The sequence below is a fragment of the Pteronotus mesoamericanus genome, unplaced genomic scaffold (assembly GCF_021234165.1).
Source record: "Pteronotus mesoamericanus isolate MK-2021 breed Mesoamerican mustached bat unplaced genomic scaffold, CSHL_Meso_final scaffold_85, whole genome shotgun sequence".
NCBI classification, from domain to species: domain Eukaryota; kingdom Metazoa; phylum Chordata; class Mammalia; order Chiroptera; family Mormoopidae; genus Pteronotus; species Pteronotus mesoamericanus.
This window is the reverse complement of record NW_026555329.1, coordinates 72,000,121-72,566,007: the sequence shown is the minus strand read 5'-3', so window position 1 is coordinate 72,566,007 and position 565,887 is coordinate 72,000,121. Positions and strand designations below refer to the sequence as shown.

Sequence of the window (565,887 nt, the reverse complement as noted above, 5' to 3'; positions counted from 1 at the left end):
TTCAGTGGCACACCAATAATATATTTTTTTTGCTGATCTGACAAAAAAATAGGAATAATTTTGATTCATTCACACCAGATGGTTCTTGTCACATTGGCTGTTGTCAGTTTTGTTTTGTTTTTTATTTCACAATCTAAGGAAAAAGAGGTTAGTGTCCCTGACTAAAAGTCAGATATTGCATGTTTTTAAGAAATTCTTTCAAGAAGGCAAGATGCAAAGGAGTGAATGGAAGTCACACTGACCTCCTTCCCAGGACCAATCTGGAATTACAACTAAATTGTGGAGAAACCATCTGGAACAAACAACTGAACAATAGCAAGAGAAGAGCTTTATTACCTTGGACAGGCAGAAGACTCAGCTTTAGCACAACCTAACTGATAAGGAGTGTGGTAGAGACTTGAGAAGGCTGGCTGGGCGCCCATGGGAGCAGTGCCAGAGGGATAATGAAATGGCAAATTGGATCCCCCTGAGAAGAGTGGGGTCTAAACCATAAGTGGGAATCTCCAGCCTACAGCACCAGAGTCCAAAAAGTACGCAGATAATAGCCAGCTGCAAAAAGCCACAGAGTTGCTCTCTGCTAGAGATGGGCGGTTGGGGACACGAAAAGCTGTTTAAAGGGCCAAAGCGTAAATTTTATTTGCAGTCACTTACCTTGGTCTCCTGAAAAGGTAGGGGTGGAGTGGGCTAGAGACACTTGAGGAGAGACTGAGGATGGAGGCTTTGGGGAGAAAACTGAGAGAGTAGCCGCGGGATCCCGGTGCTGACTCATCCCCGCTTGGCAACAGCCATCTGGCTCAGGCAAACCACTCCCCTGAGTGACAGCAGCATGAGAGGACACAATAGCCCTGCTCCCAGGAGAGACTCTTTCCTGCTCTGTGGTGTCTAAGCCTGATTGCTGAGTGCAGCATGACTAGATTAACAACTGAAGGAGACAGCCACAAATAGTAGATTCCTGGAAGTCTCGAACAGACTGCCTAATGTCAGATGGGGTCAACATCTGACATCATCAGAAGCAGAGCAGGTCCAGAAGGAAAAAAAAAAAAAAAAACAGCGGTAAATACTAGAGGCTACTGAGATGAAATCCACTGTGGTCTTCTCCATGATCTGCTATATTTTCTTTACTATGTCATTTTATAATATTCATTTTGGTCCATCAAGTTTGTGCATATTAAGTCATTAGATTTTATACTAATAGTTTATTTCTCTCCTTTCTTATAATAGTCTTAATCTCTTTATGGCCTTATTAATACTGGTTGATTTGCTGTTGATAGTAAGATTGCAGAGGACAGTTTTTTTTTTTTTTTTTTTTTTTTTGCAGATGTGGGTTTATTTCTTGGGCTTTGTGGTTTTGTTCTGGTAGCACCTGCACAAAAACACACAAACGCAAGATGTGGTGGGCAGACTGACCCTCAGTCAACCAACTGGAGGGTAGGACACACCAAAGAATGACCAAACAATAACCAAAATCCAATTGCTTCCAAAGAGTCAGCATAAACAGGATAAAAGGCATCCAAAGAGGAGCAGCAAGTTCAGGAGATCAAGAAGACTGTACCACTGAATCTCACAGGTCTCCTACCATAGAAATTCACACTACAAAGTCAGGAAGTCAAGACAGATCAATTTAAGAACCAGAAGCTAAAAGGTGAGTCTCACAAATAATGGGAAGACAAAGAAACACCCCCTAGTTGAAAGGAAAGGAGGAATCCCCAGAAAAAGAAATAAATGAAATAGAGGTAAGTAAACTATCAGATATTGAGTTCAAAACAATGGTTCTGAGGAAGATCAATGAGATCAGTGAGCTCAGAGAGAATTACCAAAAACTGCGGGGAAACTATGAGGAACTTACTGAAAACAATATCAGCATGAAAAAGGACATTGACACCATCAATAAGAGACAAGAGGAAATGAAGAATACCATTTCTGAACTGAAGAACACAGTAGAAGGAATCAAAAGCAGGCTCGACGAAGCAGAGGAATGAATCAGAGAGCAGGGTGATAAGGTAGAAAAAAGCTCCCAGAAAGAGCAATAAAATGAAAAAAGACTCAAAAAGAATAAAGAGGTATTGAGAGAAATTCAGGACAACCTGAAATGAAATAATATCCATATAATAGGGATACCAGAAGGAGAAGAAAAGGAGGAAGGGTTAGAGAACCTGTTTGAAAAAGTAATGATGGAAAACTTCTCTGAGGAGACAGAAAGTCACATGAGTTCAGGAAGCACAGAGGGTCCCATTCAAGAGGAACTCAATGAGGCCCACTTCAAGACACATCATAATTAAAATGGCAAATATCAAAGAAAAAGAGAGAATGCTGAAGGCAGCAAGGGAGAAACAAGTAGTAACATACAAGGGAGCCCCGATACAGCTAGCAGCTGACTTCTCAATAGAAACACTACCAGCCAGAAGGGAATGGCAAGAAATATTCCAAGTCATGAAAAGCAAAGACCTGCAACCAAGACCGCTCTACCCAGTAAGGCTCTCAATTAAAATGGAATGTGAAATAAGGCATTTCCCAGACAAAATAAGACTAAAAGAATACACTGCCACCAAACCAGCACTACAAGATATGCTAAAGGGACTGCTTTAAGAAGATGAAGAAAAAGAGTGAGAAAGAGAGGAACACAGGCATAAAGGGAAATAATGAATAAGAACCTATCACTAATAACTTTAAATGTAAATGGATTAAAAACTCCAATCAAAAGACATAGGGTAGCTGAATGGATAAGAAAACATGACCTGCATATAGGCTGTTATGAGAGACCCACCTCAGAAAAAAGAACCTACACAGACTGAAAGTAAAGGGAAGGAAAAAAATATTCCAAGCAAGTGGACAAGAAAAAAAAGCAGGGGTAGCAAAATTTATATCAGACAAAATAGATTTTGAAACAAAGGCCATAAAAGGAGACCCAGAAGGACACTTCATAATATTCAAAGGAAGAATCCATCAAGAAGACATAGCATTTTAAATCTATATGCACCCAACATAGGAGCACCCAAATATATGAGAAAAATCTTGGGGGACTTCAAGAAAGATATAGACAGCAACACACTTACTGTAGAGGATTTTAACACTCCACTGTCAACAATGGATAGTTCTTCCAAACAAAATATCAACAAGGATATTGTGGAACTGAATAGCACGTTAGATCAAAGAGATCTAATTCTGTTCATATTGTTCTATTTTTCTGAATTTGGGGCCTAATTTGGGAGAGATAAAATCAAAAGTTTTGGGGGACAAAAGTTATAAACATAAGATCTAAGTCTCCAGAGGTAAGCACTAGTTATAGGACTTGTTTTAATCATGGCATATTCATTATGAGGGAATGCTACTCAGCAACAGAATATGCAATAACAAAGATGAATCTCAAAATCATGATGCTTAGGGAAAAAGGAAGACATGAAAGAGCCTCTCAATTGTCATTCCATTTCCATGAAACTAGAGAAGGCAAATCCCATCTACAGTGATAGGAAGCTGATCAGTGATTGCCTGGGGTCTGGGATGGAAGGTTGCAATTCACTGGGAAGGGGCACAAAGGAATCTTTTGAAATGATGAAAATGTCTCCTGTAGTTAATTGTGGCAGTGGTATTTATTTTGACAAATATGAAACTATACTCTTAAAAGGGGTACATTTTATTGTACGTAAATTATACTCCTGTCGGGTTGATGTAAAAGGCATTACTTGTTCTTTTAACATTTTCTTGGGGGTTTAACTTTGACTCCATTTACCACTCTTCTGATTTTTATAGCATTGTTATCAGTGACTGTATTTTATGCATATTTTACTAGCCCCACTTTATATAGTTGTTTTATTTTCAGTCAATGATTATTTAGATTTACCCAAATGGTTGATTTTTGGAAACTTATGTCTTCCCTTTTCCTCTCCCTCTCTCCCTTTTTCCCTTCTTTCCTTCCTCCCTTATTTCTACCCTGCTTTCCCTCTCCTGGCTTTCCCAGCTATAATTGAGTCATTGCAGTTTCCTCTTCTTCTCGTGGTGGCTGACCTCCACCAGGCTGTCAAAGGGCTGGGCTTCATCTTTGTTTTGGCTTTATGTTATGTTTATCAAGTAAACATGACATTGAACTGGGTTAAATCTGAACCAATTCCAGACCCCTGGGGCCAAGCTGAATCAAAATCTGCTGAATACTGCAATATTATAAAAGAAGGAAATGCATTATTGCCCAAGACCCATTGTAAGATGATTATCCATTGACGTGTCTCTCTCTCCTAGACAATGAGCTCTTGGAGGTGAGGTACATTGTCTGAAAACTTCTCAGTGGTCAGCATAATTTCTATAATATAACAGAGGCTGAAAAAAGTTGTTGAAATCCAGTTCACATGGATGGTGTAGCCTCTGGATAAGGAAGCCAAGAACTCCGGGAACTCTGGAGTGGAACGAACTTTGTGAAGATGCTGCAATACTAACAGAGAAACAAAGTAGTGATGTCCTAATTGCATCATTTGCTCTTTCTTTCCTCCGCCCCCCCACCACCACCTTCCCACCATCACTTTCCTCTGGACATCACTTGTTAAAGAGACTATTTCCCCCCATTTAATGGTTTGGCACCCTTATTGAAAATTGATTGACCATAGATTCACGATCTTATTCTGGGGCACTCAATGCCATTCCATTCATCTTCATATCTATCATTACGCTAATAACAAATTCTTCTGACTACTTTGCTTCATAGTAAGTTTTGATATCTGAAAGGGTGAGTTTTCTTAATTTGTTCTTTTTTTGAGATTATTTTGGCTACTCATTTGCTCTTGCAATTCTACATGCATGTGGTGTGTAGTTGTTTCAGTAATATTGGTTGAAAAGACTTGTTTTGCCATTGAATTGTCTTTGCTCCTTTGTCAAAACTCAGTTAAGTATGTTTGTGCAGGTTATTTCTGGGCTCTCAATTTTGTTCTATTGGTCTGTCTGCCCATTCTTTCATCAGTAGCACACTCTCTTGATTGCTCACATAGTTTCAATATGCAGCAGTTTTTTCATCGCTGGCTTATGTGGCAGTGAATCCAAAGGACTTTTATTTTTGGGTCATGGTTTGTAAGAATGGACTTTATTAACAATAACTTAAGAAAGAATAAATTGTCAGGGTAAACCTGAATGAACTCTGTCTCTGATTTTTAAAATGTACAGTTTATAAAATCAGACAAAATATTTAGAGTTAATATGAATTTATTATAATGTGAATTAGTAACATTTTATATTTTGAAATATGCAATTTAAGTGGTGACAATTTTTTCAATTAATAGATTTCACCTTTTTTTTTTTAGAAGCATGAACGATGCTGTTTTATTTAGTGCTACAACATCATTGTGAAACACTGTGACGAAAAAGAGTAGTCACTCAAATATTTGGTGAATGAATAAGTGAATTTTGGGTACATGTGTCATGAAAAAGGATTAACACGATTTGAAACTTGTTATAAGGAGGAGTGGTATTTATACTTTGATACCAAGAACTGGTCTGAGTTTGAGGCTTCTAAATTTGATTTGTGCACCCCAAAATTGACACTCTTTGATTTCTTCTCCCTTTCTCAGGAAGACTTAAATACTATTCCGGGAACCCATAAACATAGCCTGGAAGCTAGGAAAAAAAGACATTTGTTTTAATTTTACAGTTGGGCCATAAATCCCTCTCTTAGATGAGAAAAAGATCCCACGCACCAAGCACTACGAGAGAACATGTTCCTGGAAGAGGAGATTTTACTTTGGTGAATGATGCAGCCACAATCATGTGACACCAAACGCAATTTCTAGACGACACCACATGTGAGCAAGGTCAGACACTGTAGAATAAAATCTGCCAGTCCCATCTTTCTCAAAGATATTTAGACATGTTAGATGAAGGAAAAAAAAAAAAAAAGATCTTTCTTCCCTAGGCCATAGTCAGGAGAATCCACTCCCTAGATGTTTGCCTAAGACTTTCTGAGCTGTGAAACTGCACATTACATAACCCCCAGATCCTATGAACTCATCTCTCTCCCTGCACGGGAGATCCTCATGCACAACTCTCAGTTCACTCTTCTCTGGCTTCTTTATATCAGCTGCTTACTAAGGTGCTGAATCGATTATTTTATCAGCCTCTTTGTCCTAGGTAATGACACTGCTTTATTTAGGCAAATAATATCCATCACAACTCATAAATAAAATCTTTGTACACAAATTGAGTTCACTTTTTATATTTACAGAAAAATGAGCTGCAAGTTAAAAGGGTTCCCACATATACTCTTAAATTTCCCCCCCAGTTTTCCCAGTACATTTATTACCATGGATGAGCCAATATAGATATATTATTATTAACTAAAATCCACAGTTTAAATTAGGGTTTACTCTTTTTAGTTGTATAGTCTATGAGTTTTTACAAATACCCGTCATTGCAATATCTTACTGATTAGTTTCACTGCCCTAAAAATCTCTTGTGGCCCAACTATTCATCCGTCCCTTCTCCCCTCCCTGCAGACTCCTGGTATCCACTGATCTTTCCCTCATCTTTTTACTATTAATATAGTTTTGCCATTTCCAAAATGTCCTATGGTTGAATTCATACAGAATGTAGGCTTTCAAACTGATTTCTTTCACTTAGCAATATGCATGTCTTATTGTGGCTTGACAGACCATTTACTTCTATCATTGGATGCTATTTCATGGTATGGACATAACAGTTTGTTTATCCATTAAGTTATTGAAGACCATCTTGATTGCCTCTAAGTTTTGGTAATTACGAATAAATAAAGCTATCATAAATATTCACGTGCAGGTTTTTATGTGGTTGTATGCTTCCAACTCATTTGGTTGAATTCCAAGAAGAAGGATTACTGGGTTTTAGGGTAAGAGCATATTTAATTTTGTAAGAAATTGGCAAGCTATCATCCAAAGTAGCTGTCTCTTTTTGTGTGCCCACTAGCAGTGAACAGGAAGAGTTCCTGTTGCTCCAAGCCCTTGCTAGTATTTAGTGTTGTCAGTGTTGTGCCTTTCAGCCCTTCTAACATGTGTAATGGCATCTCCTTGTTTTAATTTGAAATTTCTTAATGATATAAGATATTGAGCATTTTCTTGTTTACATATTTGCCATTCTGTAAACCTTCTTTGGTGAGGTGCCCAACATTTTGCCCATTTTATAATTTGTTTGTTTTCTTATTGTTGAGTTTAAGAGTTCTTTGCATATTTTGTCAGACACATGTTTTGCAAATATTTTCTCCCAGTCTGCGCTTGCCTTGCCTTTCCCTTAACAGTATTTTTGATGAAGTCTCATGTATCATTTTTTTTTCTTTCTCATGCTTTTGGTGTTTTATGAAAAAGCTCATTGTCAAACCCAAGGTTCCCTACATTTCTCCTATGTTGTAATCTAGAAATTTTGTAGTTTCACATTTTAAATTTAGATCAATGATTCATTCTGAGTTAATTTTTTGCAAGGTGTAGGGTCCGTGTTTAGATTGTTTTTTTTCCGCATGTAGCTGTCCAGCTGTTCCAGCATCATTTATTGGAAAAAAATTATCCTTTCTCTACTGAATCACCTTTGTTCCTTTGTCAAAGATCGGGTGATTATACTTATGTGGATCTATTTTGGTGCTTTCTATTCTGCTCCACTGATCTGTTTGTCTAGCCCTTTGCCAATACCACACTGTCATTATTGTAGCTCACCCTCCCAATTAGTATGTTTTATTCCCATAAGGCAGCCAAGGGTGGAGGAGCCGAGCTGAGAGCCAGGGGGCGGAGGGGCCTTCCCCCAGCAGGGGCGCACACCGGGTTCCCGGATCTGCCCCCCTCCCCTAGGGTGCTGGTTTTTAGGCGGACTGTCATGGGTGCCAGGCGGAAGGCTCTGAGGGGTCGCGGCAGTGCGCTCAGATTGAGGGGGAATGGTTCACACTTGCGGGGCTCCAGGTAGCAGGGCAGGTCCTTCTCTATGATCACGGGCTCCTCCATGGGACCACGCTGCTTCACCACGGAACCATTCTTGTCAATGAGGAACTCGGTGAAGTTCCATTTGATGGCATTTCCCAGGATGTCCCACCCCGTGGGCTGGACTTTCCTCTACTTCCACAGTGGGTGGACGTCATCCCTGTTCACACAGACCTTGCTATACGTAGCGAATGTGACATTACAGCTAGTGGTGAACTGTTTGATCTCAGCATTAGTCCCTGGCTCCTGCCTCGCTGAACTGGTTGTAAGGGAAAGCCAGGATCCCTGACCCATACTCAGCCATCAGGCACGCAGGTCGATGAGACGGTAGTTTGCCTCATGAGCAGGCCTTGTTGGTGACGATGCACGCGAGGCCCCAACACTTGCCCGGGTGGGAACCTGGGCTGGGAACGCGTGCATGGACTGAGCACAGCGCCAGTCATTGTTGGGGTGGGGCAGGGCAATACATTTCTTTTTAAAACTTTGTCCATTGGTAGCCTTTGAGTTTGCAGTATCCCTTCATGTTGTTTATCCAGCCCCCCAGCCTGCATCCCCTCTGACAGCTGTCTGTTCCATGTATCCACACCTCTGCTTCTATTTGGTTCATCGGTTTATGGTGTTCATTAGATTCCGCATGTAAGTAAGATCGTATGGTACTTGTCTTTCTCTGACAGGCTTATTGCACCTAGCATAATAATCTCCAGGTCCATCTGTGCTGTCACAAAAGGTAAGGTTCTCTTTTTCTCTTCTTTTCTACGGCCAAGTACTATTCCATTGTATAAAGGTACCACAGCTTTTCTAACCACTCATCTCTGAATGGGCACTTGGGCTAGTCCCAATCTTGGCTGTTTTATAAAATTTTATAGTTTTGCATTTTAAATTTAGATTTAAATGAACATAGGGTGCATATATTCTTTCAAATTAGTGTTTCAGGTTTCTTCAGATATATTTCTAGAAGTAAGATTGCTAAGTCAAAAAGCATTTCCATTTTTAATATTTTGAGGAAACGCCATACTGTTTCCACTGTGGCTGCACCAGCCTGCGTACCCACCAGCAGTGCACGAGGGGTCCCTTTTCTCCTCGTCCTCGCCAGCACTTGTTGTTGGTTTACTGATAATGGCCATTCTGACCAGTGTGAGGTGGTATCTCATTGTGGTTTTAATTTGCATCTCTCTGATGATTAGTGACATTGAGCATCTTTTCATATGTCTATTGGCCACCTGTATGTCCTCTTGGAGAAGTGTCTATTCAGGTCCTTTGCCCATTTTTTAATTGGATTATTTGTCTTGTTGGTGTTGAGTAGTGTAAGTTCTTTATATATTATATTTTGGCAATTCACCCCTTATCAGATGTATCATTGGCAAATATGTTCTCCCTTTTCATTTTGTTGATGGTTTCCTTTGTTGTGAAAAGATTTTAGGTTGATGTAGTCCCATTTGTTTAGTTTTTCCTTTGTTTCTCTTGCTCAAGGAGATACTTGTATATCAGCAAAAGTATTGGTATGAGAAATGTCTGAAATTTTACTGCCTATGTGTTCACCTAGGATTTTTATGGTTTCATGACTTATATTTAAGTGTTTAATCCATTTTGAGTTTATTCTTGTGGATGGTGTAAGTTGGTGGTCCAGATTCTTTTTTTTTTTTTTTTTGCATATATCTGTTCAATTTTCCCAACACCATTTATTGAAGAAATTGTCTTTACCTCATTATATGTTCTTGCCTCCTTTGTCAAATAGTAATTGACCATAAAGGCATGGGTTTATTTCTGTGCTCTCTATTCTGTTCCATTGATGTATATGCCTCTTCTTGTGCCAATACCATGTTGTTTTTGATTACTTTGGCCTTGTAAAAGAGTTTGATATCAGGTAGTGTGACTCCTCCAATTTTATTTTTCTATTTCAAGGTTGCTGAGGCTATTTGGAATCTTTGCAATTTCGTATAAATTTTTGGGATATTTGTTCTATATCTGTGAGATATGCCATTGGTATTTTAATAGGAATTGTGTTGAATCTGTTGCTTGCTTTAGGTAGTATGGACATTTTAATGTTGTTAATGTTTCCTATCCATAAACACTATACACTTTCACTTATTTGTATCTTCCTCAGTTTTTTTCTTCAGTATCTTATAATTTTCTGAGTATAGTGTTTTGTACTACTTTTTAAAAATCTCTGTCTTTCTTTGTCTAACATTCAATATCTTAAAAACTGCTTTCATGTATTTTTGTCTGGCTTGTTAGATTGATTCAGGAAGGAGCTTAAAGAAAGTCTCTATTAGACCATCTCGGCCAGAAGCAGAAGTCCAAGCATTGGTAGTAGACATAAAAACAGAGCTTTGTTGTAATGCAAGCTGATAAAATCTATGAAAATTAAAAATGCAAGTAGTCATTGGGAAATACTCTTTTCTTGGGAACATATTTCATAGATAAGCTGTAAATATATATATATGTATAAGAAAAAACATATAAGGAAGTATAAGGTGTGCTACATATAATAAATAGCAGTACCATTAAGACAAAACCCCACAAAATAAAAAACTGCAAATAAAATAAAGTCCATAAATTCTGGAAGAGTGGGTGAATTTAGTATATGAGATATTATGTAGTTATTAAAGCAGATAAATGAAAGCTTTAACAGATGGCTTGGAGGGCTGTTCCTGTGGTATTTCTAAATGAGGATAATAAGAGAGAAGTTATTACTATAATCCCATTCTTTCAGAGAATAAAACACCCATATATACACAGCATACATAAAACAAAGCATTTATGCCCTGGCTGGTGTGGCTCAGTGGATTGAGTACTGGCTTGTGAACTGAAAGGTCGCTGGTTCTTTTCCCAGTCTCAGCACATGACTGGGTTGTGGGCCAGGTCCCCAGTTGGGGTATGTGGAAGGCAACCAACTGATGTCTCTCTCACATATCAACTGATCGATGTATTTCTCACACAACAATGTTTCTCTCCCTCTCTTCTCCTCTCTCTGAAAATAAATAAATTTTTTTAAAAAAGAAAGCATTTGCTTTCATTTTGCTTGTTCATGTGTATTAATGAGTTGACACACATTTTATATATTGATATGCTTGTTTGTTTATATGTATTGATCAGTTGATGAAGTTGCTGAGACTAGACTCACAGGAACCTAATCCTGTATTTCCCCTAGGAACAATGGTTCAGTATTAGCTAATTTAATGTCCGTGGGCACTTTGTATAACACAGCTACTGCGAATAACAATAAATGACTGTACATGCAACAACACGGATGAATCTCGCACGTACTGTGAGCCAGACATAAGAAGCTTGTACTGTAGGAGTCCATTTATATCATGCTCAAAAATAGCCAAGTCTAATAGAAGTTGGAAAAGCAATTATAGAGAAGCATTGACTAGAAAATAGCACAAAGGCACTCTTAGAGTTGATGGAAATTTTCTTTATCTTGAACCGAGAGTTGGAAATCAGGATAGAACACAAGAACTGGTTCTTCTTAACGGCTCTTCCAACCTGTCACTTTGGGCGTGCTAGCTGCAATGTTTCGCTACAGCCACAAGGTGGCAATGTTGTAGAAGTAAACAAAATTTTGGCCGACCCTAAGTTCCTGTTCTTTGTAGTTCAGATATTTAGTTTTGTAACCCACCCCACTAGTCTTTTAACATTATTTTTGTAGATGATAACTTATAAAATCATATGTAGCTGTGGATAAACAGCTTGTATGCTTAAAGGATTCTAACAGCTAACCTCAAAGGAATCAGACTCCAGCCTTCAGGCATTTCAGCTCCAGGAGATTTGCTCACCTTCCAGGAAAACCAGACCATCCCTTGAGGGGCTCCGACGGGGCCATCAGAGCAGACCGTGCTTTCCCATACAGAGCACCCTTCCGGGGGTTCACAATCCCCTCCAGTCTCCTTCCTTTTGTCTTCCCCATCCCTGCTCATAAAAACCTCCGCTTGCACCGAGATGTTAAGATGGCCTTTGTGACTAGAGTCCCCATCTTCTCAAGCTGCTGGTTCTTGAATAAACCTGCTTTTCTTCCTGACAAGAGACCCTGTCTCTTGAGTACTGGCTTTTGAGTGGCAGGCAGCCAACCCTGGGCTCAGTGTTGGTTTCAAATAGTGTCTTCCATCTTCCTTTAAGTAATCGCTGGTCTCCATCACCCTCTCCGCGCGACAGAGTGCAAACTGCATCCTAAGGTGAGGGCTCTGCACTGGTCTGAGGCAAACCGTGGCATGGCAGACACATCCCTGAGGCTTCTGTTCCTTCCTCCGCCCTACATTATTTAACTAATGATTAATGAGAAAAGGGAAGCAAAGGTAATTAGACATGGAGCTTAATAAACTGGGAAGCTTACACCTGTTCGCTCTGCCAGGAAGCTGCAGCCTCACATTCCAGGGGACCGCAGCATTTCTCTACCAAAGGGAGTAATGCTCCTCTCTTCCCGCCTCTGGTACTGGATTCTTGGGGGCGCAGGGGAGATGCTGGACCAAAGAGGCCTGCCAGTCTAACTAGGAGGTGTGGGGCCACCCAGAGTCCGTGAAGATTGGGAAGTGGTTCAGTACTTTTAAAAAAGCACCTGGATATAATCTTAGGGGAATGAAGAGGCTCTCTCTCTCCTTCCCTTTTGCTCACGACATGCACTTGCACTGTGCACTCGCGCATCCTTGCTCCGCAGCCGTGTGGCCTTAGCAGCCACATGGCCCGTGGCTGTGCGGACTCCACACGCGGGCTCCAGGAGGGAGCCTGAACACTGTAGCCCAGCCACGGACTGCGAATGGAAACCCCCGCTAACCTAGCTGGATGCTGGACCGGACCAGGCTTTAATACGGAGCAGAAACTCTGGGCGGTGGCCTTTGTGCTGGCCCTACTGAGGACGAGATTACAAAACTGGACCTTTTCCACGTGAGACAGACGGAGATGGGACACTGGGAAATCAGGAAGGGAACCCCCTTCATTTTACATCATCAATAAAGTTTACCGCAGACCCCATCCTCCGCAGCAGGTCTCAGGAAATTCTTTTCCTTGAGATACTGTTAGAACTCGTTCTCCTCCAAGAACAACACCATTTCTGTTTGCTCCTTCCTGTGTTTCACTTCTGACTCCCCCATCCCCACTCCTTGGGCACCAGGTCCCCTTAGGCTTCGGATTCAACAATCTTAGCCCAGCTCTCCGTTACTGGGAGAAGGTCACCTGCAGGGAAATTCAAAAGAGAAAAGCACATCTCCCGTGTCATATAATTGATGTTTCTATAAGTAAGATCTGGAAACAGAGTAAGTGCTTATCATTGGGGTAATAAAAGGTGCTTTATCCTGTTAAAGATAAGACAACAGGCCCAAAATGGAGTCAGATACTCAGCCCCACATCACCAAGCTGAGACATAATGTATTTCTGCTCTCCCAGAAATGGAATCGTAAACCAGTCAATCAGGAATCATGTAATCAGCACTAGTTATATAGCCTGTCTACTAGACCCCCGGATTTCCAAAAGGAAAGGATTCTTGCACAACCAACTAGCTTTCTTGTCTAGTATAACTTCTATGTTCCTGCTCTCTGCTTCCTATTTGTCCTGGCTGGTGTGGCTCAGTGGATTGAGGGCCCTCCTGAGAAGCAAAGGGCCGCTAGTTTGATTCCCAGTCACAGCACATATGCCCAGGTTGTGGGCTAGGTCCCCAGTAGGGGGCGTGTGAAAGGCACCCACACATTGATATTTCTCTACCTCTCTTTCTCCCTCCCTCCCCCTCTAAAAGTAAATCAATAAAGTCTTTTTTTTTTTTTTTCCAAGTCTTTCATTCTGTAGAACTCCTCAGAGCGCCTTTCTATGTGCTAGATTGGATGCTGCCAGTTGTGAATCAATTTTTGCTCAGAGGAACTGTTTGATGTTTTGATATGCTTCAGTTAATTCTTTAACAAACCCTTTCAGCCAGTCATTAACAAGAACACACGAGATTTATATTGTGAAGGGACCAGAATTCTGCCACCCTGAAGATGCTTTTTGGGGCTATTGATTGTGGACTGCTCATTAGGAAGCGAAAGACTCAGAAAGAACCTTTGACCCTCCTCCCTTTCTTGCTCAAGAGATTCAGAGAAACCTGCCTCAGGAAAAAGCTCTTTGGATGTTCCCTTTAGCCTACCTTGAATTAAGTACATAAACTAGAGGGCTTCAGGCAGGTGCCTGTCAGCTAGATCACCCCATTGTTCCTGAATCACCCAGCAAAGGGTCTCTTGCTCTGGGCATCCAGCTCTAACTCAACTCCCTGTAAATTGCCCATTCTCACCTCTGAAATCTAATTCCCCATACCCCCCCCCTCCTTTTTCTAAAATGTCTTATATACGCAATGTAACCTCCTATCTTGGTAATTTTTATGGGTTTATCACGTTTATGTGAATTCCCCATGCATGCGTATCAAACATTGATTTTTCTCCTGTTAACCTAGTTCTATTAATTTGGTTATTAGCCCAGCCAGAAGAGCTTAGAAGGTGGGAGGAAAAGTATTTCTGGTTTTTAGGCCCTCAGTGGGAAGACCTGGGAGATTTTTAAGATTTTCTAGTAAGTGAGTAAAGCAAAATGCATGAAAGTGTGCACAATAAAAAAAAAAATGACCCAACTTCCCTAAAAGTGTGTGTGTCTGTATAGAATTGTAAGAACGTAAAGAAGAGTGTGGAAAGTTACATCCCAGGTTGTTAATCAATATTGTTTCCTTGTGTTGGCGGCAATAACAGCACCAGTTGTTACTGGTGATTGGACCACAGTTCAGCAAGCTTAGTTCTTGAGTTCTGGCTAGGAGAAGAATTCTGAGCCAAGACTCAAATTATAAGAGAAAGTTTATTTAGAAAATCGCAGAGGTAGGTAAAGCGAACCAGCTGGGTGTGGACTCAGGAAACAAATTATGGAGGCAAAAGAAGGGCCCTTGGGGCTTAGGAAGAAGAAAGCAAAGTAGACTGAACAAGAAGATTCAGGCAGGAATGCTCTAGAGAGCGAGGGTGCTGCTGGGTCCTTATTCTTGAGAGGTTTTTTTTTTTTTTTTTTAAGATTTATTTTTGTATTTATTTTTAGAGAGAGCAGAGGAGAGAGAGAGGGAGGGAAACATTGATGTGTGAGAGACACATTGGTTGCACAAGTGCCGACCAGGGACCGAGCCTGCAACCCGGCATGTACCCTGATAGGGAACCAAACCAGCGAGCCTTTGCTTTGAGGGTCCAACCGAGCTACACGGGTCAGGGTGTCTTGAGGGGCTTTATCTGGAGGTCTCAGAGAAGGGTCTCAATAGAAGGTTGCAGGTCAGAACCTCCTTGTCCTGAGGGCTTAATGCTTAAGGGCTATTCTCTGGCTTCCTTGTTTGTTCCCCTCTAAGGGGGCCTAAACCATGTGACCAGCAACATACCAGGGGAGGGAAGGTCAGGGGAAGATCCTAACGGTGACTGAGATATGGAAGTCAGGGCATCTAACCCCCATGATCAGTGACGTGCTAGGAGAGAAGGTTGCCTTGACCAGCCCAGTACAGCTAAGTACTGGGACTTCCCATCCCGGTGACCTCCTGTCCTTGGCTTACTGTCTCCGTTCTGTTCATGCCCAAGTGCCTATTCGCCTGGGATGAAATGTCCGCTTGGGGGAAAAACAGTGAAAAAAAAAAAAAAACAACCCACCAAAAACAATTCAGATTAACCACAGCATGTGTAATATTTTAATTTTGTGGGGAGCTGAAATGTTTAATAGTTTTCCTCCTGCCTCCTTAATTTCTCTGGCTGGGCTAATAATCAGATTTCAGGAACAGATTAATAGGAGAAAATAAAATTTTAATACATGTGCGTAGGAGTTCCCATAAGCATGAGAATCCCAGAGACAGTGAGACAACAGTGACTATGTTACAGGTGAAGGAGGAAGCGGGCAGCGGACCGGGTGTTAGATTTCAGGAGAGCGGGCCGTGCACAGGTAGCTGAGGAAAAGCAGAATGCACCTGCCAGGGACATTCTCCCTAGGTGACTCAGAAACATGCGACGTGGGGGTTATTGAGGGCACTTAGAGTCTTCCTGACTAATTTTAGGGCAGATTCTTAGCCAAGGCTCCTTTCTTTTTTCTTTTTCAATAATACTTTTATTACAAGGATGTCACATCCAGCCTTGGTGCCAAGGCTCCTTTCTTAAAGAAGGATTTTTTTTTTTTTGGTCTTTTGTCTAAATCTCTTGGGCAGGACAAGCGGGGAGGGTCAAAGTTTCTTTCGGAGCCTTCCTGCCTGCCTTCCTTGCTTCCTTCCTTCCTCACCTGAGGATATATTTACTATTTTTTTTTCAGAGAGACAGAGAGAAAGAAAAAGAGGAACAAACATTAATGTGAGAGAAAAACATCGGTTGGTTGCCTCCTGCAAGTACCCCAACCTAACTCAGGAACCCAGGTATGTGCCTGACCAGGGATCGGACCCACAGCCTTTCGGTGCATGGGATGATGCTCTAACCAACTGAGCCACCGGCCTGGGCTGTCTTCTTTCTTAATAAACAACTTGAAATCAACATCCCAAGAAGCGGTTCTAGGGTAGAAAATTTTGGTTCCCTTCTATCTCGTTTACATAAATTACATATTCTGTGTGGATGCATATCTATGTGTGCATATGGATGAATAGTGGATAAAAAGGAGGCCACATACTAAATCTGAAGATCCCAGAGAAGGCCAGCATGGCAGGCCCTACAAACTCAGAGACCAGAATCGTATGGGGTGGTGTGAACACAGAAACTCCTCACTAAGAGCAAATCTTGATGGGTAGTCCTTTCCAGAACAGTAGTCCTGGCAAAGGTCAGTCTTCTATGAGGCCACAGAGCCCCTCATTGTCATCTTGTTCCCTGCATACTATTTCTATGTGCTGCAAATGGTATTAGCTATCCCGTATCTACCAATGTAAAGAAGCATGTTTCCCCATTTCACTCTTTATTTAATCCCAGAGAGTTCCCTGTTTTGCTTTCTCCTACCCCCTTCATCTACAACCAGCAGATTTCATGTAACCCTCTGTCTCCTTTTTGGATTCTAATGTATAAAATAAGCTGTAAAACGTACTTTCTCAATCCGTTGTGATTTTTCTTCCTGGCAATTGTCATCAGTTTGGCTCAGAAAAACTCATCTAAGTTCTCTTCAGGTTTGGACGTTTCTTATGTCAACATCTATATACATGCTTATATCTATGTGTGTGTAAATCTAGCTGTTTCTATATGTTTTCTGCCTTTCACATCATACCTAGACCACGCTCACATGAAAATGATAACTGTATCCTATCTCTGTTTTCTCTGGATGGCTTTATTTTATTTTACCCCTGTATCTGGAGTCCATCTGAAGTTTATTTCTGCAGACTTTGTAAGGCTGGGGTTCAATAAAATGTAATTTGGACAATCAGCCAGTTGGCTGAGAAAATGAAATGCCCTCTGAGTTGTAAAAGAAGCTGTAGCGAGTTAGCAGGGCAGTCTCAGCGACACATTCTTGCGAGCATCGGCCAACTGGGGCTGCGCCGTGGTACTCAAAGGGTGTCGCTGAAGGTCCTCCACAGGCAGCAGCTGAGGCGGGGGCAGGGCCAGGCGGGTGCAGCTGCTCAGACCTGGCCCAGTTCCTATTCTTCACAGCGGCTCTTCCATCTCTGAATTTGCCTAGAAGGGAAGAAGTTTACAGATTTTTAAGTTAGATTTTCTAAGAGTGGTCTGCTCTCTGGACTTCCACGATCCCCTTCTCAGAAATCTAGAGACAGAGACATGTTTCCTTGGCTTCAGACAGAGTGGCACCCACTCAGGACCTATATCAGGGGCTACCATCTATCAGCAAGCAGTCATATCTGCAGCCAAGGCGTTATGCCTTCCAGAGCTTTCTAGCTCACTGTCTATCGAGAGCGGACTTCTCAGAAATTGGCAGCAGCTCCCTTCACCCCAACTTCTTTTTAATTCTTTATCTCAGGGCTCAGAGGTCTTCTCATCATTTACTTCCAGATCCCTCATGACTTACAGGACTCTTGAACTATCATATCATCCTGGATTTCCCAGGAAGAGACTGTGGATTCTCCCAGACATCTTCTCTCCATTCTGTTCTACTGTTCTACAGGCAAAGAAGACTAATGTAAAATATAAAAACACTATTTCAGGTTAAGCAATGATAATTGAAAAAAAGTCCTCCAAGTGGGAAAGTTGCTTTATGATATTGAAGTCAGTCAGAGCAGGATGATTGAAAAGAGTAGCACAAGTGTGCTCCCATTCCAAAGTAGAATTAAGGGGCAGAACGTGCCGAAATAGAAATGAAACTCTTGAGGGATATTAGGAATTGTTATAGAACAAAATAGGTAAGTATTCAGAATACTCTAAAACAAACGTTCGGAGAGGAGATAGGTGAGACTGCACCGTTTGATAGAATAAAAGGCAAAACTGCTCAAGAGGAATGAGAAGTTCTCAAAAATACAAACCTGATCATATAATCACAGAAGTTGGAGGGTGGGGGCTGTTCTCGGAGAACTCCATGTTTGTGGGAGGAGCATAGAGTCGAGCTCTTGAATGGACATACAACAAGGTCTGTCCAGAAAGTAACCATCCATGTACTATGAAAAACAGAGACATTTATTGAAGAAAATACAAGATGCAAGAAACATTGGATATATGACAATGATGCCTCAGTCCCCTTCAAAGTAGGCACCTTGGGACCTCACACAGCTCTCCTAATCATCATTAGCTGCCCTGTCCTATTTTCCTGAATTTCATCCATGGTCTGAAATATCTTCCCTTTCCAAGGTGATTTTAGCTTTGGGAAAAGCCAGAAGTCACATGGCATCACGGGTGATGCATGAGAGGGTGCATTGTTATGATGAAGCTCTCAATCACCAGTTGCCCATAGCTGCGGATCATCTGAATAGTTTTCACGGAGGAATGTTCAAGCTTAACACAAACTTTGATGCAGATTCATTGCTCTACCTGCTCAGTCATCTTGAATGTGACAGCCACACAGGACACATGCTCACGCAATGGCATCTGCTGCCCCTACTGACTAGCGCAGTGACGTCATCACTGTTCACACATGCGCATTCTAGTCCACTCTCCTTGGCTGCCAGGTTACATTGATGTCACACAGACCGTTCCCATATTGACAGTGGTTGGACTTTTCCTGGACAGACCTCGTGTACAAGAAGAGTGGAAGGGCAAGGCATACACCTTGAGAAGTAATGACAGGGATGCTAAGTCCTGTGCAGTGGCTGTTTGCAGGAGGGAGCCTGTCCCTTCCTGTTGGGGCTCCCGTGGGGATGAGGATGTGGTGCAGTCTGTGAGAGCTGCAGTTCACAAAGGACAGCAAAAGCTTAAATGTGGCCCATGGAGGGCTGCCGGTCAGACCCCGGCAGAGTCTCCGGAGAGGACGGGTTGCGGTCTTAATGAAGCACAGATGTGGGTGGCAACATGGCGCTATCGCAGGACAGCGCCTGGCGCAGCCCTGAGAGCCAGCTGTCCCACATGTGGGCATTAGTCCAAAGGGACTGAAGATACTAACTTGAAAAGATCTCTCTACCCCCTTGTTCAGTGAAGCATTATTTATCATAGACGTGGAAGCAACACAGATGTCCGTGGATGGACGAATGGATACAGAAAATGTGATATATACACACGGCGGAATATTATCCAGTCATCACAAAGAAGGAAATCCTGCCCTTTGCAATGACATAGATGGATTCTGAGGGCATTATGGTAAGTGAAATAAGTCAGACAGAGGAAGGACAAATGCTGTAAGACCTCACTCTTAAGTGGGGTATAAAAACAAAAACAGAAACACACACACAAAACATCTGGACACAGACATGGAGAACAGATTGGTGGCTACCAGAGAGAGGCAGCAAGTGAGGGGTGGGAAAAACGGGTGAAAGGGATCAAAAGGTAGAAACTTTCAGTTATAAAATGAGTAAGTCCTGGAGGGTGTCATGTACAGCCTGGTGACTATAACAAGACATTGTGATCATTTCACAATATATACAAACATCAAATCATTCTGTCGTATACCTGCAACTAATATGTTATAGGCCGATTATATCTCAAAAAAGAAAAGAGCAGACGGGGGAGCAGGGGCTGCTGCTTTTTTTAAAGGATGCCAGAGAAGCTGGAAGAAGAGTTAGTTAAACGGCTAAGTCCTGAAAACGAGAGGGACAAGCTCTTGTTCAAGGCATGGAACAGGAAATGGCCTAGGGAGAGAAGTCTTGCATGTGGTGAATGGGAGAAGCATATATGAAACGAGAGGCTGAAAAACTCACTGTCAGAGATTGTGACATTATTAAGGTACATAAAAGTTTAATTAAACATTTAGAGTACCAATTATTATATTACTTTATGAAGGGAAGACTTGGTGGCCTACAACAACATCCATTTATTTCCTTTAGCTTTTGTGGGTCAGGAATCTGGGTGAGGCGTCTCACAAGGCTGCAGTGATCTTAAGGCTCCACTGAGGAGGATCTGCTCACATATCCACTCATGTTTATTAGCCGGAAGCAGGTGCTGCTGGGTTGTCTGACTGAGGACTTCAGTTCCTTGCTGGCTGTTGGCTGGACACCTTCCCTAGTTCCTTGCTATGTGGCCTCTCTATAGGATGGCTCACAGCTTGGCAGCCTGCTTCCCTCAGAGCGAGCAAGCAAGCAAGCAAGCAAGCATGCAAGCGAGGACTACAGAACAAGAAAGTCAGGAGTATGACCATGTAGAAACCTTATTTTCTTTAATCTGCTCTTTTATTTTGATTTGTTTTCCTTTGACTCAAGTTGCCCTTTTCTAGTGCCTGACTCAACCCCCTGGCTCTCTCCCTTACTTAAGCATTAAGCCCCCAGGACAATGAGGTTCTGGCCAGCATCCAGTGGTCTTAGAAACAAAGCCTCAGGTCTGTTGACCAAAGAGAAAGAGTTTTAGTCAAATTAGAGATAACATCTAGGCCTCAGTTGTGTTTCAGCTCCAGAATGACCCCACCAACCACATCCTTGAGAATGCAGACGAAGCCATGCCGTGGTTGATGTCAGGACCAGATGTTAGGATCAACTCCCTAACCCCTACGGTGGTGCTGACCAATCAGAAGAGACCCCGCCCCCGCCATGATCCTAACTTCCTTAGTCATCCTGATTAATGATTTTCCCCTGTAGACCCCACCCCCTGGAAGCCATCTGGGAGCCAGGTCTTTAACATGAGCTACCTGTGACTCCAGGCATGGCATCATCTCCTTAATAAATCCCTACTTTCTTGGCTGCAAACTCTTGTTCGTGTCTTATTGAGCTTTAATGCGTGCAAGCAAATGGACCCCTTCAGCCCAGTAATAGGAGGCAGAATCACTTTTGACAGCCGATCACTTTTGCCATATTCCGTTGGTTAGGGGGAAGCCAAGGATCCAGCCCACACTCAAGGCGTTGCACAGGGCATGAACACCCGGAGGGAGGGTCATTGGTGCCACCTTAGAAGCTGCTGATCACATGGGGCATAACCAGGGGCTGACTTTCAAAAGCAGATGTGTTAGGCAGATACATGTTTGTATTCCAATATTAAGGAGGGTATACATGTTTCTTTCCTCACTAGCTTGTGTTGAGTGGTATGCTACAAAGACAGAGAAAAATACTGTACAAGGAAGGTGCATGAGGATAAAGTAGAATTTTCCCTTAAGCATCAAAGACCGAGGAGCTAGGACCAGACAAATGAAATAGTTTCCATAATAAACTGCTGCTTGAAAACAACAGAGTTCTGATAGATTTGACTGACCACAACTACCCAAAAAATACTTGCGAAGGAGACCAAGTAATACCTAATGCTTCAATGTGCCATTGTAAGGAACTTCTAGAGGCGATTGGCAAAGGCTCCTTTATATTTCAAATGACTTTGTTTTCTTAAAAGGGGGAGTGTAAAAGGAGGAAGAAAAAAATCACATCCTTGGAGGAAATACTTTGAATAGGCTCTTTCCTAATCTCGGCAGGCCTGGTGGTCTGGCTCCAGCCTGTCTCTCAAGCCGCCTCTCCCTCACTCACTGCCCAGCACAGCATGGTGCCCTCACACTGGCCTCCCAGTCCGTCAGCGGAACACCAGCTCAGCTCCTCCCCGGACCTCATTTCATTTAGTGCCCTGCTCAAAGAGTCACCTTCGCAGAAAGAACTTCCCTGACTGCTATCTAAACTAGCATAGACCTGCCCGTTGCTTTTACCTTCTTTTTACTTCATAGAAGTTACCACTTTACTAAATTATATTATGCCTTTATTTAAAGTCTGTTTATTGTTTGACTCCTCCACTGGGATAAAAGCTCTATGAATTCAAGGTTTTGAGCTCACTAGGACCTGGACAAGCAAGCCATTGATTCTTGTCAATAGTGTGTTGAGTGAATGAAAGCAAAAATAAGTAGAAGTTAAGTGAAGCCCATAAAATACAGGTCAGCAGCAAATGCATAACGGAAAGGGTGAAAAATGTAAACAAGCAATGACAATTTGCTAGAACTGTGCTAATACGAATTCATGTGTAATGGTGAATTTTTATATTTTTGTATAATACGTAATTCATTTTTAAAAAATCCTGCAAGACTAAAATGAGTTAATGTGCTGGAAAATAGTTAGGAAAACATATAAACCTGGTGGCACACCAACTCCCTTTTCCTCCAGACGCGTGCTAATTTCTGCGGAGTCTCCGCGAGAACACTGAGCTCACCCTCCCTCCTTTAAAAAAAAAATGTATTCTTGTCGTTATTCGATTGGCTGCCCCTCCTAGGCACCTGATTTTCATTGGCCTCCACACCAGGCTGTCACTCCCGAACTCAAGCATTCCATTGGTCCGCTGCCGCAGACAGCGGCGGCTGCCTGAGGTCGGGCTGGAGGAGTTTCCCGATGACGTCAAAGCACCTCCCGCCCACATTCCAAAGCCTGGGCCTAGACCCCAGACTTTGGGGGCGGGACGGACGGAAGGAAAGACTTGTGATTGGCTGGAGTGGGCGAGGTGAGTATCCGATTGGCCACTCCTTGGAGGGAGGTGGAGTCGTAGGTGGGTCCTAGAGACGAGCTGAGGCGCTCTGGGGAGTCTCAAAGTTTGTGTCTGGAACGGTAGTGGAAAGTGGGCTTAACGAGAAGGCATTTTCTTGGGATGAGAGCTGTTCTCCTATCTTCTTTTTGGATGCATACCCTCCTTTAACCCCGTCAGCCTTCGCCCGATTCCTCGACAGCCTGTCTCCCCCGGGGATTTTCGGATCTCCGAGGACACCGGACGGGGAGCCCTTGGCAGTCCTCTCTCAGGCAGGGGAGCGAACGTTTTCCTTCCTAAGTGCATAAGCTACACGCACACACGCGCACACACACGCGCGGAGCCGGATCTCGCCCTCCGAGGCGGTTCTGCACGCTCCCCTTCTGCGCTCAGCATCCTAGGCCCATCGCGCCTCGGACCACCATGGAGGTGCCCGAGAGCGGGGAGCAGAGCGTCCTGCAGTGGGACCGCAAGCTGAGCGAGCTGTCAGAGCCCGGGGACACCGAGGCTCTCATGTATCACACGGTGAGGACACGGCGACGGGGCGGAGAGGGCGGCTTGATAGGGGGAGTGCTGTCATCAGAGGAACAGCTGGGGAAAGGGAACTGGGATGGAAGTATTTGGGAAGAGGCATGCCCGGAATGAAGAGTTCTGGGGGAGAGGCGTGGTTTTCCTATCTGAATAAAGGTGCGCAGCTGGCTCTTTTTAACTTTCAGCAATAGTTTATGACACTGTATTGCTTTGGTAATTTTTACTTTTTCCCCCAAGGCTTTTTCACCTTTGCAATATCATTTCCTATCGCTATCAGTACTGTAAAGTGGGAGAAGGGTAAGGTATTTTGAGAATAATATGCCTCTGTTTCAGTTAGATTTTTGTGGGAAGGTTTTTAAAATCTAAACATAATAAAGCAGCATTTTCTTTCCTTCGCTGTCATATTCTCTTTTTCCTTTACTTTCATATTAATATTGCAACAGGTACACTCGTGTGTGTGTGTGTGTGTGTGTGTGTGTGTGTGTGTGTGAGAGAGAGAGAGAGAGAGAGAGAGGCCCCATCGAATGAGGAGGAAAATTGCTTTATTTGGCTCCTTTAACTGCACAGCCAAGAAATCTGCTTCCTCCCTCTTCAGAGGAAAGATCAGCAGAGGAGTATGGAAAATCTGAGGCAGCCGTGTATTTCAGAAAGTCTTTGGAGAAGGTGGGACAGCTCACCAGTTCCTCCTTCAGTCCAATGCCTCAGAGACCCCTTTGGGGATTAAGTGGCCACAGAGCACAGACATTTCTTTGAAAGTTTTCAATTTCAGTTTTTTTTGGTATTAACTATGCAAAATGAAATTTTATTTTCAGCAGCCAGTGCTGATTAATGACTGAAGAGCTTTGTTTCTTTTTTTTAATAAATGCATAGGGGTGTGTGTATGAGAGAGAGAGAGAGGGAGGGAGAGAACAACACTAATGAGAAAACGAGAGGCTTGGCTGTTTCCCCTTCATGACTCTTTTAATGGGGTCAGTGCCAGGATATTTGAAACTTTTGCAAAATGGCCTGCAGGCTCCACCTCTTTGGCCTTTGCCTCTGTCTGACGTTATTTTGGGAAAAGGGGTGAGGGCCTCCCTGCGATTCCCACCAAAGCGTTTGTGGTGGCCGAGAATGGCTTGTTTAAAAAAATGCAGAGTGCAGGGCTGAGGGGGAATGGTAGTTCGTGCTGGGGTACAAGCCAGATGTGGAGCGTGATCTGCCAGGCTCTGCTCAGGGAGCCTGTCCCACAGACCGCGTGGGCCGAATTTCGATGGAGGGGCCAGATGTGCTTCCTTATCTTTAGTGCGGAACTTAGAGCATGTTGACCCTCAGAAAGCTTCTGATAATTGGATGCCCCAGATGTTCCTCCTGACACGGACTGCACTTGAACCATTTGGGGAGGACGGCTCTTTTCTTTTGTTCTTAAATACATGGAAAGATGTCTCATCCAGCACCTCCAATGTCACAGCATTGGGCTTGTCTTCGAACTGGTGGGATGAAGTATGCACAGGTGTCCACATTTCCTTTCTTGGGTTCTGTGGCTTGCATTTGCGAGGTCACAGGCCAGGGGTTGAGATGCTAACTGCGACTCTAACATCCATCCCAGGCAGAACGGCTCAGACTGGCTCTTAACATCTTCCTGCCGCTGTCTCAGAAACAGAGGTCTTACCTTCCTTTTGGTATTAAGGGCTCGGTTTTTCTATGTCATTGTAATGAAGCAGTGATGTGTGATGATTTTTCTTCTGCTTTTGTTTTTTTTTTCAGTGACTTTATGTTCACCACCTAGGGATGCGTTTCTCTCCTGGGGATTTCACTCATATAAAAGACCCCTGACGATTGCCTCAAGTCATTGCCAACAAAGTGCGCATATGAATTAGTGTTGAAAGAGGTATTAGGTTTAGTAGCATAGACACCTGGATTGTATTCCTTCTAAACTAAAAGGAGTTTGGCAGAGATTTGAAAATAGATAACTTCCCCATCTGTTTCTTGAACTCTGTAGGGTGTCCAGTTGCAGAGCTGGTTATTATTGCCATTTGGCCATAATGTGCGATGGACTGACCTCCAGGTAGAAAAAGTATGGCTCGATTATACAGTCATTCAAAGATTTGATTTTGTTCTTTTAATTAATAGTTATTGAATGTCTGCTAAGTGCCAAACACTGTTCTAAACAGTTGTGATACCCAAGTGAATAAAAGCAGACAAAAATTCTTGACTTTAAGAAGCTTACATTTTAATGTGTGTGTGTGTGTGTGTGTGTGTAGGGGAAGATAAGCAAATGACAAACATCAGTAAAATAGTATGTTAGGCAATGTAAGTGCTATTGAAAAAGTAAAAGTAAAACAAGGTGAGGGAGATGGAGAAAGGGCAAAATAGGATATTGAGTTGAGTAATCAGAATAAGCCTCAGAGAGAAAGCGGATCTGAACAAAGGCTTGAAGGAGGGGAGAGTATTAGCTGAACAGGATGAAAAGCCTAAGCTGGGAACGGGTCTATCATGAGCCTACGGTAACAGCATTTTCTGTTTTAGATTCCTGTCAGTGTAGTCAATTATTCTCTGTAAGTGTGGGTGACTTCTGAGGCACAGTGCCTGTGTTTGGAATGAACCCCTAAAACTTTCCCAGTTGAGTGGGTTGGGCATTATATAAAGACGGAAGAGCCTGCAGGGAGGGGAAGGTGCAGGGTAAATTAGGAAAGCGGTCAAATAGATAATAGCTACCATCTATTGAGCACTTACCATCTGAAAGGGAGGGCTGGCCTCACAAGCCTGCCACCTGCGCAGCCCACAGGCCTTCGTCTGATGCTCTACGGTCATCGGTCATCGTCTTGCAATCCGTAATCGTTTCTGGACAGGGGGCTCCAACTTTCCATTTTGCATCGAGTCCCACGGGTCATGTAGTTGGTCCTGCTGAAAGGCATTGTATTTAGTGCTTTTCAAAAATTATACCATTGAACCCTCCTAATGACCCACTGAAAGAGTCATTTTTATTATTTTTATTCTACAATTAAGAAAACTGAGGCTTAAGGAGCTTAAGTGACTTGGTGAAAGGTCCCACAGCTAATTGTTGACAGAGCCAGAACTTCGTATGCAAGGCTGCCTGCCTTCAAAGCCCGAGTTCTTGCTCACCAGCCTGTGTGAATGAAGGATCCAGAGTTAAACAGAAAGAACAGAGTCAGGATGGGAGAAGATGACTGGGCTGTCAGGACCTGCGGAGCCTGAAGGCAGCTAATGTTTAACTGAGGATGGCAGGCACCAGGCCTTCCTAGCATGATCACTCTATTTGCTCTCAATAGGGACTTAGTTTCTGCTTGCATGGTTGCTAATGCCCTGTTTTAGCAAACCTGTCACCTACCTGATTTTAAAAGCACAGAAGGTTTAAGTTGCCTGAGGCTGGGATTTTAAGGTCTCTCAGCGGCCTTCTGGGAGCCATCAGGAGCGACGATTTTCTCATTTGCTGAGTTACGAAGAAGACTTCTTGGTCCAGAAAGACAAAGGCTCAAGGTCTACAAAATAATGAAGCGCAGAGGAGAGTGAATATGGGCTTGCTTGTTAGATCCTGAATTATTAGAGCTTTGGGCTCCCTCTTGAAGCTGAAAAAATAGTTCCTATGCAGATGATGAAATATTATTTTAAGTCAGTATTTTTATGAAAGTGACTTGGGGGTCAAGAAGTCAAGAGAGGGAGGGAGGGAGGGAGGAGTTATTTACACTCTATCCCTTTGTACTATTCAGATTTTTACCTCCTGAATGTATTTAGAGAATGAAAAATGACAATTGAAAGGCACTGTGTAAAACCGGACTAGAGATAATTTTAGCCTGAGTTTCCTTGAGGGCAGAGGGGGATCTGCTTTGCTATTAATGCTCAACACCACTCCCTGCGCTCAGCACCGTTCGCCACTGGGGAGGGGTGGGTGGAGGCCTTGGGCGAAGAACCGAGAAGCCAGCGGGTGTGCTTGGTAGGGAGGGGCGGGGTGGAGGATTAACAGTGGGTTTGTGTTTGATAAACTTTGTGATCTTGGTGCTTTTCTTATTTTATTTTACTTTTGGTAACTTTCTTATATCTCAGTTTAGCAATCTGGAAAACAGGAATTTCTGTCAATTCTTGCAATGAATTTATTTTATTTTTTAAAGTATACAACAGGAGCTACCAATACCAAATCTTTGCAAAAATAACGAAAGTTCTGCTTGTTTTACGCGCAAAATCCCTATAAATCCAGTTCTTTCTCAGATGATTTAAGGGTTATGCTACTGAACTTGTGCATCCAGCTGGGTCTAGAAGTGAAACGACTGATCCCAGACAGTGACAGGCGGGGAGTTGAGGGGATGTTCAGCCTGCCTGGGGTCCGGATGTGAGGCCGTCTGGCTTCCACATCGGTTACTGGTTGCCAGAGTGGAGGTGGCTAATCTCACAGGCGTGCGGTTTCCCGTTCCTCCTGGCTGGCCCAGGGCTCCGGGGGGACAGACACTGAAGCTCATGGTTTGTTGTTTGCCTCCTGTCGTTGGCCTCTGGCCAGGTTCTGGGGGGAACCTGGGTCCCTGTGGCTTGAGAGTATCATTGCCTCTGGTCACGTGATCTCCACAAACTGAATAAAGGGAATGATTTCCAATGGGAGACAAAGCTGTGAAGTGTAATTTGTCTTCAAGGCCCTCATTTCAGCGTGTTTCCCGTTCACTCTTTTTGTGTTTCCTTTGTTTCTTGGACTCCCCCTCTCCCCCATAGTCACTGTAACAATGCTCTCTTTCCAATTTTTCCTCTTCAGTTTTGCTTTCAGGAAAGATTTGATAAGCTTACACTATCGGGTGAATCTCTATGTGGAGAATTCAGGGCAATAGATAATCGAGGGGGGGGCGGAATTTGTGGAATTGTCGGGGAAGCCTTTACTACCCCTCTACCTTTCCATCCATGCATGTGGGCATTATTGATAAGCTAGCTTTGCACGTGTGTTGCTTATCTACGATCTAAAGGATTTTTATTGGCTTGGTGAAAAACCGTTAACCTGTTATATTACTGTCTCTGAAATTGTTCTTATGGTGTTTACAAGAGTTGGGGGAGGGTGGACTTGGGCACAGCCCTGAAAGATGAGTATTGTACTCGCCTTCCTTCTTGATCCTTGAATGAAAATATTCTGTGAAAAGTTGTGCTTGCAGGAGAAACAAGGCAGTGCAACTAGATTAATAATTGAATTATATGACAATGCTTGCAGCTGCAAGTAACTGAAAACTGATTCAGATTGCCTATATAATAAGTAAATTATTATGTCATGTTGCAAGAGGCCTAGAAGTATAGCTGCTTGTTTGGCTGATTCAGCAACTCCTCCATGTTATCTTGGGCCCAGTTTCCATCCATCTATATGCAGATTTCATCTTTAGGTTGGGGCAACCTGAAGGCAACTCGTACCTATATGAGTGACCGGTGTTCAATTCAAATGACACTATCCAGAAGAAGAGAGGTTGTATCTTCCTCATGTTCCTCCTTAGGATGGAAGAAACGTTTCAGGAACCCCCCAGCTGATTTCTCTTTGAGCTTCATTGGCAAGGATTAGGTCACATGACCACTTCTAAATCAGTGGCTGGAAAGGGATTTACATGACTGGCTTAGATTAGTCACTCAGGGATAGGGATAGAGGAGCCACTGGAGGCTCACTCAGCGTGATCATTTGTAATGACTGTTAGTGAAGCAGTCTGAGTTGGTAGTCCTTTACTTAACTAAAAGATATGTTTGTTCAACCAATGCCTCTTTTGATGACAAAGATGGACTAGCAAATAGAAAATATTTTAAATTCTACTATCAGCCTTGGGAGCAAAAGACTAAACCAAATACCGTGCCACTGGCAATGCTCTAAGGACATTATTTAGCTGTGCTGATAGTGCCTAGTGAAGGAAGGCTGTTGAGACGGCAAGAGTCTCTGAAATGCATGCAAAGGTTATCACAGAGGGAGCGTCGCTGTGTCCCAGCTTACAAACTTGGAAATCTAGAATTAACAATGCTATCTGAACTTGGCATCAGGGTCAACTCTCAGGGCTGAAGGTAACCAGCTAAGCCTGTGCTCGTGCTCATTCTCACCATGCAAGACAAGGATAACTTGTTTTGTTCCAGCTTCACATGAGCTCACATCAGTAGGTGGAAAGGGGAATGCCCTTTTTCAAAGAAGCTGTTCTCCCAGTTGCATATGGCTAGTCAAATATTGATATGGGTGTGCCTATTTGCAGCTCGAACTTCCTAGTGCAGGCATGGCTCTGACCTGCCTGCTGACTGTCTTGGGAAGATAGCCTGGGCTTTGGCCCGGCAGCTGGTACGACACAAGAGCTGATGGCTGCAGTGTGTCTGTGAATGATTTTATGAAGTAGGGAGTAGGATCTACATTCCCTACCTCTGTAGAGTTAGAATTGAAAGGAAAGGATGAGACCCACAGTCTTTGTGTTGACGTTGAGCCTATTCCTCCATCTCCCTGCTCACCACATGCTCTCAGACTCTTTCAAATGAAGCTCCAAGTGACCTCTGGTTTTCCCGGAATGGCATTGTCAAGGTTATCCATGAGGTACATAGGAGGTGATGACCCGTTTTATCTGTGGAGGATTTGAAAGCCAGAGCAATAAAGAGTTTGCTCAGCAGGAACACAAGCTCTTCTAGGACAGGAGACATGACTTTGTCTTTTCTGTGTTCCCACAGTGCTAAACCAAGCGCAGGATGCTCAGAGATACACTTTAAGTAGATGATGCACTTTAAGTAGAGTGAGGCAGCCTTGGAGAATGAATAAGCTCACTGGCCTTTTTTATTAATGTAGTTTTTACACTCTGCATTCTTTTTTATTACTTTTTAAAGATTTAATTATTTATTTTCAGAGGGAGAGGAAGGGAGGGAGAGAAACATCGATGTGAGAGAGAAACATTGATTGGTTGTCTTTCATATGCGCCCTGATCAGGAATTGAACTGGGGACCTTTCACTTTGCGAGACTGTGCCCAACCAACTGAGCCACACTGGTCAGGGCTGAACTCCACATTCTTGTAAATGCTTCTGCAAATCTGACATTTTAGTATAAAGCGACTTGGGTAATTCCATGTCAGTATTTTTCCGTGTTTGGTTAAGAGAACCACGTGGGGATGGGGGGCTTAGATTGCAGTCCCAAGTTGCCACTAGAGCAGAGTTGAAGGCAGCATTGTGGAAGGGGTGGGTTTTCGAGCCAAGCAGATTTGACCTTGAACAAATGACTTCACCTCTTCGGGTCTTAGTTTCTTCACCTGTCACTGCCTGCCTCATAGTAGACATGCCTTCTACCCTGTCCGAGAACTCGGGTGCCTTCTGTCTGGGACCTCGGGGGCCTGATGTCCTCCCGGAACACGGGTGCCCATAGTCACTCTCTAGTGTATCTTCATTTTCTCTCCGCCCCAGCTTCTACCTTCTGCTCTAAACACGGGTCCTGGCCTTGAACACATATTTGCCAGATGCTATTACTCATTCTCGCTCGTTTTCTCTCTCTTGTTTACTGCCACCCTTGCTCCAACCAGTGGTCAAAGCTCCCGCCTTCATTTCCTCACTTTCTACTTGCTCCTGCATCTGCGTTTTCTGGTTCCTTCTGCTGCCCCAGGTCTTCTGGCCTCTCCCTAACTGCTAACTCCAGTCTTTCCTCTACCCTTGCCTGCTGGGCCTCATGGAACTCTTCGGCAATGCTGAGCGTCAGGTTACCTTGTAACTCATTCTGGTAACTCGCTCTCATGGGTTTAGTTTTTCCTCCTTCCCGGGCTTCCTTACCACTTATTAAAATGTGAGCATTTGGTGATTGGCCTTCCCATCTTTCTGTATGCAGCCCTGGGCTCCTCTGTCAACTTCAATACAGACGGTGTCAGATTTTTATACCTGTTATTTGTCAGTTGACAGACAGTGGGAGATCTTTGGAGTATGACCCAGGATTTTTCTGGGCCCTCATTAGCGGCAGAACCGGGCTGGCTGGGTAACCCTTGGAACTTCACAATGCATTCTACAGGCTTCGAAGAGCTCTGGTGCCCTTTGGTCCTCCTTATCAGTGTACCCCATTTATCTCAGGGGATGTCTACTGACTCAGCTCCCCTGCAGTGTAACCCTGGGAGCAGCGCACGGGTCCTGATCGAGACAGCTGTTTCTAGAGTCAATGCCATCCACCAGGTGCTGGCAGTGTTTTGTCTGGGCTTGTGCTTATTCTTTGGCTGGGGAAACCCATTTGCTGTTCTCCAGGGGCACGTCTGATTTTTTCCCTGGGACTGCGGAAGGTCAACGTGAAAGTCAGACATAACTTCTTAGCTCATGGACCGTCTATTCCTCTGGTGTGTTAACCGCTGCCAAGCTCGGTTACAACTGCCTCCCATCTAATTGTTTGCTTTTGAATCGCTCTATTCTGGAGGAATTTATTTATCTAAAATTTACTGACATGACTTTCAATTTTTTTTTTCTTTTTTAAGAATGGAGATGGATTACTCTCAGCCACCCACATTTCTGTGCCTGCTGCTTGTTAGTGGCTCTTGGAAGAGAGTTTTCCTTTGGCGCATAAAGCATTTTGATGTGTGAGCTCGTTTCTCGTACAGACGAGTTCCCGTCCTTGGTCTCCGTGTCTGCATCTGTGAAGTGTAGCATTTGTCCCAAAGGTCCCTTTTCACCCCACACTTCCTGGCTGAGTATCACGCTCCTACCCTGGAAAGCCTTTTCTCTTTAAAGAAAACAGGCGACTGAAAACAACACAATTCAGTGGATTGATTGCCTCTTTCATGGGGGCAGCTCAATTAATCGTCAGGTGTAGTTTGGCATTTTGTCACTTCTGTCTTCTGACTTAAAACCCTGCTTCAGTAAAACCCAGACAAAATAAAGAATGGAAAAACAGAGAGGCATGGAGGTAGGAAACATATTTTTAACATCAGGAAAAAAAAATTCCCTCTTCAGACTTCTTGGCAAATAAGAGGAGTCTGGGGGGGGGGGGGGGGGGGCGGGGGGAAAGGTCCACAAACAGTTTCCTAGTTGTCTGAGTGGAAAATCCTGGTTTTTAACATTTCATATCTTGGAAGTGTCTGAATAGTTTTTGTTTAAAGGGAAATTCCTTTTGGCTGAGAAAGAGCCTGCAGGATTCAAACTGATAGGGCAATGTTTTCAGAAAACTTGGAGGAAATAAGGCTTTGTGATGAAGGTGCTTTTTACTGGCCAATTGTGTTAAACAGAAATTTAAACCCATGTTTACAAATCAGTGTGTTAAAGCTTCAACCTTTAACTCCTTCCTTCTTCTCACTTCCTCCCTGGGCATCCTGGGGAAGCATCTCCCATAGCTGGCCTTTCCTCCAATTTGAGAAACTTAATGAACTGCTTTTCTAAACCCATACGTGTTCAAGGCAGGAGGATATGCGTTCTTGACCTCGCGGCTCTCCCAGTAGAGTGGGCAGGAAGATGTGTAAACAAGTCATTCAATTACAATCATTAAATGCCTGGTGTACATTTCACTTTAGAGCTGTATTCAAAGTATTTCTGGAGCACAGAGAATGGGATAACAACTCTGAAGGAGATGAAGAGTTGGGGAATACTTTGCAAAGGAGGAGATAGTTGCAGTGGGTCCTGCTATACATAGGAGTTCTCCAGCAAGTGGGAGCAGCAGATCCTGAGGAGGAATGTGTAAAACATCGTAGTTGATTCTGGAAATACCAAGTAATTTCATGTGGTTAGAGAGCAGGGTGCTTTGTGGGGAGTGTTGGAAGATAAGACGAGATTGTAAAGGTTTGCTTGCTTTGTAACCATTTGGATATCCTTTTGTGGGCAGAAGGGTGGGAGGCTTTTAACAAGAGAGGGCCAGCAGAAGGTATGTGTTTTAGAAAAGAGGCCCTAGTGGTTATGGAGGATGGATTAGAGGGGAGAATTAATGGCAACAAGATAATCTGCTGGCTGTTTCATCTCTGAAGTAGCAGAAGATACCATGAAGGCTGGAACCAGACAGGGAGGAGCACATGAACACAAGAAAGGCTTAGGAGCTAGACTTGGAGACTCGGTGACTCAGGGGCATGATAGAGGGACATGGGAAACTTCCTGTTTTCTGACTTGGTAACGGGGCTGCCGTTGATGGTGCTGCCATTGGCCTAGCTAGGGGATATTTGGAGGAGAAACGAGTTTGGTGGGGAAGATAATGAGTTCAACTTTGGACATGGCAATTCTGATGTGTTTTCGGAGCCTTCAGATACCTCAAGGGCGTGTGGAAGCTTGGGTCTGGAGTTTTGGAGAAACGTCCGGACGGAGGATGGAGGTTTGGGTGCTCCAAGCCTAGGGCAGCATGAGCGAAGCTAGTACCTCATTAAGATAGTCCTGAGAGTGGTAGGCTGAGCGTGAGCAGTGCCCCGAAAGGCTGAGGACGGAGCCCCGGGGGGCACTTGAAGGGTTAGCAGGGGAAGAAGAATCTGCAGATGGAGCTCAGAAAGAAACGGCAGGGAAATGTGGAGAAAATCTGTAGCAGCCCTATCACAGGATCCAAAGCTGGAAGCACTGCTGCAGAGCAGTCGAGATCAAGGGCTGACTGTGCACTTCACCGCTAAGCACTGCAAGCACTGTGTGCGCACGCGCGCGGGGCAGCACCTGGGTCCGGCCACAGCGGCCTCCCTGTGGTCTGTGCCCATGGGTGTGCGGCGTGACGCTGTGCCTAGGCCCTGGAGGCCTTGCTTCCAGGAGAGAGTAGAAGCTGCGGGAGGGCAGGGACTGAGAAACGTGCCTGGTGGATAACAGGTGCACGCTGCCTCTCCCTTTGTTTTTCTCCTGTTCGAGGGTAACATCAGCCCTCCGGGTTGCTCTTGGGAACCATCACGGGTGCCTGTGCAGTTTTATGAAGGTCCTTTCTTCTTTCTTCTCTCCAGACTGAGTGCGTCTATCCCTCTGTCCTTCTGATCAGTGAGGAGGACTTCGTGCATGTGTCATTTATGGTTCACAGGCTTTGGGTTATGCAAAGGAGTAATCTCCGGACGCACACCTATAAAAGAGCGGTGGGATGCAGCAAATGACTATTTTGTCTGAGACTTTTCCTCTCCGCATTTCTTCTGACTCTTTCCACTGTGAAAGCATCAGGTGGATCCACCAGTTGCCAAACGTGGCTTTGGTCACAGAGACATGAACAATCTTCAAACGGCCTCAAGACAGGAAAACAAAACTGACTCGCTCTGTTTTCCTGAGACATAATAAAAGGGGCAGGTGAGGACAAATAGTTTTGTAATAAGGATACGAGTCGGAGGGCTATCCAGGGGAGGGAACGTTGAAGTAAATGGTGCAGCTTCAAAGAAAGTGTGTAGCTCCTGGCAGGGTCTGGCTTTCCGGGCCCACAAAGGGGCCTCTGTCCCCATGCCTTGCAGCCTTCCCTGCGTGCTGGGGGCTGGCCGCCACCTTTGCTCGCTGCTGCCTTGTATCTGGGGCGTTGCTTTTATCTCAGGTCTGCTGTCACCCAGGGAGGTCAGGGACAGGCATGGGAAGAACAGCTCTGCAGCCCGGAGGGAAAGAGGTGGGTGGGAAGGAAGGGGGCTTCTGCTTCCCCACAGCCCAGGCGGAAGCAGCCTCGCCCGGAAGGCAGTTCGGCTGTGGTGCCGGGTTTGTGCACCACTTGGCTGACGGGGAATCAGATTGGTTTTTATCACATTATTTCAGTGACAAAATGTCTTGCGGGGTTGAAGCACTATATTACAAACTTGAAGAAAAATAGACTTCGTTGTTTAGAACAGTGTTAGGTTCACAGCAAAGTCGAGCAGCACATGCAAAGAGTTCCCGTGCGCCCCTTGTTCTCGCCCCACCGCGCACAGCCTACCCCACCATCCACGTGCCGTTAGGGACTTTGGGACTGTGGATCCGTAAGCTGGGTTTACCTGGGGCAGCTTTTGATTTTAACTTTGCTTTTTAAAATTAGTCACAGACAAGCTTCCTTTTGTAGTCCTTCAAGAAGCCAAATTGGCCCACAAGACCCTTAAACTTATATGTATGTCAGTGTATGTGGGGGTGTGTGTGTGTAGGACGCTCTGTGTTCTGTTTTAATGAAGTCACTTAAAACAATTTAGGAACAGACCTATAGATTTCAGTAGAATACAATTAAAAAGTTGAAATCTGGTGTAAACTACCCTGCCTTTCCATTTACAAATGGCTTAGGCTAGACACTGTCCCTTGGAAAGGGGTGGGGTTGAGTGGGGGGAATACCCTATTTTTTGTAACCCAAGAACCTGAAGCCCAGCTTCATAGTGAGGACTTTTAACTTCCTGCCCTCAGATGGTATTCATTTCTGAGGCCCAGCCAGAAGTTGTTTTTCTGGTTCTGCTCTGGATTTGCAAGTTTTCTTTCCAGGGCTCTCCTGCAGCCGTGACCTACATTTGGAAACAGCTGGGAAGCCTTGGGCTGTGGGCTGAGGAGCATGAGGAGGCCACAACCAAACCCAGATGGGGACAGACCTGCCGGCCTCGGGCTCTGGGACATGGTGTTCTAAGCGAAGGTGCCCAGCGACGCCGGCAACTTATGCACGTTCGTTTGTGTGTGGTGAGGAAGAGAGACAGAAAAGTAGTAGCGAGAAAGCCATTTGGTTTTTCAGCTGTGTTTACACAATAGAAACATGAGGTGGGTTGAAACCAGTGTTTGCTTTTGATTTAAATACAGACATATAGGAGGAAACTGAAAGTAAGCCAGGCCCAGCTGAGAAGTGGCCGTTTGGCTGAGTGGCTTGAACCGAGTGAGTTTTTAGCTCTCTTACTCAGACCCTTCCTGTTTCTGTAGTGGAGTTCTGAATGTCCTGTGATTGGCTGATGGCTCACCCACCGGAGGAGAGCGGTGCTAAAGGCAGGCCTTTTGGGATCAGCGCCGGCTTCGTCGCCCTTCTTAGCCCTGACAGATGATTTGTCCAGTGCTTTCCCAGCCCTGTCGGCCTGGCACTCGTGGACAATGACGGCAGGGTCCGCCTTGTGCTCTGAAGGAATGGAGGAGGCTGATTGCAGCCAGGGGCTCCGTTGGCCCTAGCCTCCGCTGGAAGCCCTCCAAAGGCACGTGTGTTGGGAAGCTCCCAGAACAGTGCCACGCACATCATATGTATCCAATAAAATACTTGCTGAGTGAACGGGGGAATGGATGACTCTGGGTTGACAATATGGTCTGGCACTCTCTGCTCCAGGTACCTTTCTGAGACGATTTCACAAGGCTGTGATAGCGGATGAATGGCGTGGTGTAAATAAAGTGCTGCCTATCCCCGTGCCGACCCCATGGCCACCACCTAGCAGATGTGAGGGTCACTGTCCTCTGTGTTTCTACTCCAGTAATTTCAGGGAAACATGGGAAGAAAACCCTTGCTGAATTCTAAACTGGAAGAAAAAAAATTGAGGAGCTCTGCCTCGCTGGTGTGGCTCAGTTCATTGGGCATTGTCTTGCAGACCTAAAGGTTGCCAGTTCTATTCCCGGTCCTGGCACATGCCCACGTTGCGGGTTCAGTCCCTGGTTGGGGCACGTGCAGGAGGCAACCAGTCAGTGTTTCTCTCTCTCATCGATGTTTCTCTCCCTCCCTTCCCCTCTCTCTAGAATCAATAAAGAAAAAAAAAAAAGGATAGAGTAAAGCCTCTCCAGTGTGACCTAATGGTTTAATTAATTAATCAATCATCTCCAGTTTTATTGGGATCTAATTGACATGTAACACAGGTGTACAACACAATGGTTCAATATTTGTGTATATTGCAAAATGGTCACCACAGTTAAGTCCAGTGAATGTCCATTTCCTTACATAGTTACAATTTTTTCCCCCTAATGATGAGAATTTTTAAGATCTGCCTTAGAAACTTCCATATATGCAACATAGTATTGTTAACCGCAGTCATCATGTTGTATATTTTATCTCCAGGACTGATTTATCTTGTAACAGGAAGTTTGCACCTTTTAACCATGCTAATGAGGCCTAACTGTGATCAGAAATTTAGGAGTGGGGAAAAAAACCCCTAAAATTTCCTTAGTTCATACCTGAATCTTTCTAGGCCTGGTATCGATTTGCATGACCGAATTCGCACTTCAGTTTTTCAGCCACCTGCTTCTGCAGAACTGATATTCTCTGTAGGTTTTGAGGGGGTGGGCTCGTGGCAGGTGTTAACATTCTTCAAGTCACCGGAGGGCAGGCAAGAAGGGGCCAGCCCCTTCCCTGACGCTGCCATCCCCTGAAATAACCCTGGATGACTGGACATTGAGATCGTGTACACTAGTTCTCTAATATAAATGGCATTCCTGGATCTGGTTGGGATAGGAATCCATTAACACAAGGGGAGTGGGGAAAGGAACCGTAAGTGTGGCCCGGACTGGCTTCCGTAGGCCCTTCCCAGAGCACAGGGGAGAGGCGTGCAGGGCTCTCATCTGCTGTGACATGGCCCGTCCCTGGGGCCTTCCCAGCAGAGCAGCTCTGAGTGCTATTGATAAGCTGCAGCAAAAGGCATTTAACCCAGAACGCACTCGCTTTCTGACCCATGGCCTGAGCTACACTCAGCTTTCGACATTCCAAAGTAGCTGATGGAAGTGGGGTTCAGGGAGAGAACCTCCCCTGAGCCTGCTTTCTTGGGAAGCAAGGTTCTACGTTGGTCTTCTCTGCCTTCCTTTCATCTGGACCAGACAGCATTCTGTCTACAGAAGTTCCACGGAGATTCAGGCATGAGAACAGGGCCCCTTCCGTTGAGCCCTGTTAGTATTTTGGCCATTTCAGTAGGGGTTTGAGAGCGCACTGTGTTCAAATCTCCATCCCCCGCCCCCCTGCCAGAAGTTGTGCATTTTTACTTTAAACAATAAAAATATCGTTGCTGATAATGGGGTTGAGTGCCAAAGAGAGAGACGCTTAGCCCCCGGGGTGAACACGTTGGAATGTGTTACCTGGTGGAGCTACCCTTCTGCAAAACAGCTGGCAGTTTGGGAGACTGGTTAGCCCTTCATTGGTTTTTCAAGAAACCAGATGACTTTTCATAAAGTTTGTTCTATGGTATTTGCCAACCATAATAAAAATATCCTGGTAGGTCTATTTGTTGTTGTTGTTGTTGTTGTTGTTGTTGTTTTCATTGCCCTTTTGAGAAACTATTACCTGAGCCAAATATGCTTTTAGGGAAAAAAAAAATCAAAACAAAACTGAGAACAAAGGTTTCAAGCTTGCAAATGTAGATGTCACATGACTTCAAAATACAGTAATGGAAACAGGTAAGGGTCACCTTACCTCATGAACCAAGAAGTCCTGAGCTAGGCCTCCTAGACTGGTGTAGCAGTTGAATTGTGCCGGTGGGGCCCGGGATTGTCTCACCTTCTCATTCTGTCGCCTTGAGCAGGGAGACCTTTGTCCTCATGGGCTTTCCCGCACGATCGCGAGGTGACTGCTTCAGCTCCAGTATAACAGCAGACTCCTCAGTACAAGGAAAGTCGGGGGGCAGAGCAGAGCGATGCCTCTGTTAGAAAAGCCAAGGCTTGCTCTGAGGCCCCCAGCAGAAGTCCTCTTCGGTTTCAGGGGTCACCCCTTGCCCCAGGAGAGGCCAGAAAGGCAGGGACGCCTGGCCTCCCTGAGCAAGATTGGCATGTCCGAGAGGGAATGCAGGGTGAAGAGTGGAGCGATCAGGCAGTAGTGCCTGCCATGTTACAAAATAACATTTTCCCAAAGTTACAGGATCAGAGGTCAGGTAGGGACCTTGGAGATGGCCAAACACAACCCTTTTAAGACACAGATAAGGGGACCTTTTATTTCCTTCTGCTTCTGCGCAGCGTGCCAAAACCCCGCTTTTCGGCACTCCTGGGCTGGGCCGATCATCCCTTGAAGTATAAACTGTGCCTGGAATGTGAGTGGGCTCTGAAGAAGCCCCTTTCACCGGAGGGGAGTGTGGCAGGGACACAGGTGCTGTGTTTGTGGGAATCAAAAGGTCTGATTATGCTTTCTCAGGAAAAGCAGCTGGCCAACAATAATTACTGGGCCTCCTCGGAGTTCAGAACCTGGAATCGGGCCTCCTGGAATGATCACAAAAGCCATACAAGGGAGGCAGCCCTGCCCTGGAGGAGCCAAGCCGCACGGGGCTGCCAGAACAATCGCATGTGTGAGACAAAGCCGGGGCGCAGGCGAGCAGCGAAGACAGCCCGTGGCAGACCCAGGAGCCAGGCGCGGAGAGGTTGGCTTTGAGCAGGGACTTGTGAAGGTCTGTGATCTGGTGAAGAGCAGTGTTTAAAAACACAGGTTGGAGAGTAAGCTGCTTTGCCTGGTTGGAGCCATTTAATAACCCTGCCCTGAAACCTGGTGTGTTTTCTGTAGCAGAGTGGCCTTGAGCCGGCCGTGTCTGTGGGCTCCTCGCTGTGTGCAGTGGGGGCATTAAGCGAGCTGGAGTTCCTGGAACGTGCCTGGAAGACCACTAGCTCTGCGCCGGCTCTCCCGTTGAACTTCCCGTCTCCGTCTCTGTGTCCCAGGACTGCCGGTGGCCCCGACACTTGGTTCTGCCCTGGCTTCGCGGTCTGTTTGAGACTCTCCTGAGTGCGGAGCCCGTGTGCCTGCTGGTGCTCTGGAGGGCAGTCTCTGTCCTGCCCCTGGGCCGGGTGGTAGGAGAGGCAGAACGAGGAGTATCTCAGAGGCCCTTGTGCCCCACAATGCACCAGGTGGTGGGTTGGGCATTGGCAGATCTAGGTGTCTTGGTCTGCTTGGGCTGCTCTCACAAAATATTACAAACTGGGTCACCGAAGCCCAGAAGTCCAAGATCGAGGTGTGGCAAATTCTGTCCCCGGTGAGTGCTGTCTTCTGGCTTTCTTCTTGCTCTGTCCTCACATGGTGGGGAGAGAGAGAGGGGAGGAAAGGCGGGGGAGGAGAGAGAGAGACTGTGAGAGAGCAAGCAAGCTCTGGTCTCTCTTGCTCATCCATTCAGGGCACTAATCCCATCGTGAGGGTCCCACCCTTATGACCTCATCTAACCCTAATTACCTCCCAAAGCTCCTGTCTTTAAATACCATCACAGTGGGGTCAGGGCACTAACGTAGGAATTTGGGGTTAAATCAATTCAGTCCATATCACTGGGTGTTCACTAGAGTTTCATGAGGCTCTCAGGGACCAGCCGCGGTGACCCGGGCAGTGTGTTTTCTGCTGGAAGAGACCTCTGCGACTTGAAAACCAGTGGACTGGTGGCTCTTAAGCTGGGTCCACAGACACATGGGTCTGAGATCCCTCCCCTGCCGAAAGGCTCCCTGGGATATTGACGTGCAGAGCATATGTGCGCATTGTCATTGCGTTTTCGAAAGTTATTCACGGCCCCCAAGATGCTAAGTGGAGGCTGAGAGGGAGCAGGTCTGTGTGCAGCAGTCACCGCGTGCGTGGACAGGAACCCCCATCGGGCCGCTGTCCATCCTGCAGAGCGTTCAGAGAGGCCCCGCTCCCTCTTGCCGCTGGGCACCGATTAGACCTGGACCACCGACAGGGGCGCTTACCTCCCCCCTCCCCCCGAAGGGAGCGCTTCACCTGCTGGCCGCCCTGTGTGTCCCTTAAACCTAACCCTTTGTCTTTGTCTTTCGGGGGACCAAACCCTTTCTTTTGAAGAAAGCATAAAAAATGAGTGGTTTACATCATAAGCCAACAAGGAAAAAAAAAACTGGCTTATTAAAGACATTTCACAGTGTTCTTAAGATTCTGACTCAAAGTAGACAAAAGTTGAAGCTGCCTTTTCTGGTCATTAATGGAAGGCTCTGGCCCGCGTGTTCAGTCACAGCGCGCAGGGCTCAAGCGGAGTTTCGCCCTGATTTTTTCTGGTCCTCTCACGTCAAGCATCCTGCTCTCCCTTTTGAATTTTATTTGACCTTATAGGTTTTCTTAAGCTCTTTTAAAACATTTTTGAAACCTAGGAAACATGAATTTTAAAAACTCTGACTCCTAGAATCTGGCCTTAGCCTGACCCAGGCATAGTCCCTGAAGGACGCTTGAGGCATTTGCCTTGGTTCTGTGTCCCCTTTCCCACCTGGCTTTCTTCCTCTTGTCTCTCCCCTTCCCTCCTTTTCTCTTCGGTCCTTCGCTCTTCCTCCTTCCTGTCACCTAGACCTTTCCCTTCTTCTCTGACTGTGCTCTAATGCTGCCACTCTCTCTAGAGCTTTGCTCAGCACCCCCCAGTGTAATGACCTGAACTCAGGGTTTGGAATCTGTTCTGAGATTCTCCTGCCTCGTTGCAAGGACTTGTGGCCCCCAGCCGATGGTGCTATCCTGGAGGATGCCACATTTGTGGTGTGCATTGGCGAGGGTGTTTGGGGGGACTTGAAGCTACGGAATTTACTTTCCAGATGTAAAGGGCGGCTGGGCACTGAGGAGCATTCACATCGGGCCAGCGTGAAATATGGAGGACTTGTAGCCCATGGCTCTACCAGTTCCAGAGGTCCCTGGAGCAAAGCCAGTCATGTCTTTTAGGAGCCTGGTCCACTGGTTGGGGAAATCTGCATCTAGGTTTGCTACTTACAGGTTCTGTGATGCTTGGGGTGAACTCTGGGCACCAGCAGCCCTTCCTGTCCTCTTTCTCTAGTTGTGTTTGTTCAGGCTTGGGGTGTGGCTCACCAGTCTGGGATCTTTTAAAAAAAAATTCTTTTTTATTGATTCGCTTTAGAGAGAGAAGGGGCAAGGGGGAGAGAGATAGAAATATTGATTTGTTGTTCCACTCATTTATGCATTCATTGGTTGCTTTTTGTATTTGCCTTGACCTGGGACCAAACCTGCAAATTCGGCGTATATAGACGACACTCTAAGCAACCTAGCTACCCAGCCAGAGCTAGTCTGAGACCTTCTTAACTGGGCGTCTGGTCACCCCCTTGGCTGACCCTACCCTTGAGTTGTGTTGAGCCTATGAACCCCCTGGAATTTGGAGGCAACTGCTGTGACCACACCCAATGCCCAGAGCAAGGGGTCTCAATCTTGGCTGACCATTATAATTACTTGGGAGCATAAGAAATATTGCTGCCTGGGTCCCAGCCCAAGAAATTCTGATCTAATTGGCCCTTGGATGAGGACTGGACAGCAGGAATTTTTAAGAGCTTCCCTAGTGATTCTAAAATGAAAACAAGGGTTGGAAACAATTGGCTTGGAGCATTGCTACTTAAAGTATGGCCCACAGACCAGCAGTATTAACATTGTCTACTCCAGACTATCTGAATCATAATCTGAAGATCAACAGCTCCGCTGCTGATTCCATGCGCATTTGAGAAGCGCCGGCTAGTTGTCCGGGTGCCCCTCCTGGGCCGCTGATTGTGCCCATCCCTGCCATACCTCACCAACTCCCGATGCCAGGTTAAGCTAGAAGGAGCCCAAGAACCTGACTTAGCCCATGAACCTTTCTTGGGGGTCAGTTCTACATCTGATTAGGCTCCCTGCTCCCTCCCACTCCTGCCTTATCCCTTTAATACCTGTCCACTTGGAAGCCCCAGCATGTTTCGGTGCCAGGGAAGCCAGGATCTGGGCAACAATCCTGCTCTGGAAGCAGGGGCACTGCTTACAACCGGTGCTGTGGGATATCTTGGCCGGATGGCCTGACCTCGTGGTGCTTTGCCTTGTCAATCTGGCAGAGTTTGCCCTGTCCTGACCCTGGGGCATGGAAGTAGGAAAATCAGACCAAAAGTAGAAGTGTCATGGAAGATAATGACTAAAACATGCTAGAGCTGGGGTGATGGGACCAGAGGTGACGGGCAGAGCATGGTGGTGCTCTTCCCTGCCCTCGCCTGCGGCAGCCTCCTTGTTTGGAACCCAGCTCGTTTGCCTTCCGTTCTCACACTGGACCCTACTTCCTCCCCTTATAGAGAGCTGCCAGTTGTTCACGTTTTGCAAGGTCTGTTCATGCTGTTTCATGCTATCTACCTATCTATCTATCTATCTACCTATTTATCTATCTTTCTATCTGCCTATCTATTGTCTTCCACATGAAATTAATATCCAGGCTTTTCTGATACTACTGCTAATTATTTGATTAGATGCCCAATGAGTTGTTCCAAGATTCTTCCCATAGTTGCTATTGGTCATTCCTTTCCTGAACTCCCGCAGGTGTTGTCTGTCCTCACAGCTTTATTTTGAAATCATTGCATTGTTGCATAACCACTTCCTGTGTGCGCTCTGGGTCTCTGAGGGAACAGAAAGGGTCCTGCTGCTGTTTCAGCAGCTGCTGCCACTGCTGCGTTCTGCTTCTGCATGGTCTGCACCGAAAAAGCTAGGCAGGGGTTATTGCCAATCCTCCTTTTGCTAGAGTTTGAGAAGACCTGCAAGCCCATTTCGGTGCAGACTTCCACTGGAGATGAGAGACAGTGTGATGCGCAGAAGGGAACGTACGCTGGTGGAGGGAGGCGGCGGGGCAGGGCTGACGGGCCAGTGTGTAAGCTCAGGCAGTCTTTAGAGCTGAATTTCCCCTGCTGCAGCCTCAGTTCTGAAGGAAGGGAGGCAAGTCTTTCCAAGCCCCGCCCCCCACCTGCATCTTTGCCCTTTGTGTTCGTGGATGGTTGGTGGCGTGTTGGTATGCCCACTGCACAGCTGTGGCATTCTTTGGTCTCCGCCCTCTGACTTCTCCCACTCCCATTGGTCAGCGCTCATGGGAAGCAGGTGCATTCTCACCTATCTCTTTGCCTACACATTTGAATTACCTGGAGAGACTTTTAAAAATACTGATGCCTGGCCCTGACCAGCATAGCTCAGTTGGCTGGACATCATCCCTCAAAGCAAAAGATCGCTGGTTCGATTCCCGGCCATGGCACATGCCTGGGTTACAGGTGTGGTCCCCTGTTGGGGTGCTTAAGAGAGGCAGCCGATCGACGTTTCTCTCTCACATGGATGTGTTCTTCCTCTTTTTTTTCCTCCCTGTCCCTCTCTCTAAAAAGAGGTAAATAAAATCTTTTAAAAAATAAAAAATTACTGCTGCTTGAGTTCCAATCAAGATTGACTAAGTCAAGATTTCTGGAGGTGGGGCATACGAATATTTTATATAGTCCCTAGATCAGATTTGTATATACTAAGTCTGGTATTTACTGTGTAACAACTAAAAAAATAATGTGGAATGATGGATGAATCGATGGATGGATAGATTCGTGACAGGGCAAGAACAGTGAAATGTGAATGGTAGACTCAAGGTGGTTGGCATACGGTACTCGTCATAACAATTCTTTCATCTTCGATGTACATTTTTCAAATTAGAATGTTGGCAAAAAAAGAAACCCTCCCACACTCCTCCAGGTGATTAATTTGGGGCTGATGCCCCCAAATGGCTACTTACAGTGGACTGCGGTCCTCAGAGTGAATAAGCTGCAAAAGCTAAGCTATGTCCTGCAGTCAAGAAAGTGATTGCCACATCCAGTGGAGAGGGATGGCGTCTGTGCGGGAAAACAGTGTCAGGTCAGCAAGTCTCCGCACACGCCTCAGCATACTATGGCTGGGTGGCCATAGTACATTTAGGAAAGGGGACCCCAAGAAGGGCCTGGAGAGACCGTAGGTGAGAGCAGACTCCTGGCTGAGTAAATATCCACGTTGAACCCAAAACGCGATTCATTGGAATTCTGAGTGCCATTGATTCACACATTAGCGTAGAGGAAATGGATGTTTTTGAAAGACACTGATTCTTTTATAGGAACATCTGGTGATTACACATGGGAGCAGAATCTTGGAGCTGGAGAAGCCACTGAGGGTCCTCTAGTTGAGCCTTCCATTCATCGTCCTTCCCAGTGGCCTGAACAGAATTGCATTTGAGGTCACCGTTTTGAGGGCGAACGCACTTTTAATCCCAGCACATGAACATGGTTTCAAAGAGCTTTCCTGAGAGCATAAGAAAAGCTGTGTTGTGCAAGGCTTGACTGCCTCCCTCTTTCCTGCCATTTCAGAACTGGAGCCGAGGCGATGGGAGCAGGCTGCCTCAAGGAGAAGTGGGCTGTATGGTGCTTGTGTTCTTGCTTCTCACTGAGTCACAGGTCCTGGTCGTGCCTGAAATGTGCAGAATGAAGTCTCTTTCTAACTTCCCTGCTCTCCAATCTTGGTCCCGCTTTTAAGGAGTACAGAAGCAAAGGCCCTTCTGTCCTGCCTGTGGGCCTGGGGAACAAATGACAAAGGCCCTTTAAGGGAGGGGGAAGGGTCAAGAGTCTTGCAGATGTGAGGTTACAGTGTGTCAGCCAGGCCCCTGGGAGCTGCAGCCAGCTTATTGGAGAGGCCTCAGTACAGGACCCATTTGTGGGTTTTCTAAAAGAAATACCCTGATTGTGAGTAACTCTGACCCTAATTCCCAGAGCCTCTTGGGCTCATGGAAAACTTGGACAGTCTGTTCTCCTGGACTTTTTTGGAGCTTTAATTTAGATTAAACTTCTGCCCAATTCCTTTCTCTTACAATGAATGCCCTCGTTGACTTCGATCTGTAACTGCTCTTTCAGTGTTTATGCCTATAAAATACGGATGGAGAAGTATCCCTAAGCCCTTTCAATTTTTAGAGTAACTAATTTTTGTAGTGCTGTACAGTTTACAAATTCCACTCTTATACATCATCTCCTTTGAGTCATATAATCTTCTAAAAGGGTTTGAGTGTCTCAGGGCTCGATGCTGAAATACCATCTCTTCTCACTCTGCAACCTTTCCTCAGGCAACTTCCTGTAACAACAGCTACCCTCTGTATTATGCCAGGTCCACAGCTTCTATCCTGAGCCTGCATCTCTCTCCGAAACCCGATCATCCAGTTGCCATCTTGTTCTCTCAAAGGTTCCTCCATGAAATTTGCCAAAGACTAAACCCGTGATGCTGCCGCCCCCCAGGCTCCACCCCAGACCTGTTCCCTGTCTCAGCCAAGGGTGCAGCCATCCATCCACGCGGGCAGGTTGGCACCTAGCAGCCATCCTTCGCATCGCAGCCCATCCGTCATTCAGTCTCACGGACTTTTCTGCCTAAATAGCTTGACTCCATCTACTTCTTCCCATCTTCTCGGCTGCTTCCTGTGGACAAAGCTGAGACTGCTTTTACCTCATCTTTTACCAGGACAACTGCAGTAATCTATGAACAACTCCCCTCCATCTCTCCTGTCTTCTTTTTCCTTGCCATCATCCCCAGATTTGGGAGAAGTCTCTTCAAAATGCAAATCTGATTAAGCAACTGCCCTCCCTTCAACACCTCAGTGGCTTTATATTGCTGTCGTGAGCCAACCCCGTCCTTGACAGGGCTGCAGCTTCCCCTGTGGTTTGGCCTCTGTATCTGCTCTGACCACAAGAACTCTTTTCCCCTTTTACATTTCTTTAAATATATTTCTTCCTGCCACAGGGCCTTTGCACATGCCATTCCCTTAGTCTGGAACGCTCTTCCTCCCCTCTCCCCTTTGACCAGTTGACCGCTGCTTGTCCTTTAGGTTGACCCGAGCCTTAAGGAAATGCTCCTTGCTCTTGGAGATCTGGGTGCCTTTGTTTTATATTTTAAGTTCATTTCACATGTATGCGGACAGGCATTTTCTTTCCCGTTAGTGTAAGTTCCAGTAGAGCAAGGACCTGTTTGCTGTTCACTACCCTTGTATCCCAGGACCCGGCACTCAGACATGTCTGTTCCATGGATGAACCTTGTGGGGGTTGGCAGGACACGTCTTTTTATTCACTTTTTTTTTTTTTAACTCAAAGAGATTGCCTTTTTTTTTTTTTTTTTAAAGGCAGATACTTGGCATGATTTATTTGTAACCTGATACTGCAGATATTCCTGCCTCCAATTAGTTCCCTCTTCCATCATTTCTCATTCCCGGCTTCGCTCCGGCAGAGTCAATGGTTTGGACGTGCTCTGCGGAGCACACGCTGTCAGTTCATAAAATGTTTGTAGGTTGCTAGAAATCTTGTAAAAACTTGCGTAGGGAACTACCGGAGAGGTGAGCTGTGTCGATGGATGGGAGAGTCATGAATCAGAAGCTCTGCATGGACAGCTGGTAAACAATGAAAGCGGGTTTTGAAGAGGAGGGCTTCGAGACTGAACGTAGCGCTCTGGCTGACTGAGGCCCCTCTTGCCACTCTCACTGCTTGTCTGCATGGCATTAGGAGAAGACCCTGGCCCTCCTGGTGTCTCAGGTACCTGGGCGTAGTAGTGTATCTGGTGCCAGATGGGCCCTAGGCAATCACTTTCTTGACCGCAGGACATAGCTTAGCTTTTGCAGCTTATTCACTCTGAGGACCACAGTCCACTGACTCACTCTAGCCGGGCTTCCTTCTGGCTCCAAAGGCCATGTGCCTCTCCATTGTGTTCAAAGAACACAGGCCCCTATGGGTCCCTGCGTAGGAGATTGCGGAGTCTGTCCCTTGCTGTAGTTCTTCCTGACTCAGTCAAAGCTTATCAGCTTGGAGCACACACCCGCCGCGAGCTTGTGGATTCAGACCACAGCGTCTCCAGCAGTGAGGATCTACGGCACAGGAATAGGAACAGGGATTGCTATGACTCAGTCCCTCATTACTTGAGAGATTTCAACCCATTTTAGACTTTCACACTAGCCTCTTTCTTCAATACTCTGGTGTGCGTTGTATGTGTATTTTCTCCTGTATACATAGTTTTCGTAGAGGCCCTGACATCTCTGTCCTTGGATTGGTATTTGGGGTCGTTCCCTGAATCCAGTGAGAAGACCCAGTTTCTAGGGCATCCGCATGGGAACTCGCTGGTGTGACAGTTATCCCTGAATTGGAGGATCTACAGTGTATTTATTGATGAATGTTACCATCCCTGGTGTTGAGTTCCCTTAGATGACTATGGTGTTCAAAGTAAAAAATCTCTTATTCTAGATTCCTTGTTTTATATTTATTATCAAGAAAAAGTGTTACTGCAGTATTGTTTGTTACAAGAAGAATATTATTCCGTTAAGGAATCTGAAAAAGAAACAAAAAGACATCTCTCAGAAACTTACTATGCCCTCAAAACAGTTGTTAATTTCTGTTGTATTAGCATACATTTTTCTATGAATTTTTTTTATATAACCACAATTCATAGTCTTCATATAACTTTTGTGTCATACCCTTATATGCCGTGATAGATATTTTTCTTATTTTAATACTTAGCCATTGTTTTTTAATACCTATGTATTACTCATTTGGTGTATGTTTTCTATTTCTTAACTAATATCCAAGTGTTAGAATTTTCGGTTATATTCCTTTTCATTCTCTGTTGAATTGATTGGCTAAACATTTAATTAATAGTTTGAGAAAGGTAAGGAGAGCCGGAATAGGTCTAGTGACATCCTGTGGCTTTTTGTGGCCGCCCGGAGAGTCCGTGACGCAGAGCGGAGCACAGGGTGAGATGGTTTGCAGTGGGAAGGAAGGAGACCCCTAGCAGGGGCTTCCGATCTTCGCCCTGAGTAAGGGCTGCAGCTCTGCGGACGCCCCCCCGCCCCCGGCCCCCTCACGACAGCGCTGCCGCAGAGAGCGAGTGCTGCATTTCTGCAGCTCCCTTCAGCGTCCCGTGTAACAGCTTCCGTGTCTTCCTTTAATTTTGTCTTTTTAAAATATGTAACTCACATTCTGGGAATACCTGGGAGACTTCAGGCCGTGTAGACTTACTTTCTTTTAAATGTGCGTGTGTCGCAGTGTTCCTGCTAACTTAATTCAGGGGCTCTGACGGTGCAGATATTAGAAGCCTGCCCTACTCGAGGCTTTGTGGAAAGTATGATTATTTTCACGTTCCGGAGTCCTTCCCACCGAGGCATAGGCTTAGGAAGTGAGGGCGGCAGAGGTGGACGTGCGCGGCATAGCAGGTCTCCCGCAAGCCGGAGAAACAGCGAGGGGAGAAATCTGTTCTTAGAACAAGGCACATGCTGTTGGTTCCAGACATTCTTTCTTGCTGGAGGACACAAAAGTGGTGTTTAACGGCCGCTGGCCCCACGCCTACTCTCCAGCCCTGTGGAATGTGCTCCGTCTGGGCCACACTCCCAGCCATCAAGGCTGTTACTGGGCGGGTGGGGGGTGGGGAGGGAGGAGAAGCCGGCTCTCCAGGGCCTTGGCTGGAGCTGGTCGTGCCAGAAGGAGTCAGTTTCGACTTTGGGCTTCCCACCGAGCCCTCCCCGGTTCCCTGCGTGGCCCTGCTTACAGAAGCGGGCTTATTTTCCTTTCTTACAGGTGCTGTTTCTTCATGGCAAGAGCGTCAGCCAAAACGAGGAGAAACAGCTTATAAGAGACCGTGTTTGGTAGAGGGCGTTGCCCCATTCTCCTGGGGAGATGTGGTATAGGGTTGATTCCCGTTTCTGCGGTCTGTGGTACATGCCAGCTGAGGCTGCTGCTCTGTGTTTTACATAGAAGAAGAGAGAAACAAACTTTAAACAAAATAGTTTATCCTTGGGGATTCTATGTGGGCAGTTTAAGCAGGGATGGTGTTATTTTGTCCTCTCCCATCTCAATAATGAATAATAATAGTCACTTCTGTGAATTATTTCATTTAACCCCCACAATCAACCCCTCGAGTTCGGTACTATTTTGGGCCTGATTGTACAGGCGAGGAAGCTGAGGCTTGAAGGTGTTGAGTAAGTTGTTCTGTTCCTCAGTGAAAGAGGGTACCCTGGCACAGGCAGCCTGAATCCAGAGCTGGGTGAGCCTTTCATCCCCCCTAATAGTGCCTTAGGTGTCAGTAGGAGGGACTTATTGGGTAAATGGGGATGTCCTAAGGGTTATGGAAATTTTGCTGCTTGGGTTAGGGCTAGTTTGTAATTTTTCCCCCTAACCTTTTTCTTTCAAAAAATTCCAGCCCCAAGAGAAGTTGTAAAAATAGTACAGTGGAGACGTATCCTTCGTCTAAATTCACCAGTTGTTAGTATTTTACATTAGCTTATTCTTCTCTTTCTGTGTGTTGTGTTTTGTTTTGCTGACCCTTTGAAAGTTAACTGAGACATTATGACATTATAGCTCTAAATAGTTTAGCAAGTATCTTTGAAGAACAAAGACATACTCCTAAACAATCTCAATAAAAATCACATTGCTCAAAAGAATTAACATTAATATTGACGCACTGCTGTTTTCTATGTCCCTGTTAAAATTACCCCAGTTATTCCTAAAAAGTTCTTTGTAGCTGTGTTGGTTACAACCCAGTATTCGAGGAAAGAGCAAACATTGTTTTTATAATTTGTAACCTTGATATCACACACATTCTCTCTCAGACGAAGAACAGTTTGCTCTGGCTTCAAGGAGGACCGGGGACCTTGCTATGGTTCCAAGATTTTCCAGTGTCTCCTGACTAAGCAGCCCCACAAATGTCCTCATTTGACATGTTGTTTTCCTGGGCACTGTGTCTTCTTTCTTCCTTCTCGCTCTACTTTTTTCTGGATTCTTTCTTGTCCCCTTTGCTTTCCCCATTCTCTTTTTCCCTTCCTCTCCTTCCTCCCTACTTTTCCCAGGCCCCCTGTAATATGCGCAGACATGTTCTCATACGCTGTACTTATTTTGTGCTTTAATTTGGAAACCGGTGGTGTGGCCGGTGGGAGCTGCCAGTCAGATTCATTTACCGGTTGGGACGAGACTGTGATGAGGTTGGGGGTCTCTCCCGGGGGACAGACCTAACGTACACCCTGGGGGAGAAGGCTCAGGGAAATCAACCAATTTCTCTTGTTTATAAGCCATCCATTCTGCGGTATTTTGTTAGAGCTGTCCACATGGACTACCACTATGCTGAAGTTTTTTAAGAATTCCTGACTCCTGGGGTAGGAGGCTAGTGGATTGACCTCCCAATAGCCAATATTGGCATAAATATTGGCACTTTCTTTTGCTCTCCCTCAGATGTAGTATCAGACCGTTTTAAGTGGAGCGTGATTTATGAGAGGTCACCTCAACTAGTTCACATGACCTTAGAAGAGAGCAGACTTGCGCCAAGGCTTTGCAGATGGCTGTGTCTTTCAGGTGGGAACCCCGGCTTCCCGTTTGGGCTCCATTCTCTCGACGTGAGTCATATTCCCTCTCCAAAGCTGTTTAATCAGTGCTTTCTGGGGCCAGGGTTCTTTGTAAGGTGGCCTAAGGAAGTATTCCAGAAGAACTGCTACCACTGGCTTAACATCCTGTGGGTTTGTTACAGGTAGAAGGTTCTTGCGCTCGATGCTTCCAAAGAAAGGCCAATATTCCATATGTCAGAGTTTGGGGCAAGGAAAGATTTATAGATCCAGTTGGCTCAGCTTGAGAAGATGGGAGAACTAATTTTCAAGTGTATCTTAAGAGAGTCTGGAATTCGGTGTCTTTCATTGTCAAGGGAAGGGAGAAGGGGTGAGGCAAGGGGAGGGCATGGCCTAGAATGGTAGGTGTCAGAAAGGAATTCGAGGATGAGCTGAAATTTCTAAATCCCTTTGTTCTTGTTTGGTCTGTTAATCCCTGATGATCTGAGCTCAGTTCTGGAGACTCCTGTCAATCTTTGAAAAACAGTCCTGACTTTGTACATATTTCCTCTTTGCTTCCAAGGGCTGCTCAAACCTCAAGCAAAATTTCTGCAGTTAATTAGCATATGTAAAGCAGGAGCTCTCTGTCTACCGGGCATCAGAGAGAGGGAGCATGTCTCTGCTTACAGGTTGGATAACATTTTACTAATAATATTCTAATATTTCAGAAGTAGATTCCTGAGCCTCAAAATTAAGTGGCTGTGGTCATTGATTTCATTTAATTATTCTAGAGGAGAAAAATCAAATGCTTAACTTGGCGGAACTCCACATTTTTCTCTGTCTTTTTTTGGCTTTTGCTTCTTGTAGTAAGTGTAAGTATGTTTCTGTGCTTGTGTGTGTATGATGTATGTCTGTGAGAGAGAGGGAGGGGAATGGAATTCCTATTTATAGGAAAATTGTTAGTTATCTGAAGGAGAGGCGATGTGCCGCTGGCAACACTTGAGCAGTTGTGGGGTGCCGCCCGCCACTCTGCCCCTCGGTCTAACGCTGGCTTTGGAGCTCTCCCTGCATTTTGAGTGTTTCCACAAAGGCCTTTTTCTCATCCATCTTGTTTCTCCTATTGGATAGTTTTTGTAGTAGCAATAGATGTTTAGTGGAACTAAAATCACTAGTGGTTTGTGATTTTTCTATAATTTGAAGACTAGAGTAGAATTTCAAGAATCTGGAAGCAGTTTATCCAGAGAATTCCGTGTCTGGCTACCTTGAATATCATAGCTGCCCCCTCCCTCCCCTCCCTGGGGGCAGGGAGCTCAGAAAAAAACCTTTACCTGAGAGATCTGGTTTTTCCAGGTGGCTTAAAATTCTTGTGGTGGTGGATCCATAGCGTCAGGTGCTTCAGTGCCTATGTTGGGTGTGGGAAGGAGAAACATCTGAGGGAAACAGTTCCCTGTCAAAATACGTGATTGATTTGGTAGTGACAGGTGTTTGGGGAGCCAAGGTGTAGACTTCTTGGTAGGTTAAATGAGTGTTTCTTTAAATAGTAATTTTAAAGGGGATATGGAGGGTGGGGGGTACGTATTTAGACTTTTCCAGAATCTTGTTTCTGCTGGAAATAGATTATGATAAATGCTTATTTTGGTGTTGTTATTGTTTGTTATTTTTCTTTCCTGTTTTCAACAGATATTCCAAACACTGAATAAAATAGGCTTAAAAACACTAAACAAAACTCCAAACTAAGAGGGGGAATGACCTTATCTATTTTCGGGTTACAAAAACCAATCAAGTAACACTGAAACATAGTTATTCCTGTAGCAGAAATTTAGGGAGGAGGATTTCAAATGATCTAGGGGAAAAAATTAGGTAAGCTCCATGGTCAAAGACTCTAAGTAGAGTTCATGAAGGATGACGTTAGAAGGACATTTAAATTCAATCTCTGAAGAACAGGAAAAATAACACAAAGATAGGGGACAATGACACCAGAGAGCGACTGGAAAATTTTCTGGCATGCTCAGCTAGCAAAAGAATACACTTGGCAGATAGAAGGATTGATATTTATCCTAAGACCAATAAGTTGCATGGGTTGTCAAAAACTGGTGTAAAGAATGCCAAGGGGAAGTGTGGGTCACCAGAAGACTGGAGCGAGGAGAGTACAGTATAGATATTTGAAAAGTGAGAAGCTTGACATGAGTACCTGGAAAACATCTAGAGGTGGTTCCTGAGCACCTCCTTTAGGGGTGGGAAGCAGCGCCAGCTGAGTGGCAGCATGCATTTGCTAAGAGGTAGATGAGACAACATCAATCTGGCTTAGAGCCAAAGGAGGTGACATTCTTTAGGAGTGCTGTGTCTGTCATCTTTTCGGCAAATTGGAAGATGACATGGATCATATGCTTACCAAGGCTTTTGTTGGGGTGGAAGTGTTATTGGTGGAAGTGGAGTTCTTGTGGTGTCGCAAAGAAAAGAATTTCCTAAGACTCGCACAGGAGGAGAGGGTTTTGTGGTGAGCTTTATCGACGATGTACAGGGAGTTCCCCCCCTGACTTCCCAGTGTCCCATCTCCATCTGTCTCACCACAGGAAAGGTCCAGTCTTGTAACTTTGTCCTCAGTAGGGCCAGGACAAAGGCCAGTCAGTGCCCAGAGTCTCTGCCCCATATTTAAGTCTGGTCCAGCATCGAGCTAGCTTAGCGGAGTTTCCATTCGCAGTCCGTGGCTGAGCTGCGGTGTTCAGGCTCCCTCCTAGAGCCCGCGCGTGGGGTCCGCACAGCCACGGGCCATGCGGCGGCCAAGGCCACACGGCTCTGGGGAGACGACACGCAAATGCGTTGGGCAAGTGTAGGTCACTAGCAAGAGAGGGAGCTTCTTTGTTCCCCTGTGGTTATACCAGGGGCATTTTCAAAAGGACCTAGCAGCTTCCCAAGTTTTTGTGGGCTTTCGATAGGTCCACACCCCCTAGTTAGACTGACAAGCCTCTATGGTCCAGGACCGCCTCCTGCGCCCCTAACATCCCGCACTGGAGTGGGGAGGGAGGAGCGTCACTGCCCGTGGTGGAGAAATGCTGCGGTCCCCTGGAATGTGAAGCCGCAGCTTCCTGGCGGAGCAAACAGGCTCAGGCTTTGCAGTTTATTAAGCTCCATGTCTAACTCCTTTGGCTCCCTTTTCCTCAGTACTGATAGTAACAGAAAGTTCTAGATTAGGAAGGAGAGAAAAGGTGTTGGGGGGGTGGCTAGTGTGACGGAGGACGGAAGGAGAAATGAAGGGACTGAAGACCCAAGGGGCTCAAGGCTGGGGGGTGCCTCCCACGTGTCTAAATCAGTCTTCAACTCCCCCTGCGAGCGAGGAGCGCTGGGGGAGAGCTCATAAGCATGCGAGCGATGGCGGATGTTGGGGGCGGAAAGGGGTGGGAATTCATTGATTGAATAAATATTTATGGAGTACCTACTGTGTGCCAGGCACTGTATTCTGGTTGCTGGGATGCAGCCGTGAATCAAGCCAAGGCCCAGCCCACATGGAGCTGACATGCTCGTGAGGGAGAGACATACGCAGGTGTACTTTCTCAGGAGGTGACAGTGTTCTGGAGAGCAGTAAAGCAGGTGGATGGCCTAAGGATGCAGCATGGTCAGGCACGTCCTTTCTGCTCCTGTGGCATTTGTGTCTGAGGGCGGTGCAGGGGACACGCACCCAGACGTGCGGGGAAGGCGGTTCCGGGAGGTGTGGGTGGTGTGTGGGGAGCGCCGAGGAGGCCAGGTGTGCAGGGCGCAGAGTGCGTGAGGCTCACAGGGGGGATGCGAAGACGGAGAGAGAGTGGAGGGTGGAAGGCAGAGAAAGGCGGGCCTGGGAACCGGCTGCTCACCTGATGCGCTTCAAGACTGGGGGCAGAGGAGGGACGCGGCTTGAGAACACCCAGGGCCCTTCCGCATGGCGGTCTCAAGGAGTTCCAAGCTCAGAACCACAACCGTCCAGGGACAGTGAGAAGGAGACAGTTTGCGGGTCCACGGGTGACAGCTTAGCAATTAAAGGTGCCCGATGGTCTAAGCTACTTTCTGAGTCTTCCTCCTTGGAAGTGCTCTACGTCGTGTCCCTGTGTTGAGCCTGGTTTTGAATTTTAAAACTTCCCAGTGCCCTTTCAGTGTGAACCTTCTCTGACTCTTCCCCCTTGGAGGACGAGGGTTTCCCGACCTTGGCCCTGACTTTCCGTGGGATGGCAGACGGGGTGTGGAGGTGGGGTGGGGGAGGCTAACAGGAGGGACAAGTGGGGGCTGCAGGCAGGTTCCCAGGGATGTGGGGAGCAGTTTGAGCTCCCAGGGAAGGGCCCGGTGTTTCAGAAAAGTTAGGAAGTCAGGCATAGAGGGAAGGGCTGGCTGAGCAGTGGGGCCACCAGGAGGGTGACATCATAGGGTAGGTGACAGAGTCCTGGACAGTGTGCTGGGCAAGTGGGGGCTGGCCAGCCCTTAAGCAAAGGCTGAGTCTGAGAATTTCCAGGGTCAGTGAGTAGAGACAGTGGTCCAGGTGATAATTCACAGGCCTGTGAAGTGTGCCCCTGGGCAAGGTAAGAAAAAGCTTCCGTTCTCCAGGGCAGCATGCCAGAGAAGCTGGTGCAGGAATGGCAGGGGGCGGGGATGTGGTGGTGGGACTGGGGCGTGGCAGCAGCAGTTGAGACCTGGTGTGCAGAAGGGGAGCCTTGAGTGCGCCCATAGGGGGAAGGTGGGGAGAAAGGACCTCCCTCAAGAGCGGGCAAGGAGGGAACGGCTGAGGTTCCCTGGCTTTGGGGCCTACGGATGTGGGGATGCCATTGGCCTCAGCCCGAGGGATGAGACTCAGCTCTGCTTCGGCCGTGCAGGGCGAGGGTCCCGTGGGGGCATGTCCCCCAGTTCTAACTCCGAAGACTTCCGCCCTTTTCCCCAAACGGCTGTTTCACTGTATGCTGGCCTCATCGCGGGGACACTGGATTCATTCATTTAACCTGTGAAAATTGGAGTCAGTCAAAAATTAAACATTTTTTTTTTTAATCTCTCCTCTCCAGTTTATACATAATTTGGAAGAAGGACATGAATTTAATACAGAACATAAAGATTCAATGAAAAGATTTAAGTTCCTTGCTAAAACAGATTTTAAGGCCACCTTTCTTTTTGAGTAAAAGAAATAATTCACTTTTAGGTTTAAAATAATTAATGAAAATAATTAATGAATAAGATTGTATTTCTTTGTTAATTTAAGTAAAACGCATGTTTGCCCTGGCTCTGTGGCTCCATTAGTTGGAGTATTGTCCCATGCTCCGAAGTTTGAGGGTTTGATTCCCGGTTGGGGCGTGTGTGGGAGGCAACCGATCAATGTGTCTCTCTCACACTGATGCTTCTCTCTTTCTCTGTCTCACTCTCTCTCCCTTCTCTCTCTCTCTCTCAAATCAGCGAACGTGCTTTCTGATGAGGATTTAAAAAACAAATAAATAAAACACATGTTTGACTTTAGTAGAGGTTGTGTTATGTTACAACTCTTTACAAATACACACAATTAGCCAGTGGCATTTGTGTGAATTTCTAATGGCCCCCGCTCCTGATGCCTTCACATGTGTGTGCCTCAGGTTCAGGGATAATTGGTCCGATTATGACTTTTATTGAATAATGCCAGGCTAACGTAGCACTAATCCTAACCATTGTATATTCCTGCTTCTTTCTCTCTAAGTCAAGGGAAGGCTTTGGGCAAAACCAATAAAATTCTAGTTTTGGGGGCAGAATTGCAGTTTGCACAGTGACACTTCTTTCTTTTATTCTTTTTCACACACCATCTCCTCCCATACAAATATATATATATATATATATATATATATATATATCCAGATATATATGTGCATTTATTTATAGTTGCTGTATTTTAAGCTTTCATTCTCCCGAGAAGTCTATGTTGTGAGCTCAGCACTCATTGTTCTGTAAAGACAGTGTTGCACAATGGAAAATTCATAAGCTCGTGGAATCACACCCATGGTGGTTTAAATTCTAGCTCCAGTACCTTTATACCATGTGGCCTTGGCAAGTTACTTAACCTCTCTGAGCCTTGGTTTACTGCTCTATAAAATGGGCCTAATCACACTCACCTAATGGAGCGGCTGTGAGAATTTACAATATAATGTGTATAAAGCACCTGGTAAAGTGCCTTTATAAGTGGAGGTTCCTCGTGTTCCTGTTGTTTAGAGAGCTACAATGGGGATATGAAGTAATGGGAATTTTAAAAACTTGGGAAGGGGAACATGGAAGAAAAATAAAGAGAAGGGAGTGAAAGCGAAAAGTTATTGAACTAAGTGAGTATTTTGTCATTCAATTTCTGCTATACGGGTAATCTCAGTAATAAAATTCCTTTAAATTTTTTAAATATTATACTCTCTTCCCTCATTGGATGACAAAGGATGCAATTTACCTAGAATAATTTAATTTGGGCTTTTAGACTTTGATTTTCATCATGATTTCATTGATCCTAGTTTGTAGAATATTTGAGAAATCATCTGTCTGGTTCACTGTCTTGAAGGAATGGAACGTCACTCCAACATATGGTCATCCCTTCTCTTCCAAATAGTTTTTGAAAATGGTGTATGAGTTTTTGCTGCGTAACAAATTAGTGACTTAGAACATATACCCGTTTACTTAGCCCACAATTCTATGGACCAGCAATTTGAAAGCAGCGCCGATGGATAATGCTTCTGCTGATCTCAGCTGGGCTCATTCATGGGTCTGTGGCCAGTGGCTGGTCAGCTAGGACGCTCTCCTTCTGGGGGAGGCTGGCCATCAGCTGGAGTGAGAGAGGAAGTGAGTGCTTGCAGCCCAGCACCCACTGGACCAGCATCCAATGAACTCGCTCTTGGCTTGTTCACAAAGCAGCTCAGCTTTCTAGGGTAGGGTGTCCAGCCTTTTGGCGTCTCTGGGCCACATTGGAAGAAGAAGAGTCATCTTAGGCCACACAGTAAACACACAAACACTAACGAAAACTGATGAACAACAACAAAAAAAAAGATTTTAAGTAAATTTACGATGTTGTGTTGGGCCGCATTCATAGTCATCCTGGGCCACATGCGGCCTGTGGGCCGCGGGTTGGACCCCCAAGTTCTGTCCAGTTTCAGAACTTGAACAGTGTCATTCCTGCCACATTCTCTTGGCCGAAGCAACTCAAAAGGCCATTCAAGAATCAGTGAGCAGAGAAATTGAGACCACTTTTAATGGGAGGAGCTTCATAGTATTGGACTGTACAGTCCTCATTCATAAGTCACTGCTGGTTTCTTGGAATCTAGTTTCTTTCTCAAATCTGTCATAGTGTCTTCTGTTTTAATTTCGTGCCTGTCCCCCCTGCTCCCCCGGCCATGAATTGGTGTTCTGAGGACTTAAAAGAGTTGCTTAAGTTATTACTCCCCTTATATTGCAGCCAGAGCTCAAGTTTGTCAAGTGCTGGCACTAAAAGTTGACCGTGACCCTGCTTGGACCTTCCTTGGATTTTGTCCCTGACCAGATCTACTCACCCGTATCTAAGCAATGGCCAGGCAGAGTCGGGCCGTGTCAGCTGGATGACCTCACTGGAAGCTGCTCAGGTGGCCCTGGCTCAAGAACGCTTTTTAATTGTCCTCTGTTGAAAAAGGTCTGTGGGAAAAAGACTGTCCCTCCTTAATTAACTGGATCACTTGGAATGTTTAGACATTACATTGTGGCACATGCTAAGCAGATAAGTTGGTTCCATAAATAAAGTTATTTTGAACTCTTTTTAACCCATCAGATGATCTCAACCTGCTGAGTTTGCTTAAGTAGCTAAGGATTTTTCTCCCGATCATTTTGTGTGAGTGGAAATTCCAGTCATTTCCCCAGATTCCAGATTTGAGATCTCAGTGGTTTGTCTCTAAGTCACAAACTCAATTTTTTTCTTTTTTTTAAACATGAATGCTGTTCTAACTGTGTTAGTCTGTTAGCCATACCCTTGACCTTGTATGCCTGGGGTAACATGAGCTCCCTGAATTGCCCTCTGGCCTATAAATTATAAACTCAACTATAACCCCACTGACCCCGAAGGAACTAACTGTATGAACAAAGAAGGAAGAGGAAGGGTCAAGGAGCTACCTACTTCCTTTGGTCACCATGGAGGTTAGGCACAGTGATGGCCTGGATGAGGAGAAAACTAGAAAGGGACGGATTCATTTTAACATCTCAAGACTTCGGTGGTCAGGCCCAGTATACACAATGCCAGATGTAATGCCTCCACCTTTGGGGAGGAGAGGCTGCATTATGATTAGTATTTCACCCTATGTGACAGCAAAAGTTAGTAAGAGCCCATCTGAAGTATTTTAGCTTATTGCTCAATTAGTACCTCAGCAGAGTAAAGAGATAAAGATCCCTGCCTTTACCATTCTTCTTCCCCACCCCCCTCCTCTTCCTACAGATGTGTCCCTTTGGAGAAAACTTGCAGAGCAGGTAAATTGAATGGAAGAAGTAGGAGTTATTTGGATTAGCAAAATATTCTTCACTTTATAAGAATGAAGAAAAATTATCCCTCTTCTCTTGAGTTTAAGGGTTGTTTATGAGCTGAGGAAATGGCCTGGATGGTTAGGTTGCAGGTGCTTATTTTTTTTCTGGTGGGAGGTAGTTGGGGCTGGACGGAGATTCGAGTGTGAAGGTGGCCGCGTCATGTAACCAGACAGCCCTGTGACAGACAGAGGGTGGTGCGGAGGACAGAGAAGGCGACAGGGCGGGCCTCTCATCCAGTTATCCAGCGTTTATTTGGCTTTGGTATGTCTCGGCACGGTGGTAAACCCTGTGGCCACGTCCTTGAAGAGCAGGAAATAGATAAAAATGCACAAAGTATGTGATAAAAGCAGTAACAGAAGTAACATCGGGGACTCTGGGTGCACTTTGGGCCCCTAGTGAGATGATGTACTAGGTGAGTAGGAAATGGCTGGTTTTCCCTGGGAAAGCGGAAGTTTTCCAGGTGGAGAAGGGAGACAAATGCAATTCTGGGCTGCAAGCCTCCTGTGTCCCAAGGTAGAAAGGTGTAAGGAGCCCGTATGTTCGGGGAAATCCATGTTGCTCTGTCTGGCTAGACAGCCGTGGGGCTGTGTGAGTGGAGAGGCGGGAAGACATATTTTGAGAATTTTAATGTACATTGTGGGGGGTATTACATTAAATTCACACTCATTGTTTTCAGAAAGGCCTCTGCTTAACAAGACAAAGGGCTGTTCTTCTCTACAAGTAGCTCTTCCACAGAGGGGCTCATTGAGTTTTGCCGCTTTCCTGGGAGCCGCAGATTCCTTTTCCTAGAAGAAGGTGAACAGATTCCCCCAGCCCTGGGCAATGCTGTTGCACCTGTTCGAATGGTCTCACTTTTCAGATGAAATATCGTGCTTTTAGGTACCGATCATAACATTCAGCCTGGATTGTGAAATGCAAATTAAAATAAAATAACTCTCACTGTTATTTGGGACTGTTCCAATATGGCATTTCTGAGCTTTGGCTTTGCAAAAAAAATATTTGGTCCAATACTCTGATGGATTCTCAAGACCTGAAAGATGGAAAATGTAGAGTAAATTGGTAGCCGGAGAGGGACTGAGGGAGGGCTTGAGAGAGCTCAGTTTTGATTTGGAGGGAATGTGAAGGATGTTTTATAATGAAAAATGTTCAATTATATTGAAATTGTACTCTCCTAGTTATACCTTATACACTTCACACAATCACTGCTTTTTTTTTTTTTTAATCTTCATCTGAGGATAGGTTATTGATTTTAGAGAGAGAGGAAAGAAGAAAGAGAGAGAAGTACATCGATGTGAGAGAGAAACATCGATTGGTTGCCTCCCATATGTACCCCGATCGGGGATCGAACCTGCAACCTTTTGGTGTATGAGACAGTGTTCCCACCAACTGAACAACCCAGCTAGGGCCAGTCACAGCTTTTTAATCTCTTTTCCACTTACTTGGAAGCAGGAAACAACTGTTTATAAAACAATCATAAGATCTTGTGGGTCTTTTCTGATTTGAAGTTTTACATTCCTGAGGTGATTGCCACCAGATATGTGGCATCTGTTAGCACTTGGTGGCAGCAAATCTGAGTCCTGGGATCAAGTGCTTTGGTTAGTGTTCTAAGCATCACATTAGGAACGACTTTAAGTGGATTCTAAGGGACTCGGTGAGAGAAGGGAAATTTTATTTGCAACGAGGAACACTAAGATTGCCGGAGACACTCCCTGTACAGCCTTGGGAATGTTATTTAATCTTTCTGAGATTCAGTTTCTACCTTCCTGTGGTACCTGCCTCTTTGAGTGGGGCTCTAGTTTCATCTGTAACATTTTGGTTCTTTTTTGAAAATCTGAGGCCAACATAGCAGGTTTACATTGTAAGGGTCTGGGTGGTAGGCTTCAGGGCCATCGGTTAAATTATTTTCTGAATTACTACTTATTTCTGAATTTTTTCCAGTTAGAACAACAATTAATCACAAATTATAACAAAGCGCCAGGGGCCCTTACACAGATTCCTAGGCTCAGTGAGCATTTTTTAATGTGATGTTTATGTTGGCTTGGGGGGCGTAAGGGGAGATGAGTGAGATGGCATTCCTGAAGGAGGAATCATAAAATGGCCATTGTCACACTTATCCTGTGGCTCTTAGCAAACAAGGATTCAACTGGCTCCTACCCATCAGGCCTCTGCTACTTGCTTCTGAAAGGAAACATCTGTGAATGCACGTGTGCTTTTTTCCATGCCTGTTTGATAGCTTCTTACGCTGTGAAGGTGGAAGACGGGCCAGGGTTTCTAGAGGGTTCCTAATGACGGAGGGGCAGTGTGAGTGCCGACGGCTTACAGAAAGCTCTCCTAACGGGAGTCAGAGGTCAGGAAAGTGAGTGCTTCATCATGGCCATCGACTACGTACCGCAGCATGGAGGTGAAACGTTGGAGGAATGGCGTCCCTACCGGGAGGCATGCTGCGTTTTCGAGCGTCCTTTGGTGTTCAGCAAGAACCCAGATCCCCGCGGGGAGAGCAGGGCGGGAGGCTCCAGCATCGCGGATGCAGCTTTGGAGCAGGGACACCTCGGAGCAGGCTTTCCTGAGTCTGGGTTCTCCGTGACTAACAGTGTTGAATGACTAAGTAGCCTCCGCCTAGGCAATGTCTGCAATTTTCTTCCTCCTCTTGTGGGTTGAGCAATTATCCTGGTTTGCGTGGGGCTGAGGAGTTTTTCTCGATGCAGGACTTTAGGTGCAAATAATTTGGAGGCAAACTGGGGTAGTTGGTCACTCTCCCTTCCAGCACCTCCCCCACCCCGCACCCTGCCCGCCTGTCTCTTCTCTTTCGCTTCCTCCTGCTGCCACACAACACAGTGCGCACCCCAGACTCGTTTATTCACGGTTCCAGATAAACTACTCATGGTGGAGCTGGGAGCTTGGCGAAACAAAATGATCAGGGTTTAAAAACAGGGGCGCCCCTTAAGTAGCTCAGGCCTCAAGGATGACTGTCCTTGTGGAGGATGATCCCACCCTGTAGTGCCCGATTACTGCTTTTGATGAACGTTTATGAAAATAGAAAGCTGGGGCCGTTGCGGTTAGATCAGGGAGCGAGGAGGCAGCTCGGAGGTGACTGGGAGGTGTCCTCCTGGGCAGCCGCAGCTGTCCCCACCCGGAGGAGTGGGCGTCTTGTAACCTGTGAATTATGTCCCTTGAGTGATTACTGGTCTTTTCTTTTCAGGAAAAATAATATGCAACTGGAATCAAATGAAGTCAACACTAAGATCCTACCCTTTTTTCCCCCAGCCCAAAGTCTATGGGTCATTTCACAATTTTAGTTATTGTTGTCAACATAAGAAATGTCCAGACCTGTAGAGAATCGTTTTAAGAGTTTATCTGAGACAAACCAGTGACATTGCCGAAAGCAAGATGTCAGTTGCTCCCAAGAATGACAGTTTTGCAGTTTCTTTTATTCCTTTAAAATTAAGGAGGGAATTATAGAATATGATGTGAAGGTGGGAGAAAGCAAGGTGGAGACTGGATTATAGGAGAGTTGACAAGATTATGTGTTTTCTTGAGGGTGGTTACACCTTTGAGGGGTATTGCTTCTGGCATTTTAAAGGTATGTTTAACCTAGATATACAGGAAGAGTGGACAGGGCTGACTTCAAAACTTTTCACTAAAGAAGTTGCAGTCCTGGGGCGGGACTATGCACCATGACCTGCCCAGAGAGGAATTTATGATCAGTCCACCCTGTGAGGTTACTTTCCCTAGAACCTTTTTTTTTTTTTTGTCCACATCATTTTAGTTATCCCTCCTACATAGATAAAACAAATCTAACTTGTAGCTCCAGATCAAAGGGCACAATTTTAGCTATGCTTGTGAAACTTCAAAATTCGAGACAGATACCTGTGCAGAGTGCCTCTCCAGGTTGTGGTCTTCTCTCTATTACGAGTGACTACATGTTTTTCTCTTTATGATGCATCAAGAAAGTTCCATTTATTCTGCCATGCTTGCTGCTCGCAAGCCCCGCTTCTCTTTTTTCCCAGCAAAGTTACATGACTGTGTGATATTACTGAGCTGTGTGAAAATCCACGATCGTATCAAGCATCATGCAGTTGCCTGGAAACCATCATGAAAACAGGCTTAGTTAAAGCATTTTTTTTCTTTCTTACAACTGCTTTCTGATGAAGGTGTAATGTTAGGAATAGTGGGCTGGCCATAAAGCTCATTTGTTTTTTTTCCATAAGATGGTTCTAGTAGTACTTAATTGTCTTTAACTTCATTTGAAAAAATTTCGTTAGATTATATTATATTGTGTTAGATTATATTGTGACAATATTGTTAGATTATAAATGCATGTCAGCATTTCATTAAAAAAAAAACTTACCAAAATTGGTGAAATTTTGTGAAGATGGAAGAAAATATGCAACATTGTTGGCATATTATGCTTTATTATTTCAAGAAAGCTAGAAATGCAACTGAAATGCAAAAAAAGATTTGTGCAACGTAGAGAGAAATTCCTGTGACTGATCAAAAGGGTCAAAAGTGGTTTGTGAAATTTTGTGCTGGAGATTTCTCACTGGATGATGAACCTCCACGGTTGGGTAGACCAGTTGAATAGTGATCAAATTGAGACATTAATTGAGAACCATCAACACTATACCATGCAGGAGACAGCCAACATACTCAAAATATCCAAATCAATAAATTTATTAGTCAACAAAAAAAAATGTGTCTTTTATTTTATGGAAAAAACTAAATGAACTTTTTGGCCAAAACACACTAGTGGAAAAAGCATTTACAACAGAGATAATATGATTTCTCCATGGTCACTTTTGGAGATGGCCGTCGCCAGACCAAATGTCACCCCCTCCATGACTACGCCCACACCTCTCTTTCTGGAGGGTCATGTGTTGGGGGTTGCTGGCCCTTTTAAAAGAACATTAGCATAAACTAACAAGAAATCTCAGACACTATTACTCATCCATCAATCCTTTGGACTTCAACCAGACTGGAGCGTGTACAGAGATGTTAGAAGGCGATCACAGTAATTTGGTCATGAAGGAGGAATGTGGAGTTGCAGTTAGCTAAATGATAAGCAAGTTTTCAACAAAACACCACTAGGGCTAATCTCATTGAAAGTCAACTGTAGTGAGTTCCAGAGAACTGAACCTCTAATTCCGAACCCTGCCGTCTCCCAGAAATAAATCAGGATGGAGTCATCAAGAAGTATAAATGGAGAGGACTTATTTTTACATGATAGGTGTATTTCTAAACTCCTCCCGGGATAAAACAGAGAGGTAAAAGGATGATTACAGCTGGTTTGGGGCAAAGGGAGAAAAAAGGATCAGGAAACTTAAGAGCAAGTCAGCAAATATTGGCTATTTCAGCGATCTAGGTGTGGTGGTGGGCAGGGTGGGGTGAGGTGACTATCAATGGGCAAGAGGATAGTACCTGCATAGTCCAGTGAGGAGCACAGGTCAAGGCCATAAAAGGTGGAATAGATAAATAATTTCAGATAATGGTAAATGCCGTGAAGATTAGAAAACAGTACCCGTGACTAGAGTTGGAGGCACCGGCACTGCCTTTCTGGGGTGGTATTCGAGGTGAGGGGCGGGCTGGGAGTCCGAGGGCCTTGGAGTGTTGTCATGTCGGCAGTGGGGACGTAGGGGAGGGGGCTGAGAACATGGCAGCAATAGTAGAACTCAAAACGGGAAGAGAACCTTCAATGTGGTTGGCTGGTAAATCAGATCCATATTAGGAAGATCACTTTCAAGTTCCTCAGAAAAGTGAATTAAACCTCATTAGTCCTCCCAATGGTCTTATTTACCTTTGGGCTGGTTTTCTAACGTAGCGTTAGCCATAAAGTTGACAGTAAGGACTTAAGTATTTTTCTCACAGATATTAATGGTAGCAGTTACTTTTCATTTAAAATTTTATATTTAAGCCATGAAAATACATTACCTAAGTTGAAAAAGTATGAAAAATCTCCTTTATTTCCACTAACCTAGAGACATTATTGTCTATTTTGTATATTCCTCCCCAGTCTTTTTCATGTATATGGTTTTAGATACTTAACAGGTATTCCTTTAGATGCATAACAGGTATTTTCCCACACTTCCTCAAATTTATGTTTTGTACTTAGAAGTTTTTAATGACTGAATAGAATCTATTCTGTATTTGGAGGGAGTTCTGTTCTATGAGTTTCCTGCGAACGCTGAATTGTGAATACCGAATCATTGCCCCTCAGGGAAGTGGTTCCTGTGGGCCTCTGGCCACAACATTTGCATCAACCAATCAATATGTACTTTGTTTTATGTTTGTTTCTGTTTCAAGGCACTTTATGTAACATATTTTGTTGATTTATTAATGTTGAACTCATGCCAGCATCCCTGGAGGAAGCTCACCTAACACGGGTCTTCTTCATAGGACACGCCCTAGTTTTCTTGGATTATAAGCACTAGCTGACCCTTCAGCACTATGCTTGGGGGTGACGTCAAACTGCAAAATCAACACAAAGTGCAAAAATGTAAAAAATGTGGCACTAAATGGACCATGAAAAGGGCACTTGTTTACAGTATGGGGCCTGAAACAAGAAGGCAGAGTGTTGCCTTGTTTGACCTCAGCCCAGAGCGTGCGCTTCAGGAAACTCAGATTTTTGTCTCTCTGTGCATATTTGCAAATGACTGAGATAACACCACATGAATTGATATTGAGGTTACAAACATAGCAAGTAGGTGAATTTGCACATAGGGAATCTATTCTATTGCTGTGCTATTGACCGACCAGCTATGCCATGATCAACTGAGTCCAGAGAATGAGTCTTGGTCCTTTCTCTGACGCGTGCCTGCGTGGTGAGAACACATGTTCACTGGAAAACAGTACCCCTCGTATGTCCACATACATGACAACAGTCATCCCCATTTTAACCATGAAACTTCAAGAGGCGTATGGTGTAGTAGAAAGAGAGTGGCTTTCACAGCCAGAGAACTCGTTTCGATTTCTGGCTGAATCCCTTCCTCAGCTGTACAACCTTGGCCGAGTTATAGAACTTCTTTGAGCTTGCATTTTTTCATTGGTAAAATGGGGATAATGCCCTGGCTGGTGTGGCTCAGTGGAGTGAGTGCCGGCCTGCGAACCAAAAGGTTGCCGGTTCAATTCCCAGTCAGGGCACGTGCCTGGGTTGTGGGAAGGTCCCCAGTGGGGGAGTGCGAGAGGCAACCCATTGATGTTTCTCCTGCACGTTGATGTTTCTCTCCCTGTCTTTCTCCCTCCCTTCCCTCCTCTCTAAAAATAAATAAATACAATCTTTTTTTTTAAGTATAGAAAAGTATTAAAAAAGAGAGACGATAATATGACTTAATTCATATATTTGTTGTGAAGAGTTCATGAAATAATATACTTAGGCCACTTTCCTCATCATACCTCTGATGATAAGAACTCTGTTGATAAGGAGCTTATCGATAGATTCTTAGAGAAAATCAATAAATAATCTTGTCAGCGACCTTTGCTTCCTGGCATTTCTGCTCCATGATTACCACCCCTCAGTGGCACCATTACTGAATAAACAGAGTGGATTGGCTTCTTTATCAGTGAGTGTCTAAGCTAATGTTGACAAGTTTTATGTGCACGTTAGCTGTTGAATAAAGTGATGGAAGAGACTTGCTAAACAGTCAAAAAAAGTGGTGTGGGAGAGGCGAGGCCAGTGTAACACTGGTGCCCATTTTATTGATGGGAAAAATGAAATACCAGAAAGTGACTTATACAACAAGATCCCCAAACTCGACAAAGCCTGCCCACGCAGCCAGCTGTTGAATGACGAGGGTTGGGGGGAAGTATAAAGAGATTCCTTTTCTCTTGATAACTGTTCAGTTAAATGAGACTATGTGGGTCCTTTATAAAATGTTTTGAGATTTTGTTTACACCGATGCAACAACATGTTCTTTTTTAAACATCTGTGTGATATTAGCAGATGAAACCCAACTGCTCAAGTGTTCTTAAAAGATCACCCTAAACCTCACAGTGGCAGGGATGACTGGGTCAGAAATCTGAATGCCTAACTCTAGCTCCAGGTGACTGTTCCTTTCTGAACTTTGAGAGCTGGTATCTGCTTGAGAGAAAACAACATCTGTTTTTGCTGGTTTGGCCTCTGAGATTACCCTGAGACCAGTGACCTCTGACCCCTGATGTGAACCACAGACTCAGTTCTCAGCCAGAAAGAGGGAAGCCTTCACATATAACTTGTTTGGTATTGTTCCCATTCTTGTGTGAATGTCTCATTATGTTTCCGATGACTCATATGCAGCCATCCTTAACAAAACTGACGTGGGTGATTCCCAGGGATCATTGCTGGCCTTCATTTTCATCACTAGAACTTAGCTGAGTGGCCACTTGCCCATCATGTTGTGCAGGTCAGAACAAAGACAACAAAATGCATCTAAGGTGTCTTCCAGGAACGTGGATGGGGATGGTTGGCTTCTTTTCATGAGGCGCTCTTTCAGCAAAAACACTAATATTCATGCTTGTGGATTTGGTAGGAAAATTCAAAGTAGGGAATTCTTTTGAGCCCAGCACACAGTGAAATAGCCGTGAGGACTCTCTCTGAGGTAAATATTTACCTCTATGGAGTCCTGTTGGCCAAGACAAATCAGTACTCTATTTCCTCCTGCTACTTGCAGTGGGTATCTGCAAGTAAACAGCCTGATAGTGAGAAGTCAATAGGGAGATGACACTTAAACACTGAAATTCTATTACATTTGTCTCTTTCCAACTTTATAGAGTATACTTGTAAGAAATAGAAAAGGTGCAGGTAAGTTTTGGACCCCACCATGGTGCTACTAGCAAGATGAAGCTTAGCCGAGAAAAATAGGTTGACCATGCATTGAGTTTTGGAATAATATACCAAAAATATATATCATTACTATTATATAACATGTATAACATTAATAATAATTATACTTATATAGTATAATACTATATTAGTAGAATAATTCAGTACCAGCCTCAATAATGGACTAGGAAGCATGTTTTAGGCAGCCTTGAGCTTCATGACAGCCTCTCTGTATCCGTAGAATTCAGCATAGTCACCTGAGACATAGCGAATTCTTAATGTCTTATGTGCATCAAAGCCCAAGAGATCAGAGAACAAGAATAAGGTACAGGAGCACAGAGGCCATGAGACAAGAGTGAAGCAAAAGTGTTTGTTGTCTTGCAAGGTCTCCAGTACGAGGCCTAGGAGAGGAATTGTTGAGGTTGGAAGGGGAAGAACCTTGTTCATCCATTCAGCCAGAAACCAGAGCAGGAGGAGCTTGGGAGGGAGGCTCCAGGGCTAGGAAGGTGCCAACTCAAATGCAAGTTGTGCCAGAGGGAGACTGGCACAGTGTAAACCTCCTGCAAAGACAGGGCTGGGGAAGGAAGCAGATGTGGAGATCAATATTCTAGGAGCAACACCAGCCAAGCCAGGCTGTGGCTGGCCTTAAGTTAGAAAAGTGTCCTATGTAAATGTATCTGCTTTAATTCCAAAAAGTCCTCCTTTTTCTTCCCCTTAGTTTTCTTGTAAATGTTTCTTAAAAAACAAAACAAAACAAACCACTCCCCCTAAAACCAACTTGGTCTTGGCCAGACTATCAGGAAAAAGGTTTATCCAAATATTGATCTGTGCCATGGGAAGCCAGGTATAAAGTCACAGCTGCCATCTTAGCTCCACTTCCCAGAAGTGAACAGAAGGAGGTGAGGGCAAGCATCAGGCAGGGCAGGGTGGGGGCGGGGGGTAGAGTAAGGGAGTTAGTCAGGGCCACACTCCCCAGTTTGAAGCTGACTGAAAGGCTCACAGAGTTTCCAGCCCAACATTTATCCTCAGGATTTAGCTTTCCTCCACACACATATCCTCAGATTGTGCACAAGGAGTGTGGGCAAGGGAGCGGACAGACACCTGGCCAGTCAGTGGGTCTATTAGTTTTCTGTGGCTACATCAATTACCACAACTTAGTGGCTTCGAACACCTACACGCATTATCTGTGTTTCTCTGGGGCAGGACTCTGGGCGCCCATGGAGCTTGGCGTCCTCTTTCAGGCCCACAGGGTTGTTGGCAGGGGTCTGTAGAAGGCTTGGTGGCCGGCTTCTTGTAGGCCAGGAGGGAAATCTCTCTGACTTCTAGATTTTCTTTGAAAGGGCTCGCCTGATGAGTTCAGACCTGCTCAGGATAACCTCCCTTTTCATGGCCTCAAAGTCAACTGAATTGGGACTTTAATTACATCTACAAAATTGCCGTCATCATCACGTAACCTGGCACTCATAGGAACGCCATCCGGCATCCTAGGTCGCACAGGTCACCATCAAGGGGATCTTAGGGCGTGTCCACTAGGGAGCAGGAATCTCAGGGGCATCTTAGAATTCAGCCTCTACAGGGGGCAAGAGAAAGTAAGGGGCTGGTCCTTGTCTAGTCTCTCCGTGTAGCTGGCTGTAATTTGGAAAGGAAGCAGGGCAGTCGGAGCGCAGGTTCAAAGATATTATTTTAGATACTTGTGGCTGGTGGCCCCAAGGCATGAGAGACCAGAAATCACCTCTAAATTCAGCCTAAGGATAAAAGCTTAGTTGTGGTGGTCAAGGGTGGAAATTCTGATTTATAAGATAAAAAGGGTTATCAGTAGCACAGTTGTTGGGAGAGGTATCAGGGGCCACCCTGGTGAGGAGAGCGTGAATAAAGGGGAGCTTGTTTCTAGCATTTTCAATTCTGTTGCAACCGGAGTTCTTGACTAAAGCTGTTTGTGAAGACAAACCCTGCACATCCACTGGTGGGTACTTTGCTGGTTGAAGCAAAGGCCCAGGCAACATGGGTTCTAATTGCAGCCGATGTGCAGGACACAGTGGGATGGGCAATTTCTGTCTATTACCATTTAAAGCTTCAGGGTAAAAATGAGGTATAATTGTCCCGCGAAGTGGTCTGGCTTTTGAGCCTGCACCTGTCCATGCAGCATTATTATTATTATATTACTACTACTACTACTACTACTACTACTACCACCACCACCACCAGGAATGAAATATAGACGATCCATCTTCTGGGTAGAAAATGTTGTCTCTATTCAGAGGCCCTCACTGTTCTTTGTTCCCCAAGGACTATGAAAACCAAGTCTCACTTAATTTGATTAAATGGAATCTGTTTTAAAGAAAGCAAATGTTTTTTGACCCTATTATAAACCCGTAGGTTTTCATTGTAGCAAATACAGATAAGAAGAAAAATAAAAACACATCTGTTATACTGTGCAGAAGTACTGTCAACTTTTTGCCAGATACCTTGTCTATATATTTCTACATGATAGCATTTGTAGATAATTCTTTACTTTATAATTGAAAATAAAGGGAATTTCGCTTTTTAAATATATTTTCACTTTGATATATAACGTGACCATTTTATTGTGCTCTGTATTGTGACCATTGATTAACAAATTGCTTCCTACAATAACATTTCCAATAGCTGCTTGCTTAGGTATACTGTAACTTATTGAGACAATCTTAACATGGGCTATTTTAAGGATCAGATGGAGAGAGAGACAAAAGCTATCAAGTCAGGGTTGTCCACCGTCCACCGGTGAATTTTCCCGAGTGGTTGCGACGCGGCTGTTTTCGGCCACTGCTCACTTCATTTATCTTCATCTGTTAGGGCCCTCCGTCCTTGGGACAGCGCTTGCTGCTTGCACAGGCAAAACTCGTGCTTTCTGTTTACTTTTCCCCTGGTCTGTTTCCAAGGCTACATGCAGAGTTTTTAAATACCTCTTTTGTGAACTAGAAGCCCTAACAAACACACCACTTTGTTGAGACTGGAGTATTAGCTCTGGCACAATGTACTAATTTTACTGCGCGTTACAGACATCACGAGTCAGCGAGGTGGTCCAGCTGCCCCTTCGTTTTCCACACCGACTCTGTGTACGGCTTTGTGAGTTGCTGTTTTTCTTTCCCCTTCCCTTCGAAATGGGCTGCTGGTGGCAAAAATCTGTTCAAACAAAGGTGAGGAAAGGATCAGTTTATTGCTAGCCCAGAACTTTAAAAGTTAGTTAGGGGTTTAACCTATTAGAAATCTGAGCTCTTCCAATGTTGAGAGTATTCAGATGAATGGGGAAAGGGTCACTCAGGTATTGGTGGGTCGTTCGACTGTAGAGGGCGTGCAAATCCATTACCCAGATGGTCACGAAGAGAATTTTTTGACACAGTGCTACATTTCGCGTAAATAATGAAAACAGACCCATGGAAAGAATCCGAGTTCCCGTATAGATTCCTCAGGATCCAGCTGGGTCTACACGTTGAAAGTCGGCTGCTTTCACTTTTAGAAACATATGGTAGCATTTTTGGTTGTCGGCATGAAGGGGAGGGGAAGCAACAAGCATTTAGAACCCTGTAATCGGCAGGACAATACCAATCGATGAAGAATTTTTACCTACAACAATAACCATTTTACCTCAACCAACATGGTCTGGTGGAGACCTTCTAACCATGCCAGAACTTTCGGTTTCTTCTAAGGTATGAAACAGAAAATGTGGAATTTTGGCCAAGAATTTTTCTGGGCCTTCCAAGAATCGTCTAGTCTTTCCTCTCTCCCCATTTCTCATGGAGGTTTGCACAGCGCAGGCTAGAAGGATATTGGTCCATATAAGCAGGTATAGGTCAGGGGGAAGCAGTACCACACTTTCTAAGTCTGATATTTCTCCCCTTGGCCTGCTAAAGTTGAACCTTTTTTTTGTTTGTTTTTCTCATAAAAGCCTGTCTGATTGTTTGTCTCACAGACCAGCTGTTCAAAGGCAGAAATCAGCCAGTCCTATCCAGCTATTAGTTCAGCCATCCTCAGGGGAATTAGTTCTTTGCCAAAAGAGTCCCAGGAAAGGCCAGAGAGGGAGTTCCCGGGAACACTGACTCAGGCTTAAGATTTGTTTTCAGGCTATTTTATTCCTTTAGGCTACCTACATAATAACTGGTCTCAGAATGTCCGAACTGTAGGGCCTTGGGATACCAGCTGGTCTTAGTCTTTTTTTTAAATATTCTAAGAAAAGAGACTCAGACAGGTTCTGTGACTTGCCCAAGGTCACCAAGCCAAGGGTGAAAGAGGTCTACATCGAAATCATTTCATTCCTGATAGAGCATTCTTTCTACTACAATAGCAGCCACCCTTTTGATTCCTTATATGATTTATTAATGAAGTTTTGCTGACTTTTTTCCCCAAAATATCCCCCCACCCACACAAAGGCATTGCATCATTATTACATTCAGACCATACGTATTTCTGAGACCATCAGCTTCATGGGAAACCAAAAAAGAGGCTTTTATGACCAGTAGGCAAATGTTCCCTATTTATGATGCAATTAGCAGCTATCCACCACTCCTCAGTTGTGAAAAAAAGAATGTAGAAACATTGTTCTAAGTTGTCTTTAGGAGAGAAAAATGCTCAGTTAAGCTGTTTAGTGCCAAGTTTTCACAGGTGGTGTTTGCACCTGTTTCTCGGAGGGGCTGCAGAATATATTTGCTTATTTTCATAACAGTTCTGAGATCACTAGGTTCTATATACAGCCTTTCGTAGAAAAAGAAGATTATGGCCTCTTTTTCCACCATTCTTAGGTTTTCTCCAACTCTCCCAAATTCACATGAAGAGGAAGGGCAGGGCTGTAGCTGGATGAAGGGACTGTCCTGGTGGCAAAAACGCCCAGAGGAATGCCTTTTGGAGCACCTGGATTCCACTTCCAGAGCCCAACCGGAGAGCCTGAAGTGCCCGTCAGCTGGGGGAGCTTTGGCTGGCTGCCGCGGGGGCCGGCCCGCGCGTCCTGGGCTCCCACTCACAGCCCGGCTGCTCCGTCTTTCTCCCTTTCTGCTGGTGCTCTGTCGTGGACTCTCAGTTGCCCGCTGGGTGATGATCTCCTTCTTTTTACCTTCTGACTTTGGTGGCAACCCCTCCTTTTTTGTCAGCGGTGCCAGCAATGTGGAAAATGGATACTCCAGTTCGGCTATGACCCGCTCTCTTATAAAAGTTTGAGTGAGCCCTGGCTGGTGTGGCTCAGTGGACTGAGCGCCGGCCTGTGAACCAAAGGGTTGCCTGTTCAATTCCCAGTCAGGGCATGTGCCCGGGTTGTGGGCCAGGTCCCCAGTAGGGGGCACATGAGAGGCAATCACACAGTGATGTCTTTCTCCCCCCGCTTCCTCTCTGTCTAAAAAGAAATAAATAAAAATCTTTTAAAAAATGTTTGAGTGAGAGGGTTTGCATAAAAAATTATTATTGCTGGTCAGAACGGAGGAGCCCTGAGAAACAAACGGATATGACGGTGGTGACGATGGTCTGTGAAGAGCTTGCTGGCAGTGGGAGGTGCATCTGAGGCTGGCGATATGGGTCTGGTTTTCAAAAGGGGCAAAGGGAGATTTTTCAATCATGAATTGAGGAACTGAACGTTGAGCCCCTTGGTAAGCCAGTGGGCAAACTAGAATCTAGCATGAGGTCATGAAGAATAAGTGGAATTTTATGAGCCTTATAATTTTTCATAGTGTTAATAGGCTGATAGATAAGAGAAATGCTTAATAATTTGTCCCACTTTCATCTAGGCATGTAGTACTAATGACAATAAAACAGCAAACATTTATTGAGCTCTTAGTGAAAGGAACTGTTCTAAATGAGTAGAGAGACATCAAATTTTGCTTCTTTTTTTCCTTCCTTTTTATGGGCGGGGGGCAGTCAACATCTTTTAACCTTATCTTCTTTATTTCAAAACAATGGGCTGGCCTTTCCCCCCTCTCGTGTTGCCAGCAATGGGACTGGAGTGAGCGGCCCAGCCTGGAACAGGCAGGGGTGGGTCACTGAAAGTTAACTGGTGGTTTTTCTCTCCTCACTGTCTCCAGATGTCCTGTCCTGACCAGGCAGCTGAGCTCCTGGATTCTAGTAGCATTTGGAGATAAAAGAGGGTTTACTGCCTTGGCTGGTTGGGTTTTGTAAGAGGAGGGAACACGCAGGAGGAGGCAGCTGAGCGGTGCCATGCCTTAGCATTTGCCGTTGCTAACTGGCTAGTTGGGGCGGAGGTCAGAAACCCCTCTGTGGGGAACTGTGAGGTAGCTTTCACGTGCGTAGCCCACTAATGGTTCTCAGCCCCTTTCCACTTCCCGCAGTGCCGCATTCTATCTGGGTCAGACTCTCCAGGCATTCATTTTATCTCCACAACAGCTTTGAAAGGCAGGTGGTTCAGGCGGAGTAGGCTGGAGTGTGAGTCATTGGCCCAAGGTTCCTGCTAATAGTTACAGAGCTGATCCAGAACATGTGCCTTCTGACTTGGGAGTCCTGTGTGTAAAATACTCCTTCGGATGGTCCAGACCCTCTGCTAGGTTTGAGCAGGCCAGCCTTCCATGAGCAGGCGTGCGCTTGCGACCTGCCAGGGCACAAGTGCAGGTGGCCCGCAGCCAGAGTCTCCCGGGGCCTGCGGCTGTGCAGCCTGTGGGATCCCTGTTATCTGGGGTGAAAGGGTGCCTCCTGGCAGTGAGTCACCCTCTGTTTATTTAAACAACAAGGCAGCCGGTGCCTGGCCCTTGCGAAGCATTCTCCCTTTTCCCCAGTGTGATGCTCCAATTCTGAGGACATAACTGGCTCAAAAATAAAGGAAGGGTTTTGAAGGAGTGTGCCAGTTTTTTTTTGGTTTTTGTTTTTGTTCCTGAAGTCTTTATGGCTCCTTGAATATTCTTTGTATACCTGTCATCTGGGGCATTGGGTCTTCACTCAGAGGTAGGGTTGTCTTGTTGTGACATAACCGTCCCATGCAGAGAATTCCATGGAGGAAGTCATCTGTTTGTGATCCTTACTTAGGTTCAGTCGGCATCTTTCTTGTTACAGAATCTATGGTATATAGAGGTTAACCCTCAGCTCTTTGACTTCATGTACTGCCCTGGTTTTCTCAAATTAGAATGACCGGGTAGGCCCAGATGGTTTCCAACGTTTCTTGAAGCTTCATCAGTCTATGATTGGGTGTCTGTTGCTATAATCAGAAGTTTTTCTGGAGTGGCAAAATACCAGATTTTAGTTATTTTAGGATAGGACCCAAGAGGGTACAAACAACGAGTATCTTAGCTTATGTCTTCTTGTAAGGATAGGAAGGGATGACCTCAGTGTTTCCTGGGTGTTTCTCCCTTAATACTGTGACTGATTTGTTTGTATAAAACAAAAGAAGGAATTTTTTTTTTTCACAGCACATTTCAAGCTAAGAAGAACTGCTTAGACCATTCAGAATTGGATTACATTTGGAAAGAATGCATCGTTACTTGTTTTAATGATGAAAATTACGTAATTTAAAAGGAATTAGTATTGATGCATCTCATGTGAAGCAAATATCATGTAAAAATTCATAGTAATATTAATAAATTAAAGGTGACTCTTTTTATAACAAATATACTCTACCAATGGACTTATGATGGGGGGGGGTGTTTCTTTAAATTAGCAGGCCCCAATGCCATTATAACTTGATTAGTCTATTTTACATACTTCTTTTATCAAAGAAAGGCACATCTGGATACTACAAACCAAAGTATGTATTGTTTGGAATAAGGCTCTTCAAAAAACAATTTCTGCTACTGCTTGTAAAATTTCAGTAAAGCAAATATCACTTTAAAAACAAAAAAACAAAACCCCAAACCCTCCAAACTTCTTGGGTAATAGGGTTCCAAGCCTCAGTCCCAAATTTCTTAGAGAAATATGTAACACACCTAAATTTCGGTCCTAGAAAAAAATGGGTCCCCTTGAAATTTTACTCTAATAGGGTTTGACATGTGAGCCATTTTTTTTTTTTTTTAACTTGTGGTTTTGACAAAGCCGCCTTTTTACCTCCTGGTGGGCGTCTGGCCATTTTCTGTGTGGTACACGTGCAGGGCACATGCGCCGGGTCCACGCAAAGCCGGAGAACCCCCCAGGTCTGAGATGCGCTGTCCCTGAAGGCGGACCTCCACCCTCCTTCCTCCTCCCTCCTCCTTCTTCCCCCTTTCCTCCTGCACAATGCAGACAAGCTGTGCTTTGCTGGAGGGAAACCTGGGTTTCTAAAGTAAATTTGAGGCCTGCCCTGTAAATTATTTCCCCGCATTTCTTTGAGGCTTTGGGGTGGTCAGCTTGTCCCCACCACATCCCCTGCATCCATGCAGCATTCTGTGCTCTTGGGCAAAGCTCTAAAGCGCGTTTTTTCACGAAAAACCCTTCTTCCCCTGCCTGGGAGGGAAGCGCCAGCTGGAGGCCCGCAGCAAAGGCAGCCTGTCTCCAGGCAGCAGCCTGGAGAATGGGACCTTTGTGGCCGCAGCCCGCGGAGCCGCCAGGCCTTGGGCCCGCACCCTTGCAAGGAACCGCCAGGTGCTGCCTCTGACCCCCTGGCCTCCTGCACGCGGCCCGCTTCACTGCCCCGCAGGGTAACGGGCAAAGCCCAAAACCCCCAGGAAGCAGAAAGAGGGCATTTCCCCCTTTTCCTAAATTGAAAACTTTTCCATTTTATATTGCTTGCTACATTTTAGAAAATTATAGGGTATTGGCGCTGCATAGGTTGTCACCTGTAACCTACAACCGTTTTTTGGTCCCTGCTATTACCTCTGCTGGGAGTGTTTGATCCGGGATCCACGGAATCCTCTCCCGACCACGGGCAGGCCTCAGGGAGCGGCGCCCCGCCTGGATGGAGCCTGCCCGGGTTTGAGTGTAGAGCCTGCGGGCATTTTTTGGGTGGGACACTTTCACTAGATTTGCTAAAGGGTCCACACCAAAAAAAGGCGAGAAACTACTGATCAAGCCCAAAGTCTATGCCATCACTGCCCCCTCCCCACAGAGAATGAGAGAGAGAGAGAGGCAGAGGCGGTTTTACAGACAAGGAAACTGAGTCCAGAAGAGGTGGAGAGACAGTTGGTGAAGTGTAGGGCTGGGATCTGGTCTACGGCCTTGCTCCGCCAGGCCCGGCGCTCTCCAGTTAGCTCCAGCCCTACAGATGCTTGTTTGGCCCACCTCGGGAGAACGAAACTGCTCTAAACATGCTCTGTGACACCCTGGGCGGCAGGGCACCAGGACAGTCCTTTCCGATAACGCACAGCGCCCAGCCCAGCGCCTTGCTCGGAACGGCTGCTCATGGCATTTGCTGAAGGAGGGAACCTCAGGGGCAGACAAGGAAGAAGGCTTCGTAACTTGATGCAGCCAGTTGTTTGAGCTCAAGAATTACGAATCCCTTTTCCTCCTGCTTTATTCCCTCTGCCTTACCCCCACGGCCTGCGTTCTTGGGGCAACTCTTCGCAGCAGGCATCAGCCCCGCTCATAAACCACTCTTTCCCTGCATGCGACAACTAGTTAATGACCTGCAATCACAAGGCAAATGCTTCAGAGCCATGGCGATGTTTTTATGAAGGAAGGAGTTTGTGTAAGATTAACAATTTCTCCTACTCATTTATCTGATTTGGAGGTTGGGGTATACATTTTAAACATTCGATAACATGCATTTATCCTTGTCGGGAGGGCCAGGCTCCAATTTGGGTTCGTCGACTGTTTGGCTGGGATCTTGTAGAATGAGATAGTTGGTGTGCACACATGACCTATGACCTGTGCTAGGCTCAGAGGGGTGGGTAAAAATGTTTACATCTGGGTTATAGTTTATAAGGACTCATGATTTAAGTTGGCGATGAAAAGAACATCAAATAACAGTAAAAAATGTCAAGTTAAGTAATACCTATTTGAAGGGCTGGGGTTCGTCAAGGGAGTAAAAGATCAATTCAAACCGTGTCTGTCTAGGATGACTATAAAAGAAATAGATTGGTTTTGTCTTAGTTTCCTGACGGGTAGAGAAGAAAATGAAAGGATGTTCAAGGAAAAACGGTGTGAGAAGCCAGTGTGAAATTAGAAAAAGTCAACATTTTATTGTTTTAATTGTGATAGGGTTTTGTTTTTTTTAAAGAGCTTTAAAAAAGAAAAAAAAGATCACTAATCCAGTGAAGTGCAAGGTGCATTACATGCATTATTTAATTTAATCTTCACCATAGGAAGCTGGTGTTACTGTTATCCTCAATTTACAGAGGGAGCAAAGGGAAGGTGTGAGAACTGGAGGCTGTTGCTCAGGTCTGCTTAGCTAGGAGCCAGGATTCAAATCCAAGGCTGTCTGGCTCCAAAGCTATATTGCTACAATGTCATAAGGAATTCCCTTAGGGTTGGAATGAAAGTATCATGGATTAAAATAAAGTTGAGACAACACTTTACAGGACTCTTGGGGCCAGGTTGGAGGCCATTCAGTGTTGGCTGTTTAAGAATCCTTGACATGGATTCTTAAAGGAAGTTGTTGAGGTGGGTGAGGAGGTTTCTTCCAGTCTGGAAATTCTGTGATGTTACTTTGAACCCTTTGGCAGAGAACCATATACCAGGGACAAGGAAATATTTTCATCCTTATTGCTGATGTCCACGGAAGGCGTACCAGGAGCCTCTCTGTCTAATGCCCCCTGGCATGTTTCTACATGTTGAATGTGGAAGGCTGTGTGTGGATAAGTGGATGGGCTGTCAATAAGTCTCTCTCTCTCTTTTTTTTTCTTTTAAATTCCAGTCTACACTACGTGTCAGCTTAAGGGGTTGACCTCAATGAGGCAGCATGCTCTTTGGATTGCATGGGCTTTGGAAATGGCTAGACTTGGGATAGAATCTCACTTCTGCCCTAGGCAATGGACCTTCATACTCTGAGCCCCAGTTTCCTTGTAAATAAATGGAGACATGTCTACCTTATAGGAAAGCACCCAGCTCCTTTTCTGAAAGTCTAGCATGTTCAAACACTTAGTCCTCTAGCACCCAATCCTATCAATATCATCATCAATAACTAGCATCAGCATTGTGTCTGATACTTGTTAGCATTTCCCCATGTAGCTGGATTGTGAAGCTCCAATACTTCTTTCTTAGAGAGACAATGCAGAGAAATTCAGCCAATCTGAAGTAAGTGGACCCTACTTCAAGGTCTGTCTCTTACCAGTAGGTGACTGAGACCTTGGACAATGGCATTGCTGTGAGCATTGATGGACAAGAATGCTATGAAAGTACTTTGTAGACCCATAAAGCTTGACTAAACTATTAGACAGAGTGGTAAAATGCTATTGTGGACATGTGCTTAAAAGAATCCCACTAAAATTGCATAACCCTGAGGTTCACATGAGTAGTCCTTTGCCAAAGTGTGTGCAGGATCTAGAAAGCCTCCCTCTTGGAAGCTCACTCTGCTCCTTCCTCTGGTTTTTGGGCTCCAAGACCGTATGCCCTGTCTCATCGGCTGGCATTAAGGATGGGCCGATTCCAGCCTGGTCCCTGCGTCAGCAGGAGCATGCTGACCTGTCTCCTGAGCCCTGGAGCCACAGCTGGCGCTTGTTTGCTGGGCTGAGTCACAGCGTCTGGTTGGGACATGCTGGGCATATCTTTTTAATCACAGTGTCTTCCTGGGAACTGTTGAGTGCTCACCCCTCTGCTGAGTTCCCGGGTGTGCAGGCTGGTTAGGCACAGTCGGGCCCTTCTTCTGAGGAGGCTCTTTGTGCAGAGCGAAGGTTATCATAATGCATTTGGTAACAACGGGGAGTTCTTCAGGACTGATCATCATTTAGGGCTATGTTGTGTGGTAACGTGATAATTACTACAAAATCCAAAGTAGGGGGAATTCGGGGACGGTTGGCGGAGTTTGAGAAGTTTTATTATCGGTTATCCAGGGGATGTTCATGGAAACATTCATTAGTGCTGCACAGGAGAAAGGGAACGGCGTCAGCAAAGTTCCAGGCTGGCAATTCCGTGGGAAAGCTCGGGCCATCAAAGAGAGCCTTTCCCAGGGACAGAATGGGATTCTAGAGGTTGGGCAGGGCCCACACAGCTGCCCAGAGTTGACATTGTAGCTCGGGCAGCAGAACTGTGGCTTGGCAATGTGAGTTCAACTCTTGGTTTTGCATTTTACACTCAGTGTTATTTATTTCTCTTTTTGTTACCTTAATTTTGGTCTTGAAAGGAACCCTGTCCAGATGACCTGTAGAATATTTACTATCAGCCAGCCAGTAAATTTGTCTTTGGGGAGCTGCTTAGGGGAATCAGATCCTGACTTCAGGTTATTGAAGGTTGTAATCTTAACCTTGAGGTGGTTCTGCTCCTCACTAGGGACAAGCGGCCTCCCTAGGAGCTGGTTAGAAATGCAGAATCTCACACCCACTAGACTTGGGAGTTATCTAAAGTTGGGAGTCAGGTGATTCATAGCACATAAATGTCGGAGAAGCAGCTGCTGAATGGTGAGCTCAAGGAAGGCATTGGCTTCTCCTATCTTCTTATTTATCATTTTGTATCCCCAGTGTCTATTTAAAGATTAGCGCATGGTAGCTGTGAAACCCATGACTCTTCCTGTGACTCAGGCATATCTGGACACCTAGGGACTTTGTCAACTTGTAGGGATGGAAAGTGGTGTGGGGGGAGAGGGATGCCGAGTGGAGAAGGGGTGGGACTTCAGTGGCTGAAAAATTGAAGTGAGCATTAGCATCACAGGGTGGCAGTAGTTTGATTATAGAGGGCTTTGACCAACCAAGTCAAGATCTCTGAAGGTGGGTCACTGGATTAGCACTTTAAAAAAGTTCCCTTCATGTTCAAGGATGTTTATTACAGGATCGCATATAATAACAAACTCTTTACATACCCGTGAAGAGGAAATGGATAGACAGAATAGAGTACAATTCAGAAGTTTAAATGAATGAAATAGAGCTATGGGTATAATCATGAATACATCTAAAAATCTTTTTTTTTAGAGAGAATAAAGTTGTAGAAGGATGCGCGAGGTATGCTGCATATTTAAACTTTTAAAAATTTATATGTAGGCAATGAAAACGTAAATACGTAGTAAAAGTGTGGATGGGGATGATAAACACCAAGTTTGGGGTCGGAGTTAACTTTGAGAGGAAAGAAGATCGGGTGGGAGTTTTAGCAGTCCCTTCCCATTTTATTTCTTTTAAAAAAAGGAGTAAAGGAGAAAAGGTTGCAGCAGCAAACATGGAGAAATAGGATCTTTCCAAAGGAATGAATACATAATTATTCATGGTACTATTCTCTATAATTTTTCTGATGCTTAAAATATTTCATTATAAAATGAGTAAAAGAAAGCTTTCCTGTAAATTGCAATGTAGACGCTGGCATCTGAGAACTCTTGCCATAGATGTTGCTGAGGACCTTTCAGTTTTAAATGTGCTCGTACGCAGAGAGCTCTCTCCCAGCCATGCTGTCTTGTTCTCACAGGTGACCCAAGCCTGTTGGGATGAGCCCAAGTCCTGTGACTTTTCTGCATCCTGTCCTCATGACATGCAGCCATTTCTCATGTCTGTGATGTTGGTGAAACTCACCAATCCAACTCCACGTTAGGGACCTCGCCCACAGGGGGCTGCTGTGCTGTCTGCGTCTCCCCTTTGCTGGAGGAGAGGTTCTGTCCCACGACTCCCCCAGTCTTAAAGCTCTTGCCTTAGGGTCACGTGCTGCCTTCCACTCCCCAAATTGTATTCCTCTTCAGAACATCTTCCCTGACACTTCAGTGCAGCGGTAGGGCTTGGCCATGTGAATGCCAGTAGTTTTCATTGCCCACCCAAGTAGCGCCATATGCAATCAGTTCTCTTACTCCTTTATCTGCTCTGTACTAACTTCCTTGCTATACCAGAAACATCCCTAAGTTGAATCAGCACATGTTAGCCTGTGACTCAGGGAGCATTAAGAAGGAAGAAGTGGCTAGAACAGCTATTGTCAAAATGTACTTTTAAATTGAATTAAGTTATTATTATTATTAATATACTCTGTAGCAGTGGTTCTAGAGCAATGATGATTTTTTCGCCTCGGGCCATTTCGTGGCATCTGGAGACATTGTTCATTTTCAAAACTCAGGCAATGCTACTGGCGTCGGGTGGGTAGAGGCCAGGGATGCTGCTGAATAGCCTGCAACATGCGGACAACCCCCTGCCATAATTATCAGTCCACAACGTCAACATTGCCAAGGTCATGAAACCCTGCTCACTGGATCCTCATGCCACGAGTGTCCCCGCGTCAGTGAGGGAGAGGCGGGGGCTGCAGCTTCCTCAGAGTGAAACAGCGGAACAAGAGATGTAGGAATCCCCGTGACTATATATAGAGATTATTCCTGTGCCATCTTCATGGTGGGGTGGGGGCTTGGGAATTGGCGATGCTGGCGATGGAGGGTGAGAAGAAATTAAGGAGATCAAGGAAAAACTGGAGAGGAACCAAGTCCAGGTGGTGGGGAGAATACAGGGGATTGCTTCGGATGCCTTTGAACTTGGCCCCTGGCTATAGATAACAGGATAGCTATTGAAAAATATTCCCAGTGCCGATCATGGTAGGCAGTCACGGCGAGGGCCCTGGTGAGTTATGCTGACCTCTGTCCACACTCTTTTGCAATGTCATTTTGCCATTTCTCTCATCAGGAGTTGGAATCTATTCTCCCACCCCCTGAATCTGGGCTGGTCTTTGTCACTCGCCTTGACAGAAAGAATGTGGAGGGAGGGATGATGACGGATGACTTCTGAAGCTCTTCAGCTTTGTTCTTCTCCCTCTTGGGGCGTTTCTACCACCATAAGAGGAATCCAAGGCTGAGAAAGCCTCTTGGAGCAAAAGGCCCAGGTGTCTTCTGTCCCGGCCCATGCCAGCTCCCGGCCAGCCTTCTAGCTCAGTACAATTATATTGCTGAACCCAGAGGAAAGCAGCTCACCCACCCAGCCAACCCACCAAGGGGCGAGGAATAGTGAACTGTGGTTACTTTAAGCCATTGACCTCCGGGGTAGTGTGCTGCACAGCCATAGATAACTGGACATTGTGTATCTGTGACCTTGTTTAAAGCCCCGGGGAACATATTTGCTTTAGAATTTGTGTGTAACTATCAGATCACAGTTAAGAAAACTGAGTTCTTCCTCCTTTGTTTCTTGCAGCACTTCTCAGAACTTCTTGATGAGTTTTCCCAGAACGTCTTGGGTCAGCTCCTGAATGACCCTTTCCTCTCAGAGAAGAGCGTGTCCATGGAGGTGGAGCCGTCCCCCACGTCCCCGGCGCCTCTCATCCAGGCCGAGCACAGCTACTCTCTGTGTGAGGAGCCTCGGGTGCAGTCGCCTTTCACGCACGTTACCACCAGCGACAGCTTCAATGACGGTAAACACGGGCCAGGGGCCTTGGCACCTGAGCCTCGGACCCCCCCGCCCCCGTAGCCACGTACTTGCCCTGTGTTGAGCCTTGTGCTCGGGGTGTGGGGAAATGCAAAGAGGCACGGGTCACGTTTCTCCAGCCCAGGCTGTGTTCTCTGGGAACTTGCCTTGACTGAACGGTAGCTATTGCTTTCCTTGACCCTGTGGGTTGGACAGCAGAGCATCCTTTTGCAAATCAGGATGGCCTCTCTGGTTGCCAACTCCAGTAAGTTCGTTGTGTCAAGAGGTTGTGTCATGTTTTACGAGAAAGAATTTTTGTGACTCCTCTTCTCCATAGACGCTTCTTGGGCCCCCTCTTAGTCTACTTCCAGCATCTTCTGTTGACCCCCATGTATATGAGATCTTGGTGATCATTCCTAGCCTTTCTTGATGGTGGCCCTTTCACGTCCATCATCAATGCCGTTGGGATGGGATTTTTTTGAAGCTCTAGTTTTCCTGGTCTTACAGATGTTAAGGTGTTTTGACCGTTACTCTATAGGCTTTTGATTGGTATAGGCCTTATTTTCCAAACTCTCTAATGTATGTATACATTTTAAAATTAATTGTCTGTGTCTTTTTTTCTCAGAATTATACGCAGCTATTTTAGTACCTTGAGTAAGTTTTAAAACCTGTGTTCTCTGGTCGCAGTTCAGCATCTGCCTCCTTCTCACGGGAGGATGACACGTGGCAGGGAGGGGGGAAGGTCACCACCTCCACCTCCTCTGGCTTGACCTGGGTGTCCTCCCCTCTTTATACCGCTGCTCATGTGGCCGAATTTTTTGAAGGTGACTCCCTACAGAACAAGTTCCCTCGTGGTTCCCTTTGGTTGAAGGCAAACACCTGTACCTATTTCTTCAAACAGGGCATTATCTTTGTGGCGAAATCCTTTCTCCAGGTGGGGTCCTCAAATCTACTTCTGGCCTCTGACAGAACCCACTCTGGGGCCAGGAAAATGCCGTTTCTTGGGACAGAGGGAGCTGTAGTTTTTTCTTTTCCATTTCCGGTACGTTATTCCTTTGAATAGGGGTGTAGTGATCAGCAGTCCAGGAAATGTGATCTTATATCTTCAGTGTGGCGGGTGCCCCAGACCTGGGAGTGGATTCTTTCTTCTCTGGACCCTGCTGGAGCTTTAACTACATTGTCAGATTTTTCCAGACAAGAGGTTAGGTGCATGGTAACTTAATCCCTCTCTAGAGTTGTCCACTTCCTCTACCTCAGATCAGGAGGGAGAGTCTCTTGGGAAGGAAGGGAGGAAATAGAATTAAAATAATTTGAGAATGAGGAGTTATTGTGAGGGCAAAATGAGATGATGTGTTTAAAAAACTTAGGACAACGCCGACCACGTAGCATTTAATAAACCAGTTTTTTCTTCCTTCTTTCCTCTCCTCCTCTTTCTTCTTCTGTTGTTGTAGAGTTGTTATTGTTGTTGTTCTTTCTTCTTTTTCCTTCTTTTCCTCCTTCTGCTTCTCCCCCTTTTCCCTTTTTTCTCCTCCCCCCTCCTTCTCTCCCTCTTCCTCACTCAACTCTTACTAAGTCACTCTCAGGAGTGACCTCGATTCAAACTGAGGAATGTAGCCCCTGTTATGACTGGACTCTCCTCATTTGTATCACTACATGGAAGAGAATTATAAGAAGTCAGCCTTCTCCTGGGTTTTAGCTTAGATAAATTCATGCAGTCCCTGCCTTAGTTTTATTATTTTAAGAATGGACTTTAACATTAGATGAAAAGCTGGACTAAACGTCCTTTAGCTTTGTTCCCATCCTGAGGTTCTGTGTGGGTGTGGCTTCTGTGTAACAGACATGCCTGCCTTTGCTCATAGTTTCCCCCCCAGGCTCACCTTTCTGCTTTGCCTGTTATGCCTCCAGTTTTTTTGATGTCCCCATTTCAGGCCCTGCTTCCTCTGTGGAAGTCATTTCCAGTACCTCTTGTATTAGTTATCTGTGGCTGCATACTAAATCTTCCAGGATTAATGGCTGAAAACACTTAACGATCATTTATTGCTTTTCATGAATGCTGTGGGTAAGGAATTCTGGAGCAGCTCACACAGGGGATTCTGGTTCAGGACCACCCATGAGGCTGAAATCAGGTGTTGCCTGGGACGACAGTCCTCTGAAGACTTCTCCAGGATTAGAGGGTCTGCTCCCAAGGTGGCCCACTCCCACCGCTGGCAGCGTGATGCTGGCGGATTGGTTCCTCTCCACTTGGGCTCCTCCACGAGGCTTCCCGAGAGTCACCACAGCATGACCACCGCCTTTCAAAGAGTGAGGGATCCCAGGCACCGAGGCTGGAGCTGAGATACCTTTTGTGCTCTGGAAATTCTCTGTCAGCTCCATAGGGTGGTCCTGACTCATTGTGGCAGGAGACCACACAGGGATGTGACTGCCAGAGGACAGGGTGCCCAGGGGGTGTCTCAGAAGCTGACTACCACCCTTCTCCTGGTAGTGATGACTATAAAGTGACTTCTTCCATGTCTGAACTCCTTTGTCACATATTGTCAGAGCTTCACAGCATAGCCATTCGTCCACCTGCTGGTTCTTGACTTGTTCAGGGTGAAGATCGGGAAGACTGGAGCATGTCCTAACCTTTGGGGGGGGCGCCTGCTCTGCTCTGCCATGTGCTGCTTGCCCCCTGCCTGGGCAGACGCGCTGAGTCGCATGTATTGGATCAAGTGGTATTTCTTGGCTTATAGCAGTTATCTTACGTAGGATCAGTGCCAAATACAAGTAGGGGCTTTAGAAATGCTGTATGATTCATTTTAAAAATTCATTCCAAGGCTATTTATTGGGTATTTATCTTGTGCTTAAGCTGCCAGGGATTCTTCTAAGCATTTGTGGGTAAAGGAGTAATTACAATTTATAAAGATCTCTGCTTCAGAGAACTTATGCTCTAGGATGTGTGGTGGGAAGTAGAAAAGAAGAAAAAATTAGAAGTAAAATATGCAGTGTATGAGGTGATGATCAGAGGTATACAGAGAAATAATTTGGAAAAAAGGATAGGGAGTTCCTGGGTGTGTGTGTCGGTGGGGTGGGGGACAGGGGTGTCTTAGTCCATTCAAGCTGCTGTAACAAAATACGGCAAACTGAGTGCCTTCGAAACCATAGAAATTTATTTCTTACTGTTCTGGACGTCTGAGATCAGGGTGTCAGGATGGTTGCAGACTTCAAATTCTATCCTCACATGGCAGAAGGAGCTAGGGAGCTCTGTGAGGTCTCTTTGTAAGGCACTAAGCGCATTTATGAAATTCTTAACCCCCGTTTACACCCTCCTGACCTAAGCAGCTCCTGCAAGCCCCACTTCCCAGTACCGTCTCCTTGGTGGTTAGGATTTCAACATGTGCATTTTGCAGGACATAAACATTCAAACCGTAGCTGGGTGTGTTGACATTTTCAATAAGCTAGACAGGGAAGGCTCATGTTTGGAGGTAACATTTGAGCAAAGATAGCAGGAGAAAGAGGAAAGAACTAAATGTCTATCTCAAGAAAAGGCTTCCGGGCAGAGGAAACGGAGGGAGTGGCACCAGGGCAGGATTCTTGCCCTGGATTCTGATAATTAACACCCTGGAATCAGCCGTTCTGCAGCCTTGCCATTCTAGAAAGTGCCATTTGGAGAGGGCCTAAACAATCTAGCAAACTAACTTCTCCCTTCCATTCTGTGTGTGCTGAACACCTACTGTGTGTCAGGCACCGACCGGGACACTCGTGGAACGCAATAGGAAAACTCGGACCCTGCCTGTGTGTAGCTCAGAGCCCCATAAAGACCCCGTGTACCCGAAAACTTTAACAGACAGAATGAGGGTAACATCCCGAGAGGGAATGGAGCTGTACAAATGGAAAGGAGAAGGAACTTGTTCACTGAAGAGCACAAGAAACATTGCATGTGTGAAGCAGGAGCTGTGCGGGCCGTGAGGCGTTGAGTGGCGTTAAAACAGTGGTGATAGTAAAGATCCCTGGTGAAATGAATGAAAATGAGCAGATATCCAAAAGGTCAGGGTCTCATTCTCTTCCATGGTGACGCTATTATTATTGTTGTTATTAATTTTATGACTATATCATAAGCTTTACTGCAGTGAAGGGTTTGGAGAGTACAAATAAAAAAAATTTATTTTCCAGTTATTGCTGGAGTGCAATATGATATTAGTTTCAGGTGTACTATCTCTTTGTTTTGAAATTCTAATCAATATGAAAGCAACGTAACAACTCATGGGTGCCACCCATGTGAACAGCTCAGTGCGAGGAGAAATGATCAGTCCACCTTTTCCTGGAAGCCTTTCTTATCATTAGGCCAAAGCTCACATCCTTCATTTCCACCGCCGGGCATCTTGTTCTGTTTCTGGATCCGGTGCTGCAAAAGGCCGTGCAGGTAACTTGCTGAGCACAGGAACAGCGTGTCAGATACTTTTGGTTGAGTTTCCAACCACCGTTTCTCTGAGCGAAGGCGACCTTCCTGTGCCAGCGGAAGCACTTTTGTTAGAAGGGGATCACGAAGTGGGACGCAGCCATTTGGGAGTGCGGGGTGGGAGGTGGGCGGTGGGGGACTGCTCGGGAAAGCTTCATCTTGGTCTTAGCTTCACTCGTCTTTCTGAGTTTTGTGGGTGGCCAGATTTTGGGGAGCAGCATTATTTCATTCGTTTGAGCCCCATTCTGCATCCCCCGTGAGGGAGGATCAGCCCACAGGGACCCCTCTCGAGCCATGGGCTCTGTTAGCAGGCGACTTACCTGTTGGAGGAGGCTGATGACTCTTTAGGCGTCATGGACATAGGCAGCGTTTAAAAACCGATGTTCCCATGAAAGTTAATATTCTTTATCTCTTGCGCTGGGAAAAAAAGCTTAGGCAAAACTAGGAGTTCTTGTTTCTAGTGATGGATAGTGAGTGAGGATTTCCCTGTACCTGGGAAAGCCAATGGATCGGGCCATCTTGTCCAGCTTTACTTACAGTAAATGCAATTCTTCTGTAATTGCTTCGAAGCCTGAAACAAAGTGATAAGATAAACAGTTTGAGTAGAGACTTTGCCCACATTTATTAGGATTTTTCTCTTTCTTTTTCTCCCTCTTCCTCCCCTTCCTGCTCTCTCTCTCTCGCTCTCCCACTCTAACCCCTTTTCCTTGCCCTTCGGCCTTCCCTGTCCTTTCCCTGCTAATTCTCTCTCCTTGCTCTCCCTCTCTCCTTGAACCCCAGGCCAATTATAGAGGGAAAGATAGATGTTCATATCCTGTTATCCATTGTGGACCTCAGATGGACCGTAGACCCGTAAAGCTGTACATAAAATGTTGGGTTATCAACATTTGTCAGTTTTTCTGTTGAGAGCATATAGCTTTTTTTTAGATTCTCAAAAGAGTCTGTGACTCTCCCCCCAAAAGTTCAGGAAACGCTGATCTAAGATTACATAGGAGTCATCTGTCTTCAGGGCTAAATTTGTAGACTTCTCTGAAACACTCAAGCTAAAGAACTTCATGCGGTTCAGCAACCACAGGAGCCAGTCCTAAGAATGTGGGCTCAGCCTTCCAAACTACCAGGAAGACAGCCTGCATTCAGCCCAGTCATTTCTCACCAGGATTAAGGCTGTTAACCAGATGCTAACTAAGCAGGGTTTTCAGTTTGGAGAAAAGGGAGGTTATAAAGAGGTAAGCAGAAGCATCCAAGTGAAATGTAAAATGTTTGGGGCTATTCTAACGGCTTGATTGAGGAATAAGAGCTTGTATTTGAATGACCAACTCTCATGTCTCACCACATGGAAGGTACCTTCACAAATCTTCATGAGTTACTCTCTGCTCATGTTCCTTTGCAATTAAATTGGGAGGTCAGGTATTCATTTGCTTTGTTCCTTAATTGCAGTCTTCTTCCTAAGGAAAAAACTAACCTTAGTAGTGCTGGACTAATAAAACTGGAGAGAGCTAGACATGTTCCTGTCCTCCCTGATGATACAAGAACAAAGAAAATACGTAAAATATCAACAGACCAAGCAAAAAAGTATACGAATAAGAAAAGTAGTCTAGTACAGTATTTTTAGCATGCACAAGTTAACTTTATTTGGGGTGGAATAAGGGACTGTCACTATGGCTGTTTCAGGTTTAGAGTGGCAGGACCAGGAACATAAATAATAGCGATGTTCCTTCTGGTTAGGCTAGTCGGGTTTGGAGAGCTGGCCAGGGCTATGAGTGGCTGGGTAGACCACTCAGTGCAGAGGAACTGCATGCATGGAGCTGTTTTCCCAGGTGGGACTGAAAACAGTCGTCTGTGAGCTGCAGATGTGCAGATGCCGCTGGTATGATGATGTGGCTTAGGGGCAATGGGACCGCCTGCCGGAAAGCAGTGACTCAACGCTGGTTGGGCAACAGAGCCTTAGGAAAGTGGGATGGAGGGTTTTGGAGACTAGAAGAGAAAATACTCTCTTGTGGCTGAGGCTGCCAGAGCAGGGAAGGTGTGCATGGCTGTAGTAGGGCTGGGGGAAATGGGAAGATGCATAACACGCACAGCAAAGGAAACAGTGGGCTTTGAAAGGTTTAGATGAAATTCAGCAGAATTAGCACATGGCCGAGTGTGCTGAGTAAAGGGTACAGATGAGTCACAGTGATTCGTTTCCAGTTTGCACTGTGGGAGGCGTTTGATGTTGAAATGTCCCAGGGTAGTAGGACCCATGGGAAAGCCACAGAGGAGTGGTGAATAGCTAGCTGCATCTTCAACAGGCCAGTCTGAGCAACTGACTGGACCGTCCGTCTGAGCCATCTTAGTTACGGGGGCTGGATTTGGGGGTAGAAAGAAAGATGTGCTGGCTGTCTACCTACAGAGAGTCCCTGGGTCCTCTGACATGGGCAGGCTGAAGAAAAGACCTGATGTCACTGGGTTGGATGAGCAAAGGCACAGTTGTCCCCCCAAGTCTGAATTCTGGGCTTGTGATATGTGCTCTTTGGCTATCTACCCCCTCTTTTGGCATTATTTTTTATTTTCTTTTTCCAACAGGTAAAAAGGATAATGATGCTTTCTTTCTTTTTCTTTTTTAAGTGAAACAATGACTTCTTTGTCAGCCTAGCCAGTGTAATGCTAGAATAGTCTGCGAAAGCAATGTTTGCATCTATCTAGCAACCATGAATGAGAATAGTGACTTCAGTGATGAAAAAAATTCTTTATTGCTAAATAAATCTTTTGAGATTGATCATTTGTCCCACAGATACTTAATTCAGATTCTAACCACTGCATCCTGCAGGAGGGCTGAGGTGCTAAAAGGGGCAAGGGCAGAATATAGTGGTTCACCTCTAGAGTCCGATTGTCTGGATTTGAGTCTGGGCTCTGCCTCTTCCGAATGGTGTGGTCTTGGGCAAGTTGCCCAACTTTTGTGCCTCCCTTTCCTGACCTTTCAAATGGGAATAATAATACAATACGTACCTCATATGGTTGTTGTAGGGATTAAATAGGTTACTATGTGTTAAGTAAGTATTTACAGTGCCTGGCAATTAGTAAGCACTAAATAAATATTAAACCATACTATTATTGTCTTTATGCAAATTGCTGCATAATTAAATACAGTATTTATCAACTGGCCACAGTATGAATGACTAGAGTAAGGCAAAGAGGTTCTGTATACCCAAGCAAGAAAGAACAGTGAGGGAGGTATCTGAGAGAAATACTGATCATGGGCATTTATCTAATACACGGAAACATTTAAGATTGGTGCCTGGTGTAGTAGTGAGCGCTCAGAATGCGTTAGCTCTTGTTGGTTGATCTTAAACTGGAATTTTTCACCATGTGAACATTTGATTAGGAATCTATATAAACTAAGGTAGGAAACGTAGAAAGAACTAATAATGCACCTTTTGTAGTGGCTAATTATGGCCGCAAGGCGACATTAGTTGAAGTATAATCACTCTTAGCTAGAGCTCTATTGAATCATTGATATCTTCTTGAAAAGCATCATGCAGAGTGGCCATGGGCACAGGCTGGGGCTTGTCTGAGTGTGGACCCCAGCTCCGCCACCTACTGGCTGTGTAGCTGTGGGTGAGCTATTTAATCTCTTCATTTCCTTGTCTGTGAAGTGGCGGCAGTAGTAGCACCTGCCTTATTACATGGTTTCTGTCAGGGTGAAGTGAGATAACATATGTAAAGCACTTGGAACAATATTTAGCACATAGTAAATCCTCCTAGTGGAGTGTTTACTATTTTTACTATTATCAACACCCTGTCCTGCCACTCACGATGGAAGGTTGTTCCAGGTTAAGTCACGCGGGGAGGGGACCCACAGCGAGACAGACCTCTAACTTCCCTTCAGACACGTAGTGGGCTTTAGTGTCATATGATTCAGACATATCGACTGAATTCTTGCCCTCCCCCAGCCTCCAGAACCCAGCCTTACCATTTTTTCTTGAAGAGATTTTTACATCCAAAACGCATCAAGATTTGCTAACTCCTTTGCAAAACTTTAAAGAGCAAACACAGTTATCAAATGCTGAGGGATTTAGATGAGGCATACCTATTTAATGTACAAAAACTTCCTTTCCACTTCAGACATGTTATAGAAATAGCAAATGGATATATATGTGGGTATATCTTATAAGTGGCATTTGTCCCATGTGATTTCTCTTTTTAAGAATATACACACATTATATGTATATACATATGTGAGCATTTGTGTATATATTACACACATATATATGCATATATATAACATATACATATATGTAGTCTAACATTTATAAAGGTACTGTGTGTTCCTAGTTTAGAGTGTAACCTTTTCTTTCCCTCTTCCCAGAAATCAGTATCTATTCAGTGCATTGTTTATGCAGAACATATGGAAGTGGTTGAGGATCTGCGTTTTGGTGTTGCGTCCACATTGGCTTAGATCCACGTCTTCTCTAGCTCCCCGTCTGCCCTGCCGTCTCAACCTTGGCGTCTAGCCCCATTGCTCACAGCTGCTCCATTTTGTCCTCGGATGTGAAGGACTTGCTCTTCACCATGAGCTGGACAGTGGCTTGTTTTTGTTTCCTTGCTGATAGCTAGGAGGTGATGCTGAGAAAATGTGCCCGCTGAGCCTGGCCTTTGACAGAAAGCTGTTTAAATAAAATCAGATGACATAGCAGTGGTTCTTCTTACTCCGCGCAGAGTGCACTACTGACCTTATTGGGTGCTGTTTTTCTTCTGCAATGAAAGTTAGAGGGCGTGTAAATACAATTTAGGGGGAAACATTTTAACTTAATATCTGAGCCTCAAACTTGAGAAATTAGAGGGTGTAGGGTGTGTGCTGACACTTGCTTTTGTAGTTTAGCCAATAACCAACCCAAACATCTAAAGATAATTCCTGTTCTAAGCCATGGTGGCCCAACTGATCTTTTTTGCCAGTAAAATAAAAATATGAAAATAAGGTTGGGTGGAAAATTATAATCCATGTTCCACTCACTCCCTTTTACTCTACCCTTTGTTAACCTCCTGCCTCATAGGTTACATTTGTCATTTTGTTTTCTCTAATTTGCTATTTATTTCCACTGAGGGACAGAGTACAAGCCAACACCCAGCAGTTCAGAATGAAAGCTCTTTTCTCTAATTTCAGCTGCCACTGGAATGTTGTTCTCACTAAGCTTCTTACTGGCTGACTTTCTTAAGTCATTTATTCAGTAATGTGAGTTATAGGCCTAATGAGTCAGTCTACAAATACATATTGGTATGGTTCACAATTGATGGTTTAGAGGAATTATTATGGAAAGAAGTATAGCTATTTTTTTGCAATAGGTCTGATATAATGATTTCATTTCTTGTGTATATACTCAACTATATTGTATCATCCAGCTATGTTACTGCATGGGGAAAAAAAAGCAAAACTCATTAGCTTTAACAACAATCATTTATTATTATAGCTTGCATGTCTGAGCTTTGGCTGGATGCTGGCTGATTTAGGGGGAGGGGGAGGGGGAAGGGGCAGGGAGCAGCTGAGTGATAGGGCTGCTTTTAGCTAAATGCGCTCACATGTCTAAAGCCACCTGAGAGTTGGCCGATTTTCGCCAGGCTCTCTGTTTCATGTGTCTGTCATCCTGCGATTAATGGATTGTTCTGACACACCCTTCTCACATAACGGCAGAAGTACAAGTGTGTAACTCCAGTGGTGCAAATGCATGTTCAGACTCTACTTGTGTTAGAAAGCTAACATCCCATTGGACAAAGCAAGTCACGTGGCCGGCCCTGGGCTGGGGATTCGTCCACAGTAGGCGGGCACTACAGAATACCGGGCAGAGGGCATGGGTGGCCGGAGGCGTATCGAACTGGGGCCAGTGATACAATTTGTTGCATGCATATTGGGGTGCTCATTGACTCCTGTTGATCTGAAGGGTGCTGAACGGGCCCTTTGAGCTTCTGGGACTTCTATCTAATGTTACACTTACCATCCTAAAGCAAAAGTAGAGCAAGAAGAAGCAGGCCATGCCCCTGGTGAACGTCCAGGTGCGATGTACTCCCAGTACAGGCACTTTATAGGCTAGACAAGAGCTCGTCTCTAAAATATATAAAAACTCAATACTCAATAGGAAACAAACCCAATTAGAAAATGGGCAAAAGAGAGGAACAGACATTTCACTGAAGAAGATATACACGCGGCAAATAAATACATGGAAAGGTGTTTAATAACATTCGCCCCTAGAGAAACACAAACTAAAGCCACGATGAGATAACACTACAAAAAACTATAAAAGTATTAAAAAACCCCCAAAAGTGTAAAAGCATAAAATTTTTAAAAACTCACATGTGTTTTGAATTATTCTCTGGAGATACACTTTTGGCATATTTCCTTTTAGTCTTTTTTTTCCCCCTATCACTTTCTTCATTACTAGTATACAACATAATATCCAGGTTTTTTCCTTCATATATTATTATAACTCTTTGCCTTGTTATTAAAAAGGCTTAATGCGTGTCATGTTACTGGGTATATAAATGTTTCATTGTACGGGTGCACCGTAGTTTGTTAACCGTGGTCTTGCTTTGTCATGCTGCGGTTTTCTTTCAGTGTTTTCTGCTGATAAGTAATACTGCCACGAGCATATTTGTGCATAAATCTTTACCTACATGTAGCATCGTTCCTTAATGGAAAGGCAGTGCGTTGGGAGTACGGAGATCCGGGTCCTGCCACTAACTTTCATTGTGCTAGCATGTATGTGTCCTTACCTGTAAAATGATGTATTTGAGCTTGATGGCTTTAAACGTCAATGTCAAAAAGTATCTTTCAAGATGGAGGGCTAATACATTGCCGTTTTGGAGTGGAAGCAGGAAGGTAGTTCCGGCTGTTGGTCCTCAGAGAAGCTCCTGGGTGGAGCGGCCGCGTCCCCCGGCGTGGCACTCAGCTGGCTTTGGGAGAGGAAGTTTGTTTCAGGGTTCGGGTATTGTCACTTCTCTGTCTGTCTCCATCTCTGGTAGGGCAATGCCTTCATATACAGAAATGTTCTTTTAAAAGAGGGGAATGGGACACTGGACATGAAGAACAGAACCTATCTTGACCTATTTTATGAATGTGTGCACTTTGAGAAGTGCTCGGCCGGGCTGGAAGAACCAATTTCGTTACCCATCTGCCTTGTGTCATAACTTTGGATTTACTTTGTGTGTTTATTTCTGCCTTGTCTTTTGTTTGCCTTGTGACTCAAGTTTCATCACAGTTATAACTTCACGGCCAGGGGACCTGGCCTTGTCTCAATTTCCTGGCAATTGCGTGTGGCCTTTTTCTCAGGGATGTCTCCCGACTGTTCATTTTAATACAGACTGAGGATGCATATTTCATTGTACTCATGCTCCTTCAGCTTCTACCAGGGATAAACACTGCCCAGCTTGGACAGCAGAGGCACCCGCTTGTCGCTGCGGAGTGGAGGAAGTGTGACCTCTGCCCCCCCGACCCCGTCTCTTTAGCCCTTGCCCACATCTGTCTGCAATGTTCCTTTCTTGCAGGTGACAAAGCTCCTTTTGGAAATGGCGTTAGACTCTTCCCGAGCTCCTCATCCAGCTGCTCTCGGGGCTGAGCCGGCGCCCAGGGGGCCAGCAGAGCTCTGTGTCAAGTGCAGTGTGGCCTCCCTCCTCTGGCTGCCACCAAAAGGCCCTTTGTCTCCTTCCCCTCCCCCTCGGCCAGGATGTGGTGCTCGCCCCAGAGGGATGGAAAGTCCCCCATCAGGCCGCCACACTCAGCAGCGTTAGAGGACTGGCCCTAAAAGCCAAACATCTCCTTGCCCGTCTTCATTTTACGTCAGGAAATACGGGGCTGGGATAATGAAGCCGGTTATAAATTGGATTTAGGGGGCAGATCCTTTTCCTTTGTGAGTGTGAATCTGACTCTTTCCTGTGTTGCAAGGAAGTTGCTTATGAAATACCATTTAATATTTGCAAACTTTAGTTTTTAGCCTCTGTGCCCTCTCCTCCCCACCCCTGGCAGCAGTGGGTGACTTTCATGAGACAACTGGAGTCCAGTTCTCCAGTGTAAATCATTTCATAATGTGAACGACTTTGCCCGCCCACCCTCACCCCCATCCTGAACAGTAAGAGCATGTGGTGTGAGTGTTTAAATGCCTTCTCATTTTTGTACAACTGGGATTAGGCAAGGAAAGCTGATTTGGGAGACTCTCAGACTTGTCTTTTTCTTGTTCTGCACCCGTTTGCAATCTTGTCTCTTCCTTTTCTGCTCTCCTCCCTCCTCTTCCAGGGCTCTGTGGAGGCGCTAGATCTGAAACACACGGAACTGCATGGGGGCCTGGGCGCATGTGCGTTAAGTGAGAGCAGTGCTTTTGTCTGTCCTGTCGTGTTACTTTGTTGCTAACCCCAGGCCTTGCAATGATCACAAATGGCGGTGGACAACCAAGGCCCAGACGCAAGCTGAAGTCCTGTTCTCTGGGTGCGCATGTAGTCCACTTCACCCAGGGGCCGGCGGTTACACACTCTGGTTTCCCAGAGGGCTGGGTAAAGTCTGGAAGTCTAGGGCTGGTTTAAAGCATAAATGGGGCTGTAGGGAAACAAAGGAAGACAAAAGACAGAGAGTGGGAAGGAAAAAAAAAAAAGCAGAAAACAAATAAGTGTCCTTTGGGAGAAGGGTAGAGATACCTCCTGCCCAACTGTCTGCAGTCCTCTCTCCTGAGACCCTGGTTGCCAGCCATTGGCTTCTTTCTTTCGTATTTTTAAATGTGCTTATTTATTTATTTTAAAACAGATAATACATGAGCTTGGTTGGGAAACCAAAAAGTATAAAACATGACATACTGCAATTCTCTCTCCTATCCTGTTTCCCGTTCCACCCAGTTTCCTTCTTGGGGGAAGGAGCCAGGAAGCCAAGTTTCTTTATTACAGATCCTCGCGGAGTTTCTTTAGGTACATCCGTACTTACACCCAAGCAAATGCAAGTCTGATTCTTACTCTGCCATCCGTTCCTTTATCCGTTTATCTCCTCTCTTACATCCTCATTTTATTTCCTTTTATTTTACTCTCAACAGCTTTTCTTTGGAGCCTTTTTTTTTTTTTTTTTGAGGGGGAAGGTCAGCGGCCCTTTGTCTTGCCTGTGTCTGCCACCCTGAGCCGTTCACACGTGTGCTCGCCTTCTCCCCACAGATGAGGCGGAAAGCGAGAAGTGGTACCTGTCCGCAGACTTCCCTTCGGCCACCATCAAGACTGAGCCGATCACGGAGGAGTCAGCCCCCGGCCTCGTTCCCTCCGTCACCCTGACCATCACGGCCATCTCCACGCCTTTTGAAAAGGAGGAAACACCTCTGGAAATGAACACCGGGGTACATGCAACTGTCTTCCACATAAACCTATTAGATCCAAAGACATAGATTCTCCTTCTCTAGTAAGGCATTTAATCTGTTTGGAGCTAGTGGTATATATTTAAGGAGATGTCACTTTGTATGTATACATGTATTAAGGGTTAGATCTCAGCACTGAGTATCTGTAATTTCCCTTAAGGGAATTATCCAGAAAAACTGGTAGCAACTATGATTTCATTTTTTTCTATGACTACTATTGCAAAATAATTTTCAAAACATATGGACATTCAGAGTAAAAAAAAATTTCCCCCGGGGGAGTTTCCGCGGGATTGATATTTAAGTCAGCCGAGAGGGCTAGGCTGGTGGTGCAGTCGGTGGCCCGCGGAGCCGCGGCTACCGGAACGCTGGTTTCTGTGCCATGTTTTACCTTCCTGACGCAAAGCTGAGTGGCAGTGGCCCAGTGCCGGGACCTCCCACCTACCAATTCTTACCGTGCTGCCCATGGAAAGCATAAGAAATTGGGGATTTTTTTCCTGGCTCAGTGCCACGCCAACAATGAGTAGAATGTCGCCTGCTCCCTGGGCATCACCAGTGTCTGCGATGGACCAGAATCATGCCCGTGCATCTTCTCATACATGTTGGAGCCGGTCCTCACTTCCCCGAACTTAGAGTCTCAGGTGATAAACAACGACCCCACCGATGTTCTTTAGGTCAGACCTCCTCTGAGCAAGGGGCGGGCTATCTGTTCAGGATAAGGTAGCACAGAGCCGTGGAGCCACCCTTGCTTGGCTGCACGCTTATTCTCAGTGCTCTTTCCATGCATTTGTGAGGAGATGAAGGATTGGGCAGAGCATTTCTGCAACTGCCCTGAGGCGCTCCTTACCTCATAGCTACCTGAGTCTCTTCACTGGACCTGCTTCTGGCCACACAGATTTTAGTTCAGTTGATTTTAAGTATGTGACTAGGAAGGTCAGGGTTATGGCCTTGCTCCCTGCGCACGGACCAGATACCTGTTCTTTCCCTGCCAAGCATGTCACGGGGAGATGTCGTCGGCCATCAGGAAGCCCGGAGAGAAGGAAGGAGCTGTGGTCCACCCAGGGCTGACTCATCACAACATGGTGCAGGCCTGTGGCTCGTTAAACATTTCTCAGACTACTTCGTGACAAAATGCATTTCTATTACCATAAAAACAGTAGAACGCGGACTAGTAAGGGAGCCCTGGGCTTCTACTTTGAGGATCCTGAGGGCTCCATCAGCTGTAATGCTGGTTTGGGCAGCTAGAGGAAGGTTAAGGCTAAACCACCCCCTTGTCAAAGCCGCCTGTGCTCAGCCGGGCCTCACCCAGCTCCGGAGAAGCAGGGCTGCACCCTCCCCCCGCCCCCCTCAAGAGGCAGGCGCAGGTGACAGGTAGCTCCCCTGGGAGTTTCTTTGGGGCTTACTGGTTTTTAAAAACTGTGTTTGAAATTCTTCCCTTAGGTCGATTCCTCATGCCAGACAATCATCCCTAAGATTAAGCTGGAGCCTCATGAAGTGGATCAATTCCTCAACTTCTCCCCTAAAGAAGGTCCGTCTCCTCGCCCGTTTCCCTTCGGGTCACCAGGGGGCGGTGCAGTTGTGAAGAGAAAGGGTGTGTGGAAGAAACTAGGGGGTCCATTGGTCTCCAACACTCAGCTTGCTGCATGAAATAGCTCAGTTCTTAAAAACCTTGATTCTAAATCCAGATTTTGAAAGCCAAACATTATTTTCCCATGTAGGTACAGGATTAATTTCCAGTGAAATCTTTTAGGTTACTTTTCCTCCTAGCCAGGGCGATCTTTCAAAACCTCTCTAGACGGCTACGACTTGCATGGAGGATACGCCAGCTCCCTGCACGGGAGCGGCGCCCTGTAGAGGCGCCCTGAGCAGACACCCATTTCACCAGCTCTCGCTTAAACCCTTTGTGTAGTGAACTTCCAATATATCTGTCTGACCAATTCAGTGTCTTTCGCAGTTGATTTTGGATGACAGCAGTGGCAAGGAGCCTGCTTACTGTTCATAACGTTCCTGCGCCCCATGGGCTTCCTGTCACCTAGTTAGAACCCAAAGTCATACGTGACGTTGTCATCGTGTCCCTTTCTCCTGTCCATATGTCAGTTTCTTTCTGACGGCGCCCTGTTGTTCTCACGGGAAGCCCACAGTTGGGAATCCGGGCCCCTCAGTCGCACAGAGTCTAGTGAAGGTCTCCCTGCCTTGTTTATTCAGATCCTCCCACATAAGCCTTCAGCCACGCTGTGACCTTCTGCTGTATTTATACAAGGATAGTTCATTAGTGCGGTCAACAAAGAAGAAATTTGTGTATGCATTTGCCATAGAAGAGGTGTGCGTGCTTCGGTACATACTTAATTGCCATGGTATGTACTTAATTGTACGTGAGCAGTTCTCATGGACACAGAGTCTACCTCCATTCCACTAGAAACTAATTTAGGATTTGATTGAGACCATTTAATCAGGGTTGGCATTTGCCTTTATTATCAAGAAAGAAGAGAAAGAACTGAATTTTAAAAATGAATAATATTGACTAGACTCCATATTGAGACAGTATTTCTTTGTACTGAGTGATTCACGTTTTTGCCTTTCGGCTTTAGACAGTGCTGCGGTATATTTTACGTTTTTATGACACTTGTTATTGCTATCAAATACTTGCTGCTCTTTTAATTTATGTGGCAACATGCTTCAGAAAGTGTCGTAACTGCACTAGCGAATCCCACAGTGGCTTCGGCATTGGGGGTCACGGGAGGAGAGGTGTCTCCAGAGTAAATAGCAGTCTTTCCTCATTGTCCTAGACAAACAGAGATCAGGAAATTCAATATCCTTGAGGGCCTCAGAGCTTCTAGGCGGAGCAGCTTGTTGTCCCAGCCCTTTTAGTAACCTAAGAGCAGCATTTCAAATGATATTTAGAAATCTGAGACTGAGGCCCTTTTGCCAAGTCGGTAACACTTAATAGGTAGTCAAGCTGGCTTCACTTTTCCTGTCATTTCTGGGGGTGGTTTGGGGCGGGGGAGTGGGGGCAGAGCACCCTCTGCTTAGAAAGGAGAAAAGTATTAGAATAATTCGGGCTGTGCCAAGTGAAAGGGACAATGCAGCTCTAGGAACCCTTGGCTAGTTCTCAGAATGTCACGGCCCCACATGGGAGATGGCAGGAGTCCCTAACAGGCTAGTCTTTTCCTGATTTTTGTTTGTCTGTTTACCATTGTTGAAAGATAAACGGAGGCATATTATAAAATTTGAGTTTGTGCGAAAGTCGATCGGAACTGGGCAGCACCAAAGCGGAAGTGGTTAGAAGCGCTCCACCAACCAGAGCTCCGGGGGGAGGCTTAGAGGGAAGAGGCAGGAGCAAAATAAGGAAATTATTGTTGGCTGTGGCATAAAGCCTGGTTGGCTGCTTGTGATTGGTGTCCCTAGGTTTCAGTCTGGTGACCTTGGCGCATTCACAGGCTTAGATTTTGGCTTGTATATGTAGGCTGCTACAGCATTAGAGCACTTGGTCTAATGGCCTTCTTGTTTAATTCATTTAACACCATAAAGTGCCATAGGTATTCCATGGGAAATGCCATGGGAAAACCTCAGTTAACACGCACATAGGACTCCTTTCCAGGTGGGCACATATTTACGGTGCATACCTACCCTCCTTAATAGTCTGCAGCTGTTGGCGGGGTGTTGGCAATAGAGGTATATAGTCTTGTTCTACAATATTCTTGAGCTCTAAGAGTACCCATAGTCACTAAAAAGCCCAGGGAGCTCTTTGGCAAGACTTTGGCAGAGAAAAAGGGAAGCACTAGCAAAAATTAGCATGTTAGAAAAAGAGAAGAGAAGGGTTAGAATGAGAGAGAGAATGGGAGAAAAAACCATGGGTACTGTGAATGGGAATGGGAAACCTTGGTTGCAAGAGGGTGGCTGAGAGGGGCGTGACCTATCGCCCATCCCTTGGGTATTCAGGTATTTCAATAGGCGAGCAAGCCTCCTGGCTGCTGCTTGTCACCTCCAAAGGCAGGTTGCTTGAGGTCGTTGTTCTTAGGTGAGTAATTGTGCCTCCGGAAGTCCCTTCCCATCAACAGTGCGTCAAGCCTTCTCCCTCTGAAGAAGGGATGAGCAGAAGGCCACCTTCTCGTGGCCCCACTGACGTAGGGAATGTCCAAACCTGAAAAGAATTTTTATGAGTTTTTCTGAGCCACACTGACGACAACTGCCAGGAAGCAAAATCTCAACAGACGGAGAACATGCTCCAGAGAACGGCAGCTTTGCAGCTTATTTTGTACATTAGAATCAAAGGAGGAAACAAAAGGAGAGTCACGTGAACTCCATTGGTGGTGGAATATAGGGCAGGAAAAAGCAAAGGGTAGAAACCTCTGGGACTGGATACAAGGCAAAATGGGGAGGCATGTTTTTTTCATTGGTGGGTGTGGAGTAGGTAACGACGATGAGCGTGTACCACACACCAAGATGGCACGTGGGGAACAAGGGGAGGGTGAGGGGCTTTGTGGTCACGTGCTCTGGTGCAGGCGGTTGTGCCTTGGAGGCACAGGCAAAGGAGATCACTCTGACATTTCAAAGGTATCTTATCCTAGCGGCATCAGAACAGTGGGGGGCAGAGACTGGCCTTTGTTAAGGAGGCTGCAGGCTTGGGAAGTGACGGCCCACCAGGACCTGCCCCGTTAGGACTTTGCGATCAGACCGTCCTGTGAGGCTACTTTCCGCCAGTGGGCTTGTCAGGTCTGCCACGAGCTACCCCCTCCCACCCTGGCGTGTCAGGCTCACGGCAGAGCCCGTTTTCCATTCCCCGCACCTAGCAGCCCCCTGGGACCAAGCCCAGGTGTGCGAAGCACCCAGGCCCTGTGCCTGGGGCCAAGCCGCAGTGCTGAGCACCGCCAAGGCCCCCGCAGGGCAGGGAGCTGAAAGGCTTACCAAGGTCCCGTCCCTGGGCTCAGCTGCAGCAGCCAGCTCTCAAGAACTTTTCAGCAGAGTGGAAAGAGCCACCTCCAAAAACAGGAGTGAGACCCAGAGCCGCTGTCAGGTTGAACTCGGGGTGGATTCTCCCGGAGCCCATCTGCTGGCTGCCCTGGAGACGTGGGGTTGATACTGACTGAGGAGACTGTGAGCACCTCCCCGAAGAGCTCAGGTCGGGGCGGGGCTTTGCAGGAGAAAGCCCCTCTTCCCCCCTCGCTTTCCAGTGCCTACTTACCATCTGCAGGTGGGCTTAGTGCTTTCTGAATGACTAGCGCCTGGCTTCTCGCCTGTGGGCCCTGCCACGCGCATTCCTCCAGAAACAAACGAGCTCTTCTCAGACCCTCCTGGGCTCCTGGTCGGTGGTTTTTGGTTTTTTTCTCTTTAAGATCACAATACATTCACAAGGCTCACAAGTCCAGCTGTAGAAACGATACGAAATGAATACAGTGAACGGTTATGCCAGCACTTTCCCTATCTACCCTGATTTCTCTCTGCCATGAAGTCATCATTTGATTAGTTTCTTATTGATTTACCAGCGTTTCTTTATGCAGGTACAAGCAAATATATTCTGTATATATTTGCAGAAAAAGAATACCCTGCATTCTCTTTATCTCCTTTTTCATATAAAAGAATGACTGCTTTATGCACTGTGATTTTTTACCCCCTCTGAGCATCTTGTATCAGCTCATGGAGGTTCCTCACTGTTTTGTTCAGCCGTCCCGCGTTCTGCTGTTCGGATGTATAGTTTGTTTACACATCCTGCTTCGTTGCTCTCTGATGGGTGAAACCTGGTTTCCGTTCCCCAGCCTCCGTGGACCACCTGCACCTGCCGCCCACCCCTCCCAGCAGCCACAGCAGTGACTCAGAGGGCAGCCTGAGCCCCAACCCGCGCCTGCACCCCTCCGGCCTGCCTCAGACCCACAGCCCTGCCAGGGCCGTGCCGCGGGCCCCCTCCACGCTCTCCAGCTCCCCGCTTCTCACCGCGCCTCACGTGAGTCTTGGCTGGCTTCTCTGGACGGGAACCCATTTCATTGTCACCTGGACCGTCACCCAGAGTGGCTGCCATTCAAGGCCACTTGATTATTCTTGTAAGAAAGTTTTAGGTTAAAAGCAGGGTGACGACCTTAAAGAGCATTTTTCGGAATGGCTTGTCATCTCACCTAGTGACACACTTCTTTCTCTGTGCACACCTCCAGTTTTATTCCTGTATTTTTTTAACGTAGCAATAGGACAAGGAACAAAAATGTCGTCTTCCCCCTCCGAATGATATCACACATATTTACCATCAATGTACGTGGTCCTTACAATAGGACATAACTTCACTTTTAAAGAAGGAATCTTTGGTGAGCTTAAAAATCTCTTAGGGATTAAACACTTCGATGTCTAAAGCTCAAACATGTAGTTTAGCCTTTTTTTTCCCCCGTATGATAGGACTTTTAACCCAGCGACGGGTCAGAAGTCATGAGCCGTCGTTCACCCTTACAATATATAAGGGCGTTCTCCAAATAAAAATAGGCTAGATCGCTAACTTCTTATACTGAGGAATTCAGTGATTCTACTAAATCTTAACAGTGATAATCAATTTATTGAATTTGTGTCATATAGAGAAATTTGAGTTAAATCAGGTATTTACAAGTTCTCTGAGAATTATCCATCAACATAACTTTGAATATTTGGACGTTCATGACCAAGGGCAAAGGAATTAACTCTTCCCATTCTCTCTTTACCTGCTCGACTCTAACTGGACCCCTTCGATGACAAGGACAGTGTTCATCCTCTGTCCCTGTGTGTCCTCCCACAGGTTGTCCATTCGTTCATGGAGAAAATTCCCCTGATGTCGCAGCCAGTCACCTGCTGGGGTCAGGCTCTAGTAACTCTACTCTCTACTGGCCTCGACCCTCTGCCTCTTCAACAGGTGCTTACTGCTCTAGGCAGGGAAGCACCTGCCCCTAGTGGCACACCTCTCTCTGTGCACACCTCCAGGTTTGCTCCTCTGGTCATTTTACTTGAAATGCCTCCCCCTCTTGTGTAAATCACCCCCTTTCCTTCGGGAGGCCCCATTCCTGCCCTGAGCCTTCCCTTATGATGCGAACTCAGGTAGGTGTTATTCCCCCAAATTTCTAACACACCTTGAGTTAATAGTCCAGTTTAGTAGTTCATTGTTCTCATCCTTTCCCGGCTATCAATTCAGGCTCAGTCTTGATCGGAAGCTGCTGGAGAGATGGAGTTTGTTCTAAGTCCTCCATGGCATGTAACGTGGAGCAAACACTATAGACACTCAGTTTGTTTGACTAATTATCAATACATTCTTGTATTATGGGTTCAGTGGGATGAGCAACCGTTCTCATCTTCACCGATGATGGACAGTCTGGGGCTGCACGGAAGCCAGAAACTTCCATGGAAATTGCCTGCTGGTCTAGCCCCGGGAGCCCTGGCCCCTTAGCAGTGAGTGGAGGACAAGAAGCAGCCCCTGGTGTGTGGAGAGCATGTTACACAACTGCGTTTTCAGGGGGCAGCAAAACTCTGTCCCACATGGAAGCTCCATCTTCATCACGCCAAGGCCAGGAAGTCTCCCGGGATGTGAACAATGAATTCTCTCCTTTTTTATTTTTAAAAGATTTTATTAATTAATTTATTTATTTTTAAAGAAGGGAAGGGGGGTAAAGAGGGAGAGAAACATCAATGTGTGGTTGCCTCTTGTGCACCCCCTACAGGAGACCTGGCCCGCAACCCGGGCGTGTGCCCTTGACTAAGGATTGAACTGGCGACCCTTTGGTTTGTAGGCTGGAGCTCAATCCACTGAGCCACTCCAGCCAGGGCCGAATTTTGTCCTTTACTTTTGATGTCGCTAGTGAGGCACCTTCTGGGAAATAACGGGGGAGGTTTCTTTACATTTCCCTTGAATTATGATCAGTTGTTTATAAGACTCACATGAGAGTGTCTTCTCCGTTTCTGCTTCGACTAAGTGCCCATTTCTCACCAAGAGTGGACGGGGCCGCCTTTTCTGCCGGCCGTTGTATGGGACGCTGTAACAGAGCCTTCTCCGCCTCGAGAAGGTGTGGACTCCGCGTGCCCGGCTGCCTTTCTCTGACCCGCTGCTGCTCCTTGGTTTGCACAGAAACTGCAGGGCTCTGGCCCGCTGGTGCTCACAGAGGAGGAGAAGAGGACCCTGATCGCCGAGGGCTATCCCATCCCCACCAAATTGCCCCTAACGAAGTCAGAGGAGAAGGCGCTGAAGAAAATCCGGAGGAAAATCAAGAATAAGGTGAGCCCTTTAAAGCCAGGTACTTGTGTGAGCACGACCATGAGCAGAAGCGAGCCCGCGCGTGGCCTCCCGTGCTTCCCGCCGGCCCGCGCTGGCCCGTCCCATGGTGGGACCGAGCCGCAGCCCTGCCCCTGCCCTGGGCCGGGCGCGGGGGCACGGTCACCTTGGCCCCGTCCTCCTCCAGCCGCTGCATCCAGCCGCTGCATCCAGCTGCTGGGCCGGCGGACGCCCCGCGAGGGGATGCGCGTTCTTGGTGCCCAAGATGATTCATCCAGGGGTGGGAGGAAAATGTTAGAACTTTCGCTGCTATCATTTGAAAAAAAAACACCACCACCTCAGTCTTTGAAATTTCTGTTTTACGATGTACACGCGATCTCCCTTTAGTGGGGCCTGTCTTAATTCATGTTTACTTAAATATTTTTTAAATTACAGTGTACATTCCACATTACTTTGTTTTAGTTTCCGGTGTACAGCATAGCGGTTAGACAATCGTAGACTTTACAAAGTGACCCCCCCCGCCCCCGGTTTTTGCAGTCCCCACCTGGCACCACGCACAGTTACCACAATATTACTGACTATGTTTTACGTCCCCAGGACTATGTTGTGACTGCCAGTCTGCACATCTTAATTCCTTCACCTTTTTCACCCAGTTCTGCCTGTAATTTATACGTAAATAAATAGAAATACTCATGGGTGCTTGCTTCATCTCTCTCTCTCTGTCTCTCTCTTTTTTTTGGTTGGGGTTTTTTATAAAACATTCCCACGTTGTTTTGCGTTATACCAGTGGGCAGCGGCCACAGAAGTGAGCAGAGCCTCCGTGACGTCAGCGCCGGGGGCTCCTGTCCATCGTGGACCCCGGACTGGCTTTCCAGTGTCCCTGAGACTTAACCCTGTTTTCTCTCTTCATATCTCAGATTTCTGCCCAGGAAAGTAGGAGAAAGAAGAAAGAGTACATGGACAGTTTGGAGAAAAAGTAAGCCTCTTGCCAAACGGGTTGCACGTATTGGGCAATGCACACAGAGAAGGGGGGGCGCCCACAGCTCCCGCTTTCCAGAGGCAGGGAAGTCCCGCTGTTGCCGGGAGAGCCCGTTGGTTTATCAGCCGTGCCTCGCCTGCCACCTAGTGGTTGTTAGAGGGGAAGCTTCTGTAATGGCAAGGAGTAAAAGGACACGCTTTTTGATTAAAACTTAATTTATTGGGGGGACCCTGGTTCATGAGACTATGTAATTTTCAAGTGTACAATTCTATGATACGTCATCTGTAGGTTGTATTGTGGGCCCACCACGCAAAGTCAAATCTTCCGTTACTTTACATTTGACCCCTTTACCCACAACGGTTCCCCCTGCCCCTTTCTCTCTGGTATCTACCATACTGTTGTCTGTGCCTGTGAGTTTTGGTTGGTTGGTTTGTCTTGTGTGTTCACGTATTGCTTTTAGTTTGATATCCTACCTCTGAGGGAACACGTACGGTTCACTTTTCCTGTCTGACTTACTTCGCTTAGCATACTATTGCCAGCCAGGCACGCAATCCTAGTAGGCATTTGGACCACATCCGATTGCAGCCACAGATCTTGGGTCCTTGAAGGCTGCCTTTCAAATGCGTGCATTCACGCCCCCTGGACCTCCGCAGAGGAGAGGCGTCCCCTCCACCCCAAGGAGCGAAGGAGGGAAGGAGCGAAGGAGCGGAGCCCATCGATCAGTTTTCCTCGGCCACGCCCCTCGCCCACTAGAGGCGGCGGACAGGCAGTGAAATGTCACGTCGGACCTGTTATTTTCTGCCCACTCTAATTCATGCTTCGGGCGAGAGACCTTCCACAAAAACACCGGAAGGCACCTTTTGCTCTTCTGAAAAGCTTGGAATTATCAGAAGGGCAGTGAGAAGAATATGAATTAAATACAATTTTGCACTGGCCCTCGAAAATAGTTCTCAAGCTGACAAAGTAAGACCATTATTTTTAGATGGGAATGACGCCCCGGATCCAGAAATGGATCTTCATGTGTACCTGGAGGAAGCAGGGGTTCGCGCATCCCGGCTGGTTCTTGAAGTTCCTATTGGAAGTTAGGGTTGTTTTTTTTTAAGTAGTCCCATCCTGTCCCGTCATTTTTTGTAGGTATCTAGGGTCAGGAGGTCTCTGTGAAAGTCTCTCTCTTGCCTGTTTGGGGCACGAGTCCTTCTCCTCCCGCCTCGCCCTGCCGTAGGCCCCTTGGCTTCCTGTGGCTCCTTCCGGGAGAACAGCTGGCCGCACCCAGCCCATAGCGCACAGGGCGACGTGTGATGGACATCGCAGGGTCCAGGGGGAGAAAACAAGGCTGGAACACCCTCAGAGAAGGTCACGGTCTGCATCTTCCTGTTCCTTTTCTATTATTGGGGTACTTATTACCCAGCTTTTTCTGTATTTTTCTCCTTCTGTCTCTTCCCCCTTCTTCCCAGCTCAGGTTGGCCAGACCCTTCCCTTCCCTCACCTTCCTGGAGTACCTGGTTCCCCGTCTTCTTTCTCTGACCCCCAGTTTCCTCCCCCCGAGCTCCCGGTGCAGCATTGCTCTACGGATAGAACGAATTTGCCTCTTTTTCTCCCCTGTGTAGGGTGGAGTCTTGTTCAACGGAGAACTTGGAGCTTCGGAAGAAGGTGGAGGTCCTGGAGAACACCAATAGGTGAGGGTCGCCGCACTCGCGGGCTGGTGGGACTGCCTAAAGGGAAGCGGGGAGAGAAGGGGACAGACAGATCTGGGCCCAGGGCTGGAAGGAAAGTGGAGGGGGTCGCACTGAAAGTGTAGTCGTGCCAGGATGCGCAGGACGGCTGTACTCCTCCACACAGAGATGCACACATAATACACACACACACACACACACACACACACGTGTTCTTTACTTTTCCTAAAACACGTGGGAGCGATGAAGACGCTGATTCTGACAAGGGCTGTGACTGGAAGGGGGTTAAGGAGAGGCCTGGCGGAGAATAAAGTCAATAAGCTCGGTTCTCTGGAAAAGGACACCAGACTTTTGAGGTGGACAAGGAGGCTCTGGCCATGTCATTGTCACCCCATTTAAGTAAGAAATGGTCTTTATGAGTGGGGGGGAAAGGGAAAATAAAGTTTGTTTTTTAATGAATGTTTTAAAAAATTAATTATCTAATTGATTACAGCTCAAGCCCATTTTGAAAGAGAACTAACGGGCAGAACAGGTTAATGCCTCCCTCCAGGGCTCCCTGTGCCGGCGCTCTTTCCAGCACTTTACAGATAGTCACGCATTTGCCCTTCCAGGAGCCCCATGGGGCAGGCCTGTTGCCATCCCCTCATACAGAGGAGGCGACTGGGACTCTGAAGGGCTGGCCTGTGGTCACACAGCACTGCTGGAACTGCATTTGAACGCGGACGGTCTGACTCTGGAGCCGCCGCATAGGGGGCCACAGGGAGCTCCATTCCTGGGGCGTCAGTGGAGAAAGGGGGTGAAGGCCGAGGGTTCAGCAGTGGGCATTTGGGGAGTTTCAGACAGAACGCGTGTGTTTGTGTGCTGTGCATGGGGCATACCCGCGCTTTGAGAGTAAGGGGGTTCGTGAGGGGATCCTCTGGCCCTGAGCTGTTACAGATCCGACAATTCAAGCAGAGAAAAATGGACTTCTAGGCAGCAAAGTGTTCATCATTTCAAGGCTTAGCATTAACGCTTTCTAACAATGTTGGCAATGCTAAAGGATCAGGTGAAATTCGCTTGCTTGTCATTTGATAATAACATCGAATCTTCATGGTTTGTTGCTCCAACGGGGGGCTGATTCATTGCAAGTTAAAGTTCCCATTGGAGGGGGCGCATACGGGACATTGTGAACCCACTGAAGTTCCCCCTGCACTTCTGGGAGCACGCGCTCACAGAAGGAGGTGGGGGCCGTTGCCTCAATGCTGTGTAGACAGACGGCAGAAGTAATTAACCATCCCCGATCCCCTGAGACAAAGGAGACGTTTCCAGTACCACTTTAGGATGCTGGTTTCATAGTCTCCTTTGGCCACCAGTCTCCTGAGGCTTCATCCTTTCTTTTCTCCACCTTCACTCCCTCCAGAGAGGTTCTCTGGGTCCTGACCTCCTACCAGGCTCTGCATCCATCTCTTTAGCATCAGGAGCGGATAGGAGTTCCCAGCTGGTCCTAGCACTTTTTTCCCCACAAAAGCCTGGTGTTAACAAGTGAGACAAGTCCGGGCCGTGAACTTGTGTTAGGAGAACGGGGACTCTGTTCAAGATAACCTTGGAGTTTGGTCCAGGGTGGGTCTTGTCTTGGGGTTCTGGGTGTCATGTCTTCCCCAAGCCACACGGGGGCAGCAGAGGCTTAGCACAGGCTGTGCCGGTAGCAGTGAGTGCTGGTGGCAAAGGGTCTCCTTCTCCAGGCTGACCTTAAAAAGACTTACACACACAGAGTCATTGTAGGAAAAAATGAGAAAATGTAGTTATTTTTTAAATTGCAGTCTTTTTGCTCAGATATGCATTTAAATTTTTAAACATTTTATAAATTTAGAGTATTTTATACCTGTATATACTTCTATTGCACACAGTCTTGTGTTTAGAAAATTTTCCATTTAGCAAAGCACGCCGGCCATATTTTTATATCAATAAATGTATTTCTACAGAATCCTTATTTCTCTCAGATTTCATAAAGAGCTGTCATCCGAGGACTGCGGACACATCTGGTTCCATGGAACAGCAACCCATGTTTGGCCAGTTGTTTTTATCTTCGTAAATACCGGCCACAGCTATTTTACCGTGACATTAATTATGACACAATATGAGGCATGGGGACAGATGGCATGTTGAGCTTGGGGCCGGCGTATCTCATGATCTTCTCTGAGAGTCCTCTTCTCTGTGCGGACACTGTCCCGGTCATTTAGCCTCCTGGGGCCTCCGCTGGGGAAAACCCACCTCATGGCATTGGCCCCGCTGGGTTCCGTGACCGTCAGGGTATCCACTCTGGTTCCCCCCGAGCCCTGTGCTACCCTCGCATTTCTTCTTCCAGAGGGACCTCACCTGAGAGACAAACCTTTTAGGGTGGTAATGGCTGACAATTGATTAATGCGTAATCTTCCTTATTAGGGAGCTCTGAGGACTATAATTTCTAGGTCCAGCAGCTTTCAATGTGTGTTGGCTCAAGAGGTCAAGCAATAAAAGCAGAGCCTCTCATGACGCCCACAGGGACGGTGGGCCTGCCTCCCCGTGGACTTCTTCCCCTTCTCCTTCTGCCCCGCCAAAGGCGCCCTTGCGCGGACGGCACTAGGCCGGCCCGCGTGGCTGGAACGCAGACTGTGGCAGTCTCCTGCCCTCAACCAGTCACGGGGAGTTGGCATTTTGGGCGCGTGGGAAGGGGGGTCTTTTGGACCCTTTCCTCATGCCCCATTGTGTAAGTGACCCCGTGTTTGAACCAAGGACAGGGCGGGGCCTAAGGAACGCACACCTGTGTTTGTGTTCTGTTTATGCTTCTCATGCCATTGTCCTCTGGCGGTAGCCGGACAGAGGTAGAAGTGACAGCTCTGAGGAGTGACCTCTGGAACCGGGGTTGCCAGAAGTGGGGTGGAACCCTACGCATGCCAGTGTCTCAGATGGCACGACGTGGCGCAAAAGACGAGTAGGTATTTCATCACTGGCCAAACTTGGCAAAAAATTCCACCTCTCACGCCTTGCTGTTCCTGGCTGCACTGCGCAAGGGGCTTTTCCATCCAGATGAAATGAGCACTCAGATTAGAGTCGGTTCTCAGTCTTTCGGGGACTGGACTCAGCAGCAGCCATGGAGCATACTCGGGTTCTAGGAGAAAAGACCCTTTTTGCTGAGCCCAGAAAACGGGCAGAGGATGCAGACAGGAGAGGTAAGAAGAAATCCTCTAACCCTTCGGCAGCCTCACCCGGGAGCCTCTCAGAGCACAGCTGAGACAGCGTGAAAGCACCTTCGGGCTCCCCTGGCTAAGGCGATCCGCTAATTGCATGCCCTCAGGAAACGTGTGAGATGAGACGCAGAGTTTCCCAGGGGGCCCTCCTTCCTGTGCTCAACCAGGAACACATTCTCACTTACAAAGCATAGGTGAGACCCACGCCCGGAGGCTGCAGGATCCCTCTGGCCTCCCCAGCCTTCACAGCCCCTCTCTGGGCTGCAGGCTCTCTGGCCCTACCCTGGTTTCACTCCTGAGAAATCCTGTCTTTCCCCCTTTATATTCTTTTCTTCTCCGCAAGAGATACGCACACATACTGCCTAGCCCAGCAGTTTTCAGTATCTGTGGCTCAGCTCGCTCAGTTCATTTTTTATTTTACTCTGAGTCCCCCTCCTTGAGCCCTGATTTGTAGAATCACAGGGGCTTCACTTTGAGGTATGTTTTAGAGATCATCTTATTTAACTTCTGATCACTTCGCTTCACAGAAGAGGAAACTGGGGCCCAATAAGGTTAAGGTCACCCAACCATTTAGAGACAGAATGGGGACTAGAACTCAGCCACTTAGTTTTTAAATGGGTCCTTACCTTGGTGTCTCATCTGCTGTGCCGCTCCGTCCTTTGAGGACACCGCCTTTCTGAAGCCCAGGGCCACGTTCAGCCTTGCTTTCGACCCCGTGTTTGTGAGGACCCTGCTGTGGCTCTCCTCTCGCCACGCCCCTGTGCGCGGGATGGGGGGTCAGCAGGACCAGGGGGTGTGTCTGTCCAGGGCTCTCACGGCGCCCCTCCACACCACACCCTGGTACCTGGGATCCTGGAATTCACTGCCCAAACGGTCTTAGTCCATTTCCCGGGCCCATGTGGATCTCTACCTGAATGAAGTCTGTTCTCTGAAGGGTTGACCAGGACACCAGAGGGCCACCGGTTACACAAGTGGGTGGCTCAGTACAGCTCGTTGTGACGGCTGAGTGAGGAGTTTGAGCCTGGGCAGGCGTGTGCCTGAAATCTGTCACTGTGTATGGGACCTGGGGCCCCATTTGCTCTCTAGCTTTTAGACGCCCTCCTCCGAACCCTCAGATCTTCTTAGGCACTAACTCTGGGAGACTGGGGTGGGATGGGGGTGGGGTAAGGTGGGGTCTGGCAGGATTTTGCTTCAGGAAGACATGGGTGCTTAGCTCTGCCCTCCTGAAACCACCTGAGAGCCAGGTATATAATTTTTTTGCATGTCTGCACTAGATAAGTGGCGCTTCGACTTTTTTTATTGTAATCATTTTCACATTTTGTGTAGTGACTCGGACACGCCACATGTACACGTACATCATGCACGTGACTAGTATGAATGCTTCACAAATGAATAGTTATTTACAGTGTGTGATGCTCTCAAATATTTTGTGTTCTATTTGATTCTGTTTTATTTAACAAAAGACACCAGTCACAACCCAGTAGGTTTTACAATCCACTAATGGTTTGTGACTTGGAATTTGGAAAATACTACTCTCGATAGTTCCATAAGGGTGTCAATAAAGTTCCTTCATCTCTGTAGGAGGCTGATTTTCCCAGAGAGTGGTTTATATGCACACACACACGTGCACACACACGCCATAGCGCCGCTAGTTCCAGTTCTGAGTAAGGCGTGTTACAAGACTGAACAGAAAGTAAGTCTATAAAGAGGGCCTGGTTGGAAACTTCTGGCACAGCAAGTAATTGGGAACCACCAGTTTATTCTTCTTCCTGTTTTCTGACTCCAGTGGGAAATTAGGTACCTGAATGTTCACAGTATAATGTGCAATAACATTATGACCATTCTCTCTCTCTCTGTCTCTTCCCCCCTCCCCGTCTCTCTCTTTTCTGTGAGTAAAGGAAACAGAAGAAAACAAAGTTAAACCCAGTACAAATGAAATATGTGAGTCTGTTGATGTGTTTCCCAGTTATTAGAAGGTTGCATCTCCTACTCTCTTGACATTTGAATGTTTTGCCCGGTCTCCTCTGATACGCTTCCCAGGGTGATGATTTATTCTGGGCCAGGCTGGCAGCTTCTTTTGACTGCTCTTTTGCAAGGAGCTGTATGAGGACAGCCACTAGGTTTATTTTTACATCCATTGCAGGACAAAATCCACATTTTCAGTTGCGTGTTGGGCACTCTGATTTAAGAAGTCGTGAGAAATCTCTTGGCCAAAATAAACATTTGCTAAGAGCACTCCTTTCTCTGAATCAAGCCCTTACGCCTGGAAGCCTAAGATTTCGTTAAGCCATAATCAGCCATGGTCACCCATGACGGAGAATACAATGATCAAGGAGACATTTACATGGAGCTGTGAGCGCACTTTTGGGTCTGTCCTCGGGTTGATTTTATAGCTTTAGTTTTAAAATAGTTCTTTCATTCCACCGACGACTGCCGTTTCTCTACCCAGCCCTGCGTGCAAGCCGGGTGACAGCTGTCGTCCAGGCTGTCCGTGCTGGCTGGGGCACCTGTCCCAGTGACGTGTGGGGGAGGTCCCAGACTTCATCTGTCACGGGCAAAAAGACATGGCAAGCACTCTTCAAAGGGGTACTCGCTTCCACACGCCCAGAGCACCCCAGAAGGGAGTCTCTCATCGCTCTGTTGGCTGGCGAGGCCCGGGGAGTTCACTTTGGCTTGTCAGCTTGGGGCTGATGAAAGGCACAGAGCAGTGGCGCTGAGGCCTAAGCTCGGGATCCTCTGCCTTGGGGCCTAGCCCCCGATTCCAACAACATTAAGCGTACCAGCTTAACGGTCCTAAAGCCATCTCCTGTCTTCTTGTTTCCATTTCTGTAAACAAAGCCCAGGTTGGAGTTCCTGACACCTGAGCGAGGGGGAAGAGCACCTGCGCTTCTTTGTCACTTGCATTTTACCTTGGTATATCCAGAGAAGTGCCGCAAAATGGTCCTGTGCCTTTATTGTTTTCATTCGTGTCCTTATTGCTGAAACTTCGTTAGTGCGTGTCTCATTGCCATTGGGCTGGGCTTTATTGTGGCTCTCCCAGAGGCGGGTTGGTCCCTGTTGATAGTACCCTTCTCTTATCTAACAGTGGACGTATCTCTTGGTTGGGCTCTTGTTGATTTGATTTTAATGTCACTGGATTTAAGAAAATCTACTTAGCTAATAAGTATTTCAGGTATTAACTTTTTTGCAGTTATAGATTAGCGTACAAGTACACCGGACTATAGAGTCGGGCTCTGGTTTACATCTGAAATCTTCCATTTACTAGTTCTGGGTCTTTGAGACCAGAACTTAGTATCTCAGCCTATGATGTTCCTAGAAATCAATCAGTGGGCACTCAGTCACTGTTGATTTCCTTGTTGAAAACCCATGTTTCTGTTGAATAGATGTATATGAATTCCATTTATCAGCCGTAAAAGTGTATCTAGGTTGTTGGGATGGGTGGACCAACCCACTCCCCTCGGGTGGAACCACTCACAGTCGCTGGTTGACGGGGCTTTGCCGCCTCACCGTTTCTACCATCAGGCCGGTTCACCTTCGCCAGCCTGAGTAAGAGAGGCAGCAGCGAGCCGCACGCCATAAATCACTCTTGCTCTCCATTGAAGTCTCAAACTAAAAAATCTACTCTAAACTACACATTTGCTCCTCTTAAAGGGTTAGATTATGAACTGTTGGAAATCAAGGACTCCCGCACAGCCATTTTCATTTGCGGTGGGTTCAGAGTATCGTTATCTTGGCGCTTGGAGAGGAAGTGCCGGGAGTGCCAAGCACAGTGCCACGCAGCCCGCGGGCTCGGAGCCGTCTCTGCTGCCCAGCCGGCCTGCAGCAGCCCTTCTTCCCAAGTTGCGGCACGTGGCCTAAGGTGTTCTACCGTTGGAGTTGAGGGGTGTCTGGCCTGCTAGGGGTCCATTTTTTAGGGGACTGTGGAGCCTCCTGGGAAACTCTCCATTCTAGGGAACAGAGTACCAGGGTGCGCGATCTCAACCAGAAATTGGAAGGCAGGAGTGACTCCAAGCCTCAAATGGACTTGGTTTTCTCAGTGGTCCACAGTCCGCAGGCTGAGCAGGAGCTGGGGAGGGGCAGTGACGAAGGTGGGGAGGGTTGCGGGTGAACAGGGACAATCGGTAAAAATGGAAAATGGTGCTTTTGCTTTAAAAACACCTTCGACTTTGGAGCAGAAGTGCACCTTCGACTTTGGTGCCATCTGGGAAGCTGCTGTCTAGCAGAAACCTGTTGGAGACACCTCCGCTGTGCACAGAGCACAGCTGCACTTGGGCACCCCGTTTGCCAGCCGCAGCGCCTCGTGGGAACGGGGGTGCCCAGCAGAAGTGGCAGCCGTCACTCACAGAGGTGGCTGTTCAGGCAGCCCAGGAAACAGGGTGGCCCCTCGCCATCGCTCAGTGGGTAATAAAGGCCTTAATTGCCTGGTGTGGCGGGAGGCGTGCTCACCTGCGTGTCTGTCCTGGGGCCTCCAGAAAACGTCTGGGAGAACCCAGCAGGGGCCTGTGACATGCGTGCTCCTGCCAGCCCCATCGCAGCTCTGAGAAGGGAGCCCTGCTTGCGCCTGGGAAGTGGGCGTGCAGTCCCCCGCTTAGCGCGCAGGTTTGACAAAGCAGCCATGCTGGGGGCAGGATGGAGTGCTCTTGGGAGGTGCTGGGAGGAGAGAGAAAAAGTGTGATGGGGGGAAAAAAGTTTGTGGTGTCACACGATCGTTGAGTGCAAACGTATTCTTTTTTCCAGCTTATCGAGGCAGAGTTAAGCCATAAAGTTGTAAGATCGTTAAAGTGCACAACATGATGATTCGATACATGTGTTCACTGTGAAAGGAATCCCCACCTTGAGTTAATTAACACATCTAACACCTCACGTATTTACCTTTTGGTTTTTAATTTTTTCGGTGAGAACATTTAAGCTTCACTCCTGTAGCACATTTTAATTATCTAATACAGTGTTATCAACTGTGGTCATCACGGTGTACGGTGTACGTTAGACCCTCAGACCTTATTGGTCCTACAGCTCGAAGGGCGTAGCCTTTTAACAGCCTCGCCCTGTTTTCTCCGCCCATGGGCCCCAGACAGGCACGCCTCACTTTTCTACTCTGGTTCTCCGAGTTTGACATTTTTTAATTTTTTTTTTTATTACGCATATTACCGATACCATGTAATATTTATTTTTCTCTGTCTGACTTATTTCACTTAGCGGAATGCCCTCCAAGGTCATCCGTGTTGTTGCAAATGACAGGATTTCTTTCAAGTAGACTGTAAGGTAATCGCGCTATCAGTATTTCTCAGCCTCGAGTGCCGTACAAGGCACTTTCAAAGACTGTGTTGCTTGACGAGACATAAACATGAATTGGGTCTAAACTACGTGTGATTACATTTCTAGATAACCACAAAGTGAAAAATTTACAACTGAATACTAAAAACCCTCCCTGTGAAATCCTGTGAAAGGATGTCAATGAATGATATTCATGGATGGGATGAATGATTTTGTTTTGCTTGAATTATAATCATGGTACAAGGTAAAAATTCAGCGTGGTTGGGAACCGTGCACGGATTTTGGGATTCCGAAAGCCTCCCCGGCATGGCCTTGGGGAGGCTCCCCTTCCGCCCTCTCTCATCCATGTAACTGCTGAGAGCAGTATTGTCCTATGGCCAACTCACCCTTAATTGACTTACACCCAGGAAACTCGTTTTATTGGCACGTGCCCAAGAGAAGTTGCAAACCTTCGGACAACCTGCTTGTTCTTCAAGCACTTGAAAGCTGTTCAGGAGATAGACTCTGGTGAGAGGCAAGTTGTCTGTGAAATCCCTGAATTCTGCAAACGAGTGGTGGCTTATGTTTCCCAATGAACTTGCCTGGCTTTCTAAGGTGACATCACAGCATGAATTTTCTGAGAATCTTTGAGACTCAAGGAAGAGCATCTGCTTGTAAAATCTTTCCACTTTGCCTTGTGCATTGGGCTCAGGGCCAAGGGAGGAGGGAGCAGGAGCTTCCACTCTTCACTCCTGCAGAATTCGCCTGCGAGGCGCTGATTCAGGAGACTGTGTTGTAAGAGCCTTGCCTTTGGCTTGCCGTGGTGAGGATTCGCGAAGAATTTCAGCATCTGCTCTTTCTGTGGCCTGAAGTCACACAGAGCAGGATATCCCATTCTCATCCCAAACCTTTCCCTTTTAAAGGTGTGCACAGTCCACTTTTAGGGATAGGACAACCCTTTTGCTCCTGCTCTCCGTCTCTCCCGGGAGAGCGAACAGTCAGTATCCCAGGACGGTTCTGAGATTCTGGCTCTGAACATGTATCCAGGAGAGCAGACTTCTTTACTCTTTCATATTTTGGCCCCATTTTTGGCCGTGGAGGCTTTGTGAGCTTTCAAGGTCCATGAGAGCTCGGGGTGCCATGGCTGTTTGCCTCTCGCCGTGCTTGGCTTTCCTCTTTCTCTCTGTCTTTGAGTCTGCCATCTGAGAGACTAGCTCCATGATAGTGTTGTCATTTCCAATCATGGCCACCACCTCTGGTCACCCCTTCCATTGTCCTCTTTCTTACATCTTCTTCAATGTTTCTCTTCTTTTGGGCAAATGAGTTCTCCTATATCACCATCACCAGCCAGTCAGAATGGTCTGTTCGCTTTTCTTTTTTCTTTCAATGGCTGACAGACAAGTCCCACTATGTCAGGGATACTTTGGGACACTCACCTCCTACTCAGAACAGCACAGGAACTGGACAAGCGGTGAATGTGATGATTCGCAGCCCCAGGATGCTCTGTAACAGCCGCCCTGGAAGGCGCTGGTGTCCCCACGTTCTTCCGTAGGGGACTGTCCCTTGGCTCTCTCCTCAAATTCAGCCACGAAGACACGGCAACTGTCCTGGAGCTCAGGGGCAGGTCTCCCCCAAGCGCTGTGGTACCTCTCAGACTCCCTTCACGGTTCCTCTCCTTTCCATGCGCAGGACTCTCCTCCAGCAACTCCAGAAGCTGCAGACTTTGGTGATGGGCAAGGTTTCTCGCACCTGCAAGTTGGCCGGCACGCAGACTGGCACCTGCCTCATGGTGAGTTTCCCAAAGAGACGGTGCTGTCACTTCCCCGCCCTCCTCCAGTCTCTTCCCAGCTCACCGAGTCCCAGTGCTGCGGGGTTGGAACAAGCATGCTGCCCACTCTGAGGGCGTGGCCTTGGGTGCCATCTGCTGGCCTGGCGGAGGGAGTCTTTCTCCCCAGCCTCCCGGGTGTCACGGGTCTAAAGGTTTGCTCTGTGGACCTTGGAACCGACAGCTCCTGCGTTCTCCCTCTCCCTGCAGGTCGTTGTGCTATGCTTTGCTGTGGCATTCGGCAGCTTCTTTCAGGGCTATGGGCCCTATCCTTCGGCCACCAAGATGGCTCTGCCCAGCCAGCATTCCATGCCGGAGCCGTACGCAGCCTCCGTCGGTAAGGCCGCTCTTAGCCACTTGGGAAGGGACTTTGCTTCATTTCTCTGGAGCTTTCTGAAGAGAGTCTTATGTTAAAGTCTGGTTTTTAAAAAGTGGTCCAAGTGTAGCTTCTCCATGGAAGGGAGGGAAGAGGCAGCTGGCGGGTCGCACCCGCCTGCTGAGAATTTTCTAAAGCTCCGCAGAGCACGCTTTGCAAACTACTGCTCATGACTGTGTTCCCCGGCACATTCTGATGTCTCCATCTGAGTTTGGGGAAGGAGGAGGGATGTGGCTTTTGTGGGGGAGGGAAGCACTAAGCTCTCATGACACTTTAGGGGGAAATCCTGTGTTTCTACATCCATGCAGTAGAAACGTATGTGCCATTGTAAGAGTTCATAAAACAAAAATAGTCAGTCTGTCGTACAAAAACATCATGCCCAAGATTTAAAGACTTTGGAGACTGAGGTGTTAGACGAGAAATACGGGATGTGCTCGCCTAGATCAATGATCTCTTTGAAACACGCAGGACATAAACAGGTGGCAGGTAGGGATCCTAATCCACACCAATGCACACAGAGGCCAGGTGTGGGATTAGGGGCTATTGGACTGGAGCGAGTACCATTTTGCAGCTCTGCGCGTTCATGTCCTCCCCAGGCAGGCATTCCCCGTCAGGTCAGGTGCGTGGCCGAGACGCTGGCATTGCCACCAAATAATTTCAGTGCTCTCTTGGGAAAGTCTTGTTTCCCTAAGCAACCAGGTCTCTACATTTAAATGGAATCCCATGAGAGCAGCTGTTGTACTGAGCCATCTAGCTATGCAACTGCTTTATGGGACAAAAGAGACTGTTCCCCCAACCCCCCGATTTGATTTATTTATGGCTTTGCATCTTCACTCCAGTTTCTAAATGAAAATGGAGCTCCCAGCCTTAGTACCTTCTCTCCACGCAAGACCAGCTCGCTGGGAAGGCCGATGTTAGCTGGGTCTGGACATGTCCGGGTACTGCACTCCCACTGTCTATGAAGCGTTTCCCTCAGGTGGTTCAGGTGGGCAAGGAGGAGAGTTTTATTTTCAGAGCAGTGGGGTAGCCATTTGCATCTTGTTTATTTGCTTTTCTGTTGTTCTTCCCGCACTGTATTTTTGCTGTAATTTTTCAATGCACAGAACTCTGAACCCTTTATGGAAAGCCAACTCTAGTTGACACCTCAGTCTGGGGCAATGAGACCCACAGATTGCCATCTGCCCCAGCCCTGAGCATCGAGGGAGGGGATGGGATGTGCCCTCGTGGTCTCTCTCTAATGCCTGTCACTGCGCTCCGTCCTCAGTGAAATCCAGGAACCTGCTGATCTACGAGGAACACTCTCCGCTGGAGGAGCCGTCCAGCCCGGCCTCGGCAGGGGAGCTCGGGCGCTGGGACAGGAGCCCCTCCCTGCTCCGGGCATCGGGGCTGGAGTCCATGCCGGACGTGGATCTTCCCCGCTTCATTATCTCGAACGAGACCAGCCTGGAGAAGTCAGTGCTGCTGGAGCTGCAGCAGCACCTGTGAGTCAGCGGGACACAGGTCCCAGCCCTCGAACGCCCAGACCACGGGTTGCGAGTCAGTAACTGGGCCACAGGGCCGAGATGCACCCATAGGCCTCGTCCAGGCCTCTGGCTCTTCCAGGGCCTGTTTCCAGGGCCTCTGGAGAGTCTACTATTTGCCAATAGAGGCCCTTAGCAGAGATGGGGAAAAGACTGCCCATGTCTGCTATGTCACTGGGGAGCTGGCAGTGGTGGCTCCCCAGAGTGGGGCGGGGGCTCGGCTCCCTCCCTCCCTCTTCATTGTCCCCTCAAAGCCACGTGAGTACACACAGCCCAGTCACAGAAGATCGCTTGCAGTGCAGATGCAGCCTCCAGATGCCTTCTCTAGCTTCCTCCCAACTGGACATGCGTATGTGTTACGCTGTATATAAGCATATAGTTTTATGGTTCACGGAAATGAACATGCATGAGTTATAGTTGCCCATTTACGTCGAGGGGCACCATTGAAGAAGCATCGTGCAGGTCCGCGCTTCCATATTGAGAAGGACGTATTTGGCTCCAGTTCTCCATAAGTTGTCCTTTTGTAAACAGAAAGGCTTGTGTGCATGCCAGGCGCTGTGACCGTGGTCGGGGAAGTGCGTGGGGACGGCAAACAGCGCAGGAAGGAGGGTCTGCGTGCGCACCCCTGGTTAGCTGTGGTGTGGCTGGCGATCGAGCTGAACTGACTCTGCCCCTGTACCTCCCAGAAACGGTGCTATTCCGGGGGAAGAGGGAGAGAGTCTATTTCTAGTTCTCTAGCTTTCGTCCCCTAATGCTGCGGGGAAGGTTCTTAATCACATATACTTTTACAGGTTTACATTATACATGCGTATTTAACTAGCACTTACCATTTTAAGCACTATGCAAATATGACATATCTCGTTAAATCCCTGAAGAGGTTAGACATTATTATTACTATTATTCCCATTATAGAGAAATGGTAGAGCTATGGAGACTCCGCTGCCTGTTAGCTGGTTCATGGCACAAGTCGCCTCCCCTGTTAGCTCAAACTCATTGAAACCCCGCGTGTTTGGGATATATCCTGGATACTGAAGCCTGCGTATTCCTCCTCCGAAGCTCTGCAGACCTTCCGGGCTGTCACACAATGAATAACATATTTATTTTCTGTTCCATATTTATTGTTATTTCAAGTTAGGGTTTTGTTTTTAGTTTTTTGTTTTTTTTTCTTTGGTCTTTATTTGGATTATTTGTTATGCTAGACCAGGCATCAGGCAAAATCCTTCTATTTTCTCCTCCCCAGAGTCCAGCACAGAAAATACAGTGCTTTAAAGCCACGTGTAACAAATCAGTGTCCCACTGCCACGTTTATCCCCTGGGTGGGGATGCCTCCTCTTGGGTGGGGTAAGGGCAGGACGGTGGGCTGCGGGTGGCCCGCGATGGGAGACTCTGGGAAGAGAGTTGCCCCTGGGTGGGAGGGAACGAGAGTCCCGCCTGGGCCAGCCCACAAAGCTGCCCTTGGGCGGAGACTGTCTCTCACTCCCCAGCAGGGCTAAGACTTCTCTTTCCTTTTGATGCCTTCACAGGGTCAGCGCCAAACTGGAGGGGAACGAAACACTCAAAGTTGTAGAACTCGACAGAAGAGTGAACGCCACCTTCTGAGAGGCAGTCTCCGCCTCCCTCTTCCTCTCCGCTCTGCTTTTACGTCCCCAAACCACCTTTGTCATAAGCTTCCCCTTTTCCCCACTGATGTGGATGAAGATCTGGGTGAGCTGTCATGGCTTTGGATGGGAGGACAGCCTGGGATCGCCACCTGCGGTGAGAGTGCCTTCCCTTCCTGTCCCAGGTCCCTTCCTGCAGACGGAGCCTGGCATCTCTCCCTCGGTTCCGCTTGCTGCCGTAGGAAATTACGCTAGGGCCGGGGTGGGACAAGCGGGCTTGTTTCTACCGATAGTGCCGAAGAGATGCTGCCTGGTTCTCGCCTGCGGGTGTGAACCCCTCTCTGAAGAAAGGATGACTCATTCATTGGAGACCCCAGACTCCAGCCGTGAAAACACCAGGATGCCTGTTGGGATCTGGCAAAGCACTGACTGATATCCCGCCTCACTCAGCCTGGGTCTCCTGTGTGTCCGCCCCCTCCCCACCCCCACCAGCCCTGGAAGTGCCAGGCTGGCCCGTGAGCACCCCCTGCCACTCTGCTCTGTCCAAGCCCTCAAGCCCTTGCCTGCCGTCCTCTGGCTCTGGAGCAAGGGCGCCCCCTTCACCTTCTCAGGCCGCAAGTGCAATGCCTGACGGAATCAGGCTCTTCTACCCCAGGCAAACCTGCCCCGTCTGTTGCTTGTAGGACTTCTCCATAACCTGTGTTCCCACACGCCCATAGATCCGCCTCCCTGGCTTCTCCTCCCCGTTTGTAAATAGTATTTATTAGCTTGCCGAGGCTTCCTGCTCGCAACCACACTGAAGAGATCAGATGCCTCCCTCCAAGCGCGCCAAGCCTTCCGCTGGGCTTTGGCGCTAGGAGGGCCGCTCAGGCCCGGGGACCCCCAGTCCTCCAGGACACGATTCCTTCTCTCCTTTTTACCGGAGGCCTCTCGCTGTAGTTAGGACGTCCCTGCGAGCAGCTGCCCTCCTGTAGAATGAGCTGAGAGGAAAAGATGGCTCAGGCCTGTGATCTGTGGCCAGATGCTTGGTCCGTCCTGTGTCCACCACAGAGAAGGGAGGCCCCGTCCCTGACAACAGCTGTTCCGGACAACCTTGCCGTGCCAGCTCGTCTCCCCACACCCGCTCCCGGCCCCTCCCCTGCTGCCCCCTGCACCTGCTGTACCCTCCTCTTCTGCCTCAGCAGGAGGTGGGCCTGAGGTCAGTTCCTGGGGTCGGAGTAGGTGACATTTGTGTGTCCACAGTCTTACCTTTTATAGTCAGGTTTGGCTACTTTGCAGCTCACCCAAAGAGACATAACCTAACCCCCCAACCTACTTTTTTTTTTAAGGATTAAAGTAACTTTTGTAGTTAAAGGAAAAAATCTTTCCTCTTTCATACAGCTAAAAATGGAAATTGCCTTTTTATTGTACAATGTAGAAAGTTTTCCTTAAGTGTTTTCCCTAGCTTGTGAAAGATTTTGTGTAGAAGCATTTTGTACTTTATTTTTAGTAGAAGCTAAAGGGCCTCTAGCTTTAACTCCTCTCTCTCTCTGTCTCTCTCTGTCTGTCTCTCTCTCTCTCTGTCTCATCTACATTGTTATTGGAACCTGTACTTAAGAGGGATTAAGCCCACGGCTGGGCCTTCCATCCTCTGTCAGATACAGGATTGGGGATCATTAACATTTGCCATCATACCTCGTAAGCATATCTGTTTGTCCGCCGGCCCAGGGAAAGCTGGGGCTCCCTGTCAGTGACCCCTGTGTCTCCCCACTGTGATGGAGGGTGTCCCAGCCTGGGGAGCGGCCCGCGCATCTTCTCAGCAGGATGTGACAGCAGAGTGGGGACCGGGGGTCCTGGCCGCCCCGGGGGTCCTCTGCACGGTTCTCACTGTCTCTGCCATTGGCCGGGAGGGGCTGAGCCTGTCTGGGCTGCGTGGGTACAGGCGCTGCTGGCCTGCCTCCCGCGCCGGCTTCTCTTCACTCCCTTCTCCTCTTCTGCTCTGGGTCCTCCTGGGCCTGGCTGGTGTCTGGTAACCATGGGCCACTGCCGACCCATCCCTCTCGGTAAAATGTCATGCAACTGTCAGGCGTAGGCAACTTGTGAGGGCACAAGCAGGGAAAAGAGATAGAATTAGCTCGTGCAGTATTTGGACGGTAGGAAAGGAAAGGTTTCCTAGTTAAGGGCGGAGGTGGGAGAATGGGTTCACCTACCCCTCTGCCGCCCTGGAACCAGATCAGGGTTTTAAGGCTCGTCAATTGGCCAGAGTGGAAAACCCGCCCTCCTGAAAGGGGAGGGAGAAGGAGGGGGCCGGCCGTGACCTTAGTGCCTCGAGGATTTCATTTTCTCCCCCATCTTCCCTTTTTTGACTTCACTCTCTCCAATGTATAGTTCATGTATCAGAGAGATGTACACTCAACACCTATATGATCCTTCTAACCAGTGGCACCGCAATAAATTCAATAAAAAAATAAATACATGGCTACACGCTCTCTCCAGACCTCCATGCACCCGGGCCTCCTCTCTGGGAAACCATTTTTCTGAACGGAATCTGTATCTATAGACACGAGACAGACTGAGAGCTCAAATGGCCATTTTAAGGGGGTTCCAAGAACCAATATTGCCACTGTGTTGAGAAAAACTTGGGCCCTCCCCTCCCTGCTTTGGTGAGTAAAGGAAACTAAACAGTTATTCCTTCAGGAATGTGCCATGGGGACAAGAGACATAGAAGAGTTGGATAACAGTAGGTGGGTCCCAAACAGTTAGTGGATGTGTGCATGTTTTCTGTCCCAGGGATAAGCCCAGAATATCAATGGATTTATTTCCCTCACAGAGTAGCCCCGGTGAGCCCTGATGATTTCAAACAGGCGTAGGCCTTGTCTTCCAAATTTTAGTTTTGGAAAACACGAGACCGTTAGTGCAACCACAAACAATAGACGATAAATATGTTGGTTCTACATACGCTGATTATATATTACATCATGCAAACAGGTTTTCCTCTTCCCTGTCTTTGATTAGCCCCTTTGAAGGAGACTCTTACAAAAATTCAGGGAACAGGTACTTTTTCACTGGATGAGACCTGAGTAACCCAGACCCCCTGGGGCGGTTCTTTTCACAGCTCTCGACTTTGCACTTAGAAATAGATATGGAGAATCGAAGGCCTCAGTTCCCGCTTTGGGAAAGGTTCCTGTGAAGTGTTAGGACTCTGGAGCCTAGCTCACATAAAGAGAGTGTTACATAAAAATCCGACAGCTGAACCAGGGAGCCCCTTTAGGGCAGGAGGTGGGTGTGAGGTCTGACACCAGCGTGGGCGAAATGAGATGACCTTTTCGTTTATATCAACGATTTTGATTTGGAGACCTAATTTGTCAATCGTGAAAGCAGCTTTTAGCTCAACGTATTTACAAACCAACTATAAATACCATGTTTTTTGAATTCCTAAATCTCTCGGTTTAGCCCGAATGCCAAAAGAGGGCTATGACTCTCATGTGCCCGTAGAATGGGAGCGTTGAGCTGATTCGTCTTTATTCAGGCAGTGAGTCAGTGTCCAGAATTTTGTCACCAGTGTTTTATTTAAATTCTCAGCCCTTCATGGCTCCTTCCTGCCACATCACCAAACCAAGCAAAACCACAAAAACAAAATCCAAGGCCTGTCGGGCCAGCTCCTCTCAACACGCCTGTCATCTGTCATGGGAGAGGGGGAGTTTAGCGCTTGCACAAATGGAGACGCCCCACAGAGGAGCGGGGCCGCCTGTGCTGGCCCTGCTCACATCGCAGCCTGGAGATGGCCTCCTCTTGTCTGCCATGGCGCACTCGCTTGGTTCTGTCGAGCCCTGTCTTTGAGAACCTTTGTTAAAGACACCCGTGTGCCTACCTGCCGTGCTGCCCTGTGAGGCGCTTAGCAGGTAGTGCCCCAGGGAGAGTCATTTTATTTGGAGGCTTTTCAGCTGCAACAATTAGGAAGCATGTGGCAGGGCTGTTACAGGACAGAGCAGGGGCTGTGAAGGACCTAGAGACAGATTTCAGGTCTTTCACTCATTGATTCATTCCCTTCCTCCTGAGGAACAGCAGTGCCCAAGGCCGTGGGGAAGAAGAGGGGTCAGGAAATGTCATTAAGCAATAGCTATTCAAACACGCAAATGCTAGGATTCCCTCTCTCTCTGTCTCCCCCATTCCCCCGTTTGTCTTAGACACTCGTTTGTGCCTTACAGGTGCCTTATGTATGAGTCCAGGATGACTGAGGACTTTTGTCCCTGGGAAATATTATATATAGCCTTGTAGTATTAGATTGAAGTGGTTGTGGGAGAAATAATCTTTCTAAAGGCTCAAAAATGGTTTTCTAAAAGTGAACAATGATCTGATTTGTACATCAGGAGAAAACAATCAGGGCTTTGTCCATTAAGAAAATCCCATTTCGTTGAGGTGTAATCACATCAAAAATGACCAGTCGGGATTAAGGGTATTATAACTCCATATAGCAGAACATTTTCTCGGTGCAAAGGAGCTGGGCCCATTTGGGGATTAACGTTTGATACCTCCATGGCAAAAGAGTCAGCACTTAGCCCAGGAAAAAACCCATGTGTTGTTTCCTTTAGTCATCTGAGGCGACTTAAATTTCAGGAGTGCTTTATTTTCTCTTGGTTTTGAGAAGGAAGGGAAAAAAAAATTATTTCTTGAGCTCTAATTAAGTGCTGGGTGCTCCGCTAAGTAAGTTTTAAGTCTTTTCATTTTATAGACAGAGAAAACAAGGGCAACTCGTTACTCTGAGCTGGATAAACAGCTAAGTGGTTTTGTAAATTCAACAGTCTGCGGATTAGGTTGAGCGGGTTCCTTGGTGAAAACACTGTAAACATTTAAGTTCTATGAGCAGCAAACACAGTGCTTGCTCCCTGCGCCGGCCCTGCTGTGCGAGGTCCATGGTTTGCCTCCTGCTGACGATGTCCTCCAGGTAGACATTCATCTCTTGTCTTTTTCATCCAGCCTCCTGCGAGTTCCGGCTCGCGGGCTTTGCATCCTGGAAAGGGAAAAAAATGGGGGTCTTAGCCGTGTATCTCTGCTCTTACGCTTTGCTCACCAGCTGGGCAAAAACAGGAACTTCTGGCACCTTGGACCCCAAACCTATACTGCTTAGTGAATGTCTTTCGAATGAGACGCTTTGTGAGTCTATAGAAAACACCAGCGCTCTTGGACACCCTGTGGGGGGTCCTTTTTAAACAGTGCTGAGCAGACCCTGAGCTATAACCAACTCCGAGCGTTAATATTTATGCTGACAAGCTGGGCTTTCCTCTCGTTTGTAACAGGTTACATAGACCAGCAGTGTGTAAGTCTAAGACATTGCGGGTCTATTATGTGTTTTATCACGCTGTTTTTTTAAAATGACTTTTTATCCTTTATCTTAGCCAAGTAAATACCAAAAAAGAAATAATAAAATGAATGCTTTGTAACTTGTACTTAGTTTGAGGAAAAAATGAATTGAAATTGTTATGCTTTTGTATTCCATTTCATGCAAATAAAAATATTTTTTTCTTAAAAAGTCAAACGTTGTGCAGTCTCTGAAACCTTGCTATTCTGGTTTTGAGAACATTTGTTTTTCTCATGAGCGTGGCTTTATGTGCGTATGTATGCCTAACCATTCTTTTTTGATTATCTTGTTGAAGTAAAAGAAGCCTCCAGCCTGCAATTTGAGTGTGATGTAGCACTGAATCCAAGGCTCAGTTGGAGAAATATTGAGAAATGTAATTGTTTTTTCAGTCAGTCACAGGAAGAAAAACAGTATTCTCTAGAGATTTCTAGCCTGAGTGCTATTTTCGTTGTTTCCTCTTAACTGTTCCCTAACTCGATTTCAGAACTCTGTGCACTGGAATATGCTTCCCGGGGTCAGATGCTTGAGAATGAGGACTTGGACTTGAGCCAGAAGAGAAGGGTCCTTCTCCCTGTGAACAGTTGCGGAGGACGCCTAACATACATGCATGCTCTAGAAATTCCGATAAACGTCAATGTCGTCAAGCAAAATCATCTTATTCCATTGAATCTCTGCATTCAAATTTAATTTTCTCTCCTCAGAGGGAGTGTGGCTTCACTAGGCTTCAGAAAGAGAACCCAGGATGGGAGAGGCTAAAGCGGTGGACCGTGTTTACCTGGAGACAAACAAAACTAAAGCACATTTTTTTTTTGTTTGTTTCTTAGCAGCATGCCCAGCCCTGCCTTGGGCCCCGGGGGTGCGTTAACCTCCCACCGCCTTTCCCTCCTGAGCGCCTTGACCTTCTCCTCTTCCGTTCCTACACTGGCCCTTTCTCCGTGGAGGCTTCGTTTCTTTCTTACATTGGGAGCCTGTTAGGAAACTTCTTCCTCAACCTGCTGATGTCGACCTAGTGATGTGTGGAGGGGCAAATACTCGCCGGTGTGAGAACGTTCTGTATAAATCGCGCCTTTATATTTTCTGTGTCTCTGATGCTTTGACATCAGGGGCCTTGCTGATCCAGGAGGGACGGCCCCTCCCAGTGCTAGGCAACTTCGAGAGGTAGTACACTTGCCTACAAGTATACCTTTCATATGCAAACCAACCAATAGGGAGCCCAGACACAGCCACCTCCTGTAGACTCACAAGGGCCACTACCCCTCTGTCCCGATCACCCCAGGGTCAGGTGCCAGACAGCTAGAGACAGACCCGATACCCCAGAGCCCACTGAGATTATCCAAGCTAGCCAGTCCTAAGCCTGCTTACCTCACCTCACTTGTTCCTACCTACCTGCAGAAACCTCAGCAAAGGCTCTTGCTGACTTTGGCCTCTGCCTCACCAACCCTGGGGCTCGCCTGTGCGGCCCTTCGTGGTGTGGCCAGCTCCCTCCTCCTGGGAACCGTGAGTAACAAACTGTCTTTTCAATGGCAGTTGTCGCTTGATCTGTTGGCTTCGCCATATCTGAATAATAATAACACCTACATTTTAGAACACATTCCTTAGATGTTGAATGTCAAATCAGAGGCTGATTCCAGACTCCTGGGTGGTTGGGGTTTCACAGATGGGCCTGCAGTGGTTTAGGAGGATATGACGCAGATTTGTTGTCTCCTTACACACTGGTTGTTACTTTCATTCCAGAGAAGAAATGGAGAACTATAGGGAATGAAGGGGCTTGTTCATGGGGGAAAAAGGTAAATCTGAAGGGAGCTGTCTCAAGTCCTAGCCCTGTACCATGATTTCACTCACATGTGGGATCTAATGAACAAAGCGAACTCACAAAGAAAACGGGGACAAACTCATAGGCGGCGAGCAGGATGACAGCTGGGCAGGGGAGGTTAGGGGCTAGAAGGACTGAGCAAAAAGGAAAAAGGACTCACGGACATGGACAACAGTGTGGGGATTGCTGGCGGGGAGAGAGGGGATAGGGAACTGAATGGTAATGGGAAAAAATACAATAAAGACTAAAGTTTTAAAAAAAAGTCCTAGTCCTGTGCTCAGGGTCCAGGGTAGGTCCTCCCTGGTACTTCCAAAAATAAAAACTATAGCAAGAACACACTGGGGTACAGTGAGGGAGAGAACCAAGCCAGATTCAGGAGATACAGGGTTATGGGTACTCGAGTTCCACCATTAGCTTGCTGGCCCTGAAGGGAGAGGAGACACATTACCAATTATGTACCAAGTGATTTTCCTGTATTATCTGTGATCTTGTTTATTCCCTCCAGAAAGCTTATGGAGGGTATACAAGTATACCTTCCCACCCACAGTTGACAAAACTGGGGTTCAGACAGAGTAAGAAACTTACCTGAGATCATCCAGCAATTGCAGGAGGTGAGAGACTTGGAGCCTGGTCTTCACCCCAAGGGCAGGTGCTTTTAGTTACATTAAGCTGTTTTTAGGGCTTGGGGATCTTTACTTGTGAAAACATGGAGTTAGCCCAGATCAGGTTTTCCCAAACCCGCGGTTCCTGCCCAAGTGTTTCTGGTTTGGTCTTCATTTAAAAATAATTAGATAACCTTTCAACATTTCGAAGATTTTTCATAAAACTCCAGATTCCCATCCCCTCTTGAAAGACCGGAAGTCCTAGCAAGTTCAGGGGCTGAGTGAAGGCAGCCCCGCAGACGGCCTAGGGCATCTTTGGGTGGCCGCATTTCCCCCTGCCCAGGCTGGTTCACTCGTTTATGTCACTCACCTGGTCCTTCTGTCATCGGAAGACTAGGAGGGGGCTGACTTTCTGAGAGTCTCAGGAAAGGAAATAAGGGAAACGAACTGTGTTAGTTATGGGACTAGGAGGTGGGAGGGTGGTTAGTTTCACCCTGAGGGACGGGAAACAAGAGGCCTGAGCAGAGGGGGAGCTGGGCGGAGGTCAGGGCAGGTGTCCGCGCCCTGCCCTTCTTGGCATAACACGCACACACATACCCCACCCCCACACACACTGCATTGCCTTCTGGGTTCTGTCTTCTTAGTCCCAGAGATGAACCTTCATTCGCCTCAAAAATTATGGTAAAAAGTCTCGTTAATGATCCCGTTTGTAGAGGACCTTGCATTTACATAAAGCTCTTTCCCCTACCATGCGAGGCGCTTGCTGATTATTCACGAGGAAGGTGTGGCAAGCAAGCCTCCGAGGCTCCGTTGCTCAGCCCAGGGAGTGGGGGCTGCAGAGACATGGGCAGCTCCCGTTGGGTCGCACAGCGAGCGAGTGCAGAGCAGCTGTCCTGGTTGCCACCCCAGGACCATTTCCATTAGCTGTACCTCATCTGGGCAGGTGGCCCTCCAGCTGTCCACGCTGTGTGACCCCTCCAATGGGATTACTTTGCAAGGTGCCACTGCCATACTCCTTTTCGTAGAATTACCAGGAGTTTTGCCCAGGATTTGGGACACGCCCAAAGGTCCCTATCTGTTCAGAAAGGGAAAAGAGAAGAAGATGGCTCATCTCAGTCATTTCCTGCAAAATAATCTACGTTGCCATTGAAGAGGCTAATCACACTTGATCCCTCACCATCTGATGAGCCCAGGCAGGTTGCACAAGTTGACGCTGGCTTCCAATGGGCACAGCTGTTGCTAGATCTTCCTGGCAATTTTCAAGAAGAGTTCTGGCCCCACGAGGCGCCATGTGTTCTCTTTCTCCCTCTATGCTGTTGTTTTTAGACGGGGGAACAGAAATAGCCATTGAGGAATACGACGAAAGCTGCCAGAGAGGCTGTTGTGCCGTTCTTCAAGAAGTCTGTTTCAAAACGTTTAACGTCCCTGAAGTGAAAAGTGTCTGGGAATCGGGGCTGCCAGAGCGTTCCCAGCTAATGTCCTCCCCAGTATTCCTGCAAAACAGATGGCGAGTTCAGTTTCCTGATGGATTGCCCGAGAGATTCCAAGTGCCTCGGCTGGCTCAGAGAAACATCTCCCCCAAAAGAAAAAAATATATATAAGTATAAAACCACCTGCATGTTTAGACACCACCAGAAGAGAAAAGGTACCTTCCATCCTGAAAATGTTTTCTTTCTTGGCTTAGGAATCAGTTCCATGAGTTCAGCGATGGGTACAGCTTTTTACCATGGTTGCAGGTAGTTTAAATTGTAAATGAATGCGGAAAAGAAGATACAGTTGAAATAGTGTTTGCAATGCTGCACACATAATTCCATGCAACCCTGCCCTGGGGGCAGCCTCTGACAGGCAATATGAGCTGAACTGGGGAGGGTGCTAGAGCGGAAGTCAGTCAGAGTCAGAGACTGCATTATGGCACAATACGGAAAAGAACGGGGTGGAAAGAGTGCTTCTGAAACCAATGACAAAATTCTCCCGCAATACGATTAAATTAAAAGAAAATTATTACAGTGATATTGTACACAGCGAAAAAGAATTAGACTACCGAGAAGCTTTTATTGGAAAAATAGCTATTGTTCTCTTTCTTTTCCATCTACCAGCCCTACTTTTTGGAAGTAACCAATTTCAATTTCTTCTAGTGTTCATCTCTATATTTCTAAATTACATGTTTATGCTGCTAATACTCGATATGTCAATTTTACTATTTACTGTTGGGTCTTATTATGGTGCACTATGTACCACCTTCAGCACACACACACCACACTCTTCTCCCCATCTGGCCTCTCCCTTTTATCTTGTCAGCCTTCCTCAAAGGTCTGAATAGTTGTGGTTACATTCACGTGCACCGGAGGACATTAATGAGGTACAATAATTAATTATCTTAAATTGGAGCGTTAAGACAAGCGGGACGTTTGTTTTCCTTTAGGCTGGTGTTCTTTAAACTGAGCGATGAGGTTGGGGAGTCAATGGAGCATGTTTTGACCAATATTTTAAACAAAGAAAAAGAATGGGATTGGATGGGATGGAGATGCACAGAATAAAATAGAAAATAATCAGAATATTTTTAGTAGAGGTTAACACTCTCATGTACATTTAATTTCAGTCCTCTGTGTGTGTGTGTGTGTGTGTGTGTAAGTATTGTTCTGGGGAACACGACTGTGGCAGGCATTCCGGGACCAGGGTCGGGAACAGTGACAGGGAGAGTCATATCCCTGGCGTGCCTTTCACTCAACCCTCTGGGTTTTACCTCCTGCCTCGCCTTGGCTTTCTTCTTTCTCTAGGGTCTCCAACTGCGTTCTGTTTGTATTAACTCAAAGAACCTCCAAGAATTTTCTAGATGATTCAGCACTTGTTCTTGCCCCACCGTTGCCTAACTGATGCACCGAAGGGCCGGTCCTGAGGACCCGCCAGCGACGGGCCCTCTCTCTCCTGCCCCACCTGCGTGTCCCGCTGACGGTGCTCGGCCTGCAACGGCCTCTGTCGCTCCAGAGGGGCCTGAGTGTCGTCCGCACAAAGGTCGCGTTAGTTCTGTGTACCTAAAAGGACAGACGCCATTAGCAATGGGGAGCTAGAACTTTTGACACGAATTTAAAACCAATTTTCAAGCTGAGACCAAAAATATATTAGAGGCTGAGCATGTCCTGGGTTAAAAGGGGAGGCGGTGGCGTGGCAGAGAGGAGACCTCCCATCAGAGCGGCGCGGCGGGCCACAGGTCCCCCGTGAGCTCCCCTCCCTCTGCCTTCCCTGGGCGCTGCCACCCATGGCAGCTGCACAGGCAGAGGTGAGAGGGTGGTGGGTGGCAACTCGCAGAGGCAGAGTGCGTGGTGGGTGGGAGACCTATTTGTAGGTGGGAGACCGATTTTTGGGTCCAAAACTTTTCTTTCCAAAATACACTGAGGAAGCTCTGGCTTGGCCAGTCCATCTGCAAGTTTCTGTTGACACACTGGGACGTGACTGTCCTGAGGCGGCTGCCGTTTCCAACCTGCCTCAAGTCATAGGAAGCAAGAGCACATTCTACTCTGAGTTCATTGCTTCACATGTGCGGTATCCCCTTCAGCTCTGGGCACCACTCTGTAAAACGCATGTGATAAACCTTAGGGACTGGCACGTTTTTATCAAAATGGTGGCATCCACTTAGACCTCTACCGACAACATGTGTGTTCCTGCTTCCCAAAACTCACGTCTATGCTTGATGTTGTGTGCTTTTAAGTTTTGCCAGCCTGATGGGTATAAAATGACATCTTGTGGTTATTATTGTTCGAAGTAAACACATTCTTTTTATTCCTTGGAAACACTATTTTTAATCTGTTCATGCATATTTAACGAACATTTAAAGCTAGTCACTACATTTACTCTCTTTCCGAACAACTAAAGGACCTTCGAATGCCTAAATTCTAAGAAGCTCTCATTTTCAGGCAGTTTCTGTGCAATATTTTTAGTTGTTCAGTCAATCTTTGTTATTTGCAGATATCTCTGAATTTGCCAACCCACTGAAATTTATTTGCAACCCTGAAATCAATACTCCCAGCACTTTCATGATAATTCATGGACTTACACAGAGCAGTAAAAAATGAGTTGCCTGATGGACATGTTCCTAGCTGAGGTCGAACAAGGTGACTCTGTTTCTTGTTTCAGCTCTCACACTGTAAACAAGCAGCCTTTTGTAATCTACTTAGTTCCATGTTGTCTCCATATTTGTGCTTTCTGTTGGTGATCTTGCTGTTTAAAATGGCCCCCAAACATAGTGCTGAAGTGCCGGCTGGTGTTCCTAAGGGTAAAAAATTGGTAATGTGCCTTATAGAGATAATATGTGTCCGATAAGCTTCATCAGGACAGGAGTCATAGTGTTGTTGGCCGTAAACACAATGTTAGTAAATCAACAATATAGTACGTCCAGAAAAAAGGAAAGGACATTCCAATCTGTATATGACGCTATATTGGAAAGTGCTGGTAACACTAGGGTGTGATGAAGCTACAGGAAAGATGAAGAGGCGGCTAAAATTTCTGGATTCATGACATGAGGGTCGATTTAAAAAGCACAGTGGACAACGTTGTTGTAAAGCTGAAAACCAAAGAAATTTGTGGCCCCATGATTCAGGGTCAGGAGAATGTTAAACACTTCTCAGTGTTGGCTGGCTCACACATTTCAGAAAAGAATAAGGTGTGAAAAATGGTAAACGTTCAGGAGAGGCATCTATTGCAGATCAGGAGGCTGCAGAAGTTTAAAAATAAGTGTTAAATAGAAAAAAGCATATGTGAGAGTCTTGTTCTAAACTTTAATTTGCCTATAATTGTCTTATTCTTCCTAATTCTTAGAAAATAGTTTTGCTGGGTATACAGTTTTATTTTATTTTTTATTTTTTTGAGGTATAATTAACATACAATATTGCGTAAGTTTAAGGTGTACAATATGGTGATTTGATACATTCATACATTGCAGTATGATTCCAATGTTAGCTAATACCTTTGTCACATCACATAATTGCCATTCTTTTTTCTTTTGTTTAAACGATTTTAGATTGACAGTTATTCTTGCTCAATATTTTAATTCCACTGTCTTCCAGGTTCTGATTTTGCTATTAAGAAAATCAGGGTTTTTGGGTTTTTTTAGTTCTTTATTATCTGAAGGTAATCTGTTTTTTTTCTGGCTATTTCATGATCTTCTCTTTGTCTAATAACTAACTCAAGAGGTATTTATTGACCTTACTTGAGATTCATTGTTTTTCTTAATCCAAGAACTGGTGTATTTCATCCATGTTGAAAGTATTTCCAATATTTGGAAAAGTATTTTCCAATATTGCCTCCTCCCCTTTCCCTCTATTAACTCCTTCTGAAACTCTGACTACTCTTATATTTCAGACCTTATTCTACTTGCAACGTCTCTTAACTCTCATATTTGTCTCTCTGTGGGCCATCACCTCAGATCTATTTTCCCAGTTAATAGTTCTTGTTACAACATGCAGTGTCTTCTGTTTGTCTGGAAGCAGATACTGGAATTGAGTTTGGGGCATAAGCTGTTTATCAGGGCTCTAAAACTCATGAAAAGAAAGACAAAAAAGTGGGTCTGGACGGAGGGAAAAGGCAACTGCAATGGAGTCCTAATGAAGTGATGGCTAATCCATCAGGAAGCTGTGCCGTGAAATTTTCCATCAGCGTTTCCTGCCTCAGGGTGAAACAGGGTCTTTGTATCCCCCCTGTGGCTCAGTCACTGGTTACGGGGATCCCGGAAGAGGCAGCTTTTGGCATCTGAGGCAAATTCTGAAGGCACTGACAGCCGGAGGCTGTCTGATGACCACACTCCTTGCAGTTGGGTAAGTTTTTCCTTGAGTGGAATCTTGATGGCGCATCTTTGAATCTACCACATGTGGCTAAATATGTCCACTGCATTTCTAATTTTATTATTATGTTTAAAAAAGATTTTATTTGTTTTTATAGAGAAGGAAAAGGAGGGAGAGAAATATCAATGTGTCGTTGTCTCTCATGTGCCCCCCCCACCCACTGGAAACCTGGCCCACAACCTAGGCCCAAACTGGGAATCGAACCAGCAACCCTTTGATTTGCAGGCCAGTGCTCAATCCACTAAGTCACACCAACCAGGGCAAATTTTATTATTTTTTTGAAGCTGTATTTGTTTTGTTTTGTTTTGTTTTCATAAAATGAGTTGTTTTGATCATCCCTTGCTCTTATATCAGACTTCCAATTTTTTCACTTTTACAAATATTAAACATAATTATTTCATAGTCTGTATTAATATTTCTCAGATCTGATTATTTTTTGCAGAATGATTCTGCAGTTTGCTTTTCTGTGCATTTTTTCTCACAGTGCTTTGCCTCTTTATGGGTTTTGTAATATTTGATTTTGAATGCATCTTCTTGGAAACTTTATCTTTGGAAATTCTTCCAGGCCTAAATTTAAACTCTATTCCTTTAAAGAAAACCTGCTTTTATTTCACCAGCTGCCAAAACTCTAACTACCTGGCACAACTTAAACTAAGTTTCAAATTCATATAATGAGTTATATTCATATGCTTGTGTACATATAATTAGTATGAATTCTGACCCCAAATCTGCACAGCTGTGGTTTGAAATTTCTTTCCACAGCAGACTTTCTTCTCCTCCTTTTCCTCCTCCTTCTTCTTTCCTCCTCTTCTTCCTCCTTCCCCTTCTCCTTCTTTATATTCTTATTTTCTGCTCATGAAGGGGTCGTACTGTAGTCAACCGCTGTAGCTTCCCCAGGGTGCGAGGCTTTTTCTAGGTCTCCCGCTGGGGATGCAATGCTTCAGGAGCCTTGGCTTATGTGGGTCTTTATCTCCTATCCCCCAACACCACACCCAACATCAAATATTCACTTCTGGTAAACGAGGGATCAGCAAATGCCTCTAGGGAAAACTTTCTCATTATTTCTGGCTTTTAAAGTATTTCCCTTACTTTTTATATCCACTCAATGAGTGAATCTGAGATTCATTGAAAAAGATGTTTTTTATATTTTACCAAGAATTTTAGGTGGTCTATACTAAGGGAAATTCTTTGGACAGCTAGCCTACTGTATTGCCAGAAATAAAGGTGGAACTCTCCCTTTAAGAGGGATATTGATAAATTGGTGTGTACCTGGAAATGAGCAAAATGAAGGCAAAAAATGGGGACTCCGAGAGTCCTCCACTACACAGTGGGGAAAGTAGGCTTACCATTGTGAATATGCAAAACACAGTTTATTCTTATTATTCATTAAATATTATATTATTTTTGCATATGAACACCTGTAAGCCTACTTTTTTTTTTCCACCTTGTATATTGAAAAGTAGGAGGAGACTGAGTTACTTGTCTTGGAGAAGAAAAGATGCTGTCTTTGAGAGGTATGATCAATTGAGTGTTGGACTGGAACGTTCGAGAGCTCTAGCTTTTGTTCTGGCTGGGCCATTGATGAGCTATGCAGCCTTGGAAACATCTCAAATAGTTTGCCCTCAATTTGGCCATCTATAAAATGCAACAGTAATTGATTTACAATTCCAATCTAACAACCTATAGCCCTAGATACATGAGTCCTTCATTATATGAAACAGATTTGTCTTCAAAAGGCAAGGTTAGAACCCATAGATAGACATAAAAAAGAAGAAATATTTAGCTCAGTGTAAGGAATCGCAGATGAATTAAGTGGTTCTCGGTGGGGCGGGGGGAATTCTGCCCCCAAGATAGGGCACAGATCCTAGAGCCAGGGTTCAAAATTCTGACTCTGTAGTGCACCGCCTTCATCGTCCTGGGCAAGTCTCTTAGCCTCGCTGCTTACTTCCTCTATGCATGAAATGGAAATAAAAGCAGTGCCTACCTAACGGGTTATTGTGAATATAGAGTGAGTTAGCATAAATAATATGTTAATTATCGTCACATGGCATTCACTACACAAGTGTTAGTTAGAATTATTGTATATAGAAGATTCCTCAATAGAGGTTCCTCGCAAAGTAAAAGTGGAACAATACCTGTAATTTAAAACTTTCTATGAATTCCCACGGATGCCACAAAACTTTCCTTACCGACTCCACCCACCCACAGACATCTCCTCCTTTTGAAAAACACTATTATATCCATAGTTTATGCTGCAAAGGCTTTGGGGGTCATGTTACTTGATCAGGAACCAGCATTCACTGGGCAAGTGCCCAGATTGTTGTACCAGGAGAAACCAACAAGCTTCCAGATCGGTGGTTCTCAAGCTCGGTGGCTGTGCATTAGAATTACCTGGGAAGTTGTTCTCAGAATGCCTGGGCTCCATTCCAATAGTTTGGTTTGAGGTGAAGTTCAACCATCAGCATGTATTACACACTTCCACTGGCGCTCACATTTTGACACATGTGAACATTCTTGTCCAGCTTAATGGCTATACATGTACAAAAGAATGGATGGGTAGAGAGGGAAAAAGAATGTTTATTTGTTTTTTCATGGAAAAATGATTACTTGAATAGATAAATAAGTAGCACAAGATAAGCACCAGGAAATGAAAATAGGTGTGTGAAATTGTAGGTGGAACAGAGTTAGAGGGAACTGGTAAATTAATTAGAGGTTCCAAGACTTCCTCAAAACCAGTGTAACATATCCCCAGCATCTTCTCAAGCCTTAGGTTACATTAATGCCCTGCGATATTTGGAGGATATGATGAGTTGAGCGCAGATTTCAGACTCCTTGATCTTTCTGTTTCTTGCATGGCCAACTCAGCCATTAAAGTAACTATGGCCAAACATTGGAACTTGGTGAACAGATCATGTAGGACAATCCCAAAACTCAGGAACCGAATGGACAGCCCAGATAACTATACCTCATAGCATGAATCCCAAACTAGGAAGCTACCACAAAGGCCTGCCATCTGCTTAGCTGACTTGGGTAACCAGCTGGCTAAGCCAATGGAACTTTTTGGAGCAGAGGCAGAAGAAATTTGCTGGCAGGGAGCGTGGTTGTCTGTTCTTGTTTACTCTAGCAAGAATTTTCAGCACCAGGGGGGCACTTAGAGTCCTGCCTCTTGACCACCAGGTGTTTTGCTATAGGCCTCCTGGAAAGATAAAGGAAACCCCCTTACCTTTCACTCTTGACTGTCCACTTCTATCTGAGAGGCCCAAGAGCCTACCCACACTGGTTGAAGGACAGCACAGGCTGGCTGGCTGGCACCGCAGGCAAAAAACCACCTCAAGGAGACAGGGACGGTTGAAAGGGGAATTCAGGCTGAATAATCAGATTATGTGCTTTCTATGGAAGAACTGAAGACAATGTTCATAAAAAGGTAATGGGAACTCTTCAGGATATTTGCTTAAAGAACAAATTTTAAACATATGGGGAACAAACACAGTCTCTTTTTTTATGCATTACATCTTTCTGCATAATGAGTTCTCTCTTTCTCCTCTCTACTTCCTTCCACCTCAAAGAACTCACCCAGAGTGGTGTTAAGTGTACCGTTTCTGTTATTGTTATTTAATGTTTATTGAGTAATGGAACAGGAAACACCTTGATGAACTCTTGACCATCAGACTACATTTCTCCATTAGCTTTGATGAAGTGATCTTTTGGAAATAGTTCAATGTTCTGATTGGCAAACATGCTCCTGGAATTGCTTTCTGAGACAGGAAAAAGTAAAGAGGATCCATCTTTGTTCTTAGGAGAAAGGGAACACACTGGTATCTGTAAGATGTTCTGCGGTCACACCTGTTGGAAGTGTTCTTGATGCTGCTCCTTTCTTCCCTGATGGTCATCACCAACTGAAGGGGGAAAGGAGGAAAAAGAGAAGAGGGTGGAGGACAGAGAAAGAGAGGGAGATGTGAGAGAAAAACGAAACAATTGAGTAGGAAGGGTATCACTCAGGCTGCTTCAGGGCAAGAAAATACAGAGTCAGGCATTAATAATGCCCCTTTTTATTACAAAACCATAAGCATGTCATTCTGTAACATAACAACATCACACTCAAGCGCACCATATGACATTTTAGGTGAAATGTTCCAGTTGAAACTATACATTTTTAAACCTATATTATGACCCTACCAACCGTACTCAAGGAAGCGTTACTTCCGCTGGCCCCCGTATATGATAAGATGGCCATCTACCTCCACTCTGCTTCCACCTTGTTTCTATTTATGAGATTCTTTGAGCAAGAAAGAATCTTAGAGAATCTCTATTACAACTCTTTCATTTTATAGGGTAAGATAACTAAACATTAAAGGAGTTAAGTCACTTGCCTGAGGCCACGCAACTGCTTGGTGGTCAAGACTGAGCCAACGGGGCTCTCATTTTCTCACCCAACGTCCTTGCCACGACGCAGTGCGTCTGAGACAGGGCTGAGACTATGGCAGGTGTGATATAGGTTTCTCCTTACTTGTCCTGTTTTAAATCAGTTCCCCTTTTCTGGCGCGGGTTCACCTGAGTGAAAATAGGGAAGTGTGAATGCTCGGGCATTACAGTCTGAGCGCGGGCGGCAGAGGAGCGCTGCCGGTGGGGAGCCAACAGAAGCCCCATCTCAAGGTGGCCCAACAAGGGCCGAACCCACTCGCTCGGTCCAATGATGTCTTCTTTAACTCAATGAATAGGTACATGCTATAAATCTTAAACTTATACAGTGTTGTATGTCAACTGTATCTCGATAAAACTGGAAAAAATTTAATTGACTGGCACAGACTACAAAGCCATAAACACTCAGGGAACCTTAATCAATCAGTTCAGAACCTCTGGATCAAGCAAACAACCAGTCAATTGTTATTTTTGACAATAGGCAGAGTTTAATTGGGTATATAGCAGATGCTGCAGAACCATAGGACTTACGGCCTTCAAGGTGCTGAGACTCTAACTGGACAGAGATGAAGAGTAAAGAGTGAAATACATTAAGTATCAAATGGATGCTTGAGGAGGTATGTTGTAATGTTCCTCAACTTTTCCCAAGAACCTCGAGCTCCTGTTATTCCTCTTCAAAGTTAGAAAGTTTGTTTTTATTTAAATGGTAATCTAAACAATTCAGTATATGTCAATTCTGCGTGACCTAGATTATCTTCTCAATACAAATGACCTGTGATTTCAGGAGCCCCGTTTCCACTGATCACCAAGTAGCACTCTCTTTGTGACTGTGGGCTAATGAGTAAAGGATAGAGATGGAATTATTAAGTATACAACAGCTTTGTGTTAAGGAAGGCCAGTGGCTTCGGGATGGGTTGTGTGAACAAAGGCTTCCCAGTAATGGCAGTGGAGAAGGATGGGCGGAGGTTTGAATATCATCAAAACTCCCATCTCAAAAGAACCAGCTCCAGAGTGAACAGGACCACATTCATGCTGAAGATGGTGGTTCAGTTTGAGGAAAAACACCACCCATCATCCCTTCCTATTACAATTTTGAATATTAGAGTTGTGTACTTTTCTATAGTATTTCAATATTATTTGGGTTTTATTGTCATATAACTAACACAAGGACTTTAATACCTTGTTTTGTAGAACAAAATAATAAATGCAAGAGTTTTAATGAATCTGTGGTCTCTAAGAACCCTTTCTTCCTTTAAGAGAGTCCAGTACATCAATGGAGACAGAGAAACACTAGGATAAGCTATCAGGTGAACAGACGTTTGAATAAATGTAATAGGGGTTGCTTTTAAGCCCCGTGGACTGCAAAGCAACGTTGGCCCAGGAAGGTTAAATTACAGCAAGCCAATTAAAGACTGGAAGAAAGGGGGAAATGTGAAAGTTCTTGCGTGCAGCTCCATGGGGAGAATCGGCCTGGGTAAGTGTTGCTGATGGTGCCGGGCTCTGTGGCGAGAGTGTCGGCAATAACAACAAAACAGACCTCTGAACACTCTGTTGTTGCTGCAAGCAAACTCTGGTCCTGAGAGCATGGGCGTTTGTCCTCAGGGAACTTCTCCCACTCCAGGCAGCATCATTTCAGAGAGGCAGAAGGCGGAAAACTCTTTGGCGAGTCATTTCCCCCTGTAATTCTGCATTATCTTTGATTAATGAAGAGGGAAGAGAAAGCTCCAATGTCCTGAAATCTGGTGCAGGAATTGGCATCTTAGCTTTGATGGCTCCATCAAGAAATTATTTCTTCCCTCGCCCTGCAATTGCGCCTGCCTGGCTCCAACTCACTTGGACTCAATTTCTCTGGAGAATTTATTTTCCTTGCTCATGGTCTGAGACATAAAGTCAGAGACAGATTCAATAACTTGTGGTCTCAGCATAAGTTCACTTTCATGATGTCCTCAAACATAGTTTATCTCTTGTTTCAGAGGCTTTCCACAAGTAGTTTTTTTTTTTTAAATTGCAGTAAAAAGATATTTTTAAAAAACTTACCATCTTAACCATTTCTAAGTATACAGTTCAGTAGGGTTAAGTATATCAATCTCCAGAAGGTTTTCATCTTGCAAAACTAAAAATTTGTTTCTGTTAAACTACTCCTCATTTCCCCGCCCCGACTGCCTGGCAAACACCGTTCCACTTTCTTTTCTTATAAAGTTGACTGCTCTAGGTACCTGATATAAGTGGAATCACATGGTATTTGTCTTTTTGTGACTGGCTTATTTCACGCAGCATAACGTCCTTACCTTTTTTCCGTGTTGTACTACGTGTCAGAATTTCCTTCCTTTTTAAGGCTGAATAATAATCCATTGTATGCATATGCCACATTTTGTTTATTCATTCATAGAGGATGGATTCGGGCTGGTTTCACCTTCTGGCTATTGTGAATAATGCTGCTGTGAATATGCGTGCCGAATCTCTCTTCCAGAGCCTGCTTTTAATTCTTTTGGGTACATACCCAGAAGTGAAATTGCTGGGTCATATGATAATTTTATTTTTAAGTTTTTGAAGAACTGCCACATTCTTTTCCATAGTGGCTATGCTGTTTCACTTTTCCACCAACAGTGAACAAGGTCCAATTGGTCTACATTCTCACTAACACCTGCTATTTTTCAGTTCCTTTTTTTTCTATAGTAGCCATTCTAATGCATGTGAGATGATATCTCATTGTGGTTTTGATTTGTGTTTCTCTAATGATTAGTGAAGTTGAGTAGTATTTCATATACTTGTTGTCTATTTGTATATCATCTTTGGAGAAATGCCTGTTTAGGTCCTTTGCCCATTTTTTAATCAAGTTATTTGTGGTTTTGTTGTTGAGTTATAGAAATTACTTATCTATTCTGAATTAGCTCCTTATCAGATATATGATTTGCAAGTATTTTCTCTTATTCTGTACATTGTCTCTTCACTGTGTTGGTTGTGTCCTTTTATACACAGAAGTTTTAAATTTTGATTTAGTCCAATTTATCTACTTTTTACTTTTGTTGCCTATACATTTTGTGCCATATCTAGGAAATCTTTGCCAAATCCAATGTCATGAAGCTTTTCCCCAATGTACATTTTTGTCTCCCATACATTTGGGATTAAAATTTTTACATGGTGTAAGGTAAGTGTCATAGATGGAATGTTTGTATCCTCCCCAAATCCATATACTGTATTATAAAGCTCTAACCAGCCATGTAGGAGGTAGGGACTTTGGGAGTAATTAGGTTTAGATGAGGTCATGGGGGGGAGCCCCCGTGGTGGGGTTGGTGCTCCTATAAAAAGAAGAAGAGAGATGTCTGAGCTCCCTCTCTCCACCGTGGGAGAATATTGGCAGAAGGAGGCTGTTTGCAAACCAGGAAGTGGACCCTCATCAAGAAATAGATTGCTGAGACATTAATCTTAGACTTTCCAGCCTCTGGAACTCTGAGAAATAAATGTCTGTTGTTTAACCCAGGCAGTGATTTGATTTTTACAGCAACTTGAGCTAAGGAAGGGTCCAAATTCATTCTTTTTTTTTTCTGTGCGTAGCCATTTTTTCCCCAGTGCCATTTGTTGAAGAGACTATCCTTTCTCCACGGAACTATATTAGCACCCTTGTTGAAAATAATTTAATCATATATGTGAAAGTTTATTTCTCAGCTGTTCTTTTCTATTCCATTTGTCTATATGTCTGCTTTTATGCCAGTACTACACTGTTTTGGTGACTGCAGTTTTGAAATGAGTTTTGAAATCAGGAAGTGTGAGACTTCTAACTTTTTCTTTTTCAAGATTGTGTTGGCTATTCAGGGTCCTTCGACATCCCATATACATTTTAAGATGGATTTTTTTCCTACTTCTGAAAAAAAATGCCTCTGGGGTTTTGATAGGGATTGCATTAAATTTGTAGATGGCTTTGGGTATAATTGACATCTTAACAATATTAAGTCTTCCAATTCATGAACACATGAATTTCTGTTTATTTGAATCTTTGGATTTCTTCCAATGACACTGTAGTTTTTAGTACACAAATCTCTTGCCTTCTAGGTTAAGTTTTCACCAGGTATTTTATACTTTTCAATGCGAATGGAATTATTTTCTTACTTTTCTTTTCTAATCATTGTAGTATATAGAAACACAATGGATTTTTGCATGTTGATTTTGTATTCTGGAACTTTGCTGAATTTATTTATTAGTTCTAACATTTTTTTTTTGTATGTAGAATTTTCAGGACTTTCTACACATAAGGTAATCTTGTCTGTAAACAGAGATAATTTTACTTCTTTCTTTTCAATTTGGGCACATTTTATTCTTATTCTTCCTTAATTGCTCTGGGTAACACTTCTAATACTATGTGGAATACATGTGGCAAAAATTAGCCATTCTTGTCTTGTTCTTGTTCTTAAAGGCAAGGCTTTTAGTCTTTTACCATTAAGTATAATGTTATCTGTGGGTTTTTTGAAAATATGGTCTTGATCATGTTGAGGTAGTTCCCTTCTATCCCTAGGTTCCTGAACGTATTTATAATTATGAAAAAGTGTTGAATTTTCTAAAATGGCTTTTTAATATCAATGGTGATAATCATGTATCCCCCCCCCGCTCATTCTGTTAATGTGATGTTACATTGATTGATTTTCATATACTCTGGCATCCTTACATCCCGGGAATAAATCCCACCTGGTCACATTGTACAATTCTTTTGATGTGTTGTTGAATTCTGTTTGCTAATATTTTGTTGAGGATTTTTGCATCAATGCTTATCAGGAATATTGGTTTACAGTTTTTGTAGTGTCTTTGTTTGACTTTGGGCTCAGGGTAATGTTGGCCTTGTAGAATGAGTTTGGAAGCATTCCTTCCCCTTCAATTTTTTGAAAGAGTTTGAGAAGGATTGGTGTTAATTCTTCTTCAAATGTTTGGTAGAACTCACCAGTGAAGGCATCTGATTCTGAGCTTTTCTTTGTTGGAGTATTTTGATTACCAATGCAATCTTCTTACTAGATACAGGTCTGTTGAGATTTTCTATTCATCATCAGTCTTGGTAAAATACAACATGTATTTGACCTGACCTCTCTTTTGCATAACTTGTGTTTGATTAGCAGAGACTGATATGTTGGATTTGTAAGTTTTGAGCAGCTATGTATGACATATAGATAAGACCTAACATAACCATAATGTAATGTTAAATTACATTAGGTTACTTGTTTTATTAGAATCTACTTAAAATTTCTAGGGCTACTTATTGATTTCAACTCTGAACTATTTCTCTCACTATCTATAGTTAATTTGGTAAATATTTTTGTTTCTATCTCAGTAAGAGCACTCAAATATTTATTCTCCATCTTAGCCCACTTCCACTGCTAAGTTCAAGCCCTTCGTATTTCTTGCACAGACTCATAGCTTGTCTTCCTGCCTCTTCCCGTCCAGCTTTGACCTCTACACCTTGATAACTTTCTAAAGCTTATTGCTAATTATATTGTATTATTTTTCTTACCGAGGAATAAACTGAGCTTCTTATTTGCCTGTTTCACAAAGTTCAAAATCCTCAGAATAAAATAGAAGGGCTTCTCAAAGTGTCTGTAACTTGCCCCCCAGCTTCATCTACCTCCACTTCTCTCTTGCCCCTCCATTCCAAGTCTGTGCCATGTCAAAATAGTTGGCGTTGTACAACACCTCTGGTTCTTTAATTTTTTTATCTGTGCTTTTGCAATGTGCTGTTTCTAGATGGTGAAAATCATTTCTTTCCTGGACTCATCAGATATCAATTGTTATGTCCTCTAAGGTCAAGTTCCAAAGCATTTGTAACCTAGTTGAACATAAGCGCTATGTCAACATGTATTATATTTATCATCCTGTTTACCCTTTAAGCCTCTGATCCTTGAAGAATAGTGTATGTTCTAACTTATCTTTGAATACAATGCCTAACACAGTGTCCAGTACATAGTAGTACAGAGTACCTACTTAATAAATGCTTATATAATGAGTAAATGTTTATTTTGGGGGGATAAATAACATTAAAGAAGACCTGAACTCTACTCTTTGTTCTCCACTACTGAATGCCGGGAAGTTACTTAACTTCTCTAGGTGTCTGTTTCCTCATTTGTGAAATGAAATGTGGGGACAGATAATTTCCAAATTCCTCCAGCTCTGACATTTTATTATTGCCATTTTTATTGTCTTTTGTGCGAAAGACAATCTTAATTATTATTATTATTTTAAAAATATTTTATTTATTTATTTTTAGAGAGAGGGGAAGAGAGGGAGAAAGAGAGGGAGAGAAACATCAGTGTGTGGTTGCATCTCATGGGCCCCCCACTGGGGACCTGGCCCTCAATCCAGGCACGTGCCCTGACTGGGGATTGAACCTGTGACTGTTTGGTTTACAGGCTGGCGCTCAGTCCACTGAGCTGCACCAGCCGGGGCAACAATCTTAATTATTAAAATAATTTCATTGTCCCTGACATGCAAAAAAATGAAGTTAATTTCTTTAACTCATTTGATTCCACATTTCATGTTCATTCTTGGGAGGAATGATTCTAATCCTAATGAGCTTTTCCTATTACAACAATTCACCTTTACTGAATTACAAAATTTTATGCCATTTATTTAAAAGAAATGGTTCTGTTTATACTTCCGCGATTCCAAAACATAAGTGTATGATACCTCTGTCTCTGGTAGAAGTACAAAAAGATATTTTTGGAATAACATGGTATTTAATAAAATAACATTTATGATCTAAAATGTCTATAATTATGATATCAGTAGAAATGATTTTGAAAAAATTAAAGTTATCTTAAAACCAATTATTTTCCTCTGTGTGCATTCCTTCTCTGTTGTTTTTTTGTGTGGGGGGAGATACTTTATTTTTCCTTGGTGTCTCGGGATGCCTGGGCTGGGCTGGGCTGGGCTGGGCTCTGTGGCTTCCCCGGGACAAGGCGCCTGGCCATGGCTCTGATTGTGGTAGTGCTCAGCTATGACCCCTGCACTGAGGACCGAAATTCGGAAAACTGAGTCTTTTTAATCTTCCTTCTTGTCCTTTTCTTCAAAGATATGGGACAATAAATATTTGCCCTTTTGGTCACAGACCGTGAGGAAGTCGGGGAGATTCTCCTTCAGCATCTTCAGCACGGCCGACTGGTCGCTCGTGTCATGGAGTCGCGTATGTTTGTGGGACAGGTCGATCATGCCCGTCACGGACCTCTCAGCTGAGTGTGGCTCATCTTGGCTTTCAAAGAAGCGGGGCTGCGGAGGTGTCGCTGAGGGGAAGGGCGAATGTGTTCCTTCTCTGTCTTCTACGCCCACATTTTATACAGTTGCACTGACGATGCCACTCTATATCCTACTGTTTCCATGTAGCACATTATCAGCAATCTGTGTAACATTTACATGGATCCATAACTATTATTCTGTATATTATGAAATAACTATTCATCTGCATAACATTCCTCCAATGGACTTTGAAAAATTTACTTATTTTCCTATTTTTGATGTGTTAGATCATTTACTCATCATTACAAACAATTCTACCATAAATATTTTCCGGTACTTAGACTCCTCGTATTTGGGATTTTTACTTAAGATACATTTCCAGAAATGGGAGAACGTGGTTAAAGAGTAATATTGTTAATTTCATAGTTAGCTTTGGGAATTATTTATAAAATTACAATTTGGGGGGATACGGCCTGAATACCCCATTTGACTTAGGTCATTATGAATATTTCAATGAATATATTAAATATTTGCTCAATTCACTTGTGCCAACTAAAATTTCAGAATGCATTTAACTACAAGCAAATAAAAAAATTAATCCAAATCAACCGTGGCTTTCATAGAGAGGAGTATAATTTTCTCTTATAATAAAAAGTCTAGGAGTAGGCAAGCTGTCCTGGGCTGGCAACTGCTCAAGGAAGTCATTGGGGACCAAGACCCATTACATTGGACTCTTCCATCCTTAGTAAATGGTTATTGTTTTCATGGTTGCAAGATGGCTATTATACCTCCAGGCATTGAATTGAAGAAGGAAGAAGGGCAAAGGACTGAAGGGGTGTATTACTTTTCTGGGCTAATAAACACTTTCCCAGAGCCCCATCTGGTTATTTTGGCTTAGAGCTCATTGTTCAGAACCAGGTCACCTAGTCACACTTCATTATGGGAAGTTCGGGAAAGAGAGCATGTTGTCCTTTCTATCTCTGTAGTCCAGGAAGGTGAGGGAGAACGGGGACAAGAGTGGCTTCTGAGTAAAAAGGCCACGGTGCCTATCGCATGACTTTCATTACTTTCAGTGAAAAAGGAAGAAAATGGCTTTCGTTTATTACAGTCAAATGGTAAACTCTTTTAGGTAATGTACTGAATTGTATCCATCTTTGAATCTTTAGCACTAGCAAAGTGTTTTTATAGAAGAGGCTCACTAAATGTTTATTATGTTGAAAAAAATAAAACATAGGAGTAGGATCCCTGGAAATTAGGAGGACTTAATTAAGAAGTCATCTTCGATTAGCCTCATTTTCTCTGATAGGGTTTGTTTGTTTGTTTGTTTGTTTATCTGATACTTTGAGGTAATGCAGTAGAAATAGAGTATGGGACAAAGACCCTCAACCCAACTTTGTACTGGAATAAAGATATGTGGATTCAATGGGAGACCAGCTCAGTGTTTTAATTCAGATTTTAATAACTATTCACAAAAGGTATTGATTAAGGGAGGACTAGAATGTTTACCATTAAGAAATCAGGGTCTTTAGTTTTTCCCTGATGAATCTCTAGTATCTTGAACAGTGTAGATCCCATGTAGACATTTAGTAATTGCCTGTAAAACAAATGCCAGTCAGCGTGGATTGAGGTTTACAGGGTAGGCTGTGCATTCTTAACCTGACCTTACTCTTTTCAGGAAATTCATCGGTGGCTTTACTTAGAATATTACAGATCGGACCCGCTTTGATAAGGCCCAGGAGGGAATGTGAACGCAGTGAATGACAGACTTCAGGTCTCAAAGACTTAGGATGGATAAATGATACAGCACAGAAAACTTAAGTAAAGGTTAATTTCTTCATGTTGGCCCACAAACCAGCGGCTCAAGTACAGGAACATCGCAAACCATATGACTTTCTGTGAGGCACCAACAGGGAGAGTCAGGGATAATAATGAAAAATGGCAAGAACTTGACGATAGAGCCTGTGGAAAATGACCAGGCTGTCTCAGCAAGTAGTGACTCCCCATAACGTTGGTTGTCCAAGGCTGCACAGGCTCATGGGAAGTGAGGCTGTGGGAGCGCTGTGCACCGATGGAAGGCTGTGCTGGGTGCTCTAAAGATTCCACCCGTCCTGGAGACGTAATGGCTCTAGTTTCTACTTAACTCTACCTTAGAGACTGCCTATGCTAACGAATTCCTCCAGTTCCTATCAGGAGAACCAAAAAGATTTTTCTCCATTCCAATTCTGGGCTCTCACCGTAGCTTCACATCTTGTATGGCAATGACGCAGGTCCGGGCATCTCCGGCTTATCACTCAGTCCTCAGGGGATCCCTTCTTCCTTTACCCACTGGTACATGTACGATCCCAGCGCCTTCCTCACTGGCCCTCTGATGTTCCTTGCGAGCAAATAAGTGTTGGATAACATTGATTCATTCATTCAGTAAGCATATGTTGTGTATCTACTGTGTGCCTAGTACAGTTTTTTTGAACCCAGCTAAGATAGACCTCCTATTCTAATAAGAGCAGAAACACAAAAGTAAATAGCACAGTTGAGACAGTGGGAAGTGCTGTGAGGAAAATAAAACAAAGTTGTAGGTCAGCCATGGAAGCAAAAAGCATTTCAGGGAGGGTCTGGGAGGCCTCTCTGAGAAGGAGGTAAGTGAAGTCCGAGCTGAATGAAGAGAAGCCATGCAGAGTGTGCAGGACCTAGTTAATGGGCCTCTCCTGTCCCCACCCCATTGTCCTTCCACGTGCTCAATGGGAGTTCCAGCTGCCACTGCCGTCACCTGGTCCCCTGCCTTGGCCAGCTCTCTCGGCCTTCCCCCGGGAGGGCTGAGCTTCTGCAAGGCCCTCTCTCTTTAGAGGTTCCTCCCATCGCTGGTAGGGAGGGACGAGGAGGCCTGCTGTGGGGCAGGCACCTGGGGTCCCCAGAGGCGGCCATCAAGAGCAGCAATACAACCTAGAAGCGAAGGTAGGTAATTCCCTAAGGGACCAACGTCAACCAGCGAGAGACGAGATGGAAAGAACGTGGCCGAGAAATTCCTCTCTCTCTTGCAGATGGAATGTTCCCAGGTGCAACGATGATGTCAGTTGCATCTGGAGGAAGTTCTGGTGCCCAAGCGACCAGGTATGTTTATTTGTCAGGTTTCAGCCATCTCATAACTCACCACCTTGAATTTATTTTTCCTCTTTTTTCCTTCCTTTTTATTTTTTTGCCTTACTTCTCTTTTTTCCCTTCAAATAGTTCTGGGATTACAATTCTCCATAAAGTCTTGACTTGTCATCTTTGCTTCAGGATCTGTTTTCTAGGGAACCCACGCAAAACAAACATTAAAAATTTGTGGGGTAGAACCACCGTTTCTGAACTGTGTGTGAGGGGTGGGGGTATGGGTCTCTGCAATGAATTCACAGGGGCATTGTAGGATATTTAAAAATGTTGAGGGAAAGATACTCAACAGCTGTAATACACCATGCAAACTATTTCTTCAATGCAGTTGACAATTTCAACCCTGGATCATGCTACATTCTTTCAATGACATCATTATTCTGGCAAAGCTGGGTTTTCAGTGGTTGCTCTTATAAAAAGCAATACCATGTAAAAATCAATGTGGAACAGGAAACGAGGGTGGTGGCTTCTAACATGATTTCAAGGTTGGAGAAGTTGTGCTATGCCCATTACTATCCTGTTATTAAGTAATTGTGGCTATTTAAGAATGAAATACAAACATTATTTTTTGGTCAATTTATGTATAATATTTTTTAACAGCTATTAAAGTTGTTGAGACATAAAGAGTTATTAAATTGTTAGCACTTAACTATCTAATATACATAAATATTAGGCTCTTCTTTTGGCCTAGAGATCCCAGGAAAAATAATTAGTAAGGATTCTGCGAACTGAAAGAGTTTGGGAACTTCTGAGGTAGAGGCAAATGCAGCAACTGTAAAGGTTAGGAGGCAGGAATGAACTCAGCCTGGAAACTTTCCTTTTTATTTTTTCCTTTAGTGACAATATTTTCATAAGCTCTATTACCCTTAGGATCTATAAATAGTTAAGATCCTAAGAGTGTGTGTGTGTGTGTGTGTGTGTGTGTGTGTGCTTTATATGCGGTATTTGGTATTTGCTTTAAAAAGATGATTCTGTATTATTTTGTAAAAATACCTGCTCATTACATACATTTTTAAAAAATGTTAGACATAATGTTTTATTAGTGATCTTGCAGTATTATCTAAACTCTAAAACAATTCTTCTTTCTTTAAAACTTCACATTTGAAGTCTTTTTTTGATCAGGCCTAGAATTTAGAGCACTCAAGTTTGGTATTCAAGACTTGGTTAATACCTGTTTTAGAATGAACAGTAATTGATAATAGAAAGATGAGGTGAGAAGCCCGTCTAATGGGACTTGGGTTTGGGTCCAGTGATTGAGGTATTATCTAGGTGAGGTCTGGGATTAGAAGTGGGATGTTTCGAGACACCCAGAAGAGCTCATTTTCTTGTTTATGCTACTCAAAATCATAGGAGGTGCATTTTTAAACCTGAATGTCAGTTTCTTTTCCTGTAATTCAAGTACTTTTGACCAATTTCCAAGGATTCCACTTTTTAGAGTCAAGGTAACTAAGAAGCTGAATAAATAATTACAAGCTTGCTTAGTGACAACAAAAACAAAACAAAAAAGAAAAACAAAAAAGAAAATAAACTGTCTTAAAGGATAACTGATATTTTAAATAACTTTTCAGAAGGCCACCCACAACAAGAATTTATTTGACTTATGCTGGAATTATTGTGCTTATCAGATCTAGGATTTCCCCTCTTTTTGTTTTAAATGCAAGTTCAACGACCATTTTTTACCCTCTTTTGTTTTGCAGCACATTTTGTTGTTACACTCCAAATATACAAATACACACCTGATTGGTCCAGACGGCTTTCCTGTTAGGTTGGGAGACGTTCTGTCTCTTGTTGGTATGTATTGATTCAATCAGGCAAAACCACAAGATTTTAGCTAGGGCTACTCAGCTCTGAGTGTTACTGTTTTCTTACGTATTTTTCTTGAAATATTATACCTATAGCTATCTTCTTTTTTCCTGTAAATGATAGCATACTAAATATGCTGAACCCAGCTTTCTTCTTCCAGTTAACATTTTTGAGATTGTTTTATATTTATATGTGTCAGTTTACCTTATTCTCTTATAGGTCCCAGAGAATTCCTTTGTTTGGATGAATAACAATTTAGGTAATGAATCCCATATTAACATTTAGGTTGTTTTCAGTCTTAAATTTTTTGTGGACACCTACGAGGATATCAGAGGACAAATTCCTGGAAGCAGAAGAGCTGGGTTAATTAGATTGTGAATTTCAAATATTGATCGATATCGCCAAACTTCTCGGCAGAGACACTGTACCAAACAACGCCAACAATTTGAGGCACTGTTGGGTTTCCTCCTCCATCACCATTAGCATCTATTACCAAACTTATTCTAAAAAATGGATCTGATTATAGTTTAAAATTGAATTTCTTTGGTAATGATTGAATCTGAGCATATGTTTATATGCTCAAAGCCATTTATATTTCTTTTCTAAGTCAATAAATACTTAATGATGGCCTACAGTGTGCACAGTTATTATGCTAATTACCGGGGACATCGTGATAAACAACATGCAGCCTCCATGCACATGGGAGAGAGACGGACAAGTGACCAGCCGTTGCAGAGGCTGAAGTTGAGTGCAACGGCGCAACGGGGGCGTGTTGGCGGCACGCCCACCACTGTCCGGAAGGAGATCAATGGAGGCTTCCATTGGGGAGGGACCGGTAAACTGAAATGTGATGGAGGTGCAGTAGTTGTGAGGGGAGTTTTAGGGGTGGGAGGAAGGTGGGAGAGGGGACAACAGACCCATGCCCGAAAGAGGAGCGCAGAGAGAGCAGAGGGCTTCCGGGACTTGTACGGAGCCCAGGTCAGGGCGGCACTATCCTCACTCTAGGAGGGCGCAGTGGGCACGGCTGGCACACCGTCCACTGACGTGGCCGTGGAGATCCGGCAAGAAGTTGTTTCAACTTTGCTTCAGTGACAGTACGACATGATTGGAAGATTTTTAGGCAGAGGATAAGATATCAGCAGTATCTTGGGGGCTGAACCAGAGAACTGATTGTAGAAGGTATGGAGAGCCATGAGGAAGCGGCCCAGTAATTCAGATAAGATGAGGTTTCCTTGATCTTAGCGGTGCACTAGATAGTCGTGGATCTCGTTTCACGTCACTGCCGAAACACCTGGTACAGCCAGTCCCCTCTGAAGGTGGGGTGACCTGCACGGGGGTGAAGAGCAAAGACCTGTAACCAGGCAGCGCGGGTAGGATTCCTGATTTGCCCATTTCTAGTTGCATAAGCCTGGGCCACGGGGGAAGTTAACTCACATTTGAGGGATGCTGTGAAAATGTAGAGATAGGTGTGTAAGGTGTATAGGACAACACTTCTGATATAAAAATGAGGGCTTAATAACCAGTAGCTATTTTTATTATTTTTATTACCTTTCCTCACTCCACTGTGGAAATAACCTGACCCCTGGCTTATTATAATATACATATGAAGACAATTACAGAATGTGGCAGCTGGGAGAGGTTTGAGGTATTTTGTTCAATCCTCTAATTCTAGGCATAAGAAAATAAAGGGAAAGAAATCAAGCAACTTGTTTGGAGTCACATGACGCCAACCTGAAATTCTTTACTGGTTTGGTTCTCTTGCCACACACACACGTGTACGTATATATTTTGGTTACTACACTTAGCCTTAAGTATGGATCTTTCTTGTGATTGTTGGCAGCAGAGTTTTCTTGGGTGGAAGCCCTTATTTGGAAAACTATCTGTCCCACAAACTTGGGAGCACATTGTTCAAAACCCATAGACTTTTTGAATGTCTTCGGAAAAAAAAACCTAGCAGTGAGGTGAGCAGTTAAATCTGCAGAGGCAGTAAGGCAAGGTTGTTTCAGCAGAGGGGTCCCAAGCGGTTGGAAGCCCCTCGCTGGGGGAGCCCACGGTCTCATCCCTCCCACCCGGCACCAGCACCCAGCCCTGGCGCCCTCACTTCTGCCACCTGGATTCTCTCAGCCCTTCTGCTTCACCGAGGGCCCTGTGATCCGATTCAATCGGGTTAACAGCTGTTTAGGGAGAGCCTGCTCTATGTTAGGAAGACACTGGGCTGGGGGATCCAGGCATGAAGTGGTCCCAGCCCTCGCCCTGCGTGAGGAGGCAGGCGCTTGTCTGTATCATGAACTTGAACTCACCCCTCTCAACCCCTTAATTTACACTGCGCACGAATTCCCTTCTAGGTTCGCACCGACCACGCTCCTTCTACATCTCCCAAAGGTTTCCCGCCTACGGCGGCTTCTGCCTGGCTCCCGAGAGCGGTGGTGGAGAGAATCCGCCGCGGCCCTCGGGCACGAGGGCAGCGGGACCAGGGTGGGCACTGCCGCCCACCGGCCGAGCGCTGGGGCCGGCAGCTCGCCCCGTCCCGCTCCCCGCTTCCGGGTGCAGGATCCAGGGCGCGGCGCGCTTTCTTTGGAGTTTCCCTCGGGCGCTCTGCTCCGCAGACGCCCGTGTTCGCGCCCAACGTCCCCAGCGAAGAAGCTCCTCCTTCCCCTTCTGTCTCTCGCTCCTGTAGCCCGAAGCCTCAGGGCAGAGTTCAAGTTCAGCCCCGCCTCGTGTTCCCGATTTAGGAAAGGCCGGGGGGCTGGAGGGCGCGCGTTTACCTAGGGAGGGCGCGGGGTGCAGAGGGAGGTGGCCTCTGATTGGTCGCGGAGGGGGAGTGGAGGCACGGAGTTTCCCACAATGCTCCGGTGCGGTGCAGCCGCGGATGGATGCTGCGGGAAGGGGCTGCCATTTGCCGCCCCTGCCAGCGGCGCGCGGACCTGCTCGCCCTCCCGCAGCGCGGCCGCAGACAGCGCCGTCAGCCGGCCCGGCCTCTGCGGCGGCGCCGCCTCGCCTCCCTCCGCGGCCGCCGGAGCGGTCGCCATGAACCCCAGCTCCTCGGCGGGAGAGGAGAAGGGGGCGACGGGCGGCAGCAGCAGTAGCGGAAGCGGCGCCGGGAGCTGCTGCTTGGGTGCCGAGGGCGGCGCGGACCCGCGGGGCGCGGGGGCCGCTGCCCTGGAGGAGCCCGGGGCAGCCGGCCCGAAAGAGAAGGACGAGGCGCTGGAGGAGAAGCTGAGGAACTTAACTTTCCGGAAGCAGGTCTCTTACAGGTAGGCGCGGGAGCCCGGCACCGGAGCCAGGTGCCGCCGCGGGGCGTGAGACCCGCTCTTCTCCCGCGGAGGGGCGCTGCCACGGAGTTGGGCACCTGGCGCGCCCTCGCTCTCACTCGCTCGCTCTCAGCCCCCGCCCTCCACCTCCCTCTTCTGGGGATGTGCTCTCCTGTCATCCCATCATTCTGGGCTGGAGGGCAGCTACGTGCCTGGTTTCCTCGTGACAGGAGAGAAGACTGAGTCCCTGAGGTCAGAACAAGAAGAAAAATGCGCGCGCGTACGTGGGGCGGGGGGTGGGGTGGTTCCCACACGCAGAGATGCCTGGTTTTCTTGAGAGAAGTCCTCAAAGTTGTCCTTAAGCCGGTGTCATCTTCAACCGCTCCCCCTACCTTCCAGATTTTGCTGGCGCTAACGTGATACTTGACATCACCTGAGGGGCAGGGAAGAACAACTCTATACTGAAGAGAAGTCCTTCTGGAAGTTCGATCTGCCTAGAAATCCCCCATAAAGGAAGAGTCCGTGTGGATCATGCCTGTAGATACCCAGCTGCCGATGGGGTTACACGTACACGTGCTCTCTCCTTCTCCACTACGTGTGCCCAGAGAGACGACTTGGGGAGCCCGCTGGCAAGCTGGGAGGGAGGCGGGAATGGGGCCGTGCTTGCCCCTGAGGATGGCTGTACTCGTGAGACAGGGACAGTGTGGGGTAAATGGCCACCACATTACGATAAAGGAGTCCCCCAAACAATTGTGTCAGGATCCAGAAATGAGTAATGAGGATGCAGTAGGTTCTCTGCCCTATACCCCCCGCCCCCAAGCCCCAGGCAGAATGAAAGATATTGGGAGGTTTGGAAAATTTCAGAGACTATACCCTTACTGCTGGTTAATTTCAAAAGTCAAGGTGATAAGCATAGAATTTCAAAGATGTGTACTTGCTGGGGCTGGGAGTATATCTTGAAAAGAGGTCAGTGAAAGCATTCTTATGACCCTACTCTTTTTGAGTTAGCAGTCCTTTCCAGAAAACCATATAAAGTATTAAGCCTGTCATACCATGTGCTGTTATGTAAGCAAAAGCAGATGACAGAGGTGTGTGGGTTTGTGAGGGTGTGTGTTGTATTTATGGGCTATGCATGTGAATCACAGGGATCCCCATAGGCATTGCCTGGTCTGGATGCCCCAGTCATGAGGGCATTTGTCCTGCGCCTAAGTGGCGGCTTCTGACGACTCTGAAAACGGTCTTCCCGGTGAGGTTCTTGCCCCCCGGGTCTCCCGAGTCCATTTTGTTCGCTGTGCATTGAGGTAGTTTCCCACCAGACTTGCTGTTTTAGTTGCTCCGGTAGATCAGGACCAACTGGATCTTTCTCTTTATATTTCTGGTTTCTAAAATTAGACAGGCGGTGGAGAGCGGAGTAGCTCTAGGGAGCTGCGCTGGGGCACAGGCAGTTCTGCTCCCCAGTTATGATGGCCCGCCTGGCCCTTCGGGGAACAGGGGCTGCATTCAGCCTATTTAGGAACTGTCCCTGGGCAGGGGGGCGGTGATTACGTGGAGCACACTGTGGGTCTGGGCTTCTGTGTCACTGGTTTCCATCAGCCTCCTGACCGGGTACGGCTACAAAGCCAGAGTTTGCAAGGGAAATCACCCAGCTTGCCTCTTGGCAGCGGTCGTTCTCGAGCCTCCCTCCTGGGAATGGGTACCGTGCACGGCCTCGGCTTTCGGGGCTGCATGGTCACACGTGAGTGTGCAAGTGCGCGTACATGCAAACGTAGACCTGGACCCAGACACGGCATTTTTCTATGGAGGGGTAGACTCCTCTGTAGAAAATAGATTCTACTTTGTGAACATCATTTCCTTTTAAATAAGGCTGTCAGGTCTCCAATCCAGCAATCCACCCGCATCAGCATCACCTCAGGTGGCTGGTTAAAAATGCCCGCCACCCCAGACTTCCAAAATCAAACTCTCTGTGGACTGGGAATTTTTAACAGGCTCCTCTGGCAAGGCATCTATACACTAATATCTGAGTATTGCTGCCTCCCCCCGACCCCCCACTTAAAGGCTAAACAGTTGATCTTTGAACCCATAAGCCGTGCCCAGCCAAACAAGACCAGGGGGTCCCAAAGTCAGGGGAAAGACAGAGAAAAGGTAGGTGATTTCATCTGGCACACGTTTGTTCTGGGTAATCTGGAAAGTGTCCCCATTTTCATTATTATTATTGCTTTTAGAGTCATGGCCAGTGGCCTACCCACTCCCTGGCGCCCATTCTTCAGGCCTCGGGGCAGCTGGGTCAGGTTATTTTGATGGTGGGTTAGAATGGTCCGTAAGGAAGAAGTAGCGCTGGCTGGAGTCAGGCCTTGGCTCCTCAGTGAGGACCACCGCCTCCGCCTGGGCCATCTGAGGACAGCGGCCGCTAGGAGTTAATGGAAGGAGTAGGAAGACCTCACAGAGAGGAGCCTAAGCAAAAGGGTTCAGTTAGAGTGTGAAGTATGGCTGCTTGTGTAAGGGGGATCATTTAAGGTGGGGAAGAGGAAACTTGCAGGTAGGTCAAAAATATCTTTTGAAGAACATGGATATTTGCAGAATGACACTTGACAGGAAAGAAGGGGGCTTTGGGAGAGGGTGTGCGTGTGCGGGTGTGTAGGGGGTCTCATCTGCTCCTTCTGTTGCTAAGGAACATATAATCTAGGGTTTAAAAATAAATGAGGAGTGGGTGGGCATATGCAGTGACTCCTGTCTTTTTAGGAACCAGAGCCCTTTACAAAAAGCCTTTAAATAACCGTTTCTGGAGGCAGATTATTCATTTTGCTTGACTTTTACTTTGTTAAGCAAAATAAACCCCTTTATATGTACCCCTTGGTTTCCCCTCATTATCTTTTCTTTCTTGGCTTTTTTTTGGGGGGAGGGAAGCCATTTTTTTTTTCCCCACGAGAATTTTTCTTTTATTTCAGATTCTGCTCCTCTAGAGCAAATAGTCTCTGTAGACTGTAAAGCTGAAGGTTTTTAGAAGGCAGTGCAAATGAGCTGGTACTTTTCCCTTAAAATTACTACTTCCTTTTTCTTTGCAAATTATGGTGCTGCAACAGATACGTATGTGTGGGATTTTTTAAAACCACTCTAAGAATTCCCATTTAAGTCAGTAATATTAAAAAAAAAATCTTTTAGAGACGCACAGGGGAGGGGAAGGAGAGATGGCTGATGTTTATTGTCTTTCATGTACCAGGTACTGTGCTAAGTGCTATTGCATATTGTCATATTTACTCTTCCTGACAGTCCTAGGCTGTGCTATGATTATTTCTGTTTTATAGAAAATGAACTTGAGGCTTAGAGCTTGGGTAGGAGGCAGACTTTAAACCCAGACCTGACTCTAAATGACTTTCTTTTTAGACCCTATCATGCTTCCCTAAACATTCATTTTTGGTTTGAACTCTCTCCATATGTGTGCAAGTGTATGCTTGCGTGTGTGTAATATAGTATGCACACTCTTCTGCAATATACATCAGGCCAGTCTGTATTATATCTTGTATACTTTATTCTTTGGTCTGTGTCCCTTGGGCGCTATCATTTTAAGGAACTCCTCTGCTCTTTCAGAAATAAAAATGAATATAAATTCATGATCATCAGAAAAGAGATTGGTTTTGCTTCTGAGAACAAAACCAACTACTTGACACCTGCCATCTCTTGAAAGAGACCTGTCTTAGAGTTTTATCTGCCTTCTAGTAAAAATCACACAACTGTTGTGTAGATGAACCTAGATCCAGTGAGGAGCTAGCCTGTCTGTGCTTCCTGCAGCCCCACAGAGTGAATGATGCAGTGGGATTTTGCCTGAAGGAGGCCTGGGCAGTTGCCATTACTTATGACATGTTGATGTCTGTATTTCAGTGTTTCTACTTATAAACTAGGATGGTGAGACCCGACCCTCCTTAAAGGGAGTTTTTGGTATGAGATAAAAGTAGCAGCAAGGAGTATTAGACTTCTTAGATTAGGCAACTGGGTACAAAAGTATCTGTTATTTTTTTATAGGTTGATGATAAGAACATAGTATTTCCATTTGTGTTTTGTTCTGCAAAGCAAGTTTATGTGATTAGAAGAAAGACAGTTTGGATGTTGAAAGCCAAGTAGGCTGGCATAGACATTGTTCTCCTTTGCACTGAAATCAATAGTGTGCAGGGTAAGTTTTCTTCTGAATATAAATATGCAGCATCCTCCTTTGTAAATCAATTTTATGTTTTCATCTGATATTTAGACTTTAGGATCAGATAAGAACTTTGGTTCCAAGTTAATGCTTCCTTCCTCAATAATTACTTCGGCCTCGGCTGGTTATGCAGTTGGTCAGAGCGTTGTCCTGTACACCAAAGGGTTGTAGGTTTGATCCCCTGTTGGGGCACACACAGGAGGTACCTGATCGATGTTTCACTGTCACATCGATGTCTGTCTGCCTGTCTGCCTGTCTCTCTCCCATTCCTCTCTAAAATCAATAAACATATCCTCCGGGGAGGATTAAAAAATATACATATAATTACTTAGGACTTGGCTAAGTGTAGACTTCCTCAGTCAAGACACATAACAGGTGATTGCGCTTGAACCACTGTCCAGAGCACTTAATCTGCTCTAAAGGACTTTTAGGGGCTTGGTTTTTACGTGGACCTATGACAGCATTGGATCCTGTGGAACCAGGGGATGGAGGAATTGAAGGGAGCTTTGCTGGTGTTCGGTTTTCCTGCGGCCACAGCGACATTGCTACCTAGGGCCAAATTAATTTAGACTAGAGCTAGCTTTTTGGAACCCTTTCCTTTGCAATCTGAGAAAATGAGGACTCCTGGTGAGGGCCCAGGCTGGCCGCACCATCCGTGGCCTTCGGGGCCGGTGTCTGGGCTACCCAGTCCCTATTCAGCCCTGAGGCGTCCTTGAAGTGGGCTCAGGCACGTGCTCCGTAAGATGGGAAGCGTCTGGAAGGACCAGTGCGTACACGTTGGGCTGTGACATTTGCTTTCTTACATGATTTTGCATTTGGTAACGTTGATCCTAGTTATTTTTTCTGAGATCCTATAATTGCAGTTTTAGGATAATAGTTACCACAGTTCAGAGACAATGTGTGAGCTTTTCTTACGGCAGATAGCTGAAGAAGGAAGGTTAGGAGAGAAACAGGATCTAAGCTGTTAGGCTTTTTCTCTTGGAAATTTAATTTGCTTGAAATAACTATAATAATGGACTAATTTCAAATTACCTGAATGGGTTGGAGCTCTTTGAACTGTTGGAATTGTTTGAACTGGTTGGAATATTATGCGTATCACAAGGCATAACAAACGAAGGCAATTCAGAAGATTAAAGAAATAAAAACACCCGGTTATGTCTACAGTACTCCCATAATTCATCTCTGGCTTGTTCTCCTGGCAAACTCCTCTTTAGGCTTGAGCTCAGAAGTGTCCACTTTCTGTGACAGGTGGTTGATCCTCCCCTGTCCTCAGATGGTGCTTTCAGACAGCTGTGTTAAGACTGAATTGGAATTTCCTTTTTCTGGGAATTAAACTAGAGTTTGAACCTGGCACCTTCTAGTTGATTTTGGATATAACCCCTTGGAGGCTCAGCATATTCATCTCTAAAATGAGAGATTAGTGATACTTACCTTAGAGGTTTCTTATGAGAATTAAATGAGTTACTTTAGGTAAAGCACTGAGCAGTGCAGTGCCATGGGTACAGTTAACTTTTTTTCCCCCCTGACATCAATGTGTGTTTGCCTCTCACGCACGCCCTACAGGGGACCTGGCCCACAACCCAGGCATGTACCCTGACTGGGAATCAAACCGGTGACCCCTCGCTTCACAGTCCGGTGCTCAATCCCCTGAGCCACACCAGACAGGGCTAGAGTTAACTTTTATAAATATTATTAACCCCTCTTAAGTTGGTAGCTTCTTTGACGACAGAAATTGCACCTTATCACTTGGGTAGCTTATTGCTCAGTAGGTGTTGGATAGATATTTATTGAATGAATTAGTTTAATAGTCTTTTTAAAATAAACTACTACTGTGACCCATTCCCTGTCCATCTCAATTGTGATTTTCCTTCCCTCTGCCTTTTTTCTCATTTACGCTTTGTCCAACAGCCCAGGACTGTGTCTGTTACACATTCCTGAGCTAGTACCTGCACCAGCCAGCTGGCCAGCGGTCGGGAGCTGGGGAGGGATGGCAGAAGCTCTTACTTAACCAGCTATTTGCAGCTTGTCAAAGAAAAAGCCTTAATTTGTCTTCTGAGTAGCACTAATTAGCTCTCCGGTTCCCTTTCTGTCCATCTCATCCCTTTCCGAGGGGCATCATTGATTTTCTCCTCGGGGGATTTTCTGTTGAAGCTTCTTCCTGTGATTAGAACTTAGAGACACAGGAGGACGGCTGCCCCGTGTCCCTGGAATCTGTCCTGACCGCGGTCCGGCCGGCACGAGGTGGCTCCAGCAGCCTCTGTTCTGTTACTTAGTTCACTCACTCTCCTTCCAACTCATCTGATTGTCGTTGGTGGAAAAGTTATTTTAGGAAGAATTCCTTGGTTGACTTATTGGCGCTAGGCCTTTGTTTTGTTTTTAACTCAATAACAAAGTCTTGGAAAAAGTGCCAGCTACTTTTTATTCATGTAACCTATAAAGCACCTGATGACGAGCCAGCATATTTCCTGACATCGCAGTGTTCAAAGAACGGGGGCATGTGTACCGCTCGGGTGACAACAGAGAGAATCAGTCATCAGGTGTGCGTGTGTAGGCTGAAGGCGAGGCTGTGGCTGCGTAGAGGTGGGAAGATGGGCCTTTGCAGGTGAATTTTAATGTTCTTTCCCTCCATCCCTGAGGTTCTGTGAGCCTTTGAAATGGAGCAAATACTGTTTTGTAAAGGCAATAACTGTTTGACAGGGACTTTCATAGTTCTTGTGCCTAACCTTCACGTATTTTGCTCAAGTGGAGTTGCCTTATGGTTTCCAGATTCATAAATATTGCTTTGATAAGGAACCCATTCTGAGTTAAACTATAATATTAATGGTCTGACTTGGGTTGGGTGAGGGGGAAACATTCAAAGCTTAAAACAGTAATAACTCAACTGCAGTGAAATCTCATTATTCTTACTCTTCAGTTGCGGGAAAGGCAGAGCAGAGCGGTGGTTAAGAGCCGAGACTCTGGAGCCCCACCGCCTGGGTTTAATTTGCCACTTCTGCCTGCTGTGTGGCCTTGGAAAAGTTATTTAACCTCTTTATGCTTTAGTCTCCCCATCTATAAAATGGTAATTATATGAGGTAGTAGTATTTACCAAGCAGAATTGTTTGAGGGTTGATACTTATAATGCTTCCTGTCACAAAGTAAGTGCTATGAGTGTGTTTGTTAAGAGTGATGCCTTTTGTACTGAAGTCCAGTTCATGAGCAGATTTGTTTATTCTTCAAAATAGTGAACATTGGTCAGATGTTGGTAGCTAGTAATAAAGTTATTCAGATAATATGCAAATGAATCTATACTTAGGAAATTTAATTTGTAGGTTTTGGCATTCATTAAGGTACAGAACATGTACTTTTCTTTTCAAAACCTATTAAAAAACAGGCCCTCTTTAGAGGAAGCAAATAGGAGAAAGCGGCTTCTGAGTGCTCTGGAAATCGGAGCAGACAGAAGGCCAAGGTCCAAGGTCGGTGAAAGCAGGCTGGTCTGCATGCAGAGGAATCAGGGAGCTGCTGCCACACCCCCAGCAGGCCGTCTGGGAGGGGGCAGGAAGCCAGACCTGGAGGGGTGGGTGACAGGGGTCTCAGAGCTTTGCAGTGTCAGGAATAGATAAGTGGATAAAGACAGAGGTACTAGAAATAGAGTTGTCACCAGGGACTCCAGGACAAAGGTTATTTCTCCTCTGGCCTGGCTGCCGATGTCTGCTTTGTACGGTAGACAATGGCTGGCTGCCGTGTCCTGGCAATCAGAGCAAAAAGCTTCCCAGATGCCACCTGTCCTGGATTATTTCAGAAATGGAAAGCTCGGCCTTCTGGGATATTCTATCAGTTATCTCAACTAGGCCAAACGGCGGAATTTTTTTTTTTTTTTAATTTAAGGTGATGATTAAATATTTGTTGAACAAATAAAGCTGGATGGGGACTATGAAATGAGTATTGAGGAAGGAAATCTGTTTTTCTTCTTCAAAAGGCAAAGAGAAATCAGTTCGGCTGCTTTCACATATCACATAGATTTTTCAGGAAATAGCCAGAAAAATGGACTCCTTTGAAAGGTCCAAAGTACATTTTTAAAATGTGTCATTCTTTTGTCTCTGAGAAAGATGTCCAAATTCTATGGAAAAATAAATTTTTGTTTAAAAAAAACTTGAAAGCAGTTTGTTTAAAGATGAACAAAAGGCTTTACATAATAAGTATGTATGGGGAAGCAGTTGGAAAGGGATCCGTGCATTGGTTTGAGACAAACTTCTGGAGCGTTCTTCAAACTGAAAGGGCTGTGTTCTCACATCGTCCTTCTGTACAGGACCGGGTTTGAGGCACTGCCTCTCACACAGAGAGCGTTCCCTGTAGGGGTTTTTGAGAAAAGGGCCTGATTGAAAAGAGTCTCTTCCTTTTAAGTTGGCCCCGTCTCAATGCAAAGACTAAAGCATAGTTTTGTTTCCCTCCATTTGAACCTCTGTCCTCAGGCTCTAAAGTTAGACAGAAAGCAGAAAAACGTTGAACCCCGGAAGCTGCAGGGTTTCATCCTCCCTGGCAGAGCGAACCCCCGCAGAAGGCCCCCGCGGCCTTCCGGCCGGCCAAGAAGCGACAAATGGCATTGCTCCCCTTCCCAGTGGCTTCTGATAAACCATCCCCCAGGCAGCAAAAGCAACCTCTGTATGTTCTCAGTTTTTATCTAGTGTAGCTAAGAGAAGGAAAAATCTCCCCTTGGTTCAAATTCAGACTGCAAGTGTTAATTGACTTACCGACCGACTTGTGAATGTGTCATTACAAGCTTCTGATTTTATTAAATGCACACTCTGTGCCAAACCCTGCTGACATAACCTTCCATTAAGTAGAGACTCTTAGTGTGTTTACAGGTAAGGACTTTGGGGCTTAGAGTTTAAGCAACTTGCCTGAGGCCGCAAAACTAACTAAATGGCAGAGCTGAGACCTGCGTCTAGATTCGCCCATTGCATTCTTAGCGCAGCTTTTCACTCTGGGTCTTCTTTCATTCTTTGTCCACTTTCTGTGTGCAAAGAGCCATATTTTCACCATCTAGTGGTTTATGAGATCAAAACCCCTTGAGAGGAGAGACCCTCGTTGTTCAATAGTAGTAGGCCCAGCTGGTCCTAACCTGGCGCCTAGAGAAAGGCTTCACAAAGGTCGATTGGCTTAGAGAGCAAGAATTCTTTTCCTGTCCAGGTACGGGCTGAGCTCTGTGAATAGTAGGTGCTCCTGGCAGTTGGAGGGAGGCCAAGACTGAGCTTCCCCTGGTGAAACTATATGAAGTTTCCATTGCATGAGATCGTGGATTCAACTCAGTTTGCTGGGGCCAGGATATGCCTGGCACTGCCTCCGTCAAGTTCTACCTCCAGCACTTGACCTTGTGATTTGTTGTGATCGGAGTGGAACTGAAGAGAGGGTGGGTGGTGGTACACTGGCCCGGGGTCCAGTGAAGAAGCTAGGGCCGATGCATGTGTGCTTTATGTGGCTGAAAAGGCAAAACAAACACCATTTGCTTTCAAAAATATTCTTAGAAGAGCTGAGCCGTTCACCTGTAACGGCAGGGCCTGTTCAGGCGGCAGGTACATAGAAGTTTTTCCGTAGCAACATCTTCAGAATTCATAAAAATAATTATGTGTACAGTATGGACACCTAGAAAGTTCCAAAAGATCATTTGAAAAACCTGAGTCAGTCTTTCACATCTGAAGAAAGCCTTCAGAATTTCTTAGCAAAATAAATTTCTAGTTCAAAAATAAACGTCAAAGCTATTTAAAGATGAAAACAGAAGCTTTCTATGAGCCAGTGAGGAATTATAACAAAATCCAAGGGATTTTTTGAAAAGACAAATTTATGGAGACTCCTTAAACTGTTATTACAAACTAAATTTAGGTACTTATAATAAAAATGTGTGCGATGCTTTTAGGGCTTTACTGTTTTAAACTGCTTTTGCATAATTGATCTAATTTTACTGTCAAAACAATCTTAGGCAACAGGTAGAGCAGGTGTTGTTTCTATAGCCATTGTACAGTTCTGGGAACAGGCCCCTCCGTCAAGTGACTTTCCCAAAGCCACACACCAGTAAGGGGTCCAGCCCGGCTTATAGCCCTATAGTGGAAGGATCAGGAGTCCCAGGTACTTTTTACTCCAGGACACCGCTTCTGCGCATGGCTCTGTGGCAAGATAATTAGCAATATTTCCCTTTCATTAATTTTATTTACTTGACTTTTTCTCAGTTGTTAATCACCCTGGGCAGAGTGGGAATCAATCACGGGCTGGCCTATCAAACCCATATTGTATTGGCAAGGAGGATGACCTCATTGTCATCTTCATTGCTCTTCCCATTTCTAGGTGACAATATGAAACCACCGGTGTGGTGGTTTATGAAGGGGACCCACCCCAAAATGGGATTATCTTCTGGAGGGTGGGCCCTTGGGATACGAACTTCCCTCACTAGGCGTGAGTGTCCTAGGAACCCACCTGTGTCAGTGCACCAGCTGGCGTTGTTGTGAGAGGCTGCGTTTGGCTTCAGTGAATTTCTTCTTTTTGAAGACTCTTTCAGTGCATTTGCGCATTTCGCGATGGGTGATTTACGAGCGCACCTCCCCACAGTGCGCTGAGTGTTCAGCAGTTGTTGAACAGAAACAGCATGACCCCTGCGCCCTACCTCCCCTATTTACCCTATCTCATCCCCAGAGATGTTTTTGTTTGTTTGTGTCCTGGGATAAAAAAACTTCTCAAAGGGAAACATTTGGCCGATGTGGAAGAGGTGAAACAAAAAACGGCAGAAGCACCAAAAGGCATCAAAATCAACGAGTTCGAAAACTGTTTTGAGCAGTGGAAAAAAAGTCTTGACAGGTGTATTGCATCAGATGGAGGGTATTGAAGTTTAAGCATGTAAGGATAAATATACAGTTTTTTATAAATAAATTACAATTTTTGGGGGTCCCCCCTCATATGTTTACTATTTCTACTGGGGAGGACAGAAGATAATGAAATGGCAGGCTCTTCCTTTACATTAGTTGCTAAGCAGCAGCCATTTCATTGTAAAGGAGATTCAGTTCGGATAATGACATAGGTATTCCAAGAATAGCATTTCATTTTTACAGCAACTGCATTTCGCATCTCCTTGTAGCATGTGCTCCTGTGGCTCCCTGAGTTTAGGGGAAGAGATAGGCACCTCAACACATTGGTTGACTCTATGGAGAAAATTTAATAGAGCTGAGCACCTAATAACCACACTCCCATGTTCTGCGACTGTGAGTGAGCAGCAAGCATGGGTTACTCGCAGTTTTAAGGATTTGGGAGTATCTCCAGAAAACCTGAACTGGTATGTTTTTAAGGCCATATGTGACATTAACTGATAACATCTCAATGGAACACTCTGGATAATTCAGAATCCTAAGTGTTTGAAGAATATGGTAGAGAGCGCAATCCGGACTTGGGCTGAGGCCACGATTTCATTATATTGAGATTTTGTTAGTGACTGGAGGGCCTAAAAATTGAAGATGAAAGAAGATACTGTACAAGGCTAGCCTAAGTCATGGAGTTCAGTTTTATCACGAAAAAGGGAATGAGTATAGCGGAAGACATGTATGTCATGTCCCTATAAGCATGGGCTTTAAAGGGGAGCCGTCAGATTACAAAGCTGTCGGGTGAGCTGTTTTTCTGATTGCACTCTCATTAATTTTGAAGGCGGCGTGATCGGTGTGTGGGAGCCCACCCCTGCCTTTTAAGGCATTTCCGCCATCTCTGTGCCAGCTCACGCAAGCTGTGGGGAACAGTATACCCAGACAAACATATTTTCTTCAGAGCACTGCTTCATGGGAATTGGGGAGGGAGCAAAATTTGTTGTTTTCCAAGAGTGCATCGCACAACACCTCTCCCCAAGTCCTCCTCCCCAAGCCATTTGAGAGGAGGTACCTCTTTCTGGGACCAGATGGGATGCTTGGAAGCTGGTCTTTAACTTCCAGTAAATCGCCCTCCCATTGATGGCAAAGTACCTCTTTCTGGAACTAAAAGTAATGTTCGGGAGAAATAATACATGGATGAATCCACAAATGGCGAATGGTTATTCCCTCTGTGGCGTCAGGTTCGTTAGTACAGTTGTTATTAGCATCTCTCCAGCAATTAGCGCTTCTCACAGATTTCGTTGTGCACCGCTCACGATTACTCACGATAGCGCTGGTGAAACAGTCCTGGCGTTACAGGAACCCATTATCTGCGTGCGAAGTCAAGTCGGGAGGGCTGGGAAGGAGAGGGCTGGGAAACTGTTGCCTTCCTGGCCTGACGCTACAGAGGAGCAAGATCCTCAGGGTCTCTCAGGAGAAGCTTCCCTGGGACATGTTCAACGGTACACCTTCAGCATTATTAATAGTAATATTACTAATAATAACAGCAACATTGATCGAGGCCTTACTATATGTGCCAGGAACTGTGCTAAGTGCTTTACATACGTTATGTCAATTCTTACAACAACTTCATGAGCTAGGTGCTGTCGCTATCTATAGTTTTACAGAAGAGGAAACTGAGGCACAGGAAAATGAAGTCATATCTTAGGGCTGCAGAGCCAGCGAGCAGTGAAGCCAGGATTGGAAGGCTGCGAGAAGTTCCTGGCTGGTGCACTTAAGTCTGACCCTGTTTTATATCCCAGTATAAAAATGTATCAATATATCCTGTTTTCCTTCTGGAAGTTAGCTCTGCCCTAACTGTGGCGTGCCGTCTTGTGGGATTGTATAGCAAAGTGCCTGGCTCTGCGTGGAAGCCAGTGAGGTCTTGGGAAGTTGTAGTAGGTGGCTTCCTCTCACTGCTCTGGTGCCACCTGAAGGCATGTGGCCTGAGCTTGGACACCCAGACTCTTTTGGACTTGACCTCTTAAAGGACTGTCGAAGGGAGTGTCAGTTTGTTCATATCCATTAGCGGTGCCCTGGTCAGACAGTTCCTGCCGACCTGGTTCCTGTCTTTTCCAAGCATGGATCACCAGCCTTTCTACGGATTGTAAACCATCCAACATCTTCCCAGTAAACTTCCTTTTTGTTTAAGTTGATCGGGGTTGGTTTCTGTTACTAGGAACAAGAGCAACAAAAAACCTAAGTGATAACATATTGTTGGGAAGTGGTCCCCCAGCCTCTACCGGGGAATGTCTTCGGTGCCAGGAGTTCTTGGCTACCTTAGGGAGGTAGTTCGGTCAGGTCGGGTCTAATTGTTAGAAAGTTTTTGTTACGGGAAGATGAAAGCGTTTCGTGAGTATTTGGCACGAATTAGGTACTTTGTGCCTCCTTGTTTGTGGGTCTCTTATGTCGTTATCAGAAATTCCCAAGTTAGTTATTTTTATTAAACTCTCACAGAGGGACATAATTTGCTTCAAGTCACAGAGCTGTGAATTGATGGAGTCAGGGTTCAGGTGCAGCCCCACGTCACCCAAAGCCTGCATTTCCGCCCTTACACCACGCTGCCTGCATGTTGGGTCCAGACCCACTCCTTCATTTTTTACCTGCTGGTATTACCTTTTTCCTTCTGGGGAATATTCAGGATAACCCTCCTCCTTTTTCTATATGAGAGGTCTTCAACTCTTTGAAGTGAGGTATTTCTTGTATATTGAACTCTCTCCTTTTCCATTCTTCACTTAACCCTTATCTAAAGGTGATATGTAATCACCTTCCCTTTTCTGGCTATTTCCAATTTGACAGCCTGCTGGTTTATTCATGGTCTTCTTCACATGAATTGAGCACTAAACTGAAAATGTTGTCTAATCAGGGCCACCACTAGCACGTATGGCATCTTGGTTTGAATTAGAAACAGGTCCCAGGTCTGGGTGGACAAATGAACAAAAATCCTCCCATACTTACTTTTTGAGTTCTCTCTGCCTCACAGCCAGGATCTGGCATATGGTGGGTGGCACTCAGGCTGAATTTCAGTCTCCTTGACCCTCCTGTGGGTACCTGGGCAAGGCACGACCTTCACAGGTATAGGTATGGCTCTGTGGGACTTACTGGGTTGGCCTAAAAGTTTGCTTAATTTTTTCCCCCCATATATGGCTTTAGCAGTGCTTAGTTGCCTTTAACATCATTTGAAACAATTTTGTTAGATTGTATTGTGACAGCTGTCATATCAGTGTGCATTTAAAAAAGCTTATCAAAATTGGTGAATTTTTGTGCAGCCATTTTAATTTTGAAGATGGAAGAAGATATGCAATATTTTTGGCGTGTTATGCTTTATTATTTCAAGAAAGGTAAAAATGCAGCTGAAACGCAAAAGAAGATTTGTGCAGTGTATGGAGAAGGTGCTGTGACTGATCGAATGTGTCAAAAATGCTTTGTGAAGTTTCTGGGCACTATTGACATTCTGGCCAAATAATTCTTTACTGTGGGGCTGCCTTACGCATTGGAAGATGTTTAGCAGCGCCCTGGCCTCTACCCACTAGAAGCCACTAGCGGGAGAGAGCCGACATACTCAGAATATCCAAATCAATAAAGTTATTGATGAAAATGAAAAATGTGTCTTTTATTTTACAGAAAAAACTAAATGGACTTTTTTGCTAACCCAATAGTTCCCTTGCTGTGGCCATTGGTTGCCATGAGTCTATAGATTAGCACGGGTGCAGGCCAATTGCTGTGAAACTCATTCCAAAGCCAAATTTCCAGGCTGCCAATTCCACCAATTACTGATGACGTTTCCAAAGTTCTGCTTAGGTTGCAGCCATTTCACTCAAGATTTGTCATTTTAGTTTGGCTTAATGTTTACTTGGCAGGTTTCATATTTATTTCGGACACGAAACTCTTCTAGAATGTTCAAAAGTCCTTCCTCCCCCCTCCCTTGTGCCCTCCCTTTCTTCAACCCTTTCTCCCTTCTTTTCCTAAATAGGGAAAGGCGAGCTCTTTTTTAATTGCAGTTCACTACCCTCCCCTTGACCCTTCTGCTGATAGAGAAATACCTGTGGTCACTCTTCTAGAACTAGCTGAATCTGTTTGTGCGAGAGGTTTCGGTGAACTTTCCTTTAGTGGGTTGACACAGACCCAATGAAGAAATCGATCTGTACTTTGGCTACACTTATATTTGGTGGCCATGATTACTTATTTAGTTCAGAGGATAGCATTTTATTGTTTTAGGTGTTAAGGCTGTGCTGTCCAATACAGTAGACATTAGCCATATGTGCCTATCAAAACTAACTAAATAGATTAGACTTGAAATCCAGTTCCTCATTCACACTAGCCACACATTAATTACTTAACAGCCATGTGTGGCTAGTAGCCACCATTTTGGACAACATAGGTATAGAACATTCTCATCTCTGTGGAAAGTTCTATTGGAAAGGACTGCTCTGAGGGATTAGTGTCACGATACTAGCTTATCAACCCTACCGAAACCTCTAGCCAGTCATCCTTGAATTACACACTTGGATGATACAGTTCTTGAATTAAGAAGTCCACTTCCCTAATTAAGAAGGTACACTTTAGAGGTCCAACTAGGAATGAGAGAGGCCTAGAGGCGGGGAAGATGGGAAAGTCACTCTTGGTGTCCTCTGTCATCCAGCTTGTCATGAGTTTCTCCCTCCTTACCACAGTGGCGACTGATTTCCATAAGGATGAGGACAAGAGTCTGTCTTTTCTTTTTGTAAAGTGCACCTTCCCCTACATTGCCAAATGTACAGAGCTTGGTGCAGAAGGGAACATGTTTCATAGATTTTTGGTAGACTGGCTGTTTTGTTATCTAAGCTCAGCTGGTGGTAGTTGCTTTGCGGGGTGGAGTGAAGGGCAGGGAAAGAATATTATTGCTTCTGCATCAACAGATTCTTGAGATTTGGGGAGGGGCATGGTTCAAGATACAGGGTGTAGGTGTGGGGTTAGGGTGTGTAGCTTTAGGTTGTGTCTGCATCACAGAAATTGCTGATTATTCTCCCTGTTTTGTTCATAACAGGAGTTCTCATCATGCTTAATAAGTATTTATTGTAGATTCACCAGGGAGGTGTGAATGCTTGGACTTAAACCTTTAACATGGCTCATGTGGCTCCTAAAGGAAAGACCTTAGGAAGCTATGAAAAAAAACTTCAAGGACAAAGCCAAGGCCCCAAGAGAATCCTGGTGAGTTTGTGTGGATTCTCTCTTATGATTTGGACTGCCAGTATTGCACACAAGGGTGTTCTAAAAATAACCTGAGTAATGTGCATCCTCTCTGAAGGGAGTGAGATAATTTGCGAGGATGATGAGATATGGAAAAAGAGAGAAGCTGTGGAAGATGTGAAATGAAATACATGAATCTCGATGGTCTCGGAGGCTCTCCCATGCACCGAGTGCTCTCTTTGAAGTCCTGGTGTTGAAAATTGGAAAAAAGTACTTAAAAGAAAAAGCATGGTGGGAGAGCCATTTTTTCCTCTCACCTATGTTTTTTTTTTAACATGAGCAGTCCCCTGGGTAAAAACTCACCTATCTCGTAAGAATAGTTATGGAATATTCGCTTGTTATATGCTCAAAGCATTATTTCAAGTCCTTGGTGAGAAATCCAAAGTTAAATAATGGATGATTTTTACTTTAAAATTGCTCCAATTGCTTATAACATTGGGGAAACAAATAAGAAAACATACTGAGTGCCTACGACATGCCAATAGCATGCCACGTGCTAGAAAAAGAAGAGAAATAGGAGTCCTTGTTGTCAAGAATTCATGGTCTAATGAGGGAGAGGGGCAAAGAATTGACCTGTAACAATCAGAGTGATGAATACTTACAAAGAGGGAGGTATGTTCAAGGGACAGGGTGGGGGAGCCCAGTAGAAGGGCATCGACATCAGAGGGAAGAGAGAAAGAAGATCTTTTGGGATAGTTAGGTGGATTTGTGCATGTCATTGATTCAGCAAAGAAAACACGCCCTAAGTTCTAAATGGAAAACTAGAAACAGAATTTCAGAACACAGTTCATTGGCCTCTAATCTCCCCGAAATCCATCATTTAACTATTTTGAAGGAGTGGAGGGCTTTAAGTAGGTTCCACTACATTAGAAACCCACGTATAAAGGAATTTTACTAGGGGTTCTATCTACTCTATACTTGTTAGGCATCAGAAGCTTGAACAAAGCCGAGCGGCAGGCATGGAGTGATGCACGTGATCACCTCCGGGCTCTCGGAGCACAAAAGAGGGTCGGAGAGTTTAATTCCATTTGGGAGGAGTTTGTTGGACTTTGAAGGACTGGTAGGATTTCAAGAGGAGGTGATGGGGCATAGGTGACGGGCGTAAGGAGCGTGAGGATGGGACCCAGTGCTGGCAGCAGGCATTGCATGAGAAAGGCCGTGGTGGCTGGGCTCTGTGAAGTATTCGGGCAGCAGCGTGAATTGCGGAACACTTTTTCTTTGATCCCAGAGATACATAGTGGAAGAGTAGGCCAGGGAAGGTAAGTGAAGTGCTCATTACAGAAGGCTTTGAATGCCATCAGAAGAATCTGGATTTTGTAGTTAACAGTGGGCCATTGGAGGTTTGGGGAAGAGAGGTGATGCTCTGGACCCAACGTGAGGAAGACCTTGCTTCTCCTGGATCCATTTCCACTTATTCTGGAGTCTCTGTTATTACCGCGGAAGTGACACCTCCTCCCTGCTCTGCCACCAAACCGTGCAGAGGAGACAGGAGCTATCCTCCCTCCCCCAGGGCATAAAATGGCCTGGTGGTCTGAAGCCATGTTCTGCTCAAGCCTTGAGGACAGTAGGAAGGAGGAAGGAAGGCAAGAGAAAGGAGGGCGAATCTCAAATCCAAGAGGACTGGGGAAAGACTGAGTGAGGAGAATGTGAGATAGTCTCAGAGTCTGAACATGCAACTTATTTTTAAATAAAGTTGGGTACTGCATGGTTCGATTTAATGTCATTAGTTAACACTTGAGCTGAACCACATTGTCCTATGTTCTAAGCAGGCAGCTCCCTAGAAAACGTGGGAACATGGCCTGCCTCTGAGCTGAGGACTTTCTTGCTAATCTCTTTGGAGAAACTCCCAAAATATCACACCATTGGAATGTTTTTAATGAAGTGGAAAGTTTTTTCCAGATTCCAATACCTAGAAATCACTGAACAAATTAACGGAAGAACTATGTGTTCTGAATTTATTAGAAAATAGTAGTCGAGCAGCTTAAACGTTGTTCACTGTCAGAAGCCTGTGTTACTGTCTAACACCATTACATGAACAGAGGTTGGCCGGGCCAGTTCATAGAAATAGATGATTTTGCAGTGAGGAAAGATTTGCTTTCAGCTGCAAACTGCGCCCTCTTTTCAGACCTAACCTTTGGCAAGCGGAGTGCAGCGCTGCGGTGCAAAGTGAGCGCGGCCAGTTCTGTCTCCTGGCTTTCATGCTGGTTCCTGAAGGATTAGGATGTTGCCACACTTATTTCCTGCATTATGTCCATTGCAATGCTTTGCTTGAGAGCGGGCTCACATCCTGCATTTTAGAAAAGCATCATTTTTCTCGTATAAATGGAAGATAGAGAAAACTAGGGTAGAAGAGAGAGAAGCATTGAGATTAAAGTAATATTAAGAAGCAGGAAGGAAGAGGATCTTGGTTCAAGGCCACCCAGAATGATGGGCAGCCTTGGGCCCACGGACCCACAGGACCCTTCTGGTGTTGGACGACAGCCTACGAATGGATTTCAGTATTAAGATTAGAAAACTCCCTTTATCCCCTTTTCAACCAAATCCAGTTACTCATAACTTAGAGACTACCAAGCAATATCATAATTCTACTCGATATACTAAACTCTAAGATGCAGGATGACATATTTTTTCCCATGTCACTCAGTAAGTCAGTTTTGTTTTAAATGAAAAAAATGCCAAGTGCAATTTTTCCCCTGACAGCCTTCATTCGAAAATATTTGCTTCTCACTGCCCTAGATTGACAGAGGCATAAATAAAATTAGAAAACAAGTCTGTTAATGGGTCACCATCCACCTGTGTTAAAAGAATAGTATTGCCTACTCCCGAGTGTGTGTGTGGAAGGTGAGGTGTGGGGGCGGGGCAGGTGTGTGCGCATGTGTGCGTAGGCGGAGTGTGCTTGTTTGTGTGCCACTCTCTCTGACCCCCGTGTTCTCTTCTGAAAAAGGAGGTTGCTGATACCTACTATACAGTAGGGTTGTTGAGGTTGAATGGAATGAGACGTGCACTTTGTAAATTGTAAAGCCATGCAAAATATTGCTAATGCCACCACCATGCGAGGTCATATGTGTGCTGTCTGCTGTGGAATAACCTGCAGACCTTGCGGACTTCTCGGGGTTGTGACATTTCTTCAAAACAGCTCTGGAGCCGGTGTTCGCTAATGATCAGTATCATTCTGGAGATCTGCAAACGCGGATATGTGAGAATTAACCAGTATTTTGTTTTAATTTTTAAATATAATGCTTATCTAATCAAAGTAACATATAAGCCTGGCTTAAAGCATAGATCATGGTTAACTGGAACCACAGAGCTTACAAAACACCCTAAAGTCCCCTTCTCTGTTTCTCTCCCAACCTTCTGTTTCCCCAAAGCTGCTGTGATATGTTAGCTCTTCCTTCTGGATTCCACATTCATATTTAAGTGCTGCTTTGCAATTGTTCGCACTGTTTCCCATGAGAAAGTGAGGATTTAGTTCTGTTTTATCCCACCAGCACATGTCCCTTCTTTCATCTTTCCCATACATTTATTTCACAATTTTATTGAAATCTTTCATAAATGATTATAATAGCAATGTTTTAAATTTCATTTGTAGCCGAGCAACCCAATGTGTTATTGAAGACATTTCCTTTCTTGTATTATTATTAGTCTCGTTTTATTATTATCATTTTTAAAATGTTACTTTTCAATTAGTTTACATTCAGTATTATTTTATATTAGTTTCGGGTGGACAGGACAATGGTTAGACAATCATACACTTTACAAAGTGGTCCCCTCAGTGTGTCGTTTATTGATCTCGTTAAAAAATTTATTTTTATATGAGCTTATTTTTAATTCTTCCACAAACTTCTTAGCATAACCATAAATCTTCTATTACATTTAAACACATGAAATAATGCGTCAGTTTTGTTATTTTTTGTGTAGACAACCTTCCTTTTCTCTCCATCACCTCGCCCCTTCTTTTTCTATTGAATCTATTGGGGTGACATTGGCTAATGAAATTACTGAGGTTTCAGGGGTACAAGTCCGTGAAGCATCATCTGTATATTGTCCCGTCGCCATTTATCCCCTCCTCACGGCCCCCTCTGGACCGGTTTGTAGCACAGATCTCGTTCTTCCCATTTGCTTGATTCCTCATTGCTATTTCCCATAGTTGAACCCCTGAGTCTTTAAAATTTCCTAGAGTTCTTTTTTGGTTTATGCATAGTTTGGGGGTGTACACCAGCATTTCAAGAACAACAGTACCACAGTTTTGGATTTTTTTTTTTCCCCTAGGAACTTTCATCATATTTTTAGATGACCAAGTTGAAAAACTTTTTAAGGATATGGGGCACATCCTGCAGTAGCTTCCTCAAAAAAGGTGCAAAGGAGGGGGATATTCTGAGTCTTTTCATGTCTGAGAATACCTTTTTATCTATTTTCACACAGGATTGAGAGTTTTTCAGGGTATGGAGTTCTAGGTTGGAAATGATTTCCCCTCAGAATGGTGAAGGCATCACGCTGTTGCTTCTCTGCTTCCACAGTTGCAGTTGACAGCGCCATTTCCATTCTGATTCTCAATAACTTGATTTTTTTTTTCTTTCTCTGTGGTTTAGAAAAATTTTCTTTTTATATGTACTGTTTACAAATTTCAGAACTGATGTGCTTTAGCATGGCACATATAATCATGGCATTGGGAACTTCTTAAATGCCTTCCATCTGAAAACGTTCAGCTCTAAGAAATTTTCTGCTATTATAATTTGGGGGGTAGGGGAGAATATCTTCTTCCCCTTCATTTTACCAGCTGCTTTAAAAAATTTATATTGTGTGGCTATTTTATCTACTGGAATATTTCTTTAATTATATTTTCTATTAAAGTTTTCTTTTTATCTGCTTTCTGGGGGGCATTTCCCTATTTATTTTCTATCCTTTTATTGTACTTTAACTTTTGTGATCCGACTTTTAATTTCTAAGAGCCCTTGCTAGTTTTCTAGTGCTTGTTTTTATAGCACTCCTTTCTTATTTCATGGTTTTAATATCTTTTATTTCTCTGAGGATATTAATGATAATTTTTGGACATTTTATTCACCCTCTGTTAACTCTGCTTTCTTCGAATTCTTTTTCTCTTTATGTTAGTATCTTCTTTTCATGTTGGAGACTGATGATCCAGCCATATTTAAGAGAGAGACCCCAAAGGCTGAACAGCAGTTCCATGTGTGCACATGCTTGGGACTTGTTAGAACATTAAGATTCACTAAGGAGTGACTGGTTAGGGACCTGCTTTATTGTATTGGGAACCTCCTAAACATTAATATTTTCTGTTCAGTCCTTCTAGAATAATGCTCTATTTTCTTCTGAAGAGGTTTACACCCAATTGTTATTTCTCTGTGGCTGGAATTTCTATTATTCAATGTGTAGATTTTCATAGCAGGTCTCTGCTTTCCGTAGAAGATCTCTTCCTCAAACCCAGTTGTGGTTGGTGTTTTCTAGTTCCTCTCCAGTTTAGCTTCTTTAGAAACTAACTCTCCAGTGTGTCAGGAGTAACCACCAGGCTCCTCAGGATGGGCATCCAATGAGTCTCCAGAAATGCTTCTTCCTCTTTTCGGCCCCTTCTCCCACCTGTACCATCAGCGTCATCCGGTGCCTCCAGCTTCCGAGCTTCCCTGGAGCTCTGTGGTGTGAGGCCACCTTTGGACTGCATCTTCCTCCCAAGTACACTTCATTTCCAGTTCCAAATTCTGTCTTTTATTTCCTTTACTTTCATTTTAGTGGGAGTTTCTGCAGGGAGTTGGCATAGAGGCATGTGTCCAGCTCACCACAGTGGACTGCAAATTGCTCACTCTGTTCTTCCTTAGTAAGAACAACAGGAAATTTGACAAGTCAGAGTATCTCTTTAGAATTTTTGACCAGGCATTAATGTTTTTAGTTCATCTTTACTTCTTAGGGACTTCTAAGAGTTTTGTGTGCATTTCTTCTTTCCCAACACTCTCTCTGGACATGGAAAGGGATGGGCAATTTTACTTCATTTTTCAAGCAACCAGGTAGAGGAGAGACCTGTTGTGACTTCCCTCTGGCCGTCTGCCACAATCCGGTTGCCTTCCTTCAGCTCACCATTTGCCTTGTGAGCATCAACTAAAGTTTCAAAATATCCGTTTGATTTTCAGCACCCCCCTGACCGTGAGCCACTGGTTTATGCCAGACACAGTGTTCTTCTCTGTCTTCTGCCTGTAGCCTGTGCTCTCCTGGTTTTCTGGAAGCCCTGGGCCCTGTCATTCTCCTAGCAGCTCAGCTGCCAGTCTCCCCGCACACCCAGAGTTCATTTAGCACCAATGGGGTGCTCAGTCTGGGATTTCTGAGGGGCTGTCACTTGGGAGAGGCTCTTGCTAATGAGTGCAAATTGGCAGCAGCTCGGGAGGGGCTGCTCTCTCTGGACTAGGCCCCTGGGGAGGGTGACTGCTAAGACGTTTTCACAGGAGGCTGGCTGCAGGCTGGGGAGCCTGACTCCCGGCCAGGGGAGGCCCTTGCACGGTGCCTGGAGTCCTTCTGGGCTCACCCAGCCTGATCCCCGGACCTGCTGCCAGCTGGCTAATCTCTTGGCTCGTTTTTTTGGCTGGCTTTCCTTGGAGGCAGGAGAGGCGGAGCTTAGGCATGGGCTTTCCCAAACGTTGGAGAGGTAGCCGGGAAGACCCACAGCCCCCAGAAACTCTCTCCTTAGGCTTGGAGTGCTGGAAGGTTCAGCGGTTGGGATTTCGGTGGTGGCTCCAGAAGCAACTGCTGGGAGAAGGAAACATACCTGTTCCTGCTGAGCGTTTGCCCACCAGTCTTGCATGGAAGACCCTCGTTCACTAAACTGCTCACCTCAGTGCCCTCATTGTCTCTCTCCTCTGTTCCCGGAAGGTTCAGCCTTCTCCCAGCCATCTTTGCTGGGAAGTGTCCTCCCAGAGATGTGGCAGAGCTGTGGGTGGGGAACTGTGTTCAGAACCAGAGACTCTGGAGAGAAAACGGAGGGATGTGGGATGTTGTGTAAGTAGCGAAGTGACTTTGTGTCACCTGGTCTGGAGGACAGAATGTGACCGGGGCCCCTCGTGTGGAATCTGTGTGTCCATTTGGGTGATCTTGAGCAAATCTCTGAAATTCTCTGACTTCAGCACCCTCTACCTTTTCTCCCACTTATCTCATTTTCCTCTGACTTTATGAAGAGCTCACAGGGTGAGCCTACATGCCAAGAGGAGAGAAAGGAATGAAATAGAGTCCCCATCTTTAAGGGCTAACCTCCCAGTGGGAGAAGACAGCCATACAAGCAACATAGATTTGCATGTGATGAGAAATGCACCATGCCAGAGGCATGTACGAAGTGTCATGGGATGACAGAGGAAGGGGCAATAGTGCTCTCTGAAAGGGTCCAAGAATGCCTTCCTGTGGTGGTGACATTCAAACAGGTCATTGTTCAAGGACCGGAGGTGTGCCTTTGCGAGGTCACAGCGCAGTCATGGAGGTTTGCAGAAGCATGGTGTATTCTAGAAAAAGCAGGTTGTTTGTTGATCCTAGGGTGCAGGTGTGAGGTGCACTGATAGGCTGAGGGTCTGGAACTAGACCGGGTCAGGTGACGGAGGCTGCAGTTTGCCACCCAGTGAGTTGGGACCTCACCTTGTCAGTGACAGGAATTGAGGTGGGCTGTAGAGCATTGTGATGCTTTGCTAAATGAGGAGGCTGGGTTCTATGATCTTTAAGATCCCTCGGAGCCTGAACTCCTTGAATTCTCTGTGTGGGTACAAAGATGTGGGTCTGGGAACACAGCTTCGTTGAGGAGTGTTATCTGGTGTAACGTCTGTGAGTAGGTGTTTAAATGTGGGCTGGACTCAATAGCTATATTAAGCAGGGCTTGGGGCGCTGGGTTCTGAGTTGAGTTGGAATCTAAATACCCAAGTCTTGTTTCAGCCTTTGATCATGATGTTGACCCTGACTTGAAGCACTTGACCTGTCTGTGCTTCAGGATTGCCCCATGTCAAATGGAAAATTTCACTTCTGTGCAGCTGGCAGGATTTTTTTTTTAAAACAAGTTTTATTTGATAATAACTTTGCTATGTGGTTTAGGGCATTTGAGGGAAAAATGTTATTTTCAAGTTGAGCGTTATTTCTTATTGTATTATTAGCTATCAACAAACATGGAAATAAAAGTTATCTGTGCATGAATTTTGTGCAGTACACTTGTGCTGAGTTCTTCTTGAGTTTTGCTTCATATTTGGAGTAGGAATCTGGTGGGAGTAGGGGTAGGAAGGTGGGAATATATGCAAAAAACAGTGGTGCAGGAACTAATTTAGTGAATTACAACTGTACAAACGCACAAAGCTTCAGCTGAATGTTCCAGCTGGGTTGTTCTAGGAATGCACTTGTATGGCTGATGACACATTCCTGGACTCCCAAGTGTTAGTTTATGCTTGTTGAACTTTAGAGCCCAGGGGAATATTCTTTTCTGGAACCGCATGATGAACATCTTGGCCCAACTCCAGAGCAGTTCCCAATCTTCGAGTTGCCTGTTTGCTTTTGATTTGGGTGTATTTCTTCAATTTTGTGTTGAGACTCCCTAGCTCACTGTCCTGCCCGTCTTCTCAAAGTACTTTCCAGTCCCTACCTCATCTTTGCAACCAAAGGAACAAATGATTTATAGGTGGCTTGATTCTCATGCTTTGAGACAATGTCACTGGTGGTCTGATTGGCAAACATGGGTGAAGCCGAGAGGGAGATTTGAAATACGGACCAGCTGGTTCGGTGTGGGCACAGACGCTCCTTGTGGACACAGACGCTTGTTGCGGACACAGACACTCGTTGCAGGCCCAGACGCCCGTTGTGGACAGCTGGTAATTCCTTGCTCCCTCTTTGATGCCATCCCTGCCATGGGGAGAGAGACCTGGGACACACACGTACAGGAATACAGCTTAGTAGATGTGCTAGCTCAGACAGGGCGTGAAAGACACCAGAAGGCACCTTGCAGCCCTGGTATCACTCAGACTCACAGCGTGGGTCCCCTGCATTCCTGGGGCTCTTTGCATTGAGATAATCTGCCTGATATGCCTGCAAGTCGGTTCTCCTGTAGGAGTGATGGGCAGTGTGCACCACAAACATCCTCACATCTGGTCTGTGAGGCCTTTATTGATTGATCACTAGTGAAATTATGACCATAGTCTGTGACTGCGGAGTTACATTGAGGGCAGGGGCGTTGCAGTTTAACAGCATCCACCATTGACTTCGTTCTATGCAAATGAGTAAAGTACTCAGTGGAAAAGTAGTTTTTCTTGAGCCTGAACTCTAATAACACTGTTATTTCTCTTATGTCACCTGTCATTTTCAGTATTATATGAAAGTTATATCTGTATATATATATCTTGTTGGTCTGAGCAATTATAATATCCTTCAGGGTACAGTGGTTAATTTAACAAGCATTTTTTAAGCACCTAGAGTGTGTCAAGCACCCAGTGTGTGTCTTAGGCACCAAACACAAACAAACAAGATACATTCCCTGGCCAGAAGAATCTCGGAGAGTAGTAGGGGGAGGCAGATAGATAAATAGATAATTAAAATGTTATTGTATTTAATAAAGGTATATATAGTATAATGATAGAGATATCCACTTGAAATGAGAAAATGGGATACTTTGAGCTGAGTGTTAAAGAAGGAGGAGGAATTACTCAGTTGAAGAGGGGTGAGAAGGATCTTCCACAGAGGTCATGAGGTCAACGTTAGCAAGGATATAACCGTGGGAAATGACGTCATTGTATAGAAAATCAAATGTGAGTTGATCATTTAGGAACATAAGTGACAGGTTGGGTCAAGGAATGAGACTAGAATGGTGGCAAAGTTGTCATTTCAGTATTATTCAGTGAGGGTAGGTTTGTCACCATTTCGGGGATGCTACTGGCATCTAGTGGGTAGAGGTTGGGGGTGTTGATAAACATCCTGGAGTGCACGGGATGGCCCCTCACAACAAAGAATTATCTGGTCCAAAATGTCAACAGTGCCAAGCCCTGTTTTTGATCTTTTCAGTTTGTCTGGCTTTTATCATTCAGGTCTTAGCTCAAAACTTACTTTTTCAGTGGGCTGGCTTGCCCACCCATCTGTCAGAAAAATTTGCATCTTCTCTATCATCCTCTTTTGTGTAACTCTATTTTATTTCCTTTGTGCCTTTTGATATCACCTGATATTATATTACGTATTTATTTACTTTCATTATTTGTCTCCTCCCTAAAATATAAACATTGTGAGGTCTTTGACTTGTTTGCTGCTTTACCCCCCAAACTTAGAATATTGTCAGGAATATAGGCAAATGCATGGAAAAATTTGATATCAGGGGGTTCTGGGTGGAGGCACACAGCAGGTTGGGTGCAGGTTCTGTGGTGCTGAAATAATAATAGTAGTTAACATTTATTTTTGCTATGTATTCCAGACTTAGTTCTAAGTATTTTGCATGTATTAACTCATTTAATCCCCCAAACAACCCCAGAAGGTAGACATCATGATTATTCCCATTCTACCTATGAGGAAACTGAGAAAGGTTAAGGATTTTCCCGAGATTGTACATCCAGCAAGTGGCAGTGCTAAGGAGGTACAAGACCTCAGGGGATCTGTGTGTGTTCACACATGCTCTTTATGGCAATCAATCTGAGTAGATTATGGATTAGAGGAGTTTCAAACTGTGTGTCCCAAAATAGAGATGCCAGGTCAGATGGAAATCAGGGGTGGGTAGCTGGTGGGCCTAGAAGAGTTACTAGTGAAGATTGGCGCATTGCAGGACATGGAGTATGCTACCCTAGTTAGGGTGTCCTGTGACCCAGAGAGGTCCAAGCTGATGAGCAGGGTGCTCTTACCTGAGGGACACTTTGGTTAGGAGGGGAGATACGGTGAGCCCCGGCCTCCACGTCAGCCCCGGGCTTGGGAAACCGTGACTGCAGTGGTAGCGTAACGCTGAGCGATACTCCTGACCTAGGTCCGCCAGCAGTTTCTCCAGGCCATTCTCAATGTCAGCAATGGGCCACAGAGATACCTAGGATGACACGTTGGCTCAGAGGCAGCCTCTGGGCAGACTCGCTGGGCCTGGGTGGCCGAGCTCCCTCTCATCACTGTAGTACAGCTCACCACTCACTTCTTCAAGCTTCCGGTCCTGGTGCTTCTGGAGGTCTCCAAACTAAGACCGCGCAGCGGGGCCGCTTGTTCTAGTTCCTGTCTCTGCATCCCGATCTGTGCTTGGTCGGAGGCCGTGGGCCTCACCTCCACAGGTGACACTGCTGGCCTAGCGGAACTCTGCTGGGACGCCAGGTGGTGTCTGAGGTCAGCCACGTGGACACGAAGAAGGAGGGTGACTGTCCTGTTCTGTGTCTCTTACTTCCCTTTCCCAGTGGTGGAACCACAAGTTGAATCGCAGTGAATTCTGCTAGAAATACACCTAATGGAGAAAGGAGGGGAAGATCTCTGGGTCTCTAGTACCTTTTACCACTTTGGGGAAGGGCCATTGGGGTTAATGTGGCAGAGCTTATTGGATGCTGAGTTTAAAGCTTCTCCTTGCCTGACACCGGAGGGGACTGGTAGGTTATAAGAGAAAAAGGGTAGAGAAGGTTGCTACACTTCTAACAGCGGGGTCTGGTGGTATTGGAATATGAAGAGTTTGGGGCCTGTTGTAGAAAGTTTCAGTCTTTGCTGCACCCATGTGGAGCAACAGGTAGATGTAGGTAGATGATGGCAGGGCTATGGTTCTGCTAGGCTCGAACCCAGGAACAGAGGGTCTCGATGTTTTCTCCTGCATGACAGTGGCTTGGTAGTCTTGTCTAAGTTTGGTTTCAGAAGCTGGAGCTGGCATGGACTAGCTGGAGCTGATGTCTAGCAGTGGAGGAAACAGCGAAGGAGACGTCGAGTCTGACTTACAGGTACAGCGACCTGTGGAAGCAAAGACTTAAGTGAGGCTGAGTTTGTAAAGTAGATTGGAAGACTGGAGTTGGGAGGTTATGCCTGGAAAGCTCTTGTGAGAAGATTATGCAACAAGAGAGAGACCCTTCATGGGGAAGCTCTGGACCCTGATACTAAGAAAGAAAGGAGTGATTTTTTGAAAGATTCAGGAGAAGAAATGCAGTTTCCATAAATATCCAAGAAAACAACCATAAAACAAATAATTCTACTTTTATGAACTGAAAGACAATGGTATTTAGTACTTCTTTTTTCTGGGAGGCAAAGTGAGAACAAATCTTTTGGGTAATTACTGATATTTCCATGTTTGCGGTAGGATTCAAGGTAGCTAATACAGTGAGCCGGCATGGAAAATGGAGGACTTATTGCCCTTTTATGGCTAGCATGGGTAGCCACCGAGAGGTTTTAGACAAGGGAGTTAATTTTCATATTTGTCTTTCAATTAGATTATTCAAATGACTGCACAGAGGATGAGTCAATAGACTCTTGTGCCAGTGTCAGTGAAATAAAAAATGTCGAGGGCAGAGCTAGGAGATGGAGGGGTTGGAGGAACTCTTTAGAATTTAACACTAAGAAGGCTTGATTATATGGATATGATTTCTTGGGACTAAAGGAGGAGTCAAGGCTGACTTCCGTGTTTCAAATTTGGTTGGCTAGTGGAGTTAACACCTCAGATCGGAGGCGGAGGAGGAGCAGCTACGCTGGGCAGAGAAAAGGATGAGTTAAATGTCAGCACATTGCATGCAAGGTACCTGTGAGCCATCAGGATGAAAAAGCCCATGAGAAAGGGAATCTGAGGTTCCAGAGAGGCTGGTCTAGGCTGGATGTGCAGATTTGGCTATGGGAGCCGAAATCACGGGAGCAAACATGATTTTCTTGGGATGGTCGGGAGGATGAGAAGAAAAGAGGACTTAGAGGGACACTGTGAGTCCGTATCAGTATATACGGGCCCATAAGAAGAGGCCCACCAAGGAAATAGGACGAGCAGTAGAGTCACATTTTAAGGTCTGTTGCCCTCGAGCTGCTGTCTGAAGATTCTCCTCTCTCATAGCATTCATTCTGTCTCGCTGTGCTCTACCACAGTATTGTTTATGTTCAATGTGATAAGTGATATTTTAGAGGCATTAGACAATAGTGTTATGAGTGGTGTGCAAGCCTATATGCTTCTTTAGCCCTAGATCCTCATCTTTATTCCTACCCATGTCCCTGGTATGAACTTCAGTGGCTGACGAGTAGTGGGGTCCCAATAAATAGATGATATTGAAGATATAAATTCCAAGGTGTTTAAGAGAAAAGAAAGAGTCAATGTACCGTTTCATTAGAGAATTTGTTTTTAACCCACATAAAAGGAAGAAGAAATTGGTAGTCCAATTGTTTCTTTTCCCTCTGTTTCACAACAGACTCGACCCCCGGCTTCTTAAGCAAACTGGTAAACTAATTTCTGAAAAGGGAGCAGTTAGAGCAGTACCCTACCCGTCTGCAGAAGCTGGACCAGGGACTCAGCTAATATGATCTCCTAAGATGGATCAGATGTGCCGGCTTCACGTATGGGGGCAAAGGCTCTCGCAGTCTCCCCGCTGTCAGGCAAGTCACGCACAGTGCGGGCTTTTCTGTGCTGCTCCAGAAGGAAGGAGGCAGATGACTTGTTGAAAAAGACTCAGCGGAAAAAAGGTAGATTCTATAAATACTTAAGAAAAGTAATAATAAAACAAATAATTCTGCCTTTATGAACTGAAAGCCAATGTTATTTAGTTCTTTTTTTTATGGGGAGGCAAAAAGAGAGCAAATCTTTTGGGTAATTATTGCTGTTTTCCTGTTTGCAGCAGGATTCAAGATAGCTAAGCTTAATCTTTTCCATTGTCCAAACTTGGAGATGTCCTGAGTAATCCAGGGACATGAAATTGCAGCCCAAAGAGGGTGTTTTCTTTTTGTTTAGATACCTATTTGACCCAAGACCAGGGTACCAATTTGACTTTAAATATAAATGATACACCCACATAGTTCATTCTGCTTCTGGAGTGTCGGCTTTGCTTCCTCTCTGTACTTGTTCTCTAGGGAGGTTTATGCTACTTAATAATACTCAGTCTGGTGCACTTCTTCTCTGGTTCCCAGCCCGAGTTTGTGTGCCAGGTGGCTTGGAGCAGCTCAGGTCCATGTGATCAGAGGAGCTAGAAGCTGTCAAATGCTCTAGAGCACAGAAGACTCACCCCTTCTAAGAGGGATGAAGCTGGGGATGAAATTTGAACCCTTTCGGGCATTTCCGCACTTTGTCAAAACACTTGACAATGTTCCATTGTGGTGCTGAGAAGTTTTTATTAACTCCTGAACTAAGAGCCCTGCTATTAGAAAGGGCCTCATGAGGGCTGTTGTGATTGGGGGCGTCATGCTCCACTGGTGGCTTCTCCTCATTCCTCCCCTCCATTCTTCATTGTACCTCTGCATCCACCCCTTATTCCCCCTGCGGAGAGCCTTTGAAAGAGGAGAATTGAAAGGACAAACCAATGATGAGAGCAGGCTGCGTGGCTGCCCTTTGAGGTTTAATAATGTGTCCTGCACTATTTTTGTGTTCAACAAAAATCCATTTTGCCTCATTATAAATGTATCTTCTCTTGGGCTTTCACTTCCAAGATTATTTCAAGGGAAATTATATTCAGATATTACTCTCAATTGCCCCTATCTCACTCAATAACTATTAGAGTTATTAAATATCTTGAACCAGGAAGTTGCATATTTGCCAGCATTAAATGCACAGCTTGAAATTCTAATATTCGATTTGGAGAAAAAGCATTACATTGGAGTGGGTTAGGATCTTGCCAAAAATGCATTTTTCCATCTGTTTCATGGTAAGAGCTGTTTTAGGATTTGAAATTTACAGCTAAGGACTTTCTGCCATCTTTGCAAAGTAGACGGGAACGGGAGAGTGTGGTAAAGATTGTAGGTCCTTGGGAGCAGTCCTGGCTGTGGAGGATGAATCTGAGTGAGGTCCGTTTCCTTCTGTTTTGGTTCCTTGCGAGGTAAGCATCCTTGATGTCTAATAATATCAAGTCAGCACCGGCACACTCAGCACCCCAGGGGGCGGTTCCCAAAATGTTCTCGTCCACAGCCCTGCACCCTCCAATCTGACACGACCCAAAGTCAGGATCATCGGTATTTTCCCTTTGACCTGAATCCGCCCTGGAAATGCTGGCACTGAGTTCATTCTTACTTGCCTACTGTAACACATATAAAGAAGACTCTAAATTTGCCAAAGCCAAGTAAGGAATCGAAGGCCAAGTTAAGTGTTGGTTTTCAGACTCTTCATTAATGTGGGCCCATATGCAATCGCACATACGCACGTATGTACGTATTTATTTGTTTTTACCGTCCAGCTAGGGCTACAGTTGCTCTCTATTGTGCAAGGTGATCCTGAGGGCGAGTGCTGATGAGGCCTGAGAGCACAGCACAGCCACCCAGGGGCACTCGCGGTAGGACACCTGCCTATTAGTGTCACTACTGGCCTATTTACTTTGCTTACAAGGAGGGCTCCCTCCCTTCTGATTTCCTGTCAGGTGGTGTTCTTGGCATTCTTTCAGTGTCACTGAGGCTCAGCTATGTTGAATTCTTGACCATTTTTCACACTGAACATTCTGGACTGTTCTCACGACGTACGCTTACCGTGCCTCCAGTCATCATGCGTCCCTGACTGGGGAATGAGAAGACTTTCATTTTATGCACATAATACGTTTTGTATTGGTATTCCCTCAAATGTGACTAATCCACCTAATTAATACTACACAGAGACAGTGTAACTTAGTGCAGCCTTTAAGGTTAGATTATCTGTGTATATAACTCATGGCTCCACCACTTCCTAGATATAGGGACTTTGGCAAGTTATTTAAGCTGTCTTGGCCTCGATCTCCTTATTTGTAAAATGGATATATTAGTACCATGTACCATATAGAGTTACTGTGCGTGAGGATTCAATGAATTAATACATGAAAAGGGTTTCGACTAGTGTCTTTGACACATTACAATATCACATGTTATGCATCATGATCATGCTAGAGGCTCAGTACCTTGGCCTCGCAATTGAAAGAGCAGGGTTTCTTTGTCAGTCCTTTTGCCTTTGCATTTAACTCTCCGTTAAGACTCCAGGGAAATGTATGTGGAACTGCTGAAGAGGTTGGGCATAACCTTTGTTAGAGCTAAATGCCTCTCTCCTTTATGGGATATAGAACCTAGAGGATGATGAAGATAGCCAACATTCATTGAGTGCTTATGATATACCAGGCCTGGCCTAAGAATTGTGTATATATCATCTTATTTATAGCTCATAAAGACTCTCTCCATTTTACAGCAAGTTTGAAACTATAACTCAAATTGCACCTCAAAAATTTGAAACTGCATTCATATCCAGATTTACTCGCCTAGAGCTCGCACTGGTAAACATTATAATGAACTGCCTCCGTTGGAACAGTAGACCGGCTCTCCTGCAGAGCGGAGGCCTGAAGGAATGGGAAATGAAGAGGGTCTTCCCGGGGCCCTCCACTTATGAGATATTGGACCTAGAACAAGCCATTCAGCTTCCCTAACATTCAGAGTTTTCATCTGTAAACTAAAGGTGACCATTACTGCCCAGGTTGTCGTGGGAGGTACAGACCAAAGTAAGTAAGTGTGACAAAGCCAATGCAGAGGGATACTTCAAGGGTTGTTCCCTATCTGGCTTTGCCACGGCATTCAGAAACTATCGATGATTTTATAAAGATGTTTAACCCAGATAATCAAGGAGGGACAATGCATTCTGAGTTCGGCCTATGATTCTTTTCACGGCGAAACCAGAACTCAGGCACCAGCGTGACTCCGTCCCACCTGCTGTACGTGTTACTCTTGTCCTGCACAGTCTGATTGATCTGGAAGGCTGAGTCACAGTCCTGAGACTAAGTCCCCACCTCCCTCAGTGCCAAAGGGATTTACATGAGAGATTTCAGTTCCTCCTTATCGGCTTTGCGAAATGCTGGCTCTTCTTAGTATCTCTCTTTTTTTCCAAGTTTTCAAATATGTCTTTCCTTTTATAATGCTATCACTGAAATAAATTTTATCATCACTACATAAAATCTTACAAATATGTTTGTGGTCTAAAGAAGTTACAGAAATGCATAATGGGTTATAAGTTACACGAATGATCATTTGTTAAAGAATGACCACATTTTCTTGATCTGAGTCAGCTACCTCATAGATAAGAAAGGGTTCTAACAAGAATAAAAGGACATCGTTGGATCCATACTTTTTTTAAAATGTGGCAACAGAAATGGAAAATCTCATATAACCTTCTAAATATTGTATATTTAATGTACAGCTTTGTACATAGGAGGTATGTGTATAATTTATGTAAAGAAACAACCTGATATTCTAAGTTAGATTTTCCACACTGGGAGCTTTTAACTCAAATTGAGATAATGGTGCCAGGAAGAAATATTTATTAATATAAAATATTTATCATGCACTAATTGCCTACCTTTAACCAAATCTTATATATCATTTTCTTTCTCATGTGTCCATCTTCAGCACTAACAGCCTGCTAACTGTTCTTTGATTTTTCTTGCTCTTTCTTATTTTGTGTTTGTTTTCTTCTGAGGTTGGTCGGGAAATTATTTTGGGGGAAGCTGCCTTTTGCAAGCTGTGATTTTGGTTGGGGGTGATGGACGGGGGTCTGTTAAATCTGTTTCGTCTGTTCTTGGTCCGAGTGGAGCTTAGAATGGATGGCGCCATTGGTGAAGCCCCGTAACTCTTCCAGTGTAATCCCATTAAAGGGCTTCCTGACAGCAGTAGGTAAGGAGTAGCTCAGGGGTGTTACTGTTTAATCCCTTTAAGCTCAATTTCTTGTATTATTAGATCCATCCCCCTGCTTTATCGCTTCATCTCTGGATTGCACACCATTGCTTCTGGAGCAGAATTCAGCAATGATTTTAGTTTATCTGTCGACAATAAGCAGGCTAGACTGTCTGATGAAGGCTGATGCATGAGCTCAGCCTTTGGGATTATGGTCATTTAAACAGGGCCAGCTCTGCCACGTGTCTATGACAGTCACTGGTGCCCTTCACCAAGCTGGTGGGGCTCTCTGCCTGCTGGGAGCATGGCAGTTGTATTTCCTGGCTTCCTTACATTTGGGTGGGGCCACCGATCAGTTCTGAGCAATATGGTGTGATTGGAAGTGACATATGTTACTTCCGGTCTGGAATACTTATTTGTCTATGTGAACCCTTTTGGGAATTTTTTTTCTTTCTGCCACCTTCTCCATTGTCAGCCTGGGTCCCAGAAGGCCCCCGCCAAGCCTTTATAGGCAGGCACTGCGGGCTAGAAATAAACTGTTGTTTTTCAACAAATGAGACATTTCTTAAGTGCCTGCAGTATATCCGCCCCAGGCGCACTGAGACAGTGACGCGTAGGCAGGGGCTTGCACGCTTGGTGAGCTGTCAAGGTGTCCGTCGATGGCCCTTGCTTTCGTTTTACTTTTACCGTACAGTCCATCTCGCACTCTGAGAAAATGTAAGACCTTAATAATAAATGTCTCGGGGGCAGCCTTGCTCAGGAGCCTCAGAGTCTTTTTTTTTTTTATTTCCTTTTAAAAAAATGTTTCCTGTATCTCCTTGTCTCAGCCTTTAATGTTTTGCCTGGCACATAGCAGCCGCTCAATAACGGAACGATGAACGATTTTGTACGTAAATCCATTACTTTGAAGAGAACTTGCTATTAGCATCATAGAACTATTTTGACTCTCTGTGAACTTACTGTTGCCAATTATTTTTGTATTAATTCAACTCTAAGTCATACCATTGCCATGGTCAGGGCTCCCCTGGTGAGAGGCACCGCCGCTCTGGCTACAGCGGCCACTAAGTGAGCAAGCAGCCCAGGGCACCCCGGTCTCTGCTGTGAGCCCAGCAAACCCGGGAAGTGCATGGGGTCATTGCTCATGAAGGCAGGAGAGCCCCTTACTCCCGCATCATTTTTGGCCATGGCCTTTGCATCCACAGTACTGCGGGCTCTGGGAATATCGCCCCTTCTTAATTTTCTCTTAAAACTTTATAGGGTTTCAAGTAAACTAAAACTCCTCTGGCCCTGGAAACTCTCTCAGTCTTTCAACTTCTTCCCATCAGCATACACCTCAGATGTCTACCCTATCATTATTAAGTGCTGAGAGGGGAGGGGGCAAGGCTTAGGATAGTCTGAGACTTGAGTCTTTTTTTTTTTAATCCTTCCCCAAGGACATTTTTTCATTGCTTTTAGGGAGAGAGGAAGTGAGAATGGGAGGTGGGGTACGGCGAGAGGGAGAGGGACATTGGTATAAGAGAGGAAAACCTATTGGTTGCCTGCCATGTGTGCCCTGACCAGGAGTTGAACCCGCAACTCGAGTACATGACTGATCAGGAATCGAACCTGAGACCTTTTGGCCTATGGGACAACACTTCAGCAGACTGAGCCACACTGGCCAGGGCGCGAGGCTTCAGTCTTAATACCTGGTGACAAAATATCAGTCTTTATAACACTAAGCACAGATCCTGCCCAATTAGAAATTTCCCTTAAGGCAATTCCTTCTCTTCCTTCCTCCTGATGTTGCTTCAAATCCATCTCTCACATCTGTTGATTACACTATTAAATTAGAACCGTGCCTGGGACATCAGTAAGGCTAAGCTATAATTATCCTTATTATTTGCTATTTTGGCAGCCCCATGCCCTCCTTGTCTCCACGTTTTCTCCACTCCAATCCATACTCTGCATCTTTAAAAAACAGGTCAGATTCTGTCTTTTCCCTGCTTTTAAGGTTGTTGCGCCTCCCCTGCGTTGGGGACGCGCTCCAAACCCTGAGCTCATTGGGCCTCTTCAGCAGCGGTTCTTACCTGCGTTGGCCACGTCCGAATCGCCAAGGGAGCTTGCCGAACTTCCCATTCACAAGCTCTCTTGCCGGGAGATTCTGATATGGTGATGGGGAAGGGAGACTTACCACATTCCTAGGACGGGGACGTGCAGTTTGAGAAAGCTCCCCAGGTGTTCTGAGATCACTTCTTTTTTTTAAAATTAAATTTATTAGGGTGACACTGCTTCATAAAATTATATAGGTTTCGAGGGTGTGATTCTGTGATACGTCCTCTGTGTATCGCAATGTGCGTTTATCACCCAAAGTCAAATCTCCTTCCATCACCATACACCTGACCCCCTCTACCCTTCAGGAGCCCCAACTGCCTTTCCCTCCGGCAGCCATCACACTGTTGCCTATGTCTATGAGTTTTTGTTTTTGCTTTTGTTTTTCTCTTTTGTTCATTTGTTGCTTTCAGTTATATATTCCGCATATCAGTGAAATCATACAATTCTTGACTTTTTCTCTCTGACTCATTGCCCTTAGCCTGACATTCTCAAGATCCATCCACATTGTCACAAAAGGCAGTATTCATCTTTTCTCAAGGCTGAGTAGGATACCATTGTATGTATGGACCACATCGTCTTTATCTGCTCATCTGTTGAAGAACACTCTGGCTGTTTCTGCGTCTTGGCTACCATGAACGATGCTGCAATGAACATAGAGGTGCACTTCTTCCATGCCTGGCCACCTCAGCTCTCTAGAGAGAACTTCCGCCGCACACCGCTCTCCCACAGTGCCGCCACGTGCAGTGTGGGTTCCATCCATGACAAGCTCCTGGGCCTCCTCAAACTTACCGTGCTTTCACGCTCTCATGCTTTGCACATGCTTTGGAGTGCCCTCTAGGCCCTTCTCCCTTTCTCTGCTTGGGTCCTTTTAAAAAGAGTTTCAGTTTAAATGTCGGTTTTTAGGCTTTTCCCAAGGTTCCCAGATGGTTGTCTCCTCCCCTGGCACTGGGCATTGACCTGCACTATTAATACGTGTCATATTGACCTCATTATTTGTGCCTGCCCTACCTGGAGAGTTCTATGATCTTCTACCAGTTTTCACCAAGTTCTGGTACACAGTCAGCGCTTAATGAGAGGCAACAGTCTGTTGAAGTATATGGGCTTCGCAGTTTTCCGTCCTAGGAGCCGTGTGACAATTTAATGAAGTAACGTACAAGGCACTTAGCCCAGCGAGTACTCACTAAATGGCACCTGTCATTTTTCTGAGATAAATGTTTAGCATTTGATCATTACATATTCTTCTCTTATTGATTTGCTGTATTGTTTACACGTGCATATCCATGCCAGCATGCATATATTTCTCATCCAGGTAATTATCATTCAGTATTTATTGAGCAAATATTGATTGTTGTGGAGAATATTTACTACATCATCCTGCTCTCAAGAGGATTATGACCAACCACCAGAATCAACACAAATGTGTGTAATGCGACATTTTTGCCTTGTCCTGGGTAGGCGTCTTCTTCCTGGGGCTCAGGGTGGGGAAGCAGTTGCCTATGTGGTCCTGTTCCCTCCCCTTCCCCTGTGCCTTCTGCCAGATAGGCTGGTGGTGACGATCGGTATGCGTGGTGGAAATAGAACTCTTTGGAGATTTAATACAGCTTTCAGTCCACGATTCAATACAGCTTTCAGTCCACTTCTTAGCCCCAGCTGGGCCCCTGGCTTGGACAATGTGCACGCTGGGAAGAAGGGCAGACAAGAAACCTGGCTCTGTTGCAGATGGTCCCTGAAGTACGGTGGCTTCACTTATGATTTTTTGACTTTATGACTGTGCAAAAGCAGTACATATTCAGTAGAAGCTGCACTTTGAATTTTTATTTTTTCCCCCGGGCTAGTGATAAGCAGCGCGATGCTCCGTCGTGATGCTGAGCACCGGCAGTGATGCGCTCACAAGGGTGAACCGCGAGTACCCTCCCATGGGCTGTGTTGCCAGCGTGTTTTGGATGTTGTGTGTTTGCACCGCATCACATCTACAGAATGCCTGTCTGCGTGCCAGTGTGCTGTCAGCCATGCAGTTGTTGGTGAGGACCCACACAGCCCTTCCGTCTTTTCCTTTCAGTACAGTATTCAATAAATTACATGAGATAGTCAATACTTTATTATAAAACCGGCTTTGTATTAGATGATTTTGCCCCAACCGTAGGCTCTTGTAAGTTGTTCTAAGCATGTTTAAGGGAGGCTAGGCTGAGCTATGATGTTCGGTAAGTTGGGAGTATTAAATGCATTTTTGATGATATTTTCAAGTTACAATGGGTTTGTCTGGACATAACCTCATCCTAAGTCGAGGAGCATCTGTACTAATCTCCAACCTGAGCACAGAGGCAAAAGGTTCAGTGTCTGGTTCTTTCCTGGCTAGTGTATCACTGACTTCAGAATCAGCTTCACCTGATTCAAATCCCGACCCCATCACTTTGGGCTGGACTGAGTTTCTTCATTTGCAAAATGGCGGATAACAATACCTGACTCAGAGAGCTCTTCCGAGAATGAAATGCAAGTTGTCAGTCATTTGGCACGTTCTCACAATCAGTGAGAGCCTCTAGTATTGCTCTCCCATTGTTTTTATTTCCCTTGTTTCCTCAAGGCAACCCTTCCCCTGTCTTTCAGGTGGGGACCTTCAGCAGGTAAATCAGAAAGCAAAGGCACGAGGGGCGGTATAGGTAGAACCTGGAGGCTGCGCAGTTGTTCTTGCTCACAAGTGATCCATAATATTAGATGAGGTGGAGAAGAGGAAATGAAATACCCTGTTCCTTTGCTGTGATTCAACTCCAGTCCCGCCTGATTATCACTTAGCATCACATAAATTATCTTCTCTTGCTTTGTGTAGCTCGCTCCAGCGCCAGTCCATAGTTTTGACTTTGGGTCATCCTTGGCTGACCTGTGTAAACTCAAAAGAATCCCTTCACCTTTCTTAGCTTCAGTTTTCTTATCTTTAAAATGAGAACGTGAACCTTGGTGATCTTGAAGGTATTTTCAGTTATAACATTCGAAGAGATTATGCCCATCTGAGAGCAAGTGCAATTGTGAAGCATTTCAGTTTTTGAGCTCAGGGAAGCTGATGGCAGGTTTTCATGTTCATCTGCCTGGTGCATGTTCATGTGCTGCCCTTGTCTGGCCTTGAAGAACATCATTTTCCCCCACATTGTTTCTAGTGGGGACAATACTGTGTTGCCACAAATCATTGTATCACGTCTGCTTGGGAATCCAACCACACTGCTTCTCTTTGGATCCTTGTTCAGGAAGCTCTCCAGCCAGCAGGTTGCCTCAATAATTCATGACTCCAGGTGGCTGCTGTCTGGCCAGGAACCTGTTCTCCCCACCAGTCTGAACAGCAGAGGGGATGGTAGGCCTTTGCTCTCCATTCAGTCTCTCCCTGGAAATGGGGCTGGTGATTGTCAGGCAGGTAAGGAGAATGTTGTCATGCTCAACAGAGATGTCAGACCCAATGTGAGTCAGCGTTCGCTTTCCCCAAGCACAGCTGGAAAACAAAGAAGCAGATTTACTGGAGATGTACACAAACCAAAACCTATTATGTTAAAAAATAAATAAATAACATGCGGGAAAAGGCGCACGGAGTGAAATTATCTCTTTCAAGCATCTTGGTAAAATAGCGCTGACTACACGTCAGTACAATGGTACAGTCATCCATGTGTGTCAACCTGTAGTTTTTAATGACAGCAATGGATAAACAAGTAATTAATATACGGCCCAGCTGCTTCTGGGGTTTTTCTTAACTTGTTCTCTTTGAGAATCAGTTGGTGGAAACACAGCTGAAAACACAGACTTAGAAAACAAGTAATTTAGGTTGAACATAGAATAGGAGACCTGGGTGAGGATTTGAAAAGAATATCCATTCAATTCCGCAAGCCGACAAAGAAAGATTAGACCAGACAGATAGAAATTTTACTCTACTCTCAAGGATAAACATCATTTTCCATTTCATTTGGTTGGTTTGCAAAGCTCTGCATGAATAATTTTTTAAATTCAGGCTCCTTTACAAAAAGAAAAACGTGTCTCGGTGCCCCTGCTCTCCCATGCCCGTCTAAGCGCCTAGCGCAGGAGGGGCCTCTGCGGCCCCTCCCAGCCAGGCGCGCTGTTAACCAGCCTCCCACAGACACCGGTCTAAATCTTTTAATTTTTTACTCGAAGAATTCAAAGCTGCTCTGTCTTTGTTTTCACAAATAACTTATAATAGCAGATATAGTTTTATTTTTGTTACCTGCGTATTCAGGGGGCCAGATAGATTTGTCAAAAGAACAGAGTGAGCGAAGGACCTCTCTTGCAGAGGACAGAGGGCGGAGAGCCCACAGCTACATCTTATTAAAGCAGAGAAAACGCGCTTTTACTTATGTGCCTACAACATTCTGGATAAAGGTCCTTGTAGTATCTCTTTACAATAACTGTAAAGCGGTAATTTTCTCCGTTTTCCCAAAGAGGAAACGTGCTCAGAGAGGCTAAGTAACTGCTCCAGCTCACAGGCCCAGACAGGGTTGAGGAGAAAGTTCAAAGTTAATGACTAACTGCTTCTTCTTTGACAACAATAGCAAAATCAGGCATTAAGCACCTTCTATAGGCCAGGCTTTATGCTGGGAACTGGAGATGTGAAAAGAAAAGAACCAAGGACTTTTGGTTGAGGGCTTCCTGAAGCATGTGTTGAATGCTCCCTGTCAGGCGTTTCACAAAGGACACATCTTCAGCTGAGCCTCAGGGTAGACGATCACGCAAAGTAGACATGCTGATTGCCTGATTTTTCAAATAATGAAAAGCACACGGTCATACTATTCACCCCCACAGCTAAGAGCAGACAGTGAGTGACTTGGGATTACAATCTGGACCATGTATGTCTAGTCCTCTAACCCTTGCTCTTTTCAACGTTGATTTGATGCTTATTAAGTTCGCCAAGGTATTTGATATGGACTTAAATAGAAAACCCTGTGAGTGAAACTGCATTTGTGTTGGAAACTTACAGGTAAGTGGAGGAAGTCATTGTGCTCCGGGAAAGATTTCAAGGGTCTTCAATGTGACACTCGCTGTATGTTTAATCTATTAGCTATAGACACATAAATGTGAAACATGGATTATCTTAGTTGGTAGACCACGTAGAGAAAAATAACATTAAAAAGAAATAAAATGCTGTAAGAATACTCTTCTGGAGATAAAAACAGTATTTGTAACTCTTGCAAAAAAATTGAAATCAGTGAGGAAAATTTCTATGAGGGCCTATGTTACATACTCGCTGATATACCAGTCACAAAATAGAGCACTAGCCTTGTTCTTCCCTTGTGTGAAAACCACTTGACTCTCCATGACAAAAATCTGGGCTCCTCACTCGGTCCCGAATTTCTTTTTGTCTCGCTCAAGTCCCTCTCTCAGCCAGGATCTCTCTGTCCTTTCTCTCCCAGTGTGGAATCATTTCCAGTGCCCTCGAATGTCTCCGGGGTGTCTTGGCGGATCCTTGCTTACTGCAAGAGACCCGACAGATCTTTCCTTGGGACTCCCGTTCCTAGTGTGGATGTTTGCCAGTGATCTTTACTTTGCTTTGTGTTGCACTTAACTGCTGTGAATACTTGTCTCACCTCCTCCTGTATACGTTTCTTGGGGGCTTTTCTCATCTCTTTTTACTCTTTGTCACATTTGGCCCAGTGCTTCATGAGTTGTACTAATGAATGTCAATAGGTATTGGTTCAATGGAATTCAGTTAAAGGCCAGAATAAAATGTGCAACTAGACGTTCTCGGACTCGGGGGTAAACTGTTGCCCAAGGGAAGGAGTTGGAGGGGAGAAGCAGGAGGAGAGGAAGGCACCTCTGTAATTTGGCACTGATAGAAAATTTGCTTCAGAAAGTTGGCAAGTCTCCACAAACCACCTTCACTGTTCTCGTGCGAGAGAATGTCTCCCTGTCAGGCAGGAGCTCACACACACCAACAGGCAAGCCTCCCACCCCCCTCAATCCATAACCCCGTTTCTGACCGCACATGTGGTTACTTAGCAACAATTATGGTATTGCAAATAGAGGATTATTATGATGTCAGGTGTAAAAACAAGTGGAACAAAGCATTAGAATCAGCAACAAAAGGGAGACACGTAGTAAATTTAGAGCCGGAATGGAGTTCTTTCCAAAATGAGATTTTTGCATCAAGTTTCCCATGAAATGACACAGAGCACACACTAAAGTTAAAATGTTTCCCATGGAGAAAGTGCACCGAGGCCCGCAATCCCTGTCTCTGGCCTTTTCCCAGCCACAAACTGACTCCGGTTTTTTCCAGGACTGCCGGCGCTCCCCTCCCTCTGCCCTCACCCCCAGGGTGCGCGGGCGAGCAAACACACGCTCTGCCTTCCCTTCAGGTGTAGGAGTGAGATCCATCATCACAGAGGAGGACCTCTTCCCTGACCCACAGGGGCCTGTGAGGGCACGCAGCGGGGGGCCGAGGGGGTGATCCTGCTGCTTAGAGTTATCCATGTTGTGGCTGGTGACACTGAGAGCTGAAGTATGTCATTTTGACATATGGTTTGACTTTTTAAAAATCACACGGTTGGGAAGGGGAGGGTCCCAACCTTTCTGGTGCTTGGTCTAATGGGCTAGAGGTTTTGTTGTTACGGTTGTTTATTTTTGCCCTATGCTGATAGCTATAGTGATATAAAGAACATTGTTGTTTACTTTTCTGGTGTTCAGTCCCCCTTGCTTCTTCTAGTCTTGATTTTATTTTTCCCCTAATAGCTCATGAAATGCAGAAAAGTTGATTCCATTTTCAATTCCAGGGAGCAGAAAAATAGGCAAGTCCAGGTGGGGTTTCCTTTATTCTGTCATTACTCATCCATCCATCTACTATCTTTGGTTTTCTTCCTCTCCTCTCTTGTCCTCTCCTCTCCTCTCCTTTTTCCTTTCTTCATTTATTTTGCCTTATTTCTTATATGTTTAAAACATCACCAAGAATACCGTGGAAGGTTAAAGAACTTACAAAGACATCTCCACGTGAGTGGGAGAGTATGAATGTTTAAGTGCACAGAGGAGGAAGTTGGATGGTGACTCAGAAGTTAGGGGGACGTTTGACCTTCCAGCTTTGGAAGCACCAGCTAGTCCTTCTCGTCATGATCCATGAGTCATGCATCGTCTAAAGCTTCCCAGGCCGCTGAAGTCAAAAAGACAAATCAGTGGATAAGAGCGATAGGAGAAGCACAAGATTTTATTAGACAGTGTAGAATGAAACTCTTTACAAAATGAAAAACTGCAGAGAGTGCTGACACTTGTGTCACACAAAGGACATCGACACCTAGATTGCTGCTGAACAGCATGCATTTTAGGGTGAAACCCTCGAAAGTCTAAGGATTATTGTCTAAGGTGGGAGAACAATTCTTTGCTCCAACTTATACAAAATCCTTGCTTTTGAGTCTGATGGAATGATTAACTACCCAATTTCACTGAGTATACAGTTAAGGATGATCAGCTAGCAGGTACCTGATTAGCCTTCATGAGCACTAGATAGGGGAAGAAATGTAAAAAAATAGTATGAGATGTATCAACATGTGTACCGCCCTGAAATAAGACTTGTCAATAGGCTTTGAAGCCAGAATGCCTGCCCTGGATCTCTGCTCTGCCAATCTTATCTGAGCCTAGTTTTATACCTATTAAAAATGAACATGAGTTTTCCTCCTGAGACCAGGGAGAAACCACTTGGATAACATATCACTCCAACTTGCTCTAAGGATGAAGTAGACATTTGCAATTTCTGTTGAGCAACACGTCACTCCCAACCCTGCCGCATTCTTCAGTGGGGAAACTGGGATCCTCAAATCTCTTGGGTACCGAGATTTCTCATTATCCTTCTCAAGATCCTGGGACTATTTACCAAAAACAACCATGCCCTGTACCCTGCTGTCTCTGGTATTTTCTCCCGGCTTTATTGCCAACAGTCGTCTGGAGATAAACATGCTGAAGAATTGAACCAGAGGATTTCTGATGTTTAATATTTAAAATGAAAAAGAACTAATCATTACAGAGGGAAATTTCAAAAAATTGAAATGCTGTGGCTCAGGATCACAGTGAGTTTAAAAGCTAGTTCAAAATTTAAAATGGATTCATCTGGTGGAACAGCAGATGATACCTATGTTGTTGAGGTAGTCTAATTAATCTATTTTGGTCATTCCTTTATGTAGGTTTTCCATTAACTGAGATGGATGAGGCCGATTGCCTTACTATTTCAGATTGGGCCCTTGTATGCTCTGGCTTTAATTCTTGGAGGTTCAGAAGTGTATTTTTTAAAAATAATTTTTCCTTAGGAGAAGCAATTTTCTTCTTAAGCACAAGCCCAAAACTGATGAAACATAATGTCAAAATGATTGCTTTTAAAGGAGTAAGTTCTAGACAGAATGAGTGAACTCAGTATGTTCTTATAAGGAGTTGGACCTCCTTTTAAAAAACAGCTTTATTGGACCCTGGCTGGTATGGCTCAGTGGATTGAGCGCCGACCTGCAAACCCATAGGTCACCGGTTCGATTCCCAGTCAGGGTGCATGCCTGGGTTGCAGGCTGGGTCCCCAGATGGGGGCATGTGAGAGGCAACTGATCAATATTTCTCTCAGACATTGATATTTCTCTCCCTCTCCTTCTTCTTCCCTTCCCCTCTCTATAAAAGTAAATAAATAAAATCTTAAAAAAAAATAAAAACAGCTTTATTGAAATACAATTTACATGCCATAAAATTCACCCTTTTAAAGTATGCATGCCGTTAGATTTTAGTATATTCACATAGTTGGGCAGTCATCCACACTATCTATTTTTGGAATATTTTAATCCTCCCCCAAGAAACCCTGTGCTCATGAGAAGTTATTTTCTATTTCCCCACAGCCCTTGGCTACCATTCACCTGTTTTCTGTCTATGTATTTGCCTATTTCAGACATTTCAAGTGAATGGATTCATATAATATGTGATCTTTTGTGGTGCTCTCTCTCTTTTCCACTTAGCATAATGGTTTCAAGATTCATCTGTGTTGTAGTATGTATCAGGACTTACTTCCTTTTAATTGTCAGATAATATTCCATTGAATGGATATATTACATTTTGTTTGGCTATAATGAATAATGCTGCAGTGAAAATTTGTATAAAAGTGTTTGTATGGACATATGTTTTTCTTTCTCTTGGATTTAAACCTAGGAGTGAAATTGCTGGATCTCTATGTTTAACATCTTGAAGAACTGCCAAACTGTTTTCTAGTGTTGCACCATTTTATAATCCTACTACCAATGAATGCGGGGCCAGATTCTTCCACATCCTGACAGCCCTTCATTCCTTTCTCCCTCCCTCCCTCTCTTCCTCTCCCTGTCTCTCTTTCATCTATCTGTCTGTCTATCTATCTATCTATCTATCTATCTATCTATCTATCTATCTATCTATCTATCTCCTATTGGTTCTGTTTCTCTGGAGAACCCTGAGTAAAACACAGGGTGATAATGACCACAAGAATAAGTTGGAAGGTGCTTCTTACTTTTCTAGTTTTTGCAAGAGTCTTTGAAAGATGGATCTTAATTCTTCTTTAAATGTTTGGTAGATTTCACCAATGAAGCCATCTAGGCCTGATGATTTCTCTGTGAGAAGTTTTAATTACTAATATAGTCTCGTCTTACTATACATGTATTTATATTTTTTATATTTTTTCAAAGATTTTATTTATTATTTTTAGAGAAAGGAAGGAAGAAAAAGGGAAAGAAACATTATTGTGTGGTTGCCCCTCGCATGCCCACACTGGGGACCTGGCCCGCATCTCAAGCACATGCCCTGACTGGGAATCGAACCAGCAGCCGTTTGGTTTGTAGGCCAGCACTCAATCCACTGAGCCACACCAATCAGGCCTATTTTTTATTTTTAAAAAATATATTTTATTGATTATGCTATTACAGTTGTTCCAATATTTCTCCCCTTTGTCCCCCTCTGCCCAGTACCCTCATTCCCTCCAGCAATCCCCCCCTTAGTTCATGTCCATGGGTCATGCATGTAAGTTCTTGGCTTCTATATTTCCTATACTATTATTAACATCCCCCGTCTATTTTTCTAAATTTTATTTATTTACTTTAAGAGAGAGGGGAAGGGAAGGAGAAAGAAAGGGAAACACCAATACGTGGTTGCCTCTCACATGCCCCCTACTGGGAACCTGGGCTGCAACCCAGGCATGTGCCCTGACTGGGGATCAAACTGGCGACCCTTTCATTTGCAGGCTGTCACTCAATCCACTGAGCCACACCAGCCAGAGACCCCCTGTCTATTTTGTACCTACCAATTTATGCTTCTTAATCCCTGGACATTTCCCCCTGTTCTCCCCCTTCCCCCTCCCAGAGGATAATCCTCCAAATGATCTCCATATCTATAATTCTGTTCCTGTTCTGGTTTTTCCTTGTTTTTTTTTTTTTTTTTTTTTTTTTAGATGCAGTTCTTGATGGTTGTGAATTTGTTGCCATTTTAATATTCACAGTTTTGATCTTCTTTTTCTCAAATAAGTCCCTTTAACGTTTGAAGTAATAATGGATTGGTTATGATGAACTCTTTTAGCTTAACCTTGTCTGGGAAGCACTTTATCTACCTTTCCATTCTAAATGATAGATTTGCTGGGTAGAGTAATCTAGGTTGTAGGTCCTTGCTTTTCATCACTTTGAATACTTCTTGCCAGCCCCTTCTTGCTTGCAAAGTTTCTTTTGAGAAATCTGCTGACAGTCGTATGGAAACTTGTTTGTAGGTAACTCTCTGCTTTTCTCTTGTTGCTTTTAAGATTCTCTATCTTTAACCTATGACATTTTAATTATGATGTGTCTTGGTGTGGTCCTCTTGGTGTCCAACTTGTTTGGGACTCTCTTGCTTCTTGGACTTGCATGTCTATTTCTTTTGCCAAATTAGGGAAGTTTTCTTTCATTATTTTTTCAAATAACTTTTCAGTTTCTTGCTCTTCCTCTTTTCCTTCTGGCATCCCTATGATTCAGATGTTGGTACGTTTTGAGATGTCCCAGAGGCTCCTTATACTATCCTTGTCTTTTTTTAATTTTTAATTCTTTTTTTCTTCTTGTTGTTCTGGTTGAATGTTTATTTTTTTCTTACGTTCCAAATTGTTGATTTGAATCCTGGCTTCCTCCCCTCCACTGTTGGTTCCCTGCAGATTTTTCTTTATTTCACTTAGTGAAACTTTCATTTCTTCCTGGGCCTTTTTAAATTTTGTTGCCATACTCAATGAATTCTTTGAGCGTCCTGATCACCAGTGTTTTGGACTCCACATATGATAGGTTGGCTATCTTTGTTTCATTTAGTTCTTTTTCTGGGGTTTTGTTCTGTTCTTTCATTTGGGCCATATTTCTCTGTCTCCTCAATTTAGCAGCCTCCCTGTGTTTGTTTCTGTGTATCAGGTAGAGCTGCTTTCACTCCCTGTCTAGTAGCGTGGCCTGCTGTAGAAAAGGCATCTGTAAATTGTGTGGGGTAGAGCCTTAGGTAATCACCAGGGCAGAGCAATCTGCTTTACTGCTTTGTGGCTCTGTTGGGAGGGCTTGGAGAGGGGACAGTGCCGCTGCCTGGCTTCTGGAGGTTTGCCTGACACTCTCCCTGTTTCCAGTCACTTCACTTACTGCCCGAATGTGACTGGCACTCTTCCAGCTGTTGCCCTGGTGCTGAATCCCAGAGGGAGGGGATTTGCAGGCCCTTGACGTGGAGTCTCCTGAAACCACCACTGGTTTTTTACAGTCAGAAGCTTTGGGGACTTATCTCCCTGGCACTGGAATCTTGGGCTGTGCAATCTGGCCTGGGGCTGGGATCGATTGGCCCCAAGGTATCCCTCTCGATTTTTATCCACCACCTGCGAATGTGGGACCACTCATTCTGGTGCTGCTGCCTCTCTGTACCACACCACGTCTCTGTGCCTCTCCTCCCATCTCCACATCTCCACCCCTCTTACCGGTCTGGATGAATGTGACTGCTTTAAATTCTTGGTTGTTGGACTTCCATACAGCTCAATTTTCTGACAGTTTTGGGTGTTATTTGTTTTGAGGTCTAGTAGTAATTCTTTCTGTGGTTGCACAAGGAGGTGAAGCATGTTTACCTATGCCTTCATCTTGACTGGCATAGATACAGTTGTTTATAGTATTCTTTTTTTCTTTGTCAGCCTAGCAGAGGGATTTTCAATTTTATTAATCTTTAAGAAAAAATTCAACTTTTGGTTTTGCAGGTTTTCGCTATTGAATGACTAGTCTCTATTTCACTTATTTCTGCTCTTAACTATTATTTCCTTTTTTTCTGTTTGCTTTAAGTTTACTTTGTTCTTTTTCTCCATTTTCTTAAGGAGGGAGGAGAATAAGTTATTGATTTGAGATCTTCATATTTTTTTGTTTTTCTGTTCCTTCACCACTGCCTTCTGTTGTGTTTTATATACATACATACATATATTTAGTGTACCATTTTTATTACCTTTCCCTTTTAATTATATATTTTTGACTTATTTTCTTAGTGGTTACTTTGGGGAGATTACATTTGACATATTTTCTTTAAAAATCTAGTTCAGATTAATACCAATTTAATTTCAGTAGTGTGTAAGAACTTTGTTCATTTGCAGCTCTGTTGTACATTCGTAGCTCTGTTCCCTCCCTCCTCCTTTATTCTATTACCATCATGCAAGTCACTTCTTTATGCATTACAACCATACCAATACCATCTTATAATTATAGGTTTATGCAGTTGGCATTTAAATCTGTTAGAAAAAAGTTGTGAACAAAAATACATGAATACTGTCTTTTACATTTAACTGTGTGGTTATACTTACTGGTTGTCTTTATATTCTTCCTGGGTATTCAAGTTACTGTACAGTGTTCTTTCATTTCAGCCAGAAGGATGCCCTTTAGTATTTCTTGCAGGGTAGGTCTGCTTGTGAGGGGGTCTCTCAGTGTTCAGTTATCTGGGAATGTCTTAATTTCACCTTCAATTTGAAGGACAATTTTGCTGGGTTGGGTAGTCTTGTTGACAATTTTTTCTTTCAGCTTCTTAAGAAATACGTCATCCCCCTGGCTTCTGGCATCCATGTTCTCTGATGAGAAGTCAGCAGTTATTGAAGATTGCTTGCACATGATGAGTCATTTTGCTTTTGTGGCTCTCCAGATTCTGTTTGGTTTTGGCTCTTGATAGGTTAACTATTATGATGTGTCTAGCTGTAGATCCCTGAGTTACCCTGCTTGGAGTACCTTGAGCTTCTTGAATGTGTATGTTAATATTTCCCTTCATTTGGGAAGTTTTTCAGTCACTATTTCTTCAATGGTTCTCTCTCTGCTCCTGCCAGGACCCCAGTTTGGCACCTGTTTCCTTGCTGCTCATGTCCTATAGGTCTCAGAGGCTTTGTTTATTTTTCTTCATTATTTTCTCTTTCCATCCCTCAAATTGAATAATTGCAATTATTCTTCTTATCTTCAAATTTGTTAGTTCTTTCTTCTGTCTGCTTAGTTGTGCTGTTGTTCCTCTCCAGTGAAATTTTCATTTATATTAGTGTATTTTTGAAATTTAAAATTTCTATTTGACTGTTTTTTTAAAATAATTTCTGTCTGCTTGTTGATACTATCTACTTAGTGAGATATCATTCTCACATTTTTTCTTTAGTTCTTTAAGTAAAATTTCCTTTAGTGAACATACTTAAAATACTTGATTTGAAAATTTGTGTTGTAAGTCTAACAGCCCGATGTTTTTAGGGACACTTTTAATTGACATTTTTTTTTCTATTTATGGATCATACTTTTTTGATTTCGTTATTTGTCTCATTTTTTTTTTTGTTGCTGAAAGCTAAGCTGTTTAAAAAAATTATTGAACTTATCGGGGTGACATTGGTTAATAAAATTATATAGGTTTCAAGTGTGTAATTATATAATATTGGATTGGCCATAAAATTAGTTTTTTTTTCCATACCATGTAGCACTTAGTTGTCTCTAACTTCATTCAAAACAATTTTGTTAGATTGTATTGTGACAACTGTCATATCAGCATGCATTTAAAAAAATTATCAAAATTGGTGAATTTTTGTGTAGCCATTTTAATATTGAAGATGGAAGAAAATATACAACATTTTTGGCATTTTATGCTTTATGATTGCACAAAAGGTAAAAAGGCGATTGAACTGCATAAAAGATTTGTGCAGTGTATGGAGATGGTGCTGTGACTGATCGAATGTGTCAAAAAGTGGTTTGTAAAGTTTTGTGCTGGAGATTTCTTCCTGGATGATGCTCCTCGGTTGGGTAGATCAACTGAAATTGATAGTGATCAAATTGAGACATTAATTGAGGACAATCAACATTATACAATGGGAGAGATAGCTGAAATATTCAAAATATCCATATCAATAAAGTTATTGGTGAAAATGAAAAATTTGTATTTTATTTTATGGAAAAAACTAAATGGACTTTTTTTTACCAACTCAATACATCATCTGTTTGTTTATTTTATGTTCACTGACCAAAGTCAAGTCTCTTTCCATCACCATTTAACCTCCCTTTACTCTCCTCTACCTGTCCCCATCCACCTTTCCCTCTGGTAATTACCATACTATTGTCTATGTCTATGAGTTTTTTTCTTTCAGCTTAATCCCTCCCCCTATTGCACTTAGCCCCAAACTCCTCCCCTCTGACAGCTGTCAGCCTGTTCTCTGTATCTATGAGTCTGTTTCTATTTTGTTCATTAGATTCCACATATGAATGACATCACCACATATCATATCGTATTTGCCTTTTTCTGACTATCTCACATCACTTAGCAAAATACTCTCCAGGACCATCCATGCTGTTGCAAAAAGTAAGATTTCCTTCTTTTTTATGGAAGAGTAGCATTCAATTGGTTGAGTGTACCACAGCTTTTTTATCCACTCACCTACTGATGGCTGCTTGAGCTGCTCTCGAATCGGCTATTTTAAATAGCACTGCAATGCACGTAGGGGCATATATATTCTTTTAAATTAGTGTTTCAGGTTTCTTCAGACATAATCTCAGCAGTAGAATCACTGGGCCATAAGGCAGTTTCATATTTAATTTTTTGAGGACCCTCCATACTGTTTTTTTCCAGTGGCTATACCAGTCTGCATTCCTACTAAAAATACACAAGGGTTTTCCACATCCTCACCAACACTTGTGTGTTGGTTTATAGATTACAACCATTCTGACAGATATGAGGTGATATCTCATTGTGGTTTTAATTTGCATTTCTCTGATGATTAGTGACATTAAGCATCTTTTCATATGTCTGTTGGCCATCTGTATGTTCTCTTTGGGGAAGTGTCTATTCAGGTACTTTGCAAATTTTTTAATTGGATTATTCTTTTGGTGTTGAGTTGTGTAATTTTGTTTTAAATTTTGGATATTAACCCCTTATCAGATGTATTATTGGTGAATATTGAAAACTGAACTTTAAAAATAATATATAATAGGGCATCTCTGGAAATCTTATCTCCAACTCCCTCCCCTGCCCTAATTTGCATGACTTCTCGTAGTAGTAATTGTTATCAATGCTGCTTGTTTAGTGACTTTATTAATGCTTTAAAGTCTATACTATTTGTTGTATGCAGCACTTAAAGTTTCCACTTGTTTAGCTTAGTGGTCAGCTAATGATTGGGCAACTTTTTTCTTAAATTTCTTCAACTAATAAGTCTCCTACTCTTTTGCTACAGATACATGTATGTGAGTCAGGCATGCTTTCAATGCTCTGGTAGTTTACAACTCTGCCTTAGCCTTCGCCTCCTGTTGGTGAGCTAGAGGTGAGCGATCAGGGTCTTCTCATGTCTTTTCTGAGAACATGCACAGCCCTGCACATATGCACTGCTTTTTGAATTTCCAGGAGTGTGTCAGAGCTTCCCAAAGCCCTCTATGGACCTCTCATTCTTTAGATTTTTACTTGAAATTTTTGGTTCAGTTTCTTGTTTGTCCCAACTGGTATCACCACCTCAGGCCATTGTGATGTTAAATAATTTCTGTTTCTTTTGGAAAAACCCAGGGATAGGAGTTTCCTCCCTTAATATCTATTGAGTTAGGTCAAGTAAAGGTAAGTCCTGTAAGTGGGGCTCTACCGTGGAGCTGCCAGACAATAATGATGGTTCTCTGAAGATGGTGCTCTTGGGGGAGCTCCAGACCCGCTCTGCTCTCTCCAGGAGCTGGTGGGCCACTGGTTTTCATAGCTGCTGGTTTTCAAGGTGTCTGCAAAAGGTAAGGAAAGGGAGATGGGAATAAGGTAAACTGCAATGCTGCAGAGCTCACTGTTCTTGTTGCAAATAAGCCATTTTTCCTGCAACCCTTTGGTTAATGTCTAGAGTTCTGGAAATGTTGATATTAAATGGTTTTTTTTGTTGTTGTTGTTGTTATTGCTCCTGTTGTTCTCTGGAGCACCATTATGGAAGTGTTTCTTCTTCCTGTATGATTATAATATTGGGACTGCTTCTGAGACACAAATCTTACACCAGAAAGCTTTTTGGTGCACACAGAATCAGAAAAATGGAAATGGATGTGCTAAAAGGATACGGCTAGATGATTAAGTCTGGCGCTTGTTTCTCCTTCAGGGAAATTGATATTTATGTCACTAGGAAAATGTTGCACTTCATATTTTTATGTACAAGAGCCAACATGAGAGATTTCCCTTAAGCCTTGAGATCACGAAGGAGGGAAAGGTGCATTTGCTGCTGATAATAGCATCTGAGTGGAGGCCTCAGCTTGGAAACCTAGTAAAAGCAGCAGAACAGAATTGTGCCAGTGAGGCCTTGGGATTGACTGGCTTTGTTTAGTGACTTTATTAATGCTTTAAAGTCTATACTATTCGTTCTATGCAGCACTTGAAGTTTCCACTTGTTTAGCTTAGTGCTCGGTGGTGAGCTCTTGGCTGGGGACCCTTGAGATATGCTTGCTGTCAACTTGCTGCCTGACGTGTGGCCCAGGCATCGCAGTGTGGGCACCACCTGAGAGGTTGTTAGAAATGTCAGATCTCAGACCCCACTCCAGACCTACTGAATCAGAATCTGAGTTTTAACAAGGTTATTTACAGCGTGAGAAATACATGCCTATAGCATATTTACATCTTATGAGGCCGTCCTGGGAAGATTCCCGCAGTTGGTTAGTCTCATCGGTTTCATGTTGATTTTTATCAACTTGAATCTCTGAAGCATACTATCTACTTCCCCTGAACTTCCTGTGAACACCCATCTTTGTGCAGTGCTGTCCTTGTGTAGTTCTTTATAGTGAAGATAAAGAGTTGGACTTTAAGGATATCGGAAAAGGAGAAGGTTTGTGTGAGCTGGAGCGGCCCAGAAAGGCATTATTTGAATTGGGCTTTGAGGAAAGGGAGGGGAAGAGGTGAGTGCATATCGGGGAGCTTGAAAGAATGAGGGCGAACCTATAGAGGTGGGGTTATTTATCATATGTGCTAGATCTCCCAACTGGAAAATGTTTATTGGGCATAGATTATGTCATGTGTGTGTGTGTGGGTGTGGGTGTATACATACACATATATGTATACATATATATACACATATACATACACCCCCCCCCACACACACACATATATTCTCAGTGACTAGCATAGAGTGGGTGCTCTATAAATTCTTTGTAAACTGAACCGAATGAAGATTAGCGTAATTGGAGGTGAGAGATGATTATATAAGAGTTATGAGAATTGATACAGAATATGCCTAGGTGATAGCGACCTTAAATGCTTCCTAGGAGTTTTATTTAAATGTGTTGGATTATTTTCAATAAGGCATGAAGCGATGGGAGGAGACTTATGTGGGGTGTTACTAGCAAAATGTTGAATAATTAAGTAACTGTGTTCAAACTCCAGAAAAGAAAGCCCTCCAAAATCTTCTTGGCAGATGTGCAGATGTGCAGATGTTTGAGTGAGAATGTATTGCAGGAATCACACATTATGGTGAAAGAAAATTGGGGAAGAAAATGATAGCAGTAGCACCCTTCAAATATTTTGTTTGTTGTAGGATCTTAAGCAGGGGAATGACATGTGAAAAAGTGGTGTTTGAAAGTGATTAAAATGCAGCATAATGCGAGGTGCATTGGGGAAGAGAAGGGAGTCAGGTAGACCAGCTAGGGGGTTGTTTTCATCATCTAAGGATGAAGGCAGGTGGGTGCAGACCAGGGTAATGGCAGAACAGAGGATAGTTGCTGCTGAAGGTTCCTGGTATTATGAAGAAGAGGAATCATATCAAGCAGCTTGGCTCTCATATTAAAGGAAAAGAAGAAAGAAAACAGAGCGAAACCACTGATGTAATAGTAGTAATTACAGCTATTCTCTACTGTTCTCATAAAGCAATGGCGAGGAGCCAATAAGCTAATTCTTGTAAGTTGCGTAGGTAAATCCCTGGCACATGGTAAGCACTCAATATATTGTATGTTAGCCATTAACAATTGTTTCCTGGAAGGAAGGGCCTCCTGGTGCTGTCAGGTAGCACTTCTGCTCCTCAAAATCAGCACCTGACTCAGTGCTTATTTGTAATAGATGCTTAAAAGGTGTTTGATGGATGGAGAGGGAAGAAAATATCTTCCAATATAGGATATATGTGTGTGTATGTGTGTGTGTGTGTGTGTGTGTGTGTGTGTGTGTGTACTAAATTGATTCTAAATAGAATTGTATTTTACTGTTGATTTCTTTATAAATATAATCACCCAGTAAAAGATTGGGGGAAAGTGGTAGTCTTTCATTTTTGGCTCTCCAAATCAGCTTTCTCTTTCTCTCTCTCTCTCTCTCTGCCCACCTCCATCCTAATGAATTCCTAGCTCTATATGTACTCATGATTCCTAGAAGCCAGCTCTCTTTGTCTGTGTGTTTTACAGCAGATGCTCAGTAAATATGTCTATTAATTGGTAAACCAGTATGTCTGGACTTATGGCTCACACCCCAAAGTGCTACTATCACTGAGAAAAATTCCCTCTTTTCTCTGTCATATTTAGCTCAGCCTCTTTCAATAGTCCATCCTCTCTGAAAGATCCCTGAAAGGTTTGGTATAGCCAGTTCAAAGAGTTGTGCTAAACTTTGTGTGGCTGAAATACATTGAACTGCATATGTGTGCATGAGCCTTCATCTCTAGAAGCTCCATGGTTATTTGACAGAATAATTGAAGTGAGGGGGAGAGGATTGAGTGGTTCATGTTTCACCTACCACTAAAATGAACCATTCTCCTCAGCAAAAGTCAGGAACTTTTCCCACTCCTATCACTATGTGACAGCAAGTGGCAGAGTGGAATTAAAATAGAGAGTTATCCAGCCGCTCTTTCCAAGAAACTAAAAGCCCTTTCATTCTTCACCAGAGCATGTCTGGGATAGAAAAGACAAGTTTCTGCACAGGGTGGCAGCTGGTTTTCACACTTTAGGGCTCTCATAGGGTCTTAGAACTCCTAAGGTACTTAGTTTCACTAGGAAAAGTCTGTAGAAACCCAAAATCCAGCTCTTCTGAGGTCTTTGAAGTTGGTTGGCCTTTTGCCATTAAATAAGCCTTTTGTTTAGTGCTTAATAATTTTGAGTCTTTTGGAAGAGATTTGCTGCAAAGATTCTTGAACGGGGTGGAGAATCTTTCTATATCAAGACCACTGACTCACCAGAAAGATTCATCAGGCACAATTAAGAACGAGCAACCAAAGAAAGGTCGTTTGAGAGGGAACACGAAACCATTAAATAAATGCACTTCTAGCTCATATCATGGCCAATTGAGGAAGATGAGGGAGGAGACATAGGGGATGGAAGCAGAATAGGTTAGAAGAAGGAAAGAGGGGGAGAAAAACATGCACTTGGAGGCGGACAGATGCACATTGAAACAGAGGAGGAGGTTTGAGTTCTGAGGCGAGTGACTGAGGTGAGGTGCTTGCTTGGCCCAGGCCCACGCTCACCTGGACTGGTTTCTATGCTAATGAGTGCGTTAAGCGTTGCTCAGAGCTCCTTCTACAGCATTGTGCCCGGGGGATACAATCATTCTTTGGACGGTAGCAACACTCACCCAAGTGCTATCTCCCTGAGAGAGCAGATAAAATTCAGTCAAGGGCTGGAGGGTTGCCTGCCTCCTTGAAGGGAAAGCAGCTGACGTTAATAGATTCTGTTCTCTGTAGCACGTGTTCTCCATAGGTTATCGAATTTAATCCTCAACACATCCAGCGACAGGCTCTGTCATGAGCGTTTACAGGTGATAAAAGAGTCATACAGTGATTGGCCGGTGACACATCCAGTTAGTGGTGAAGCTGAGATTCACCCCCACCCCCATCCATCCATCCCGAGTCCGGCTTTTTCGGTTTCACCAGCTGCCTCCAAGTCTCTGTCTAGAACTTAAAGAAACAACAGAAAATCATCCAACTTTGCGAATTGGTTGAAATTGCTCCAGGCTTCAGACTGATAATAATTTGTTTTATTGAATAGAGATGCGTCACCGGGCCGCATGCCAACCAGCAGGGCTTCTTACCCGTCCAAAGTAGAACGGGCTCCAGTAGGTGGCAAGGAGCACTGTACCTGCCCTTCTCTCCCTGATGGCTTTCTATTCGGCTTTTGAAATTCTTATGGGAGGGAAGTTCACAGTTTCTCCCAGAAGCTTATTGCAGTCGTTCCTGGAATCAGTCTTCCTATCGTCAATATGATTATCTCCTCACCCCCGTTTTGAGTACTGCAGAGTGTTGAGGGCCACACTTTCCTGCTGGGCTAAAGGAAGTGGTGTGATGTTGCCTGTGCTATGCAGAAACTGAGCTTGCGAGGAATACTCATGAATAAGGAGTGAGCCAGGTCTGGTGGGCTGTTTTAAATAAAGTTTTATTGGAACGCAGCCATGCTCACCCATGTACGTATTGTCTGTGGCTGCTTGTGTGCTTTAGCCGCAGTCACTCTAGTAGTTGTGAGTGAGACCGTAGGACCTGCAAAGATAAAAATATTTATTGCTGGCCCCTTAAAAACAAATGCGTGGCCCCCTGCTGTGGATGAACAAGTCACCTAGAGAATTCCCGAAGGCAATGGGAGCGTGGATGTAGCCAGCTATGGTGTTACTTACCTATAGTCAGTACTGTGAGGGTCTATAAGAGATACTATTTTCCCAGGGCTCCTTGCTGTGTTTAGGGGAATCCAAAAAGGAGAGCTCTCTTAGAGACCTGTTGTTGAAAGAACTTCAGAACAGGGATTGCGAGGTCCTGGTAGGAACGCTGCTTGTGCACCAGAATAGAGAACTGTGCTTCTCTCTCCTGACTGTGGTTCTAGTTCAGTGAGTTTGGAAATTGTGACTCCTTGCAACCCTGCAGGCAGCCAAGTGTTCCAGCTGATGTTTTGTGATATTTTTTTTCCATCATTTAAAAATAAACTTTGTAGAATCTTTTTTTTTTAATGGCTCTCTAAATATTCTGTTTTGAAACATTTCATTATCCCAGGTTATTTATATAGAAAGGTCTGATAATGTTTCTATGAGAGTCTTATTTATTTCTTTGGCTAAGTTTTATCTTCTATTAGGGGGAGGGCTGAGGTTGGTTACTATGGTGATATTCTCAAAACTGCAACAGTCTTATTTGGGATGCAAAAACTATAGTCATTTTGGTGGGAGGGCAGCAGGGTTAGTGGGTGGTAGTCTTTTTATTTTTATTTTATATTTTTAAAGAAAACCTCTCCCACTTCCAGCCTTCTTGCATCCATTTATTTTAAGTTTTGCAGCGCAGGGTGCTGGAATGAGAAATGAAAAGGAGAAAACGGTGCTCTATTTCCCGCTCCATTATTTCTGTAGTTTTTACCTGCTCCGTTGGTAGGGAGGCCCTATTTCCTATCTGATCTTTTACTCATTTATGTATTCATTTACTCACTCAACCTACAATGAGGCCTAGAGGGGAATAAGGTAGAATCCCAAGTCTCATTTCTTCTTTTAAGTGAAAAATTCCTTGAAGTCATTCATTCATTACACTTAATTCAGTTAAACCAATATTTGTGACTACTTGTTCTATACCAAGCATGCATCATGCTGAATACAGAAAAAAAGGGCCTTTGTCAAAAAAACATTGTTTTTTGGGCACAGGGAAGGGCAAATAGCTAGGCACGAAGATGATTAACACTTGATCAATGCTAACACAGCGGTATGTAGCGCACTTAACTCTCCAGCCTAGGAAGCCTAAGAAAGATTTTATAGGGCAGGTGATATTTGGACTTATTTGAAGACAAATAGGCATTTTCCAGTGAGGGTGCAGGGGGTGGGCAGAACATTCCAAGCAGCTGTGGACCAGCAAGAATGAGGCACAGCGGTCATGGAGTCCTTGGTTGTGCTCAGTTCTTCAAAAACATGCAAATGAGTGGCGTTCGAACAGTCCAGAGACATATGCTGGACCCAGCAAAGAAGTTATGTTTAGGTGGTTGACATTCATATACTGGATTCTGGAGCCACTGAACAGGTCAGGCAGGGGAGCACCTCCAGCGTTCTGGTTGAGAAAGATCGTTGTTGGTGGTGCATAGAGTGGTAGATATTGAAGGGAAAGGAGCAGATTGGATCAGGAAGGACACGGGGATTTGTAAAGATGACAAGGTTCATAGTGAGTTTAAGACGGGCCCCACCAAGTTGGCCGGTCTAGCAGGCAGTTGGAAATGTGGGTCCAGAAGTGAAGGAGACGTGGAGAAAGCTGGAAGCCTGGGCAACTTCAGAGCAGGCTCGTGGACACAGGGGGCAGCCAGGAGAGAGGCTGGTCACCATCGCACTGTGAGACCTACCGTGAGGTCTCACTTTCAGTAAACGATGCATAATTAAAAAAAAATAGATTCAGAAATATTGATGTGATCAAAAGAACTAGAGCCATTAGACAGACTCAGGATTCACTGTTATGATTAAAGTGTTAACACCTGGGATTACTAAACTGCACTCAAAGGGAGAAAAATCATAAAACTGTCTGGCGTTCTCCATCCATTCCTTCTTTAAGCCTTCATGGCGGGACATGTCCTGCCCTGGCTCTGCTGGTCACTCTTAGGTAATAAAAAAAACTTTAAGTTGCAAAACACCATTTTTTAGTTAATTAATCAATAACTAACACTTCCAGAACGAGGTAATAAAAAAAACACTTCAGACTTGATCTAGAGTTGAGGCTTCTTCCGCCCCTGACCTTGAGCCTGCCGCAGGCCTTCAGTCAGGGAAGAGGGGACTGGCCAGCCGCTTCTCTCTTTCTCCATGGCGCTCCTTCAGCCCTGGCCTCTTTGCAGGCCCCTCTAAAGCCGAAGTGGTGTTGGGAGAGAGGAGGAGGGAGGGAACAAGTCAATTCTTACTTGAGTAACAATGAATTGTTTTTCTCATGTCAGAGCTCTCTAAATTTAGCAGTTGACTTCTCCTTGGAGTTCTTCTGTGGATTCCTTGCAGAGTGCCCGCCCTCATTGCTGAGAAGCTTGTGTCTGCAGCTCCTTAGGAGGAAGGAGGGCAATGCGTTGCACTCCTGGCTGTACTTTCTCGACCCCAAGCCTCCGGGAAGCGCCTCCAGCTAACCTCTACTGTGGTCTTTTGGAGAAAGTGTCTAAGCCAGTCCCGAGATGGGCGTCTCTGGCCTGTAGTTAACACCCCACTCCTTGTTCCATGAGAGATACTCAGCAGCGTACTCTTGCGGGTAGCCACCTCTCCTAGATCCAGCATCAAAGCTAGCAAGCCCGTCTCTGCTTCCAGATTTCAGGTGAGAATCAGACACAAACCTGCCCTTCTCCCAGACTTCATGAAATGCTGAGGACAAGCCCTCTGCCTACCTCTTAAAGCCCATTCTCTTGACTTGAGGTGAAGAGGTGAGAACCCCTAACCAAGCACTCCTTAGCTATAAAGATGTGGACTCAACCCTCAAAAGGCCCCTTGCAAAATTCCTACAAGAATGTCCGATTCTTGATTCTTTTATACCCTTGATGTGGGTAAGGAATTATGAGTTTGGTTAACAATTTATAGCCACCTTCTTTGGTAAATTTTGCAAGTGGTCTAACTCCTCTTTTAAAAATGCATCTATTGTTTCTTGATGCTTTAGGGAGAATATTCATGGAAACATCTTGTGACATGTGCATAATTTCTCTGCATTCCTTTTTTTTCCCTCCTAAAACTTTCCCATCCTGTTGGGGAAAGGATTCTGTTATGCAGAGGCTTGGGTGGGTGTTTTCAGGGTAGATTTACTGGGCCTGCAAGGGCTGAATGAGGCACTTTCTGTGGGGATTCTGCGCATGCCCACAGAAAGTGTTTTGTTGTTTTGTTTTTTTTTGGCTTAATCCCTTCACCAGCCCTCCCACACCCCTCCCCTCTGACAGCTGTCAGTTTGTTCTCTGTATTTATGAGTCTGTTTCTATTATTTTGTTTATTATTTTGTTGACTAGATTCCCCATATAAGAGAAATCATATTGTATTTGTCTCTCTGACTGGTTTACTTCACTTGGCATGATATTCTCCAGGTCCATCAAGCTGTCCCAAAAGGCAAAAACTCCATCTTTTTAATGGCTGAGTAGTATTCCATAGTGTAAATGCACCATGGCTTTTTTATCCACGCACTACTGGTGGGCACTTAGGCTCCTTCCAAATCGTGGCTCTTTTAAACAGCACTGCAATGAACATAGAGGTGCACATATCCTTTCAAATCAGTGCTTAGGGAAGAGATCAGTGTTTTGGGAAGAAAGCCAAAACACTGATTTGAAGTGGAATCACTAGGACATAAGACAGGTCTATTTTTAATTTTGGGGGGGAAACTTCATACTGCTTTCCACGGTTTGCATTCCCACCTACAATGTAAAAGTGTTTCCTTTTCTCCATGTCCTTGCCAGCACTTGTTTGTTGATTTATTGATGATTGTCATTCTGACATGTGTGCGATGATATCTCATTGTGCTTTTAATTTGCACTTCTCTGATGCTTAGTAACATTGAGCATCTCTCGTGTGTCTATTGGCTATCTGTATGCCCTTTTTGGACAAGTGTCTATTCAGGTCCTCTGCTCATTTTAAATTGGATTTTTTGGGTTTTTATGTGTGTGTGTGTGTGTGTGTGTGTGTGTGTGTGTGTGTGTATGTGTGTGTTGAGTTGTATAAGTTTGTTATAAATTTTGAATATTAACCCCTTATCAGATGTGTCATTGGTGCATATGTGCTCCCACACAATCTGTTCCCTTTTCACTTTGTTGATTGTTTCCTTTGATGCACAAAAACTTTATAGTTTGATGTAGTCCCATTTGTTTATTTTTCTTTTGTTTCTTTTACCCAAGGAGATACATCAGAAAAAATATTGTTACAAGAAATGTCTGAGATTTTACTGCCTATGTTTTCTTCTTGGATTTATATGGTTTTGAGTCTAACATTTAAGTCTTTAACCCATTGTGAGTTTATTCTTGTGTATGTTATAAAAGGTTGACTGGTTTCATTTTTTTTTTGCATGTATCTGTCCAGTTTTCCCCAAACCATTTATTGAATAGACTGTCTTTACCCCATTGTATGTTCTTGCCTCCTTTGTCAAATATTTATTGACCATAAAAGTGTGGGTTTATTTCTGGGATTTCTATTCTGTTCCATTGATCTATAAGTCTGTTTTTATACCAGTACCATGCTGTGTTGATTACTATGGCTTTGTAATATAGTTTGATATCAGCTAGCATGGTTCCTCCAACTTTATCCCCCACTCCCCCCCCGACCCAAGACTGTTGTGGCTATTTAGTGTCTTTTGTGGCCCCATATACATTTTTGGAATGTTTGTTTGAGTTCTGTAAAATATGCCATTGGCATCTTGATAGGAATCGCGTTGAATCTATAGATTGCTTTGGGTAGTATGGACATTTCAATGATGTTAATCCTTCCTAGCCATGAACAGGGCATATGCTTCCACTTATCTTCTTCAGTTTCTTTTTTCAGTGTCTTATAAGCTTCTGAGTATAGATGTTTTTACATCCTTGGTTAAATTTATTTCCTAGGTATTTTATTTTATTTTATTTTTTGATGCATTGGTAAATGGGACTGTTTTCTTAGTGTCTCTTTCTGATAGTTCTTGTTGGTGTATACAAATGCAATTAATTTCTGGATATTTGTTTTTTATCCTGCTACTTTACTGAATTCCTTTATCAGTTCTAATAGTTCTTCTGATGGAATCTTTGGGGTTCTTTATATACCACATCATCTCATCTGAAAATAATGGGTTTTACCTTTTCCTTTATGATCTGGATGCCTTTTTTCCCTCTAATTGCCTGATCTCTGTGGCTAGGACCTCCAGTACTATGCTGAATAAGAGTGGTAAAAGCAGACATTTCTGTCCTCTTCCCAGTTTTAAGGGAAACACTTTTAGTTTTTGCCCCTTGAGTATAAGGTTGGCTGTGGGTTTGTCATATATGGACTTTATTATGTTAAGGTATGTTCCCTCTATTCCCATTCTGCTGAGACCTCTTATCATAAATAGGTGCTAGGTTATATTAAATGCTTTTTCTGCATTTATTGATATGATCATGTGATTTTTTTATTTTTCGTTTTGTTTATGTGGTGTATTATGTTTGTTGCTTTGTGGATATTGTACCAATCTTGCATCCATGGAATAAATCCCACTTAATCCTGGTGTATAATCTTTTTAATGTATTGCTCGATTCAGTTGGCTAATATTTTGTTGAGGACTTTAGCATCTATGTTTATCAGGAATATTGGCCTATAGTTTTCTTTCTTTGTGAATTCTTTATCTGGTTTTAGAATTAAGATAATGCTGGTCGCATAAAAGGAACTTGGGAGTCTTCCCTTCTCTTGAACTTTTTGGAATAGTTTGGGAAGAATAGATGTTAGTTCTTTTCTGAATGCTAGGTACAATTTACCTGTGAAGCCATCTGGTCCAAGACTTCTGTTTGTTGTGAGTTTTTTGATTACTGCTTCAATTTCACTAATTCTTCCTGGCTCAGTTTTTGAAGGTTGTATGTTTCTAGGAATTTATCCATTTTATCCAGATAGTCCAATTTGTTGACATATAGTTGCTCATAATATTTTCTTACAATCCTTTGTACTTCTTTGGTGTCAGTTGGTACTTCTCTTTCATTTCTGATTTTATTTATTGGGGTCCTGTCTCTTTCTTTCTTAATGAGTCTGGTTAAAGGTTTGTTCATCTTGTTCATCTTTTCAAAGAACCAGCTCTTGGTTTCATTGATCCTGGAAAGTGGGGTTAGTGGCTCTCCCTTGAGGGCTATTTTTAATTATTTAAAAAAAATTTTTATTAGTGAGTTATAGTAAAAGTTCTAAATATAAATCCCTTATCAGATATATACTTGGTGAATATTTTCCCCTAATCTGAAATATACCTATTAATTTTTCTAATGTTATTTTTAATTAGCAGAAATTAAAAATTTTTTTATGGCGTGGCTTTTTACAACTTGTCTGAGATATATTTACCCAGCCACCAGGTCATGAAAATATTCTCATATATTTTCTTTTAAAAGTTTTTCTAATCTGAGCTTTCACATTTAGATCTATGATCCTTTTGAATTAATTTTCATGTATTTATGGGATATGAACCCCTTGAGAGTAAGATCTGTGTCTTTCTTACCTTTGAATACCCATCACCCAGTATTCTTGTCCAAGGAATGAAAAGGAGGACGGATGGACTTCATAGTCAGATTGTGGTTGTTTGTGAATTTTAGGTATCTGACCATCTCTAAATATTTTCCCTTAGTTCTCTTGCTCATGACCCTGGATATTAAAATGCTAATATAAATTAACATGATAAATTTAGAACTACAGAAATTCCTCAGTTATCCAGAGGAGAGACTTTCAGGAGCCTCAGAAAATGCACCAAGTCAGGATTTAAAAAAAAATATATATCTTTAAGAATCCTTTAAAGATAATGAAGGATAACTATGAATAGAAAGCCATGGCAAAATAGTCAATGATGAAAATAATTTAGCTACTGAGATGTGATTTAAAATTTTATGGATACAAAGGAAAAGGCTGATTGTGGTATCAAAAATTAAGGAGCTCATGAAGATTAATCTGCATGGCCAGCAAGGGGACACAGGGCAACACTGAGGGAAGCCGGACTGTTGCTGGGCTCTGGCTGTCACCTGCCTCTGTGGCCACCATTGAACAATGTCATTGAGTGACTCAATAATTCCAACTGATTCAAAGTCTTTAAATAGGCTAACAATTGATATAGGTCTACCAGTGTATAAAATCCATACATCAGCCCTGCGTATATTCCACACACATTTAATTCATCATGTGTGTATATATTTATTAGTGTGTTTGTATACACACAGCATTTATGCATCCACAGATCCCAAGTCAAAGCCAAGCCAGGAAGGCAAGACAGAGGAGTAGCAGAGGTACCTGGGAAGCAAGTGAGGGAGCAAAGACTGAAGCTCTAGAGAGGTGTCAATATTTACCTGCCTGGAATGAGTGTCTGTCTGTCAAATTCTGAGAAAATTTCTTGAGTGTTATTCCTGCTGTTTGCTCAGTGTCCTTCCAAGGATGCTTGGCATTTTTCCTGAGCATTAAAGATCACAAACTTCTCTGTTTGACCTTTGAATTGGTTTGTCTCTCTAAAATGAGAAGAACTAATCCTTAGTGAAGCATACATTTTCAGGAGTCAGGGCTTAAAAAGAAGAAGAAAAAGAAGAAGAAGAAGAAGAAGAAGAAAAAGAAGAAAATGAAAAAGAAGAAGAAGAAAAAGAAGAAGAAGAAAAAGAAGAAGAAGATGAAAAAGAAGAAGAAAGCAAGAAGAAAGAAAGAAAGAGAAGTGAGTCAGAGAACTTCTGCCTGTGAGTCTGAGTCAGCTTAGTGTGTTAAAAAAAAAAAAAGAAAAAAAAGCCATATGTGGAGACCTGCCTGGAAAAACTGCTGAATGGAAAGACTTGAGAATCATTTATAGATGTGGTGGCAGATGAAGAATTTTCATGTCTTTTCGGCAACGGTTAGCAGCCACTAATAATGTGCCCATGACATCACAGAAACCTTGACTCTTGCTCTGCCTTCTCTTGCTGCAGCCCCTCCCACCTCCTTTTCACGTCGGACCTTAGTGTGGGGTGTGGGGTAGGGGGGGGCGGGTGACAGAAGAGAAGGGAGTCGGGCAGGGTGGAGCTGCTGGTGTGCCCGCCAGGCCAGTCCCTCACCAGCCAGGTGGCCTTTTGGGAGAAGATGCCATTTGGGAAGAGTGGCCTGTGAGACCTTGGCTGCTACCAGCAACTCAGGCATGTGGGACCACTGGAAAGAAAAACACCGCTGGATGGGGGGAAGGTTGAGTTCAGCTTTATGTTTTACCGTATGGTGGGGGGTACGTGGGGAGGGGGGAGGGTGATGGTAAACTTGTGTGTTGCAGAGGCATGAACACAGGAGAATATTGGTTGCAACTCTATTATGTACATGCACATCAAGGTGAACATGTTGGTTTTATTTACCATGCTGGTGGGTGGGGGCCCTCCAGAGCTGAAGACTTGGTGTAATGGAAACTGCATCGAAGCTTCGACTTTCACTCTGTTTTCAGCAACATGTAACTTTCTGAGGGGGGAAAAAAAAAAAAACTCTGTTGAGCTGACCTATTTCAAAGTTTTGATTTTTTTAAAAAAAGCAGTCGGGAAAATTGGAGCTCAAATTAATTCCTCCTTTTTAAACAGTGAAAGTGTTTTTAATGTACTTTTCATGTTGTTCAAATTATGGCTGTCATTTCTTTCTGGCTTGATATCAAATCTGTTGGAGAGTTTAAATACAGCCCATGTAAAGGCCTCTATCAAGTGCTATTATGTTATTGGAAAAACTGGTGATTTCTCTTTTTTAAAATAGTGATTACCTTCCGCTTGGATGTTAGGAAATGCATCTGCTCAGGCTGCTGTGTCAAGCTCTGGGTCCCCACCCTTCAACATGTCCCTAAGGGGTAGGTTGAGCGTGTTATAATCGCCCTGGTTAAGTGGCAGTTGGAGACACCGGTTCAAGATACGGACCCACCAGGCAACTTTCTCACACATTCTTATTACTAAATCTCTCTGTAAAACAGAATTCATTCTTTTAGAATTAAAACTCCAGGTGACTGTCAAGGATCCTCTAATGAGAACCTGCTAGTATTTGAAAACATTGGCCCAAATTACTTACTCAGGAAACATTACAAGAGACCCAGTTAAGAAGGTAAGTTTAAGTCACCAAAAAATATTTTGATAAAGACTCAAGGAGGCAGACCTGCTTACTTATTTAGAAAGCTCAGAGGTATTATTACCATATAAAACGTCCACGTATTTAGATACATGATGTTTTTTGCGCTTTGTAAATATCTACCTTGTTGTGACAGAAGGAGTATAGATTTGCGATCAGCTTCGGGCATGAGCTGCTACGGCCCTGCTGTGGCCCTGGGCAGGGTGCCAGCCTCTGTGAGCCTCGGTCTCCTCATCTGCAAAATGGAAATGATGCCTGCAGGGTAGCGTTAGAGTGACGGTTAACTAAGATGAACTGTGTAAACGCAGACGAAGCATTTGGAAAACATTATTTTCTCCATTTCCCTTGTTCCCTAGTTGCCATGATTTGTTTGTTTTTCCTTCTGAGCCTTGGGGTTCTCTGCCTGGTAGGTGGGAAGTAATCCTCTTGCAGTATCTAAGGGTGGACTCTGACAATAGGATTTTTCTAAACTGGTCAGTTTCTTGTCTTTTCTTGACTAACGCTGGCCCATGCAACCCAGCTCCCTGATCAATATCTTATTTTCCAGTTCCTGGGGGCTCTCTTGGGCACACTGAGGCACCCTCACGGGGGCGTCTTTCAGAGTCACCATCTCAGGTCTCCAGTGTTTCCTAGGCGTCAGGACACCTTTCAGGCTGGCTCTGTAAGGAAGTGACCTCTTTCTCTGGTGAAGAACCTAATAGCATCTTCGCGGCAAGTTAATCATATTTATTCACTCTGATCGGAGTGAGGATTTCCCTAAATTGTCATGTCTTTGCAGTGTTATTCCTACCATTATGTGCTATACGCATGACATCATTTTGTTTTTTTATTTGCTTTTGCTAATATAAAAGAAATCCCATTATAAATGAATCCTAGGGATTTTGCCGATTATTTTACTGGTTTGAAATAAGAGGGGCCATTCCCTGGAATGCGGAGCTGCTGTGGCAGGCAGTTTGTGGCTCTAAAGTGGGGTATGAAGCGATCGCCTGCGGCCCCTCCCGTCTTGTTCAGCATGGCACCTGCTGAGAGAAAACGACAGGGGCGGGGACCTCTGCCTCTGGCGGCTGGCCCCTGTCTTGCAACACTAACTCGGAGCATGTTATCCCATTGTGACACTGACTCACCCTTCCTCTCTCCACCCCCGATGCCTAGCTCTGATGTGCTCTGTCCCCACTAATTCCAGGTGGCACTGACTTACGCTGTCTCCATCGAAAGGGGAGGTGTGGGGAGAAAGCTGGTCTTGGCTAATAAAAGTAGGAAAACCGAAACGCCACCGCTGTCAACGCAAACAATATGTGTTTGTTGACTCTATGAATACAACGACTTGGAATAGCTGCCGGCAGTGTTTCTAAATATTTGGGGGCTATTTAAGTAAAGAGACATGAATAATTTAAATCTGGCATTTTTTTCCCTCTCTGTTTTTGCATTAGCAATAAATGTGATGAAACCTTAAAAACAAGTCCTCACGGTTAAGAGTGGTTGCATCTGGGAAATAGGACCAGAAGCAGGTCTTGGGACCTAGGCTGCTTGTTAACAAACCATTCTGAATGCTTTCTTTTTTCTTATCAGATGTATGTATTACTTGGATTTTTTATTTACAGCCTTTTTTTAAAAATTGATTTGTGTGTGTGAGAGAGAAGTATCAATTTGTTGTTCCACTTATTTCTGCATTCACTGGTTGATTCTTGTATGTGCCCTGACTAGGGATTGAACCCATAGCCTTGGAATATGGGGATGATGCTCTAACCAACTGAGCTACCCGGCCAGTTTGGATGTTTTTGATACTCCCCACCCCCTTAGGTAGGCTCAGTTCAGTTTAAGTGAAATCTATAGAATGCCTTGTGCCAGACGTGGTGCTGGCCATTTGAGCTCAAGGATGAATAAAGAATAGTTCTTACTTGTGAGTTAGTTCACAGTTTACTTGGAGAAACAAAACAGACCAAAGGCATATTTAAGTAATATGATGTTTTCTTAGACAGAGGTAGTTATGGAGTTATCTTCCTCACTAGACATTTTATTCATCTTTTAGTTTGTATTTCTGTCTTTATGATGAGTATATCTCAACAGCTTTCTACTGATCACAGTTTTGATGTGAGTGGAAAAAGAATAGATGAGACTTTATCTTAATTTGCTCAGTGTGGAAGGTTCTGGAAGGAGTCCATGGACTGCAAAGAGGGAGGAATAAACAAAGCATTAGTTTTATTTTGCTACTTCCTCTCAGGGCATGAGTGTACAATTGTGCAGATTGGTCCTAAATACACATTGGAATAAAGCTATGCAAATGGGCTTTATTCCCTGAAGCCCACAGCTGCCAATTCTTATGTCCATGCCCAGAGGTCTCCACTGCCTTTCAGTGATTCTGGAGCAACCAAGAACAATGTCATCTTATTATTAGATGTTCCCCAACTTGAGTTGGAGGCAAGCCGAGCGTCTGTCTCAGTCTTGAAGTCCTTCTGGTTTTGCTGAGGAAGCTTCCAGACTCACCCAGAGTCTGTTACGCAGATTTGAGTAAATCTAGACGACTGTTCAGTAGTGAATGCTGTAACACTTTCCTCAAAGAGCAAAGCAGCATTGCTCTGTGTATCATGGGTGTGCCAAGTCATTTGATATTTAAATAGCATTAACGTATATCATTAAAATACCACTGAAGTGAAAGATTTTTGTTTTGTGGTATCTATCTATTCCTCTGTCTTAGTCAAGAGAAAATTTGCTCAAATTTGTACAAAAATGCTTTTTGGCTTACTTAACTTTACAGGTTTGTGATTTCCACAATGTTAAAAATATCTGGACCATGTATGATGTAATGTGAATCTTGTTTCCACTAAGTAGTAGGTAAATGCTCTGTTAGAGATTTAATAAAGTGTTTGCTATGTGCAAAAATGAATGAATGTGATTTCAAAGGTAAACTATAAACTCAGATTGAGAATAAAAAGCAGAATTACACCAAAATGAAAGTTGACAGTGGTCTAGATTCAACCTTTACTTATTTCATTCAAGGATTGTCTTAACATCGTTAGTGAAGTAGGTGACCATCCATGCTCCAATCGGTTCACTCCAAGACTCCAAGGTCATATTAAATTTTTAGCAAAATTTAAAAACTCCTAAAATATCGTACTAAAATGCTCCTCCTTGGTATAATTCTTTACTTTTTAGAACTAATATTCGTTAACAACCAGGAAACGGTACCAGTTTTATCTTCCCTGACAGATTAGAACAACTCTTAAGAGTACGGTTTACACTCATTTCTTTTGTTGAGATAACTTTCACTTTAGCTCCAAATTTTTGGGTACATTTGGGGTCAAAACCTTTTTAGAGATTTGTCTTCAAATGCCAGAGCTGGATTCCACCTCAGCCGGAGTTTATCTACTGGGTTCCATGTGTTCTGACTTGTCCTGCGTTTGCTCTTCATTTTGCCCTTGAAAATGGTAAAAGCAGAGAGCGCGATGATTGCCGTGTGTCACCCGTAGCTGGGCTCCATAATCAGAATGATCCATCCCTGAACATACGTGCTATCTTTTCTCAGAATTTCCTGACCCAGTTTCCTTTTTTTTTTTTTAGAAGACACAATTGTCTGTTTTTCCCTCCTGACATTTTTTTTCACCTGGTGTTTTCACCTGCCAACATGTGTAACTGTTATTACATCGTGCCTCTCAGAATGCAGAATACCCACATTTTATCTTATGAAAGAAATACCTTGTTCTGCAAGAGTTGGTTTCTCTGATGAAACCATCTATGGACCATTTAATAGAAAACTCAGAAGACTTTCACTCTGACCAGCATGGCTCAGTTAATTGAGTGTCATCGCGCAAAGTGAAAGGTCTCTCTTTGGATTCCTGGTCAGGGCACGTGCGTAGGTTGCAGGCCAGGTCCCTGGTTGGGGCGTGTGCATGAGATAACCAGTCGCTCTTTCTCTCACACGTCGATGTTTCTCTCCTCTTTCTCTCCCTTACCCTCTCTCTCTTAAAAAATAAAAAGAAAGAAAGGAAGCCTTTTGGGCACAATTGACCAGTCCTTCAATCAAGCCGCAGCACTTTTTTTTGTTTGAAAGTGAGAAGCCTTGGCCGGGGAGGTGCAAGGCAAGAACACAGCGCAGGCAAGGGCCCAGAGGAGAGAATGGGGGGCGGGGGGCGCGAGAATTCAGGGCACCTGCGGCACCAAGGCGCTGCACTCCTGGCGCCAGCGCGGCAAGTCTGTCCCCTCCCTTTCCCCTGGAAACATGCCCTTAGCTTACTTTTGTTTAGAGGCAGCTGGAAAAGATATTTTTTGCTCTGAGTCAGTGCTTAGCTTTTGAAGAAGCTGCTTCGTGAGAGTCATCTGTTGTCATCCCTCTGGGTTTCAGCTCCGTGTGATAAGGTTACTTAAATATGTATGTGTTTTTAAATGGCTATGAAAATAAACTGTTCACATGAATGTGCCTCAGCCCTCCTCCCCACTGTTGAGTCTGCTCCCCGTGGCAGCAACTTTCAATTGTCCTAGCTGTTCCTTCTAGTATTTATTTACCTCTACATGTCTAAATGCTGTATTTATGCTACGATTACTGGATTCGCCAATTGTAGACATTACATACTGTCTTCTTTCCATGAATGATAAGGTTTCAGACTAATGATTGTATGCCCCATCTAACACACTTCTTTCTTCCTTATATACTTAGATCAAAGTTTTGGGTTAAATTAGTGATGATACTATTTGGACTGTAATACATAACATTTTAAAGTACATCTGCTATTTTGTGGGTACTTCTGGGTGCAAGACACTGTTTAAGAGCTTTAGGTACATACTAATATATCTTTGTAACAACCATATTAGTTAAGTACAGTTATTTTTTCTATTTTGCAGATGTGGACATTGAGACAAAGATTAAATAACTCTCATGAAGTCTTCTAGGTAGTCGTTGGTGGAATCAGGCTGCAAATCAAAGTAAATCTGGCTCCAGAGTCTACTTTCCACCATTATACTCTTTAAGTTATTATGATTTTGTAAACATTTGTAGAGGAGCCACATACATACTAGTACCACTTCTTTTTTTTTTCTATTATTTTTATTTCATTTTTCTTACTCTTATTGTTGTTATCTTTTGAGATTCCTATAAGCTGGAAGTCATGTCCTGAATTGATCCCCTTTCTTGCCTTTATACCTTCATGGCCTTTCAGTGTACATTCTGGGATGCGGCCTGAACATTATCTTTTGACTCTTCTGTTGACTTTTTATTTTGCGACTTTTGTAAATCCTAAGAGCTGTTTCTGCTCTGTGGCATGCTCCTTTGTTTACTTTTCAGTCTCTCCTTTCCGGTGGCGTATTTTGGTCCTGACTTCCATTTTCGTGGGCTTCCTACGCCATCAGGACATCTGTGGCTCTCAGTTCACAAATACGAAGAGGTGCCGAAGAGGTGCCGAAGAGGTGCCGAAGGGCTGATGGGTACCGGCTGCAGTTGGGCCGGGCTGCTCAGTTAGGAGCTGCACTGCCTGGTGCATTAGGACCTGTGGATCTGCTCAGTGAGAGGCTCCCCACTGGCCGCCTGGGAAGCTTTTCCTGTGGGTAGGTCAGATTACCCAGAGTAGACTCTTCCAGACTCACTCCTGGGAATATGTGCCTCTGCAGGTGCTGTGGGAGCCAAGTCTGGGGCAGGGGACAGAAAGATCTCATGTGGGCGTGGGTGTACACTCAGTTCTCCTGTTTCAGGACCGCATTGACCCTTGCACCCCCTCATCCCCAAGGCAAGTCCTCCCCACTGAGTCCCTAGTTCCTGAGAACTGTTTTTTCAGTTTCTCTAGAAAAAAGTCTCTCCTCTGCTGCGCAGGTAGGGGAAGCACGGTCCGCATGCTGAGGGGAGAGAAGGAGGGGCCAGGGGGATTCTCTGTGCCTTGGGGGAGTCCATGGTACTTCTTCCAACCTTTGGCCTTTCAAAGGGCCTACAGTGCGAATCAGCTTGCCTTTTCTTGGCTTTGATCTTAGAGAGTTTTGGCTTTTTTTGTTGGAATAGGTCAGTAATGACTTGTGTATTCAATATCCATCTTCTACAAGACTGTCGACCTTTCTTTCTTACTCTTCTCACCTCTCCTTTTCTCTCTGTCCTTGTGGAATTTTACTGTTTTCAATTTAATCACTCTTCTTACGTTGCAGTTTGGGATGGGAGCAGAGATAAACACCGTGCTAATACGCCATACTTAATGGGAACCTAATTCCATCACTGTAGAAAAAAATTGTTTCCTGGCATTTGCTCCATTTCCCTGTTAGGCTGGAGAACCCCACAGGAACAGATTCAGAACAACAGGGGGTCCTTCCCCTCTTGACCATTCCTGATGTATGTACCTTTCTTCCTTTTCTCTGGGAGCCTAAGTCCTGAATGATCTCCTAGCCCTTTTTTCTTTATCTGTTCATGAAAGGAACAGAGTCGGGTTTCAGAAACTAGATCTGACCTTCAGGAAAATTCACTTTCAACCGGGCTCCTCCTGGACTTTTTCTTTCAGTGGTATTCTCTGGAAACCTTGCTGCATCACACTCCGGCACAAGCATCTGACATCAGCTTCAGGTGTAAGTGGAACTTCCCCCAGGAACAGGGGTAAGGCCTTGGGAATGAAACTCCAACAATGACTTGTCCCTCCTTAGCCAGTGGCAGTCTGCCCTGCTTCGGGGCTTCCAGACCATCCCCCGAAACCTCAGTATCCCGCTCTGCTTAGCCTTAGAGTCCGACCAGGCCCGAGGGCTGCTTGGCTGAATTGTTTCGCCCGCGGTGTGATTCAGTTCCATCCTTTCTAGGAAGCTCCCTGTGTTCACGTGTCATTGGAGAGGGTTGATGGGGGTGGCCTTAAGTTTGGACCAGGGAGCGCCTCCTATGGGAATGCTCAGTGGAAGACGGCGCTGGCGCTGGCACTGGCGCAGACGAGACGAGGAACGTCCCCAGTGAAATCGTTTTGAGATCCCCAGCTCTTGGACTTCCCCCGGGCGGTAGCTCTGCCAGCAGGTTGGAAGAAGACACAGGCGGCGTGCTCATGAAATTTGTAACAGACGCAAAGCTGGAAAGCATGGCCCATGTAGTCGGCGACAAAAATATATCTCCAAATGATTGGGATGGGCTGGAATACTGGGCTAAAAATCACAAGGTGGCATTTCAGAGAGACAAATGTAAAATCTTATTTGGGAGTTCAAAATCAACGGTGATGGTGGGAGAAAAAAAAATCTACTGCCAGAAGTTCTGGTAGAGAAAAGGCATTTAGGCTTTGTCGGACTAAAAGCTCAATATACGCCGCTAAATCTGATGAAGCAACAGAAAACTGCATTAATGGAACCATAATGTATCGATCCCCGGAAGTAACGCTGCCTTCAGTGGCTCGGCTCACCTAGGGCCTTGTGTTTGCGGGTGCACTTTTTCTTTTTTCAAAATGCTTTTATTTATTTATTTTTAATCATTTAAAAAAAATGTTACTCTATTACAGTTGTCCCAGTTTTTCCCCATTTGCCCTCCTCCACGCATCCGCTCCCCTCGCCCCCGCCCCCACCACAGTCAGTCTCCGCCCGCTGTGCCTTTCCTTTGAGAGAACAAATAAGAGTTGGCCAGAGAAAAGCAGTTAGTAAAGGGCCTGAGGGTCTGGAAGCAACATCTCAGGAGAAGCCATTGCTGCAATTGGGTGTCTTCTCATAGAAAAGAAATACTTTTCTCCTTATTAGCTGCGAAGCTTCAGGCAGGTTTCTCTCCGTGCCTCAGTGGGTCCTAGGTTGTGAGATGGGGGAGCATTTCTGTGGGTGGGAGTAGGGGGTCCCTGGGAGGAGGCGCTGGATAATGAGACTGGAGAGGTGGAGGGTGGGGTGGGGAGGAGATTGTGAGCATCATTTTTACCTCAGGACAGGAATGTGAAGCTTATCCTAGGCTGAAGGTAATTATCTGGTCACCTTGTCTATTAGCTTCCAAACCAGGAGAGTGAGCGTCAAGGGGAGGCTCAGGAAACATCCCGGGACAACAGGTGTGAAGTGGGGCCGTGGCGGAGGCCCAGGCAGACCAAGAGGAGAGGCCTCCCGGGAGTGGGCACGACCTGCGGAGGAAGCTGCCTTTCGGGTGGTTCGCGAGCTGCCTTGGGAGCGGGTTAAGCAGGGCTCGGATGAATTCCTGTTAAGGGGCATTTCTGCTTGGGGTGGCAACGGCCTGAGTGAACTTTCAGATGGTTGCAGCCGGCGCTATGAGTGATGCCTGCTGGGGGTGTATGAGGCAAGTTAAGCGGAGCCCATTCCGGCCCTCCCCGGATTCTGATAGTTGTGTATATCTGGCAAAAAGAGGGCAGAGAGTTCCTTCTGAATTATGAAACGAACGTGAAGTGTCAGATCCGCTCACCTGGAACAGCGCTTCTAGCCTGCTGCCGGGAGGGAGCTTCTGAAAGCCGCCGGTGCCCCGGGTGCCGCGCTGGGCCTGGGCAGTCGGAGGAGGGGTGGGGGGCATGTTAAGGAACGTGGCCAGCTCGGGCGCGACACCCTTCACATCTGGGATGAGCGGCAGGCCATTGCTATTAAATATTTGCTGGATCAGCAATAAGATCTGATCAAAGTCGACCTGGGAGCCATCTCTTGGCACCTTTAGAGGCTTAAAATAAATGTTACAATGAAATGCAAACACTGAGCAAATGGCAAACCAGTCAGGCAACCTGTCACTTACTTAGAGCTCAGGTTCTTGGCCCCTTCCTGGGGAGAGGTATTGCAGCGTGCTTCTATCATCCTTACCAGAGACTGAAAATCGCTCCCTGGCAGTGGGAGGCCTTTTCTTGGGGGACTAGGGCCAGCCAGGCATGGCCTGTGGTGCTAACAGGGCACATGTAGAAGAGCAGCCCCTCTTCGATGGGTGGGTGGCTACCTCTGTTCTGCTTGGGGAGGAAAGTAAACACCCAAGCAGTCCACGGAGGGCCCGCTCCCTCTCTTCCACCTCCTCTGCCATCGGACGTTGAAGTCACGGCTGCGCCCAAGAACCAGACCGTGGACCTTGTGAAAGGTCCGCTTCCCTGTCCGGGGACTCGCACTAACGAGATCCTAAGCAGGCCTCTCTTGCTTTTCATGTTCATGTGTGAAGGCGGCCCTCTGAGGAAGGAGGTAGTTTGCGCTACGAGAATGGGTGACGCTGGACCTAGGAGCCTGTGCTTTCTAGTTTCTCAAACAGAAGGACTTTATCTTGGAGCTGAGAAAGGAGCATGAAAGGAAATTAGAGAAAAAGGTTACATTCGCAGAAGCCAAACCAATTCCCTGTGAAAGGCAAATCAAAGTTCCCCGACTAATTATAATATAGTTCCTATTTTTAGAGGGCTAAAAAAAGTGGCATTTTGTTCTTGAAACCTAAATATGCCTCAGCAAGCAGAGACATGTACAAAGGTTTAAGAACCATGGGTCGTGCAGGTACTGGCTGAGAAGCTGGCTCCCAGCAGGCCTGATAATCTCGTCCTACATGTTACGCTTGAACTGAGCCCGCCTGACCTGGGCTCCTGAAGAACTGAGGTCACTGAAGTCCCGGGCACCCAAATAAGAGCTACTATACATTTCATCATCTAAAAGCTTCAACAGCAAGCAAGAATCACAACAGGGATTGAAAGCCAAGGAAGTAAGCATTTCTCTCACAGATGTTCCTTAGCACGGGACGTTCCTTAGAATGTCTTCAGATATGGGTGGGTCATGCTTCGGGGAGTACATAGCAGAGGTGATGGTACCTGAGGATATAAGAGAAGGGCACAGCAAGATTTACCTGCTAACCTGGGACCCATACACAGCTCACCTGCTCTTTAAACTCTTGGCTTCTGGCCTGTATCTGAAAGCTGTTAGCAATGTCCGATCCTGACAGGTTTGCTACGGCCAATGCTCAACTCTCTTTAGTTGTCTGTGTTGGTCTTTCTTTGCTTTGTTTTCTGCAGAGCATAGTTGCTTTCCAGAGAGGCAAGGGGGCTTTCTTTGCTCTTTTGGGCATCCGGTGTGAGGTTCACATCAAACGTACAAAGAGAGGAGAGCTGTGGATGTGTAATTTTCAGCAGTTCTGGTGGGGAAGTTCTGCACTGTAGTGCTTGATTGGTTCAGCTCTTTCTGCCATTTGACCCCTGATATTATTCTGGAGCCTTTCTTATTAGGAACGGCATGTGAAATATTACTCATACAACTTGACAAAAAGCCTAGTGACCGTTGTAGCAGCAGGCACCCTTGCTAGGTGCCTTTGTATTAACTCGTCTTAAATCTTTCCTGAAAGATAGCATTATTGTTCACCTTTGACAATTAAGAAATTGACACTGAGAGAGGGTAACAGTCTTGCCCAAGGGTGAGACGCCACTAGGGTGATGAAGCTTGGTCTTTCCAACTCCAAAACCGTGTGTGTGTGTGTGTGTGTGTGTGTGTGTGTGTGTGTGTATTTATACCACTGTGCTTGGAAAAAAAAAATCATTGGATGATTGATTAGCCCCAGTCTTTAAAGAAAGCTGTACTTTAGGATATATGGATATCCTCCCAACTTTCCATAACCATAGCAGAAAGTTAGTCCTAGTCCTTTCTCTTAAGTGCCCTCCTGCTGAGGAAGACGTAAGCAAACACCTGCCTGAGCTACATGATTCAAGCCTTTTGTCCTGGATAAGTTACATTCTAGGTAACAGAGACAAGCTATTGAATTACTATTTGGAGGCTTTGGAGAATCATGGATGGTAAACAGGACAGGAGCTGGGAAGCCAAGATAGGCAGAGTTTTTCTAAAAAGGTTTTCAAAAAAGGGAGGACTAGAGACAAGGAAGTCTGACATCATTTCTATAAAACATCCTTGAGCAGCTCATGAAACAGTCAATTGTAAGTTCTTGGATAGGAAAGGAGTGATCCCTAAATGCAAACACTGGCTCACTGAGAATGTCTTGCCAAGTAGCATGAATTCTTTTCAGAAAACTTCAAGCTGCAAAGCTCAAGAAGGTTAAATACTTACAGCAGATATGGTTTATCTGGGGTTCAGCAGACACTGGACAGTGTCTGTGTCAGGTCACTTCACACCCAAAGCTTCCTGGACAAGATTGATGAGTATGAGCTGTGCAAAAGGACAGTCAGGCCCTGGCCCGGCAACTCAGAGAGCCAGTCTGATTCACTGAGGTTGCAGGTTCGATCCCTAGTTGCGGCATGTACAAGAATTAACCAATGAATGCATAAATGAGTAGAACAACAAATCGATGTTTCCCTCTCTTTCTCTCTCAAATCAATAAATAAAAATTTAAAAAACAAAATACAAATAAAATGACAGGCAGCATCATCCTGTTTGGATGACTTCTCCAGGGTCCTTATAGCTAGTATCTCATAGGTAGGCAGACAGGTTCCTCCTGTGAACTCCATGTGTTGAGCCCCGGTTTAAGACCTGTTAAAACCTGGATGAGGATAAACAGAATGGGAACCAAAATTTTAGGTGATCCGAAGTTGGGAAGGATGATGAATACTTTGGATGAGATAATAAGGTTTCAAACAGCTCTGAGTGGTTGAGACAAAGGAGCTACATCCTACTGAGATCATTCTTTGGTACTCACTCAATAATGTTAAGTTCTCTGGCGGCCAGGAATTGGGTGAGGTGCTAGAATTAGGAAATGCACGAGCTACGGCAGGGAGAACAAGAAGCAGATGGGGTTCCAAAGCGGGGCTCTGATGGAGGTGAGCCCAGGGGAGGAGCAGAGGGGAAATGAGCCCCAGGAAGGCTTGCGCTGGGTGGGGCAGGGGGCTACTGCCGAGCCACGCAAGGCCTCCTGGAGAAGGTGAGGTTGGAATAGTTTTGAAGGAGGAGGGAGAGCTGCCTGTGTCATCAGTGTTGGGGTGAGTGTATTCCACATTCGGGGAGCAGCACTTATCATGGTTCCGTGACCAGGAGCAGCGAGGGCTGCTGGGCGTGGGACAACGGGGAGAGGCAAGTTACAACGGCCACCAATGAAGGGGAACTGGAACAGAGGGATGAGCAGCATGCTTCACTCACTTTTCTGTTCCCTCAGCTCGATTATAGAAAGTCACTAAAGATTTTTCACATGGTTTCTGTGAGTGGGCACTGCTCTGTTGTTTTCACATGTGTTGCCTCATGTGACCATCACAATAACCTGACGAGGCAGGTACTGCAGTGACCTCAGCAAAATAGGAGGAAACTGAGGCACAGAGAGGGTAAGTAACTTGGCTAAAACCCCTCAGCCATTCGATGCCAGGGCCAAGGTTTGAGCATAAGCGAGAGAACTTCAGATCCCTGTCTCGTAGCACCACTTGTTCCGGAGTACAGTGGCTCAAAGGCCAGACAATGTCGACTGAGGAGAAAAACAGGGGTGTTATTCATAACCCGGCTCTGCCGCATCCCTGGAGGCCACCTGTGCGCAGCGGTTGAATGCAAACCAGGAAGTAGAGGCAGGAAGGGGAGGCGAGTTTCCGAAAGAAAGCTGAGTGGGCATTACCTAGAGGGTGATGCGGGGTTGAAAGTGGATTTGGTTTTAAGGTGGGAAATTGTGTTTACATGCTTGAAGAGAAAGAGTAAATAGAAGGAAATGGCTTTATGATTCAGGAGACTGAGGAAACTTTGATTGATTTAAGTGTTCTTACCTGAAGGAAGGAAGGGAGGGAGGGAGGGAGGGAGGGAGGGAGGGAGGGAGGGAGGGAGGAAAAGAAAGAAAATAAAATAGCAACTATTTGAGCCTATGAGTATATTTATTAGCTTGACTGTAGTGATGATTTTACAAAGTGTATGATATCGATACTTTGAGTTGTATACTAAATATATACAATGTTTGATTTTCAATTATACCTCAATAAAGCTGGGAAAAGATCCCTAAGGAGGCAGGAGGAGATTGAATCGAGAGAAGTGTGAAGGGCGTTGCCGGGGACCAGAGCAGGGAGCACCACGCGCTGACCTGGAAGGATGGGGGACGCGTGGGAGGATGTTGGCGGGAGGAGAGGGCTGGCCGCTGCAGACTCGGACACAAGGTTCTGTCCCGAGGGTAGCTCGCTGGTTGGAGTGGCACTAGCTGGCCTCAGAAGGCCTGTCCGATCACTTTTCTAGACATCAGCCACTTTTTGTCAACCGCAATAGTTCTCACCAAACTTACCCCTTCTGCTTCTTTTTTCTCCTCTTTGTGTAGAACCCTCCTGTCCAATCACTGAGTGTTTCTTTTCCATTTAGGAACATAAAAGAAAGTCCACCTGATAAGCCCCGGTGGACTGGGGGGTGGGGAGGGAGCGGTGAGGACTGTGCTTTCCTCTCCTCCGGCAGGGAAGGGCAGTGGAAGATGGGGAGGGGCAGGCAGTGCAGGCCAGGGAGGCGGGGCAGCCAGGAGGTGGCTGGGAAGAAGCCAGCTTGTTTAACAAGCAACGCAGATAAAGATTAGAGTAACCATGACAACAGGCTACTGATGGAGGTGCTCGAAATTGGGGAGGAGGGAGGCGGAAGGACTTGGCTGGGTGTAAGCCCAGTTTTGGAAAATGCCATTTCTCCCCTCAGGGCTCTGGGCTGTTAGAGAAATCACCCTAGTCCCCTACAGGGACTGGGAGGGGAGGCGCGGGGAGGGGAGGACAGGGAGAGTGGGAATGATTAGCAGGCGAGATGGGTCCTGGGTTCCCCGTGGGAGGTGCAGGAGGGGACCCGGGAGCCCGTCTACCCCGTGTCTTCCGGATGTGCGTGTTCTTCTGCTCAGTTCTCAGCGCTTCCCCTGGGGTGGCAAAGATGCCACAACGACCTTGGCTCTTTGTTCCTTAGCTTCCCAGGGTATCACGTTTTTCACTTCTGGACAGCAAGGCAAGGCGTGAGCCTGTCAAGCCCTTTTCTGAGTAATGCTCGAGGTGTGTGTGTGTGTGGCCTCTTCCCCCAGCCCAGGCCTGTAATTACCTAAGCCCTTCTCGGAAGTCTGTTGCCTTCGCTATATTGTGAGCCACTCCCATAGCTGCTTGAGAAGCACTATCAATTTAGAGTGTAGATACTTTGAAAAATATGTGAATTGCGTTGTTCCTTTCTGAGTGCACCCAAAGCACCTAAGTGGGGAATGTAAGAAATTGTCACGGTTACAAACAAACTGTGCCTTTGGTTTAAGTGTCTTCTCATCGCACCCATGTGACCTCACCCCAGACAGCAGCGGCAGCGCTGTTGGGGAGAGACATATCAGACTTCCTCTCGGACTAGTGTCAAGTGCTGGCAAACGTGGCTTTGGGAGTCAGCATTCTTCCTGGTTTTCTAACCAGACTCCCTCCCTTCAGGCTTCTCCCAGCAGAAAAAAACATTGACTCCCGCGCACACTTGGGCCACAGCCTAAGGTGCAGAGTGACCTTCAGGTAGATTCGAGCACCATGCCCTTCCCCGCCCCCCAGGGCTCTTAGAACCAGGTTGGTGCTATCAGTTCCGGCATCGTAGCCGTCATTTCTGAGAGTTTTGCAGTTTTGATTGGGGAGGAGGGGGCAAAGTAGATTCATATCCACTTCCAAATCACTTTCCCAAATTAACAAGGAAAGCCCAAGCTATTGGGAAAAGAAGGTTCTTTTGCACAAAGAAAAGTTAAACAAGAGATCCAGGACTTGAGCTCCCTGTCCTAAGCTGCCATAAATAGCCATGAAAAGAGAAAACATAAAGAGGACTGATTTCTCCAGGGTGCTGAGAAGATCTGCTTCAGAGCTGGAAAAAATCAGCATCATTTTCCAGTTTTTCTATAAGCCTAAAGCTTTTTTTTTTTAAACCAAATTCTACCAGGTGGATGTAGTCATCTTGTTCTTCTCGGTTGCATTATAACTCATAAACATGTAGATCTGTCCAGCAGTGGCAGAGTTCCCAGTGCCCTGGGGAACAGGCTATGCATTGAGATTTCATTGGTTTAGAGAGATGTCCAAACCAGTGACTTCAATCTGGCTTCCTGTTGCCAGTACGAGCCAAGGGAAATAGAACCGTGTTCCGTGGGAGGTAACTGGCTAAGTGCCTCAAATGGAGGGAAAACAAAGGAAGATGAGACAGAGGTACAACATGGTATAAAGCGATCCCTTTTGTGTGGGAGCTGCATTAGGAAAATTCAGGAGGACTTGGGGAGGGAATGGAGAAATGGCCCTAAATTGGGTATGAAGCACATTGATTTACTTGCTCTCTTGCCCCTTGCAAATAGACCATGTCATTGTACAGCCATACATGCACATACAACCGCACCCCCCACACACCAGCCCACTGGAACGCCCACCTGTAAACTCAAATGAAACAAGAAGTTCCGTTCCGCGCATTTCATTTTCTAGTTCATTCATTCACCTCACATTTATTTATTAAACACTTTCTCTGGGTGGATACTGTGCTAGACCAAGGAAAAGAGCATAAAAATGAGAAGACCCGTTTCTGCTTTTAAGGAGTTTACAGCTAGCAGGTGAGAAAGACATAAAGACATGAGGCTGTATTGCAGGTCGGTGGATGCTGTACAGGGGAGTGGTCCCACAAGCTACAGGAAAGGATGACCAAGTCTCTCCGTGGTGAGAGGGGGGGGACTGAGGAAGCCGTGTGAGTCAGCATGGGCTGCTCCGACTAAATAGCACAGGCTGCGTGGCTTAAACAACAGGACTTGTTTTCTCACAATTCTAGCAGTTGAAAGCCTAAGATTACGGTTCCGGTAGGTTTGGTTCCTAATAAGAGTTCTCTTCTGTCTTGTAGACAGCCACAGTCCTGCTGTGTCCTCACTTGGCCTTTTCTCAGTAAATGCATGCAGAGGGGTGGGGGGGGGGCAGAGAGAGAGAGGCGGGGCCACGCTAGAGTATCTTTTCCTGTAAAGACACTAATCCTGTTGGATCAAGGCCCCACCCTCATGACCTCATTTAACCTTAATTACTTCCTTAAAGGCACTGCCTCCAAACACAGTCGCACTGGGGGTTAGGGCACTAACATTCAGTGCACAACAGAAGACTTCACTGAGCAGGTGACAACTGAAATATATCTTAAAGAGTTAGCCAATCAAAACAGACAGGGGGTGCATTCTGCTTCTCACCCCTCCCCCCACCCCAGAAAAAAAAGAATAGACAGGAAAGGATAGAATGGCTTTATGCATTTGGGAGGCTACAAATAATTTGGGACAGCTAAAAGGTAGAAAGGGACATGTGAGACAGGCACGTATGAAAGGGCTGAGGTTTGCTTTGTAGTTGATGGGGAGCCACTAACACATCTTAAGGTAGAAGCAACAGGTCTTGCTGCGCTGGAAGCAGGAAGACCCAGGTGGGAGCGGGACGTCCTGAACTGGTGTGGTAGCAGCAGACGGTGAGGGAAGAGGGTGGATTTTGTGAGTAGCTGGAAGAGGAATGACGAGTGGAGTATTAAGCTCATTCCCAGGTCCTGGCTTGTTCCCACAGGAAATACAGGTAGGGGAACAGGTATGGAGGGACAGATCCTGGATACAGCTGTGGACTTTTTTTTTAAAGATCTTTTAATTTTCTGAAAAAGATTTTATTTATTTATTTATTTTTAGAGAGAGGGGAAGGGAGGGAGAAAGAAACATCAATGTGTGGTTGCCTCTTGTGTGACCCCTACTGGGGATCTGGCCCACAACCCAGGCATGCGCCCTGACTGGGAACTGGACCAGTGGCCCTTTGATTCACAGACCGGCACTCAGTCCACTGAGCCACACCAGCAGGGAAAACTTTGGACATTTTGAATGTGAGCTGTTCACCTCTAGCGGGTCAGGAGAGAGGATTCAGGCAGAGATGAAATGCTGGTACTCCTTGCCATTAGGGAGCGGAGAGAGCATGCAGCTGGGTGGCCTCTAGGGAAATCTCGTGGAGAAGAGGGGAGCACAGAATCCCAGGGGCACCTACAGTTACCAAAGGGAGAAGGAGGCCTGGGACGGAGAGGGGATGGAAGAATCAGGAAGGAATCACTCAGGGAGTCAAAGGAAGAAATTTTATAAAGAGGAGACGGTGGTTACCTGTGTAGGTGGCTGTAGAAGGGCCTGAGAAACGTCCCTGGAACCCGGGCCTTTGGGACAGAACTGGGGGATTTGGTGAGAGGTTTCCCTGGAATGGGGGAGGAAAGCCGAGGACCGCAGGTGAAGGTGAACACAGCACGCGAGTCTGGCGCAGGATTGAGTGTGGGCCCCGGGAAGGAGCTCTGGAGAGTCAGAAGACAACTTTCCTTCCTTTGTTTTTGAGATCCTGGAGAACGTTTATGGATAAACTCCAGGGAAGAAACAAATACGAAAGGGAAATATTTAAAAAAAATAAATAGTGTACATATGCAGAAACACATCCAAAATATGTGGAGCCCGTATGGCTGAGAGACAAAGAAGGTAGGTAGACATAACTGGCAGAGAGGAGGAGAAAACCGAAGGGGGTTAGGTGTTAGGAAAGGGAAGAGGAGGAGGGCAGAGGAGGTAGGAGAGGGGAAGGGAAGGAAGGTAGAAATGTTGAGGAGTTAGCCTTGGGAACACCGGATCAAGCAACTCTTAAATGCATTCAGTGCAGTCTCTGAGGCAAGTTCATTTTAAAATGGAATTTGAATAATAATAATTAAAAAAAACTCCATAAGTCTAAATACTTAGCCTTTTAGATCCTAGAGATGATTGAAGTTAAATAGCTCCGCTAAGAACAGCACCGCATGGAAAATAACTAGGTTTACCCAGTTCAGTTTAGCATATAAAGCCCTTTACTGAATGGCTTCTTTGTCAGCCTCAGGCCGAAGGAGTGCAGCTCCTTTCTACTTGGTGAATTCCTTAATTGGATTTTGTTTGCCAATCTTACTTTCTCACATTGTAAGATTTTAATAAATCATTATAATCATTCCCTTATGTCTTGCAAAAATAACCTTCCTGAATGATTTCTCCCCCCTGTGTTTGCATCATGGGATTATTAGCGTAGCTCACAGATGAATCAGAAAAGAGCTGTGCAGCCGAGGGGACCTCTCCGCCGTTCCCTAGGCGTGAACCGGGGCAGGGCAACAAGGAGCCCCCGAGGTCACGCTGGCCTGGGAGGGCACAGCAGGTCCTGGCATATTATCTCCTGTCTGGATTATTGATGAGATGCTTGCTTGGAAACAGAGGAGAGATCCATCTGCTTGGTTAGTAAGGCTTCTGCCGGAAGCAGGTTCATTGGGGATGCGTGTGTACCGGTGGTTCAATTGCTTCCCAAGCTCCATTCTTCTCTGTCAGTTCTTGTTGGGGAAGAACTTAATTAGTTTAACTGATGTGCTTGGTGAATGCCTGGCTCCACATACGTGTCTCCTAAGCACCTTCCATGGTCGACCTCCTTTTGCAAGGTCGACGGGCTTGCTCAGTCACCCATTTAGGAACTGGACCTTGGGCTCGAGCCTCTTCCTTTATGTTTCCAGTGTTTTTTAGTTGGCTGCTTTGCTTGCAGACCCTGGTGCTCAGAGTTTATGCAGTCAGTTTCCGTGACCCTGAAATGTAATGACTCCTTGCAGTGGTTGCAAGTGGTTGTGTCTCTTTCTAGAGCTTCTGTCCCCTTTTCCCCTTGCCCGCTATGCTCTGTGACACAACCGAAGTGGCCACAGGCGAGGGGACCCTGCTAAGGCTGACACAGCTTTCACAGCCCCCTTGTGGGTGGAGGGTTGGGCAAGTGGAGGTCACTTTGGGGAATGGGCAATTACTGAATTTTCTAGACTGGCCTTGTTTATTTAGCAATTCCATGCCTCCAAAGAATTAAGAGCATTCAGTTCAGTTTGTTTCCAGTTTGTTCCATATGTGACTAACCAAGCCAAAGATCTCAATTTAGACACAGAAGTAAATTTTAAGCCACAAGCTTTGCACACTTGCCTCTGTTCTCGGACCCACCCCCACCCTGCCCTCCCCTGCCCGCCCCCACCCCAATTAAAGGCAACCAGCTTGAGGCCATATTGCTGGGAAGGCAACGGCCTTAATCTAAATTTTGCTCTGGGCTGGCTCTCTTGTTTGGTGGCAAACTTTTAGTGGGAGGTGTTGAGAAAGGCCTCGCATCCGTGTAACTTTTCCTTTTATATTTCTTTCTATTTTGATTTGGTTTTTGCTACTTGTAACGAAAGGCTTTTTGATTAATGCCTCATGAGGCAGGAGGCCTTTTCAAAAACCATTTTTCCTCTCTTTGTATCTGCAGCATCTAACATGTACTGCATTTATAGCCCACCCAGGTGCCAGCTACAGTTTTGTTTACTTGGGTGAGTGCCTGTATACAAAAGCTTAGAACCAGAATTGCCCGCAAGAGCAAAATACAGAAGTAAAGTGCCTCACACATAAAAGAGAAAAAGACAACAATGGGAGGAAGAAGGCAAATGTTTTAAAGCGTGTGTTAAGCTTTTCTGCTGCATCTGTCAAAGAGCCCTCAGAATTCCTGCACGTGCGGTATATTTTTCTTTTGCTCCCCCCTGGGCGGCAGCCTCATCTTCCCAGCCCTCTGCTGGGGATCGAAGCCACTGGGCCGGGCCGTGACTGCCGGTGTGAAGCCAGCTCCCCCAAGGACCCGGCGGACGCTGCCGTGTCTGCCTCTGCCTTTCTTCGCTCAAAAGTTGGCAAATGCTGGTCATGTCGTGAGTCTATTTATAGCAGGCACACATCTCACCACCTTGTTCTTTTCTTAGCATCAGCTTGACATGCTATCAATTATCCATGAGGTGAATGGCAACAGCAGGGACGTTATTTGAGGCAGGTGGCCCAAAGTGAGAGAGGGAGAGGGGGCGGAGGTCACCCGGGGACAGCTCCAGGCGAAAAGGGTCCAGTAGACCGTCCTTGCTGCCTTTCGGCCAGGGACTGATTCCAGACATCTCAGGGGGAAGTCCTGGGCTGGCTGCCCCACCGACTCCGACGCTGCCCTTCTCCCCCGTGTCTGCTCGCCTTTGGAAAGGCCACTTGGAAATGCACGGTGCGGGACACAGAGGTGCCCATCTCCTCCCAGAGGGGATCCGTTGTGCTACATTCCCACGGCACAGGAGGGTGGGCGTGAGGCCTGGGTGCGGAGCTGCTGGGGGAGTGGGTGGACCCCCAATCTCCACCTGGAGCATTTCTGGTGGCAGTGCATTAGCCGGGGTCGGGGGAGGGGGTCAGGCACAGGAGGGCCCTGTGGTGGCCCGCGCACCCTCTGTCCTTGGCCAACTGTCTCCCCACCTCCCTCACACACCCTCTCTCCCTGTCTTCCTGGACTCTGGACTGGGTAGCTTTTGTTATGATTTTGCTGCTGTTTTTTTCCTGCTTCTCACGGGCAATTTACAATTTCGAGTCCCTTTCTGGATACAGCTTCCCCTCTTCCTTTTCCTTTAAACAGAATATATCACTGATTGCCCCCTGGCAGCGGGACTGGCGGCCCTGATGGCGTTTTCTTATTCATCGGCCGCTCAGCGGGGGCTGCTCTGAGGGAGCTGGTGGGATTTGCTGCCAGAGCTGTTGTACCAGTGCTGGTGCCGTTGCCGTTTTAGCTCAGGAGTTGAATTGCTCCGTCCATGTCCCCTGTTCACCCAGGACTGGGAGCCGGAAAGGGAGAGAGACTGAATTCAAGTCAAAGAGAATGTGAAGCAGATTTGTAAAATACTCAATCGGGCTTGCCTTTGGGTACAAACTGGCTCAGACTTTACACCCTGTTCCTCTCCAGGTGCTTTTGTTTCCCTTCCTCCCTCTTCCCCTCTGTATCCTTTGTCAGTGAGGGCCTGGCTAAACCGTCCCCTCAGTGTGCGTGTGTTTGTGTGCGCCGGGGGGGCGGGGCGGGGCAGCTGGGTCCTGGAAGGCCTTAGAAGTCTTGCAAGCTTCCTAAATATCCGTGGTGGGCACTCCAACAGCAGTTGGCAGACTCTCGCAGGGATCCCGGCTCCAAGCCTAATGCCATCTGCCCAGCTAATCCACTTTCCGGGCCAGTGTCTAGCGCCAGAGTGTGTCTGGATCTGTGTGTATCCTGGTGCCATTTAAACTGACTCCAAGCTCCCAGGGATCGGTTTGCAGCCTTTGTTATCTTCTGGCAGAGGCACCGGATCTTTTTCTTTCTCCTTCTCCCGGTAGTCAGACCACTCAAGTTTACTTGGTTTATTATTTAGGGACCTTGTCGGGAGGAGTTGAGGAGACTGCGCTGAGCACCGGGTACCAAGCTCCCAGGCGGACAGTGTGTGTGTGTGTGTGTGTGTGTGAGTCCCTGAGTGCTAGCAGCTGTTTGGAAGGATGAGTCTGGGGTGGATGAATCTCTTTTGCAGAAGCTGCAGGAACCAGGACAGGTGCACAGTGCCAGCGTCAGCGTCCTCAGATGGCTGGTGAGTAAAGAGGAGCTTCCTACTTTTTGTTCTAAGTTAGAGCCAAAGCAAAAAGTGTGGTCGACAAATGTGAGGCCTTTGTCTTTTCCCTCTTTATAGACCGAAGCTTGTGAACCAGGACCATTATCTATGCCTTTGCAGAGATCGTGAGATCTGATTTTTCCCTTATTTTTGTATTGATTTTGTTATGGGAGTGACGGGAGTTCACTGCTCACAGATTTCCTTAATTAATTGCCCACCTTTTCCTTGGTTTCCCCCCGAGTTTCTTACCCAGGGAGAAACCTTTCTGGAACAGGCTAAAGGGGGTTTGCTCTGTGGATAGGTTTTAGAAAGCCCAAGTTGTAGTCTGAATATTATTGTGACAGAATTTATGGTTTTGAAACATATTGATAGACTGTTTGTTGTTACATATTTAAATCCAGAGTCAGTCATATGTATGTTGTATGAAATATAGTTAAATGATTGGCTGGTGTCGACATAATCAATAAACAGAGATGCTGCTTTAGTTTTTCATTGTTATTATCATATTATTATTATTGTCTGTTTTCTTAACATGCTCCTTAAGTGTCCATATAGGATCAAATGTTTCCCATTGAGACTGGCAAAATGATCTTAAATTGTTCTTATGCTTGTTTTTGTGTTCAAGACTTAACTCATGGATTGGGAAACTACAGTAGACAGCTCAATATGGCCTACTGCTTGTTTTTGTAGATAAAGTTTTATTGAAACACAACTACTCAGAGTTAAGTAGTTGCAGCAGAGTCTCTATGGCCCATAAAGCCTAAAGTATTTAGTATTTGACTCTTAACAGACACAAGTTGCCACGTCCTGGTTTGATTTACCCTTTTCCTTTATGTATTTTAAAAGGTGTACAATAATACAAAATAGTTAAGGGGTGTTTTATTGAAATATAGTTGACATATAACATTATGATAGTTTCAGATATACAACATAATGATTCGGTATATGTAAAGGGGTCTTAATGGAAGAATGAATCATTATTTGTGTGCAAGGAGACTCTAAACCACTTGAAAAAGCAGGAGAGAGACCCCTGCAGGTAGAGGGACAAATATTTACAGGCTCCACCAAGTGCAAGGCAGCCTGTCAGGTGCTCTGAGAGATACTCAGGTGAATGGCATACGTCCTGAGCTCAGAGAGTTAACGTTCTGTTAGGAGGAATCTGCTATAGTGGTAAGGATGTATGACAGGCATAAAGCATCAATAGAAAAATACTGTATTTTTCCCATGTATAATGTGCACACTTGTTGCCCAAATTTTTGAAGGAAAAATAAGGATGCACATTATGCATGGGTATAACTATTACATACCATGAGTACAATAATCCCGTGTATAATGCGAACAAAAGTGTGGGTGTGCATTATACATGACAATATACGGTACATATTGTTATGAGATTCAATGGATATAAAATGACTTTTGTAGCCCAGTGTAGTAGGTGGAAACTGGAATCGAAATTAGGAAACAAAGTCGTGGATAGTGATGATTGCTTCTTGTAACAGTAAAGGAGAGCTCTGTCACCTCCAGCTGTTCACTGAAGTAGACCTTTGCTTTGTACTAGAGGAGGCTTGTTTGTTCCAAAGAAGAGGAAGGAGGAGCCTCAGCCAGTTATTTGGCATGAGATTCACAGTTATTATAGACTCAGAGATGCCTCATTTTTGGCCTTAGTTAGGAATCAAAATATGATTAAAACCAAAGTAGATTAGGTATCTTCCATTAATATCTCCCTCATTTTATAACTGAAAACACTGGGGCCAGGAGATCTAGTTAGCTGTATAAAATTGTCTCTGGAACTTAGGACTTCTGACTGCCTGGTCTTTAAATTCTATTACAGTGTTATTTTTCTCTCTCCAGTTTTTAAGCCAGAGTCTCTGTGGCGCACAGAACATCTCAGCGTTATTAGCATAAAGTCTCCTGGCCTTAAAGACCTTTAATAGCATGCTGGTCCTCTCTTTGTCCTCCAGAATCCCCAGTGTATGACACAAGGAAACTATTGACCACAAGCCTTAGGACTCTGTCCTCTCCCAGCTGCCCTGGGGGACTGCTTATCGGGCGGGGTAGGCCTTCCTGGGCTGGGTGGGGCATTCGGCTCTGCTAGAGTGCCCCTATTTTAACACTGCTGCCAGAGGGTTTTATCTGGGGTCGGGGGGTGCATAGGGATGGGCAGATGGGGAAATGGCCCACAGGTAATGGGGAGAACCTTGAACTTCCATTTAACTGCCAACCAGTAATCATTTGTTCATTCCTTTGGTGTTTATTGAACACCCACTATGTCTTGTTAATAGCTCTACCTTGGTTTTTCTAGGACTGTGGTCTCCTCCCTTACCCAGGCTGAGGCCTGCCTTCTTTTCTGGTTGTGCTTGACCTTAGGGCCCCCTGTTCTCTTTTCCTGTCCAGTCGCCTCTTGGGAGGACTCCCTGATGCCAGTGGTGCGTCCTTGTGCTGGCCACTGTCTGCATTCTCCCAGTCTTTGCATCCAGTTCTGCTCCTGTGTTCCAGCTCCTACCCAGCCCCACTGAGCATGTCCAGCTCCAGATGCTGGGGCCCACTGGAGGCGCGGTCACTGCAGGGAACAGCCCCTCCCCTACCTCCGTCCGGGATCAGGGCTTTGGGCACGTTGTCTCCACTTCTGGGATGGCATTATTCATTGCACATCAATTCACTCATTTAACAGTGTTCTAGGCAGGGACGTAATGGTGAAGATGATCAAGTCCCTACTCCCATAGCTTGTACATTTGCAGATGAGGAATCAGGGTTGGATTTTGGGTAACCTCAGGGATCCTGATTTCTCATGTGTAAAATGATGTTTGGAGTTGGTAAACTTACATATCCCTTCCTCCTCCTCCTCCTCCTCCTCCTTCTTCTAGATTTTATTTATTTTTAGAGAGAGAAACAGTAATTGGTTGCCTCTTGCACGTGCTCCGACCGGAGACCAAACCTGCAACCCGGGCATGTGCCCTGACTGGGAATTGAACTCGTGGTCTTTGGCTTTGTGCAATGATGCTCAACCAAGCCACACCAGTCAGGGCTAAAATTTCTTCTTTTAGTCACTTCCTGCCCCCCCGTCTCTTCCTCTGTCTTCAACCGATTGAATATTGTGTTCAGCTAATGTTATAAAAATAACCAGGAATTTTTATGTGGCCCCACCTCCATAAAAAGTGAAAGAGAGAGAAAAACAGAAATTCTTTAATTCCTGGGTAAGATGGGCTAATTGGATACTAAAGTGGGAAGTGATGGCCCTTTGAGGCCTGTTTTGAGTGGGGATTTTGCTTGGGAAAAATGAACGGTATCTCTAAAAGCGATGGAGAATACATCAGCTAGGGAGAGAGGTAGGGGAGGGTGGGGAATGCCACAGTCTCACCTTATCTTAGTGTTCTGCTCTTGGGTTTTGCAAATTGAAGAAAAACAAACAGCTGATATTTTATGATTTGAGCATGGAAAGATAGAAGACTGAGGAACTGTTTATCTTAGTGGAAGGTAAGACTTTTGTTTTATTAGTTTATTGATAATAGAATGGCCAGAGCTGGATTCCTAAATAGTTAATGATCATTCTGGATACAGCAACCATACATTTCCATTTCAAACAGTACATTCTGTTGTCTCCATAAATAATCCTGCAGTCATAACTTTCATGTTAATATTTGGTTCAGAAAATATAATCACTGGTTGCTGTTATTGTCTGTGAAGCATGATGCTAAATTATCTTGTCATCTGACTCAATTTTTATTGTTATCTCTTTGGAAATTTTATTGGAAGAAACCAGTACCTTGTAAATTATAAAACGTTAATAACCCCAGTCAATTTCCTTCCCTTACCCAAGTGTCTTTAAGATGCCCCCTCTCAATTCTGACTAATATTTTTCTAAATGTTTTGAAAGGACTGGATCATGACTTGTTTGGTGGAATTAGGTTGAGAATAGTGTATTAAAATAAATTTCTGATGGTATATAAACTGTACTATGAGACGTCGAGTGAGCAAAAATACTCTTTTTCTGTGCTAAACCAACTAATTCCAGGGTTTATTTGTTACAGCAACATATTCTAGCTAGTCTATTCTAACAAATTCAAACCTATTTTATAGACAATAAAAGGTCTTTAAAAAATTGAAAAATAAAAAAATACACAGAGGAAAATAAAAATTCCCCATGACTTTCTTCCCCCCCTCCCCAAGAAATCATACTAGAATGTAAGATCTTCAAGAGGAGGAGATATTGTCTGTCTTATAGACACCCTCTTTCTGTTCCAAACAGTACTCAGCACACATTCAATCAATAAATATTTGGGGGATGAATACATCACTATTTTATGTATATCCTTCAAGTCTTTTCTTTCTACATATGTATGTAAGACGATTACATATTAATGATTACATCTTTAAATCATATTCTTTGTTTCAGTTTTTTACTTGACTTGTTCATTCCAACCATAGATGTATTTATACTTGGAAGTTCTTGGAGGATCAGGAAAAAATAAAATAGCATTATACAAGTAATGATTTAGGGGTGTTTTGTTTATATTTCAACTCTTAGTGATTAAGAAGTTTGGAGTTGGTCTTTCCTTTTTTGTGCCTTTGTTCATCATCTACAGAACTGTATTCATAGAGTCAGCATTTAGGTGCAGGTAATGTTTGATGGTGATGATGATGACGATGATGATGATGATGGTGATATATAGACACAATTAAGCGTTCAGATTCTGGAGTCAGAAGAACCTGACTTTGAATCTCTTTTCTCCCACAGTAATCCATTATGTGACCTTGGACAAGTGTCTTCCACATTCTAAACCTTATTTCTCTGTCTGTAAAATGGCTTTGTGCTTATTTGGATAGGCAAGCTAGAGTATGTTTCCATCGCGAATAATCCCCGGAATCTGGTTCAGTACAGTAAAAGAGTGTTTTTTGCTCACACAAAGCCTAAGTCAAGTCTGCATGGGTGGGTAGGGTTGCGGGCGGGGTGGGTGGAATGCTCTCCTCTCTCTTTGACTCAGGTTCCAGGTCACCTCCTTCTTGTGATTCTGCCGTCCCATCTCAACATGGGATCCTTAGCAGCAAAGGAGAAGAAAGCCTGGTGACCGTGGCCGCCTTAACTGCCTGATGTAGAGAAATTACACATTAGATATGGCTTCTGCTCCCACGTCGCTGTGTGGATCTAGGCATAGAGCTGCACTCACTCAGGCACAGGGGCTGGAAGCAAAGCGTCTGGATACCGAGGAAAGAAAGGCGACCCAGGAGTGGTGAGGACTAGTGGTTTTTACAGCAGAGCCTAGTAACAGTGACTTCAGTAAATGTTGGAATAATCCCAGCCTTCACCAGCCTGTGGTTAAAAAAAAAACTAGATTACATTTTATTTTCTTCATCTTAAATTATAATGGCAAGGAATCTCAGTAGCCAAATTGCTAGAAATAATTTACCCTCAGAATACCTTTCAGTGATTCTGAGGAATTTGAGGTGCCTGCCTTCTGGGTGTTTTCTGAGAGGGTATTTATTTATTTATTTATCTACTTGATTGTTTTTAACCCTTACTCGATATATTTATTGATTCCTAGAGAGAGGGGGAGGGAGGAAGGAACACTTATGTGAGAAATATCAGTTGGTTGTGTCCTGTTCATGCCCTAACTGGGGATTGAACCCTCAACCTAGTTATGTATCCTGACCAGGAATCGAACCCTCAACATTTTGTTGTATGGGATGACGCTACAACCAACTGAACCACCCGGCCAAGGCTGTAAGAGGTCTTTTAGATTTTCTTGTTCTGGTGCCCTTACCTTGCTGCTTTGCATAACTCTGGTACCACTAAGAGGACTTGAGCTGTGCCTGTCCTGTCCTTGATTGGTGGCCACCACCACGTCCTCTTCCGTGTTCTCCCTTGTTCCTTTCAGGACAGCCATGGGGAGGCTCATTTCAGAGGAAGACACTGAAGCCTTGAGGCTAAAGCCAGCAAACCGCAGACAATAACAGCTGTTACCAGATGCATACGGACGCACGCAGCCTCAGACCTAACCCTTACGTCAGAGACTCCTTCTGCTAATTCTGGGCTCACCTCCCCCTTGGCCCCACCACACGCAGTGGTTCAAGCCTCTCCCTTCTTGAGAGTCCAGAGCTCCCTGCCCTGCATCAAGGCATTTAAAAAACAAACAAACAAACAAACAAACAAACAAACATCACCTCTGGGTTACTTTTTCAGACTGTAACTTCTTCAGGCTGACTGCCAGTGAGAGCACATTTTCTTCCAGTGAAGATTGCACAGTAAGGCTGTCTGCTGCGTCCCTGACAATATCAATGCAATAACTGACAGCATATTGATCCAAATCTGGGTTATTCGGGCTCACGTCATGCCTCTGGGCTGCAACAACCTGTCCAGACTGTGCTCTGGCAGGTCCGCATCACCTCTGTGCGGCCGGCCGCTCCTTGAGGGCTGGGGAGGGAGGGTAGGGCTTTGCCTCCCCCTGAGATCCTGCCCTCTGTCTGCTAGGAACAGAAGTCTGGGGATTGCAAACAGGATGGCTCAAGAACACGCCCAGATCTCAAGGATTGATCAGTTCTAAGCCTAGCTTTGGGAGGAACAAAACAAAACAAAACAAAACAAACAAAACACCATTTTACCTCTGCACACACAGCTCGGTTCCTGCAGCCAATTTTCATCATTAAATAGGTACTGAATCTGTTAGTCTGAAGTTTTTACACTGGGGTTTGTTTTGGGGAGGGGGTTGGGAGGATTCAGGTTTTCTCAAAAAGAATGGGAAGGAACCCGCCCTAGAGGAAAAAAAAAATATAGCCTTCACTTTATAAGGCAAAAACCTACAAATGGATGTTTTTACACCTTCACAACAATTTTAAAGTCTGATTCCCACCAGAATGCCCTTATGTTAGGTATTAGGATTATAATGAAACAGCCTCACATTTCCATTTCTTATCTTTCCATGATTCCCTTTATACAAAAAACTCCGTTTTATATAAAAATGTCAGTTCTGCTGGGGTTACTTGTGGGCCAAGCCCTTCTTCCTCACTCATACACTTAATTTTTCCTCCCCAACTTCAGTTTTTTTTCCCTCAGTAATGCATTCTCTTTCTTGCGGTAGCCCTGAATGAAACATAGGCTATTTGTGCACCGGGGCTTTCATTCTGTGAGCATTTCCTTTGCGGTTTGCGTATTGATCTCATCTGGTAGGCTTGAGCCTGTTTCTGCCTCCGAAATGACTTCGGCGCGCACCTGGGGCTGCGTGGTGAGGCCCTGCGCGTCTGTGGGGGAGAGCGGAGGTGATGGAGCGCTCCTGTGGGTGTCCTTGTTCACACCTGGCCGGGGCAGTGGTCCCAGACTGGCCCTTGGGCGCTTCCTTCGTGGAAGCTCTGTTACTGCCCAGAACACCTCAGGTTCTCTGCCACCCCTCCTGTTCGTTGCCAGGAGACCCTAACTAGGGAGGATTTTAAAGTTCTGATTCTTCCTTTTGGAGGTGACAGCTTGCCCGCCGCTGCCAGAACTGACAGAATTGGATGGCAGGAGGTGGGTGAGGGCGGTGGAGGTGGCACGAGGAATGGCAGTCATCAGGTTGGGAACAGTCTCTGAGCCAAAGAACTGCCTTTGGCATTTGAGAACAATATGAGAGCATTTATCTCTTTCCCTCCTTGGAAAGAGGCATGCTATAAATCTGACTCAAGCCAGGAACTCCGTATGGGAGATCATTATTAAAGAACAGGTAGTCGATCTTTCAATTAGCAGAGGCTGGGAAAGATTGTGACCTTGGCCACTAAAACTTGTTGGGGACTCCTGGTAAGTTTTGTCCAGGCACCCAATCAGGCAAATGTAAATTCTTGGCACAAATCTTTTTAAGAGAATCAAAGTGGCGCTTCTGCCCTGTACTTGTAGATGTAAAAGCATTAACATAGAGCTTTGTTATTAGATAGCAGCGCCTATGGTTTTCAGCATTGTAGAGCTAAGAGGTTTTATTTTTAACTCTCGTGTGCGCTTTTTCAAGTCACCCGACATTGCAAATTCATGAAATTGGAGCGAGCATCTAGATTTGCCCAGGCAGTGATCGTGCTGGCTTCAACCGTGAGTCCGCGAGGGACCGGCCCTCTCAGTGATTTCAGTAGGTATTTGGGCGCAGGGGGTCACGATGGCCAGCAGGCTCCAATCCGGTCCAGCACCTGGGGGTCGTGTAGTCCTGTCGCTCAGGCACAGATGCCCCTTGGTGCACCGCCCTGTGCTCTCTGAGGACATCCTTCTGGGTCAGCCACGCCCTCTCCGTGACCCTCACAAGGAGTCAGCGTACAGACGGGATGTGTTTGGAAGCAGAAGCTGAGATAAGCCGGAAGGAACCTTGTGGGGTTAACCCTCTGCTTTAAGTTGGGCCACGCTTTTTACATACCCTCTTCTCAAACCTCTGCCTTTCACTCGTCTGTGTGTTTCCTCTAAATCCTGCAAATGTCAGATTTGTGTGCAGAGGCATCTGTAAACTACATCGGGAGGAACAGCACCTCCATCGCGCATGCGCAGAGGAGCGCGCCTGCCGCATGCTGACTTGTGCACACTTACAGGCTCTTACGAGTCAAATTAAGGAGATTGTACAGTGAGACCTTCCTTCGGCACAGCACCCGCCGGATGGGTTTTCTCCTTTTTGGTGTTTCTGATCGGGTGGGAGGCAGGAAAGGAGGGCCGAGTGGCTTGCTGCAAACGAAAAGTGGTGCCGTCCTTCCGGTCTGGGACAGGCACTTCATTGGCATGTTTAAATGTAGTTTTCTAGTTCACAAACAACCCTTCAAGCGGAGATTTATTAGCCCATTTTAAAGAGGAGGAAATTCAGGCTCAGAGAGGATCAGTAACTTGCCCGATTGCTCAGCGTGTGACAGCCTGGGGTTTGCACTCGAGCCACCTCCGAAGGCCACTTTGCATCCAGCGTTGGGGCTGCCTGGCAAACAGCATGCAGCCCAACGGCCCAGCCAGTTCTGGTCTGACAGCAGCCGCAGCCGAGGGGATTTCGTGTTTGGTGATGGTTATTTAAAATGACCGTCATGGGCTGAGCATGCCGCGCCCAGCAAGGCAGAGACGCTTTGCAGAGATGTTCCCTTGGTTAAATATTTGCATGTCTTCGGGACACGCTGAACAGCCAAGCGTGGGGCTGATTGATGTGGAGGGAGAAAAGGACTGGGCTGCCTCGGAAATTTCTAGTTTCCCTTTCCGAGGGAGATGTTCTGATTCTCCCCATTGGAGGCTGCAGGAGTGACGGCGGTGAGTCCCTGAGGACCGCTTGATGGATGCTCCCGGCACACCTGCCGCTGCCAAGGTGGAGGCGCGGGGGCAGCCAGGCGGAGGCCCCGGGGGAGTGCGCGTGAGCCCGGCCTCAGGCATCCCCCCGGGGGAATTCCTCATGCCAAACACCCAGCGTTCCTGCCAAGCGGTGCTGATTCAGCCTCGCTTTCCCCCCGGAATGGTGTGAATAAAATCTGAAGCGGGAAATGGAGGAAGCCCGTCTCTCCTCCAGGATTAATGAACCAAGGTATTTTACATGTATTTCAGAACATGGATTTCTGCAGCGTGTCTCTTGGGCTGCGTGAGCAGAATGTGTGCTTCAATTTCTGAGAGGCCCTAATTTCCAAATCCTGTTGTAAGGCCTCAGGTACAGAGGGGTACTCAGATGTACCTTGCTGTAGAGGGCTTACCCTTCCATTTTACTCCGAGACAGGCAGTGGGTCGATGTTCTCTGTTGCAATGAGAGGCTTCTCCTTTTCTTCTCCAATCTTGAAAGTCACGGTGGAGCAAGATCCCTGGGCAGCACCAGGAGGAATCACGAAGACCTCAGTGCCAACCTTCTCGGGACAGCCAAGCCGATTCTGCAATTGGCAGGAATAGACTGGAAAGCAGCTGTTCACTCTCATATGCTCTATTGACAAATAGGAAAAATAAGGAAGAAGGAAATCGGGAGGCATATGACCAAAAAGAACTTCCTGTGGACAGTCTGGAAGATAAATAGCCTCCGGGAGGACCTCGCGTACACATCTGTGGAGCGATTTTTACATTCACCAAACCCGTTCATAGCTACCCTCTCACTGGCCATTCTGACTGCTACTCTCTCTGTGTGTTGGACAAATGGCGCTGTTCTTCCCAGTGGAGAGAGGGATGAGGTGTCTAAGGCCGCTCCTTGGGAGATTAGCAGGAGAGCCAGAACTCTGTCCACAGAGAAGTCCTGCCCCAGGTCCCATAGGAAGCCTCCGCCATCTGTTTCCAGCTGTTTTTTCCTCTTAGGCAGATCACACAGCATCTTTGAAAAATCCAGGGAAGCCTAAACTTTTCTTGTTTAGAGTTTTAGATGTGGGAGGCGGCTGAGAATTTATTTTGTCCGTCCTTTCATTTTAGAGATGAGGAAAGAAGACATGACTTTCACGGGCTGGAATCATCCTCTGGCCCCAGCTAGTCTATCAGGTACCTGGTGTGGATTTACAAAGCCTGTGTCATGGGAGAACTGACCCCTCTGGGCACACGACCTGCCAAGCTGAGATGGCTTTGTGCAAAGGAACAGGTGCCCTTTACAGGGGACACAGAGCCGGGCCGGAGCATGGCTCAGTAGGGCTGACCACGGGTGGACGTGCGCTCCTGGCCCTGGATTGGCAGTGCACTCACTGTGCTCTGTACGAAGTATCTCTGCCTGGCTCTCCCGTTCATTTAATACAGACTGAGGCGGGAAGCATTGCTGAGTGAGGAAGTAAGCTCTTCATCGGGTAGATGAGGGTATCCGTATGTCTCCTATTTGCCCTTATGTGGCTTAAACCCATCCAACTTGAAAGATGAGGGGCGACTCTGTCTCGTCGTCTTTGTAGTTATGGGCATGAATAATTAGGGTGAAACCAGACCTGCACGTGCTGGTTTGACTGATGATGGGCATTTCCGAAATTGTAGCGGAGGAAAGAGACTTAATGAAAGTCTGGCAAACTTCACAATGAGTGTCAAGTGAATTGGATGTGAAAAGGGAAGGGAGAAAGCCCCACCTTCTCTGTGTATTTAAAAAAGTGTTCATGCAAGACAGGGCTGGGTCGTTTGAAGAACCATCTTCTAAGCTTACAGCACTACAAAAGGACATTTCCTCCGGAGCCAGAATTCAAAGGTACAAAGTCAGGCTGGTGTCAGTGGTTCATACTGAAAGCTTATCAACATAACTTCCCGCCAACATTGCTACAAGCGCCCTTTATTTGTATGGCATTTTATATTGGAAGGTCAATGTCAAAGTAACATTGACAAGTAGTGACTAATTCTTTGGTAGTGAAAATAGCCCTCTGATACAGGGATGAGATCTTTCTTGCAAATAATCTTAGAGTAGCCTAAGCTTCCCTTTGTATATACCTCATTACAATTGTAATTAATCATTTGTGTTTCATGTACATCTCCCTCATTCACTTGGAGTCAGTCTAGCACACTGGCTAAGGGTGAAGGCCTTGTGGTTGGTTTCAAATTTAACTTTTGTCCATTAGTCGCTGAGTGACACTGGTTAAGTTAATCTCTCTGCTTCGTTCTGCGTCTGTACAATGATAACCACCACAAGACATATTTCACAGGGCTGTATACTGGGAGTATTGAAGGAGGTGATCCATGTGATTGATTAGAACCATGCCTAGAACATGGAAACCCTCGATAAGTGTTGGCTGCTACTGCCAATGGACTGTGAGGGACTATTTCTGCTTTATTCCATGTGTTATTCCCAGATTTGGGGCACATAGAAAAACAACAGATATTGTTTGAATAAATTAATGGCCCCATTTCTTCATAGCTGCAGTGCAGTGAAGCCTCAGATTGCCAGAGATGTTATGTGTGAAATTAGCTCCCATGTGGCTGGGCCTTTTTTTCGATGTGGCGTATCTATCGCCATACTTCGTTTAACTTGAGAGGGATCTGCCCTTCCGCTGACAGCTAATGTTTAGAGCAGCGATTTCCAACCGGTGTGCCACGAGAATGTTTAAAACACACATTACCTGACTGTTTGGTCAGGGGCACTGACCTCCTTTCCCTGAAGTTGTCAAATAAAAAAAATGACAACAACAAACACAACGATAGCAGTCCACTGTGAATGAATCAAAATTATGCCTTGTTTTTGGTGTCAGATTGGCAAAAAAATATATTTTTGGGTATGCTGCAGAATCTTAGTAATCAGTTTATGTGTGCCACGAGATGAAAAGGGTTGAACATGGCTGGTTTAGAGGCATTTCAAAATATGGCAGCGAACAATACATAGGAAAATAGGAGGTGTGGTTTGGGGTGATGAACAGTTCCGGGGGACCAAGTCAGGCACTGGGGCTCCAGTCCCCAGGTGATCAGAGATTTCACTTCACCTGCTTAAACTGACCCTTTTAAATAAAATGAAATGATTAGCCTCAATGATCTTTTAGGTCTTCTCTTGTTTTTCTGTTTTCCAACACTAAGATTTTAGTTATTTTTGTTAATTCCTTAAATGCACTGATACAGTTAGAACTTTAGATAATAGAATGCAGATCGTTCTGTAAACAGTTTCTTTATGTTCCAAGGAATCTCGCTGTTCACAGGAATTCTTCCATGAATATTTCCTGTAAATCAAGAATCATTTCAAATGCAAATAGTTGTCTTATAATGTCTCTGCTTTGAAAATTTGCATGTTTTGTTTTTTTTTTAAATAAGGCACATCTGAATATTTTCAAGGAAAGCTAACACCATTTGGTGAGTACACAGAGGCTCAATGTAGAAAGCTGGGTATTTGGGGGTCTACTTTTAAAAACACTGTCACTTTTTTTTGTTCCATCCAATTGTGTTCAGCTCAGGAGTTTTTAGTTCATTTTTTAAAAACCTGATTAGCTATAATTTTTAGAACTTGGTTCACAGATTGCTCAAATTTCTGATTCACCCCGATTTATAAGAGGTAACAAATAAAGACCACTATTTAAGGCTGCTATTATAAATGATGTGAGGGCAGATCCTAGGAAAAAGTAGATAGGGTGCTTTTCTTCCTGTGGTTCATGTCCTCTGATTAATTTAATTGTGGTTCCATATCTAGTGCTGAGAGCCTGACACAAGATCTTGATTGACAAAATCTATTTCCTCCTCATATTCACTCAGGCCCCTTGGAAGCGAGGGGTTTCTGATTAAATTAAGCTATTTTTATAATGTGCAGAAGATCCCATATGTCAGTCTCAAGTTCCCTTTGCTTCCAGTGTTTTTCCCAGATGTTTGTTTTGCTTATGACAAACAGGATGCTATTTGTGGGTCTGCTGCTTGAACTTCACTTATAAAAAGGTTTTAAGTGTCTTCTCCTTCAGCTCTCTATTTAAAACTTAGATTTATTGATTGCTAGGCACTTTAATACGTTCTTTCATTTATTCTTCACAGCAACCTGACAAGGTAAGGACTACTATTCATCCCATTTTGTCTTTTCAAAAATAAGCTGCAGAAGAACTAAATATCAGTTCTCACTGTCACGCAGCTAATAAGAGGTTGAGCCAGGTCTGACACTCAGGTTTATTTGTCGCCACAACCCCTTGCCTTCTCTGTAAGATGTTCTGCCTCTTTCAGCAACCTAGCTTGATAGAGATTGCATGCTAAATATATTCCATGTTAATGTTCAAAATGATTTCCTGATGTTCCCAGCGCTCACGTTGACCAGACTGCAAAATCTGTTTTGACATTTATTAAGAGAGTGAGGCCAAATTAATGATGTTTTCTTTGACTTTTCCTTTGGTTTATCTTGGGTGAAATTAGAATGAGCAGAGGCGGGGAGGGAGAGAAGAGAACTTGGTGGGAAAAACAAACAAACGCCGTGCCCATCAGTGTTGGGTGGCTCTGGGCACAACATGAGGAGCTGTGTGGGGCTCTGTGCTCACTCCTCAGCTGCAGTCATTCCCTCATCTCCAGCTGCTCTTCCCCGGGCCAGGGCAGCGGGGTCTCGGGGAGTGTCGCGCATCACACACACACGGCCCACGGCAGCCAGCACAGGTGTCCTCGGCGGGCCACCAGCCCTGATTCCTACTCCACGTCACTTCATTTCTGAGGAAATGTTGCCCTTCCCCGTTGCTGGGCCTGGATGGGCCCACTTGGCTTGTCCCGCCTGGTGCCCTTAACTTTCGATTTGGAGGACCAAGACTCGGGCTTTTTCTTCCCGCCTTCATCGGCTTCCAGGCCATTGACGACTTAGGTGGGAGTAGGTTTCCTGGGAGGCTGGGCGTGGAGGCTAGACTGCTGTGGATTGAGCAATGACTGAGAAGCAGGGGGGATGCAGGCTACATCCTCCTTCTCCAATAAAGGAAGAGTGAGACTTGAGACTGTTTTCAGGCTGGGAGGGGTAGAGGTAGAGTTTGTGCGTGTGTGTGTGATGGAGAGAAGCAGTGCAGGGCGGGGAGGCTATTTGGAGATGTAACTATTACGTCATAAATGAACAATAATATGAAAGATGGGTTGAGGGAAGTGAGGAGGGAAACAGAAGCCACCTTTCCTCTCTACCCTTATCCAGAAGCTATGTTCGGAACTTGTTAAGTGGCTTTGTGTCCTCTGATTAATTTAATTGTGGTTCCATATCTAGTGCTGAGAGCCTGACACAAGATCTTGATTGACAAAATCTATTTCCTCCTCATATTCACTCAGGCCCCTTGGAAGCGAGGGGTTTCTGATTAAACCTGCTTAAACTGACCACGTAACCGGGACGTGGGGACATTTGGAGCAAATGTTATAGTGATACTACCTTGGCTTCAGATGATTCACAAAGTCTGCGTCGTTCTGGTGCCTTTCATATCCCAGGTAATGCTTCTAAGACTAAGCTGCGCTGCGCTGTGGGAAGAGGTCTGTAGTTTAGGGCGCTTGGGAGCACAGGTTCTAGGGCAGTTGTGGTGAAGACATTGATAGAAGGAAGTAAACGGCTGACCATTCTTTCAGCGTACTGTTTCTGTGAGAAGCTCTGAATTAGAATATTTGACGATGACCAACGTGTTGCATGCAGAGTACTTGGGCGTTGCAAATCAAGCCAAGTTTGAAATGACCCAGGATTAAGTAACTGAGCTCCGTTGCACGGATTCTGCAACACGAGCAATACAATGTATCTTCGTTACATACCTGTAATGCTCCATTTTATGAAAGGCATACAAAATGGAAATTGATGAATATCTATTGAAAAGTGATTATACAGGTATTATGGTGAGACTAGATCACTATTTGGTCTACTAGCTTGTATTTGCATAACTAGTATTAGCATAGCAATCGCCACATAAGCAAATAAATTCCTCTTACGTATGACAGAACGGCAGGTTTTTGCAAGAACTGTGAATGAGTTTTAAAGCATTGCTGCAAGATGGAGACTTTTACTGAGACCCAAAAGTGTTTCTATGAAGATTGTTTCATAAACATATAATCCATTTAAAGCTCCCTGGCCCGAGTGGAGCGTGAGGAGTGAGTTGAAGAAGGCCCGACCAGGCAGAGGTGAAGGCAGAGATGGTGCGGGTGTTCGTTTTGGGGCCAGCAGCTTGGGTTCATTTCAGCAGGTTCTGGAGGGTCAGGTGGGCCACGCTCCAAAGAGACGATCTGTGGTCTATTCAGCGGTGAGGCCTGATTGAGGGAGCCAAGAAAGCGAACATTCTGGGGAGCAACCAATTCCAGAAATCAAGGTTAGGCCAGGCTGAGGAATAGAGAAACAGAACTTGAGATAATGACATTGCCGTCAGAACACAGGTGTCGGCTTGCTTTGCGGAGGAGAGGGTTCCTTCTACGGTCCCTTTTAGAGCTGGAGGTTTATTAGGTGCGGTGGTGCCGGGCACACCTGGTGAATGACGGTGATGATACGCACACTGCTGATCACAGCTGCCGGTCGTGGGGTCCGTCCCACGTGCTGGAACTGTTCATGCCACAAAGAGTTCAGTAGCTCATCGGTGCCTCATGCTGGAGGAAACGGTAAATAAAATAGACAACGCGCCTGTCCTCATGAAGCTTCTGTGGAAGCGGAAGGACAGCAGATACCTAGGGAAGTATACGGGAAGGTGGAGGGTGATAAGCACTTTGGAAAATGGGAGAAGCAGAGTGAACTGAGGAGCGCTGGGACGGGGGTAAAAATTCCACAGTGGACACTCGGGAGAGGCTGGCATTTGGAGCAGAGCTGCCACAATGTCAGTGTGGGCACAAGCCAGGCATGTTTGGGAAGCATGTGGGGAACAGAGGGGAGAGCGGGCACAAAGCCTGTAGTATCTCCACGGGAAACTGCTTGGCAAGTACATGGGACAGGCTAGATTGTGCAGAACCTCACTGTGGTCGCGCTAAGGGCTCTGTCTTTTAATCTAGTGAAATGGGAAACCTTTGGAGGCTGCTGGAAGGGTTCCGGAGCTTTGGCTCTGTTATCCTCGCTGCGCTGGTGTGGGAAGGGTAGTGTTACTGCCTTCTTGCTTCTGTGAGGAAGCAGACACAGAGAGGGCTTAGGTGGCTTGCCCAAAAGGAGCTTTGATGTTTGGGAATGAGGGTTTGAACCCAGGCGGTCTGATTGGAGAACACTTGCACGTTGCTTAGGGGGGATGACAGAGACACAAGGAAATTTGGGGGCGGGGGGTGGGGATGGAAGCGTGCATTACCTTAACCGTGGTGATGGTGCCATGCATGTGTTACAGACTCAACGTGTACACTTTTGGTAAGTGCAGTTTCGTGTGCGTCAGTCGATACCTCAGTAACGTTGTAGAGAGAAGTGTTTTGCAAACGTGGAGGAGGCCGTGAAGGCTTTTAAAGCAAGGGAGTGACATTTATATTTTTGGAGAGGTGGATAGGGGATGAGCTCAGGGGCTAGGACAGAGCTGGTATGGAGCTGAATGGAGGTGCTGTAGGGAGCAAGGAGGCGGGGGGCTTGGGGGTCAAACTGACAGGACCCAGGGACTAATGCGAATGAGGGATGAGAGAAAGGAGGATTCTGGGATGCCTGCCGGTATGGGGGCTTGGTCAGCAGGGAAAAATTCTGGAGGAGCAGGGTCTAGAGAGAGAGGATGGCCGGCCGTTGTAGGCATGCTGAGATCAGGCTGCCGGTGGCGTACTCAGGCCAACTGGTAATTTAACGTGGGGAGACGTTTGGTTTAGAAGCAGAGACGTGGGAGCACTGTGGGGGAGGGTGCTGAAGCCAGAGGCACACAGGACATTCTACGGGGAGGGGAAGGGCATGGGATGGAGCTCTGGGGGACGGCAGAGTCTAAAATGAGACAGGAAAATATCTGGCATGTCTTTTGTCCCGCACCTCCCTTCATATCCACGGGGAGCACGGCTCGTGGATCATAACACTCTTCCCTTTGGAAATTGCCTTGCAAAGTGTACTTAGAACCCACTGCATTTGATCAGTGTGAGTATGAATTCTTATTTCCATTCCTGATTTAAGCAGTAAACTTGAAACCATTAAGGAGATGGAGTGGTCTTGGAAGCTAAGAACATTTTAAGGAAAAGGAAGTAGTCAGCGTAGACCTAATCCGATAAGAACTGGCAGACAGTCATTGGATTTTGCCGTGAAGAGGTTAGTAATGACCTTGTTGAGAGCCGTTTCAGTGGCACGAGAGGGCAGAGGCCAGGCTGCAAGAGATGGAGCCAGAAAAGGGAGGTCTGTTCTTCCCGGAAGCTCAGCTCTGAAGGAGAGAAGCAGGCACTTAGTGGGAGTGGGGGCCGTGACACTTGATGCAAGTACCCCATCTTCTGCATTTGATGCGGATGCCCTCTGAACGTGACCCCGGGAGGTACATGGTGGGTGTGGGCAGGCTTTGCAGAAGAGCAGTGGGATCCCACGGAGACCCTGTGATTGCTGCTTGAGTGGCTTTGCTCGAAATCTCTTTCTGATGACAACTTTCTTGTTTTTTTGTCATATGATGTTTTTAGAAATAAAAAGAAGCTGAAATATTAAGTTGTTGAACATGTCTTCTCTTAGATGATGGTCACAATACCCGTGGTCACCACTGACATAGGAGGGATTGGCTGGTAATTTCTGCCCTCTTTCTCCCTTTTGTATGACTTTAGACACCTGATTATTAATGTCATCTCGGTTAAGGAAAAAGGTCCTGTTTCCATGGAAATGGCATTAGAAAGTAGCTGTGGGAAGTAAACATCTCCTCAGCAGATAACATTTTGTTTTCCTTAACACATCTTGAGAACAGTAGCACCCTTAACTAACAGATGCTAGCACCCTTAATAAATGGATGCTTTGATAAATAAATAAGAACTATTTCATCGGAGTTTATGTCAGACCTGTAATAAAAAAGTAGCAAGGTCATTCAGGAATGAGGACTAGACCACCAGGGGGAAGTCATAAAAGTTTTTCTAGTATGGTAAGGTAAGACTTTTTTATGAGGAAATTAAACTAGAGAAAGTGATATACCATCAACATTGTTCATGAATGTATATGGTCAGTAGCAGAGGCCAATAGTAATATAGCAAGAATCCTTGAACCCTAAAAGATATTTTTTAAAGGGACAAAGTTTTAGAAATTCTCAGCTGGTTCTTAGCTGACTTCATGAAGTATGGGTGGTTGATCATTTTGCCTCAGATGTGAATATTTGATCCTTCCATGGAAGAACTCAGAAAAAAAGAAAAACAAGCTCATGACTGTATCCTGTGTGGATTATTAAAGTAGAATTAGCATTTTTCTTGGGTTTTTGGAACTCAGATATTTTTAGCAACTAGCATCTTAATTCAGTACCATTATTTGTTAATGATTTTATCTGGCAGGGTTTTTTTTTTGTTTATTTCTGTTTTATTGGTTTTTTTTTTTTTGGGGGTTTTTTTTTTTTGTTGTTACCAGGGGGTTATTTTACCTGGTTTTATTTCTCAGAATGGCATCTATAAGACAAAGGTTTTGAGGCTGGACTTGGCATGGGAGAAGAAGTATAGAAGAAGAGAGGCCAGTTAGGAAGCTTTTGCGGTAGTCTGCGTGAAAGTGGCTTGGATTCGCGTGGGGACAGAGAAGATGCAGTGAATGACGAGCTTCAAGGCTTATCGTAGAAGTAGCATTGACTGAATTTGGTGTTAATTTGTTTTGGAGGTTAAGGATGATGGAATCCTCAAGGGGAGGTGGGTAAGGGCCATTAACTGGTGGGTAAGGGAAGGAACAGACGTTCAGTTTGGGGCATGGTAGGTAGGAGGGGTCTTCCAGGTGAGCTCTGAAGCAGCCTGAGGGAAATAGGAGTTGGGGCTGTTGGACCACAGACATGACATGTTCCAACAGCTGACGTTGGTGAGGATTTGAACATTCTGATTCATAACTGTACTTAGGTACAGTATGACAGCCATAAAAATAAGAGATGATAGTCTCACAGTAAAGGAACGATGGTCAGGTCAGGTCCAACAGAAGCCTGTCAGTAGACTTAAAGAGGACAAGAGAGGTAGGCTCAAAGAGAAATTTAGAACTTTCCATTTTGTTCACTTTTGGTTTGGTTTACGTGGAACGTTATGCTTGCAAGGGAAATAGAGGCTGTTATCAGAAATCAAGAAACAAAAGCATAAGGAGAGAAAATAAATTAGCACCACTTTAAGTTCTCTCAGTTTAGTTAAGTGTACCAATAATGAGAAAAAATATGACAGAGTTTTAAAAAAATTATACAACAGCCCTGGCTGGTGTGGCTGTGTGGATTGGGCGTCATCCCACAAAGCAAAAGTCACCAGCTGGATCCACTATCAGGACATGTGCCTGGATTGCTGGCCAGGTCCCCGATCGGGGGTGTGCAAGAGGCAACAGATCGATGTTCTCTTGCCCCTTGCACATCAGTGTTTCTATCCCTCTCTTTCTCCCTTCCTCTCTCTAAAAAAATAAAGATAAAATCTTTTTTTAAAATAAAATTATACAACAATATTTAAGTTATTTGAAATAGAGATACCTTTGTTAGAATCTCCTTTTCAAGTTGGTGGGAAGTTTCAAAACAAGCTTAAAAGTTTTAATGTTGTCCTACGATATCTCCAGGTCCCCTCAGGGACAGAGCGATAGAACAAAGAAAATCAGAGGGAGACTGCAATGGCCCTAAAGATTTCATGACTTGGGGGAAAGTACTCAACTAGGGGAAATTTAGTTATTTTGACCATTTGCAAAGGTGGCCCCTCTTGCATCTCTGCCCAGAAGAATCTATTTCAAATATCTTGAGCTGTAGATTTCCTACCCAGCAAAAACAAGAATACCAAGGATGCCACTGATTTTTCTGCCTGCCTCTGTGGATCTTTTGACCAGGTTTTTTCTTGGCTGCCTGAGGCAAGTGTGCATTCACACACACACACACACACACACACACACAAACACACACATACCCACACACACATAGCACAGCAAATATGGAAGGAGGAAAGAAGCCTAAGGAGTAGGCATGGAAGAGAAACCACAGGCTGGAGGGAGTGATATTAACAAAGAGAGGGGGTGATACCGGTAGAAGAGCTGCGATGAGTTTCTTCCGGAATCCTTTTCATGCCTTCCCCCCTCCCCCACCCTTCCCTCTCCAGAGTTATTCCCTTTTCCACTATGAAGGTCTTCCTCCATCACTGGCTGCTCCTTTTCAGCCCCTTTTGCTAGAACAATCTTCCCTTTCCAACTTAAAATTGTCAGAGAGCCTCAGGGTGCTGGGCTAGTGTGTCCCTTCCTCTCTGTTCCCAGCTGCTCCCCACTGAGACCTCATCGGGCCCAATGCCTTTAATGCCTTCTCTATGCCAAGACTCCCAAATGTCTGTCCCCAGCCCTCGCCTCTCTCCTGAACTCCAGACTACCTTCCTGGCATTTTTGTTTAGAGTCTTCGAGGCATCTTAGACTTCATTTGTACAAAGCCAAATGCTTGAGTTCCATGCCTCTAACACTTAGTCTTCCCCCAGGGCCCCTGTCTCAGTGAATATACCGCCACTTGTCCTGACACCTTGAGTCATCTTGGCTTCTGTTTTACTCATAATCTGCTTCAGTCTGTTAGCAAACAGGAGCTCTCTTTTCAAGGTATATCTGGAAACTACCTGCTTCTTTGCACCAGCACCACTGCCCTTCCAACCCAGGCCGCCGTTTCCTGGGTGATTGATGGAGCCTCCCAATGGTTTCTCCTGCCCACACCTGTCTCCTTCCACATACATGCAGATAAGCTCTTCACACACCAGCTCATGGCAGCCTTTAAAACAGTTCCGCTCGTATCACTTCCTGGCTCAGAAACCTCTACCAGTGTCTATTCGCACTTAGAAAACCCAGGTGCTCATCATGGCTGACAAAGCCCCAGACGCCACCCCACTCCCATCTCCTATCACTCTGTTCCTCACTCACGGGGGGCCAGCTTCACCCATTTCTTTGCTCTCTGCAAAGACCCCAAAAATCTAACAGGCTTTGCACTTGGAGTTACCTCTGTCTAGAACGCACTTCCACCAAATCGAACTTGTGTTTTTTTCACTTCCTTTAAGGATCTGCTCACATGACCCTTCCTCTGAGGGAGCCTGGCTAACACCTTCTCCGGAGGAGCACCCCTTCTCCGCTCTGTTAGCCACCGCTGCTCTCATGATTTAACTCTGCCCTAAAAGTGTGTTTGTTGCCTGCCTCTCTACCTCCCAGCCAGGGGCCTGGCTAAGGCTTTTCTGTTTTATTTTCACATCCAGGAGACTGCCTGACCATGAGGTATAACTATTAGCTCCATAAATATTAGCTGACTGAAGAGCAAAATCAATACCCAGGGAGATCAGTTTTTGATTTGTGTGACTTCTTATTTTGGCAGCTCTGGGGAAGGCAGTGAGGCTGCCCACTGCTCGCAGGTGTCTGGCGCGGCGCCTAGAGCAGAGTTTTCACATGTAAACGTGTCAAGTGAGCGAATGAATGGATGCAGTCACGTTAGTCCGTTAATCACCGGCAAACCTCCATCTACCCCTTAGACCTATAGGTTACATAGCAGGGTTGGTCTGGCAAAGGGGCCTGAGCTGGACGAAGGGTCCATGAAGACCTCTCTAAGGAGGGGCACATACCTAACAAGTGCTGAGCACTTACTACCAGCCACCTGCTGTGCTTAGTACCTTTTGTGCAGTAACCGATTTAATCTTCACAACAAAGGTGGGGAGTTGGCGCCATCGTTAGTCCCATTTCCCAGGTGGGGGAAAGAAGCATAGAAAAGTAGGTTAATCTATCTCAGGACACACAGCTAGTCAATGGTAGAGGCAGACCCGGCGAGTCTGGTTCTGGAGCCTGTGCTTCCTTCCAACCACTGCTCCCAACCACTGTGCTATATACATCCAAGCTGAGGACTGAGAAAGGAGGGGTAGCAGGCCAGATGGAGGGTTGGAGTTAGTATTCTGGGCAAATGGAGTCACATGTGCGAAGGGACAGGTCATGACCGGTTCCATTGAGGACATGACAGAGGGCTCCGTATGGCCAGAGTGTAGAGCGGGTGCGCAGCAGGGTAAGAGGTGAGCCTGGTTCGTAAGCGAGGGCCAGATGGTGGAGGCCTGGTAGGCTGCACTGATGAGTCTGGACTCACCTTGGGCAGTGGGAAACATTAAGTGGTTTTAAGCAGGAATGTTAGGTGCACAAGGTTTGATTTTTAAATGGTCCCCTTGGAGCCCCGCAGAGGGTGGACTGGAAGGCAGGCAGGTGGAAGGCACGGAGGCCAGGCAAGAAGGCCGTGCAATAGTCCAAAAAAGGGGCCATGGGGACCTGGTCTAGGGTGGTGGCGGTGATGGGGAGGTGGTGGAGATTGGAGGTAGAATCAAGAGGACTCGGTGATGGCCGGGGTGGTGAGGAAGATGCAGGGGTACATAGTGTCATTTAGAGGGACCAATTGATCAATGAGTTCACTTCTTGGGTTTTATTCTGCAGATGGATTAGATACTGGTGTATGTACACAAGGCCTTATTTACAATGATATTAATTGCAGGACTGTTTGTAGTAGGATCAGAAACAACATAGTACAAGACCTTGCACGACCCTGGAGCCTGCTGATCACATAGAAGACAATGGGGAGGTGCCCTGAATTTGTGCACCTAGTAAACTAATGACTGAATTACAGTACGTCCATACAATGAAATGTGTTGCAGTAGTTAAAAGTAGTGTGCGAGGCTTTATGTACTGGTAAATAATGATTGCCAAGAACAATGAATAGTATGCTATGATTTATGATGTAAAAATCTGTTTGCATGCACACACACACATACACTCGTAAATGCATAACATTGTTCTAGAGAGAGTCATAAAACCTTTTTTTTGTAAATATTGTGCATAAAATTGTAAAAGGATTGGAGGCTAATATTAGTAAGGAAACTTACTTTTTTGTACTGTCTGATTTCTGTATCTGTATGTATTAACAATTAAAATAATCGTTTTTAAAAATCATGGAGACTTAATAAAGAGGTGACAGGTGATTCAGCAATTTAGAGTAGGGTCAACATGAGCCTAGTTTATAATCACTTTTCTATTTAAAAACCTCTGAAATGATAAAAATTTAAACCATAATTATAAACCCCAAGGTAAAAACAAATAGGAATGTAATAAATTTGAAATTGCGTGTTAGAGAGGCACTGCACATGAGATGCTTATAAAGTATAGAAAAAAGTATAAGAAACATTTTAAGTAAAAAATGCTTGTAGTAACATGCAAGTGTGATTAATTAACCTTAGAGATGAATGTATGCATAGTGGATGAAGATTTGAAAGGCCCTGGCCAGGCGGCTCGTTGCTTGGACCCTCATCTCAATATGCCAAGGTTGTGGGTTCGATCCCTGGTTAGGGCACATGCAGGAATCAAGCAGTGAATGTGTGAATGGGTGGAACAGCGAGTCAATGTTTCTCTCTTTCTTTCTCTTTATCTCTCTTCCTCTCTCTTTCTAAAATCAATAAATAAAATAAAAATAATTTGAAAGAATAGAAAAGATCTGAATTCGGAAATACTATCACAGAAACATTAAATATCTAATAATTTTACCAAAAATTCCACTTTGCAAATTAAGGTCTTGAGCTTCCTTTTAGGGTGAAAAATCTTAAGATTGGTGAATTGTAGATTATGCTTTCAGTTCTAGGATAACATTAGTTCCTTAAAAGTGAGAAGGTCCTCAGTAGATGTTGTAGCTGCCAGTGTAGCTTTGAGGATTTGCTCTGTTCACCAGGCATGTGAGCACCTTCTGCAAAATGAATGCACAGTGTAAGCTAGAAGAATAATGTGAGTCAGGACGAGAATATTAGATCAATGTAGCTGTTCTGGGCTTCTTCATATTCCTATTCTGTGAGTAATTGCAGTCTTTGGAGAAAGAGCAGGCTTATGCTGCTCTGACTGACTGCTCTGTGCATCCCCAAAAATGCTTCAGTTCCAGCATTGTGACTTGTTTTCAGAACTTGACTGTAGAGGCGAGCTTGGCCTTGAATAATTTTATGGTTGCCATGATGAAATTCACTATCAGCAGGATATGGATGTCAGACAACCTAAAAAATAAGTCTTGAGTAAAAGGAATTTCAAAGGGAAAGTCCTGTACAGGGCAGAATGCTTCCACCTTTAGCTATAACGCCCCTTGCTCCCTGGCCCTGGCTCCGTTCTCAGCCTCGTCTGACAATACATCGTACCTGCCGGCAGCTGGCCATCTCTTCCCCCAGAGGCCATGCACTGGGTTCAAATCTCAACTTCATCCTTTATTAACTTGTGATTTTGGACAAGTTACATGGCCTCCCTGGGCTTTATAAAACTCATCTGCAAAGCTGCTTTAATAGTAATAATAATGACTAGTGTTTGCTTTTTTAAAAGTTCTTTATATGTTGTCTGACAGAAAGTAAACGTTCAGTCGCTCATTGCTGTTATCCTGACAGATGAAGAACCTTCTGGCTGGTCCAGTTGGTTCTCATTTGAATGCACTTGAGATGCTGTGAGTGGGACCCCTTGGATGAGTCACGGCCTCTCCTTCTGAGATGGCAGCCTCCGAGGAGCGTTCCTCTTCTTCTGATGGGAGAGAGCAGGGCACACGATTGCTCCTTCCCCTGGGCAGATTGCACAATCTACCACAAGATGCTAAGGGGAATTTTAAGCCATCAGAGGTAGTGGATATGGAAACAGTGCAAAATGTACGTGCTGAGATACTTTTTCAGCCAGGAATGGCCATCGGGCAGCCGAATTTATGTGAGGAGTCGTCATGAGAAGGCCAAGTATGAACCCCTTGTTCATCATATTCTTTTGTTAGAATTTCATCTGTTTCTTCCTCATGCCTCATTTCCACCCCATGTAATATTCCTCTTTTCATTAATTTTCATGGGAATTTAGCTTAAAACTTCCAAATATCTACATAAAATATTACAATAAAAATTAAAATTATGTTTATGAGTACAAACACACATACCTACAGCATAACTGTTACTGAGCGGTATCCTCACTAGGCAGTAAAGGAGCAAATAGACATATCTTTAAGCCTTGCAGAAGCTCCATTGCATCTTACAGAATGCTAATGTCACTTAGAATGAACTTTTCTACTCTCTGATTTTATTTCATTTTTTCATTTCTTTGAGAACTGTTCCCTGCAGCCAAAATGCCAACGATTCATTTTAAATAGAGTTCTGGTTTCTTCTAAGTCAGAAAGAAAAAGAAATACAATCTTTCTTTTCCTTTTCCTTCTTGAGGGCCAAGAAAAATACATCTAAGCCATTTCTGCCCATGATCAAATAATACAGCCTCCCACATCTCACAGCTCGAAGCCCAAATTGAAGAAGGCAACACTTTTGGACTTGTTCTGTGTACAAGGCAAAACTACTTCATGTAGGTCCAATCACAGTAACAAATATTGGCCACCTACTATTTGCTGGTCACTTTGTGGCCCAAAATATGACACAGTCCCTGTCCCTGAGGAGTGTGTGTAATCCATTGTATAATCCAGATAAGGAATGTGATCTGAACTTGTAGTAAAAGTGGACTAGGGCAAATTCCATTAGAAAAGATAAGAGCCAATCTAGTCTGGAAGGAGAGAGTCAAGTTAGTGAGCAAACGATGTTTTCATATAACGTTCTTCAAGAGGTAGGCAGAAATGAGCTAAAAACAATGTTGGTGGAAAAATTTGCTTAAGCCAGGAGATAGAGTTGTTGTTTTCTTCTTTTTATCCCAGAGGGAGAGGCAAAGGAATAGGTCTGTAATGGTGCTGAGAAATGTTTAAATTCGAGGAAGGAGAAGTTAAGGTGAATTTTCACAGGGAGCCCTTTGCAGTGGTGGAAGGTAGGGATGAAGTTTGGGACTTAGAGAACCTTTCTTGGTCAGTGATAAAATGATAAAATGTTCACTCTTGGTGTACCTTTCAGTCTTTCAACAGACACCGCATGTGTTCAGGAGTCTACATTATCATTTGCTTTTAAAGATCATTAAGGGAATAGTGATTTCATTTTTAATTACCTCCCTGCTGAGCTTTCCTCCACTGGCGTCTTTTGCTTTCTGTTTGAGTTAACCTGTTCTGGATCCAGCTGTCTTCAGGTTCCTGGTGTAAAGTAGAAATGAGTGGCAGGTTGTTATAGCAACTGAACGCGATAGCAGTTGGGGATACCTGTGGGGATTGATCATGAGCTTGAATAGTCAGCAAGCTTTTCTTAGGAAATTTTGCAGTCAATTAAAGGCCCTTCTCACAGTTTTTATTCTGACAGTGAATCTTTTCATGAATGTTCAGATTGTCTGAAGATGCTGCAAAATGATAATAAGACAGTTGTAAGAAGGTATCATGATTCTCAGAGAACTAGAATACTGAATATTCTATTGTGGTTCTGTTGAAGTTGTGACTAAGAGATTTTGCAGAGCCCAGATGGTAATGGGTTCTCTTGCATAAAAGCTTTGATAATTCCCATTGTCTACGACCTCCCTGGTGGGTTGTTCAAGGCTTCATCCTCTTGCTCTCAGATAACCCGGCTGCGTGCTGTTTCTCTCCTTCATCCTCCCTCCCTGTGAGGCATCAAAGGACCTCCTCATGCCCGCACAAGACGTTCACCGTCAGCCCTGGGTCTCTCTGTGCTTCCGCTCTTCTAGCAAGCTTTGCGCCTCATCCTTCATCTGTTGAAATTCTTCTCAGGCCGAGCTCAAATGGCACCTCCTTGGTGAAGCCTTCCCTACGCCCCTCTTCTCTGCAGACATCACTGTGCTCCCCGGGGACTGCCCGTGCCACTTATGGAATAAGTTGGGGGCTTTGTCATAGCTAATTCTTAGTAATTTTCATGATGCTTATTTTAATTTTTGTTTTCTGATAAGGAAAGAGGCCTAGAGGATGGCAATATGAACAGCTTGAAGGTAAGGGCAAGGCCACTTCAGGTGGAAGAGTTAGTATTTGTGGAAGCACGGAAACGAGTCAGTTACCTGGTAGACTCCCTGTGCAGATGAATGAGGGTGAGAAGCCCTCGCCCAAATGGATGCAGGGATGTGGTGGGTGGGGAACTCGAAGTCTAGGTTGCTTCTAAGTACGGGAGTAATTTATAGATAACATTGAATTTCAATACGGTGTCTTACTGCTATGGTTAGGACGTGTCTTAGCTTGGACTGTATAAAATAAGATAACATAGACGGGGTGGCTTCGACAACAGGAAGTCATTTCTCACACTTCTGGAGGTTGAGAAATCCAAAGTCAAGGCGCTTATTGACTCAGTTCTCTTCCTTGCCTGCAGGTGACCTTCTCACTATGTCCTGCGTCCTCACCTGGAGCAGGCAGGGCGAGGGAGAGGGCAGCAATGCCGTTCTGGTCTCCTCTTTTGATAAGGGCACTAGTTCCATTGTGGGAGCCCACCCTCACGGCCTCATCTAAGTCGGTTATCTCGCAAAGCCTCACCTCCAAGTACTGTTGCCCTGGGAGTTAGAGCTTCAGCGTAAGAATTTGGTGGGGGACCTAAGCATTCAGTCCCTAACAGGGTGAACTAAAGAAAGGGTAATGGGGAAAAAGGATTTTGTGCAGGACCTGCCTGCGTGGTAGCTGTGGGATGCTGGCTGCCTCCTATTTTGCGTGAGGAACCAAGATCTAACGTGGAATTTTAGCGATCTGTGCTCTCCTCTCCGCGCTCCAGTTTCTCTGGCCTCCTCTGCTTCCCTCTCTTCATTGCTATGCTGAATATGTCGTTGTCCTCCGCCGGGGGTAAATGTCAGTGCAAAAAAAACAGAAGAAAAATTGAAAAACAAGAACTATGGGCACACATTTTAAGAAGAAAATTGCCTTAGGACAGTCTGCATTGTTTATAATATATATATTTAAAAGCAAGTATGTACTGGATGTTTGTAGCGCATTTTTTACCCTCAGAAGTATCATAAATCCTAAGGAAAATAATATCAGTATTTTAGATCTATAATGATCAGGAATTATGCGTAATCTTGCTTCAAATAATTCCATGAAAGAGAATTATCTTAAAACTGGAAAAGAGGAGTAAATATTGATAATATAAAAGAATCCAAGATCAGAAAGAATATATTTAAAAATAGTCTACTGTCTTTGAAGAGGGAAGCTTTCCACATTTAATAAGTTATGTCACAAGTAATGAGAGATCTTGCAAATTTGATCATAGGACCATGGACCAATAATGTCTGAAAATAATGAAATTTGTATGTTTCCTGGAAGATAGGTAAAAGGAAAAATATTCCCATTGTCAAAACTGGGCAGGTGAACCTATAGCTTAAGAAGTTTAATGGCATCCTCTGCAAAATTCCCATGAGGGTCTTTAAACAGATATTTTATGCAGACTTAGAAGGGGAAGTCAGCAGATTTCCCCAAAAGAAATGTACGCAATTATCCTCATTTCATTTATTGGATATGGCTTGGCTGCTAGAGTGATACATTTGGGAAATTCCATAGACAAGTTGTATCTAGATTTCAGCAATGTAGTTGATGTTTTGTTTTTTTTTTTTATGATTCCCCTATGGTCAAGTTAGAAACCATCCCCATGGAGATTATTAATTAATTCCAAGGTGGAGGCAGGCTTCTGTCTGAGCAGAAATTCTGCACTCGGTCCTGTCCTGGTTGTAACGTTCATCAATGACTTAGGTGAACCACACCTGAATGCTTGTCAGCTTATCAACTTGAACTCATGCTCCCCTGGGAGAGATAGCTAATGCATGTGATAATGGAAATCAGATTTTGAGATCTATACACTAAAACAATGGTTCAGTATTAATCAGTGTAATGTAACAGAAGATTACACATTTAGAAAATGTAGCAAATAGATTAGTGGGTATCAGTGTTTATCATCCCCTGAGCTTTTGGGTGTTTTGCCTATTTTTATGTGACTTGGAAATTCCAAGCTGTAGCTGACGGGCTGTTTTTCAGGATTCCTGGTAGAACTAGTTCCTGAGTTGTGAGGAAAGTTGGATTTTTTATTTGGTAACCCTGGAAACCTATTATTCTTTGGAATTACTTTGAGAAACTGTTTCGTGAAACACAGTATCTATCATAGAACTCTAACCTAGCATCGAACAAGTCACCCATCTGATCTATCAAACTTGGTTTCAAATAGCTTGCTGCGGCTGGATTAAACAAAGTCTGTCCTCAAAGGATCAGGACTAACATCCAGAATGTTCAAAAGAATGGTTGCAGGTTCAGAAGGCATTTCCATAAGGAAGAATCTCTAATGTTAGGCACAGGAAACTGGAATCTTAGTAAAATACCGCTTGTTATTGAGAGAGACTTTGTGTATTTTTCTAGGGTGGCAACTTAGAGTGGGCAGCAGTAACTTGACTGTGAAAAGACTCCCATAGTCTTTCTGTTTTTAACTTAACAAAGCTTAAAAGTACTTTTTTTTTAATTGAAGGGAGAGAACCTATAACAGAATACAATGAAATATTTATAAAACATTGTAAATTATAAAGAATAACAACACAAGTACCTGAGTAGTTACTTCCCATTTTAATAACCAAAGGGCACTACTATGAACTGTGAAGTCCTCCTAGGTATCATCTTTAATCCATCCGTTTGCCTCCTCTCAATCATCTGAAATGTTTACTTATCATTCCCTTGATTTTCCTCCCCCCCCGTTTTTTTTTTTTTTTTACCAAATATCTCTATGTTTAATAATCATGACAGCATAAAACTTTCATACAGTGATTTCTGTGTGCAAAAAACCTGTAAGTGCCACCTACTAATTTAACCCTAAAAACAATCCTCAGAGATAGGCAGACTAATGCCCCCATTTTACAGATGAGGAAACTGAGGTATATAGAGGTTAAATAACTGTCTAATTACATAGTTAGGATATGAAGTAAAGAATTCCAACTCTGGAAGTCTGGCTGAGGATTATGTGCTCTTAACATCTCTGCCATATCCCATCTCAAGGACACATAGTGTAGTTCTATTTGGTGTTATACAAAGAAATGCAACCATATGTATTCTACAGTTGGCATTTTTCATTCACCACTGTGCTCCTGAGTTTCATCTCTTCTGTCCTATGAAGGTGTAGCTCATTCATTTTTATTGCTATAGAGTATTATTTAATTGTATGGATATATCGCAATGTATTTATCCTTTCTGCTTTTATGGGACATTAGGGCTGATTCTGTATTTTCTATATAAATAGAGCTGATATAAAGTTTTTGATATTATCTTATGTGTACATGCCAGAGCTTATCAAGGGTCTGTGTTTTGGAGTAATTGGTGAGTCTTATGCTTTGGGCACCTTCAACATTTCCGTGTAACACCAGTCGTTTTCCCAGTAGTCACGCCTTCTAATAGTTCTACATGTTTCCAAGGGTTAGTATGTTCAAGAATTACATTCAAAATTAAAATGCAGTGAACTTGTTCCTTCCTTCCTTCCTTTTTTTTTCTTTTTTCCATTTGGATTTCCCCTTCTATAAAGTACCTGTTCAAATCTTTGTTCATTGTTTTTTTGTTTTTTTGTTTTTTTAGAGAAAAAGTGTTTAAAGAGTGTTGCTTTTTTCTTTTTCTTATTGATTTTTACTAATTATACATTGTATTAATTATATTATACTATATATTATTATTTGTAGAAAATATCTTTTTTATTTTTAGCGTGTCTTTTCACTCTTTTTATGGTATTTCTGATAAACAGGATTACTTAATTTAATTGACTTTATAAATTCTATTAGGAAATCTGCATTTTTGTGTGTTTATTAAATGCTTCTCTCCATGCTGATAACAAATATACTTTCCTATATTGTCTTCTAAATGTTAAATAGTTTTGTGTTTCACATTTCCATCTTTAATTTACTTGGGATCAATTTTTATGAATTCATTGAGGTAGGGTTCAATTTAATTTTTTTCTGTAAGGATAATCAGTTTTTCTGAGACCATTTAATAAAAAATGTCTTTCCTCAGTATTCTACGATGCCCATTCTGTGATAAATGATGTTTTTGTGTTGGGGGGGTGTGTGTGTGAGAATTTTTCTTTTGGTCTGTTATTGAGTTTTTCTTATTTTTTTTTTGTTTTATTAGTCATTTTGTCTGTTCCTGTCTCAATACTACATTGTGTTAGCTGTTAGTGCTTTATAACAAGTCTCCCTACTTCTAACTTTTTTTTCTTCAGGGGATTTGGTTACTCTTGTTTTTGCTTTCCTACATACATTTTAAAATTAAGCTGGCAGGTTCACCCAAAAGCCAATAGGAATTTTGATTTGAATTTTATGAATCCATAGATCATTCAGGGAGAACTGACATCTTTAAAATATTGAATTTTTTATCATGTGAATATAACTCTTACTTGGGGGATTTTAATAGTTTTCTAATATACCTTTAAATATTCTCAGCCCAATTCTCTTTCTGAAACTCTAATAGACATATGTTCAATTTATCTTCTCACTGCTCTCCATGTCTCTTAATTTTCCTTTCTCCTCATATTTTCTATCTCTATTATGCATCCTGGATAATTTCCTTAGATATGCATTGCAGTTTAGTAATGTTTATTTTCTGTTGCTTTTATATACTATGACCCACTTATTATTTACTTTTAATTATAGTTTTTCTAATATAAAAGTTATTTTTATATTTTTAAAATTATAGTTACTTATTTATAGTCTCTTGTTCTTTAATGTAATTTTAACCCTGTCTTTTATTTCTTTAATGAGTATTTATAATTTGAGTATTCTAGACTGTTGTTTTTCCTTGCTTTTACTCATTGAATCCTTTACATTTTTCTGTGTTTGCGATTTTTAATGGAGACTTCATTTGTCTTGGTTCTTTTTTGGAATTCTGTGACACTTGGTTTGAAAATTGGTTTCTCTAGGGACAATCGGTATTTGCTTCTAAGATACTCAGGGAAATTTATTAATGCATAATGACTTTACATTAAACATTTGGATTGAAGTCTTTTGGACAACCCAGTGAACGAACCCATTTAAAGGCTAGCTGGAGTCAAGCATCCCGGGAAGAGTTTTTTTTTCTTTTATCACTTTGTGTCACATATTTTTCTTTAGACCCCTGATGGAGTCTTCGGGACTTGAACTCCTTTTCTTCTGAGATCTCTTTAGCCAGTACACCTGAAATTTTTACAGATAAACACGATCTAATTGCTCCCTGCCTCCTGCTCCCCTGTGCAAATCCAGTGAATCCCAGCACTCAGTGTGACCCATAAAAGTGAGAGACCAGCTTAAGCTTCATTAGTTTCATGATAAATCCACTTGTATCTAGGAGTATATGTTCATTCTTTAACCACACCAAGTACACTGGAGCTTTACAAATAAATATTTTTATTTTGTAAGGTAGTTTGTAGTCTCATTTTCTCTAAGATACTGGCTTTTCTCCTTTATAGATGAGGAGAAGAAAGCTTAGTTAGAGTGGTTAAGTTCCTTGCCCAGAGTTTTAAAGATAATGAGTGCTGAATCTATTCAACTTTTGTTGTTGTTGTTGTTTTTTTTTGTCTTGTTCACTTTCCACTTTACAATGCTAGTCTTCTCCTTAATGATAATAATGCTTTTTTAAAAAACCTTTACTGTGTTCTAGGAAAGTAATAGGAAAGTATTTCTTTAATATTCTTGCTTAACTGAGTCTTTATAACAACTCCATGTGTCACCAATTATTCTTCCTGTTTGCAGATTAAGAAGTGAGTCTCAGAGACATGGAGTAATAGTGAAATCATATATATTTAACAAGTGAGAGAGCTAGGCTTCTAGTTCAGGTTACTTTACATATGATTTTCATCACCTCCTCGCAGTAGTCTTTCCTAATTGTTATAATTCCCATTCTCTCCCACGTCTTCCTATTGTTTCCTTCATAGCAGTTTTACCTATTAGCAGTAATTCATGTGTTTATTACCTATTTCTTCACTAGGATCCTAAGCTCAACAAGAAGAGGGGGCATGACTCTTCTGCTTCTTTTGTACAACCAGCAGTTCTTTGCACCACTATGTAACACATAGGTGGCACCAAATATAAATATGGAATGCCCAAAAGTCTGATTCTGAAACTCACTTTATTTTTGCTGAATATATTGCCTCCTCCCTTGTTAAAAACCCTTCATGAGTAGAGTTCCTGTTATCCTGGAATTACAGCCAAGTCCAAAGCCGAAGACCATACACACACGAAGTTTAGAGAGCTGCTAGTGATTAGGGCCAGGCATCCAACAGGGGGTCTGAGACCAGAAAATTATTTCACCAAAGCTTTCACCTGCATGCTTATAAATTGATACAGAGAGAGGATGGAAGAGAAGACGTTGCTCTATTTGGAGGAGGATGTTAGTAAAGAAGGTTTATTTGCTTCCCTCACTCCGTAGTTGCCACCGGGGGTGAAGGAAGGGGATTGAAAGGGAATAATTATGTAAGTTATATTTGTCTGCAAGACGGCATTGCGGGTGTTTCACTCCCGTTGGGCCTGGCCGCCCGGCCATCTGGTAGAAGAAACATAATTGTGAAGACATATCTTGGTGGCGGACTGCCAGGCAGAAGAAGAGCCCAAGTTGGGGTTCCCTTAAGTTCTTGGTTCCCTAAAATTTTGAAGGACTGACCCCATCCAGGCTCTCAGGCCCAGGTAGTTGAAATTTTGTTGTTGTTGTTGTTGGAGGTCTTGTTAGTATCATCACAGTTTTGAGTGAGTTAGAGGCAAACAAATAAACCAAGACTGTAAAAATAATCCCCCAAAACATTATGTAGAAGACTGCAGCGTGAAGCTATAAGCACCTGGTATCAACAGGAAGGTAGGACAAAGGCTTGCTCAGCACAGTCAGCGCTGAGGGAGCTTTGTGGGATCGGCCCCCTGTCAAGGGAGCATCCTGAAGCTACCTCCAGTCCAAGCCAATGAGCTCAGTCTGCTCTCGTGACCAGCCAGGGCCAGCGCTGCTGCCAGGCTCATCCAATCAATTGGTCATTTCCAGAGTTACAAAAAAAAATATGATTTTTGACAATTTTTGCCAGTACTCTCATTGCTTTTATGAAGGAACAGCTTTTCAGAGGTTCTGACTCTGCTGGTTTCGCGGCTGGCATAGGAATGGGAATGGCAGAATGAGTAGGAACATCTTTTGATATTTACTTTGATACACAGAAATTTTTAATTTAGATGAAGTCCACTTTCTCAATTTTTTCTATTATGGTTAGAACTTTCTGAATCCTTTTTAAAAATTCATTGCCTACTCCAAGTCATGAAGGTATTTTTTAAGGTTTTCTTCTAGAATTAGTTTTAGCTTTTAGGTTTCTATCTGTGATCCCTCTTGAAACATTATTTGTACATGGTGTGTGATAGGGGTCAAGACTAATTTTTTTTCAATATGAATAACCAGTTTTTCCAGCATCATTTGTTAAAAGAATGTTATTTTCCCCATATTTGTTTGAGTACCTGTTCTGAAACTGTACATGTGTGGGTCTATTTCTGGACTTTTGATTCTTTTTTATTGATCTAATTGTCAGTCCTTTGGTTCTACATGCTCTTGATTTATTTGCCTTTATACTAAGTCTTGAAATTGGGTAGTGAAAGTTCTCCAACTTTGTCAAGATTACTATTTGACTACTTTATGTCCTTTTCTTCTATGCAAGTTTTAAAATTGAATGGGTTTTGATAGGGATTGTGTTGAACTTGTGTCTCCTTTTGGGAAGATTTGACATCATAACAGTATTGAGTTTTTGTATACACAAATATGATATCTTGATTTATTTACAGCCTCTTTAATTTTCTTGGTAATGTTTTATAGTTTTCATTGTAAGGTCTTATACATATTTTAATAGATTATCATTTAGTAGTTTATGTTTTAAATGCCATTAAATGGTATCTAATTTTTATTTCTTAATTTGTAGTTGATTAAATATAGAAATACAGTTGACTTTTGTTTATGGCCCTGTACACTATGACCATAAACTCATGTATGAATTCTGCTAGGAATATCATAGGATTACTTGGGGATTTACACAATCATGCCATCTTCAAATAATAAATTTTACTTTGTTCTTCCCAATCTGTATGCCTCTTTCTTTGCTTCTTTTGCACCTCTTGTACTGCACTAGTTAGGACTTCCAGAACAACGTTGAATAGAAGTGGTGGGGGCAGACATACTTGCTTTGTTTCAGTCTTGGGGTTCAGTTGTTCAGCATCATGTGCGATGCTGCTTGTAGACTCTTCATACTCACCCTTTATCAGATTGAGGATGCTCTTTTCTCTTTCCAGCTGGTTGAAAGTTTTATCATTATTTCTTTTTTTTGCAAGCAGGCCTGCAAGATACATATGAAGTTTGAGGATCTCTGTAGTGATGAATTAGTTGCTAGGGTGGCAAGGAAAATAAAAACACGTACATCTGCGGGCAAAACCAGGCGGGATGGACAAAGGCCATACAGTGATACCACAGACACACTGTGCTGAGGGGAAGAGACCTGACTTCTATTCTTGGCTCTGCCACCAACTAGCTATTTGACCTTAAATAAAGCACTCTGCTCCTTACCTAGCATTCAGAGATATATAGCTGAGAGCCTTGCCCTGTCATTGCTTCACTATCACATGCTCTTGGTGGCCTTTGCTATATTCTCAGTCTTGAGCATGAGTAGTGCTCTGTTCTCTAACCCCACTTTTAATTAGCTCCTTTACCAAAAACTCTTCATCAGAACATTTTGGGATGATTTTTTTTTTCCCAAGACTTCTCTCTAACTGAGACACGTTGGTAGTGTCTTCTCAACATGTAGGTGTGTTCTTGGCTCATTGTGTCTAGGGTTGACCTCAAAGTAGGTAGGAAGGTCTCTGCCTCTAACCCCAGCCTGCCACCTCCTACCTGTATTTGCAATGATCTGGGTTTAGTGGAGGAAAATGATTTTAACTGCTTTGAACGTCATTGACTCCATTCCTTTGGGCCATGCAGGTTTTCACGTTTTGAGACCCTTTTGAGAATGCAGATGCATATTCTTGTGAGGGTCACATTGTAAACTGTTTTGAGCTGACAAAATTATGTTAGGTTTTCTATTTAGTGACACTATTAGTTAAGTCGGATTGTGGGCGAGACAGCATAGGTTCCAGGGAGATGAGAAATCGAAGGGGGGAGGAATAATGTTTGAGCATAGAAAGATATACTTTTCTTGTTCATAGATTTACTGGGAACAACCCTACGGGAATCTAAATCCTTTCCCTTAAAATTTCTATGAATTTCCAGAGAGCTTATGTTCTTAAGGTTATTTCTGTTCCCAGGCTCATGCTTTTTCTAAATTTGTTCAATTTCTGATTATCTTTCTATTCCAGTAGGCAAAGTCTATTCTGTATTCACTGACCTAGTTGTAAAACTCAGTCTCTTCTCCAGTTTCCACGTACATAAAACCCTCTGCCTTTGAGGCAAGGACCAGACTTTCCTGCAGATTTAAGTGCAGGGGGGAAATATGAAGGAGGAGACAGAGGAGGCCCTTCCATCACAGCAGTGCAAAAGCTGCCACTTGAACATTACACTGTGTTCTTAAAATGTCCTTCAGCCACCCCTTCACCAGGGCGTTTTCACTGGTCACTTCAGAGCATCTCATGACCGTGCCGTGAGCGATCTTTGTGTCCTCCTATTCCTCTCCCTCCTGTGCTTTCCCTTCTCTTGTCTCGCTCTCTCTTTCAGGGAATGCAAAGTGAGGGAGCCTTTGGAACCACACACCTGGGCTCCCATCTTGGCTTTATTAGTTATTAGCTGAATGGCTTGTATAAGTTACCTAAACTTTCCAGTGTCAGTTGTTCCCTAAGTAAAGTGGGCATAATAAAATTACCCATTGTTCTGTGTATGAGAGATGTAGAGTGGGTGCTGTCATTTGCTGTCTTCTCGGGACTGTGGTGCCTGTTTTTCCAGCTTCCAGGAGTGTTGTCTGCCGATGGTTGACAGCTGAGCCCAGTCCCAGGCACCATTCCTGGCAGAAGGTTCCACTCTGCCAAGGGACTGCCCATACCCAGAGACTGGTTGATGGGCAGGTTCAGCTGCCTGAAATGCAACAAGTCTCAGAGGTCATTGCAGCTCCACAGTTTCATGTGAGATCAACCAAGGCTTCTGTTGCAACTGCATTGCAACTTGGCCTCTCACTCTCCCACAGACACGCTAGTAAACCTGAAAATGACTGTCTCAGAGCCTGTTTTCAACCTAAAGAAAATGGTTAAGAATATTTGGTGCATACTAGATGCCCAGGAAATTGTTATTTTTTGGAGAGTAACTAAGAGAATTTATTTTATGAGATTTTCCAGAATATTCCAGACATATATAAAACTACCCAAGGAATCTTAATGAATTTGGAACTATGAGCAGTGAGAATAAAATTATCCCAAATTTTGATAATGGAAAGATGGGTATTGTTTGATTTTATAAATCTTATTTTACTAGAGCACATTTTAAGGAGCCTACTCTAATAGAAGCAGTACCTTGGTATTAGTAATGGCCTCTTACTTGCTACTCGTGGGCATGGTAATTTTGTTGTCTCTGTACATTTGATTAATAACCCAAAACTGATAGAGGTGCTGACAGTTTACATCCCCATCACGTTAGGGGTTAACAACTCAGGTTAGGGGCTAACCTGTGGAAAGGTGATATGCTGTGATTTCGTAGACAAAGGAATAATGAACGCTATAGGGATTGAGGTCTTGCATCTGATTTGGCAGTCTTTTGGGTCTTTCTTTCCTATTTTAAATCTCAGTTTCTTATATACATTTTGATTTTGTATTTGTCTTCCATGTTGGTTATTTCATTAACGAGTTAAATACAACTTTGTCAGATGCTTATTATCTATTTGTATGAGAATATTGTTTTTAACAGTGTTTTTTTTTTTTTTAATACAAATGCACTTCTGTGTAAGTATTCATAGTTCCTGAAGGGGAGCAATAGGATTGGAAGGGGCCCAAAACTTCATGGGAGCAATTGGGAAAGAGAAGCCAATATTTTGAAGTTCACCATACCTGTCATACTAAATCCAGACTATGGGTTGAGTGTGAAGTGTGTGTATTTCCCAGGGCTTCTGTAACCAAGGACCACACACTATGTGGCTTAAACAGCACAAATGTATTATCTCACAGCCTGGAGGCTGGAAGTTTGAGATCAGTTCTTACAGGTTGGTTCCCTCTGAGGGCTGTGAGGATGAACCTGTTCCAGGCATCTCCCCAAGCTGCTGGTGGTTTGGGGGCCATCTTTGGTGTTCCGTGGCTTGCAGACATATCAGCCCAAACTCTGGCTTCACGTTGTTCACATCATGTTCTCCCTGTGTGTCTCTGTGTTCTGATCTCCCCTTTCTATAAGGACACCAGTCGTATTGGATTAGGAGCCTCACCTAATGACCTCACTGTAATGGGATGACCTCTGCACAGTCCCTGTCTATAGTCTGGACTTTAACGAATGAGTTTTGGTGCTGGTGGCGGGGCACACATTTCAACCCATAACAGTATGATTACTTTTCCCCTTGATGGCCACCTTTAGGAGGAGAATGCCATGAACTCCTGAGAGAACCCCAGTTAAGAGATCTCGTCTTGTTTTAAAATGAGGTTTATTGTCACATCCCACACAAAGCCCAAACCAGCATTCCTTTAGGAATGCGGTTATGATGGATTAGGCTTGGGAAATAAACCCTAACACATGAGGTCAAAAATTCTCAGGGGTATTTAGCAACCCGTATGCTTTACAGATTAAACAAACAAATCAGAACATGCCTTTTTGGTGTTTCATTCACTTACATGCATATAATCAAGTAAATGATTCCAGTGACACTTGGATTGCATTTTTTAAGATATGTTGGTAAATTTGTCTGAGGGGAGAGGGTGGTGCATTTTAATTCTGCACTAGGCAGGTAGGCAAATTGGGAGAGAAAAAGTGATTCCTTTGGCAACCAGGGAATTATTACCATGACTAGAAGAAGACTCTTCTATTTGAATAACTCCTCTGAATTGCCTGGCCCTTAATGGAAGCTTGTTAAAAGTTTATTGAGTGAGCGGAAGTATCCAGGGAACTTGTAATATTTGAGAACAATCAAATAAGCACATATTTATCCAGAGATTTACCGTAGACCCAACTTTGCTTAGGTGCCATGGGGGTTGCCGGTATGTAAAAGAGCACAATGACAGCAGTGGCTTTATTGTGTATACTGTGTGCCAAGCACCATGCACACATCTCAAGAAAATGATCTCAGCAACTCTCTGAATTGGGCAAGAGTGTTCTTATTTAACAAAGAAGGAAACTGAGGCTAAGAGAGGTCAAGCAACTTGACTACATAGTTGGTGATTGGTAAGATAAGGTGAATTCTTAATCTGTGCACTCATACCACTTAAACTGGCCTCTCTCTAGGAGAAGCTTCCATTCTTGTTGTAGAGATAAAACATTTATAATTGAGCCAGTTAGAAAATTAGTATAGTTAAGAGGCTGATTGTATTGTGTGTCTTTTTTGTTGTATATATGTGTGCTGTTAGCATTTCTTGAAAGCGTGGCATTGTGTAGAGGTTAAGTACATACAGTCTGGAGTTAGAGGCCTGGATTCCCATCTCGCTCAGACCTCTTCCTATCAGTGTGATCTTGGACATGCGACTTAACTACTCTTCGCTATTATTATTTTTTATTCTCACCTGAGGACATTTTTTCATTGCTTTTAGAGAGAGCGGATGGGGGAGAGAGAGAGAGAGGAAAAAAAAACATTGACATGAGAAAGAAACATTGGTTGGTTGCCTCTTGTAGGCTCCCTGACCAGGGATCAAATATGCAACCCGGGTTTGTGCCCTAATCAGGAATCAAACCCGCAGCCTTTCGGTGTATAGGACAGTATTCCAACCAACTAAGCCACACAGGCTATTACTTTTTAAAATACAAACTAGAGGATAATAAAAGTACCAACCTTATTGTTGTGAAGAATATATAAGATATGTAAAGTGATTCAATGATGGCAAAAATGTATTTTTTTGCTAGAATACTGTAGGCTTCACAAAGACAGCGATTTATGTCTCTTTTATTCATTCATGCATCTTATATGTCTAGAACAGTGCTTGGTATAAAAAGGACATTTAGTAAATATACTGTTCAGTGAATGAATATATTTCCATATGGAAATCCCAGGGTTTGGTTACATTAGCAGGCATGATAAAGTGGTCAGATGTTTGCAGATCTATGTAGAACAGTTGACTCTCAGCCTAGGATACTCATTAGGGATACCTGGAAGGCTTCAAATGGACTGGCTCTCAAGCCCCCTCCACAGATGAAGGTTGTGCGGCCCTGTTGGAGAATGACTGTGAAAATAACAGCTACAAAAACAGAATGATACAGGCATATCGATCATGTTGAAGACTCAATGGCAAAGGCGATTTTCTGAATGGCTTACAATCCTTAGGAAACTAAACACAACCTTCGTTTCAATAGCAATTGTATTCTTCAGAATTTACACACACACACACACACACACACACTAAAATCATTAAAAAGAGCTTTGAGTTCATATGGAACAGGAGTTAGGATTTGGGCTCAAATAATCACACATGGTTTGTTCCCCTACATGAATCTCTGGTGGGATTATTTAGAATTTGTGTGGGGCTTGGCACAATTTTTTTATTGTGTGGGCTCTCCTTAACTTTGCAGGTGGCTTGTCTAGATCAACCAAGAAGCACTGTGGGCTGCTTTGAATGTAAGCCACGTTAGAACCAATATAGTATAGGGAGGAAAACACCAACATATATAGTGATTAAGATCTCTCCTCAGGCACTTGGGAAATTGAACCACGATACAAAGTAACTTTTTAAGATAGCTATTCCTTCTCTAGAACAAGAAGATGGGTTCACCAATCTAATGTGTCAATTGCTCGTCTCAGAGATCCCCTGGCTAAGGGGCCTCTTGATTCTCTGGCTGTCTCTTCTCAGCAGGGGGCTCCTCAGTCTCCGCTCACTGGCAGAATCCCTGGGAGGCTCTGGTAGGGATGGACTGAACATGGAGCCATATAGACTGGAAAGAAGAGTAGAAACCGAGGGGATTGAGAGAGATCTGCAACACAGATAATGAGAGGGATCTTCGATGAACAACCACTTATGCACATGTTTCCCCATAAAATTTAAGATATTTTTATGAAGAATAGATGCTGCCTATTTCTTTCAATAAATACGTTATAAAAATATTAACACTATCACATGCCCTCTGCAAATGTTGTAGTAAAAGGATTCCATTTTAATGTTGACCACCATGCTGTTTTGAAGTCTTTGGCTTCTAAACACTGAATTCTACCTCTGTTTGTCTTTATCTTTCAAGGACTGCTTTGAAGGAGTTCTGGCCCTCTCAGGAAAGAATATCAATGAAATGTAAGGTCTGGGATATAATTCAGATGATTCTAATCAGATTTCTCAACCACTGATCTAATCATTGAACTGTTTTGTTTAGCTTCTTGGTCAAGTTCATTCATTAACTCAGAAAGCATTTGCTGACTATATGCTGGGTCTACCCCTGGGCTAGAGGGTAATACAATTAGTGGATGAATTGAACCCTGTCCTTTAGGGGTTTATAGTCTTATTGAAGGAAGTAAGAGACATAATAGAATGCTATTTAAAATGTATGATGACTTTTGCACTTGAAATATGTTAGAGTTCTCTCCTGGAAGTTTCTCCATTTCAAATAATCTTTTGCCATTATAGTCACCCCTGACAAAGTGTTGTAAAATTAATAGAAAGAGTCACTGGCATTTCACGACTTCACTGACTGTGGGTTTGAGAGGATTCATAGCAGGAGAAGAGAATGAGAAATTGAAACGCCATTGATTTTTTTTTTATTGGAACAAATTGAAACGTAAAATCCCTGCCCCACCACACACACCAAATTCTACGAGACTCTTAAATGTCATCTTGTCAACCAAGGTGAATCCAGATAGAAAAACAACTTAGAGTAAGTAATTTTATTTAAGGTCTGAGAAATGATGAAATTTCTTTCTTATTTTCAAAGAAAATGTGTATACACATGTGAACTATTGGAAAAAATGATTTTTTCGCATGGTTATTTAGGAGAATGGAAAGCTGTAATCAGAAGTTAGGTAACTTCTCCCCCTCCACTCCACCCCCTTCTCCGCCCCCACTCCATATATATTCCTTTTATTTGCTTTCTTATGTAATATCCCTTTGTGAGACCCATGTACACTGACAATGTTTGATGCTTCTTACTTATTTTCCCCCTAATTAATGTTTATATGGGTAGCAGATATACAATTTTCTTCTATGAATGTTGCAGAAAACCACCCTTAAATTTACATCCACATGAGGAATAAATAATCCATAGAAGTCCTTACTTGATCGTTTCTATTCACAGGCTGGGGAAGAGAGCGATGTGACTGCAATCGCATTTCAGAGCGTGGCCAGCGTTGAATGTTTGTGTGTCTCTCATCTTGTAGCCACACCGCTCTTCTGGACACGCGTGCGTTCCTTGCATCCCAGTTTGGTTGCCTGAGCAATGTGCCCCGCCCGGCTGGCCCTCCTCATTAGGAAGAGTAGTCAGGCTTTGGTGGTCAGAGTCTATAGTGTCTCATGAGTTACACTCATTTGTCCTGTGGTTTTCACTGTGACAGGAGGTTGTGGTGACTGTTAAGGAATCAAAGGTGAAACCTATAGGTTCTGCCTCTACAAAGATCTGATTTTTGGGTGGTGAAAACTGTGACTCAGAGTCACTATTCAGGGTCCTTCAGAGCCAGAGAAAAGTCCTCAAGAAAAATGCTGAAGTTCCTTGAACTCAGGTGGAGGAAAGCATCTAGGGTATAGAAGGATCACCATATAACACTCTCCCAGTATTTTTTTTCTTATTGCTCAATAAAAGAGAATATACTTTGGGGCAAGGTGCCAAAATTGATGATGTTAATTATATGCTTTGGTGAAAGTGAGGAAAGAGAATATTGCATCCTTGGACTGTCTTCATTTAAGACCTACATACTTGTAATGACTCCTTGGGGGCTTATATAAAGCAAGTTCATTGCCTGCTGCCTGGCAGGAGAATCTGAAAGTAGGCTATGGGCAAGTTTGATGTGATCGCTTCTGACTACCGAAGACCTAGCCAGTATTTCTGGGACTTGCTGTGTAGGAATGCAAGAGAGTTACATATGTGTGTACACACACACACACACACACAACACACACACACGGCTGGACACTTGCTGAGCTCTCAGACATGATGGGTCATTGCTTAGTGGCTTCATGATCCGGGGTTCTTTCTGGATTCTTACCCAACCTTTCTTCAGGTTGTGGGGCTGCTGGTCACCTCCTGAAACTTTACAAATTCTGTTCTGGGTGAAGTCTGCAGGGCTCAGTGAACAGTACAGAGAGGTCATCTGCTTCTAGGGCCCAACAAAGCCTTTAGATTCTGATCTTGCTTCTCCCCTTACCCGGGCGATTTCCTTTCCCTTCAATGGCTCAGGGGATGGGATTCACCACGTGTCTGGCATTACTGCCTTTCTTTTCCCATCGCACTGTCTGGAGCCTCAATTTTCTCTGTGGAGAGATGGGTGAAGGAGTCTGAGGACCTGGGCCTCCTCCAGGGCCTGGTGTGGCGGGGGAGTCTAGTGTCAGATGGCAGATGCTTACAGCGATGTTCACGTCCTGTGAGACAGGCTTCAGAGAGCTAACGGGGGGTAACGTACAGAGTGAAGTTGCTAGTGCTTTCCTTCCGGGCTCCCCCTTGGTGGGCCTGGGGAGTTAGCGCTCCCCTAACCCCCGCCTGTCAAACTAAATTAAGAGGTTAACTGATGCAACACTGAATTACCAGAAATTGAGATTATTCAGAAGTAGCAGAATTGCAGTGAAGGACACACAAGCTGTAGCTAGCTGCAGGTGAGTCTGTTGATGGTTTGAGGTGATCTGTTTTTATGGGCAAAGAGGGCAGGGAGTCGGGAGTCCAGCCAGTGTCCAAGCAGCAAGTTCATAGGCTGGAGCACTGGGCGAGATTCTTGGCAGACGTTTCACTGGTCTGGGGATAAGTTTAGGTCTTCTGTAAATCAGGTGTTTATGGGAAGTCAGTCTCTCAATTCTTAAGCTTTGTTTTCATGAGGGCACATGTGTGAGATTCTCCTTTTCATATCTTCAGGTTTAATTTTAGGTTAAAATCCTTTCACAATCTCACAGAGACGTTTGTAAACGTTAGCTTACAGAAGGATAATGCGCGTATAAATGCAGACTACCCAGCCCTCACCCACAGACCAGTCAGGGCTCAGAGCTGCAGCATCAAAAGACCCGCCTGATTCTAGTTTAGGTGGTAATTCTCAGAGCATGTGTGGGCACTTAACGCGGAGGGAAGGCTCCTGGCCTTTCCAGGAGCTACTTAGTTAATTCATGGATCAGCACTCGTATTTAAGCGCGAGACCCTTGTCTGACATTTTTGATGCAGATGTTCAGAAACTGACTTCTATTATTCATGATGGTACTACATGCTCTCCCTGGGTGGTTTCTGCTTTCTTTATCTTGCTGTTCTCATTCTCCCCACTTTGGGATCTCCCCTCCCTTCTCTTTTCTTAGCAATAGATGTGTGTGCTCGCTAAAGGGGCTCCTCTTATTTCTTGTCTTTGCAGACCAAGTTCAGGGCTGTCTTTCTTGACCTTTCCCACCTTTCTCACCTGAATTCTGTTATATGCCACTCAACAAACCTAAAATCCAAACAACATGTACTAGATTTTTGTTGCTGTGGATGTTGGTAAGATATTGGTCTTTCAGTGTTGGCCATTTCTTGTCAGATCAAAACCAGCCCTCTCCCGTTTAGAACCTCGAGCTCTGTGTAGACGTCTCCTGCAAGGGAAAGGGAGGATGTTCTTGTGAGGAGCCACAGTGCACTTGGAGCTGTGACCAGCCTGGAGAACACTTCAGCGGGACACGGAGGAATTTCAGTAGAAGACCTCATGAGCCTACTTTTCTTGCTTTTACTGTCCGGCAGCTTTAAACTTGTCCAAGTACTGTGACCGCCTTTGCACTAGGCCATTTCCTGCAAACCAACCTGCATTCTGGCCTCTACCCTCAACAGGGCCGTATATTTTAATTTCTGGCCCTCAAGCAATATTGCCCCAATGCGACCCCCTCACTGCCCCCTCAACCGCCCTGTCTTTGCAATCTGCCACCCTCTACCTTCACCATGACCTTTCGAGAGATATGTTCCAGTACATTCGTGAAGGTTCGCGCATGCGGGAGACTGACTCACGCATCATTTCTACCCCACAGGAAAGTTGTAGCTCTGTATTACCTTCTGATGTTGGTTTTTCTTTGTATTTTTTTCTTCTTGCTGCAGGAAAGCAATCTCCCGGGCAGGCCTGCAGCATCTGGCTCCTGCTCCTCCCCTCGGCCTTCCTGTGGCAAATGGTCCAGCGAAAGAGCCCAGAGCGACTCTGGACTGGAGCGTAGGTGTCAGCTTTTTTGTTTAAACATAATTCGATTGCATGTGTGTCTGTCTCTTTCTCAGGGTTCTCACAGCTACAAGCAAGACTTAATTATTTTTATTTTTTTTATTAATTTGTTTTTTAAATAATTTTTATTTTTATATTACAGTTGACTTACAATATTAGTTTCAGGTGCATAACGCAGTGATTAGACATTGTATAACTTACTAAGTGATCATCCCAATAAATCTGGTACCCATATGACACCATATATAGTTATTAGAATGTTATTGGCTACACCTCCTATGCTGTACTTTACATCCCCATGACTGTTCTGTAACAACCAATTTGTACCTCTTAATCCCTTCACCTTTTTCACCTATTCCTCCAACTCTCCTCTCTTCTGGCAGCCATCAAAATATTCTCTGTATCTATGAGTTGGTTTCTGTTCTGCTTGTTAATTTCATTTTTTAGATTCGATTGTTGATATATGTGTATTTATTGCCATGTTGTTGTTCATATTTTTGATCTTTTGTTTCCTTCTTAAAGAAGACCCATTAACATTTCTTGTAATGTTCATTTGGTGGTGGTGAACTCCTTTAGCTTTTTCTTGTCTGGGAAGCTCTTTATTTCTTCTTCCATTTTAAATGATAGCTTTGCTGGGTAGAGTAATCTTGGTTGTAGGGACTTAATATTCTCAATGTTGTTCACTGACCAGTCTTCACATAGCTAAGCCAGTTACAGGCTCCCAGGAACATAGCTCTTCTATATGAAGTCAGATGTGTTGAAGGCTAAAATAAAATCCTCAGGAGTCATTTGGAGTACTACTGCCCGGGCGTGCAGCCGTGAGATAGAAGGACCTCTGTGCACGTGCTTCCCTGCCCCCTCCTAGCCAGCAGGGAATTGCACTTATCCTTAGCAGTGTCGTGGAATCAAAGTGTGACTTCCTCAGTCCAGGCTGTCTTTGCCTTTTTGGTACTTGTTTTCTTTCCTTTTTCTTAATAGAGGTTGACTTCCCTTTACATCCCAGGCACTTCATGTCCTCCCCTCTGTTCTACTTCTCCCCCTCGCCCAAAGGTAGATGGGTTTTGTCTCAGTAGGAGTGTTTTTACTGATTTTAACATTTGAACCAAAAGACCTCCACAAAAACTATTAACTGGAGTTGAAGATTGCAGCCTGAAATTCTTAAGTCGATGAGAACACATTTATTGCGAAGCAGAGTGAGTCAAGTTCTTGATGGAAGACATCTCTCACTGTGGATTGGAAAGGTTTTGACCTTTCCTGAAGGAATGTGAGGAACAGCATGAAGGGAGAAGAGGCTGTTCTGAAAGTCTGCCTGTCTGGTCTTGATGATGAATCTTGTTCAGCTTTTGTAGTTGAGTTAACAGAGGGGAAATGTGTGTTTTCTTCCCATAAGAAAGAGCGTGGCAAGGTAGGGGAAAAGAGAGAGGTTTTAAAATTACATTAAATTTATTTTTAGTGCAAATGCTATGATTTAATTTTTTATATTGTAATATTTCTCCTTCTCTCTCAAGCACACACTTATTAACATTTTTGTTTTACATCAGTCTTGAGAGTGTTCAGATACCACCTGGGCATGTTGAATTGCTGTTCAGGAAGAATGTTTCTCTCCTGGAGTTTCCCTTTATTACAAGATGGTTACTTAATAAACTCTTAAACCATAACACAGTACAAGATGTATTTACATCAGTGATTATATAATAAAAATGAATTAAGTATGTAAACAAACTAGGTAAATAAAATCAAAGAAGGACATCCATGGACCAAAGATGAGCGTGCATGTATGTTCTAAATCAGGACCCAGCCCTGGCCCAGTGGGTCACTTGGATGGAGTGTTGTCCCTGAACATAAAGAAGGTTGGGGTCTGATTCCTTGTCAGGGCATGTACATAGGTTGTGGGTTTGAAGCCCTGGTCAGGACACATATAGGAGGCAACCAGTTGGTGTTTCTCTCTCACACTGATATTTCTTTCTCACTGTTTCTCGCAATAAAAATATCCTCAGGTAGGGATTAAAATATATTAAGATATATATATTAAAATATGTATATAATATATCAGGGACCCCAAAAGTTAGTTTAGGATTCATGATGTTTCAAACACTTCTCTATTTGAGATGCAAGGTTTTATCAGAGTTTAAATTATTTAGATGGAAACATTCATTACACCCTTTTTCTGCTCCTTGTGTTCTGCTCAGTGTTCTCATCTGTAGATGGGGATGGTTGTGGCCCCTCCTAAGGGAAACTTCATGGGTGTTGTTAGGCTCCAACATGGCAGCAAATGGGAAAGTTCTTTGTAAACTGTGCAGCCTGCAGACTTATTTATTTATAAATAAAGTAGTTGAAAAATTTATTAATTTATCACACAGTTGAGTACTTGCTTTGTCCTAGAACCTCTGTTGGTTTCTTGGAATTCCGAGGCGAGAAAGATGTTTCTGTCTTGAAGAAGCTTAGAATACAGTGGCCAGAAAAGAAGCCAACAGGTAAAACACAGGGCGCCGACACCTGGAACAGAGGGGTACAGAGAGCATCCCTGGAGTGTGAGGAAGGACACTCTGTCCCTTTTTGGTGTTGGAAATAGTTATTAGAAATGCTTTTAAAAAGAAGTGTCCTGCTTGAGCCAAAGCTTGGCTAGTATGTATTATTTTCTGATTTCTAATATTTCATTAAAAGGGTATTTTGGGCTGGTGGCGCGGGGCTGCAGTATGTTGTAAGGGAAGAGCTAACAGGAACTAAGGCTGGGTTCGTGTGTAATGGTTCTTTACTCCCTCCTCTCCTTTGGTTGTGGGAGCCGCATCACGTGGCCTGTAGAATTATTGTAGTGGCAGGAAACACTTTGGGAATTTTAACAACGGAGGGAAAACTGAAAGTCTTGTCTGAAAACACTTGTCTGAAGGCTTATTAGAGAGATACTGTAGGAAAAGTTTTAAGCTGTGACTCTGCAAAAAAAAAGAATTGTGGGCTAATATTGCTGTTAGCAAACAGAAGCCAAACTGGGACCAACCCTACAATTTTTTACAACAATGATGTGAAACATTTTTCTCAGAAGAGAGGAAGAAACATTCTTTAAAACATTGTGGTAACTTCCCGATGTTGAGTTGCATGAGTTCCTTATATATTTTGGTTATTGGATATATCATTTGCAAATATCATCTCCCATTCAGTGGGCTGAATTTTCATCTTGTTGATGGTTTCCTTCACTGTGCAAAACCTTTTAGTCTGATGTACTCCCATTTATTTATATTTGCTTTTGTTGTCCTTGCCCAGGAAGACACATCCAAAAAAATATTCAAAGAACAATGTCCTAAGAGTTTAGTGCCTATGTTTTATTCTAGGATTTTTATGGTTTCAGGTCTTATATTTAAGCCTTTGGTCCGTTTTGAGTTTATATTTGTATATGGTTTAAGAGAGTGGTCCAGTTTCACTTTTCTGCATTTTTCTGACCAGTTTTCCCAACACCATTAATGGAAGAGACTGCCTTTACCCACTGCATATTCTTTTGCTAGGACTTTACTTGTACTTGCTTCAAAGTTTTTGGCTTTTCCTAATGAATGTGCCTTTCACCCATTTCATCTGTGTTATTTTAGTTTGCACCTCTATTCAAGGAGCTAAACCAGGATTTTTTTCTGTTCTGTGCAACGTGGAAGACTAGTCTTCTGTCGGCCTACCTCTGCCATTCCCGCGTCCCTCCCGCCGTGACTTCTCCCCTGTGGAAAAAGAGCATGACTGTCTCCCCGTCAGCCCGCTCTTCTGGACTAAATGTGTTAAAGTGTTCGATCTTTACTTATTCACTGCTGTTTATTAAGCATTAACTTGGCTTGGGATGCCGTAAGAGTCTTCCGAATGAGGAGGAGGATGGCAAGAATGCAAAAAATAAAATAAAATAAGGTGGATCTTCAATTCCTTGCTGTTGGTGAGGATGGAGGGCCCCAGTATGGCTAAGCTGTGATTTTGGCAGAACTGGGGTGGAGCAGGGCTGATGAGGGTCCTCTTCCTTGTTCCCCATCCCACCTCCCCTGACTCTCAGGTTGAAATTCTTTTTGTTCTATTACCATGTCACTTGGGAGGTGAGGGTCATCTCAAAGGCCTATAGCACTGTGACCCCCTGACTTATATCACCTCTCTTCTCCTCGTTTCACCCACAAGAAAACAGATATGGAGCTGTTCATGGTGCTTCTGAAGTTGCAAGACAAATCGGGGTTAACCCAGACATAGGGTCTTAGCTCCCAAGTTTCTACTTATTGTAGGATCTCAGAAGGGCCCTGTTCTGACTTCAGTGTATGTGCTAAAGTCCTCAAGAGGGACACAATTCTTTCCTAGATGTCTTTTTGCAAAGAGTTGTCAGGAGCAGCCCACTGGTAGGGCCTGAGAGCCTGGGGAGCACCGGTTCAGCGAGCCCGGGCTGTAGGCACCTGTGCACTTTGGTGAGACGTTTACTCTTCTAAGAGTCAGTTCTTATGCTTTGAGTCATGAACTTCAGAGTTTCCTTCAAGTATTCCATTTCATTTTCTCATTTTCCTACTTAGTGATATACTCTCTCTTATTTTGAGTCTGTTCCTCAAAGTCCAAGCTTCTCTCCTGCTCTGATTTACTCAGAGGGTTTATTGTGACCTGCAGGATCCTCTGCCTCACCCAGTTTCATTTTCTCAATGACTCTTGGCCAACATTCACTCTTGCTGCCTGTGCACAGGCCCTTTGTGCCTGTTAGGATTTGAACCCTTCGACATGTGGGGAGTAGCCAGCTCGGTCTTCAGCTTGGTGCCTGGATCTTCTCTTGACAACAGTAGACAGTCGGCGCCACCCAATGTGGGAATTATTTCAGGAGATTTCCTCTCTTGCTCTTTGCCAGGCTACGCTCATCTTTTCAATCCAACCGATTCTGTTTATTTTATTCACTTCCTGCTTTGATTCCACACTCTACCCATCATGCATTGTCTTACCAACCTTAGAACCAAATTCGTGTTTTTAGTAGATTTTCTTATTCTAGGTCCTTTGTTAGGCATCAGGCTCCTTGAATGGAGGGACAGTATTTTCTGCTTGTCCCTTCTTCACAGTGGAAAGCACAGTATCATAAGCCTCGTAGCTATCTGGTTACTGACGTCAGGGGACTGATTGATTATAGTTTTTCTGCTCACTCACCGAGAAGGGGACATTTTACTGGGAGTTGATGGCCACTTGGATCATCTCCAGCTCCTGAAAGGTGTAGTAGTCATGAGTTCAAAACCTGCTTTAAATATAAATGGATTTATGCTCTTTTTAATTCCATGTAACTCTTTTTAAATTTACTTCCTAATACAATGCATTGTGTTAGATCTTAAAACACACACAGTAGTTTGATCTTTTCATTCCTCCCGATGGCGTCCTCTCTTCACCTTCCTGGTGGCAGCCTGCGGGGGCTGCTCCCACTGACACCCGGCCAAGCCAAGCCAGTTTTGGGGAAAACAAGCTAATTTGCTAGAAGGGGAGTAAAGCTCAAGAGGGAAAAAAAATATTCTCATCTGCTGGGCTGGAGTCCAAGTTTCCAGTGTAGAGAGAGTTCGCCTGTTTAGAAGTGTGTCTATTGCGTAGATAATGTGTGTCTTCTCTTAAGGGTCCCATGCCTCTCTTGTGACAGAGACTTCATCTGGACTTAGAGATTTCTCCCCCGTTTTTCACATTATAGCAGAGAACACGGGAGGTGGGTGTTCTTCTGTCTCCACTGTTGAATAATTTGTTTCTGCCCATGATACTGCCTAAAACAACTCTCAGAATGATGATGGAAAAGCCGCCAAGATTTTTCTTAAAGGCTGTGTTGGTTTTAAACTTAGCATCCTCGATTTCAGTTCATTTTTTTCTTCCCTCATTGGAAACTTTCTCCAGTCCCGAGGCCTCAGGAAAGCAGAGCCTCAGCCCAGACAAAGCCAGATCCTAAATCCAGACCACCTTTTCTTTCCTGTAGTTGATGACGCTAAGAAATAGGCATTTCTCCTAGGCAGGTCGAAACCTAACACTGTTAGTGCACCGCCTCACTGCTTGGTTCAGGGACAAGATTAGGGAAACAGAATCTTCATGTGGGATTGCTTCAAACTGGGTTATGAAAGTAGGTCATCTTATCTTTAGAAACCTTGAATGAAAAGCCAGGAGGAGGCAGGTGTGTGTGTGTGTGTATGTGTGTGCGCACGTGCGTTCTCATTTTAGTCTTATTTCAGATGATGAGTCCTAGTGGACCTGTGCCTTCTCTACAAGCTTCAGGCCTCAGCAGCTTTGCCTTTGGGGTTTGGGTATCATCACCAATAGTGACTTCCACGTTTTATCCCCCTCCCATCTCAATCTCAAAAACAATGTTAGGCGAACCAAGAGATCAGCTTGCTGAGAGGGAGCATGGGGAACTAACCAGCTGTAAAGCAGGCCAGGCCCTGCCCCTGGTCAGCCATGTTAGCAGTGGGAAAGATCTCGCAGGATTCTGCATACCCTTGCCAGTCCTTTGTTATGCAAAATTGTGAGAACTTTAAATTAAATCACACTGGCTGCTGGGGGAAAGCATAGAATCCTGCCACTCCACAGGTCAATGAGAAAGATCTAGGCCTGATCTTCTGCCCTTGGGCAAGGTATTAGCTAAATGAACACTGTCCATTAGAAATACATATCAGGTTTAAAGTAACTCTAAATTTTCTAGTAGCCACATTTAAAAAAAACAACACAAAAATAGTTAAATGAGTTACTTTCTGGTGGCTGTCCAGGGGCAGAGAGATAGCAAGTCTAACAGATCAGTCATAAACAAGTTCTAGAATCTATTACCTAAGCCTGAAGAGGTGGGGCAGGGTTTGCCGGATTATTGGGGCTCAGACATAGTCACCTCCAGAACTTTGAAAACTCCTGCTATCTAGGTCCCCCATCAGATTAGTTAAAATAAACTCTGGGGATGGTGCCCAGGTATATCTAAAAACTCCCCAGGTCATTGCGATGAGCAGTCAAACTGGAGGACCTGTGTGTCAGAGCCACTGTGGCAGAAAGCTTCCGTCTTTTCCTTCCCTTGTCCCTCTTCCCTTACGAAGGCCAGTATTTCTAACCAGATCCCCCCTCAGGCGTGAAGTTAGCTAATCAGTCCTGGGTCTGAGCCTGAACCGGTTCGTCAGCAAGGTGGGACGCGGGGTGAGGCGGGCCAGCGGCTCCTGGCCCAGGGTGGCGCCTGGTGGCCCAGCGAGCGGGAGATGCACCAGTAAGCCCGGCGTCCTGTGCCTGCCTTACCTGACCTATCAGGGACTCGACTTCCGGCCTGCCTGCACTGGTATGACCAATAGTTTTTTACCATTTCCCCATTGCAACATTTTATACGTCAGTTTCTGAAAGAGTTGGCAGGGTTTTTGCTGTGTTTAGGCTTCCCTGGGGCTTGCTGCTGTAATCTTGTGTTAGTTTCCATATTCTCGGTGGATTTTACTCTGTGGATTACCCCGCCAACCCAGTGTCTGGCACCCATGATGTGGAATAAATGTTTATTGAATGAGTTAAAGAATAAAAGGATGAAAGGGATTTTATTCTATAAATGGTTAGACGTTCAAGCTGGATGATAAATTCCCAGTAGTAGAATATTTGAGATTGTGGAGATCAATGTTTTTAGAAAACCTAGCAAAGAAGTGCCTTTTTCTTTCTTTTTTTTTTTTTTAGTTATTTTTACAAATATTGTCCTCATCCATCAGTGTGTGAAAACTTTTCGAGTCCAAACTACAGGTGTTCTCTGTTTGCCACTGGAAGTAGTTGAATTTTTTTTTGGAACAGGGAAAACCTTTAATCTGAAAAATTTAGAATTAATTGGGTGAGGGTCCTTCTGAACTGGCAAAATGTTTGAATTAGTAGAAACTTATTAGGCTTTTAGTGCACTGAGACTTTAAACTTAAAGCTGTTTCAAGAAACCTCTGGCTTAGAAGTATAATTTACCCATTACTGGTATAAGATGTGTTTTCAAACAGCGTTTACTTAAAGAACTTTAATACTACTATCCTTCTTCTTAGCTAATTTGCTCAATAAAGGCAACTTTGAATAGAATTTGTTTCAATTGTCATGAAATCTGCAGTGTTTTGCCTGGAGAAATGAGGCCTTACATTGAACAATTTGAGGGTTTTATCCTCATTTGTTTAATATATGTTTCAAGGATCATCATGTCCATGGATGAAGCATCTGTAGATCAAGTGGCTACTTTAGTTATTGGCTCAAAGTTCTCCCAAACACCTTCTTCCACGTCTGGAATTTTGGTAGGACCAACACCAGTAGTATCTTCAGGAGTAAAATGAGAAGCGTTTAAACTTCTTGGGTTCACTAACTTTCTCGCACCCAAAATCAAAATTTGAGAGCCTCCCCCCTCCACGCCTGAAAAGAAAACTGAAGTTGGGTGGGTCTCTTCCTTCCAGGAGAACGCCGTGAACGGAGAGCACCTGTGGCTGGAGACCAACGTCTCGGGAGACCTGTGCTACCTGGGCGAGGAGAACTGCCAAGTCCGGTTTGCAGTGAGTGCTCTCCTCAAGCCTCTGGGCTCCGCCCTCTTGGGGGGAGGCCTCCAAGTGGATTCTGAAGACAGCGGGGGTCGCTGAGCCTGAATGTCCAAGGAGGGGTTTGAAAGAGCTTGTCCCTCATGAGACAGTTGACAGAGCGTATCAAGTTAGTGTGGCTTCCAAAGGGTCAGCGTGAACGGTGTGAGGGCTTGACTATGCGTGCCAAACCTGGGTATTAACGTGCCACCTAACAGTGACACCCAGGGTTGGCTTCTGTTTGTGTGCTGGGTGGGAGAGAAGGAGAAGGAGCATGAGGAGACGTCTGCTCATGTAGGGCGCGTCAGTGTCGGGGGGTGCCCGGGGGGGAGAGGTCTCCGTGGGAGGGCAACTCCTTTGCGGGGCGTGTGTGTGGTGGTGGGTGTGGGCGGTAGGTGAAGGTGGGGATGGGTGGAAACACCTGTCCGGAGTGGGTGTAGGTGAGCAAACAATGGAGACTAAGTTCTAGGCAGGGGCGACCAACCTGCGGCCCAGGATGACTATGAATGTGGCCCAATGCAAAATCGTAGATTTACTTAAAACCTTTTTTTTCTTTTGCTCATCAGTTTTTGTTAGTGTTTGTGTATTTAACATGTGGTCCGAGACCACTGCTCTCCTTCCAGTATGGCCCAGAGACGCCCAAAGGTTGGACACCCCTGCTAGAGGGTCAGATGCTAGAGACCATATACACAATCACCAGTCAACCGCATTGCATATCCTTTGCTTTTTAAACTTTACTTTGTGTCTCTATTTAGACCAGCCTGTTTAAATGTTCAATTCTCTTTATATTTTGTGAGAAGAACATGGTTGCCAGGCAGTAAGTTGTGAGAAACTGAAATTTTAATGTTGAGAAAGTGAACTTAACATTTTTGTGTAGTTTAAAATTAATGGTCCAAAAGCAGAGTAATCAGAAATTGGAATAACAAAGAAGAATGAAATGTTCCTTCTTGGGAAATGGGCATCATAATTGAAATAATACATTTTTTGTTCTTGTTACGTTTGTTTATTATATGAAAGAAAGTTTTGGGGCCTTGGAATTACCAGTGGATATGTTTCTTTTAATAACTAATAAGGGAGAAATTGAGTTTCCGTCAAAGCTTGCAGAGGAATATAGCCCCCAAGGACTTTTATCAGGCTGCCTGGGAACCAAGCCCTTTAAAAAAATTACATTAGCTGTTTTGATGTCTAGTTGATAGGTTTGGTTCGGGAAACTTCGTGTGAGTTTTGGAGGACCAGGGTTTGTTTGAGTGACCCTGGGAATAGTTAGAGGTCGATGAAAGACCTCGTTGTACAGACTCTTAGTATAGTCAGGAAACCTGGGTTTGAATCTCAGCGTTACCACTCATTGTGCGACATTCAGAACCTTTGACCTTTAGATGTTCTCTGCCTTCTCAGTAGAAAAATGGAGTGGGGTTAAATTATTTTTAATTTTCTTTCCAACTAAGATCTGTACTTAATTGTTTATATTTCTTTTAATCTGGTTGTACATTCAATTGATTTAGCTACCATTCCAACTTTATGCATATTTATTTTTTAATGAAAGTATAATTGCATGGAGTTTGATTAAATTAACCAAAACCAAGAGAAGCTCAGCTTTTTGGACTAAAACCCTATAAATAATGATTTAACATTATTATCTTAGTTAATTGCATAAGCGCTGGTCTTGATAACATAAAATGGAAAAAGTGAAAGCCCATCTTACTTGTCTATATACTTTTGAAAAATTATCTATTCTTACTGCTGCCAGCTGATAGATTGTAATTTGTTACAGAGTTGTGTCTTATTTTCAGGTTCCTGCCTTTGATTCTTTCATGTGCTCTTTCACGGTCAGCCATATACTGTCACTTGGGGCAAATATATGAACGTGTACATACATCCTCCTCAAGTCTTGTATCAGTAATGGGCATTGCTCTCCACTGATTATGACTTCATCACTATTCCCTCTAGGCCTGGAAAAGCAGCGAGGAGAATAAAGGAAATTTTAGATAGATCTAAAGAGGTAATAGAGTCATGAAAATTCCAAGTGTCCTGTTAACCTTTCTCAAAATTTCCCCCAAAATGCTTGACTCTATTAACTCACTTTATAAAGTATCTTAGAGATAAAGAGCTTGCCTCTAAAAAATGTTGATTAAATGAAGGAATAAATCAGTGTGGAAGCTGAAGACCTAACTGTATTTCTTCCTTAGAAGTTCCTGATGGCTCAGTTTCTTCATGTATAAAGTGAGAAAAATGTTGTTTGGACTATTCATTGAGATAATGCATTAAAAGGACTTATTTACCATAGAGACTGACATAATGAATTAAAAGGGAAAAAACAGACAGGAGCAGACAATTCACAAAAGAACTACCACAGGCCAATTTTTATATGAAAAATATAAACAAACATACCCAAATTAAAACAACTATGAAGAGTCAAGATCATGTGTCTATTAAATTAGCAAGGATTTATAAAATAATAATACATACATACTGTTTGTTAGTTTAGGCTGCAATGGGCATTCTCATCATTAGCTGGCGGGGTATAACTTGATGCACTGCGCAAAACGGGCAGTGTGTAGCAAAGAATTAAAAATCTAGCTCTCTCCATGTGATCGGGGCATCACATTTTGATAGGGACAGTGACGAGCAGAAGCGCAGAGGAGTGTGCTCATGTGGGTTCGGAACTCTGGGGAACTTTGTAGAAGGAAGCATTAAATAACCTGGGTTGCAAATGAGCACTAACAAGGGAAGGGAGAGAGAGGGGACCTCTTCCAGTATTTGAGAGCCGCCACAAAGAAAAAGGAAGTAAGTGTCCTACTACCTACCAAGCTACCTACCTTGTTAGGAAGGTAGCACTGAGTTCTCCACTCTGTAGAATCCACCGACTCTAATTGTGGACCTAACACTCGGGAAAATAGACATCATCTGGGAACCCTGTTGGGAGCGAAGGTTATTGGTGCTCTTCTTGCTCCAAGTGCTGATTCGCCGTGTCTGGAGTTGGACTTGAAAATCTGTAATTTTAACAAACACCTCAAACAATTATGGTGCAGATGGTCCACAAACTTAACTTTGTGAGGTAGTGTGTCATCAGAAAGAACGTTAACAGCGAGAGCTGCCCAGCAAGGGGTCTGGAGAGATGGGCTCGAAGCACGTGTCTACAGAGAAGCTGGATGGCCGTTTGGGCACTGTGTGTGTGCGGGGGGTGGGTAGGGGTACACATGTGCTTTGGGTAAGAAGCTGGGCAAGGGGATCTCTAAGAGAGCCTCCAGTTTGAGTGCTCTAGTTGCAGCTTTCTTAGAATTGAACAACGTTTTTGTGAGAAAAATGCACTCATAAACAGATTGTTATGTTCTTATTCCTTTTAATGAGCCATCTTTGAAGAAGGCTGACCTGCTGAAATAGGAGCCAAATTAACATAAGCAGGTGCTACCTGCAGGCTTCTAAACGAGGTGCAGGCGGAAGGCTTGGAGGAGGAGTGAACCCACTGCTGAAGAGTGCTTTCCTCTCCTTGCACTTTTCCAGCAAAGCAAATGTCACCGCAGAAGTTAGAAGGGAGAAGTCAGTGTGGGTTGAGTAGACAGAGGCGGCTTCATGGAAACAGGGATTGAGCACAGTTTTGAAAGATGGGTAAGCTTTATGTAAGTGGGGTAGAGGAAGAAGAACACTTCAGTCTGGGAGAGGAACATGAGCATGCTTAGAGGCGGGGACAAGCTTTGTAGACGAGGAGGCCATCGTGAGACAAGCATGAGCACCCAAGGACGGATGGGGGTGTGTCCATGTTTGCTGAACCAAAATGTGGAGTGCATGTTACAAATGTCTGTGCTTTGGAAGCACGGTCACATAACACAGGGTCCAGCACAAATAATGCCCCTTTTTATCACAAAATCATAATAAGCATGTCATTCTGTAACATAACAGTGTCACACTGAAGCACACCATATGACATTTTAGGTGAAATGTTCAAATTAAAACTATAAATGATCACTCCCATATTATCACCCTACCAACCCCATTCAAGCAGGCCTGACTTCTGCCAGACCCTGTATATTATCCAAACCAAGACAGTCTGCAGGTGAAAGTGGCTGCTGCTGTGTCATGAAGGGTCAACCACACCTGCATCAGGGACACTGTCACCCTGATTTATGAGGACATTGCAATAGTCTATTTAAAACCAACGCTGTCCTGCAAATCTGTGACCTCCTGCTGCCATATGATTGATATCTGGGGACTAATTATTGGAGGCCATTGAAGGCAAGGCGGAGCCATTGCCGACATGAAGACTGTTGTAGGAGAGTTTGCTCCCAAAGGTCATGGCCCACATGACCTTTAAAGTCCTTCCTCTTTTACATTTCTCTAGTGGCAGCATTTAATGCAGTAGAATGTCTGTGAGCAGTTATTTAATGGGATTAAAGTTATTTTCAAATCAGTGACAGTACCCAAATTAGTAACTGTTTCTTTTTTTGGTCTAAAAAGGAGAAAGGGATGTAAAAATAATGAAACTGGAGCAGAAGGATCGTTGTTTCCCTACATGGCTATGAGGGGAAACTTAAATACAATTCCAGCTAGGGCTGCTCTTGTTTGGTGATGTTTATTTGGATAGACATTTGTTCATTCATTTATTCTGTGCCGAGCACCCCATATCAGAAACTTCAAACAGTGTTGGGAGTGACAGTGAGTTGTAAGTGACAGCCTCATAGTTAAGTGGGTAGAAATAATTCTCATGCTTTGTTGATAGGATGTACAAGGACATTCATCCAATATTTGTCCCCACAGAAACTCACGCCTCCACTAATGATCCCCCGAGCACATACCGGTGCACACCTACTTTTATACTTAAGACATTGGACTGTGCCATATGTGACACATACAACCATAGTCACACCTGCCTAGATGCACGTCGACACAGATAGGCAACCGGGTAGTAGGAAGGAAGTGGATTTGGTGTGAGACAGACCTGGGTTTGAATCCCACTGTTCCATCTATGTACGGAGTGAACTTTGGACATATTGTTTCATCTTTGTTGGCCTCCATTTATAATTTATTTCTAAGTATTGTTAAGATTGACCTCAGTGATTCTTATTTCTGGATAAGCATTTCAGTCGCTTATAAGACTACTTTTTATTTATTTTTTAAACAGTTGGTTCCAAGCCTGGAGCTACTTACTACATGAGAACCTCGGGTGAAAGCAGCCCCGAGCATGAGTCTGCTAAAAGAAACAAGCTCTCCAGATGGTTCTATGTGCTGTTGTCCAGAGTGGGTAGAGAGCCACTGAGGTACTACATAAAGAGAGTGTCACACCAAAGGAGGTGGCCTGCTCCTCACCCCTCCCATGCAGTGGCTGCTGTAGGTTGGCTTGTGTAGCCCAGAAACATGTGCTGAGGTCCTATCCTTGGTCCCTTGGAATGTGACTCCGTGTAGGAATAGGGCTTTTGCAGATGCAATTAGTTAAGATGAGGTCCTATTGGAGCAAAGTGGGCCCTTGGTTCAATGTGACAGGCGTCCTTATAAGAAGAGGAGAGGACACACAGGGAAGAAGGCCGTGTAAGGACAGAGACAGAGAGTGGAACGATGCTGCTGGAAGCCAAGGATTGCAGGCCCTGAGCAGCAGCCAGGGGAGAGACGTGGGCAGATTCCCCCTCTGAGCCCTCAGGAAAGTGCCAGCCCTGTTGACTCCTTGACTTCCCACCGTGGGAGAATGCATTTTTGTTGTTTTACGCCACCCAGTTTGCAGTACTTTGTTAGGGCGCACCCGGGAGACAAGTACAGTAGCCATTCGATAAGGTGGTTACCTTGTCTGGCTGTGCAAATACCTGCACCGGGCTCACAGATGCATGCACACACAGAGGTGCATTTAAACTTGTCTCAACTGAGGGCTTTGGCTGAGAGGTATGAGGCTTTCTGGATAACTGCTCAGACAGGTAGAGAGGTGCTGGGAACCCAGAGCTGCAGGGAAGAGAGCAGCTAGACAGGTGAGTGAGAATGCAGAGGTTGGGTAAGAGAAAAAAGGAACTGTCTGACTCCAGCATGCTCTTACCAGCTGGATCTTCTCTATTTTTAAATGTGCTGATGTCGCCTTTTGTGTGTGTGGGTAGGCTAATGGGTACTGTTTGCTTTTCTTACTACTTCATTCATGTGTTTTGCTTTCATCTTTTCCTGGTGGGTAATGTTGGCAAAAATGTCCAACCCTGCCTGTGACACCTGTCCTTAATTCTAAGGTGTTTTACAATATTGCTTACAGTCTAACAATACAGTTTTGCTGCATAAGTGAATGGATTGCATTAGGGAGGCCACATGACGTGGGGGTGACGGGGGTGGAGACCTGGGTGACAACTAGCTCGGCCCTGCTTCTCTGAAGCTCAGGTTCTTTAAAATGATGACGATTACACCTGCTTCTCAGGATTGGGACAAGGATTGCTTTTGTGCACAAATATCAGTGTCCTCCCTCCTTCTCTCCTGTCGCTGTCTTCTGTGTCACTAAGTTGAATGAGCTCATTAGGATTAGTCTCGTTGGACTTTGATTTCAACAAGACCTTTTGTTTGGGATGTTCTGTCTGACCCCACCACTGAGACGCTTAGAGATTTCACCGACCCCTTTGTCATTGCGTTTAATACCTGTGGTCTCACTAGGTCATGAGTGGGACCCACTGAGTGTGACAAATCGAAGTGACCCATTCTGGAAAACAGCTCACATGCTCTGTCTTCTTAGTGGTGGGTCAGAAGCCTTATCATTGTCATCAGAACAAAATCCTGAAGCTGGTCCAACCTGTCTCTTCATCCCTGGAAGAAGGGCACACCAGGTGCTGGCGGGTGTGCATCGGTGCATCTCACACAGCGAGAGGATCAGTGCTCAGCGCGCCCTGCTGGGGCTTTACGCCCATGCACGCATTCGGGGCTGGCGGCTGTGCACCGCAGAGCACAGCACTGGATTCGAGCCTCCGACTGCACCGAGACCACCTGCTTCTGCCCTTCACACACCGGTGGTCCCGCATGGCAGACCGACAATCCGTACCCCCAGACGGCAGCTTGGCTGGGCAAGGCGCAGGTTGTCAGAGGGAGCCGCGAGGGTGGCAGTAGAGCCCAGCAGCTCAGCCAGCTCTCGGAGTTGTTGGGTGCCAGCCTTGAAGAGGCCATCTCCAGGAGCTGCCAAGGCTGCTGTCTGCCAGCGGCCTCTCCCACTATTAGGATACGGAGGAGCTAATGAGTTAAGATGACTCAGAGAGAGAGCATAGCCGTCAACAGAAGTCGTTTTAAAAAAGCGTTGGCACAGACAGACTCTCTGCGTCTGACCCCTAGTCACTGGCTGGGAGCGGAGGGAGTGGGGTGCTCCTGTGGGTGTGTGATGTTGCCCGTATGGGTCCGGCCAGGTGGTCGGCTTCTCCATGTGATCATTTAAGTGAACGCTCAGGACTGTGTCTGGCATGGGGCAGGCCCTTAGAAAATGCTAGCCGTTGTTACTGTTACAACTCTCATCCTTGTTTTAACTGTAATTCCCGGGTATAGAGTGCTGATCACCGACTCGAGGAGGGTATAATACCGATTCTGCCTGCTTTATGCAGTAGAGAGAGTGATAGGGTATGGAGCTCGGGGATTTAGGATTCTGTCACTCCTTCCTGGGTGACCCTGGATCAATGGCACCATTGTCTATTTCCACAGTCCACTTGAAAAAAAAACAACAACCAAATTGTGTTATATAGAGCATTAAATTCGTTTAAAAAACGATAGGGGGTACTGTTCATTAAAAGGGTCTTGGGATCAAATAAGTTTGGAAAATGCTGAACACCTTTAATATACAAACATCCATTATGAATCTCTAAGAATTTCCTCCTTTGTTCTGGGGGAGTTGAAGACCATTGAATCTACTATTTTTCCCACAGAACATCTATCACCATCTTGTGGGAACTCAGTATTAAGTTGAAAACTTAATGCCCATCCAGTACAGTTTTCCTAGGACTTTCCAGTGTTCATTAACAACCACACTTTGGGTGGTCATTGGAGGCTGTTTACTTCCACCTACATGTAAAGGAAAGAAAAGCCAGAGATGCTTGATCACCATCCAGCTTCGTGACTTTTCTGTATTTTTGCGCCATTCATTTGCCTTAATTCTAAACTTTCATTAAGCCAAGTGTATCCATGTAGCTTCATAGTTTCTGTATTTTTGTGCAGTTCTTTTGCCTTTATCCTAAACTTTCATTAAGCTGTGTGTGTGTGTTTATATGTGTGTGTGATTTTATTCTTAGAGAAGAATTTCAGATTGAGGCTGTGTTTACGTGTTTGTATGTAGGTATATGTTTGTGTGGAGCAGTCCTGTTATTTAATAAAAATCATTTGCATCTGATTCAGCATAGGGTTTGCATATCACCTAGGCAATGCCCAGGTGGACAGAAACGCTTCCCCTTCTTCTCGTGTTCCTCAGTGCCAGAGACCCAGAACAGCAGGGTTTACCCAATATTCTTGTTGCTAGAGGCCCCAGCCTTGGCTGAGGCATTATTTGCATTAGTGGTTACCCAGAACCACTCCTGGCTCCCACCTTGACATGTTGTTTTAGGAGTTTTTGTTGTTGCCTACCTCATATATCAGGTAGATACAAGGAAGTGTCTTCAGTCCAGAAGGTGTGTGAATGTTGGAATGAAATGACCGGGCTTTAAGTTCAGGCTTTGAGATTTTCTGCCTGTGTGACAATGGCCACTGTTTCAACCTCTTTCAGCCTTAGTTTCATATGTGTACTATGTGGGTAATAAGAATGTCTGCTTCTTACGGTTGTTGTGAAACTTAAGCGAGAGAACGCATTGTAGCAATTAACAACATGGTAAGACCCTCAATAAAAATTACTTACTATAGTTATTGTTCCATGAGTGAAAATGGTTCCAATGGATTGTCGGAAACTGAACGAGTAGGCGGTGCCAGAGGATTGACTTCGGAGGCCCTTAGTCACCACCTCTCTCGCTGAATCAGAGAGGCTGCCTCTCCTGGGGCCTAACAGTGAGCCCCGCTGCCAGGCTGTCCTCAGCTCTGTGCCCCTTCTCCATTCCCTTGATCCTTTATGGTGCATGTTATTTTCTATTATTTAAAAACAACATCACCCACTTACTTGTCCAGTGGAGCTTTACCGTCAGAACATAAGCTCCATTGTGTTCATGGACTTCGCCGTGTACTCTCCTGGGTCCTCAGCATCGAGGGCAGGGACTGCCATGTTCAAGGAATGGATGAATGAATTCGCTGACATGGTTGTTGAGGGAGACACATAGACACACACAGCCACCTGTCACCTGATCAGTCCTGCCATTTAAGTACCCTTACACTTAAAATCCAGCAAGCTGTTTGAAGTCCTGCTTTATTTTTAGGCTCTTCACAGGGAGATTCGACACTCATTACTAGCAGGCTACTGTGGCGTTTTAAGCTCTGTTTGGCCCATTTGTTTGATTCTTTTCAATGTAGAAAACTGTTTTCCACTCTTGGCACAGGTCGTCGTGGTGTGGTTGTCATTAGTCTGTTCCCATGGGGCTCTCATGAGAATAGATTTTCTACAGAAATCGTGTCAAATATATTTATCTGTCTTCATCAGCCCTGTTCCCCTCATCTATCACCAGTAAAGAAAACGAGAGGGAAGTGGTAAGTTAGAAAGAGATGGCTTCGCGTCAGGAAGCTCTAGGTTCCACTTCCAGCTCACCTGTCTCGGGCAAGTTGCTCCGTCTCATGGGGCCGCAGCTCCTTAGCTGTTAAGTGGATGAATGGCACCCACCTTGCGTGGTTGAGGCGAGCTCTGTTTTTAGTGCACATAATGTGTATGCCATTCTGCCAGCCTCCTGGTAAATACTCTGGTCACCGTGTGCTTGGGGCAAATGCTATGGGTAGGTGTGTGCATCTGAGCGAGAACCACATGGCCAATGGGAGATACGGTGTTGCGTGAACCGTGACTGAACTGGTGACCTCCCTGGGCTAGATTGATCGGGAAGCTTTGTCTTCATTATGTCGTCGATAGCTGGGGGGGTAGGGAATGGCAGTGAAAAGATAGCTAATTTATCATGGCTCCATATGGGTTTTTATGTAGATACAGTCTTCCAGATTAAAACGAAATATCTGTAATTATTGTTTAGAAATCTTAAGCTGCGACCTTTAAAAACCAATTCCATCTATTTCCACAAAGTAAACGGATAATGAGAACATTTTAGGATTTGTACTGCAGGTAAGAGGGTGTTGATGGTCTATTACACCAGTAAAGATTAAAGGGCAGATTTTGGTGTTTCTAGTATATTAAGCCTCAGAGCTCTGCTATGCCCTTGATATACTACCTTAGAACTAGAGAGAGTCATTAAGAGAACATTGAGACATAATTTCCTTTTGTCTTCATTATGACTTCTGTAATACATCCAGCCCATCCTCATTCATAGCTGCCAGCTTGAAATTTATGAGTACACTCGTGTTTGTGTGTGTAGGGCTCTAACTGTGTGAATTTCCACTTATAAGTGTCTGTATACTTGTAATCACATTTGCATACATTTATCTCCTATTAGCTGCATGGCAACTTTGATGTGAGATAACTTTGAAGAGAATACAAAAATTAATGGGGAACAGCCACAAAAGCAGCTGGAAAGACCAAAGTCAGGGAGGTAGCACATGATAAAGTTAAAGCTATTGACCGGCCCTGGTCCTATGAGCTGGTACCAGAGCTGGGAAGCGTAGAGGAAACCAATGAGAATTTAAAAAAAGAGAGAAAAAGACAAGGAGCAGAAGAAAATACAAAGCAGAAACAAGAGACGAGAGCGACAAAGTACAGAGACAAGAAGAATGCAGAAATCTGTGCTGTCCTTGGGTAAAATCAGGACTAGGAGTGGGATGTGGAACTGTGGATTTTTAAATATTTCCTGGAGTTCATTAGGCCGAAATCCCTTTTTCACACGTGACAGGAGGGAGGAGGGAGAAGGAAGCGCAAGCAGTGTACCAGTCTCAGGCCGGTCAAGGGAAGGGCAGTAGCCAGCCCAACCCTGAGAACAGCATCGTGTGGGTATCTTTCCATGAAACCTGTGCCAGCCATACGGATGGAGCAGACCATCACCCTACTTTTCACAAGTCACAGCTGCAATACATGTTTGTTTCATACATCAGTTACAGTACCTGAATTTTGTGTCGACTGACAAAAGGTCCTAGCAAGGGGAACTAGCTACCCAATCGAGTTCCATGTATACATCTAACATTCACGTGTAGATTTCTGTGGAAGCCCATGAGAGAATCCTTATACCTTCTTCTCATTAAAGAAAATAAAATTAGGCTCGCCAGCAAAAGCCACTTTTAAGTCATTCTTAAAGAGAATGATTTGGTACAAATTTTAATATAAAAGTAAACTATTGAGACACATGTACCTTTCTTTCCCCTTAAAATGAATCCTGTGTTTTTTCTAACCATGGCCTTTTCCAATTCTAGTTTAATGGACAAACACAATGAGGTATCATTCTTTATAACCTGCTACGACCTTTAGCTGTGAATTAACACTGGTTCTAGCAATTTGGTTCTCGCCAAATTGGCCCTCATGCGAGTGCCGACTGGCTGGTTTTCCGGAGGAGGAGACGTTTTTATGTCTTTCGCTTTCTCACAGGCCAGAGTCCTTTTCCTTCCCTTAGCTATCTGCAGGAGGACTTTGGTTTTCTTTCTCTTCAAATGAAAGCTATAAACTACACGGGCTGCCAGGGAAACAGCATCCAAACAGGGACAAGAATGCACTTTTCTCCTTTCTCTCCGTTGCTCTCAGGAAGCTGTGGCGAGGACTCTCTGGGCCCCAGCTCAGGTGGGGGCTGCTTACCCTCTAGATTTACAGGCATATCTGAGATGACTCAGCAGGAGCTGACTCTGGAAACACCAACACTTCCTATGCATATTGCCTCAGGGAATGTGTTCCTTAGAACAGAACAAAACATGCTGTTTGCAGAGCAAATTAAGTGAGTTTTATTGTAGTACTCAAAGGCAAATCCCAACCATAACGCAGCATGAGATGGGCAGGCAGCCGATGCCCCGCAGCATCAAGCTGACCAAGGTGTGGGAGGGAAGCCTTCCTTGGCTGTGGGTTATTTCCCTAAAAGAGGAAAGGAGGGGACTTTGGCTTGGGGCCGGAAAGGAGGGGTGGTCCATCCTATCAGTTAATCACTCTTGTATCTCTGCCTTCTTTTCTGATCCATTCCTGTCACTCCAGTTCAGGCTCTAATTGCCCAATGTGTGAATTGTCTCTCATTATTTATTCTCTTTCAGAAGTAAAGTCAATGCCTTAACCATGACCTGCAAGACCCCGTGTGATCTGGCCTGCCATTACTCTCTGGCCATTCATTACTCATCTTCTCCGAGTTCACGCTACTCCCTTGTCGCTCCTCGAACCTTCCAACGTCCTCATTTGTCTGGGCTTTGCACTTGCTGTTCGTTTCACCGAGAATGCTTTTCCCCCAGACATCTACATGGCGACCTGCCTCACTTCCTTCTGTCATTCCCCAAAATGTCTCTCCTCAGTGAGACCTTTCCTGGCCAACCTACCTTCAACTTCAGCTTTGCCCTCCTCCTGATTCAATTTCCTGTTCCCCATTTTCTCTTTAGCACTTATTTCCATTAACATTTAAATACTATATTTATCTTAGGTATTGTCCATCTCTCCCAACAGAATGTAGCTGCATGAGATTAAAAAAAAATTTAAGAACGTGTTGTTCATTGTCAGATCCCCAATGCCTGGGACAGTACCTGGTACTTAGTAGGTACTAAGTATATTTTTGGTGATGAAGTTAATACATTTCTCATCTCCTTTTCTCTTATCTTTTGCCTTCTGTTTTTAGGTAAGCTAGTGCTACATACGGCCACCAGGTTAAATGAAAACTTTTGGCCACGTAAGTTTTCACAAACCCTGTGAGTGCCTCATTGCCTATTAGATTAAAATTTCTATTTCTCAGCCCAGAGTTAAGAACTTCAGCAACCTTTTCCCTATCCACCTTTCTAGCTTAACCCGCATCACCCAACCAGGACTTCCCTGTGGAAGGCTGACCTACTTGCTGGCCCCCGTTCTGTCCAGCATGTGTCCTCCCACCCTGCAGCTCTTACCCAGATAGATAATCCAAGGTCTAATTAGCCTGTAGACATGGGTGGAATCACATGGCAGCAATAACAGCCTCCTGTTCTTAACTCTACCAGTTACGTAAGAGCTCAGCCTTCTGCCAACTAGCCTTCCCATCCGATATTTCTGGGGCTCCCCAAAGACACCTCACTTGCACTCACAAAATTAGTGGTGCAGCTACAAGCACCATGAAGCTTCTTTCTGTTTTTCCTCTATTGTCTGTAGAGGTCTTCCACCCCTCAAAACTCTCAGGGTGCCCTCTCCCCTCTCCAGTGGGATTGCCTATGTGAGAATGCCTCTGTCCCACGGGGCGCTTTGTTTCATAATTCCAAAGTCACCCAAGCTGGGTTGAGGGCTCGAGTGGGGAGAAAGCCCATCTCTGCAGCCCCCTTTTCCTTTCCTCCCTCCCATCCTTCTAGAACATCTGCCAAGCTTCCGTGATGGTCAGGCACATTCTCAGTCCAGCCGCATGGACACACACAGAGGACTCTCCATCTTCTTGGAACCCTCCGGTGGGCCTTCCAGGGAGAGTCTGCTGGGCCCTTTCTTTTGCAGTCCCCGGTGACACAGCTCCTCTGGCTTCTTAGCAGCCAGTGTTCCGGGCTCCCCACACCTGTGGACACCCTACTCCACCCGACACTCCACCCGATCCCCCACCAGACACACACATAGCAGCTTCCACACTCACCCATCACACCTGGTACCCAACAACTCATGCAGAGGGACACCCGTGAGTCTGGTGACTGTGCCCCATTGGACACGCCAAACCAAGTCTCAGTGCCTTTTAGGAAGCATCAGTACCACTATGTAATGGGACTTTGGGTCTTCTCCCTGCTGGAGTGTTCTCAATTTTTTAAGTGTGTACATCTTTTAGGCCCGATTCAAGAATGTGCTTTCTCTGTTAGGTCCTTTTTGCTGATTCAGCCTCTGAGGTTTTACTCTCCTATAAATTACAGCACTAATTGCCTGAGTTGTTCACTTCGCATGTATCCGTGTGTGGCCCTTTTCTGCTAACGACCTTTTCTTTTGAGTCTTTCTTGTCTCCTCACGGGGCTTACCGGCTTTTCCCAGGAAAGACAAAAGCTTCTTTCTTTTTATTTCCTCTACAACATTTAGCCGTGCTTTATACAGAAAGCAGTGGTTAACGTTATTTATTGAATAAATGTCCAAAATATACTTTGGAAAGGTCAGTGGTTAACATGCTGTTGGAGGGACATGGGGAATTCGCTTACATAAGGTACCAGATGATGGCATATGCAGTCCAAGGCCTATCGGTATACAACGGAGCATTGCGTGTTTCTGGGCCCTTGTTTACATGAGTGCCCCTCCCGACCTCCTCTTGTTCTCGCTCCTCCTTCTTTCACATATTCTCAGATACTTTTGGCACCATTTGGTATGCAGTGTGTCAGTGGTGAGGGTCCATGTCAGAGGACTCAGCCCTCACCTAGCTCCTGTCTGTCCAGAGGACACATGGCACCAACACATGGCGCTTTGACAAAGGAAGGCCTACTCTCCGCCATGGACCGACAGTAGTCGGGCTGAGTGCTGGGGCCTTTTGACACAGAGCAAGGTTTCCCTGTGGTAGAGACCCCGTGCGAAGATCTCCGAGAGTCCCCTGGGACCACAGCCATGGGGCACTTCTGCTCGTTGGTCTGGGATCCTGAAATCCCCTTGTCCTGGTGAGACTTACTGACGTAATGAGGAGCCATAACAGGGATGTGCTGGAGCTTTAACTAGCCACTGTCCGAAATGCCCGTATTCTGCTTGGGGAAAAGGAAAGACAACAGGAGTGACAATGGAAGCTGTGCTTCAGCCCCGAAATCACATGACTGGAACTTCCAGATAATGTCATTCTTTATTTTCCCTAGTACCAATTTACAGATTGCATCCCAGGCTCCCCAGAGAAGCAGAACTTGCCAAGTATGCTTGTCCTTTCTTCTAATTAGGTGTTTAAATAAATCAAAGGACTCTTGTTCTCATTTGCCTTGGATTATACAGCAACAATGTTATGGTTCGTGTTGCCCACAGAGGCAAACCCATCGAAAAGGCATCACATTCCTGACACCCCAAAGGCTTAGGAAGCTTCCTCTCCTCCACTCTTCTGAGCCTTCCATTCGCTCAGCCCTTGGACGGGCAAAAAAAGGCATTCTTGTTGGCGCTCTGCTGTCCGTTACCTCTACTCCTTCCCCCAAAGTGCCCCTGTCGACTGAGCTTTATGTCCATACCAGAGCGAGAGGAGAGGATAAAGTTTTTCTCGCCTGACTTGCTACTACCCCTTTGCCTGACCCCCAGCCCTCCCTTAGTTTTATTCTTCAACAGGAGTCTTCTGATCTGGGGAAGGTGAATGGGCTGAGAAACCATGGGGGAGAGGACAACTTGGTAGGAGCTTGAGTTAGTAAGTCTACCCACCGGCCTCAGCAGCCATCTTTTCCCAGCTGTTCACCCCTCGGTGGTCCTTCGGGTGCATTCCCCACAATGCCTTCCCTCTGTCCTTCCCGGCTCCCTGTTTGGTTGGGTTCCCACCTGGAGCCCCTGGCCACTCATCTCTCTCTCTCACGGGGGCCTCAGCATAGAAATAGGGGCGGGACTAACGGAAGCCGTGCTCCTGGGAGCCTGTGGCCTGGGAATTCTGGAGTGAGACGCCACAAGCCTCTGGCCTCTGAGGACTAAGTATTTCATCCAGTTTCTCCACTTTTGATCTCTGGGGTGTGCAGGGAGGTGTCCTTAGGAACGCAGCAGGAGAGAGATGGTCAGCCCACAGGATAACCTGTCCCACTTCAGGGACAAATAAAGTTTGGCATGGACCTTACAGGGAAGAGGCAAGGCCAGGTTTGTGCATGCTTCTTGGGGTCCAAGTTCAGACTTCTGGGGCTGCCAGTCATCGTCAGCCACCCCAGGCACGAGGGAGGCCCGCGTACTCTCACAGACCAGGGGCCTGTGAATCCAGGCTTCCCTTCCTTCCTTCCTTCCTTCTCTCCTTTCTCTTTTTCTTCCTCTTTTTTGTTATCAAATCGCATTGACTACCACCAAATACTCATTGCTACTTAGCAAAAAATCACATCTCTTGCTCAACCAAAGAAAACATAATTTTCTTGGTGGTACATATGGATCAGGAACTTGTGACCAAAGGAAGTGGGTGGGTGAGATAGGGTTAGATAGTGAACCCTTTATCAGGGACGATGACGCTCTTTCTACCACTGCTTGTCTCTGATTTTTTTTTGTCCCCACCTGCAGCCCGAGCTCCAATGCTCTGAGGCTGTGGCAGTCTATTCCCGTCCTAGATAGGAGCTGAAGTCTGGTGAGGAGCTGTTACCGCTTCGAACGCCAGCCACGTCTGCAGTGTGGGCCGCGTGCGGACCAGTGGACCCTGAGTGTTCTCTCTCGCAGTCACCTTTAGGCCCGCTGGTTAGGTTACACCCACTATCAAAAAGCACAGCATCTCACTGCGTTATTATTGCTTAAGTAAATGTTGGCCATGATGTGAGAGGATATAGCTTATATTATATCCTGTACTGCAGTGGTCACAGATGTGTCCTGCCCCATGATGACAAAATAATGCATTTCCTTTAACAAAATCAGGAAATCCTTAATAAGGGCACTAAGTGTACTTGACATTTAAAGCAGCGGGCTTAATTGGCCTTTAAATTCATTGATGAGAGTGAATTATTAAATTTTTCTCATATAAATTCTTAAACATTTTTTGGTCCCAGGTCATATTTATTGTTTAAATTTTATTTTATTTTTTTTGCTAGACCCTATAACAACTAGGCCCTAATATGAAGAATAACAACCAACCTGCTAAATTAATTTCAATGATTTTTCTTGATTAGTCACTTTTCATAGTGAAGGGTTTGCTTAAATGAGAATTTTCTAAGAAAAAGTGAGTGCCTACAGCATTTACAATGCCTTGATTTCTGAATTTTGTCTTTGTATTTAGTTTTTAAAAATATTTATTTATTTATTTTTAGAGAGAGGTGTAGGGAGGGAGAAAGAGAGGGAGAGGAACATCCATGTGAGGGAAACACCGACTGGCTGCCTCTTGCACGCCCCCAGCTGGGGATCCGGCCCGCAACCCAGGCATGTGCCCTGACCAGGAATCGAACTGGCAGCCCCTCAGTCTGCACAGATGCCGCCCCACCCACTAAGCTACACCAGCCAGGGCTGTATTCAGATTTAGTCTTGCAAATAGAAGTTGTAACTTAACCAAGGACAAAAACTCTATGTTTTGAACAATTTCTGCTCAGAAGTTGATTATACAGCCTCTTTGAAGACCTTTGACCAACCGAAACACAGTCATAAGCCCTGAAGTCGGCAGTTAAGACTGATTGACCGGGACCGTTTCCATCAGCGGAGGGACTGAAATCCGTGTATTTTGCTACCGTCAGAAACAACCCAAGGCCTTCACTCAGAATGCAGTTACTTAATCTTGCATATATGATTATAAACCTTAATTATGTTTCTCCTATTATGAATTGTTTCGGAAGTCCATTTAGGAATTGGAGGGCTAGCAAAGAGAGGCGCAATGCCAGTGAAAGGAAATCTAGTCCAGCAGAAGAACAGGAAACAGAAAAGCGACAGTGTTCTTTATCGTAAAATGCATCCCATTTCAGGGTCTATGAAGGAAAATTCAGATCATGGATTATTTATTCTGCCTCGAAAGGCACAGAAGTGTGTAATATATTTATGAGAGTCTTTTAAAATTCAATATTGTTTAAATAAAATTAGTTTTACAACGTAAGGCACTCTAACTTCATGTATTATCATCTGTAGGATATTGCACTTAATTCAAGTGACTGCTACACTTGAGATAACATGTCTGAGCCCAATAGTCTTCTCACCCAGATCCCTATGCAAAATTTTTGACTTGCAATCCCGATATAGAACACAAGCAGGGAGAGGTATTGTGGTTTCAGTGAGTGCCCACGAGTCCCTGAGACTGCTCGGTGCTCTTCCCACCATCCTCAGTGACCTTACGTAAACCTCCCTGAGTCTCCGGAGCTCCAGAAAAAGCTCAATGCTGAGCTCAAGGTCAGACACAGAGCTAGACCAGGGTGGGAGTTACTGGTGAGGCAGGAGGCTTTTCAGGAATCCTTAAATTGCAGCCGGTCAGCGGTGGCCGGTGGCCTACCGTGCTGTCCACACTGCACTCTACTCGGGGTGTTGCGGCTAACAAGCGGCCTGGATTCAGTCCCAGTTTCCTTAGCATTGCTGTCACTCTGATTAGTAATGTGACTCAGGTACCCCCTGCATTTGCTCCAGGTGGTGCCACACAGCCGTCCACACTAGGAGATCCAGAGGAAACCGGAGAGCAGCAATCATTTGCTTACGGGCTCTCCGCTTAATAAAATTTGCAAACTAGACTTCTGTTATTGTTGCTGTGAGTGATGCTGCCGCTGCTGCTACTACTAGTATTACTACTGCCCTCACTATTACTTACTCTAGTTCTCCTCTCCCCACTTTCTTTTTAGTAGTAGAGCCAAGACACTTTCAGTAGCATAGCCAGATGCTTGGGTGTTCCTTAGCCTTTCTTATTTGCAAAATCAGTTGACAGTCAAACTGATTTAATGGTGCAGACTGTTCTTTTCTCCAGGAGAGGAAGGCCAGGAGTCAGGACAGCGCCCGCAAGCAGGGTAGCTAAACCCCAGGCAGCGGGCGTGTGGACTGCGCGGGCCCCCCGTTCGGCTGCTGCCCTGCGGCAGTGCTCTGGGTCCTGGGATGGTGGCTGGTAATGCTGAGGGTAGCCCCTGTTGAATGAGTCGCACCAAAGGAGGGGTGGCTACAGTTTCTTTTCTGAGACTGCCCTTTCCAAGGTGGCTGTTTGGTCCTTCGATTCTCCTTGGGAGGAGGAATCCATATTCCTTTTCATCTGCCTGCCACCGTTGGCTCCAAAATGACACCTCAGCCCGGAAGCCTCATGTCAGAAGCAGGGACGTTGTGGCAACCTAAGCTAGCGTGGCAAGGGTGGGGATGCAGGGCGTTCTCACTTGGAAGCCTTGATCAGCTATTTCACAGATGGGCTTCGTTAGAGTGAATTTCCCTCAGGGCTGAAGCCCCAGAGTTACTCATGCAGAGCAGCCGACCTGTCTGTGCTCCGCAGAGGGGCATGAATGCTCCTAGCTAAGCCTTTACGTGGCACCGGTGGGAATGAATCCGGAGTCCCCATTTCTCCCCCCGCTCTCTCTTTGCTTGTTTTTATTGTCGGAGAAAAGATACACATCAAGAAGTATTTTTAGTGTGACTCTAAGCTGGTATTGACTGTCATGCCAAATTGTGCAATGCTTATAGTCATGAGCTCTAGCTTCAGACGACCTGGTTCTGTGGACCCTAATTATGGGACCCTAGGCATATCACTCTCGGTGTCTCAGTTTTCTCATCTGTAAAATGGGAGTAAGAATAGTACCTATTTCTTAGGGCTGTGAGGATTAAATGAGTCACTATTTGTGAAGTGCTTTTAAGAGTCAACGGCAGATAGAAAGTGCCAAATCATGGTAGCTGATCTTGTTGGGCATAAAAATTAGACTTATCTTCGTGCTTTCCTGAAGATTTGGGCAGAAACCCACGCAGCTTAATATAGACTTGTGCCTGGGATAGGAGCCTAAATTGTTTGACCCCTTGAAAAGCAGACCCTTTGGCAGTAGGGGTAGAATGCTCGTTTTGAAATTACACTGAACTTTAAATGTTGGTTGGCTGGCCCTGTAAGTATTAGAGTAAAAGAAAAAAAAAGAAAGATACTAATGCCTACATTTTTAGCTTATGAAACTTAGAATAAAGAGCCTGGTTTACATTATATACTCAATATATTGCAGCTAGTGTAATGATTACTTTTTAAAGAGAAACTCTAAGCCACTCCAAGTCATGGGGATATGGAGCTACTTGGTAAGTAAGAGCATTGTTGATGAAGTTTGTTATGTTCTTGCACGGTTAAGGTATAAAACTTTAATTTGCTTTCTACTGTAAACAATTACAGTGGTTGCTTTATTTACATGTACTCTGTTTACGACCAAGGGCCTCTCTAGAGCAGAATGTTAACATTTCCTTTTGTATTTTGAATTGAATGTTGTAGAAATCGGCCCTGAGGAGGAAGTGTGCGGTTTGTAAAATCGTCGTCCATACCGCGTGCATCGAACAGCTAGAAAAGGTGAGACAGCGCCACCTGCTGCAAATTTCGCTACCTTGCAAAGTGTTTGGGTTTCCAAGACCAGGTGTCAATTTCTATTTCCAACTTTTAGAAAACTGTACCCTTTTAAAAAGCTGGAACTTCAGCATTATTACCAGATTAATAATGGAAAGACACTGCCTAAGGTTCATTCGCTGTGCTGTTTGCTAAAGTCTAATTTGCTATCATTTAACCCTGACTCTTGGAAGAAAGAATGGTGAGGTTAGAGAGAAAAGCCTGGTAGGCACTAAATTCCTTCACAACAATGAGGATTGTTATTCACTCAGAATTTCTCACAAGATGTTTTCTCTTAAAGAAAAAAAATTCTGTAAGTTCTTCAGAATTGTTGTTTAGCTCTGTCTGACCAGTGTGAGTTTGCATCCAAGAGTGACTGCAGGGAGCGAGCCAGGCCAGAGGCAGCTCTGAGTTCCGCCTGCCCAGCATCAACGTGTGGGCGTGGCCGGAAGTGACATGTCTTTCCCCCCAAATCAGTGGTGTCTGCACAGTCCATTTACCTGTGATGGAGGCGGGGGAGAGGGGAGGCTCCCATAGAGAGCTGCCTGCTGTCCTCTCTCCTCTCGTGCCTCCTTCTCCAGTTCCACATGTAAGTCTCTGCATTATGCATGTTCTTGAGCTACCTTGGGTAAATGTGTTGAATGATTTGAGCCTGCTGGGACATTCACCAGGTTTTACGGCCACGTTACCAACTGTTGCCGTATGTGGGAATGACTACTCAATATTTTATCTCATCTCCCAACCCCGTTTATTCTTCTCCTCTTTCATTCCTACATTCCTTCCACCTTACCATGTCGCTAAACAATATGTAAATGACTGGGAGACCTCCCTGTCTAAAAGAAAGGCAGCACCGAATATTTAAATAAATATTAATTTTTGTGTGTGTGTGTGTGTGAATCATCATCCTCATATTAAAAATTTCCCAAGTTTATATTTTCCTACTTTCAAAATCTGAAACACAGATGGGTGATTTCAGCTGCCTTACACTTTTTGTCCGACTTTATTATCTCAGTTTCTCACATTTACAGTGTAAGAGCTTTATTGTTTAAAGGTACGTCGATTCCATCAGTGAAATTGAAGAGACATGAATTGGAGGTATAGAATCCCTTGGGATTTCTGTAGATTATCTACGGTGATGATTTCAAAAGACTAAGAATAGTGTTAAAATTTGTCCCTCATTCTTTGGGGGCTTTGTTTCGTAATCTCAGTATCTGTCACTGTTGGTTTATTTAGGTAACTTATTCTAGTCTGATCCCTAATATAATACACTTTTTCTTTTTAAATGACAGATTAATTTCAGATGTAAACCAACGTTTCGAGAAGGAGGCTCAAGATCTCCAAGAGAAGTGAGTATTTCTGAGCTCAAGTAACAGAGTATTTCAAAATTGCAAAGCTGTATTTCAAATACAAGCTTTAATTTCCCATAGATTCATAGGCTTTATTGATATTCATCAGGGATTAAAGAATAAAGTGCACCCCCCCCCCCATTTCACATCAGCTTTTTATTAATAAATCAACAAATGCAGTCAATAAAGTCCCCAAGTCTCTTCAAGGAGTGTATACTGCCCTTCATTCTTGCAGAATGTATGGGGAGCGAAGTCCTTACCGGGTGGACCCGAGAGCAGGGGTAGGGGCCGTGGTAGAACTGAAGAGGCAAGAAAGCAGTTGCATTTGTTGTCCTGAGGTCCATTTTAATTCGATTTTTCAATTTTGAGTGGGCAGAAGCTACTCAGGGGCAGCATCATTACTGAGAACTCCTGTAAACAGCGGAGTCAGACAATCCAGTTTCCAGGTCAGCCTTGGTGCTGTGTCATTTGGGGCCTCTCACCTCATCTCTCATCTCAATGTTTTCATCTGTCAAGTAAGTCGACAGGGAGATAGAGAGATAGGGAGATAGCTAAGAAGATAGAAGATAGGGAAGTAGGTAGATAGACAGACAGATAATTGATAGATAGATGGATCTAAGGAGTGACAACCAGGGATCAGTCCCTGCCCTTGCAGCCTGGTAGTGGAGACAGGCCCGTAAACACAGAAGAGCAGGGCCGCTGTGTTAGCAGCGAGCAGCCGTGAGGGCAGGAGGGGAGCTGCTCCCATGTATTTGTCCAGCTTCCATTTAGAGCCGACGGAGCCCTGCGTGTAGTTAGAGAAGACGAGGGTGTCGGCAGAGGCTGTCAGCCTCTGCTATCCTCAGAGTGTAGCCCCAGGCCCACAGTGGCGCTCCCATCCCGCCAAACGAGCCTGCAACGAACAGAGCCCACCCTCAGGAACACGGATTAGCCTGGCCAGCCCCTACCATCTCATGTGGTGCTCTCCAAAGAGGAAGTGTGGCAAATATAATTTTTGGAAAGTATACTTTCTCCATCCCACTGAGTTTACTTTTATATATTGACCCTCTTTGGAAACCTTCTCAGCCAGGGCACTGCTCAAATTAGCTCTGTGTAGTGAGGAATAGGAGAGAGAGGGGAGGGGTCACAGAAAGGGCTTCCTGGAAAAGGTGGCAGCTAAGCTGAGACTCAAGGGAGTTATCTATGTGGAGGCGGCGGTAGTTAGGAGGTGAGTGAGCACCTTCTAGACAGAGAATGTGTGCACACAGAATGTGAGAGGGAGCATAGCAAGTAAGACACATGGTCCCAGGGATGAGCAGGACTAGACTCTGAGGTTCTCGTGGCCGTGCTGCCAGTGGAGTATTTTATCATCACAGTCATTGGGGGAGGGAGGCATTCAACATTCTAAGCAGAATGCATATTATTCCGGCCACACTGTGGAGAGAGTACCATGGAGTTCAAGAGTAGCAATATTGAAGGTATGGAGAAAACTTAAGGGGTTATTTTAGTAATCCAGGCAAGAAATAATGGGGATCTGAACTAATATTAATATTGGAATTAAACAAAATCGGTTGATTTGAATTTGAAGGAAACAAAATTGACAGGGTGGAGTAAACAGTTGGATTAAAGACAAAGGAGTCCAGAAGGATTGTGTTCCGGACGACACCAATTAGATATTGGAACATGAGTTGATTTGAGGATGGGTGGGTATGTGACAAGTTTAGCTGTGGAACTCTCACGTTTGTGGTGTTCTCGAGGCCCCCAGCTGGAGATGCCCGATTGAAAGCTAAGTAGGAAGTGAGTTTGGAGCTTATGAGGAAGACTGGGCTACCAGCGAGGCATTTGTGAATTGTCAGCATGAATAGGTAGTAATTAAAGCAATGAGACTAGGTGAATGGGTAAAATAGGAAGAGAATATGTCTGAGTAGAGAAAGATCACTGACGTTTTAATGTCAGTTAATGAAAAAAGACAGTGAAAAAGAATGATCTCATTGTTCCTGAGTAACACAAGGAGACTGGGAGAATACACGGGAGAGAGACGAGGCTGGGATGGAGGTCCTGTAGAGAGGAAAACAGTGATTCCCATCAGCTGTCCTCTCCCACTGTGGCCCATTCTGTCAGCAACAGGAAGGCTGTGGGTCATGTGTAGGGTGAGGACAGTCTAGGGAAAGCAATGGGGTCGTGCTGCCCGGCGCCCTACAGCGCTGACCAGGAGTTAACTCGGTGGCAGCTCAAGTGAAGGAGAAATTTCATGGAGGACAATAGGAGGAGGAGTTGAGTGTTTTTAAGGTAGAGTTTATGACTTACTGACCAGGGGATCCACATGTTCACCTTTAGCTCTGTGTTCTTACCTTCTCTTCCTTTCTTTATAGACAATTATTATTGTATGTGCAGTTTTCTAAGACAAGCATTTTGTTGGTTTTTACTTTTCACTCACTGTTGTCATTTCTTGTCTGTGAAGTCAGAACCTCCATGACTGTTTTGGAAACCTTCCCTTGTCTTCTTCATAAGGCCTTGATATTTAGTCCTTCCTACATTTTCACCCCTTCTTCTAGATTATTTTCATCAGCATAAACATGCTCTAATAACTCCCATCTTAAAAAAATAAACAAATGAAAATATTCTTTAACCACCAGCTGTGTCTTAACTATGGCTCTCTCTTAGTTTTGTGTTCATGCTAAATAAACTTCCAGAAGTGTTATGCATAAACAGTATGGCCCCTCCTAGTCATTTTAACTTGTTCTGATCTGGTTTTCACTCTTCCCATTCACTGAAATTGCTTTTGTGATGTTGCCAATATCTCTCTGATGCCAAATCCATTAGATATTTTTCTTTCTTTTTTTTTTTTTTTGTTATTCAATCTTTGAAATGCATTTAAATTGTTCAATGCTCCATTCCTTTTCAATGCTCTCCTGTCTTGACATCTTTCCTACTGGTTCTCTAATTCACTGGGGAGTCCTTCCCACTGTCTCATTCCACTCCCCGCCCCACCCTGGATTTCTGCGTATTCCTCTGGGGTTGGTACTTGGCCATGTTCTCTCTCCGCCCACTCTTGTTGGAAGAGCTCATCTAACCTCATGGCTTTAAATATCACATCTGGGCTGACAATTCCTGGCTATGATGTCTTCTTGGAGTTCTGTTTGAAATGCCTATTGAATGTATCACAGTCCTCTCAAATAGAATGCATTAAAAACTAAGTTTTTCCTGACTGGTGTGGCTCAGTGGGCTGGGTGTTGTCCTGCAAAGTGAAAGGTTGCTGGTTCAATTACTGGTCAGCGCACATACCTGGGTTGCAGGTTTGGCTCCTGGTTGGGGCAGGTACAAGAGGCAACCGATGGATGTTTCTCTCTTGCATTGATGTTTCTCCCCCTCTCTTTCTCCTTTCCTTCCCCCTCTCTAAAAAGAAATAAATAAAACCTTCTTTAAAGACTAAGCTAATTTCCATCACCCTAAAAATGATTTTCTTTTATACCTCAGAAAATGAGATGGCTAGTCATCCAATTATTCAATTGAGAAAACTGGTTATATTGATTCCTTCTCTCATGTACTCTCATGTACTCAATAAGTGCATCAACACTCATAGTTACAGTGTAAAGATCCTGAGCCTAATTTCAGTTCAATAATTTAGGAGATATAAAGGGGTCCAGAGCAGCGATTGATGATCACTGTACCCTGTAGTTGCCAACCCTATCAATTTGGTTTATAAAATATATTTCAAACCATCTCTTTACCTCCAGTTGTGTTGCCTGTGCCTTAGAGGAAGGCACTGTGATATCTCACTTCTGACCACTGCACTAGCTTGTCCATGATTCCTTAATTTTGTCCTTCAGCATACCATGATTTAAGAGAGTGATCATTTCAAATGACAATTGGATTACATCATTTTCCAGCCTAAAACTCTCAGTTTCTATGGCACCCTGTGCCAAACCCAACCCCTTGTTGTGGCTGAGGAGTTCCACAGAGCCTGGCCCCAGCCCACCTCTCCACGGACACCCATCCGCCACACGGGCTTCCTTTCAGTGCTTGAGGCGCACATCAAGCTATCCCGCCTTCAGACACTTGTGTACGCCACTGCTGTCCTGGAAATCTGTGCATGGCTAGCTGTTCCTTACAGTTAGGCTTCAGCTCCAATAGCATCTCCTCAGAGGTCTTCCTTAATGACAGAGGTCGCACATTATTTTTTCTCAGAGCACCTTGTTCTGCCCCATGCAGAGCACTTTGTATGTCATTGTAATTTATACGTATTACTCATTTTCTTGTTTGCTGTCATTTTTCTGTAGCATAAGCTTCAGGAGGTCATGGACTGTGTCCTAAACTCATTGTATCAGGACATGGAAGATGTGATCAATAAGTATCTGTTGACTAAATGCATTTATAAAAGTGTCCAATTCTCCCAAAATGTTCACAAATTCTTGGTCTAAGAGGACAATGTGAAGATGAAACTTATGATAGATTATGAGCCATTTGAGGATCTTACTTAAGGGACCTTAGGTAGTTTACTCAATGTAAATGAAAGAACAATCACTTTAGAATTTGTCTGACCTGGGTTCAAGCGACACCTCTGCTTCTTTTGCACTCTGTGGAGTCTTGATCCAGAGGAGGGATCCAGAGCAGGGATTAATGATCACTGTACACTGCGCTTGCGGAGTATCTGACATGGAAGATTTTTCATGAATTTTGGTTGGACACTTCTCAGTTGTATTTTCGCGGACCTCATTTTCCTTGGACATAAGCTATATGGATTGAATGATAATTTTGGGATCCTTTCAAGTATTCTATGAATAATATTATGCATTGAACTGGCTGTTTGAAAATAATTGAGGAATTGTGCTTTGCATTTCTGTTAACAATAGTGAATATAAACCCTGAAATATTGTGTCACTGGGATTTTAACACCCCTAAGTAATAGCTCTTTCTTTATAGTATTTAAATACAGTATATGAATAATTCAGAGATTGTTGATGAACAATTAAAAGAAGGGTCGTATGGTGTCAGAAGCCTTGTTTGGCTATATTAATAAGTGTATCAACACTCATATGTACAGTGTGAGGATCCTGAATCTAATTTCAGTTCAATAATTTAGGAGATATAAATAATTGTCAAAAGGGGGTAGTGTGAAAAATTAAAGTTCTTAAGAAATAAGGATTAGAAGACAGTAGTGATTCTATCGACTTTTTTTTTTCCTAATTGATAAAGGCAATTGGTGATCCCTCAGAATGGCAATTACATGATTTAATCACCAAAGAAATTAGGTTGAGAATTCCATTCCATTCAAACCATATTTATTAAGTGTTTACTTTGCTCATACTATGTTTAATTGGTGGAATAAATTATATTAGGCCTAAGAACACCTCTGTACAGAAGGTTGTTGACACCTCAATCAATGGATTGGGAGCAGTTGCTCGGTTTTTCCTTTTGTATATTTAGTATAATAACTGGTATTTTTCTCTTTCAGTGCTTTTGTTTAAGTTGCTTTGTCTTACTGTGGCTTAGTTTTTTTAGTTTCCTACCTATTTCCTAGGTAGTATAATGTTAAAAATATTTAACCACTTGCAGTCATATATATTAATATTGAAATAATTTTATAATGTTCTTTTATTCCCTAAATAAGCTAAACTATGCGGTATTATATATCTGCTTACCAAACACTATATATTGCCACACAGGTGATAAGTCAGTCTTGTAGTTTCCAAGTAATTGTTGATTCGTGGACATTGTTGGTTTAATCTTTTGATTACAGCTGTCAGCAGCTAAATGGTCTCATGAGTTAGCCGTGATTTCACATGGGTAATTGTCAAATTCTTCCAACATTTTCCTCCTTAAATAGTCATTAGGCGATTTATAATGCCAACAAGCAGAGAATTTTTCTTACCATCAACAATATTGTTCATTCTCCCTAGTTTTTGCTAAACTTACAGCAATTATAATACATTTTCATATCCCTTGTAATACTGTCTGACACTTTAACATATTCAGTCAATATGTTTCCACTGCTGCCTGCCACCAAAGTCACTTATGGAAGGAGCCTGAAACTGATCTTTCAGAGCAGAGGAGAGGCACGGTGACACGGTGTCTAAGAGCATAGGCTCTGGGCCCCCCGGCTTGGGACGAAACCCTGACCCTGGCCCTCCCATTTTAAGTAACCGTTCTTAGCCCTAGTTTCCTTACCTGCAAGGTGAGGATGATAACCATAATCCAGGTAAAGCCCCCGGATAATGTGCCCTACCGTAGTGTGAATTGGGATATAGCACAGTCGGCAGTTGGCCCTTGCCTCCCCCAGCCGTTGCTCCGAAACAGGCAGTAGGCTAACGTCCTTCTCGCCTCAGCAGGCGGGAGGCTGGAGGGGCCGGTCTCACCTGTGAGGCAGAGGTGGGCGGTCAGTACTCTTACCCCAGTGGTGTGTGTGGAAGCCGGTAACCAGGCAGGTTCCTGGACCTGCCGCCACTGTCCTGAGAGCCCTGGGACCCAGCATTGCCTATATCTTATGTAGGAAACCATTGCCTTTGTTGATATTTCAGCTGTCACAGACAGCCACATGAATTGGGCACAGCCTCGACTTCTGAGTTTGTTGGGGGAGCCCAATGGCTTTGCCCAGGCGACATGATTTGATTTCAGAAGAGGGCTCATCAGGAATGAATCCTGGAGAGCTGCCCTGCAGAGTATTGACATCTTCATTGCTTAATAAGGAGGCGGTAGAGAGGGTCTGCGGCGTGGAGGGGGCGGTGGTGAGGCGCTGCGGTGGGTGAGGAGGAGCCCGGGATGCCAGGGCCGCTAAATTGCAGTCTACCCGCCAAAATAGGAGTATTTCGGTATTGAACGGCTCCTAGGATTTTACTGGTATGTACCAAGTAAACAACACCTCTGCTGTCTTGATGGAAATTAAAAGAATGATCACATGTGAAACTTTTTCAAAAGACTTGGCATACAGCACTCAACAAATGTTAGCTATTATTATTAGCTTCTCTCTGAGAATATATATATCTGTGGATGAATTATGTTTGTGTTTTATTAAACGGCCGCTGTGGGAAATGCAAGACAAAAATTAGACTAATTAGTGAGACCATTATGCTTCTTTTTTTCTTATTAGAGTTAAAAGACCATTATTCCTCCAGAATCTTTGTTTAGTTTTAATTTAAATTGATTTGACATTATATAGAGAAATAGAGGTGGCATTTTGGAACTGATAATGGGAATGCTTGTTTGGGGTATTTTTGTCACTCTGAATTTTATGGCTTGATATGATTGTGTTTTTCCTCAACACTGATCCATTTCCTACATTCCTCTGTACTTAGAACAGCGCTTGGCAGACAGTAGGTATTTAGTATTTGTCAAATGACTGAATCTATTTTAAAAGGCCTTTTAAAGAGAAGGCAGAGGTGACGTGACATTCAGTAGACATGTGAATCTCAGGTAAAGCGTTACTTCCTCAGAAAAGGGCAGAAGAGAAAACCTTAGCAGGTATTTTGGGTGTATCAGCCTAAGGGGAATGAATTATATGAGTTATTATGGTTTACCTCACCATGAGATAGGCCTGCAGACAACTTTCTGAGGATGTGTCTATTCTAAGAGCAGTGGCGAAGGGCACTCCTTGACCCCTCTGCCTCAGGAGCGATTGTTTGTAGCAAAGGGACTTTCCAGGTTTCCTGTAGCCCAAGACAAGAATAGACTTTGGAAGCTGATCTAGTTCAGAGCACCCAAGGACACTTAAAAACTCAGTGTCATTGCAAAAAGCTCCCAACATGCCCACATCTTTTGTCCTTCTCATTTCTTTCCTTCACCTTTTCTCTTTCTTCACTTTCCCTGGCAACAAATTCTGGCCATCTCTGTCCTGAATCAGGACATCCAGTTCTGTCTGAGACTTGTGTTTTTTTAAAAGTGCTTTTTAGCTCAAATGTTTAGTATGGTGCCTGCCTGGCATATAAGGAAGCATTAAAGACATATTTGTTAAAAATATATTGGACATTGTTGTTTCTGCTTCTCTCCTTCACTTTTTCCTTCCTCTAAGGATCTCTCTTTGACCTGCCTCATTACCTCCCAGCCTGAGGGCCCCTGATATGCTCACAACTCTGCTCAGGGTCTTACTAGGAGCGAAGTAGAGGAAGAGCAACCTGCTGTGGCCATTTGTCACTGGGGAGACATGAAGGACGGATGTGTTGAGCAGCCACGGATGGAGAGTTAGCTTCATTTCTCTAAGTGGATTCACATTTATGGTTAAATAAGTCACACATGCACATATTCGTCTTGTGTTAATGTGCTCTTGGATGATAGTTTATGAAAACTATATTCTTAAAACAAAAAAGAAAACCCAACTAACATGAGGGCTTGCAAATTTAAATAGATTCACTTTCTTCTGTTTTTCCACAGAATTTTGTGCGTCATCACTGGGTGCACAGGCGACGGCAGGAGGGAAAATGTAAGCAGTGTGGTAAGGTAAGGGGCCCAGCACCCAGGTGCCGCGCGCAGCTCCGCGGGCCTTGACAAGCACCCAAGCTAGATGAGTCCCGTCACCTGAATCCCGTGTCTGTACATCACTACCTTTCCGTAAGGCCTTCTTTCTCCAAGTCCCCTTTCCTTGCGAGCCATTTTAGTCATTCTGGGACTCACTGCAGGAGGCAGAGGTCTTAATACAAAGACTTACCACATTTTGATACCCGTTTGTGGTGGATTTCATTGTTGATGTTTCAAAACCAGCTCTCCCTATTGTGTCAGTACCCCCTTGTGAGGACTACTGGCCTGCCACACTTCTTTGATCAGCAACAGAAAATCACTGGGTTGTTGATTAACACTGCTTTTGTTGATATACTATTGTGGTTGAGTGGAAGCAGGAAATGTGTGGCTTCCTTAGGATTTTACCCAGGTCCCGGAAAGAGATGCCCTTCTCATGTGTGGTTATTTATGTCTTCTGTCTCCCTTAGTATGACTGGTGTGCTAGCGGACACCCCGCATTCTACATGACATCAGTCCAAACAGATTTGGGTTATGGATTCCTTTCAATGTACAAAGGTCCATTTTAGTCATGAAAGGCCCCTGTGGGAAGCTTAAACTTCCGGTGAATCACGCTACAAAGATATTGTTTTTTCAATAGATATCAGTAGTAAGCTGGACTGAACAAAGGGCATTTTGATTTGGTAGAGAGCAATACGATTTTGGAGAATAGATCCCTCATCAGTGAACAATTCCTAATTTGTTTCTTTATTCCTTTGGGTCAAATGCTGTGGTGAGCTGACCAGCACGAAATTTTTGACAATAACGAGATACAAGGAACTGTTGGCTGCCTGATGTAGGAATGTTGAGAGTGAGTGAGACTTGGAAAGAGTTTCATTCATTTTTCTGTTTGCACAGTGCCTAGTAGGAAAATATTATGCTGTAGCCACTGGTTACCAAGTTCTACTTTGGAAGGCTGCACACCTCGCCCTCAAGGCTATGGCCCTTCATTATAACAAGTATTATCTTCTCCAGTTTAGTTCAGTGGCTCTCTGTTGGTTCCTTTCCAGCCTTGTAAAGAGAACAGATTTTGAAAGTTGGAGGAGGTACAAAGAAGATCAGAAGGAAGCGGGGAGTAGAGTGACTCTTATCAACCACTTTGCATGGCTGTGAAAGAGGAGGTCAACCCCCGACTCCCACAGGTCCTCCTTCCCTGGGTCCATCTACCCCTTTTCTTTCTGGGGTTGCCTTGGGGATTGTGGGTTTACTCTGACTTAGTGGATTGTAGACTATCGACGTTTCCCACAAAAGTGCGTGTGTGTGTGTAAGAGAAGAAACAGGCATAACCTACATTGAGACAGGAGATGTGGAGAGTAGGAAGGATGTGGATGAACAGGTTCTTCACTTCAGCCTAATGACTGGCTCCACCTCAACAAGTTTCAAGCTGTAATAGAGGTAGAGGAAGTTTACTGAAAGAAAATCAATAAACATTCTCTATTTTGTGATGCGTCTTCCCCAGTGTCACGTTACATATCCTCTTCTGGCTTTGTCTTCTGTTGGCTCTGTCAACCGAGCAGAAGAGCTGGACTCGCTGGACTGAGTTGCTGCGACCATGGCTTTCTGGCCCAGGGTTCTCAGGTAGCCATCTTGGCACCTTGGAGGGCGCCCAGCTCTCCTGGGGAAGTCAGTGATCCCAACTGCTCACATAATATGCCTGTCGTATATTGGGTTGGCCAAAAATTCATTTGTTTTTTTCCATATGATGGCTCTGGTGGTGCTTAGTTGGCTTTAACTTCATTCAAAACAATTTTGTTAGATTGTATTGTGACAGCTGTCATATCAGAGCGCATTTTTTAAGAAACCTTATCAAAATTGGTGAATTTTTGCATAGCCATTTTAATGTTGAAGATGGAAGAAAATATGCAATGTTTTTGGCATATTATGCTTTATTATTTCAGGAAAGGTAAACATGCAACTGATACGTGAGAAAAGATTGGTGCAGTGTATGGAGAAGGTGCTGTGACTCATTGAATGTGTCAAAGTGGTTTGCAAAGTTTCATGCTGGAGATTTCTCACTGGACGATGCTCCATGGTCAGGTAGACCAGGTGACGTTGATAATGATCAAATTGAGACATTAATTGAGAGTAATTAACATTATACCATGTGGGAGATAGCCAGCACACTCAAGATATCCAAATTGGTGAAGTTATTGGTGAAAATGAAATATGTCTTTTATTTTACAGAAAAAACCTAAACAGACATTTTGGCCAACCCAACAGTACTATTACATTCCTCTCCTGTGTTTATAATCCCGCAGCTCATGAATTCCCAGAGGCTCAAGCAATTATGACATGGGACTGTATTAGACCTGAGTCTCCTTGGTGGATAATGAATAGCCCTTCCTTGGAGGCTGGCTTCTACCCTGGATTAGAGGAAAGCTATAGCTCTACTTCCATCTATAGATTAAGTGATTCAAAATTCATTTCATACATTGATACTCTGCATAATTTTATTGATAGAGTTGTAGATTCTTATATATTCACTGATTTTTAAACCATTTCTCTTTCTCTCTCTCTCACACACATACACACACACTCACGGCTATACATGTGATTCCATAATTTACCCATTGGGATGGGGTGAAAAATAATCATTTTTGCTTCACAAAACTTTTTTCCAATGGGTGGTTTACAAACTTTTGGGGTTGTTAGGGAGTGTTTATGGTTCAAGAATATTTGGAGATTTGATTTCTACTGTTAAAATGAGCAATAAAGTGAATATTTGGACTGATTTTCTCTTGAGCCTTGAATAGGTGTTTGGCTGCCTATGTGTGGCATTTAGAGGTTATCAGAGGAGAGAGCTCACAATTCCAGGCTCAGTTGCTGTAACATTTGCTGAACACCACAGGCTGCCATGTTTAGGGCCATCACATAGCTTTATCGAATTTTTACTCATCATCCTATATTATATAAGGGTCAGGACCAAGGCAGAAAAGCGATGGCATACTCACACTGAAATTATGAAGTCTGATGAGTATTCAATAAAGAGGATATTTAAAACGTGTGAGAAGAGTATAGCGCAACCCAAAGGCACAGTGAAGAAGTCAGAGGCCAGTAACTGCAGGGAGCCGTGGGCACAGAAGAGGCAGGGCGAGGGAGAGAACCCTTTCGCAGACCTTGCGACACTCAGCCAGCCCAGGGTGGCCTACCAGCGGGGGAATAAATAGTCTAACTTCAGTCCCTTCAAACTCTAGTGTCCAAACCCAGGAGAAACCAGATCACAAGGGACACTGTTGAAACAATCTGTTCAAGTCCACTTTTAGAACAGCAGGGTGGAGACAGGTGCATCTGGAGGGGCGGTGGGCCCGAGCGAGCACATGTCGCTTGGTGTAGAGCTGCGTTCCGTGAGCGGCTGGAGGCGGAACGCGCACTTAGGCTGCAAACGTACCTCTTTGTGGCCTTCGCTAGACCACAATTTTCAACATTGAGTTGTTCTTAGACGTTGAAAAATCACTGGGCAAAGGGAGAATATTGTCGTCATTATAGCTAATTGAGCCTTTTATTTTTGAAGGAACAAAGCATCCAAACCCAGCACTGTGGTAATTGTAGAAATATGCCTGTAAACCACAATTTGAAAGCTTATCTTTTATTTCTTCATTTAGAAACATATATAAAAGTTATAAAAATAAATGAGCTAACTTTTTGAAAGTTAAACATTAAATCTTGAAAGCAGTTTTTAATGCACACAACACATAGACTTTGGTCTGCTTGTTTGATACCCTCCAGCTTCCTAACCAAACATGCCACATCATTATGAATTGCTTGTCCATAAATCATATGTACTTTCATACACAATTAAGTAAATTAAGTAGCATGTAGCGTTAATTAAATGGGAAAATGTCAAAACTGCTCTTTTTTGTAATGAATATTGTTGAAAACTAATTTAAAATGATCTTATAGTGCAGTATGCAAAATATACACCATCTCAAGGAGGTATACTGCACAGCATTTCTGTAATGCAAAAATGACAAAATGATTAAAAACATTCCATGGGGGTGTGGTTGAGATCTGAATATTGAAAGGGATCCCAGAGTCTAAAAATAATGAAAAATACCAACCTGGGGCTTCGGGGGATGTTTTCTTATCAACTTAAAACACTAGTCTCTACTGATCTGAAAATGCATGTGCCCTGGAGGTCACCTTTCAAGAGACCCTGCCCAGTTAGGGACAAGGAATGGAAGTTCAAGGGTGGGGGTCTATGCACTGGATAGGCAGGTTTGGTTGTTCGCCTGTGTGTTTGTCCACATAAAACAGAGGAACCTTCTGCCATTAGTCTTAGGAGGGTCACTGAGGGGGTAGGGAGGGTCATATGACAAGGACAGGGAACCCAAGCCTCTCTGTGGAGCCCCCGCCAGCGCCACTGCTGGGAGCTGGGTTTGCCTTTCTGTCCTTGGCTGAGTATCAAGATGGGACAAGGGCAATGGCCATTCTACGCTCTGCCTCTGTGAGTTTGGTTACTTTTGATGCCTCATAGAAGTGGCATCGTGTAGTATTTGCCCCTCTGTGTGTGGATTAGTTCACTTAGTATAAAGTCCTCCAGATTCACCTGAGGAAGGGAAATGGGGAGGTATTAGTCAAAGGGGACAAAGTTTCAGTTATGTGAGATGAATGAACCCTAGAGACGTACTGTACAACATAATGCCTATAGTTAACAATGCTATATTGTACACCTAAGGTTTTGCTAATTGGATAGATAGTATGTTAAATGTTCTTCCGCCTAGGTGACTGTCTTAGTCAGTTTGTGTAGCTATTACAGAAGACTATAGACCGGGTAGCTTAAAAACAACAGAAATTTATTTCTCACAGTATGGAGGTTGGGAATCCAAGACCAAGATGCCTGTGGAACTAGGGCCGGGTAAGAGCCTGCTTCTTATTCACAGACAGTGATCTGTCTGTGCCACACAAGGCAGAAGGGGCAAGAGAGCTCTGAGAGTCTGTTCTACAAGGGCACTTATCCTGTTCATGAGGGCTCCACCCTCGCGACCTAATTACCTCCCACAAGTCCCACGTCCAACTTGGGGACTAGGTTTCAACATATGAATGATCAGGGAAATAAACCGTAAGTCTCTGGCCATGACCTACTTAGCAGGATGGCAGAGACCCTTACCTTGGAGCAGCTGATGATCTGGTCTTGGCTGCTGCGATTGTCCATTTATCATTAAAAGTTTTCAAAGAATTAGAATGGTGCCCCAGTGGGCAATTGGCACCAGATACATCTTCCCGCCCCCACTGCCACGTAACAACCATACCTCCACCTAGTCATTGGGATGAAGGATGGTGATTTGTCGAATGGCGACCCTTTCCTCTGCCTGGTAGTCTCATGACACAAGGACCCCGTAGTAACTGGGTGCAGTGGCAGTTTAAGTTTTAAGGGCCCCTTGTTCTGTCCCTGGTGGAGAAGTTCCCTCTCTGGGATTCAGACCCCCGAGCCCAGAGCTGGGGGGTCAAGAAGCACAATTCCTGCAAGTGGGCCAACGAAAGTGGGAGTGGGCACGGCCACTCTGACTCCTGCAGTTTGTTTGCTGCCTCCGTGTATTTCACCTGGAAAGACAGTGCTGTCCAGTGATCAAAGATGTAGTGAGTGCCCTGAACCTGGAGGACGGTGCTCACGGGGCATCCCCTCAGAGCTGCAGCCTGTGTTTCACCTTCAAAAGACCCTTCCATCTCTCTGTCAGCTGCAGCTTCTGGTTGGTGTGAAATGTGAAGGGACCAGAGCATCGCATAAGTACATGCTCACTCCTGCACCTCCACTGCTGTGAGCTGGGTTCTCCGGCCTGACACAGAGTCAGGCGGGGCCCTGTGTCGGTGGGTCAGACACTCCGTAAGCCCTCGCATAGCGGTGCTGACAGAGACCCTGCAAAAGGCAAAGGGAAACCCAAACTCAGAGTAGGTGTCGATTCCAGTCAAAATGAGCTGCTGTCCCTTCCATAGTAGAAGGGACTCAGGGTAACCAGTTGGCTGTCAAGTAGCTGATGGTGGGTTTGAGGGATGGTGCCCTGTTGGGCGCTCAGCTTGGGTGTCTTTTGCTGGAAGGTCGGACATTCAGCGTGACAGAGGCCAGCTCAGTTTGCTGAGCGGAGGCCCATGCTCGTGGACCCAAACACAGCTCCCGTCTCTGTTGTCACGGCTGCCGCACTTACGAGCCCATTGTGCCACAGATGGTATTTTAAGACAAAGATTAAACCCAACAGTTAAAGTTTTGCTTTCAGCTTTGGCCATGTTGACTATAACACTAAGTAGCTGTATAAATTATTTTTGTCCTAGAATCCAGATGGTCATAAAAATATGAAATAGAAACATCACAGTTAAAAGTAGCTAACGTGTAAAACAAAATGTAAATTAGTAGCCATTGTTACAGGCTTAATTTCAGCTATACCTTAATTCCAAGGTCCTGGGTTCAGCTACTTCCATGAGGTCATCTGCCTCAGAGATAAAAACAACAACAACAACAAAAAAAGGCCTGGAAGTCATGTCTTAGGTTCTTCATACACTCTGGCAAGTTTGTGGTAACGGTGGTAACCTAAACAGAGAATCCTGTGCCCCAAATTTTGTTTACCCCCTCCCCCAGGAGACTCTATTTATGATCTGTAGCTTGTAGCAGAGAGCTGCAGATAAATGAATGGAAAAAGCTCCGACTATGTGAGGGTAATAAGACTGACTAGCTCTGATTAATGTATTGCAATTACCAACAATGTTAGAATGGAAGAGCGCACAGTGTGTCAGTCTGTGTGTGTGAGTCAGCGCATACCCTGGAGTGAGAGCATATTATGGACAACAGGGCATTGATGAATTTTCAGAGCCTTTAATTAATGCCATAAAGTACATGAGGATTGAACCCAATAGATAAGAATTCAGATTTTTCAAAAATAATTCTAACAAAGTAACTATAGAATCACATCATTCGCAGCACTGCCATAAGTTATGAAGACACTGCTTATGAAATTTCATTTATAAGCACATTATAATAATTCAATTTAGATGACCGCATATGTTTACATTTTGAAAATCTTAAATCTTTAGAAAAGTTTTAGCCTCAGACCAGTAAATTCAGCGTGGGAAACTTAGGAAGTTCAGGTAAATTAGAGGACGCACTGAGGTGGTTCAGCCAGTCTGAGATCTAGTGAAGGTCTGATCTGATCTGAAAAATTTCCCTTCACTTTAGCGAGTGCCCACTTGGTATGGTGTTTATGTCCCATTGGATAAGTTTATGAGAGCGGTATAACAGTTTTATTTGAAAACTTTCATTCCATTTGGCTAGAAAATTGAACTTTGCATCTAATTTAAACTTAGGGTGAACATGTTAGACATTAAAACATAAAATGCGTAAAATTATATGTATTTTTAAAATAATAGAGTATTCAAACAAAGAATGTTTAAAGTTCTCTGTTTTAAGAGAAATATTGATTTAGTCTTACTTTAAAATTCCCTTGGGTTTGCTCTTTGTAACACCTTATATACTTTGAACATGTGAGCGAAATGGAGAGGTTCATTTTGTTGTTGGTTAAAGTTTCGGAGTCAAGAGCAGTATCAACTCTTGTGTTAAATGAAGTTAAATCAAGCAAGGGGTCGGCTATGGTCAGGAGACTCCCTCACCCGCTCCTCAGCTACATAAGGCAATAAAATAGTTTTGGTTTCTTTCAAGTAAAGCCCCCTTTCCTTTCCGGTTTCAGCCCAGGCTGTCAGAGCTGAGTGCTATTCGATACACGCTCTAGGTGGCGGAAGAAAAAAGAGGCAACGAAGTTTTAGCTGCTAAGAATAAAATGTCGTTTAAACTTTACTTCAAGAGCTCAATGTGACTGACCCCCCCGCCCCTAAGAAAACCTTATCTCTCCAGGTTCTTGCTGTTTATAATTCTGAAGTCAGTTAGATCCAAGACATTTGACCTCACCGCCCTCTTTTCCTGTTTGCTAGTGATGAACAGAATAGCCCTTACACATCACCGAGTCGGTTGAAATTCAGCGAGGGCACCTGTCAGTACCACACCGTCAAATGTGGGCCAGCGTTTAAAAATGGGCAGCTAGGAACCTGGCTCTTTCTGCCGTGTCGAGATCCCGTTGCAGGTGGCTGGTCCATGGAAGCCCTGATAGGGTTCTGCGTATGTCTTTGTGTTAGACGGTGACCCTGAAGGTATGGCCTCTGGGCTCTTCCAGGCTAGAATCCGAAACACAGGCCAGAGTCAATTGCTACTAGGCTCCTCCGCAGGGATGCGCGCGGCCCTGCGGCAGCGCCCGGTGCCCGGCGGTGGCCGGCCTTGCTTGCTTCTGGCACCAGCCTGGCTGGCAGGGCCCAGCTATGTCTCCCCGAAGCCAGGATGCCAGCGTTCAGTGGAAGGGAAGGCTAGTCCACTCTCCCTCTGGGCCATCAACCAGAGTATCGCTAGTCACACGTTGGCCACCAGGAGGCTTTGTCTGTGAAGCGGCAAAAGACGTTCCTGTTGATAGGTCTTAGCTATAGAGCTACTACTTCATTTACCTATAGAGTGTTATAAAGAACTTTTCAAATACGTGGGCCCATTTGAATCTCATAACTACTCAGTGGTAGAGGAGAGGCTTGTATTGTAATTACCACCGTCAGGCAAAGGGAGAAGGGGGAAGGTTAAGGTCTCCCAGTCAGCAAAAAGATCCAACAACTACGCTCAGCTCAGCCATCTCTCTTGTCAGCCTCTGTCTGCTGTACCGCCATCTGAAGTATGAACTGGGGAAGTGGTGACTGGGTAACAGCACTCAAGACGCTGTTTAACAATACATTTGATACAACAGCACTCAGTAGACCCCTAGTTGCGGCTTCCGCTGCTGCCATGACAACAGTCCGCCGTATTGATTTCCAACCACGTGGCACGTCTATAATGCAGACTTCCTTAACTTAAAAGCACGCAGGTTTGCAGCGTTTGTAGGGCTGGAGGAGAGGCTTGTGAGGAAGCATATTTCTAGGCGGTTTGGATTAGGAGTGGAAAGTCTAGACAGACTGAAGTTGGTGCGTGGATCCTGATGTGGAAGCAATGACTGTGTTTAGTTCATCAGAAGGTACGCATGCCATGCCTATGAAGTTCAGCAAGCCATGCTAAGCCGTGAGAGCCTATTAAGATCCATCGTAGGGATTCTCTCAGGAAGCTGTAATTCCCCTGCAGAGCTCATGCAGGTGCCCATGAAGTAACCAACAGCTTAGGACAGCTGCTCATTAATGCCAAGGGCACTACAGGTGGCAAGGCCTGTGGTTTAGAAGGGGAACTCTTTTAATGTGTAAACTGATTTTCTTTTTACTTAAAATTACATGTAGACATTAAGCAAGACTTCCCCAGCCAGTGCCTTAGTAGCTTTCTGGCCCATCGCATTTTCTTTTGCTCACTTTACCCAAGTCCTGCTTTGAAAACGTTTTGTCGTTGCCCTGCCTTCGTTTGCTGGGGTTTCGATGCCTCGGGTGGATTGAATGGATGAGGTTTGGGAGGCTACATACCACCCTTTGAGCATTATTGTATCCTTCTCTCTGGTAATTATTTAGGGACAGCAGCAGCCAAAAAGCACCTCTTCCGTTCTTGATGGAAAAGTAATTCTGTTTGTTCATTTAAAAGGATTGCATTTGCCATTCCATTAATCTCATTGATGCTTGCTGGCAAAGAGTAAAATTGAAAGCCGCTTGTTCTGAGACCTGACATCCCAAGGGGATGATGAGAGCCTTTGAATTTCCTCCGCCCCTTGGACCTCTCCCAGGCCCTGACTTCTGGGTCCCAGCTCTCTGATCCTTAATTTCTCTCTTTGCGGTTTCTCAGATGTCAGCATTGTTAGAACCTCTGAGATGGATGACCATTGTTATAAAGTACCATGTGACCCAATAGCGGTTTTTCTTTTGCTTTTAATAAAAACATTTCAGAACCACAATTATTTGGGTACCCGCCCTTTTTTTGTGGTGGACTCTGAGTGCGTAGTGCTGCAGCCGATCCCGGGACCTCCTCTCTAATGGGAAACTTCCGCATGGCAGAGGGTGGAGGATGTACGTGCTGAACGAGGCATGTACGGTGCTGGTTACCTGGAGTGGCGGGGCCCATCCTGGCTCTGCTCGCTTCTTTGGACTTCAGGAGGGCGGTCACACACTGAAGTGGTTTTAAATGTTCTATCTCTTGTCCTAACACCCAGGGCTTTCAGCAGAAATTCTCCTTCCACAGTAAAGAGATTGTGGCTATCAGCTGTTCCTGGTGCAAGCAGGCGGTAAGTTTGGGGATGAAATAAAACAAAGCAGGCTCATGTTCTATCCAAAGAGACTTATGTCACTGCCAGAGTTCCTGTTCCTTCGTCACCTCCACGTATGTGTTGTTTCCCTCACATGGGATCGCTGGAGAAAGCAACACATTAAAACTGTAGAATTATAGCATATATGAGCTGGGAGAAAAATGAGAGATAAATTAACCCCTGTATTTTTACACATTGAATTCTGGGACCAGAGACTGGAAAATTCCCTGCTGGTTCTAACCCTGAGTTGAGAATCGAGGACTTCTCACCCCTAGACCATATTTGTTTCCCAACATACTAGATTGTTGACAACTCTTGCTATGGTAGGAAGTTGCAGCATTCGAAGATCCTTCTAACATCAGTTCAGGCATCTTGGTTCTTCTGTTTTTGATGTGGGTACCTTTTTTTGTGAGGCTTTGTTAGGATAAAAATGATTTTGTAAACTTTAAATTTCTATATTGTTACAGTTGTCTCTATGCTCATTGAAATGTAACTTTTCCTTACATTTGAACATATATTCATGAGAATCCAATAGTAATTTTTCTGTTTACTTTTCTTCTTTTTAATCTATCCTTTTATTTTTTCATTTTTTAACCTCTTTGTCCCAACCAGATGGTTCCCGCTCTTGTTTGCCTATGTACCTGTCTTTTCTTTAAGCAGACAGTATATCTATACTCCAACTCATGGTTGGCAAAGTTATGAGTGAAACAATGTTATGTACAAGGTTAGGATTGACAGAACTCTCTGTTGATGTAAGAAACTATGGCCCACAGGCCAACTCTGACTGCTGCCTATTTTTGTAAATAAAGTTTGATTGGTTCACGGCCATGCTCACCCATTTATGTATTGTCTGTGGCTGCTTTGCATTTATGTAGTTTCTATGGCTACTTTAATGCCAATGACGGAGCTGAATAGTTGCAACCCAGGCAGTGCGTCCCCATAAGACTAAAATATTTGCTATCTGGGCCTGTATAGGACAAGTTCGTGGACCCCTGCTCTCACCTCCCAATTCACCTGCTCTTTTGAACGACAACCTGCAAAGAAAGGCCCTCGTTTCAGCCAGGTTAAGTGCTGGCAGGAGGCCTTCAGCTCGCTGCTCACGTCGGGTTCAGGCCAAGCGGCAGGAGCAGATGCATGTAGCTGAAATTTGTGAAACTGACATTTTCGTGAGTCACAACTCTGGAATGTTGGCAATTCCGTAAGATTCAACCTGATAACCTCTCCAGTGTAATCTCCCTGGGCCCCTGCGTGTCCGGAGAACCTGCTGTCACTGCGCAGAGGCGCACTGGTCCGCAAAGCCCTGTGCTCGTCCCGTCACCACCCTGCCACACATCTTCTTCTTGGCCTGTCCATCTCTTTTCAGTTACCTCTTACACACATAGCCTCTGTGCTTCTGCTCAAGAGCACAGTCACAAACATAAGGCCACCCTCGTTCTGGACCGAAACTGTACCACCGAGGCAGGATCTCCACCTGGAGGAGAGGAAGCAGAGCCAGGGTCCAGGTGTCCCCACAAGGCCTGTGCTGCCGGCTTCCCTGCCTGGCCCGACTTGTGGGACGTGGGCCCAGAGTGGCAGCATCTGCTCCCGCCCCCATCGCTCTCAGGCTGTGGTTGGGGGGTTTATCCGGGGCCAGCTAATTTGGGAACTTAGTCTCACTTCCCAGAAAACACATGTGCGCTCTCTTTATTAATCTGCAGTCCAATCGAAGGACTACAAAGACAGCTTTCACTTCACCGCTGTGGCGGAGCTTCGGTCAGTTCCACATCTTTGAGTTTCCCAGGGTCGTGTGTACGGAAGGTGACTTTGCAAGGCCTAAAAATACAAAACATTTAAAGACAAATTAGAGTGGTAGTATATATTTTAACACCACAGGTAATCCCTTCTAGCCTGTCTGATGTCAAAAAAACAAATAGGTGCCCTCTGTGGGCATCTGCTGCGTCAGGGAGAAGACTGGGCTTGGGAGCGGGGTTTCCTGGGTTCAGGTCCTGGCTCTACCACTTAAAAGCTGTGCGCTTTGCACATGCCTCTCACCCTCTCCGGGCTGGAGGTTACTCAGGTCTAAATTGAGAGAGCTGAGAGAGGCGGCTCTGAGATCCCTTCCATTTTAGAAACACAGTGGCCATTCATTTGGGGGTTTATTTCCATTGCTAAGAGAAAATCACTTAAAAAATTATTTTGAAAGAATTTTAAACTAACATGAAAGTTGCAAAAATAGTACAGAACATTAATGTATACCCTTCTACTCAGCTTCCCCTAGCTTCCTCTGATTTGACAATTTACATAACCAGGAAATTAACATTGGTACATTAGTATCAACTAAACTACGGATGTTTAAAACGTTCACCAGTTTCTTCTTTAATGTCCCAGGATCTGATCAAGGATCCCACAGTACCTGCAGCTGTGGGATTTCCGACATTTCCTCATTCTTTCTTTGTCTTTCATGGCCTTGACACTTTTAATAACCACTAACTGGTTATTATGTAGCATGTCTCCCAACTTGTTTGCCTTGCGTTTTCTCTTGACTGGATTGAAATTATTTATTTTATTCAAGATACTATAGAAGCGATGTGGGGTCCTCAGTGCATCTTATGCAGGGGTACCTAACATCTGTGTTTTATTACTGATATTAACCTTGATCATTTGATTAAGGTGGTATTTGCTATATCTTCATAGTAAAGTTACTAGGTTTCCTTTTCCAACTGATAAATATTTGGGGGAGATATTTTGAGATTATGCTGAGATCCTATTTCTCCTTAAACTGTTGCCTACTGATTTTAGTATCCATTAGTGGATCTTTTGTTAAATTTTAAAATTAATACACTTTATTTTTCAGAATGATTTTAGGTTCAAAGAAAAACTTAGTAGAAAGTAGGGAGATCTCCCATACATTTCCTCTCCTTACACAATCCCACACTCCCCACTAACAGCATCCCATGAGAGAATCTCCTTTTAAAGAAGATACTCAAATAACATTTCTCTGGTATATCAAATTGTTTGCAATCACAGATAACTGGTGCTTGGATGGATTATTAATTCTTTTATGAAACTGTATTTCACACTTTATGAACTGATTTAGTAATTAGCCACTGGATCATGTCAGATCTTAAAGATACGCAGAAATGAAGACAAAACTTCCCTGATGGGATGTAATTGGGATGGCCATATTTGCCAGTTTTCCTGAGACGGTCCTAATTTGTAGCTTTTGTTCCAACCTAATTATTAACCGTGCTCCCTTTTGCTCTTAAAATTGTTCCAGTTGAGATGATAAATTAGGTGGTCACATTAAATATAATCCAAGTAGAAACTGATGTAAAATTTTTGAAAATCACTATGATTAAAACGTTAAGGCTTGTAATTATTGTGTAACGTGATTTTATGTTTATTACAAAACAGATGTTACCATACATCATTCTCACATTACAGCCACACAAAAGCTGATTGAAATGTGATTGGCTCAGTCCGTTTCAGGATAGAATTAAGCCCCTAATACTGAGGTATTGTTATGATCATTAGTCTACATTTACTTCCTTCCTTCAATAACAAAAAGCACTTTAGACTCGCCAAGTCCAAGAGGACTATTATATTTTTTAGTGGCCCTCAAAAACCCCACAGAAGCGATCTCTTTGCTCTTTGTTACTTCCTGGACTCACAGCTGTCTAGAAGAGACGTCTTGCTTCTTTCCTGGGTCCCTTAAAGGGGAAGACTCCCTGGGGAGGATTTACATCTGTGGGTAGAAAAAGGAGAGGCAGGGGGTGGGCACTGCCTCTCCACTCATCCTGCTTTCCTCCTCAGCATTATCCTCAATTACGCAAGTCTATGACCAGCCATGTCAAGTGAAACAAAGTTACACACAGGGTTAGGATTGACAGAACCCTCTGTCCATGTAAGAAACATTCAAACCTGTAGAGAATTTTATTGAGTGTATTTGAGCCAAACTGATGACAGTTGCCAGGAAGCAAAATCTCAACAGATAGAGAAAATGCTGCAGAGAATGGCAGTTTTACAGCTTATTTTATACATTAGAACAGGGAACTGAGGCCTGTTAGGAACCTGAGCTCCTGGCCCTTCCCAGTTTTCCATGAAACCCGTCCCTGGTGCCAAAAAGGTTGAGGACCACTGCCTTAGAGTCAAAGGGAGAGATGAAAGGTGGGTGACATGAAGTCCATTGGGGGTCGATTGAAGGGGCAGGAGAAAGCAAAGCAGGGAAATCTTTGTGATTGGATAAAAAGGCAAAAATAGAGAAGCACATACTTCTTTTACATTGGTGGGAACTGGATAGTTAATAACGTTTGTTGCATGTAGACAGGGTGCAAGGGCAACAAGATACCAGTGAGGGGGTGTGTGGGCTCTGTGGTGCGGGCAGGCCCTGAGGGGTCGGGAAAAGGGGGTTTACTCTGACATGTCAAAGGTGCGTTATCCTAGATGCAAAAAGACGAAAGGCCGGATCACCGAGCTAAAGACTGGCTCTTGTCATGGAATCTGCAGGCCTAGGACATGACTGCCCACCGTGACTCACTTTTAATTAGGAATTTTTATGTTCAGACCATCCTAGGTGGTTGCTTTCCATCTCTGACTTTATAGAGCCCACCACACTGGCTTCCCCTGAGCTTGTCAAATTTAGTATGTAGTCCCTTTTCACGCACACATCCAAGACTCTGACATCTGTAGGTAAATATCCTCTTTAAAAAAATTCATAGATCCCTGGCTGGTGTGGCTCAGTGGACTGAGTGCCGGCCTGCAAACCAAAGGGTTGCTGGTTCGATTCCCATTCAGGGCACATGCCTGGGTTGCAGGCCAGGCGCCCAGTAGGGGGCGTGCGAGAGGCAACCGTACATTGAGGTTTCTTTTCTCTTTCTCCCCCGCTTCCCCTCTCTAAAAATAAATAAAATCTTTTTAAAAATAAGTTCATAGACCCAGATGACAGTATGGTTGTTACCAGAGGAAAGGCAGTAGGGGGAGGTAGAAGAAGCGGGTAAAGGGGGGCATAAATGGCGACAGAAGGAGACTTGACTTTGGGTGGTGAACACACAATACAATACTCAGATGATGTAGTGTAGCATTGTACACCTGAAACCTATATAACTTTATTAGCCAGTGTTACCCCAACAAATTCAATAAAAATTAAAACATAAAATAAAAAATATAGAAGTGAGGTACTAAAAAAGAAGATGAGCTTGTCAAGTTTTAGCTGGCCTGCCCTATAAGACTGATTTCTTATTAACTGTTATCCATTTGCAAACAGAATGAATTCTAAATCTGGTCTCTCAGCTGTGGGGCTGGTCGAGGAGAAGCATGGGTCACTCTGTGTGTGTGTGTGTGTGTGTGTGTGTGTGTTTGCATGTACATGCATGAGTGTGAACACACATACTTATTCCTTCTCGCTGCAGCACTGCCCTTTGCACAGAATTGTTTACTGGCCTGTTTTTCTCTTCAGTTTCACAATAAGGTGACGTGTTTCATGCTGCATCACATTGAGGAACCCTGCTCCCTGGGGGCTCATGCTGCCGTCATTGTCCCGCCCACGTGGATCATTAAGGTGAAGAAACCTCAGGTAACTGCCCGGACCCTGGTGCTGCCGGGCCAGCGCAGAGAGGGAGGAACTGCTGCTTCTTGCTTTCCTCCCCCTGACTAGTTCCTGGGCCTCTACGATCTCTGCTCGTACTTCCCCGTGGTCCCCTGCGCAGCTTCCCAGTTCATCCCATCAGCCCATCCCCGTACTGCGTTGGGCTCTCTCATGGAACTAGCCCCGTCTTCTTAAGAAATCCACGTTCCACAGCAGGAGTGTTTCCTTCCACTCCATGTGCTAACGCTACTCTCTTTCGGTGCTCTCCTGAGCTCCCTAAGCACTCGTGGTGGGTACAGCTGATTCCTGTGTGCCTCTCTTCTCTTCCTGCCTGGGAACCCCCCGGGGAGGGAATGTGAGGGCACCCCGTGCAGGCTTCCTGGTGTGGCGGAGATCGCTCCCTCTCCTGACCCGATCCACAGACCGTGGGTCATGATTTTCCTAAGTGCACAAGGCCTATTTACAGAGCAACACTTATCTTAAGGCCAAGTACAGCTTGTCCTCCCTGTACTTTCCTCATTGTACATTCCGTCCAAGAGAGGTTCTGCCTCACTTCTGGGAAACCTGGGTGGTTTATCAAAGAGTCATAATGTTTGACAGAAAAATTTCTACCTTTGTGCTATACCTCTTAGACAGTTAGCTCCAAGTTCTGGGGTGGCAGACTTTCAACGCTACCAGGAGGTTATACCTCCCTTGGGTGCAGGTATCTTAGGAAGTCCGACTGAATGTAATGTCTTTAAATGATATAGCAGTCCAATCCCTTTTAACATGGTCTCCAAAATTATCATGCAAGTTATTCTCGTTGACTCAGTTTTTTATTTAAAAACTCTTGGATCAGGGACTCTGTTTTGATTTGTGTGTTTTATATAAAGTTTAGTCTCTGCTGATAAGTAATATTTGGGAATAATCTTTCCAAGTTACAACTCGTGGACACCTTTGGGAGATCTTTTCCAGAGGCAAGTACGGTATCTATTCATTAAAAAATGGGGAGACTAGTCCTTTCATTTTACATTTTAGAGCCAAGAGATGTTCAGTGAGTTGCCCAAGGTGACATATACAACTTTAGTATGGTGTCTGAAATTCAAGTGTACTGATTTCCAATTTAGTGTTATTTAAACATCTCTTTCACATTTTTACCTATGTTTTCCCCCTGAAATGTGCTAATCTCTCCATGAGCCAACCTGTTTTCATCAAAAACCTCAATGACGTCAGGACGACTCCTGGGCACTGTGATGTAATACGTGATCCTTGCTCTGAATAACCACATGGTTATCTTCAGAAAAGATCAGGGAGAGCTTCCTAAAGGAGCTGGGTTTTATTTTACCCCTTAAAGACAGGTGGGATTTATCAGTGGGGAAGAGAGGAAATAGCAGGCAGGAGAGTGGTGCAAACAAGTGACTGGGTCCAAAATTACATTCACGGGGCTATGAGACAAGCTTGACCGCAGTAGAAAGTGTACCAGGGGGCGGGGCCTCGTGGGGGGCGGGGAGTTGCTCAGGCCTGGCTGGCTGGGAATATTTTATTTATGTGAACTTTATCCTTTTAAGCAAAAGAGTAACAGAGTAAAAATTGTTTTTTAGAAGGAAACAAGGAGCAAGAGTGTGTAGAATAACTCGGTAGTAGGGGACTTCATAAGACTGAAGATAGACCAGTTAGGAAAATCAGAAGATGATACCACTTTGCAGGGGAATTGTTAAGTGTACTTTTCTAAACTTTAAAAATCTTTTCATTATGGAAATTTTTAAGCAAGTGGAGAGAGAGAGAGAGAGAAGGTGATAATGGATTATTTTGTAACGTGAACTTTTCTACCATTGTTTCATATATCCCCTGCCACACCATCATTCCTTTTCCTTATCTTTTTTTTTTTTTTTTTTTTGAGATTCACATGCAGTTGTAAGAAATAATACAGAGAGATTCCATGTACCCTTTACAAGTTTCCTCCTCCTGGTAACGTCTTGCAGTATGATAGTACAATATATCACAACCAGGTGTTAACATTGATTCAGTCAAGATACAGAGCAGCCTGTCTCCAGAAATACCCTTATTCTACCTTTTTGTAGCCACATCCATTTTTCTCCTGGTCCCACCCCACCTACTCTGTCTTCCTGGAAATGGGAGTCTGCCCACTTTTCTCCTTTGGTTGGGCTCTCTTAAAGCAAATGTCAGCATATCCCTTAAACTGTAAACACTTCATTTTGCTTCTCTAAAAGGTAACATTTTAGAAAGACAACCACGTATTATGTCACCCATCAAAATGAGCAATTCCTTAAAATATTTTCTGACGGTCTCAATATAATTTTTTTCACAGTTATTTTTTTCAACTCAAGATCCAAAGTTCACAACTGCCTTTTTTAGTGACATACCTTAACTCTCTTTTAATTTATAACAATCCCCTCTCTTACTTTTCATGCCACTTATTAAATAAATTAGATCACTCTCCCTGTAAAATTTCTTAGATTTTTATTTTGGCTGATTGGATTCTTATTGCGTTTTAAAATGTTTTCCCTTAATGCCCATATTTCTTGTACAATAATGCTTAGATTTAATGAGATTCAGTTCAATTTTTAGCAAAAGGACTACATGGGCAATGATGGGTATTTCTGTCGTGTTGCTTTCAAAGGGAGCAGCATATGTCAGGTCCCTAACGTTTAGTGATGTGAAGGTTGATAAGTATGTTCAGGAACTTTCATCCTAATCCATCCGTCATAAAGTTGCCCATCAGCCCTTTACCTATTTTATCTAATACATATTATTACCCGAATCTATTATTTTATTAGGGTTGCCAAAGGGTGATTTCCCAGTTTTTACTCTTTATTTTTTTTTAGCTATGATTTGTGTTTGAACAGACATTCCCCTTATTACAAGCCAATACATGACAGATGCTTGAGTATTTGCCTTTGTTTGTACATTTTCAGAAGACGTTGCGAGTTAGTACTTCGACAACTTTTATTACGTAGCTAAGAGTGGTGATGGGCACGGGAGTTGTTTTGGAGAGTGTCATTTTCAATTATGAATGTGCATCATTATGTGATATATATAATGTATGATGTGTTTTAATCCTTTGGCATCATTATTATTCTTATGTTCTCATTGTTCCACCTTGGCCCAGTTAGAACCCCTTCCAGGTGGCTCCTGTCTCCGTTTTTCATGAGCCGTGAAGTTTGGGATAGCTTCCTCGGCTTCAGGAATAACACCATGTGCATTTCCTGTCCGTACCTGGTATTAGCCATTTCTCCAAGGAGACTTGGTTACTTTTAATGGGAGGTGGTACTTACAGTTCACGATCTGGGTGCTGTAGTCCAAATTTTTTTCATTACGGACCTTTTTATTATCTTCTGTGATTCTTGCCATTATAGTAAGAATACGGAGAGCTAACATTTATATGTTAGGAAACGCTTTGAGTACTTCACACTCACTATCTCATTTTATGATCACAATGCCCTATGAGGCAGGTATGCTGTTATTCCCCCTTTGTGGCCGAGGAAGGTGAGTAATAGAGAAGTCAGGTAAATTTCCTGGATCCCTATAGGTATTAAATAGTTTAAAATGACATTTGAGCCCAGAGTTTCTGATTCTGGAAATCAAGTTGTTAGTGATATGCCAAGCTCTTCATTGTTATACTACATCAGCAACCCTTGCTGATTCAGATATCTTGAAAAATTGGGTGGTCTCCCTCCCATCAAGTAATTTAATCAGCTAGATTCTATGTAAAAGCTAATGTTTGATGAGCTTTGGGGGCAGTAGAGAGCACTAAAGAGCTCTAGCTTATGAGCCACACCGTCTGGATTCACAACCTCGCTCTGCCACTTAATAATCTGTACTGTCTCAAACAACTTAAATCCTTCTCCTTCAGCTTCTCATCTGCAAAGTGTAACTAATACTAGTACCTGATTCACAGGATTTTCATGGGCCAATAAGCTAAAAAGCAAAAGAGATAAAGTACATAGAATAGCACCTGGCTCATTGTCAACACTCTTGTTTTCCTTCTTGTTGACTTTTAGGGGTACAGGTATCGGGCAAAGCTGTACTTCAACAGATGAAAATATTGGGTAGTCATACGGGGGTCAGGACAGAAGGTCTTGATCCCTGAGCCATCTGTATTACAATGAAAGAGGATGGGAAGGGCATGGGATTTTGAATGGAGAGGGTAGAAAGAGACAGAAGAGGGGCCACCGCCTGCTGTCTCCTGTGTCCCCAGTACACCTTGGACTCCGGTGGCTGTCGTAGTTTACACTGCAGTGGGACTGTGTGTCCGTAAGTGTGATGTCTACCCCGTGGGGGACAGTCAGGTCCTATTCACTCACCGAATACAAGGAGGGGAGAAGACCGAGGAAGCATCTACCCTGCTGAGGGTGGAAAGAGGAAGAAAATCCTGCAAAACAAGGAGAGAACTATGATAACACAGAGTTTCATCATTTAAAATGGGAAGATAAAGAGGGCAGTCATTGATGTTAAATTCTGTAGACAATAGATTGAGAAAAGTCCTTGTGTTTGGGACCAGATCATTGATGCCATCAAAATGATAGTTTGTAGAGTGTGGGACACAGGAAGCCACCTGTTAGCAATGCTGAAGAGATGGTAAGATTAGACAGTTCATTGGAGACATTGGGAAATGAGAGAATTTGGAAGGTAGATAGAGAACGGCTGAGAAAGTATTTTTCCAACTTTCAGAATTTATATACTATATATTTTTTCCATACACACACACACACACACACACAGTCAGGGAAAGCGGGTTGTAGAGAGTGGGATGAAACCACGTGCTCTCCTTCTCTGTTGAAGGATGGCCGGCTCCAAATGGGCCGCTGCTCGGCGGGCAGCTGGGGCGTTGGGAGTTGTGTGAAACACTGGAGACCAGGGAATGAGGGCTGCCTGGGTGACGTGCTGGGTGTCATCACCAAATTATTAGGGGAGACCTAGGAGTTAGAGTATGATAGAAGGTAGATAGCGCTAAGGAATTAAAAGGAAACCGAATCTGTGATATATTTAAAGTCAAAGTTATGGTTGATATTACAGACGTCGGTGTTTCTCTTCTGTGCTGAAAAGGGTAGAGGATAGTGTCTTGGTTGGATAAACAAGTCAAAATGCTCAAATCCTAGTTTTGGCACTTAGAACTGAAGGGAAGACTACATTACATGGATTTTTGTGGAGTCAAGTTATAAAAGACTTGAGGTGTGTTTTTAATAAATGACATTATTTTATACATAATGCATTGAAACTTGCCAAAATTTCCTAGTGGAAAAAAATGAATCTTGGGGAAAAGGCCATATGAATACGTACATATTTAACACACATCTAAACTACCACATATATTCTATGCTATGCTTATATTAGTTTACTTAGCCAACTCTCTACTGGGTCAATATTTATATCATTTCCAATAGTCTATGTATTAAAATGCCAGAATCAACCACTTTCTAGCCTTGTATGGGTTTTCCTCGTGAATCCTTTCTCACGCCTTATGACTGGATAATCTTAGAATGCCGCAGACTTGACTCATGACATGTAACGGCTCTGACAGCAGTATCACTCGGCATTTCCCAAGGCATTTCCTTTGGTCAGTTCTAAAGGTTGAGTAATACTTGTTGTGTTTTAGCCAGATGCACCTGAGAAGCTGCTGACGCCCTGTCCGTAACTTTTGGGGTATGTTTTCTTTCTTCTTCTGCCTGCCCATTCTCAGGACAGCTTCTGTCCTGCTGGTCAGTGGCACAGGGCAGAGTGAGAACATTCTTCAGTAGACAGAGCCCATGACTAGTCTCCCTCCAATTATCTGCCAGAGGTTTGTCCAGTATATCATGGGGAAAGGCTTCATTTGGGATGAAGAAGTGAGATATCTTCTCTTGAGACTGTTACTATTACTGATTCTTTGCGATCCCATAACCTGGACAAATCCCTGAGGAATAGAGAAAGGCAGTTAAGTTACAGTCACAGTTGAATTATTCACCCACAGGCATTTCTTAACAGGCAGGAGGGCACCGTACTATGATAAAGACTTTGTTGATAGGATTATTTCTGCAGCAAGGTAAAACTGGCCTGATACCTGGTACAAGAAAAGAAAAAGCTTTTATCTTTTACTAGGACTTTAACAAAAGAGTGGGCACAGAATGTGCTGGGGGCGAATGCTCTTGGAATCAGAAGAAAGCAAACACCCAAAGGAGGGTGCAAGGGTTCACTGTTATGCTAGTATTGAACTTGCCAAGTGGCCCCTTTGTATCCCAGAGGTAGCGGCCCTTGATAACAGGGTGCTTTGTTTTAGAACACAGGACAAGTATTTAAAGGTTTCTTGAATACATCACCAACAATTCTACCCAATAACTTCATGGTATAATTTTTACACTCCTGAGGTTTCTGTGATATTTCACTCTCACAGCAGCGTTGACCCCGGCAGGGAAGGAGATGTTGTAGATCAGCAAGGCTGGTTGGCTCGTCTTGCCATGGCCAACATCTGCCCACATCTGCCTTCACGCCCCGCAGCTCCCTGTAGGCTGCCTTCTAAAAGGAGTTCTCTATTGAGACACAGATACATGTTTCCCATGACCAGAAGGAAGCCTCGGGAGTTTTGAGGTGTGCTGTGAAGTTCCGCGCTGCTTACCTTTTGCTATTTGCCTGTCCCTAGGGCCGTAAGCTTGCCCAGAGCTCCTATAGAGGCGCCCAGGTACTGTAAGTCAACCACTGCTTGGTCTTTGCTCCCTTGTTCTGTGAGACGAAGAACTCAGATGCATTTGGCTCGGTGAGGCTCGGAAGCACTTGTATTTGCTACATGTGTTAAAAAACAAACAAACTTGTTTCGTGTGTCTGTTTCCTATTAGAATCGAGTTCCTTGCCTGCTCTGTTTTCAGACATCAAGCCTTTTTTTGACGTGTTTTTCTAACTTTCTGTTTCCCAAACATGTTGGATTGTCAGAATCCCCTGAAGGGCTCTGATTCCCATGGTCAGAGAAGCTTAGGGAACCCCTCAGCCTGATCCATGAGATCTTTCTTTCCGAATCTAATTACTGAGTCCTGTCAGGAAACCTGAACCACAGGGTGTGTGTGTGTGAGCCCTTGGCCTGCATCCTGCTTTGCTTTTGGTAGTAAGTGAACTGAAACAACGAAGAAGTTAGGAGACAGGCATTTAGTCCCTAAGGATCCTCTCTCAAATCAGGAAAGACTCAGTGAGTGTTGTGAATTTTAATCATACTGATTCATTATTTCAACAATGATTGGAGTGCAAATGATCTGCCAGGCATTTGTGCTATGTGCTGGGATATATAGCTGTGAACGAGGCAACTAACATTTTTGGAAGACCTTATCCTGGGATGGATACCAAGCTAACTGCTTCTTACCAAGCTAACATACATTTTCTGGTTTAAACTTCACAACTCTTCTGTGAGGTAGGTATTACCACCTTTATTTTAAAATTAAGACAGTTATTTCAAACGCGTGACCGACTCTGCCAAAGCCTCATCTAGAGAGACAGACCTCGTGACGGGACATTGAGAACGGACACTCGGTCTGCCAGGTTCCACAGCTTGTGGTCCTTACCCCTCGGGTCGTCTGCTCCGCCCTTGTACATGCATCTCCTCACTCCACCCTTTCTCCGACAGAGGCCTGTGACCCTGGCTGCAGGTTAAAATTGCCCGGGGAGCTGTTAAAAGGTACCTTTGCCTGAACTTCACACTAAATCAATTAAATGAGAATATTTGCTGGGGCCCAGATTGCAGCATTTTGTAAAAGCTCTCCGGGTAAGGCCAATGGGCAGTGAGGATGGAGAACCACTCAGCATCATTAATGGACGTCAAGTAGGCACTGGGCTGACCAGCCCACCTGTTCCCAGCATCCTTCTTGCATCGTTTGGCTGATTAAATATTTGAAGACTCCAGGTTATTTTTTTTCCTTCCATTTTAAACAAACGGAAAGTAGCCAAAGTATCGCAAATACTTTCATAAGGCAAAAGTTTCCCCAAAGAGCAACATGATAATAGGCCCATTTAAAGAGGAGTTCAGAAGTTGGGAGACTTCTTTGCAGGGGTAACAGAGTCTAGAGCGAGTGGTGAAAAGCAGCCTCGGTTTCCCTTTTCTGGTAAGATCCAGGGAACCTGTAGGCTCTTTTCACCTGATAAGGGGACACACTTTCCTTTCCTTTCCTTTTTATTTTATTTTATTTATTTTTGGAGGGAACACACTTTTAGACAATAGTGCTTCCAGAACCTAACCTTTATCCTTGGTGAGCACAGGCCACAAATCACCTTATTTTTTTCAAGGTCCAAGTGAAAGAAAACTAAAAGCTAAAGAGTTTCAATTTTGCTAAGTTGGATGTGTTAATAATATGTACTCTAGATTAAGGTTTATTTTGAATGCTCTAAGAAAACATACCCTAAGTAGTAGATGAGTAGGTATCTAAGTCTCTTCAAGCTGTTTGAAAACTCCTAACTGCTCAAGCAATGCATGTGTATTTACTTATATAAACTTTTGAGTTAATAATTCTATATTTCAGGCTTTTGACACTTTGTTGAACATCTGCGATGGGGTAGTAATGTCTTGCCTTTGGGAAGACAGCAATCTAATCAGTTCTTGACCCCACTAATGAAATCTCCTTTTGCTTGTCTTCAACAAGTGAACTGTGACCGGCCCCCTTAGACAAGCTCTTTTCAAAGCATCTGTATCAAATATGAAGAGTGAACGGTTAGTTGAAGTAATCACAGAGTTGTGGTCCATAGAATCCTTAGAAAGAGAAATTCAGGGAACATAAATTTGGGGTCACTGTATTTTCACCAGTTGGTGGCACTTCTGTGGGAAGAAAGGCTACCAGGGAAGGGAAGACTTTTTCAGAGAATGGGTCTTTAGAAAAAGAAAAGACAATGATTGCTACTCTGTTATAAGTAACTTAAGGGTGAGTCTTATCTCTGCATTTTAAAACTCAGCCACCAATGCTGACGGGATAGTTGGATCATCAAGTTCCACTGCAGATGAGTCATTTTATGATCACTACTGAAACCAGTCATGACTCCTCCCCTCAAAAAGGAGACAAAGGGGGGAAAAACACAAAAAGAAAAACATAAAAAAATGGCCTCCTTTTTTACATTTCCATATAGGTGATCTCCATACCAGGAGATGAACTTGAACTTGGTTGGGCGGGAGACGGACCTGGTTGGGCGGGAGACTGGAGCCCCTCAGAGAATTTGGGATTCTTCCATTTTTACTGGGAGGGTTGGCAGGTATAACATGTGTTGTTATGTGAGTCCATGAGAGCCTCCAGGGTTCTAACTCCCTGCCTCTCCGTGCGGTGGGGAGTCCGTCGCTCACTCTGAAGCACTCGACTGATCTCTGTCTGTGGCTTACCCATGCGCAGTGGCTTGGAAGTGTCAAAGCATGAGAAGCATGCAGTCCAACAGCATGTGCTGCCGTCCTCTCCTACATGGTTCTGCATGGGAAGGCTCGGGGCCGTCTGCCCCGGAGCTCAGGTCTCTCCTTCTTTCCTCCCAGAACTCTCTGAAGGCTTCTAATCGGAAGAAGAAGAGAACGAGCTTTAAAAGAAAAGCCAGTAAAAAAGGAACTGAAGTAAGTGTTTCAGGATCCCCTCCTTACCACAGCCTCCCGTGTCTGAGGGGGTCTGGCCTAAGCTTGTTGTTTTCGTGTATCTCCTACCACTCTTTTCTCCTTCACTCTGCTCTAACCACGCTGGAATGCTTAGTATTTAAACAAAATATAACCTCCTGCCCCTTCACAGAGCATTCGCGTTGTCTGTGGAAGTATTGTCCCAAAGATGGCGGATGTGGAGACAAAAGCTAACACTTGTAGAATGCTTAAGATTATACAGAATAAAACCAAAAGCATGGCATAATTCTCAGGGGCAAATTATAGCCTGAGACACTTTCTTCTAAGTTTTACACCAAGTGTCCTATTGAGAGGAAGCCCTGGGTAACAAGACATATCTTCTTCTTCTTCTTCTTCTTCTTCTTCTTTTTTTTTTTTTTTTTTTTTTTGCGAGGGGGTTGGCGCTGGTGGTCTCTGACTCCTGTTGCTTTGGGGCTGCCTGTCAAGTCCTGGATGTACGTCTCAGTTGTGCTGCTTTCTTCCTTCAGCAGGAAAACAAAGGTCGTCCTTTTGTGATAAAACCCATCTCTTCTCCTCTCATGAAACCCTTGCTTGTGTTTGTGAACCCCAAGAGTGGAGGCAACCAGGTGAGTCATTTCTCAGGAGTTTAACTGGGAAGCCGCAGTGCTTTCTCGAACACACAATCCCCAGCACCAGCTAAATGAGCACCTCCTGACCCCCAGCATTGGCAAACAGCCAGTTCCTCACGGGCAAGGTCACTGTTGCTCTGGCAGGGAGCGCCTCCTACATTTCAGGGCTAGGCAAAGCCTAGGTGTCCCATGATGTCCCCCTCGACTTCTGCATATGACTGTGCCACTGGCCCCCAGAAGCCTAACAGCCCACATCTCCCTTACAGGTTTTCAGGAAAGGTCATTCTACAGTTTCTCGTTAATATGTTTCAGGGTTTCTCAGCGCCTGTGTTTAAGAAGCCCTTTATGACCTTATTTTTATTCCTTTCTACTGTAATGGAGACCAGGCTGCTTCTGTCCCTGTCCTCTGAGGAAAGAGAACAATGATTCATTATGCATGATAATTGTCAACAACAAACACTACTAATGCTATCAAAAATATCACCTTCTCCATGTTTCACTGGGTCTGTGCCCAAAACCTAGAATATATTTAACATTACCTTCATTTCAGAATAAAGAAATAGCCTTCAGAAGGTTAAGTGTCATGATGTACCCAGAGGGACACAGCTCTTTAAAGGACAGAGTTTGTTCTTGAATCCAGGTCTTTGTCCCCCTCATCTTTCCGAAGCTTTTTCTGGGTTTTGATTTTTCTCTGTTATTTTCTTGTGAGATCAGACGATAAAACATTTTGTGTCCATGAAGTGTACATTTTACATTTTAAGCAAGATTCCTTGACATTTCACACTAAACAACGTAAAGATTTGGAAGAGTTTAGTCACCCCATAGAAGGAGGGGAGTTATGTACTTAAGAACGGCCAGTGGTCCAAGGTGATGTTCTTATTGCTAAAGAGAGCATGCAGTTTTTAGATTGTAGTAAGTACAATGAAACTTCTTCCATGGGTGTTTGTAATTTAAAGAAAGTATTCCGCCTCCCTCTGTTTCCTTAAGATGCTTGATGACTGGCTGAATTCCAGTATCTAATGACTCTAATCCCTATGTTGTAATTTACATCTCTATGACTATTTTGTAATAACTGTGTGGGGGGCCAGGTGGGTACTGGAAACCTCAGGGGGACCACTCGGTAAAGTACATGATTTTCTAACCACTATGCTGTACACCTGAAACTAATACAGAATAATATTGAATGTAAACTGAAGTTGAAAAAAAATTAAGAATCTCTATTAACATGGTAGCGAGCAGGGTAAAGTTATGCTGTAAGCAGAGATGTAATCTATTTTCAACATTTTGCTGCTTTGAGTTGCCGAGCGATCTTCCTCTTTTAAAGATGTGTCCCTAGCACTGTCCCCGGAGGAGGACCTGCACAGGTGTGATCCAGGAATGAGGTTCCGTTTGCCTGGAACCACGCGCGCCCTCCCTCTGGGGTCTGGTCTCCCCACGGCCTCCCAAGGATTGGGCTGTGGTTGGGGAACAAAACAAAACCCATGCCATTGACTCCCTGATCCTGGGCCCCCTGAGCACCACAAGCCAAATATTCTTTATTATGATAGTCATTACAGAAAATACTCTTGTGATTTCATTATAAGCTCTTTTCCTAGGGCACGCAGAAGCTTGTGGGCGATCCCTGCCTTTGAGGAGTGGGCAGTCCAGTAAAGACAGAGGCTGCCCTGTGTACCTTATTCATGACAGTGACTTCGGAGATGACCTCATGGTGCTTCCTCTTTCACTAGAGACAAAAGAGCCCAAGGAGGCTTAAGTGAATTTTCTGAGGACATCTTTTCTGTTAATGACATAAAAGGGGCAAATGGGAAGAATAATGCCAGCAACATCCACTCTAAGTCAAGTGGATCAGCCCAGCAGCGCTGCGGACGGTAGAGGCAGCTGTGACTGGGGGAGTGGCGAGGACGCGGTGCCACGGGAGTAGCTGAAGCAGAAGAGGGACAGCACTTTGTCGTGCAGAGGGGAGAAAGCTGGAGTCATGCCCTTCCTCTTCTCCCTTCTGTGGCAAGTCCCTGGTTGTCCCTTAAGGCTCAAGAGCACCGTTCTGATCCGTTTCTCAGAAATGATTGCCCTGTGCACTGTGTTCCCATAGCGCTTGGCTCTCTGTGAATTGCTGAGCACTCTCTGTATGGCTCTACTGCTAAGATTCTGCTCCAGAATAAGTACCAGGGGCTGCACCTTTGAACCTATGATTTCTAATACGTGGCATATTGTAGTGAATGAATAATTGTATGATAAACAGTATTAAGAGATGAATGAATGTCATGATGAAAATGATTTGTTTTGAGGACAGCGTGGTGAATGGAGCATGTGTATTCTTAGAAATGTGGTTAGGTAAAGGTTAGAATGAACTTGGACTAGTGTCTTAAAATGTGGCTGCGGATTTCAGATTTGTACCATGGAACAGTTTTTCACATTTAAAGTTTTTTTTTTATTTTTAAAATATTTTATATTTTGAACAAAAGAGTAATATGATGAAAGCATCTTTAAGGAAGGCTAATGTGACCCATTGAGAATATGTGTAAGTCAGCAGGCTGTTCACATAAACTTAAGCATGAGCTGGATAGATGGATCGATGAGTGGCTGGGTGGATGGACGGTGAATGGATGAATGGCTGGCTGGCTGGCTGGTGAGTGGACAGATGGACTGATGGATGGATGTGTGGATGGACAGATGAATGAATGGAATACATAAAGGGAAGTAAAGCATCAAGAGTTTATAGCAGATTACCTGACGGTATCTTTGTTATTGACAAGCATTCAGGAAATGAAAGAATTGTTGGGAAAGGGGTTGAGATGTGTTTGAAGAACTTGAGATCACAGGGAGATATTCAAAAATTTTTTTTTAGAAAAAGCTCAGTTATTAGAGACAAAAGACATAATGACTTTGATGTCCTTTTATGCATTTTGGCTTGTGAACGTGTTGCCCTAATGATGCTACTTCTAGAATGGCCAGGATGTTCAGAAGTATAGCTAACCAAGTAAAAATGAATCTCACATAACTTTAAATGTCTATATACTTCCTATATAAAATAAGATTCTTTCCTAAGCCTTAGAAATATGAAGAACGTTATTTCTAAGCACAATGTAAAATATTGAGAAAGCTCATAAAGAAACCCAAACACCTCTGTGCAGTTAGAATAACTCGCCCTGGCCTCCAGCTTAAGGCGTTGATGTCTCCATCCTCAGGGAGGAAGGCCCTGCCCGAGGCCCCGGAGGCAGTGAGTAGCCGGGCAGTTTTTAAAAATCAGTGATATCTTACCTACCCCGTACTAATTAAATTAGAAGCTGTGAGAGTTGGACTGCGTAGCTGGTGTAAGCTCCCAGTTTATTTTCTTGTGTGGCCAATGTTGAGAATCAAGCTTGAAAGTACACAGGAATCCTTGGGGATCCTGTGAAAAGGCAGATTGAGACTGAGTAAGGGGGTGGCGCTGGAAGTCTGCTCCCAGGTGGCGCTGTTGCTGCTGCAGAGGCCCCCATTCTGATCAGCAAGGGCTTACTGCAGTGAATACAGAAATACTTCGTTGTTGCTGTTGCTGTTAAATCCCGATTCTTACCTCTTAAAGATTGACTTATACTACTCATCTGCTTCTCCATATAGAGCGTTCCCCTCTTTCCTGTGTTTGAAGCTTCGGCTTTTAACCTTAACAACAGCAGCAACAAAACCACTTGCTTAGGTTTCTGTTCTTTAAATAACTGGACTGTAGCGCCATCTTCTGGCAAGTAAAATACCTACAGTTTTTTTTTCTTCTACAGAATTTTTAAGTGTGGACAGAAAATTTCCAAGGCTTTGTCCGAGTGAGATGACCACATAAAAGGACTACTTCCATGTCCTTCTTTTAAACAATCCATCTTTTAAACAGATACTTCACAGTAATTGTCTGTTTTTCTAACACTTAACGTGGGGAACCTATTAGATTTTTGAAAAGATTTAGAGGTTGGCAGCACTGCTGTTATTGTTGGGATCTAAATTCTCTGAGGTTAGCAGGTGCTGGAATCAGGGACCACAATATCCCCTCTGAGTGTCTACTGTGGAGAAGAGGTAGCACAATCCCTTTTGTTCATGGAAACCCAAGGGCACCAGAGATAAGGACCCTCTCTTATGCTCGTCTCTGCTTTAACTGAATAACTTATTTTTCTTGGATGCCTCTGACCCACTAACATCTTTGTTGCTGAGTCTAAGAGACCCTTCTGATACCCCCTGATGTTTCCTGCTTTCACGCTCTCTCCCCCTCATGCTCTAACGAGTTGCATCTTCCAGTGACGTGGATTATAAGTTCATGGTTAAGCACATGTTCTGACCACTAGAGCGAGTCTAACTAGCCAGTCCTTCCTGAGCGTTAAGGGCACCTGACCCTGGCTTCCAAGCTGATCAGTGTGAAATCCCAGCGCCAGGGTGTGGCGTGGCGTGGGGTGGACCCTGGGTCTGAGCTCCCAAGGACCTTATTCGTAGGTGGTAGGAAGAAAGTGTGCTCAGTCTGTAGACGGGCTCCTCCCGACCAAGTTCCCACCAGCATCTGTGGACAAGCTTCCCCAGACCAGGGCCATTCCTCCTAAGTCAAGGGCAAGTCAACCTCTTAAAGATTGACTTATACTACTCATCTGTATGGGGAGAATGAGGAGACAAAAAGGTATAAATGATGTCAAATATTTGAACCCCCAAACTGTTTTTCAGTACTCAAATGACTTCCATGAAGGTGTTGTGTTCTGCAATGCGCAAGCTGGGGATAAATTAAGAAGCATTATGTTTAGATAAAATTTTAGTCCCTTAACACTTGGATTAGGCTGGGAAGAGGGTAGAAGGGCAGCCGGTGACGGTGCGTGCCAAAATTCAGGCTTGAGATCTTCTTGTCAAGCTGGCCTCAACAGAAGGAATTTAAACAACCAAACAAGGATAATGTGCAAACCCCCAAGTTGGGACTTTTTCCAAGTCCCAATATTTGTGGGAATGCCAGGGCAGCTGTCTTAGTCTATTCAGGCTGCTAAAACAGAATACCATAGACTGGGTGGCCGACAAACAACAGAAATTCATTTTTCATAATTCCAGGGGCTGGGAAGTCCAAGATCAAGGCACCAGCCAATCTGATGTCTGGTGAGAACTCATTTCCTGGCCCACAGACAGCAGGGTCTTCACAGGGCAGTGGTCGGGGGAGCTCCCTGGTGGCCCCACCCTCATGCCCCAAGCACCTCCCAAAGCCCCGCCTCCTAGTACCATCAGATTGAGGGGCAGGATTTCACCACAGGAATTTGGGAGGAACACCTTTAGTCCACAGCCGCGGCCAAAACCCAAACCAGGTCACCTAGCCCCTCAGACAGGTCTAGGCTCTGGATGTCTAGCTGCTTAATCTGCAGCCAGACAAGTGTATCAACATGTGCATCCAGCTCCCCTCGTTAAAACATTTCAGTGACCCTTATCATTTGTAAAATAAAGCCCACGCTCCTCAGCATTGGTGACCTAGCGCACAACTCACTTGGGTCGCCTGCCACTCCTGCCTCATGGTTCAAAGACTGGATGGAATGTAGTGTTTCTGTGGTGTGTGTTGCTGTCTTTATCCTGAAGCTTCTCTCTCTACTCATCTTTCAAGACAAAGTCCGAGTATCGTCTGTAGGAAGCCTCCATCTAGTCCCCAGATTTGAGCTTAGAGTATCTCCTTTGGCCACGCATTCTGCTCATTCGGCATCTCTTCCATAGCATTCACCACCTTTAATGAGCTGGTTTATTGCATTGTTCTCCTCCTGAGCTCCTGGCTGTGCACGTGGGCACCCGGAGGGAGCCGAATACGTGTTTACTAAGTAAATTAGGTATTTCTTAGGGGTTGTTCAGAGTCTGTTTCAAATACTTATTTCGTAACCTCTTCCCCCCATTACCTTTTATCTTCCTCATGGCTCTCTTCTCATGTGGGCAGTTCTTGCCGTGATCTTGGTAGTGACTCTGACATAATACCTGTGATACCTGTGACAAGGCTCGCTGAGTAACGTATGTGAGTGTTTCAGCTTACACAAGAGCTGCAGTGCTCTGAGGAAGACTGAGGGGCTGTTTGAGCCGACCCATCCTTCATTGCTTCTCCATACCCCCAAATCATTGTCTTTTATGAGCAATTCATAGAACTTCCTCTTGAGGACAGTATCTTCTCTGTCTAGTCCATCTTTTCTGTCCCCTCCCATAAAACTGTGTCTCACACATAGAGGGTGAACGGCTGAATCCTGTTTATTTCCCTCAAGAACAATCTATTTTCTAGGACATTGTTTTCTTCTCTCCCACTCTGTTCCCCAGTACCTAGAGCTGGAAAGAACAGTTTTATCACTCCAGAGAAATATCCAATCTTACAATATCTTAAAAAGCTCTGTGGTCAATGAGGTATTACAGCTACAACTGTATGTATGAAAACCCTGTCCAGAGAGCATGGGAATTATCTTGTAATCTATTTTTTCATTTACAGAAAACTACACTCTCGCACAAGAGTTGCAGTTCTTGCATGTGGCACACGGCGACTTGTTAGTGAATGACAGTTGTATAAATCCCTGAGTGTATTTAAAAGAAATGACTATTCCTGGTGAATTAGTATTTGTCTGACCATTCAGTTCTATTGAATAAATTATCTCGTTTAAAGTTCTAAAGTAGCTTATTTTAGGGGTAATGGCAGAGTTAGTAGAACTGACTTAAATGTTAGACTTTTTTATTCCAGCTACCAAAAATGATTTAAAACAATGCCATGCTTTCGTTCAGACACCCCATTTTCTTTTTTGTCGGCTAATGATTAAATTTTAGAAAGATTCCTTTTTGAAAGAAGAAATTATAGAATGACTGAATGTAATGCGCAGCTACGCCAGTTATCTTTGCACAACTGCAGAGGGCATTATTCTCACAGGCGGTGATGTCAGTGGCGCCTCCTACAGGCGGGCAGTGCAAAGTTTGTCAGCCTTGGTTAACACCCCTTCCCTCAAAAGGAGAAATGGCGATAATTAGGTGTTTCAACGAACAGAAATTGAAAAATGAGCAACAACAAAACGGTGTCACTCAAGCCTTCTAGAGAAATTTTAGATAAAGGAAATAAGCTCTAAATGCTTTGCATTTCTATTTCTACACATCCGTCAAGCACCTAGTACTGTATGCATAGCAGAAGAAGCCGAAATTGAGAAGTGCGCTCGACCGTAGCCAAAGGTAGAAAGGAATAATTAACATCAACAATTCATATTGCTCTAGGAATCTACAGATGAAAATTAATTTTCTAGCAAGTCATTTAGAAATCTTTAATAACTTGGTTTGTCATTAAAATGACTTTTGAACATAAAAGATTACTTGAGATAATCCCCAACTGACCTGATACAAGGGCCCAGTATGGGAAGAAAGAAAATGACTCAGTATTTAGGTAGTATTACGTGTCTAAAGCTATGTCTGAATTTTACATGAAGCAAAAGACGTCCTTCGGTGAAACTATAGGATTAGATGTAATAGTTAAGGATAGAATATTATTACTAAATTTATAGGAAGCACATGATGAAGCAGAACTTTTTTAAATTTTTAGTAGGTTTGGATGAAATGAAGAACGAAAGACCCGCATTGGCCCCTGTAATTACTGGTGTAACAATGTGATAGATAATTGTAAACCAGACTTTAGCCCTCATACCCTCAAGTGCAATTTAATGACTAGATTAACAAGGAGCAAAAAAGAAAAGGAGTAACATTTAGAAAAGGCCTATTTTGTGCCATATACTATGCTAGGTACATACCCATTACTGATTCATTTAATTCTCATAATTACCTTGAGGAGTATACATCGCCCTCCTATTTTATTAAATATATGCTGAATTTCTGCAAGATTATAAATGCCTGCAATCCCCCAGTTAGAACACCCATGTTATTTTTAACTCAAATACTGTGCTAGTTCTACCATACTAGCATGGCCTTCAAATACAGCACAGTAGGTATAAAAATGTAGGGTTATTCTGAGAAAAAGCCATTGTGACTTCTAATAAAGGAACAATAATTATAAGCAACAAACTCTGCCTACTGATCGAATACTGTTTGCGGTGGTCGATAATTGGCCTAAATAAAGCACTTTACCCATTTTAAAATCTCATTGGATGCTGTGTAATAAAAAGGTCCTTTATTTCTTTGCTCAGTTCACTTTCAGAATTGATCTTTAGAAGGGCCTTGTGTTTGCCACGATGATCATTTCTATAAATGTCACATTGACTTAAAACATTCCCAGAGTGTTCATGTGTGAGAGAAATGTTTGGTTTGGACAAAGAGATATAGACATGGAAATTGAAAAATGTCAAAGGAAGATTTGATGCCACTAACTGGAGAAGTTATATATGTGTATTATAAATAATGGGGGGGGGGGCCTGTTGTACTTTTGCTTCAGTTAAAAATTTTTTCAATAAAGTCATACTTGTCTCATACTGCCCGTATTTTCTGTTGCGCAAAGGCAATAGTAATCTGCACATTAAAGTAAAAATGAATGTTAAAGTACATAGGCTGACTAATAATTTCCCTGCATGGATTTTCATACACTAAGTAATGATGGTAAAACTGGTAGTTACTGTTCATTAAGCACTTGGTGCATGTTACACACTGTGCGTGCCTCTCAAACATTATTGCATTTAATCCTTGAAATAAGTCTGTGAACGAGGCTTTCTTGTCTCCACATTAAAGAGGAGAGAGCTGAGCTTAATGAAAGTGAGGAACTTGCCAGAGTTACACAGGATAAGCTGCAGTCTAACCTGGGCATTGGCCCAAGACCAAGATTTTAACCACCTCTCTAATCTGTTAGGTATTATTTTAGGTATTAATTAATACAATTAGGTATTATTTTAGATTCTAGGGTTTATTATTTTTATTTTTTAAATAAGCAGCTAATATTTGGAAATTTCTTCCCATTATTGTCTCTCTTTTTTCTTCCCCCCCCTTATAGGGAACCAAAGTCCTGCAGATGTTTATGTGGTACCTGAATCCACGGCAAGTCTTTGATCTTTCTCAGGAAGGGCCGAAAGATGCGTAAGTCTGGAAATACCCTCCATGGTCCGTACCATTTTAGGCAAGTGAGAAGGACTTCCTGTGCTGGTGTTATTTGGTTCCCTTGTGAAATATTTTCTAACCATCTCTCATCGACTTTCTCATCTGTACTGTCCTTCCTTTAAAACTCTACCGGACGTTTCCACTCCTACTCTTCATGGGGTTAATTCCCTTCAAAACCCATCTTCTCGGTTGTTAACTCATGAGTGTTTCTTGTGTGTTTGCTGCGTATGAATGTGCAACTGTCGCCTGTGAGCAAACCTGGGAACTGAGAAAGGATCCGTCACTTTTCCGTTTATGCACGTACAACTTTGGACGTGTACATTAATGGAAACGTAAGTGTGTCTCTGTAGACAGTGGCCATATTTGTTTAAGAATGTATCCATGTGTTTGGATGAGAGGTTCTGTGTGCCCATCTGTGTCCATTTGGGAGACTGATTCATGAACTGATTATACCTTTGGATTTCATGTCAGAGTGGGGGAGACCTTTTAATTTCTGCTCAATCCCTTTTCTGAGCTTCTCAGAAATGACATGCTCTGTTTTTGTTAGCAGTGTTGACAATCAAGTCTACATGGAGGTGGCATGTATCTCATCCCTTCCCTTTGCTGCAGGGAAAGGGGAGGGACATTGTCGCTGCTCTCTGGTTCCTTTTGTAAAACTCATCTATTAAAATAGTTTGGATGTCATCTGATAAAGACTGTAGCTTAAGAGATACTAATTCTTTCCAAATAGGTAACTGTTAGACACAAAGAAATATCAGCTCATGACACCAGACACCTGCTAGGGACCTGTTAACTGTAATGAACATTTTTTTTTCCCTTTCCTTTTGGCCCTATTTATGGTGCCAGATTTACAGCAGCTTCAAGTTGTATTAAATGATATGTTGCTTTTTGAAAGACTGTCATAAAGTTTGTGCTCTAAAAAAGAAATATTAGCTTAGATAATTTCTAGGGAAACAATATTTCTGTAGGAAAGGATAAATTATATATATTTAAGCATGCAGAACATTAAATACACAAATTAATTTCTGCGGACATTCTCTTACTCTATGAGCACTTTTGCCACTAGAGGGCGCTATGAGACTCCGCTGGGTTCCACGCCACCCCCGAACCCTGTCTTTGGAAGTACCAGGGCAAATCTGGTACCCTGCCTTTTGCCCTTTCAGATGCGTACTTTTCTTAATATTGTATCACTTCAGTTAGATTTTAGGTAGACACTTCATAGATCAGCATAAAAACATGGCATGACAGCAAATATTTTTTAAAAATATTATTTGATTTGAATAGGTGACGTTTTCTAGAACAGTGCCATTAACAGCTTTACTTAGGCAAACATTGTAGCAGACAGAGATGGTATCATGGTATTTTGTTAAGAGCCAACATGAAAAATAAAATGGTCTAATTTCAGGCAGCCAAATTTAAAAATACAGAAAAACCAGTGAACCTTCCCTCGTTGGAGTGAGGCGTATAAATGGGGTTTGGCTGTCAGTGAGTGGAGAGGCGGGCGGAGGTCGGGGTGCGGTCGCAGTGCCGGTGGGGTTCCTCCCCCTGCCTCTCTAAGAGAGTCTTCCTAGGGTTCAGAGTGGGCGGGTGAGGTTTGAAAAAATAAATAAATCCGCAAAAAGCTAATAGAAGATAAGGGGGAGCTAGAGAAGGCCAGCTGACTGCCGGTTGATGATGAGAAAGGAGAAAGGACAATCATGGGAAAAGAAAAGGGCGAAAGAGGGTCAAAGCCAATGCGGAAAATAACGTGGGCTGACACCTTGACAGGAATGATGGGCCGTGCCACTCCAGGACGTCCTCAAATCCCCTTCCAGGGTGGGCTCTTTAAAAATGACGTTTGCTGCTAACCTCTGAACCAGCTGTGAGAGTCGGTCCTTTTGTGATAACTTGGTATTATCCTCATGATTATACATTTTCGCCAGTCCTCCGCCCGCCATTTTGCCACGTGCTCTCTCTGTTCTGTGGCCAGCGATACGCTCTTCTGTTAACTTTTCCTTCTCTTTCCTCTACAGGCTTGAGTTGTATAGGAAAGTACCAAATCTGCGGATTCTGGCCTGTGGCGGGGATGGAACGGTAGGTCCTTGAAATAGAATCCAGCTCTCACCCTTATTTCTTCCACCTTTCTTTGGTTTCCCTTAGGATAGTTCTCTTCATTCATTCCCACCGCACAGTCTGTCCACTCCACTAAAACGTCGTCTGTCTCTCTCCTGTGAATCATCACGGGGGCTCAGGGGTAGGAGGGACTGCGTCGTCATCCTCACAGATTCAAACTTGATCTTTCTAAATTGTATCACTCCCTCCATTCTGCTGTGTTCTTTCCTGTTCCACGAAGTAGGGATGTGGTCGGATCATCAGAATGAAGACTATAGATGGCTAAATTCTTTTGAAAATACCAACTGACCTATTCAGCTTGTTCTTAATAAGTGGTTACAACAATTAAGGAGAGTATGCGCGCACAATTGAATTATTGTAATTTTTTCCAATGGAAATACAACTTAAAATACTGGCTGATATTGGTTTGCCTTAAAGATCATTGCTTGGTTCCATTTGTAGTCATTTTTGAAGAAAAGATGGAATTGGGCTGAAATTTAATGTTGTGAATGTATTTGCCTCTGTTTATGTGTCTCTTCTATTCCTCCATTTGCCCTCTATTTATTTAGCAACATAACATGGGATGAGGAGTCTGCTGCCCAGTGTCTTTTGATTCTGTATATGGGGTCTGCTCTCATAGGACCCAGCCTTTTATTATGAACTATCTATGGCTTTTCTCTAATTTCTCTAATTAGAATATCTTATTCTCAAAGTAGCAATAGAAACCTAATTGTATGCCTGTTATCATATGAGCACTTAATGCAATATTAGATACACATCATACACTAATAAGTGAAATTGGGGAAAAAAGAAGTGAACCCACTTGTTTTTCAAGATTCCTTGTGAGAGAAAAACATTTTTTATATGCATGTGACAGTAGTGTTTGCTATTCTTAGAGATTCACGATACACATTATTGGCTTATAAAGTTTATCATTAAGTCTTACAGCAAAGAAGCCAAACCTATTTCACTTTGTTTAACCCAGTGTTTTCCAAAATTATTTGACCATGGAATTCTTTTCTCCTATAATACTAATTAAATTTCAATCAATTATAGTGTAGATATGATAATGGGGAATTTTCCCCACGTTCTTTAGTAAGAATTAGGTCCAAACAAATCTGCCGTGGAGAAATATATATATTATTCATTAAATCGATATAGAAGAAACCAATGAATAGACATACAGAGTCTTCTAGATCAACCGTCGCCCAGTTAGCTGTCTTTAAGAAAAGGATAAACCTTTTTGTGACCCTTTTCTATGGTTACCTCCCTTCACTGAGGACCTACTTGCCCCCCTCTATGTGTCAAGCGTCCCACTCACCCTTTTCTCCTCGAAATCACGGTGATGGCAGCAGACAAGTTGAGGAAATGCCTGGTGTCCTGAATTTGTAGTCCTTCCTCTTTCTTGAGCGACTGTGGCCTCCAGTCCACATCAGCTGCCAATTCCATCGTCCTGTCTCAGGCTTCCTCGTGCATTTGGGCGCTCCCCCTTCCAGACTCCCCCCCCCCCCCCGCCCAACCTCCCATCACCTGCGCCCCACCCCCGCTCCCACGCTGCTTTCGGCTTCCTTTCCTGTGCTCGGCAGACAGACGTAGGAAGCACTGCTCTCTGGATTATATGGCATTGGGGCCTGCTCTGAAACGAGATAAGTATTTTAAAACATGGGATTTCAAAATATACAGGACAAAGAGACGACAGCCAAGTTAGGCACTTGTGAAATACCTATAATTATGGAGCCTGAGCCAACATTCGAAAGGAAAATGAAAAGATAGAAGTAGAAGGTAGTCTATTCTGTCAAGAAAACCTGACAAACCAGGAGTTTCAGGACAGAGGGAGTGGTTATATCCTTCAGGAGAGACTGGAGAATTATCGTTGAATTTGGAGACTAGGAAGTAACTGGTGGTTTTCAAGAAGATGGTTTCAATAGGGCGTCTGGGATTAAACCCAGAATGATGAGTCATCACGACCAGATCCAATTCCAGTACTGAATTGCTGTGAATGCACTCTGGTACCACAGCATCCTCCTTGACTTGTAGACTATTTGGTTCTCCAACGTGTCTTATCTTACCTTTTCTTGCATTTCTTTCCTAAGCATACTGTAATTAACAAATATTTCACAAAGCTTAAATATAACTTCTTTTATGTTCTAGATACTTTTTTTCTCTCAGGGGCCTTATCGGTGTTCCTAACTTCACGTTTCACATCCTTCCACATAACTCAAAAGTGTACTGGCTGTGTTTATACTTGAGTCCTTTGCCATGGGCATGCCTAAAATAAAAGCAGTCTATCTATCCTTAAGTCGGTGCATACTTTTGAACTAATTACTTCAGTCAGTGGTGACCCCTGTAGTCCAATCGCTCAGAATCAAAACTTTGATTATTTGGTACCTTAGGTAAAACCAGGATTCCTTTGATTTTACTTTGTTAAAATAAGGTTTTTTTTGGTGAAGGATAGCTATATGGGATTTATGAAATATGTATCCAGGTATGTGATTGATATTTTTAATTTTATCAGTTTAGAACATGGAACTTGGAATTTTTATGGGAGGGGGCAGAGTTTATATTAAAAAAAGGTATCCTGATGGGCACATGAAGAAAGTCTGCTGGCTTGAGAGAAGTGAGGCATAATTATCGAGAACATCAGGTATATATTTGCCGTAAGGTATTGAGCCCCCAGTTGACCTGCCTGCCACTAGAAAGGCTGTCAGAATCCTGTCAGTATAGTGCCAAGATTCAAGGTGGAATCAGACATGGCACATTTTTGACTGATTAAGATGAGGATCTATTAACCATTAATCATATTAGTTTAAGTGTACAGAGTATTACTTAATATACAGACATCTTGCATGAATTTGGAAAAAAGTTGTGAGGCTTCAGTGAGAGTTTAGTTTTTGTTACTAACAAATACAAGGAGGCAGAGTGATGGATCTTTCAATATTACACTTGGAGGTGGAAGAGGAGGTTTTGCCACTATGCCTGTGAACTTTGGCGGATTCCCTGACTTCTTTTGAGACATTCTAGATCTGCTAAGGATACATTTGGGTCTCCAAGGTTCTTCACAGCTGTAGCTTTATAATGGTATTGACCATTGCTGTTCAAGAGAACGATAATGTAAGCCACGGTTTAAATTTTAAGTTTTCTAGAAGGCACTTAAGAGGGATGAAAACGAAGCAGGTGAAATTAATTTTTTTCCTTTTTATTGAATTGATTGGGGTGATACTAGTTAACAAAACTACATAGGTTTCAGGCGCACAATTCCACAGCAGGTCATCTGGGCACTGTATTGTGTGCTAACACCTCTTTATAGTACAGTTTATTTCACCTAAAATACCCAAAATAATATCATCTCAAAATGCAGTTAATCTAGAACTCATCAATGAGCTGTTTTATGTTTAGTTTGCACTGTCTTTGAAACCTGGCATGGATTTTATAACTAAGACGCATCCAGTCTGGACTAGCCACATCCTAGTGCCCCGTTGCCGTGTGTGGCCAGGGGTTGCACGTCAGCCTCTTGGTAACTGGTTCGCGTGAGCCTGAGGTTGCCACGTAGCTGCAGGTGTTGCACGAGCTGGCCCCATCTTCGATCTCCGAGCTGAAATGGAAACTCAGCTAACTCAGGAATGACCTCCAGCCTTCGTGCTTATAAACTAGAAGCAGTCTTTCGGTGGTCATGTGGTACACTGGTATTCTCTCCCTTTGTTGGCCACATCTCCACCCATCTAACTCGGCTTAAATATTGAAGAGCATGTGAACCTAGGCACTAAAGGCATATTCATGCCCCCTCCCCTTCGGAGGGCCCCCTCAAGTGTGACATGGTCCCTCGCTCTCTGGCTCTGACCTTGATGAGCTGGGCTGGACCAGCAGGAGCATCTGTCACCATGTTAATGTCTTTCCAGAGGCCTAGGATTAAATTGACTCTAGTCAATTTGACCCACTTCATGCCTATTTCTCCTCCAGGTGAGTTAAACCCTAAGCAGAAGGCATCCCTGGACCCTAGCCCACTACAGCCGCAGCCCGGAAGGAAGTAGTGGTTCCCTTTGCTTGATAGGGGCAAGCAGATCATTCAAGCCCCTCTGCTCCTGCACCCCCAACCCCAGCCTCACCCACATATAATGGGATATATTCCACCCTCTGTCAAGAGAAAGCAGGTGGTACCCCTCAGTAGTAGTCATTGGGATAAGTCATTTGAACTTTCTACTTCAAAAAGCTCATACCTTGACTCATCTTGATTTCATTAGGGTTGATTTTCAACATTTCTTTTAACACATGGTGACTTTTTAAACTCTTTACTGCAAATGTAAATTAAAATATCAAAGAGAAGAATCATAGCGTACATTTTTAGAAAGGGACACCCCGCTGTTAAATGTCTTATCTTTCAGAGTTCAGAAATGTTGCCCTGTTTTTCTCTGATTTCTCAGTTTCCGTAGCCTTCATTTCCCTTCCCGCATGGAATATAAGGAAATGCAGTGTGCGTCCTATTCAAAGACGCCCATTCACTGTCCTCTCCACCCTTGAGCCGCAGCTAATGTTAGCATAGTGCGGAATAAGAATTGCACTCAAAATGTACTTGGGGAGCTTTCGGTGTCAGCTAATGCTGAGCGTGGACAGGAGGTGGCAGCATTGGCTAGCTGCTGCTGCAGCGGCCCGGCTGGGCTGTTTGGGGACAAGGCCCGGGACTGGGGTTCCAGATCTTTCTGCCTCCCTTTTCCTAACACAAGGAAAGGAAAGAACTCTCTGCAAACTGGAAAATGATTTCACCCCATTGGGGTAATTTCCTTTAGTTATGGTGGAACATATGCCAAGTGCTATGTATTGCAATTAATTAAATCAGTTAATTGAAGGGGTGCTGGAAAAGCTGGTGGAGATGATTTGGGGACATGTGGAGGCCCCAGCAAACACAGTCCCTGCCCATGAACTTGCCGCCTGCACCTCTAACAGGAACAGGTTCCTGGTTATGGGGAAGGGAGGGCTGCCAATGAACAGCTTTGAGCCTTGAGGTCTTGTATACAGTCTTGCTCATGAAGGACAGAGACACCGATTAGTACTCAAGATCATTTATGTCTCTTGCTGTTGTAGGTGTATTTATTTTCATTCTCTTTTTTATAGCACCTTTCTGCTGCATGGAAGTTACAGGACACTTATTTCAAAGTCCTTTGAAAATTATTTGTATTTAATGTGCTGTAAATGAATCCCCTGACCTTCCATCCATCTAAGTATTCTTTCTGTGATTTAGAATTTTTCTTTGCAGGCTCCTTTCCAGATTCTTTCTTTGCATCCCTTTCTTTGCATCTTTTCCTTCCTTTTTTTAGATTTTATTTATTTTTAGAAAGAGGGGAAGTAAGGGAGAGGAAGAGGGAGAAAAATATTGATGTGCAAGAGAAACATTGACTGGTTGCCTCTTCTTTGCGCCATAACTGGGGACAGAACCTGCAACCCAGGCATGTGCCCTGGCCAGGAATCGACTCAGCAGCCTTTCGAATTGCAGGATGATGCCCAGTCCACTGAGCCACACCAGTCAGGGCTCCTTTCTAGTAGTTTGAATGGCTTCCAGGACTCTTGAGACTACTTTTCTGTGGGTGGCTAAGGCTCCCACCCGAGGACCTGTCAGGGTGTTTCAGGAGTGTCAGGGAGCTAGTGGGAAGTGGGGCTGACTGTCAGACAAGCTTTCTCCTGCCAGCCCTAACACGTCTCAACTTTCTATGGACTACAGCCTCAGGCTGTGTGGTTCTTCACCTTTATTTCCGGGGCAAGAGGGAGCCTGGTTCCTATGTGGCCTCCTGCCAGCAGGGGGCGAACTCTTATTCCCCATTTTCATCGGACAAAAGCCAGACTCCTGGCTTCCTCTGCTTGCACCTTTGTGTTTTGTTTCTGGCCCGGGAAGATTTTTCTTTTTCTCATTGTTCCATGTAGAGTGAAATGGGATATTGAAAGTGTGAACTAATAAGCATGCTCTTTGTTAAGAAAAGAGATGCATATTTCAACTAACCATAAGGAAAAAAAAAATTTAATTTAAATCTACCCCAAAGAGACTGGGTTGACTTGTGAGTAGAAACCATAAAAAGCAGGTTAAATGTTCATCTCAGAGAAGTTTTAAAGAGTCTGCCTTCCTTCCCCTTCTCTGAATGAGACATTGGATTAGATTTCCGCTTCCTTCTGCTGCATTTTGGAGAGTCTGGGCCTGCTCTGGGCTGTTGGCGTCTGCGGTCCACGATCCCTGATGGCTGGGATTTCTGGGTTTTCACATCCTTCTTAATGCTCTTTAAATCCTCTTTCTGTACTTTATTAGAGGTGCCTCCTTTTGCTGAGTTTTGTGTGTGCAGCACAGGAACAATGTGTAGCACGGTCGCCCGTTGTATTTTAGCATCTGGCATTTCCCCCTTTTAGTCCAATATTCAGTAGAAAGCTTCGTTAGTGTCGCGTGTAAACGAAGGGCTGGGAGTGCTGGGTCCGAATCTAAGGAGCTGTCTAAGAGTAAGTGGCCCCACTCGGGGGAATGGAGGGCCTTTTTGACACTTGCGTGGATTGGGATTTCTATCTTACCTGATTGGGCGAATGTTTGTGCCGTGCTTTTCTAAAAGGTTAACACAGTTTTAGACTTGGTGATGGATGGGGAAGGTTTTCATCCTGGGAAGTAATCAATGTGGAGGGGAGAGGGTTTTAGGTGGAAATTAACAGACCTGATATGACTGAGACTTCTTATTCATTCCGGAGCCAATTACAAGACCTCTCTGCTCCTCAGTTAACACATAGGCAAATCAACTGAATTTGAATATGTAATTCCTAAGTTTTCTCAGTGCTTCAGAGATTCCCAGAGTGCACGCCACCATCTCCAGGATGGCCAGGCCCTGTCCAGAACTGGGGTTAGTTCTCTGTTAAGAGGCTCCCCGCACCGGAGTGGCTAAGAGGTTTGGCCTTCAGTGTTCAGCATACCTGATACTGAATGCCGGCTACCACATAAGTGATGTGTACTAAGAAGCTCATTGCCCCTTCCAAGTCTCAATTTCCTCATCTACAAAATGGAGATGAAAATTATATTCAACTCATAGAGTTGTTCTGAAGTTTATAAGACAGTTCGTTAGAGAACTTTGCTCAGGGACCAGCACATAGAAAGCAGCCAGCAGCTCACTCGGTCTGTTCATTGGAAGCTCGTTGGCAGCAGACGTTCTACCCTGTCTGCCTTAGCCCAGCGCATTTATCTTCTTATTTCAATTGCTTAGTTGTGTTATTTACATGTAATACAGTTCAATGAATGTACTGTTGAAGCACAATTTTTAAAAAAATTTAAAAAACATGATTCATACAAATATGTAATCAATACATGTCAAAATGTATTTCTAATACAATGACAGTTGATGTACTATCGAATTATACACTTGAAACCAATATAACTTTATTAACCAGTATCACCCCAATAAATTTAATTAAAAATTTTATTTAGCTCTTTAATGAAGGAACAAACAAAACAATAAAGCTGATTTTTTGGAGAAGTAGAGGAAAAGGGTTATGTAGTTTAAACCAAAATGATTTTTCTAAATTTGAGACAAAATTGGTTTAGGTCCTCTGGAAGACTTAAAACTATAATCTTTAAAGCAATCTTCTCAACATTTGTCTCTCTGAGGACAGAAATCTTCAAGTTAACCTATAGTTATATGGTTCTTAGGCCTGTTAAATACTGTGCTAATATGACATTGTGAGAATGTTCAAGTTTGTTTTTGCTCTTTTCAAGTTTGGGATAATTTTTCTAAATAGTTACAATAAGGCTAAATCTTAGAAAAAGATTACATAGGAATATGATTCTAGTGTATAAGTATTTTCTGCCTAAACTTGTAATTTATAAGTACTAGATCCAGCCCTAATTATGTTTTCATAATGTTTCATTAAGGGGTATATAAGGGTATTTAGGAAAACACCACTAATTTCTAAGATGATACCATGGAGGGTAACCATTTAACCGGCGCTTACAGGGGCCATGCACCATAGTAAGGGCTTTTTATACATATTTTACTTTATATACAATCTTGGGAGATAGTTATTATTATCTCCATTTTGAAAATCATGTAAACGAGTCTCAGTGATGTTAGATAATTTAATCAAGATTACAGAGCCAGTATGAGCCAGAAGTGAAATTCAGTCTAATTCTGAGTCCTGTGTTCCCTCCAGTGCCTTATGCTATATACTTCCCTACATTTTAAACTCTCTTCAGCTGTAAAGTAGATCTCCAGTTAAACACACAGATGAATGGTCTAGTTTTGCTTATAGGACAGGGCATGTACAAAATGGTCCTTTTCCCTGCAAGATGGTTGCCACTTTGAAACAGCCTGAGATAAGAGGTCTTTCTGTTCCCTGGACACTGGATTAAAATGTTTTTTTTGTTTTTGTTTTTGTTTTTGTGGTTTTTTTTTTTAAGGAAAAATAAAACTGCTTGATTTTGTTCTGTAAAGCCACCTCCTCTCAGGTTGTCTTCCCTGTAACTTATCTATCTTTCTTATCACTCTTCTGGCCCCCGATCTGTCTGCAGGTGGGCTGGATCCTTTCCATTCTGGACGAACTGCAGCTGAGCCCGCAGCCTCCTGTCGGGGTCCTTCCTCTGGGCACTGGGAACGACCTGGCTCGAACCCTCAACTGGGGCGGGGTAAGAGCTGCTCTCAGGGGCTGCCCGCGCCGCCCAGCAGCTGGGTCCCCTGGGCCACAGATGTCCTCATGGCAGGGCAATATGCTACTGTTGTGTAAGGAATAAGTTAGAGTCAAGAACCAAGGTACCCATGATGGACGATTTTATCTGGTAATTTATAATCAGCTAGAAAAGAAGGGAACATTTGAGATTTTAAAAAACGGGGGTTAGTACCCACACCGGGGGCTTTCTGAGCTCTCCACAAAGACAGTGGGTGGGCTGTCCTCAAGTCTTCGTGTAAACCAACCACACAGACTTGAATTGATCCTGACCACAGCCCTGGCCGGGACAGCAAATCTGATTAAGATTTACAATCCTCTGGGAAAGCCATAGCTTTGTCTTTCTTTATTTTCTTTCTTTCTTTTTTTTTTTTTTTTGTGAGCATTCAGTTTCTCTGGTCAGTGTCATCCTGGTTTTGGCTGAACAGGTGACTGACCGTCCTTTCCATTATGGAACTGACAGCCAACTTCAGACAAAGCTTAGTAGAGGCAGTTTACCTGTCACCAACCAGCCATTTTATTATTATTATTCTTTCTTTGTTTTTTGTATTTTATATTCCTGAGATAGTAAGAAGGCACAATATGCTAATGTATGCAGCCCACCAGCTTTTTATGTGCTCATCGGAGACCATTGCCTGGGCTGGGCTCCCTGAAAATTATCTTTAGATACTAGAAGATACAGTTTGACTTTGGGTGAATCAATTAACCTCCTATAGGTCTTCTTTTTCAGTATAAATAATAAATACAGGGTGGGGCAAAGGTAGATTTAGTTGTGAGTATACAAAAGAATTTATTCTTATTATTTATTAATTATTGTATTATTTTCTACATGAACAATTATAACCCTACTTTTGCCTCTTCCTGTATTTACACGAAGTAACTAACATATTATCAGTGTTACTTCCTGTCATCCAGATCAATGACCTGACAACCCTTAATAATCGTGCTATCAGTAATGTGTGCTCAGGGAGTGTCTTCCTATCAGGGCTATTCCTCAGTCAGACTTGGGTCATGGAAGGAACGGTGTCCTACTAAAAGTTAGGGGGACATGAGTAAAATGTGACATTAACAGAAGAAATTGTCTATTGGAGGCTGCTTTGGTTTTTTCTCCCCCTTCCCACATACACACTTGCTCTGTACATCTCACAGATTCCTTTAGAAGGAGGCCTGAGGGATCCTGTTTTTCTTTGATTAAAGCAGCCATCTTGCCTGGACCCCAAAACCTACCAGCAACTAGCAGTTCTCAGTGTCAGCAAAAATTATTCTTCAGCTTAAACCAGCTAGCGTTAGCATTTCTGTGCACATTACCTGTGACTGTTGTCTTAAATAGTACAGTTTACTGTCCTGGCCTTGCTAATTACAAAATAAATAGAGAGCTATAGTAGAGGGCTCTTCTTTGCATGAAAGACCTTTGGCTGTACCGTTCGTCACTCCAGACTCCAATGGATGTGTTCTTTGATTCCTTAGGGATACACTGATGAGCCTGTTTCCAAGATCCTTTGCCAAGTAGAGGATGGGACAATTGTACAGCTAGACCGCTGGAACCTCCACGTGGAAAGAAACCCAGACTTGCCTCCAGAAGAACTTGAAGATGGCGTATGCAAGGTCAGAGGGTTCTTTCTTCCACAGAAAGGAACCCTGGGGCATCTGTCATGGGAAATACACTTATGGCTGGAGGGTCATGTCCTGATTTCTTCCTATGAGATAACAGGATAGTGTTTAAGTTCATGGCTACTACAGCTTTGCATGTAACACTACCCAATTATTCTGCCCCATAGGCTTCTAAAGACCTAGATTTCTACCTGCTTCTAGAGTTCTGGGAGCTGTTCTCTGACCTCAACTTCTACACCAGGAACACATGTATCCGTGTTATAACCTTTCAAGTTCATTGCAAACTCTTAACCTAAGAGAAGATGAAATATGTATGTTCTGAAGCATTAGGTACACAGCCTTTTGAAAGCAGGATAACCTCCTGAGATTTCTGGCTTGATATGAAATACTCTGAGTGTTTAGGAAGAATTAACTAAACCAATTTCATCCATTGCTTAGAACTTGAAGATGCCTACGTAAATGTTTTGATTTAGTGCTTTTTCATTAGTGACTGAGTTTTTATTTCAACCCAAGAGAAACCAAGGGACACAGTTGTAAATATACTAGTATGGAGCTTCCATGGAACATTTGGTTCTAAGTTCTGGCCTCAATTTCAGGTAAATTTGGTAGGTTGCTAAGTAGCCACTTCCTCCATATTACTTCTCCCCTTTTTTCTGTGGTATTGTTTTCAATCTTTTGTATGCATCTAGATTTCCAGGTGTGCTTGTTCAACAGTGCAGGTAGAAGGCCCAGCCCCAGAGACTTTCATTAAGTAAATGCAGGGTTAAGGCCCAGGCATCTGCAAACAGCATCACTGCTACGTTGGATCATGCCATTGATTCAGGCCAAGATTTCATGGATGCTTCAGCCCTAAAATAGATTGAACTGGATAGCATTTTCAACCAAACTGACCTCCACTTATTCACTAAAACATGTTTGCCTTGTCTTCATGGGTTTTGTTTTTTTCACCTAAACCATGATCCAGCTATTGTAAGGTTTTTGGTACATATCATGATTGCTCAGTTGATCTTCAGTTCATAATGTCACAGTGTTGTTTAAATAGCACTTACCATCTCGGATATATATCTTTCTAATGTATTGGATGTACAGAAATTGGATAGAAAGCAGTCAGAGTAAAAAGAAGTATACCACATGGAAATTTTAAGGTCCTTTCTCCACCACACTTAGAATGGTAAGGCCCTCAATAGAAATCTATATTTAACTCTCTTCCCAACAGCTCAAGAAATGGAAAGACTTCTTGCTGCAGCCAGGGAACATTAATCCAGATAATTAAAGGGCTATGAAAATGGATTTTTGAAGAGATGTGTAGGAAATTGGGGCAATTTTTCCTGGAAAATACGAGTAAGAACTTAATAACAGACTAAATTGGGATATTATTTATGGGATGGTGGCCAGACATTCCCCTGAGTTATCGGTGGAAGCTAAGAAAGGGGCTAGAACTGTAGCCAAAGGAACATAAATGGTAGAGATGAACATATCTGAGCCCTTGGCAGGGCTGCTAACCCTGGCTGTCATTATAAGGACTGGTATTTTGTTTCAGGGCAGGAACTGGACATTCTCAAATAGGAAGCCAGGAAAGTGAGACAAGATTTTGGCATTGTTCTATGTGTTTAGCTTCTCTCCCGGTTCTCCTGTTAGCTGTAACCATTTCTAAGGGCTGATTTGACCTCTGAATCATTATAAGCTCTGGCTCAGGGCTTTCCATGAGGGGGTTCGTTCTTTATTTCCATTAGGGGCCAAGGCAACCCACTTTCTTTCTTTCTGCATTAATGTGTCTCCCTCATTCTTCCTCTCATTTCATTTTTCTCTTCGTGGCACAAGGTTCATTCTCTTTTTTCTCTTACTGGGGGTCAAGTTGTTGCTCTCGTCAAATAGAAACTCTTACTGATCAAGGAGCAGTGAGACACTGTAATAAACTTCCTTTTGGAATCTGGAGTGTTAAACACTTATTTCTAATAGACAAGAAGTGCATTTTTATCTGGAGGATAAACTTGATCGTCCTCTGGAAACATTATCTACACTGAGGTAAAGTTACCGCTCTGTTTCCTTTAATGTTTATCTTCCACTCTGAGAGCAGAAGGTAAAGTGAAAGAATCACCATTTCCCTTCTACCATTTTCCACATGCCTTTCAATTGTTCAGACATGGAACTGCAGTCTTAAAGTAGCATTAATTTTGCAGCTTTAATTCAGGATTTTAGGTTGTGTGGTTCTCTCTTTTACTCCGCGGCAGCAGGGACAGCCGGTGACCCAGAGGATTCTGGGAAGGAAAGCTAAGGCTTGTGTGTGCATGTCTATGTCTGTGTTTGCATATTTCACAGTCACATTAAAGATACAGGGTTTGAAGAGGGGAAAAGGCAGTCAAATATGTGGCAATGGAAGGAGACTTTCGGTGGTGAGCACAAAATAGAGCTTGCCGACATATTGTAAAGTTGTACACCTGTAATTTTTTATAAAATTATTAACCAATGTTATCCCAATAAGTTTAATGCGAAATATAAAAGATTTGATAGACTAAATAGGAATCTGAATATTGCTGATAAATAAATGTGTGTGTACATATGTGTATATATATATTTCTTTTTTCCTGTAGATTGAGGATAGCTGAGTGTCTCCCACTGCCTTATTGCTTATATGACTTTTGTCAAAAATATTTTTTAAAAAAATAGGTGAAGGGCAAACAAATTAAATGTTCAATTTAAGTTGCAATATTAATATGCTGAATATAATCCTTGAAAACAATGTATCCACTGATTAAGTAGGTCAGACACGATCCTGATGAATGAATTTACTTTCTAAGTTTGAGCAGTGAGTCATTCTCTGTAACTCTTGCAAGCGTGCATCCCTCAGCTTCATAAGGTTCTCTTATTACAACTTCCACAAGAATGGTTCTTGTTTAATAATTTGTATTTGTATCCCTTGTTTCCTATACTATTTAAAATTCTTGGGAGTATTATTTGACTTAAGCTTTGATTAATGAATTAATTCAGACATCCCCGTTCCTCCTTGGTAAACACCCTCTACCCGGAGTTGTGACTGACCTTCTCCAGGGGACGGGCGCAGAGATGGGTGTCTGGCTTTACTTTTATTTCTCTCTTTCCTGCCTGGTTCCACACAACTTTACCTCTCCCTTTGCTCATCATTGCAGCTTCCTCTGAATGTTTTCAATAACTACTTCAGCCTTGGATTTGACGCCCATGTCACACTGGAGTTCCATGAATCCAGAGGTGAGGACAGCGTTCCATTCCCATCTCCCAGGGAGGAAGTTCCCAGCAGGTGTTTTGCATGTTCCCTTCTGTTTCCTATCACAAGTTGACAGAGTGCTGCCATGTTGTTACATGGTGCCCTCCATGATGATCCTGGCAGATAGACAAGATAGGAACTCACCATAAATAGGACCCTGAGACCTCATTGTCTTGCGTTGCAAAGATGGGAAGAGACGGGACCAGATATGTGCTCCAGGTCTCAGGACTGCTGCTCTTGAAATTTAACTAGAAAGTTTGAAGTTCGTGAGCTACTAAGAAATAATAAAGATTCTTCCACTAAAGTCATCGGGATACTCATAGTTTCTCAAACCATCGGTTATGGTGCAACCCTTCATAACCAGAGTCCTTGAAACCTGGTAGCAAAACACAAAAACCCTGCCTGGGTGCGTCAGAGAGACAATAGGCATTGTGGGACTGCAGGAGGCTATGTGTGGTTTGGGTTGAAAGGAAAGGGTATGATGGTATTTGGATTAGGTTTGGAAAGTGCTAGAAATCCTCACTGGATGAGATAGAGGGGTGAATGAGGTAGACTGGTAATTTCAAGCACCAGGAGAGATGGAGTCAGGATTCGGGGAGCAGAACAACTTTTCAAAGAGAAGTAAGATGAAATAATGAAGTGGATAAGTATTTCATCACAACTTTATGTGATTCAGAACTGAGAAAGTTGAGGATTTTGCCTTATGCTTTGAAGCCTCAGTCTCTCTTGGGTTCTCCTAATCTCTCTTTTTCTCTCTTAGGCTCTTTTCTTATTAATATAAATATGGTATACACCTCTGTCTATGCCCGTATCTCTAACTGTATCGGTACTTGGTCCTTTGTGAAGATGTTAATATGTAACCAAACTACTGCTAGTCTGTATGGTAGTAAGAACATGTGAGATAAAATCACAAATGAGGGATTATTTTTCTTATTTTCCTCTAGATTCTGCAAGAACATAAGTGTTTTTAACTAATAGAATTTGAAAAACAGGGAAGTGAAAGCTAGAATTTAAATGTTCATATTCTAGTAAGAATGCAGAGAAAATTCTGGTAACACTCCTATGCACTAAAGTTCAGAGGTGGAGCTATAGACTTAAGGCTGTTAGACTATATGCTGTAAGCAAAGTCCAAACCTATAATTTTCTTCATGAATTCAGCAATTTTGGTAGGCTTGGCCTTCCTGGATTCATGAGGCTTCAAGGGTCAAATGCTGTACCTGTTGAAAGCAACGCTGGAAAAGGCAGGGCCGTAGTTTGGCCTTTCTCTTTAATTAGCCAGAAAATCACATATAGAAAAGTTGGTTGATGACCAAGCCACAAATATCAAATGCCCAAATCCGAAACACCACCACCCTCCCCACCTCCCTGTGATAGGTGATTCTTGTATATTAGGTAGTGAGAAGGTCCTCCAATTGGGGCTGGCATTTATACTCTGTTGCCCTTCCTATATTTGAGGAGAGTTAATTCGGAGAAGTAAATGGAGATTCCTTTCTCCATTTCTTACCCCATTTTTTTCTTCATTTTCTTCAGGAGACACTCAAGCTGCGCTTTCTAATAAAATTTTTAATTTTTTAACAATACCTATACAGTAATATAATTCACTAACACATGGACCTCCCAAATAGACACTCCGGCATGAGAAGAGGCCTAAATGAGTAAGTGGCCAGCAAGGAGCTCGTTCAAGGGTACTTAATATTTGGTCTAATTAATCTGAAAGTTACCCTGATATGTTCCCTTGTACTATGATGGCATTGCTGTACCTCAGAGTGAGAGGGGAGCAGAGAAAGACATCAAGGTGGAAGGGCCAGGATTAGAATTCTTGTGGGAGTGATTTTTTTTTTCTTTTATTTTAAGCTATGGGACTATGTCATTTTAGAGAGGAATATGCAAATGGTGGTATATATGTATGTATACATCGTTTGAAATCTGTGTGATTATAAAATGATCAATTAAAAGATACCAAGCATTCATTTTGAATAGTTTATTGCTGAGACTTAGTGTAAGTGCTTTCATGCAATATGAGGTGGATTTGCAGACATTTGCCCTGCAGATAAGCCAGGCCCCTTGAGGAAAACTGGCCATTGATGTGCTGATAAGGGAGAAATAATGTCACCTAAGAGAAATAACTACAACGTTCATGAAGATGATACACAGATGGTACAAAATAAATATCCACTAAATACTGCAACCAGATTTGATTGATATGCCTAGATCAAGGGTGTTAACTTCTGAGTATCTGTTTATCTAGTCTTTTTGCATTAAATAAAATCATTATTTATTGTAAAAGTGTTATTTCTCAAGCTAATATTCTTTCTTTTTAAATCTGTTTTTTGTTGATTTGGATTTTTCCTATATACTTAGCTGGATAGTCAAGAAATCTCAAGCTCAGCCACAGAAGGAAAAGAAAAATAGTAAGGCCACATTTTCAATAAGGGGTGAATTCACTTATTTTTGTTGGTAGCGAGTGGCTGTTCTCAAGCCAAAAAACTCATAGTTGAAACTTCAAACTGTTCTCACATATAACCACTCACAGTTTGAGACTTCATGGTAAAGCCTGTATTGTTTGTATAAAATACTTGGAGTTTCACTCAAAGCCTCATGAGAGCCATTGTAAAAATGAGCTTGAATAGAATAACCTATTAAGAATCAGTCAAAAAAAGGCACAGTACTTTAAATTGGGAATTATGCCAACCAGTCTACATGAAATGGGGAATAGATACAAGTCCCACTAAGGCAGAGTTTTAAAAGATTTAAATGCAGAAACAATTTTCGGCATAGATGTAAGAAAGCCCATTAAATTGATATAGGACAAATGCAGATTTTAGCATTGTTACATATATTATATTCCTTTTAGAAGGGAAAAATAAAGTGACATTTATTTTGAGACAGTTTATTGGTGGCATTACTATATAAATAAATGTTTTTGGAATTACCAGTAGAAAATCAAACAAAGAGATAATATAATCTTAACATTTTGACCGACTTTGCATAGAGTGCAAACATTTGAATAACTTGTGTTTATGTATTTGATTGAAAGACAGTAAACTTTATTTGATTGGAAAAAGAGATGCCTTCTCATTCTTCTCAAAGTGGCTATACAGCATGCATGGTTGAATTGTTGCTGCTTGGGTATCAGAAAGTGCAACCATTTGAACAGAATTTGGAGATGTAATAGGATTGGCCATTTAATTGTCAGTTGGAGTCTTGCCCAGTACTTTAATCATTATTGCATTATGACAGTGCTTGAGGACATACACTGAAAATATTTCAATCTATTCATCCATAGTGATGTTAACAATAATTATGGTTATCTGGTGGCAAAGTTAAGTCTCACTCTGCCAGCTATATGAATTAGATTGTCATGGGGTTTTGTTTTTTTTTTTTGGACATGAAAGATATTAAACACATCAAACTTTTAGTCTGAGATTGGAGGCTTACATTTTTCTTCCTCATCAAAATTATTATTCAGAGGAGCTGACCATTCTACTCCAAGGTCACGGGCAGACAATTATGTATGACCCGAGAGGAGGCCGTATTTAAATTTAATTTAGGATTTACTGTTTTCACAGGGTAGGCAGAGACATGCAGATCTGCATGTTTCAAAGGATTATGAATGTTTCATGATTCATATGGAGAACTGGCTGATTACTTTAACAGCGTGTTGTTTGCAATGGCGCGTTAAACTCCATTGTTACTGTCTCTGCAAAGGACTCGCTTCCAGGCTCTTGTCTAGACGGGAAGGCTCAAGCCCAATTTGTCCTTGAGAAACTCTCAACTGTTTGAGATTCTGTGTCTGTAACCCTCTTTTCCATCCTGAACCTCTGCATGGTACCTACTCATCATTCAAGATTCAAGTGCACCTGCCTCTGGAATACTTTTCTGATCATTCCCTTTATGGGTAACACCCATCTCACCTCATGCACATGTCTTTTTACAGCATTTACAAAATGACATTTTACTTTTCATTTTCAGACCAGTCTCCCCGACTCTAAACTCCATGAGGACAAAAGACATGTCCTGTTTGTCTGTTTGTTTGTCTGTTTACTTATTTGTTTATTTTTCAGCTACAAAAGACTATAACTTGTTTTTGAATATAATAAACTCTTAATTATCTTTTGCTTAATTTATCTGAATTACGGTATTCTTCCATTAGAATAATTGTGAGTTGATTACATGCGCACATGTATTCTCTATAACGAATCAGTATTGTTGAGTCTAATCTAAAATAATCGAACACATTGCTTTTAAATTTTTTCAATTACAATTTATATTCAATATTATTTTGTGTTAGTTTCAGGTACATAGCATAGTGGTCCCCATGCCAAGTCCAGTGACTGTCCCCATAAGTGTTTGTTACAAGGATGGACTTTTAATTCGGGGATAGGCCCCATATTTAAAAGGTAAATAACATTAGAAAGGCATATAGAGTAAGAGCAAGTTGTGCAGGCAGTAAATAATACAGAAGGTTGGAGGGGGCTGCTGTCCGGGGAAAGGCGTCCGCGGAAGATTTCCAGAAAGGGTAGGTAAAGGGAGAGGAGGAGGGGTGTGATGTAGCCAAGGAGTGAGCAGGTGAGGGTATTTCAGGCAGGAAAGTACAGAGGGACGATGAGCGTGTTATGACCGTGGGTTGGATGACCAGTTATTACGTAATGAAGGATTTTTCTGTGATGGTGTTAGAAAGATGAAGATAAGGTTGGTGGAAAACAAATAAATAAATAAATAAAATCTGTCCTGAATGGGCAATGATGTTGAAAGAAAATTTTTTTTTTTAATATTTACAATTGAAATTGAAATGACAATGTGATTGTAGGCATTATGGTATACGTAACTAAAGTCTTAAGACTGGGTAAGTCTATAGAAGATGTGTGAGTTACTTAGGATTCAAATTGCTTATTGACTTTTATAAATAGAGTGTTGAACTTATTTTTATGAACAAGTCCCTAATATGCAGGACCAATTATAGACAAAGCAAGGTTCAGGATCCCATTTTGATGGCACACATATTATTGTGTTGTGCATAAGGATGGGATTAATATGTTAAATCAATGGAAAGGATTATACCCAGAGCCTCATAGTCATTATAAATGAATTACCTCCAGAGCCAAATCATTTAGATGATTTAGATGATGGGATTTGGGAAGTTGGAGCTAATGAGATTTAGATGAGATTTCTGCTTTTCGAGTTGATGACATAATGGGATGAGACCTTTGGGGGCCTTGAAGAGAGTGAATGTACTTTTCATATGGGAAGGATGTGCATCATGGGGGCAGGGCGCAGATGAGGGTAGGTAGAATTTTGACCTCCACGGCTGTTGCCATTTGGGTCCTGTTCCTTGGTGGTGTTATTTTACATGGCAAAAAAAGACTCTGTTGATGTTATTAAGGTTAATCATTAGCTGACCTTCAGAAAGATAATTGTGGATCATCTAAGTGGGCCCAGTGTAATAGCGTGAGCCCTTAAAAACAAAGGTGGAAGGTGGAACAGGAAGTCAGAGCGCTGTGGCAGAAGGGGAAGTCGGGTAGATCCGGAATGTGAGAGGGACTCGGTGTACCATTGCTGGCTTTGCCAATGGAGGGGTCATCACACGCCGATATGTGCAAGAGGCCACTGGAAGTTAAGAATGGACTCTAGCCAGCAGCCAGCAAGGAGAAAGAACCTCATTCCTACAGCTTGAAGGGAATGGACTTTGTCAATAACCTCCATGATCCTCTCAGTAAATCCTCCCCAGAGCTACTCAGTAAAAGCTCCATAGGCTAACATCTTGGTTTTAGCCTGGTAAGACCCTAAGCAGAGGACACAGAAGAGACCACCCCAGACTTTTGGCCTAGAGAAGTGTAGGAAGATCAGTCAATATGTTAAGCTGCTAAATCTGGAGGAATAGAAAATTAATACAGTTAATGTTGCTGTCCCGTCAGAGGGTAACTAGGTTAATGGCATAGACACACACAGTGTGAATTTGGCTCTCTCTCTGTCACTTCCTCTTGTGGAAGAAGAGGCTGAGAAATTGAGGACCTGCAGCCATAAGCCATGGATACCTCCACTATTGGGGTCTCAGAGTACTTTGAAGATTATTGGCCTTTCTTGAGAGTGGCCTTTCATGGTTTACTCCATAACAGTTAACAGACACAACTTCCTTAAGGAACAAGAGCTCTTACACTTTCTTACTGGCCCTTTGCCCATTCTGTATGCCCCCTTTTCTTAATACAGTTGGGAGTCACATTCTTTGGCTCTTCTGCAGGTCATGTCAATACTTACACGCACAAGTAGACAGATTCAGCCACTCAGCCCCTTCCTTTTAATGCCCAGATGGTGCAGTTCTGCTGCTTCTAGGCTTTTCCTTGCTGTCTGATGGCCTGGCTTCTGCAGGGGCCGACCCCCTGTCACACTAGCAGACATCTCCCTCAGCTCCAGCCAGCCTCGTGCTAAGTCTGATGTGTGCTTGGAATGAGGTAGATATAAAGTGGGAAGGCGTCCAATTGCCATGGCTGGCTCAGTCTGGGAGCCAATAGTATAATGTATAAGATGGAGCAGAGAGAATAATAGAATTTACCTCACACTTCTTCCTAACCTCAAGGCCAGCTCGACAACCTTGTTATTTTATATCTTTCTGATACCTCCCTGAATGTGAGTGTCTTGATAGATCTCTATTTTTGAGAATTACTTATTTAATTAACCTTTATCCAGTTAAATTACATCTGAGATGACTGTTTTCACCAACTGTGTGAATGAAGTCACCACAAACTCAATTTATTTCTTAATTGTAGTCTTTTTGGGTCTCACGGAACATTTTCCATCTCTTGAGAGAAAATAAAAACCTTTCCTTTAAATGAAAGAAAGCTTTTCGGTTCTTCAAGGCTCATAGGAAAACCTCATGAAGATGTGGTTATTTTCCAAACCATACATTATAAAAAAAGTGAATGTTAATAGCTGGTATATGATTCATTTAATAGCTTTGGACATCAGTGCCCTGAAAAAGTACTGGGCCAGAACTGTGGGTGTCATTTTCCATTTCTCATTAAAACTTGCTCCATAGCTGGATCAGGTTGTGTTTAAAATTAGGACCTATGCACCTATGATAAATCGTGTAGCAACAAAAATTCTCATTTTGCCTCGGATTGCATAAAGTGAGAGTTAATACAACTGAAAATGATACCCCACCAAATCTAAATCAAAAAAGGTTAAAAATGACTTGTCATTCAGCAGCCAAATTTATCCTAAAGAAGGTCCAGACCATGCAAATGGTCAACTCTAGGGCCAACAGTGGGGGTCAAGGAGATAGAGCACTTAGTATCACTTTCATCTTCTTTTTGTTTACTTTACCTATACATTAACCTTTTACCTTTAGTATTATTTGGCTTCTAGGGTTTCAGTACTTTGTTTGGTAGAAGAGAGTGAATGATTAAGGGAGGTTTGAAATGTAGGAACTTTGAATAGGTGGAGGTAACTGTCAAAAACAAATCTATACAAATAGTATCTTTTTCCCTGGCTGGTGTGGCTCAGTGGATTGAGCGCTGGCCTGTGAACCAAAGGGTTACTGGTTCAACTCCCAGTGAGGGCACATGCCTAGGTTGTGGGCCAGATCCCCAGTAGAGGGTGAGAAAGAGGCAACTACATATTGGTGTTTCTCTCCCTCTTTTTCTCCTTCCTTTCCCCTCTCTTTAAAAGTAAGTAAGTAAGTAAGTAAATAAAATACTACTGGGTTTTTTGTTCGCAAATTTCAACACACTTTCTGTCTTATGCTAATATTACATTGTCATAATCATGAAAATCATCTCATAATAATTGTCCAGAATTATTTCCTGAGATTTTGTAGCTTTTATTCAACCCAGTCTTAGTGAGTGAACTCTTTGCTATGTTTCTTCAACTAGACAGCAACTTTTGGGGTTTGCCATTCAAAAATAGGGTTAGGACTTGGAGTTTCAGCTAGCCAGCCAACCTAATGAGAAAGGACTTGGAGAAAGACCTAACTCTAAGACAGGATTAATAAGCATACTGAATAAAGGAGTGGAGGGCAAAAACATGGGCAGTGGGTTCCTTTGGAATGTCTTAGAATTTTATTAGAAAGAACGTAAGAAAATATTTCATTTAAACATTTTATAAATCCCTTGCATTCGTATGAAAATTCCCTGATGCAGATTCTTGTTTAATCTTTCTGTGGCCCTCAACATATATAACATAGAAGAGCAAGCTCAAAATTAAACCGCTTTTCAGCCAGAGCCTTTGCTCTCAGATGGCATGTGTCCGTTCAGCAGGCGATCTGCCTATATGTATTTATATTTCTCTATCTCCACTAAGTCAAGTTATTTTTCAAGGCCTGCCACAAAGAAGAGAATAGATGGTAGTTAGGAGTTTTTGCAAAATGTGAGAGCCAATTCTCCATTACATTTTATCTGAATTTCCCATATTTAATTACATTTGGAAGCTGCGTGCATAGTTGAGGGAAGCCATGACCTATGGAGGTCAAAGCAGATGATCACCCCTCCCCCTTCTCCCTCTCCCCCATCCCCCTCCCACCCCCATCCCATAACCCTGCCAACGCTGTGTTCTGATTAGAGTCCAGAGTGTTTCAACCTTGACTGTGCATGGGAATCACCTGAAGAGCTTGCTAAACCACAGATCCCCAGACCCCACACCCCAAATGTTTTAATTTCATGGATCTGGAGTCGATCCTGATCAGTTGCATTTTTAACATTCTCCCAGTTGATGCGGATGCTGCTGTTTGTGGCTACCTGTTGTGGCACTGGACAATGATGACCACAGCCCGTAGCTAAGGGGAGGATGGTAGTGAAGCTTCTCACTGGATCTGTGTTGGGAGAGGGAGCAGGGATGCCAGTCTAAGTCACTACCTTTAATGCAGTCTTGGTAACAAAACCACCCTTTCCCTTCCACAGAAGCAAATCCAGAGAAATTCAACAGCCGTTTTCGAAATAAAATGTTCTATGCAGGGGTAAGTATGTATTTCACTTTATGATTATTACATATTATTTAATGCTAATTCACTGTTGGTAATATAGATGCTAATTATACTAAAAGTAATTTCATATACATAGCAGATGTTTACATGTAGGTCTATATATGGTTAATATTGAACATCTTGGTTTAGGAAGTAAGGACGTATGTCATAAATTAGTTGGCAGAAAGAGCTGGTGTCCCTCATCTTTGAACCTAAGAGCCCTGATGCTCCATCTTGTACCGAGGAGATGATCTCCACCACATGATGGGAAAAGCAAATATCAGAGCCAGCTGAGGGAGTGGGGAAACTGGGTAGACTGAACAGTGCATGGGAAGTCTTGGGTAAGAACGTAGTTTTCACAGGGGTACATATGCATCGGTGTTTGGAGGAGAAATTGGCAGAACATGGGAGGTTTTTCATGGAAGCGGATATGAAATTAAAGGGAGCCACGTCTTTTTTTTTCTCCTGCTGAAGGACATCCTGGAGGGTGAATGGCCAGAAAGAAAAAAAAATACCTCCAAAATACTGATATAAAAATAAGTGTGGTTTACATTTATACCACTGGATGGAGGAAGTGGAGATAAAAGAGTGGGGGCAAGACGTTCTCAGGGGCAGCACCTAATGTAGAGTAGGGAGGTCAGGAAAGGTGGTCGAAATATATTTTCAAGCTGACCCTTGGAATTATCTGCTTTTTTACTCTCCTACTGTGATCTTACATTTTATTATGGGTTATATCTCGAAAACAAAAAGATTTCAACTTGGCATCCACTGTACTACTTTAGTTTGGATTCAGCATATTATATTTCTGTATAATTTAGCATCATTAGGAACTATATAATACAAAACAAGGATTTGGCATAACCATGTAATTAAGATTTTTTCCCTTTATTTCCTTGTGGTTTAGGCAGCTTTTTCTGACTTCCTACAGAGAAGCTCTAGAGATCTATCCAAACATGTTAAAGTTGTTGTAAGTATGGAATGCGTTGACTCATTTCATTTGAATATAAATATGTATGCCACGAAAAATGAACCCCAAATACCAGTTTGCAGACTTAGATTAATCAATGGACTGCGTAGAACTTCAGACATCATTTAGTTGGTGTCATTCATTCAACCAATATTTATTTATGAGCATTTCACTATGTGTCGGGGCACTGTGTTAATTGCCAGGGAAGAAGGTAAATAAGATGACTAGCCTTGTGCCTGATTAAACTCATAGATCAGTCTAGAGAACAATATCATAAATACTGTCATTCCAATATGTATATAACGTGGTGGTGGTGCAAAGGGGAAAATGAAGGCTGACCGTGGTGGGGTCAAGAGAAACTGCCATAAAAAAATCGTGCCGAGCTGGGTCTTGAAGTAGAAGGAGATGCTCACCAAACAAATGTCTTTATCCCAGGATTGTTGGAGGCGTTTCCTTTTTAGAAAAGTGCTTTGATTTTATTATTTTGGATGACTCACTCTCTAACCATGGTTCTTCTCACTGAAGAACCATGAATGGATTTTTTTGTTTCTAAATGCTGTTTCTTCATGGGTTGCTGACCCAGCTTTCGAACACACACTGCTCCGAGGCAAGGGAGAGGGGAAGTTATCTTTTTAAGGAGACATATTTAAAAATAACATAGTTATTAGGAAAGACAGAAGATGTTTTCTTATATTAACCAAGTTAAAAGAAGGAATGAACATGATTTTGTAGATGCTTGTATAAGAAAAAAAAAAGAGAGAAAAATAGTAGTTGGAGAGGAAGTTACGGAAATGTAACAAAGCTTGATTTTATTCTGACTTAGGTAAAGAATAGACTATGGCCCTGGCTGGTGTGGCCCAGTTGGTGGAAGCATTGCCTCGTACACCAAAGTGTGCGGGTTCAATTCCCAGTCAGGGCACATACCTAGGTTGTGAGTTTCATCCCCAGTCGGGGCATGTACAGAAGGCAACCAATCTGTTTCTCTCTCACTTCTCTCTCTCTCTTCCCCCTTCCCTCACTCCCTCTCCCTCTGTCTCTTTCTCTAAAAGCAATGAAAAAATATCTTCAGGTGAGGATAGAAAAAATAGAATATGTGACAAAAGGAGACAGAATAAAAGGTATCTGTGAGAATACAGAAAAATATGCAAGCTAAACTAATGGATACACAGAGGAATGCACAGGAGCATGAGGGGATGCAGACTGGTAAGTTAGGTAATCACCAATAAAACATGTGTGAGACAGGAACCTTTGCAATCAGTTGAGACAGGAGACAGAGGCCTTTGCCACTAGTGCTACAACCCCTGGCGCTACTGTCCGATGTGTCAGTTCTTGTGCAATAGCAGTGAAAGGCAAGTGTCTTGTAGTAGTAGTGACTCTTGAGAACTAAAAGATCGCCTTCTTAAAGCTAGATACAAGAAAGACACGTGGCCCATTGACCTCTGAGCAGATTCTTCTTTTATTCTTTTGATACAATTATAGTTATCAAATTTAAGGAGTAGCAACTTGACCCCAAGCGTCCCCTGTTTCTTCAGCTGCCTCCAAGCCAGCCAGAAACAAACTTTTCTGTTCTTTCCATGATTTCTCATATTTAGAGGAATAGCCGCAGCACCTGCCCAGAGAGCCACCGAGTGGTGGGCTGTGGCCATATTGAACGATGGCCTCGGTTCAGGTCAGCGGCATTGAAATTAAACTCTGTATACGTCCCAATGTAGAGAGTGTCTATCCCAGGTCTGGCAGTCCCCTTCATGATAAATGTCTCATACATGGACGGCAGTCTACCTCGGATTAAAAGAAGCTCACAGAGAGGCCAAAATGGCAGCCAAATAACTAAGAAAGATTTAACATCAGTAGGCATGTGTAAGACTTCAGGTGGATGGCTTTATGTATTCATATCCTTTGTTACAAGGAGAAAAACCATCAGAACGCAAGTCTAGATATTTGGGGTTCAGTCCTCGGCCTACCTGTATGACATATATGACTTTGAGGGAATCATTGAACCTTCCAGAAAAGTTCTTTTTTCACTTAAAACAGGCATAGCAAGACATGTTTTTGAAATGACAGTTATTGGCCATGTTGTTGTGACATAGAGGAACACAAGGATATTTCTATAATGACATCACTGCATGTTTTCTTGAGTATGAGATAGGAAGGCTAGAAAGTTAGCTAAAGCAATTAGATGTACATATTACAACAGAGCATCTTACCTTTGCCGAGGCTGAAGTCAGTGTTTCTGAGGAAATAGATAATGATCTCTCTCTTATAAATGTAAAACATTGGTATAAGTACTACACCTGAAAAACAGGGGACAGGAACACAAACCTATGTACAGCATTTTTTGCTCTACTTATGTGTTTTCTTCTTATTGTGTTGACATCAGTATGTGAAGTTGTACACAGTAACATGTTTTGCAAGTAGATATTTTCCTTCTATATGAAGTACAGAAAAAGTAAAAAACTGCAGCTCTAAAGAGTTGTAAAGTTTAAATGCAATAAAATGTAATAAAACTGTAAAGCACAGTGCATTGTAAGGCATTCAATCCTCAAAGAAGCTGACTTCCCAGAATCGCTGATATGTTTCCCAGAAGAAAAAAGTTGAAAATTTTAAAAAATTATTTGTTTTAAATACAATAATGTTAATTACATTTTTTTTCCTAGAAGGCAACAATACTGCTTTACATGCTCTTAATGTATCACTTTTTTTTTAAGTTTTAGCTACTTACAACACTCAATGTTGAGATAGTTAAGATGTCTACAATTTTTTCTTCATTGGCATAGTCATCTATCACTTCATTTCCAGTCCTTAAACTGGGAGACTTCATGTTTGCTTAGTATCCAAGAATATTGTAAAAATACCTCAGTCAACATCTAGAATATGATTCCTATCTAAATAACATTTTAAAATACCTTATTTAGGACGGTAAGATTTCCTGGAAACAGCTTTTGTGAATGCTAATGAAAATTTAGCTGTAGTAAGATCGGCTGGGAAAAGCAGACACCCTTGACCGCCAGTAGAATCTTTGTTCTTAGGTTGAAATTCTTCCTGAAAAAATCTTCAAAAATTTGCACAGAGCTTGACATGTTTTACTGCTCTCTCCACAGGAGAACATAATGGGGGAATTCTGTGGTGAGGGTGTGTAGGGAGCAAACATAAAAGCAGGCTTCAGCCCTTTGACACTGAGAAGTCGATAATCTTGACTAGGGTTTTCCTCTTTTGACTTTTGTCACCGGTGCTAAATGAGAAAAGGAAACGAAGCTTTTCCTTTGATTAGTCAGAGGATACTCTTTTTTTTATTAAATCATTTTTCATTGTTATTCTATTACTGCTGTCCCAATTTTTCTCCCATTGCCCTTCTCTGCCCACCCCACCCCCTGCTCCTGCAGTCAGTTCACACACTGTTGTCTATGTCTGTGGGTCATTCATACACGTTCTTTGTCTAGTCCTTTCCCCTTCTCTCCTCCATTATCTCCCTCCCCCTTTTCCTCTGGTCACCTTCAGTCTGCTCCGTGTTTCCATGCCTGTGGTTCTATTTTTGTTCATTAGATTCCTCTTACAGGGGAGATCATATGGCATTTGTCTTTCACTGACTGGCTTGTTCCACTGTTATGCTAAGTGATATAGTCAGAGGATGCTCTTGAGGAAAGCACTACCGATGAGGGGAGCCACAAAGAAAGATTTGAGGCCAAGCCGGCCTGAGGCTCTTGAGACCCAGGGTCAAGTCCAGACTCCAGGAAAGCAGGTGATCTCAGAAGACCAGTCAAAGTCTGTGAGAGGTTAACTTTGTAAGAGCAAATTGCTAACAGAGGTTAACGCTAATTTAGAATAGATTTTGAAAAGCTTGCAGTGTGTATTCCTTCTAAACAATTTTCAACATGTTTAACATTTTCAAAACATAAAATTAATCTCAAAAACCAAACAAAGTAAATCATTATATTCACGACTGTTGTTGAATCAGATAGCTGAGGCAGAGGTCGCTGTCCCGACTTGCTGAGGCACCATTCTTTTGAGTATTTTAAGCACTTCTAAATCTTTTAATGTTGGCCCTACAAGCCTAAATATCTAATAATAATCTAAGGCTAAGAATGATGCCGGCTCCTGGGTCTGATGAAGCTATGACAGAATGCATTTGCAGTCACGGTAGTAAAGGGCATTAACCTAAGCAGAGCGGGGGCCGGGGGAAGACCACGGTACATGCCATTTTCAGTTTATCTTCGATCACTTGTTTAGACTTGTGCTTACTTCCAAACCCTTGCTTTTTCTGATTTGATTGTTTCAGTGTGATGGAACAGATCTCACCCCAAAGATTCAGGAACTGAAGTTCCAGTGTATAGTATTTTTAAATATACCCAGGTAAGCTTCATTCATATTGTTTCCTTGGTTTGCTGGGAACTCTGTTTGACTTGAGGTTATCTGTTTTCGTTATAGAAAATTCCAGGTACAAACAAGGAAAATCCTTCATCTCAATGGGTTAGTAAAAACCTTCCAGGTCCAATAATTTTGTTCCCTTGCTCTGTTTTTTTAGTATTCGCTGTGGTAGGTGCTTTTTGTTATTTGGAATTTTTTTTTTACATGGTATAGCATGAATGGTCTATACTTATCCATCCTTAAGAACCCCAGGCATCCCTCTGGACTGGAACATTTTAATTTGATTCTCAAATTACTGATCCCCCACCCCCTAAGAATGATAGTCTTGAATAAATTTCTGTTCTCAGTTTCCCAAAAGCTGTTAGGAAACCATGCGGCCTGATTTTAGTGTGGAAGTCATTCAAAATCATTGCCAGATGATTGCCTTGAAGAAATAGGATCAATTAGAGTAGGATTTTCTAGCTAAGATGTCAGCTCTCTTGGTGTTATTATATACCTCAGGAAAAAGGGGTATTTAAGATTAACTTGGTCTCAAAATAAGCACATTCTCCCAGTGGCATAAAATCAGAGTCTAGGCTCCCAAGCCAAGACTTTGGAAGGGATGGATCTCTGACCCTCTGTTATTTGCAAACCAGGCAACTCAGACACAAACTCTGCCAATGAGTTCTATTTAGACTGAACTTAATGAAAACGAGAATTGTATGTAAATCTGTGGCTGGGAAACCATTTTAGAGCCTCCTGATTACTTTTGGCAGTGCTCAGTATAGTTACTTACAATCCCACTCCTGAAGTATTTTCATCTTAGTTGTTTAAGCAGAAGACCTAGAGTCTCAGGAAACATTAACTTTGCTTAATTTTCTTCCTCTTTTCTTTACATATCTCTTTTTCATCTTGCTCCTGTCCCTTCCCCCCTCTGGATTCCCATTCCTTTACTTTTCCAATTTTCTTTATTTCCCTTTTCCTTTCCAACATTGTATCTTTTTAAATCCCTTCTTCACTCTTTCTTCCTCCTTCAGTTATCTTTTCCTTGTGCCGTGGGTGCTCATTCTCCTGGTTACGTATATAACATTCACCATTTGCGCACCTCAGCCCTCTTTCCTTTTAATGCTGGCTGGCATGCCTATGTCTCCCTCCAGGATCAAATTCTGAAACCAACCATTGATAACACATGGCACGTTGTGGGAAGCAGATGTACATGAACCACAGAGTGACATGTTGATAAATAATGAATTAAGAGAAACTTGGGCACCATGGAATGCTTTTGCTGTAAAATCATGGCTTGTTTCCACAGATTGGTATACGATGATATTTTGGAGACAGTGATGAGTCTATTTCCTTTTCCTTTGGAAGGTGTGCACCAGAAACAGAAAACAGTTCTTACCACAAATAAATCTTGGATCTAACTATAACTTAATCTCTGTGATAATCATGAGGAGAGCTGAAGAGATGTAATTCTGTCCTTACTTGTATCTCGTAGATATTGTGCTGGCACAATGCCCTGGGGGAACCCAGGGGACCACCATGATTTTGAACCTCAGCGCCATGATGACGGTTATATTGAAGTCATTGGATTCACCATGGCCTCTTTGGTGAGCGATGCAACTCTTTTATTGCAATAAAATGTATTTTAACCACAGTTAGAGTTTCTCCATTTCACATGACTTTGGTGTAAGTTTCTCTCCTGCCTTATCCATTTATAAACAATGCAATATGGAGTTTCTTGCAGAAAACAAAACAGAAATGAATTCTTTCTGTCACTAAGAAAATTGATGCACATTTATGTGAGCTTCAAAAATAATATTATTTGTTAATTTTCCTGATTAATTTTCTACCAAAATTAAATGCAAAGTGTTTGTGTTAATAAGCACATGCCACAGACATACTGGTATGATGCCAAAACCTTGCCATTTGATGTTTTTAGGTGAACAGGAAAGTGGTCATTTGCATTTATCTTCAACTTGTCATTTTAAGCCTAAGAAAGGTATCTCCATTATCACAAAATTCCTGAATATAGAACAGCATCATTTTTGTGGCATTAATGAATATTTGCTTTTCACAGTATTGATATCACCTCGTATTTTCATTTTGTTTGCTTGCATAAAAAATAAATGTATATAGTGTAAGTATAATTTCAAGCAGGTTTTACATTTAGTTCAACTTATTGAATGATGAGGAAACCAATTAAAATTATGCTTATTATAACAAAAAGCTAAAGCAAAGTTATGCCTATCATTATATCTTGCATAAACCAGACCACAGTATTAGTTTATAAAGCAAATTAAAATAAAACTTCTGCTTGCAACTGTTGGTTAGCACTTGGTTTGTGCTATACCTTATGCCTGAAAGCAAGAAGGTTGTATTTCTTGTTCTAAACAACCCAGAAAGCCCTCTTTTTTTACTCATCTCATGGATTCCAATCACCTCAAGATGCTGAGATTTAACAGAATTACCTATCGTGACTATGGCAACAATGTCCCTCACCTGAGACAGTGATGCTGCTTGTTAGGTCTGCCATCTTTAGAATGAAATGGTTAAGTGTAAATGATTGGTCTGGGATTGATCTAATTTTAAGCATTGCAGCTCATGCACAGCTCATTCTCTCCAAAGATCTTTATGTTAATTATAGGAGAAGACTCAGCCAAGAGCAAACAGGAATAAGTTCAAGAAGTTCATGTGCAAAGATGAATTCTTGGAGGTGACCAAAAATGCCCCAAACCTGGCCATGTGTGTTTTACTCATTGATTCATTCACTGGTTCAGTGAACATATATTGAATGTGTACCATGTCCAGAGCTTCCTGGTCCCAACTGTGTAGTAGAAAGCTGTCAGGGAATACATATCTAAGAGAACGTTATTGCTTACCCAGGTTTGGGAGGGCAGGGAGAATATTGGGCACTTCCCCATTGCTCTTGGGATCAAAATCTAAACCTTTACTTAATTTCTCTTGGACTCTGCAGCCTTTCCCATTGCCCACTTTGCTTTCTTCCTCAAGTAGTCTCCAAGCCAAGTGTGGCTTTGAACACCCCTTGCTGCTTGTGCACCACAGGGCCATTGCACATGCTCTCTCTCTCTCAAATATTTTTTTATTCTCCATCTTCTATAACTTTTCAGTCCATATCTGTGTCCAGCCCTTTTTTATAGTGATTTGGGTTTGGGTTGTTTTTGCTTACAATTGTTTAATTAGCATCTGCACAGGAGATGGAAGGCAGACTAAAATTGGGTAATGAGAGGAGAGTTTAATGGAGGGATTCTACAGAGTGTGCACTCGGTTTATGAGAAGGAACAATGGTTGGTGCTGGCTGGCTGAGCTGAAGGTGCAAAGGCCAATAAGCAGTCATCTGTACCAGAAAGAGAACCATTTGGCAAGGATCCCCTGACTGGAGTAACATTTGCTAAGTGGAAGCAGCCAGCCTGTGCCACCCTGGCAGGGGGGACGCTGGGGACCGACATACAGTGACTCACTCTCCTTGTCCTCTGGCCCTTCTGCTGGGGCTTCCCTCTGCAGAAGTCTAACTGGAAGCTAGAGGACAAGAGAACCACAGATACAGTGTAAATGGGTCAGCCTCCCAGGGACAAAAGCAGGGCCCAGAAAGGTAGCGTGCCGGCTGGAAGAGGCACCTGGTAGCTATCCATCACTCCGAGGTCTCCTTCCCTGGTGCACAGTGGAGAGCCAGATTCCTGAGGTCAGCAATGAGTAGCGTGACAGAATGAATGAATTTTGCCAGGAGAAGAAGAATGGGACTTGGCATTCTGGAAAAGGGGAAATTTATGTACATTTGGAAGGATGAGAGATCGTCGTCCTCTGTGAGACCTAACTCTAATTAGTTTCATAGAGTGTAAACGTAGGTGAAAAAGGAGGGTGATCGATGATGCCGAGGAGGCCGGCCTGGGCCAGGTCATGCAGTGCATTGGGGAATTTACCTAGGGGTTTTGACTTAATTGCAAGGTCACTGGAGTTTTAGTAAAGTGTACTTATGAAATAGTTGTTATGGGGAAAGTTCAATGTAAACAGAGATGAAATAATATATTGAACCCTCATGTATCATCACTTAGCTTCTATAGTTACCAGCTCATGGGCAGTCTGATTTCTGTCCACACCTATGACCTCCTCTCTTATATTATTCTGCAGAAAATGTCAGACATTATATCATTTTATCTGTTAAGATTTTAAAATGTGTTTTAAAAACATAAGACTTTCTTGGATGAACACAATCATCTTCTCTAAAAAATTAAAACAATAGCATCTGAATATCACTAAATATTGACTCAGTGCTCAAATTTCCAATTGTCTGGCGAATGCTTTTTGTTTTCTTGTGCTCTGTTTGTTTGAATCAGGATCCAAATAAAATTCATTGGTTGTGATTGGTTGAGGTGACTCTCAAGCCTCTATAAGTCCCCACCCATCTCTTTTTCCCCATTTATTTGGTGAAGAAACTAGACTACCTTGTCAAGTTTCCCTGAGTCTGAATTGTGCTGATAACATCCCTGAGGTATCAATTAACATGTTCTCTCTTCCCTGCTTCCATGTTAATAGTTGGATTTAGGTGAATCAGACAATTTTTCCTCCAAATCTATTTTGTAGGTAGTGTTTTCTTCTTCCAAAATAAGATAGGTAATGTCTGGTTGTCTCTCTCTCTCTCTCTCTCTTTTTCTAAATTGTCTTTGATGATCAGTGTCTGGATACAGGATTCATTGGGGGCTGAAAGGTAGTGATATCCTAGTTTTACCCTTCCTCATTTATTGCCTGGAATATTTCTATAAAGGGAACATTCTCTTCACCTATTCTTTGATTACTTCTTTATACAGTTTGTGTCAGAAAAGCAGAATAGGTGATCTTTTTCTTTATTGATGCATTTTAAATATAAGAAGTTAGTTCACTAGCATCCTCTGACAGTTACTGTGGATTTGGAATGGCCTTGAATTTGGGGCACTTCTCCCATCGAGAGCTCGGGTCCATGTACCCTCCCCGTGAATACAGTGGAAATGATGCTATGTAACTTTTGAGGCTGGATCATTAAACATCATACAGTGAAGGCAAAATAGGGACAATGTTGATGGTCTCTGATTAATAGGAATTTGGGGAATTCAAGATAATACTTATTATTTAAAATGTTTCACTGCTTCACTCATTAATATCAGTCATGAGTATTTATTAAAGATTTGTTGAACCCACGCATACTTTATTGAATCCATAAATAACACTCTTCTAGGTAAAATGGTTATGAAATGAACCAAAAGGAAAGCTCACAGTTCTCAGGATGTCCACACTTCGGCGTCATGGGAGTAGACAAAGAAGTAAACAAGAAACCACAGTCGGATGTAATAAATTCTAGGAAAAAGGCCTATGTGAGGATGTGTTTATAAAATTGGGACATCAGCAAAGATTTCACAGAGGAGGCGGGAGTCTCTGAGTAGAGAGTGCCAATGGTCGCTCCCTAGGACGTGTGATGTGCTAGAACTGCTCATAGTGACTTGGGGTGACTATCACGTGGTGAATAATGACTTAGAAATGGAGACAGGGTGGAAATAAAAGTTTTTAATTAAATTTATGAGGGTGACTTCGTTTAATAATATTCTACGTTTCAAGAGTACAATTCTACGATACACCATCGTATATTGCATTGTGTTCACCACCCAGAGTCAAGTCTCCTTCCATCACCAGACACTAGACCCCCTCTACCCTTTGGCACCCCCACCCCCTTTACCCTCTGAGGTCTTCTGTCTATGAATTTTTGTCTTGTTTGTTCATTTGTTGCTTTCAGTTTCATATCCCACAGGTGAGTAAAATAATACGGTTCTTGACTTTCTCTGTCTGACTTCTTTCCCTTAGCAGTCATGATATTCTCAAAATCCATCCATGTTGTGACAAAAGGCAGTATATCATCTTTTCTTATGGCTGAGTGGTATTCCATTGTGTGTATGGACCACGTCATCTTCATCCACTCATCTATCAAAGAACACTGGTTGTCCATGTCTTGGCCGCCGTGAATAATGCTGCAATGAACATGTGCATAAGTCTTTGCAAATAAATATCTTCAAATTTTTGAGCTAGACACCCAGAAGAGGGGTTGCTGGATATTGAACCTGTATTCTTAATTTTTGAGGAATTGCCATACTGTTTTCCATAGTGGCCATACCAGTCTACATGCCCACCAGCAGTGAGTGAGGGTTCCTTTTTCTGCACAACCTCTCCAACACTTGTTACTTGTCTTGTTGATAACAGATGTGGAGTAGTGTCCCATTGTAGTTTTGATTTGCATTCCCTAATAGCTAGTGAGGCTGAGCGTCTTTTCCTATATCTGTTGGTCATTTGCATGTCTTCTTGGGAGAAGTGTCTGTTCAGGTCCTCTGCCCATTTTGTTTTGTTTTTTAAACTGTTAATAGGTAGGTTGAGGGAGATGGTGTGAGACAGGATCGGACTGGTGGTTTAGGAAGGTAGTTACCTGCATGTCAATGTTTTATTGTGAAGGATGAAAAAGGAATATAAATAAATCCAGGTGCCTAGCATAGGCCATTAGGTAAATGTTGAATATATTAAATAAGGTAGAAAATATTTTAAAAAAGATAATTTTACCAAAAAATGAGCTCTGTTTTATGTAAATGAAATGTAAAACCCCTAGGAGACAGAGAAAGGGAGAATTTGAAATATATGTTTGGAGCTCAGGAGATCCCTCCAGGTTACTGGAAAGTGTTTTGAGGGGGAGTCTCTCAAATCCCCCTCTCTCTCATCCAATTATCAGTAAGAAAGGAAGAAAAAAAATAGTAGATGAGAGTTGGTGAAGAGAAAATGGAACCTTCAAACTATGTCCATTGTTTTTTCTCCTTACATGATATGAATAATGTAATACATGCATACTAGTTAGGATCAAATGTCTGATTGAATCTCAGATTCTAGTGACTCCAGGTTGCTTCCAAGTTAACAGGCTGGAAATTAAAGAAGGAGTTTCTACCTAAGAAAAGCTGAGTTAAGTGTAATAATTTACATGGTAGAGTCCTGAACATCCTCTGCTCTCTATATAATATTGGCATCTATTTCTATATTTTTATAAAAGTTTTACCTCAGGACTCCAAAGTAGTACACTGTTCTTTTTTTTATTCAAGATGAAATAATTTCATTTTTCAGTCTTTTAATTTCACATTTCTTGAAACTATTATGTTGATTATGTTTCTAAGAAAGTAAATTACTTGAAAACTCATACGTCTGTATAAGATGATTATACAAACAAAAGAAGGTGGTTATTTAGGTATATGTGTGTATTTTGCATATTTTAAATATTCAGAGTAGCACTTTAAGAAAGATTTAAAATAGAATTACTGGAATGGCAAAAAAAGAGATTGTTTCTTTTAGACTCTTCATCTTGTAATTGAAAATTTCAAAGCAGAAGTCTTCAATTCATTTTACTGGTTGATATGCATTCCTACTAATTAAGATGATTCTTCATTGGGTACTTGGTAATGTGATTACCTTTTTAGATTCTACACAGGCCATATTCAGACATTGTAATTTGTATTTTTTTCTGCCACAATTTTCTGCCATTATACTTGTGAAGGTCCTTTCATGTTGAGTCTGTTTCAAAATAATTTCAAACTTTTCAAGACAGTTCAAAGCGTTATTCACACTGAGGAATTGGGAGCCTCATTTTCTATGCAGTTGAAATCCAAAGATTTCAGTCTCTTAAACTTTAAAGAAAACATAGCCAGCTTTCTTTTTGTTAATTGAACTTAAAATATGTAGGCTCTTTTGTGTTTATGAATTAGAAAAGCAAAAGGTTATTCGAAGAGAAAAATTGCATGGAGAAATTCCAGGGTTGAAGCTGTACACATGCCAGATAATACAATCTTTTGTTTTTTCTTTTAAGAAAGAGTAACATTAAATGTTTGCTTAGTTTGAGAATATAAACAGGAGTATAAGAACTAAAAATAAAAATATCTGTCATCATCCCATGATTTATAACTAAATGTTAATATTTTGATGTTTCCTTCCAATTGCTTTATTTCTATGTTTTTAAACATACAGGAAACCATATTATTATAAGTAAAACCCATACTACAGTTTTATTTCCTTGACTTACTATGTTGTCCAAGACCTCCAATATTATGTTGAAAACTTTTGCTGCTAGTGAATAACTTTGTCTCTTGAAAGGAATGTTTCTAAATTTTCTTTACTCTGAATAATACTTTCTATGTGTGTTTGGCAGATGATTTCTATCATTTAAAAAAAAGTCACTTTATATTTCTAGTTTTCCAACAACTTTCTATCCTAAAAGACACTGAACTTTATTATTTTTTCCTGCATCTTTCAGATGATGGTATGGTTTTTCTCATTTGAACCGCAGTGTGATGAGATTACAGTGATTTATTTCAGTCCTATTAAACTTTGTTATATTTTTAGTTATCCTCTTTTGTTTGTTTTATTTTGTAATACAGAATAGTTTTGTTTTTAGTTTTCTTTGTTGCTTAGTCTTATAAGACTACCATGTTAGTCATGAAAAAAACAAAACCAGCCAAGGTTTAAGTACTGCTGATTTTCTCCTTTGCTTGTTGTTCAGGTCACTGATTCCTGCCTTGGGCATTTTGTTGCAGGAATGGGGCTGGGAGTCAGGGGTTGTCCACAGCGGTAAGAAAGCGAGGAGCGGAGGGTTCGCCCTCACTTCCCTTCTCCTCCCCAACCCTGGACTGTCCAGTCTTTTTATCTGACAGCAAGTAGAAAGAGGACTTGAGTGGTAAGGAGGATACAGCTTGAAGGGAGATGGAAAAAAGTATGGCAGGGCGGAGTAGAGTGTGGAAAGACAGAAAACCTCAAGCCATTCCTGAGGAGTGAAGGAAAATTCTGGTCTGAGCGCAATAAATGGCAAAGGATGCAGTGAGCTCAGGGGCTGTCTCTGTTTCCCTCTCTAGTCACTGGCTACCAGAAAGGCAGTATTGGGGGGTTTCACAAGAGAAACACACACTAGGTTGAACAGATAAGTGAATGTCTGTCACTAATAAACCGCTATCAGTAATGATTCATTCTCGCAAATCATGGGATGTTATGCCTAGACCAATCTGAGTGATGAAAAATAACTATTTCTTATAAGCATTTTAAAAATTGCTTTTTACTTGTTCCAAAAGTAATTTAATGTGGCCGTGCTAATAATAATAGAACGGCCTATCCTGAAAAGCTCACTCGGGTAAGTCCTTTAGCGCCTGTGCAGCGATCTTAGATTGATTCTGAAATGCCGAGGGGACTGCCCTCGGCAGCTGTTTACCTCTTATGTTTGTGGTAGTTGCTGCTGTTCTACTGCGAGGCTGAGAGTATGGCTGCAACGTGCTCCTCAGTACTGTGTATACCTTCGGATTCCGAGAGGTTGGAAAGTATTTAGGCAATTTTCAGTCCTGTTAAACTCGGAGGAATAAGTTCTTACCTAGTGGGTTTTACATCTTTATTTGTCATTAGGCCTAGTTGAGACTGGAATAAAAAGAAGTAAATGGGATTTTCTTTAGTGGATGGAGAGATACAGTTTTGTCAGATAAATATTGGACTGAGAAGTAGAAGGCAAGGGAAATATAATGGGAAAGTTCTGGAGATGAGATAGTGGCTCAAATCCATAGATTAACTTCAATGGATCGTTTAAGTACTGCTAGAAAAAACTTGCAGCTGAATAACAGAATTTGGTCAGGTAATAGACCAAAAGGAATTTTAGTAAATTCTTGCTGCATTCTCCTTTGTTTTCTTATTCTCCCACTAAGTGGAAAAAAAATTGTATGTTAAGGACATAATTGAATGCTTTAACATTGAAGATATTCAATAAATTCTTTACTTTTCAGTTTTTATTCTGTTTTATTTCCCCCAATCTGTCCTTTTGTATTCCTTTTCTGTTTGTATTTATGATCAGGTTTCTACTGTTCAAATTAATACAAGTGCAAAAATTATTCAAATATATCTGGCAACCAAATAACCAAAGTGGATATTGACTTCACAAATATGTTAGTAAGGTTTCTTCCTCATTCACAGAGATGAGACATATTGAAAAAAGCTGATAGTATGTATGTTTTTCTTTTTTTCCAAGTAAATTTTTTTAGATTTGAGGGTAGAGTTAGTATTTCACTCCTTTTTTAAAATTTATATAATTATAAATTAATTGATACTCAAAATGCATGGAAACATAATCTTATCGGAAAGCTAGTTAGCAGTATCTACTTAAATGTACATCTAAGCTTGTGGCATAGCAGGCCTGCTCATGACATGTGCCCAAGAGAACATGTGTCCACCAAGGGATAGACACCCCAACTGAGCTCTTGCTGTGTTTGCTTTTGATCCTCAAAACTGCGTTATTTTTCAGGACGTTTTTCATTGAGTTCATATTATTTTGCATTTCAGATTAGAAGTAGCTTGTGAAGAGGTTTTAAGTAAAAAGGAAAAGCCTGTCCAAGTTTGAAAATTAACCAAGGATGGGCTATGTATTTATATATAAATATATTTAATATATAACATAGATTATATATTTATTATAATATACATTTACATTGATTCTTGAACAACACAGTGGTTGGGGTGCCAATCCCCATGTGTATAACTGTTGAATCCCCCAAAACTTAACTGTTAATCACCCACTGTTGACTGGAAGACTTACTGATAATGTTAACAGTCAATTAACACATTTTATATGTTGTATGAGGTCTGTCCGGAAAAAAATCCAGCCATTCTTAATATGCTGAGAACGATTTGCATGACATTGCTGGAACCTGGCAGCCAAGGAGAGTGGACTGGAATGTGCGTGTGTGAACAATGACACTTCACTGTACTAGTCAGTGGGGGTGGTAGAGGCCCTTGAGTGAGCATGTGTACTGTGTGGCCGTTGCATTCAAAATGACTGAGTGAGTACAGCAACAAACAGATCTGCATCAATTTTTGTGTTAAGCTTGAACATTCCTCTATGGAAACCATTCAGATGACTCAGGAGGCTGCAGTTATGGGCAACCAGTGACTGGCAGCTTCATCATGACAACACACCTGCTCATGCATCACATCTCGTGCCAAGTTTTTTGGCAAAACATCAAATCGCCCAGGTGACTCAGCCCCCCTGTAGCCCAGATTTGGCGCCCTGTGACTTCTGACTTTTCCCAAAACTGAAATTACCTTTGAAAGGGAAGAGATTTCAGACCGTTGATGAGGTTAAGAAAAATACAACAGGCCAGCTGACAGCAATTGGGAGAACTGTGCGAGGTCCCAAGGTGCCTACTTTGAGGGGAACTGAGGCATCATTGTCCTATGTACAATGTTTCTTGGATCTTGGATCTTTTTCAATGTATGTTTCTATTTTTCATAGTACATGCCTGCGTACTTTCAGGACAGACCTCATCATGTATTATATAATGTATTTTTAAAATAAAGTAAGCTCTGGAAAAGAAAATCGTATTAATAAAATCATAAGGAAAAATACATTTACAGTACTATATATATTTATTGAACTGTAAGTTTACGTTTTCTGCCAGTACTTACATTAACATTATCTTATATGATACAAAACACTGTAGATGTATGTATTGCTAATGCTAGACATCAAAACTGGAAGCATAAATTGAAAAATAAATTTGTATAATGATTCATGCATTGATAACAAATAAGCAGCAATTTAATTGTTTTATGGTAGCCTAGTATAAGTGATACAATTGTCTCATGGTAGTAAGAAAATGTTTCAAAAATGTTTCCAATATATTCATTTAAAAGATGTGCATGCCTTTTGCATATTTTTTGATGGACTCACACAGTTCAAGTCCGTGTTGTTGAAGGATCAACTGTAGATTAGAAGCTCTCTTAAGCTATGTGCTTTAACTCTTTTATATTCTTTTTGTTCTACTTACATTGCTTATTTAATAGGAATAGAAAATAAAAAAAAACTTTTGTATTAAACTCACATGACTAAATTAATGCTGAACAACACATAAAGGTACAAAGCGGCTATCAATGAGGAGTTATGGTCAAGCTCATCAAAAGTTTACAATTTTTACTTTATTTGTGTTAATGACTTATCCAAGGTTTCCTATTTTACAGATGGCTAAGAGCTTTCCACATGTTTATCAGGGTTCTTTGACTTGTGTATAGTGGACTTGGGGTCTCTGGCTTTCCTGAGTAACTGCTAAGGCCTGACTAACTCCTTGCTCCTTTTGACTCTTGTTTTTCCAGGCCGCCTTGCAAGTCGGGGGCCACGGGGAAAGGCTGCACCAGTGTCGCGAGGTCATGCTGCTGACGTACAAATCCATCCCCATGCAAGTGGATGGAGAGCCCTGTAGGCTGGCGCCGGCTATGATCCGGATCTCCTTGAGGAATCAGGCCAACATGGTGCAGAAGAGCAAGAGGAGGACGTCCATGCCTTTGCTCAATGAGTGAGTCGGCCCCTCGCCCACCTCCGTGAGCCCGAGGGGCGTGTAGAGGAGATCGCAGAGCATGTGCATGGATGGGGCCTCGCTGTGTTGAGAGAGGAACAGCAGTCCCGGGCACGCGGCAGTTCCTGAGTCGCTCTCACAGTTTTTCTTCATGTTTATTAAACAGCGACCACTTTCTTCTTTTAGAAATCATTACCGTGTTATATGTTAGATTGATGGTGCTTCTTCACCGACCACCTGGGACCAGCGGGAAATCATTAAGAGTGATTCAGGGCCATAAAATGCATCCAGATCAAGGGGTTCTTTTTTCACTTTGTTGTAAGAGGTCAGTCTGTGTGGCTCCTCTTTACCCCGGGCTCTTGGAGAGCGCTGGTTTCTCCCATCGCAGGAGGCTGGCAGAGCTGGATTTTGGCTCGCCTGTCTCCACGTGGCGTCCCCTCCCGCCTGCTGGGGAATTGCCCTTTTCCTGACACTCCCGTGTCGGGATCCTGTGTGCTCTAATGCTTCAGCTCAGTTTGCCATTCTGGGTGGCATCCTGTTGTCCAGATTGACTCTGATCCACAATGCAATGCTCAAACAAAGTGTGTCCGGGCCCTCCCACCCCCCAAGCCCTTTCCTTACTTAGGGTTTGGATAAATTGATTTGAGATAAGGTGATGACTAGATATTCATTTTTTTAGCACCACTTACTCTAATTGTTTATTGAAATGTCTACTTGGGATTGGCAAAGGAGACGGATAAAGACGGAGATTTGGGTAATTTTTTTAGTATCTTCTATATATCATGCCCATATGCCTAATCCAACTCAAGGTAAGGCCATTTGGGGGCTCACACTTGGATCATTCTTCTGTCACAGTGAGGGACCCTCAAGGTGCTCCTCCTGTTTGTGGCCTGTGATGCATGGTTACCTGTTTGTACTGAATGGCTGGCTTCCTCTAATGCCTGTGAAGTAAGGACACGCTTTGCCATATAGTTATTGAGTCAACATAACAATTGACAGGACAGCCTAGAATAAACCAATGACACAGGTGCCATAGCTCACTGCCAGACTTGACCACCTCTCTTTCTGAGATGGCATATGTTGTAGAACAGCAGTAGACAGGGCTGCTTGGGAGGAAAATTATTCAACACTACATTTCTAGAAAATTAATATAGATAGCACCTTTTCAAAGGAAAGCAAAATACCTAGCTACCACAGAACACTTGTTCACTAGACCTTAATTTCTCTTACCCACTGATCTTACTCACCCTTTGAGATTAGATTGCTTTTTTCTCTTTCGCTGGAAATTCTTGTTTTGAAATCAAACTTCTTTTACTGGATTTCTAAGTGGAGTTTTCAGTTTAAGGGCAGCCTGGCCATTAAGGCCTTTGGAAACAAGTTTTCTTCCACCTTCCAAGTCTGCCAAGGTCTTCTCTCTTTTCAGCCATGGTTGTATAACGTTTGCTATTGCAGCCAAGTCAGGAAGAGATCATCGAAAAGATATTTCTTTATTTCCTTCCTTCATGTTTTCTATCCTTCTTTCCTTTTTCCTCCTTTCTGTTTTCTTTTCTCCCTTTCTTATTTTTTACTAAGACTCTATGTTTCTTCTGTTTCACCTGCCTGTCTTCTTTCAGGTGAAAGAGAACTGGTTTAAACTGTCTTAAGAATTTTAGTTAAAAACCCTCTGTTCATTGAGGGCGGGGGAGTTTCTCAGTCAGAAGAGATAGCTGTTCAATTCATCTTCGGGAGTTACCTTCCATTCACACAGCATGACAACTGTGACTATTTGAGTTGTAAGTGTTGTGGTTGCCTTCACAGCTGGCCTCTTTTCTGCTTGAGGGCCGGTGCTCCTCAGGGATTTGCCCTTTCTCTGGGAGATCACATCAGCACCCCATTTTATCTATGACTGATAAGCTAATGACTCTAAGATCTATGTCTTCAGCATGGGTTTCTTCTAAAAACTGAAGACTCATCCCCAAGCCAAGACTCATCTTGGCTGACATCTTTACCTGGATACCTCAGAACCACCTCAGACTACGTGGACTTCTACTAATGGACTCATTAACTCTATTCTGCTTACTTTTTCTCCTCATCACCTGATGAGCGTTTTGCATTCACGTGTGTGTGAGTGGAGCCACCATCCACTCATTCACTATGTCCTTGGCCCCTGGAGGCCCCTCCGTCACCTCCACTTATACACATCCAGTGCCTTCTTTGAAATCTGCCTTCCATCTAATCCCCGCATCTTTAATTTCACCATCTACCCATCCTCTCTGCTAGTTAGCTCTCAGTGGTGCTGCTGAAATGTGCTCATAATTCATTTCCTCCTTCTTGGTGTTGCTTCTCTGCACACAACGTCTTTTCCAATAGACTAGTTAGAATGACCTTTCTAAACATGTGGAGCCCACATCCTTAGCTCTACAGACCTTTGTGACTGTTGCCTTCTTCATCCTCATCCTCCCATGCTCCAGAGATCATTGCAGTTCCTGGAGCACCAGCCTGTTTTGTGCATCATCAGAGTTTTGCATTCTGGTGCCCTCCTCACCTCCTCTCATGTGCCAGCTCTACCTCAAGTTCAAGACTGCACTGGAATATCACTTTCCTAAGAATCCTTTTCTAGCCATTTCTAGACATTAAATACGCTGATTTACTTGTCTCTCTTCCCTGCTCTGTAGGGAGACCCTGGGGTTTTCCTCAGAGGTGTCCAGTACCTTTCATTGTGCCTGAGACTCATGGCTCCATGTTGAATAAGTGGCTCGCACATGGATCAGATCTATTATGCATCTCTGACTATTTCTAAAACAACAAATCTAAAATCTCATGAATATAAAAACAATGTAGGAAATGTCTTAATCCTATTTTTTTATAATAACTGGATGAATTTTGAGACCCGGTTCACATGGATAGCTGGAGGAAGTCCCATGAGAAACACTCAGATAGTAAGCCTGCACGATGCTCCTAGAGCTTGATTTATGCGAAAAGGAAAAAAAACTTAAAAAATTTCTTGGTTTATAATTCCCATTTGTTATTACTACACACAAACTAGAAGGGCAGGTCCCACTTGTGTGCAGTAGCCCTCACACCATTGGTACAGGAACATATCTCATTTTATAGTGGCTTAGAAGTCTACCTGAAATATGGACTCTAGCAAATATCTTCCCACAAAAAGGAATAGAGGAGATTTATCTAGGTTCCTATTCATGTATTAGTAATGTAGTAACCAGATAAACTTATATTCTCTATTTGAAAGGCACTTTTGAAAAAGATCAGAAATCTACCATTACTCTGTGTTTAGGGAGGCCTTCAGGAGCTGTTGCCCCTAGTTCACGAGTCATGAAGACTACGCTGTGAGGGGCGATTGCACCGTCCACGGGCAAGATTTCTAGTTGGCAGCTTTGAATTGGGCAACCAATGTCCCTCAGTGTGGCTGCTGAGAAATATTAATGGTTATAACTGATAGTCCTTTGGGAATAAGACGGAATTACTTCTTAGGTGACCTTACATGGGCATTTATACATACCCAGCAGAAAAGCTGCATCTGGGAGCTCCGGCTATTACAATTATAGTGAAACTGTTCAAGTCATTTAAGAGTGTAATTAGGTAAAAATGATAGGAAGTTTGGGGCTTAGTTTCTTGAATTCTGCATTTGTTTCCTAATAACCACTCGAGACTCTTTCCTTTAAGAAGGGACAAAAGGGAAACATTGTCTATGGCTTCACTCTTCTATCAAGAGTATGAGTGAAATTTTGGCCTCACTGTGGTGAACTTAGGCCTTTGGGGTGTTACCTGTGAAGTTCTTAAAAAGCGTGTGGTGTTTAAGTGAAGGAAGTTAAAGATTTTGTTGAGTCTATCTTTTCAAGATGGTGGTCTTAACACAAATATTCCTAGAAAGTTCTGGAACCATGAGCACTATGTTAAGAGTGAAACATACCTTTACTGTCCTCAGAGATGAGTTCACTGTGCCAGCCTCCCCCTTGTGTGTGAGTGAGTGTGTGTGCGCGCGCACTGCGCTTCCTCCCTGGACACCCCGAATGACCTGGAGCACGAGAGGAACGTGACAGCCCCTCCTGCCCCGCATCCCTGCCCAGCGTCAGTGGCCTCTTCGCATCCACCCTGCCCCCTGCCCCCTGCCCCGAGCTCCAGTCTGTGGTTTGCCTTAGAGCCAGCCTCTGCTATGTGTCCTGCTGGCTTCCTCGCTGTCACCGGCTTCTTGGATTATTTCCGTGGCTGGCTTGATTTTCCTTTTCGTTCACCATGTGGTGATGCGCTCGTTTAATTTCTGTTTAAATTTGGTGTGTCTCTCTTTCTCTCTCCTGGCTTGTTCCCTGTCTGTCCACGCTGTTGTGCTGACTGTCTTCGCTGCTCATTCCCTGCTGCCTCTAGTCTCCATCAGGTGCAAGCTGCGGACCTGCGGAGAGTGTCTGCCCCCCCTGGCTCCTTCACCATGTGAGTACCAAGCCGGTCAGTTTTTACATTTTGTCTCCCACCCTCGTCTCCTCCCCAGGGGTAGACGACCTGCGTCCTTTTCCTTCACAGGCCTACTTCTCAGACAAAGAACTGCCTTCTTTACCCCTTCTTTGCTTTGAGATGGAGCTGTGAAGGTCACTGTGTTCTACTTGTCTCCTTCCTCTATGAGGTCACAGTGTAATTTTTTTGATGAGATACTTTAGGGCCCATAATTGCACAGGGTTGTACAAAATTCCATACTAAGCACTGGTTTTTATGGAAAGTTGGTGATGCCATTAGACCATTCCTATGGTCTAATTATCTGTGGCTCAGGGAGGATGTTGAAGAAGTGCCTGCGGACCTTGAGTCATGGACAGACCCCCTAAAATTATGAATGGAGTTTTGAGTATATGCACTTGCACCTGTGCATTTTGATGGGTTGAGGATGCCTGGTTGTAATAGAGGAGCAATGACCAAAAACTCTCACTGAGTTAGCAAATGCCTTTTATACACAGTAATTTGTACTTAACATACTCTATGTTTTTATTTTTATTTTTTTTCTGGTGAAAACAGACAAAAAGAAAATATGTTTTTGTAGTACTCCACTTTGGGACTTGATGTTGTTGCCTCTGTCTTGCTCTTCCGTCTTCTCTCCATCTTGCGCATGCTTAGCTAGCTTCTGTTGTGCTTCAGGTCCTGTATGGGTGCTTGACGTACGTTGACTAACGTACTCCCCCAACGATGCTATATCACATGTGGTATTACCAGCTCCATGGGATACATGAGGAACCTGATGCACAGCGAGGTTAAGTAACTTGCCTAAGGTCCCACAGCGAATGAGTGGCAGACTGGGATGCAGACTCAGGCAGTCTGACTTCAGAGCTCACGCTCTTCACAATTTGTAACCCACCGCCTTTCATCTATCAAGGTCCTTTGTATTTCTCAGGGCCCGGATGAATGATTGCCTGTTCCTAAAATTCTTTCTTGATTCTTGCTGTCAGAATTAGCTGCATCTTCACTGGAGTTCCCTGTTGGTGTGTTTATAGTTCTCAAGGTTCAGTAAGTTGGTATCAATTACGTGAGCTCTGTATCTCTGTGCCCCTCACTAGATGTAGGCTGCTCGAGATCACTGACCACATCTTCTTATCAATCGTTGTGTTCCCGGCTCCGATCAAAGACCTGAACCCAAAATACTCCGAAACCAAATGTAACTGTTGGTTGGTGGGTAGACTAACTGAATGAAGGAGTACAAGCCTAAACTGAACTGTGTACAATGTCTAACATCTAGGGATATGCCAAAGTGATATAAGCTTAGTTTCAATTCTACTCTTATAAATACACATTTATTTATTGCATCTTTTTTTTTCAACATATTTATTTTGCACTTGCTCTGCATCAGAGACTGTTTTGTGCTTTGCATCTAGAGGTAAGCACAACAGAGCACTGCCTTCATGGATCTAAAACTGAGTGATCAAAGAAACTATGAGAAGATAACATTTAACTTCCAGTTTGGAAGTTACTGCTGGGGCATAATCTGTGTTTTATAGAAGGCGTGTTCAGTGAACAGGAGTTCACCCAATGGCCCTCAGTGATCTTTATTTCCAGGGGCTCTCTTTATAGAATTCGGAGTATTGGGAGTATTAACAACACAAGCGCATGTGATGTTTGCCTTATTTCTATCACCGTTTAAGTTTTGATTGTGTTTAGGTAATAGTTTTATATAAAAATATAAATTTTTTTCCTTGCTTCGGGTATGTATGCTATAGCGAGGCAAACTGTCAGGTGTGTTTTAACAGGGGATAAGAGGGAGGCCCTGGGTGTGGCCACTTTAAAATATTGATCTAAAATATTTTATATTTATATATGATACATTCAATATTATAGATTTATACCTGTAATATGTAACTGATAAAATATTTATGTAATAACAGTTCATTAAATTTGCATGCAGTTTTAAAGACTAGGTAACAAAATACTGCCAGATAGGCAAGGAACATGAAGAAAAATCTAAGCACAACAGCGAGTGTTATCTTTGTACATCGTGGCAATGGTAACTTAGCTCTGACCCATTCTCATCCTATTTGCTATTTTCAGCAATTGATTAAAAATCATATTAATGTCACTTTGAAATTTGGTACTTCAATATGCATCTAATATATAACCCTTTGCAACTGGCCTCTTTAATGGACCATGACATATTTGGGATTTATCAAAGTTGTTGCATATATCAATCATTTTTTTCCTTTTACTGCTGACTAACATTTTATCGTATGGATGTTTCCATTTATTTACCCACTTACTCACTGAAGGCCATCTGGATCTGGGTTTTTTCCAGTGTTGGGAAATTATTAATAGACCTGCTATAAATATTGATGAAAAGGCCCTGGCTAGGTAGCTCAGTTGGTTAGAGTGTTGTCCTGATACATCAAGGTTGCGGGTTTGATTCCTCAGTCAGGGCACATACTTGAATCAACCAATGGATACATAAAGAAGTGGAACAGCAAATCAATGTTTCTCTCTCTCCTGCTCTCTCTTTCTCTGTTCCCTACTTCCTTTCTCTCTCTCTCAAATTAATATTTTAAAAAGGTTTTGTGTAAACATAAGTTTTCATTTTTCTAGGTTCAACACCTAGAAATAGGATCTCTGAGTTCTATGGTAAGTGTATATTTAACTTCATTAGAAACTGGCTGTTTTCCAGAGAGGCTGTCCCATTTTGCATTTCTACTGGCAGTGTATGAGAATTCCAGATGCTCCACATCCCTGCTAGCACTTGACAGTTCTGGCATTTTAAACTTTTAATCATTTGATTTTTCTAATATGGGTGTCTTTTCATATGATTATTTGCCTTCTAGTTATACTCTTTAATGAAACATCAGTTCAAATCTTTTGCCAATTGAGGGACTGTTTGCTTACTTCCTGGTGAATTTTGAAAATTTGTTATAGACAGGGCTGAGCAAAAGTAGATTTACAGTTGTAAATAGATGAAGCACAGAGTTTATCCTGATTATTATTTATTAATTATTGTATTTTTTCCATACTGTAAACCTCCTTTTGCCCCACGCTGTATTCTGGATCCAAGCCATTTGTTAAGTATGTGCTTTGTGAATATGTTTCTCACAGAATATTTCTTATCTTTTCATTCTCTTAACAGTATCTGTTGTAGAGCAAAAGTGTCAACTTTTGCCAAAGCTAAAATTATTGTTTTCTTTATAGAGCTATGTTTTGGTGTTACACTCAAGAACTCTTTGTTTAATCCCAGGTCATGAAATTTCCTCCTTTGTTTTCTTCTAGAAGTTTTGCATTTTGCATTTAAATCTATAATTTGTTATGAGTTAAGTTTTGTATAAGATGTGAGGTTTAGGTTGAGGTCAGTTGTGGTTTTTTATTATTATATATTTTTTGCATATACATGTTTAGTGGTTCCAGCACCATTTGTGGAAAAGGCTATCTTTTTACATTGACTTGCCTTTACATTCTTATAAAAAATTAATTGGCCATAGATAGATATGGGTATATATAAATATGGATATATTTGGATATATATTAGTTTCTGGACTCCAGTCTGTTCTGTTGACTTACATATTTGTCCTTTTGTCGATGCCGTCTTCTTCTGATCATTGTACCTTTAAAGTAAATCTTAAAATCTTAGTTGTGTTTTTCCAGTTTTATTCTTTATTTTCAAAATTACCTTGGCTATTCAAGTTTTTCTTTTGTTTTTCCATATAAATTTTAGAACCAGCTTGCCTGTATCCCCAAAAGTGTCTAGACTTTTACTGGAATTGAATTGCATCTGTATATTGATTTGGGGACTATAGATATCTTTATTATGCTAAGACTTCCAGTCCATGAATACTGTATGTTTCTCCATTTGTTTATATTTCTATCATTGTTTTGTAGTTTTCAACATATGGATCTTGTACATATTTTGTTATATTTGCACCTAAGTATTTCATTTTTAGAGTTATTTTAAATGCTAGTTTTTACAATGTTGGTTTCCAATTGTTCATTGCTAGTATATAGAACATAGAAGTATAATGCTTCTTGCTTGCTTGTTTGTTTTTTAGTGCTATGGGTTTTTATGTGTTGACTTTGTATTCTGTGGCCTTACTAAATTCACTTTTCAGTTCTAGGAGTTTGGTAACATCCTCAGCATTTTCTATAGAGTCACACTTGTTTTTGAATAGAAATCATTTTATTTCTTTCTTTTCAATCTATATGCCTTTTATTTCTTTTTGCCTTATTGCATTGGCTGGGATTTCTAACGTGATGTGGAATAATGCTGGTAAGAGTGAATGTTCTTACTTTGCTTCTGATATTAGGGGGAAATCATTCCATCCTTCACCACTAAGTGTGGTTGTTAGTTGTATATTTATATGGTGAAGTACTTTTATCAGGACATCTGGAAAAGGTTAGGGAGAATGGAGTTATTAATATTTCTTAAAATGTTTGTTAGAATTTGCCAATGAAACCATCTGAGTCTTAAGTTTTATTTTTTCCTTTTTTAAGTCCAATTCCTTTAGGAGTTAAAGGACAACACAGGTCACTTATTTTATCATGGGTGACTTTCAGCTTTTTGTAGTTTTTTAAAAAGATTTTTGAAGTTTTTGAGAAATTGAATAATTTCATCTATGTTGTTGATTAGTGTCTGTGGAATTATTGGTATGATTTTTTTATTCCTTTAGTACCTGTGTGGTCTGTACTAAATCCCCTTTTATTCCTGGCATTAGTATTTATTCCTATGGGGTCAGGAATAAATCCCCTTTTATTCCTGGCATTAGTATTTTTTTTTCTTCTCCCTTTCTTTCTTGTCCATCCTAGTGGAGCTTTATTAATTTTACTGACTTTTTTTTTTAAGAATCAGATTTTAGTTTCATAAATTTTTTTCAAGTGGTTTTCTGTTTGCAATTTCTTTGCTGTTTGCCTTTTATTATTTTCTAAATTCTGCTTGCTTTAGATTTATCTTGTTCTTTTTCTAGTTATTTAAAGTAAACACTTAATGATTTTTGTTTCAATAGGCAATTGACTCCGTTGAGTTCAGGCCACGCGTTTCAGCTCACCTGCTGAGGGCTGTGGCTACAGTGTTCTGCTTTCAGACTTTCTCCGGTGCTGTTCACGTCCTCCTGGTTTGTGTACCATTGCCGTGCAGTGTGAGATTTGGGTGGAGGGTCTACCCTGTAGCTCAGTTCCTAAAGTGTGATTTTTAGGGTCAGATTCACACGTTTGTGACCTGGAGATGAATCTGAGAGTTCACGAACATCTTTGTGAAGTTGTGTTCCCTCTCTGGTGTGATCCAGTAATTTCCTGTATCCTGGGGCCTCCTTTTTCAGTCTTCAAGCCAGAAAGGTAAGGGGTTAGTTACCTCGCTCTGCTGCGTGCTTCCCGCAACTGTGTTCATGTCAGGACGAGGCAGTACAGAAAAAGGGGTAAAGAGGCAGCACTGGTTTACACATTGCTCTTAGGATCACAGCTTTTCCTACTAGAGAAGGAGTCTGTCTTCCCTTACAATGTTAAGCGTCGAAGCCTCTTTCACGCTGTTACCGTCCTTTTGTCAATACCGGCATGACAGAATTGCTTGAATGCTGGGCTGTAAGAAAATGGAGGGGGTGGGGGTGGGGAACAATAAAAAAGGGGGATTCTCCTGAATTTCTCTGAGCATTCAGTCTCTTTTCTTTCCTCAAGTGGGAGCTTTCTCAATGGCTCTCCCAGGGCTTTCTCTCCCGCACCGTGTCTGCGGCAGGTTCTGTGTTGCCTGGGGTCCACCCCAGGGTTTTTGGAGGAAAAAACGAGGGCACAGCTCACAGCCAATTTGATGGTATTTTAAATTCTGGTCTTCTCCCATCTGCTGCTATCATTTCCTTTTCAGAGTTCTCAAATAGCTACTTTATGAATTCGATACGTGTTTTTTTCCTCATTTAACAGATATTTATTGAATACCTGCTGTGTGCCAGGCACTCATGTAGGCACACACAGAATACAAAAAAAATAAGTAAAGAAAAAGACCAAAGAAATCCCTGCCCAGGTGCTTAAGAGCATTGACTACATGTCAGGCAGCGGTCTCAGCGTTTTACGCACATTAACTCATTTAGCTTTTATTTTAATTTTTTTATAGCTGCATTCCCTGGGGCAGAAAGAACGATGCGTGCTTCCCACCTTGCCCAGAACCAGAGAGTTCCTCCCGACGTACAGCAGGCGCTGCCATGCGGTGCCCCGTCTTCCCCACTGCTGTAACCCGGAGAGTGGTAGCCTCGCTCAGCTAACGGCTCGGCAGAGAAAGCGCTGTCATTTGAACTGCAGCCGACATATGTTAAACTGTAACTTGCACAGCGGTTACAATGTGAACATAAACAAGACGTTTCCCCATGCTAAATTGTGTGGGTCTGTTTATTACCTTGGGGAAAGCAGAGGTAGACACAGATTCATAAAAAAAAAAACAAAAAACAACAAACACAAAAAAAGTGAATTTTCCCACAGGCTGAAGATGATTCCTATTCAGCATTCTATTGCTTTTGATAAATGAACTCTTCTTGGTAAAGGGTGAAAGTAAACTAATTTTTTAAAACATTTTAAATACATGTTTATTGATGAGAGAGAGGAAGGGCGAGCGAGAGGGGAGAGACATCAATTGATATGAAAAAGAAACACTGATTAGTTGCCTCCCATACGTGCTCAGACCAGGGATCAAACCCGCAACCTAGGTATGTGCCCTGACTGGGAATCAAACGCCCCACCTTTTGGTGTACAGGACGACGATGCTCCAACCAACAGAGCCACACTGGCCAGGGAGAAAATAAATTAATTTTTGTTCTAAGAAAAAAGAGAGTTTCACTAAGAAAAAGAGAAATATTTTTAACATGCCTTTTTTTAATGGTTCTGTTTTGGGTGAAGTTTAAGAATGTTGTTGTTGAGAAACTATCAAGGCAGAGCCAAGAATCTTCAGTCTTCATGATGGAAGAAAACATAACTTGGTCAGAGGTAGTTCAGCATTTGCAGGCTGGCCAGGGCAGTAAACTGGTGGGTCCCTGAAGTGCTTTTTAAAAATTCTCTAATTCTGTTCTCCAGCTAGTCACGTGAAAAGTTTTGTTTTAACATTTACTTGAATTTATGTAATATGCTATAAGAGGCCTATTCATTTTATTTATTTAATACTGGCCCTTTAATTAGAAAATAAAACTTGATCTGCTTTATTTAGAACCCTTTCTCTTTTCCTCTCTTCTTTCAGTAGACTCTACCACACCCTGGACTCTATCAGGGAGTAGCAAAAACATTGCCAAAGTAGGAATGTACACATATGCCTTTATAAACTATGACTTTGACCTCTAAAGTAGCCAGGAGGACCCATCAGACATAGTTTGCCTCAGAATGAATTAATCTATTGGCAGCCAACACACAAATCTTCACGGGAACTTCAGGATAAGCTTCCAAGAGTGCTTCCTGTCTAGGCCAGAAATCTGTCTAGATTCTGATTCATGAATTGTAAGTTTTGGGTCATAGTTTCTGGATCCAAAAATCAGTTGGGAGGGTTCCACAAAGGCCTAAGCATTCAAAAGCTGTGGGTATATTTGTTGTTAATGATTTTGTTATTATTCTTTTATCCCTGGGTTATTATCTCTAAGTGGTAGGATTATCGATCATCTTTTAATTGGCATTCTATATTTTCTGATTGATTTCAGAGAACATGCATTATTTCTATAAAGGAAAAAAAAGGCAAAAAATAAATTCCATATTTTTAAAAGAACAAGAGAGAACTGCTAAATCCATGAAATTGAAAAAAAGTAAAACATCATTTGCTCAGTCTCAGAGTCAGATAGTGAAGCCTAGAATTAGCTTCAGGATTTCTGGAAAGCAAAGCTATTGGCTTTCTGAACCCCTGAGCAGAGGAAACCGCTAAGCCTCGCCCACCTTCTCTCCCCTTTTCTCTCTCTCCCTCCCTTTTCTGACACCTTTTCTGGGTTATCTTCCTAGCGACTTCACTCTCTACTGTCCACCGTTTCTTGACCTTTAATTAGGCCAAAATGTCATCCTTTCCTTTCCTTTTTTTTTTTTTTTTTTATGCCACTACTCTCTGCTGGGTCCATAAATCAGATAAACCAAATTGAAAACTCCAAAGAAAAGTAAGTAGGAGCTGCTTGGGTTTTATCTCATACCAATTTCCAAACATGAACCCGGGCTGCACGTTGGGCCATGGATGTTCCCTCCCTCTGCTCCGCTAGTTTTCCCCAAGAGCTTTCGCTCTCTGCTTGTGTGCCTGCGCTCTTCCCACCCAGGCCGCCAGAGGGCTCTGCGGACTTCGAAAGGGCAGCAAGAGCAGACCAGGTCTCTATGGACAGTCTCCCTCCGTACTCTGTAGCCCCACCCACAACTCCCAGGGTCACGTCCTTCCGTTCTGTGTACCTAGCAGAGCCCTGTCTGTGTGCTATTGACTATGCATTAACCTTTTTGTATTTCAGTTTTTCAGAGATTATATATATATAAATATATATATATTTTAAATATAGTTAGTCCCTGGGATGTCCATCAGCTCTGAAGTTCTTGTTATGCTAATTCAGAGCATGATCCCAGAATGGGTGGAAATCTGCCCCAAAGGACTCTAAGGCATGAAGTAGGCAAGCCTGGCCATGGCACATGACAGGGCCACCCTTTATTTATCCCTGGCTCTGGTCAGGGAGGCCACGTCCTGTACCGCCGTGGTCTATTTAGTGTCTTGTCTTGCTCTAGGCAGGACCCTTGTGAACTTTTTTCATTGAGCCAGAGAAATAATGTGTACCTGACATTATGCCAACCACCTTGCGTTCTGATCAGATTTTACACCCTAATAACAGCCTGTGGTAGCAATTGCTGTTATTGCCCTTCCATCGATGAGAAAACCGAGAATAAGGAATGTTAGAAAACTCACCTAAGATCATAAAGCTAAGTTCAACACTTGGCCATCTGCTCTGAAGGTAGCATTTAAGACACTGGACTCTACTGTAAGTATAACCTTTGGTCATTTTCCTGTGTGTGTCTATTTATTTTCCCATGTATGATTTATGTATTTTAATCAAATCATACTATGTAAACTTTCCTCCTTGGTAAGAAAATGTGGAGATGAATAATAACTTAGAATTCAATTTTGAGTATTTCAATTGTGTAAACCTTTGGTATTATAGTTTGCAGTTCAAGTGTTGTCATAAGTGGCAGAATGACAAGCCCCAGTTAAAAATAAATTCTTGTACAGCTAAAGCACTTGAGGAGTCTTTCAGAATTGTTGGTCACGGTGTTCGGTGTGTGAACGCGGCTCACTGTGAGGGGCCACGCTCGCTCTACCCTGGCTGTGCGGTGCCTGCTCTTCCTTAGTGAAGGTGAGCACTTCACAGAATTAGGTGCAGTTATATAAAAACATAATACACTTAGGACTCCCTCACCATTTAAAATAAGATGTCTTTGCTTTTAAAATTTATATTTGGAGGTGAATTATTCATGTCCGCATAGGTGGAGAACCAGTCTTATGAGTCAGCACTTCTTCAAAAGGGAAGTGAATATTTTCTCAGGAGTTGCTGGCCTGAGATACCTAAGGAGGCTGTCGGGCAAGTCGGCCCCGGGGGAGGGAGGGGAGCTAGCAGGAAGGTCTGGGGTTGAGATATGCGCTAGCTCTGTTGGGCTGGACCCAAGAGGGAAGTAAATTCATGAATTTTTGCTTGTTTGTTTGTTTAAGCAACATAAATTTTTAAAAATTAAAATTTAAAAATAAGACCTTAGAAATAACATCAGTCCAATAAACACAACAGTAATATTTCTTTTAGATTATTCCACATACCTTGACTTTTAGCAAGTGAAGTTGAAATTAGGGTTCAGATATCCTGAGCAATGTTATCAAGCCATTAGAGTTTTCCAAGCCAGGTTGGAATTTTGAAAGTAAAAAATTAGATTCTTTTCTGTTTGAATATGAATTCCTAAAAAAACTTTATGATAATAAAACAACTGTAGAAATACAGACTATAAAAGGAAGAAAGAGAACAATTTTGCTAGTCTTTGTAAATAAAATATTTATTTACAAATGGACTCCCCACCCTGAAAAAAATAATGTTAAATACTTTTAGAAAGCAGTCATTTATATCTTGAAATAACATTCAAACAGCAATGTTACTAATGGTTTTTATTCCATTCAGAGAGAAAAAAAGAAATATTTCAGTTTCTACTCCAGCACTGCAGTGATAACTGATATTATATTCTGCCATGGAATAAAAACATATCAATAACAAAGAAATCTAGACGTTTCTTTTCAGTGTTCCAAGGACGTGTTTATTTTGGATTGCTTTGCTGAGGTGGTAATAAATTGCAATGTGCATTTCATTTGTAGGAGAACTTCAATTTAATTAAACCAATGCAATAGAGTTTTCTTGATCTGTCATAATACCCTGGAACACTTCAATGAAATGAAAAGAGAGTACATTTTTAAAGGCATGAAAAGAAAATACTTGTTGATGCTAGATTTAATTAATCCTCAGAACTCCTCATCACATTTTGTGTCAGAAAATGAAATTCCAGAAATGAGTTCGGCAAGTTCTAAAGTTGTAGCTAAAATGTTTGACTAAAATTAAAAGCGGCACAAAGGAAACAAAAAAGCCAAAGCTTTTTACTTCATATTACAGATAATTGTAATTATTTTATTTTTCTTAATTAATCATTTAGTCTCTACTGCTCTCAAGAGAAGTCATTTATGTCTTCTCGTTGGGACATAAATACCTCTTTTGGTCTGATGGTATTTTGTTGCCCAGGCAAATTAAAACAATTACATGTTTCCTTGAAGAAAGGTTCTTGGCTTATGAGTATGTTAGAATATTGCTTTTGGTAGAGACTTGAGTTACTTTAATATGGTAAATGAAAGGAGAGAAAGAAATGAGACAAGCAAAAGTACCCCAAGTTTTTTCACGTTCTATTATGACATTCTCAACAGAAACCATTCATTTCCTCTCTTTTGTTGAATTCCTTTTAGTTGATGTTTTTACTAGTGATTTCATGTTTATTCTTCATCGTCCAAGTAGTTTATTAGTCTTCCACTAAAAGTATATTTTAAGGAACTTTTTCCTCAAAATTTTACAAAGGAAAATTTTCCTCAAAATCAAATTTTACAAGGTTATTTTTGTTGATTAGTAATTGTTGTAGTGGTAGAATTGTCATGAATTTTACAAGTTCTCGTCTAGCACTGTGTCCTTTTTCTGTCTCTTCTTACATAAACAAGAAGAATGGTTAAAAAAAAAATCCTGTAGTTATTGGATCAGGAATTAGAGAAAGGTGATGAAAAGTTTCCACCTAATTGGCTGAATGGCTGGGTTGGAAAGGAGAATGGGGCTTGGAGGAGTTTCTGATTCATTCTGCTTGGATTTCTGACAAGGAAACACGGGGCACTGGGCGCACATCTGTGCTGCCTGTGGGGGGCTTAGCTTTCCACCAGCCGCAGGTGGTGAATAGCAGCGTTGCAGGAGAGCTCTGATGCCGTGTCTCTCTCCCAAGCCAAATGTGGCACCGCTGAATGGGCCAGACCTTGGCACGCCATGTCGACCTGGAGGGGAAAACATGAGTTAAAACAGGGTGGTAAAATACTAATTGCCTACTAAGAAAATAGTTTTGCAAGTATTTCTCCAATACCTGGATTTTAGGGAAGCATGGTGTCCTTTTATACAATGTTTTGTATAGAAAGCTGAAACCATTCACAGAAATATTTCTTATGTAATGCCATTCGTCGTCAGGCCCATCACTTGCTACTGTTTATTTTCTTGATATAAGACAACACATGGAATTCTCTGCTCCCCAGCCTGTTTCCTAGAGATGCAGAGCTCCTCCCACACAATCTGCATGGGAGCACTTGCGGGGGGAGGGGGGCGGGGGGGGCGGGAACGCATCTTTTAATTCACACATCCATCCTTTCCAACACTAACTGGAGTTGTAACATTTCTCAGCCTAAATAAATGGCCATAATTATTTTCACTCCATCATTAGTGCATGCACTTTGGCTGCTGCTCTCTTTGGTTATTTTTACTTATAACAAATCCTAAGTTCTTGATTTTTTTTTCCCCCTGAAGGTTTATAGGTGAAATAAGTGTTAAATATTTTTAAATTACGTGTAATCTCAGGGTTTTCTTGTAAAATATTTTTTAATGTTATACATAGACCTGCTCAGATACCACCATTTGATTCATCAAAGATTCTAGAGTTCCTAGCAGAGCAAATACACCAGTAGTTTTAAGCCTAATTTTAGTGTCTTTACTGATATACGTGAAAGGCCACAAATTTTTTTTTCTGTGAAATGGTGCTTTTTAAATTTTGCAAATCCCAACACCATTTCCAGCCTCCTTTAGCAGCAAAGAAAGTCAGTTTCCTTATCCTTTGCAAATAAGAACAGGATATTACAATAGTTTTTGATTACAAACCCAAGTAAAGACTTCTAGCATTGTAAATAGCAAAAAAATGTAAGGCTTTCTTTTTGATACATAGAAATTGAAACCTGGAGTAAGGTCTTTCTTTGTGAGCACCTAAGATCCGAAGCCATTTAGATGGCCTGAGAGTGACATTATTCTACTGCGTCTCCTTGGTTCTAGCCCAGTGGTTCCTTACTCCGTTGGAGATAGCAATTAACGGTCCTCTCTATGATCAGAACAGCAAGAGAATCTCTGTGCCTTTGCAGCTTATGGTACTAAAGGTAGCTCGTGTTAGTGTTTTATGATGGCACTTTTAGTCATTTGTGATAACCAGGAAACCTCCAATAATGGCCTTACTTCATAAAGTGGCAATGATTTGGGCCTGGCGTGACGATAGCCAGGCCTTAAGTTACTTGTCCCCTTTCCGGCTGTTCTGAACTGTTCTTCATCTCAGCAATGTGAATGTGCAGAATTCTATGAAAATTCATGTCCCCTCTACCTCTAAATTCCATCTATCCTTATTTCCTGTGGTATTTACTTCCTTTACCTTTTGTCATCATACTTGTCCAATTTTAATACTCTTTAAGTCAAAAATACATAAAAAGAGTGTAAGTGGGAACGTAGGTCCAAAACTATTCTAAAAGGCTTTTTCCCTAAAATATTTTTATCCCTAGTTACCAGTTTAGCAAATATCAGGAACAGGAGACTTTACTTTCATGAGATTTAAACCTGTAGATAGTATCTAATGACAAATTAGAAATTCTTCTCCATTCACAGGAACCAGAAGCAAGCCAGAGAACCAACCCCATACACCAGGGTTGCACAGCAACAACATGATTATGCGTCTTCAGGGACAATGCATGAGCATCGAGATTATTTCCTAGTTGTTGGTTTTAGTAATAGGAATTGATTTTTCCTTTGAGCCAGAGTCTGTTGAGTGGTCCGCATCCTGGCCAATTACATATTACCACCCATGATTAGATAGGATGAAAAATGTAGTCAGTTGCCATGAAAAATAGTTTCTTTTTTCTCATTGAAAATTTTGCAAGGCTACATGGGAAGCAGAATAGCTTATCACATGTTGAAAGCCTCATAATTACCATACACTGTGGGAGATGTGAAGATGGATGTATTAAGAGCTTGGTTGCGCATCTCGAAGAGCTCATGATTTAATGTCGGGGGTGGGGGAGGTATTATGCCAGGGTTGCATTTCCATGCCACCCTGACTGCTCAGTCTGCAGAGTGACGAGGGCCTGAATGGATGAGGGGAGACGGGTCTGTGTGAAATGACAGCCACGTGGTCTGTGGGGGTGTTGGTGAAGGGGGCTGAGAAGCACAGGGAGTTGAAAGATATTTAGAGGAGGATAAACTGCAGGGGAGACAAAGGAGGAGCAGATGGAAATTTAGTTGTGAAACCAGGAGAGTGTTTTGAGCTGAAGTCCAAGGGAAAAAAAAAGAGCTTCCAGGAACAGGGAGTTAAGCGCAGTGTGGAATGCTGCTGCAAAGGAGGAATTAGGACGAGAACTGGGAAGTGAATTTAATATGCACAAAGAGAAGGAAAGGAGAAAGTGAAGAGACTGCATGGTCTTATGGAGAAGACACTTGGAGAGTCCATGCATGGCTTAAAAAAATAAATCTGTGATTCCAGTATCTTATAACATTAAGGACGTGTGGGGTGAGTCTACATAAAAGTCTCAGACTTGGATGACTGAGTCAATAAGTTCTTTGAAAGTCACTGCCCCCCTCCCCCCAAACATAAAATGAGTGGTCAAGAGAATCTGCAGTGTTGATCAAGGCTGTTGGCCTGTGTCTTTTCCTTCAAAGCAGAGAGGATGGAGCTGCTCTTCCTGCTGAGCTGCTTTGCAGTGGTGCGGGGTGCTTCTTCCTTTCCTTCTCCTTTACATGCAGGGTCCATGAGACCCAGCAGAGAGACTGTCTCTGAAGGCCATACACCCATTTCTCTCTTCTGCATATTCACTTATTACAACTTCAGAAGCATAAATATTTATTACAGATTTTGATGGAAGCATGAAAGTGTGCATTTTCATGTGTATTGGAAAATCTTCAAAAAATATCACAATTACGCTTTGTTTCGACCAATGACATACAAGCCTTTTGCTCTTTGGTATTTATAGCCTATTTTTAGTCTGTTGGTCATTAAACCTGCAAGTGTTTCTTTAATACGTGGTAGTTCTGGTGCTTAAAGTGTACATTCTTTTGCCATCAGTGCCTGTGACTGATTGTCTCAATGATTTACACTCACTTTTAACCCAAATAACAGAAGAAAGGTCAATAAACAAACTGTGGAGAGAGAGAGAGTTAGATTCGTTAGGAAGAATTGGCCAATGCTTAGAGCAGGTTAAGCAAAGATCGGGGTACCTCACTCCTGGACAGGGATTAAGCAGAGACAGAGCAGCTGTTGGAAGATGCAGTCCCAGAGGAATATAGAATCAGATGGAGGAGCAAATATTGAATTAGATAACATCTAAGATCTCTCCCAACCCCATAATGCCTTAACTCCATTATCTTGTTGGCGATCTGGAGGGGATAGTTGTCTCAGATAATTTGTAAAAGCTATGACATACCAGCCCCTTCACAAATGGATTCTGAGGAGGCCGAGAACAGATTCAACTTCTATCAGAAAATGAATTAACCTTTAAAGGTATTTTCTCTAGAAAACCCCGTTGGGCAATGGGACCCCATGACTGACTGCTCCTCCTGTGATTTGGGTTTTTATCCTCGGTCCCAAATTTACAAACTCCTTTTCACCTTATCTCAGATTCCTGAGGCATGGGTCTCTCTACTCTAGGCAGAAGGCAATGGAATTATTAGAGTTTTGTCTGAACGCGGCAGGTATCTTAAAATCCATTTTAAATCCCTGTTCAGAAGCCTTGATCTAATTTGGTTTTATTGTTCAATGTAAAGAGGCCCACTTGGATGCGATTTTGGATAGGTTATTGTCAGTGGCAGTTTGAAAATGTCCCAGGGTAAATTGTAGCAATTCCTAGGAAGTTGCTAAAGGAAGCCATTGAGTATAATTATTTTTAAATAAGGCACAGCTTGATGGCTGATGAAAGGATGTGTTGGTGGATGTTTCTGGTTCCCTGTTATTTAATCGAAGACCAGGCAGTCCTGAAATGCTTTATAGACTGTCCTGGAAGGGACATTTGCCCTTTGGATGTTCTTTCCTCTTTCTTTTTCATATTTGTGTGGATCCCACTATATAAGATGCAGAGAAGCACAAGGCCATAACCCAGCATGGATTTAGCTCTAGATCTAGGTGGGAAAAGGACAGAAATGCACAGCCAAATCAGGGTTCCCCAGGGGGTCACACAGAGAAAGCCTCAAGTGAGCAGGATGGAGACACCCTGATGGCAAACTGCTGTAGCTTCGGGCCCGTGTGGCCCTGCTACGTCTCACTCATTGAATTGTCCCAAGACAGTTACTGTAAATGGCAAATGTCAGGCTCTGTTTTAGGTGCCAGAGCTGTAAAGAGGAGGATGAGATAGTGTTTCATGCGATGACTTCATACCAGAAATTGATATTTTAATCAAAGTCCATTCGTAAAGGGCCAGTTCAAATGAATTTTCCTAAAGATTAATAGAACCATGCTTTACTCTATCTAGGTTATGATCAGGTAGAACCTCACATTTACATGACTGGAAGGAAATTAAAGCAACTTATCTCTGTTATGATTGAATCCGGCCTCAAGGGAGAAAAGCAGACAGAGTTGTGATGCTTGTCTGCCCTACGAAGGAAAATCCTTTATCTTTATATGAGTAACAAATGTCTGGTTAAATTATAGTCTATCATGAAAATCAATGAGCCTACATAGTGGGTGTTTTAAGTGGTAGCTCTTACATGGAACCATTTAAGAAATGCTAATGAAAATAAGATACTCGTAAGTAACAAATATAGAATAATTAGATACTGTAACTTTAAGGGTCTCCTCTGTAACATGAAATAAGATTTATGTTCTTAATATCTGTCAGTAGACTATCTTGCAAACACAGCTCCCACTTCCATTCTCATCTGACAGACTGTAGATGCCACGTAACTATGAATCTTGTCTCCCTCACCACGTCAACGCGCTCTCCTCCTGCTCAGGTTTGAGATTTACCCACTGCCGTTTAGAGCTGAGACTCTAGTTTCTGCTATGATGTGATTATCCAGGACCGAGTAAAAAAAAGTGGGACTTGTGGAAACTGAAGAGCATCAGGATGGCAGTCATAGTAACAACAGTGACAATATATTATCTTTGAAGAGGGTAAGGGGGGATAAATGGCAATGAAGGAGACTTGGGGTGGTGAACAACACAGTACAGGACCCAGATGATGTTTTGTAGAATTGGGCACCTGAAACCTAGATAATTTTATTAACCAATTTCACCCCAATAAATTCAATAAAAAAGTATATATATTATTTTTGAGCACTTACTACTTACCAGGAATGGGAGGAATGAGTGAACCACCTTACACATATCTTCTCATTCAATACTCCCTTCGTTATTTTTGTTTTCTTTCAGCTTCTTCACAGCTCTAAGGCTTCTTTAAAAAAATGTAAAGAAATTTTCATTTACAGTTGACAGTCAATATTCTATTAGTTTCACATGTACAACACAGGGATTAGACATTAATATAACTTATGAAGTGATCACCCTGATATTTCTAGTACCCATCTGACACCACACACACTTATTACAATATTATTAACTATATTCCCTATGCCGTACGGTACACCCCTGTGACTGTTTCTATGACTGGCAATTTGTACTTCTTAAACAAATTTAAAATAGAACCATCAACACCATAATCATCAGTCTCATTTTTAGATGAGAAGATGGTTTAGAACCGGTATCATCAGTGTTCATCACGTCAAACATAAATCGTCAGAGTTCAGATTGGAACTCCCATTTTTCTGACCCTCCGTGCTGCATTCTGTGCTGCAACACTGTCCTAGCATTGGCGTGCCACTCTGGGATGATTTGCGTTTCCAGGGAGAGGCGGGGATTATGTGGTGTCAGTTGTCTAGAAGTGATCCTGGGAGGCAAAAGTACCCAGCCTGTCCCCGTTGCCCCCCAGGAGTGCCCATGGGGAGGAGATGGGAATTTCAGTTGAAAGAATGATGAAATCTGAAGGCCTAGGGGGGGAAATTGGCCCTCGTGGATGGAAAGTCTCCTACAGGAGAGGAGAAAACAATGAGAGTCAGGTGTGAGTTGAAGAGCAGTGTGAGTTCAGCCTGTCTTGGTGTCTTCGTGTCATCAAGGTGTCTTGATGGCACTGCACTCCCCATCTCCAGCATCTCAGGGGACAGGTGCGCACAGTGTGGGAGGGAAGTCATGGTCTGGAGAGTCTGGAGGCCCGTGCGAGTGGCTGTAATGAGAGGTGTTCTCATGGTTCTTGAGAAAATTGCCCTGGGGGACAATGAGGAGTTAAGGTCAGAGCCATGAGCTTCCACTGTGTCCAGGCTCAATCCGGATGTTTCAGAGAAAATGAGGGAGATGGTGACAGTTGAAGGTCACTGCCCAATTCCAAGGTAGTTCACAGATTGCCGAGTTCCCTTGGACCCCGGAGAGGTTCCCCTGGATGTCAGGTTCAGAACCCCTGACCCAGGGCTTAAATCGGGATGCAAGTAGCGTGTGGTAGATGTTGGCACGCAGGCAAATGTATTTTTACGCAGGTTATTAGTCTCCTCTCTGCTCTACTAACTTTCTTGGCAAATTTAATTTTAGAAAGCTAATGGCAGTGCTGTTCCCCAGACTCCAAGGAGCACCTTTGTCATCTTCCACTGTAGTCCGCCTTTAATGGGACACTAATATATTTTGACATAAAGGGACATGACTGAATTACTTGGCTTTCATTTCATCTGTGTGTACTTTTTTCCCCCATGTTCTAGTTGTCTCTTTTCACGTTATTGATGGCCCTGTAAGCAACCAGGTGGGAGAAGACCCAGGAGAATCGTGACACCATCCAGGCTAGATAACGCTCTGCCAGAGGAAGCCCAACGGCTTGTCACAAGGGTCTAGGGAGGTTCCTGTAGATGCCTTAAGTGTCTCCTGACACCTGACATTAGCAGATGCTGTGGCTTATTAGGCAGAACCTTCTCTAAGAGCAGAATCTTCAGAATAATAATGAGACTGATGATGGAGCACTTACAATACACCAGACAGTTTTCTAAGCACATCAACTGTATTGACTCGATCAATTCTTATAATATCCCTGGGAGGTGAATACTCCTATTGTCTTTTTTTCCTATGAGGAAACTGAAGCACAGAGTTTCCTGGTGAAGCAGGAAATGAGAGAACTTCCCTTCAAATCCAGGCAATTGGACTTGGAATCTGAGCTGCCTCCCTTAGCTACTGTTTACGCCGGAGTTTTCCATCACGGACTCCATGATGGAATGCCCTAAAATTCGCTGATGGGCCTCTCATCTATGGCAACATTTGCTAGCAGGCCAAACACAAGGGACCCTGATGAGGAAACTGGGTTGAAGCGAGCTGCTGCCGGCAGGAAACGGGGATGCACTGTCGGCAGAGACAGGAGCAGAGAGCAGGACTGTGAATGTGTAGGAAAGTGGGTGGGAGAGAGTGACAGGCACTAGGGAGAGTCTCTGTTTTCTTCCATCCTGCATAGCTGGTCATTCAGAGATGAAATGAGATAATATGTGAATTCCTGTGGGGTCTGAAAGTTCTATTCAACTGAAAGGTCTTTTCGTGCATCCCCGATGTGCCCGCCATGAGCCAGGGAGATTGGTGGGAGGCTGGAGTTCAGGAGGCAGCAGAGTGTGGTTGGAATTGGTGGGAACAGGCAAGAGGCGGGAGGTAGAAGGGTGTGGCAGGGGAACAGATGCTGATGGATTTGACAAAGGTGATAGACACTTGTTAGCCCGTGGGGAGCTCCCTGAAGGAGCGGTGCCATGACTGGTCTGCAGGCAGTCCCTGAATCTTACTTCTCAGCCTATCGTTGCTGCTGTAGCCAGGTCTTCATGTTGGTCACGCCAGCCCACTGGAGAAGACTGGAGCTCTCTGCCAGGAGATCTGCTGTTAGCTCAAATAGCCTATAGGCAGAGCTCTTCCAACCTCTGCCCTCCCCCATCTCCCATTACAGAGTCTGATTCTGTGGTTCCAGCTTCCCTCTGATCTGCTCTGCTTGCAGGAAAACATTTACCAATTACAGTCTATGCAGGTCACTGGGGTGAGCTTGGAAATAGAAAGATCAGGACCCCCCCCTTTATTTCCGGATAAGCATTTGGTATGAACATTGTATGATAACTCTGTTAATCACTAAAAGTCTTTTCTATCTACTCACATTTAATACCTGGTACCCTGTTATAATTCTTATTTTTACTCTTGTCCTGAGATATATTGTTCATTTACATATTGACATACTTTTAAAATAATTATGTTATTTTTCTAAAAACAATGATACTCAATGTAAAATAATCCCAAAATCCCATCATGTGGAGATAACCACTTGGGGCCAGCTGGTTGAACATTTTCCCTCAGACACTTCTCTACATATGCAAACTCCAAGGTTCCACAATTTTTGTGAAGATTATGCCATGTGTAATTTTCCACAGCATTTTTCACTTAAGAGTATATTATTCTCAGACCTTTCCCTAGATAAATGTTGATCTACATACTCATGTATAATATTTGCCCAGTGTTCTCTTGTGTGAATGCACCACAGTTTGCTAAACCATCCCTGTTTATTGTTTATTGATAAAGAAAGGACTCTGAGCACCACACTGAGATCATCTGACTGTTAATCCAGGCTCTGTGGCTTTGCTGTCAAAACCACGGGATTCTTGGCATCATACAACATAAGGAACAGGAAACCATGGAGTGAAGGGTCCCGGGTGGCCCTCCCAGCTCTGCCACTCACTGGCTCTGTGACCATAAACTCCCTTTGTCTCTCTGGACCTCACTTTCTCTATCGGTAAATGAGGGTATGGATATGCATAACACTTAAAGCCTGTTCCACTAATCTACAAACATGCTCTCAAACCATACCTCCCATCACAGCTTAAATACTTATGTCAGTTTTATTTGTCAGTGCCTGTCAATGTCCAGCACAATGTCCAATACAAAGGGGACACCCAACAAACATGCTTTGACTGAATGGACCAAAGCAACTGCTGAATCTGGCTTCTCAACTGTCCCTCTGAAACATCCTTCTTCTGGTTGAGTATTGGCTTAATTTTTAATTCAGTAAACCTTAGACATTTTTATCTGTCTACTACCTCTCTTTAGAATTCATTCACTTAAATCTAAACCTGTGTGTATGTGTTTTGGGGGAGAGAACTGTATAGATGTGCACATATATTAACACATGAATATATATGGGGTTTTAGGGGACAGTGAGTAAAGTGAGACTCTGTGTGGAGGGCATTAACTGCCTTAAAATGTGGTTTTAAACAAGAGAATTAGATTAAATTTTTTTTTCTCTGCCTCTTTCAGAGTTGCAATGAAATTAAATGTGTGTGTGGATGTTTGTGTGTTTCAGGTGGGGGTAACAGTATTCAGACAGTGTTTCTGAAGTACCACTTCTTTCTTCCACCCATCCTTTCCTTGTTTCTTTCCTTCTCTCCTTCCTCCTCTCCTTCCTCCCTCCCTCCCTCCCTCCCTTTACTGAAAAAAATTAAAGAGTAATGCTATTCTTTACACTTTAGTTAGTGGTGGCTTTCATCCCATAATGTAAGAAAGGAGGAGCGATCCTCTACTTGAGAACATTCTCTGAACCAGTGAAGTCTAAGTATAAGATAATATTCAAGGACAAGTAGAGATAGCATTATTTTAACATATTAATATATTGACCCGTAATGTTGATGAAAAAAATTTGTTTCTCTCAACTAATACACACAATTAAACTATTTTGAAAATATCACTTAAGAACACCCCAAGGAATCCAGGTAAAGACGTGAGGATGAACAGGGTGCTTCAGAGAGCTCAGTGCTACCTCTTTATTGTTTAATATTCTGAACTGGTTTGGATTGGATTCTTACAAAATGAAATACATACTTCATTCCCTACCTAAAGAGAGTACACTGCAGACATTTTTCAGTCTTTTCCTTTGTTTTGCGGTGCTCAGAGCCGCTGTCACGGGCAGCGTTGACTGCAGTACGTTTGACAGAGAGGGGCTCTCAGAGCCCAGTGAGGTGCCTACAGCTATTTGCGTCGCAGTCCTGTGCTTTCAGGACCCTTGGCTTGCTCTCCATAGTTCCCCTGTCTCTTCCGAGGGTGAAGCCGTATGCATATTTGCCCAGTGCCTTTCTTTACTGCTCTGCGCCACTGCTCACTGTTCCAGACTTGCTGCATGTAATTTTTCATGGACCCAAACACATGATCTTATTAGGATTTTGACAAAGTTAAGAGCAAATATCATATGAGTGGTCTCTAGGAGCTTTTCCTGCTTGTTTCCAGGTTCTTAACCTAAATTTCAGAAACTCGGGGTTTCCAGAGAAGCGTTCTCCAGATAATTGCTGGAGTCTGGTAAAGACCCCACAGTCCTGGTTTGAATGTGAACTTCTTCTAAAGCATGAAGAGAGGACATCGCCTTTAGTCTCTCTGGGTGCCTAGGACTCCCAGGCCTGCTCTCGCCTTTTTGTCTGACTGTGCGGTTCTTGTTTTGCAGTCCACAGTCTGTCCCAGACCGCCTGAGGATCCGCGTGAACAAAATCAGTTTGCAAGACTATGAAGGATTCCACTATGACAAGGAGAAACTCCGGGAAGCTTGTAAGTTGGAAGCGCCGCATTGGTTTCATGTGACCCACCTCTCTCCAGCTTCCTGGTCCTCCTTGGTTTGATGGATAGATTCATCTTGTATAGGAAAACCATGGTTAGGGAAATGATGGGAAGGGAAGTAATGCATGAACCCCAAGTGATGATACATAGGCTGAAGAAAATGCTATCAAATTATTCCGCTCAAGATGCCACGTTAGGACCTCTTGGTTTATTAACCACTTTAATCTCAGCTTTGCCTAAAATGAGAACGCAGAACGTTGGTCACACCACATGGTATAGTAACATCCAGAAAACGCCTGAGACAACACAAGTGTCTCCTGGCAGCTGGCATTACCAGATACTGGCCTCATTCTTCATGCAGGTGAGACGGTTATCCGTGAAGACACATCCAATGCATTTAGCTATTATGGGATGTATGATGTGAAAGAAAGGCCCACCGGATACTCAGTGTCAGGATAAAGTGTTTCATTCATGATATGCCAATGTTTCTAAAATCTTAAACTGAGTCCACATATGAACTGTTTCTCCATGTTCATATTTTCTATATATTTCTTTAAATATAGAAATACATTTTAGTTTCTGTCATCTGCCCTTCACTATTTATCGGGCACTTTGAGATTCCAGTCGCTATGTCAGGCCCCCGTCTCTGTCATGATATATGAGAAACCTGGGTAAAGTGGGCCAGAAGGTAAGAACACAGGTGTATCAGATGTTAGGGACCCGGGCTCCCCCACGATGCTGGGGGCCAACAGTCGATTGCAATGATGTCAGAGGAGATCGGGGCCAGTGCTCAAGGGAGGCCAACAAAGAAAGGAATTGTGTACAGAAGCAGAGGCTTAGGAACTAATTCTCCAAACTGGCTCCAGGCATGGACCTGCCTGGAGTTGTGGAAGATGCAAATGGTTAAACTGGGCAAAGATGCAGTAAAGGAAGCGTCCTTGAGATAATGACTTCCAAGCTTTGATTCCTGGGATCTGGAGTCGGGTGTGGTGGACGGGAATCCTGAAGTCCAGGGACACTCTCGTGGGTGGGTGCAGGGACCTTTGGATTGGAGGTGGCAATGCACAAGGATCCATTTCCATGGTAGGCCAGTCCCCACCTAGGGAATTCTGGGTGTAATTACTGCCTCCTCACTCTTCTCTGCTGCTTCAGCTTCCTCAGCCCTCTTGGTTCTCCTCTAGTTTCTCCCCAGCCTTATCCCTCTGTCCTCCCCTCTCATTTCCTTGCACAGGAAAGTTGGAGGTAAAGGAGGAATAATTCCCTGAACTTCTGCTTTCCTCTCTTCTATAAATGACAGGTTACATTTCTCATGTAAACGAGATTATAAGTGACAGACTAGCACAAAATCTAATTTAACGCATAACACGACAGATGCATATGTTTGCAATGGGAGGTATAGCTGCAATGTAAATGAAACCTTCAGAGATTACGGATTGTAAAGAATAGTTTTTTATGTTCTTGATTGGCTCAAACTTCTCAGCAACTAGATTACAATGTTTGAAAAAAATTAAAAAAAAGAATGGATCTCACGTGAGTTCTATTTTGCACTTACCATCAACTCTGAAGAAAGTCATTTGGGAGTGGAGAAGCGCTTGGAATTTTTGCCTTATCTGAGGATTTCAATGATCTGTTCTATCTTTCTAGGCATTATCTGTCCATCATTGCCAGAGGTGGCTGTGATTTGAGTTTTTATAAGAAGATGACATTTCTTGGCAGGTGCTCTACTCATCACTTCTTACCTGATAAAACTTCTATGTGAAGAAACTTCCTATATCAAATTTGGAGATGTGAATTGATATAAATATACTGTTTTGCTGTGTATCATGCACACTTTTTGCCCACATTTTTGAGGGAAAATAAGGATGCGCGTTATACATAAGTAGTGCTAAAACATGCGTGTTCACGATACACAGCAAAATACGGGTAAATCCAACAAATTCAGCAGTGTCTTTGAGACCCAAAAGGACAAAGAAACACTCACAGAGGGCCTCAAGAAGTTACCTCAGTCTAAAGATTTGAGTTTAAAGAACACTTTTGTGAATTAGAAGTAAAAGTGGCCAACTTGGCTATCCTGCTTTTAATATATGGGGATGATGCCTTTCATGTCTGTTTGTCCTTTGGGGTTACTACTTGTTTCTTGCCCTCTTTTGCTCAGCTTCCTCTTTTGCTCAGCTTCAACTTGCAACTAAGCACAGATTCGTGGGAAGGCTGGCAGAAGTCAAGTTGGTTATAAAGGCAAAACCCAGCTCATATCCATAGGTGATATACATGACAAAATAGGTATCTTCTTTTAGAAGCATTAATTAAATGAAATTCATAGGACATGTCTACATAAACGGGATTTTAGGAATGTACCTGACCTGCATCCCAGAAAGAAAAAAGAAGCGAATCCTCTTACTTATTTTGGGTCATTTATTTGTGGTCAGCATTCAAAGTCTAAACTAGAGCAGTACTGCATTGCTGGGTTTAAAACATTAGTCCCCTTTCTTGATAACACACCAAGTGATTCATCCGGGCATCAGGGACTGTTTGCCATCACCGTTTAACAGGACCTGGCTCACGTGCCTGGGTCATTATTTATATTACATTACAAATCGCATGTGTGTTGCTAACAAAGCCCTGCTTCCGTCTGTAAGGCAGGACTCCTTGGTAATTACAGGATGGCAGCCCCTTTAATTACCTTGCTTATTTCAGCTTATAAATAGATGACTGTGCTATTACAATACCTTTCTTTTCCCTTTCACTTAGACCCAACTCATCTAGGGGCATTCACCCTAAAATAATAGCACAAAAAGAGGTTATTCTTTGCCAGAGTTCCCCCTCAGCTCTCTCTGGTAAATTTCAGACTTACTTAAAACAATTAGAGTCTTATTCACTGGATTTACGAATTATTCATCCTCAAGATAATGGTTATGAAGTCCAAGGGAGGAAAGCCTATCCACCCTAAGAGATAGAACATAAGGAGAAAGTGGCCATGTTAAAAAAATATTAAAGGAAATTTATAATAATGACAGCAGAGAGTCACTCTTAGAATCTGAATGGAGTGTATCAATGGGTCCGTAATAAAGCACAGAATCATATCGTTGTCGGGCCCAAGACAGGCTGCCCCAAGCTGTCCCCCAATAGCATATTGGTTATTTTGAATTAAAGTTACTTAAGAAACAGCCAGTGTAAGGACAACACTGACCCCCTCTGTCCCCTGAAAAGTAGGAGAGAAATCCGCCATGTGAAAGGACCTGCCTTCGCACCTGGAGGCAGAGAGCTCTGTTAGAATTAGGTTTAAAGAGCCCAGAGCCAAAGAGTCTGTGTAAGCAAACCTGGCACCTCCTCACTGACGTCCTACCCCAGCCCGAACTTCGCTCAGGTTCCTCACGGAGCGGTACCCAGACCTGCTTAGATTCCTCTCTGACGAACACTGACCTTGTTGTCCTGACAACTCACAAATTATTGCTTATCCAAAAGCATACAAGGGTGTCTGGTTCAGTCATTTCTTTGAGCCTCACTTTGTGATTGGACTATCATATTATAACCACCTGTGCATATGTATGAAGTTAGTTTTTTCTCTTGTTAATCTAGCCTTGTGTCTATTTTATTATTTTATTACTAGTCTGGCTATAGGAACCGAAAAAGTTTATTGGGTGGGAATTCTTCCCTTTCCTTGACATAGTCTAACTGAAGGATAGTCAGTTTTTAAAATCTGTTCTATTTCTAACTTGAAAAGAGTTTCATTGCTATATGACATATGTTTTTATACCTAGGATAATAACTTGATCCCGGCCAAGATTTAACCCTATCCCATGTATACTGCCTAAACTTTACTTCTGGCATAGCTTACTCTGCCCTTTTGAATTACTATGATAATTGATGCAAGTCTAGAGCTTAAAACAGAAAAGCAAAAATCAGTTTAAAACTAATTGAAACAGATGTAGCCTATAAAGGTAGGAGGGGACTAATGTTTGTTGTATATCAAATATAATGCCCTCTTTTATCCGTTAGCTCAGTATGATCGATATTATCTGGATATTTATAGTATATATGATATATAATCTCAGTATAGTATTCTCTGGGAAAGACTAATGATATTGTAATGGTATTGCCCTGCCTTTTGTTTAGTGACTTAGTAGAAGAGTCAGAAATGTTTGTGTTTGAATCTCCGTTGCAACCTTGACATAGTAATTTCTCAGATGACCAAATATCTCATCTCTAAAATGAGAATATAATTGCAACCTTGTAGAGTGCTGAGGATTATATATAATCCTGTGTTTGGAACCCCTGGTGCAAAATCTGGCATATTAGCATGCTCCCCAAAAAGAGCAGCTAGGATTGCTGTGGTTGCTATTGCCAAAGACATGCTACTGTCCCACTGGTCCCTAATCTCAGGTCCAAAATCCAGGCTCAGAGCATCTGTGCACACCTCACTTCAAAGTGCACATGCTGCTACCTGCCAAATCACTTCCTCACATTCAAAATAGAATTGAGAACACTGATAATATCACAGAAAGATTGTGGGAAGAAAATATAACTAATCATTCAACTTCCTTTTATTGCATCTGCAAGTGGAATAGACTGCTATAATGCAAGACGTTTAAACCTGTTTATGTATACATTGGATGCTCATATTTGGTGATTTGATAAGATATCTGCAAATTCCCTTTCTTAAGTTTTTATACAGTCTCCTAATTCCATCAGCTGGTGTCCCTCATCAAATTTTTTAAAAGACTTTTTTGTTTTGGAGTATTTATAGATTTACAAAAAGGTTGCCCAGGTACTACTTGGAGTTCTATTATATCCCTCACCCAGTTTCCCCCATTATTCAGCATTTTATACTACCATGGTATCTTTGTCAATGAGACTGATACGTTTTATGACTATTAACCAAACTCTGGACTTTGTATCCCAGTACCTGATCCAGAACATCACATTGCACTGGGTTGGCATGTCCCTCCAGTCTTCTTTGCTCTTGTCAGTTGCTCAGTCTTTCTTTTTTCCCCTTTTCTTTTTAAGGACCTTGATGGTCTGGAGGGATACTGGCCACATACCCTGTAGAATATCCCCTAACCTGGCTTTCTCTGTTGTTTTAATCAGACTGGAGCTCTGTGTTTTTGGAAAGAATACTGCAAAAGGGAAGGCTGCCTGACAGTCACAGGGCATCCCTGGTGGCCGTAGCCCGGTCGCTTGGTTGAAGTTACATTTGCTAGGTAACGCTATGATTTTCTTCTCTCCCTATGCTGTTCTTTGTGACCAAGTCACTAAGTCGAACCCATCTTCACCCTCGGAGGAGGTGAATCCCTGGATCTTCCATCATTTCCAGTTTTCTATTGGACCTCAATCGAATTTAATAAATATGCCAAAATGCTGGAGCTGTTCACTCTCTGATGCATCCAGGCTCCCAAAGCTATGTATTTGCATCACACTCAGTGTTAGTCATTGAAGGATGAAAACAGTATCATTTATTCCATATGTATTGAGTGAGTGCTTGGCAGCGGTGAACAAAACCCCAAAACCCCAACACAGCAGCAGTCCGACTTGCTGGAACAGTTTAAGCATGTGACAAGGACTGTGATTTCTTGTAAATCACTGAAGGAAGGGGTAGGAGGTGTGCACCAGAATGGGGAAAGCTAATCTGCCCTCTCATGGGTTGGTGGTTTGACCTTGGGCAATGCGTTCACCCTCTGCAGGCTTCAGCTGCCTTGTCTGCTTAATGCAGCGGTTCAGTTAGGTATTTCCTAAGAACATATTATATGATAACACATTCTTAGCCCTGTAGAAACTACAGGGAATTCAGGATTTTTTTCAAGACGTGTTTCCTTACTAAAGTTTCTAAAACTGCATCATCACTCACTATCATGAGCGTGAGCACTGGGAAATCGTGTGAGTGCTTTTTGCTTCATGAGTTTGCTAGACACACGGATTTTCTCCTATCAGTCGCTTCATCTAAAATTGAATCTTTCCCCCTCATTTAACAAGTTGACAACCAAGAAATGAGGCCTCTGTTTGGTAGAGGCCTGTGTTCCACCACTCTGAAATCTGAGTTAAATGTTGTCCGTCTGTCCTCGGAAGGGCACTGGCCATGCCTTCGTGAGTGTGTTTATGTTTATTCCTGTTTTTTGTGAAGTGACATTTACCCAGAGTTTTGTGATTTGTTCTTTTACTGTTCTTCTCTGCCTTTTGTCTGTCTGTCTATATGTGTGTATATCTTTTGTCTGTAATAAATATATATTTATTTTTAATGTAATAATAAGTATAAGAATAGTTAACCCATATTGTACTATTACTGTGAGCTAGGGAATGTCTTAACCTTTCTACACATCATGTAATTCAATTCTCCCAGCATCTCTGTGTGGTAGGCAGCATTCTTGTCTCTGCTTTAGGTACTGAGAAACGGAAGCACAGAAAACTTAAGGAAACTATCTAAGGGCCTGGCCTTCTGAATACTTATTTAATCAGTATGTTCTCTATTTCCTCCAAGTAATAGTTCTTATTTGCTGACCTATAATACCTTTAGTAGTACATTTGTTTTAAAATCTTTCACTATCCTTTTCAAATGCCTTTTTGTACGTAAACTGACTTTGTCTTAACTTACTGTGTTTTTTTGGACAAATTTCTGATTTTGGATTTCCCTCCACCCTCAAATAAATCATCAGTTCATAAACACAACAAATATTTATCAACCACATACCATATTTCTGGTACTATTTCAAGTGAAGGGGAGGGAAGGGTGGAAAAGCGCCCAAGCTCACGGAGCTTATTTTCCAGTGGAGAGACAGACAGATAAATAATTTAACATAGCAGTAAGTGTTATCAAGGAAATAAAGCAGAAGAGTGATAAAGGATGCTAGCTTTGATAAGGCTATCAGGGAGGGACTTTCTGAAGAGAGGACGTGTAAGTGGAGAAGTAACAGTAAAGAAGGAGCGCGCACATGGATTTCTAGGAGAAGCGCATCTCCAGATAGAGGGAACAGGAAGTCCATGTGGCTGGAACCTGCTAGGCTGCGGCGGGGGTGGAAGTGATTTTGAAGTTGTAGGAAAGGACCACCACGTGGGCGGGGCTTGTAGACCACGGAGAGGGCTCTGGATTTTATTCCGAGTATGACCAGTAGGTGCTGGAATTGTTTGAAAAGATGTGTAATAACACGTTTGCATTTATTCTGAGTCATTCTAGGTGCTGAGTGGAGCATCGGTGGTTGGGGTGCAAAGCTGGAAATAGGAGCACCAGATATAAGGCTAATATGATATTCTAAGTAAGAGAAGTTGAGAGAGTTGGCAGGAGGAGCCACGTTGGGGAGAAACAGATGGATTCTGGGTCTATTTTGGAGATAATGCGGGTGGGACCAGATGATGGATTAGCTGGACTGTGTAAGAGAAAAGGTGACCTGAGGGTGCCTCCCCCTGAGGTTTTGGCCTCCATGATGTGGTAAGTGGAGGAAGGGGAGATGTAGTGGATCCGAAGGAGACCAAGAGGAAGCACACAGTGAGACAGGAAATAAAACAGGAGAGCTTGTTGGTTGGAAGCCAAAAGAGGAAAAATGTTTCATAAAAGGGTGACATGCTCGGGGAGTAAGACGCTCGCTAAGAACGGCTGATGGGGTTCGGGCAGAGGCTGGTTATGAGCGACCTCACTGGAGGTTGTGCAGTGAAAAAGGGGAAGGTGAACAGAGTGGGTTCGTGAGCAAATGGAAGCAGAGGAAGGTTGCTCCTCTAAGATGTTAATCTGCAAGGGGGAAGGGGGACATGGGCTGGTGGCTGAAAGGAGATGTGGAATCAAAGGAGGAGTTATTTTCTGATTTGTAAGAAACTACAGCTATGGATACTGATGTGTATGTGCTTATGGGACCAATCCACTTGGAGGGAGAACTTGATTCAGGAGGCAGGAGCCATGCCCTTAAGCAGGTGGAGATGGGATCCATGCCCAGTGGAGGGGCGGGGGCAGGGCCCTGGGGGCAGGGAGGGAAGGCAGGGGAGTGGGTGTGGAGGCAGGAGATAGGAGGGTCTGGGACTAGCAAGGAGCAGAGGTTCTGTTCTGATTACTCAGTGAAATAAGAAGTGAGCCTACGGGCTAATAGTAGGTAGGGAGGGCATCGGCTTTCAGGAAAGAGGAGAAAGTTTGAAAGTCAATTTATGAGCAAGACAACGAGTGGCCATATCTAAAGAATGGCGGAGCAGCACTGTGCCTGTGAATCGCCAATCTCATTAGCTTTCCTAAGCGCGTTGACTTGGGGTCGTGACTTGCAAATGAATGCATTCTCTGTCTTCTAAGTTCAGGGATTCGGATGCCAGGGGAGTATTAGGCTGACACATAATCTTATTTTTAACATAAATTTCTTTGTTGTCTAATTCTGAATACGATCCAAAGCCATGCTTTGTGTATAAGAAAGTAAGAAGTGGTTTTAGAGCTATGCTCTGTTCAATGCTAATGTTAGGTCTCAGATAAGGAAATGAGCCTAAAGTGTGGATAATGATATTCGAATGTTTGATTGTTAAATGTGTCCTTGGTAATGAGAACAATCTATTATAGATATATCCTTAAGCCTCTTCCCAAAATTTTTCCTTTTCATTGGTTTATTCTAAGTGCACGCGCGCACGCACGCACACACACACACAATGATGAGCAATTCTCATTGATGATGTACTAGCCTAGTCCATTTTGTCGTTACCTTCCCAGGCTGACAACTCTGGGATATCAGCTCAGATAGTAGTTAGGTTTCTCTTCAAAGACTTTCTCCTAAGAGCCTTGTATGAAAATGTTGCATTTTGATTCATTGTGTCCATGCGGGAGTGGGGTCAGCCACTGCAGAGTCATGGCGTCATATTTAATAAATAATAACAGCCGGTGTTGGCACAGTGCTTCAGGGGTCGCAGAAGGCTTCCGTACATGCTATCTGCATGCTTTATCATGGGAACACTTAGATGGCCTCCCGCAGCGTCCTATAGCTGTGGTGGGATTTTAATTAGAATTTACATCTTCTCTCTCCTAATCCAGTCCACTCTCTAGTACTCACCCTCATTTTATGTAAAGATATAGCTGTGCACCTCTAGAAATGTGTTTTTCAAAAGAATTTGGGATCGTAGTTCTTGTTATTGGTTGAGTTTCCCAGGAAACAGACTCTGGCACTTTGAGTTTTACCTGGAGGAGGTTCACTGGGGACTCCCGGAGAGGAGAGAGCGGCTGTGAAGAGGGAGGAAAGTAGGGCTGGGCAGAGGGAGAAGCTGAGCTGTGGCACAGTTGCAACAGGGGACTCCCGCAGGGACATTTGGACCTGGAACAGCCAGTTAGAGTTGTCCCAGTTGAGACATGGTGTACTGGATGCAGGTCAAGCTGTCCCCTGGGAGGGAGCACCCCTTGCATCAGGAAGCTTCGTCTGCAGAGGAAAGCTGTGAGCTCTCAGCAGAGCCCGTACGGCCAGCAGCTGAGGAGACGAGTGTCGCAGTGCCATCATGGATCTGAGTGGGTCACTTTCATGCCACAAACACTATCTTGTCTTTGTAAACCAGCACCTGATAGTTTAAGGGCAGGAAGGAACCCTCCCTCACACCAGAATCCTTGAGTCCATTCATCCACTTCTCCATTCATAATTGTTTATTGAACATCTACCATGTGCCCAGCATTATTCTAGGTAATGGGGATTAGACTCCTATGATCACTAGCCTCCAAGTTTCTCTCTGTATCTTTTGGCCTGATCACCCTACTATTCCAAATTCAGGAAATTGGAACATAAGTGAATTATTTTCTTTAGATGTGTCAGAATTAGCTAAGTAAAGTAAAACCTAAAATGTGAATGCTGACCTTTTCCTAAAAGTTCTTTTTGGCATAAACTATTGTCTAGCCAAATATTTTCTGGAATTTGTGCAATCAAAGTTGAAACCCTACATGCAAAGTGATCTAAATTTTGGGATATTTCTAATCTAACACTGTAGTCAGAGGTAATTACAGATCCTCAACAAGATGTACATGTCTGTACATTCTTTCAATTTATTGGTAAAGGTATTAAACTGAATAGACCCAAGGATAGAAATAGGCACTAGTCTGAAAATAGCCTCTTTGGAGATTGACTCGGGAGCAGAGTTTTACACGCTAGTTACTTGGGTATGAGCTGCAGACCTTTCATAGTTGACCTTGGGGGAGAGCACTCTTTCTTAATACTTAGTGGGTTTCCCAAGCCACTGATTCGCGACCCCTCTCCTGGAGTCACTGAGAAGCAGAACTGGAGTCTTCCCTGGGTTGTCAGATGCTAGGGTGGTGTCTGCCTACACCTGCCCTGTTTCACATCTATGGCAGCTGCCTGTGCATAATTTGTTTACTCCTTTTGATTCCAGAAAGAGACTTAGACTCCTTCAGCAGATTTTAGGAAACCTTTCTGCCATTAATTCTCAACATGTATCCAATCATCTCAGAAATTCAGAGCTGCATGACTAACGTGTCCCCAGCATCTCACCTTTGGTGACCTTGCCTGTCACCGTACAATATAATGGACAGTGGCGATTTTAAAATTGTGCAAGAGGTTTGAACCAGTGTCCCTAACGATCCTGCTAAGCATTAACTAAGCTTTGGGCACACTCACAAATCTTTGCTTTTCATCACTTCATGTTTTATTTGGCTTTCACATTTATTGAATATTTAACTGGCCAGGCCATGCAGCCAAGAATCCAGTGTCACAGACACATACGTGTTGCTATCTCCCTCCTGAATACTAGAGAAATAGCAGTAAATTGTCAGTGGAGGCTCTGCCCTGTATCTAGGATTATGCAAAAATTACTTTCCTGACAAATGTACCTGGAAAATGATATTGTTTTCCAATGCCTATCATCAAGTACACTCTAAAACCTCACAGTCAAAGCTTCTGTCACACTGAACACTCGGAATGAACCCCAAGGAATTTTATGTCATTTTGTTGTACTAGAATTTCATTGCATGTGACATTAGGAATCTGGATTGAAATGGAAACCATTCATCAAGAATAGAAATTTGGCCCTGGCCGGGTGGCTAGTTGGTTGAAGCATCATCCCATACACCGAAAGGCTGTGGGTTTGATTCCTGGTCAGGGCATATACCTAGGTTGGGGGTTCTAACCCTGGTCAGGGCATGTATGGGAGGCAACTGATTCATGTTTCTCTCCCCCCCCCCTTTCTTGCCTCCTCTCCCCCTTTCCTCTCTCTCTAAAATCAGTCAACATATCCTCAGGTGAGGATAAAAATTTCTTTAAAAAATAAAAATTTGCATCATTGTCAGTAAACTTTCATATTAATTTGGAAGATGTTGGAGTATCATAGAACTGTTCGATCTGGACCTCTGGTTTCTATTATTTATTAGAAGAGAGTATTGGGCCTTTTGCCCATACTTTCCTCTAGTTTATCACTACTAATGCATGAATTCATTAGAAGTAGGAAAAAAAACCTCATGCAATTTTAAACATGTGAGGCAACATTAGGTTGCATTCTCCATCTGAGTCCTTTTATCTTTGTTCCAAAGACTGCATTCATGCCTTTTTTTTTTTCTGGAACTTTCCTCCTCACTTCCGCTTTTCTGCTTCTCTTGTGCTGTATGCGGATGATTGGAAAGAGAAAAAGAGAAAGCTCTATAACTAATTAGTTCCCGTTGTGTGGCTCTCTGGGCAGCGTCCATCCCCTTTCCTCCTCCTTCCTCTCTGTCCTCTTCTTGGTTCTCCAGGCTTGCCAATGTCTGTCCCAGTTCTGCCTGGAACAGTGTTCTAACCTTCCGACGCAGAAGCCCCTTTCAGACATTTCAGGTGTTATCAATTGTCTTTGAGGTGGTTGTAAGTGGTCTTTGCCACCCATTGTTACAAGGGCTACTTACTTTTATGTTATTTTCATAATCCATACCCCACACCTGTTTTTCTGTGCTCTCTCTAGCTCACCTGGCCTCGGTTCACAGTGGCATTAAGCAAGTAAGAAAAAGGTTGTCACCGCTGTGCCTCCTCTAAACAAGCTGGAGTCACCCTTGCGCCATATCCTTCTTACTGTCCAGCTGATCATAGAGCTGAGTCTTTGACTTTGTATCTCTCAGCTCTGCCTCTCCTTTCGTAGCTTCCCTGCCTTTTCTTTATTCCAGACTTCACTATTATTCATGTCATTTACTGACCTTCCTGCCACTCACCTTGCCTTTTATGAGTTTGTCATCCACATCTCTGCCAACAATTTGCCTAAAATGTTGTCCATAGAAAAATTGCGCTGGAAATGTAACAGTCAAGGAGGACTTTTGAGACTATGGCAATAAGGAGGAGGAAACAGGTGGGAGATTTTTTAAGTACTGGGATGAGCTAGTAGAAAAATGTAAAAGACATTAGTGGGGAAGGTTGGTCAATGCAGGAAGGTTATCCATGTTTGCTAATTGTCACCTTTCAGCAACAATTCGTTAGGTTCCTACCCATCCCTTGAGACTAGAAGCTAGGGCACCACCTTCTTCAAATGATTACCTGTCAAAGGGATGTCTCCTGGGCATTGAGAGAGGCTTTCCAAGGTGGTAAAACTGGCAAGAGAAGAGTTACACCTCAAAGCGGGCAGATAAATGATTTGTAATTAAAAGTCTCCTTTGTAAAGAAGGGGCCTATAGTAAAGGGGAAAAAAACCTATCTAAAGTTCAGTGAAGCCAAGGGGAACATTAAGGCCTCCTTGGTCAGTGTAAATCTGAAAACTTTATTTTCTTTCTTTTTTTTAAAAAAGATTTTATTTATTTATTTTTAGAGAGTGGAAGGAAGGGAGAAAGAGAGGGAGAGAAACATCAATGTGTGGTTACCTCTGGAGCTCCCCCTACTGAGGACCTGGCCCACAACCCAAGCATGTGCCCTGACAGGGAATCGAACCAGAGATCATTTGGTTCGCAGGCTGGTGCTCAGTCCACTGAGTCACACCAGCCAGGGCTGAAACCTTTATTTTTTGTTAAGACCTCTGTAGCATCTCAGTTCTGTAGCATTAAAACAACAACAACAACAAAAAACAACCCTCTGGCTTTGCCTTACTCCCTTCTACCCTGCAACTACCTATCCTCCTAAGTCTTAGGCTTTTGCTCCTTTTCATGCCTTGATTTCCTAGCCCCTAAGGATGGCCTAAGACTTAGAGAGTTCCCTCTGGCTGAAAAAGTCTTGTCTCTCTTGTCAAACTACCTTATTTTCTTCCCTTGTGACATAACCCTTCATGGCAGTCCGTCCTGTCCCGGGAAGCGTGCAGCTCCCCTGGGACCTGAACACGCCGGTTCTTGTCTCTCCGCGTTCCTGTCACAAGGCGCGTACTCAGTCGGATGATTTTCTGTCACTCCCCGCTTTGCAGTGTGTGACACCTTGAAGGCAGGTACTGTGTCTTACTCAGTGTCATATGCCCAACTCCTAGACAAGAGACGTCCCTGGCACAGCAAGAAAATTCTTAAATTTGTGCTGAATGATTAAGTGGGTGACTTGTAGACCTGAAAAATAGTTTGGCTCAATTCCTTACATATAGGATATGCATTTGCAAAATTAAGTGAAAATGAACACCAGGAGTTGTTATTTAAGATTGCAAATGCCAAAGCATTTAAGAGGATTCAAAAAAAGAAGCGAGTTGCATTTCCCTTGGGTTGCCTTCTCAGGTGGTATATTACCAAGACAAAAAGGAGAATTTGATGTGTAGTTTAAAACCCAGATTTGTAAAGAACCTTCTAGTTTCTGGAAAGCATACCTTCAAAGTATCATCTTCACATACAGTGCAACGAACACTCCACAGTTACGTTTATCTTATGGGTGACATTTTGAATTAGGATTAGGTTTAGCTCAAGCCATGGAGTTCAACTCTAGGGTCATTTTTAATGACAGGAACCAGAGGTTGTGAAACTGTTGACAGACCCCGGGCACTGACTGGTGAGGTACAAAGTTCTTAGGCCGTGCGGTCAGGTTCCCCTGCGGGTGCCCGGTGGGCGGTGGGCAGTTGACGATGACAGGTCGTTATACCAGGGGTCGTGGCTCACAGAAGGAAAACAGAGGATGGAAATATTGCCAACTCATTCTGTTTAATCATTGTCAGCGATCAAGTTAGGATTTTAGTTCTTTGAGACCCTGACACATTCGGAACTAATGAGGTAAAATGAAAAATCTCCCACGTGCCTCCAGTTTCCTTAAGGGCCTCCCGATCTCTAGTCCTCTGTCTCCCCTCTTGACTTGACTTCTGGTCTCTTATTCCCATTATCCCATTGACTTCCTGAAGGTGTTACACAATGGATAAGAAAATAGTAACTTTTATCTTTGTCAGTATTCTCTGATATCAGCAAAATGTCTATAGGAAATTGCGAACAATTTCGTTTCTCTTGCTTTTTCATGTTTTAATTATTAAACTTTATTTTTAGAGCAGTTTTAAGTCGCAGAAAAAGGAGGTAGAAAGTACAGAGAGTTCCTTACGTCCCTTCAAAGCGCCCCGGCACCCCCAACACACAGTTTCTCCTGTTACTGACATCTTGCATTCGTGTTGTACAGTTGTTACGATCAGCGAGTTACATCAATATAACTCACTGTGAGTTATGATCAATATAATATGTCATAGTTAACGAAAGCCATACTTTACATTGGGGTTTATAATTATGTTCGACCATGTTATGGGTTTTCACAGATCTGTGACCAGCATCCACTATGACAGTACCACACAGAATAGTTTTACTGCCCCAAGTACTGCTTGGGTTCCATGTATTAGTTCATCCCTTTCCTGTAACCCCTGGCAACCACTGATCCTTTTACTGTCTCCATCAGACTGCCTTTTCCAGAACGCCCTCTATTAGGAGTCAAACAGTATGTGGCCATGTCAGACTGGCTTCTTTCACTTAGTATGCATTTAAGCTTCTTCCATTGTCTTTTGTGGCCTGAAAACTCGGTTCTCTTTGTTGCTGACTAATATTTTGTTGTATTATGACCGGTATGTTTAGCCATTCACCTATTGAAAGACATCTTGATTGCTTTCAAGGTTTGATAATTATGAGTAAACACGCTATAAACTTTCATGTGCAAATTTTTGTGGGGGCATAGGTTCCAGCTTGTTTGGGATGATACCGAGAGTGAAATTGCTGGATTAGGTGGTAACAGTTTTTTTTTGTTTGTTTGTTTTGTTTTGTTTTACTTTTGGAAGAAACTGACACGCTATTTTCCAAAGTGAAGGTACCCTTTTGCATTTCCATGAGTGATGAGTAAGACTCCCTGCTGTCCCTCATTTTCACCAGCATTTCATGTTCTCAGGTTTTTCCATTTGAGCTGTCCTAATAGGTATGTGATGGTGTATTGTTTTGATTTGCAATTCCTGAACATCATATGATGTCGAGCACCTTTTTTGTCTGCTTATCTGCCATCTGGACATCTCCTCTGGGGAGATGTCCCCATCTTTTGCCCACTTTTTAATTGACTCTCTTATTTTTGAGTTTTAAGAATTTTTTGTATATTTTATATACCAGTCGTTTGTCACATGTGTTTTACAAAGAATTTTTTCCCCAGTCTGTCCTGCCTTTTCATTTTCTTAGCAGTGTCTTTCACAGAGCAGAAGTTTAAATTTAATGCAGTCTAACTTACTCATTTTTTTCCTTTCACAGATCATGCTTTTTGTGTGTCTAAAATGTCCTTGCCAAACCAGAGCTTGCCTAGCTTTTCTCTTATGTTATTTTCTAGGCAGCAATTTCTTTTTCAGACTATTGGTTTCATAAGATTACATATAGGTTGATGGAAAGAAAATGAGTACTTAACATAACTGAATTGATTATGTCAATAAATCCAAAATGAATGCTGAAGGAAATGTCAAGTTTTTAAAAATATATCTCTGACTATTAGCATAAAATGCATTCATTATGAAATTATCTATATTGTTGATGATTTACCATATTGATTCAAATACTTTTATGAATTCTAACTCTGTGATTATATTTATTGTTCTTTTCAGAAAGTGGCAGCCTTTTTATGTAGCCTCAACAGAGCCTCTGCAATTCTAATAGTTTTACATTTGTGTTAGAGCTTCATACTCAGTTGTTGCAAACCCTGCAGTTCTGAGGAGCTTTTCTTTAAAGTCTCAGACTTTCTTTTAATGATCCCATTGAAGACAGCTTTGTTGTTTTTTTTTTTTTTTTGAACAGGTAAATAGCCCCATTTAACTGCAGTTCTGTTTTAACAGAAATTGCGTGGTAATTGCTCATGTGTCACAAATTAAATTCTTTCTTCTTTTTTTATAATGCTGAGCTTTCAGCCCTTTCTCTCCATAGTAACACCTTGCTGAATGCATCACAGTGTCTTACAGGGAATGAATTAGCTGCTGTGAGTTCTCTCTCTTTTTCTAAATCCTGTTAACAGTTTCGTGTGGATTTGGTGTCAAAGGTGGCTCTTTTTTGCTTTGGCTCTTAGTCTTTGCTGTGTCATAAAGCAGCCAGCTGTGATTCCTCTCATCTCCTTGTAGGTTTGGTTGAATCTCATTTGCATGCTTTGGTTTAGCTCTAGCCTTTAGAAACGGGTGTGATACATTATCTGCCATAAAAGTCCCCACATTTGGTCTGCTGAAATTGGTTTGAGGCTTTATGAATGACCAGTACCTGTTGATAATAGAATTAGGGAAAATTGATTCATTTAATAATGCTTAGAGGGGTGAATATAGGATGGATTTGCAGGTATTACATGCTTTACCAGCACTGACTGACTTAATCTTTTCTAAAACCCAGACAGGTAGGTACTGTTAAAAAAAAAAAAAATTCAACTGTGTAGATTTAAAGATCTAATTGGCTTTATTTAACAATTCATGAATTAAGAAGCATCCTATGTAGCAAATAGGAACTCCAAGGAGCTATACAGAATGGAAGGCTTTTTATAGTCAGGAAGAGGGTGAGGCAAGGAAGTTATTATCACGGAGCAAACTGTTTCAGGCAAGGTCACCTTCCTTTGGGGTAAATTCTGGCAGGGATCTATCCAGCAGATTACCTCACTAGTGTTGACTAGATTGACTGGTTAAAGGTTACATTTCTGGGAAAGAATGAAGCTGTAATTAAGTTAGGTATTCAGTCTTGGTTTGCTGACATGGGGCTTAGCACAAGTGACTCCATTTTGGCATTTTCTTTCTTTCTTTCTCTCTCTCTCTCTCTTAGTACCATGATTATTTTCTTTACGTAAACTCTTCACGTGCTATATTGCAAAAGAATCAAGGGCAAGATACACTCATTGACTATCAAAAGTATCTGTAATTCTAATTTTCCTGAATGTAGAAGTTTACCAAGGATAATTAAACATTAAAGTGAATGCTATGAAAATATCTGTTATAGCAAAAAGTACCAAATTAATAATGTCAAATGTTAACCATATTTGAAACTAATGTTTAATAAACACTGTCAAAAAATTCAAGGGAAACACTTTTGAATATCTTGTACATCTGAAGTAATGAACTTTTTCCACCTCAGGTAAGAGTGTAGCTTTTATGTCAATTTGTCAGCCAGCTCTTTAGTTCAGTACTGGAAATTCCAATGCAAAGATTTTAATAGCAAAAGAAGTCATGTGATTTTCCAAAAACAATTCTGATTAAAGACTGATATACTCCTGTTATCTCTACTGTCCCCATAATGATTAATATCCTGCTCACAATTTTAGAGTTGCATTGCTTTGTAAAGTAAGGCAACAGTTTAATTCTGTGACCTCTAAATTAAAGACAAGGTTAGAACAAGCTCATCAACCGTTTTGATAAGCTTGATTCACAGTCTGTCAAACTCTTGAAGTTGACCTAGTGCATCTCTTTAAATGTGCTTCTACTCCTGCCAAGTGTGTTTATGAAAATATGTTTGATGTGTCTCGTAGTTTCTGAGTCCCACGGTCCTGCTCCATTGCCCGAAATTGTTCACCTTAGCCCTGCTTCCCGCTGATCACGTCTTTCCCCAGTTCTTGTGTAGCTTTCTCTCCGGGACTTGGGGTTCCATCCGAACTCCTCGGTCAGCCTGTCCAGCTTCTGGTTGCACTTCTCCAAGCTCAGTGTTGAAAGCAAGGAGAGACGCCCTCCTCTGTGTGGCCCACGTGTGATGGGAAGTAAGAACAGTTTAGAATCTGGGCTCTTGAGTAAAAGAAACCTGGGGTGAGATCTGAGTTCCATTTAGTAGCTGTGCTGTTTACATTCAGGGCATGTTACCTAATCTTTCTGAGGCTCAATTTCTTAGTTGTAAAAACAGGAATAATGATACTCACCTCATAGGACGGGGGCAAAGAAGAAATAAGACAATAAGCTGGTTATGTTATTTATGTTAATGTAAATTATTTTCACCTCTTTTTTCCTCTCCAACTTGGCCTCTTTTCCCTCCTTCTCCCTTCTCTTCCTCTTATTCCTCCTCTTCCCTTTTCCTTTCTTTAGATCATATAATCATTGTAATCGTTTTCCTGTTCAACCAGATTTATTTCATCCAGGCCTAAATGTGTCCTATTGCTTCATACATCTACAGTAGAAACCAGTGTAACATGACTGAAGATTGTGTGTCTTTAACTACAGGATGGATTGGATCCTGCCCTAAGTACGTGCACAGAGAAGGTCTGTCCTGCTCTGCCGCAGCTGTGTTGTTAGAGGGGGAGACGTGTTCCCTCACGGAGGAACCTGAGTGGCTCCAGCCACCCTGCTCCTCCGCTCACTGCCACTTCTCTGGACCACCAGGCTCAGGCTCAGAGCCAGGGTGAGCGCCAGCAGCAAATAGCGTTGCATCTGGGAATTCATAAAATATAAATATTTTTAGATTACCTCAGAGTCCCTTCCCCTGTGAACGCACAGGCCTCCGCCCCACTGGGGCAGACCCTGGCGGCTCCAGTGTGGGTGGAGTCTGCTCCAGAGGCCCCTGGGTAAGGGGGGCCTGCATCCCCGAGATGGTCCACCAGGGCCTCTTGTTTTTCTTCAATCAAATAATTGACTCACTTGAGGAAATTATTTGATTGTCTTGTGCATCATAGCTCCAACTTTTTGTAAAAACATTGTGCAAGTATTCTTATAAAACTCTAGGCAATTTCATATACTAAGAGTCCGGATCCTTGCTTGGCTTCAGCTTCCCTGAGAGCGCACGGAGCCGTCCTAAGAGGATTTAGTGCGCAGTGTAATGATTGAATTCTGGGAAACATTGGGAGGGTGTAAGCGTGGGTTCTAGCTATCAAGTGGGAATATAATTAGCGAGAATGGACTTTCAATTTTTCTGCTTCACCCTCGCCCAGCTCTTGTTCCCACGATCAGGTTAAGGCACAGCACATCTGGGGTGACACAGTGTTGTTATATATATAAGACACTGGTTCACATTTGCCTGGGCATTCTATCCTTGGGCTAAAAAGTAACTCTCCAAGGATTAGGAGAATCTAAGATCTCTGTCTCTTGAATCAGTGTTCCCATATGTATTGTTTGGCAGCCCAATACATCGTCACCCTAGGACCTTCCAGCCCCAAACCCTTGGAGGTTTCCTTTGTGTTACTTTGTCATTGATTCTCATTTCTTATATCCCATGCATTCCTCATTCTTGTTCCAAACTCACCTTTTGTTGGGGCAAGTACTGTAGTGGCTTTTTGGGAGAGGCTGTGTCCTTCAGAGACTCCTTGAACTTGTTTGATAATTTGGATTATGCGTAAGAGTCTTAGGTTTTGAAGACAAAGTTCTCTTGCCTCCCTGACAGTTCGTTCAGTTGCCTTTGAGAACCCCTGATCCTTTGTGGGCCATCTCTAATATTCCTAAATTTCAAAATAAAGTGTCCTTCTATTGTTACTGTGCTGCATGCTTGTTGGGCCATTTCCATTTGGAAACTAATATTCTTCAGTTCTAAGAAATAATTTTTAATCTTTCATTTTTGTTTGTTTCTGATTATTACTCCTCTATATTTTTAATGGTGTTCAAAATACCTGTTATTTAAGTGTTGGATCACCTGAACCAGTTTTTACATTTTTCTTAGCTTTTCTCTCCTGCTTTACGCCTCTTCTTTTTCCTCTATGTGGGTGCAGATTGCCTGAACTTCATCTTCTAACCTTTCTATTAAACTCTCTTTTATCAAATTCTTTTCAAGGACTTTTTGTTTTCTAAAGGGTGCTCCTGCTCCTCTTCCTCCTTCTCCTCCCCCCCTTCTCCCCTCTTCCTCCTTCACATTTTTCACATTTTAAAAATATAGCCATGTTTATACTCAGTGGATGGACAGCTTCTGGAGAGCCTGGTGGTAGAAGAAGGCTGGGGGGACTCTACATTTGGCAGCTGGTCAGTCAGTCCCTGTTTTCTATAAAGTAACTGCACCTGCAAGACTGGGCATTGGAATCCAGTGACCCAGCATCCTATCGTTCTTATTTTAGCTGCCCCTTTATCTTCAGTTCCTGAGGCATCTAATGCCAGCACTTTGCAAGTCGTCTGCGAGTTTTATGGTGTGAATTGTGTTGGTTCTCAACTATTCCCACCCCTGGTGAGACTTTGACTCTATCAGGACAGTCGGTCAATTTCTCGTCCACTTCATCTGTTACTATTTTCTCCTCTTTTTAATATTAGTTTATATATTTTAAAATCCATTTACTATAATTTAGTAGCATTTCTGATAGGAGAGAAGTATGTGTTGAATCTGTCATCTCCATCTGGAAACCAGCTTGTTCTTTATTGCTTGTGAGAACTTGTAAATTCCATTTGATCTCCGTGATAAGAGTTTGATTATGCTGAGTTTCATTATGTTGAGCATTAGCTGATGTTTACTGGAGTCCAGTAAAACCTCTAAAGCCAAAGTAAGACTGAATCACCAAAGTAAGATGATTCATAAGTGGAATCTAATGAACAAACTGAACTAACAAGCAAAACAGAGATAGATTCATAGATAGAGAGCAGGCTGACAGCTCTGCACTGGGGGTTGTGGATGGAGGGATCAAGCAAAGAAAGAATAAGGACTCATGGACGTGGACTTATTCCATGTGTCCTTATTCAGTGTGGTGATTGTGGGGGCGGGGGCGAGGGGGTAGGTGGCGGTGGAAGAAGGGGGATAAATTCTAATGGAAAAAATACAATAAAAAAGATCAGGGATAGTGAAGCTGATGCTCGGATGATAAGCACTCTCACTGCTTCTCATTTGGATGAAGGAAACTCCTGTGAATTCGGCAGTTGGTTGTCAATCATAGAAGAGGAAGGTAGGAATTTTCCACAAGTTTCTGCTTTCTTCTAACCATGTAAAGCCCCAAATAGAAGTGTCAGATTATGGTATTTTTACAGTACAGTTGTTTTTCCCATTGCAGAAAAGTAGAAATTAGTTTTAAGTAAACAGAAATCTAACTTATGGAAATGTTACCAGATAATCGTTATAATATTATGGTAAAATAAAAGATAGATCAACTGGTGAATCTACTTTCTAACTAATGATGCCCAAAAGAGAGTCAAGGGAGTGAAGGAGAGGTAACATCGATGTTTTGGTTATTCATTTTTAAATAGAGTGTTGCATTTAATCATCCCAAAATCTTAGAAAATGCCTATTCGAAAACCATGGTCTTCAATCCAAGGATCAGAGGAGCTGAGTAACTTGCAAAACTAAGTAGTTATTGTGGGTAATTCGTAAAACCAAATCAGTGCTGGAATTTGAATCCAAGAGAGAACAACTGTAAATCCTTTGTACCACACGCTGGATAAATTTAACAATGGTCAGCAGTCCATGCTATGAAGTTGTAGAAGATATGTTTCCCTTTTTTTAAATTCCAATTAATAGCTAATAGTCAAAAGCACTGCTTCTCTTAATAAGCTTCCTGAGGAATAAGCAAAGTTGCTGATTTTACCCTCATACCAGAAACGAATGGCACATCTTTGAAAACTTTCCCCTAGATATTCCTTCTTGATTCCAGGTCTAGAATATCCATTCTCTAATCATAGTTTAAAATATCTGCTACCAAGTGCAGTGAATTCGTGACCAGACTAACTCCAAGTGTTGATAATAGAAGGAAATCAGAGGTGTTGGCAGGATTCCAGTAATTCTATTAAACGTCTCTTAATTTAAGTACTTAAATATTGATTATACTTTATTTCTTTATATTTTGACATTTGAAATTAAGAGAAAATATTATTAAGCAAGATTCTAACATGGACTCTCCCATTATTTATCCCTATATCCTGTTGCCACAACCCTTGACTTACTTTCCAGGTCAAAATTCTAGCTTTTCCTCTTCATTCCTCAAGTATTAAGAATCCTTATCCTTCTCTTACCTCAGTGGATCACCTTATCTGGATCTCTTTAGCAGTCTAGCTGAAGATGATTAGTTTAATCAGTACTTTAAGGGATCTCCCTATGGAATTTCCCTTCCATTTGTTTCAGAGATACATGATTACCATCCTGAAGACTTTTGCAATGTTTCTGTTTATATTTAAAAAAAGAGAAAAAGTATTTTCTAGATTATTAGTCCTCAAACAGGCGATGGTTACAGGGTTCCTCACCCTTTTGCTCGCTGGCCCTCCTGCTGGGCATCGAGAAGAACGGGCAAGGGCAAGCTCCAACCCAAACCCTTGCCCCTTGCCTCCCCTGCAGAGTTTTCTCAGCCCTTGAAGATACCCTTTGCCTTTCACATCTCAACAGGTCCTAAGCCCATCTTCCTCCCTTTTTTAAAAAAAGCTTTTATTGAATATCTACCATTTCTCCACCAGACAGTAGGGCCGTACAGGTCAACCGTCTTATTCCTGAGTGAGAGGGCCCTTACTCATTCACAGGCTCACATCTGGGTGTAAAGATGATGGCGCTTTTGAACTTTATGTAAGACTTTGGGGACTTGAAGGAATGGGGAGGATGTATGGATCACTTTAGTGGAAGCCAATCGAGGGGGTAATACTAAGAAACAAGCTATTGCTTTTTCTCTAGATCACTCTTGCTTCTCTAACTAAAAGAGCTAACGTGGTTTTATATCTTCAAAAAGCCTAAAATTTGACTTTCAGGCAAGAATCAATCCCTCTTTCCTATAAGTTTCAAATGATTAAGTTTAAACTATAGCCTATGTTACATTATTATTTTATTTTATTTTTGTTTATATGTATGCCTTCTCTACTACTTGGTGAGCTCCTCAAGATTTTTCCGTGCACTTTAAATGTATTTTATTCTCTGTATTATTAATTTTTAAAGCATTTTCAGACTCACTTACTGATATTATGCTTTAAAGATAAATTCAATGAGTGAAAAGTTTTGAAAAATCTTTAGTGAACACCACTGCCATATCATCTACTTACTGGTCTTTAGCTGGTTAATTCAAGATTTTGAGATTTTTTTCATCAAATCATTTATTTAATAGGGTAATTATAGTTTTAAAATCAGAAATATGGACATACTTTTTTTAAGTTTTGGGAAGAAAAGAATTTTGTTGTATATCAGGAATTTTATGGGTTGTTTTTGAAGAGGTTCTGTCTAATAAAGCCATTGTGTGATATTTGTCACCACCTAAAAAGGGCGTTTAAGGTGCTTAAAAGCTTCGTCCTGCAGCCTCGCTGTTACCACTGAACATCTTTCAAATCAGTTGGATTTGGAAGCGGTGAACATTCTAGAAGCCCTTTCCCTCCCACCCTCTCCCCCACCTCTTTTTCTTTCCCTCGATGTTTCATGCCTATGTGGCTCTGCTGTTGGCCACCAGGTAGAAATGGTCCCTTGAGCAGCTGAGTGTCTCAGATAGGGAGCCGTTGCAAACTGGCAGAAAGATTAAACCCCACACTGGACCCGAAGAGGTGAGTGTCCAGGATCATGATTTTTTTCATCCCTCTCTGATACATTAGCTGCTGCACACACAGGCATAAATGATCAGCGCTGTGAGCAGCCCGCTGGCCCTGCCACCTGAGAGCCAGAGAGAGAGGAGATGAAGGCTGGCCCGGTGGCAAGGGGGCCACGTGGAACGCAAGGGGAGAGCCACAACTGCAGAAACAGAGAGACTGAGATCAGAAGGGAGGTCTTGGGAGAGTTTTGGATTGAACTATTCAAGAGAAAACTTCTTGAGATTTTTTTTTAACCCTCAGCAACACATTTATGCAAATCTAGAGAAATCAAATATTTTATTTTAGGCTTTTCTCTTCCTCCCCCTCAGCCATCCCTCTGGGTATTCTAGTCGTGCGTGGAGACTGTGATTTGGAGACTTGCCGTATGTATATAGATCGCCTACAGGAGGTGAGTGTCTACAGCCAATTGTGTCTTTTGCTCATTTTTCCATTTTTGTAAGGAATTACCAGCCATCTTCATTTGCTTCGAAAAGGATGCATTTGGAGAGGAAATAGAAATGTGATGGCCTTGTCTTTTAATCACACACCACACCACTCTCCCCCCCTCCCCATTCCCCAGTTTCCCTGCCCAATGGTAGAAATGGGAAAAGATTAATTGGGTCAACTCCAGCGTGAAATTGTTCTAGTGTGATCCATAACTGTAGCTTGGAACTTCTTGTCTTTTTGCCAGACTACATACCTGTGTCTTTTGAGCTCTACAGAATTTCAAAAGGCACTAATAAATAATAAAAGAAAACAGGCTTGGGGTTATTTAACGTTTTGTATCTAGCACGTATTTCTCTCAGAAGGCTAGATTCTTTTTTTAAAAGTATAGATTGCACAGGAAAGAGAAACCTTCTATATTTCATGGGAACTTGTGGCAGTACACAAAGGAATAATCTGTTATTTTCTCAATCTGATTTTACCATAGAGAAAAGAGAGAGGAAGGGGTCTCATACATGACCCTGCCATGAATTTGAACCGCACCAGCAAAGCCAGGAAACCCACCCCCCCATTGTAGGAATGAGTAGTTGCTTTTATAACACTTTGAGAGGGGCAGTCCCTCTCTTTATTTTGCAAATGGTACTAGCATAAATAGCCAGTTCTTTATCATTGTTTACTTAATGAAAGATGTACATTAGAGTCAGTTTTTTTGGATATGGTCTAGACGCCTGTATTTTTTAAGCTACTGGGTGATTTTGATAGGCGCCCCAGAATGAGCAGCTCTTTTCCAGACAACACATTAGGCATCAGTAAATGTCACAAATAAAGAAGATATGTAGTGTTTAAAGTCCTTTCGAGGTATAGCTTAGCTTTGAGCATTAGATCTTATTTCTCTTGAAATAAATTCACATAGGAGGAATAAAGTGAAAATTATTAGCTCTTCTCTTCAGCATTGTTAATGGTAGAGAAATTATGAATGCAAAATATTTGGGGATAAATGCTGAATTTTGAATAGTGATATGGGTGCAAGAATAAAAGTCAACAAATTTTTATTCTTGTGGCTTCATTTGGCTATTTTTTACCAAGGATAACTTTAACATGCTAAAATTCGTGAAGTTTTTAGCCTGTGACTCAGGTCTAAATCAATATTTCTAGGACATAGTATCTACCTTTCAAAATAATATTTGTATTTTATTGGGGAACCTCATGCAATCTGCAATAGAGAGTTAATCCTAGTTCCTACCAAACTTCTTTTTTCTCTTAACACTCGGGTAACTTAAGATTTCCTCATAGCAAAATATATAACTAATGAAAGCCAACTTATTGGCATGCTTATCCCACCAACATTCAAGTAGAAGTGGGATTCAGGAAAAAAAGGAAAAAGCGAACTCTAGGAGGCAAAGTTTTAAAACTAACTTGGGCGCAGAGAGGAAGGTGAGAAATCCTTATGGGAAGCAGATATGAGGACAAAGTTGCCCAGGATTGCTGACATTTGTCAACAGAAGCACCGCACTCATTAGCAAGGAGGCCTGCGGGACATGGCCATGCTGACCACTTAGTTATCAAACTGTCTAAAGGGGGCCAGGCTCTTGGAATCTGCCAGTGAAGCCTCATTAATGTCAACCCTGTTAATTTACCTGTCGTGATAACGCTGAGGGGCACGGTGATTTTCTCCTCGTGGCCTGTGAAAACCCGTGTTTGCTGAGCGGTCTCTCGGTATAAACACAATTACCAAGACAGTGTGTATTTGGTCTAAGGCAAATAAATTCATTCTGAGTGCTTAAAGGGACTTGGGAAGCTCCCCTCACAAGCCGAAAGATCAGGTGCAGATTAAACACGACCCCCATTTATTAGAACAAAATTGCCCATCTTTTACTCTTGGTCTTCTTTATCCTTGAAATTATAGCACTCACCTGTAAACACTGTTAAAATTTGTAAGTTTCAATAGCTAAATGGCCTTTCTTCCTTCAGTTCAGGTTGATGTGCTCTTATTATTTTTGGCATTATCTTCTTTGTTTAACCTTGATGAATATGGGTGAGTTAGATACTTTCCAGATGACTTCAATAATGTTAAATTGAGAGTTCAGGGGATAGAGTTTGTTTAAACAAATCTTAAGGTATGGATATATCAATATACATGTAATTTTTTTTTTCCATTTTCTCATTAGGACCTGCAGTCAGTTTCTTCTGGCTTCCACAGAGTTCATTACCAGGTAATGCATATTTGACTCCCGTCTTTCTTATCTTCCGGCCAAAAAAAAATCACCTTTCAATGAATGTCTCATTTGGATTAGAGTCCACATTTTCCCTAGAGAGACAGAGTTTACTCCAAGAACCTAGTGAAATTAGCATTTTGATTCTTTTGCAATTTTTTGGTTTTGGACAGCCCTCGCTTAGCACAGATTTTGACTGTGGATTTTTCTCCCAGATTATTTAGAAAAGTGATAATGAAATGGCTTTAGTGCCAAATGCTAGAAAACTCAACTCAAACTAACTTGACAGGGCAAGGCTACTGGTTCACATCAGCCAAAAGTTCAGACCACGGGTGGATTCTGCTTACCATGTGGCCGTGCTTCCTGCTCTGTTTTTCTGCTGGTCTTTTTGCTCTGTTATCCTTTTTGGTCAATTTCAACCCTGGACTAGATGTTTCCCTGATCCAGGGTGACTGCCATTAGCAATCAGGGCTGTATGTTTCTCCTCCACCTCCAGGAAAGTGAATTCTCTGCTTCCTACAGCCGTCACACAACATTCTAAAGTGGAACCCAATTAGCCCGTTCTGGTCTTTTGGGCGGCACTCAATCAACCCAGCTGCCTCTCTGTAATGACCCACGTCCAGCCCACAGTGGAACGCTCAGATACCCTCTGTTCCAGTAGTCTTTGGGGGTGCAGGGTCCTCCCCGCTTTCGCACCTCTGCTGTGCTGTGCAGGCCTGTCCTGCCATCTTCCCCTCCATTAGAGTCCTCAGGCACGGTCCAGATACCAGTGCACGTGTAGCCCCACCTGCTGGGGCACATGTGCAGCCCAGTCCCCTCGCCCGCTGCGAGGCACGCGCAGAGCCAGTGACTCCCTCCAACAAATCTTCTCCTAGAGCCTTTCCAGCCTCCACGGGATGAGGGGTGCAAGGATGTCTACGTTTGGAAATTTGTAAACCCTGGATTAACACCTCCCTTAAGGTTTTGATGTCTCTTTTGCTATTTCCTGAAACATTCAGTTTAGCATCCTTTTGCAGAAACAACAAGAACAACCATTTTTATAACCCTATACCTGCAGCCTCTAGGAAGCCTTCTTCCCTTGAAAATAGATACTGTCTCCTCAGCTCCAGCAGCCTGATTATCCTGAGGCCGAATGGCAGGATGGCCGTGGCATTCTTATTTGTTTGCATGTTTATTTCTTAAAGCACAACACTCTTCCAGAGTCCTCACTTCCATCTGGCAGCAATAGAAAGAAGGAGGATTCACTCAGGGTGTATTTTTATTGGGAAAATAAACTCTATCTCTGAGACTGGGGTTTTGTTTCTTTTTTCCCAGCCATTAAAAGGCAAATTTCCACTTTTTTTTTTTTAGATAGAAAATAAGACTCCTGACAGCCTTTACTTGCCTATTTACCTAGAGTCACTATTTGGGTGTAATTTTATTTTTAAAACCAGTGCTTTTAAAGGCTGGAGCTGATCCCCACTTTGATAAAATTGGCACTGTGGTAGCTCTGAGATTTGAAGTCTGGTGTTTTCTTTAAAGACTTTGCATTTTTTACTCATGAATGATTTGAACCTTTGCAGTTTTATCGGTGTACATATTTCAGACATTTATCCTAACTCGTTTTATGAAACTAACACATTTATTTATTATCCTGGCTTATTTGATGTCATTTTGGTGTAAGATCTTGGGTACGTGGCTATTTTGTACCATGTTTTCTTCATGGCGTGTTTGTACATACCCACAGAGATCAGAGGATGTGATGAGGATGTCTATTTATTATCATTTGACAATAAAAATATGCAGAAGGATTCATGGTATTTGTCTGACTGTGTAAAATTTTGCAGTGTTTTGTTTACTTGCAGTCAGGCCAAATCCTAGTGTCAAAACTGCTGCCAGTGAAGGCTCTGTGCGCTGACCGCGTAGCATTGCCAACGCAGTGCTCCACGACGAGCGCCAGGCCTCGCCTCACTCCCTCCTTGCAGAATTACAGAAAGCACTGTCCTTGGGTATTAGGGGAAGGCTGGAGTAAAAGAGATCTCGGGAAGCCCAGGATCTGCCCATTACGTAGGAAGCTTGACTGAGGAGGCCTGTGTTTGAATTAACGTGGCCAGAGGAAAAGGAGAGCAATGAGAAAATGTCCTGAGCAGAGCAAAGGAGAGCTGAGTGAAGCAAAGAGTTGGAGGGATAGACCCATGAACATCTGTCTGGGGTCCCAGGGAGACAGGCAGGGGACAGAGTTGGAGGGACAGTGAGCAGACCTCTGTTTTAGCTACACTCATTTCATAGGCCTGTTAGGTCCGCGAGTGGAAAGCTGGATGTATGAAATGTTAAAGCTCGTTGATACACTCAGGACCAGAGATAGACATTTGAGAGTTATTAGCAGCCGGATGGTCCTCAAAACTCCGAGGCTAGGGGAGATCACCCAGGGAGAGTTTCGATGAAGAAGAGCTCAAGTCTAAGAGAACAATCAGTCAAGAAGAGGCATGGCAACTGACGAGCAGCAGGAAAGCTGCAAATCAAGGAGAAGGCGGCATCATGAAAGGCAAGAGGCAGACTGTATTTCAGAGAAGGGAGAAGTAATGAAATGTGTCAAATGCTGTTGAGAGGTAGAGCTGACGCAGATTGATTTCTCTATTTTTCTGAGGATGCATATAAAATACATGGGATAGAGGTGCTATTCATTTTATGTAGAAAGTGACAAAACCGACTGGCAGGAAATGTAATACTCAGTCTTTTGTTTCCTAACACAGAGACCCGTAACAACAGACTCTCTAGTCTCTCTCTCTCAGTGGGAGTTAGGGGGGCTGTAGGAGAAACCTGTCGGAAACATGAAGCACAAAATGCCTTACATGCTTTTCAGTGAACTTTCTTGTATATGAGGTGGCACTGAACATGCTTGGAGAACTAACAGTGAGGGAATGAATAAATGCTGGTAAGTTTAAAAACTTGAGAAATTCCCGTCATCTCACTAACTTGCAGTTGGGAATTCAGCTGACTGTTTTCTCCGGCTGGAGGGAATTGAAGAGAGAACCAGCATTCAGTAAGGCGAATAAGGGCCCGTGGCACCTTATTAGTGAGCCATATGGCAGTTCCTAGCCACCTGAGCACTCTGTTGCTGTGGTTTCCTCCTTTCCCAAATTCATAGTGAATTGCCAACAAAGCACTAAGACTCAAACATGACACCTTGTCTTAACCTAACAAGGCATAACGGGTCACACAAGAGTGTGCTGGATATTTATAGCCTGCTGAAAATTCCTGCCTGCACCATCTCTGAGGTCAAAATCCAAAAACCCTTCCACCCTAATGGCATCTCACGTAACCTGTAACCAATAATTTAGACAAGCAAAATGCGCCGTGCTTACAGAATCAGGATGTTCTTGAGCTTGGCGGGCAAACTAGTATTTACAAAGAAATTGGACTTTGCCTACCTATTCAGCGAAGATGCTTTTGGAGATAATTTCTCCGCTCCCTCCTTGGACTTCATTATATTTCTTGTAATTACCAAGCCATAAGTGACTACAGAGTGAAGGAGGTTCAACCATTCTAGTAATTTTCAGCTGGGGGAGATCTTGCCCCTCACATGGGGAATTCAGCAATTTGGACATTTTTGTGTGTCACCCTCAGGGGAGGAGGTGCTACTGAAATCTGTTGAGTAGAGGCCAGGGATGCTGCTAAACATCTTACCATGTAAAGGACGGTCCCCTACAGCAAAGGATTATGCAGCCCCAGATGTCAATAGCGGGGCACTTAAGAAATGCTGAGTCATTCTGATGGCGTGCAGGACAGGACAGAGGACCACAGGTGGATATAGGCCCAAGATGAGGAAAGGTAAAGGAAAGAGAGGGGAGCAGATAGAGAAAAAGTAATGAAGGGCAGAGAGGCATCTGAAGACATGGTAAGGCAGAATAAGCAGAGATCCAGGAGCAGTGGAACCAGCCACACATAGGGTGTTTCATAGACACTCAGTTATCAGCATAAGGCTCCACAAGGAACTGGTGTCGCTGGCACACAGAAGTGTGCTTCCCAGAATATTACAAGCTAATAATTTGAGATTTCAATGACTATGGTAGGGTTTCATAGTAGGTTCAAAAAGGGATCCATCCAGTGATTTTTTTAAAGAATTAATTTACTTAAAACTAACACTAGAAGTTTTGGAATGTTTCACAGTAAATATACCATTTTTGAAAAGAACTTTAATCCTTTAGAGATGTCTTTTTTCTTCTTAAGAAAAACTCTTGGTCAGATTTGAGTCCACATCCACTTGCCCGCCCTGTGAGCTCCTTGTTATTTATTTATTATTTTCTACATGCCTACCTGAGCTTGTATTGCACCAGAGCTTTGTCTAGTCCTAGGCAAACAGTATTTGTCCACAAATACTTGACTATTTATAACCTTCTCTTTTGCACTGGCAGTCCTTACTCATCTCTCTCTCTGTTCTTTGAAATCTGTTGCTCCTTAATTTGTTTCTGGATTTTAGAAGAGTCTTGCAATGGATGGGTTGAAACAGGTTAAGGAGGTCCTTTGGGGAATTAATTTATTTTGTCTTAAGGAAGGACAGGAGTTAGCTAGGAATTGTGTAGAACGTTCCTTTGGGCTAGATCAAAGCTTTTGGAAATGGATTGAAGAGGGCATTAAAATAAGTCTTGCCTGGGCCATGTCTGTTTGCTAGTGAAGGCGGTACTTCTGCCAACACGCACACTCACACATACACACAGTTGTTGTCATTAATGGAGGACTGTCTCAGATACACCAGAAGGGCTCTCGAAAACGTTGGCATCTCTCTCATTTCCATCTCCTATCACACTATAACTATTCCCCTTTCAAAACTGGCTCTGGAAATGGGTCCCATTTCTGTATCCTGCCGCTGGAGTTGTGGGTGGTAAAAAGCTTTGAAAGACCATAGTGACAGCAAATCTATTAATGAGGGTTACAGTTACATGCACATGTATCGTTCATCATCCCTGATGGATCCACTCACCAATGATGAAGGGACATGGATATACAACTTGGTGACAAAACTGGGGAAAACTTGAATGAGGAGTTGGATTGGGCATGGGAGAGGTCAAGGCAGAAGAAAAATTTGGATAAGTAAACGAGAGAGAAATTTGAGGGTAAAGTAATTGTTGGCTGGACATCATTAAACAAAGCGGGGATTCCCAACCCAAAGGGACTTCTTTTCTGTCTTTGCTTACGTTCTCCCTGCATTTTATGAAAGAAAATGAATGTTTCATTCAAAGTGAAGGTATAGCTAAATGCTAGGTGAATATTGCTTAATTGGGTAATCCACTAGAGTGTGTAATGGGGCTGCTGTGCCTTCATTATATTATGTGGGCATCTGCTATGAGTAATTGAATCTAAATTAAGGGCAAGTTTGGCCTACGCATGCCAAATAGTGGTTCAGATAATTTCCTTATCAATTACATATAATTCATGCCAGTTATATATATAAATATATATACATATGAAATAGGTTTGCTTTTGTGCATATGGGTATATTTTTAGCATGAGAAATGGATTTTCTATTAGGCTATTTCAGAAGAGAAAATTCATATATCGGGGATTTTTGAAACAAGCAGTATTTCTTAATATTACTCATTTTACAAGCATGCATTTTAGAAGACTGATACATTTACAATAGAAAGGAGCGTGGTGTATCCAAGGTTATATCATTTGCCTACATTATAGAGCAATGACAGTTGCATTAATCTAAATCACACCATTTATGCAAAGAAAAATAACAAATCAGAAAATGAACAAGTCAAGTACCTTACCTCTCTGATGAATCGTTGATTTGATTATGTAATGTGGGAGGACTGAGGAGACCGGAAGCCCTAAATTAGCACCAAAACACATTGATGTGATAGGGGCACAGCTCAGGTAATTGCTTGAATACCTCCTGAAGTGCGGCGACGTTCACACAATCACATTTCTTAAGTATCTACAGTCAGATGCTTGTAAAAGGTGCCTCTTTCTAAGCTTTTTTTTTTTCTATGGCTTTCTCAGAAATTAGGCCTGGACATTTATTTTAGTGTTTAGCATTCACAAAGCAAACACACTTCCGGCCATCCTTATTCAGCAACATAGATTCTGCCATGTCTGTCTTATGAAGCTAAGGTTGGCCCCTGGGGCCAAAATGTGCTTTCTTGGGAGGGGTTTTGTTTTTTTCTCACTTCCCCTTTCCTGCTCAAGGCTGATTCATGGCCCTGCTCTGCCGCTGGTCACCTTCTGCTGTCCCTGAATCCAGGGCTTCTGCATCCTAGGGCCACCCACTCTAGCACTGTGTTAGGTCCTCTGTGCGGACACAACGAGCTGCTCACCTGACAGGCGGTGTATCACCCACAAAGTCACCGCAAACTCAGTGTTACCTCTGTACAAACATCACTCTTGCTCACCCATATTCCAATCCTCTTTTCTGAGTAGGAGACAAAGGGGTATAGACAGACAAGACATAGGAGTCACATGTATCTTGAGTATATAAGACCCTAGTCCCCTATGTAATCATTGTGAGTTAAGAATGTCAGAAAGCAGTTCATGGGCATGGCTTTAAGTTACTGCGAACTTAGTTACGGCTCCATTGTTAATCCATCCAAATATGCATTTGTCTTTGATATGAAGCTCCTTAAGGCACTTGTCCTTGACTTTAATTAAGTACTTATGTCATGGAGTCTGCCAGGTTTTATAATCTTGGATTATCTTAGTTTTCTGATCGTATGCAATTCTAGACTTCTGCGTGGTCTGTAACCCCTCACCCAAAGTAGGCATGGGTATAGCACCTCCCTCCTGCGCATCCTGTTCTACCTTTTCCCACATCTGTGCCCACACACGTGGACATATATGGGAACATGTTATATTCTCTTTTTAAAAAATAAAAATGTATTATATTCTTTGTGCATAGCTCTACACATTGTACCACAATTTATTTTCAACAATAATATAATATGGACATTATGTCTTGCTGATAAATGAAGCTCTAACCCAATTTTTAAAAATTGCTGCTCTATTCCATGGTATATATTTATCCTTATATCTGTGGGCAGAAATTTTGGGTTATATGCAGTTTTTGCTGCCACACGTTGCTTTTGTAAGCAGTAATGCAATAAGCATCGCTGTGCAGATTTGAAAATAAAGTTGTAACAGAAATGCTAACCACATCACACACCAAACGACTCACTAATATTGGCCATACTGGTATGAATTTTAGAACTGTAGTCGCATAACACGTACAGCAAAGCTACCTGAACTCTGTAATCAGGATTTTCTTTACGTGATTGTCAGCTCCTTGCCTCTGGATTGTGGCTCATTGTTGTTCTCATCAATTATCGCATTTCTATGAGATTTTTCAGCGGACAGTTACAGAGAAGTGGAAAGCACGTAGGCACCATGCCTGGAGGATTTGAGGGAGGAACACTTCTGAGTTCTAGGCAGTGAGCTGGCTGATGAGGAATGTGGAAGGTTAGTTTTACAGTTCACAAAAGCCGAGACTGTGGAAAAATACTTGAACCGGAGTCAACAGATCTTCATAGGCATTACATGTATCCTGGCTTTTGTTTTCTTTGTTTTTTGCTTGAGCTGAGTCAAAAAACTTTTCTTAAACTCATATAAATCCCCCCCCCCCCGCATTCTTCAAGACTGCAAATAATTCTAAGTTCCCTAGAAGGCATAAAACTTGGTGTGTAAGATCATGTGCTGCCTAGTAAAAGAGGGCTGCACTTGAACTTCACCTCCACCACCTAACACATGGATACTGCCGAGAGTCTACTCGCTGCAGTTCTTCATCCGCAGCTTGCTTTTAGGTGCTGGAAAAGAGGTTCAGGAGGGATATTGGGATGGGTGGTAGGATAGATACTGTACAGGGCCTAGATTATACCTTTTCTTAATGACAGAATGAATATGGCTTAAAAATAGCATAAGAATATGGATTAAAATCAAGCTACTAAACAAGACCACAGCCTCATGTTTCTAAATGAGCTCTGGCAGTGGCCAGGTAGCCTGAAAACCAAGTAAATAATAAAAATTTCTCGTACACATATTCTGCTGGGGGACATTTCCCAAATATGAGCGTATTCAGTAGATGGAATAACAGAAAAAGGCTGATAAGTCTAAATTTTATTTCATATGGAACCATCAAGGAATTCAAAAGAGCAATGTTTATGGAAAATTCCCAGAAGTTAAAAAAAAAAAAAAAAAAGGGAGAGCATACTCTAAGTGCAGGAAAAGGAAAGAATGATTACCAGTCCCCAAAATGTTATTCACCGAATAGCTGACAGCTTGGTGAGATTGTCCTTTAATGCCAGACAATGGAAATGAGTCAGGGCAGAAGCTGGAGGCGGAGGCCTTAAAGGAGAAGCAAGAACCAGCAGTCTTCTGCGCTGCTTGACGTCATGACAACTGGCCTCTGTGTAAGTGGACTGTATGATTTAGGATTGTACCACTTGGCTCATCTTAGCTATACATCAGGACTATTTGAAAACTTCTGCCCCCTCCCAAGGTTGTTGGCCCCAAACTTTAGACTTGGAAGGAAAAGGATTTCTTAAACATGGGTTGAGCCTTCCACTCGCTTTCCCAGCCATTAGTGTCTTCTGATCTTTCCCTGATCAGACTCCAGTTCTCTGGGCAGCTGGCTCAAAATCCTTCCCTTGAAATCGGTGACTTTGAACAACAGGCAGGCAATAAATTAAAATCACAATAGCCATCCCTTGGGAAAAGAAGTAGAAATCTGATAAATCAGACACAGAGCAACTCCAGAAATTGTAGCAAGAAAGGAACTTGGGAGCACCCAGATGGCTTACAGCGCCTTAGACACCTTGGAAGACATGGCTGATGCTTTTTGTTCTTGACCTTACAGACCACATGCCTTGTACTTCATTAGCTTTCATAAATACAAACCAAAGAGATTGCTCCTAATTGTGTCACAGGAATAAAAATGGATAGTTATGTGGCAACTGACAACCCAAATCAGCAAATAAAAAGATAACAATCTTGGTGGAACTAAGCCAATATCTAGTAAGCATGGTTACCTTTGAATGGGGAATATTACTGAAATGAGGAGAGGTCAGTAAGATAAACAGTTCTCAAAAATGTTGTTGGTGATAGAAGATGTTCAGCCTTTAAGACAATACCCTATATTTAAGACAATTATGTAGCTTCTAATACTGTGAAAAGAGGCATCAAATTTTTGATTAAGACAAACCCTACAAACACCAAACCAACAGCGCTGCGATCTCAGCCTCTGTTTGATGTCATTCTTTTCTGTGTCCACTTACATGAATCTGTCCCATTTCTTTCCTTTGAACCTCAGAGTCTGATAACAAATGCATTTATGGATAAAACAGTGTTGTGCTGGTATAGTACCATCTGAATGATCAGGTCTGAAATGTGGCTGATGTCCTGTAAGTTCCTCAAGTGGTTAAAGGTCAGAATTATTTCAGGTAAAATGATGTTGTCCCGGCTGCCCCAGTATCACTTGTCTAGCATGATTGTATCTGCATATCGACATGTCCTAGCCAATGGGTTGAGCATTTTCCATGTCATTTCATTTATTCATCCCAAACCCCTGTGCAATAGATACTATGGTTGCCATTTTCCAAAGGAGGCATCCAAGGCACAGAAGAGGTGAGACACGTGCCTAAAATCTCACAGTGAGTAGGCGATGGAGCCAGGGTCGTCAGGTGCTCACAGCTGGTGCTCTTGGTCATCAGAGTCCCATGTCTCTGGGCTTGCTAGTCACCTGAGGCTGATCATCTATATACAATCAATTGCATTGGTTTTTTCTGCCTATTTATCCACCTATTTTCCTATGATATTTAAGTACTACTGCAAGGACAGGAACATTTCTGTCATCTCAATTCTTAGTCTTCTGATCTCATCCTACAGAATTTTAAGTTTTCCAAAGCAGAACTTTCTTACTAAAAGTACTTTTTGCTCAGTTTTTCAACTCCGGTTAAATACGACGACCTCAGTGCCCACCAGATGTCGTGTGTCCGGCCTGCCCTCCTCCCTCCGATCTCGTAGATGACATCCCAGCATCTGGGCATGTGTAGTAGCCAGATTTCTTTGTTCCTTACAGTGTGTTGGGATGTTGTGTGGGTATGTTCCATAGTTTGTCAATCTGCTGCATTCAAATATCATTTTAACACCAGTTTCAGGAAAATCTCCAACTTCAGGGTCCTAATGCAGGCGAGATCCTTCCATCTGCACAGATATGTGTGCACCACACTAGACCCAAGGGAAAATTTTGTCCAGGCTTCGCAGCTCTTAGTGTATCTTTTTAACATGTAAATATTTTATAAATAACTAATTTAATTGCATTGCATTATAAATATTCACTAGATTGAGGAGGTAGCACATTTTTCCTTTGGAATTCAAATGGCCTTTAACATAGGCCACTTTGTTAGTTAACATAAGCCATTCATTATGTTAGTAACTGTCCCCTTAAGAGGTTTTTGTTGCTGTTTTTAACAAAGTTGAAATCTTCCAAAAAGGTGGGAGAGGATACAGACCTGTTCTGGGAAGCCTGTTTGGAGACGTTAGGGCAGCTCCTGGGCTTCTCTAACCATTTTCTAAGATTGCAGTTTAACCTTCAGGTGACCGGGAAAGTGTCCAATTATTTTTCAATAAAAGTTTTTTTCATGAAATTTCTGTGTCTTTAATTAATAAAGTGTTACTTAACTTCAATTATTAAGACAGCCCAGTATTCCATATAAGTAGGTTTTCCTCTTGTCTGTTTGTTTTAAACATTAGGAAAACTTACAGCACCTTATTTAAAGGGCTGAAAAACATTTGAGAGGGGCCTTAGATAGAAAATAAGCAAAAAGTTCATCGCATCCTTCCGTGTAGCAGTGCGCCCGAAGTTAGCCCGCTACCAAGAGTTGCTACAGAGCTTGGAGAGCTTCTCTTGTTTGATACTATAATCACCGATAACTTTGAAATAGTAATTGCTGTTCTTGTGTGTCTGGATATTGTTAAGGCATTTTATTGATTAGAATCTTATTTTTATTGAATTGTCTCTGACCTAAATATTAGATTATTTGAATTAGTAGCTCTTAATCTTTGTTAATCTACAGAAAACAGTAGTTCCTCTACCTAGGAAAACACACGTACATGTAGACACCCCAAATTTAGCATAAAACATCAGGGAGTTCGAGGGTTGTTGGACTTGTTTTAAGGATCTATTTGAGCCTATTTGAAATGGTTTAAAGAGCTCGGTGCAACCATATGTTTTCACAGAGCAAACTGATAAAGTTCTCTTTGAACAAAATCTTGTGGAAGCAGTTGATTGATATCAAATGCTTTGCGGATCAAGGTGAGAATAAATAATGGAACAGAAAATAGGCAAAATAAACAAATAAAAGTCAGGCAAATGCATAAAATTCTGCAGACACAGATCAGTATTACTTTAGCAGCCTGTGGGTAAGCATTCATGTGGCTGAGGCGATATATCAACCTGCATTTTATTAAATTATACTAAATAGTATCCAATATTTTCTCATTTGAATATTCTAGCGATACCATTATTGATGTTTAGGTTTTATAAATGATAAATCAAGTATTTCTTTATTCTTTCAGAGTTGATTTTAACCTAGGAAAATTAGGATTTTTTTCATAGTTGTCTCTGTAGCATATTTGACCTCAGAATTCAGAAAGTATCCTTGGTGTTTAAATCCTTTTACTCTTAGAGAAGACTGCCATGTTCATTTAATATGTTTATTTATTAGCTTTCATAGTTGCCACTAAATATTTCAAATACCTTTCAAATTCCTCAATTTGTAATTGTATTTCTCACCAAACTGAGACATATTGATAGCTTTATATGTTTTGTACAAGTACATTGGGAACCTTAAGTTTCTGAAAAACAAGATAGCACGTGTCAAAATATAATTTTCAAAATGTTGAACATAATTCTCATGAAATGTTGAGCACATGTTAAAATTTCATTTAGCTTAACTAGTAGTATGGCAAAGCTAGCCCCCAAGTGAGGAATGTACATATATCTCTGTATCCATAGCTATATCAATTCTACATCTATAAATATAAATTTGGTACCAGTCTTCAGAGAGACCAAATTTCCTCTATCAGTTACTTAATTTACAGAAGGTACACATATTAAAAAGCCATAGACCCCAGCATTTTAATAATAAAATATATCCCTTTTGTTCTGGTAACTTAAGGTGCCTGATTCTAAAACTTGAGCATACATTAGACTTACCTTGTTGAAAACAGATCACAGGTTTCTGCCTCCAGAGATTCTTTTAGTTGGGGAACTTTTCATTCCTATGTGGAGAAAGCAAATGTGAACGACAGCCAGCTGCCACGAATTCTTGAGCATCACAAAGAGAAAGAGAGAAATTCCTTAAAGGAAGTAAATGTTCCACGTTTTATCATTTATGAGTGCTTAATGGAATCATTGAGAACCTAGAAATGTTATGTGGGAGTTGTTTTAAAAAGTTCCATGTGAAATGATTCATTTCAAAGCAGAGCCCCTGTTTCTGTCTCTAGTAAAAAAAAAAGTATGATTTGGTCTCTCACAAATACTTTGTTTAGGAAAGGATGCTCGCTCTTAGAAATGGGCGATGTGGCCGAATGTAGAGCGAGGGCAGCCCCTCACCTTCTTCAAATGGAGCCACAGGATGTGTGTGTCTCTTTCCAGGACCAAGAAACCTCCTTCCCCAGGGCCCTCTCCGCTCAGAGGCTCTCCCCACGCTGGTGCTTTCTAGATGGTGAGTGTTTCATATTTCAGCGTGGGGTGGGGGTTCGGGAAGCAGCTGGGCAAAGCAGCCACTGATGATGTGGACTCCAGTTTCCCAAGAGACTCTTCAGAAACCCTGCATGTGGCTCCACAGGGTTGGCATTTGCATCTCGACAACGTGGGCTTGCTGATGTGGCAGCACATCTTTCGGAAGTCATTTCCCTCACAGCGAGTGGTCAGCTCCTCCGGCTGACCTTCTCAGAGTCAGATTGCTTAAGCTGACGTTTCCCTCCATTGCTTCTGCACCCCTCCCCCCTCGCTTCCTAAAACATGTTGAGAGGCCAGTAGATAGTTCAATAACCATGGGATGGGTATGTTACTTGCATGTTTGAGAACTTTCATATTATTTTCATTAAACCATCATTTCAGTGTGATACATATTTATCAAAGCCTAGAAAATTTCAGTTGCATTCATATGTGCCCTGCTGAGCATGACATTGAATGCGTAATAGGTCAGTTATTTTCTGATTGGTTAATGAGTCCATTTTTCATTGCCAGCATCTCTCATTCCCTAGATGCTGCTCAATTCTACTTTTCTATCCAATTACCTTTATTGTGGTCCATTCCGGCTTGTATGCTCCCAAGTGTACCTGCCACCCAGTAGCTCTCTTGTCTACGTGGTTTTCATCACAGACCTCTCTTTGTTTATCTGTGTATGCATCCGAGATGACAGAAGTGTGGGTAAGAGTATGACAGGACGTGTGATGTATGAGCAGTATCATGACGATGAGCATGTGTGCCTATCTGAAAGCTAACACGCGTAAATCATGACATAGGTTTTCATTAATGGCTTGTCAACTCCCTCTGAAGGTAAATCACGTGGCTTTTCCTCCAGCTCTTTTATTCCCTGGTGATGAGAAACAAAATCACATTTTTCCTGTATCCACATGGCTTATATTTAGGAAAATTACGAAAATGTGTATGAATTGTACTACATACAATCTGTTCCAAATTACAAATGTGGATAATGGTCTTAATCCACATGTTAGTTTTACTCTATAAATAGTTTTATTAGGAACCTTTAAAAGGTGGTGTGGTCATGGTTAAAAAGAACAGAGGAGAGCAAGGCCTTCTCGGGCAGGTCTTTCTCCCCGTTGCTTTTACAGGGCAGGAGCCTTGACTGTGTGGTTTCTTAGCTCCTTGACTTTGTAGAAAAGCTACTCATCAAACGTGTAGGATTTTTGAATGATTATTTGCATTTTGAGTTTTTCCCTCTAGCACTATGTGGAAGATCTATGTATGATATTTGGACTCTTGGTAGATAAATATAAGCAAGGAGAAACATAATTTCTTGAATATTAAGAATAAAAAGAATAATTTCTAAAGACCCAAGTTTGTAAGATTCTTTCTCTGCAAGCCAGAGCTAAAGCCCGGTCCCTTTTGCAAATGCTCCAATTACAGATATTACATGTAATGTATATTATTATTTATTTATTGCTCTTTGGCTCTCTCCAGCCATAGCTTAGGGACTCAGCCTGAAGGTGAAATGATTCCTTTGATACCAGATGTGGACCCCGGCTCATCCGTCTCTTCAAGATCTTTTCCAAAATAAGAATCACTTTTTTGGGAAGTCTGGCTACCCAGAGTTTTGTGTTTTGTTTTCTCCTAGCTTTATTTATTTAATAAATACACATGGAGTCCCAGCTCTGTTTAAGGTCCTACTGTCTGGAGACATAAAAGAATAAGGGAATCCCAGACCTTTAAAGAGGCAGATACCTTAGTCATGTAGTTACTTATCTGTGAAGGCAGCGTAAACAGAAGCGTAGAGGTAGAAGCAGTGCATTCCATCCGGGGTACAGGGTGGGGAGGTGGGACTGAGGGAGGTCTCACAGACGAGGGAACCTTTCAGTTGGTCCTCAAAGGACAAGTAAGCTTTAGGCAAGCAGACGTGATGGGGAATGCTGGGCTTCCTCAACAGGGAGATAGTAGCAGCAGAGGTGTGGAAATTTTGGGTTTTTCTTAGTAGATTTAGGGACTGGTCAGCAGTCTGCATGCCTGGAGTGGAAGGTTTCCAATTGACCTAGTAAGACAGAGGTTAGAAATTAAGCGCCTGATCACAGGACACTCTGAATGCCATATACTTCTCTTTTTTTTCCTAGCAACTTCTGCTGATCGCTTTTATCGAATAGACAGATCTCAGGTAAGTTTTCTTGAGCCTACCAATGACAATTAAAAGTTCCCTAGTACCTATGCTTTATTTGTAGCTAATCTTACAAATTTTTGTAGCTAAAACACCGAAACATTTTTACATTTTACATTTTACATCCCTCCTAAGCTGGGAGCTTTTTATTTGTCTTCTTGTGTTTTATGATTTGTGGATTGAAGATAATATGGCTTGACCTTTTAAGTGAGTACAAAAGATAAGTAGACTTGTAAATAGTATCACCAGGCTGCGCTTCAAATTTTTATTCACACTACTAATATATACCACTTTCTCGTCAAATTGTATGCCTTTTAGTTTGAGACCTTAAGTTTGAGACCTGAAATATATATCCAGGCTACTTAGTTTCAACTTACCACCTCCCAGAGTTCAATAACAAGAAAATGAAGTGCTTATGCCCAATGATAACAAGTGTTCTCACTGTCCAAATTCTCCTGCAAAATGAAAGTACAGCGTGGAATATGGTGGTAAAACCAGTTGTTGACTATGCCATTTAGCCTGACCACATCCTGGGGGCTGGAAATCCAAGTGACTGTGCACTCATGTTGGACCAAGTTCCATGTGGGGTGTCACTTCTTGGATAGTTCTGGGGAAGAAGAGCCAAGACCATCTCTGATTTTACCTAACAAGATCCTGTTCAACTAGGAACCCAAACCAAGAGGTTTTCACCTCTGTCCCTCCCCAGCCTCTTGCTATGATGTTGCTTTAGTGGGGGGTGGCGGAGCGGGGACGTCCACTGGCCAGGCCTCTGAAAAGTCACTGTGGTCATTTGGTACATCACACAGTTTCATTATTCCTCCAGACCAAGATGCTTTGTGGTGTTGGGTCTCAGATGATGGATGTCAGTGTCCTGTCAATCATCTGACTTCTTTTTCTCCCTTAGGAACATTTGCACTTTGTGATGGAGATTTCCCAAGATGAGGTTTTTATCCTGGACCCAGATATGGTGTTGTCACAGCAGGCGGGGACACCTCCAGGAATGCCCGACCTGGTGGTGGAGCAAGCCTCAGGGTGAGTGCGGCGAGACTGGCCATCGCTGTCTTATTCAGCTTCGGAACTGACCTTTCCAATGCCATCAGACTAGTTTAAAGTACAGTAGTGCCCTCCTTATCCACGGGACATATGATTCAACTCTCCCCGCTCCCCACTACGTAGCTTCCTGAAACTGTGGATGGTATCAGACCCTACATGCTATGTTTTTTCTTTACATATATACGTATTATAAAGTTTAATTTATCAATTAGGCACAATAAAAGATTAAAAACAACACCTAATAATAAACTAGAACAATTACAACAATATACTATTATAAGAGTTATGTGAATGTTCTCCCTCCCTCCCTCCCTCCCTCCCTCCCTCCCTCTGTGATAACCAATCTTATGACTGAGATGGGCAGCCACTAAGTGACAATGGGTGGTAGTGTACACAGTGTGGAGACCCTGGACAGAGGGATGACTCACGCCCGGGTGGACAGAGGGGGACGGCATAAGGTTTCATCAGGCTACTCAGAATGGCAGGAAATTTCAAACTTATGAGTTGTTTATTTCTGGGAATTGCCATTTAATATTTTCAAACAAAAGTTGACCACAGGTAATTGAAAGCAAAAAGTAAAACCGTGGACAAGTTGGGGCTACTGTGCAGGTGTTCTGGTCGTGTTTCATCAGAGAGCTGTAGAGCTGTTTTCATTGTAAGTCTGTCTTACGAATGGTTGCATAGAAACTCTTTCCCGCCCAGGTTGGTACCGTGTCCGAGCCTGCTTTGCCCACCATGCCTACTCTTTCTATCAACCAGAAAGCGCTAGGATTTGCATTTGTGCATATATATCTTCAATGTCTGTATTAGCCAAATAAAAATTGACACAGGTGATTTGACAATTATTTTTCTCCTCTTCCTCCTCCTCCTCCTCCTCCGTTTTTGCTATATCCAAGCAGCCTGAAACATATACATTGTATAATAATAACTGTCACATGCCAGGCACTTATGAGCCACATGCTGTGCTGAATGCCTTTCTTATCTCCCTACCACCGCTCCATAGTGACTTAATCATCCTAAGTTATCTGTGCTTGTGTCCTCATCTGTAAAATGGGAATAATAATACCTACTTATAGACCTGTTTGAAGACTAAATGAATTGATTCATGTGAAGCATTTAGAATAGTTCCTGGCACTTAATAGATACTCATTAAGTATTATGTTATTAAAATCTTTAGCATTATTTCATAATGACCCTGCTAATTCGCTACTATTATTGTCCTAAATGCACAGATAAGAAAATTGACATCTAGAGGGTTTTGTAACCTTCCAGTGTTGCACAGAAAATAAATGGAAAAACTGAGAGGTACTTCCAGGGCTTCTGATGTCAACGCCCATGAATGTAACCATTACATTGAATGTCTGAAATGTTATTGATATTTCTAGGTTATTTCAACAATTAAAAAATATTTACTTAGAGCTTTTTATGTGCCAGGTACTAGTATAAGCTCTTGGGGAACAAAAGTACCAAGAATCAGAAGAGACAAAAATCTCTGCCCTCTGTGAAGTCTAATGAACTTCAGCTGTGGACTGGTAGAGGGAGGCTAAATAGTTCAAATAAGGACTTTCTTGGAGAGCACACACATGCACTCAAATAGCACATGCGAAGTGTGTGCACATATCTGTAAGGTATAAATAAAGCTACTCACTGGAGTAACCCTTGTGCTTCTTCTCTAGTCTATCTGACCCTTGCTGTTATGTGAGAGAGTGCCCACTCTACCAGGGCCAGCTGATGTCTGTGGTATAAACTGAGTGTGTGCGGCATCAAGAGAAGACAGGAGTTGTAGGGTGGAACAGATGTATAGCTGCGTTTAGAAGCCAGAGCTAGCCATATCAGAGCTGCTTTGGCATGAAGGGAAAGCCACAGGTTCAAAGGGTGGTCTAATGCAACCCTGGAAGTTCCAGAAGACAATAGAGAAGGCTAACTTCACGGTCCGCGTACCATAAATCAATCCTGTTAGTTGTGGGGAAAACAAGTGAGATGCTGAGTCCTATGGCAGAAACAGCAGGCACTAGAGTCTGGGTGGCCTCCCACCTCACCTGATCTGGGCTAAGGGACCGCTCACATCCATCTGATCTGACCTATCCTTGATCTGATAAGAGTGAACCCAAGCTCACCTTGGTCAAATCATGGCCAAAAGAAATGGCTTTGTCCTGGGTTAGACCTCTATTAACTTGCTCCAAAAATAAAGTAGCCTGAGACTCTACAAGCCCTTGAGTCAGTCCCTTCCTTGTTTCTCCTCAGTGGCTCACACTGGACATAAACTGGGGACAGCGGCACAGAGAGAGAGGGTGGGCTTTGTTATTTTCTACTCCGCATCTCTGTGTCAGGCTCCGTTACTTCTTTTATGGTAACATTGTCATGACTTTGTCTTGAAATCAGTTTTCTCATCTGTGAAGAGGGCAGAACCATACAAATAGTTCCTGATGGTTGAGAAAATTAAATGAAGTAATAAGTGCGAAGTACCCAGTAAACGCCCACTGAAGAGGAATCTCCCTCCTCACATTCAGAGACAAGAGTCATGTTGAGAAAGCACAGAGGGGGTCCCGTGGCTGACTTTGCTTACAAGTGTGGTGTCCTTCTCTCTCCCAGAATGTCAGACTGGTGGAACCCTGCGCTACGGAAACGCATGCTGAGTGATAGTGGCGTGGGCATGATCACTCCGCATTATGAGGACGCGGATATGAAAGATCTCAGCCACTCCCGTGGGCTCCAGTAAGAGTTCTCTCTCTCTTCTTCTCCCGTGTGCCACTGGGATTCCTGGGAGAGGGTCGCGTGGGGTCTTCACCATGGGAAAGCGTCTCTTTTCAGTGGTGTCCATGCTGTGTCATGACTGTGTCGCCCTGTGGTGTGATATTCTATTTGCTCGGCTCACGTTTCTCCACCCAAGCTCCCCATGGAGCCTCACGTTCCATTTCTCTTGCTCATGAGCCACACTGAGACCTTTCACGTGGATCTATAAATATTTCCACCCCCAACAATGTTTGGTTCACTGGAAGCCGGTGTTGGCTAGACATTTCTGTGCTGGCCACATCACTACATGCGTGAGAGTGATCGTGAATAGTTCGGAAGTGACGTATTGTTTTCATCTGTGTGATCAGGCCGACCTGCTGTTATAGCCCAGTTTTCATGTCCCGTCCTGAGCCTGCAGATGGGTGTGTGCTCTGTGGAATGCCACCAGCAGGCTTGGTGGCTGCTGTGGGGTGCCACTCACGCTGTAGATTCAGCATTTGTTTATAGATCAGAGTAGTCGGTGTGCTTTCTGCTGAGGTCTGATCAGGGTCGGAAATGGGGTGAATGGTGGAGTTTGCAACAGAATCGGTATGTTTGTGTCCATGAGTCCTCCCTCCTATTAGTCCTACTTGCAGGAGAGGTGCTGGGTGCCATCTGTGGTCATGGGCACACGCAGTCACACCCAGTGTTTGACTTTAAGCCTATCACCTTGTTTTAGAGGTTATGCAAGTTCATTGCAATTCATGAAATGAGGCTGGTTTCCAGTCCAATCCAAGGTCCTAATTGAATAGTGACAATGGCCCAGTAACAACGCAATCTTACTATTTTTATGAAATGAGATTACTAAGATTCCTTAGAAGCCTAGGGTTAATGAAAGAGGCAAGAGAAAACATTGTTTTATTAGGAAGAGAGGAAGCAATTTTGTCAGGACAAAGGGGAGAAAAATGAGAAATCTGAAGCTAACTATTTCCTTGTACTTAGATTTCATTTTAGTTGCTTTTCTATACTACCTATTGTTTCTTGTTTTGTTGTGTGAAGAGTGGAAAGGAAAAAGTGAATTACTATGGATTTTCCTTTGTTAGTAAACCATGTTGGTAGTTTTGGATGGTGTTTTGATTGCTTACAATTCAGGGTGTTTTTAAACTTCTTTTTTATACAGAACTGAGGCTTGTGAACCCGGATGAGTAGAGACACTTTAATGGCTTTAAAACGTGGCCATCTAGCTGTGGGGCGTTTGTTTGAAAATTAGTTTTAATTAGCAGCAGAAATAGAAGTTCAGCCTAGACAAACCCAATGAGTGTTTTAGTTGTTCTTACACACTGGCTATTTCAAAAGTCAAGTGTGATCTCAATCCAGTCTGTTATGTCCTACTATTTCTACATATAGTAATTAATGTATATATCCTGATATGTGAAGTTATTGTTTCTAAAATAATAAATATTCTTCCCATGAATCACAGATAAATGTACCACACTTTATGTAACAGCCAAGTTCTTAAAACACTATATCAAAATCAACTCTTATTTTTTATTCAGGTTATATTATCTTTTCAGGGATTTCTCTTAATATTTCATTGGTCTTCAGTTGGCATCTATCGGTTTTCCTGGCCATTTATACCGCCATAGCTCCTAAATGCGCTAGAGTAGCTGACCCCGTTTAAAAAATTTTTCTGCCAAATCACTTGGAAAACGCAGTAACATTCAAACACTCACCCATAGCCTCTGAGTTTTCCCAGCTGAATATCTGGACATTGTGGAACAAAGACAAGGTTTGCGTGTTTTTAAATCACTTCTTTAAAAATGTAAATACTATACCCTACCCCAATTTGTCTATGAATTCTTTAAAACTTTTTTTGTTGTTTACTAAGTCCTTAGCCAGACCTTATCATTTCCTTCAGAGAGCATCTCTGATATAAATATGTATAATTTCAGTTATGGAATAATGCAATTACCTATATATAAATATATAGTCATATATAATATAATGTCAATAATGAGAATTGACAAAATACCTCCTACTTGCTTTGTACCATAGTTAAATAATCTTTAATTCTTTAAACAGTGTTTGTATTTCACCATTGCTTAACAGCTGAATAAACTGAGGCTCACGAGGATTAAAATATTCATCTCGGGTCCCCCAGGATAGTAAGTGCAGGAACTGCGGCTCAAATGAGGTCAGCATGACTTCTGGCTCCACGCTGTTTCCACTGCACCACCCACTATTCCCGAAGGGCCCACACAAAGGCAGGCACCCAGAGCCCCATGGCCCAAGAAAGATTTACTTGGGTCCCTATTTTTCCTTTTTGGCATTTGCTAAATGAAAAATATAGGGAGACAACATATGTGCAATATGTGTCTATGACTACAGATTAAACCAAAAGTAAATATAGTTGAGAATTAATTTTAAAGCAGTTATTTTTGCTCTTAAAAAAGAGATTGACTCAAAAATAATGATAAACTTTTATTTAAAAATTATTAAATGTATACTAAATATGTTTCGATCTGAATAAGTACAAAAATTATATGAGAGGTATTCATGGGCCAACCATCCTGATTAGCATGTTACTGTTTTAAGTTATTTACATTAGGTCTTCCTTTCAATTCATAAACAACACAGGGCAATATAAAAAAATGTATATTGTCTAATGGGATTTTTTTTTGTTTTGTATTATTTTATCTTTTTACTTTCTGTCACCTCTATTGTACAATGCATACACTTCTGGAATTTGCCATTTCACTTAACATCATATTTCTAAAGTTTATCATATTGATACATAGATTTTAAACCAGTTTATTTGGTGTAGAATATCACATCATAAATATGCTTCACCATTGCAATATTGATTTCTAATATTTTATTATTGTATTCAATACATGCAGTAATGTCCTGCTACATGTATCCTTCTGTATAGCAAGGTATATGTGAAATTTCAATTTTACTCAATATTGCAAAATTTACCTTCCCACTAGGAATACTTGAGAATCCGCATTTGAAAAGGACCTGAAGAATTACTGCAATATTCTAGGTAGGACCAGCATCTGTAGTTTTCAGCTTAAAAGTCCCAGCCAACAAGGAGATAGGAAAAGTTGAATTGTAACAGTGTTAAATAACCCCGCATATATGAAAAAAAAGAAATTTTTAATTCTTGGAGCTAAAAATGCTATTTATCAGATTAGCAGAAGTAGCAGGAAGCCACTAAAGTGGAATTCACAGATGATTTATGGCTCTAAATTCATTTATCAAGAAAAAATTATTATATACAAATAAAGCATTCGATTTGATAAACCAAAAGAATCTCAGAATAGAGAAAAATAATAAAGACAGAAGTCAATAAACAGGGAGAATAAAACAGACAAAGATGACGAACCAAGAATAAAATTTTAAAAATGATTCATTACAAAGGTAAATAAAAGAGACAAAATTATGAAAAAAACTCATTAAAAAATAAGTGTGGGGAACAGAAGGAATTTTAGCTGCAGTGCTGTCCCTGGCCTACTGCTCATCCGTGGCAGCCAGCGCGCAGCTGCATCAGGCCACGCTTTGTGCTCCCAGCTCCAACGATCCAGCTTCTTGGCACCTCCTCAGCCTTCTCCTAGTTTTAAACTCTAGTTTTTTAGATCTTCCAACCTTCCTCCTACTTCAGGGAGAGTGAGACAGAAAAAACAAACTAAATGAATTAGAGCTTCATTATTACTGGCACCAGTTGGTTGCATTTATAATTCCATATAGAAACACCATGATGTTTTAGGAAAAAACATCTACGTCTATATGTCATGTAGAGACACCACTTACACCTAGGTCCTCTGGGAGAGACTATAATTCCAATGAAGGATCTACAACATGTAGAGAGTTTTCGAAATTGAAGAACACAGTAGAACCAACCTCTAAGAACCAATTTTGAAATAAATTGGTGAGAGGCGGTTGACACACATTGTAACTGCTAGGACGATAATCAACTGTAAGTTCAAAAAATATTTTCAGTATCTAAGAAAGTTCTACTTAAAATAACATGATTCTAGAAAGATAGTTGCTCTTACCATTAATCATACATTTCATTTTGGCAGAAGATTAATAAGGAAGGAATTAACTAAAATTTTAGCAGAGAGAATTGATTTGAGTCCTGAGCAAAACTTTTTTCAACTCTAGGATCTATGAGATTTTTTTTTAAAGCCAATCAATGAAAACTCTGATGTATTCATGTCAAGTTATTTTTGAGAAAAGGACAGACTTAACTGTGAGTCAGATGGATTAAGAGGAAGCAGGTAAGGGGACTGGGAAGTATTTTTTAATTTCTAAATAGGAACAATCTTTTCCTGTTCTTTAAAAAAAAATTTTATTTATTTATTTTTAGAGAGTGAGGAAGGGAGGGGGAAAGAGAGGGAAAGAAACATCAATGTACAAGAGAAACATTGGTTGGTTGCCTCTCACACACCCCCTGCCCAAACTGGAGACCTGGCCCACAACCCAGGCATGTGCCCTGCCCAGGAATCAAACCAGTGATGCTTCGGTCTGCAGGGCGATGCCCAGTCTGCTGAGCCACACCATTCACGGCTCCAGTGCTTCTATGTTGAGGTTTATGCAAAACCCTCAAAAGTGACTGAAGGAGATGTACTTTTTCTTGGTATCTCCAGGTCCAAAGCCTGAAAGGGCTAAGGTCAAGGTGAGACAGGTAAAAATAGAATACCATGGCACCAGACTAAGACACTGGAAGAAAGTGTAGTAAACCACCCAAAGGCAGATATTCAATCCAGAATCTGTGTCTAGGCAGGTATCTGTTCCCTGATCAGCTAAGCATGGCTAATGGAATTTTTATGATAGGCAGCCCAAGCCTGTCTCTAACCCGAGATAATATTATCAAAAATTGAACTATAATGTGTCTGCTATGACTTATTTTCTCATTCAGATTCTAAGAAACAGGTTGAGCCATTTATTCAATCATTCATTTATTGAGCAAATAAATATCGAGCACCTTCTAGGTAGGAACAGTACTGAAGATACAAAACTAAATAAATAATCGTTGTCCTTGAGCTTATTTTCAAAATGGAACTATTAATACATAAGCCAGTGATTCCAGCTGCTTCAGATAAGTGCAATGCTGTAATGGATATACATAGAGTGTTCTGGAAGCAAGAGGAAACAGATCCTATTTTCTCTAGATTTCACTTTTTAAAATTTTATTTCTTGGAAACATTTCTTTGGGTATGATCATTAAGCAAGCATATCAATGAGTAGCGTCACTTTTTAATTATTACATTGAAGCTTTTTGCTGTGTATTTTATTCAATTCATTTAAACTAAAAAAAAAAAAAAAAGATAAAGTGATTCACCCATTTCTCCCTCCCCTTACCCCCAACTTTAGCAACCACCCATCTGTTCTCTGTATCTATAAGCTTTATGTTTTACATACAGGGGTTGACAAAAGTAGGTTTATAGCAGTTCGTATGGAAAAAGAAATACATGTTATTATTATTACAGTAGTTTTATTAACTCAAAAGAACAATGGCACGATGCATTTAGGTACAACCTCTTGATGGCTCAGATTGCCGGCCTTCGATATTTACACGTCCTTGTAGTCTGCTTGCTATACTCAAGCACACTTTGGCACAGCGTTCTAACCGACTTTTGCCCAGCCCTGTATGTAAGATTCCAAATATAAGAGAGATCGTATGGAATTTGTCTTTCTCTCTTGACTTTTCTTTCTGTCTGACTGAAATGCCCTTGAAGTCCATCCATGTTGTTGCAAATGGCAAGATTTAATTTTTTATGACCAAATAATATTTCTAACCACAATTTCTTTGTCTGTACACCCATCCATGGACACTTAGGCTCTTCTCATACCTTGGTTATTGTAAATAATTCTGCAATGGACACAGGGGTGCAGGCGTTTTTGAATTTGGGCTTTTGCATCCTTTAGATAAATACCCAGAAGTAGGATTTCTGGGTCACATGGTGGTTCTATTTTTAATTTTTGGGGCGAACCTCCCTACTGTTTTCCATAGTGGCTATGCCACATAGTGTCTACCTACACACATACACACATGCACACACACATCTGATTTTGTGCCAGTGCAACATTATTTTAATTACTATAGCTTTAAAAGGAAGTATGGAATTTAATTACCATAGCTTTGTGATGTAGTTTGAAATCAGGAAGCGATGCTTCCAGCTTTGTTCACCCTCCTTAAGATTGAAATGGCTTTTAAAAACTAATACAGTTTTAAAAATAAATGTACGTATCTCCAGAGTGATCTAAAATAGGCAGTAGAACACGATGACTTTTTAAATGAAGGGGTACAAGTTCACATTTAGTGTAGTATACAATACAATCAATAACGCAATTAGCTACTACCAGTTTTACAATGTGCAGTTTATTCAGATGACTGAACTGTTCAGTGATGAAGGAGATAGTTATGTGCCAGGAAGATGTAATATCTTCTGCATGGTTTAATAAAAATATAAAAGCTATTTGTCCAAATAGAAAAGCTATTTGTCATTATGTACTTGGTTTTGCTTCTTTTCTTTTTTTAATTAAAAGGCCACTAGAATATAAAACATAATCTGAACATGATGGTGATATTCAAAGCCAATGACTTCACATGGCTGTAGCGGCTCATGTAACATTAACTCACAGGCTAAGTCTGCAGGTGATTTCCTAGCGTTACAGGGAACAGCACAAGAGTTTGAATGCACTCGAGGCCCCATAAGAATGTGCAATGGGAAGCAAGTACCTTTTGCAGCTCTAATTGTGTTGAATACTATCAAATGAAAACTAAAAATAAAAACACTTCATGGTAGGAAACTTTTGTAAAGATAGTGGTTTCCACATAACATGTTACCTTTCAAAAATCTTTATATCACACTGTTAGCAACTTTTGTTTTTAACATCGTGGAGTAGCCTACTTTGCATTAACAGGCATTTAGAAAAAGAAAATAGTTAGACATGCCCTGTGGTGGTGTAGAAATCAAGCCAATATTCTTATTTATATACACAGCACCACTCAGTACCAGCTAAAATGAATGTGAAGTTTACAGGATCTAACATCTTTTACCATAATACTTGTTCTGGAAACAAGAGGAAATAGAATTCGCTGCTCCTCCACATTTCCATTTTTTATTTTTATGTAAAAAGGATGAGTGTTCAAAGAATTAATGAAAAATGTTAGCCTAAAAAGGACTGTTTAAGGGTTCCATGTTTATTTTCTTTAATCTTTGCCCAGAAGTAGGTAAGTATCTGTGTCTCATTATATAACTAGACATACCTCAAATAATCGAATGGACTCAGTGGTCGTTTAGTATCACCCCAGTTGATGTGTGCTTAAGGAAGTTCATAGAACTGGCAAGCCCTTTAGAGATATCCAAAAACACCTAATAATACATTAAACCAAAAAAAAAAACATATGTCCTTTTTAGTGTTGTCTACAATTCTAAACCACCATATCAAGAAGATAGCTCGGAAATGTCCCCCTTTCAAAACCTCAGAAGTCCTGGGCTGCGCGGAGGAGCAACAGCTTCATTTTCCTCTTGTCTTCCGCTATGTCCTTTACTCAGTTTCTTCTTGGAGCATTAGGTACTGGCCTGACTAAAAAAAAAAGATAATAGTGCATGTTGTCAAAGCGTCGTGTTCTTAATAAGAAGACAGGCTATTAAGCTGTGATTTTCGTGGTGGGCATATCCTTCTAACACCACAGTCAGATAAGGGAGAGAAAATTAATCTTCTTAGTGGGGCGCAGGTTTCACTGGAAGATGCCTTGGAGGTGAAATCGGTGCTGTCAGAACAGAGCCAGCCCCTGGCATGTGTCTCACAGAGATAATTGCGTCCCCTCCCTCCTTACCTTTGCCTGGTCCAAATCTTTGTCTCCCTGGCTAATCGCTTAGGCTGGAAACGCTGCTTTTTAGCTGATGCATGTCTTTCCTTTTTCTTCTTTTTCCGCCCACCGTACCTCAAGTTGTTACTGTCTCCATTTAGCGAAACACATAATACTATTCTGTCTCTTGATGTGTGCAAAGTATTTAATGAGAGATTCTTCTCTGTTCTTTCTTATAATTGCACCTCAAACAGTTATGTGTATTGGAGTTCTAAACCCTTTTTTTCTTCTTTTTGGATATGGAGTTACATTTCCGTTTCTGAGGTTAGTTAGTGGCAGAGCTGGAAAAGAATTCTTTATGCACCAGATCTTATTTTGACCAACGTTGTCGGGGAGGTGGAGACTTGCTAAGGTAAACTAATAATAAGGTGCTCTCATATTGAACACCCATTTTATCTGATGTCAAGTGATGTCAAGTGATTCTGCCCTTCCGTTTCTAAGTTCCAAGTTTTGCCAGCGATCACAACACACGGAAATATTATTGCTGTTGAGCGGCTATCTCTTCTCATTTGTAAAACCTGGCGGCCTCCCCTACTCACACCTAAAAAATATTGTGAACATGAGGGAAGGGGGTTGGATCCTTCCAGCAGGCATGTGAATTCCTGGGACGGACGGGCTGTAGCTTGCTCCTTCTGTGTCCGCAGCGCTTTGCACTGCACCCTGGGAAACTAGTAAGGCTGGCTTGCTGGGTGGGTGGATGGATATTGGATGTTAGAGAAAAGGGACTTAGATAAACTGAAATAGTCTGTGTGCAGTGCGATCGTAAACCCAGTGCTAATCCCATAGCAGTTGTCACAAAAAAAGCCATATAAAATGTCACACATTTTTGTCAGGCGGCGGAATCCAGGGACATATTTCACATTGTAACAAGGATCTGTTTGAGCCAGGGAATTCACACATTTAAATCGCAAAGGTGCGCTGGCTCCCTGACCCTGAGACGCTGCTGTTCCACAGGTGAGACAGTGAAGGCTGACTCTGGCGGGCCTGAGAGGTTGTGGCCGCTGTGGGCCAGCACGTGGCAGAGCGGGGCGGGCCGACAGGAACGAGCAGTCTAGAAGCCTCTGCAGCACGGTGCTAGCCTGGCTCTGGGTTATTTTGGTTAGGTCAGTGATGTTCTTTCAGCCTTTGAAGAAGTTTTAGAAGTTCTCTGGATGGAGAGGAAGAAACCTGGTATGTGGGGAACCAATTCTGGGACTTCCCAGGGATTTCCAACCAAAGGAGAAGAGGCAAAGCCAGAGCGTTCGGAGGCGTGGGGACCCTATGTCAGAAAAGCGACTTTCCTGAGTTACCTACCAGGCAGGGGGCCACAGAAAGGGCCTCTCAAGGGCTGGCTGGAGTCTTCTTTAAAAACCCAACAGAGGACATACCTCCTTCCTGCCAACAGCACTGACTACTTACGGCATGGAGCAAAGCTAGCAGGAAGGAGACTGGCTTTTGTGACAAAGCCATTTACGTACCATTTTGAAACTGGGAAAATGAGAACTTCTCCCTGCACATTCAGAACTTGCAGGGAGTACTGCTAAGCCACGGAGGAACGGGGTTTTTCTTCTTTTCTGTGGCTGTGCTAGCAGCGGGGGCTGGGATGCTCAGCCTGTTTTGTGTCCCTTCTGAGCAGCCATGTGCTGGTGGCAGGGTTGCCATGCATTCATTTTTGTGCAGTTGGTCCTCTCGTCCCCGAAGCAGCCACTGGGTCTCCCTTAAGAGCCTTTTGGTGCCGGTTTGACATCAAAATCTCATCAGTTTGGTACTTAGAGTGGGGGTATAGTCGGGAAGGTCAGACAGGGTCCAAGCTAAAGCACGTTGGCATAGACGTCGCGGATGTTAGTCCTACAAAATGATGGTGTGGCTCTCCTTGGGGGCCCCAGTTTTTCTAGGTATTGGGGTTAAAATTTAGTCAGGAATGGTGAGAATCATCTCCCAGAGCATGCTGGGAAAAATGTCCATGCTATCAGGAGAGGGGCATAGTTTCTGAAGACTCAAACAATGTGGTTTTTTTTCCCTTTCTTTCTGAAAAGGGGCAAATATTTAAAGTTACGCCCACTGTCATGTCATCCTGAGAGGCTCCTAGCCTGCGGAGTCCCTGTACCTTGGGACACACTCTCTGCACAAGTCAGGGGGCTTCCGTAGCAGGTTTCAGCAACAGGAGGGAAGCAGGGAGGCAACTTCTCCTTTGCTCAGATTGGATGCCCGTCAGGAGCTGAGCGAAATGTTTGTTTTTAACATTAGCACTCAGAGAAGACAGAAGCAGCCTTAGTTTATCCTATGACTTTGGTGCATCTACCTGTGACGTGACTTATTTCTGCAGTAAGCCCTCTCACCTGACCGCTGGTGCCGGGACTCAGCTTTCCAAAGTGGCCCTTGTCCCCACGTGTCCTCAGAAGGTCACCTAGGAGTCAGCTCACTGCTGCCTCACCCTTTCCCTCCCCACCGCCCGAGAGGGGGCGGTGACCTCAGGGAAGGCAGGCGAGGATGTGCGGAATGCAAGGCGGTCCTGGTGGGCCTGCGTCCTGCCGTCCTCCTCCTCCTCCTCCTCGTCCTCCTCCTCCTCCTCGTCCTCCTCCTCCTCTTCTTCCTCCTTTTCCTTACCCCCCCCCCCCCCCCCCCCCCCCCGCCGCAAGGTCTAGTGCTCGCCACGCTCAGAGGTCGGCTTCCAGGCTTCAACACTCTCCTGACAACCTCTTCTCTCTCACCTCTCACCTCCAAAATAGCCTGTCAGTCTTTTGGCTTCTTTCTCAAACTCCCACCGAAACACGTGTGTGTGTGTGTGTGTTTTAGTGTATTTGCCTTAGATGAGTAATTTGATTAAATTGATTGAAAGAATGAATGGTAATTTTGAAATGCTTCCAAAACCGCTTGCCTGCGGATCTCAGGCTGCGGGGACACTGAGCAGCAATTGCTGGGTGCACTCCAGCGTGGGGTCAGGGGTGAAGGAGGTGCCTTTGCTGCCATTAGAAGCGGAAGGCGGCGGGAGCTTTGATGCTTGTGGGACTTCTCTCAGGAACCTCTGGGGAGCCCCAAACCCACAACCCTCAGGAGACCGGACATGAAATAAACCTACAACATGAAGAGACTCCTTACTCGGAATTCAAGGAGACAGGGCCGCATTTTCCCCTTTCCTCACTTTTCTGGCTCTTCCGCTAATCGCCACGCTTAGGAGCAACGACCACCGCAAATACTGCTCTGCAGCTTTCGACAGTACTCCGTGCGATGTGTCTCCCTCCACAACCCCAATAGGATCTCTGTGTAAGCGGGAAGAAATGCTGTAAATTCAGTATCTCTCACAGCCCCTTAAGGACAGCACAGAGCAGTACTTAATGTAGAAACATTGAATTAACTGAGTTATTCTCAAAGATAGAGCCTGTGGAGCTCATTTTCACTTCGTTCTCAATATCACTGTGATCCGCTTGCATCGGTTTATGACTTTGTATAATATGATGAGATTTATTGCTTTGCTATACTCCTTTATTGGTTTTGATTGTTTATATCAATATCACTTACAAGCTGTCTCGCCTCTAGACATGGAATTGGGAAGAGACCGACACTTCAGATTCCTGTGTCCCAGGCCAGAGTCTTGAGCCTGAACGGCCTCTTCCAAGAAGTGGGTGATGTGGGAGATGTTGATAGGGAAACTTCTGGAATATATTACACTTATCTTCAGGAGAGGTGCCAAAATAGCTTCCAACTGCACCAGTTTTGGGGGGTGGTTTTTCCTTCCATATTCTGAATCTGGTTTCAGAAACCCTGGCTTGATTTCAGAAAAACGGTGAGCTGTGCGTGAGCCCTTGCCTGATTACTGCGGGCCCACGGGCAGGTCGGGCAGATCGGGCAGATCCTGCGTCCGCTATGTGAGATGGCTCTTGTGTGCGTTTCTTGTCTTAACACTAACCATAGCGCTGACATAATTTGCCTCTGCAATCCAGACCTTTGTATTTCCATCTCTAACTTAAAGGGGAAAAAGTCCACACTCACAAGACTCCAGACGGATGGTGTCCGAGGAGGCACGGTGGGCCGCGGCTCCTGCGGCGCCAGGATAAAGCCCACAGCTTAGCTTTTTTAAGACGATGTTCCCTACTGGCTCAGCGGATTTTACAATAGCACGCTTTTGCTATTTTTTTACTCCCATCTTAGAAAATAGGCAGGCAATGACACTGAAAATACTGGTTTCTAATGTCAGGTGTCACATCTTTGATATCTGCGTGACTGTCCTGTGTCTAAATATACAATTTTTTTTCATGTCTTCTTCAAAACGCTAACATGTTTTCCAGCAGTGTTCATATTTTAGGTAACAAAATATGCGACGGTAGAGTTTTCATATTGAATGCACTTGTTAAACATTAGTTTTTTCAAAGCTATCTCTTTCTTTTATCTATTTTTCCCTATGTCTACTGCCTACTTTTGCCCTTTCCTGCTCACCTCTTGACCCACAGAATTCAAACTCCTTTCCCCTCTTTTTGTTGAAGTTCTCAGGGAGGAACAGTAGATGGCAGTAAAACTTCAAGCTCAGAGGACGTTTGGTGCTTTCTTGGCAAACTAAGGAGCTTATCTCGGAGAAATCAAATTGTAAAAATTAGTGGCAAAACAGAGGTGTTTTTGAAATGCCAAATATAACTTGCCATAGGAACTTATTTAAAAACACACACAAGAAATTTCAAGTATAGCTCCTGTGCGGATTATCACGGAACATATTAGGGTAGGAGAGTCTTAGAGAGTAGGAAATGAAGAGAATGAAGAGAATTGGTGTTTCTATCAAATGAAGGAATCACAAACAAACTTCATTATCGGAGTTCTGGGACGTATCTCCCTACCTCCACGCAAACGCCCATCTCTCTGTCCTTCCTTGGATTTTGCTCTCTTGGCGGTGACCGTTACCTTTGAGGCTGCCAGTCCCTGAATGGGTTTGCGACCACTTGAATAGAGAATGCGTTTGTCTTTCTCTCAGTTCAATGCCACTTTGTGTGGCTACTGTCACTTTCATCTCTCATTCTCGCCTGCCCTGTCTTTTACTGCCTGTGCTTTGTGTTATCTTAATAGCAATATTCATAATGAGAGGGAGGAGAAGCAAACAAAGAGGGGATTGTGGCGTGGATGGCGATTCTCAGGGCGAAGGGGTCTGGGTTCTGTCTTCGTGGTTAGAGATGCTTCGGCAATAGAGTAACGGTGGGAAAGATGTCAGATGTCACCTAGATCTGCGATGGCACTGTTTCGCGAGCCCTCAAAATGATGTCATCGGCTGGGCACAGCAGGCCTCTAGGCAGGGAAGATCCTGGGGGGTAACTCAAGGGAGAAAAGGTATTGCCAGAGATGGTCACCTACAGCCAGGCTTGCAAGTCACAGTAAGCCATGCGTGGGCTTCCTCGACCTCCATGAAAATTCTTTGTCCATCGACAGGAGATAAGCTGAATGTGTGTGGCGTCATCGCTTCAAGGTAAAACAGAAGGGCGATAAAGATGGCGTCTCTGCAGCCGTGGCGTGGACCCTTGAAACGCCCTGGGAGAGGCGCCCAACCGGCACAGCACTTTCCTTTGGGGCATCTCTCAGGAGTTTGTTGACTGCTAACCAGCAATAATGGTTCAGGCAGGAGACAGAATCCAACCAGGGCGACTTTGCCCTGGTCCGGAGGTTCCTGGTGGGAGGCTGTTTTACAGAGAGATTGGATGCCTCCGAAGTGTGAGGACGGTGGGTGAGGTAAGCCCAGGGGTCTCTCAGGGCTGTGGTCAGGGGAGGGACAAAGAAATAAAGGAAGAATGGCGAGGGAGAGAGGGCAAGGACGTGTCGAGTTGATCTAAAGCTACAGACCAGAGACTTCTTAACAGCACCTTTGCCGGAGTCCTCGCCCTACAGCTGGAGGGCACAGAGGAAAGGTGGCGTAAGGAGAAAATTATTACGAGAGAGTCGCTCTCAATGTGCGTGCGTCTTTGTTCCCCCGTGAGGCCCTCGCAGCCAGGAAACAGTTTATTTGTGGTGTGCCAAGCGAGCGGAGAGATAGCACAGCCTCTAGCTGTTATGAAAGCATTCCTCCTTTGTTTTCTCTGTAATTCCACGGTGGTGACCAGGAAATGAGGGGGCCCTGGCCCCTCCAGCCAGGCCTGGGAGTTGGGGTGACTACGTAGAGCGCCCCTCCCTTATCCGCAGTTTTAGGGAAACACTCCATTGCTCGGTGTTTTCAGAATACGGATCTCTGTTCTTGTGCCAGGTCAGACTCGGGGCTTATCCTGTCCTGGGTGTTTGTTCTTAGCTCTCCTCCATGTGACTCCATCTCTTGGCCAACTCCCCACCAGGTGATGGTTTATAAATGCTCAGTAGCGAGTGTATGTGTTAGAGACATTGGGAAGGGAGACAGACATTCATTTGCGGGGTGGTTCTTTCCAGAAAGTAATAGACCCATGTCGATGGGTCCCCAATATTCATCTAATTTATCCTTCATCTTTAGGAAAAGTTCTCTAAAATGGATAGTCTGTTGACCCTCTGCCTCTCCCCAGGGAAAGAGATGATACAGGCATACCATGGAGGACCAAGTAGGATGAGGCATGGATGCTATTGAACTAAAGCCAAGGAATGAAAAGAAAAGAAAAATGTTTTATAGAGGCTAAAAAAAAGCAGAGTCAGGACAGCATTACTCAAATTAAAAAGATACTGTGTTAGGATGGCTTGTAGATTTAGAAAATTTCATTGAGCGCGCCAAGAAATGCATGCACCACAAACACAGTGCAGAGCATTATAGCACATCGTAAAGGCTGAACTAGTCATGAGACCCACCTCCGTTCCAGGTTTGTTGATTAAAAACAATAAAACATCACAAGAAGTGCAGCGCTTCTAAAAGACTGTATTGCCCTGTATGGCCTTCATAAATATAACACTCCATTGCTCTTCCATATTATGGCCTTGCTGGTAGAAGACTGGGCACACACTTCAGTGTCCTTAAGACTTGTAATTGATCTACTTGAAAGATTAGAAGGCTTGAGGGGCAGCATGTGGATGGAAGGCAATCGAAGCAACTACCTTTGAGTGTCTTAGAGATTCCTCGTGTTTTAAGTGACGACAAGGTCTGTCCAATACAGTAGCTACTGGCCCATGTTTATGTCTCATTCCCTCAGATTCTAGATGTCTCCACACATTAATCTTATAGAATGGTTCATTCCAAGTGTGTTTAGGTGGATCGTTACATATTTCCAGACTTTCCCTAGGAAACATCCCTATTCCAGGACAAACGCCCTCCTGGGAGCCACGGAGATGTTACCTGAAGCATCTGCTTTACACACAGGCTTTTTTTTTTTTTTTTTTTTTTTGGAGGTTTATTGCTTTATTTTAAGGATTCAAGCAACTTTTGCTTTTGAATCCATAATATGGCTGTTCCGGTTTTAATATAAAAATATTATAATTTTACCAGTTCAATTATATAATTTCCCATCTAAAAATAATGTCCTGTTTCCCTGGAGCCTCCTTCATTTTCCAGTTCCCACGTGCCCCCTGGTTTGAGAAGTGCTGCCTTCGTTTAAAAGGAGAGAAAAGCATGGATATTCTACCACGCAGGGTTACATTTGGAAGCGGACTTTTACCAGCAAAATCTTCGAGTCAAAATTTGTAGAAAAGTAAATTAAAATGAAGAAAAGCAAAGCACTTCCACAAAGCTCGACTGGATGAATAAATCAGTGGATCGTTTCTTAATATATTTTCCATTGTTATTCCTCTCCCTTTCATCTTCTTTCCCTGTGCGATGGCACCACAAAGGAAAAGGCCCGCAAGCTTTCTCTGCAACTGACTAGTTCAAAGACTCCAGGTGAACCTGTGTTCATTCCCTGCTGTAAGTTCTTTAAGTTTCTGTTCACCAAGAGCTCCATTTCCATCCTTTATTCCTTCCTCCCTTTATATCTCCCTTCATCCTTCCCTTCCCTTTTTTCCCGTTCTAAATTTCAGAGAAATCTGTGAGCAGTTTTTACCTGCTCCATGCTGCATCTTTTCAGTATGTCCCCAGACTCCGTTTGTTGGCACATCCTTGTCCTGTTTCCTTCTTCGGGCATTTTTGTGTAGATGTGCTGGTTCCTTTTTGCTTATTACTCATATGTGCATCGGTAGGTTCTGTTTGGACCCACTAGTGTGGGATGAAAGGGCCTTGTCTTTTATGTGTCTAGTTCTGCCTTTACTCCATTACATATTGACAACACTGGGTTACATGTAGAGCTGATAACAGATTGTGAAATGACACATGTGCCCTCCTTTTCTTGTGTCTGTTGCTTCTACCTGACACGTCTCCCTTTTTACTTACCTGCTAAGCTTTACTTGTCCTGCAAAGCCCAGCTCAGATGGTTCTTGCTCCCTGAAGCCTTCTTTCCCTCTTTGGGGACATGATTGGTCTTTCTTCTATAGTTTATGTATGTTTTGGTCGTTACATTTTTTTTTTTACTTAATTGTCATCATTTGTTTACAATTTTTCCTTCTTCACTGGATTACTAGTTCCTTGAAGTTGGTGTCTTGTTCACCTTGGTATCTCCATCGCTTGACACAGGGCCTGGAACTTAGTAGGGTCTTAAGTAATAATTATCATTCAGGTTTAAATCAACACAAATGGAAAGAGTCAAGCCTGAATAAGAATTATTCTGATTCAAGAAGAAGGAAGAAAAAAATTAAATGCAGGGCTTGAGTTTGTGTGTTTGTTGTGTTACTGTGCTGAACCTAAGTGAAATGTAAATAAAAATGTAAGACATACCCCAAAATAAAACAATGCAAAATAAAATATAAATATTTTATAGGCTGTAATAAAAGACTAGTGATCAGGAAAAATGTGAGGAAGAGAACTTTAAATCCTGGAGTTACCTGAATGCTCGCGGTACCTTAGCCCATGCTGTTGCCAAGATAAAGTGAATACAGAGGCAGAGTCCACACTCTGGGACCAAGCCACCAGTCTCCCCGGTGCAGAGGCAAGACGAGGAACATGTGCCTCTGCATTCCTGGGTTGTCAAGCAGAGGAAGATGATCCGCTCCTGGGGACCAGCCCCTCTGCTTTAAAAAAATAACCACTTATATTGCTGATTTCACAATGTTTCTTCCCTCCGGAGCTCAGTTCTGAAAAACATTTCATGCCCATTTCAGGCATAAAGTCTCCTGTGCAGGTCTCAGCCGTATAATTTAGTGACTAGTTTCAGAGCCAGGTGAAACACTGAGTGTGGAGTGACATGCTCCATGCGTCTCGGAGCTGCACAGATCCCGGCGTGTGGGAGACATTCCGCACGGAGACTCGGCAGGGCTAATCCTCCGAAAACACTCTGAAATCCGGAGTCCCTCCCCCCGGCCTGGGGGTGCCACGCAGTGCATCCCCACGGGACTCGCACGGAGCCATCTGGAACTTTTCAGATTTACTATTAGTTCTTTGCTTTTGCAGAAAGGCTGCAGAAACATGGCCGCCCAGGCCCTCCGCCTGAGAAGTTGAGCTGCTCGTTTTCATGAGTTTTTCTTTGTTCCTGTAGTTTTGTGAGAAATTAACTGCAAACAATCTGAGACACGTTTTTGCTCATTCCCCGTCAGAAAACACCAGGAGTGAAGTTTTCCTTGTTGCTAACTCTCTCTTTCTCTCTCTCTTTTTTTAATGCCCTGGGCAGCTTAAGAAATTATTTCATCTTATTTCAGTACATGTTTTTCTTTAGACTCACCTTCCAGCCCAATTTCACCTGTATTCCACACCCTCTCCTTTATTTTTTCCTATTCGTTAAACAGATTGTGGGTGCAAAGACATCCATTGCCAGGTGCACTGGGTGTCTTTGGGCTCTGAGAGATGCTGCACTGTCACCAACCTGGAGCTTCAGGCTCATTCCTTAGGTGCTTCCCTGCCTGCTGGCACAGGAGCTGGCAAAGGTGTCTTGAAGGGCGTTCGAAGGTGACGTGCTGACTTTTTGAGGAGGCCCAGAATGTGTCCGAGTCTGAACACCGGTGTAGTGGGGCTCAGATGAATTCAACACATTTCAATCGGCGCCCACTATGTCTTAAATAAGATGTGGCCCTAGTTTCCAAGGAGCTCACAACCCTGGAGGGGAGACCAGTGAGTGGACAGTGTGGAACAGGGGCTCTCCAAGGAGAGGACTGATCAGACCCGCCTGGGGCGGCCCAGTAATCGCTCTGAAGCAGCTGACTCTGCGGTGATGACTTAGGGTGAGGGTCCCTCTCCCTGTTCCCTGTGTCCATCTCCCAGACACCAGTTTCCTCCCCACAAAATCCTGGGTCCCTCTGCCACTTTTACATGCAGAAGGTTACTTGAAGAGGCCCGCAAGTGGAAATAATGACACGCTTTTCCAATGATGACACTCCTCTGTCTTTATACCTTACCGCTCAGTCACATAATGGAATGGGAAATATTACTGATCGGTAGATGAAGTAAAGTAGAATCCAGCATCCCAAAGTAGCTAGAATTTTTCTTCAACCACTATGGATCCATTAAACCATTCTTTTCCCAACTTGGTCATCAGTAATCTCTGGGGGCTTGGACTCGGGCACTTAGCGACACTCTGGCCTAAGGGGATTTCATCTATTATTACATTTCTATGAATTCTCCTTTTGTGTGTGATGAGCCCAGACTTAACTCAGTTTGTGTGGTCCTGTGACACTATGCAGAAAACATTTTAGTAGCATCTGTCTCTCAACCACTGCAGGTAAGCTGTGGGAGTTACTGATGGGAGTAATTTGATGGGAGTTATTGATTAGAATATACCATCCAACCAAAACATTAATGACATCATCTTCTCTATTGAATTTCTATTTAACTGAACTTTGGGGTATAATTTGTATAAGATTATTCTTGATCATTGTTATACATATAATTATCAGTGTCATTTCCAAAAGATTTATCATGCTTATTATCTCATTTTAGGTCACCAGTCTCTTCGGAAGATCACGGTAAGAATCTGTTTTACTTATACTAATTCACGATTAAAAGTTGAACTCTGGTCCTTGTATTGCGTTGTAAGAGGGAAGAACTATTTTTAAAAGTGTCTCTAAGATTTTTGCCTTCTATTTGTCTAGTGTGAAATGTCAAGTACTGTTAAAAACTTAATTCATCCTAGCTGAATTTAATATCTTGTATTTCTTTGAATATGTCACAACCGTTTTGGTTGACAAATATTAAAGTATGATGTATTCTGCCTGACTTCTGTCCCCTCGCCAGAAACTTTTTGTGACTTTGGGCTAGCCACGTAACTTCTCTGAATTACAGATGTTTATAAAATGGGGTTTTGTAGTAGATATTCCTAGAAGTCCCTTCCAGTTTGGACATTGGGGTGTCCAACACTCATAACACAGGGTGTTATGAGTCTGACGTGAAGCTAATTGGTAAGTGGGATGAATTGTTATCCAGCTGAGGTGAGTTTTTAAGAAACGACTGTTTTGTTCAAGGGATACAATGTGTGGTTTTGTCACCTCTGTCTTTTGGAGTTGTTCATTTATTCAGTCAATGCACAGAACCGTTAAGTGTCTACAGTGGGTCCCTCACGCCAGGCGGCCGTGCGATACAAACATGCTGTGTGTCGTGGAATGCGGGACGCTTCCCCCTGAGGAGCTTCAGGGGGCCGGTGGGGAAGGCTGTGGGGGAGTGACGCACCGCTGCTGCCGGGCAAAGTGAAATGGGGTCGACCCTATAAACGAGGGATAAGCGAGGCCTCTGAGAAGACGACCGGCCTTCTCCCTGCGCAGCCCCTTGTGTAGCCAAGGGCACCGTTACCCGTTCGTGCAGCCAAGTAAGAGCCGCGAAAGCTGATTTAAGCTGCCCCCTTCATCCCCTTGTGTCTGCCTGGTCATTCTGCTTCTCTTTGCATTTCTCTTATCTCTGTTCTCTTTTCCATCCCCAATGCCTTCCTTTAGGGCTTCTCCATGTCTTTCTTGGAGTTTTAAAATTGTTTTTTATCCGGCATTTGTACCTCCAGATTTGTACCCCTAGTTCACTGTATTCCTAGATACCACCAAACTGATTGCTCTATGAGAAAAATCTATGCCCAAGGCCGGTAGGATGAAATATTTTCAGAAGACCAATAATCATATCCAGCTTTCCAATGTTGTATTTTAACAAGGACTAGGAAGTTCCAAATGATGGAATCTTTGTCGTCCTCAACTGCTCCCTGCATCTTTGGGCATCGCTATCCATGCTCTGTATCTAACCGGGCAGAACTACGTCTGACGTCTGGAACTCACCGCGTTTCTCATGTCTTCCTGCTTTTCTCCATACTGTTCCTCGGAGAGGAGAGCGCACCTCCTTTTTGCCGCTTGCACAGTGCACCTGTCGTCTGAGACTTTGTTAATCCTCTCCTCTTCCGTGAGAGCTCCCTGACCCACTTCTCCCTGCATGAAATGCTTCCTTCATTCCAGAATTCAGCCCATACATTTGATGCTTGATTTACCTGTCTCCCCTGTTAGACGCGGGGACAGGGAAATCTCTCTGGTTAGACATCGGTCCCAATGAGTAGCAAACATTGAAAAGATGTTTATTAAATGCATGCGTTAAGGAGAGAGCGAGGAAATTTTGGGCAGGCCTGTTCTGCTATCATAAAATTTCTCTCAGTATTGGAATGAAGCTCTGTCATATTCTGTGAAGAATCATGGGAAAACTATGTTCAGGCCCAAGCAAGTTGGAATTAGGCAACCGGCCACCTAGCAATGAATCGGGGTTGTCCAACCTTTTGGCGCCTCTGGGCCACACTGGGAGAAGAGGAGTTGTCTTGGTCCACACATTAAATACACAAACACTAATGAAAACTGATGAGCAAAAAAAAGTTTTAATAAGTTTACGATTTTGTGTTGGGCCTCATTCATAGCCATCCTGGGCCGCATGTGGCCTGTGGGCCACACATTGGACACCTCATCCTAGATTGTATGCTATTTTGCTTATTGATGTTGGTATGACATCAATAGTTGGTATGATGGGTTTTTAATTGTAAAATTAGAGGTCCTTGGCCCTCCAGGTTCAAATGAAGTTTGTGTTTGGTTTGTATTTTGAACTAAAATTCCCCTTAATGACCTTTGTTTGCCTTTGCCTTCCAATCACTAAGAACTTATCGCCTATTCCAGAAAAAGGCAGGAGGAGGGATTCCGGAATTGCACCTCTATGGTCTGCTGGGAATTCTTAAGGTCATGAGCTGTCAGTGAGCCTATGCTCGTGTCCTGGGAATGGTCACTACCAGAGAAAGACTGGCTCAGTATTAATAGCACTACTTCAGAATTGATTCTTTTAAGAACTGGTATATATGATTAAAAAGCATCGTCCAAATTAAAAGGCATTTATATTTTCCTGGCTGCAAAAAATGTATTACATGCCTCTAACTTTTGACTCTGCTACTTTCCAAAACTGTTCAAATCTGTAATGTAAAATTATAATACCAATTTATCTAATCCAATTTTTTGTAACCTTTTAGCCCATGTATCCTTAGAAAATACTCTTATTCCTTTCTTTACCACCAAGGTTTTTTATTAGCACTTAAAATGTGTCTTCTTATGTTCCTGCATTTTTTGGTGTTCATATTTCCTTGATTAGCATAAAATCTCTTGAATATCATACCATTAAGCTTACATTTGTACAGAGCAGTGACACTGCAAAATACTTGTAAGAGAGATAAGAGGTGGCATTTTTGCTCTCTCAGCCTTATGTGTGGGAGGATTGGGGCACACTGGGCAAAAGTTTGTGGCCTTAAAATATAAAATCCAATTGCTGTGAACTGTCTATTTTATTTGCTTTTCACCAATGATCACACTTCTCTTTCTAATAACTGATCACATCGACTAGCTCCAAAACAGACTTCATTTGTGAGAGAATCTAATTTTCCAGGGTTCAGTTACACTGGCTTCTCAATTCCCACGTTACCTTTTCATAGAAAATATGCTCGACTATTGTGGCTTTGCCAGTTACGCTCTCTGAGCTTGTTTCCTTGTCTGTGAATCAGGGCTATTCACATCCACCCGGCCCACACCGTGGGATTGTTGCGAGCTCAGATGGGAACTCGCCTGTGGATCCACTTTCCAACCTGTTAAAAAGCACCCAAACGAAATGCTGTTGTTGCCGCAGCAGCGCGCAAGGGGAGGTGTGTACTGATGTTGCCTGCTCAGCAGTGGTGCAGCCTACGATGTGCTGGGGAGTGGGCGGGAGGGGTGGCGGTGGAAAACTCTTTCTTTCAACGTTATTGTGAAAGATAAGACTTTCATGGGAAGACTTTTTCCATCTGGGTCAGAAGGAGTAAAATGGTTACCTTAGCCTGTATAAACTCGAGTAAAGGTTCGGTTTATGATTAGATATGCGGTCGTGTAGAGTTGATGATACAGGCATAAAAGAAATAGAAAATGTTCCTATTTATATACTAGAGGATCAGAATCATTAAAAATAAAGGATAAAATTTACTGAGTTCTTATTAAGTGCAGGCACGGTGCTAAAGTGCTTCAACTACAGTATTTCTCATTTCATTTTTCACGAGTAACACTGAAAAATAGATGTTATCCTCGGGTCTCTAGCCGGGAAACAAGGTCAGGGTTCTCAAATAACTTGCTTAGATCAACAGCCAGTAAGTGGTAGAATTCATTTTCAGACGCAGTGTAGTTCTAACACTCACCTACCCACCATGTCCTCAGAAAACAAAAGTAGTGAGGGTCAGCAGTAAAGTGAGTTGATAGAAGTATAGAGGAAAAAATCCTTTTTTTCCAACAAGAGTTTATTTACTAGAGCATCAGTCATTTCTTTTTAATGACAAAACAAAACAGAACAAACACAACAGTTTGTCCCTCCTGCTGGGAAGGATTTGTCCCTGTAGGAAAAAAAAAAAAAAAACAGTGTCACATTCTCTCCTAATTAGCTAACCAAGTGAAACCGAAGCTTCGGGGAAACCTGCCATGCTGGGTCCCAGGGGCAACGTTACATTTTAATGTTACATCTGGAAGCTGGAGCCTGGCTCCCTGTCAGAAGAGAGCCTTGGCGGTGATTGATTGCCCTGTCCTTTGAATTTCCTCTGCATTGAGTGCCTATCACTTCATCGTTCAAATCGCCCCAGGAGCCGCTCCTGTGCCCGGGCTGTGTCACCGGCTCCCAGCTCTCAGACTTCGTCCTGTCACCGGAGCCTGCTTGTGTCATGGGCCTCCCAGAATGCCTCTGTGCTGCTTCTGCCTGTGCCCATGTGCTGGCAGGAGCTCAGCCGCAACCCGTGTCTGCTCACTTACAAAACGAAAGGCCCTGGTGGCCCTCTGGGAAGGAAGTGCCAACAGCCTGACTCCTCCTGGAAGGCCCGAAGCGGCACCCCTCTTCCACCCTACCCCCTGGCACTCCGGGCCATCGTGGCTCTCACGTTACGCGGCAGCTTTTTTGTTGCTGTAGGAGCCCGGTGGGTGAGGACGGCAGTCAGAGGTGGCTGGGAGTAAAATTGTAACAACCACAGTCACTAGTGCAGGCGCCCAAGGGCGAGGCCACGCTCAGGCAGGAGCCACGTGTGGGGACACACGCTGTGGGGGGCCCCGAGTTCCTTGAAGCATCAGTTGCTACCCCTCGGCTCAAACACCCTAGTCATTGTTCTCTTTACTGTAAGTGTGTATTATATATAATCTTATTATAAAAGAAAGTATTCATAAAGCTGTATAAAAAATATATTGGCTAAGTTTAAACCAACAGGAACTACTTTATACACAGGCTAAGAAATGAACCTTTATAGCGACCTGGATCTTCGTGTTTGTCTTTCTGACTACATCCTCTTCCCTCTTCTGCAGAGATAACTGCTACTCTGTTTCTATATATATAACTTTACTATATGGGTGCACATTCCACCCATGAATGTGTATGTGTGTATATATATTTCACATATGTGTGTATAGCATTGCTCATTTTGAACTTTTACATATTGAATTTTATTGTAACCTCTTCTTCTGTGATATGCTTCTTTTGTTCAGAATGATGTTTTTGTGATTCATCCGTATGAACATTCTTTTTCCTAACTCCTCCTGCTGTGCTTATACAAGAATTTCTCTAGGCTGTAAGCCTGGGATGGCATAGTTAAGTGGTCAGTTATACACACATGTAACTGATCACATAAACATTTCTCTGCTACCTCCTGAAATTGAAATTTTTTAAAAGAATAACTGATTTTTGAGAAACTAAGTTTGAGAGTATTAATGGTTTGGGTCCTTGTATTTTAGGAAAATAATTTCTATCACACCTTTAAAATTATGTGGCATAATACATTCTTAAATATACTTAAAATAAAAAAAATTGTTTATTAAAGATGCATGCCTAGGGTTAAGTGTCCTGAAGTAAGCCTCTGTTGAGGTTTAGAGAGGTTAAATAGCTTCTTCAGCCACACCTAAGTACTACCTACTTAACCAACTGCTCTAAACATCTCTCATGTCTTCACAACAGTTCCAGTACTGCTATTATTTCCATTTTACAGACGGGGAAACTCAGGCTCAGACCTGTATGTAACTTGGGTGTAACTCTATGTCCAAGGCCACATGAATAGCTCGTAAGGTGTAGAACAAGGACCAGGCTCGGAGAGTCCTAGGTCCAGGTCCTACTCTCAGCCCATCCTCTGCGCTGTCTCTCAGCAGTGCTGAGATTAACACTCCTGTCATAGGAAAGTATTTTTGCCGCATGGACACCTCATAGTTACTGGGTGGGAATTGATTATTAAACATGAGCATTTTTGTTTTGTTTTTTTTTCATATCAGTGAGCAGTACCCTTGACACAGAATAATTCAAACATAAATTCTTGATCCATTTCTCTTACTCCCATACTTCTTTAATCTAGAAAACAGGACTAATTTCTTATCAATAGCACTCATGCTCAGAAAGGTAGGATTCTTGGCCCTGATTGAGCACTTTAGTAGGTTGGAGTGTTATCCCGATATGCCAAAGTTGTGGGTTCCATCCATGGTCAGGGCACATACAAGAATCAACCAATGAAAGCATAAACAAGTGGAACAACAAATCGGCATCTCTCTCTCCCTGTGTCTGTCTCTCTCTCCTCAAAAAAAAATCAATAAATTTTTTATATAAAAGGTAGAATCCTTGAATATTAGCTATATCCTTAAGCAAAAAATCACAGTAGAAAAACAATTCTGAGCAGAATAATAGAATCAATTAAGAACGTGGGTTTTTTTCTTTATTTTCTATAAGTTGTTATTTAGCAAAATGTGTTGAGTAAACTTGGCTGACGATATAGATGGAAACATCTGCAGGGCGTGCATCGCTTTTCACGACAATCGTTGCAACGTGCCACTTCGCGTGACTTTGGGCTAGCCAATGCAAAGTTGCTAGAGTGGCCTTCTTCCCCCGCCCCCTCTCCCCCCACATTCAGTTTTCCAACTACAGAATCCCACACTGGCTTTTTAATTAGATTCGAACTTTTTCGTGCTTATTTTTGAGGCCCCTCTCACACTGGTGTAGCTCATGTTGCTTCAGTGAATTATTTCTATTCCCTGCTTGTGGGCTGCTCTCCAAACCCCATCCCCCTGGTGCTTCCTTGGCCATACGGTTTGTATCAGCTCCTACCATCTCTCTGGCAGGCCACCTTCATTGTCCTTCATTCAAGTCCCTCCTCAGTGCTCATTAATTCCCGGGTCTTGGAACCACCTCCGTAGCTTCGAAGGACAAACAATGATGAATTTTCCTGACAACTCAAAGGCCCATGATTTCTCCATCCTTATTCACTCACTGTTTCTTTGGGTGTGTTCCAGACGTTCCCCCCATGGGTGGTGTTGCCATTCTTATTTAACTGTAAGCCCCATGAATAGAGATGTTGCCCGTCCTGTGCTGTGCCCTGGCACAGAGCTGGGTCCCTCTGTACGAGTTTCGCTGTTACATTTGCTGCAGTACGTGGCGTTGGCAAACAGAGACTTTCAATACACATCTTTGAATCCCATTGTGGCCTCATTAACATTGTTCCCTGTTGTAGAAGACAGGTTAGTCCCGGTCCTTTGCCAAAGACATTCAGTCACGAATGTGCTGAAGAGATGGCCTTTTATGGTGGTCTCACTGGGTGCTCGCTGTTGGCTGTGTGAGAGGGAAGGAATAAACGACAGTGTTCTTTTTCTTGGCTGGTCTTCTTTCACAAATCCTAGGAAAACGGACAATCACTGCTGATGAAAAAAGCAAACTAAAACAGAACAAGCAAAGAAAACAAAACAAAAAACCCTAAGCTTTCCAGAATCAGGTTATATTTCTTTCTCCAAGTCCTGACCCTACCATTCTCTCTCATTCCCCTTTATTAACTCTTGCTGTTGATTGTAACCATATAATCCTTTGATCCTTTTAGTTGCTCTGGAATGCTTTGTTGGTGATAATTACCTAATTATCTTTTGAAGCCTTATTATGGTGTGTGTTGGGGGAGGGGGGCGGTGCTACTTACTAAGATTTACCTACAATTTTGCTTTAGATTGCCTTTGGTCTCGGAGAATATTTAAGTTAAAGTATTTAAAACATTGCAAAATAAGAAAGTAACAAAAAGAAGAGAAGAAAGGAGGAAGGTGTGTGCACCTCCTGGTTTGCTTTTGTGTGGATGGTTAGCAATAGATGGTGGGGCATGAATCCGCCAGAAGTGAAGCTGTAGATTTCATTTTTACTGAGATTCACTTACGCTCTAGATGAGTGTTTAAAAAAGGAACGGAAAATGCCTGACTTGGTCCCTATGTGGTCTTCTCTGAGAGCAAAAATGGAAAATCCAATTGTGCTTACTTTTTAAAGTTCACTGTGTTCATTTAAGATTTTTACTACATGAAAGTGTGCTATATGGGTCTTCTTCGTGCCCATGTAACCAAGGGGCTATGCAAGTTCCCTGAAGCTGTTGCCATACAATCCTAATGTGAGGATAATTGTTTCTCCACTTGGCTGTTTTCTACTTCACTAGAAACCCTAATATCCAGTGAAAGCTTTTTCCCCACTGTGCCCTACCTAAAGCTTATTTTAAGGCAAGAACTGGGCAGGCACTGGTAACTGGCTGCCCTGAATCATATTATTAGTCTAAGCCTCTCTTCTCATGATTACCGGATGCAAAAGAGTAGCCTGTTTGTTATTTGTTCAGCGGGCTCCTGGAAGGTTAGTCCTGGACATGCTACTTCAGCCTGGATGTTCCAGGGTCTTAGAAGCAGCTTTTCATGTGTGTTTTTGTTTGCACAGACTCTCATAGCTACTTAAGCCGACCCGGGCCAGGGCTGTGAACGTGTTCATCAGCCCAGCTCTTAGCGAATGTGCAGGTCAGCTAAATGCTTCCGCTCTTTGCCAGCCTTCTATGTCAGTCCTCATTTTCGGGGTCCATTCTGGGTGTCCAGGATTTTAGGGTGTGACTTTTTTAGCGTCATACAACAACCCTTCTCCCCGCAACATGACGCTGCGTAACACCTGGAAGCAGTTATTACTCCAACACTTCCTTTCTGCAGAATTGCAACTTTACTTTCTGCACCTTCCCTCCTCAGAGCCAGAGAAGAGCATACCCAAGGACCTCCTTCTGGCTTACCTGGGAAATGCTGGGAAGAGAGGACCTCCTTTCACCAGCGAATGACAGTAGAGTGTGTTCGACAGTCCGGCCTGCCTTTCCCACGCTGGGTTTTATGTCCTGGCTGTACTGCATACGTGCTGAGTAGCCTTGAGCAAATGACTTAACCTCATTAAGCCTCAGTTTTTCATCCTTAAAATGAGGATGATGCCAATAACAGTACATCTCTAGTAGATTTATGATGAGGGTTGAATTAGATCACACAGGTAAAACTTGTAGCTCTACGCCTAGCACTTCCTTTGCTTGCAAATACGAACAAAAAGAAAGGCATCAAGCAGAGCAGCCCAAGTGCAAGAGAGAGCGAGAGAGGGCATCGACGTCAAATACTCAAAATTGGAGAATATTTTCCTATAAATAGACCTGATATGTCCTCGTAAATCCATTTGCACAGATTTAGGAGATGATTCAAATACATTGGTTTCTAAGTTTTCTAGCACTCAACCTTCCCTTCCGGTGTCAGCCCAGCGGACTGAGAGGGACTTGTACCATTCTGGGCAAATGGTCAGGTGAGCTCGAGAGAGCTTTGGCCTTGGAGCGGGGAGAACAGTCACCTGCCCTGGCTCTGTCCCTCACAGGCTGGGTAGTCCAGGCAGGCCACTTCTCTTGGGCTGGGCTGGCCGGTGTGTAAGGCCTCAGAGTCAGGAGAGAATACTGGGCAATGTCACACGTGAGGGAAACCCCCAAAAGGCACTGGTGGCTTTGGAAAGGCATTTCAGGGACACCCACGCCGTTACCCTCTGGGGCCTGCACGTGGACCCCCGCAGGGGAGCACCGTGCGTTACTCCCGCCTGCAACGACAGACAGACCGCGCTGCCATTTCCACGCCTCACCACACACCCAATTTCTGAAAAGAAAAGAAACGAGCTTGACAAGTGCGTAAATGCTGCTTTCACGCTGGTGGCTTTCTTTACCAAGTAACAAAATACACTACTATTTCATGATGCAGCTTCCCCCTTTTCTCCTGACAAAGCAAAGCCCCATGGTTTACTGAGAAAGAGGTTTCTAATCAGCCAGAATCCACTCAGTTTTGCTTGGTCTGGTGGCACTTGCATACCCCCTTTCATCCCGGTAAGCGAAGGCAATTACTGCAGCAGCCATTGCAAAAACAACTTCCAGTGGTGTTTTACAAGAAAGCTAAAAGGTCATTTAAGCCATCTCTCGCAGCAGCCGTGGGCTGTTTCCCTGACCATGCCCCTGTCTGCTCCTCCCATCTTCCCTGAATACCCCTGTGGGCTTCCCCTCCTCCTCAGAAAGTGTGCCCCACCCAACGGCATTCTTTTCGGAGCATCGGATTCTCCAGTGATCTTTCCTTTCTTTAAGCCCCTCTTGTCTTTGAGGAAGAGGTGAGAGTCTTGGCCAAGGTTCTGTCCTGAAAATGGAGTTGCTGAGTTAGGTTATTAGGCTAAATGAAATAAGCCGGTCAGAGAAAGATGAATACCATATGATCTCACTTCTATGTGGAATCTAATGAACAAAAACTGACACACGAAACAGAAACAGAGGCGTGGATACATGGGACAGACTGACAGCTGTTAGAGGGGAGGGGCGTTGGGGGGGGAGCTTGATGAAAGAAGGTGAAGGGGTTAAGCAAAGCAAAACATAGACACATAACCCACAGGCACAGACAACAGTGCGGTGCTAGCCCGGAGGGAAAGGGAGGAGGAGGGTAGATGGAGGTCGACAAAGAGGGGGAGGTAACGGGGTGGAAAGAGACTTCTCCTGGGACGACGGCTGCGCTGTGCAGCGTGCAGATAGGTGATGTTTTGTTGCGTTGTCCCCTTGAAACCCGTATGGTTTTGCAAACCACTGTCACCCCAATGAGTTCGATTTAAAAAATCTTTGGCCTCCTATCATTCCCTGAGCCTCAGAAGGTGTTCTGCCAGCCCCTTCTTCCGGTTCCCCGGCTTGTCTCTCCTCCCGCTTTTCAGACATCCCCACTGCTCACGTGAAGCTGCTTCTTCCTCCACACCTCGGGGCCGGCTGGTCTTCCCTGTAGAAAACTCTTGACCCATCTTTTCTGTCAGTGCAAATCTTCCCTTTAGGAACAGTATCTTGCAACTTCCCTGGGAAATCCTTCCATGCATCGCCCCATTTCTTTAGCACTCGGGCTACATTTGTATGTGTAAATACACACATGTGACTTTATAGACTTCTTTTGCTTTCTTGAGAGCGTATGCATTACTGTGGAAAGTGGAGGTTTAGTCTTCATTTTATTTCTCTTCACAGCAACTAGACAGTAAAATTTTCTGTCATAAATATCATTAAAGATTCATTCACACACTGAAGCCTATTCTATTTTGGGTATTTTGAGCACGCTTTAGAATTAACCATTTACTTTATAATTCTTTCTCCTAAGGGATAATAATTGCTTAGTCAGCTTAGCACAGCATTGAAGTGAAAGACTTACTTTTCATGTGTCTGAAATAAAATGCTTAATTTTTCTGTTTCCAGTTAATGTGTCATATGCTGATATTGTGGGGAAGATCCAAAATTACTGTCCTATTATTAGTTAATTGCAAATGCAAACTATCTTGAGTCTATGTACTCTTATAAGGGAGAGCAGGCTCTAGACATTTTAGATTTATTTTAAATTGCACTTTTGCTCCCTATGATTTTGCTGCTCTATGTCCCTGAAGGTCACCTGTGCTGTATTAACTCCTCCGTGGCTTTACTTGTGTTTCAATTTAGTTTTGGCCACGTCTATCCTTCTTCTCGGCGAAAAGGCCTTCCCGTTACAGAGTGGGCAGCGTGCTGCTGGGTGGCGATAAGGTGCTTCATGGGCACCTGATGACCAGACGACCCGTAAAGCTATCATCCCTTTGAGCTCTGGAACACATTCATTTGTGCTTGGATCCTGACCTTCAGCCGCATTTCCCACGCAGCCTTGATGTTTGCTTAAGGCCAGTCCCCATCCATCACTTTCAGACCACATCGGTCCTTCTTGTAGCTATCACTGAGTTACATATGAGCACACTTTTCAACCCCCGTTTTTTTATTTGTTTTTGTTTTTAAATTCTGTTTCTTTTTAAAAGATTTTCTTTTAAATTGTATTTCTTTCGAGACAGAGGGGAAGGGAAGGAGAAAGAGAGGGAAACATCAGTGTGTGGTTGCCTTTCATGCGCCCCCTACTGGGGACCTGGCCCGCAACCCAGGCCTGTGTGCCCTGACTGGTCATCAAACCAGCGACCCTTTGGTTCGCAGGCTGGCACTCAACCCACTGAGCCACACCAGCCAGAGCTCAACCCAAGTTCTTTTTAGGGGACCTGAAGAACACTGCTAAAATAGATCATTGAATGGAAGGAGACTTATCCCAGGAGGGATGCTACCTAACCTTGAAGGAAGGGATGAAGCCAGAGGTCCTGACGCTGTCTCTAAGGTCCTCTGGGAACGTCATGAGGCACTAAGGCCATGACTTGGTACCTTCTGCTCATCTAGGAGGCTCACAGGGGCCTATTCATTACTTCTTCCACGTCTCTTACCCTCTCAGGATTTTAGCTTTATCGTCCAAAAGCCAGGAAAGCAAAAAATAAACAAAGTTCATAATCTCAGTGAAATTCTCTTAACAATCTAGGAACAAAGGACCTTCAGGGGGTGCTTGAATTATTTATTTTTTTAAATCTCTTATATTGCTGAAGCTGCTTACAACGTACCAGGCATTTTAATAGGTGTTACTTCACTCAAATGTTAACAAGGGGAAAGTGTTATGTGTACTCCAGTTGTTCAGGGTTCATGAATTTAGTATGGTGTAGTCAGATTAAAATCTTTGACAAATACAAAAAATTTTCCCTGTGGGTGAATGCTTAACATTTATTGAACAAAAATAGTTGGGGTTCTGTAATATTGATGCTAAAAATGAATTTATAGTTTTTGAGTTTTAAGGGAAGAGTTGAATATTACTTTGAAGGTGGTACTATAGTTTTTTAAAGGTTGACTTACTACACCCCAAGATAATAATGTATCATCACGAGAGAAAACACTACGTTTGAGTGGTATACATTCTTAAGAAGGTATCTCACCAAACTCTATGGCCCCCACTTGTGACTGTTGGCGGAAATTTCATACAACTGGGTGAAAGTAACGTAAGGGGACATAGGAAGAGTGTGAACCCAGGGGGTCCCTTAATCTGTGAACTTGTCTTCACTAACCTCCTGCTCAAGGAAAGTTAATTAGCCCACGAAATTCGTTTTAACACTGATCTAAGTCTTGCTGCTGATGTCCTAGGCAGTAACATGCTTTGTTGCTTAGTAGAGGGCTCTGATTTGACCACAATATAAATAGTTCTGGTCTGTTGAGGTGCTTGCACTGGTGTTTCAGTGCCTATTGTAAACACCATTAGAGGCCAAAGAGATTTTTAAATATTTTCAACTCCAAAATTGACTGCCAGGTTCAGCAGGGGCCAGTAAAGTGGGTTCTCTTCCATTTCCTGGAACATCTACTTTGATTGAGTGTTCAAAGGGTATCGAAATGACAGCGAGTTGTGCCACCAGGCCACGAGGATCAACCACGTTTTTTTTAAGTACTTTGCCTGTTTCCTGTCCTGTCAAGTTTTCAGTGAAGGATGGAGTCTCGATAAACAAGGAGAAAAAGTAAAATCAAGTCGCGGTCCTTGTGCTTGCGGTTTAATTGCAGAGATGGGACTTAGACACGTGAAACGAAACAACCAGAGAACAATTTCACAACATCAGATAAACAAATGGGGTGTTTGGGAGAGACATCTGGTCCCTGCACCGTTTGTAGCTGGTTCCAGCGGTGAATAAGGGAAGTGGAAGAGGCTGTGTCTGAAGGGAACGTGTGTCCTGGTCCTCTGGCAGCAAGGTGGCGTTTTTTCCGCCAGGAGGGAACATGGGATGGGGACTGTTTGTTTTTTCTCCAAACAGGAAACCTCTTCCCTGCGCATCGTAGCTTCAAAAGGATGGCTGCCTGCAGATTGAAAGAACCACATCCATTCGTGCGTTCCATTAGCAGGGGCTAATTGAATTGGAGGATTAACTCTGTCCTTAGAGAGAAGCAGCACCTCTGTGTGTCTCCTCCCCCCTCTCTGGCTACACACTTCAAGAGAGATTTGGCCTAGGTGGGGTTTGACCGTTAGACCACGGCAGCATTGGATGGCCTTTGGGTGCCACCCCATGAGGAGGAGATGATAAGATAATAAGAAAGGTCGCACTTGTGAAATAGGGAGTGGAGACTCCATGGTTCTGCCATGGATGGGACACTGGTAGGCAGAGTGTGAGGGTTTTATAGGACTAGAGTGATTGTTGCCTCCTCTCTCTCCTTCTCCAGTCAAGCAGTCTCTTCTGCCGCATCTGACTATGAGAGAGAGATTCCAGATTGAGCTCCTGTAGAGAGAGTTCCTAATTCAGTTCTACAAACAATCGTTGTCGGCCTAGTCTTCTCCTTGCCTTTCGTCTTCCTGCTCCAAAGCGCTGGTCCTTCCGATAAGCAGTTCTTAGCCTTTTCAAAACTTTTTTTTGCTGAGATACTCAGGACATAAAACAGGTGATACTGTATGCAAACTACACTCGCATGGTGACACAGGTGACAAAGGCTGTTGTTCATGGCCATTTCCCAGTGCTCACGGGAAGGCAGCACCCGTCCTGTGACTCAGAACACATCGCAATGCGCAGGTGTGCTGAGACGGACTGCGTTTCCCCCAAACAGCTGCAGCATTATCACCCATCCCACACAGTCTGCTTCAGCATGACTTTGACACTCTCTCCATTGAGCAGGGGGTCTATGTCCTCTGACCCTGGATATATGCAAACTTGCAATGACAGCAGAAGTAATACTATGTGATTTCTAAGGCAAGGCGACTTCCACTAGGCTCCCCTTGGGAAGGTTGCTTTTGAGACCCAGCCGCCATGTCAGGAGGAAGCCCAAGCAGCCTATGGGAACCCACGCAAGAGGGACCAAAGCTTCCATCTGAAGCCAACACACAGTGGAGAGTCACGTGTGTGAAAGAGGATCTCTCAGCTCAGGGAGATGCCCCACCTGATGCCCAGTGGAGCAGAAACACACCATTTCTGCCAAACCCAGCCCACATTGCAGATTTTTCACCAAAATAAATCATTGATGTTTGAAGCCTTTATGTTTTGATCGTCTGCTATGTAGTAATAGAGAACTGATAAAAATGTGTATGTCATTATAAATATAATCTTGAAACTTTTCTACTATATTATACTAAACTCTCAGTATTTTAACCTATTATTATTAACAAGTAACTTGGCGCATATCTTATTATCAGTTGTCAAAACCTCCTCTAGGCCTAGATTAAAATTCAGAGGTCTTTAGAAATATTTAATTCCTCCTTTCTCTCACCTCATCTTAGACTTGTTTGGTATGACTATGTAAAATAATATTAATTACAGTCATTTTCACGAGCTGTTTCTCATTTATGCCCAATTAGCATAATCACAGCACGTGTGTCAGATTACCTTCGCTGCATTTGATGATTCTACTAAATTCCATTTTGGGGAACTAAGCCGTGGCAGTTTGTTTCTCACGTGCCATGGTTGGCCGCTCACAAAGTAGGAAAATCGGACAGACTCCATCTGCTAAGGAAAAGCTAGGCCGAGAGATGTGTGTCAGAGAGGTGGGTGCTCAGGAAGCTGGCAGCGCAAGCTCTCTGGTGGCTGAGCAACAGGTCACTTTGGATAAAGGAAAAGTCTGTTGACAGCAGTGACGAGCTCCCCAAGGGAGCTCTGAAGGGCACACCTGCCCTGGGAGGCTACCCTTCAGTGTCTCATTTGGGAAAATAGAGATGCCTCTTAAAGCCATCCGTGGACTTGACTTCACTTTGTGTGTGTGATGCATTCATGAAACTCTAATTTGGGGGTCGCTTGGTTGAGCTTTTGTCCATCCTGCTCCACGTCGAACCGAAGAGAAATTGCGTGGTGGAAAGGACTCTGACCTCGAGGTTAGGGACGATAAAAGAAAAGAAACAAAACCTAAGGAAACAGAAGCCCTTCTGTCTCTTAGCTGGATTCTAACTGTGTGACCTTGGGTAAGTCAAGTCACTTCCCAAGACCTGGTTTCCTCATTTACGAACAAATACAGTTAGACGGAGGCCAAATACGCCTCCGAAATGTGGAATACGGCAACTTCGGAAGGGGTAGTTTTAGGTCGTGATTCTTGCCTGCAGATGAAAATATTTAGGAGTAAAAAGTCCTCAGAACTTGGCAAAGTCAGATATTTATGATTCCCTGTGAGTCAACTGATTTTTTCCCCCTAGGTCTCCACAAGCCTCTCTTTGTTCAGTGGTTTTTGTTTTTACTTCGAATTTTTCCTTCCACAATTAAAAAGATTGAGATGACTGCTGTCATTAACAGAAGACAAACAACTTGGCAACAAAATAACTTAAATATTAAAAAGTAACCAAGCATGAAAGATTAAAGTTTTTCAATAGAAATAAGGACTCAGAGTTACAATTCTATTTTATATATAATAATGTAGTTAGTTCAGTTGATTTATTGAGAATTACAAACATGTATGTGGTGTTGCCAAGTTCCATATGCTTTTGTTCTTAAATAGTTTCATCTGCAAAGCAAGAATCACCACCTGAAACTTTCCCTGTGGAGGCTGTCATATGCCAAATTCTAGAGCTGAACTTGGCCTTGTCTAACCTCATATCACAGGTGCAGAGCGGTTTTTTTCTCTCTGTAAGGGGGTCGCAAACATCGGCATTCCACGGTATTCCACACAGAAGACTGTAATGGTCAGATTCTCTGTTCCTCGAGCTTGTTTGCAAGGCAGAGCCTCTAAAGAACCGATTTTATTTTCATTTTCCTAATAAGAGAACTGAGGCGTGGTAACTTGCCCAAGGTCACAGCGAGTTAATGGCGATTACAAGACAAACTTGCGCAATCTGATTTGAGATTCAGTTATGATATATCCCTTTCTAATTTGGACTTCTTGCCCAAGTGTCAGTTTCCCGAGAGGATGGAGTTTATTTTGTAGTCATAGTCCCACGTCGTCTACAGGGTTTGACATGGCAGAAGCCGATGGGCCAGCCAGCGGCCCATGGACTGTTTTGTTCCTACACTGGTTTCAGGTGGGAGGAAGCCATGTTTTTCTTCCACGCACGGATGTCTGAAGACTTGTCTCTACTGTTGGGAATTCAGGCCTCAGAAACAGAGGCTGAAAAGGAAGGCCGTGATTCCTTCTCGGTTCATTTTCTGTCTTGGGATGTTTACTGGATAGCAATGTATTGCAAGACAGGGCACTGAAGAAAAAACAAACCATTTCATGTGAACTACGGTTCAACGTCTCACCTCTAAAAATGACAAAGCTCTCAGTTGTTTACCCCCATACTTTTCTGCCTAACTATACATAAGTTTGCGTGATTTAATTGTCCAGGAATTTATTCATCTCCTCAGTAACATTTTGCCCCTTTAATGGTTTGCCTTCTTTTGCTTCTTTGCACTTGGGGACATGGTTTCTTTGGTGCAGAGGAGTTTTGGAAAAGGCAAGAAGGCAAGCTCAGAGCTCAAGAAATAATAAAGGATAATACTGTAATCATAACAACTCATTATTTGTTTTTAAGCTTGATCTTTCAAAAGGTTATTATCTGGAGTTGAAGACTAATGGATTCAAGCTCTCTTTATGCAAAGGAAATCTTAAACAACAGTGCTCATGGGGAAGGACATTAATCAGGAGAGAGAAGTAGGCCTTGTGCCTACTAATGTTTGCTTAATAGCTACCCTTGGGTATATCGCTTGCCTTAAAAATAAATATTCATGCTTTCTATCTCCAGTGCGATTGGAAATTATTTGTGGTTACGATTCTGTTATATGATCTTCTACCTGTTCATGTGGACTCTAAGCTGGGAGGCCGTTGGAAATGAACAAACATAAATCACCGTGCTTAGGAGCGAGCCTTGGGTAGAGCCTGAAGGGGGCCCACGGGCAGCCTGCAGAAGGGAGCTGGGGCTGGTCGGAACTCTGCCTCCAGCAGGGGAGGGGCAGAGTCTCCGCGGCTAAACACCCTCTCAGTGCCTTTAACTCTTGCAAAGCTTCTCAGCCTCTGCAAGAGAAAATCCGGGTGCCTTCTCTTGACATAAATGCTGCTCACCGGCCAGGCCCCTGTGACCCTGCAGCGCGCTGGCCGGACCACGCTCCACCTCAGAGGCGATGCTGCCCAGCTCTCTCTGTACCGGTTCCCTCAGACACCGTGACTCCCACGGTTTTGTTCGCACTCTACCTTTATCTTGCAAGAATTTTCCAAACCTCCTTTGCAAATTACTTCCATTTATGATGGAAGAGTTGGCTTGGGCTGTACCTTCTCCAAGAAACCTGTTTTGAACTTGAGAGTTAGCCGATGAATTTTCCCCTGGCTGCTGCTTTTTCTTCTTCCTGTCTTCCTTTCACTGTTACAGCGCCTTAAATAGCCTTGGTCCTGGGGAATTCCTTCATTGTCTTGATTTATTGCTTCCGTGCACCAAACCTTATTCCGCGAGTGCTTTAAGTCAACACATTCATTTTTCTTTTCTCTCTCCTTTATTCTCTGTTTTGCCTTCTACGTCTCTCTTTTTATCTTTTAATTGCTGGGAAAAGTTTTAGCATGATCTTGAGCACAGAGGCTCTGCAGTGTTTTGAAGTGGTGCGTCTGAGCCTCAGCTCGGCATGCACCGCCCCCTTGGGCCTTTGCCCCTGTCCTGTTTCTTCCGTAATCTGGGTACCCTGCTTCACAGAGGGGGCATGCTGTAGCTCCGAAGTGCAAACGGATTTGTTCTCCCCGACCTGCAATTGCTAATATGTCTTCCGCCTCTCCCACCCTGTCCTCTGACACAGGCCTCACGCTGTCCTGGAGTTAAGCACCGTCCCTCTGGCTCCTTCACCTGCACCTCCTCTGACGGGCACTGTATTAACAGGGCTGTGTCTGCCCAGCCTCACACTCTGATCTTACCCTATTGCTAGGCTTCTTCTGAAGGGCTCATATGTCTTTTTCATGCACAGCCACAAACGTCCCGAAAGCTACCCCGTCGGGAAATATTGAATGCCTGTCTATCTATAAAGCATTTTTTGTTTTATCCTTACTACAGAGAGATGAGCAGGACAGCTGTTAACCTTATTTTACAAATAGAAAAACCGGTTCAAGACGATGGAATGACTTCTTCCATTTATGTGTCTAGTAGATTAGAGAGATTAGAATTGGGACCCCAAACCAGTTCCCTTTTCGCAACGCTATAAGCTTTATAACCCGTAAAGACTATTTTCTGTCACTTTCTATACGCCTCCAGCAGAGCTCTGCCTGGTGAGCTCTCCGAGGGCACTGGACAGAGACCTGGGCTGGACACAGGCACCTGCGTGATGGCGGTGACTGGGCCACCATGAGCTCTGTGCCCCAAGAGAGTCACCTCTCTCTGAACCCCAGTGTCCCCATCGTGATGTGAAGAACGAGACATGCTTTCTTAGATTCTTTGCATGTCCTATTTTATTAACTCCCCTTCTGGTATTTCTCTCTCTCTTCTCTCCTCCTTTCTCTTTGCTCTCTTTTCAGTCAGTTCGACAGCGGATGCTTGTACATGACAACATATGAAGTATTGTGCAGGCGCCTTAGCAAGGTGGAAAGAGCATGTTGCTTACAGCTTGTTATAGAAAGGAAATATTCTTCCCTCTCTCTCCAGTTTTCCTTTCTTTCCTATCATTTCTTCATCCTTCTACCTCCATGTTCAACCAGCCCTCTGGCAAAATTACTGGTGGTTTTTTTGAACCCCAAGTGGACAGAGTGGAAGGAACTGGAAAGAGGGGAACAAAACCAATCATGACTGGGCACGTACTGAGCACCAGTGGATGAGTTAGGAAACTTTATGTGATTTCATTAATCCTTTCAGCCATCCTATAGGATTTAGACTTGGTATTTTACAGATGTGGAAACTGAGGCTCAGAGGCGTTAAATGATTCACTCTGTCGGAGTTAATATTTGGATCCCATCTGTGTGACTCCAAATTCCATGTCCGCTTTGCCATCCCAGGGGTCGCGGGGGCTCCGGTGGGCTCTGGAGCGATGCAGGGGATGGCAGCCCAGGCCGGGAAGGGCTGGGGAGAAGGCCGGAGCCTGCTCCAAGCTCTGCCCTTGGGCGTGCCTCTCCTTCCCTCGTCCCGGCCTCAAATGTAGACTATTTCTGCAAAATATGGATCCAGCCCTTCGTAATATTTTCACGAGAGGGTCTTCTACTAATGAGACGTCTCTCTTTTATCTTTCACAGCAATTTTGCAGGCAGTAATAGCTGGTGATCTTATGAAGGTAAGATATTTTCCTACCAAAATTTTTGGTGATTCTCTAAGAAGTTTAAATCAACGTTATCTCGCATCAAACTTTCATGGTCCCATAGGTCATTTTTCAACCCTCCCCCCATACACACACACACATAAACACTTGCCTGTGCTGGCTGAGTAGGAAGAGGAAGGGTGCTCTCTTGAGTGAGGGTGAGGGGAGTCGCCACAGCACCTCCATGCTCCCTGACAGCGAGTGGTTTCTGGGAGAGAACCGCGCGGCTTGCCTCGGCTGGTTAGAAGGGTCCGCGCCTCCCAGGAGAGAGTGCTCACAGCGCCCAGAATTCCTCTTCTCCAGAAGCTGATATTGGAGCTTTAAAGACTTCTTTTTAGACAGTCTTGAAATGAATGCCTCTGTAAGGACCTCCCAGACAACAACCAGCAAGCAATACATTCTTTGGGCCAGAGCCTATGCTCCCCAGCGTTATTACAGTTTTGTATCTTGGAGATCACAGTGAACCCAAAGAAGGTACCCTGTCTGGTCCACCTTGACCATTTCAATGTGTGCTGTTGTTTTCTGGTGGGTGTTAGTTCAGACGGAAGGATGCAGTCACTGTTGCCTTTAAAGTGGGTGCAGGTTCTATAGCCAGACTGCCTGGGCTCTGCCGTTCCCTGTATGTGTGACTTTGTATAGTTATTTAATTCTCTCTGTGCCTCAGTCTCTTCATCTATAAAAGGGAATAACAATACTGCCTCTCTCTTCCCTTTGTGAGGATTGAATGTAACAACACACGTAAAGCTCTTAACAGCGTTCCTATTCCATTGAAGGGACTACAGGGTTAGCCATCGGATTAACATAGGATTAGTCTGTGGTTTTTAAAAGGTAAACATAGTGGAGATGCAAATATTTGTTATAAAGTGTAATATAATCTATGAACATTCTAAAAATGGTATATTGGGTCCCATGCCCTTTTCAGGCCTTGGGGCTCATGACGGCCCATTTGTCCCGGTAAAGGCCACGCTGGCATAGATCAGCTCCGTAATATGGGCAGAGGCCATGCCCTCCTCCAAAGCCGGGGGAGGATGGTGCCACCGCAGGTCCAGACAACAAAAGCCTTCAGAGAAAACCGAGAGGCCCTGGCCTTGAACGCACCACCTCCTGAGGCACCTCTGTGCTGCATGTTTAACAGGTCACTAGCAGAAAACAGTGCGGAGACAGTTGCAAGCATCTTGATTAACGGCCATCTTCAGACACATGATCCTGGAAACGGTGCCTGTGTGGGGCTCAGATCATAATATTACCAAGAATGTCACCCACGAGAGAAAGGTGCTGTCTAAGCAGCGCACCTGGGAGTTCAATGCCACTCCCCAGCCACGGACTAAACCAGTTCCAGCCTATTCTCCCTGCATGGCCTTCTATTAGTTTCTGGGAGATAAAGTCTTGAGTAAGATCTGACCCTGCCCTTGCAGAGCTTCTAAGTCAGAACATTTTGCACACTGTGCATTTGAAACCTTCTCATTTTATCTGGTATATGCTTTTAGTCTAGGCCATGAGTTTTCCAGGCCCTTGGGTATATTACCACAATTTTTGTACTTCATGGAGACTTATGTGAGGTATGGGAAATCGCTATATTCAGCCATTTGTCCTATTGCATTCTCTGTTGCAATTATTTCCTAATGGCTAAGAAATAGTGCGACAAAACCTTATTTACAGAAAGATGAAGCGTAGGGGGCTTAGGGTTTTATTTGCTCTTTTCTTTTTCTTTTTTCTTTCTTTTCCTTTCCAAGTATTTTCTTCTCCTTTTCCATTTTCTTTCATTTTTCTATTCCTTGTAGAAAGCACAATAAATTTACACAGTAAACTGGGGGTGTGTGTGTGTGTGTGTGTGTGTGTGTGTGTGTGTGTATGAGAGAGAGGGAGCAGGCAGCAAAGAGCAGAGAACAGAGGACCAAGAGCCGTCCCGGTGTGAAAGCCACCTTGAGTAGCTCCTGTACAACTGGGCTGCATAAGATGCCCGTGGACTAACTCAGTGTTCAGTGTCTAAAAGCACCACAGAAAGGCAGAATCAAGGCAGCGGATGGATTGGGTCTGTGCGACTCTGCTGAGCCCGAATCCCTTGTGATCTGCCCCAAAGCAACAGTCACCATAAGACAATGCAGTGAAACAGAACAGGATTCTTGGAGATTTTGGAGGACAACTATTAGCACTTCTTCCTATTGCCTCAGTTGAGGGAGGAAAGGCCCCATATGGTCCCTACTTCCATCCAGCTACTCTTTTTTGTTCTGTTTCCTAGGAGGTCGCCCACGACCCCTTTCTGTCCCCTGCTTCATGCTCTCCCGGTGCCCTGTGACAGCCCCATCAGGGTCCTCTCTGTTCCAGCGTAATTCTTTCTGCATCTGTGCGCCCGGGGACTGCGAGGCCTGGGAGGCCAGTGGCTGAGTTGTCTCCGTCTTGGTGCCCCTGGCATCTGGCATATTCAAGAGGAAGCATGAACTATGAGGCTACTCCCTTTGACCTGATGAGATGCTTGAGTTTTTAGATAGTGTTGTGCCATCTAACTTCTTGCTAGTAGATACATTCCATTTGCTTATTTTCTGCTGGGTTATATGATTCTTATCTGTCCTAAAACTACCTTTTAGAAGCTCTGGAAGGCTCTCCTTGTTCCGATACACCACCATTTGGAGAATAGGGACCCATTTACACTTTCTATCATATTTAATATTTCATGAACTTAGACTATGTTCTCATTTAGCTACCTTATTCTCAGATTGCAAAATCTGTATTGTTGTTTTTTTCTAGTCTGGTCTCATATTTTAGGTATTTTAGGTCTCGACTACTATGTCCTCTGAATCCATTTATTTCTCATCACACAGAATGCATGCATGCGGGGCCATAGACCTGGGTAAAGAGGGAGCCACACGTGTGTGTGGGTGTGGATGTGCTGTATGCTTGTGCCATGTGCGCATGTGCAGTGATTTCACACAGGAGGAAGGAGCTTCTACATTCGGCAACTAGGTTCATCACAGATCCAAGGAAAACTAAAGATCAGTGAAGGAGTCACCTGTCAGACACCAACTGAATCCTGCCCATAGCTTTAAGTATTCTTTCATTCAAGGAAAAGCGGAGCCAACGTGGGAAAGCTTTTATCCTCTTCTCCACCCTCCACTCCCTTGGAACAGGGACCAGTGCCCAGAAAAGAAAAAGACAGAAAAAAAAAAAGGAAAAGAAATAAATAATTCAGTATATTTCAGTGTCCTTAGCCTGTTCAACACCTATGCACCCTCTCAGGAGTTAGCGAAACACTGGCCATGTATTTGAGTGGTAACACAATCGAGGAAGGTTACTGCATCACTCTGCTGTTTCTCTGTGTCCTCTGAGAATAGAAACATTGGTGGTTTGCTACATTGCTCTTATTTTAAACTCTCTTAAAACACCAGTGAGCTGTTTTCCTTGTTCCGGACTCTGCCTGAGTTTTGGGGGGGTTTTTTTTTCCCTCTTTTTCAGCTAATAGAAAGCTATAAAAATGGAGGCAGCCTGCTAATTCAGGGACCAGACCACTGTTCACTTCTTCACCACGCAGCTAAAACCGGCAACGGGGAGATTGTGAAATATATCCTTGACCACGGTGAGTAGGCACAGTGAACCAAGGACCACTTCTCCATGAAATAGATTGAATTTGCTAAGTTGACTTCCACCCAGGCTCCCTGTGGAAGGGTGGGAGCGCTCTCCACCTTGTAGCCGACTCTTCCTGCTTATTGGAGCCACGGGATTGTAGACCACTGGCCCGTAGAGGTGCCCTTAACCAATCGATTAATAGAAGTAATTTTCCTATCAAGATATTTGCAGAGTATTTGGGGGCCGATTAAGTTTTTTTCAAAGGACAGACAACAACGTGGACTGGCATAATATGCTTTATTGTTTGCGGAAGAGCTTTTATGTTTGGGGAAGTTACCTGGTGGGAACAAGGTTCCTAATCCATATTTGCAGCTGATCATTCCCAGGATTAATGAGACTATTTTTCCTGTCTTTCTAGTTTTCTAGATTTGTTGTTGTTGTTGTTGTTGTTGTTGTTTTCTGTTTGAATGTCCTTCATCTTTTCAACTCGAAACACACTTTATTCGTCTTGGAAGTCTCGCGTCCTCTGCGGCAGTGCATGCTCACCTCCTGGGTGGCTTCCTGCCTCACTTTCTAATTCAGGTTTTACCATTTGCTGGGAGCAGCTGGTGATTTTTAGCATCTTCCTCTCAGAGCCCCTCAGAGACGTAAACACACGTGATGGATGTCGCATGTTGTTTGTTCCTGATAGTTTCCCATGTTTCTAGTGTTTCTAGGATAAAGAATAGGAATAAAGGGGACAAAATCTGCCTGGCTTGGCTGTTTTCAAAGGAGAAAGAGTGGCCTAGCCTCCAGCTTGGGCAAAGACCCTGGAAGATTTCCCATGAGCCCGAGCAGAGAGCCTGTGGCCAACCTTCTACGCGTTCAAATTCGGGCTGGAAATAGAAAGCCTATTAGTAGACATTCACATTCCCTCTTGCTCTTCTTTTTACTCAGTTTAGCAAACGTCTTATTTCACTCATTCATTCCATTAGTCATTCCACAAATATTTGTTACAGACCAGTACACACACAAGAATAAAATAGAGCTGCTGTTTTCAAGCAGTTGCAAGCTAAAGAAAAAATAATCATCGTAGGCATAATTAAATTTAAAACATTTATATAGATGTTTCAAGTCCTATTGCAAAGCCACAAAGAGAGAACATAGTTACCATTATCAGAAGCACATGTTCTATGCCAGATGCTTATACTACACACATTGCTGGGTCTTGGAAAGACCTTGTAAGGTAGGTTTGAGACTCTCAGTCACATTAGACTTAGCTGCTTTGTCCTAGTACCTTCTCACCATGAGGCGTTTGCTTGAACCCTTGGCTTGAATTAGGGTGGGAAGAGTGGTTTAGGCAAAGGAGAGGGTGTTAAAGCAGGCTGACGATCAGCAGAGGACTCCTTTCCCCCTTGCAGGTTCAGTGGGGGGACCCCAAGCCCGTGCGTGGTGGAGAGCCTATGTAGGAAAACCGTGTTCCTGGTGCTGTGTCCAGGACGTGCAACGTCCCACCTCCTGCTCTCTGACCCTTGTACCACCGGCGGTTAAAGCATTCCTCTTCGGACAAGACTTGCAAAAGCAATGGTGGCATCATTTCTTCTTGCCTCCTCCACAAATATTTTTGTAAAAAATCATAGGTGTGAGAAGCAGAACTAAATGTTAGAACCCAGCCCTGTAGATAAGGTATAAAATCACAAAGAAAGCTCCCAGGACGATCTTCCCTTGATCGAAATAGTCTCAGGGTTTCTACTGCATGAAGTTTGGGTGAGCTTTAGGTATACACTGTTGCTTTATTTCCCTTTGGCTCAGGCTAAAGCAGCTCCTCGTCGCTGTCTTCTTGATCATTTTCAATTTTTCCTTCCTAGTTTTTCCCTTTATCCAATGAGATTGGGTGCTTGTTGGCATCCTTAGGTTATTTAATACCCACCTGCCCTCTCTGGAGCTAGGTGGGCCACTGATACCCATTTGAGTGATAACACAGTTTAGGGACCCTCTCTCTCTCTTCACCTCTCCCCAAGAGATAGCGCTTCCCCCCACTTCCGGTTCCTGTCAGTATCAGTTACCCGCTGGTGCCCCTCCTGGTCTCAGTCATGAGGCTGCCGTGAGCTGTAGTTTTGACTGAGTCTGTACTGAAGGGGCCTCTGGCGCATGTTTGGGGCTCTCAGCTGAGGTGGCTGGATGGGCCAGGGCACCTGAGCCTTTCTCTGTCCCTGGGTTTCCATCCCAGGCTGCCGCACAGCATGATGGTCCTAGGGTCCCAGGAGGGGAGAATAACAGCTTCCAGACGTCCTGAAAGTCCTGCATCATCTCTGCAGCGTTCTGTTAGCTGAAACAAGTCACAGGCTGGTCCTGACTAAAGGGATGGGGAGACAGACCCCACTGCCCCATAGAAGAAGCTGCACATAATTTGTTGCCAAATTTAATACACCTTGTTCCCTTACCTTCTGTCATCTTCAACCGACAATGATGACCCTACTTTCTCAATATCCTGAACTGCTGATCTGCCTGAAACCCCCTGGCGCTCTGCTTTGATATTGCCCTTGGTTCTGGGTCCTAAGACTGCTTGGCAACAACAGTTCTTCAACTTTGCAAGTTCTTAAACAAGGTCCCCCCATTTTAGCCTATGTCCCATGCAACATTTGAGATTCACACTAAACATGGAAACAAAACCCTTCACTCGGTTGAGTCTTCCCGAGGGCATGAGGCATGAGACATCAGGCGGTACCCCTCTAACGCCCTGGGTTTTCCTTCCCCCTCTACTCCCTCGTCCACTGTAGCCACGCTCACAGGGCGTGGAGTTCCTAACCCCCATCGTAGGTCGGTACACACGTGCTTTGCTGGGCAAGACATCTATCAGGCACATTAGTCTTGATGCTTTGACCAAAGCCCGACATTCTAGTGCTCAACAAATTTCTCTTCCATCTCCCATGTCTTCTGCAAAGGGCGAACCACAGGCTACAGCTCTGTCAAAACTGAAAGACACCAAAAGATGTATTAATTCCTTGGAGGAGGGTGCTATTTTTCCAGTTCTTATTGTTAGATTTTATAAACTAGTTGGTGTAATATGTATGCTAATGAGAAAAAAACTTCAGATTCCTGTAATCGCCCCAACTTCACTCACAGGAAAACACCCACAGGAGATATTCTGTCCCCTCCCTGCCTCACCAAGAGGAAGGCTGTGGAGACAGGGACGCAAAATCTGGCCCTTCTGTTTGAAAATAAAATATTACACTCTACAGTCTAAAGATCATGGCCTTTTTTGTGAATGGCAATTTTTTTTTTCAACTGTTAGCACGATAGTCAAACAACGAAAACTAAATCACAGTTGATTTTTATTGAAGTTACTATTTACCAATCAGATAGGCATTGTCCATTTCATACTCACTATCGATCCCATTTCTGTTTATTCGGGATTACGGATATAAAATCTTTTGTCATAATCAGCCAAATTCACCAGGTTCCTTAAGAGCTAAGCACTTCAGCTCATCTGTTTTTATTGTTGTTTGCTTTAATGTCTTCAGTTGCTGATGCCATTTATAGCAACCTGTGCATTTGGGGACTGAACACCATCTTTGCAGAACTTCTCATCTAGAAACCCCTTTGAATGATGCTGTCTTGGAGCTGGAGATTAGTGCACGGAAAACCTGACCCTTTCTCTGCCCTGTAACCATCTTCGGAATGTGATCTGTGCTTAGAGGAACCGTCTCATTAAATAGTGATGGTGACTCGCGTTCCCCTGGTCTGACAAGGAAAACAGCCTTTGTCAAGGTGCTTCCGCGAGACTGGAGTTGGAGGATGCATTTCAGACGATGACATTGTGTCTATAAATTAGTATCATATTTGCGGTAGATGGGTCTGAGCAGTTTGAATTCATGTAAATAAAAAAAAGAAAGGAAAATGTCATACTGCACCAAAGAGCAAGAGGAGCGCTCCTCCTAGTCTCGAACTCTGAGCATTTCTTGAAGTTGTAGTTGGTTCTTTAAAAAAATTTGGTTCAAGTCTTTCCTGTGACTTCATGGGATACAAACCCTGAAAATCGTTCGAAGACCTGACTGTGAAGATGCCTTTAATGACAAGGCTTCTGAGAAAACAGGGGTCCCTTTCTTTTCAAAGTGCATGATGGAACTTGTATGCGGCCTGGTGGCCTCCTGTGTCCTTCCTCTCCCCTCGGCCTGGCCCTCTTCATTGGCTGTTTATGGCGAGCAGGGCGGCCCGCCGTCGGGGAGGACACCCCCGAATAGGGCTCCCAGCCACCACGCTCAGCAGTGCCGGTCTCTTCTAAGGCCCTTCCTAAAGCCGCAGGGGGTCTGGGGGGCTTGAGATGTGTGCTGCGTTCTGAGGCTTGGAGGGTTTTTTCCCCCCTCTCCTGCATCTTCTTTGGGAAGTCTTGTCTCAGATTCACAACATGCTGCGTTCCTTTATGAACACTGGAATCTGGGCATTTGGAGGCTTGAAAAGAGAGGGAGGGGGAAGGGAGCTCACAATTCCCCAGGGACAGGGTGGAGCGAGGAGGAAGCCCAGGATTCCAGCTGAGATTCCCCCAGCCCTCCTTGCTTTTCAGCTCCTTTCAGCTATCATTTTTACCCACTGCTTCCTCCCTGATTTGGGCCTCCAAAGGACTTTTGTGTTGTTTGTCTTTTACCACCCTGCACACGTTGGCTCTTTTGTTTTCTTTTACCTCCCCACTCCTACCCCGTTGCCCCCTACCGTGTTTCCTGATAGAAATCTCACTCATGCATTGCTTTTTGGATTTCAATGGCTTATTTTGTCTTCCCTCTGTTTCTGTCTTCGGTCTTTCTTTTCTTACTTCTACCCCCCTTTTTCTGCCTCTGGTCCCTGAGAGAAACGACCACCATCCCGCTGGGTCAGGATGACGGTGCCGTTGGAGTCCCCAGTGCCAGCTCTCCCCACATCTGCGCCGCCTTTGTCCTGGGCCACGGGAGGATTTGGAATGGTCTGCTGGCAGCGTCAGGGAGACTGATGGGAAATGAGGGCCGGACAGAGAGAGGCCATGGGGGGGTGGAAGGAATAGCAAAGGGGATTTGGATGCCTTGGTGTGGGAAGCAGATTAAAAGATGCACGTGACAAAAGACACATCATACATAATACAAGTGCAATATTGATAAAGTTGCATCCGCAAGACCTGGGGCATGCGGTGGAAGAGCCTACGGGGTAAATGCTGGGCAGCGAAGCTGCGGCTTGGGAGGCTTCACTACTCACTGCGCAGTTCTCTTTCTTGTGCTGGGACATCTGCGAAGTTGTACTTCCTTCAGTGTTCCCGACACATCGATGTGTCTTTCCCTTTGATGTATTTTTTTTTCTGTCATTTTTCAGACCATTTCCCATATAGCACAGTCTTCTGAAACCGTGTTCCATTTATGGGTCTTTCTCCGAGAAGAAATACAATATTGGCTGGGATCCACATTGATTTTTAAATGTCTTTCATTCACTTACTCACTTAAAAAATTAATTCCGTCCTCCCCACTCTCGAGGGAAAAAAAGTTATAATAACAGTTACTGCTCATCTTTATTATTCTAAATACTTTCAATGCATGAACGTATTAATTCTTACAACAGCCCTACACAGTAAGTTCTCTTATCTCTGTTTGGCAGGTGGGGAAAACGGAAGCATGGTGAAGTTAGCTTAGTTGCTAAAGCTCACACATAATATAAGATGTGGCCTTTGCCCTCCGTGGTCCTAAAACCCAGCAAAGGGCAATGAAACATGGATAAACACCCACAGTGCGGGGTAGTGCCGCATGAGTATCCTATGCAGGGCTCCAGGGACCACCGTGCAGAGCTGTGGAGGGGCAGCAGTTTCCTTCCGCTGGAAACTTCAAGAACTGCGCACACCCGTGTCCCTTCAGCAGGGGCTGAGGGTTGTCGCGGTGCAGGCCAGCTGTGGGGCGCAGGGCGGGCGCCGGGGCAAGCCCCGGGAGGGAGGAGAGCCAGGATTGCCTTTTATACTCAGGGAACAACTGGGAGTTCTCCACTGACGATTTAATGGTGTTCCTCCAAATTCCTTAGGGGAGATGACACGGTATTCGCCATCCAAACACACTTAGACATAAAATACAAAATAAGCCCCAAATGTTCCTCATCGATATATATTGAAGGAATTTAAATGCCTTTCTTTTCTCACTTTCTCCTGTTCTCTCCCTTATTCGTGAGACTCAAATTCACTTTCCAAAAATCACAGATGCTCTTATTATATTCTTTTTACAAGAGATCATAGGAGTCTTTTTTTTTGTTGTTTGTTTATCCCACCACACCCCCACTTCAAATCTTATGCCTAAGCTGCACAGGGTACTATTAAGCAGCACAATGTGCTATTGCCAATAGCTTCCAATAGGCCATTGAAGGGACAGATAAGGAGGGAAACCACAGCCTTGCCTGAGACTGCGCCTGGCACTCACTCTTCTTGTTTCCTTCCCTGCATCCCCCCTTGCACTATGCAGATGCCATTATTTTACTGCAGCTTATAAAAATTATTTGAAAATGTACCTATACTATTCAAACTAGCTCACCACTCCCATCTATGATCAGCCAGCAGCCACCCTTCGCTATTCATTGGCTGTTTGCCTACCAGCGTTCACAATGTCTGTGATGCTGTGATGTTGTGCTCATGGGGAGGATGAGGAAAGTTTGGATTCGTTAAGCCCATCATTCCAGAGCCATTCCCCAAACCTCCCACTGGAGTTTGCTGAGATGTTCACTAAGAGCAAACGTGTCTTGTTTGAGCCTCAGTCTCTCTCTCTCATCTCCGTCAGCTGCGGAGGACGAAGGGGGAAAAGGGAGGTACAGGCAGCATCAGGCCAGCCTTACTCGCCAAGAGGGTAACCAACTCGCCAATCGCTCTGGGTTGGCCGCATGCAGGGTGATTCTTGTCAGAATGGGAGGAGCAAGGTCCTTTCTCTTCCATGTCCCCATTTACAGAGTGTCAAACAGTTGCCATTTCAGCACAGGTGAGCCCGCTCAGTGTCCTCCCACCTGCATGGAGGCTGGGACCCTGGGGTCCACGGACCCAGCTCTGAGCGCTGAGGAGAGGAGGAGATGGACCAGGCCTAAGTGCCGGTGCAGTTAGCAGTAATGATGGCGCTGGGCTGCTTGTGTACATAGAAGTCCTTTCAACTGAAATGGCTTGGAAGGTTTGCTGAAGGTGACAGCAGTTCTTTAAAAGGACCATTGGACACTATAAGTCTCCCTGTCCCTGACCTCTTGGAAAATGTCCTGTGGGCAGTTGAGCAGACCTGGAGCACTTGGTTCTCAGGACATATAATTCAAGTCCACGAGTGGCTTCACCTGTAGGTTGGAGTGAAACGGCCCTTTGATATCTCCTGTCTTCACTGGCGTTCCAGCATCTTGACTCGGCATCTGACGTGACCTGCTGTGTCATGTCAGAGAAGAAGACACTTCACAATATCTAAACTTCAGACCTTGTATGTAGCATGCCAGCTGTTTTAAGCACGTAGCATGTATTAACTTATAAAATCTCACCGCACTCCAGTGAGGCAAATATTATCAGTCTTACTTTATCTGTGTGACAGTCAAGGGTCTGAGAGGTAAAATGAACTTGCCCAAGACCTAGTAAGTGGCAGGTAGAGCGGGAATTTTAAACAGAGGAGATTCAGCTCTAGAACCTTCACTCCTACCCACTGCATTATATAGCTTTGTACTTCTGTGGGTGTGTGCGTGGGGATGATCATTCACGTTTCCTTAAAACCACAGGACTGAGGAGCAGAAATGAAAGAGTTAAATCTTTGTTGACTGTAGGGTAGATTCTCAAGGGATATGAAAAATAAAAGTATTTTTATTCTCGAGTGATTTAGAATAATTTATTTAAGGGGACAAGACATACAACCAAAAACCAAAGAGATGGTATAAGGGTAGAACCAAATAAGTTTTTTGGGAGGTCAGAAAAGGGATAAATTCCTCTGTCAAAGGTGGTCTTTTCAGAGGACCTTGTCAGAGACTAGACTTTGGAGGACGTGGAAGGTATAGGTATGAGGCTAGAGAAGGAAGGCTGTCCTTGATAGGGACAGTTCGGGGGACAAGCCTTCAGAGTGAGGAGAATCTGAGAAATATGCAGGTGATGGGGAAATTACCATCTTGGCTTATGTGAAAAAAATGAACCTTGGGAACAAATTGAAGGAAAGTAGTTCCAAAGGAAGATTGTGTGCATCAATGTTTAAATACTTGGGTGTAAGCAGTAAATTTGGTGAGTTGGGAACCTGGAAATCTAAATGACATGTGACCTTTTTATTCTTCTTAGTAACAGTTTCTTTGTGCTAATTATGTGTCAGGCAGGGACAGATGGGGAGGCCCGTTTGTGAAACAGGACAAGTAGGACAGACATTGTTGGAGAAGGTTTGTCTGGCCTTGGCGACCAGTGGATGTGAGAGAGAGGAGGCAAGGATGCTGACTTAGCTCTTGGGTGACAAGGAGGATTGTGAAGGTCCCATAACACCTGTTGTCTCCTTGACCAATGTCTTTCATTGTTAGAAAGTCCTAACTTCCTCTTCTCTTTCTTCTGATGATATAATAAGTAATCACATAAGTAAATTTTCAATGATAATGATATCCAAGAACATAGCAAATCAACAGCATCGTATTTCTAAGGACTAAAATGCTCAATACCTAGAACCATGTTGGGCACGCCCAAGTACATTTTACTCATTCATTGAACCAAACATTTAGGCATCTGCTTGGCACCACACTCTCTGTGCCAGGCACCAAGGAAGGGCACGGTGGCGGACAAGTCATAGGCCATCGTCCAAAGGGGTTTACGAGAAGCTAGGTGTAAACAGAGAAATCAGTAGGTGATTTCAATATGGTTTAAATGTCATGATCGGGAAGGTGATTGTATATCCCCTCTCGTTTGAGGTAGTCTCAATTCGGATACGTTATGTCAATTTCCCAATTATAGGACACAGGGCTGATAGACAAAGTGAGGCAGGACATTTAGCGCAGTATTTGGAGTGGGTCCATAGTGGGCTTCATGGAGGGAATGGTCTCAGCTAATAGCTGCAGGCTTCATAGGGTACAGGATTTGGGGAGCGCCAGGGCGGAAGGCAGTGGTGAAGAAAGGGGAAAGGTGGAATGTGTGTGAGGATGGAACGCATGAATGAATGACCATTTAAGACATTGTGAATGTGCAAACTCATAGAACATTTTAACTCCTCCTGAAGCAGCTATCACTTGATGTTTATGCATAACATTTCCTCCAGGTCTTGGAAGGGAAATTTTGTGAAAAATAGAATTTTACTCTATATCTAAAGGAGGATAGTGGACTGTTTGGTATCTATTGTCTCTTGTAGCTTTACCGTTGCATTGGATAAGACCCCACCTCCCAAACTACCTGCCGCCGGAGAACAGGGCACAATCCTTAAAGCCCATCCAATTGTCCCTTTTCTCACCAAGTAGCCACATAATTATTTCTCACCTGTTCTTTTCCAACTGATTTTATTTGTTCAACTTCATCGAAAGCTTCTTGAAGGCTTTTGTAGCTCCTATTCTGCACATGTTGGCTGGTGGTGATTGGGAGACTGGAGGGGAGGAGGTAAGGGGATCCTTTCTTTTAAAGGGAGGGAGAAGGAGGTCTTATTACAAATGATCTTTCTAATGCTGCTTTCCCAGGCATTTTAGTTCTGTGAGTATACCTTTTTTTTTTTTTTTTTTTTTTTTTGTTAATGGTTAGTTTTCAAACTTATTTTTGATGGGCATCTTGCTTTCCTCTTATTCAGGTCCCTCTGAGTTATTGGATATGGCAGACAGCGAAACGTAAGTATCACTTTTCATTCCATAGTCTAGACTATTCTTCAGAACCTACCTAGGAGAAGAATGCAGTGTCTAGGGCATACAGTAGATAATTTCCACATCAGTGATAAGAAGTCCACCTCCAACTGTATTTATAACTGTGCAGGACTAATCTTCTCAATCAAAAATTACCCAGTAAAAATTGATGGCAAGTGTAACGGTTGCATGCATAGCTACCGCCATTCTTCATTTAGAGATTCCTATAGGTGAGGTACACTTCCGCACTGGTGCATCTTGGACTGCTGAGAAGTCTAAACAAATACACTCACCTCCCATCCCCCTTTCTTTTTTACTCTTTCTCAACTGGGGTTTGTGAGAAAAGTAAGCCCTCATGCTCCAAGCCATATTTGCAGGTAAAGAAACTTCTTTGCTGCATCTAGCATGGAACAGTGCCTGCAGGACAACTCCTGGAGAACCGAGAACATGGTGGCTCCAGTCGTCTCCATGTTCTGCAGGTCAGAAAAGGAACGCTGGTGAAAAAGTCATCCCCTCTGGGGTGATCCCCAAACTGATAATGTTTGTTTTCAGCTTTCCACCCCGCCTCCCCGCCCAGGGCAGCAAAATAGCTACTGCTCCCCAAACAAGGACACATAAAGACGAAACATCTAACTCTGGAAACGAGATAGAACCACTAGAGAACTCCAAGGAAATTCAAAAACGAGTAAAGAAGGGGCGGGGCGGAGTGAGCTGGCAGGGCGAGTGGAAGGAAGAGTGGAAGGAGGTGTGGCGGAGGCGAAGTAGCAATGAATAGAATGGAGGACAAGGGGGGGGGAACGCCACGAGTTACTGGACGCCGAGGAGACTGTCCATTGCTACGAGGAGCCTGTCCACACACTGTACAGCCTACTGGCAAGTTTGTCACTTAGCCCCAGTTTGCCTTCTCTGAGGTCTACATTTGATTTTTAAAGAAGCACTTTGGCATTAAGTGTCTTTTCAGTGCTGGATTCCAACTGGGAAAATCCTCCTCCTCATGGGCCGGTTAGAGGGGCAGAAATAGCTGCCTTCTCTTGCCGTTTCCACACGGAGTGGCTGGCCTGGGGCCCAGCACCCACTGGGGTGGCTCTGGTCCCCTGCCTGAGCTCTGCCTGCATCTCGCTGTGCCTCGCAGAGTCTCCGTGGCTGGCCCTCCCCAGCCACCTGCCCCGCGTGGAATCCAGGAGGCAGGCCAGCGCAGGAGTTGGCCCCGGTCTTTGAAGTTGAGTTCCCGGGAGCTGTCCCTCCCAGGGCCACATGGTGGCCTGCCGAGCACCGCCTGAGGGGCCCGAGGGCCGTGGTTCCCCATCGGTGCTCCATCTGCGTCCTCCCCCATCCCATTCCACCTAAATGTGTCCATGGAGAGAACAGCTTCACAGTGTCCAGACACATCCACACACACCAGCCTCTCTAATGGTGCCATGGAGTCTTCCCTAAACCAAACATGAGCAGCTGAAAACAAAATCATTCAGCCCAAAACCAACACTGTTTAGAAAAGAGGCCGGAGTCAGACACTGCGGTTGCTTGATGACTGACTGGAGGCATTCCTGGGACCCCCGCCCCGCCATGGGCCCCGCCTGCAGCCAAGGTCTCTGCTGCAGGCAGAGAAAGAGGCCGAGGAGCATAGAGCAGGGGCAGCGGGGCTAGGATGTCCCCCCACCCCTCCCTGCAGCCTCCACCCCCACCCCCGCCCCAGCCCCTTGATGGGTGGTTTCCATTTCGCCTTTGATTTAGGGGTGAGACCGCGCTGCACAAGGCGGCCTGCCAGCGGAACCGGGCTGTGTGCCAGCTTCTGGTGGACGCGGGAGCATCTCTGAGAAAGACGGACTCCAAGGTAACTTGATGAGCCAGTGCAAACATCCACCCACGGGGCCAGATCGCAGGCCCCGTTGCCTTCTCTTGTGCCCGCAGCCAAGGCATCCTTTCTGTGCTCATGGAAGTGCCGGGGCTTTGGAAAAAGGAGGAAAAAATAAAGTGTTTCATTTAGAGAAACTGCAATTTAAATGTATAAGCACAAAGGGAGGGTGCGTGCTCGCCTATGGGGCTTTAGAAACCTCTGGACGCGCTGGCCTTGGGGTTCGGGGTTCTCCTGCCAAGTGCCCGCAGCCAATTAGTGAGGAGGCGAAGTTCAAAGCGCCAGGAAAGGGGTCAGGTTCGTGTTCAAAGGCATTGGCATGGTCTCCGAGCAGGCCCTTGAGGGTTTCCCCTTCATCTGCTTAATCCAGGGTAGCTTAAAACCTGTTGCTTATATGGCTTCATATGTGGGTCTCAGAGTGACTTTCAGCCACTTCCAGGGTGGAGGTCGGGCTGCACAGCGAGCGTCCAGTTTATGGGGAGCGCCCGGGGAAAGGGCTGAAAGCCAGAGTGAAGGAGGAGTCACAGCCTGGTCATTCGGGCCTAGGACTGCAGCCCACGGCGTGGCAGGGAGTGGGGGGGACGCAGACCGACCCCACCGGGGAGCCTGGTCAGCTCTGAGAACTCTCCCGCACCCTGGGGAGACGCTAAGAAAACGCAGTCCACCTCGCTCAGGGGGTGGCAGAGGAGAATTTATATACATATGGACCTCGTTCAGCAGGTGGTGAGTAATCTAAGTTTGTGGCCAGTGAATGCAGCGTAGACCAGTGACTTAGAAGCCTAATAAAGGCTTATGGCCCATTAGCCTCATGTGAGTGATGAGCGTCTATTTATGTGCAGTTTTCCCCCTGGGGGTTTCCTCCCACTGCAGGGTATGTTGGGAAATCACTCTCTCGTGGGGCTCTCCTTCCTTCCTGAGCCAGTTGTGCGTCACTGTGTGATTCTCCGCTTCCCCCGCCACCTCCTGGATCCTTGCTCTCTGACGGAGGTCCCCGGCCACCTCCCTAGGCTTCAAACACATTAAGCTGGGCTGTTACCTGTCTGGTTAGTTAATTGGGGATACGATTTCAAATGGCAGATAATTGCTCAGTGTGATGTTCTTCCCAGCTAATATTTGCCCTCAGATGCTTTGATATGAAACGTCAACAGGGAACACAAACCGTGTGGGCGGGGCCCGTGGAGCCGTGATCTGAGGTAGAGGCGGACTGGCTGGGGCCCCTCAGACCATGCAGGGGAGCTGCCTGTTTACCACACAAAGGACTTGTCTTAGGTCCAATGCGGACAAGAAAAAGAAAGTGAGGAGCAACAAGAAATAGAAGGACAAACAAAACACTGGGCAGGAGGCCGGGCCTCTGGGCAGATGGCTTTTTTTTCTCTTTCTAGGTTTTTGTATCAGGTTAATGGGCTCAGTGTTCCTTGAGGTTTCTTCCTATTCTGTGTCACGCCTGTGTGTGCCTTTTTTGCAAAACACAAACAACTTTATTATTTTTATAGCTATGTCTGTTTTTCTCTCTCATTTTCTTAAGTAGGTAAAGCCATGCTATACATGGTATTGTGTTAACTTTTCACCCAACTTTATGATCTTACCATATGAAGCACTATAGTCTTGCTTCATCCTTTCCAGGGATCCTTTGTTTTTCCATTTTATAATTTGATGCTAGGTGAAAGGATCAGATCTGATCATTGTGACTAAATCTGGGTTTTTTGTTGTTGTTGTTTTGAGAGAAGCAATGTCTTGAAAATTTCTCTTTGTAGAGAACAATTCCTTAAAAATCATCTCAAAGTCCCACTCCCTGAATTTTCAGAAGCTATAAGAATTCCAACCTTGTTAATATTGAAGTAAAAGCAAGATAGTCTATTAACACTATGAAGAAGTTGTATAAAATTGTTGTAGTAACTTTAAGCAAGTGGATAAATGTTAAATGCCAACTAAAGTAAAATTTTAGAGAGAGTCCGGAGCCACTGATGTTTCCTTTCGATCCTCGCCCTACATACCCCTGGAGGCCACTAGGAACAGGCTTAATTGAGGTTGACACAACCCGTTGCGATGGCTGAGCTGTGACAGGGGACACTCTCATCTTGTGTGCATTTATACGTGGAGCTCTTTCCTTAGGACAAAGATCGTGCCTCTCTTCTTTCCTTGGAACGTAATGTCACTCATTCGAGTAGATAAACCTATGTTTTTGGACAAAAATTAAAAGTTTCAGGGAGTGTTAAGTAATATCCATAGGCACTCAAAAGAAAAAAATCTTCCCTCCTTTTGTTGCTGATTATTGTTCATTGGCCTCATTTCAAAAATATCATGTGTGTGCGCCTGTGTGTGTACATACAAATATGCCCAGAGCATTAGAATGGCCTGCAAGACATTATATAATCATTTTAAATGATGCAGAAGAACATTTGCTGACAAAAAAAGTTTTATGTATTATTAAGTGAAAAAGCATGTTTTATAATAGCGTATAAAACAAGCATGGTTTTATTTTGATAAAAATAATTATGTATGGAGCTTCAGAGAAAGAAAAATAGCTACACTCTAGAAGGTTAACCATGGATATCTTAGTGTAGTGGATTGTATTTTTATTTTCTTCTTTATGCTTTTCTACTTTTCCAAGTTTTCTTTAATCAACATTCATCACTTTTAACATCAAAAGTAAGTTAAAAGAAGTTAACTTACTTTTGGGAGTGATGAGAACGTTCTAAATTGGGAAGAACTGAACTGAAGTCTGCGAAACCAGCTGGAAAACCCTTTTAGATTGTTGTGACCAACCCGCCTTCTTGGAATCTGCCTGTTGCTTCCCAGACTGAGTATAACAGAAAGAGTCCCAAACTCGAAATCAAATGCCTGCTCCCCTGTTTATTCAGTGATTTCTATCCACCTTCTTCCAAAATGGATCTGGATGCCAAACACCCTGTGCTACAGTTTCCTGCTATGTGCTCAGTTAGACTCTGTGATTCTCTGTTTCCTTAGAGGAAAACCCTACCTGTCAAAAGTGATGGTCTCTTTCTCTTGAACTTACCCATCTTACGTGTCCCATGTGATGCTGTTGTCAGATAATAGATGTGAAAGCATCTCTTGAACTCTAAAACAGTAAACATGGAAGGACCCTATTAGTGAGTAATCTTCGAGTATCTTTGTTTCTGTGGATTTTTTAAAAAAATCTCAGCCTGAGCATTTGTGTTTCTTCCCTTTTCACTTTTACCTACAGGGTAAGACACCTCAAGACAGAGCTCAGCAGGCTGGGGACCCTGATTTGGCTGCTTACCTAGAAAGCCGTCAGAACTATAAGATCATTGGCCACGAAGACCTGGAAACTACTGTTTGACCCTAGGAGATGGGCAAAGAGAACCTGAGCGAGCATATCACCTGTGCCCTGTCGGCCATCGGGCAGCTCCCCTGGAAGAAGCTGATGGAATCCATAGTCTGTCTCTCGCCTGCAAGAGTCTACCTGAGACTGTGCCACCAGTTTTTAAGGGCTACCAAGATGTACAACAAAATAGGATAGCCCACAAAGGACGAGGCAGGATACCTGGAGATTTGTGGAATACGAGTTCCGCAAAATTTGATCCTTATCGCTTCCAGCAAGTAGCATGAACTTCTGTGTCCACCTGTATCATTTATTTTAAAGATTCAAAGGATGTTCGTATAAAAGGCACTGCTCCCTCCCCCCCCATGCATTCACCTTCCCTATACCACACCATTGTCCTGTAGCTACCCATCCATTGAAAAAATGTGACATGATCTCTCTTTACATTCAGTCTTTGAAGACCGACTGTCTGAAGGTCTTTGAAAACCCTCTGGATGCCCTGCAGAAATGTAACTGTTAAACCGCTTCCATTTCCAAGACTAAATATACCCAAGGACGATCAGTGACATTTTTTGCATGTCTCTTCTCCCTCCCTAGTCCCTTTCCATCACCTAGGAGCTGGGAGATGCCACATGGGTAACGTCGACTTGTGCATTGTACCTCTGAGGTATGGTGAGGTGGCATGGGAGTCGCCTGTTCTCAGAGGGACCTCAGAAAGGTAACCCAGGGGTTGGCCCAGGTTGCAGGGCTGCTGCCGACAGCCACCAAGGGCGGGTTCAGCTTGGGCTGTTTGCGCAGCGCCGTACTGCCTATGTAGCCATCTTTGCCTTTTGCTGCGATAGAGATGAGCAATGGGTCAAGCAAAGGCCCGCGGCCAGTTTGCAGAAGCGCCCGACTTTCAGTGCTGTTTTAACAGCAGAGCAGAAAACCACGTGTGGGAACTGTGGTTCCAGGAAGTGGAGCTCTGTGCCAGCGCTGACTTCTACACTTTTTGGAGTGATAAATGGAAAGCAGGCCAGTGGACTTGAAATACAACAGCAGAAGCAAAAGTAGCAACACATGTCAAAGAAACTCACTTAAGTAAGAAAACAGTCACTGGAATTTTGCACAGAGGCTAAGAAGTACAGACTCTTGGGTACAGTGGCGGGGGGGCCCATTTTAGGTTTTCCTTCTAAGATTTTGGTTTTCATGAGCCCAAGTACACCTTGGCCCGAGGACAAGCCTTGCTGCGTGAGTCTCACTGCCGACATTCAGGACGCGCGGCCCTTTCTGATGGATGCCTCACCTATTTACTTGGCAGGTCTCAATGGCATTCCTGCCAGCACTATAGCCCCATTTTACATGTGCGGGGCCATCTAATATATCATTTTCTCTATTTTCTTCTATCCGGAAGTTCCTAGTGCGAACCACGGGGGGAGCCCAGCCAGGAACGTCTCTCTGGCAGTGGAACGGGAACCCTAGTCCTGCCACAGAGCAGCTGGTACTCACAGGTGCCTCTGTGAGGGGCTTTGTGATCATTGAAAAAGTCTTCTAACTATTGGTGAAAATGTCTACTCAACTTGGGTGTAAGTCAGAAAGGAATGTGGTGATCGAGGGGTTTGCTTCGAATTAAATGTCTGTTTTCGGAGCTCTTCTCCATTTTGCTCTTAGATATAAGCAACACGCTTCCTTACTGTTCCTGCACGTGAGTGTAAACGATTGTTTCTCTACATTTAATTTAAAGTGGTGATGCGTTGCTTAGCTGAATCACATTTTGATCACGTATCACTTTGAAAGCACAGATACGATGCACTGCTATTCAGTAGGAATAACCTCTCAGTGGATGGGGACTGAGTCTCTCCTTAGTCGTTTCAAAATCAAATGGCTGTCATTATTTTCAGCTGTGGGAGGAAGGGTTGGAGGCGAGCAATCTATTTCCATAGATCGGCCTTAGAAATGCAACTATCGTTTGGGTTTTATGGCGGGGGGGGGGGGGGGGAGGGAGGGACTGCAGTAGATTGGTTCCAGAAGCTGGAAAAAATATGCTCCCAGCGAATTTAATCACTGGGCTTCTGCTGGGAGTTTTCAATTGGTGGGACTGTCAAGGAGACGTTGTGATGACAGAAATATAATCCTTAAAACAGACTGAAATCTGGCTTTGCACGGTGCCTTCCATTCCCTCGATTGAGCCAAGCGCTTGGCCGCGCAGTCAGCCGCCCCGCTGCCACTGCTGGGGCTCAGGACTGTTTTCACCACCTACCATCGCGTATTTCTCTGTGATGCTTCAAAGCCGCTCACGGAAAATTTAGGGTACAGGTGGCCATGGGCCAATTTAAATAGCTCCAATCGAAGTCACAAGTAAAGCCCTAGAATGAAAATAGATGACGTACTGACTGCTGTAGGGATCTTGGAACATTTGGAAATTGTTCAAAACCAAATATATATATATATATATATATATATATAGTAACAGAGTCCCATGTTATTGATGGAGAACAATATATGAGCAAGGAAAATATCTCTTTGAAAAAAGCAAACACCTCCAGGATTTAAGCTTTCCCCAATAAATAAATAAATAAATAATGAACAAAAACAATGACATATGTAATGGCTTCAGCATTACATGTACTTCCTGCAGCATTTTATTTGTTAATTGACCATTGCATGCGACAGTGCTGGGCATTAGAAAGAGCTAAGGCCATATGCGCCAGGAGTTTTCAACTCAGCTTCGGTAGGTAGCATCCCCTTTAAATGGGCCCTTGAGAAGTAGAGAAGTGACTAGGCTGGCCCCAGTCTGGAAACCCACATAGCTTGCATTTGAAAGACAGAAAACTAGATGCCTGTAGAAATATGATTTTCTACAAAAGCTCCCGAGACTCCTGCATGGGGCGTCTGGCGCAGCCGCTGCTCCTCTGGCCTTTGAGTTGGCGCCCTGTCTGCTCTGGGACGCCGTTTTAGATCAGACTGATGGAGAGATGCGCAATGGAGCGTTAGTAGAAGACAACATGATATAACCATAAAGGCAGTCATTTTTGAAGCCTTCTATTCCAGTTTTACACAATTAATGAGATAGAACCCAGTTAAGCTGTGGTGTATCACGTTCAAGGACGTGATACAGCGCAGGAGCCAAGAAGGAAATAAACACCATGGCTGGGAATTTCACTTTGAGAGCTCTGGTTACATCTATAGAAGTTACAACCTAAAACAGATGCAATTTCTGAAACAGGGTTTTTAGCTGGCAGGCCCTGTCGTGAAATTAGTGACGGCTGATGGGAAGCCTTGCATCCCCAGATGCCCCTGCCTTTTCATAATAGCTGGCTTAGTGCTTAGGCAGACCTGCCCGCCTTGAAAGATGCTCAACAGGTAGTTAATTTTCATGTGGACTTAGTGACAGTCTCTTTGCTGAAGGATTCCTGAAATTTATTGACTAGGTTCTCAAAATATCCATGTCTTAGAGAATATGGGGCAGCAGTTTTATTTTTTACATGTCCACTTTATTTAAAATATTTAGATTTTTTTAAATTATAAAAGTAGAATCTGCTGTTTATAAAAAGTTCTAAGACCATAGGTGAGTATTCCATGTAAAGTCAAGCCGTTCCTCTGTGCTGCGTGGTGTCCTCGTCCCACTTCCCAGGGATCAGTAATGTTAACCTGGTTAACGTATAAACCCTGCTGCTTGAATGTCATGTCAGAAATACTCTGCAAATGCCAGTGCCCCCTGAAATGTATGTATTTGTATACATATATGTATGTGTGTGTGTGTGTGTGTGTGTGTGTATAATATATGCTATACACACCTATATTGAATAGGTTGAAAAAAGAGTAAACGTTTTAGAAGCATGCCAATCACCTGTGTATGTATAGCTAACACCAACAGGCCAAGACAAGGTAACAGAATTTCCATGTATTCATTGCTGTTTCTGCTATTACTAAGCTCAGTTCTGTTACAGCACCATACTTCAGTTGCACATGGCATTTGCTAGTGCCTGTGTCACAGAATCCAGGACCAGGAGGCCTTGTGATTGTTTATGCTGCCTTCCAAGAAGCATGAAGCCTACCTGAGCCCAGAGACTTGTTTGGGTCACAAGCCGAGGGCTGCTACTTATGCGAAGCTTACACACGTCTCCCAGCGGAGGTTACAGGGCCTGCGCTCAATAGGTTGCCTGACGGTATTTAATTAGGGCGAGCTGTTGCTGGGAAAGCGGAGTCACTTGGCTGTGGGCTGGGGTCTGAGTAGCTTGGCTCCCTTCCAGGAGGAGTAGCTCATGAAATCACTGACACAGCAGGATATTTGATGCAATTATGCGATTTAAAAGTAAAAGAGATCATTGTTAAAATGGCTCATCAGAACCATCAACTAAAACTTCTAATTGCTCTCCTTAAATGGATTATTTTCATTTTAGAAAAAGAACCTCTAGAATATGCATTACATTAGAGAGTTTTCTAACTAATCTTAAACTTTTATTTATTTAGTATAAAATACTCCAGGTTTTATTGGACCGTCTCTGAATCAACTTTTTCATTCTCCGAATCGCATATTCAGCGGTTTGTGAGTCCTGCCATTTTTTTCTCGGCCCGGCCTCCCAGATCTACGGTGGGGCCATCATCCCTTTTTCGGGTCCTGGCCATCACCCGCCTCTAGTCCCCGCTGCTGTCTGACCCTGGCCACAGTCCCACTCCTAGGCTCCCTCTGCCGTCAAGAGTTTTTTTCATGCAGATGCAAAATCATCCTTAGCTCTTGTACTCAAAATGGATCCCAATGGAATTACCCGCTGGGGCAAATATCCATTTTGCCTGAAGGACACACGGAGGTCCGCTGGCCTGGAGCATCTCCTAGAGCTCCGGCAAGCGTGGCTCTGAGAAGTAATCTGCCAGACAGGGGTAGCAAGCTTCTGTCTTACTCACCCCAGGGGCGTACGGGAGGCCACAGTCATGAAAGCGTCTTCCACATTGAACAATATCAATAGCGTGCCCGATAGAAGTCACCTGAGTGGATTATAATGTGTTACAGCCCCGTGGCTCTCTGTGGATTTTAGGCTGTCTCCCACAGCTGAATGAGAAACCTGAAAACAGGAACTAAGCAAGCTGTGCCCTGGGACAATCAGCTCTCCCAGGACCCTGAGAGCTTCCTTTTGAGCTGGTCCCAAAAAGAAACAAGGGGAAAAAAAAATTCTAAGGCTGTTGAAGCATTACACGTTAAAGCAGAGATTTGAATATTGAATGATATCCTCCTGGTGGACAGATTTCAGAGTCTATTTATATATGTATTCAGTTAATTCAGTCATTCTACATACAATCATGTTTGTGATGAACCAGTCACATATTTGTGTAGTGAGGCATTTCTTTTCAATATACAATATATTTATCACACACTTGGATGCAGGCACTGTACGAAGGACATAGTGAATACAAGAAACAGAACTCTTGACCTCACGGAGCTGTCAGCTCAGGAGAAAAGACAGGTTCTGTTGTGCAGGAGAACCCCTCCTTCTCCCCGCCTCAGGCTTGCGCACTGCGGGCTCAGCCAGGGCTTATGGTGCAGGCTGCTCTGCAACCAGCCATGTTTTACTCCTATGACACAGGAAAGGGGAATATGAATGTGCAAGAGGAATAATGACATTTTACATTACCTTTTCTTTGGAGTCTTGGTACTGTTCTTAAAATTGTATATGAAACCAAGACTTTAAGATGAAACTTAGAAACACTACTAAAATGAGAGCGAACACTCATTTACTCTGTATCTCAAAGACGTAACTAGAGACAATAGGCAAAATTTGCAGTGGGTTTGGTTAAATATGAAGAAGATTAAGTATAAATATCACCCAAGAGTGGAGTAGGCGCCCTTACAGAGCTATAAAATTTTGGCCACTGGTAGGATTTAAACAGAGGACACGTGGCCACCTTGAGGGATGCTGTGCCTAGGGACCTGTCACCTGAGGGAGCTGGAATTAGATTCTGTGAGTTTTTAAATTTTTCTCTTAAAACGACTTTATGGAATGATAGGGTTTCATTTGAAAAATGTTGAACATCTTGACTTTTAATCTTTGAAATGTCACTTTGTAAGTGAGAGGCTCTAAAATCTCAATCACCTTTAGTTATAATTTAAAACATTTTTAAACCAACTAAGCATACCTGTAAGAACTATTGAACAGAAAGTATACGAAGAGGTACGACTTACTCAAAAATACCTCTGGATTATTATGCATACTGTTAAGTGTTCGTTCCTTGGCATTCTTAAGTAATTCCTATCAGAAATCTGTTTTACTGTCTGTCTGTCTAATACATAAAAAGTGCTGTGATTTGATATTCTTAAAATTAAATGTAATCTAATATAACCGCGGAAGAAAATTCTGCCTAACAGACATTTGGAAGCCAAGTCCATGCACATGAAAGGCAATCATGGAAAACTCCTTGGCTTCTGCTACTGGCAAGCTGAGCACAAGGCATAGCTTACCCATAGAAAGAAAGTGGTGATTCTGGGTTTTCTCCATTTTCCAAAGTTTGAATATTTCGAGCCAAATGGCATCTGCAATGGGAGCCTTTGGTGGTGGGAACAACTGGAACTACCTTGTTTCTCAATCTTTTAAGTGAAACACATACGATTTTCAATAGAAAATAGCTTAAATCGCTCAAGGCTTTACTGTTTATTATAACAATTTCAGTAATTTTTAAAATGTCAGTGTTTTAGCATTTTGATGTGGTTGGTTTTTTTTTTGACACTTTTGGTTTTCAGTGCCAGCGGATGAGGTGGATAATGCTGATAATACGTTTTGGATGCATAAATGGAATATCAGAGCAGTGGGTCTGACTTGCACAGATTTGTATAGTAATCGGTGGAGTTGCAGCCAGGCCTGTGATCCTTGGAAATTACAGACTAGCGTGCCTGCAATAGATGTTTTCTGAGTAAATAATTTTCCACCATTGTCTTCAATATTGTTTTACATCAATCATTCAGATTTCCATAAATTAGAAAAATATTTACCTTTGATCCCATAGTTAGAGTTGGTTAGAACATGAAGTTACAAACTCAGAGTGTTTGCTATCAGCGGTTTACCATCTTGGACATATTTCAAAGGGAAAAAAAAAAGTCACATGTTTTGGTACCGGGGGGGATTTTACAAGAAGAAATGAACATGGAGAGTGACTTACTGGCTTTTCTGTTTTGTGATTCTCAGTATTTAAAACTCTTAGTACTACAAGTCCTCGAATAGGTTTTGTTTCAATACTGTTTTGTTATCATGTTGATGTGATGCTGTAGGGATTTAACCCATTTATATCAGTCTGTGGGAAAATTACTTTCCTTATATGTCATTTTGTGTAAAGTTGCTGAACCTATCGTTGACATTACATGAGGACTTGCTGTGTACTGTTTTCTGTTCTCAGAAGTCACCGTTGAAGTGATATTATTTCATTTTGCTGCACCAACAAGCGTTGAAATGGCCTTGCCCATGGAGACTCCATAACTCTTTCGCTGGGTTTGCAAACCTAAGTGTGTCCCACACAGTCACCTACACAGAGGCCTCCTATGCCTGGGGGATGTGCGCTGTACTTGAAGGGGAAGGAACAGCAGGTCTGAGATAATCTTCCCTTCTCGGTCTCACACTTCACAAGCCATCTCTCTGGGCCGATTGGTGAATATACACAAGAGGAATGTATGATCTGGAAAGAAGTCACAATGGGATGAAGAATAGGAATGTTTGGAGGAGTCAAGTTAAGTAGGACTATTAGATCCAAGTTCTGCAGGGCAGATGATTTGCAGACTAAACCAAGGCCAGAGAGACCAGGCATGGATGTGAAAAGGGGTAGCTTTATCACTTTTGGAAGGATTTATTATTTTCCTAAATAATACACCCAGAAAAAATGGATCGGGCTTTCTAAAAAACAAAGAGAATTTATCACAGCTAGTATTTCTTCTAGTATTTAAGTGAAAATTGAACAACTAAATCAGGGATCACGTAAAAGCAATTCCTTAATTGGACTAACAGACTCCTGTGATTTTTTCCAGGTTTAGATTTCCCTGACTTTAGACCGAAACAGAACTCAATTAGAGCTCCCCTCCCTTTCCCCAGGTTCCTACCAACTAGATGGCAATAAAAGCATTTTTATAAAAACACCAGGCATTGCAAATATATCCCAGATCATTTAGAAGCAGGTACTTCATGATCCTAAAGCAATTTGCTTTGTTTACACACACACACACCCTTTGTTCATTGCTAACCAGCCCCCTAATCTCCTGAATAAGATATGTTTCTACTAAGTTAGAACAGTCACAAGTTCAAGAATAAAAGGGAAAACAAAGGATCTGCTGTTCATTTCCCTTCTCTTTCTACTCCTTTGTTGTTTGGGGTGTGCAGTTGAGATCGGGACTTGGAGAAGGAGCAGAAGACCTCTATATTTTCTGGCAAAACAGCAGTCATGGAGGCAATTTCTATAACTCATCATCCTTAATAGGGCTCAACCTCATATCGCCAGACTAATGTGTCTGTCATGTTTCTGTTTCGGTGGCCAACAATTTTAATTGCCCATCTTTCCTTCCATAACAATCAGGCCTGAGTCTTGCATTTCACGTCAGCCAGAAGGGGAGGGAGTCGGTCTTGAGAGAGTCTGAAGGAGTGGGCTCATACCTGGAGCCTAGCTCAGGAAGCTGCTCCTGCCCCTTCTCGCTCACCCCACTCCTTGCCCCTGGCTTGGGAAGGTAAAGGAAGAGCATAGCAATGAGGAAAGGAAAAAAGATTTTCAAGAGTAGTAGAGTAATAAGGCTCTAGTCTTAACACAAATTGCCATGGTAACCCACAAATAAATAATATATGCCCTCAGCCAACTTTGATCCTCATGAAAAACAAATCCAGGAGATACAGAAAAGATTGAACTTGATCAGAGTGGCTTCAAGGGGTAGCATTATGAGATTTTTAATATATGCAGCTTAGAAGAATTAGATTATGTACGGGATTTAGGGGAAAACAGGGCTCCACTGATGGTAGAACTTTCTAATGGAATTTTCTAAAGGAATGAGTTGCTTTTTTAAAAAAAGTTTTTCAAATCCTCATAGGCAGTTAGACCTGTCCACAGACTTCTGTTGTTCTCTAATTAAATGTGAGAAAAATAAGGACAATTTAGGGAGTTTTTCACAAATCCAAATATGTTCAATCCTAACAAATTCAAAGACCATGTATCACTTTCTTATGTGGGGGTTTACATGTAACCTTTCTTCTTTAAAAATTGGAAAGATAGGAAATGTTTACAAATGATCTTTACTTGGAAAAATGAACAAATGACAGCCATACACTGGTTTACCCTATTTAAAAAAAATTTATGGGTGATTCTCTCAAATATGTTGGCAAAATTTATCACTTTTAAGACACCGACTAGCTTTGATATTTATTGCACCTTGTATAATGAATACAAATGGTTCCTGACCTTTTGGGTTTTATTAACAATAAAGACTTTCATTCACTGCCTCCCCTCCCCCATTCATTGGACTGAGGCCCTGATCACATGAACAATTTCCAATGCGACAAGAACCTGGACTGATGCTTACTGACATCCTGACTGTGGGCCAAGAAGTGCAGGCGGGGGTCTCGCCACCCTGGGAGGTGATGTCTGAGACTTTAATAGACAAAATATCCTAGTAAAATTGGAATATTTTGCAGGACACATCTTTGAAAAAGTTAGGGTCCGAATTAGTCTTAGTAAAGGTTAGCTAGGCTCTTTTCTATGTAAATTACCAATAGTGACGCAGGCAACCGTGCATCTGAATACCTGGACCGCAGCTGACTGAAAGGGAGGAAAGCTGTTCCTTTAAGGAAGAGGGAGGACGGTCTCAGTTCCATAAGAATGGCTGTATTTCACTTTGATTTCTGAGTGGGAAAAGGTTCCTGGCCAGCCAGGGTGCCCTTGGCTGTGGGTAGCCCACTCCCAAGGGCTACATCTGTACAAAGAGTTTCAGACACATTATAAAGGGCTCTTTCATAATTTCTGATTCTGCCCTATCACATCCCAGAGCCATGATTTTGCAAAGCCGCCAGCTGGCAGGTGGAATAAAATAAAAAGTAGCAGCTGTGGCAATAGGCTGATGAAGATTTTTTCCAGGTACAGTGGGATCCAGAAAATATGAAATGGAGGGAGGGTGGGTGGGAAGGGTAGGGTGGGGAAGGGAAGACTGGAGTTTTTTTGTAACAAAGTCATAAAGTATTTTTCCCTAATTTTCTTGCATTTCCTATTTATATAAAGTATCTCAATCACTGTGTTGCTCTACAGAGATTTTCAATGGAATTAATTTGGGAGACTGAACTAATCTCTGAAAAAGAAATCGACTCGTTACAGTTACTTTTTTGGATACTTTTTCTGTATTGTGAATTGTGTGGAAATGTACAGAATAAAAAATAAGAAATATAATTAGTTTCTTCTCTTCTGTCACTGGCTCTTAGATATAATTGGTGTGGACACTGTGCCTAATGGTGGTTAACTGAGATTCTCAGAACCAGGAGGTGAGCAGAGAAGCAGCCATCAGGGATGGCACAGGCTCAAAGAGCTCACTGATAAGATGCAATTTTTAAAAAAAAATTACTTCTGCTGTCCAGACGGACTAACAGAGGCCAAGTTTGCCCTCCCACCCAAATAAAAACATTTATATGTAGTAAAACAGTAATTGTTAAGACCTCAGGTACAAAAAAAAAGTAACCCCGAGAGAAGGAGATCAAATAAGATACGCTTTATGGTTACTCCATTTTGCCAACTTCGGAGAGTTCCCAGGCAGTGGCTTGGGGAGGGGAAATTGAGGCAGAGCCTGGCAGATTCTTTGAGTTGGGGAGACAGAGCTGAGAGTTGGGGAGACCAAAGCAGCTAGAGCTTACAGAACAGAGAGAACTGCGCAGAGAAATAACCCAACAGATCTGCACAGAACCCCCAGAAATATTCAGTAAAATACCTACGTATATGAGGATACCACCTGAGTCCGGGGAAAGAACCATTGAGATGCTTACAAGGAGCCATGAGATGCTCACACCAGGCTGGGGATAATGGCTGCAGCCGCTAGCCCCGCTGCACCCTTCCCTTCCCCTGCGCCCGCAGCTTTTTCTTGTCAATAAACCGTGGCAATCTCTGTTTCCCCACTGCAGCCCCATTTCCGCTCATCGCTCTGTGGTGGCTTTGTGTGAATTTCAGAACGGCCCCATCTTTCTTCCCCTTCTCTCCTTCCGTTAACTATGTTCCCTGTCACAGCTGTAAAACGTTTACATTTTATCTTGTACCAATATCTCAAGCTCCCTGTGTTGTCAAGTGTTTTCCTTCTAAGAGTTGAAAGCCAAGAACATGGAGTTCCATCGGCGTGGCACGTTAATGTGTGTACATAAGCAAACAGTGTGCGGCAATTACATTCGCTTCTGAAACCTTTCAAGGCCACGACCCCGGTGTCAATGAAACAATGCTCTGTCGTCCGGAGCAGATAGTTTCTTTCTTCTTACTTTTTTTTTTTTTTTTTATTGTTCTGCTTCATGTTTGGACTCTTGGGTAGTTTTTAGGAATTTCTTTCTCTTGGTGTTCATTATCTTTCTTTGTTCTTGTTGAATGATAAGGCACAAACTTTTTTCAATATGTTACCAGTACCACTTAGCTCCCTAATCATTTTTGGAATGCATTCTATTCTTTCTCCTCAAGGAATTTTTCTCCGCGTAAACTGGCTTCTGGCTCTAATTCTGATGAATTGTTTCCTAGGCATGTTGTACAATTATCACCTCACAGCTTTCTTTTTTAGACTTTTTTTTTCATTTGAAATGAATTCTTTAATTATGTACATCTGTTCATTTTATTTTATTTTTCCACTCCTTCTTTAGACTTGTGCATTTGCCTAATCACTCCTTGACTCGATGCACATTTCTTAGTTTCTTGATTTGCTGGAACATAGCCACAAGTTGCTTATTAAAACTCAGCACTCGGGAAATAAATTCTCTGAGTTCTTGCGTGTCTGAAAATGTCTGTTTTATCCTTTACTTAGCGTTTACTTAGAGTCTGTCTTTGGAATTCTGGTTCCAACTTTATTTTTTTTACAAGGCCCATGTGCTTTGTGAAAACTAGAACTTCATTCAGGAATAGATTAAAAGCACAGCGTCATATGTTATGGTAGCAAAATGACTCTCGAAATCGAGTCAAATGACTTTATTTTGCAGAGGTGAAAACTGGCTCCAAGAAAGTAAAACGTTGCCCTAGATCACACAGCAAACTAGTGACAGGGAGGTGCCACCAGGCTCAGGAACTCCTCATCTGAAACTTGTATTACGGTGTCGTGTTCAGTGCTTTGGACAGCCCCTGGAGGCGCTAGCAGGAAGAAACCAACATTGTGGTGGAAGAGGAAAATACGCTGACTTCCAGCCTCCGCGCGCGCCCACGCAGCTGAGTACGGATCTTGCTTTCCTTGGCCCCAGTTTCCTCGTCAAGATTGTACAGATAATGGTCTCTCAGTGGTGGGATTCTTTGAACAGGACCTTTTTTTATTTTTATTTTTTTACCTCCTCCTACCCCCTTTGTCTGCTAATACTGTTGTCTGTGTGTGAGTTTGGTTTTTCTTGCTTAATCCCTCACTTTTTTCACCCAGTCCCCCAACCCTCCTTCCTTCCGACAGTTGTCAGTCTGTTCTCTGTATTTATGAATCCATTTCTGTTTTGTTTGTTGGTTTATTTATTTTTGTTAGATTTCACATATAAGTGGAATCATATGGTACTTGTCTTTCCCTGACTGGCTTATTTCACTCAGCACAATGCTCTCCAGGTCCATCCACACTGTCACAAAGGGTAAGATTTCCTTCCTTTTCATAGCCAAGTAGTATTCCATCGTATAAAATATACCACAGGTTTTTTGTCCCCTCATCTACTGATGGGCACTGAGGCTGCTTACAAATCTTAGCCATTGTAGATAATGCTGCTATGAACAGAGGGGTGCATATTTTCTCTTGAATTCATGTTTCAGGATTCTTAGGATATATTCCCAGAAGTGGAATCACTGAGTCATACGGCAGTTCCATTTTTAGTTTTTTGAGGACCCTCCATACTGCTTTCCACAGTGACTACAACCAGCCTGCATTCCCACCAACAGTATACGAGGGGTCCGTTTTCTCCACATCCTTGCCAACACTTGTTTGTTGATTATCGATGACAGCCATTCTGACAGCTGTGAGATGATAGCTCATTATGGTTTTAATCTGCATTGTTCTGATGACTAGTGACGTTGAACTTTTTTTTCATACGTCTATTGGCCACCTGTATGTCCTCTTTGGAGAAGTGTCTATTCAGGTCCTTTGCCCATTTTCTAAGTTGGATTGTTTGGATTTTCTTTTTTTCTGGTATTGAGTTTTGCAAGTTCTTTATACATTTTGGATATTAATCCCTTAACAGGTGTGTCATTGGCAAATATGTTCTCCCATTCAATGGGTTGTCTTTTCATTTTGTTGATGGTTCCCGTTGTTGTGCAAAAACTTATTAGTTTGATGCAGTCCCCTTTGTTTAATTTTTCTTTTGTTTCTCTTGTCTGAGGAGATATAGAAGAAAAAATATTGCTATGAGCAATGTCTGAGATTTTACTGCCTGTTTTCTATTAGGATATTTATGGTTTTGACTTTAACATTTAAGTCTTTTCTTGAATCCTCACCGGAGGATATGTTTATTGATTTTTGAGAGTGAGGAAGAGAGACAGAACAAGAGAAACACGATGTGAGAGAGAAACATTGATCAGTTGCATCCCATATGCTCCCCAACTATGGACTGAACCCACAACTTAAGCATGTGCCCTCACCAGGAATCAAACCTGCAACTTTTTGGTATATGGGATGATGCTCCAACCAACTGAGCCACCCAGCCAGGGCTAATATTTAAGTCCTTAATCCATTTTGAGTTTATTCTTGTATATGGTGTAAGAAGGTGGTCTAGTTTCACTTTTCATATGTATGTTTTTTCAGTTTTCTCAACACGATTTATTGAATAGACTATCATTGCCTCATTGTATGTTCTTGCCTCCTTTGTCAAGTATTAGTTGACCATAAATAAAGGTGTGGGTTTATTTCAGGGCTTTCTATTCTGTTCCATCGATCCATAAGTTTATTTTTATGCCACTGCCATGCTGTTTTATTACTATGGCCTTGTAATACAGTTTGATATCAGTTAGTTAGTGTGATTCCTCCAACGTTGTCCCTGTTTCTCAAGATTGCTGTGGTTATTCAGGGTCTTTTGTGGTTCCGTATAAATTTTTGGAATATTTGTTCCAGTTCTTTAAAATCTGCCTTTGTTATCTTGATAGAAATTTCGTTGAATCTATAGAATGCTTTCGGTCGTATGGACATTTTAATTATGTTAATTCTTCCTATTTGTGAGCACAGTATATAGTTCCACTTATTTGTATCTTCTTCAATTAATTTCTTCAATGTGTTATCATTTTCCAAGTACAGGTCTTTTATATCCTTGGTTAAATGTATTCCTAGGTATTTTATTTTACTGTATTTATATTAAAGGAGATCTTTTAATACAACACTCATTATAAAGATAAAAATATCTTCCAAACAATCTCCATTCAAGGCCTTCACTTTAGAAACCTTCACTAAAGCCATTCTCAAAGTATGTTGTTTGAGCAAAGTTTGCCATTGCATTTATAAATGGTTGGCATTCTCCAGAATCCATAGGTTTATTTGAATACTCACCCAAAGATATATTTATTAATTTTAGGAAAAGAGAAAGGGAGAGAGAGGGAGAGAAACATCGAAGTGAGAGAGAAACATTGGTACGTTGCCCTCCTTACATGCCCCAACTGGGATCAGAACACAACCTAAGCATGTGCCCTGACTGGGGATCAAGCCTGCAACATTTTGGTGCATGGGACAATGATCCAACCAACTGAGCCACCCAGCCAACGCTCCTAAGTATCTTTTTAATAAGCTATCTATGGTTTTATCCCCACAGCATTTTGTAGACTTCACCCTTGAGACCTTTGTATATACTTCTTTTCAGAGACTGGTACGTTGAGCCACAGGTTGCTAGTTTCCAACTCTGCAGGCTATCACTTCAAAGGCATAAAGATAATGAGCTCCGTTTCATACAGATGGAAAGGACTGGGACTTACACATAGCACAGATGCTGAAAAACTATTATGTGATGCAACTCCATGGAGGATATGATGATGATAACAAGGAAGAATATTTCTCCTTCATTGACCAATCTAATTAGGTCTTGAGGTTTCGTTTCTCCTTGGCATTTCCTGAATCAGTGTGAACTGCCCTGAGTTTGCTGATTACAAACTGGGCGACCTTGGTTATGTCACATTCTTTCACTTTCTGAGCCTCGGTTTCCTCATCAGAGATATAGAACACAGCATTGCCAACCCAATGGAATTGTTGTGGCTATTAAATGAAATACTGGCTAGAAAAATATTTAGAACAATGCCTAGCATGTAGTAAGTGCTCCATATCCCTGAAAATATACCACAGGTGATTGTATTGATGAAATGGTTATATTTCTAGCATTGTTCTCTGCACTGAGGGGCAGTGGACAGGCAAAGGGAGAGGGGCGTGTTTGCTCTCACCTTGGATGACTTAGTTTATTTAATTCTCTTGGCTCTGAAATTGAAGTCCTAACCTAAGTTTGCCTTGATTTTTTAAAAAATTTCCTGTTGCTTATAAAAGTGTCTTGAAAAGCTAAAGACATACAAATTTTGACAGTAATAAATAAAGTACCATTCAGAAAACTTAGATTGAAAGAAAAGTGGGATAAATATACCCAAAAGTTTAAAATGAAAAAAAAAAATCCAGTCATCAGCTTGAGCTAAAGTCTAGTTTCATATTATGTCAGGCTGGGTATTGCTGGTTTAAGATTAACCAACTGTGCTATCCCTTTAGAAATGATTGCATGCAAAATGTGCAATTTAGTTGTAAAGTCTTTGGATAGTCTTCTTATTCTAAATGTGCCTGTTTTAAAGCTCTCTTCATTCTCCTGAGAATCACCAGATTGCCAAACTCAGATTGTATAGGACCAAACTTTTGAAGATCCTTTTTTAACATTAACACTTCTGACAATATGCAAGCTGTAGTGATATTCCATATGTACTTCGATATCCCATCAGGCTCAATTTCAGTTTTTGTGGCAAATGCCATTGCTTGAGGTCTCTCTTTAAATTCCCTCTGCCCGTACTTTGCATCTCAGCTCTGAAATTGTTTGGCCTGACTCCTCTGAATTTAGCTTTTATATATATCTATATATATATTTCCACAGAAAGAAAAAATGCTTCTTCAGCCCAATCTTAAGGTTTGCAATGGGTGCCGTAATATATTCACATGAATTAAAGCCTTTTCATTGTCAGTGATGATGGGTATGAAATATCGCGTACAAGCTGTTTTCAATTATCTGTATAGAAAAATCAATGGCGGCAGTTTGTGCTGGCTCAGTGAGCTGCTCAGGACGAGGTTTCAGCTGCCCTGCCTGCCGACAGCCCTCATCCCTCTGACAGAGGCAATCAGGAGTGGGACTCTCAACTTCGCCAGCAGTAGCCTCAGAGAACAAGTACATACTTAATCACTAAATGTGACGTGGCCACGTAGGTTGTCAGGAGAAGGGTGATGCGGAAGGAATGGAATTCTCTAGCTCTAACCCAACCCCGGGTCATATTTTCCATTCCATTTATCTTGTCTGAAAAGGAGGGAGGAGAGGGTGGATGAGCAACGAACACTAAATATCATCCATGTGGTTCGCAGCAGAATAACGATCTAGATGCTTGATTTAATAGGTCTGCTCAAGAGAAATGAATCTCTCAGAGATTTATTAGTTCTATTGTAATTTTATTTTCAAAGAACAAAACATCAGCGATAGGAGGCCGTGTCAGAAGCAGTTCCAGTAAATTCACTGATATAAATTTATTGAGCCACGAATCCCATATTGTTGTCTCTGGTTGACTGTTATTTTTGGCTCCCATGAATCCCGTCTCCTGATATTAATTTCCTGCATAGTCCCCTCCCATATTGACTTTGGGCTTGTCCTTTTGCTAACAAGACATTAGCTGGTGTGAACCAAGTGGCGGTTTGATAGGCCATTGTACATTCGGGTTTCTTCTTTGGTAAGCTCCTTCTTCACACCCAGCAGCATCATGCCAAGTCACAAGTCAGCCACGTGGCGGGGCACATGAGAGAGGAAGATGCCTAGCCAGCCCCATCTGTTTCGGCCGCCCTGGCGGAGGCATCCACTGGATGTGTGACTGAAGGACATCTTCTTGGAAGTTCTAGTTGCAGATGAGGCCGAGTAGAACAGGCCTGGCAAGCTCTGACCGAACTGTGAAATCATGAGCAAATCAACACCGCTAAGTGTTGGGTATTTGTAACACACTAATAGTTGAATTAGAATTTCACTGTCTGAAAAGTGGAATTTGGCTTGGTTGCTTGTGATCCATTCCCTTATGTTATTAAGAGCAGGAGGAGAAAATGTTAGATAACTTTTTTTTTTTAGCCCAATCAAAAATTGAATTTGTACATTGGAGTGGCCAGGGCTATACTGGCGTCCTAGCATTATGGAATTGGAAAGCCCTCAAAAACTATTTGTTTGTATTTTCAACTCTCCATTTTAAAAATTAAAAAAAAAAATTGTGATCCAGAGAAGTTAAATTAGGACTAGATTCAAATCTTATCATTCTTCCTGCATTGGACTCCCGTGGTCTCCACCACTTACATGGAAGAGAACTGCTGTTAACAACATTGGGAACATGCTAAATTAATGTAGTTTTGTTTTCATTATTGTACTTTTTCTGCTAATGTCGATATAAAGCCTCTGGAGCCATGGTTATATCCACATCAAAGAACACAATACATGCTAATAAACATATACTATGGTTATATATCCATACAAGAGAAGATAGTGTGCGCTAATAATAAGAAAAGGGTAAGAAAAGGCCTGGTATAAAGTCAAGTAGCTGTTGTATGAAAGGGAAGAAATTCTGTGCAGAGGTTGTTTATTGATAGGGTTCAGGAAGGACCCAGTAAATAACACACGCTCCCTTACTGTACGAGTTCTAAGCCGATTGGTAAATTAAAAATAAAATAAAGTAAATAAAATAAAAAACAAAAATAGAACAGGACAAAACAAATAGGAGCGCAGAACATTGCCTTTCTTAGGATAAATCTGATGCTGGGAGTGTGGCTCATGGGGAAAGAGAAGGGGGCTTCCTATTACTGGCTTCTGGCAAAACACAGCCCATAGGGTTTTAGAAAATTCATCAAAACGAGATATATGATTGGCTGGTTAGGAAAAATTAATCTTCTCTAAACATATATTATATTGCTCCTTTGATAACATTTGGCCACGCCACACATCTTGTGTGCCAGTGTTAGAGATAAAATATTTGGCTGAGTGAGGCATTAGTATGACTTATTAAGAATACATCTTACACTTTCAGTATTTTCTTATTTGAAACATTATGGAAGGAAAAAAAAGTGCCACTAATGTTACCTTCTCCTTCTTGAGTCAGAGAAACAAACATGTTAATATCTGCAGTATTTACAGCGTCCACTGCAGTGTACACACATTAGCAATCAGACTCAGGCTCTGAAATTCAGCATTAAAAAAACAACAGCAGTGAAAACCCAGGAAGGTGAAAGTGACTATGGCCTTTTGGGAAGAGAGCAATACAATTTGTTCACGACATTGAAGGGAAAACGATGTAATAGCCATAGCAGATATGTTTGTTGGTTATTTCCTGACTTTCTCCAGCCTCCATCTCCTTTGCCTGCTTCCCATTACAGAGGCTGAAGAAAAATCTTACCTTCAATGTACTCAACCTGCATTCCAGGTAAGGTCATATATGAGCTGTCATGGCTAATAACATGTGAAGAGGGAGGCGTCCGGGTGCCTTTGGAAGGACTTAGTCTTTCTTTGTGACAAAAGGATACTAAAGCCCTGGCTGTGTGGCTCAGTTGGTTGGGCATCATCCCGCAAACCAAAAGGTCGCCGGTTCGATTCCTGGTCAGGGCACGTGCCTGGGTTGCAGCTTTGGTCCCCAGTCTGGGCACATGCCAGAGGCAACTGATCAATGTTTCTCATATCGAGGATTCTCTCCCTCTCCCTTCCCCTCTCTCTGGAATCAGTTAAAAACATTTTTTAGAAAGGGATAAAGGAGAAACACTTGGCCCAGCCCCCGCCCCCGCCCTCCACCCTGGAGACAGCCACCCTGTAGACACAGTCATGGGACATCAGGAATCAGACACGAAAAAGGCTCAAAATTTGTGAGACACTGAATCAATGCCAGCAACCACTGATTTCCAGAGTCTTGTTATATGAGACATTGTTAGTCTGGTTTTCTGTTATTTGAAACTGAAGGCATTTCTAAGTATTCCTAACACTGGAGGCCACACTTTGGGATGGAAATCTGTCTACTCATCTGAATTCCATCGTGATTCTTCTCTAACAATTTACAATTTCAAAAGGTAAGTAGTCCTAATAATTCATTTCCCACAGATCAAAATGTTATGCTATGTGGCAAAAGTATAATGAAAAATTGGGGCAGATGGTGACTAAAGAAGAACAGAGTGATTCTGGGTCATTCCTGGCTCAAACCCCAGCTTGACCACCTCTTGCTGTGTGACCTCATCCGAAAAATAGGATAATGTGTCCTTTACCTCATAGGGTGGTGAGAATTACATGTGGCATTTGTAAATTGCTTACCCTAGTGCCTGGAAGATGAGATAATTGCAGCCTGAATTAATTTATAAAATAAATGTTCACTTTTATAGCCATCTTCTTAATATCAACTTGTACTTTAAGAGTTTTTCAGAAAAACTTTATCCTGCATTTACTTCTCAAATATACTTATTTTCCTCTTTTCAACAAAATTCCCATTAGTGCCAAACTTTTTTTCTTAGTGGCTATTCCAGTCCTTCAGATATTATGCACAAGCCAACCATTGCTTTCTTTTTCCCAAACTCATCCTCGCTCACCTAAATAGGATGAGGCCAAAATCAGTGTAATGTCAGAGGAGAAGGATCTAGATTAGGGATGTAAAATTAGCTGGACACAGGTACTCAGCCCTACACATGCAAAAACAATACCAGAGCAATTTCAGGTATTCGCTATGGCAGGCAAATGGAGCAGAAGTGAATGTAGCAAATATACACAGAGAGCCAAACGACAAACAAAAAGATAACAAAACAAGAAAGAAGACTCCAAACATGCACATAATAAAAGAAAGCAAAAGGGTAGAAGAATTTAAGACACTGGAATTGTAGGCTTTGGGCAATAGAAGAAATCTGCTTGCAAGTTTACTAAATATTTACTAGAATAATTGTTTAAAGGGTAAGAGAAGAGCACTGGCTTGGGAAATAGGGGTGGGGGGTTCAGGTAGGAAAACAGGCTTAATTAAGCTCCCAACATCATTATTTACAGAGCAGATAACCAGATTTGTATTTAAACAAAGACAAAACTTCCCTTTTCTCCAGTCACTTTGACTGGAGGAACCACCAAAATACAGTTGCCTCCAGTGTGAGAAAAGTGAGAGAATTAATCATCACCAAAGTTTCTCCTTTTCACTTTAGACATAGGAGCATCAAAAAGATAAATGAAACACCCCTTTTAAAAGGGCAAGCTCTAGTTTGGAAAGATTTTTACTATAGGGTTGAGAGCTTCTTATACGAATTGATTCAGGGAGGCATTATACACAGACTAATTAAAGCAAGTGAAAAATACATAAAAGGTGAATTTAAAATTGTCAGTTTGTGCCACAATTTCTTCTAAATGTTCTGTAAATAATATATTCTCCACTGGAGTGGCACGTAAACCTCCGCGCTCAACATTTCCAAAGGTGGACTAATTTCTGATTGTCCAGTCCCGTTCCATCTCAAACTGTGTCACCATCATCCACAAAGCTGGAGACTTGGGCCTTACTTTTGATCATTTTTGATCATCTCTCTATACTCATACCCAATCATCTGCTGCTTCTTGTCAACTCTTTTCTCAATGATTAGTTGTCCTTCCCTTGCCCTTGATGGTTTACTTATTCAAGCACCAGGATTTCCCACCTGCGTTATCTGGTGGTTTGACTGTTTCCCGTCCCTCTTTCTACCTTACCTATTCCATGTAGCCTAGACTGAGACCTGTCACATGGAAATCTGGTACGTGGTACTCCATGGCTTAAAACTTACCAAAGAATGCCTACGCAGTAAAATAAAATCTAACTCCCCTAAGAATGTTCCATAGACCTGACTCTTGTTCATCTCTTCCAATTCATCTCCTACAATCTTCTAAGCATTCCTTGTCATGGGATAAAATGCAAATCCAAAGTAAGTGATAAGTTGTATTGTTTCAGTTTAGATTACTCCTTCACACATATACAGAGATAGAAAGGAGTATACATTACGTATATATTTACTGGCTTTTTCCTGCAACCTAACTTTTTATTTTACTGTCTAGATTTCCACCGAACTTTCTATTAGTTTACTTCTCAAATATTCTTATTTTCCTCTTGGAAATCAAACAGGTAAATCAAACCTGACACTCCATTAAATATAAACCGATTAGTCAGCAAGGTAATGTGAGTGCTAAGAATTTAATTTCTTACAGCAATTACTATTCATTCAGAGTGTAGAAGAATGTAAAATCTGAAAATCATAGGCCGGAATATATGAAGACAAAATTTGGAGATGAGAACAGGTTGTGATTAAATGAGGTATTTGCATTTCTTTTCATTTTCAATATAGTAGGCTGCACCTTGCATACTAGATAGGTATTATACTCCACCAAATTCTTGGAAACTAAGTTTTCTTTTCCCAAACCATTTGGAATGAAAATGAACGAGCTGCAAATTGCATATGCTCTGGTTTCAAGAGAATGAGGCCTTCTTAGCACTGAATGTGAATGGATGCCCAGAGGCAAGCTCTCCAAGCCGCTGATGGGGGCACTCAGTTCCCACTAAATAATTCAGAATCTCTAATGGAAATCAGATCCAGAGTTTCCCCAGCGGAGCAACCGCTCTTCTGGGTTACCCAATATCCAGCCAGCTACTCAAGAGCTTTAGAGAACAACAATAACGTAAAAGGTAAAACATATTTTAATGGCATTCATATTCTCTTGGGTGCCTTCTCTGCATGAAGTTCCCAACTTCCTGACAGCTGCTGCCATTGTGAAGAGATGAGGGAGAGGGAGAAGGGGGAAAAAAATCAATATTTAAATCTGAAACAGCCAGAAACTTCAGGGAGGGGTGCCAGTATTAACTGGTTTGTGTATGTGTTTGGCCTTTTAAGAGACCTCAGTCTTAAGAGAAGACCGTCTAAGTGAAGAGCTCATTAGGAATCACACAGCAAGGTTTAGTTAGCTCCTGACAAACACATTGAATTTAAGGAAGGATATTCCTGTGACACTTGTCTAGAAGTTTCAATAGCAGAATGAACTGTTGCATAAAGTAATGTGTTTCCTCTCTCTCTTTCTCTCGCGCGCGAGCTCTCTCTCCTTCTCTCTCTCTCAGCAGGAAGAGAATATTGATCTCCTGTTCTTGGCCACCAGCCCCACCCCTCCTCACTGTAAGCACTGAGATGAATGAGTTTGTGTCTCTAAAAGCAGTAAGCACCATACTGGTCTTCACCATACTGTTGTCTGTGGGAAAGGGAGGTGGGTGTAGGATGAGGAGGGGAAAGCGGGGAGAAATGGCGAAGGAAGCACACTTGACTTGGGGTGGCCAGCGCACAGCACAGTATACAGATGAAGTCTGATAGAATCATACACTTGAAAACTATATACTTTTATTAACTGATGTCACCCCCATAAATGCCATAACAATTTTTAAAAATAAATAAATAAAAGCACTAAGCAATCTTCAAGGGAGTACCACTTTATAAATTAAGAAAAAAAGAGCTTTCTTATTATCGGGCAGAAATGTTACAGAGAAAGTTGGAGCTTTTATCAAAGGCTGTTGGTGCCTGACATTTGCTGTCAGCTCTGAAAAGGTGGCTGTGAAGCTCATTGTATCCAATTCTGGTTGGCGCCGGGCCCGGCATGCAGTGGGATTTCTGGCCAATGGCCCCGTACAGTGGGACGGCTGGCGCCTGGCCCAAGGATTAGAGAGCTTTCATTTCTTTGTCTCATTGATATTAGTCACAGAGTCTCCCTTTTCATGAGCAACCCAAGCCCGTGTAGGGGATAGGGGCTGGGGGGTGGGAGAGGCAGAAGCAGAAATTGCTGCAAACTCTGAGCTCTTGGACCCCAGGAAGAAGAAGAAAATTTCCTTTTATTCAAATCAGTTGTCTAATGCCTGTATCTATTTCTTTACGCACACTGAACAGGAAATGGATAGTCTGGTGTGTCCTTGAAAGCAAAATTGCCTTATAGATATGATATTGCATGGCAGCCTTGGACAAACAAGGTGTTCGGTGTCTTAAGGATTCTTCTGCTTTCTCCCTCTCCCTTCTCCTCTGTTTCTCTCTCTCTCTAATGAGCTAATGACTATTCTGAAATTTCATCTTAGGAACAATTTTAGTAAACACAATTTGTGACCATGTTTCCTTCAATTTCTAGATGTGTGTGTATGTGCCCTTTGCCAAAAGGCCATGTGTAATATAGCATCTGTTGACAGTTTTCCTTTGATTCCTCCTTCTGCATGTATGTGCATAATCGTGTGCCCATGTGCAGGTATGTGGTGCACGCTTAGCAGAATCCTCTGTAATAATATGTCCTCCAGCCACGTTCTACTTGAGTCTTGGAAAATATTCTGCTGAGTTCCATAGGATAAACTTTGGTCTCAAATAATAATAATCTTGTCTTAAACATTCATGCCCAGTGGAAACTGAAAGTCATTTCCAAAATAAAATTAGGACCATGAATTACTAAATAGCAACTGATCTTAAAATAAACCACAGAGCCCTGACTGAGCTTAACAAAATGATTCAGGCTCACATCTCTTTGCCTGATTCCCCTAAAAAAATCTTCTGATACAAGAAAGGAAATAAGAACATCTCAGGGAAGGCTAAACAGGGGACATTTGTATCACGTAGCCTCTTTTCATTCTCTTACAGAACTAGCACTAGTGAGAATTTAGTTATGCTCAGGTATATAATATGTACATTTTCTGGATTAGCCGAGTGGCAGAAGGGGAGAGAGAGAGAGAGAGAGAGAAAGTGCACGCGCTTAGATAACACATAAATGCCTCTGTGAGACATTGTCACCCTCTTCATTAGCAAATTAAACTTCTGCTTCCTCAGCTATGAAGTAGTAATAATATCTATCTTTATAGAGTTCCTGCTGTATCTCAGATGAGAAATTATATGTGACAGACTTTGCAAAACTTACATTATTCGAAGGAAGTAGCACTTGAAGATGGTAATATTTAAAGGGGCAAGTTAAAGAAAGATGGATTTTTGTTCTTGTAAATACATGTTAGCTAAGGGTTTCCTGGTTGCTAAAATTAAAATAACATTTATTATAATAAAATGTTATTATTTTATTATAACTTTTACTATTTTTACATATTTTATTGTAGTCACATACTCAGAATATCAGGACTCTTAGGCTTGCTCGATTTTGGAGAGGAGGAAATCAAGGTCAAGAGCCATGAGTGAGTTCATCCAAATCAGAAATCTGACCCACAGCACATCAGAGGAATCAACTCTGCTCATTGTACCCCCTTTTCTTGTAGCTGCATGCTTTTTAAATGACGGCTTGCTGGCGTTTTCCACAACCACACAACAAGCTCTGAGCATGGCGGTGGCGATGAGAAGCCAGCATGGCTGTGTCTGTCACCTTGGAAAGGCTCCACCCTGCCTTGACCCAAGGGCCGTGATCAGGTAGCGCCGGAGAGCTGTCCGAGCCTCATCGGTACAGAAAATACCGAGAACGTATGATGCATAAAGAAGTGTGTCGTGCACAGAGGCCGCGGAGGCGAGCCACCTGGCTACCATAGAAGTAGTTCATCAGAGACTGTAAGAAATTAAGGAAGAATTACGAAAAGCCACATCGGAGATGATGCCTTTCAAATACATTTTACCTGATGCTCTGAACGTTGAGATTCTTGAGTGGAAGACTGATGACATGACAAGTTCTTAACAGAGTGTCTTTTTTAAGGCCTTCTCGTGCTTTGTACCTCCGCCAAAGTCATCGTCCTAAACACCTGCTTGCACCGCGTCCGTCTGTGTCTGAAGCCCCGTGTCTCTGCAGTGCCCACAATAAAGGCAGATTCGAGGGCTGCCACATTGTGAGCTTGACTCCCGTTCACATTTGTCCCCAGGTCTGGCCCCTCTGCTGCACCAAACTGTCTACGAACCAAACCCAGAATCCTTTCTGGACCCTGCGGGCCTCCTTGGTTGAAAAAATTGCCATCTCTGACTCCACGCATCACATTTTGAAAAACCCGTTCTTCAAAACCCAGCCAAGATATTCTATTTCTTATTGTTAAAAACATTACGGGTTTTTAATTTTTCCTAACCTTCGATGTGGGTGCTTTTTCCTCTGAACTGAGGAAATAACCTTGCCTTGTAAACACATGCCCCCGCCTCAGTACGGTAATGCGCTATGTACAATCTCTTTGAGGACAGGGCCCACCTCTGGCATGTCCCTTTGTTTGGGTGCATCCCTAGCCATCAGTGCTGCCCTCTAGGGGCTGGTCCTGGAGCGGAACCTGAGGGTTGATGCGTCAGGCATCTGCAGACGTTCTTGGTTGACAACAGTGGAATATCTATTAATCATAGGAGTTAGCAATCTACTATGGGAAATCAGAGAAGAAAAATTTGTTTCTTACAATAAAGGACTCTACTTTTGAAAGTCTTAGGATATAGTTTTTTTCTTTAAGGGAATAGATGTTTAAAAGGCCTGTTTCTTCACAGCATGCATCTCCTGTCCACATGGGTCTAGACCCAATATAATGCAGTGTCTGGCCCGGAATATAATGCAGTGACTTTAAAGATTCTTGTTAATTAGTGAAAGATAATATAGTACCCATTAATCACCAAGCAGTATTCTAAACAGTGTTCTATGAAGCAAGCACTGTCATTATCCTTACTTTTCACATGGTAAACCAAGGCACAGAGGGGTTAAATAACTTATCTAAGGTCACACAGCTAGTAAGTGAAAGGCCTGGGCTTTGAAACCAGGTAACCTGACTAGAGTCAATGCTATTACCCAGTATACCATGCTATTTCTTTATTTTATTTTGTAAATAAATTCTATTGAGATACATCTAAAATTTTAGTTACATACAATAAAATGCAACCATTTAAGTGTATGGTTGAGAAGATTTTTGACAAATGTCTATGTGTATGTAACCCACCACTTCAACAGAGTATTTAGTGGTTTCATTGACCTCTCTCCATCCTCAACTTGCAGTCGCTGATAACCACTGATTTGTTTTTTTGTCCACGCAGAGCAAGTTTGTTTTTTCTAGAATTTCATCTAATGGGCTCATATAGTTTGTGCTCATAAGCATCTGACTTGTTTTGTTCAGCATAGTGGTCTTTTGAAGTTAATCCATAATGCTGCATGCATCAGTAGTTTATTCTTTTTAATTAATTAATTAATTAATTAATTTTTTCAAATACATTTGTCTCTGCCTACCCCCCAATTAGTTTATTCTCTTGCTTCTGGATAGTTTTTGATTGAATGGATCTACTAAATTCTATTAACACATTCATCAATTGGTGGATTTCAAATTTGGGGCTATCATGCGTAAAGACATCATAGACATTTATGTGCAAACTTTGGTGTGGAGGTCATATTTTTATTTAACAATGCCTAAGAGTGAGAAGTCTAGATCATATGTAGATGTATGTTTAATTTATGAGAAGCTGCCAAACTGCTTTCCAAAGTGGTTGTACTATTTTCTATTCCTACCAATACCTTGGATTGTCAGTCTTTGTAACTTTAGCTCTTTGGGCAGGTATGCGGTGGTGTCTCATTGATGGTGTCAGATGGTATTTTCCTGACAGGGAAAATCTTCTTAAGCATTTTTTCAGATGCCTGTTGTGATTTATATATTTTCTTTTGTGAAGTGACTGTTGAGATTTTTCAGCAATTATTTATTTGGTTGATTGACTCCTGGTTATTGAGTTATAATGTAACCTTGGGTCCCAATCTTTGTCAGTCATGTATTTTGAGGATATTTATTTGCATTCACAGGATTGCAGCCTTATAATTTTTATTGATGGTTTTCAAAGGACAAAACTTTTAATTTTGATGAAGTCCAATTTATCAATGTTTTATCATAAGTTAGTGCTATTTATATCTTAAGAAATCTTTGCTTACTCCAATATAACAAAGACTTTCTCCTACTCTCTTTTGAGAAATGTTAGAGCATTTGCTTTTATATTTGGGTCTATGGTTCATTTTGAGTTAATTTTTTTCTACAGTGTCGAAGTTTAGTCTTTTCAGGACCATTTGTTTTAAAGACTATCCTTTTTCCACTAAAATACCTTTGAGTCTGTTTGTAAGTTGATGGCTTTGTTTTCCATTGACCTATTAGTCTATCTTTATGCCAGTATTGCACAATAATTTTGATTTATTTTACTTTACAGCAGGGCCTGATACAAAAAGTCTTCTTTATTTCAAAACTGTTTTGCCTATTTGAAAAACTTTACACTGTTATAGAAATTTTGGTATCAGTTTTTTAATTTCTATAGAAAAGCTTATTGGGATTTGGTTTGGATGGCATTGAATCTATGGATAAATATGGACAGAATTTACATCCTAACCATCTCAAATTTTCCAATTGATGAACATAATGAATCTATCTTATTTCTTTAGGTATTCTATACCTTCAATCAGAAATGTGTGGTGTTTTCCAGTGTATAAGTCTTCAACATGTTTTGTTAAATTTATCCCACAAGTAGTTCATGTGTTTGATATACATTTTTTTAATATTTCCATTTCCAATTGGTCATTGCTACAAATAAATATAAAACTGATCTTTATAACTTGAACTTGTATCCAGCTGAAGACACTTGTTAGTTCTAGGGGCTTTTTTCTGCATTCCTGTCAATTTTCTATGTAGTTACTTATTTGTATGAGAATAAAGGCAGTTGTACATCTTCCTTTCTATTATTTTTTAATTTCTTTTTCTGGCCTTATTTTACTGGCTGATATCTCCAGTACCATATTCAACAGAAGTGGTAAGAGTGGTTATTCTTGCCTTGTTCCTAGTCTTGGATGAAAAGCATTCTTCTTCACTATTAAGTGTCACATTAGCTAGAAGCTTTCTGTATATTTATCTGATCAGGACAAGGATATTCATTTATATTCTTAAATTGCTGGAGAACTGATATCATGAATGAGTGCTGAGTCTTTTCAAATGCTTTCCTTATATATTTAACATGTTCTTTTTGTTCCTCTACTTAATCTACCAGTATGGTGAGTTATACAGTTTGATTTTCTATGTGTAAAGCCCAGCTTGCATTCCAGGAATAAACAGCCAGTATGCTGTACTCTATCATATTTTTATACATTACTGACATTGATTTGATGATATTTGTCAAAGACTTCTGCATCCATGTTCATGAAAGATATTGCGTCTGTAGATTTGGTTTTCTTGTAAAGTGTGACCAAACCCTTTTGGGTGTTTCAGGCCTGACTTCCTGGATGAGTCTGGGTGAAGTCATTGTTCAAGGCCTGTTCCTCAGCTTCGCCAGTTGAGAACCTTGGTTGTAGCACTTCTGGACAAGAAAGACAAGCTTGGGGGGCTTATGTCAAGCTACTTAGATTCATAAGAGAATGGCTGATACAGTGCAAATTTGTAAAGTACCAGGGAGAAATTGTAGCGAGCATTGTTGGTTGGCTCCCATATCCTCTCTACCTCTTTCTTTCACTCTTAGAGATTGTGTGACTCGGTGACATGTGGAGCTAATCTGTTCTCCACTGGGCTTGGGCCTTGTTTATTTTAAGCCAGATATTCCAAAAGCTCCTTAAAATGAAACTAAAGAGCCTTAGTTTGCAACTTGAAGATGCAGAGTCAGAAGGTGGAAAGAGCTGGGTCCCTGAAGGCTTAGAAACACTGACTTTACCAACCTGTGTTACTTGGAGATCAATTCCTTAACTATTTAAGCTGTTCTTAGTTGCATTTTCTGTGTTTTAATCAAATATAGCATAATCATTACAAATATTACCAAAGTAGTAGTGAATTTGTAATCTAATCATAGAGATCAAAACAGTAAAGTAGGAGTAATTTTTTTTAATTATTATTACTTTTTATCTGTTTTAGAGAGAGAGATGTATTATGGGACTTCCATCAGACAGTGTGAGCTGGGTAAATTGTCCTTTTGCATTCCAGGGGGACTGAGGAGCTGGAAGGGATCATCAAGAATCTGAGCACTCTGCCGAGTGGGCAACCCAAGAAAAGTCTGACAAATTTTCCATCAGGTCCCTTCACATTTTTAAATTTTATGCTGATTACACACTTCTTGCACTTATCACTGCAACATCAGCGACCTCGTTTTGGAAACACCCTTAGGACATGTTATAATTTCTATGATTTCCAATCATCTTGCATTAGTTGCATGTCAGCCTGTTAACACTCTTGCAAGAGGCCCATTAATTACACCTGCAGAGGCTGGGAGCTGGCAGGGAGGGCGGGCATTAGCACAAGCCGTGGAGCTGCTGGTGGGAGCTGCTGGTGGGAGCCGCCGGGGGCGGGGGGGGGTGGTGGCCCAGGGAGAGTGTGAAAGGGACATTTGGAATTGCTCATTCTTCATGAGAAACAGGGACACGAGGAAGAAGTTTTGACAGTAGGTTACCGCAGCCTCCTAGTTGAAGGGTCTGCTTCCAGTCTTGTCCTCGTGTGGTTTAGTCGACACAGCAAACAGACCCTATTAACCAGAGTCAGGTTCTGACACCCTTAGTGGCTTCCCACCTCATTCAGAAAAAAGTGGAATTCCTTCCAGTGAGCAAAGGCCATGTGTGGCCGCCCGTTACCTCCTGGCCTGGACGTGTATCTCCACTCGCTGAGTTCCTGTCACAGTGACCCCTTTACTGGTCTTCTAACACAGGAAAAGGCCTGGCCTCAGGGCCTTTGCTGATCCCTTTGTCTGGAGGTTCTTTTACCCTCAGCTCTTTAAAAAAAAAAGTATTTATTTATTTTTAGACAGAGGGAAAGAAAAGGAGGGAGAGAAACATCAACATGTGGTTGCCTCTCCCATGCCCCTTACTGGGTATTTGGCCTACAACCTAGGCATGTGCCTTGGCTAGGAATTGAACTGGTGACCTATTGGTTTGCAGGCCGGTGCTCAGTCCACTAAGCCACACCAGCCAGGGCTCCCTCAGCCCTTTTAAAGTCTTCACTCACATTTCACCCCAGGAATCTTCCTTCATTGTGTTTTTCCCACGGCACTTATCACATCTTTTAAAAATTTACCTAATTAGTTAATTAATTTCCTGTGCTTGTTTATTTAAATCAACAAAATGTTTGAGAGTAGGAGTTTTTATCTTTGTCCATGGCTCTATTCATTCAAAAACTCAAGTGCTCAATGAACATTGACTAAATAAAGGAAATGACTTGGAATCTTAAATCAATGACCCTTGACTATGCCATAGAAAGAAGTTTAGATTTGAAGTTGAACACTGTAGAGTGCATTAGAAAGTATCTTTTATTTAAACTTTGGTGTGCATGCTGGGTTGAATTAAATTATGACTAATCTCAACCTCATAGATTTCTATTTCTTTAAAAGAACGTATGCACCCCTATGTTCATAGCAGCGCTATTTACAACAGCCAAATGTTGGAAACAGCCTTAGTGCCCATCAGTAGATGAGTGGATTAAAAAACTGTGGAACATTGACAAAATGGAATACTATGCAGCGGAGAGTAAGAAGGAAGTCCTACGTATTGTGACAGCATGGTCGGACCTGGAGACTATTATGCTAAGTGTAATAAGCCACTCAGTGAAAGACAAATAGCATATGATCTCACTTATAAGAGGGATCTAATGAGTAAAATAAGCTAAGGAGCAAAACTGAACCAGAGACTGGAAACACGGAACAGCTAAGAGCAGCCACAGGGGAGGGGGTGGGGGGCAATGATGGAAAGAAGGGGAAGGGAGTAGTCAAAGGACACGTATGAATGACCCATGGACAGGGACAATGGCGTGGGGGTTGACTGTGGGAGCGGGGGGCGGGCTGGGTGGAGGAGGGCAAAGGGGGAAAAACAGGGACAACTGTAATAGAATAAACAAGAATTTTTAAAGATCTCTCTTCAACCTTCCTTTATATTTTTAAAATTCAATGGTTAATAACGTTAGTTAGGGTTCAACAATCTCAGCTCTATTTACATTTGGGCCAAATAATTTTTCGGAGGGGGGGTGGGGTTGGGTGCTGATCTGTCCTGTGCGTTTGGGATGTTTAGCAGCATCCCTGGCCTGTACCCACTAGATGCCAGTAGCAATGCCCTCCCTAGGCAGTAACAATCAAAAATGTTTATAGTCATTGTAAAATGTCCCCTGGATAGCAAAATTGCTCCTCGTTGAGAACCACTGAAATAAATAATTTTTATGTATTCCTATCTGAATGAAAGGTTATATTTTTGACATAGCACATGCCATGGAATGGAAATCATGGGGATTTCACACTTCCTTTGTCAACCCTATAGATAAGCACCATAATGACTGGGGGCAACACGTTACATTTGTAGATGTTAAGACAACGTTTAGGAAGAGCTAGAAAATGGATAATCCCGTGCTTAGCATCCTTTAAACTCGACCCCTATGGACTGATATTGGCAGCTGGGAAGTCTCTTTCAGTAAAGGGCCTAGGAAAAATAATAACAACAAATGATAATGTGCATTCCTCCACAATGTACACAGGTGAAAGCAGGGTAAAAGAAACATTATTTTGCTTCATTGGGAAGCAGGCCCCCTGAAGTCTGCGTCCAGGAAGAAGACAGTTCCTTTTTCATTTATTTCATTTGAGGATGGTACGTAGCATGTGTACGGAGAGTCTACTTATGGGGGTAGACTGGAGGTGTGTAAGTGAATTTCTGATGTCTCTTCTTTTTAAGAGAAAAGATGGATGGATTGATTTAAAGCTCTACTTGTAGAGACACCTCTTTGTTCCCACCCTGCACCTCATGGGACCATTTGTCTAGGATGCAGTCAAGGTAAGAGTCCAGAGTCCCTGAGAAGTACTGGCTATAAATCAATTCCTATTTCTTGGATTTAGATATAGTTCTATGTAAACCTAAATTTCAAGACTCATATAAGGCACTTAATAGATATGTTTCAAATCGAGTGGAAGGAATGGAACCTCAGATGTTTGGGAAATGGGAAGTACATTTTGCAATCACTTTCGGGGCGGACACCATCAAATGATAAGCTGAAAGAAAGTAAAAGGAGCAAGATGATGAACCAGAAAGAACCAGTGAGGGGTAGAGAATCTCATGATTTAATTTTTGAACATGGCGTAAATTTTTTTGTACTTAATCATTTTACACAATACTTGAATCTCACCTACATCATAAATATTTATCTGTGTTACTCAAAGAATTCTAGAGATACTTTCCCATCCTCTTTCCTCATTCGAACTAAATGGGAATTCCAGAAAGCCCCGAAGCCCTGGCTCTGAGTTTCACGAACGATCAAGTTGAAGCTACATTGATTAATCCCTAAATTCTTGGGTGTCAAAGGCATGTTGCGAAATAGTCACTAAAGGGACTAAGGAAGCCGAAAAAGGAAAGAGCCCCTTAAAGGAAAATGGCATTTAATTGGGAACTAGGCACACATATACCACTCTTTGTGACCAGCGCAAAAAAAAAAAAAAAAAAAAAAAAAATTACTTCGCACGTTTTGTGACGCGCAGGTGGTGGGGACCAACAGCTGAAGTTAACCAGCGCTGCGTGTAGGTAGGGCGTTCGTGGGTGGGAAGGGATTGAGAGGCCGATTTTGAAGAGTGTGCTTTTTCATTCTGAGTATCATTAAAAAAAATGTCCGGGGCCCAAAATGTAACCTAAAATGCCATCAGTGTTCCATTTAAGAGGTCCTACTTGATGAACCGGAGTAGGCAGCCACCTAAAGAACAGGTCGTGCGTAAAGTTGGGAAAAGAAATAATGTGTGGGTCTCGCTGCT

At 43.4% G+C, this 565,887-nt stretch overlaps 2 protein-coding genes across 3 annotated transcripts; both read left to right on the top strand.

The window, feature by feature from the left end:
- The first annotated feature begins 22,886 nt into the window (after nucleotides 1-22,886).
- On the top strand, nucleotides 22,887-127,638 carry CREB3L2 (cAMP responsive element binding protein 3 like 2). Of its 2 annotated transcripts, none has more exons than XM_054563881.1 (12): nucleotides 22,887-23,368; nucleotides 83,504-83,720; nucleotides 97,302-97,477; nucleotides 98,933-99,020; nucleotides 103,246-103,430; nucleotides 105,558-105,704; nucleotides 106,619-106,677; nucleotides 108,288-108,356; nucleotides 118,502-118,601; nucleotides 118,848-118,974; nucleotides 120,278-120,494; nucleotides 122,057-127,638. In XM_054563881.1, exons 1-12 carry the CDS (start codon nucleotides 23,267-23,269, stop codon nucleotides 122,130-122,132), a joined length of 1,563 nt encoding a protein of 520 aa, XP_054419856.1. In that variant the 5' UTR covers nucleotides 22,887-23,266; the 3' UTR covers nucleotides 122,133-127,638. The 2 variants fall into 2 exon arrangements, with proteins under 2 accessions (XP_054419856.1, XP_054419857.1); XM_054563882.1 differs by lacking the exon at nucleotides 22,887-23,368 and adding an exon at nucleotides 71,355-71,504.
- A 27,524-nt stretch (nucleotides 127,639-155,162) lies between these two features.
- DGKI (diacylglycerol kinase iota) lies at nucleotides 155,163-534,807 on the top strand. The gene is given in 33 exon segments (XM_054564265.1): nucleotides 155,163-155,232; nucleotides 155,235-155,547; nucleotides 288,364-288,472; nucleotides 296,854-296,949; nucleotides 317,094-317,168; nucleotides 318,491-318,547; nucleotides 326,891-326,956; nucleotides 337,141-337,212; nucleotides 342,668-342,784; nucleotides 352,260-352,334; nucleotides 352,859-352,957; nucleotides 361,875-361,957; nucleotides 363,991-364,051; nucleotides 372,588-372,701; nucleotides 374,207-374,344; nucleotides 377,497-377,575; nucleotides 386,483-386,538; nucleotides 387,449-387,511; nucleotides 391,785-391,858; nucleotides 393,351-393,462; nucleotides 404,039-404,238; nucleotides 430,691-430,791; nucleotides 454,797-454,876; nucleotides 457,080-457,124; nucleotides 469,753-469,822; nucleotides 471,951-471,991; nucleotides 472,896-473,023; nucleotides 494,497-494,522; nucleotides 514,331-514,368; nucleotides 517,843-517,963; nucleotides 527,679-527,715; nucleotides 529,459-529,558; nucleotides 532,785-534,807. Coding segments are annotated over 33 exon segments (3,033 nt in total). The 3' UTR covers nucleotides 532,902-534,807.
- The last annotated feature ends 31,080 nt before the right edge of the window (nucleotides 534,808-565,887 follow it).

Excerpts from the sequence above, each read along its gene's own strand:
- CREB3L2 (XM_054563881.1), top strand. The coding sequence starts at position 23,267 with ATGGAGGTGCCCGAGAGCGGGGAGCAGAGCGTCCTGCAGTGGGACCGC. Across the intron at positions 118,602-118,847 it reads AGACTGGCACCTGCCTCATG|GTCGTTGTGCTATGCTTTGC; the intron begins GTGAGTTTCCCA and ends CTCTCCCTGCAG. Across the intron at positions 120,495-122,056 it reads CTGGAGCTGCAGCAGCACCT|GGTCAGCGCCAAACTGGAGG; the intron begins GTGAGTCAGCGG and ends ATGCCTTCACAG.